The 433,422-nt window shown below is 43.5% G+C and overlaps 5 protein-coding genes and 3 long non-coding RNA genes across 15 annotated transcripts; 4 read left to right on the top strand and 4 right to left on the bottom strand.

The window, feature by feature from the left end:
* Positions 1 to 18,401: 18,401 nt before the first annotated feature.
* LOC142072962 (uncharacterized) lies at positions 18,402 to 119,019 on the bottom strand. The gene is made up of 3 exons (XR_012669589.1): positions 118,892 to 119,019; positions 91,691 to 91,751; positions 18,402 to 18,482 (listed from the first exon to the last, which is right to left on the bottom strand). It is a non-coding gene; the product is annotated as an uncharacterized LOC142072962 (long non-coding RNA).
* On the top strand, positions 24,699 to 35,902 carry LOC125641374 (uncharacterized). Its single transcript, XR_007358034.2, has 3 exons — positions 24,699 to 24,916; positions 26,174 to 26,259; positions 29,291 to 35,902. It is a non-coding gene; the product is annotated as an uncharacterized LOC125641374 (long non-coding RNA).
* Positions 119,006 to 199,614, top strand: BOD1 (biorientation of chromosomes in cell division 1). 6 transcript variants are annotated; one of them, XM_048861214.2, is made up of 4 exons: positions 119,006 to 119,552; positions 122,283 to 122,407; positions 124,672 to 124,866; positions 199,522 to 199,614. In XM_048861214.2, exons 1-4 carry the CDS (start codon positions 119,187 to 119,189, stop codon positions 199,589 to 199,591), a joined length of 756 nt encoding a protein of 251 aa, XP_048717171.2. In that variant the 5' UTR covers positions 119,006 to 119,186; the 3' UTR covers positions 199,592 to 199,614. The 6 variants fall into 6 exon arrangements, with proteins under 6 accessions (XP_048717171.2, XP_048717172.2, XP_048717176.2 ...); XM_048861215.2 differs by having other exon boundaries at positions 199,527 to 199,599; XM_048861219.2 differs by lacking the exon at positions 199,522 to 199,614 and adding an exon at positions 138,201 to 138,865 and having other exon boundaries at positions 124,672 to 124,871.
* On the bottom strand, positions 187,888 to 339,193 carry LOC142072961 (uncharacterized). Of its 2 annotated transcripts, none has more exons than XR_012669587.1 (5): positions 339,080 to 339,193; positions 282,024 to 282,063; positions 281,094 to 281,257; positions 249,664 to 249,801; positions 187,888 to 188,537 (listed from the first exon to the last, which is right to left on the bottom strand). It is a non-coding gene; the product is annotated as an uncharacterized LOC142072961 (long non-coding RNA). The 2 variants fall into 2 exon arrangements; XR_012669586.1 differs by lacking the exon at positions 339,080 to 339,193 and adding an exon at positions 338,182 to 338,335.
* On the top strand, positions 290,206 to 305,457 carry STC2 (stanniocalcin 2). Its single transcript, XM_048861211.2, has 4 exons — positions 290,206 to 290,724; positions 293,152 to 293,294; positions 296,313 to 296,524; positions 301,858 to 305,457. Exons 1-4 carry the CDS (start codon positions 290,457 to 290,459, stop codon positions 302,249 to 302,251), a joined length of 1,017 nt encoding a protein of 338 aa, XP_048717168.1. The 5' UTR covers positions 290,206 to 290,456; the 3' UTR covers positions 302,252 to 305,457.
* Positions 339,194 to 348,096: 8,903 nt separating the features above from the next.
* NKX2-5 (NK2 homeobox 5) lies at positions 348,097 to 351,877 on the top strand. The gene is made up of 2 exons (XM_048861196.2): positions 348,097 to 348,526; positions 350,270 to 351,877. Exons 1-2 carry the CDS (start codon positions 348,229 to 348,231, stop codon positions 350,875 to 350,877), a joined length of 906 nt encoding a protein of 301 aa, XP_048717153.1. The 5' UTR covers positions 348,097 to 348,228; the 3' UTR covers positions 350,878 to 351,877.
* A 30,634-nt stretch (positions 351,878 to 382,511) lies between these two features.
* Positions 382,512 to 391,065, bottom strand: BNIP1 (BCL2 interacting protein 1). Its single transcript, XM_048860015.2, has 6 exons — positions 390,948 to 391,065; positions 389,874 to 389,966; positions 389,018 to 389,109; positions 386,710 to 386,811; positions 385,799 to 385,917; positions 382,512 to 383,191 (listed from the first exon to the last, which is right to left on the bottom strand). The coding sequence occupies exons 1-6, from the start codon at positions 391,029 to 391,031 to the stop codon at positions 382,995 to 382,997; spliced, it is 687 nt and encodes a 228-aa protein (XP_048715972.1). The 5' UTR covers positions 391,032 to 391,065; the 3' UTR covers positions 382,512 to 382,994.
* Positions 391,066 to 393,756: 2,691 nt separating this feature from the next.
* Positions 393,757 to 429,790, bottom strand: CREBRF (CREB3 regulatory factor). 2 transcript variants are annotated; one of them, XM_048860014.2, is made up of 9 exons: positions 429,668 to 429,790; positions 418,709 to 418,898; positions 416,085 to 416,210; positions 414,041 to 415,106; positions 404,330 to 404,524; positions 401,055 to 401,244; positions 400,477 to 400,550; positions 400,060 to 400,182; positions 393,757 to 399,828 (listed from the first exon to the last, which is right to left on the bottom strand). In XM_048860014.2, the coding sequence occupies exons 2-9, from the start codon at positions 418,820 to 418,822 to the stop codon at positions 399,713 to 399,715; spliced, it is 2,004 nt and encodes a 667-aa protein (XP_048715971.1). In that variant the 5' UTR covers positions 418,823 to 418,898; positions 429,668 to 429,790; the 3' UTR covers positions 393,757 to 399,712. The 2 variants fall into 2 exon arrangements, with proteins under 2 accessions (XP_048715971.1, XP_074987437.1); XM_075131336.1 differs by lacking the exons at positions 393,757 to 399,828; positions 400,060 to 400,182 and adding an exon at positions 400,921 to 400,955 and having other exon boundaries at positions 400,485 to 400,550.
* Positions 429,791 to 433,422: the final 3,632 nt, after the last annotated feature.

The raw sequence follows: 433,422 nt of genomic DNA on the forward strand, positions 1-433,422 counted from the left end.
GGTTCAGCTTCTATTGCCTTGTATGGGGGAATTCTACAGACCATTTCTACAGGCATTATTAGACAGTTCTAGTTGTTGGGTCTTCAATGGCACTAACCGCTGAGATGGACCATCCTACAATAGTTTTTCAGGGGCACAAGCCTTGCTCCTCACTGCAAGGCTAACTCATGAGGGGGAATGTATTGCTCTCTTAGAGGATTAGACTTCCTAGCCTGCTTTGTACAAACCTTATCCTGACAGTTCTGACTGCAACACATCACCCAATAAATGTTAGATTGTGACTTGGGTCACGGCAAAAATTGAGAAAAGCTGCAGTGGTGTAGAAAAATCTGTTCACTTACTTTAATGACTCAGAAACAACCTTGTGATTGTAGTTTATTTGGATTTAACAAAGCACCTGTCCAAAGTTTTAGTGCTGTACAAATGATAAAACGCAACAAAGAGTAAATATTCTCAATGCAAAATAGAAGAACTCTGCCAACCAAGCCATATACCCCAAATAACAATATAGAATATGACACAACCAACTTAATGGCATAATAAGCCATAACATAATGTGGTAGGTCCTCATAACAACCACAACAGCCCCTTGCCCCCCAAAACCCCAGTACCTACAACTCACAATCCTTAAATCCTTTACCCCTCTCTTTCCAGAAAAGCCCAGGAGAACAAATGTGCTTTGCATTATGCCCTGGATGTTAAAACATCAGGGCCCTCTCGAGCCAAAAGACCCCCACCCACCACCTACCTCCCCAGCCCCTTATGGAAAATGCCCAATCAGCAGGCACTTTTTTTAAATCAGGGGACTGTAAATTCTAGTGCCTCCACTGAGTGCAGATGCCATGGTATCATCTGAGTAGAAAGGTGAGCCCTCAGTCAATAAGCACACAAACTTTAAATGTTAGCATTGTGCACTATTGCCAATAATATTAGGAAAAACATCAGGCTTACATGCTCATTTATCATCATGGGATGTATTAGCTGACATTGGGGTGGAGCGACAAGGAATTCAAATCTCCAGTTTCCCCACAGATTTAAAGCCTCTGTCCAAAAAGGGGAGTTGAAAGAGGAGATGCAACCCTTCCGAGAACCAGATGTCACAACTATATCCTAGGTACCAAAAACAACTCACATATGTTCTTGCTTCTTGGGTGTCAAAATCCCCACCCATGTGCCCAAACTGCCAGCTTTCCCCTCTGACAACTTCTGTGGGGGCAGTTATGCCTTACCATACATGAGCCAGCAACGCGTTAAACATTTAAATGTCAAGGGTGACATGAAATTAATTGAATTAAGTGTCATGATTAAAATTATACATACAGTATCAGGAGTACAGTACATATTGGACTAGACTGCAGAGGGTGGAAGGAATAATTGAAGGTAAGAGGATTTGTGGGGGGCATAGTTCTGGGGTCTCTGCTAAATAGCTTAGGTTTAACGTGCCACATAGTACATAGAGCATTGCTCATGTTCAACAGTGCTAAAGGCAACTGACAGATCTGAAAGAAAACGCACTGTCGTTTTGTCCTCAACCATCGCTCCAGGATGACTGAACTAAAATCTTCAGGCATGCTAGGAATAGCTAATATTATCCTAGAGCTAGAGAAAATTCTGGTTTTATAGCAATTTTCAAAGAGCGCACAAGTGTTTTATAAGCTTCAGAGAAAAATCAACAATTCATCTCCACATAGGACATTAGTATTTGTCTGAAACTGATGTAGCTGCAACCGCTATTCACTAGATTGATATTGCAATGACAGAGCTGAGATATGAAGTGTGATTTTTATAAACTCAGTAAACCATTTAAATCTTGTGGAAAATACATTATACATGTTAATAGCTTCATTTGGCTAAGCAGCCTTCGCTATTTTTCTGCGATTGCATTAAGATACTGTATATTGATATACCCTCATATGTTAAACAGCCCCTTAATAGAGAACATTGCCTTGGAGCTTTAAGTCTTTATGAAAAAATGTCATCACTGCCCAAAGAACTATTTCACGTACAGTAATTATGCAATATTAATGAACAATACCACATACAACTGCATTTGCCAGCCCTTTAATGTAATGGAGTAGATTCTTTGTATGTAATGTGCTTCAGAATGACCTGACACTGCAAAAATGCCTCTAGGTTCCACAGCTCATGTAAAATATAATAAATATATAAATAATTTAAAAGAGGAAATAGGTAGTATTAGGACAGTGGTGTTATTTATGCAGTTATACTTAAAAGACTGGCAACTTGACTGTTGGAAACTCTTAGTCATATCAATTCTCTCTGGGATAAAACTGGGCATAGAAAAATTCCACCAAAAATACGTATTTTAAAAGAAAATTTGAAATAAAATCTGTTTTGCCATTTAATTTCCAAAAGTGCAGCATCTCGTGCTCTTGTGTGTTTTATACAGCACCCGCCATATTACTGTGGTATCTAACCATTATGGATTGGGCAGGGTCCCCAGAGGAAGGAATTCCTGAGTCTTAATCCTAGAAATCCTAGCTCTGACACAGAATTACTACCACTGGGGGAGAAACAGTGGGAGATTTTAGCAAAAAGCTCAGTGTAGACAAGAGTAACATATGTGTTCTTAACCAAATTCAGTTCAGTGTAATCAATGGAAGTTGAGTCCATTTATGCAAGTGGAGAATTCTTGTGGAGGTCCTCAATGTTTCTGTTTCCCTATCTATAAAAGAGGAATAATTAATGAAACAGGAATACATCATGGGTGTTGTGAGGGTCATTAGTCAATGCCTGTAAAGAGCTACAGTGTATAAGTGCCAAGTATTATCATCAATGTAACGCAGGCTGTGTCTACACCACAATTGAACTACAATCAGAGGCGTGATTGCAGCTCAGGTAGGCATACCTTATGCTAGCTTTAATCTGTCTAGCATAGCTAAAAATAACAGTGAAGACTGAGTGGCGTGGATTTCAGAACCCTGGGTCCATACTTGAATTTCAAGCCTGCACTGATGTCTTCACGGCTACTTTTGGCTGTGCTAGGTAGATCAAAGCTAGCATAGGTATGTCTACCCAAGATCCAATAACAGTATAGACATAGCTTCAGTAACATCTTCATTTCTCAGAGTAAGATTTCATAGCCTATTCGTTTATAATATGGGCTAGTGCCTTTGGGTATTTTGGAAGGGTGAAAAGACAAATTAAAAAGCATCAAGTCATTTAATTTCAAAGTAGAGTTATCCACACACCTTTCTGTGCTCTGACTAAAATGTGCATCAGATTTTTCCTAGGAGGACTGTATGCAGGGCAACAGAATAATTTCTGGGTTTTAGATTCTTGAAATACTGACATATGATGGCTTCTTGTCCCTAAACAACAGACTCAAGTGAAAGGCCTGAATGATTCCAAATGAGGTGCTATGGCCTTGAGGTACATATATGTTTAAAAAATAAAAATCTGAAACTATCAAACACTTTCAGGAGAGCGATTTTTTTTTCTTTGAACATTATAAAGAAACTCTCGTAAAAAGAGCAGTGAAAATAGTATTAAGGATGACCAAAATGCAGTTCACAGATTTTACAGTGGAGCCTGAGGATAGCCCAGTGTTTCGTTTCAGAGGTACAGCCTTCAGAGATTTCAGGTCCCAGGATGCAGCGCTCTAGCTTGAGTTCAGTGACTAGGCTGCTCAGATAGAGATGCAGCATTGCTTGCTGGAACCTGTAGTCTCCAGGCTTCATCTCCATATTAAAAACAAAAACAGTGGCAATCTGCTCCATTTTATGCAAATTAGATGAAGCACTTTGGCTCCTGGTATGTTCACAGTCCTTGTTCTAACATAATTCCACCAAATCCAGCAAATTCAGAGTTAAGGCTACGACGATAATCATCCTCTCTTCCCCATGCCTTGCAGACTTGAATCCTCTGTCAGGGGACTTTCATAGGGGAGGGGCATATGTGTGTACCTAATGAACAGCAATACCTATGTGCAACAGAGATGAGTTAAGAATAGAGTTTCAGCATTAACACTGAATTCTCTGGCTTATGGGTTTAATGTTATTTTAATGTAAGTCGGGGGGAGAGGGGTGTCCAATAAAGATGTTGCATATTAAATGTTCCCCTCTTTCTTCCATGCTTGGGAAAAGAGGGTGTGTATCTGCCAGAGTAGTCGATAGAACAGATACCTTCCAATTTTTCCCCATGTTAGGAAATAGGTCCTGTCTCATTATTGGTGACAGCACATATTGGTAGGTCATAGAGCAAGGGGAGAGCCTTGCGTAGAACAGCTGGGGCCCAGAGCCAGAAATCTCATTAAAGTAAGCTGCTGCTATTTCCAGCCTGTAATAGAGCTTTGCAGCTTGATTATATTCAGTGAAAGCAGGTCATTACAAACACACTGTTTTTTGCATATTATCTAAATTGAAATAATAATGTGTTCTCTCCTTTCATGCGCTATATTGATAAATCCCAATTTATGAATGAAGCATGTTGATTAGTTAGTTAAAAATAATTAGTTCCATATTATGCCTCTAAGTTTAAGGCATGATTAATGCAAACAAATAACTTTTCTTGATAAGTAATTTACAGATTATTCTTTTAAATGGAACACAAGCATAAAAATGATCTAGTGACACAAATTATGGTGTCAGTAGCTTTTTCTTTCTTTCTTTGCTCTTTCAGTTGAAATGTAATGTTATTTTTAGAACTAGATAAGATTAATATCTACATAGGGCCAGATTCTAATCTCAGTTGCAGCAGTGTAAATCTGGAGTAACTTCATTTACAATGGTGTAACAAGATCAGGATCTGGCTCATAAACTGTAACTACAATTTTTTGAATCAATCTTTTTAGCCATCCATCCATAAAGAAGAGTGATGATTGCCCATTCATTGCATATATTGACTGAGAATATTTCTCTGTTTAGCTGTTTATTACGTAACTCGCATTTAAATATCTTTTCATTCTAGCTATGGAGCGGGAAATACCAAAGGATTTTTTTTCTCTTTTTAATAGTGATACCCATAAGCAGCCTTTTCAAATGATTTATTCTTTCTTAAAACAAAACAAACAACAAGCCCTGCATCAACATTATTCTTTAAGGCACCAGTTCAGGAAAGGATTTAAGCACATGGTTTAAGCCTGAGTGAAGTCAATAGGGTTTAAGCATGTGTCTAAAGTTAAGCACATCCTTAAGTGCTGTCCTGAATAAAGATGCTTTCCTGAATTGGGGCCTAAGACATTCATAAGGCTGAGTCTGCCATGCTTAGCTCACCTGGAGTTTGCTCACACTATAAAAACCGGGATTCATAAAGGCCCACTGGTATAGTTTCACTGGTGGTAGGATACAGTGTTGATAGCATACATGCATTTTTTTTACCATCACAGAATTAGACAACACAGTGGTAAAAAATGACTGAATTTAGTCAATGCTACTGTCTCTGCTATTGTTCCCAGCTGTGGAGCTATACTAGTGGAAAATTATGGGTCTCAATTATCCTAGCATAGATGCAGCTCTACTTTGGAAGTGATTGTAACTTCCAGCAGGTTTTCACAATGTGGGAGTTAGACATGGCTCTGATGGAACATGAGCCTTAGTATTTACCCATTAGACCATGATGATTCTGGACTAGGTAAATAATGTACTTTTAATGAATTTTTAACTAGTAGACAGTTGAAGCTTCAAAGGAGCGGAGTGATATACATTCTGAGGGGTTGTTTTGATCTTTCTAATTGAATTTTGTGTGGGTAAAAAGTACTGGATTGAAAACCCTAAGGAATGGAATCCTCTATCTACCCACATGACAGATAGAATGTAGCCAGGTACCCCTGCAACTATTAGTATTATTATTTCTCTGAGCTGGCAGGGATAGTGTAGGCTACATACTCCATTCACTCTCCTTTCACACTGCCAACAAGGGGGCCATTGTGCTGGTAGCATTTGTGATACAAACACTGCTCCATGAGGAACTGATTGAGACCACTGCTACCAATACTATGGCCATCCAACATCTTGACAGATGAAAGGAAACACAATGAAGTCAGTCAGACAATGGTGCTTGATAGTGAGTGTGGGAGAAGAGTCCAATGCGTGAGCAGCAGACCTTCCCACAGTGGCTACAGGTCCACTCACCAGATGGAGGTTGGAGCACACTCTACTTCCTAGCTCGCCTGCGGGCCTCAGCCTTGGCTCTCTGATGGCTCTCCACAATGACTGCACCAGCCTTGACTTGGCTTCTGCAAAGTGAGCAGCTGAGGGCAGGGTTCTCCTAGTTGTCAGTGGGAATGATGAATTTCTTGAGACCTTGATTGTCCTTGTCACTGTAGCGGAGCTTTGGCCTTCCTCTGTGTGCGAGAAGTTTTTGAGTGGGCCACAGAGCACAGCCTTTGGCAGACGATCTTGAGGTATGAGCTCCACATATCCCAGCCAGCGAAGCCTGCAAGCATCCAGCATAGTCTGCACAGACTGCAGGTTGGTTCTCTCAAAGATCTCGCTATTAGTGATCCACTGGTCCCAAGCGACTTCGAAGATTTTTCTGAGACAGCAAAGGTGGAAGCTGTTCAATCACTGCTCCTGCTTGGAGTACGTGACCCAGCTTTCACAGCCGAAAAGGAGGCTACTCAGGACACAAGCCTGATAAATGGACACATTTGTGTTCAGGGTTAGCAGCTTGCTGTTCCGAACATGTGAGGTAAATTTGCCAAAGGTGACAGAGGCTTTGCCGATTCTCACATCAAGTTCTCTATCCAGGCGATGTGAGCTGGTCAGAGTTGAGCCAGAATAGCAGAAGTGATCCATGTTGTCCAGATCTTCATTATTAATGTAGATTTTAGGTGGGATGTTGGTGCCTTGTGACATGGGAACTGTTTTCTTGATACTGATTACCAGGCCGAACTTGATACATGCATCAGAGAACGTATTCATCATGATCTGCAATTCATCAAGTAAATTAGAGATGAATGCAGTGTCATCAGCAAAGAGCAGATCCCAAATAATGAACTGAGTGACGTGCCTTTTGCTCTGAAATCATCTGATGTTTGAACAAGCTGCTGTCCATCCTCGATTCAATTAGTACGCCAGATTGATCCTTCCAAAAGCTAAGACACAGCCTGCTTCATGCTTGTATCAATGCTAAACTCAGACTATTTTTCATTTTCATACTGGATAGTTGCCTTCATTCCCTCATGGAACTCCTTAAATAGGGAGAGCACTTTTTGTGGACAGCCAATTTTTGACAGGATCTTGTACATGCCATTCCTGCTAACTGTGTTGAAGGCCTTTTGTAGGTCAGTGAATGCTATACAGAGAAGTGACTGAGACCACCAACTTCATAAACCACTGAACAGGCAGCAGAAAGAAACGACTTTCAGGCACTACTTACCTATGAAGGAGTTGACACAATGACCTAATAGTTAAAAACTCCCTAAACCATCACCAGTCTTCTATCTAGGCACCTACAGTAGACTGGTAATGGGATCATGATAGCTAACTGCTTTTAAGGCATCTAGTCCCTGAAAAAATTTAAAATGTATATCAATATTCTGGTCCTGTTTATGTGCTCAGGAGTAATATCACTAAGGTCATTGGAACTGCACAAGTGTAAAGCCTATGTGATATTAGAATCAGGCCCATTTCTAATACACTTACAAAACCTGGCAAATTATGCTTTGTTTACCCAAGCAAATCGAATGGATCTGAAGGCATCTGTATGATATAGGAGGTATGTTTGTATTTCCTAGAGATTAGAATAACATGTCAGGTAATCAATAGGTACATGAAATAAATCTGCTCAAATGCCAGCAATACGGAGGTCAGGAGAGGGGAAACTTCAGTTGAAATCACCTTACCTGATATACTGTAAAAGCAACATTATTTGTGACAATAGCAGTACGGAAGCCAATGCAAAAAAGCTAGAAGTCAGTTTGGATCCTGCTTTATTAGGTAAATAATGGATGTTATAATTCCATGCATGTTTTCTCCATTTTAAACTTCCAGTATAAACTAAATGCAAAATTATAAATAGATCCAAATGAGAACCTCAGCTCCAAATTCTCTGAGACTTTGGGGAAATAAACTTCTGTTTCTGTCCAATACACAGCACTGCATTTAGATCTCATTATATGGGATTGGTTGGTTGGGTGGGTGGTTTTTACTCCAAGTCAACAAGAACCTGGAAGTTCTGAGGCAAATTTCTCCTCTGTGATCTGCAAGGGAAACCTCTAATTTAAAAGGCAGGTCTCTATGGCACATTCTGCAAGCAGAGCACCTCCTAAGATCAGTAGAAATTCTAGCAGGATTAGTGCAGAATACACAATAGAGACCACAATAGAGGGTGGATTGGAGAAAATAACCGGCCTCTGGAAACATGTAGGAATTCACCTAGTCAAGTCACATCATTAAATATTAAAAAACTGCTCATTATGGCTTTCAAACAACACTTTCTGGCCAAGACTCGGTGAGAAGGAAAAGGGGGTGAGGATCTTTCCAGGAGAAAAACAAGTGCCTTCATGTGTAACTCATGAGTTTCAGACTTTGAGTCACGCATGGACCACAATCTCTTTCTAGACTGCTTGCGGGCACTGGTGGAAGGATAGTACAGGATGGGGAGTAGGGAAGAGAGACTTTCTTATGTGCTCACCTCCTCAAAGAGCAGAGAATAGAGCCCACCCTTCTAACACTGAGGCAAGGGAAGCAGATGCCCTTGTCAGCATTTTTGCAGGAATCTCCCCCTTCCCCCCACGTAAATCCTAGAGCTGGCTTTGGATGCTGAACATTTGTAATTATGCACCTCTAGCATAAGTTAGAGACTTATGTCCAAATTCAGTCATGTTGCAAACAAAAGTAACTTCATTGACTTCAGTGGAGTCACTTCCTGCTACATCTGATTTTTGCTTTATACATATTTCCACTGGCATCAAAAGGAGTTATGTGACTGTACAGTGAGGGGAATGAACCCCACAGCATCAGCCTTCATTTTGAACACATTGGTTTTGTCGGCTTGTCTCATCTTTATAGCTTCTAAGCCTCCGCCTTTATGCTGTAATATGTCATGCTGTAACTATCTGTAATGGAATGACAGGTTTCAGAGTAACAGCCGTGTTAGTCTGTCTTCGCAAAAAGAAAAGGAGTACTTGTGGCACCTTCGAGACTAACCAATTTATTTGAGCATGAGCTTTCGTGAGTAGCTCACGAAAGCTCATGCTCAAATAAATTGGTTAGTCTCGAAGGTGCCACAAGTACTCCTTTTCTTTTTGTAATGGAATGGATTACATCAGACAGGTTAGTCCTGCCATTCTCAGTATTAAACTCTGCAGTAGTTAAGAGCAAGCTCAAAGGACTATGACAAGTATTCAGCACAGTTTATATTCCAGTACAAAGTGCAGGATGGTTTCTGTTAACTGCTACTACTTGTCAGCTAAGAATGGCACAGAGGAAAACAACGTCACAGAATCTAAATTCCTTGTTCTCAAAGCTCAGAGCTGTGCAGTGGTTCATCCATGTGTTCCTGGCAGTTGCTTTAGTTTTGTAAGCAGGGAGAAAAAAACTTTAAAAAAATCAGTTTGCTTGTCCCATATCAGATCTCCACTGCTTCAGATAACTTTATCTCCATTCTGCTAAGTGCTCAATAGGTCTCCCTTATGTATCCTTGAGGGACTAGAGTTTCAGGGGAAAGCATTTGGCTATGGAACTCAGTTTGCCACCCTCACGGTATGATATAAGACAAATTTTTTCCTCAAATATATGTTAGAAGATGGACCATCGCTAAGGTATTGTTGGTTGGTTGGTATAATGCAAGGATGGATATTGATTTGTTGGAATTGTACAGAGATTGAAGGGATTGCCATGGCAATGGGCACTTTAAAAAATCAGTAGATATGATCTGAAAGTTCACATAGGGAGAAAAACCTGGGTAACATTAGGGACAGATAAATCTGTTGGAATAAAAGAAACGAACCCAAATTTTTACCTGTACGGAGTGAAACAAAAATGCATCTGTCTCTCTTTTGAGGTTAAAAATATTGGATAACCTTTTCCTGGAGTTTTTATGGATCTTCTCAGTTGGGAACTTCAGGGGCATTCTAATTTTCTGCACTATTGTGACTGAAGTTCTGATCCAATTTGGATTCTATGGCTGGAGATGCCATAAAAAAAAAGCCTTTTCTTGCTAGGTTTCTCAAGATTCAGCTAAATTTGGCTAACATTTATCAAAACATCTGAACCTTTTTCTGTTTCAATCATCACTACTGAATATTCTTGGAAGGGACTCTCAGTGGTCTACACAGCAGATTTCAAATAACTAGGCTCACTGGAACACAGGTTCAAAATCCTGGAAGGCATGATTCAGCCATTTATCTTTCCAACATAGAGTACTCTGCTGTTTTATTGTTTGGATATTTTCAGATAAGAACTGAAATCAAAGTGCTGACTTCTTTGCACATAGATTAAAGATCCCAGACCACTGAGAGAAAAATCAAGAATGCTCAAGTGTCTGTGGCCAAAATTTCCTATTCCCCTCCCTACCAGAGAGTCATCTGCCAGACTTCTGCCATTCACCGCAAAGATGGCTGCATTTCAGTGGGGTTGAATGAATATAATTTGTGAAGTGCTTTGGAATGCAAGGTGCTAGGAAAACAGAACATATTAATATTCACAGGTTATCATATGTGTTGACACATACTGGGCCTGATCCTCAGATCGTGCAAATTTACATCAGCTGAGGATCCGGCCCATATTTTTTATTTAAAATCATTTCTCCCAATGGCTGAAAAAGGTCTGCAGCCTGTGACACTAGTATTATTGGCAACTCTATGTTTACATCTACTTTTAATACAGGAGCAATCACTAACAGGAGAACCTTGCTGTTTACTCTTTGAGCAACAAACAGGTTGCTTAAACATACACATTCTTTTGGCTGTTAAACCTGAATGGAAGTGGGAGAGCAACTGGTTTGGCAGCCTCTGACTTTGCAGCTTTCTCAAGCAGAAGGGAAGTCATGGTGTGAAACTCCATGACCAAGATGACCCTCCCTGCTGGAGCACAGTTGTGCTGTCTTGACAATGCAACAACATGTGAAACTTATGGAAGGCTTCAGGCCTAGTGATTTCAACTTGACACAAAAGCCCTATGTGACATTCAGCACTGCCTGCATGGGAGCATATGTCTTGCTTCTGTAATGAGACTCACGGCTTGTGTACACAGCGGAGTAATGCACTGTATGGGGGGTGTGATTTCTAAAGCATATTATTGGGCTGCAAATTAATTAGTCCATACAGACCTTGGTGGTGTGCACTAAAAGTTCCGTAGCATGCTTTAAAGTAGCATGCTTTAACATAATATTGTTTTTAAGAGTACTATGCTGAAGTGCACCAGCAGGGTCTATATGGACCAATTAATGCACAACACATTAGTGTGCTTTAGAAATCATACTCCCGTAGAGCACATTATCCCACTGTGTAGACAAGCCGTCAGTCATTAGGCTCCATAGTGATCACATTTGTTAGTGGTATGGCAGCCACCAGCAGGCTCAGAGATGTGAATGAATAATACAAGTGGATTGAGAAGGCACTGTGGCTGCCATTCACAGTTGAGGTTTGGGGACAAATTAGCCTCAGGGCTCAGGTTCAATGGTGCCAGAATCTCACAAAGTTCTTTTGAAATTCCAATCTAGATCCAACCTGGAACTGAATCTAGAGGGACATATTTGGAGATCCTGCTTTCCCCCACACTTTCAAAGAGGTTTGAATTCAAGATGCTAACTTTGGTCATCTAGGGCTGGTAATGGGATCACATAGGGCTAGTGCCCCTCCCTACAAGAGCTATTAGAACTGTACCCTGAGTAAAACAGGGACAAACTTTACTAGCCAGAATGGTGCCTGCTAAATTAAATTAGGCCAAGTGTATTTGCATTGGTCTTCCTTTCCCTATATTGGGGAAGGAGGTGGATGGAACCCAAGACCAACCATAAGTGATCAAATAAAAACAATTTGCTGTTAACAGCACTATAGAAAAGCTCCAGGAATAGTCCGAATAACAGCATTTTGCAAAATAGTGTTCGCGCCGTGTGATACCTGCACATTTCTTTCTTTACAGTTTAAAAATAAAAAGGCTGTACAGTGTCCTTTCTCTGCAGTATGAATATTGTATTTCAGCTGATGTCTCTGCATTGCTGATTCTGCTGAGTTGTAAAAGTGATATCTGCTGAGTAAGAAGTTACTAAAGGGAAGCAAGAGCCTCGTTGTCTTTTGGTGACGTCAGTAGGACCTTTATCAATAATTTAACAGCTTTTCCAGGAACAAAATCTAGAGAGACCATAGCCCGAGCATTGCCTCTTTAGTCTAATGTTCCAGGAAAGGCTGCTCTCCAATGAGGCATTGTTGTGCCATTTCTTTATTCTGCCAGCTTATATACCTGAGGCCTGTGCTAGTGCTGTAGCTGATACAAAGCTTTCCACCCACACATTGTTGCACTTGAAAACATCACAAACTTGAAATGGGGACCTTTTTAGAAAGGGAATGAGCCTGAGAGTGGTGCAGAGACTCAATCCCAGCTGAGAGGCTGCAGGGAGAGGTTGGGCTCTCTGATGTCCACTTAGATCCTCACCACTGACCTTCCTATGAGATGGAGAAAAGATGGAGTTGGGAGTCTTATCTCATCATTTGCATAAGGTTTTGGAGTGGGGAACAATGGTGATACCATGGCACCTAGATACCAAGGCAATGAGCATTGTATAAAAACTTAGATGTGCTGGAGGGGAGTTGTCAGGAATTCCGTGTTAAAATTCTGCCATCCAAGGCTTGGGAGAGTTCAGGTGATTCTGCAGTTTCTTTCAGTGCTCCTGAATCATTCCTGGCAGAGTTCACTTATGCCTAGGGCTCATAAGAATATATCAGCCTTTAGTAACACACAAGATTGCAACAAAGGGCGGGTATTTAAACTAATATTCGATAGGGAGGATATGCCAAACCTCACTTAAAAAGGCTTCATCCCTTACACACAGTTCATCCCTTACACACACCACACTCTCTCTCTCACACACACACACTTTAATAAACTGAATACTGTGCTCTCCTAGCAACAGATTCATTAGGAGAGATTCAATTCCCTGTTCCAGCCTCTATGTACTGTTCTGATGGCATATATGGGACGGAACTGTGCTCCAACGGATCAGGGAGCATTCTGCTGGTTCAAGCATAAAATTTGGCTGCTGTAAGTGGTACTATATTGCCCCTACCCAAATCCTGCACCCCAACCCCCTGCCGCACCCCACACCCCTCCTGCACCCCGACCCCCTGCCCTGAGCCCCCTGCTGCACCCCACACCCCTCCTGCACCCCAACCCCCTGCCCTGAGCCGCCTGCCACACCCTGCATCCCGACCCCCTGCCCTGAGCCCCCTGACGAACCCCGCACCCCTCCTGCGCCCCCTGGGGGCAGGGAGGGGGTGGAGCTGGGATGGGGATTTCAGGGAAGGGGTTGGAATGGGGGCAGAGAAGGGATGGGAAGAGGCGGGGCAGGGGTGGGGCCTTACAGAAGGGGTGGAGTGGGGGTTTGGCCGGGGTAGCGGGGGTGGGGGGGTCAGTGGTGTGGCCCTCGGGCCAATGTACTAGTCCTCATGTGGCCCTCGTGGTCATTTGAGTTTGAGACCCCTTCTCTAATTTATGCAAGTGGGCACTTCAACTCTCAGAGTAACGGAGAATCTCAGTGATGCAAAGCAAATACATAAAAGGTTGTTACAAAGAGTTTTTGTTTCAAGTACATAAAAGATTGCTGCAAGGAGGAGAGGAAAAAATTGTTCTCCTTAACCTCTGAGGATAGGACAAGAAGCAATGGGTTTAAATTGCAGCAAGGGCAGTTTAGGTTGGACATTAGGAAAAACTTCCTGTCAGGGTGGTTAAGCACTGGAATAAATTGCTCAGAGAGGTTGTGGAACCTTCATCTTTGGAGATTTTTAAGAGCAGGTTGGACAAACAGCCGTCAGGGTGGTCTAGATAATACTTAATCTGGCCATGAGTGCAGGGGACTTGACTAGATGACCTCTCAAGGTCACTGCCAGTCCTGTGATTCTATGAAATAAAGAGGGAGATAGAGGAAGGATAATTTTTGGTTTAACTCTGAAAATTCTAGGAGCACCACATGAGCAAATGGAAGCTGTTTCACCAAACTGAAATAGAGTGAAAGAATCATAATTCCCCTGGAATGGTTATGTCTCCAGCTATGAGATCTCAGGGATGTGGGGTTTTGCTCCTCTTCCTTCACAGGCACCTCACTTCAGCCTCCTTCTACACACCTCTCCATGTTTTTCTCCAGGCCCGGATTAACCAATGTGCACTAAATTCACTTACATAGGGCCCCAACCACCAGAAAAAAAACCAAAACACACAACCCAAATCAACAATACACAGAAATATGGTTATGGTGGGGGAGGGCAAGCACCAGGTTGCAGCTCCACTCATTCAGGTTTGTCCCAGTCGCCCCTCCATCATAATAGGGGAAGGGCCAGGCCAAATTTGAGTGGGTGACGTTGTGACTTGGTGCTTGGAGTCACAGCAGCACTCAGGTTTGGTGCCTAGTCAGAATATCTGCCCCCCACATGCTCTGTCTAGTTTAAGGAAGGTGGAGGGCCCCCCCAAATTCCATAACAGGCCCCAAAATTCTTTAATCCAGCACTGCTTTCCTCCCTGTCCCCCTGACCTCCTCCCTTCCTTTTCTTTTAACTAATCCCCTTCTGCCTTCCCTTCTCACCCACTCCTGCCATATTTAGCCTGTGAGCTCTGCATGGCAGGGACTAACTCTTACTATGTGTTTGTACAATGCCTTGCATAATGGGGCCTCAATTGTGGCTGGGGCTCTACTTACCAGTGGAAGACAAATTAATAAAAACCAACATAATAATAATTTAAATAATTGAGAAATGTGAATTCAGTGTAAACCTGCTAGGAACTAGACTGAGACCTCCAAGAAGTCATGAGATGCTCACCATGACTTTCAGATCCAGGCTCAATTCTCTTCTCATTTATGCCAGTTTTACACTGGTGTAACTTAGCTGGTTCTAGTGAATTACTTCTGATTTATACCACTGTAACTTCAAGAAGAATTTGCTTCCCACTTCTCCCTCCAAAAAAACCACAACCCTCTGACATAGCCCCTCACTGTATAACTGGTGCAATCAAACTCCTGGATCTGGATAACCCCAAACTCTATAAAAGTTCTAGATCTGGATGTGAACTTTGCAGCTCGGGCTCATCGTTAATGGAGGTGAAAGATTCATATCCATTAAACCATACAATTTCCTTTGTATGCTGTATTGTGGTTCCAGGTTAAATTACACACAGCAGACTCTGTTGACTTTTGTACTCAAACCATTTTTCCCAGTTATCCAGTGTCAGAATATAGTTAATTCGTCACCTACACAGAAAATTGTCTGTAGCCTTTGATGTTTAACAATTTAGTTGTAGGATGTGACAATTTACAGGGAAGCTTGATCATGCTGAAAATATTGAAAATGTCTTCATTACTATTCAGAGTTAACACTAATTGCATGGATTGAAGCAATTCACTCCTTTCTCAGATATGCTGTCTCAGGCTCCCTGCAAATACAAAGGAAGAGTAGCAACATTCCACACTGTCATGAGCCAGCCTACTTCAACCCTTAGTTTAGAGAACTCATGATTTATTAATAAAAGGCCTGAGGAACAAAATGCCTTCCTCTCTATCCATGATATGTGCATGGCCTTCTTTCTATGTAGTATCTGCATGCTTCACAATCTTTAATCCCACAACAGCCTTGTAAGATAAGGAAGTACTATTGTTCCCATTTTACAGACGGGGAATTGAGGCACAGAGAGACCAAGTGACTTGTCCCACAGTCACACAAGAAGTCTGTGACAGAGCAATGAAATGAAGACAGGTTTCCTAAGTCCAAGCTAGCACCCTAACCACCAGACCATCCTTCCCCGTCTTCTGCAGAACATAAATGATTCTTCAGGAAATTAAAACCTGTACACATGACTGGAATACAGGGCATATAGGGCCAGGAGAGATCCACCAGGCTGTTCCTTCCTAAATGACCAAGGCCCAGTTAATTCCAGTAGTGATCTTGATTCCTGAAACATCCACAGGTTTACATACAGTACTGACTATCATCATAGTTTGGGTGCTGAAATAGATTCAAGGTTCTGTAGATCTTGAAAACAAACTCTACTTTCTGTGCAAAATGTATGTTAACTGTCAGCCCCTGCTGCGTAGCAGATACTGCTGTAATTCACAAATGGGTAACATTTAGGGCTGGTAACAGGGTGCTTTATTGCAGCTTAGAATAAGGAACACTAACCTGCAGAGATAATTAGACAGTTGTTGCTAGGAGGTTTCAGAGCGGCTTTCTAAAGTCATCCTAAAGTGACGGCTGCTTTGTCGTGATATTTTTGTTTTAACTTTCATAACTGGGTGCAGCTGGATCAAAATCACTCTGGAAAGGAATTGGATTTTGTTAATTTCCAGTTCCCGAGACAGATATTTTCTGGTGGATGGAACAGCTAAATATGTTTTTGGAAAATTCAAAAATGAATACAGGATTTTTGCTACTATTTAACATCCCTAACATTTGAATAGATTACCCAAATCCACAGTGTACGTATTTGAGTATTCATATTTAGACATTTCTGTATATATATACGCACATGATATATACACATTCTTTTTCTTCAGCAGTTTGGACATATACCAACAGGTCATATAGCTGGGTGTCACTTTGTTTTGTATAGTCCTTGGTCAGCAATCAAAAAAAGTAGATATATATTATAAATATAAACTTTAAAATATCTGTTCAACAATTTAGATAATTTATTGTCATTCAACATTTATTTGGTCTCACATATTTTCTCTCTATTCTTCTAATAAAACAGTAGAATTTGGGCACTATCCCCATTTTACAGGTAGGCAAACTGAGGCACAAAGCAATTAACTGATTTACTCAAGAAGAACCCTGTTGGAGGGAGGAATAGAATTAAGGTTTTTTCTTCACTGCAAAAAAAGTGTGCTTTTATATTGAGGAAGCTAACTCAATGTAAAATCCTAGTTGGAGACGAGGCACTGTAGTTTTTACCTTGATATAAATTATTTCAATGTTGACCATTTCAGCAGATAAATTATGGAAGAGATGAGAGGGAAGTCCATGTGGCAGGGCTGGAGGGACTGCGGAGAGAAAAAGCAGAGGGTAGCAAGGCAGCAGGACACAAAGACAGGGAAGTAGAAGAGAAGCATTGAAAGGAAGGTGAGAAAGGAAGAGAAATAAAGGGCAGAAATAATGGTGGTCCTAAAAGTGGAGTGTATTTTCCTATTGAGTGATGCTGAATGTGACCGTCAGGTACTTAAATAACAATGATAATATCTAAAAGCTGAGTTATCATAGAAAGGCCATATTTGACCCTTGCTTTTTGTGGAAATGTCCCATTAGCATCAGTGAGATCCACTGTGCAAAGAAGTTAATATGTGTCCTACATTTATGCTCTGACCCATAGGTTTTAATTAAAAGTAGATTTCAGCCCCCTTCACAGAATAAATCAGCAGGATGAGTAGATAATGTCTTCAAGCTAAAAAAGCAATGATGTCTCACCAAATTTTCCTCCAGCTGAACTTAAAATCCAAGCCTCATTTATCCACCTGGGACCTGCCTTTTCCATGTCTCTGGACCAAATACCCCTGCAGAGTGAGAAAAGTCACTGGGGCTCAAAATCACAGTCAACTGATTTTCCGCAGTGACTTCAAGTGTAATTTGTACATTTGATTCATGTTTCAACAGCTGAATGCTCATTAAGCCCCATTAAAAGAATACTGAAAGCAAGAGTGATGGGGGAGCTAAGTCTAATTACTGTAATGGCATGGGAAGAGGTGGGAGTCACAGATCTGTCTGTGAGCTGTTCCAGGTTCTACCCTACACAAGGCACCACTTTTTTAGCATGGCTGAAGCAGCTGTGTTTAACAGAGATCCTGTCGCTGCCTATGGAAAGTAAAGTTCATCAACATGAACAAAAGACCTTGGAGCATCCCTCCTCAGACCTTTATGTCCGAAGGGTGTAAGCCATGAATGATGAGTGTGCTGGGGGTTAAAGTAAGATTTTTTTAAAAAATCACTCTCTAGCAAAACATACAAGAAAAGGGCAGCTAAATCTCTGGCAGATGAGAACACTCTAGGAGAGTCAGCCTCGGGAGTCCTGATTTAGTTTATCTGGAGGGAGAGATAAGGACTCCACAGTACAGCAGCATCTAACAAACGATGCCTGCAACACAATAGCAAGAGAGAACTCTTCATTTTCATTTATTTACGTTGTAGTTCATTTAATGTTCCTAAAAGCAAGGGCTTTTTGCACTGGCTAAAGCTAACAGGACCTAGTGTTATGTATGCTTTTCCACACTCACAGCTCTGTCAATGGGTGCTCTATAAATACCTGGACAAGATGATCTTGTGCCTTGACGCAAAGCACCAATTGCTTCAACAGTCGTGCCCTCATGTCTTCCTGTACATCACACTGTTAAAACAAAACAGGGGGAAGTGTTGCCTAGTGGATACAGCAGTGAACCAGGAGATCTGGGTTCTATTCCCAGCTCTGCCGCTGGCCTGCTGGATGGCTTTGGGCAAGTCATGTCACTTCTCATGCCTCAGTTACCTCATCGGTAAAATGACACTGACCTCCTTTGTAAAGCACTTTGAAATCTATGAATGAAAAGTGCTATATAAGAGCTGCATTATTGTTTTAATCCTGGCCCACAACATGCATGGTTTAGTGGCTAGGGTGCTATGTGGGACTTGGGAGATTCAGGTTCAATTCCTTACTCTGCCACAGACTCCCTGTGTGACCTTGGGCAAGTCACCCTCAGTTCCTGATCTGTAAAGTGGAGATAATAGTAGGGGATAACTGTAAAGTAGGGAATAACTGCCCTACCTCACAAGGTGTTGGGAGGATGACTGCATTAAAGATTGAAGTGCTCAGGTGTATATGTACATAAGAAATAAGAGCTATTTCTCTAGACTGGCACTTTCATTGCTTTCCTATCCTGTGCCCGCACACTCAATAGCATTCTATCAATGCATGTCAGCCCTGACCTGCAACATATCCCTGGAGATCCTGATATTTCAGACCTGGGTCTTTCCTGAGCGGAGACTATCAACTGAGCCATGTGTATGTGGTGAGTTTGTGATGTGCATAGATGGACAACTATGCTGACCCTACTAATTAACATTCACTTGATATATGCAGAGGAAGAATTTGAATTGAAGTCTTGAGACATGACCGATCAGGAGCTAGTCAAAAGTTGGCCAAATAAAAAGGGCATGTTGAAATAAAAGTTCTGTCATTTTTTTGTGGAAATTTCAGGGGGGAAAAATCAACTGGCTGTTCAACAAAGAGCAACTCCCTCTCTTCTCAGCAGAGCTTTGTCTTTGATGCACCTGGCATAGCTGTGCAAACGAAGAGGTTTAGCAACCTCCAAATTTGTTTTGATTTTACTGGATTGCTTTTCCTCTTTGCTGTTTCCATGCCCCTCGGTCTCGTCAAACCGTCCCCAGTCTCACAAGTCATCTTGGGGCGATTATGACGTACGGAATGCTCAGACAGCTGGCTCAGATTTCTCTCTTCCCAGTACAATGTGTGCCTGGATCCCTTTTAGGTTGAGACTGACCTGACTGGTTTATCATTTAAAACCACTCACATGCAACCTTGTTCTTTAATGATTTCCAACATGGTTACATGCTGTTCAGTTGCCAGGGCTCCTACTCCACAATGGGATGGCACCCATTGTTGTTGTTTTTGTTGGTTTGGGTGAAAATATTGCAAAACTCTGATGGATTGAGTAACCTTTCTCACACATCAGCCCCGGAGAAGAGTAAAATCTGGGGATGTTAAATAGCTGCTTACCTTGCCACCTAGCCACCCCATTTGTGTAGGAACGTCTACACTGCAAAAAGAGATGTGTTCTTAACTCAGGTTAGCTAACCTGTGAGAGCTAACTTGGGTTAAAATAGCAGTGGAGACTCTGCTTTTAGCTTGGGTTAACAGCTTGGGTTCAAGCCCATAGGGGTACCTGGGGTTGAACTCGAGCTGCTAACCTGAATTAAAAGTTGAGTTACTGTGTCTTCACTGCTATTTTATGCAGGTGAGCTAACTCAAGTCATGTATACTCCTTGTACTTGCAGTGTAAACAAAACTTAAGTGAGCATGTACTGTAATGCTTTCCTAGGGTAAGCTTTTTTTCTGGTGAAATGGGGAAAAACAGATGGCTTGAGCATGGGAAAAAAAGCACTGGGGAGGTTTTGTGTAACTGTAAGGAGAGGTGGTTCAGTTCTGGATTTCATTTTAAATACTCCCCTGCCTCCAAGTTTTGGAGGGTTCACACTGTGGTCCTTACCCTTATCAACAGTAGCACCTAGCTTCAAACAGGTGGGGGCTCCAATGTGCTAAGAACTGTACACACATATAACAAATGACAGTTCCTGGCCAACTTTACACTGAAATTCAGCATGGCCAAAACCAAGTTAATGACCTTTCGTCCCGAACCCGCTGCTTTTCCGCCTTTCTCTTTCAGAGGACACCAACACCCTCTCCATTGCTCAAGCCCATAATCTTGGCTTCATCTTTGACTCAGCCCTTTCCTTTGACCCAGACATCCAGGCTGTGTCTAATTCTTGCCATATATTCTTGTACAACATCTCCAAGCTTCAATTTTTCCTCTCTGCCCACACTGCTAAAACTCTTATGCAAGCTCTGATCATCTCATGCCTTGACTAAGCAATCTCCTCCTCTCTGGCTTTCGTGCCTGCAACCTCACCCCTTTCATATCTATTCAAAATGCTGCTGCTAAGATCATCTCCTTGTCTTGTTCTGACTATGGCACTGAGTCTTTAAGTTCCTTCATTGGCTCCCTTCCATTGCATCAAACACAAACTGTGGCATTTAGGTACTAATGCAATATAGATGTTAAATTATAACAGAGCTTACAATATAAAAGGTGGGTGGCACACAAAGGGTTGGGATGTGATGATTGAGCAATGAAATTTAGTGCTCAGAGCGGTGAGGAATGGATTGTACTTTTGCAAATCATCATAGGCACTGCACAGGCAGGCTCTATGAACTCTTCCCCAACACAGTTTAGCTGATGTACCTCAATCCTGAGCTGTAGCACCTTCTACCATTCCAGTCCTGAAACTCCCACCCAACTCAACCTGCTTTTCCAGTTCTAAGGCTCCATGCAGTTCTGCCAGAATATCTCTAGTTTCAGAGTAGCAGCCGTGTTAGTCTGTATCCGCAAAAAGAACAGGAGTACTTGTGGCACCTCAGAGACTAACAAATTGTTAGTCTCTGAGGTGCCACAAGTACTCCTGTTCTTTTTGCGGAATATCTCTGTCATGCATAGTGGCACCCTCTGCTATTCCCATCCTTGGCCTTATTCACATTTTGTGCTTGTGCACCTCTGTCCTTACCTGCAGCATCCCCTGCCTTTTGAGTTTCTATGCCTTGCCTGCTTGCCCAAAAGAATCCTTTTCTACACTCTTACTCCATAGGCTGGCAGAGGCCTGGCACTAGAGCAGGGCAAATTATTGACTTTTTCAATTCAGAGGCTAACCAAAAAAAACCCCAAAAAAAGTTTAGTTTAGGATTGAACAAAATGAAACATTGTGTTTCATTTCTGGATGCTTTTTAACATTTTTTTAAAAAAAGATAAATCTAGCTAAATTTAGAAACAATCATTTCAAAATGAAATTTTCAAAATTCTCCTGTCCCCATTTTTATTCGCCTGAAAACATTTGCCAAATTTGACCCGTATTGGATGACCCAAAACTGTATTTTTTGGCCAGTAAAATATTTATTGAAAAAATTGCCCAGCTCTTCCTGGTCCACTCATCTCCTGGCTGGATGGGGAAAGAAGATCTTCCTTTATATAGTTAAAGGGCCACTGACAGATCCTGAGAAGAGCCCTGCACAGTTAGAAGTATGATGAAGTATCATAAGTATGAAGTATCCTCACCTTTCCCTCCCATACCTACAGCATTTGCTTTTCAGTTTGACAGCTCCTCGGCTTAGTTTATTTTCGAGATGGGCTCACACCAACACCCCAGGTCTACCACCCTCAAACTTCAAAAATCATCATCCAAACCTAAATCTGAAGCCAATTTTTTTATTGGCCCCATCTGTGTTATGGGCTAAACCAAAACTCCAGATGTGACCACTCCTGAATTTTGAAGGAGGGAAGGGTTTGAAACCCAGAACTGGAACCAAATTTGCTACTCAGGCCTATCTCTACTCTGTTTTTTGAAGGCACCAAACTATACCAAGGGTCAAGAGTCAACAGAATTCTAGACTTAAAATTGGGCTTCTGAAGCCACCCAAAAGATTATTATTCCTTTACTACAAAAAAGTGAGACTTTTCAAAGCTGCCTAAAGAATTTAGATGCACTACTCCCTTTAAATACTCCCTTATTACTACATTAATTTCAATGGGAATTGTACATCTAGATTTCCTAAGCAGTACTGAAAATATCAGCCTTAACGAGATTTTCTGTAGGACAGAAGATAATGCTTCCTGACTGTCTCACAAATGAACCCCAGCAAAAAATGGGGGCATTCACAATGGAAAATGCGATTGACACTTTGCTATAATAGCAATAGCTGGTAATGCTATGATATGAAACTACCCACCAACTAAACCAAAACCCTCAGCGACACATGAAAATACCCTCTAGAATTTGAAATATAAGATCAGAAAAACTGTTTAAAGTTTGCAGCTTTCCTGAGGCAGTGGAAAAAATGAAAGGTTGATTAATTTCCACATCTGTTACTCTGCAGTCTGATAAATATAAAACACACTGCTCTGGGCTCTCACACTAAGATCACTTACAAAGAACAGGTACGAGGTTAGTAGCTGCCAAGGAGAAACACTCAGGTTATGTGGGTAACGAAGACAAGGAGAGGGAATGTACAAAAACACCCCTCTTCCTCCCAGACCTTTTGAGCTGACAATTAAAACATACCCTTAGAGCGAAGGCGTGGTGGAGTTCCCATGGCTGCAGCTCAGCCAAATTAAAGAGGAGTGGCTCAAAAACAATTACATGAAGTCACAACAATGTTCTCCCTTTAGGGAAAGCACTGATTTGCTTCCAGACTAACAAGGATAGCTCTCTCAGATATGGAGGAGTGGTCCCTGCTAGCTTAACACTAGTTTAGCTTTTGGTTGTATCTTTTTTTTTCTGGAACTTACTAGATTGGCACTTGTCAGTCTTAGACAAGTGGCAGAAGAAGAACTTCCTTCTTAGCAGAGGGACCAGTAACAATTTCAAGGTTTGGTATCTTAAATGACTAGTCCTGAGAATGTCTGAAATGACTAGGTTACAATCTAAAGAACGACAAGAAACCAAACAAACTACTAGAAATCACAATCTATAGAAATTAGTAGAAACCAAAACCATGTAAGAGCTTGGCATTCCAGCTTCCATATGGCCAGCATTAACCTCTATCTGTGAAACCATGACAGAACTCACATGGGTAAAAGCAAGATGGCAATAGTAACAAACTGGCTTTTGAGATCTTTTATGTGTGACCATAAAAAGAAAGAGAAAGAAACACTTGGTTGGACTTCTACTGATTTCAGTGAGAGTTTTGATCAGATCCTTACTTAATATTTATATTGCGGTAGTTGCCTAAGGGCCTCAACAATGGAGGAGGGCCCTGTTGTGCTAGGAACTTTACATACCTACAACAAAAAGATGATGAGGTTTTACAATCTAAGTATAAGATATGAGATAACAGGGGATACAAACAGACAGGAGGAGCACAAGGACACAGTGAGACAATCCTGGTTATCCTGATAGCACATCAGCTGCCTAACCATTGTTGAGTATTTTGCAGGCTTTTTGGTAGAGGAGAATTTTAAGGAAGGCTTTGAAGGAGGACAATGAGGTGGTTTTGCAAATGTCTACAGTGGGTTCCTCTTATACACAAGGGGCGGCATGAGAGAGGAGCATCAAGGTGCTTGTTTGAAAATTTAACAAACTGGTGATGAAGACTGGAATCTATGGCAAAGCAAAGATGGGATTCAGCATCTTAGTAGCATATAAGAGATGAAAGGTAGGGAGGGATAGGCCATGAAGGGCCTTAAAAGTGAAGACAAGTAGTTTATGTTTGATGCTATGGCTAACAGGGAGCCAGTGGAGGGTTGCAAAGAGAGAGGTGGTGTGACTGAAGCAACAAACCAAGAAATGAGCCAGAAAATTGATCCCTGTATCTGTTTCAAGACTGAGATGCACAATGCTACAGAAAGCTAAAGAGACTAAACATTGTTTAAAACATTAAATGATAGCACCAACTGGCATTGCACATTGTGTGACTCATGCTGCGTGCTGACCTGTCAGGAGCTGGTGAGGCTGATGTGGAAAGTATTATATTGACAGAGAGTTGGAGAGCTGGCACTTGGCTCCTCTCATGGGCATTCGCTGTAAGCAAAACAAGGAGGCCAGGCCTCCTTGACCAAATGTTTGTTTAAGGCTTAGAAAGGAGGTAGTTATGCACACTCACCAGATAGTTTATGGGAACAAGGAGAAGTGACATTGGGTTCTTTTCCTAGATATTTGCTGGGGCGAGGAGTTACTATGTCACATCAGGCTCCTTTGTGGAGCTGAGCAAATCATTTGTAACAAATCATTTATTAGACAAAGTTCACTTCTTTGGGGGCCAGACTGTAAGAATACAGTGTGCCCTGAGTAGGAGGCAGCATGTGGCTGTGCTGGCGAGGGAGCAGAAGGTTGAACTGTGGCCCGGAGACAGGGTCAGACTAGCAGTTTACCTCCGCCTCTGTGCCTGCTAAAATGAGCTAGTCAGTGCACTGGGGATATAAAGTCAAGACTCCACCCGTTCCCTATGCTTGCCCACCCATTCCCTATGTGCACAGGAAAGGGACAAGCAGCCTGTGACAGGTAAGGGTTAAAGACTCCCTGCCAGTCACATGATTCAGCAGGGGATTTAAAGGAAGGATGCTCTTTCCAGGGACAGAGAGGCAAAGGAAGAACCTGTGCAGGCCTGGTCGGTCAGAGGAATTGCTTTGTTTTGGTGTTACTCCTGAAATGGTGTGTTTGAACAGTAAATTGTGCCCTGAAGCATGGGCCTGAAACAGACTTCATCTTGGCATTGGGCTGGAGATAGACCACTCACTTTCACAGCCCCAGAGAGAATGTAACTTGTGAGGTAGGGAGCCCCCACCGGCATGCTGGGTGAACAAGGATCAAGTTCTGTTTGAAGAACGCCTGTGGGTAGATGACATTTTAATCAGATATATTTATTATTCAAAATAGTGACAATGTGCATTTTCTTTACACTGTGGCTTGTTTTCTGATATTCAGTATTCAAGTTGCGATTGTCCACATCACTCATATGCTATTGCTTCTGTTCTGTGATTCGCTGAGTAAAATTATGAGCAACAGTTTTCTAGTGTGAATGCCTGTGGAAAGCATACTAAAGATGACTTTTCCACAAGTCCTTAATTGTGTGACCTTCATGTTCACTTTCTGCCAGCATCTGCGCTAGCACAACACAATCGTATGGGACTGATCACAGAAGGGCACTGAAGATGGCTGCATCGAATAGGGATTTCCATTTGAATTTATGGCAGCCGAAAATGTCACTCGTATTATTTGCCCATCTGTACTCTTACGTCACGCTTGCCTGAGACAGAGTTTTCTCTTGTACCTTAGTGAATCATAACATGTAAAATGAATATAGAAGTGAGGGTGAAATTAACTTAGGCTTTTATATGTTGGAGAGCAGAGGGTAAAATCCACCTCACCAATTTCTCAACCCAGGGCCATGCTGTGGGATGTTGACAGCCTCTGCTGTACCTGCTATTCCCTATGGGCTTAAATAGCGGTGACAGTCATATTGTGCTGGTTGTACAAGATACTAGCTTAAGCACAGATCCAAAGATCCTGGCCTGGTGCTGGTCCAGCCTCAGTGAGGTCTTTTGTACTGATGTGCGTTCAGCAGGCGGACATCTCAAACAGCCCCTATGCAGGGTTTAACTAACGCAGGGGGCCTTGCACCAGTCCTCCGCACTTGGGCGAGTTTCACACTATGGCTTAGACCCCCAGCTGTACTGGAGCCTTGCCTGGCACAGCTGGAGTAGGGAGGCAGGGCAAATGTGGCTGTATAAATCACTTGTACTTTCCTCTGATCCCCAGAGCTGCTGGAGGCCAGTCTGCCTGAGACTGAAGGAATTGTCTGACTGAAGGAAGAACAACGCAACTTTGTATGATCAGCTGGAGTGGTGATTAATTCATTTTCTTCTACTATCCCTTTGTCGTGCAAGTTCTTCTCCATGTTTTATGTTGAACTAACCCTCCCCACCACCCCCATTGCTGCCAACACTCATTGGTTATTATTACTGCAGTGAAATCTAATCAGAGCTAAGATCGACTCATTACCCAGAGAAAACGCGTCTCTCAGACAAAGCAGCAATTTAGTCTGAGTCACTGCAGCATCCCTGAGTGTATCCAAAACAATAAAAAACTGGGTAAACCAGTCCATTAGAGACTGAGCTGTCACCTTCTCCTCCTCCCGCACAGTCCCAATAAGAAGTTCAACATGTTCTGCCTGCCACACATATGGCATGGAGCAGGAAAGCCTCCTGCACCTTTTGTTCTCAAAATATGTAATTCAGAGAAAGTCCACGGCCCACCTATTTGTTTCCTCTCCATTACAGCCCTTAAAAGGGGGCTGGGGAAGGGGTGTTTTTAACACTCGGCAGCAAGCCTATGATGTGCTGAGGATGGTTATATCAGTATCTAGGCCACTGAATGTTGTTTTAGGCCCCAATCCTGCACTCAGTGGTCAGTGTTGTGTGTTACACTGAACCCTGATAAAGCCCATAGATGTTTGACTGAGCAGTGAAATATGGTTCTCCTAGTGCTATCCAAGGAATAGGCCCCAAATGAGCAGTTTGGGGCTCTAGTACCCCTCTCTCAAATATATGGGAGAGGGGAGGACCCAGGTGAGTGTCTAGACATGAAGTGATGTGGAAGGAGGGGCATGGGGACTTTAAATACCGAGCTGCTTTTCCCTTTCCTCAGCAAAGGTGGGAGAAAGTTGTGCTTCTGGCCAACTGCCAACCTACAATGCTGGTTTTGAACGTTGGCTGTCATGGGCACCAATGCCAAGCAGGACTATCTGAAATGGGATTATAACCCAGCTGCAGTTAGTAATATGAGCTGTTTTACGGAGAGATTTTCAAAGGTGCAGAAGGGAGGTAGCAGCACAATTTGGGCACCTAACTCCCATTTGTGCCTTTGAAAATCTAGTAGGGACTCTCAGGAGGAGACTGCCCCGCAGAAGTGCATGTTTATCTACATGCCCCACCAACCTGCAGCATCAACAATTTGTGATATCTGGTGCTCCTCTTGAAGCCCCAGCTCCTGGATGCTTCTAATTAACTGAGAGTCTCAGCCCCCCGCCGCTTGCCGCAACTGGGCAGTTGAGGGCGAGGTCCCCCCACCAGAGCGGGGGCTGGGAGCTGCAGGGGTGGGACTGACTGGGAGCTCCAGCCCTGGGGCAGAAAATGTCACGGAGGTCAATGGAAGTGATTCCGTGATTTCCATGACCTTCGTGACACAATCGTAGCCTTACGCATGATTACCAGGAATACCCTGAAAGCATGACCTACGTGCACCCTAAAGCTTTAAAATCAGAAGGCAAACAAAAAGAACCCCGAACTTTTTTTTTTTTTTTTAAATCTCACGACTTTTAGGCCAACGTCATGATTTTGGGAGGCCTCATTTTTGACTTTTAAAGGTTTGGGGGTTGGCAGTAGAGAACATACTTTAACTCTGACCTGAAGGGACCATCTTGAGGTCTGTGGGGAGAGTTCAGTCTCTCTACATAGTCACCCCTGAGCCTTTCTTCCGCAAAAAGTGAGAAAATTGTGGGTGGAACAGCGAGATTCATGCATGTTTGTGAGGTGTTCAGAATATACAAGTCTAAAAATACATTTTGATGGCAACAGCTTTCAGTCACAGGGAGCTGTTGTTGACCACTGGCTAGCAAGTTTGCAGATGACTGTACTAAACATCTCAGTATCTCGCTATAATATGCAATGCCTCCCACGTGAGAGTGGCAGGGAACAGTACACAGAGCTTTGTTTTGTGCCTGTTATAAAACTGCCTCAGGAAATGATTCCTCTTGATCAAGATTTAATCCGATAATGAAGACACAATAAGAATGAAAGTGTCAATTTCAGTTGAGAAATCTGACTGGCTTAATCTGAAGCAGCTTAATCTAATTAGAGCTATTTATCGGAATAAAATAAAATGCCCATTGTATTAAGAATCATAAACAACTGTGTTAAGATAACATTAAGGGGAGAGAGATGCATGATCTAAAAGCTAGAAAATCCAGGATCACACCTAGGACATCATCTGCCACTCACTCTGTATTGCAGTGGTCACCAAACTTTTGAGAGTCGTGCCCCCCTTTACCTCTGTCTGCATCCCCCTGAGTCCTGCCAGGGCTGGAAGCGGGGCTGCGGCTCGGGGGAGGGGACGCAGACAGGGGTAAGAGGACCACAGCCTGAACCACAGCTGGGGTGGGGCCAAGAGTGGAGCCCTGGGCACAGGGCCGGCAGCCAGGGATGGGAATGGAGCCCTGGGTGTGGGGCCACCAGCGGGGTCGCCAGGCACGGGTCTGGCAGGCAGCGCTGGGGCCAGAAGCAGAGCTGGGTGGCACTCCCACCCCGCCACCTGTGGGAGCTGGCCCGGGCCTCAGACACGACCTCCCAAGATGTTCCTCTGTGTCCCCTAGTTTGGGGATCTCACAACATCCCTCTGTGTTAAGTATTATTATCCTCATTTTACTGATGGGGAAATTTTGGCATGGAGAGGTAAAGAGACTAACCCCAAAGTCATACAGTGAGTCAATGGCAGAGCAGGGAATAGAACCAAGGATTTCTGGCACTTCCAGTTCCTTGCTCTAACCACCATGCACTATACTTTCATAGAAGGAGAGGGGAAGGGGAGTTAAAGACAGAGCATCAGTTCTCAGAAGTGCGTATTATGTCTCATCTCAGTTGAAATTAGACTTTAATCTCCTAGACTTTCAAGTAATTGCATAGAGTATTCCCATTGGTTATAAGGAGTCACATAGCTAACAACCCTGTGAAATGCTTTGAATGTTTAGGGCTTGACATTACTTTAATGGGTCAAGTCTTTCAGTGTTGGCAGAGTAACACCAATGACATCAGAGGGAAAAGCCAAGTTGAATCTTTCGACCTGACAGGTTTGCCTGTGTTCTTCCCTGCTTCCTTATAGGTGCTTCTAAAGCTAGATGTTGTGGAAATTTGGATGTTGAAGGACTGAGTTTCTCTGAGTCCAGAAAATCTTTCACATGCAACATGACACCACAAACCAGACAAACTCAGCAACATGGAAGTCATTCCATCCATGCACAAAGACATTCTATGTTTCAAATGTATATGGACTAGCCTTCAAAATCCACTTGTAATTAGTTGAGCAAGTCTATCAAAGGTTCAAGACTCATCTCTGTTTCTCATTTTGATGCGGGCTCAAGAAAGCAAAACTTGAAGACTTAAACATCAGACCCAAAGCAAACTAGCGCAGGCTCAAGGTCTGGAATTTGCTTCAAGTTCTTCTCTAAAAATGGTAAAGCTGAATGGACTGTTACCAAAGAAACTGAAAGGAAGCTACTTAAGGAGAAGCTGAGGCAAGAGGAGGAAAGGGGGAGAACAGATAACAAAATTAATTCTCTTCTAAGTGCAGAATTAGAGGAGCTGAAGCAACCCTTGCAGAATGCAATAAGCAGAGAAAGCCATGCTTGAGAAAGTAAAGAGATTCTGAGTGATGGCGTCCACCCAAGAATTCTACAAGTACTGCATAAGCAAATCCAGATAAAGACATTTTTGAACAGCTACTCGACACACAATTAACAGAAGGAACTGAAGTAGAGAAAGCGCACATACAATCCCAGAACAGATGGATTATAAATCTCTGAAACAGAAGGCTCCGCCTACAGAAGTTCCTATCCATCTTTAGAGAACTAGAGACAACAAAATAACTATCGCAACATTTTAACGATAGGGGGGTGTGCATGTGTTTTCACTCACCTTCAGCAGATTGTAAGTCACAAGACCAGCGGTGAGGGGCCTTATTCTCCTTGGGCTTGAACCTGCAAGGTGCTGAGCTCTTTGGCTTTGATCCAGCAAAGCACTTAAAACATACACATCCCATTTTTAATTGCAGCAGCTCAGCTAAAGAAACCATTCATCATGCTCCACAGAGCCCAAGCAGCTCCATGAGTTCAGCAGGAGTTGAGAGTTCTCAGGATCATGAAGGATTGGGCTTTGAAAGAAGGAGTGGAAACAGGCTGTTTGTCCCCCATCAGGACCAAGAAGTTGACTGGAAGTTTAAAGAGGCTGGATCTTCACTAGAAAGAAGGATGGTTAGGAGTGTAAAAGGGTGGAGATGCAGATTTGCATGGGGATGGAGGCATATCCATATGCCTGGGTTTACACTATCTGGCATGTTTTGTGGTAGAATAGCACATATTTGCATGGCAAGGAGGAGTTGAAGCAGATAAGACACTACTGTAGACGCAGCAGTTGAGGAACCAATATGACAGGCTGGGGTTTCCAGGGCTATATAGCATTTGCATAGACATCTTGTGATGCGGGCAGAAACAGCAGGCAGTAGGACCCCTTTAAACTTAGTACATGGACCAGATCTCAGGGCCAGATCTTCCAGTGCTCAGCGTCCTCATCTGGAGGCAGATTTTCAAAAGAGCTGATCAGTCAACATGATGACCAGTTCTTCTGAAAATCTGGCCCAAAGTACCAAACTACCATTATGCCTGTCCCTCAGGAGGTTCTGCTCATGATAGTGCCTTCCCCAAGTGATTTAAACTACAAGCATTTAGAGACCTCTCCCGCATAATCCAAAGTTTTACTATCAGAAAACTGAATACTGATCATAATTACTCTGGCTCCATATGGCAGTCCCAGCTAGGACACAGCTAGAATTCTCCCCCATAGGGACTTTCAACCAACTGCCAATAATTTCCCAGACTCCCAGTACAAATAAATAAATAAAACAGGAGAAAAATGAAAATGAAGAGGATACTTGAAATTGCAGAACTGAATTCAGGACATATTTTAAAAAAGCACTGAGGAGAGCATAGTCTGGACAGTGACACTTCCCTGTCCTATCCATCTTTGAGCCGAGAACAGTAATTCCTTGTTTGCAGCCTTCTCTGTTAGAGGCTAAATGTGATTGTAACTGAAGTACATTGATTAACCCAAAATAACTTTCCCTCAATTTGCTGGCTGCTCAGGAAGACTCAGGAGACCTGCTTTTGTTCTGAGCTAGTCATTCAGGAGCCCTGGCTCCAGTCCTTATGTATCTATTGAAACTGAGTGAACCAGAAAAACCCTAGAAACTACACGAAGGACACATAGTGCTGTTTAGTTAGTTTAAAGCGAGGATTTTTTTTCTGCATCACTTCTGCAATATTTTTAATGGTCTAGTTAAAATAATTTCATGGTTGCAGTTTTTGTTTCTGTGCTTAGCAAAGCAAACTGTAGGGGTTACAGCTGAGAGAGGCATGGGGGAAGGGAGGGGACAATCTCTCCCTCGGCACAAAAAAAGTGCAGCATTTTATCATGCTGCTTGCAAAATGATGTGTTTAAAGGGCAGAATTGTCAATGTCAGATGCGAGGCTGAGGTACCTATTAATAAACAGCCTCTGCATCAGAAATTCTTTGTAGACTTTAATCAGGAATTTTCCATAGTAACGCCGTGTGCCTACGGTTAGCTCAGCAACCGTGGTTTAAATTCCACCCCATGGACTGAGTTCATCTTTGTAAGCAGAAGAACGCATATAAGATCACATGAACACAATTCTCTTCACTGGAAGTTAAAATGTTATGTCTTTCTGTTTCTCTCTGTCTCTTCTATTTCTTCCAGTATATTTTAAATAGATGTTGGCTGGAGAGGTGGGATTCAGGTCCAGATTAATTATAGGATGGGGTTTGGAGTTCACTTTGAAACCAAATCTGGGCTGTGATTCAGGTTCAGATTTGTTGGTGTCAAAATCTAAAAAGCTGTTCTTGAAGTAGTCTCACAAGATGATGGTATAGCTGGTCTTGTGAGACTTCCAATATTTTGTGCCAAACTCTCACTAAAATTTCTTTTCTTGCAAGATCTCAGCCATGTTTGAACCAGATCCAGGAAATAGGCCCCTTCTGATTTGGGATCTGGCCCAGAACTGAAAATGTGAGGGAAGACTCAGATCCCAGGATTTCAACCTTAAATATGCTCTCTTGTTCCCAAATTGGGAGAGGTCAATATCCAAGGCCCAGTTCTGTCCCATCTCCAAATTTAACCACACAGCCATTGCACAACAAAAGATACTCAAATATTAGAGGTGGAACAGCTGTAAGTCCAAGCCTGCTTGGGATAAAAAAATCAGCATCAGCTCTTCTGACAGTGTCTTCCCACCCTCTCCAGATCCGTTTTGGTTTCCTCAGGTCAGTTTCATAACACAGCCATTTGGAATGTCAGAGGTGTCATGTAAATGCCTTCTACTCTTTTGAGTGTAGAAACCCTCCCACATGTCACTGCTAAGGTTTCTAAGAAGGTCTTAGTATGACTAGAAAAGAACAACACAACAATTCAGCCTCCTTTATTCTCAGAACTTTCACCCAGCAACAGGGACTGTAATCCAAGGCTCTGACCCTGCAACTGACAGTGAATGGGCAGACTGTTGCACCTGCACAGAGCCCCATAGACTCTAGTATGGGTCTGTGTGGAGCCAGCAGACATCCCACCTGCTGCCAATTGCAGGTGAAGGGTCCAAACATCAGCCTGCTCCAGGGCCATCTATCTGACTCCCAAGACAACCCACACTACCACAAAGCTAACCTGAGCATTCTTAAACATACCTGTTCCTCAGATACATACATATACCTTTGCAGAAAACTAGTTAGGATATATATAGTACACTGCATGTATGGCACAACCCAAATCAAACCAAATAAAAGCTCTAACAATACTTGGGTTTATTTCCACTCTGGTTTTACTCTGAATTTTACAAACCACAACAGTCTTAACTGCTATGGATTTATGTTTGTGCCAAAAACATTTGCCATGGTCTGACTATAAATAAACCCAATGGACCAAACATCCAGACAGGTTAGGTTCCATGCAAGCCCATCCATTGTGTCTGGGACCCTAGAAATATGAGCGCTGTAGGAATTGTCCTATCAAAGAGTCCTAGGCTCTTCCTCCTATCTCATATGCCCATTTCAGTGCATTTGAAACAGACGAGAAATAAATGCTACAGAGGGAAGCAGAGATCAAATACTACACAGTCCCTGTTGGTTTTAATTCTTTTTCAATAGCAAGTATTAATGAATTCAGTGGCAGTGTTTGATCCAGTGCTCAGTGTATCTTGCCTGCAGAGCTTATGGACTGATTGATGGGTAGTTTTCCAGATTTGAACAATAAGAACAACAAAACTAAAGGACCCAACAGTACTTTTGTATAGTAATGTTTAATGGCTCACTGTCCCATTGTGGTGATTGTTCTCTTGGCCTGTGGTGAGAGCCAGTTTTAATCAATGGAGCCCTTTGGAATCAAATGCAGGTATTTACTAGAACGTGACACACAGGACAGTGTTTGTCCAGCTAGCAGTCTGCCTGTGTCAGCTAATGCCCTGTTTGGAAGAGGTTTCTGAGTCTGACACAAAGACATGGATAACCAGACATTTCCTCATCATCACAACTAAAACCTCGGAGTGGACTGTATATATGAATGACACAGATAAACTTTCTCTCTTTAACACCATTAGACTGGCCTCCAAATCTAAAAAACTCCATGAATCAATATTGAGCTTCAGAATTTCAGCAATTTGGGGTGCACAAATAAATGAATCAGAGAAGCTCACTTTTTGTGCATTTCGTTACCCATCCACTCATTCCCCTCGCTCCTGTGTGAGCTGGGCTGGAAATGAAGGTAAGGCAGGTGAGGGGGGGGAAAGAGAAACTTTAAGGTGCCACAGTAGCAGTGGCCCATGAGGTTGGTAGGGAATCTCTAGCAGCTTAAAAGTATTAGGATCTCAGAGCTCTTCAAAAAGCAGGTGAAAATATATCTCCATTTGACAGATGAGGACACACTGACATGCCCAAGGTCAAATATTGAGTAGCAGAGTCACTAATAAAACCCAGGTCTCCTGACTTCTAGGTTTGTGCTCTATCCCCTGCTTGCTCATTGCAAATGATCTACACTGGGTCCAGTTCATCATTGTCTATGGCCTGTTTCCACCAACTCAGCTGGATGTAAGTAAGGTGGGGGGGGGGAGAAATATAAATCCACCTAGGGGATGTCCCCACCAGCATAAAGGACCACTGCACCAGGCACAAAACCACATGCACCAGCTCTTTGCCAGCTTTGCAGCAGCAGCTCAGGTTGCACAGGGCATTTCAGGGTGAACCAAAGGAGGGTGTTGTGTGCCCAAGGTGGATCTGCAACCCACTGATTCTGCACTCTACAGTGGCTTCATAGAGGCTACTGCAACAGAGGTGCAATTTAAGACTGCTCTAGTTTGTATGGGTGGCCAAATCAGCCCCCACAGCTGTTGAATAGAGGAGAGGAAAGATGTCTTTTCTCTCACCCTGCATCAGCACAGGCATATATCTGGCTCACAAGTTCCGCAGTTCCTACGTAGATTGACACAATATTCCAACTACTAATTGCTATTGAATACTTGGTAGAGATGTTCACATTTTATTTATAAGGCACCTGTGGACTCTGGCTACCTTATGAAATTTAACTGAACAATAAATCAATTTTAAAATAAAAGAGAAAGAGACAACATGGCCCAATTATAACAGAGTTACTTGATGTTTAAGCTACATTGAAAAGCAGCATCACTGTAAGTTTGGACAGTGAGAGAAACCCAGAATGGGAGGCTGTGAAATTCTTTCTGTTTGTACAGACTCTGCCAAAAGTGCTTTATTAGCAGGTTACAAAGTCTCATAGACTGGAATTTCTGCAGTAAATTGCATTCAGGCCAAGCTCACAAATCATTAGCCATGCAATCTTGTTTATGCTGCTAGTACTTGGAGTTTGGCCTATTACAAAATCAAAACAGCAAGGCTGAATGGTTCTAAGCAAAAAACCTAATGAGTGAATAAGTTGGTAGGCTGGAGGGATGCTCATTTAATGTAAACATGGCCAGAGCAGAGCATGTGAACAATCTTTTTAAGGTGGAAACCCCACTGAATAGCCAGAGAGAGACAACTATTACTGGAGTCTAAATCTGCTAATCAGATCAATGGGAGTTTTGCCGTTGATTCCTATGGCAGCAGGAGCAGGCTCATTGCTCTTTACATGAATCCATTTCCAAATACATGAATAAGATGTGTGAAATCATGAAATTAAAAGTTTCCCATTTTGGGAGTTTTCACTGGCAGATTTGTGAGGCACAGGGAACCTACTTACTGGAAGAAATTGGGGCAGGAGGATACCTAGAGGGAAATTCCTCTTAACTGAGCAGAGATGTTGAGCAATCAACCAAATATATGATGGTAAAAGTACAACTACACTGGAGAGCAGTATAGTGACCCACAGACTGCCACAGTTCAGCGAAGTCCATCCTGGAGGGTCCACCTAATGAGATTTTTTGAGAACCAAGCATTGAGGAGCTGGTTTGTTAGGAAGGTAGGGAGGAGATCTGGGAAAGGATATTTCACTTCCGGATGGTTCCTAAGATGAAACAGCCTGCTGGAGAAGAGTGTTCTGATTACAGAGGAATCCATCCCGCAAGGGGATTGTGTAGGGCTTGACAAATAATACATGGAAAAATTCACAAATGCTTTTTACAATAAACAGGGTGAGCTGCATCTTCTATCCTGTAGGTTTGTATTATCTGTTGCTGATGGACTCAGACAATCATCAGTTTATTTGTGCAAGGTCAGACCGATGATCGGTTTCAATTAATGAGATCATTGTGACTAAAAATGTATGCCCCTGTACCTGTCTTTACTGTTAGCCTAGTCTCCTATGCCCCCGTTTGCCTGCTTATTCACCAGTTGTATATTGTCACAATCCTATATTATGAGTGACACAGATATAGCCATTTACGGCAAAGTCTTTGGGAGAATACACTGTATTAAGTTTATAGGATCATAGAATCAGAGGGTTAGAAGGGACCACAAGGGTGATCTAGTCTAAGCCCCTGCCAAGATGCAGCATTTATTGTATCTAAACCATGTGTATCATTGTGGGCTAGGGATTTTATGCAATTCCTTGGGGGAGGGTGACCATAGCACCTCCAAGCACTAAGAACATTGGAGGCTAGTTAGGCAAATTCAGTCAGGTTGTAACACATCCAGAGAAGTACCACCACGTGAAGAAGCTCACATATACTAGGTCAATTAGGATTCCCCAGGCACCAACAGCCAAAGATAAATATTGGATAAATAGCCTGAGTTTAAACTGACTCAGGACTTTCTTTCTGATCCAGCAAAAAGAGAGGACCTTCTGTGTGAGGGGCGTCCCAATCCTTCCTGGGAAGGGTTGGAAGGACTTTGTCCTATTGGGGCCCCATCAGACAGATGGATAAGCTTCTAGCATGCATGCAGGTTCTTTTATAATTTTTATGTTTTCTCTGTAATGCTTTCACCTTAAGAATAACTGCACTTGCTTATAAAAAGCAATGTGGTAACTCATAACTGCTGGCAAATATGCTGTTCACAAGCCTTTGAAGAGAAAGCAAAGTGCAGACACTGGCCTGTTTAGGCAGTCTGACTTGCTGGGAATACCACAGGGTAGGCAGGGAAATGTGCAGCCTGGAAAAACCTCAGTCAGGAGAGAGAGACACACAGGTCTCTGTCCAAGAGAACAGCTAGAGTGGTGCCCACAAGGGCTCACAGAGGGGGAACACAGGTGCAGTTGCCTTGAACTATGACAATGAGCTCTCTGGGACAGGGATTATCTTTGTGTTACTTCTTTGCACAACGCCAAGTACAAAAGGCCCTGATCCCTGATTGGGCTCATTAGGTGCAACCATAATAGAAATCATAATACAAATTGATAAACATTTGATACACTGTAGCATAAATACTTATTCTTCTGGGACTCAGCACCAGGAAGCATGTTACAGCTATACAGTATTTTCCTGTTGAAAAGTTTTCACCGAATCAGGGAGAAGAAATAACAGTAACACACCTGTGACTCTGGTGATCAATCACACACAACAAAGAGTCAAAGTGTACAATTCCACAACCAATTCATAGACTGAAATTTGTTTGTATAAATTATTCAGTAAACACTCCTGAATACCCAATGACTTTGTGGTAAGCAGGACTGGGGTCATGAGTGAGTCACAAGAAGCGATAAAGGCTATATCAATCAGATAATTTATTCACAAGAAATAGTTTGACCAGCTCTAGGACAGTCTCTCATAAGCTCCGGCTAACTTTGCAGAATCCAGGAAATCACCAAGGAAACGCTAAATGACATGATTGGCTAATAGCAAACGAGCCATTGCAGCGCTTTTCACGTGGATGGAGCTGCACTACCTCTCTGCAGTTTTGTGATCAGTGCAAACCATATACAGCTTCATGTTACTTTCAGTGGTAACTGCACAGAAGTACACGCTCTCCTCAACAGAAAATAATTTGGAAATTCTGGCATGTGTGTTCTTGAATGACACATATCAGGCTGAGGAGTCAGAAGTCAGTTTAAACTATAAACATACCATCAGAAAACAGTCAGATCTAAAGGGAACTAGCTGCAATTATACAAAACCTTCCTTTCATTGCAGTGTGTGCCTGCACAGTGTGTTCCCATAGCAAGAGGACGTATTTGTTTCTTACACAAAGACAGTATACCTTTTTTACATTAGTGTATGTTGCATAAACAGTGAGTATGGACTGGAGCAAGTGAAAGGGACCATGTTCATATCAGATCATCAAGGAGTCAATACAGGATCTCTTATAAGTTCAACTTACAAAACATATATGCTAATTTTATACTATTTGCATAAAAATGACGTTAAAGGCCTGAGGATTCCTGGTGTCCTTGGCGCACACAACAAATGTACCAGTCAGCCTGCAAGCCATTACAGAATATTATACTGCCCTAGGTGACCACTTATTCTGCTGGGCCATAGAGCCAGCCTGGTGTATTTTCGGTATTCTCACTTCTAGGATTTTTATGCTTTTTTATGTCAGCTTTGAATCTCACTACTAACAATCCACCAGGCTTCATCTTTCACTCTTCAAACACAGAGACACACAACTGCCTCTTAAGGATTCTGGGAAGTGTAGTCTAAGAGGAGAGTTCTTTAGCTAAGAAGTGCTACAATTAAAACTACCACTAATGGGTTGTCAAAACAATCTGGGCCAAATTCTGCTCTTCCTTATACTGGTGCAACCATTAAATCAATAGCGCTACACAGCATTATTCCCATGTGTTTCAGGCAACAGGCACAATTGCTAAATAAATCACATGCACCTGGGAAGCCAACACTGAAATCCTGGCCCTTCAGTTCCAAAAACACAAGTCTACTATTTAAACTAAAGGAGAATTCCCTTGTCCTCCCTGTGGGCCCAGCCACTAAACACACACGTCACACGCACAGCCAGTACATTGCAACAGAGAGCACGACCAGGCCCAAAAATGCACATAAGACAACATTACATCACTACAGCATAAATCAAAATTAAAGGTCAGTTAGCATAAATGGGATGAGGGGAAAGAGATTTCAAATCCTTTAATGCACCAGAGCCGTGAATTGCTTTACACACTGTATAGCAACTATGGTACCACAGCTCATCAGTTTCCAGTGTCAGGCAGAACAGCAGCACTAAGCATCTGAGGCAGACAGGCTTTGGAAATACTGGTCCCAAGAAATTCATTCCTTCAGGGAGCTAAAGGCATCAGTAGTGTGGACAGAACGAGAAATGTTAACATGTTCTGGGCCCTAGTGTCCCGAGGAGCTGGCCAGGGAAACCTGGCAAAAATTATACTCAAAAGGACAAGTGTACTAAACCTTCCTCCCACCTTCCATTCCAAAATTCCTGGTAATACACAGGCAGCAGAGAGCAAGAACCGGGGAGTATGCTATGACGGGGGAGTGTGGGCTGGAAGGAGAGAGAGGTCATAAATTGGGGCCTCACAGGCAGCAGCAGTGAGCACTGAGGCATGAAGACAGATTCCGTAGAGGTGATTAATGTTAGTGTCTGACCTGTGTGCATATGAGAAAGACAGAGAGAACATCAAAGCTGCCCAAAGGTTACATTGCTCCAATGGCCTGGTGCTCCAATGGCATGGTGCTGTGGGCACAGCAGAGACTAACTAATCTATCACCAGCAGAACACTTGCTGCAGCAGTCCAGGTGGATGAATAAGCAGCCTGGGACCCATATCCTGAGTCGGAAGTGTCCACACATGCAGCATGGCAGATGATGAAGAGGGACGTACATGGACCTCTAAGAACGAAAAGAATCTTAACAATGGCTTTGGCCTACTGCTAGATGGAGATGGTAGAATTAGCAATAATGATGCAGAAAAGACAGAAATGTTCAATAAATATTTCTGTTCTGCACTTGGGAAAAAACAGAAGATGTAGTAATATCATATGATAATACTCTTTCCATTCCACTAGCATCTCAGGAAGATGTTAAACAGCAGCTACTAAAGTTAGACATTTTTAAATCAGCAGGTCCAGATAATGTGCATCCAAGAGCTCCAAAGAGCTAGCTGAGGAGATCACTGGACCGTTAATGTTGATTTTCAGTAAGTTTTGGAACACTAGGCTGCTCCAGAAGACTAGAAGAAAGTTAGTGTTGTGCCAATATTTAAAAAGGGTAAACAGGATGACCGAGGTAATTGTAGGCCTGTCAGTCTGACACTGATTCCAGGCAAGATAATGTAGCAGCTGATATGGAATTTGATTAATAAAGAATTAAATGCCAATCAACATGGTTTATGGAATATAGATCCTGTCAAACTAACTTGATATATTTTTTGATGAGATTACAAGTTTGGTTGATAAAGGCAAAACTGTTGACATAATATAATTAGACTTCTATAAGGTATTTGATGTGGTACCACACAACATATTGATTAAAAAAAACCCCTAGAATGAGATAAAATTAACATGGCACACATTCAGTGAATTAAAACCTGGCTAACTGATAGGTCTCAGAATCTGATTGTAAATGGGGAATCATTATTGGGCAGAGTGTTTCTACTAGGATCCTTTAGAGATTAGTTCTTGGCCCTATGCTATTTAACATTTGTATCAATGCCCTGGAAGGAAACATAAAATCATCACTGATAAAGTTTGCAGATGACACAAAAATTGGGGAGTGGTAAATAGTGAAGAGGAGAGGTCACTGATACAGAGTGATTGGGGTTACTTGGTAAGCTGGGTGCAAGGCAACAGTTTGAATTTTAATATGGCAAAATGTAAATGTACACATCTAGGAACAAAGAATGTAGGCCATACTTACGATGGGGGACTCTACCCAGAGAAGCAGTAACTCTGAAAAGATTTGGGGGTCATCAGTTGAACAAGAGCTCCCAGGGCACTGCTGTTGCCAAAAGGTCTAATGAGATCTTTGGATACAAAAAGAGGGAAATTTTGAGTGAAGAGAGAGAATATTTTGCCTCTGTATTTGGAACTGTGCAACCACTGCTGGAATACCATGTCCAGTTCTGGTGTCCACAATTCAAGAAGGATGTTAATGAACCGGCGAGAGTTCAGAGAAGAGCCCCAAAAATGATTAAACGGATTAGAAAACCTGCCTTATAGTGATATAGTCAAGCTCAATCTATTTTGCTTAGCAAAGAGAAGGTTAAGGGATGATTTGATAAGAGCCTATAAGTACCGACACGGGGAACAAATATTTGATAATCGGCTCTTCAATCTAGCAGAGAAAAGTGTAACACAATCCAATACCTGGAAGTTGAACCTAACAAATTCAGACAGGACATAAGGTGTACATTTTTAACAGTGAGGGTAATTAACCACTGGAACAATTTATCAAGGGTTGTGGTGGATTCTCCATTGCTGGCAATTTTAAAATCAAGACTGGATGTGCATCTAAAAGATCTGCTCTAGGATTTATTTTTGGGACATTCTATGGCCTGTACTATACAGGAGGTCAGATGAGATGACCAAAATGGTCCCTTCTGGCCTTAGAATCTATGACTATGATCCCAGGGCTGATGCTCAAATAAAGGCACTGAGAGGCCAAATCATCCTTGCACCTTCGCTCAGCTTCGCACAGGGATGGAGGTGGAGGAGTAAAGATGGCTTCATGCATCCCCTATGCTGGGACTGCTGAAGGCTTTGTATGGCACACAAAACAAGTTAGAGCACCATTGACTTGCATTTCAGGCACACTGGCCACAAGGGCCATTCTGGCAGCTGGGAATAGTTGGAGCATAGTACACAGCCATTCCCAAAAATATCCCTGGCATGCAACCTGCTCCAGGGTTTCCGACTGCGGGAGAGGAGTTGCTGTAGAGTTGGCAGTGCTGGCTTTGCACCAGCTCTGGATTCCCCCATACATTGAAGGAATTCCCCCCCACCCATGAGGGCAGGGAAGAAGGTACTACAGGGCTTTACTGTCTAAAAGAGACAGCGCAAGAAATATTTTTTCTCTCAGCCTTACAAGCTGAGGTACGTATGAGCCTTATTGATCAGGTCTGTGCTGCACAGGTATCAACACAATGCTCACTAACCTCCCAAAGTCTCTGCACTGGATTCTCTGCTGAACTTGGGATGGATTCCCTTTGAGGCTCTCGTTTTGGTTGTTGTCAAGTCCTGGTCAGGAACCAGGAGGAGAAGTCCCCACAATGTAACACAGCACATTTTATAACCTTTTGAAGCTGCTTTCACTTGTGACCATTGCAGCCATTCAACCTGCTTACATACCCCTGCCTCCTTGCTGTGTTTATGCAGGTTCCCCGCACATCAGCAGCCCAACCCCGGGCTGACTATGCAGAGCCAAGGTGGGGGACACATCAGTGCTGTCACTTCTCTGTATGTACATTGCTCTCTTTCAGGGCATTATGGCTTTTGTTGCACTATTTTGTCATTTCTTCTACCCTGCGCCACGGTATCTGAACACTTTATATTAAAGGATGGATTTTTATGTGCCATTTATACCTCTGTGACAAAGTTAATACTATGATTGTTAAGCAGAATGAAGTATTGATTGGTTTGTTTTTTTTAAAATGACTTGAAACTAAGATATGATTCTGCCTTAAAGCAAAAATCTGGCCTCTCTATTTCATTGCTAGGGAGACAGAGGGAGAGAGAGATTCCTGCAGAGATTACTGTATTTGTAAGAGTGTTTTTTTTCCTCTTTGCACATGAACAGTCCATGTGAGACTAAGTACTTTCCATGTGACTAGCTCATTCCCATGCTTGTAGTGTAACAGGGCATTTAAAGCAACAACAGGCAAGGTCAGCGGCTATTTGTTGATGCTAACATGAGAACAAACATTGCAGAAAAGATTAGCATTATAAAAATACATGTATGTTGCCCAAGTGAGAGTGTCTGCTCCTTTCTAAAGAAGCATGCTGGGATTGGTGATAATTCTCTTCCTCTCTCTCTCTCTAATGCCAGAGAGGTAAGGAAGGCCTATTGGTGTTGTAATGAAAGAAAGTATCAGCTGAGTCATCATGCCAGTGAGGTACCACAGGGCACTTGACTGCATAACCAACACCACTCAGAGAGGGATGTGTGCTCTTGCACATAATTTCCTGCTTCCTTGACAGCTGCAGCATATGCTGCTGCCTCAGAGCTGCAGTCCCGTCTATGCTGCTCCTTTAAAGCAGTACAGCACCCCACTGAGCAGAAAGTATCCTGTGGCATTGCTTTCCCAGAATGCTCTCTGCTGTCAGAATGGGCCTTCACCTACTCCACCCAGTTCTTTGGTTTGAATGGCAGCTCTACCAGGGCTTTACCCATGTAGCTCCACGCATTCATGAAACCTGAAGTGGGTGCATCATAGAGTTAATGGCCCATGTGTCAAGTTGAGAATTTTCTAAAATGAACTAAATTATTTAACTGAACTAATATTTGATGAGGTTCTACACTGCAAATAAAGATAGGCCAAAATATGAGGGGCTCAGATCTGGTTATGGATACTATCAATAGAGGCATTGTATTTTTTTATCTGACACTCAATAGCAGTTTGTATCTCAATTCTCAGCAGGCTACAGCACCAGAATAGCAGATATCTCAGAACTACCATCCTGGAAGATGGGCCTAGCACTAGATTTAAACTTCCCAGGCTCAGATGGGAGGAGTGTGTTTGAGGCTAATCTTGAGCATCTGCCAGTTTTATCTCTGTATTAGATGCTGCTAGAATGGCAGTACTTATAAGACAGAACTTCACTCCCAGGCTCTGATTCTTGGGCTCTTTGACCCCAGCTGGTAAAGCCCACTGTGAGATATCACTTGGTACATGAGCTCTGTAGTTTTAAAGTGCTGGTGACAGAAGCTGTACTGACAGATTACAGCCCTATTTATCCACAGAGCAAGTACATCATGGGCAGCAAGGAATGGAAGCTTCCTACATAGATCCTTCTGCCTCCGTTCTGAACGGGAAGGAACACCTTTAGGGACGAGAAGGAAATTCAGTCTCTATGACCCATTTGGTCCTTGGTTTCAAGTTTGACATTTCCAGGCTGCTATTATTACAGCTCCAAAGAATCATTCCACAGGTGGAATGTGCTTTTCATTCCTTCTAGACATGTACTTTAAGTGATAGCACTGACGCTATTTACAGCTACTTCTGTCCATTTATCACAGGAAGGGACTCGGATGTGGGCCACAAGTACTTATGATTTTGGTGCAACTGTGAGGAAGTTCTCAGGTGACCAGTTCCAGCACAGTCATTCCAGAGAAGAGAAAAATGATGAGGAGGGGGAAGACAAGAATGTTTATGTTAATGCTCCCATCTTTGGGAGCCTGTATGGATTTTAGAGTGTCAATAAAAGAGGGGGGCTGATCATGCTGGTTAGAGCAAAGCATGTGTGGGCAGGCACTGTTCAAGCTTCCTCTATCAGAAGGTGCTCCAGTGATTAAAATATTTAGAGTACATCTATGTCTTCAATGAAGAAAAAGACGTGTCCTTGACTGGGACTGGCAAACCTCTGTTAGCTAACTCTGGTTAAAATGGTAGTAAAGACACAACAACTCAGTTTTTCACTTGGGTTAGCAGTTCGAATTAAAGACTGTGGGGAGCCTGGGGTTGAATTCAAGCTGTTAAATTGAGATAAAAACTGAGCTGCCATGTTTTCATGCTCACCTTTTATCTGCAGTGAAGCACATACCATCAGACCCCACAGCAATGGTAGATCCTGATCTGCAGCATCTCCACGCTTCAATTAATTAGTAGTCTAACATACAGTAACACTGGTGGACCAGAGTACTAAAACCTCTGCCCCGAGTATGCTGTCTGACACCCAAACAGAACAACCTGACCAGGCCAATGACCAGATTTAGGTTCAGCCTCTTCTTGATGCACAGGTGCACTAAAGTCAAGATTGTATCGACTGTTAGCACATTCTGGAAGGTGTCATGGTCCAATAGTGCAAAGAGAGAGACATGTCCTGAGGAGACCCATACGGCTATCACGAGGGAAGGAACTTGGTTTGGCTGCAAAGATGGTGATGAATGACTCATGTTACTGAGATTTAATGGGGTAGGAAACGGACAGTAATTCACCCATCAAATCATTGCAGGTGTGAACAGATGAGATACTAAATCCTGGTAATTCTTCCTTCTATGTGAACCAAGCATGAGGTCAGGGAGTAATCATCCCTCATGTTTATAAGAAAGGTGCCCAAAATTGATTCTCAGTGCATGTAAAATACTGGAAAAAGATGACAGGCTGCCCTTAGTCTTCCAGGCTTTTGATTCCCTAGGGCACCTACAATGACACATTAGACTAAAATGAGCCTCTATTATCTATCAGGGCACAGGCCAAGCTGACTGCATCTTCTTTGGGCTGCTTTTGCAATAGGATCTGCTAGACAGCTGTAGAAAGTTCACCTTCAATGGGCTGCTGTGTTTCACAGCTGTGTTGAAATCTATTTGTGCCTTTTAGCATACGGAGTAAAATCGAAACCAATGAAGAAGTTAAAGTATAGGATGAGGAAGAACCTGGATGTGATCCTTGAACACAGCGGCTGCGGCTGGGGAAAGGTGACATTATCTGGCAAACACATAGCAAAATGAGTGGCAGTTGAAAGGCAGGATTTTGATAGACGCTAATTATTAAACTGTAATTAGCACAAAGAGCAGCAATCTGTTGATCTCCCCTCTTTTACCTCATGACACTGTATCCTGTCAGCTGATGCAGCTGAGGGGAAAAAACGGCTGACAGGTTACTTTGTATCTCAGGAATATAGGCTGAAAAAGATACAGCACATCCCCAAATCAGAGAGCAGGTGTGCTGGAGGGAGAAGAGAGTGCTTTAGTAAAATGAGCAGGAAATGGGGAAAAGCCAAGGATGTGCCAAGACTGAGAAAAAGAGGCCAAGATACAGAAGCCTGGATTCACTCCTTCACTGGGCTTCCCTAACTTACATCCTATCCGCCATGGCCTTATGTGCATTGCAGAAACTGGGGCACAGCCAGGACCTAAGGACCCACAACTCCAGTGCAGACCCTCTGAAAATCAGGCCCTCGGTGTCTGAAGCTGGGCACCCAGAATTTGTAGCACTTTAGAAAATATGGACCTTAGTATGTTAGTAGCAAAACAAGGATGAAAATGTTGAGGGGGTAGGGTTATGCTGCTGAAAGGACTAAGCCCCAGTCCTACCTACACACTCTCAAAACTCACCTCGGGTTGAGAGGGACATGGAAACTGTCATTGCACTGAAGGAGAGGTCAACCTGTAGTGAATCTAAAATTAACTGCTATATATTAACCCAGCTATAGCAGGCAGCCATGAATCCGTGACAAGAAAATGAACCCAAACAAAGCTTTGGAATATTTTTGACTGCCAGATAATCGGGCCTGAGCTTGGAGTAGTGGAGTATCCTATCCTTCCTTCCTGGTTTCTAGCAAGTAATCATTGATTAGTAAGGACTCTATGCTGAAACCACTTCTATAAACATTTACTCAGCAAAATAAAATGATCATTCTCTCCGGCTGGCAACATTTCTGTCCAATGATTTGTTCACAGTTTGTTGTTGTTATTTTTTATTGAAACATACCGACAAGATTCTACACTAGCCTGAAACTGAGGGAGAAAAATTAAGAACTGATCATTCGGGTGGATGTGAGCATACAGAACTGTTAAATATATTACAACAAACTTCCCTTAGGAAACAGAAAGCTGAGGTTGGATGAAGTAACTATCCCTTATTGGGGGCAGCAGGGAGGTGGGGAGAGCTAAAACCTCACCACGCCCATTCAAATTCTTGGGGAAAACAAAAATCAAAACAAAAAAAACCAACCTTTTTTTAGTGACAATACCTAAAAACAGGAAGAACAATGCTCTTCCTTGGTTATTACTGTCACTGGGCTTTACATTAGATCAGGGGTGCCCAAACTATGGCCTGCGGGCCACACATGGCCCACCAGAGCATTTCATAAGGCCTGCAGCCTGTTTCAACACAATACGCTAATGGCCGATTCATTAGCATTTTGTTGTCATGTTTACATCATTTTAGTTTACACAAAAGTGTGTAAACAGCCAATACTGTTCATAGAAACAACCTATTTAAATACATACTAAATAAGCTGAACTTAAAATGTAAATCAATTCAGGTGACTTTAAATCATATTAAAATATATAGAAGCTGTTTGGCCCACACTTGGCTCTGCTTATGTTTATGAGGCCCTGATATGTGTAGTAAGTTTGGGCACCACTGCATTAGATCATTAACTGAATCTGTTTAAGTTCCAGAACTAACAATGTTCACACAACTCCCATTAACATCAATGGGAATTTCAGTGTAGATCAAAGGCGGTATATTACCCTAAATGTAGCACATGAGGGTACAGAGTCAAGTGTAGATTCCTTTGCAAACATTTTTATGTTACCTTAAGAAATCCAACTACAATGAGCATAGATACCTGTAATCATGTCAACTTCATGGTGCCCCTTACTTCTGTATCTCCTATGTCTAGCAATAAAACTGTAATCTGTGTTTGTAAACACCACATGATGGCTGATCTCTGTTATTGTGACCTTTTTCTTCATGAGTAATCCCATCTGCCCTGATGAGTGGAGATAATTGCTAGATCAGATTAGCTCTCACATATTATATTGCACATCTCTTGGATATTTTTTCCACTTCTATTGTCCTGAAGGACTCACTTAAAGTGCTCGGCACAACTGTTGTGGAGAGTTTTACACACTCGGAATGTCTGAGGCATGGAAAATTCCAAAGACTGTCATAGCTGTAACAAAGTGTTAATTCAGTCATTGTGATGTGGCAATTGAATTCCTTATCTCTAGTTGTCTTCAGTTGCCTTATTGAACTGAGTGTTTTAAACTGGAGCCAGCAGACTGAAAATTCAGTACGCCAGCTGCAGATTCTGTAGAGAGACAAAATGCCCAGAAGAGAAACACTTGAAGGCAAGAACATCTCTAACTATTATGGAACTGACTTATTACACCAGGGAAACACCATGGTACCTGTCACCAATCCAGCCAAGACTGGGAGAGATCAAAAGAGCTGCATGATGACCTATGTGAAATGAGTGGGTGTCAGCTCTCCCCACACTGCCTCGCAGATATGCCTCCACCCTGATCTGAACAGAGCACCTTTTGCGATGAGCGGTAGCTCCATACCTGTATGTTACTTGGCTTCTTGGTTGAGCCTGTCAAAAGAATGAGGGCTTTTGTCATATGAGCACTTTTGTGCTAGAAACTGGACCAAGATTTAACATGTCAGATGCACTGAACAGCCAACAGATAGTGATAACTTTTGGTCCTTATTGACCAAGATTCATACTGGTCAAGTCTCGTGGACTTTCTGCCACCAGAAACACTCCTCCAGGGTCTGGCTGGCAGAAGTTGTTGTACATGCTGGATGAGTTTAGCACTAAATGTTTATATTACCTTTTAACCTAATTGCTATGGTGGTTGAAATTCACTTAGATATAGGCTGAAAAATACATCTTGGCCTTTTTCTCTGTTTGTCCTGTTCACTTAGAGACTGCACCTCATTTAACTTTGCTCTGAAAAGGCCTCAGATAAGACTGGCTGATGTAAAAAGAGACCCACTGTTTTGGCAGCCAAAAGCAAATTCCCAAATATTTACAGTATCTGCAAACAGGTCAATTACATATACAATATCATGAATAGAATAGCATGGGCCATTGGGTATACTAGATGAGATGTTCATGGCAGTGGGACCCATTCCCGTTTGCTGTTAATTTAGCACACTGGATGCCTCTCTTAAAGTGACTGAAATCAGTCAGCAGAAGTCAATGGCACTTTTGAAAATGAAATGGCAGCCGATTAATCACGAGTTACATAATAATATGTTGTCCTTCTCTAGGATCGTCTGTCCACAGGTCACAACACATCTTACAAACAGTAAGCTAACTAAGTTGCACAACCTCATATGAAGTAAAGAAGTATTGTCATCTCCATTTCACAAATGGGGAAATTGGCACCAAGAGTGAAATCCAAGCCTCAATGAAGTCAACAGCAGGCAGGATTTCATCCTGAGAGTTTTAAATGACTTTCCCATGTTCTTAACACAGAGAGTCTACGGCACAGCTAGGATAAGAACCCCGATCTCCTGACTTCTAGTTTTATGCTGCAATCACAAGGTCAGCAATGACCCCACCATGATATCAGCTGGTCCCTTTTCTTTTGAGGATATTATTTTTCCTGACCACACAAGATTGAAAATACAAGTATGCCTAACCCAAAACATGCATTCACAAGCACAATGAGGAAAACAACGTTTCTCACTGGTTGTTTTGTTTCTTTTCTCATGTGCCCTTGGAAATTCCCAAAGGCAATGTGATAATCACTGCAGGAAAAACGAATAGCCTCTTTTGCTTTCAAAGCTCACTCAACAGTTTGAGTCTCTCTCAAGCTTTCAGTAAACCCTCTTTGACCTGCCTCATCCTGTTTGTTTGTACATGATACCCCAGGAACTACCAGGGGCATTTCAAACTCACTGGGAACCTGTGTTGTGGCTTTATTTTACCTGAAGGCTTCAGAAAGGCTTGTTCTCCGGCCTCATAGAGCACATCCTTGACCTCTGACACAAGGTCAGCCGAGCATTTAACGGCTGAGAGTCTGCATAGTGAACAGGTTTTGATTGGTGTTCCCCAATCTTCTGAAACTGGTGCAAACCCTATGGCTTGATATAAAAAGGAGCAGGAAAAAGAATGCATTGACAGTACCAGTCTACACTGCACCTGAATTTACAGTACCCAATGAAAGCATTCAATAAGGAAGTATACTACATCTGGCACCTGGTGAAAATGTTCAATGAATATACAGTACATGGGGATGTTCCCTTCACAGTAATTTAAGAGGAGGCAATTTTTTAGGTGAAGGAAAAGAACACCTGCCACAGGAACAAACCTTCTCATAAATAGATGGCTCACACAGTGGAGTGAGTGTTTGTTTAGCCCCTTCCTCTTTATATTATACCAGACTGCCAGAGCCACTGCAAATTTTCCAACCATCTTAGTAGACCATTTGCATTTAAATCGGTTTTCCTGTCATTATGGAAATCTCTTAGTGCAGCTGAAGTTTCCATTTTTCTCTGGGGAGCTCCAAGGTGGCTCAATCTCAAAACTCTATACCTCGTGATACCGACCCATTGAGTTAAAATTAAAGCCATGTGACTCACCTCATGAAACCTCAAGTCTCACAGGTTTTGCTTGGAGATAAGCCAAAGAAGGTGGTGTTCAGAGCTAGAAGTGAGTTAATCCTGACCTGAGAACCCTAGTCAGAGTCTAGAACAGAGCTCAGATTTAAATTTGGATTTGATGGCACCAAAACTTTTGGGGTTGGAGATTTCAGCTCCAGAGAGACCATCCAGACTTGTGAGATTTCTACCATCTGTGCAAGAATTGTGCTATCTTGAGCTGTATCAAAACTGTACCCAGAAAAGGGGTGTCTCTCAGGCTGGGAATTGTTTGGGCAATTTTGAATTCTGAGGCTGAAATCTTCCCCTCTGCAAATGCCAGCGTACAAGAAATGGAGTTCAGATTTCAAGTTCCATCTCTAGTTTTGTTGCAAACTCAGAACTACGCTCAGATTCACACGGTTGGTTTCATGTTGAAATTATGTAAAATTAGCTTTGAATGGCAGCTGAGTGGGACAGGGCAGTAGTAATAGTCTCAGACCCTAGAGACTACAGGTGGAAGATGGGTGGAAATACAGATGCAGAATTAGTGGGCCTGATTTAGTGACTCATAAGAAGCTCAGCTCAGCAGGTGCAGCCCAGGCGAAGCTGGCTGCCTCCCAAATTCTGAGTATGGCTGGGTACCTGCCTATACCGCAGCTCAAGTAAGCGCAGCCCCTTGGGCTTCTCTAATCTATGACAGTTTCCTCAACTGCCTATGAACTACTCCAGAAACCCAGAACAACCAGAGCACAGAGAGGCCAAGCTATAGCCTCTCTCAATTATGGCATAGCCCAGTCACACGTGCAGCACACCCCTATGTGGAGGTCTCTGGGGGGATGCAGCACAGGACCATTATGCCAATCTTACATTACTCAGGGAATTCCAGCCTTTCAGGGGAATTCCCAGCTGGGGGAAGGGCTACTTTACACAGGACCAGCATAAAGCTAGAATGCAGCTCAGAATCAGGAGCAGGGTTCATCCGGAAGATAGAGAGTTAGGGAGATGTTTGGGTGGGGGTATGCACCTTAACTTTTAATTTTCCTATTGTTTTATTATTTAATTTTTTAAATCACATAATGATATTGTGTGTATGTATGTATATAAAGCTAAATAGTCTCACATTTAACTCATCTTAAAGCTTTTGGTCTGGGAAATTTTGCTTTACATTTAATAGTCACATGAGTATAACACTTTACATCAGTCTTTCTTTTGTTCTGGTATTTATGATGTACCATCACAAGGTTAGCTAGGTGCCACCCACTGGAGGATCCTTTCCGACTTCACAGGATTTGTTGTAAGGTTTCATCTCTCCCAAGCAAATCACTAATGTTCACAAAGTTTTTTGAGATCATGTGATGAAAGGCTTTATGGAGCTGAAAACTCTTATTATGTTAGTCAGAAAAACACATTTACTGTAAGGGAAGAACAAAGGAATGAACTGTGGGTACAAAAAACATCTAATGTAAATTAATGTGCTCAGCAGCTGTAGTTTGCTGAGGCAGATTGCATATTTTTATTGTTAAAGTAAAAATGTTCCCTGGGCTTGTGTCCTTAATGCTTTGTATTGCTGCCTATTACATTCCAAGTGTACAAATTCAATTCCTTTAATAAATAAGAGATGCACTTGAATAATTTAGCCTTTGCCCAGGCAAAAATTAATGAAGCCAGAAGACATACAAGACCCTATAATCTTCCCTCTTATAGAAAAAAAAAGTGGAAATCTGGCAGCTGGCGGGGGTGTGTGTGTGAGAGAGAGAGAGAGAGTGTGTGCGTGTGTCTGTGTGTCATGGCTGCCTGCCTCCTGATTCAGAACAAGGCAGCAAGAACAATAATACTGAACTATACCAAGTAACCTTCAAGCTTAGTCACAGTTTCTCACAGCTAATGAGCAGAGGGAGCAATAAATCTTTGATTTATGATGCTCTGTTCTGATAAATTTAGCCTGAAGACGACAGCACCATTTTTTGCATCACTCAAGAGGCATTCTTTTTCATCACTCTTTCTTGTTGGGTTTCTTAATCCTTACTGAATTTTTAAAATATTGGTGGGCACTTTCTTACCATCAGCTATAGCAGCTCAAATCCAGAGTAACTCTCCTGAATCTGACAGACCTTGCTTCTAGTTGTTTTTTCCACTCCCCTATCTCTCCTGCATCAAGCCGTTTACACAAAATTATCATGGCATTGCCCTTGTGACACTCCAGCGCTATGTGTGAGAAGATACTTTGGTTCTAATCCCCTGTTTTAAAATCACGATTTGGCCTGAAATGCCTCCTGTTTATTTTTAAGCCCAGAGGTGAATCATTTGGAAAAATCTGATCAATTTCATTTTTGCCCATTATTGAAATATCCAAACACCAATCCAAAACATTTGCAAACTGTTTATTTGAGGTCACATCCTTTTAAAAAATGGATTCTTTCTGGACTATAAACTTGCCAGGGACTTAGACCTCACTGAGGGGTAGACCCTTTGATATGTCTGGAGAGATTTCCTTGAAATATAATGAAGTTATAATCTAAAAAGGCCACAAACACCTTTTTGGAAAATTCAGGGGGAGGACAAGCTAAGTTTAGGTTGCTGGCTCAGCCAGATGTGGGAAGCTGCTTTCCTGGTATGGATCTTGGCCTGCCTTGAAAATAAAACCATCAAGGAGACACAGGGATCCTTTGGTACCAGCAATGGTCTAAATTACTCCTGCTCTTGTATAAACAAGGGAAGAGCCTCACTCAGGATGAGATAGTGGGTGAAATAAACCGACCACATTATAAGCATTTGAAAACAGGGCAATGTGCTACATTATGATACTTTTTTTTTTTTTAAGCCAGCACGTGCGTATCTATTGAGCATCATGCACTGAACACAGTCGAAAGTAGTTTCTGAGGGGCAGTCCTGAAACAAAAAAAGGATCTAATTTTCAAACATTTTAGGCACACAGTTGCAAACATAATGTGCATGCCATACCGACTGCTAATGCAATTGACATCTTTGCTGGCACTCTCAACAGAGGCCTAGAACGGACTTGGTCACAGTGACTGAATTCCCCTTTGACCACTACTGTGAGTCTCTCAGTGTTTACCTGCAAAGCCCACAGGAGGGAGTCTCCTTGCCTGGGTCGACAGACTCAGCCTGGCATTCTAAAAGTAGCTGAGTAGGCAACACTTTGACCTTGTGACTCAGGCTGGAGCTGAGGCTCTGAAGCCCACCCCACCTTCTTAGACTCCGGAGCCTGAGCTCCAGCCCACGCGTCAAAGCGCTATCTACACAGCTATATTTTTAGCACTGTTGCAAGCCCACTAGCCAGAGTCTATTGACCTGGGCCTGGAAACTCACTCCCATGGGCTGTGTAGACCTACCCTCCTGGTCAAATTCGAGTCACATGGGTATGGTGGGAAAGTTGCTTCCTGTGGATACGCAGAAGGGTTCAACGAGTCTCTGGGATATTGTTTAATTTCAATCTAGTCACCACGGAAAATACTAAGGAAGTTGTTCAAGAAATTCTACTTACTCTGGAGTCCCTTTGAAGGTCCCCGTTTCTGTATATTGATTTACAGTAACATTGGGGGTATCCGAAAGAATGAGGTGAGACCAGGTTGCCAAAAGCATCCAACAAACTTTAAATGTAGCCAGAGCCCACACAACAGCACCTGCCTGCCCTAAGACTGGCAAAAGGCAGCGTCACCACTAAATGAACAGTTTGTTTCTTTTCCCAGCCTCTCTGAAACCATTCCCACCTCCAACCCCAGCTAGTGGAGAAGGGAAGAACTATGACAAGTTAGAAGTGTGTGTGCACGCATGTGCATATGCGAGGAAGAGGGGTGCACCTAAATTGAACGCTCTAATCTGAACCCTTTCAAATATACGTGGGTGGAAGTGAGAGGGGCAATGTACATTGGAATCCTGAGATACGAATAATTGATTCCAGGTCAAACCAAAATGGGAAGAGGCCCATTTGCTGGTACAAGTTCAGATGCAGCAGACATCTTGGAAGAACTGCCAGTCTTACGAAATTTCAATTTAAAATGGAGGTGTTCTCATGAGATCAGCGATTCTCACAAGATTTCTGCTATTGGGGGTTGAAGTCTTATGAGAACAGCTCATGGGATTTTGGTGTTGCAAAACCTGAACCCCAACCCTGCTTCAGCCATTAATCCTGAACCCCCCATTGCCCAGTCTGATCCCGCTCTGGGTCTCAAGCCAAACACTGCCTCTTCAATTAATCTCTAATAACAATAGAGATTTTTAAAAAAAAAGAATTCCATCTCCAGGGCTATCAAAACAGCGGCTCCCCCTCTCCCCACAAATTTACTTTAAAAGCAAAGAATGAAAGAGAGGAGAGATTATGAAGGGAATTTTCCACACAAAACCTGAGAGCAACATAAGATTTTTTTCCATAATGGAAGTGGAGGGAGGGGGTTGGGAGGAGTGGGGTGAAGCAGTTAACCCAGTTCTTGGGAAAGAACAAAGGGATGAGTGGAATATCCCACTCTGCTTTCTTCCTCCCAAGTTCAGGAGATATATTGCATCTCAAACCCTGATTCTGCTCAAGTGAGTCCATAATATACTATGTACATTTGTCACAGCTCTGACATGAATGGCTAAGTATCACATTCACACAGCTTTGCTTTGCATTACTGCTTGATCCTGCACAGTGCAGAAGCCAAGGGTTTCACATATATAAGTGCAAAGTAGAAAGTGATGTGAGACTTGACACCCACAGGAATCCAATCCTGCACTGTTGGGAGAGCTGCTACAAGGCTGCCGAAGTTACTCCTGCCCAATAGCAGGAGTGTGTCCTTAGGGCCAGATTCTGCTACACTTATTCATGTGACATAGTACCTTACTGAAATCAAGGTATTAATCCAACATGAGTACAGGTGACTGAATCTAACCTTAAGAAGGGAATATGTAGCCACTGTGAGGAGGGTCACACTTTAGCTCATGGCTCCTCAGGCACTCCCATTCTCTAATCACACCCCATCGATTTTTAGCCTTGCATTCTCATGACTAAGGTCCAAAATCTACTCAAGTCAATGCAAAAACTTCCGATGGACATCAATGAGCTTTGTATTTTGGGGATGCAAGGAGCATGAGACTTACCTCTGTCCAGTGCAGAGCACCATGCTTAGATCTTTGCCATCCTTGCCCACACACACACATAGCCTCTGATTGGACTAAAGGTGGAGCATTTCAACACTGTGCACCATGCTGTATCATGCAACCTTCACGATCAAGGCTTCCAGGATGCAGCTATTTCTTTGCAAGTATCTGTGCCCTTCACAATAAATACCATGTAACCTCAGTAAGAATTCACCAGTTCAAAAAGAAGCATAATTATCCAAGGAGGTGGAGACAGCCCATTCAAAGGATGGGAAAGGAAATAGCATGGACAGGGATAGAGCTGCTCTTAGAGAATGCTGATGACTCACAGGGGTCCATATTTGGAGTTGAATGGAAGAGTTCAATCCTCTGCCCTGTGTAAGGCCAAACATGACTGGCTGGTGTGGGAAAACAACTACACACACCAAGTATTTCCTGAGTTAGATGGCAATAGTATATGCACAACTATTAGAAAAATGTAACCTGTAATTACTCCAGATGAACGAACAGTCTGAAGAGAGACTGGGGCTCCAACAGCCTGTGTGTCTGTGTAAGCATGTAAGTCATCACAGAGCTTAAAAAGGAAAAAGAAAAAAAGAGAGGGGGAACCACAAAATAATAATTTAAAATAATAAACTTGTTACAGCAGCAATAACGATTACATTCTATCCGAGCTCATGAATAATTCAACAGGCCTCTGCTTCACTCCATGTCTCGTGGCGTTTGCAAACCTGCCAGGATTTTCTGCTGGTAAATAATGCATCTGCGGTATTTAAACACACACAATCCCCAAATAATACGAAAGGTTTAACAGCACTGAGGCTGGCAAAGGCCAGTCAGAGGACGTGGAGAGAGGAAATCCGAGAAAGTTAAACTCCTCCATTGATCTGTCTGGGCTTTCTGTCTCTGCAATTTTCAACTGGTTCATCCTCACCTTCAGAAATGCCCTGAAACTGCCAACCTCTCAGCTAGTCTCCTGTTTTATGAATCTATGATAGCCAGTTAATTTGGCATTACTCTTCTGGAGAAAGCTCAGGAAATAGTCTACAATAGGTTTTCAGTGGCAGAATAAAAAATACCAAGGAAGATCGATCAAACTCCAATATTCGACTCTTTCTTTCTTGCACTGTGATTTGTCTGCTAAATCTTCCATTGCAAGTATAATTATGGAACAAGCTGTGTACTTTGGGCAGCTGATTTTACAGGAATGGCAGTCAGCGTCAAAGGGAAATCAGCTCAGTTATCCACTGCTAAACTCCAGCATGCAGGCACTGACATCTCGGAATCCATGAACTCTCGGAATCCAAACTAGTTGCTCAAGCCTTTTACAGCTGTTACATGTAGATCTCCAAGTTCCTGTAAGCATATTAACTACCCTCAGCGAGTGGGCCTCCTGTTGCTTCAGACATAGAGGGGAAAGATTGGAAATAGATTTGAAGTCATGGCTAAAACTTGAATATGACTTACTGCATAGTTCTAGGCTTAACATCACAGTGAACTTCTCTCCTTCGATGTCTGCTCAGCAGATGAAAGACAAGAGCAAAGGAAAGGCTGCCCAGGAAATCAGAGAATTAAAAGATATAGTCGGGTGATAAATGGCCATGATATTTGCTTTGATTGATTTAATACTGATGGGACATAAAATGAAAGATGTGCAGGTAATAATAAGGGATGGGTAAACCACATAAGATATAGAGAAGAAACAAAAATGGAACCATTCATCCAGAAGCCTGACCTTTGTTGGTTTAGGGAAAATAATGCTGGATCCAGACCACATCTGCTTTTGGTTTTCCAAAATTGTCCCACCACTTCCTGTTTTCCGCATTTCCAGATCAAAATAATAACTGACCTGAACCTATATTCAGCACTCAAATTGAACCTGAAACTCCAATGTCTTTGAGGCCCAATAAGTTGTGGAGAATTCCTTCAAACATCCCTAATGATAGATAGATAGATAGATAGATAGATAGATAGATAGATAGATAGATAGATAGATAGATAGATAGATAGATAGATAGATAGATACCACACTTTTCCTCAATAAATCTGAAAGTATTTTACAAAGGAGTGCAGTATCATTATCCCCATTTTACAGACAGGGAAAATGAAGCACAGAGAGGTGAAGTGACTTGCTCAATGTCACCCAGTAGGCTAACAGCAGAGCTTCGTTTCTGGGAATCAAACACAGCTCTCCTCAGTCTCAAGTCCAGTGAACTAGGTGCCGCTTAACCCAATTATTCTTCATTTTCCTGCTCCTCTGCATGTCCTGAATCCTGCTGGAAGTGCAACTACTGAAATATAGTGAGAGAAGCTGCTTCTACAGCTGATCAAGCAATCTCATAGCCTGGCCCCAACCTGAAGATCCAAGAGACCAGGAAAATTCAGCTGGTTTTTGAGGGGTCAGAATAAGACATGATCCTTGGACATAGGAGGCCTGGACAGAGAAGTGAAGTAGAAGCAGAGTAGCAAATACAAGCAGAGTGTACAGCTGATAGCTCCAAGGTGGGCAGCTGCACTGCCTCACTTGAGAAAAATCAAGGAGGAAAGAGTCCACCCAGGGGGAGCCTATGGTGAACTGTAAAAATGGTCTGGAAAAGAAAGCGAGCCCTGACACTTTTTGATGGGGTCAGGAATTTACTGGATCCAGGCCCAATGTAACATGAATCCTCTCTTGATAACATCCAAACCCATCCCTAGGAGTAACGTACCCCAGCCGCTGCTCTGCACCTTGCAAGTACGAAGTGTAGCTCCTTTTAAATATCCCACCGTATGGCCCATCAGGCTCGGGGACAGGGATATAAAACCTCATGGTCCAAGGCTTATTCTCCAACTATTAGGGTGAGACCTTCATAGGGGTACATTACCTCATATGTGTCTATTGTGGGGTTTCTTGCTCCTTCCTCTGAAGCATATGGTGATTTCTAGCCGGAGAAAGGAAACTGGACTAGATGGACCTCAGGTCTGAGCCAGTCTGGTCATTCATATGACCAAATGATGAGATTGCTGGTTAACCCTTGAGCTGACAGCAGTGCTACCAAGGGGGTGCCCTTCTGTTACTGTAACTTACTGACCGACAGAGAAAGGACCTCCTCCCATTTCAAGACACTTTGTCCAAACTTTTCTAGCTATGTTCACATGTAAGCTTGGATTTGTTCCTTTTTACTTATATTTTTTTATCTTGCTGCTGTGGTTGCTCTTGTGCCTGTATTTTTTTAATTAAATTACAGAGGTTCGGGATCAGAATAAGCCTTCCTTTCCAAATGTGTCTGCTAGCGATTGGCTGGCTCCAGGGGAGACAGGGAGGAGGAGGAAGCAGAAGAGAATTACAAGGTTTCAGATTCCTGTAAACAGAGAAACATTTTTCCAGTCGTCAGACTCCGCGTCCAGTGGAAATAGAGCTTCAATTTCCCCTAGTTAACACAGAGGATCTGGTGGCTGTGCTGTTGACATACCCTCTTCTTCTCTAGCAACTGCTGTATGATGTTTAGTCTGCCGCTGATTCAGAAACCTTGTCTCTGGGCAGTCATTGCTGTGGTTTCCTTCTCCTTTATTTTCCAAGTGTGCCTGGCTTCCAGCCCAGGAGCAGGTGTCTGAGCTCTGGGGGAGGGGCATGACAGCACTGACTTTCTCCCTCCAAACCCTGGATCCGAACTCTGCCAAACTTGATAAAATTCAGATGTGAACTTATGGATTCAGGCTAAACTCTGATAAAGAGCAACATAAATTTCCCTTTATCCCACTCTCTGCCCCATCCTGAGATACATCTCCGTGTTTTCTTGTACTCCATCTGATTGTCTGTGTGCACCTGTTGTCTCTGGCCTTATACTTTCATAAACTCTTTTGGGCAGGGCTCTGTGTTTGTACAGCACCCAGCACCATGGGGCAGGAGCGGCGCAAGCTCCCTAAAAGTGGGGAGAAGCACCGGTGCCCGAACCATGCTCCGCCCCCCATGCTGCCCCTTCCCCCCCCCGAGGCCCCATCCTCACTCTACCCCTTCTCCTCAAGTGCCACCCCCTCCCCCCATGCCACCCCTTGCACTGAGGCCCTGCTCCCATGCCAACTGTTTCCCTCAAAATCCCGCACCCCGCTCACTCCTCCCCATCCCCATCCCCCATTTTTACGGCTGGTAAAAAGTGAGAGAGCATAGCCCTCCAACTTTTAAAAGTGATGGGGCCATGACTCCCAGGTCCCCAGAACACCCCTGCAATGGGGCCCTGGTCCATGACTGGGACTCCTAGGAGCAACTGCAATACAAATAAATAAATATTAGGATATGGCAGGATCACCACTGCCAATCACCAATATTTTCGATTAACACAATCAGTGTTAATACCCTTATGCGTATGGATACACACAGCTTGATTCCCATTATTCTGGCACAGAGAGCAACAATGTCCTCTAACCTGCTACTGGAAGTATCTTTGGCAGTCTCCCATCCAAGCAATATACCAACTCGACTTGGTATTTCTTGTTAAAGCTGATAGACAGTATGAGTGCAGGCACCTACTTATCATCCACACAGATTGCTAAACACTTAGGAGGAAGGATTCTGGGCATAAAAAATGAGAAAAATGACTAAGATAAAAAACAATGTGAAGCAATAACATTAATTTATATCTTTTCCAAATTGCTAATACTGATTTTTCAACTTGCACATGTACAATACATAAATACTGTACATACATATAAGAGTACAGAATTATAGTGCTGCATTCACTGACAATGCCAGTTGACACATTTAGCAGGAAGGATAGTCTTATGCTTAAAACTCATGTCTAGGTTGGTTCTGTTCTTGGCTCTACTGTGTGACCTTGGTAGGGTGACCAGATAGCAAGTGTGAAAAATCGGGACAGAGGGTTGGGGGTAATAGGAGCCTATATAAGAAAAAGCCCCAAATATCAGGACTGTCGCTATAAAATCAGGACATCTGGTCACCCTAGACCTTGGACAAGATGCTTCACTCTTCTGCCTCAGGTTCCTCACCTGTAAGAGACACACTGTGAGGTTTTGTTCATGTTTGTAAATCATCTTGAGATCCCCCAAATGCATGGCACTATAGGAGTGCAAAAAATGATCATTTTCACGCTATTTCCCATTCAACAGCGATGACCTCAGGACATAATTAAGTGCAACACAAAGGTGTTTGCCATAGAAGTCTTCTTTCAGATATTCTATTGCACTTATTAGTTTGACGGGTTTTCTACAGCATATGTGAGAAGCATTCATGGCTATCATTGAGGTGAGTGGATGCTAACCTTACATTTAGCCAAACTCCAGCCCCTCTGGAAGTATTCGTGGTGCATCTGTCAAGGATTACAATTAATTAATGGCTGTTCCAGTTTGCTACTGGAAGTCCCGGATGACTGGAAAAAGGCTAATGTAGTGCCAATCTTTAAAAAAGGGAAGAAGGAGGATTCTAGGAACTACAGGCCAGTGAGCCTCACTTCAGTCCCCGGAAAAATCATGGAGCAGGTCCTCAAAGAATCAATCCTGAAGCACTTACATGAGAGGAAAGTGATCAGGAACAGTCAGCATGGATTCACCAAAGGAAGGTCATGCCTGACTAATCTAATCGCCTTCTATGATGAGATTACTGGTTCTGTGGATGAAGGGAAAGCAGCGGATGTACTGTATCTTGACTTTAGCAAAGCTTTTGACACGGTCTCCCACAGTATTCTTGTCAGCAAGTTAAAGAAGTATGGGCTGGATGAATGCACTATAAGGTGGGTAGAAAGTTGGCTAGATTGTCGGGCTCAACGGGTAGTGATCAATGGCTCCATGTCTAGTTGGCAGCCGGTGTCAAGTGGAGTGCCCCAGGGGTCGGTCCTGGGGCCAATTTTGTTCAATATCTTCATAAATGATCTGGAGGATGGTGTGGATTGCACTCTCAGCAAATTTGCGGATGATACTAAACTGGGAGGAGTGGTAGATACGCTGGAGGGCAGGGATAGGATACAGAGGGACCTAGACAAATTGGAGGATTGGGCCAAAAGAAATCTGATGAGGTTCAATAAGGATAAGTGCAGGGTCCTGCACTTAGGACGGAAGAACCCAATGCACAGCTACAGATTAGGGACCGAATGGCTAAACAGCAGTTCTGCAGAAAAGGTCCTAGGGGTTACGGTGGACGAGAAGCAGGATATGAGTCAACAGTGTGTTGTTGTTGCCAAGAAGGCCAATGGCATTTTGGGCTGTATAAGTAGGGGAATTGCCAGCAGATCCAGGGATGTGATCGTTCCCCTCTATTCGGCATTGGTGAGGCCTCATCTGGAGTACTGTGTCCAGATTTGGGCCTCACACTACAAGAAGGATGTGGAAAAATTGGAAAGCGTCCGGCAGAGGGCAACAAAAATGATTAGGGGACTGGAACGCATGATTTATGAGGAGAGGTTGAGGGAACTGGGATTGTTTAGTCTGCAGAAGAGAAGAATGAGGGGGGATTTGATAGCTGCTTTCAACTACCTGAGAGGTAGTTCCAGAGAGGATGGTTCTAGACTATTCTCAGTGGTGGAAGAGGACAGGACAAGGAGTAATGGTCTCAAGTTGCAGTGGGGGAGGTTTAGGTTGGATATTAGGAAAAACTTTTTCACTAGGAGGGTGGTGAAACACTGGAATGCGTTGCCTAGGGAGGTGGTGGAATCTCCTTCCTTAGAAGTTTTTAAGGTCAGGATTGACAAAGCCCTGGGTTGGATGATTTAATTGGGGATGAGTCCTGCTTTTGAGCAGGGGGTTGGACTAGATGACCTCCTGAGGTCCCTTCCAACCCTGATATTCTATGATTCTATGATTCTAAGTGTCCACGTCACAAAAACACCACAACATTTGGCACTTATCCTTTTGCTGGCACCTTAGCAGAAGCCAAGTATGAAATGCATCAGGAGACTAGACTTTCCTTTCACTCCTCGGTCAGAGTTGAGGCCCACTGGTAGGCCAGCGTGGAGGAGGCATTAATTGCTCATCTGTATTGAACCTGCAGTGTATATATTCTTTTATTTTCCAAGGCTGATAAGCTGGTATTTCAACCACACTGAGTTCACATTCACACACACACACGTGTGTGATGGAACAATTTTTATAATGGGTGTGCTGAGAGCCACTGAACCAAACTGTAAACCCTGTATATGATGGAAACCACTTCAAGCCAGGGGGTGTGGCAGCATTACTACTGTCAGCACCTACGCACACACACCTCTAGTAGATCAAAATCAGGATTCCTCCTCATACAGGATGCTTATTCACAAAGCCTACACTATAATTCTTCATAATGCTGCATTTGGTATGTGATGATTCAGTAATTTCCTTCTTTGCAATGTGTCCGTTTTGAGCACATTCACTCTATGCTACTTTAGAGTCGACCATTTGGAAAGCTTCTGAATTTCTCTCCCTCCATATTGAACTGAGTGTGTGCACGCACGCACAAAATCAGGCATAACAATATTATGGCAAGAAGTATTATGCTCCCTGTGCACTCAGAACAGCTGTGGCAACACTCGTCTCAAACAGCTAACTAGCTGAGACTCTCTCAATTGCTCTGGTGTTCCTCAGGTTCCCAAAGTGATGGATTCACTGGGCAAGTGCGATACATGTAATACACACACACCCCAAAATACCTTTGATACTCCCCCAACTGTACATACCATAGGAGATGGAGGCTGCAGTTCTAATAACTTTACATTCATTTGGATAATAAAGGGCCAAAGGTCACGTTGCCAAAGTCACATTCATTTCATGTAACAGGTCAACTCATTTTGTTGATACAATGGTTAAGCAGCAAGGAGATTAACTGTTTGCTCTGTCCCAAGGAGATGATCTCATCTGAGATAGATTTTTCTTTTGTTCCACATAGAGAGAAACGATTTCCAACTGGGAGCTTCAACGCAGCATGTGCAACAGAGATACGCAATACAAAGCAAGCCCCTGCAGTTCAAATAAAGTGCCTAATGCTCAGGGTTTTCAGGCAGTGTACTGTATGCTTTGGCCATTTGCCAGAAGCAGTGTATGTTTGCGGGGTTCCTTGAGAGGAGTAAGGGGGGTAGAATAAAAAACATACCTCTTCAAGAAAGGCAGCATCAAAATGAGGAAAAGTGCATCTGTGCAACAGCCTGGCTTTGTGTCCCTTTCTAGTGGCTGGTCCCACACGAGAGAGCTGTTCCTTTAGCTCTGGTGGCAGAAACTAGAGCTTTGGGTGCTAGAAGTCCCAGGTTCTATTCCTACTGATGACCTGGTCAAGGGGGTTCAAGAGAATTCAGCTCTGGTTCTACACTTCCTGAAAGGTTGGGGGCCAGGTTTTGGATTCCTGCTCATTTAAAAAAGTAACCTCTCTAGCACAAAGAAACCTGCCAGTACCAGAGTAGTAGCTGTGTTAGTCTTTATCTGCAAAAAGAACAGGAGGACTTGTGGCACCTTAGGGACTAACCAATTTATTTGAGCCTAAGCTTTCGTGAGCTACAGCATCCGATGAAGTGAGCTGTAGCTCACGAAAGCTTATGCTCAAATAAATTGGTTAGTCTCTAAGGTGCCACAAGTACTCCTTTTCTTTCTGCCAGTATCATTAACCCTAAACTCTGCAGCATAAGACAATGGGTTTTCCAGCTCCATATGATTTCCCATTGTCTTTACAACAGTAAGTCTCTTACTGATGCCTCACAGAGCAGTTCACCAGGTGTACTGTCTGGATAAGGACACATTTCTAAAGCTCCACAAATTAAAATTGTCATGTTTGCTTAAGTCCTTCCTCCTACATCCCAGATTCCTAAATTCTAAGATACTTAGAGGGACATGTCAGCTCCCAGCCTGTGGGAATAATATGCAAAATCTTTTACAGGTTTGGGTTTATTTTTAGGCATTACCCATGTTCAAAACAAAAAATAAGGAATGGAGTCAACATGCAGAAACAACAAGCTCAGCAAAATAGGAGACCTCATTGTTACATGTTGCTAACAAACCTCAGGCACAACCCCATAGGTTTATTTGTGAAATTCCTACAGGAGGGATGGGGAGAAGGCCACTCAAAGATCTCAAGAGCTGCAACGGGAGGAACACAACATGTTTTAATATACTCAGGAAATGACTGTGCAAACTACAGGAAAGGAGAGAAAGGGGAGTTGGAAAGTACATTCCCTAGCTGGGAAATCAGTGAAAAGCCTGGGAAGAGCTATGTCAAAGACCAGCAAGAAGGGGAAAGAGGGAGGGAAGAGTCCATTAAGTAGTTGATGTACAGAGAAGTATCCCGAGTTTGGTGAGAGCTGGGAGGTGGAGCAGGAAGGAGTGACCGAGATGTGATCTGATACCCAGTGTTTCTCTAAGCAGTCTCTGGCAGGGCATGCTCTGGCAGCACACAATGGGGTGTATTCTCTTGACGCTATGTGCTGCAATGACTGATACTTTAGTACCGCTGATCCCTGTCCCTTGTAGACAGAAGCCTTAAATTAAAGATATTCAAGGAAACTCTGTAAGGCTCATCTGCCACATCAATGCCAGCCAAGGATCTCACTCTTCTGCTTCCCTCCTCTCCCCCCGCATGAATTAAAATGAGTTTTGTTGCAATTTATCTTAATCTCCATTTGTCTATATTACAAAACCTCAGCATAACTCTTCAACAAGGCTCAGGCCTACGAGGCTGTTCTATATTATCTATTTGTCCAGGTTTTAACACCACTCTCCTTAACACAGTGTGAGCATATGATGTAGGGCAGGTTTAAAGAGCACTGTCAAAGTTCTGTGAGAGGCCCACGACTGGGGGACTGTTCCAGCGGATGAGGAGTAAGGGGCATAGATTTGTCAGGAGAGCTGCTAGTTCAATATGTTCATACACAACACCTGGCTCAAGCCTGGGCTATTTCACCCTTTGATAAGCACCATATTCACTCACAAATATCAGAAGATATGTATGTGTTGGGCCAGATTTGGCTGTCAGTTACACTGGTGTGAATTCAAAGTAACTTCTTTTGGCTTCCATTGCCTTCTTCACTTGGAATTCATCAAGGAGGAGGATCCCAGAATCTGGACTCCAGCCCGAGTCCAGACATCTACACTGCAATTTTATAAGCCTGCAGCCCAAGCCCTACAAGCACAAGTCAACTGACACAGGTACTTTTACTCCAGTGTAGATATATGCTTGCATGAAAGCCCCTTCACTGTGCATGTCAACGTATTTACATCCACTTTAAGGCCCCTTTATATGACTTGCACATTGCAAAGAGGCCTCAGTGTAAATGAAAATCAACTGCATTTGCTAGAGCATTTCCCCAAATTCAGGGAGATGGGGCAAAGAGAGGAAAACTGGGGGTAAGGAAAAGCACCACCATGCACCAAACCCAACAGTAAATGAGATATGATCCAGAGCACGCAGACCTCCAAAAGGAAAGGAGAAATGAGGTTTCTTGGAAATGCCAGGATGTGGTACACCAGTCCCAACTTCCCCCTCTCCCTCCCACTCTCCGGTAAGGGCTGCCGGAAGTGCTCACATCATTTGTTACTTGGATGTGTCACTCACAGCTTGGATCAGCAGTGCCAGCCAGTTGGGCCATTCTGGTTCCCTTGTCAAGGAGACCATCTTTCTGAGGAAGGGCTTTGTGTTCTGTTTGAAAGGCATATTAATGAGCATACAGCTAGGCATACACCTGTAACAGTGGAATCAGCAGCACTGCCAGAATATGAATAACCCCTTCATTAAGCTCCTGCCTTGTGCTACAAAAGCACATAAAGAGCCACCAACGTCACATCCCAGCCACATACAAAGCCAGCGCCGTGCTGCATAAATCATGCATAGCCACATCATCTGTTATAGATTCACAAAGCTGTAATCACTAATTATGCTGAGGTATATTCAATTACCTACAGAATATGGTTTTCAGAGCATCAGATAGCGCAGTTAGTGGCATACACACATGCTGTATGTTTCTAGTCTGGAATTTTATGACTGTGATTCCCATCTCCTATAATGTGTAATATCTTATCGAACCGGGAGAGGACACCTGGGCTTTTCATTGTGAAGCTAATACCAATGTGCAAGAGCCCAGATGAATGAAACTGACATATCTTAGAATTTGTACATATGCTTAAAATGGATCAATTTTGACTTGGGTAGCCATTTATGGAGCTGAAACAACACGAGATCTTGTGTTACGAGTATATTTACTATCCAGGGACTGGATGTGAGGAGACCAGAACACACATTATGCTAGACTCCTAAGGGCTCCCCTGCAGCATTTTAAAAGCAAATACAAATACAGATAAACATATGAAATAGAAACCCCACATATCCCAATTCAGAACATGCAGCAACACCAACAGGGAAGTGCATCACTGCTCATGCTATCAATGTAACTGGAGGGGAGCCCAGCTTGAAACTGACAGAACGGAGCTTGGCCTTTTGGATCTGGGCTTTTGCTTCAGGCCTCTCTCTAAATTTATAGATTGGGGGAGAAGATTCAGAGCTCCTAAGATCAACAGCTTCCTCCTGCAGCAGGACTTCCTCAAATGCCTGCCCCGCGACCTTTCACTCTCAACCAGTACTTAGTGGTCTACACTTAAATTAGGCTAACATACCTACAGCTTTCAAGGGTATGAAAAATCCATACCCTGATGGCCTAACCCCTGGTGTAGATGCAACGAGGTCAATGGAAGAATGCTTCCAGCAACTGTCACTCAAGAAGGTGGGGTTTCTACAGCAGCAGAAGAACTCCTTCCATCGCCATAGAGAGCGTTTATGCTATAGCAGGGATTGGACTTTAAGCTGTGCAGCCCAGGACTGGCCCACCAGGGGGTGAGAAATAGGGTGGATTTAAGCCACCTTTGTGCCCTCCTGATCCTGGGCTGCTCAAGGGGTTGGAGAGGCCCCTGGTGTAACGTAGACAGTCCATGAGGACCTGTCCAAGTTATGGCAGATTATGGCTATTTTCTGCAGTGCCTACGTTGGGGGAATTTTCCCAAGGGCGAACCAAGGTTTTTACAGGCCCTTTATTGCCCTCGGGCCCTTTTACCTGCTGTAAAGGGGATAAGCAGGGTTGAGGATCTCACCCTTGGAGATCAGCCAGTGCTGTACAACTGATTACTCATGTTATGCTGTTATGTTCAATAAAGGTCAGAGTCATGCACCCCACCTTCATGTGCCTGCTACTTATTTGCCCTGTAATTTTTGACTATCAAAGCAATACTGTATCTCAGTTTCCCCATGTGTAAAATCGGATGGTATCACTGCACAGAGGTGGTAGATAGTAATGGAATGTTTGTACAGCACTATCAACGTGATGCAGGTAGGCACCACTTAATATTCTATTGATCTTCAAACACACCTCCATATTAAGGTGTCCATCCATGCATTCCCCAAAATACCAGACATACTGGTATTTCTGGGAACAGTATGGACTCGCCCCCATCTGCATGACACTGTCCCCACTGGCATGTCCTCTCACTCCTAGAGGACACCATTTTGGAGAGCACACTGTCCCATCTCACCAGCATGACCTTGCATGCATGCACATATGAGGTCTCACCAGTAGGGGCAGGGCAGCACGCTCTTCAAAATGGCATTCTCCATGTGGCATGACCTTACAAGCACCATGCATGCAAGGTCATGCTGGAGGAGGCAGAGTGGCATACTCTTCAAACTGGGGTCCACCGTCCGTGATACTGGACAAAACCATGTGGGATTTTGTCTCAGGAGCGGACTGGGGACAAACCATTTAAAAGCAGGGCCATTTTAAAACCGGACTAATAGCCTACCTACTCCATATCCCTCCCTAATGGGTCTCAAACAAGTCTTGCATGCGTAAAGTACACACTCTGTACATATCGTGGAACCTGATATGGAGACATTTAGGAGGAAGGGGTTTTTCTGTGGGAGAAAAACAGGAATCTCCAGGGGAAGAGCAGCCACCAAATAAAGCCTGCAATGCTATCTAGGGTGATAAGTGGGGCAAAAGGCTCTCTCCTCCAAGCAGGCCAAGTGGTTATGCTGGGTTGGCATGTAGCACAGCAGCCCACATGACTCATGTGAGCTGCCTAGAAGCTTTAATTACAAATACCGAGTGCTCAGCCTGCCCTTTGTATAGAGGGTGTTTGTTTTAATGTCAGCTGAGTGCTGACAACGCCAGCCTGCACAGAGATGGATCTCTGTGCCTCCCACTCTCACACCCTCCAGTGGCTTAGAGGTGGAGTGCAGCAGTTGTTCTCAGAGCTGATTTATTAGCCTCATCCTGCAGTTATCTTTGGGGTTGGGGAGGGAAGGGCAATCTCATTTGGTGACTTGCCTTCAGGGCCAAGCAGAGCTGTGAGCCACCCACATCTTTGTGTCTGAGCTCGGCTGATCCAATGAGGAGAGAGGGAAAGTCACATACTGCATAGCCCTGACGTGTCTGCAGAGGAAGAACTGAAGCTTACTTTAAGCTTTCTCCTTCCCAAATGCCAGTTATTCTTTGCAACTGATGTGCACTTTGATCACAGTACCTGCCCTCCCATCATATGATGTGGTTCAGACTCACACAACTAATTGCTAACAAGAAGCATAGCTACTGTAATAAGAGGTATTGATACATCTGATAGGATATATAAACTGATAAACTTCTGTATGAAAGACTCTCACAGAAATCTTGTCACTGCCAGACAGAACAGGCATCATTTGCACACAGGTGCATGGAAGAAGCAGATCAGATGGAAGGATCCAAGTGTTATCAAAGTTAACGTCATTGGATTGTTGTATAAAAATAATAATATAAATGAAAGGGAAGTTTTTGAGTTAAAAATCAAAAATATTTTTCCTTATTTTTGGTGCTTAGATACTAATGTAACAGGCACAGTAAAAAAATACCATAGCTAGACTGATTTATCAGAGCTACCCAACCTGTGGCCCCTTGTGATCCTTGAGTCACTAAAATGTGGCCCTCATGAGCATCTATGTTAAGAAAATGTATATTTGGTTATGAATTGAATATGTGATCCCTGAGCCAGGCCCTGTGATTTTTAAATGGAAGTATTTGAATCAGGCCCATCACTACACGTGCTACCTCCCCGGCTGACTCCCACATCTTTCCCTGCAGCCCCAGGAGTGCTCTGAACAGCTGTGGTCTCTTCCCTGCTTATGCCAGCTGGCTCTGGTCCCCAAGAGGGCATATGCCAGCCAGGGATAGCCAGACCACATCATACACCAGCCACACCCCTTCTCTGCCAGACTTACCCCACTACATCTCATGCTACGGGGTGCAGGGAAGGAGACACAGGAGCCGGCTATACTGACTCCACTTACCGCCAAACTGGGGGCATTGGTGGATGGTTTCTGCTCCCTTGGCCCTACCTGAGCAGGAAAGGGCAAAGTATTTGAAATATTCATCATGGCCCCCTGACTTACAATAATAATCATAGAATATCAGGGTTGGAAGGGACCTCAGGAGGTCATCGAGTCCAACCCCCTGCTCAAAGCAGGACCAATCCCCAATTTTTGCCCCAGACCCCTAAATGACCCCCTCAAGGATCACAACCCTGGGTTTAGCAGGCCAATGCTCAAACCACTGAGCTATCCCTCCCCCCACAAAGAATAATATGTTTGGCCCTCTGGCGAAAACAGTTAGATGAAAGCTGTTGGATTAGAGGTTACTAAAAGTAACTTACACCATTAAAACTGAAAAAAGGAAAATCTGATTTACCTTTCACCACTTCTGCTGTTCACTGTCTATAATCACTCAGCTCAGCCAATGAAAGCAGACTCACTTCCCCATTTGTTTCCATCTAGCTTAGGTTTTCAATAGCACTCATCACCATGGTATCAAAGTGCTGTTTCTAGTCAGCAGTGTTGCCAACTCCTGCAGTTTTATCAGAGATCTTGCAGTGTTAGGTGTTTTTCTTAAAGTCCCAGCTATTAGAATCAAGAGATTGCATGAGAATCACAGCTTTCATTTTTATAAATTATACATATAAGTTTCCAGCCTTTATGGTTGCAGAGACAAGCCTGAAAAGTAACCTGAGTGTGACCCAAAGACTCGGCAATCAGATGACAAAGGTTTGCTGGGGGGGTAAGGGGGAGGTGTTTTCGTTTTGTTTTGGGTTGCTGGGTTTTTTGACTCACAATTTCTAAGATTTTGGGGGGGCTGCCTCATGATCAGCGAATTGAAGACAGTTTCACTTTCTGGTTCCAATGACTGTAATGTTTGTGTCATAAACAGTGCAAGAGAATGTTTGAAATTAAAACAGTATTTACATTTTCAAATAAATCATGAAAACATTTGTTTTTATTTTAAGATTTTATAAAAACCTTTTTTGTTGTTTAAACAAAGCGTATCTTTGTAGCTGAAACCTCCTGATAATTTCTCTTCAATACTTTGTGTGAGAGGACCCTGAGTCCATGCAAAGATGGCAAAGCACATCCTCAAAAGCAGGAACCCTCGCAACACCCAGTGGCGCTGTGCCTGACAAAACAGTATGAAAGGTTTTTTTTCCCTATAATAAGGATCTCTTTCCCTGGCATTTCCCTATAGCTGACCACCCCTTCTAAACCCTGACATGCTTTCTACTACAATGCCGATCTCAGAAAGCTGTGCCTGTTCTTCTCAGATGCAGAAACACAATTTGCTTCTACCTTACCTGGAAGAGTATATAAAGGTGCACTGCAGGCATAGCTGCTGCAACTGTAACACATGGCTTCCTCTTTCTATTTCTCCCATGCAATCAGCATTTGCGATTTAGTCCCCTTTTATCATGGCCTTACAGTATTATGGCTTGGTATTTAGTCTTCCATAGGCTTAAAAGGGCAGCTTCTCCTTGAGCTTATCAGTCAGAATAAGGAAGCTGCTTGATGGAGTGCCAGGAGGCTGCTCTAAGATGTCTTTTATGTCTCGATTAAGTCAATATTTTTTATTTTAATTAAAGAGACAGTACACAAAGGCTCCCCTTTAAATAAGATAAGGGTGGGAAAGCATGCCCCCTACACCAACCGAGACAGGAGAATGTGCTAACTGAACAGAGCAGAATGAAAGCTGAGGGTGCCACAACATGGGACTGTTTAACAGAAGGGAAGGCAGCCGTTTTGCCAGCAGATGCCCGTGAGCAGAGAACCGTGGAGCACAAAATTAACACACTGGCTCATCAGGAAATGTTAATGTGGGCGAGATGGGAAATTGCTTCATATGGGCAAACAATCTGTGCAGAGCGGATAAGCAGTACTAAAACCTGGTACAAATCTGGGCAGGTTTATCAGAAACCCAGCCTCCTCCTTCAGCCTGCTGCACTGGGCTGGAAAATGCAGGCTCAGGGAAAGGACTCAGACCCCAGTGCCAAAGAGCAACCACCTCTGGAAAACATTCTGCAAAAAGCAGCAATAAGTACTTTCAACCACTAGTCAAAGGTGAGCTGCCACCTTGGCTGTTCTCTTGTTAGATCTCTTATCTTAGAAAAGGTGGGAAACCACCAATGGAATCCCAGAAGTTGCAGTGAAAGGTGTTGGTTATTCACTACTGAGTCTCTTAGTCCATATTGAACTAGTGTGCTGAATTTCTCAAGGAGCTGCTTTTCAGATAGCAAGATCTTGGCCCTTTTTGGTCATTAAAGAACTCAGTGGCAATTTTCACCAGAGTAGAATGGATTGGGTGACTGCATTCTGCCTATCCAGGACTCTCACACTTTCTGCTCAGACTCATTTCTCCCAATTGTTCAGTCTTATTCTTTCAGTCCATTCTTCAAACTCCATATGACAAACTAAGCTATCTGTTTCAGTCATGTTACTATCCAGAGAACTGAGGTGCCCTGGCAGTGCTGAGTAAGTGAAGTTTGACCAATGTGTGTGCACGAGGCCTATTTTTGCAGTGAAATCGTGAAAAATCAAGATAAACGTTTGCTAACAATGCTGTGAGATGCTCGTTTTCATGAGTTCTGAATTCACCCCTGCATGTTAGGCTTTTTAAAAATAAAAAATAAGAATTTTAATAAATCCGGGCTCATTATAACAATTTATTTCTCTCCATAATAGTCTCCCTAAAACCTAAATGTAATCCGCTAATGAACTCATTTCCACTACAAAACACTGGCCTCCCTTTTTATCTACCAGCTTCTCCAGAACTTCAGACTCGTGCTTGTTCTCCCAGAGCACTTGCCCCTCCCTTCTCACTCCCCACTGCTTGGCAGGTTCTTCTGAACAGATTACTGGGGCCTGGCTCATTGAGACATAGCCTCTGATCTAACACAGTGCTTGTGGAGAGAGCTAACCATGGGTCATTTTCCCCTTTGCAATTACACCACTGCTTCCCCTTTGCAGCGTCATTTGGAGAGCTGAACCCACTTCACAAGCTTCCCACCATCTCCCCTTTAGACACTGCGGGAATCACAGGGATTTTACCAGCAGTGGGGCCACAGAAGGTGAAACTGAGTTTAAACTTCAATCAGCAACAGGATTTGATTAAGGTTTTTTTCTGTTTGCTCCCCAGTTTGTTCTCCTACTGCCCCCCCCCCTTTGATTCTTCTCCTCTGGTCTAGCAGCCACTTCCAGCATCTGACATTTTAACCAAAACAGCCAAGCCAATCACATAACAAATGGTTACAGTTAAACATGAAGACAATTAGCACCTACACGCCTGATTTTTCAGGTGTGCTGAGCACTCACAACTGTCATTTATTTCATTTGGAGTTGTCAGCACCTCGCCCTCCCCCTTAGAAATCAGGCTCTATGGGTCCAGATCAATGCAAATTCTGCACGTGCTAGAACTCCCATGGCCTCATCTGTCCTGAGCCAACACACCTGGAACTCTCTGGTGAACTGTGAAATATGTACTGGGGAAAGGGAGAAGAAATTTATTGGAGATGCAGCACCACTTACAAGAGGGGAGTCAAATCCAGAGCTAGTATAAGCGGGTGCAACTCCATTCAGATCAGTGGCACTGCATCCCCTTAACACCAGGTCTGAATTTATCCCATCATGTTTGTGATCCCATTTGGAAGCAGGGCGAGTGACTGTGATCAAAGAGTTCCTGAGGGATTTCTCCAATTCAGTTCCCAGAAGAGTCTGTGTCTTGTGTGTAGCCACAGGAAAGGCCTTCCACAGAACTGACACTGAGATGCCCTAGGGAAACGCAAACTGTTGCTCAGTGGAGAAGGTCTGTGCTACCCACCCCACTCCACACACCCTTACAGTTAGGAACCTGAGTTTTTATCCTTATTTGGATAGCAAAAGAAGGTAGAGGTCGTGGTTGCACCTCAGTGCTATGTGCAGTCCTGCCACTCCTAGTTTCCTAGTAGCCTACCTTAACTTGGAGGCACCAGAAGTGTATTTTTCCTTGTGTCAGTTTGAAATCAATGGAACTATACTGATTTACACCCGGTTAACATTGGGCCCAGTATAAACTGGACTCTGGCAAAAATGTTACTCCAATGTAACTTGTGTCAACCACAGTTTGTAGTTGCCTCAGATTCTGTAAGACCAAGTAACTAATAAATGGTTACCTTGTTTTGAAAAGAAGCTTAAGGGGTGACTTGATTACAGTCTGTAAGTGCCAATCGGGAAAAAATATTTAACAGTGGACTCTTCAGTCTAGCAGAGAAAGGTATAACATGATCCACTGCCTGGAAGTTGAAGCAAGACAAATTCAGACTGGAAATAAGGGGTACATTTTTAATGCTGAGACTAATTAGCCATTGGAACAACTTACCATGGGTTGCGGCAGATTCTCTATCACTGACATTTTTTTAAAATCAAGATGGGATGTTTTTCTTAAAGATCTGCTCTAGGAAGTATTTGGGGAAAGTTCTCAGGCTTGTGTTTTATAAGCAGTCAGATTAGATGATCACAGTGGTCCCTTCTGGCCTTGGAATCTATGAAAAGGACAATGCTGGGAAGAGGAGATAGCAGGGTCTAAGGACTCAGGAGATCTGTCCTGGCTCTGACACTCTCACACAGGGCAAGTCACCTACCTTCTCTGTGCCTGTGTTTTCCCATTGGTAACAATGAAGATGACTCCTTACCCACCCTGGTAAAATGCTCTGAGATCCTCAGATGAAGGTGCGGTAGGACAAACTAATATTGCCGCTTTTAATAAACCGGTCACGTGGAGAGCTAGATCTGAATGTAAAAAGACTCACCATCTGTGCATTTCTTGGTAAGCATGTGAGAAAGCCACCTGGCAGTCTCCACTCATTCGGTTCCTCTCCTTTCTCTATACACTGCCCAGAAGATGCTTTCAGAATCATGGAATCATAGAATCTCAGGGTTGGAAGGGACCTCAGGAGGTCATCTAGTCCAAACCCCTGCTCAAAGCAGGACTCATCCCCAATTAAATCATCCAACCCAGGGCTTTGTCAATCCTGACCTTAAAAACCTCAAAGGCAGGAGATTCCACCACCTCCCTAGGTAACCCATTCCAGTGCTTATCACCCTCCTAGTGAAAAAGTTTTTCCTAATATCCAACCTAAACCTCCCCCACAGCAACTTGAGACCATTATTCCTTGTTCTGTCATCTGCTACCCTGAGAACAGTCTAGATCCATCCTCTTTGGAACCCACTTTCAGGTAGTTGAGAGCGGCTATCAAATCCCCCCTCATTCTTCTCTTCTGCAGACTAAACAATCCCAGTTCCCTCAACCTCTCCTCATAAATCATGCGTTCCAGTCCCCTAATCATTTTTGTTGCCCTCTGCCGGACGCTTTCCAATTTTTCCACATCCTTCCTGTAGTGTGAGGCCCAAATCTGGACACAGTACTCCAGATGAGGCCTCACCAATTCTGAATAGAGGGGAACGATCACGTCCCTCGATCTGCTGGCAATTCCCCTACTTATACAGCCCAAAATGCCATTGGTCTTCTTGGCAACAACAACACATTGTTGACTCATATCCAGCTTCTCGTCCACCGTAACCCCTAGGTCCTTTTCTGCAGAACTGCTGTTTAGCCATTCGGTCCCTAGTCTTTAGCAGTGCATGGGATTCTTCCGTCCTAAGTGCAGGACTCTGCATTTGTCTTTGTTGAACCTCATCAGATTTCTTTTGGCCCAATCCTCTAATTTGTCTAGGGCCCTCTGTATCGTATCCTTAACCTCCAGCAGATCTACCACTCCTCCCAGTTTAGTGTCATCTGCAAACTTGATGAGGGTGCAGTCCACACCACACTCCAGATCATTAATGAAGATATTGAACAAAACTGGCCCCAGGACCGACCCTTGGGGCACTCCGCTTGATACCGCCTGCCAACTAGACACGGAGCCATTGATCACTACCCGTTGAGCCTAACAATCTAGCCAGCTTTCTAGCCACCTTATAGTCCATTCATACAGCCCATACTTCTTTAACTTGCTGGCAAGAATACTGTGGGAGACCGTATCAAAAGCTTTGCTGAAGTCAAGGAATAACACATCCACTGCTTTCCCCTCATTCACAGAGCCAGTTATCTCATCATAGAAGGCAATTAGATTAGTCAGGCATGATTTGCCCTTGGTGAATCCATGCTGACTGTTCCTGATCACTTTCCTCTCCTCTCAGTGCTTCAGAATTGATTCCTTGAGGATCTGCTCCATGATTTTTCCAGGGACTGAGGTGAAGCTGACTGGCCTGTAGTTCCCTGGATCCTCCTCCTTCCCTTTTTTAAAGATGAGCACTACATTAGCCTTTTTCCAGTCATCCAGACCTCCCCCAATCACCATGAGTTTTCAAAGATAATGGCCAATGGCTCTGTAATCACATCCGCCAACTCCTTTAGCACTCTCGGATGCAGCGCATCCGGCCCCATGGGCTTGTGCTCGTCCAGCTTTTCTAAATAGTACCGAACTACTTCTTTCTCCACAGACGGCTGGTCACCTCCTCCCCATGCTGTGCTGCCCAGTGCAGTCGTCTGGGAGCTGACCTTGTTCGTGAAAACAGAGGCAAAAAAAGCATTGAGTACATTAGCTTTTTCCACATCCTCTGTCACTAGGTTGCCTCCCTCATTCGGTAAGGGGTCCACACTCTCCTTGACTTTCTTCTTGTTGCTAACATACCTGAAGAAACCCTTCTTGTTACTCTTAACATCTCTTGCTAGCTGCAACTTCAAGTGTGATTTGGCCTTCCTGATTTCACTCCTGCATGCCTGAGCAATATTTTTATACTCCTCCCTGGTCATTTGTCCAATCTTACACTTCTTGTAAGCTTCTTTTTTGTGTTTAAGATCAGCAAGGATTTCACTGTTAAGCCGAGCTGGTCGCCTGCCATATTTACTATTCTTTCTGCACATCGGGATGGTTTGTCCCTGTAACCTCAATAAGGATTCTTTAAAATACAGCCAGCTCTCCTGGACTCCTTTCCCCCTCATGTTATTCTCCCAGGGGATCCTGCCCATCAGTTCCCTGAGGGAGTCAAAGTCTGCTTTTCTGAAGTCCAAAGTCCATATTCTGCTGCTCTCCTTTCTTCCTTGCGTCAGGATCCTGAACTCGACCATCTCATGGTCACTACCTCCCAGGTTCCCCTCCACTTTTGCTTCCCCTACTAATTCTTCCCGGTTTGTGAGCAGCAGGTCAAGAAGAGCTCTGCCCCTAGTTGGTTCCTCCAGCACTTGCACAGGAAATTGTCCCCTACACTTTCCAAAAACTTCTTGGATTGTCCGTGCACCACTGTATTGCTCTCCCAGCAGGTATCAGGGTGATTGAAGTCTCCCATGAGAACCAGGGCCTGCAATCTAGTAACTGCCATTAGTTGCTGGAAGAAAGCCTCGTCCACCTCATCCTCCTGGTCTGGTGGTCTATAGCAGACTCCCACCATGACATCACACTTGTTGCTCACACTTCTAAACTTAATCCAGAGACTCTCAGGTTTTTCTGCAGTTTCATACCAGAGCTCTGAGCAGTCATACTGCTCTCTTACATACAATGCAAGGCAACCTCTGAATGCCCTAACTATAGAAATGTATGTAGTGTATCCCCTACAACTGGTTACAGGCCTCTCTACTTCACACAGTGCAGACTCTTTGGTTTCAAAGAACTGTGAACCATTTGGTTTCAAATGATTTTGTAACTCAGCGGTGCAGGTGTGTTACATGTCCCCCTATGGCCATTCTACAAAGAGTAAGTTTTGGTTCTTTAACTTTAGCTGCACCAGCTCATGCTTTTAGCTTCAGAGGCCCCATTTCAGTACCCAGGGTGCCGGCCAGGACGTTGTCTGTCTGTTTCACCTGTCTATTTGGATACCCCATATGTTTCACTACGAAGAAATAATCAAAACCTGACTGTGAATGAATTGAACAAGTTTGTGGTCATCGGGAAACTTCACATTTGTTACTATGCTTTTCAGAAGCTCACAGCCAAACTGGGGATAGAACCCAGATTGTCCTGCTCTAGAAACACAGATCCTTACCATTTGAGGAGAAGAAGAATCTCTATTTAGCATCACTGGCACAGGATCTATGACACATTGTTGAGCAATTCTGATCATATTCAGTAGAGAGCAGTGGTTCATATGCACACACAACTGACGTAGTTGACTCACTCAGTGTAGACAGGCAAAGCTACTTATTAACAGTGGTGCCACTTACTATTGCTTGAAACCAGGGTAAGCAACATCAGTGCTGCAGCTGATAGGAGTTTACCTTGTCTACATTAGGAGTTTGTACCAGTGTAGTTAAAGAAATTGTGGCAAATCTCCCATGTAGATAAAGCCACAGTTCATCTTTCCTGTGGCCAGCAGAAACTGGGAGCTCTTTGGGGACAGCACAGTCATGACCTGGGGATTTGAAGGAGAAGAGGATCACCTCACTATACTTTCAAGTGGAAGAGGACAAGGGATGGAATAATTTCCAGTTTAACACAGCCTGCGAGATAGGCTGGCAGGCTTCAGGACGTATCATGTACAGCACTTCTCAGACAGGAGTCCAAGTTCACAGGGGGAGGAGGAGTGTTAAAAGATGGAAGAAAGAAAAGGGGAACCTCAAAGGAAACAGCTCAGGAAGAAAAGCAAGGTGAGCAGACACGAGTGGGCAAGTGAATTCTCGGTACTGGCTGGCGAGGGATGAGTGTGTCCAGAAAAGGCCACACAATCAGAAAGAGGATGCAGGCTATGAAAATAACTTCAGAAATGGTGAGATTCATGACATTCACACTGGCTGACCATAGAGTGGATGCCATTAAAAAGGAGGAAATAAGGCCAGAGGATGTGCCTGCAGACCTGCCACAGGACTGCATTCCAAAGCAGCACATATGTCAGCCAGCACAAGGTGTTGTGCTGGGCATAATGTTCAAGTCATTAATCAGAAGTTAAAGCAAAGTGCAGGGGACGTGGGAAATTCTGAACTAAATTTCATGACATTTGAGAATAAAACTGCAGTGAAATCTAAAAAGGAGGGGAACAGAAACAAACACAGAACTACACAATAGGGAACCTGTTAGTCCGTGGGATGTACAGAGTACAAGTTACAAGCAGACGGGACAATATGGCTCAGATACAAATTAAAATACCCTGGCCTTGTTCTTCCCCTGTATCCATGCACAAACAACTCTCATTGACTCCATGAAAGAAGGGATGCCTGCCTGTCTTCAGTGAAAGATGTGTGCAAGAACCAAAGGCAGAAGCTGGCTTGTTGTGCCCTGAATTTTCAGGGGGATAAATGCTGAGATTATTGGTGACTCCATTCCACCCCAAACATTTTTGATCTTGTAAGAAGTAAACAGCCAAAGCAGAGGGCAGCAGGTCTGGCAAGGGTACAGAAGTGAACATTTACAGAGATGCCATTGTTGGGAGTGTTTTGGTTTGGTTTTGCTTTAGTTTTTAATTAGACAAGGGGCCCAATCCTCAGTTATACCAAGGCCCCTTTTATACCTCTCTGGCAGTAGAGAGAAGCATTAAATGCAGCAGAAGCATCCCCCTGATGATTCATCTATGCAAAGGGCCTCCCTACCCCTGAGGGAAGAGAAGCGCTGGTTTAAGGGCACTACACCATTCCCGCTGCCAGGCCCCAGCATAGGGGCAGACAGGATACACTGCAGTAGAAGGGTTCATGGGAAACAAGAGCATAAATTGGAGCATCCCCAATGGTTCACTTAATTACACTGGGTACCAGGCAAGGCCCCGTCTGTATTAGAATATGGTAAACAGAAAGCTAGCTTAAAGCCATCTTTCCCCCACTGCCATACTCACTCGATCCCTGCCCCAAGCAGAGGAGTGAAGTTGCTAGGAATCAGGTCCATGGTCTTTATGAAGGTCACACCACCATTTTCCTGGGGGAATGAGGTGGTTGAGAGAGGGAAGAGAAATGTTAAAAGGCTTATGATTAAAACAGACCAGAAAACTGCTTGCTTAAAGTTAGTAATTGTTAATAAGGCACCTGGACCAGCTGAATTCTACCCTAGGAGGAAGGAATTAAATCTGAAGGAATTCTGGGGAGCACAGAATGGTCTTTGGCAGTGACTTCTGATAGCTCACTCTGGCCACTTGGAAAGACTGCCCAAGGAATAAGCATTAGCTGTCATTCCCCTTGGGAAGAAAAAGGATCCAAAACGTTAGAAATTTATATGGGTTCAGTGGCAAGGATGATTTGGGGACAATGTTAAGGACAAAACTGTTAACTTACTGATGTATGGTCAGCATGATGAGAGGTCATATGATTATAGAGAGCTGATATTCCTTTGACTTCAGTGGGGTTGCAAGGGTATAATATTTCCTAGGATTGTATGGTGGGGGGAGGACTTTGGATGCAGCATATGGTCTCTTCCTGGTCCTTGCAATATCCCTATACTCTGCATTCTCAAGTGAGGTATTAACATAATATCCCTTAGACGTGCCATAAATAGAGTTGTATGCAGCAGAACATAATTTTATGGCCAGATCCTGCTCTTAGAAGCTAATCAAATCAGCATAAATTTGCAAACATGTTCCAGCAGCTGTGACTGTAAATATCAGAGGCAGAATGCAAATAATACTGTCCATACAATGACTTGAGTAATGGGCTCCCAATGGGCGGTGCAGCCCTCAGTCTGCTGCCTGGCAGCTTGGGAGGGTGGCTCTGATTATGATGAGCCTGAAACGGCAGATACAGTTATCTTGACGAAGCAGCTAACGCACATGTCCTGGACAAACAAACTTATTGAGACTTATATAGATTGTAGCGGAGGTGGGTGCATCCCTCCATGCCTGTTGCCTTACAAATACATGCACACATGGCTGACCCACATGGCAGGATGTCTATGCCGCTGTAGCTTTCCCAATGTAATTCCCGTAGCATTTTCCATGCACCTGCAGCAGATTTTCTTTTTGCGTTTTGATAACGAACCATCCGCATCCCTGAACATAATCGGCTGAGGTGAAATTTGCAAGGAACACACACGACAAGGACTAAATTCACTCTACTAGTTTCTGCCAGTCTGAGCCACGGTGCAGGGGCCCCAGCCGCAGAAAGGCTGCCAAAGGGAGAGGTTATGGTAGTACAAGGCTTAACTACCCCTTGCTTGGGGTCTTGCAACTGGCCACTGAGCAGCTGGAGATGGTTGGATGGGGGCATGGCCAGGGTGGAGGGGACATCCTATGAAGCTCTCAGCAGAAGCCTCAAGGGAGCAGGAAGCTGAAAACAGAGACAGCCTTTTCCCTAGGAAGCCTTTCCAAGGTGCACTGGCTCTCTTGCCTCAGGGAAATGAAATATAATATGTACCTCCCTACACCTGCCAGCATGAGTCTGGCCCAAGCCAGATAGATTTGAGGAAGACATGGAAGAAAGACCAGCCAAGACTGTCTTGGCATTGCAGGCTTTTGACAAGCTACTATCCCATTAAAAAGGTTTCCTGTCTCCTACTAAATAAGCACTGGAATGTATCGAGCATCTACCACACTTGGAGTGGGGGTTCTGTGATGATGTTATAAAGGAGTGGGGGGGAAAGGGTGGCCAGAAAGCTGTTTCAGTGAAACACACACTGCAGGTGCATAAGCGTGTAATCTATAGAGTCAAATACTCATCTCATTTGGAAGCTGTAGCTGGGATAACACCTCTAGTTTACCCAAAGCAAAGAACTGTCCTTACAACAGATGGACCAGCAAGGTTAGTTTTCTTCATCCTTTATCCTCATTTGAGTTATGGACTAAAACCAAACTCCAAAGCCTTGACTAGACTAGGATTTAAAGGTGTGCCATTGGCACAGGTTAGCTAAGATGTTTTAAAAGTCTAGTGTAGACAGGCACACTGGGTACAATTTTCAAAATTGCCTACATCCCATTTTCAAGAGCTATTTAGACATTTACGAACACTGAAAAATCAATAAAGACTTAGGCTCCCACGGACCAGTTTTTCAATGGTATTTATATGCTGAAAGATGGAAATAGGTACCCAGCAGGATTTTCAAGAGCACCTAATCTCTTTAGGAACTTCTGAAAACCTCACTAAGCCCTATCCATATCTTTAGGTGCCTAAATACCTTAGCAAAGCTGACCCTTAGGAACATAGGTCACTTTTGAAAATGGGATTTGAGATCTGAAGTCACTTAGGCACTTTTGAAAATCTTACCCCCTGCCTTTAACATGTGCTGAACTGATTGAGTTAAAGCTTGGGCAGTAGGAAGAACCTAGGTGTTAACTCAATAGTGTAGCATGTATCAAAGTCTACACTAGACTTTTAGGGTATGTCTACGGTGAAGGTGTGATTGCAGCACGGGTAGTTCCACTCATGCTAGTTTTAATCTAGCTAGAATGCATAACAGTAGTGAAGACGTGGAAGCATGGCTTGGCAAACCAAGTACATACCCAGGCTCCCCAGCAGGCTTGTACTCTGACAGCTAACCCATGCCACCACATCTTCAATACTATTGGTACCCATGCAGCAATTACATCTTCACTTGCAGGGTAGACATACTCTTAGAACACGTTAGCACATATTAGCTAACATGTTAACACACCTTTTTGAGACTAGTCTAGAAAAGGCCTAACAGATAAAGAAACCCAAAAAATATTGGGTGTAGTTCTTTCCTTTATAAAGAGCTTTTGCAGCAGTTTCAGAATCTTCCTGGTTCTCTAGGGTTTTTTTTTTTTTATTTGCCCTCTTTTTGTGAGGGAATTTATTTATAATTTCTGACCTATCAAATACTCACTTTTTCCTCCTCCACCCAACTCACACAGGAAATCTTAAGTCAAATACATTGCCTGGTTTGCAATGCATTTTTAGGGCCCTGTTTATAGCCATTATTTGTGTATTTAGTTCTCTTAATTTCTAGTATATGCAGCCCCATGTTTACTAGGTGACCTAGTACCTAGGGTATTAAAATGCCATCATTATCCCACATACCAATTTTGCCAGCAGTCTCCAGCATTTACGGACATATTCCCTGCCACCCATTTCTGTAATAACTCAGTGGGATACACTGGTCCCTGTGAGAAATACTTGGGAGTCTTGGTTTACTTCTTTATGGACCGATCACACTAATTAGCTACCTCAGCAGTCCTCTCAATAGAGAGACTGGGGATAATGATGACACTTAGCACTTACACCTCTTTTCATCCAAGGATCCCAAAGTGCTTTGCAAAGGCAGGCCAATATTATTCCATTTTACACATGAGGAACTTGAAACACAATGAGATCTAATGACCTGTTTGGGTACACAATCAATGACAAACCAAGGTCTCCTGAACCCCAGCCTGGTGCCCAGTCCACTGGACAACACATACTGAACAGTACTCTCCTTACAGGTGGACTTTTCAGTTCGGGGATGAAGATATCTTTGGGGCAGGAAGAGGGAGGCTTGCACTGATGCTTCCCATGCTGCACCAGTTCTGTGGGTATAGACTAGGACTGCAAGCTCCAGGTACCTTTTGTCAGCACTCAATTCACTTAAAACAAACCCTCAGTGGGAATTCCTCCCTCTGCTTCCAGATATATAACATAAACATACATCTGATGAAGTGAGCTGTAGCTCACGAAAGCTCATGCTCAAATAAATTGGTTAGTCTCTAAGGTTCCACAAGTACTCCTTTTCTTTTTGCGAATACAGACTAACACGGCTGTTCCTCTGAAATAAACATGAGGGATACCCTCAAGAAGGATGGGAAGATATCAGCTCTCCACACAGGGGGTTCCTGTTAATTCTCACACTGATACTTAAGAAAAGTTGGCAAGTGTGTGATAAATGGGCACCTTGTCAGATCTCCATATAAAAGGTCTGGGTTTTTTTATTCAGTTGTATTTTAAATAGCAAATTTCCTTCTGTCTCTGGGAAGCCTGGAAGATCTTGGTCAAAGATTCTTATCAAATGGAGCTACCTTGACTCTTCCCTACCCTCAGCATGAGCCAGCTTGGGACATTTTTACTAGCTGGCCACGTTGCTGACATCAGATGTGAAAGGGAAGACTGAGGGGAAAGAGCTGGCTTGTAAGCTGCAGGACTGTCACCATTTTTTGTGTGTCCCCTCCTGATATTTATGTACAAGAGAGGAGGGGTTGGTTTTAAAACTGGCTCAGGGTCTGGAGCAGACATCGGCTGCAGCTGCAAAGTCTCGGTCAAGATTTCTCCAAAGTTTGGAGATGGTTTAATACGGGAGAGTTGGGTTCAGCTCATTATAGTCAAAGGCAGTCCAACCCCAAAATTCATATTGAGATTCAAACTTCTGCACAGATCAGGGGGATACCTGGATCCAGAGTTTTGGTTCACAGACACCTATCCATATCAATTTCTCATTGAATTACATGCCCAAGTTGAAAACTCTTAAGTAGTATAGCAGGGATGGATAAATATTGACAGAACCAACTCAAACCTTGGCGCAAAACTAAACCAAACCTTTTGACGTTTGCAAGAGTCCAGACTACTTTCTTCATTATATTTCATGGCTGCATCAGCCTCTGCCACCTGGAACTGGAAGTGCCAAGTATCACAAAAGACTGTTCTGATGCTATTCCTGGCTTGACCTGAAGCAAAAGGCACAGGAAATTTTCCAAAAAGGCCTTTCCTCATGAAGCATCCAGCCCTAGTATCGCAGACCCAGGAGTTCTAGACAGTTTGGTTGAGGGGCAGAGAAGCATCTCAGTTTGTGGCCGCTCATATGAGCAAATTCCCAAACTCATGGCAGGGTTTGCTTATCGCTAATACATATGTACGAATCCAATCCTGTGACCCGATGTGTACACTCAATACACTCTTTTAACTCCTCTCTTCAGGCTAGACACCTCTCACAGATATAATGGGGTAGGCTGACTGAGCCCACAGATTCTCATTAACCTCTTCCCAGCCAGTGCGGGGTCCTTATATCCCATCACACAAGGTAAAGAGAGCATAATTCCAATGGGGGTATCATTGCATCTGTACATCAACCCTATCCCCAAAGTGAACCAGACATGCTCTTAGGGTTTAGCTAGTTAGATGCAGGAACCTCTGCTTCCCCCTCTGTGCAGTCCACTCAAGTTTCCCCCTTGCTAGTAGTTTGCCGGTTCCCCCTTCTCCTCAATCCTCAGATAGGTTTTTGGCTCTTACCCCTCACTTGGTGCCCTCTACCCTAGAACACCCCCACCTCCAACCATACAAGCACATACTCAGCCACCTACACTCATGCACCTACAGAGATCTACTTACAGCCACTCAAACCAACATGCTTCCATATCCATGCACCTAGCCCCCCACTGATACTTATACCCAGGCATGGACAGACCCATATGTTACAAAAAGACCGCAGTACTTTGCCGTAATTGCCCTGTGGCTTCTGGAACACATGCTGTGGTGTCCTGAACCATTACTATCAAATATATTAGGGTTTCTACAACTATACATGTATCTACACCTACCCACTTTCTCATTCACACTGAGGCAGCAACATATCCCCCTCCTCTCTCTCTCAAACACACAAACTAAACATCCACTCTCACCTAGCCCTGCCCATTGCCAAATAACACCCCCCACCTCCAAGTAGCCTAATAATACAGACGATGTTTCCTTTCCTGGGTCCTATCACAAGGGGTGTGTAGGCGGGCGGGGGGGAGGAAGGGGGAGAAGCTTTGGGCTGGAGTTGATTTCAAACGTCAACAATCCCATAGCTAGTCTCTTGAGCCCTCAGCCCTATTTATAGGAAAGATGGATCTGGCAGAGTTTACTGGGGCTCTTTATTATTGTTTACAGTGGCATGAAACCAAAGGAGAGTACAAATAGCACACCGTGACACCCACCCCCGCAGGAGGTTAAGGAAGCAGCTTTGTCTCTTGGTTAAAATAAAAGAAAAAAGTCTCTCAGATTTTTCCTGGGTGTTGGGAGGTCAGTGCTACCGTGGCCTTAAGGTGACTTGTTTACCAATCAGGTATCGGGGGAAATGCTAATGCCTGGGAGCAACTCCTGTCAGGCTGAATAAATCCTTTGCTCCCAATTCTGAAACACAATGGCACATGAATGACTAAGCAATTCTGATAACAATTCAATAGGCAAATGTCAGCTTGCTTTGATAAAACATTACTTTGGGAGCAGTTTCAAGGCAGTTAACGGCACATCAGCATCTCTCTCTTAACGCAACCTCTCTCTTATTCAGGCAGACCCTATCCAGTAGATTTAACCATTTATTTTACAACAATCATAGCTAATTTTTCAAGGTAATTTGAACTCCTATGAGTTTTCATGAACAGAGCTGGAAAAAAACTGCAAAAAACCTTCCTCCTTTCTAAGGTCCCAATTCCACTGTAATTTCTACGCTGCCACAGTTGTCCTTTGACACAGTTATGACACAATTCAATCTGCAGAATAAATGGGACTGAGCCATGTTATATCCATGTTTCCATATAAGTGTTTGGACTTTAGCAGAGCTGTTCTCACATACTATGGTGATGAACGAGAGATGTAAATACTGTAAGTGCAGTTTAAGGGGCAGGATTAAAACATAGTTCAGTCCTTTCAATAATGGAGAGATAACCCATATTTTAGCTATGTTAGAATCTGTGCTGTACTTGGGTTCCTTAAACTAGTAAACCTCTTTTCCCCCTTTTTTTCCAGAGAATATTTAAGTGAGCAGCTTCCCTTTATTTGTACCTCCAACACACACTAAAAAACTATCTCTGAAGGATGTTGGCTTGTACAAAGAAATACCCTCGTGTGCAGACTTGTGCTTATGTCTTTGCCTTAAGTCAGTTGTAAAATAAGCTCCTCAGCACTGCATCCATAATAGGGACTGCAGTGCAGATGGAAAAAGCATAGTCACAACCAGTACTGTCTCTCCACTGATAGATGTGTATAATTTGGGAAAGGAGGGGCTCACAGAAGCATCACACACACTTGCAAATAAGAAAATGGAGATACTTGCACTTCTTCTCTGAGCTCTCTCTAGTTTCCGTTTACATAAAGGGCATTTGGTATGACAGTTAAATGCAGCTGAGTCCGAAGGCAGAATTGGTGAAATGCTGGCCCCACTGAAGTCAATGGGAATTTGGTTCTGGGCTGTGTTTGGGGAATGCTACCTACCTTACGGCGTGGAAAATCAAAGAGAAAAGGGGATAAAAGCCCCTTGCTTTTCCACCTAACACATTCATAATCAGGATTGAGTCACTGGTCCTGGCAAACAACACAGCCACCATTTCCTTCCACAAGCATTATCATTCCCTTCTACCATAGACTCAAACAGCAAGTGATTTGACATTCTCCAAATCCACTGTCAAGACTGGCCACTTTGGATCTTCTGAGAAAGGGTGGGATGGGTGTAACTACCATCCTCCACACTCGCCATCAAGCTTTTGGCAACCAGCTAGCTCACGTATGTACACAGGTCACCTCTACTGGAGTATGAGCCAGTTCATTTGTAAGAGTTCTGTTTACTGACTGAGGTCATGTCTACACTACAAAATTAAGTAAGCCCACATACAGCTGCCACAGTAATTACATTGCTTGTATCGGTAGTCGTGTCTTCACCAGGAGCACTTGTGTCGCTTGTACTATTGGTGTGGGTCACTGTGGGATAACTTTTGAAAGCCAGTAACAGTCAATGTAAGCACCACTGTGTCTACACTGACACTGCATCAACCTATGTTGACATTGACACTGCACCACTCAAGGAAGTAGAGTTAAGTTGCCATCGTGGGGCAGTTATGTCAGCAGGAGCAAAGTTTTAGTGTAGACACTTAGATAGTTAGGTCAACATAAGCTGCCTTGCATCGACCCAACTCTGTAGTGTAGACCAGGCCTAAGATATGTGAAATCAAGCCAATTCTTTTTGCTCAATTGCCAAGGGATGCTAGTCTTTGCAGGCAGAGGTCTCAGGTCTGAATCCCACAGTTTTTGCTTGATACCATATGTATGTAAAGAATGCAGAGAGAGAGAGAAAGAATGTATGTGTGTGTGTAATCACAAGATGTTATAAGATCACCTCAGCAACAGTCCTGCTCACCACTGGCCTACAAAGCTGCAGTGCCCAGCAGCTCCCATTTGACAGCACAAAGCCTCCTTGCAAAATCATCATGCCAGTCCTTGTGGCTTTGTTGTTTTTGATATTCTTTGAGAGTTTTCTGTGATGCCCGATTTGCTTTATTAGAGAAACCTGCTCAAAGGGATACGTGGGCAGGCTCAGCTTGATTTGTGAACTCCAACAGGAGGGGCAGCCAGTAAAATTAATGAGGTTTGAGGCAAGTGATTGCACATGCAGACCAGAAGACATAAAGCATTGTCAGACTGTCTAATTAACTCAGGCCACGTGCACAATAAACGATGCAACCACTGCTACTTGTACACACACATTAGTGTCTAAGTGGGGACAAATTTGCAAGTGCAATTTTGGCTGCATTAAGAAGGAAGTCGTCTGCTTCAGACACAATCTTGAACATGCAAAAACAAACAAACAAAAAAAGAAATGGTGCATTTCTGTGAAGGGTGAAGAAGTTTTTCCCAGTGGTTAGTAGGAAGCAACACTATAATGGACAATTTACAGGTCCCCCTGGCCATTTGTTTAATCCCATCCTCTAGACTGTAGGTCTTGAAAGTAAATATTTTAAAAGGGTTCTGTCCTCTCACCATTTTGAATGAAGTGTTGATTTTACATTAGCAACAGGCAGTGTGGACCAGAGATTACATCAAAGAAACAGGAAATCTGGGTTCAGATTCCAACTCTGCTATTGACTTATTGTGTGACATCAGGCAAACACTCAGCCTCTGATTCTCCATCCCCCAATATGAGCTCAGGTTCAAAAAAGAATATGCCGTGCCATATCATGAATATGATAGCAGACTATACCATCTTGGGGCCAGGATGTGTCAGCGGTACACTATTTGATTCCCCGGCTCAATGGGGCAGGAGGGTAGAATCCTGCCTATGAGTTGCACCCCATGGGTGGGCGGAGAAGAGGGTCCTCACTCCCTTTGCCCCAGTAGTGAACCTGTGCAACACAAGGCATGATTTTGCCCACAGTTCAGAGAGTCCCAACCCCAAGTAGCATACACTCTACAGCAAATGGAACAAATACTGTTAATAGCGATATAAGGGAAGTTAAAAGGACCAACAAGCTGGGTCAGTCTGCATTAACAGACCAAAGCCATTTGGATTTCTCTCTCATCTCTTTTGCACAAATTTAAAAAACTTGCAGTGACTAAATTCTGCCATCAGTTACCCGCATACCTTTTTTCAGTGGGAGCAGATCTGGATTTTTCATTTGTTTGTGAAAGGAGGGCTGAATGAGTCTGAATCTCAGGGTACCCCTCCCTTTCTCCCACCGCTGATCCTATCGCCTCCACAAATACAAACATTCTGGGAGACCAGTCTCTCTAAGCAGCCTTCCTGCGCCAGGGAGGCCAATGGGTTTCTAGAAAGGCTGACAACGCCTGTGTTTTGTTTTCCTGCAGCTGGAATGTCTCCAAAGACGTCTCAGGTGCTGGTGAGACCTTCCAGAACATCCATTAAGAGTTTTCTTTTCCTTCCTGCATTATTTACCATACAGTCTTGCAAGTTATTTCTCCAAATCATCCTTTCCCCTTACTGCTGTTTATATTATAACACCTTAGAAATATGTTTCTTTACAAGTGGTTGCCAGCAGGGTTTTTTGTCTGTCTGCTCCATTACACATGTACACAGACTGGTTTATTATTGTAGGGTTGCTCAGGAGCGCTTGGTCACAGATACCAGTTCCTACCAGTAGGCTTGCTGCTTGGCTTCACACATGGATTTGCTGTAGAAAAGTTGTTTGTAGCAAGTAAGTGCTAGGCTGTGCATACTGCATTGTTACTGTAGGGATGCTTCTGATTATCATATTGGCTTGTTGTTAAAGAGTTGCTTCTTGATGGGCTATGCACATTGATTTGTTATTGCAAGGTTTCATCTGATTCCTTATGAGGACTGGGCTGCTGGAGATGATTATTCTTAATCTTATTGTAAACAGAGCATTACAATATTTCTTCCGACAACCTGACTATTAAAAAAATCGCATGATCTTTGTAAGAAGGTTTAAAAAAGAAAACCAAAACACCACAAGACAAATTTTGGGCTGGGCAAGCTTAAAAATGTCCCTTTAAAGATAAACCAGATATCCTCCTCGCCTCAGAACTTCCACTAGAATGAAAAGACTTTTTGCACCAGGAAGGCTTCCCTTAATTCACAGCATTAACTTAAAGCTTCCCAACAATCCAGCACTGAAATTAGCTTCTTGTTTCAAATCTAATTGTCCTGCTCCTGCCCTGAGAGCACCTGATTGGAATGTGATTGCAATTCTGTGCCATGCATTCAAAACCAGTGCACTTGCCTGCTTGCTTCAGCAGTTTTTGGTAAAGTTCAATGGAGTTCCCTGGCTTTGAAACATAATTGCCTGACTGCAGTAGTGACTCCAGTCTCCAAAGAAAAAAAAAAAAGGAGGGGGGGGAGAGGGAGATGGGGGGTAGACAGCTGAGATTAGCACATTTCAGACACTGGATGCAATCTTTTGGGGGGGGAGGGGGGCTGTTTTTCAGCACTGCTAGTGAACCGGAAGGTTAAAACAAGAAAACAAACTAGAAAAGAAAGATCACATAAGAAAATATGCACACCCAGACAAGGACATATAAAGGAGTCAAGAGCTTGGGGAACCGTTTAATCAGAGCCCTAATGGTTCCATAAGTTATTATGTTTGAACTTCAAAACAAGAAATATTCATTTACAATTAGATGTTTGCAAATTAGGGTCAAGCAGGTTCATATTTTTAATTGCTCTCATTTCCACCTCTGTGTTGTTTCTCATTGCTTTAAATCCCTTATTGCTTTCTCTGCGGGCCAAATTCATCCCTGAGGTAACTCGACCAAAGTGAGTGAATTTGATCCTATAAGCATTCTCTGGACGGATGCCTCTTATAAACTGCTGAAAAAAATAGATTTCTGCCTGACCTGTCACATGTCTTTGTAGGTCTGACTGTCTGTGTGTTCAATCTTCCAGCCACAGTAACCCAATTTCCTGAAAATCAAACTGTATGCTACTCCCTGTTTCAGACATTACTGCTGTCAACAGCAGCTACTGCAGATAGTAGGGAACCAGCCCTCCTAATTGCAGAGGGATTAGTGTCCACAGTTTCAGATGGCAGCAGGATGTATGATGGTGGAGTGATTTAACCTGCAGCTGGATTTTCACAAACTAGTTTGACTCTGCATGACTGAACAACCAGGATGAAAACTACTTGGTTCACAAATTCAATAAAACATCACTGGAAGTCAAAGCAGAAGCTTGTATCTGTTTATTCACACAGTTTATTGAAATCATTTGTAGATTTGTGAACACAGTACAAACCTGATTATTCAAACATCAGTTACCAGAAATAGGGTCGTGTCCTCTACAATCTGTCCGTGTCATTGAAAGTTCCTATGATTGTCCAAAACCTTGATCATTCAAACTTACTCTGTGTCCTCTGGCATTTTGATATCTGAATCTCTATTATCTATGTACAGTGTGTGTGCAGCACAGCATTACAGGGAGAAACTGTTTCCCATCCCCCAGGCCAGAGCCCTGGTGCTAATGTAGTTAAATTGATTGGATAGTGGTATATGCTTGCGCTCTTCATAAAAAGGCATACAAAACAGTTGTACATTAAATACAGGAGGGAATTAAATAAGTAAGTATCTGGCTACATGTTGCATGCTGGGAATGTGACGTGCACATCACCGGCCATTACTGTGAGTGAATATGAGAAGTGGAGACTAATGGTACAATACATACATAATATGTGTGTATACACTGTAAATATACATACATATGTGAGGATATACTGTCCCCTTAATGTGCACACACAACCCCCACCTTAGCATCAGTGGGTTTTATGCACAGGTATCAAGAGAAAAATAAACCCCACTTAGTATAGACATACCAGATATAAATATACATATCATTTTGCTATATTATATTGGCTTTGACTTTTTCTCTCTACCTGGGGAAAACCAAAGTCAGGAGAGTTGAATTTTTATGGTCGATGCTCTGGTTTTTTTATCGTACTCCAAGTCCTTTCAAATAACTGCTTGGTGCCTTTGAGATTGTAATAATTCTCAGAGAGTTTGCGAGTAAGCATAATATATGAGTCATACTATGAGGGCTTGTGGCAGAAGAGATTATATTTGCACAGTATATAATGCTAATATATGTGCATGTCTGTGTAGTAATATTTTACATTTATATAGCACCTTTCATCTGAAAAACCCCAGAGCCCTTCACAACACCTCGGAAATGCAGCCATTTCTAGGTGGAGAACACAGAAATGCACCCAATAGTGAAGGGAGTAGCTGAAATTTTGGCCAAGGACACCAGTGAACAAATTCTACTCTTCCAAAAAAGCGTCAGAGAACATGATTTTTAAGAGGTCATTCACAAGACACACACACACACACACACACACTTACTTGTCTAAAAAGATAAAGAGTTACAGTGACCTTACCAGGATTTTGGCCTTGCAGTCTTGGTGGTGAAATCGTGTTACTGAAGCCATCACTCCAGACCTATCAGGAACAAATGAAATGGGCATTGCACAGAGGATCTAAGAAGAACTGAGGAAAAGGAATTCTTTACCCCAGCCTAGTATCTTGGTGTGGAGTGATCCATAGGCACTCCACTGCTGCCTCTTCAATCCCTGTGCGCACCCATTACTTGGGTGATTTAGATCTGTGGATCTATGTAGTGGTAAATCTATTACTCATCTACCCCTAACATGCTACCAAACGCTTCCATATAGAGTCCTAATCTGTTCTTCACTCCCTCCTTCCCGCCCTCAACTGCACGCACACATACACGATGTTCAGAGGGACCAGTTCAGTTCTGCTGCATTTATGGCCTGCAAAGGCATCTCTCCTCCGAGTTGTTGATTGTCAGGAGACTTAGCCCTGCATCATGTCATGTTCAGAACAAGATCATCACAAGCCATAAGGACTCGTACTCTGGGAGCAAGGGATTGGGTGTATTACATGAAAGCTTAAATTCTGCAGTAACTGATGGGGCCGGTATAGCCAGTACCACCCACAAGCAGCTCAATCTCAGCCCTGGCCCAGACAGAGCCGAGTGGCATCTAGCACCACTTTCGAAAACTGTCTCAGCAGGTTATGAACTAGATTTCAGGTAGGTACCAAGTCTGATATGACTGGGAGGTTTCCTCAATCCAAGCCAACCAGAGTGATTGTTTGATGCAGAGCCTCATGCACCACACCAGGAATCCAGAGGCGGCCTTGCCAGACCATTTTGCAAACTAGGTAGGGGGTTTGCTGTCTGTTCCATTAGCTCTTAATGAAACAGAAGAGCTATCCATTGACATCCCATTTTAGAGGGCAATGAGATAAACTCCATTAAAATGGCATCTAGGTTGCCAGGGGACAAGTTAGAAAGACATTACATAGACTGGCAGTAAAGGAAACAGAGTCCCTAAAAATAAATCACACTAAAGCATATGCAGTCACTGCTAGGACACCTGAAGTTTGCACATATGGTCGCTCCACTGGGAAAGGCCTTTCTGCTGCAGGCGTGCAAATCAAAGAGCTTGCATCTCATTACCAAGGCTGGCAAGGCATCAGTCAGGGCTGGAATGAAATGGCTGAGATTCCCATGACACTGTAATGGGGTGACAGTTTGGCAGCTTCAGCAGCTATGCAAGTCTGATTGACCTGTATCTTTCACAGATGCAGCAGTGCTAATAGGCATGGGTGTTTACTTTCCAGGATGAGGGTGTCTTGGCCTGTGGCATGAAGCCAAAGGTCCCAGGATCAACTCTCTAGATAGTAGAGGGTTTCTTTGGAATTCTTCCTGATAAAACCACAATACTTTTTGGTTCCAGCAATGGCCATCTGTGGAGGAGGTGAGGAGGGCTCCAGAAGGAGGCACTTTCTCCAGATCATGCAACAAGGCCTAATTGTTACACAGTCCACATGACCTACATTATAGCCCCTCAGAGATTTTTTTGTTCCCAGATGGTTGCTGTTGATCCTACCCTTTAGAAGCAATAAAAGAGGGTGTCTGGTTTGTATGATACTAGCCTAATGTTTCTTCCTCTCTCCTCCCTCACCACCATTCATCCCAAGGGGTCCCAGTTCAGGTTCAATAACATATGAACACGTGCAAAATCCCATCCTTCTTGAGGAAACCTGGTAGTATAATAAGCCTGATCTGGTTAAGAGAATCTCTTCTCAATATTTAAATAGTGTGAGGTCAACAATGTTTCCTTAGTGTGGGCCAGATCCTGTCCCAGGCATGCCAATGTAAAACTGGAATAACTTCACTGAAATCAATGGAGTTGTGATACTATCTACCTACTTACCAACCTACATGGTGCCCATCACCTTGAAATTAGAAGAGTTTCCAAGTATTTAAAAATAACTATGCTCTTGATTTACAGCAATAAACTACAACTGAGATCTGAACGTGGCCCAATGTTTTTAGTTTATTCCATAGGAAATGGAAGAAGATTGGCACATCTATGGCTTTGAGGAGAGAGACATGCTCTGAGCCTTCCTAATAGGGATTGTGGGGAGTTTTGAAGGAATGCTAGTCAAAATGTAATCAAATGAATGCTTCTCAGGACTCATTAACATATAGCTTTTGCCACACAAATACACAAAACATAGAGAAATTGTGCATTTATAACTTACTTGGCTGGATAGATACTCCCTTTCAGATATACTTAGCTTCTGATTGAACTCTTGGGGGATCTCAATCATTCTCTCTTCCCGAACCATCTCTGTTATGCTGTGTATGGTTTTGTTTTCAAGTCCCTCTACTTCAGTGCCTTTCACATACTGTCCCTACTCCAAAGTCCCTCCTCATGCACACTCCACCTCTGGATTTCAGTCAGCTTTGCTAGCTCTAATACTAAACATACAACAATTATTGTATTATCATTATTACAATCTATTTGGCTAGCTCCAGACCAATACAATCAAAAACCAACCCCAGTCCCCCACTGCATTGGGGCAACACTGAACTATTGCAGACTTTCGTCCCCCTCTCCCTTCCTAATGTACAGTACTTTAGATCCAGCTGATCATGAGCCAAAAGACTTCTTCCTGTAGGTGTACTCTATGCTAATAGTATGTCTGGAACCTCCCCCCCCCCCCCCCCCACTGTAGCATTGCTAACCATTCTCTTGCCTAACTTAAAACACAGCATTAAGCAATGCTCCACTATATCTGCTTACTGTCCATTTTTCTCTAACCTTTGATAAAACTGACTCTATTCTGTTCATGCCTTAGTCTCAAGCTTGCTTTCAGACCCAGTTTCCAGCTCAGTCGATGATGGCAAGACATAGTCAAAACCAACAGGTAGGCAAGACTAGAAATCCACACTTTCAGAAGACCTTGCTCAAGTATTTGTTTAGTGCTGAATTCGATGAACTCTACAAGGAGCAATATGACTATTACAGAAAGTAGCATGTGTTCATCCAAAGAGGAAGATGTCAGAAAAAAAAAAGTCCTTAATAGGAGTCCTGCTATTAACCAGCTATTGTAGAACATTTCACAAGTACAGCTCGACAATACAACATAATGCATGGCCATGCAGCTCTACAATACAACATAATGCATGGCCATGCAGCTCCCCAGCTCTACAATACAACATAATGCATGGCCATGCCGCTCCCCAGCTCTACAATACAACATAATGCAGCCTTCTGGCCCACCCCAAAAAGTGCTCAGTACCCTCAACTCCCACTGACTTTAATGGGAGTCAAGAGCACACTGTGCCTTGCAGGCCTGGACCCTTCATTTCTAGAGCATCTTTCAAACACGTGGTGTCCTGAGATCTTTACAGGTCAAGCCCATAAAAGGTGTCGAAATGAGAGAACACAGTGATGCAAAGTCAGGATACGGAATAAATGAAAGCTTCCAACTCTAGGGCTAATAAAGGAAAGAGAGAAATTAAGAAGCAGAGGCAAGGGAAAAAGGAGATGCTTTAAAATGAGATTTCAAAAGACCTGGAGAGTTGATGAGGCGGAGAGATACAGGAATGGAATGTTTTGTAAAATGGATTAAGTTAGAGGAGCATAAAACATTAGAAGCAAAGACTGAGGGCAGAGGGAGGGCACTCAAGGACACTGCAGCAGAACTTTCAGGCAATATAAGCCTGCATTGAACTTTCTTATTCCTGGCAGCCTTTTTTTGGACGCTATTCTGGGGGTTGCCACTTCTTGGGAGCTCGCCTGCTGGGACAAGGTCACGAGTGGCAACTCTGCAATGCTTGTGTGGCAGTGTGATATGACGCAGCTTCCTTAAATGGCACTGATGCAGTTGGACACGATATTGTTTGGCGGATACTGGGACCATTCACATCCCACAAACTGGGCTACCAAGTGGCAACTCAGATTGTGTGAAATTCAGCAGCTTTCCTTTGCAAGGGATCAGGCCAACAGTTTAGCTGGTTCCAATCCAGACACTGCTCAGTGATCTGCCCCACTCTCAAAACTCCCCTGAACTGGGCTTTGAGTCTAGGGTGTGAACAAACCTCAAATCAAATCTCGGTCAACACTGACAATTGTTGCATGGTTTGACCCAAACCCATACAATGATTATGGGTTCACTGGAAGGCTAAAGAATATTATGGAACTTTCCCACAATACAATGTGTCTCGTCAATGTGCATTGTGTGTGTGTGTGCAGTGTGCCTGTGCAGTGTATATGAGCAGTGTGTGCATGCAGCATGTGTACATGCAGTATGTATATGTGGAGTGTGCAAAGCAGTGTATAAAAGCAGCATGTGTTTTCTTCCCAGGGATTGGGATGGAGGTGAATCAAGAGGAGGGTGGAAGAGAAAGGAGACAGAGAAGGTGCAGAAGGGTTATGCCTGAGGCAGACCTGTGCCCACAGGGACCACTGAATCAGAGGTGCAATGCAGGACAATCCTCAGGGTTGCCCTAGTCTTGTGCTGCATCAGCTCCTGCAGCCCCTGAACAGGGGAAATGCAAGCTACCTGCCCTCCATTGGCCCCAGTGAGAGCAAGGCAGGCATCAAACCCTGCCATTTCTATTTGGTAGTGTTTTTATACACATATTGCACAGATATAAATGACAACATAAAGTGCCAGGCAGAATAGAATCAGACATGAACTGAATATATTACATTTCCTATAGCAGTAAAGGGAGAACACTTGTTTAATAACCATGTGGTGGCATTTTAAAGTCTCTACCTTTCGCCTAGTGTTCAGAGATGCCCTGTGAACTCCTGAGAGAGGTGGGCTGGGGGAAATCCAGACTCAGCAGGTTTTTTTGCTGAACCCTTAAACTGCAGGTGACGGATGAGTGTTCCACGCTGGAGTTTGTGTTGCTTTGACTCAGCGGTGCTGCACACACTGTTTTTGTCTCTCCAGAAAAGATATAAAAGCTAAGTAAGGCCCTTAGTAAGTAGATTGTAAAGCTACTTAGGCACCTAACTACCATTGAAATAAATGGAAGTTAGGTGCCTAAACACCTTTAAGAATCTGGGCCTTAAAGCTATTTTTTGGAAAAGGGTAAGCAGTTCCTCTGAAGCAATCTGTTGTGGTCTGTGGGCTGGAGAAAACGAAGGTAGATTGCTGTACAGGTTTCTGGTTGCAACCTTGCTACATGATACCTAGGCCAGACTACACACAGACTCCAGGATACAAAAAATACCAGGTAGGCTTATACCAAAGATGTCATCGTGTCTGAGGGATGGGATAGAGAGGGCTTCTTCCTCCAACAAGAACAGCCATAAAGACAATGGTACAGATTCCGCCCTCCCCTCCTTCCACTCTGGTCCAGCAAAAGAGCTGGAAAGTCAACCTATCCAGCTACCCAGGAGATCCCCCTACATAGACAACATTCACAGGTGCCAAAGAGCTGGCCTAGCATACGTCACAACCACGTAGGGGTGTGACCAAAAAAAGAGGGCATGACCAAAGTACTTGTGCACCCTGGTTATTCCCAAGTGCTAGAAAGGCCATGGTGTAAATTAAACCTTGGTTAACCAGGTGTAAATTAAATTGGCCTTTGGGTTGTTTTCACTTAGGCTGGGGACAAGAGCTGCCATAAGAACGGGCATACTGGGTCAGACCAATGGTCTATTTAGCCCAGTATCCTGTCTTCCAACATTTGCCGTTGGTTCCTAACATTCTGTTCGCTTTTTTGACTGCTGCTGAGCAGACATTTGCAGAGAATTATCCACAGTGACTTGAACATTTCTTTCTTGAGTAGTAACACCTAATTTAGACCCCACCATTTTGTATGTATAGTTGGGATTATATTTTCCAATGTGTATTACTTTGCATTTAGCAATGCTGAATTTCATCTGCCATTTTGTTGCCCAGCCACCCAGTTTTAGAGATCTCTCTGTAACTCTTCACAGTCAGCTTTGGACTTAACTATCTTGAGTAATTCGATATCATCTGCAAACTTTGCCACCTCACTGTTCACCTCCTTTTCCAGATCATTTATGAATATGTTGAACAGCACTGGTCCCATGAGAGACCCCGCTAATTACCCCTCTCCACTGTGAAAACTGTCCATTTCTTCTGACCCTTTGTTTCCTATCATTTAGCAGTTACTGGTCCATGAGAGGAACTTCCTGCTCATCCCATGACTGACTACTTTGCTTAGAAGCCTTTGGTGAGGGGGCTTGTCAAAGGCTTTCTAAAAGTCTAGGTATACTATATCCACTGGATCACCATTGTCCATGTTTGTTGACCCCCTCAATACCTAATAGATTGGTAAAGCATGATTTCCCTTTACAAAACCATGTTGACTCTTCCCCAGTAATATCATGTTCATCTGTGTGACTGATAATTCTGTACTTTACGATAGTTTCAACCAATTTGCCTGGTACTAAAGTTAGAAACACTGGCCTGTAATTGCCAGTATTGCCTCTGGAGCCTTTTTTAAAAATCAGTGTTACATTAGCTATCCACCAGTCATCTCATACAGAAGCTAATTTAAGCAATAGGTTACATAGCACAGTTAGTAGTTCTGCAATTTCATATTTGAGTTCCTTCAGAACTCTTGGGTGAATACCATCTGATCCCAGTGACTTATTACTGTTTAGTTTATCAATTTGTTCCAAAACCTCATTCGTGGACACCTCAGTCTGGGACAGTTCCTCAAATCTGCCATCTGAAAAGTATGGCTCTGTGTGGGAATCTCCCTCACATCCACTGAGGTGAAGACTATTGCAAAGAATTCATTTAGCTTCTCCATAATGGCCTTAGCTTCCTTAAGTGGTTCTATAGCACCTTGATTGCCCAGTGGCCCTACTGACTGTTTGGCAGGCTTCCTGCATCTGATGTACTTAAAAAAATTGCTGTCGGTTTTTGTCTTTTGCTAGTTGCCACTCCCCATGTGGGTTCCATGACTAGCCGCCCCAAGAAGCAGGCATTAATGGTGTCTAGAAATTTTACCTCTGCATCCCATCGGAGGTGAAATGTTCCCAGTCAATATAGGAATAGTTGAAATCCCTCATTATTATTGGGTTTTCTGTTTTTGTAGCCTCTCTAATTTCCCTGGGCACTTCACAGTCACCATCACCATCCTGGTCACTAGTATATTCCTACTGCTATACTCTTATTATTCAAGCATGGAATTTCTATCCATAGAGAATAACCTATCTACAGTACTGTTTGATTCATTTAAGATTTTTACTATATGACTCTATGCTTTCTTTCACACATAGTGCCTCTTCCCCACCAGCACAACGTACTCTGCCAGCCTTTTTCATTTGACTGTGTCTCTTCAGTTCCTACCTGTGCTTTATGAACTTCTAGCCTCTCCTCTTTATTAAAATATAGAGTATCCCCTTTAATAAATCCTCCCTAAAAGATGTGTCTATCCGAACCATGTGCGCCGCTGCATCTGTCGGCCTTTCCCCAACCCTTAATTTAAAAATTCCTCTATGACCTTTTTAATTGTAAATGCCAGCAATCTGGTTCCATTTTGGTTCTAGTCTGGAGCCAGCCTGAGAATCCAAGATCTATCAGTCTGGTGTTCAAATGCCTTTGTTCTCCCTTGCAATCCATGTCTCACTGAACACAATTCAGATTCAGCTCAGGATCTGGGCAAGTACGCTTCCTCCTAAGCATACAGCATGCAGTTCTCCATCAAACGTCACCCTCTTGCATGGCTGAACCTATTTTGCTGAAATGATAAATCCATCTTTGGGAAAAGACCACGCAAGAACATTTCAGCCTAAAAAGAAGATTTTCAGAAAGCCGTGATCAGGTAAAAGCAGAGGTAATAATGGAAACCTTTACTGAACCCTAATTATAGCATCTGTTAGCCATGAACATGGCAATTATTACACAGCAAATACTTACTTTACTTTAATAGTATATCTAATGTCTGAGGTTTCTGCACCACAAAGACAAATACAGAATAAAGAAACATTTTCACTACACAAGAAAGTAGAAAAATGTTGAGTCTTACAGCTATATCATATCCATGCATTTGATTCCCTGCTTCTAGGTGTTAGTCAGCTCTTCAACAACTTACCACATGCCCAGTCCTGTATTCCCTGTGCACCTAATTCTTCTCTTAACTTCAGTGCACAAAGAATGTACTATTGGGCCTCAGAACTCACAAAGCTCAAGCCAGCTTCCTTGAGCAATAGCTCATTACTAACTCCTTGGAAGCCAGAAACTGAAATCTGCTTCCTTACTGAAACAGATAGGCTTGCTCATGAGCACTAAGCTCGACACACTGTTTTATGATTGTGGGGCTGCTCGTGAACATTAAGATGTGCGCTTATTAGCACAGTAGTGTCCAGGAAATGTGGAAATTGTTGAAGTTGTGGTGGAATTCTTCAAGGGCTTCTTTTCCATGGGTCCAGATGATAAAGATGTCATCAATGTAGCACAAGTAGAGTAGGGGTGTTAGGGGACGAGAGCTAAGGAAGCGTTGTTCTAAGTCAGCAATTCCACCATGACTTCAACAATTTCCATCCCACCATCAACCTCAGCCTAGACCAATCCACACAAGCAATCCATTTCGTGAACACTACTGTGCTAATAAGCGACGGTCACATAAACACCACCCTATACTGGAAACCTACTAACCGCTATACTTATCTACATGCCTCCAGCTTCCATCCAGGACACACCACATGATCCATTGTCTACAGCCAAGCTCTAAGATACAACCGCATTTGCTCCAATCCCTCAGACAGGGACAAACACCTACAAGATCTCTATCAAGCATTCTTAAAACTACAATACCCACCTACTGAAGTGAAAAAACAGACTGACAGAGCCAGAAGAGTACCCAGAAGTCACCTACTACAGGACAGGCCCAACAAAGAAAATAACAGAACGCCATTAGCTGTCACCTTCAGCCCCCAACTAAAACCTCTCCAGCGCATCATCAAAAATTTACAACCTATCCTGAAAAATGATCCCTCACTCTCACAGATCTTGGGAGACAGGCCAGTCCTCGCTTACAGACAGCTCCCCAACCTGAAGCAAATACTCTCCAGCAACCACACACCATACAACAAAAACACTAACTCAGGAACCTATCCTTGCAACAAAGCCCGATGCCAACTGTGTCCACATATCTATTCAGGGGACACCATCATAGGACCTAATCACATGAGCCACACCATCAGGGGCTCGTTTACTTGCACATCTACCAATGTGATATATGCCATCATGTGCCAGCTATGCCCCTCTGCCATGTACATTGGCCAAACCGGACAGTCTCTATGCAAAAGAATAAATGGATACAAATCTGACATCAGGAATCATAACATTCAAAAACCAGTAGGAGAACACTTCAACCTCCCTGGCCACTCAGTAAAAGATTTAAGGGTGGCAATTTTGCAACAGAAAAGCTTCAAAAACAGATTCCAATGAGAAACTGCTGAGCTTGAATTAATATGCAAACTAGATACCATTAACTGGGGTATGAATAGAGACCGGGAATGGCTGGGTCATTACACATACTGACAGGTTTCAGAGTAGCAGCCCTGTTAGTCTGTATTCGCAAAAAGAAAAGGAGTACTTGTGGCACCTCAGAGACTAACCAATTTATTTGAGCATAAGCTTTCGTGAGCTACAGCTCACTTCATTGGATGTGTTCAGTGGAAAAATGCATCCGATGAAGTGAGCTGTAGCTCACGAAAGCTTATGCTCAAATAAATTGGTTAGTCTCTAAGGTGCCACAAGTACTCCTTTTCTTTTTACACATATTGAATCTATTTCCCTAAATTAAGTATCCTCAGGCCTTCTTGTCAATTGTCTAAATGGACCATCTTGATTATCACTACAAAAGTTTTTTTCTCCTGCTGATGTTAGCCCGCCTTAATTAATTAGCCTCTCACAGTTTGTATAACAACTTCCAACTTATCTGTATGTGTGTATATTATATATATATATAATCTTCTTACTATATGTTCCATTCTATGCATCGGATGATGTGGGCTGTAACCCAAGAAAGCTTATGCTCTAATAAATTTGTTAGTCTCTAAGGTGCCACAAGTACTCCTAATCTTGGTACAGTCTCTTTAATTCATCCTAAACCTTGTGACATAGACTATTTAATTTAAAAAAAAATCTAGGAGCTGGTGGCCAGAAACCTAATGAGATGAATATTCACATCAGGGTGTTGTTTTTTACATGACACAGCTACCATTATAGTGCCAGGTTCCAAAGTGCAAAGGCAAACAGAAAACCTTTGAGAAACCCAAATTCCTAAGAAGGCCACTTGCTAATGGCCACCTTACAGATCTCTAAAAGGTGCCAAGAGCTAGTATGCAGCTGCCTTTTCTATTCTCCAGCTTTTTCTACAGTAGGGAATTCTGGGGAAATTTCCCCATGGTTACTAACAGGCTTGCAGTGTCAGCAACCTTGGGAAGATGTGGGTATGAATGTGCCTGTATGTGAATGTGGATGCACTTTGAATGGATGTTAGTGAGCATTTGTATGGAGTAGCTTGTGCCAGCATGCAAGAGCATATGTGTGCATTTGTGTGCTAGTGAATATTTCTGTATGAGGTGAGTGCATGTGGATGCATGTACATTTATGCAAGACCACTTGCATTGGAATGTGTCAGAGGATGTGAGTATGCGTGACCCTGTGTGACTCCATGCATGTGAGGACAAGTGTTTGGGTGCACAAGAAATTATGTGGGTGTGATGGTGCCTATGGCAGTTCAGACCACAGACCCGTCACTGGGCTGGAGCAAGCAAGGAGAAGGTAGCCGCTACCAAAGTAATACTGTGAAGGCTTCCTTCAAACAAAATTTATCTTCCAGGGCTACTGGAGTTTAGTCTGGTGTGAACAACTCACTCCTCTGAGTCCCATCACATCCAATACAGCTGATATTTATACTGAAAAGGTCCTTTTATGACTCTGCCCTCTCAAATAATTGATAAGCTCTTGCTGCCTTCTGACCTTGACGGTCCTTATCCCAGCTGTGCCTTGTGTTTGGTCCCTCCCCTGCCCATCTGACAACTCAATGCACTAAAAACAGGTGGTTGTGGGGAACCCTAGGAGCAGGGGCTTGATTTCTGCAGCAAGGACGCAGATCCGCTGGCAACTATGGGAAGGGGAATGTTGCTGAACAAATATCACACATGCATGTTATTATTTACCGCTTTATGTATTTCACTGTCTTCCCTTGCTATTTCTTCTCCTCCCCTTTCTCTCTCTCCTTCATCACTGCCTTCCCTTTTCTTAAAGCCTAATCCAGCACCCCCTGAAGTTACTAGGGATCTTCCATCGAGTGTGTGAGTGAGGAGTCATTAAAGCAAGGAGCTGAATGAAGGGTATATGTCACCACCTGGGATGGTCCTGGAGCAGCTGTTAACTCTGTCCTCTTCCTCCAAGTTCATCTCTCAAGTCAGAGGCGTAAATGTGATTTATTTTAAGGATTAAGTGTTGCATTATAGTCTATGTAAAGCATCCAGAGTTTGGCAGACATGTCCTATACCGGAAATACATACATCAGTATATGATTCATTCCTGAGGTTTGATGGTTTACTTCACACCCCTTTAGTTTCTTTTGGGATTTTCTAGAACCCAAATGCCTCCTACTTAGGGATGATTAGGTGCTGGTGGAGAGTTATGCACTCCGTGTCTCAAGATACAGTGGACCTGATTTTGATCTGATTTACACCAGTGTAAGTGCCCCTGATTTACACTGCTTCTAAGTGAGATCAGAATCAGATCCAATATCTCATCGGAGATTTGGTTGTTTGGGGCAATTCAGCCCCTGCATGTCCAAACAAATGAAACATGGTTTAGCAGCACCTGGATACCTCAGTGATGGGTGCATAACAAATATAAACTGTTCCATTAATAACACTGGGCTCCATCACACCACCCTGCAGCAGCGTAAATTCTTCCCACAGAGGCAGGGTTCTCCTCCATCCCACACAAAATAACAAAGGGTTTATCCCCCAAACTATGCAAATCTCCCCAGATCTGCACAGATTTACGTGGTGTTGCCGGAGGCCCTTCGAGGTTCACAGAGATCCTGTACCTCCGCATTGGCTCCTCACCCCCGGCCGCTCTGCCCTGGCTTCCTGGACTCATCAGCCAAAAGTTGCCTGGCTCCAACCCCTTTCAAAGGAAGGTCCCAACGAAGAGGTGTTCCAAAAGACAGTATGGACTTTCTTTAGCATTTTCCATGTGGCTGCTGGGGACCACACTGTAAATCCCCTATGTGCCCCCCACCTGTCCCTACCACCCCAGATCTGAGTGCTCATCTTAAGTCTCTCAGTTACAGCTGGCATTTGCTCACAGGTTTGTATTTGGGGGGAAGCTGCGTGCACAGCTCAGAGCAGGCCCTGTGCTAACTATTGCAGGAAGCTGCAGAAGAACCAGAGAAATTGGACTGCAAAATTGTTGGGATTATTTTTTCCTCTTACATTAACTAATGAACTTTCTTCCTCATTAACATCTCTTCAGGTGTATCAGCTTCCCAGCTCCAATGGCAGAGTCTGTGCAACAGCCCTGCACTGCCATCAGATGAGTTCGAATGCAGCCTGGCAGACCAACAGGGTGGAAGATTGGATTACCCGTGTGTCAACAATAGGGCATCGCTCTCCTGACCTCCCTTAAAACGGAATTGGGATTGGGAGGGGTAGGAGAGGAATAAGGAAACTAGCATAAAAAGCATCTTCCTAAGAGCTACAGGGTAAATCCACAATGTTACAGCAAAAGGCACTAGAGCAATTTTTATATAGCTGTTTAAAGTTAGGACATCCTCAAACTTGACCTACCCTCTCTTTCTGTTTTAGTTAAAAACAAAAGCAAAAAAGGGCGGAGGTAGGGAAAGAAAAAATAATTAGTTCTAGCAGTTGGTCCAGCATTCAAGAGCAACCCTACAATAACAAACCAGTGCATGCCTCCCATCACTCATAAGAACCAGTATATGTAGCCCAGCAATACCACAATAACAAACTTCCAATGGTGAACTTTGGGTCAGTCCTGATTTTATTCAAACTAATTTGCCTATCATCTGTTATATTAACTTCTAATTTTGAATGACTACTATTGCATCTATTTATTGGTGGTTGTGTACATGTCCACTACACTCCCCATCCACCAGACACTTGATACTGTATCTGTTAATCTTAACCCACCACATTCTTAAACCACCTAATCTTAACCCACCACATTCTTAAACCACCATGGTTATGTGGAGGAAGATATATTGCTCCACACAGATGAATACATAAAAGCTTTGAGAAAATAAAAATGCATTAAACTTTTATCTCCGGTGCTATGGCTACAATAAGCAATCAAAGAAACTGACACTCTCCCAGGGCTCTGGACTGTCTGAAGGAATTTTTTTTTACGGGGACTGGCTAAACAGATCTCAAACACCTGCAGCCCTGTTTTTGGTTACTTTGCATTGGTTAAACGACGAGCTGTGAGCACTGCATATAGCTTAGAAGAAGGCAGTTTTTCAGTCATATCAGGGTAGGGGGGAGGAAATATTTTTCACCCCAAGGATTTCATGATGAAATCCAATTTTTTTTAGATTGCAAACATAAAATCAATAGGAGCCATTTACAAATCTGACACTACTTTTAGAATCCTGTTGAGGAAAGTCTAATCCCATCTCTTTATACAAGAGTCTCTCTCCCTCTCTATTCCTTAACTTCTGGGGCCTGTCTCTCTCTGCATGATAGGAGTAACTCAGGTTGCAATGAATAGCAGTTAGTTGCATCTAATGGCAGGATGATCGATCCACTGTATAGTTTCTAAAGCTACACCAGAGGAATTAAAATTCTGTCTCACAAACGCTAAGTGATCCTTTTCATTTACTTTTCAATAACACAAATTTCATTTTTCATGCTATATCCATAAAATGGCTATTTTTCTCATCAAACTATGTGAAATGGGAAATTCCCCATGCTCCTGAAGAAACACATCTGATTATCATCCACAAGGAATTTTCAGTTTCATAATCTCAAAAAAGATATATTGGAATTGGAAAAGGTTCAGACAAGGGCCACAAAAATGGTTAGGGGTATGGAACGGCTACCGTAAAAGGAGAGATTAATAAGACTGGGACTTTTCAGCTTGGAAAAGAGACAACTAAGAGGGGATATGATAAAATCATGACTGGTGTGCAGAAAGTTATAAGGAAGTGTTATTTATTTCTTCTCATAACACAAGAAGTAGGGGGTCACCAAATGAAATGAATAGGCAGCAGGTTTAAAATAAACAAAGGAAGCATTTTTTTTTTCACACAACGCACAGTCAACCTGTGGAACTCCTTGCCAGAGAAGTTGTGAAGGCCAGGACTGTAACAGGGTTCAAAAAAGAACTAGATAAGTTCATGGAGGATAGGTCCATCAATGGCTATTAGCCAGGATGGGCAGGGATGGCGTCCCTAGCCTCTATTTGCTAGAAGCTGGAAATGGGCGACAGGGGATGGATCACTTGACGATTACCTATTCTGTTCATTCTCTCTGGGGCACCTGGCATTGGTCACTATCGGAAGACAGGATACTGGGCTAGATGGACCTTTGGTCTGACCCAGTATGGCTGTTCTTATGTTTCCCACTTTCATAATGTAATAGTAATAATCTATCTAGTATAGAAGATGTTATATTTTTCTGAATACTTTCAGTGTGATTGGTTTTAATGAAAAGGGAAACAATGAAACAAGAAAAAACAAAAGTGAAATTTCCATTTGAGAGCACATCATGTCTCCTTTGTAACATTCTGCATCAGCGCTGCCTCACAAATATAGTCTCCATAGACACTTAAAGATGCAGTCCATAGAACTCAAACTCGTTCCAGTTGCCAGCAACACACACCACAGAACAGTTACAGAATTCAACAAATTATAAAAATGTGTATATTATTCAAATATTTACCTAAGGTATATGTAAAGTGTTTATTACGGCAACACCCAGGCATTTGTATGCATTAGTATCAACAATAATATTTAAAATGATATAGGGGACCAGTCTTGCAAACACTGAAACATATGTGTAAATTGACTCACATGAGCAGGTCCACTGAAGTCTATGGTATAATTCACATAAGTAAAGTTACATGCATGCTTAAGTGTTTGCAGTATGAATTGAGGCCAATTCGGAAGGTGTCACGTACACATAGCATATGTTGCATGGATAATATGTTGCACAACATGAATGACAAATGAACAGCGAATATACATTTTCTCCCTGGGTTTACGATCTTTTTGAAAGGCTGGCAGGCTTAGTACACACTGTACATTCTTCAGAAGAGAATTATGGGCTGGGTGAACATACCTTGTACTTCTCAACTGTTGCGATAATTTGCCACCTGTGCAGCCAAGCTGTTCATTCTGTAAATCTACAGGAAGTAAAAACTTGAGCACTTCCCCTGGCTGCCAAAGAAAGCTGACTACAGCACTGACCACCACAAACCCTTCCCACATCCATCAAAACACACAATGCTGCGTTGACCAGTTAGATATATGAGTTTGGATGCATAGGATTAAACAGCGATCACACACTGGGAACTCTGATAGGCAAAACCAACACACACGCAAATTTGCTCAACTCCACAGGTTTCTGCTCTACACTGCAATTGCTACCAACCTGAAGAAGGACAGGGTTACAAAATAGCTGTCCCCCAGCAAATTTAAAAAATAGCTCTGTCTTGCTGTATAAAAGGGACAGAATAATGTTTTAACTGAGCTCCTGAATCATGCTAAAACCCTGAAAAGTGGGGCCCCAATTCTACTCTGAATAAACTAGGTTGCAGTTACAAAAATCATGTTCAGAAATGGGAATACAGACCTAGTATGTTTCACAAAACCTACATGTGGAGGCAAACCTGACCTGATAGTGTCTCTTTAAATAAAATATCTTCTATTGTGTTACCCTAATTCCTCCATAATCTGCCCACCAAACCCCTCCCCGAGACACAGCTTTGAAGAAGTGGAGATGGGAGACTTCCTGAAGCATCCGGAGCTCAAGTCTGAATTCATTTTCTTTAAATGTCGATGGATGCAGGAGCATCTGTGCCTGTGTGCTGGGAATGCTGTCTGCAATTCCAGAACTGTCCCAGGCAATCTCTGCTCCTCACCATTACCCCCCAAATTACTGACACAGTTTGTGATTTACTGTTAGTGTTGTCATTTGATTTTTCCAAATGCATCCCCTTCCTAACCAGAGTGCACAGGGAATGGGAAATAACCTCTACTTAATGATTTGCAGTCCAGCCTGTCAGAAAAATCAGCATTGTCGCTACAATGCTGGAATGTTTCAGTTGAAATTGCCAGAGTTCAATCATTTTGTTCATGGAGATCGTGTGTGTGTGTGTGTGCGTGTGTGTGTGTGCGCACACACGCGTATATGTGCACACCCCTCCTTCCTCTGCAATGGCTCCCTATTGTAATTCAGCCGGCATTTCAGCACATACCATGCCTGGCTAAAGCCACCTATTCCAGATTTCTCTGTCTAATCATTGGCAAGGATAAAGCTATTAGAAACTAAACTCAATAACTGGCTTTTTAATTTCATGGCCAAAGGTTGTCAGGACAGTGAAGAGAAATCTGCCAACTATTTCCCTTCCATACAAATCTAGGCTCTTTTATCATTGACATGGGGAGCTGTGGGGCAAACCCAGGAGGGTTCATTTTCCTCTCTGCCCCCTCCCCGCCCCAATCCTTAGTGAGAAAGTTTCCCCCAGAGAATTCTGATGATCAGGGCCTTTCATTTGAAATAATTCTTTATTAAAATAAACACACCATCCCCTGAAGAAATATAATAGCCAAGCATGCAGAGACTGCTCCTGCCTCTGGGATCTGATTAGAGGAGGTAACCCAGGAAAGAGCAAAAGTGATGCAAAAGGAAATCCTACCCAACCCTGCATACAGAGGGAGGGGACTCTCTCTTCCTCCTCTCATTGTCATGGGTGTCTTTGCTAAAGAAAAGCTGCAGTGATGACTTTTATTACCATAGAGAGCTCAAATTTGCTGAGTAAATGGATATAAGCATTGAAGCAGTATTAACTCAGGTTCTGTGCCTGCAAGCATCTCACTGAGAGGGTGTTTAAGGCAGAAGTTGCTTAGCCAGTGATAGCTTGGCTCTTAGTGACAGGGAAAGCAAAGGACAATAATTCACACCCTAGAGTCCCCGGGGGGATGGGAGACAGGACCTCTTACCCCCACCCCCAGGCCCAAACCCTTCTGTTCTGAGGAGACATCTTTTTAAAAAACAAAAACAAACAAAAAAAACTGAACAGCAATGGACTCTTCTTTGCATGTAGTTGTAGTGGAGAGTAGCCTTTTCCTATTACATGAGAATTTTCTTTGAAAGAAATGCTAGTTAACAGCTGTTGTGTCTGGCTAAGCTCCTCAATGGGGAGAAGGGTTGAAAGGGCAGGAACCCTGAAAGAAGGTGGTGATGCTGTAAATTAACAGATAAAAAAAAAGGCAGGAAGTACGAACCTAGAATGGGCAGTGCTTAAGACCCCCAAGGGTGGGCAGGAGTGATGACTGAGTACCACAGTGCCTTCCACTGGGTGATACAAAACAGGTTTCATGGTGACTACCACAGGGGCTGATACAGGGAACTGGAGTGAGTGGGTTTCTGCTTACAAACATTAGACTAAAAGCAGTGACTTCTTTGCTACTTTACTCTATATTTTCAGGTGATTTTCTAAGCATAACTTTTTGCTCATTTGCTTGCCCTGAAATAACCTTTTTTCCTGACTGATAATCCCATCCCCAGGCTGATTATCATCGGACCTGAGTATGAACAGCAGCAATATAGAAGGTTATATATATATATATATATGTATATATAAAATGCTCTCTTTTCCAACTTTCCTGACTGAGATGAACTGGACAAAATATGAATATGGTTCCTTCTGGGGCATGAATGCATGAGGGACAGAGTTCACAATGCTGGGGGCCTTCTGCAGCATGAGCCTGATAGAAGAAGTGAGGAATTCTCCTCATGGGGGCCTACATTGTTTTATATAAACCTATGCCAGGGGTTGTTCACTGCAACTTAACGTGTCTGCCTATGTGCTATGGCAATGGAGAATGTGTCCAGCTAGATTTGATAAAACTCTTTATAGCTGAAAGCTCTTTTTATAGTGCCTTTCAGCTACAGATCTGTTAGTTAATTAAGCTCCATAAGACCTCAGTGAAGCAGGTATTATTACTGTACCCATTTTACAGATGAAGTTTTCGAGGTACAGAGAAGCTGGATGGCTTGACTAGGATCACACAGCAAGTCAATCACAGACTCAGGACGACAACCCAAAACTCCTAGTCTGTTGAGCTAACCACTAGGATGCACTCCTTCCTCACAGCTCATTGCTGTTCTGCAATACTAAACATCACTTTATTGTCCCATATTTAGACATAAGCCACAGCATCCAGCACCACACGTCTACAAATAACAAACCTGTTTGTGTAGCCCAGTGCTGATGCTGTAACAGTTCCTGGGGTACCCAGGACCATGAGTCACCCCATTACCAGCCTGTCAGCCACTCAAGCACTCTCCTCGAGGCTACGCCAGCCCTCTCTTTACCTGGCAAATTAACAAAAGGTGCACCTCAGTCCCCTTGAAGCATTTCCCTGTGATATCTAGGCCCTTACGCTGGCTACTCACAGAAATCCCAGATCCTCTGTTCCCAAAGGAACAGGGGACCCCAGTTTTACCTTAAATCGCCATTCCATCACTTTTGATCACTTATAATGAAACACAATATGGTTTATTTAAGAAAAAAGAGAGAGATTCCACTAGAAACAAGAGAGTGATGGTGTAGCGGGGTGGTCACCCCACTCCGGCCCTGAAGAGGTTAAAAGCAGCCCTGGAGAGCGCTGTGGCTGGGAACAGCTAGGCTGATTGGGGGAAGAAGCCACAGCTGTGGCCAAGCCCCAATCAGGCCACAGCTGGCCCTTATAGGAGGGCTGTGGGACAGAAGCTGAAGGAGTCTCACTCTAGCCCTGGAGTAGGAAGGGCTAGCTGCCTGAGAGTGAGGTATCTTTAAGCAAAGGGAGCTGGAGATCTCCAGCCTGGTAAACCCCCAGCCTGCAGGCCTTGGTAAAGACCCAAAAGGTACTGGGGCTGCAGAGGGGCAGCCTGAGGATAGGCAGAGAAAGCTGGTCCAACCTCCTTGCCAATGATGAGTGGCCATTCCACTGCAGTCAGCCCCAGTGAGTGGGGCTAGATGATGACTGGCAGTAGCCACTGAGGCAAGGTGGGTTTAGAGAGTTGGGAGTTCCCCTGGGAGGAGAGACCCAGAGCGTGAGGGTACTGCTGGGGCAGAGCCCCGAAGTTAAAGGGCAACCGGGTCCAGGAGGGACACAGGGGCCAGCAGCAGGCGAGACACCGGCCTGCAGAGGGCGCTCTGGGCTAGAAAGAGCTAATTTCCGAGATGACCAGCAGGAGGCGCCGCACCGGTGAAGTGTCGCCTTGCTACAGATGGAAACAAACAGCTGCAATATAAAACAAAGTCATAAAATGCAAACTCAGATCAACACTTCTTAATAGTTACCTCTCCTATCTAACAAGTAGTCCCTTCCCCCCGCCCCCCAAGTTCAGTCCATTGCAAAGCTGGCTGATTCCCCAGAAACCAGCCAGGATCCAATCTTTCATGAAACACCCATACTCAACGTATCAGCTGGAAGCAAAAGAGGAGGAGAAAGATCTGAGTGTATTGGTTGATCACAGGATGACTATAAACTGTCAATGTGATGCGGCCGTGAAAAGATTAATATAGTCCTAGGATGCATCAGGCAAGGTAATTCCAACAGAGATAGGGAAGTGTTATTGCCATTATACAAGGCACTGGTGAGACCTCATCTTGAATACTGTGTGCAATTCTGGTTTCCTATGTTTAAGAAAGATGAATTCAAACTGGAACAAGTGCAGAAGAGGGCTGCTAGGATGATCAGTGGAATGGAAAACCTACCTTATGAGAGAGACTCAAAGAGCTTGGCTTATTTAGCCTAATCAAACAAAGGCTGAGGGGAGATATGATTGCTGTCTATAAATAGTTCAGAGGAACAAATACCAGGGAACGAGAGGAGTTATTTAGTTAGGTGCCAATGCTTACACAAGAACAAATGATTATAAACTGGCCATCAACAAGTTTAGGCTTGAAAATTAGAGGAAGGTTTCTAACCATCAGAGGAGTGAAGTTCTGGGATAGCCTTCCAAGGGGAACTGTGGGGGCAAAAAACCTAACTGACTTTAAGACTGAACTTGGTAAGTTTTTGGAGGGGATAGTATAATGAAACAGTCTACAATTGCATGTAGCCGATCTGTGACTACTAGTAGCAAATATTCCCAGTGGCCGGTGATGGGACACAAGATGGGAAGGGCTCTGAGTTACTACAGAGAATCATTTCCCAGAATCTGGCTGTTAGGTCTTGCCAAAATGCTCAGGGTCCAACTGACTGTCATATTTGGAGTCAGAAAGGAATTTTCCCCCAGATTAGATTGGCAGAGACCCTGGGGTTTTTTCACCTTCCTCTGCAGCATAGCATGGCTCACTTGGAGCTTTAAACTAGTGTAAATGGCGGATTCTCTGTAACTTGAAGTCTTTAAATCATGATTTGAGGACTTCAGTAACTCAGCCAGAGGTTAGGGGTCTATTACAGGAGTGGGTGGGCAAGATTCTATGGCCTTCAGTGTGCAGGAGGACAGACTAGATGCTCATGATGGTACCTTCTGGCCTTAAAGTCTATGAATCTATGTCTCCTCTATGAATGGATGCACCTTTGGGTCTTTCCCCACCCTGTGATATACCAAATCAGTCGTTTGTCCTTATTCACAGACAGAGTGATTGATCCCCCATTTGTTATAATGTTCCCTTTTTACCTCCAAGTTGTTTTGTTTACATTTGTCTTTGACAGTTTTCCATTGACCGTTTAGAGCTGAGGCAAAGGTAGACAACTGAGCTTTGCATCACCAGCTAACCAAAAAGGGGTGACAACTGCTTCCTGCTTGAATGGGCCATCACCAAGACACATAATTCCCCGGTGATTAACTTTTCCTCCAAGTCCATAAGGCATAATTTTCAATATAGTTACATTATTCCTTAAATATTACCCATACACACATCTCACAATGATTATAAATTACAAGCTTTCAGCAGAAGCCTCACATGCTACCCTTTATGGATCAATACCATGGAAGTAGTGTATTAGGTGTAGTGAGTTTGTCAGGTCCGAGACAGGAGTTGCTTGTAAAGAACAGTGAACCCTTTGCCAATTGGCACCAATGGACCTCTGTGTCATACAGCCCTTCACTAACGAGCTAGCATCTGCACTGCTTGCCCATACCCGTGCCATTAGCAGGTCAGCTCTACACATAGTATCCTGATGAGGGAAGTGAGAGGACTTTTAGCATGGGCAAAAAACTGCAGTGGGAGATGTCCCAGGGGCCTGTTCTCTTGTCAGATGGGCACAATGGCCTCCCACAGCCTTTTGAGTCATTTGTTAATCTGGAAGAATTTTCACCTGTGACAATCCCAAGTAAATCCCAGACTAGACTCCCCTGCCCCGCTCAATGGACCCTTGTTGCTGCTCTACCCTCACCTTCAGGGACTGGTCTCGGGTGCTGACTCACAGCACCCCAGCCAGGAGCACAGATCGGGCCCTCCCCAGGGCAGAAAGGAGCTGTGGGTTCCTACAAAAGATTGCCTTTCACTGAGTTCCCTGCCTGATGCTGCCTAAGTGGCCACGTTTTATGCAGGCTCAGAGATGTCCCTCTGGCTTCCTTTGCTTGTTCACTACTGATGTTAATCGATTAATAACATCGCTGCCTCACAGCATGACGGGTGACGACAGGATGTACTGCTCCCACTGGCAACTTGTTGCAAGCAAAATCAGAAAGCTTCGGTTTGCTTAGTGGAAACTCCATCCCCAAATAACCGAGCACATCACTGTGGTGCCCTCTAGTGAGACCATCATTATTGTCTTACATTTAGTCTAAGCAACGCCATCCACCTTAAGGGACCCAGGAAAGCCATTTACATTGCTCCTCAGCCCTGACCAGGCCCCCTTGGATCCATGACTCTCTTTCACTCACACAAGGACTGTGGGTGTTCCTGCTGCCTGGGTCCAGCAGTACCCTCACAGAGTGGCCTGTGCTCAGGAAACACCTGGGTTGGACAGGAGCTGTTAGGAACCCCCATCCCAAAACTTAGTTGGGTGAGGGGAAATTTGAGGAAGTCAAAGGGCTCTTCCTCCCTTTCAATCACTGCCCATTATCTAGTTCAACCAGATCCTTTCTTGGCTGACAGTTCAGGGAGACCCCCCTTCAGGAATGCTGGGGAGATGCTGCCCTGCCACACAGTCATTCCTCCATCCTCCATTGTAATGTGTGGCAGCTGAGGGGACAAGGCGAGTCTCAAACTCCAGGCAGAACTGGGTGGCTGCAGAGAAATGCAGCAGTCCCTAAGAACGAGGCCTCCCACCTTAGGATGCCATGAGTGTTCTGTTGAAGCAGAGCCCAGCCAGGCCACAGAGCTGTGCCTGGAGTCAACTCCCACTGCGTGAGGGACTCAGAATTTGTCCCATATACAGAGATCATTTCAACAACCCAACAATCAGTCAATTCTTGGAAGGAATATTGTTTAACAACACTCAGTAACACTACTCGGTAGTGTGGGACAGGGAGAGAAAAAGAACATTTTAACCAAATGAAAATATAGGGAGAATTTAGGAAGGCCGAATGCAAGTTCCCCAAACTGAAATTTGTCCAGGAGTCGGACCCCAAGATTCACATCTCATTCCCTACCCTTTTTGGAAAGAACATCATGGTTTCCTTAAATGATCATGAGTGGCAATAACCTGGGTTCTTCCTGACCTGAGAGATGATACCTCTAAGGGCAAAGAACCTTTTAGAGGCGGGAGGAGTGAACTTCTCCATGTACCAGCCTGGCTGGATAATGTACAGCACTGAGATCATGTGGTCTGAAATCAACCCCAGTAGTGAAGTGAAAAAATTATTGGAGGAAACAAGCCAAAGAAAAACCACGCATATTCCAGAACACAGAACTAAAGTCACATACCCACACCCATATATGCATGTGTCCAAACGAACATATAATGCAGGTATGGCGATACTCATTGCTAGAAATAGGCAGTCTTTTGATACCGAACAACAAAGTATGCTTTATTACTGCCGTATGTAGTGAACATATGTAGTGGTGTGTATATAGTGCATTGCCTTACGGTTGGTATAACCTTAACCTATGCCTGTGGAAATCACTGCGGCAGGATATTATGGCAAACAGCTTAGTAACTTTTTAAAAGGAGGCTGATATGTTTATATGAATAAGGATAGTGCCTGCAGTTGTAGGAGTTGGAACAAAACTACAAGGGATCTCAAACCTCCTGCTTCAAAGCACAAGCTGATCGCTAGTGGCAGTGGAAAGTAGATTGTTAGTGGTCGTCAGGAAGAAATGTCACCCCATGGGATAATTTTGCATGATTAAATGCAGGGGGGGAGTTTTACACCTCAGTTTGAAACACCCAGCATTGGCCAATGTCAGAGACAAGATACCAGATTAGAGGGATCGATTTTCTGCTCAGGTAGGACAGTTCTCATGTGTCACAGATTCCCAGCTTGTAATACAGAATATTGTATACTATGCAATATGCTGCAATGCACACTCTTTCCAATGTACATCTCGCTGCCTATATATGCTGGCTTTTTTTCCCTCCTCCTAGCTGCCAGATGGCGTGGGACAGCTTATGCTGCTTCTCAGAGCTGCTGAATTTTAATCAGATGAAAAGGACAATGCATTGCATGCAGAATTTTGCCCCCCCTTTCAACACCTGCTGCAACACACAGAAAGACCTGGATGCGGGGCTACTCCCTTACATTGTACTTGTGGTGAGGGCATCATTGTAAGAATCATACTCATCTAGCCATCCCATTTTTGAGATAGGAATATACTAAGTCAAATTCATCCATAATGTAACTATAGAAGTCAAAGGAGTTAAAACAGAGATGAATATGCCTCCCCCTGAAATTGCTCCCTTATTTTGCTGTAGCTTTAGGAAAGAACTGGCATGAAAGAGACACACTGGAGAGATATGTTCTCTTTTGGGGTACATGTGTGGAGGGGGATTGATTCACAGCCACCTTCCTTTAAGTCTTTTTGGTAGCAGAAGTCCTGACCAGATTCAGGAGAGACAATGGTTCAACAGTCATGTCAACTGAGATATGCTAGTCACCAAGTTTGGTGCACTGGCAGTAAAGCAGAATTTAGGCTGGTCAGACAATCAAGTAGTCAGATTCACTGTGCATGTGTATGTCCTGTATGTTAATGCAGGGCTGACTTGGAACCAGACCTTTTGTGATCCAGAGGTAACAGGCTGTAGGTAACTCTTTACATATCTTGAATACAACATGGCCAAGCAACAGGATGAATAAATCATCCTGAAAGACAGCACAGCATGACTCAGAAAAATATTGGTAGACAGACAGGTATGATAAATGCTGGTGGTGGTTCCGGTCCAGTTCCCAGCAGACAAGTGTCTACATCAGCCCTTGTTTACACTCTCAGCAGAGAAGCCATAAGAATGAATGGCCCACTGAACTTCCTCTTGCCACGAGAGGTAAGTGAACCAAATTCTGCAGTTATTTATACTAATGTTAATTAGGGCTGTCAATTAATCACAGTTAACTCATGCGATTAACTAAAAAAATGAACTGCAATTAAAAAAATTAATCATGATTAATTGCACTGGTAAACAATAGAATACCAATTGAAATGTATTAAATTTTTTGGATGTTTTCTCCATTTTCAAATATAGTGTACAGTGCTCATTTTACATTATTATTTTTGATTACAAATATTTGCACTGTAAAAATGATAAAAGAAATAGTATTTTTCAATTAATCTCATACAGGTACTGTAGTATAATGTCTTTATCGTGAAAGTGTAACTTACAAACATAGATTTTTTTTGGTAACATAACTGCACTCAAAAACAAAACAATGTAAAACTTTACAGCCTTCAAGTCCACTCAGTCCTACTTCCTTTTCAGCCAATCGCTAAGACAAACTTGTTTACATTTACGGGAGATACTGCTGACTGCTTATTTACAATGTCACCTGAAAGTGAGAACAGGCAGTCACATGGCGCTGTTGTAGACGGTGTTGTGAGGTATTTACATGCCAGATATGCTAAACATTCATATGCCCAACATGCTTCCATGCTGATAATACTCATTTAAAAAAAAAAAACAGTGTTCATTAAATTTGTGACTCAGCTCCTTGGGGGAGAATTGTATGTCCCCTGTTCTGTTTTACCCACATTCTGCCATACATTTCATGTTATAACAGTCTCAGCTGATGGCCCAGCATATGTTCATTTTAAGAACACTTTCACAGCATATTTGACAAAACACAAAGAAGGTACCATTGTGAGATTTCTAAGGATAGATACAGCACTCAACCCAAGGTTTAAGAATCTGAAGTGCTTTCCAAAATCTGAGAAGGACGAGGTGTGGAGCATGCTTTCAGATGTCTTAAAAGAGCAACACTCAGATGCGGAAACTACAGAACCCAAACCACCAAAAAAGAAAATCAATCTTCCACTGGTGGCATCTGACTCAGATGACCATGCGTCGGTCCACTCTGCTTTGGATCGTTATCAAGCAGAACCCGTCATCAGCATGGAAGCATGTCCTCTGGAATGGTGGTTTAAGCATGAAGAGACATATGACTCTTTAGCGCATCTGGCACGTAAATATCGTGTGATGCCGACTACAACAGTGCCATGCAAAAGTCTGTTCTCACTTTCAGGTGACATTGTAAACAAGAAGCGGGCAGCATTATCTCCTGCAAATTGTAATGAAACTTATTTGTCTGAGCGATTGGCTGAAGTAGGACCGAGTAGACTTGTAGATCCTAAAGTTTTACATTGTTTTATTTTTGAATGCAGTTATTTTTTGTACATAATTCTACATTTGTAAGTTCAACTTTCATTACAAAGAGATTGTACTACAATACTTTTATTAGGTGTTGATTGAAATATACTATTTATTTGTTTTTTTACAGTGCAAATATTTGTAATCAAAAATAAAGTGAACATTGTACACTTTGTATTCTGTGTTGTAATTGAAATAAATATATTTGAAAATACTTAAATAAATGATATTCTATTATTGTTTAACGGTGCGATTAATCACGATTATTTTTTTAATTGCATGATTAATTGTGATTAATTTTTTTAATCGCTTGACAGCCCTAATGTAAATCCAGAGTAACTCCATTAAAGTTAATAAATGTACTCTGGATTTACATTAGTGTTCCTCAGAACAGAATTTTCCCCTAAAACTAAACCTACAAAAATAGTTCTGATTATTAGGGCTACACCTTAAATGCAGGAACTATTAGATCTTGATGTAGATGGTAGCATTGACTACAGCACTTAGTGATGGGGTAGTCTTCCACTATTAGAGAGACATATAGGAGGAAAACAGACTGTGTTATTGCTGTTACAAGGCAGGGGATTACCTCTTTGAGTCACTGAGGAGCGTACTAAAATAAATGACAAATCAGCATGTTTCTTCAGCGAATTCTGGGACGCTGTCCGGAAACAGAGAACCTTGATGGACATCCAGGGATCAAAGGGTCTGCATGTTCCACTTAAGGACAGCGAAACAATAACAGATACTTAAAAGAAAAAATATTCTTTATCCCAAATATTTTAATGCACGATCAAAAATAATCTCAACACTACAATCCTGCGGCCCTCTTGTCAACTTTCCTGCCGTTCAACCGAGGGCGATTGCCAAGGGCACAGCCTCCCCCGGTGGCCAAATACGTGTAGTACACTCCATCCTAGTCTACTGGGGGGGCTGTCCCGGGCGGCGACCTGTCAAGTTTCCGGTGCTGCTAGCGATCAGCCTGATTCACCACCACTCCGACTGCGTCGGGCACATGGCACGGGGGCCACCGGGGCTTGCGGTCCCGCAGCTCGGTAACATCTGCCAGGACAACGCGCTTTCGGGACGGGCGCCGCACGAGCTTCCCCCGAAGCCGGCAGAGGCGCGACTGACCCGGCGGCACAGTGGGAGGAAGGGTGCCCTCGTGCCTGCGGCACCGGGCTCGCCGCCCTGCTCCGTCACAGTCCCCCGCCGGGGCAAGCCGGGGCTCGCCTCACGGGGCTCTGAGGGAGCTACACGAGTGAGCGGCGCGCGGGCGCTGCCGGGGCAGGGGCCGTATAAATACCTGAGCCGGGTCTCCGGGAGCAGAACTCAGGCAGCTCCGCTGAGCTGAGCCCGGCCCGCGCACGCGGCCCTTCCCCTCCCCCCGCGGGCGCAGGCAAGGGCCGGGAGCCGCCGAAGCCTCCACGCACATGGAGGTACAAAAACGACAATTCCCAGAATGCAACGCCCAGCCTGCCGCGCCCCACGGCCTTCCGGGCTGGCGCCGCGGAGCACGCTGGGAGTCGTAGTTTCTTTACGCGGAGCAATGGCTCAAGTCCTATAAGAGGCGTGCCGGGAGAAGGACTTCCTTTCCCATAATGCAGCGGAACGGATCTACGCAGAATGTGGCGCGCCGTCGGCGACGGCAGCGGTGCCGGTGGCACCGGGTGGGCTGGGAGCAGCGGCTGCGGGGTCCTGGCTGCGCCGGGTACCAGGTGTGGGGCATGTCGGAGAGCGGCGGTGCCGGCGGTGCTGCCCCAGGCGGGGGAGGCGGCGGCGGCCCTGGAGCTGGGGGAGCGGCGGGGCCTGGGGGAGCGGCTGCGGGGGCGGGGCCCGGCGCCACCGACCCGGCCTCGCTGCCCCCCGGGGACGCGCAGCTCATCGCGCTCATCGTGGAACAACTCAAGAGCCGCGGCCTCTTCGACGGCTTCCGCCGGGACTGCCTGGCCGACGTGGACACCAAGGTACCGCTGCAGGGGCCCGGCCCCACCAGCGCATCCCCCGGCTACTTGCCCGGGGAGTGGTCTTCCGACGGGGATACCTGGGCATTGGGCCTGGTTCCCCCCTGGACCGCCTGGCCGACGGGGGCACCCGGGCCACGCTTCTCAGCCGGGTACCCTCCTGCTTCTCGGAACCTAGTCACCTGGGCGCCCTCTGGCCCTTGCTCAGGCTCCAGCGGCTCTGCTGGGACTGCTTTGCTAACATGGGCAACAGGATGATAGGGACTTCTCCCCACCCACGACTCCTACTTGCAGTCGCTACTTGATTGCTTGGCTGACATGGGTATGAGGGTCTGGGTATCTCCTCACCTTCCTCTTTCAAACAGCAATCCCCAAGTTCTGGTCTCTTATCTGACCATCGTCTACTGGTTTCCAGACTCTATCCTGAAAGGGGTTCTGCTTCAGCCACCCACTTCATTGTATGCTCTAGCTTTATTTTGGGGAGCCTAGATCTGTCTCAAACCTGGTTTCCCTTTGTGGGGAGCAGGGCACATGCATGGCCCTAGCCCAGGGCACAGGCCTGCCTTGCCTTAAGATTTTGTGGGCATTCTCATGTCTTGGTTCTGCAGATGTGGTCCTCTGGGCCCCAGCTGCTCCAGCCAAGAAGAGTGACCCAAACTATAAATATATGAGTGGTTCATGGAGTCTAGAAGATGATACAGAGAAGAATATGGGGCTTTTCAGTTTTCCATTTTTGTATCATTGTCTATCCTGTGAGGGCACAAGGTTTCCCCCTCTTGTGTTCTTTTTCTGACTCCTGCATATGCCCTTCCAATTTCTGTGGCCAGGGTCTTCCTGAAAGACCATGGAAAGCACTATTGGTAATTCAGTAAAAGTCACTATTCCCTAAGTCCTTTCTGACTGTGGTGCAGAAGTAGGGGACACCAAAGCTACAGGGTTGGCCTTCACTTGGATGAAACACAAAACTGCCACTGGTCAGGACTTCTGTCAGTCGAAGTCCTCTTGCAGGAGTTGGGTGCAATCCCCACTGTCTTATTACCCTCACAGGGTGATTGATAACTTTCTGCCTTCCTAAGCTTTGCCTGAGGCTTCAGCAGAATGTGGGCTTCCCTTCCTGTCCTAAACCATTGCAGCATTTCTAAATAACTGTCTTGTTCCAGCCTATAGGCACCTGCACTTTGCCAGTGGGGGAAGTGACTCCCGTGTGTGCATAGCTTGTAAAGTATTCAGGATTTTTTAACGAAGTGCTACTTAAAATGAAAAAATATCTTTAAACTTTTGTAACCAACTATCTGCTTTTGCAGTGATGTCACTTGTTTGTTTTGACAATTGCTACTATTCTTGCTGAAATGTTAAGTTATAGCCTTCCTGACAAATGTACTCTAGAGTCATCTGCCTAAGGTATCCTATTTAAGAACACCGATCCCTTTTCTGCTTATTAAAAAATGTGTACTAGAATTCAAAGATGACAGACAGGTACAGCAACAGTGCAAGCTTTCTTAAGCCAGAAGGACCAACGTTGGAGTGGGAAAGTCTTGAATAGAAGTTTTGATTTCCCACCTAATTCCACCTAGAGCATCAATATTGATAACCTATCTGCTCCTGGTGTGTCTGAAACCATCACAAGATTCTGCATTAGACCGTGGAACAGCCACCTATCTGATGAGAACAGCTTTCAGTCACAATAGACCTAAATAGAATTTGAACTGGCCTCCATAGCATATTGTCACGGGTATTGTAATTTTTGATGCTGTCTCTTGTTATGGTGATTCTGGTCTTGCTATAAGACATTTGCCACCTTTTTGCCCTCTCCTTGCACCACACTAGTAACTGGCGTTTCCCCTACACAGTAACATGACCGTGTCCTAACTTCTGAGGAACAGGAAAAGGTAGAATTACAGAGCATTTAACAAAACCGCACCTTCATCCCCCACTTTCCCAGCTCTCAAGTTCCAGTGTTAAAGTGTTACAGTAAGCACATCTTTCTTTATACTAATGTTAATTATATTTGGTTAAAATGTCTCATAGGAATTTTATGTTGGTTGGAAATCTAACAAGAAACCTGCTTAAATATCTCTTGCATGCACAGGCAATTTGCATTCCCTTCAGCGACTTGGAAGCAGACAGTTGCAAAACACGTGTCCAGCTTTTGCAATTATAATATATTGATAGTACCATCTAGAAACTGCTCTTTGCAATCACCATTTTGTACTCTTGAGTAAAATAAACTTACTTTTGTTCAGAAAAAATACAATGAAGGAGACCTGCCCAACACCTTCAAAAGACAAGCCTAGGAGCTTAAATTCATAACTCTGCTAGACTAAAAAGCTGTTCTTAACGAAGACACAGGATTTATGACTTATTACAACAATCTAATCTAGTAACTCCTCTTTTTTTTGTCCTTTGACTGCAGTGGTGTTAACAGGCCACTTCACCTTGAAGGGTCCCTTATAATGTGTGTTTACTTATGGTAAACAATCTGTGCTACCTTGTATTTAGCTGTGACACTGAGTACTTTTCCCAGACCTGAAGAACTACTCTGTGTAGCTTGAAAGCTTTTGTCTCTCCTACAGAAGTTGGTCCAATAAAAGATATTACCTCACCAACCTTGTCTCTCTATAAAGGACAAAACTGTTAAATGAAATAGTAATAGACCACAAAAGATGTATTATGAAGCATTCTTGCAGGGAATTGTTTCAAGATCTTTTAGTTAAGCTGGATTTTTTTTTTAAGCCAGCCTACCAAAATCTGAGGCAGAAAGTGGACAACTTTGTATCTACCCATCTGGACAAACAGGAGTGGAACCCAACAATGAACAAAAACCAGTTACGAAATGGTCTGAGACAGAGTGTGATTCAGTAAGTAAGCAGCATTCAGTAAATTGATAGGAATGTTTTTTGATAGATGAAAACTGTAAGAGTCCCATATCATTGCCCTAACTGGCTAAGTGCATTTGGACAACTAAGGGTTGAATTCAACCTGCTTTGTCCTCTGTGCCCTCCCAGATTTCACTATAGCAGGTGAATGCAGTTTGAGTTAACTCACATCACCGCAATGTTCCTTGAGGACAAACAGGCAGTTTCCCAGAGTAGGGTTATAGTCAACATCCGTTGAGGTGTTGAATATGCTGTTGAAGTGAAGCATTCTCTACCAAAGCGTTGCATCATACAGATAACACGATGGTTGCTAGCTAAGCTGCATATGAGGTGTGGAACCGAACTTGTGGTCTTCTGCTTCAGAAACAGGCATCTATCACTTAAGCAAAAGAAGGATCTCTTATTAGGTCTCAGAAGCTCATACTTCTGTTCTTTGCAAACCTCCAGCCACTAGTGGGCAGTAATCAAATTTAGGCTAGTCCGATTCCATCCAGGAGATGGCACTGTTGGCACAAGTAGAGAGGACATTAAAGCCACAGGGTTTTTTTGCTTGGAGTTGGTTGGTTGTTTTTTATGCATTTAATACAAACAAAACAAACACGTCCATGGAGTACTAGGCTTACTAACTCCTCCTGCTATTCCAGTTTACTCTGCAACTTGTGCCACTGGCAAACTTATTGAGTAAACTCCAGTGTTTTCAGGGAGGCCATGTTCAGTTTTATGGAAACATGCACACACAGTTTAGAAAAAAGCTTTAACTTGTGGATTTCTCCTGAGACTCTGGTGTCTGAAACTGGTGCCTAGGTAGCACCTCAGTAAAGTGGAGGTGTGGGGTGGGGGGGAGGAGGGGTGTTGGAAATAGATAGTAGGGCAAGGGCAGAGAAGAATCAGGGAAATGGAGACGGAAGCTTTTAAGTTCAAAAAGAAAATAAACATACAGCAGTAAGTGTCTTGCATGAAGCAAAATTAGAATTTCAGTGCAAGTAGCAGGAACTACAGATGTCTACTTCACATACAAACTGTTTGGCCTAATCAGTGAGGATTGTTACTTGCCCTAATGACCCTGAGATCAGGGTAGAAGTTAACTAGATATACTGATTTTTGCGTTTCACAGTATTGCTTGAAGGGGCTTGTGTGCAAAATACAGCAACAACAACAGAGAAGTGTGGCCAACAATCAGAAACTGACAGTAATGGATTAATAGTACTAGAGTAAGACTTATTAGTCTTTTCACTAGGGTAGAATGGCATTTGTACAGTGTTACACACCAGGGAGCTTATGATTAAAATAAACTTTGCTCCCTTTTAAACAGTTAGGTGAACTACTGGTATAGGCAATAACTACACAAGGATTAAGGGTTTAGAGTACTCAAGTTACTATGAAGGCTGCAAGAATAGGATAGAGTTGAAATGTGCAAAGATGTTTACGTGTCCCTATCCCTCATTGGATAAAAGTACACACATTCATCTAACTATATTAGACTTTATTTGATGTCCACATGACCTTAAACAGTGGATGTGGTCATGAACATTCACTCATGAACATTCACCACCGTGTTAGTCTTGCGGCTGGTTTTCCAAATGCTAGGCAATGTCTCTGTTTCCCCTCCCCTGGTCTCTTGCAGACATGACTTAAACCCAGACTGCCCATGTCCAACAGTCCAAGATTCTGACGCAGCTGCTGAAGCAATAAGTCACTTCAGTTACCAGCCCTCGTTTCCAAAAAAACTCCTTATGTTTTGTGCTATATGCATTTGTTTGGTTTTTTTCTTACAAAAAGTACCTGCCTAGACTGGATGTTTCAAGGAGCAGGTGATGGTAATGATATTGGGGTAAAGGCCTCTTCTCAATGTGGATTGTTAGCCCCCCCAAAAAAATCACTCTCACCTGCTCTCCTCCTCATACATTTTGTTTGCCTTGTTTGTGCCAAAGCAAGTTTTTGTTTGCTCCTCTGAACTCATTTCAGCATGAGCACTCCTGAAGTGGCTCCCATCCAGTATTTCGTTTCAGTACCTGGGAGACCAGATGTCAGTTGTGAAGACTGCAGGGGGAATAGAAAAATTGATAGGTGGAAATGTCCTGGTTTGTGTGTGGTGACTGGAACACCTCCCTCCTGAAGGAGCTACCAAGCAGCTCTCACCATATTAATGCTAATTGCAGCTGACATGAGGGCTCTGGAGAGTTCCCAATGGGAGTAGAGGGGAAGTTGCTCAGAGTAGCTCAATGACTCCTTTGTCTTTGCCCAAGGTCAGGGATGCTGGAAGCTGGAGTGGACAGAATTATTTCTCAGGTGGTGGATCCAAAACTAAACCACATCTTCAGGCCGCAGATAGAGAAAGCGATTCATGAGTTCCTGGCTGCGCAAAAGAAAGAGGAAACTGTGCCAGCTCTTCCACCAGAGCCTGAGAATCAGGATCCTCCTGCTCCATCCCAAGATGCCTCGTAAGGTCTTGTATCATTGCACCTTCCCACTCACTCCTAGTTAGCAAACCCTAGTTTGTACAGCATTAAATAGGGAACAAACTACACTGGCCAGCGGGCCAGGACCCTGATATTCTGTCCTGGTTTGGTATCAAAAACACTACTAGAAGAAAGAACTAGACAGTTCTGTAATCCTACAGTTTACAAACCTTAAGTCAGAAATGCAGACCTTGTACCACTGGAAAACTGGTTGTGGTATTCTACCTGGCTAAAGGTTTTCTTTCTGATCATCATCTTTTTGCTAAAACATCTAGCAGCTATACTAAGTGGCTGCTGAAAGCATAACCGAATCGGAGATAAGGATGATGCAATATGATTATCTAGGACTAGGGAGGAACACTCTGGCCAGCAGCTATGCTTTCAGGGCTGGTTTTGGAACAATGATCTAAAAGGACTTTGGTCCTTTAAAAGCAGGTTGTGAGAACTGCAAAAATTGAATTGAGTGAATAAATTTCCAGTGGATTAAAAAGTAAGAAGTGCTGAAATACAAGCAAAAATTGAGCTAAGGACAAATATGCAGATTGGTTTCTTCAGTGGAACTTAAGTTTGAGTTTGTTTCTCTAACAGTTTGCTAGTACTAGAAAAAGATTGATGCAGAGGTTAGTGTCCTCTGAAGTGAATAACGGCTTCTTCAAAACTTGACAGCATGGACTGATTTACAGCTGAACAACTTATATTTTTCCAGCTAGAAACTGAGGAAGTTCTGTGTTGGATATGAGTTTGCTCTGGCTTTAGGGATTAAAATAAACCTTTCAAGTGATGCTCTTCATAGGGCTATTTAAAAAAAAAAAAAATACTTCTGCATCTTAACACACACAACTGTTTACCCTATCTCTGTCAAAGAACTTGCCTTTTAACACGTCTGAATTGACTGTTCAGGTCCTCTGAAAGCTCCCATTATAGGTGGCTGAGGTACTTTTCTGGAGCAAAATGTTTCAGTCTGAAACTTGGAGTGTAGGGAAATTCATAGTGGCATTATGCAGAAGGAAATTAAAATGCTTTCTAATTGCTCTCTGCTAATGCTTTTCAAAGGGAAAAATTATCTTGGTCCTACAGTAAATGTTATATTCATAAGGGCCAACAAATAACATGACCTACTGTATTCATCATTAATCCATTCTTTTGTTGAATGCTGGTGGCAGTAGCTTCCCGGATAGCAGCAGAATTTAGAGAAATTGACCAATCTGAATTAAAGTTGTGACACACAAGCTTAACTTCCACTGTCCAGCTTGCGTTAGCTCAGTTGTATGTAGTATGCTGCCTCACCAATGTCCTACTTCACCCTGTCGTGTTTCTGGCTTAATGTGAATTTGCGAATCTTGAACTCTCCAAGTGCTGCTGTTTAACTTGATAAGACTTTTTATTCAACTACATTTACTCTGAAAGATAGAATCCTGTAAACTTTTTTCTTTTACAGTGTGTTCCTGGTACTAAAAACAGCTGCAGTTGCAAAATACAAGTTTGGTTAGATTGGGAATGGACTGTTTATTCCATTTGACACGAGACTACAGTCTGCTAATGAAGATTGATCATGATACCAGAACTGAGGAGAGCATTAGTAAAATTCACATGCACCCAGAGTGCCTAATGTGGATAGGCTCATCATGAAGCTTGTTTTGCTATTGATAGAAATCCAGAAAGAATCATGTGTCCTTGCTGATCATGCATTGGGGGTGGAGGGGATCAAATATCTCTTGCATGGAGGAGCTAAGAAAGGGTTTGGATGTGATACTAGTATGACTTGTTAAGGTTAGGAGAAGGAAGAAGAAAAGTATGTAAGATGTTTATGAGCCTCTGAACGTAGTTTTTTGCGTAGTTTTTTGCATAGTTCCTGGAAGGCAGCTATCATGAGATTTATTTTAAAAAGTTTGATTTGGATCAGAGGAGAAATGGTCAATAAGTTTTATAGCTTCATGCTTGTTTACTGCATAAAGAATTATTCAGCATTGGATGCCAAATTGAATTTGTTGCTATATCAGTGCCTGTCTTGAAAAGAGGATGTTCCGGATTAAAACAACTGGAAAGAACTCTTCAGTGTCAGTTATCCAGAGATACTTGGAGACCAATTTCTAGTAGATTTCTGGAAACTAGTGTTTAAATTTAGCTATGTGAATAATATCTGACTTAGTCATAGCTCTTATTTCCCAGGGAGACTTTGGAAGCAGGGACTATGAGTGGGTGAAGAATCTGACACTTGTGTTTTAACTTGAAGGAGTTCTCACCCACAATAATGTTCAGGTTTTCATGCTTAAAGGCAGAAGGTCTCTGGGAAGGCCATCAAGTCGGGAATGTGATCAAGTATTCTGCTAGCACATGTCTTGATCTTTTATAATAAAAAGTTGAAAAAGCCTATTTTGGTGATTTCATATTTTTTTAGGAATCTGCTCAGAGAAGATTAAAGATTGTATCAGAAGTCAGTCATTACCCCTAAACCATGCTCTAACCATTATACTACACTTCTAACCTAATCATTTCTCCTGTTTACAACATAACATTCCAGAATCTACCATGAACTGGGATACACTGAAGGAGATCTTGATTTGAGTTATTCCTTTCCTTACTGTAAAACACCACTTGCAAATCGCTGGGAGAAACCTGAGTTTTCTTTAATATCCTTTTCTGTGCTTCACTGTGAGGGCTTCTGAAGATAAAATTCACCAGAAGAATCAAACTAGTGCTGTTGGCAACCTCTGTAAAAATGCATCTTGAATAAATGTGAAATAGGGGCCTTTCGTTTTCTGAACAACATGGTCATGTTTGAGAGGAAAAAATGCCTGTGAATGTAACTGTAGAAGACTTCAGTGTCCAAATTATTCAGAGTGGATGCGCTTCATACATCTCATGTAACTGAGAGGCTCTATATGCCATTGTATTACACAGAGAATAGTATTCCTCACAACCAGTTCAGTGTCCTATCCAAAATGGAAACTTAAACTCAGTTGGGGTGAAAAAGGAAATTGGTGCTCAAGCCTAAACTTTGCAAATCCTTTTCTATGGTTATTGCAGGAGGCATTGTCCTTCATTTGTATTAGTACTTGGTACCTTGTGCCCTCCCCAAACTTATGTTCTAGGCCTGGGCTTCTACAAGCCCTTACTGGGGTGGGAAAACTTGTGTGTGCCCTCTGTTGTAAAACTTTACCCCCAGGCAGGAGATATACACCCGTCCTTATTACCAAACAGCCCTTCTACCCCCATTCTTATTCCAAGGGGGCCCTTCCACAGGCAAACTCTGGCAGGACAGGTGCTTGTGCAGGTGATGCATGTAGACTGACCTCAGGTTCCCTGATCTAGCTTTGAGTGTCATCAGAGTCAGGTTTTTCAACAGAGCTGAAGAGGCATTTGGGTGCTATGGAAAGAGTATTAATGGTGGTGGCAAAGATCTGCTTAGATTGTTGTCTTAGGGCTTGTCTACGTTACCTGCTGGATCGATGGGCAGCAATCAAATCGATAAATTGACCACCAAGCGCTCTCCCTTTGACTCTGGTACTCCACCAGGGCAAGAGGCATGGGCGGAGTCTATGGGAGAGCATCAGCTGTCAACTTACAGCAGTGAAGACCCTGCAGTAAGTAGATCTAACTACATCGACTTCAGCTACATTATTCACACAGCTGAAGTTGTGTAACTTAAATCAATCCATCCCCCTCACACCAGTGTAGACCAGGCCTTAGTGCTTAGCAGCTGAAATGTTACCTGAAACCGGTAGGAAGTGAGTGCTCAGCACTCATGAAAATGACAACCTAAGTGGAGCTGGTTTGTTTCTGTAACTTTTGAAGTAGGAACACTCTTGCTCACCTCCTCCTGCCACTGAAAACTCTCACTTCTTTCTGTGTTGGGAGCTGTCAGCATGTGAAAAGAATGCCTTATTATTGTTGAGGGATGGGGAGAAAGGGAAAAGGTTTTTCCCTATGTGTTGGCTTAATCATTTAACATTGAACACTAAAGCTTAAAGGGCTCTACTTTCCAGGCCCGTCACTGACCTCTTTATGGAGAAATTGAGGACTTAGGCCTACTGTGAACCACAGTACTACCATTTTAGTTATAATACAACAGCTGGGAATAAAAACTACAGACCATACTTGGGTTGCAAAGAGTACAAAACATGAAGCATTTTCACCAAGAAAACCCTAAAGCATGTTAAAACTATCTTTAAGCCTGTGTGTTGCACAGTATTATGCAGTGCTAAGACCTTCACTGAATTACCACTAAAGGAAAGCAGGCTGAATGGTTCTAGTTTATAAACTTGGTTAGATTTTAATTAAAATATTGCACCTTTTAGAGACTACACCTTACCAGTGAAAGCATGAGGAAGGTTTCATTGTCATCTTATGAAAAGCTGTTGCTATACTTAGCTTGCTGCAGAGGTGTTCATCAGCTCTGGTGCATTTTTAGGCTTTTCAGTGTTTGAGCAACTGAAGTCTTGCAATTGTTGCATCATTAGCATCCCCGCTTCCATGAAAATTGAAGTGTTGTGTTTTCCACAATTGAGAAATAGGGGTATTGCACTCTATTCAACCAATGTTTTCAAGTATCTCTCAGAAGTACTGCACAGGGACCCATCACAAACAGTGAGAGCAAGGAGAAAGGGGCAAAGTGATTTGCCCAAGGTCAAACAGCAGCTCATTAGCCAAACTAGGACTCAGATCCAGGTCTTCTGAGCCCCAGTCCAATGCCCTAGCTCTTTGACTAGGTTACCTCTCAAACTCAGTCACTCAGCTCACTGAGAGTGGTTAAGACTGCTGGTCTCTAACAGAACTCATTTTTCAGGGGAAAAACACAATTCAGGATATATTAAATAGGTCTAGTATAAAAAGCTTTTCTATGGGCACCAAATGCAAGTGTGAAATTCTGCTGTTATACAACTGGAAGAAATTTAATACTTGGAGTTGAAGTTTGTCTGGCACAAGGCATAGACTAGGATACTGTTTGGAGAAGGAGTTCTTAAGTTCTGTGTGATGGAGAAAGCAGCATGTACTGTCAGTCATTTTAATACTCATGTTAAAAAGTCTAGTTAGTTTCCTCCTTGTCTTGATGGGGACAATTAGGTCATCTAAGGCGTCTGACATCGGCTACCTCCGTCCCTAAACAACAGCCCCTAGAACTCTTCCTGCCCTCCCATTAAATAAGATGCTTGACGGGAGACGGTCTTATCAAACTTAAAACTACACTCAGTTGGAAACTAGCAGTGAAGGGGACTACATCTGGTAGTTCTGAGGCAGTGAAGGGGGACTACATCTGGTATATAAAACAAACTAGAATTCTACTGTTCTGTGTGCTTCCTCTTTATGATGAGCCGGGGAAAGGTGCTGCATTATTCAAAGCAAAATCTATCCATGGCAGGTTCGTGGCCGCTGGACGAGCTTCCGCCATGACTGTCCCTCAGTCCTGATCAAGAGGGATCCAGCGAGAGGGGAGGGGAGGAGTTAATTCCCCAAACAGATACAATCTTTTGCCTATTTCCTGTTATGCAAACAAGGGCTGTATATTTGAAAGAGCCTCACAGCAGAGCTTGTTTATTAATCTTTTCAGAAAGGGGATGTGAAACCGGTTTGACAGAGTTACTGGAAACAGGATGGGGAGAGGGAGGGACTTTGTTTATAGAGGTTTGTGTCCACTGCAAGCCTTCCACACTTCAGGGATATTATTGCCACCCAAGCACACTAGCTTAGGCTCTTTTTGAAAGGCTTCTGATTGTTGTGAACATAGTACTAGGACATGCTTTCACTTGTTGCATATGCTGCACTTTTTCGGGCTTTTACAAAACTGGACTCTTCCTCTCCCATCACATGGCTTGTCACCAGGCAGCCTTTCAGATGCAGAACAGGTCACACACATGTGCAGCCTTAATGCTTTCTTTGTAGAAGTGCATGTGTTCTTATCAGTGCCCCTGTAAATAGGAGCCAAAGATTAAATACCTGCTGACTGAGGGCTTACTGAGCCAGCTTCTTGATGGAGCCTGTAGCAGGATAAACTAGTTTTTTGAACACATTAATATTTAGGAGGTCCCATAAAGTGCATGATGATTTGACTTTAGTTTTGTGGGTGCTCCTAGGAGCAGAATAATACCTCATTCTTTAGGTATATATTTGGCAGGAGGTTGGGGCCAGCTGCTAGCCACAGGGAAATGCTTAATGAGCTAAGTGTGAGGTAGATGGGGCCACGTTCTGGGATAAGCCAAAAATTCCATGCTGGGCAAAGTTGGGCATAAGACTCCCACTTGCACTGCACTCATGTGCATGACTTCTGCGACCACTCTACAGTACACTGGCCTGAGAGCTGCACTAAATGAAGGTAGTAAACCACTGGAACAATTTATCTCTGAATAACAGTAGGTGCACCAGCACCTGAAGTCTTCTTTAAATCTTTCTAAAAGATTAAGTCTATAGCTCAAACAGAAGTAGCTTGGGTCTAGATCCTGAAAAAGTATTTCTGTACAAAGTCCAATTGAAATCAGTGGGAATTTGGCACCTAAATATCTTTGGGGATCTGGGCCTTGCTACAGAAATTACTGAAAGGCCTGTGTTCTGCAGGTGATCAGACTAGGTGATCATACTGGTCTTAAAATCATATGACCTAAGTTAGGTCAGCCTCCACTAGCCACCGGTCTTTGGGCTGGTGTACCAGAGTTGCATTCTGACCACACTCACCCCTGTGCTGACAGCAAGAAGTGGGTAGGGCTAATGTACCCCTCCCTATACTGGATCCCCTGGATCTGAGATGATCTTCCCTGAACCATTAATTCAGGTGTTGCCCCCGCAAAAGGAAGGTCACAGTGCAGCAAAACATGCAACAGACAAGGATCTGCAGCATTCTAGAACCACAAGTTCAAATCCCTAGCAGCATTTAGGGAGGCCTGCAGGCACCTTGTTGAGGAATATACCCTGCTCATCTTTCAGAACTCCTTCCATGAAGGAACAGTCATTCACACAAGCTTATTAAAAAACTGAAAAGATCACTACTCAAAACCATAAATTGAATGATGGGAAGTAAATCGGTGCTAGGTACCGAAGCAAATGAGACCTGGAGGGATACAAGAAATTGGCCAAGAATATAGATGCAAAAATGAAAGCCAAAGATCTTCAAAGAACTTTACTTAAGACTTTGAACAAAAAGAATGGGGAAAAGTAGTATACAGAGTGGTGAAACCAGGGGACAGAAGTACCAAAGATATGAAGGAAGTCAGGTTAATCAAAGATGAAACTGATATGGTGTTGACTGATGACTGTCACATAGAGGATTGATGGAAAATATATTCTGAATGACCTTAAATGAAGAAAGCTCAAGAAGGAATGCAACATCAAAATGATGTTGTGGAGCATACTGTGCCAGATGAAGTGGCAAATGCTGTAAAAGAAATCAAAAATAATAAGACCCTAGGCCCAGATGGAATCCCTAGTGAGACATGGAGAAAGCTTAGATTAGAAGGCATCCATGTCTGATATCCCTGTTCAGTTCAATCCCAAACCCGTGGAGGAAAAGCATCTCAGGGCCAATACACAAGGGAAAAGATGACACTGACAATTCCACAAATTATAGAGGTATAAAGCTGATGAGTCATACAAGGAAAGCATGGGAGAGAGTCATCGATAGACTAGGAAGTGATGTAGATACTAGTGAAAATTATCATGGCTTCATGATACAGTGCACTGCTGGGGATTAATGCCCTTTGGTTTAAGCATTTGTCCATGGCAAGTGTTGGAGACAGGATTCTAACCTTGATGGACCAGTGGCATGGCAAGTCCTATCATAGAATATCAGGGTTGGAAGGGACCTCACCTCAGTCCAACCCCCTGCTTGAAGCAGGGCCAATCCCCAATTTTTGCCCCAGATCCCTAAATGGCCCCCTCAAGGATTGAACTCACAACCCTGGGTTTAGCAGGCCAATGCTCAAACCACTGAGCTATCCCTCCCCCCTATTCTTAACTGGACCCTAATTTCCCTGTCAAAGAGATAACACTGACATTAAAAAGGGAGCACTTTCCATCTGAAACAGAGACTAGTTAGTATATCCCAATAAAATGACTTAATTCAATTTACATTGCTATTAACCAATGCAAACTAGACAAAACATAGGTTCAGTGCTATAATGCCAGTAAATACAGTTAACATTAAGGAAATCTTCCCCCATTTATTTCAGAGGTGATGAGTTCTGCGCTATTCCCCTCTCTCTGTTTCACAATCAGAAGTGGAGCTAGCTGTGCCAGAATTTTCTGGTCTGCTGATCTAGGGTCAGCCATTGTGTTTGTCTGGCTTTTACCAAAGACCTGACATGCTGTTGAATTTGCTCAGAGAGCAAGTAACGTCAGCAGTGAACTGTCTGGCAAGGCTGACAAATCTAAGATGCTGATGTAATTCAAGAAGCAATTTGATGCTTTCCTGGGGCTGGACTGTGTATTAAGAGGATGAGCCTCAGTGGATCAAATGATCCTTTTCCTTCCCACAGTAACTTCTCAGGTTCTGATTGATAATGTTCCTGTTTCTTGGGCAGTCATTTGATACCTTGAATTTGCTTTCTCCAATGAATACGTTAATGCCTTTAATAGGTCTCAGGAAATTGCTGCATTTCTTCATCTGATACATTAATAATGTGAAGGGGCTTAAAAGATTTTCTGCCTTCTCAGCTTTCCCCTGTCCTGGCCACATGTATTCACTTCTGCCGAGTCACAGGAGACCAGCTGCAATTTAAAAAAATGCAGGGAGCTTGAATTGCATTCTTGGAAAATCAGCCTTGTTGCTCTGCCATGCAGGAATGTCAGACAGGCTCTAAAGCCCTTGAGAGCCAGTGTGGCTCAGTGGGTATAGCACTAGCCTGGGAACCAGGGGACAGGCGTTCTATTCCTGGCTCTGCCACTGGTCCAGTGTTAGACAAGTCACTTCACCAGTGGATGATGATATTTACCTCCTTTGTGTAGGGCTTGGAGAGCCATGGATGAAAAGTGCTCTCTAGGCTCAAGGGATTTTGCTAGCCACAGAACTTCTACTAGCAATAAATAGAAGGAGTTGCGTAAGGTGAACAGCAAAGAGAAAATAAAACTGAGAAGTCCTGACTGCTGTGTAGAATGGTCCTGCTACCCAGTCTGTGCATAAACCAGCTTGAACTGATGTTTTTTGAATTTCTCCTCACCTGCATAAAATCCTTTTGGTACTTTGATCTGCTCATGCTATCCCAGGAGAAGCTATAACAAGTAGGCATCCTATTGCAACCCATGGTATCTGAAATACCTGCAGTGAGCCAAGAGGTACCAAGAGGATTCAGTAGAGGGAGAAAAACCTTAAAAATAAACCCAGAACAAGTCCCCAGATTGGAACACCCCTGCACTTGATAGCTGGTTCCAGCTAGGATCTAAATGGGCCAAACCAAAACCCTGTTCCAAACAAGTTTTCACAAAATTCAGATATGGATCCTGACCTAAATGTTGCAGCTTGGGCCCATTTCCAGGTAAAGCATATTTCTGTGCTGAATGCCCACTGTTGCCTGGTCCGTAAGGACATTCAGCACAGGAATCTGGGCCTAACTGACATTTCGATTTTACTATGCAACTCACCTTTAAAAAAGATTTTCACTGTCTTGAGTAAACAATAAGAAACAGGAAAACGTTCTCCACTGGTGGGAAGAAAAATGGTGAGCAACTGAGGAGAACGCTAAGGTCATGTCTACACCCTGGGCGTTCCAACAGGACAGCTACAGCGCTGCAGTGTAGAGGCTTCCTGAGGTGATGGAAAGGGTTTTTTTTTTCCATTGCTGCAGTTAATCCTCCTCTCTGAGTGGTGGTAGGTAGGTTGATGGAAGAATTATTTCGTCAACCTAGTTGCATCTACCCTGGGCGTTAGGTCGGCTTGACTACGGTGCTCAGGGGTGTGATTTTTTTCCACACCCCAGAGTGACATAGCTAAGTCGATCTAATTTTTAAGTGTAGACCACGCCGAAGGGTATATTTACATTGGAGTTGGAGGGCGCAATGTCCAGCTCGAGCAGGCATACCCCCAACACTAGCTCTGACTGAACTAGCAAACTAAAAATAGAAGCATAGTCATGGCGGCTCGAGCAGCGGGATGGACTAGCCACCCTGAATACAATCCTGTCCAAGACCCTAGGTATGTACTTGGGCAGCTAGCCCCTCACGTGGCCGCAGTGGCTACGCTGCTGCTGTTAGTATGCTAGCTTGATCATAGGTAGTGCGGGTATGTCTACTTGGGCTGGTAATTACATCTTCCAGCTCTAGAGTAGCCCTACTCTAAGTTACAGGAGCACACCTTTGCTTTGTATCTAACCCTGCAAAGCTAAAGGCTGAATTCTCTCAGCACCACACAGCACATCTCTATTCCAGTATCTTGTTCTTCTTCCATATGTCTCACTTGGGAATCCCACAAATGCAGGGATGACAGTCTGAGAATTAGAATTGCCATTTGGGTCTGAGGTGAGGCGAAGGAGAACTTGGTTCTACTGTATTATTAGCTCTGCCCAAATTTCTTATGAGACCTTGACCAGGTTACTTCACTGCTCTGTGTCTGTTTGCCATCTGTAAAATGGGGTAAATAATACCCATGTACCTGCCAGGGGTACTGGGACACTTAATGCACTAGTATTTGAAGCACCTTGGCATCCTCAGAAGGAAGGTGTTCTAGAAATATGTACAGTACTATGCCACACATACTGGTGCGTATATACCTTTTCTAATGTACATTGGTGGGGCCCAGTACATGTTTTACATCAGTAAATAGTTCTGGACCCAGCAGATTTAAAGGCTTAATCCTTTTGGCTGTCCCAAGCCCTGTGCAATCATCTTTACATGTACATGTCCCTGTAAGCTGGGTTGGCAACTTCAATTACAATGCCATTCAGTGCCAGCTTATGGCTCCAGAATGAGACGCAGATAACAAATCTGAACCATGAAACCCAGTTATACAACCCTGATAAACGAATAAACTTGTCAAAGGATTGTATTACTGTGCACCAGTCTCAACAGACTGCATTTATCAGCCCCAGCCAAACAGAGTATCAGGTGTTGCCTGAAACCCTAACCACTGGCTGTCTGTTAAAGGACACATCCCTCATGAATAAAGTGCAGAAAGCAAAAGATGCCCCAATCTAGAAGGGTCACTGATGAGCTCTGAAAAGAGTCCTATCCAGCTCCCTTTAGCCAAAGGAAGGTCACTGGGTTGCATGGGGGGAAGGGAGGTGTTAACAGGACCACAACGGTCACAAATAAAAATGAGAGCAAGTGCTGGCATGCTCAGCTGCAACTGCTATGCCCTGCAGTGTAACGGGCCATATTGAGCCCGGGTGGGTCTTGCTGTGGTCACCACTGAGCCAGGAGCATCAGAGTGATAGCAAGTGAGTTAAGTACATTAATTAACTTTCTCCAGCTTTTTTCCACCGAATGCATCCGATGAAGTGAGCTGTAGCTCACGAAAGCTTATGCTCAAATAAATTGGTTAGTCTCTAAGGTGCCACAAGTCCTCCTTTTCTTTTCTCCAGCTGACTCTCCTGGCAAGAGTAGACTTGAGAAATTATTAATCGGGATGCCAAGTGTTTGAGCCACATTTTTATGGCTTTCCTGCTGAGCTGGGCGTCCAGAAGTTGGAAGTTTTATAATCCACACATCTTTGAGTCCCAGCCTTACAATAAATTCCACCATTCTGGGCTCAGGCTAATCCAGAATTCCACTGCTTTCTTTCCCCCTGTGGCATTGCTCTATTGCCTGCTGTACATGCACTGCTCAAAGCCATTTCACAGAAGCTGAATTCAGACCCTCTTTTCCCTCAGCAGGAGTCAAGTGCAAGCAGCTTTTCCTGGATTAACCAAAATAAACTTCAAAATCTTATTTCTTACAAGGAGAAATAAAGCAATGCAAAGAGAGGAACAAAAGCTTTAAAGAAAATGGAATTACAAAGAAAAGATTTAAGCAGAGGATCAAATCAGACCAGTTCTGCAGTCATGGAATTGGAAAAAGGGCCTTCTAGGGTCACGACAGGAACTCCCTTTTTTTTTTTTTTTTTTTAAAAAACACCCCCTACACACATATCAGCTCAACCATGCCCTGCAGCATTATAGAAGCTCCCTTGCTTTCCCTTCTTCTCCTATGCTCTGCTCCAATCTCCAGACCTGCACTGCAGTCTTACAATTCTATTTTCTTACCTTCTCCCACACCCCACCTCTCAGCTCCAATCTCTGTAGAAGCATTTACAGGGACTTTAGTCTATTTATTCCATCCTGCTTTCAGCACAGCATGCACAGGGCAGAGTATTGGACGCACAAAGCAGTGTAACCTGGAACATATTGAATTTCTTATTGGTTGCATGTGAATATTTAATTCTAGGTAACACTTGACTGGCAGGACTGCCAGGTTATGAGTTAGAGTATTAATGGTGTATTGATAATACATGCTAGCAGTAACACCTGACTAGAGCTGCGAGCGTTTAATAAATGTTTTCAAAAGTTTCTGCAACTTATGTGAATGTTACAAGAATGGCTATAGATGCTACCTAAAATATTCATAATGCATCATGCTTATTGTTCATTATTCATGGATCCTTGAGTGAATGTTGTAGGAGTGAATGGAGGTGGTTCCATGAACTAGCGCAGGGATCGGCAACCTTTGGCGGACTGGTTTGTTTACCTTCCGTGTCCGCAGGTTCAGCCAATCGCAGCTCCCACTGGCTGCGGTTCGCTGCTCCAGGCCAATGGGGGCTGTGGGAAGCAGTGGCCAGCACATCCCCCGGAACCGTGGCCAGTGGGAGCTGTGATCAGCTGAACCTGCGGACGCAGCAGGTAAACAAACGGCCCGGCCCACCGGGGAGCTTACCCTGGCAGGCTGCAGGCCAAAGGTTGCCAATCTCAGAACTAGTGTCACAACCCATTCTTTACGAGAGCTGCCTTCCCTTCAAATAAAGTTAATGCACCTGAAGTGACTGTCATCATATTATAACTATCAAATAAACAGTTCCTTAGTCACTTCATGCAGACACAGATCTTTTACCACTATAAACTATTTTTTAAAATGTGCTTATTTTATGCATCTAAAATTGTACATTTAAAAAAAAAATCAAGTTAGAACTAAATCCTTAAACTGAATCTGTTGGGCATCAGCTGTCTCCTTCCTGCTGTGGGAAGGTCAGAAATCTTACTGGCACATCTGAAAACCAAAACTGTCCATGTGCAGGCCTTGCCCAGATATTGTCCTCAGTGCAGCTGTAAGGAGGCTAAAAGTACAGGTGTGAATGTGCTATCTGGTTGCTCAGTGTAAAATAATAAGGAGCAGGTGTTAACCTGTGTGACAAATGTGTATCCTCACAGAGTAACCTTTTCCACAGCACAACTCCAGTTTTAAAAAACATAATATCAGGAGGAGAAAGAAGAGGCAGCTCATTCCAGAGGATAGTAAAGCAGAGTGGATGGCTGTCAGCATTTACCCACTTCCCCTGTGCTCCAGACCATAGGGTCCATCAGAAGAGCCAACAAGATAATGCTCAACCATTCACCAGCTGAACCAACAGGATCTACTGATAACTGCCAGCAATACAAGGAGATCAACCAATCAAACCTACAAATAAATCCAATTTTCCTATTACAGAGTCATTCAGGATGCTGAACATAAGACCAAAACCCCTTTATTATTTGGGAATTCCACCAAAGGTGCCTGAACTGAGATCTCCTCACTGTTTCCCCAGTGTAGCTTAAACAGACTCATAACTGTTCGAAGCAATCTTCAGGAGATTAAAAATCGTCTCCAGAGGAACCTGCACTGGACTGTGTTGTTGTTGGGTTGGCTAGTGGGAGGATTGATGGTTCCTGGTGGAAATATACCAGAGTATTTCCAGACGCTGAAGCATTTACAGTGGTGGCTGCATTTCATTTGTAGATGGCAATTCCAGTCCATAATAACTATTATTTTGTGCAATGCTTTGAGATCTTTCAGGGTGAAAGGCATTAAACAAAAAGGAAACGTTATTGGGACATGAGCACCCTTTCAAAGGAAGCATGTGTGTCTGTTCACAGTTGCTGAATTGATGTAAGGGTCTTGGGCTACTTCTGCATTTCATATCATTTTCTAATTTCAGACGGATGGGCTAAATCCCACCCCCGGATGCATGGGGGCAGCTCCCTACTATGCTGAGTCACATATGGAGCCCGAGACAGAATTGGGCCTCTTGCATTTAAACAGAATCTTACTTCTATCCCAGCCACTCCCACTCTGAGGTATTTCAGTGAAGTTGTCAAGCTGAACTTGATAAAATTCCTCTTTATAAGTGAAATTCACCATTGTGCAGTGGGCCAGCAAAATGTCCATGCACCACTTAAATCCCAAGTAAACTCTCAAATTAGGGCTTAAGTAGAATTGACATGATATATAGGTCTTGCATCAGCCCTCTTCACACAGGTTAATTCCACCCAATGGCAATAGACTAATGTCACAAATATCACCACCTTCCCCAAGTGGGACCCTGCTGAAGGAGAAGCTGGGCAGCTGTCACCCAAACAGAAACAGTGCTGGAGTCTTCAGATTCAACCAGTCGAGTCAGAGATGTGCTGTCCTGTAAGCTCCATTCTATTGAACAACATTGAGTTTCTGTAAAAGGAAACCTTCCTGCATAACGGGCAATTTTAAAGCTCCAGGATGTGCTAGGAATGGGTCCACGCTGTAAAACCCGTCTGGATTTAACTCGCTGAGCACTAGGGGATATTTGGGTCGTTCTGGTTCAGGTCCATGTCATCAACAGTAGGAAGATGAAGAGCCGAGATCACATAGAGAAACACATTCTCTTTGGCACCTTGTATGAAAGTCTCTTTTTATGAGAACATTTTTTTTCCTTCCATCCAGTTGAGCAATGTGGGTGCAGGAAAAGGGAGGGGCACTGTTCTGAAACAGGAAGGAAAATGCCCTAATCCTAGCAATTGCCATTTCATTTGCTATTTGCCAGGCTTTCCTGACAGCCAAGTGCAAAGTTAGTTAGTTAATATTTGTACAGCGCTTTGAAGATGGAAAGCCCTATCTAAGTGCCAAGTATTATTGAAGGCTTAATAATGACACAACACCTATGAAGTCTTTTCATTTTCGGAATGGTCTGCAAATATTAACTGCATGATCCCCTAATGCCCCTCTGAGGTAGGAAATTCAGTGCTTTCATTCCCCAATTTACAGTTAGGGGAAACTGACAGAGAGGTTAAATAACTTGCCCACAGAAGGAGTATAGAAGTCAGGACTGGATATCGACACGCCTGGGTCCCAGTTATGCTCACACTACTAGTGGTTTGAAAGTATGTTCACCTGCGGTAGAGATGCCACCACATTTTCTCTCTAGCTGAAGGCCCAAGGAGTAGCTGCTTATAAAATGCAAAATGTATTTAATAACCACTGCAGCCATTCTTTATCCAATACTTTGTCCAATCCCTCAGAAAGTGTCCTGCAAAGTAACCCTTCACCAGCAGTTTCCACTGCCCCATGCAGACATTTTCCCAGAGGTTTTTTTCTTATCAGCACCAGATACCATGTTAGGTGGGTGGAGAGATGGAGAGAGCAGGAATATAAGGAGGACATTCTACATTTAATTCCATGGGGAGAAGTCCTAATAGCAAGCCTAGAAGCAAACCTCCAAAAGATCTTAGCCTGGGTGACCTAAAAGACTCAGTTCAGGGTTTAGCAAGGCAAAAAAAAAAAAAAACACACAGAGTATCTCTTGGAAGTATTGTAAATGGAAGGATGCATGGTCTAGTGGTCATGGCAGGAAACAGAATCAGGTCATCTGTGACCTGCAAGGTACTTAATCTCAGTATGGCTTAATTACCCAATCTATAAAATAACCTCCTGATGAGTTGCAGGGATGTTTATAAAGCATCACTGGATGGGACCTCGCCTGTTTTTATTATAGTTTATTATGATCATTATTGTATTTATTACTTTGGTCCCATGCATCTTTTCTCTTCCTGTTCTCTCCTAAAACCAAGAATTTGGCTCCTGTTCACAAATCTGGCTTTTACTTATTGCAGCCTAGGAAAACGATGTCAGGCTACCAGCTGGTAATTTGCTAATGTCTGAGCAGTTGCTTTGCAGGGGCTGGAGGGAAATGGCATTTCAGTGAAGGCAGAGCGGTCTCAGACTTGAGGAATGTGAGGCAGTTCATATATTCAGACATGGGGGGAGGGGACATTCTTTGGGACATTCATCCCGTTCACCTGGTTCCCTTAGCTCACAGTGGTTTGAAATGTACCATTTCCTTTGCATTCTCCAAGTAACACTTTCTTTCTGGTGAAAGGGGCAGGATTGAATTACTGGCAATCAAAGTCCAGTTTGTCCCTATAACATAGGCAACACCAGCACAATTCTCCTCCACACACCTCCCCTTCAGGCGGCCTCAACCCTTGTGCAAAGGCATTCACAGCCCGTGGCAGCTCAGCGGAGGGTGCCAACCATCGTGTGGCTGGTTTGGGGGATGCTGAGACACTTGTCCGCAGGCAGCTTATTTGAGACCATTATTTCACCTCCAACAAACACCCATCAGATGGTATCAACTTTTACTCTCTACCTTGTTGGATTGGAACCACTTGGACCATTAATTTAGGCCTCATCTACACACAAATGTTACACTGGTTTAAATTTAAATCAGTTAAATCAAGCCCCTGTATAGACACTCTTACTCAAGAGTAGCTTATGCCCATTTAAACAGATTGCAAATTGATTTAACCCAAACCAGGCTTATTTTGATTCAAACCAAAGTCAAAAAGCCTACATAGCCTTTTGCATTAGTTTAGCTAAATAGATTTTAAAATCACATTTTAAGTTAAAGTGATCAACTTCCTTGTTTAGACAAGCTCTGAGAAGCAAGAGCTCTTAGCTCAAGTTCACTGAAATGCTTCTACATCTTAGAGATTCTGGCCCAAATTTTGGGTTTGTAACAAAATCCAGCCCAGTTTGGGGTTTTGGAATGAACATTTGGGAGAGCACTACACTGCACTTCCAGGCCCTTCGGTAAAGCACAAAGTGAAAGAGGAGATGGTCAGGATTGTTTACAGATGAGTCCAAACCACATCTCCTGATCTTTGGTATGAAACCCAAATTGTTTCCATCTTTTATAATTATACTGGACCAAACAAAACTGGACCAACTAACCCACGCTTTGTGGTGCTGGACATCCAGATATGGATTGGAATGTTGGAGCTTGAGTTCAATGGTACTATTTGCAGATTCCCTTTCTCTCGCACGCGCGCTTCTGCTCCCTCCTTTGGGATCTAGAAGAGGAACACAACCGGCCTTATATAAAGCAAAGCCAGAGTGCCAGGAAGGGAGATTCCACAGCGCACTGTTTTGATCCCAGCAGGAGAAAGACATCCTATACGCAGCAAGAACTTTTGGGTTAGTTCAAAAGAAAGGCAACAGAAAATGTAGATGCAGCAGTTAATGGGCAGCCATTTCACTTCCTTTTCAGCATCCGACACAAGGAATAGGGAGGCAGCATCCACAATCCAGTCCAAACCATTGCTACTATAGTCATTTTACTGCCTAAAATGGGCAGGCGATTTCTGCACGGAGACAGCAGCCCCCTTCTGTACAAGGGCAGCACATGGTGGTCCAGTCTCTCCCAGTACTGCCTACTCTGTGAGTTCAAAAAATTGTAAGATTTGGAAATAAGGTGTAGCTTGCCTCTTTTTTTTTTTTTTTTGTTGTATGCAGTGTAGTTGTAGCTGTGTCAGTTCCAGGATATTTGAGAGACAAGGTGGGTGAGGTAATATCTTTTATTGGACCAATTTTTGTTGGTGAGAGAGAAAGCTTGTCTCTCTCTCTCTCACCAACGGAAGTTGGTCCAATAAAAGATATTACCTCACCCACCTTGTCTCCCTTCTTTTTTTGATCTGCCTTCAGGTTTCTGATCTCTGAGAAGAAGGTGCCCACTCCCCACTGCCTGGGTGTGAATTAATTTCAAATTGAGAATGCAATCTTAAGTCTACAGTCAGGGCACTCAAATGGGAGGGGAACCCTCCTCTTCTTCCTGACTGATGGAGAAAGTGTCTCTCAGCCCAGCACCCTCCTCTCCCAATACCCCTGGCACCACTTAGGCACTCCCCCCCACCACAACTCTTAGACTGTCCTCTAATGATCACTATCCTCTGTGCCTCCTGGGCACTATCAATTTTCCACTTCAGCTGACACACATCCTGTTTTCTGCTCCCTTGTCCCCCTGCTTCACCAAACTCTGCCCCTTGGATTCTGCTCTCCTGCCAGTAGCAAGCAGCCAGGTCTGGCAGGGAGACACTTTCCTGCAGATGGCAGGGCCTCCTTCCCTTCCACCTCAGCCCCCTGATGGTTGTTCATTTACTGTGTTTACTCACTCAGTGCAGCACTAGAAGGGGCAGGGGTTGGAGCTGTTGCTGCCACACCTACCCTGGAGTGCCCCACTCTGCAGAGAGGAGGCTCTTCAGAGGGAAGGAGCCTGGGAATAGCAGCCTTTAGCAGTGGCAGGGGAGAACTGTGCCCCAGGGCCACCAGCTCAGGGTGCCAACAGCAGCCTCCAGAACTGCAGCCTCATGAACAGCTCAGATGGGACGCTTGAGCTGGCAGATCATGAGCAGCCGCTACAAATCACAGGAAATCTTTTGAGAGCTGAGAAAATATCTTGGTAGTTGGTAACCCTGCTGCAGTCACCAGCAGAACAGAGAAAGGGTGGGCAGAGGTGATGGTCTGAATATAGGCCAAGAAGCCAGGAACCCCTAAATTCTAACCCCATCTTTGACTCCAAATTATTTCATGATATTAGACAGCTCACTTAGCCTCCCTGCTCCTCAGTTTTCCCATCTCTACACTGTGGGAAATACTGACCTCTTTACCTCACCAAGATTCAGTCAGCTAGTGAAGAGCTCTGAAGCCGAAAAGTTTTCCTTATTTTTCTTAGTAACATTTGGGAGTGATTTGTTGTGGTCACTCAGAGCCTCTCACTCTCCTTCCCCCCCTCCCCTTCTTTCAGTAACTAAGCATCAATTAAACTTCCAGCAATTTGTGGAGCCTTGAGAATAGCTTCAGTAGAGAGCAGTCATACTAGCTCCAGCCATGAGAGGGAGATATGCTGCTTCTTGATTTTCCAGCTCTGATGTTAACTGCCTTCTGGTGGCTTTTGTAAGCTAGTTGGACATTTTGTAAGGTAGTTGGACCTGTGCATTTTCCCTGGGTGAATCTGCTTTGGGAGGCAGGAGTAAGCTCTCAGGGGGAATTTGTTTAAATCCTGAAGGTGTACAGGGCTCAAGTTTTTTTAAAAAAGGAGCAATTTGTTTCTCAACAGATCTGATCATGGGAAATAAAGGCAAGTGATATGTTAATGCTGTGTGGATGGGGAGTGAATGGCTCAGGGGATCAGGGATGGGACAAAACTAGACAGATTTTCTCCTTTACATTGCTGGATTTAAACTATCCCAGTTCAATACTGATCTGTTTCGTCTGGCAAAGCAGATTAAGGCAAAGACTATAGGTCATTGTCTAGGGCCCCAGATCCTGGAGTCATGTGATCTTATTGGCATCTGAGCTTTAATTTTATTTCAACATTTATTTCTAGCCGTAAAAATGTGATCTGAGTGTAACGTATGCAGTGACAATTACCTGAATCTGCAGACAGCCTGAAACCATAGCTCAGAGAGGTGAGCTGCTCCAAGCATCTCAGTGGGAAGTACTTCCAAGATCCACGGCTCTTAAGGGCCATGGACTCTGAGTAGCAGGAGAAGAGGCAGCAGTTCCAGCCCACCCTCCCAAAAAGATACACCAGCAGCTGGTGTAAGTGTTGGGGTCCCAGTGCTATGATGGCTGCTTCTCTGCATGAAAGCTGGAACCCTTTCTGCTCCCTCGTGCAATAGAGGCCCAACTACCATTCCTGAGAGTACAACGAGCCCCTATACCACTGTCCTACCTTCTCTGGAAGAGGAGAGGGGCCCCTACCACCAACATACCAAATAGATGGTGGGGTCAGAGTGCAGGGTCAGGATTACAGGGGTGGAGCCATGAATACCCCATGAAGTGGTAGTCCTAGCTGGGTGGCTGTTCAATGGCCTGCCAAATCTACCCATGCATTTTTAGAGAACCCATTATTGCAGTGGGGAGAGGCCTACGTGAAATGATTTGGTGGTCTCAGTTCCTTTCCTCCTGGACATAATATCCATGACTCATAAATGGTCACAGCATTGTTCCAAAGCACTGCAGGGCAATATCAAAAATGAAGGGACATTTCAAGGGCACTAAATGGCTTTCTTAACAGAAAGACCAAAGACTGTGTGGGTCACAGAGACTGGTATATTCTCTCACCCATAGATCAAGCAGAGGACATGTTGGAGAGCAGTGTAGGGGAAACTCCCACTACTACTGGTCTGTGTGGTTTCCAGGAATGTCAGTCCAGCACCTTTCACCAGCACAGCATTCACCCCAATACTGTTACTGTGCAACGTTAGGAGGTGCATTTTGTTTTTACTCTTTTGATTTCTGTTAAGCAGGAAGGTACGCCAGTGCAAGCCACTGATAAGCTGAACAGAGAGCAGAGGGGCTCGCACAGACATGGCCTTTGAGGTCCCTAAAAGAGAATCTTTGCTTTCTCTTTATCCCTATTCCTTACAAAGGTACATTTTAAAACAATCACCTGATGTAAACCAGTATCACACCAGCGGGAGGGGAAGCACGAAGAGCCCACATACAGGGGAAAGAGATGCATCCCAAACAATCATCTTGTTTACCCTCTCCCAAACCAATGCGTCCCATTTGTGTCAGTGTTTTTTGTGATGGAGACACTTGTCCACTGGGAACTGCCCAAGAGTAACAAACTCGGACCCTGTACCTATGAAGTATCCATGCGGGTGCAGAGGTCTGCCCAAGCAACTTTCTTTGCCGGATTGGAGCCTCACTTTGTACGGTCTACCAAACTGCCATCAAAGAGTAACCAATTTTCAGGCCGTAGGAAAGATTTGCAATGAAACTGGAAAACCATAAAATCAGAATTTTACATTTCATTGCAATTTTGCAAAATAAATACATAAATCTGATTTCACATTTTCACACATTTCTACAAAAAAAATCAGCCCTCTTTCACTAAAAAAATATGGAGGGGAAACAAAACAAAAATCAGCTTACTTTTGAACAAAAAAAATCAATATTTCTGAAGTTTTACATGTAGAAGTTACTGATATACTGAAATTCAGACAGAAAGACTGATTTTCACATGAAACCCTGAATTCCCACATTTTGCTGCATAAGCCACTTTTGTGAGCAATTACATGGAAAAGCAGAATTTGGAGGGTGCTGAAAAGGAATTGGGCAAATTTTCATACACGATAATTGACAGTTCCCTAGTCATTACCAACTTCAGCTGGGTTCACACTGTACCAGCAATCTAGAATTGGCAAGCTCTAGAGTCCATTTACAATCTACAGACCTCTTCTAAAGGACATTTTTTAGAATACCACGCAGTGGCAAGCACAGGGGTTCAGATTCTGATCTCAGTGACACTGGTGTAAATCTGGAGTAACTCACTTAAGCCACATTCTGATCTCCATCATACCAATGTAAATCTGGAATGACTCCAATGACTGACAGAATTAGTTAGGATTTACCGTAGCGTAACTGAAAGCTGAGTCTGACCCAAGCTTCCCAATCTTTGTGCAGCATCTGCCTGTACCACCACACACTTGGTCACACCATTACTATTACCTCCTCTGGTCCAGGGGGCAGCCACTTTGAATCAGTGGCCTTTCATGAAAAGCAAGCAAGTATGGCTCAGTGTGGTAGTTGCCTGTCATTTCCCCCAGACAAACCTGGGAGTGCCTCCTGAAGAGAGACTGTCTGCATTCCACAGTATGCATCCAATGAAGTGAGCTGTAGCTCACGAAAGCTTATGCTCAAATAAATTGGTTAGTCTCTAAGGTGCCACAAGTCCTCCTGTTCTTTTTGCAAATACAGACTAACACGGCTGTTACTCTGAAACCTGTCTGAGAGAGATTCCAACATCCAGGGGCTGGGACACTCAGACACTAGCTCTCCTTGAGCAGCAGTGACCTGAGAGGTGAGTTGCTCTGGCAACAGCACGCTTTATGTAACCCCCTCCACCTCCTGCTGCCTCTCCCACCCCCTGTGACTGCAGAGGTACGTGAGTTGAGGTAGAACTTTTTATTAGGATTTCTCATAAGCTGGATTTATGGGAAGTCCCCAACCGCCTGCCCCTGACAGCTGCTCACAAATGAGCTATTTTGGAAAGTAGGGCTCCCGGGCATAAAATACCATCATCTCTCTTATGACCTCCATACCACACAGATTCCTCCAGCAAAGGGAGGGAAAATAAGGTGAAAAACACTTTATAAGGAGGATACAACTAAGGCCATTCTTCATAATCTTAGAATGTTTTTCTAAATTTTTATATTAACTCTTCCGAAGACTAAAATCAAAATCTTCCCCCAAACATTTGTTTTCCTGTTGGTATGCACGTCTCTGGTTTGTTATTGTCGGGTTTGCTTGTATACACTGGGACTGCACACAAAAGGTTTGCTGAAGTAGGGTTACTCATTAATTCTGGGGCTGATTACCTGGGTTAGTTTCTGTTGAGGTGCAGCATGCTGGAGAGCTAGAGTTGATTTTGCTTTGTAAAGCCCAGAATTTGCTTTGAGTTTCAAGACTCAGACCAATTTTGCTCACTTGCAAGGTAAAACAGCATCCTTTCCCCAGTCAGTCCATCTGGGTTCTTTCTGGCTTGTGCATTACCAGCAGTAATAAAGATTCTGCAACTGGTACGTAATTAACAGTGCTACTGAAAATGCACAAGACAGAACAGACTCAAAGTGGGGTTGGGCTACACTACAGGAATAACAAATAGTGAACAATTGTGTGAGAAGAGTGAGCAGCTATGGATTGTGAATCTACACAGGGAGCAGCAGATCTGCTGAGCAAGGAAAAGCCATTTTTACACCAGAACTACACCCTAGTTTAGAATTTGAATGTACATCACAAAATATGCATCATATTTAAAACCATATAAAATTAGCCTATTTTCTTGCTGTTGACAATATTTGGTACAATACAGAACATTGCTTTGTGAACCTGCTGCTCATGAAGGGAGAGACTGATAGCACTAGCCTGAGACAGGTGCTGTGACAACTTAACAGATTCACGCACAGAGTTCTGCCAACGGATGGACCTGCAGCACGGCCTGCTGTTTCACCACCTGCTATTTCAGTCCTGAATCCCACACAGTTCTATGAATGTACCCCGATCCTGTCCTGCTTCACCTCCAGCTAGCACAGTCCTGGGCCCCCACATCTCAGTCCTGTCCTGTCGCATCCCCTGTTATTCCAGTTTCAGGTGCTCCTCAGAGTTCTTATTGGAAATAAGAATTCCCCAAAATATCACAAAAAGAACCTGTTCTCATGAGAGTTCCTGGTCAATTCATAGACTATCAGGGTTGGAAGAGACCACAGGAGGTCATCTAGTCCAACCCCCTGCTCAAAGCAAGACCAATCCCCAATTTTTGCCCCAGATCCCAAATGGTCCCCTCAAGGATCGAACTCAAAACCCTGGGTTTAGCAGGCCAATGCTCAAACCACTGAGCTATCCCTCCCCCCCCCCAAAGAATAATATGTTTGGCCCTCTGGCAAAAACAGTTAGATGAAAGCTGTTGGATTAGAGGTTACTAAAAGTAACTTACACCATTAAAACTGAAAAAAGGAAAATCTGATTTACCTTTCACCACTTCTGCTGTTCACTGTCAAATCTTTTGAGGTTCATCCATCATTAGTGGCAATCCATCTTAGAATAGTGGTTGACAACCAAAACTCAGGAACTTGTGGTGATTCCCTGGGCAGGATGATCACTACCTGGAGGGACAAGTCTGACTTCTGTTTCACTGAATCAGAAAAGATCCAGTCACCTGCGCCTTAGGAGTACCTAGGAGATGACTGGGTCCCTTTGGATCAGTTATCTTGCTGCCTCAAGAACAGACAGCAAATAAACTAATTATTATTATGTATTTTGGAGAGGGGAGCTGCCCACTTTACTCCTCTCAAGCTTAATATCTGCCACTCCTCAGGTGCAGCATCTCCATCATCCAGACCAATCTCAGCTTTAGTCTGGAGACTGGGCTCAGGATTCAAAACCAACATGCTTTGGAAGGCAGGACAGCTCTGGGGATTAGTAGCAAAAAGGGCTACAGAACTTTTCCCTTCTGCTCACTGCTTTGAATCTAGCCGTGGAGAATGAGGGAGCTGTGTGTGTCTATAGACACACACATACATATATACCTCAGTGTACCTGCTTGACTGCATAAAGTTAAATCAGAAGTGTGGCTAGAGAAACCAACAAGAAACAAAACCATGGCAAAGATAAGATACCATCCCAGAGAATACCTGGGGTCCTTCAGGAAACAATGGCAGAGCTATTAATTGGGGAATGTGCTCAGATGGGCTCCAACCCAACCAGCAAGGTTTACTTTTCCAGGACTAAACCTAGGATCAGAGAGAATGTTAAAACCGTAAGGATGTTCAGCTAGGCAGAAAAGGAAGAGAAAGGGCTGTCATCAGGCTGAGGCTGACCCTACGTCTACACTAGAGCTGGAAGGTATAATTTCCAGCTTAGGTACATATTGCCATGATAGCTCTGCTCAACCTAGCACACTGAACATAGAAGCATAGCCGTGGTGGCATGACAAGCTAGCCCCGCAAGTACATACCTAGGGTTTCTGATGGTATTGTACTCTGGGTGGCTAGCCTGTCCTGCCACCACGGCTCTGCTTCTATTTTTAGCGTGCTAGCTAGACCAGAGATAGTGTGGGTATATCTATCTGAGCTGGAAATTACACCTTCCAGCTGTAGTGTAGACATACCCATAGGCAGAGAGAGACAATGCTGTGAACAGGACAGTCTGCTTCTCCCAGCTACAGATGTGAATAAACTGGACCTACTTGAGCTAGGGATAGAGAGATTAATCTTTGGTAAGAAAATATGCATATGGGATTCATTGTTTTAACCCATTGACAATGTGTGTCCCTTTTGGCAAATAAATACTTTGTTTTGAAGATGCTATTTCTGTGCCACTGCAAACTCATTTTACAGGCTTCTAGAGGAAAATCCACAGCAGAGCCAAACCCAACTTGGATCATCAGGGAAATATGGGTGGTAACCGGGGTTTGTGACCCAAAGACCCGTCAAAGAGTGGTTGGATCATGGGGTCCCATCCAAGGGAAGGCATTGGCCTATCACTTGAAAGGAATGCACTGAGGAAACTGGAAAAGGGGCTCAAAAGGCACAGCCTACCTGGGGACTGTGACATGAGGCAGGGTGATGGTGATGAAAAGTCATCTTCAGCAGGTGGCTCTTTAGTGATGTGTTTTAGCTGATTTGTTGACCTCCATTCATTTCCAAATGGACAGGCCACAAAAACACACCATCACAACTGTCATTAATTGCCACTCTTGTCAGTAGTCTCAGCAGAGAGACCAAGATTTCAATGAGCCACAGACACTTTCCCCTAAACCTCCCCCTTCTGCGTCAAGTATGATACACGCTGGCAGGGAATGAATGGGGAATTCTCACGCTGCGTGTGCTGTTGCAGAAATTGTTATCTGATTACGTACAGCCCATCAGTCTTCCCTGCAATCAGCCCAGCATCAAGCACCCTTCATCAGCACTAGATTCACTTGGCAAAAAAAAAAACAGTATTATTAACAATGCTAGCATTTACCGTATCATCATCATCAATCATCGTCATCATCAAGACTGGAATTATATCACATTATTAAGACTAAAATAAAGAGGCCATTAAGTTTCATGAGGCCATAGAAGTTCTAGGAATTCTGAACATTTTATTAGGTGAAACAGCAATTCTGTAGTAAAAATAGCATTGGGTTTCACTGTTAAATCTCATTTTTCCACATTACTTTCAGGACGTTAAAGAATTCAGGCTGCAATGTGCTTCTCATCGGGAAGCAGAGAATATGTTTGTAAAGTTTTAAGTGCCACTTCCACAGTGCAGAAGAGTCTCCCAACCAGCCAAGTCATCTCATTTTGAGCAGATGAAGATATGAAGCACAACGGGAGAACGAAATCCAGCTAATGGGATTTCAAAACAATCAAGAGGCAAATTATGATGGCACTTGGCAACTTGGTGCTTGGCAACACTTTCATAGATGTCAGAGGATAACCTATTTTTATTGAAAAATGATGGAATCCTGGGCTTAGTTGGGTCTCTGCAGCAGAAAGCAATTTAAACTATTCCAGCTTTGAAAATGGATCTTGGGTTAGGAGGTGACTGGGTGGGAGGCTGTTTTTCTGGAAAAAGGGACAGACCATTTCACATTCTTGGTGCAGGATCAGTCCTCTTGACTGGGATTTTTGTCAGTTGCTTTTAAATCTATGTATATTTACTCTTTTCACTATCCCAACTTAGCCATTTAATAGGTTTTCATTTCAGGCTCTGGCACTGGTCAAGATGAAAATGCCACAACTGCATTTTCTCATCTTGGACACATCAGGCCAAGCATTTTTTAAAAGCCATTTTCTCAGCTCTGTGTGAGCTAATCTTCAGAATGCACAGGAACACCAGCCATTTTCCTAAAATAAAAAATTCCTTTCCCTATCCTCCCTCCTCTTGGAAGAAATCTAGCTGTCCCCAGCTCTGTATTCCCCTTCCCTCTCCCACTTCCCCATCCTGGCCCTTTAGCTTGCAATCAGTAGTTAATGGCAAATTTCTAAGTGGAGCCGAGGTTATTGACCAGCCTCCTCCATTACCACTGTCTGGGTCTTGTGGAATAGTCATGGTTAAAAACTCAGCTCTCCCCAACCATCTGCTGAGCGTAGCAAGCCTGTCAGTGCAGGACCATGTTAGCTGCATGTGGCGGGGAGCACTTGATCCATCATAATATTGAGTTTCATCACGAGGACCTCAGCTATGTGACCCAGAATATTTGACCTGTTGTCAGGAGGGGTCTGAGCCTATTGAGATATTTCACCAGGACACCCTGGCCTCTCTCCTTCGGTGGAATCTGATCCAGCAACAGGAAAGTGTGAGAATTTTCAGCTGTCCCCATCCCATGTGAAACGATCAGGGAAGGACTGGCTCTTTAGTAAAGGGCACACTTTCCGACCCATTTGCCTTCTCTTCTTTTTCTTCACATACAGTAGGGCCTTAGTGGATGTCCACTAATGGCTAGGAGAGCAATTATGATAAGCTGCATTTTTGCAAACAGTGAAACTGTATCTAATATTTTACTTTTCCCACCCGTGCCATCCATGCCAAAGATCCCCAAACATTTTAGGGTGCCAAACTTGCAGGGGGCCAAGCGGCACCCGAATCATGCTGATGTCCCTCACTTTCATTGAGGTCAATGGGATTCTAAGGCCTTCAGCATGTTGCAGAATCAGAGCCTATAATTGCAGATTTTACTTCAGCCACCACTCAAATGCAGCCACCTTTGGAGTCAATCATGGCAGTTGTTTAACAGCAACAATACACACTGCTTTAGGCCAGCAAGTGAAAAAGAACAGCGTATCTAATGAAAATGTCGGAGGAAAATTTAGAGCAGCAGAAGGGAATTACCCCATTTGGAATTTGGCCAGGACAGAGGCTAAATAACAAATGCAAAATGTGCTGTGGGATTTTTAATCATTGTAATTACTCAGTACCCCAGTTGTACCTCTCATCAGAAAGGCAGGACTTCCAGCAGCACGCTGTCCCCCAACTCTGTGCTGAGGTAATGGTTCAGAACAGACTCAGAGGCAGCAGTGACTGGCTCTAGGAACTTTGTTGGCCTCTGCAAACTGGAAATTATTCACTTCTCATAAGCCACACGCAAAGTCATTCACCACTGTAAAAAGGGAAGAGCACCACCTACTGAGTTACCAACATCACTTCTTTCAGCACCATGAGTTTTCCTTGGAGGTCTCCTGGTTGAGTCCCAGCCAAGCCTGTCCCAGTTTAATTTGCAGTCTGGTGGGACTGCAAAGATTTAAGTGTGAAATAATGAGATTATTCCTGATGCCAGAAACCACAAAAGGTGAGAGCCTCCCAGTTCCATCTCTGTGAGTTTTCTGTTTTCCAACTCAGTTGCCTGTACATTTTAAAATCAAGAGTCTGACTGACTATGAGATGCTGCCAAACCTTCCTCTTTGAAAAAGCCTTTCCATGGAGGACAGTCAAAACCCTGACATCCCATCTTTCCCAAACATTTTTTACAAAATAAAAATAAAATAAAATCCTGAAACAAATCAACACAAACAATCAAAAATACTCCAAGGAGAGTGTCATAGTCACAGGGTGAGCTGCAGTTTGGACCCCTTTGAATCCTTCTCAATTGCACCACTCTGGGGCAGGTTTTACTACCTTCCCCCTTCTCTAGTCCTCTCTTAGATTGGGCTGCAGCACCCCACCACACTCCTAGCCCAACTCCCACATCTATACCAGCTGTGATAACAGGACAGCCCCAACTGTGTTGGCATTTCTAAGCCCTTTTCCTCAGGATGCCTGTGATCAGCTGCTGATTACAGTGACTCAAAACCAACTTTTTCAAAATAAAGCATAATTTATTCACCCAACAGTGCATAGCATGCAGGGCAAAGGGATAAAACAACAAAAGGCCATACACCTGGTTCTTATCTAAACTTTATTCTTTCCTTGCAAGTGCTGGGTAAATTGCACTCAGCCCAAGCTCCCTTCTCCTAGGCTGGGAGAGGCAGCCACTGGAGCATTCTCTCAGTGACTCCCTCTCCAAGGGTCATCTTCAGCCACTGCCCCCACCCATTCATCCACTCTTCATGTCGAGGCCAGGGTTCTTAACTGTTTATGGCCCTTTTTAATCTCTAGGGTCTGGCCTTTGCAAGACACCTGTATAATGTTGCGGATGCCCAGAAAATGGCATCTTCCCATTTAATGGCCTAGTCATGGTTATCTTAATTCCCTTGACATTATTATCCCCAGGTACATTATCTCTACCATTATTTTCTTTCCTGTTTGAAATTCCTAACAGCCTCTTGATTTACCCCAAGCATTCAGGCAGGATAATATTAAGCCGGTGAACTGAGGTGCATGTGATATTCATAAAAACATGTAGAAAACTCCCTCATTCTCCACAGAGTTTTTACCCCCCAAAAGGAGGCAAGCCAGAAATTCCATGAAGTCTACAAGGATCTTCACAAGTGCTAATGATTTTACAAGGAAGGCACTCAGATGCTACTTTGATGGGCATTGACTTACATTGACTTCAGTGGGCATTGGACCTGTTGCAAATGCTGTAAAAGTAACAGCATAGCAAGAAATAATAATACTAAGAGGCTGTAGATCAGATCAATTAATGTGACAAAGGAAGTCACTGACAAAAGGAGAGAGCAGCAAATGTGTTCTTCGCTTGTTTACAGGCTGTTTTGGTGCGAACTCCAGATCTAAAGGAGACAACTAACTTCTCTGATCAGTTTCTTCCCTGTGCCATACAATGCCATTTAAAAGAATTCAGCTGTGCCCTGCCATGTCACCGGACTAAGCTGTCTTTAAAGGAACTAGTTTTCTAATAGTTCTGAAGAAACATTTTGAAAGTTCCTGAAATTATTCATTCAGTTCCTGACACACAAGTGTCAATTCTTGTACAGTGTTTTTAGTGCAGATGTGTACTTCTGGGGAGGTACTGGACTTGCTATGTTTTGAAGAACGCATTCATGCATTCCTTTGTGCATTAATAAGTAGCCAAGCCAGTGACGCTGTGGATGCCTGTAGCAGATGAAATAGTAGCAGTACCTAGATTTTCCTATAAATGAATTCAAGCGGTGTGAAAATATTGCACCTAAATACCCTAGGTGTGCATTTTTAGGGCATTGTCGGTGGGGAACCCCTGGTATGGAAATGTCTCTCTCGGAAGCCTACCTGAGCATGAATTTATTAGCTTCAGAGCAGGGTGCAAAGCTTGTCTTCTCAGCCAGCACTCTGCCCAATTCCAGGCAGTTTCTTTTCAATCTTTCATTGTCTGTTATCATTCATGTTTTTTATATGTGCTACACCCAGATGCTACAGAAATACATATGCTATATGTCTAAACCAAAGCCCATTAAAGTCAATGGAAACTCCCATCAACTTTAGATCAAGAGCTATATAAATAAATAATAAAGCCCCTTGTGAGTCTGTGATGAGAGACACACACAATGACACTGAAATCTGATTCCCACATGAATTCCAACCCTGCAGTTACAATCGGAGGCAATTCTAGGATCCACATGCCTTATCTCATAACCTTCATGAAGAGAGCATTTCAGAGGAAGGTAGCAGTAGATTCTTTCCAAGCCAAGTAAACATCACCATAGCTGTGATTATAGCTGGGTTCTTGTGTCATCTTTGTTATATTTCCCTTTCTAACCTGAGAGCCTTCCAGAGGTAAAGCTGAGTGATGCCAAGAGCCAAATTCCCACCCACCAACTTTCCAGGTCGGGGATATGGACTGAGCGAGAGGGTAGATGGAACTGCTTGATATTATCTCATTATGAGATAGTAGGTAATTGATGGAGAAGGTTCATTTGAGGTCAATGGGACACTCACTGAATCCTGAACCTCCTTAGTTAACATAAGTAACTAATTGACTGGCTGGCTCCTGGTGAACATTCCAGGTATACTAATTTGAAATGCATCTACTATGCCACTAAATGCACCAGGCATGTCTAAGTATTCAGAAAATGTTTATAAACACACCATTTTATGATGTAGTTTATGTATCTACCTAAATAGATAATTATATATACACAGCATATAGTACAACTATGCTCACATATGCCTTATCTCTCTGGGATACAAATATGACAAACTGTTATATGATGCACTGCATTTTCCATGCATCTTTGACCACGTTACCTGTTCACGGATTGATCTTCCTCTTAACATTCCACACATTTCAGCATCTTCAAACAGCCATCTTTCTTTTTATCTTTTAATCGTTCCCTTCTGTCCTGCACAAAACTGCATTGACCTGAGGTTCAGAATGTGTAATATTCAGCCTTGGACCAGTGATCATTTAAAGTCAAACATCTCATTACCTGTCAGAGCTAGAAAAGGAAATTTTGCCACTTTGCCAATGGGATAAATGGCCATTACTTCTGGCCCTGGAACATCCCTAACATATCAGATCTTTAGTATCAGGACTTAGAGCTGGTTTTAAAAAAAGCAGTAAAAATCTTATGAACATGATTAAAAAAAAATTTAACTAGTTTTCTAGAATTTCAGGGACACTTTTTGAAAGATTAAAATATCATCCAATCAAAAAACTGGAAAAAAAATTCAACAAGATTTGTGGTCATTTTTTCAATCACAATTTCAATTTTTGACAAAAAAAAATTGAAAACTTTTAGCTCTAATTACAACATTACTATGTGGAGAAAATAAACCCTTTTAGAACTTTTTAAAGGTTTTCTAAAATGTCTTAGTTATAATTTCTAAATCTGGCACAATATTATTTTTATTATTATTCTAACAATACACCTATAAACCCCAGACAGGGGCCTCGTTGTGCTATTACAGACATGTAATAGAAGACAGTTCCTGCCCCAAAGAGCTTACAAGGTTAATGTAAAACAATATGGAATGGATGGTGGAAATGAAGGACTGTCAGGTTGAAAATAATGGGGCAGATATGAAGTCTGCTTTGTGCCACTCTGATAGTGCAAAACAGCCCTGAACTCAGTTTAACCACATCCCCCCTGTGTAAAAGTGTTTGAGCGGAGTAGCGCTGCTAGTGACGCTCTTACCGCACCCTCCTCGCAGCCATTGGTGCAGAGGGCATGGCTAGGGAAAAGAGAATGCGACCAGTTGTATCTGCACGCCAGCAATTCTCCACTGCTGAAACACTCCCTGAGGTCACTGGCAACGGGAGTAATTTACAGCAGTCCTGTGGCTGGGGCTGGACCAGCTTCAGAACAGCCCCAAGATCAGAGCCACGTCTTTCTATACTGTCTCTTACTAAAATCTATGTTTTTGCAAGTTCTTTGGGGCAAGCACCACACCTTCCTAAAATCTGTGCAGCAGAAGGCGGCCCTCTAATCTGATTGGGGCCTTTGGGAACTACAGCAATACAGATAATCGATAACGCACTGGGTTTAGACAATTAAATAGACTAGTCATTTACATTTTCAGTTCTCATGCTATAGCAGAACACTAATGTCTCTCCTGCACTTTTTGCAGCCCAATGTTTAAATCCAAACACAAAACACACACCCCAAAAAAATCAGGGCCAGATTCTATATGGTACAATTCAGCACAGCACCACTGAAGTCAGTGGAGCTATGTCCATTTACACCAGGTAAGAATCTGATCCCAATGTCTTCAATGGATTTTTCTCTTTTTTTCCTCAAGACGTGAACTATGGGTCTTAACTGACAGCGTCCCTTTAAAGATATTTTTAGTTCAGTCATGCTCTTATATGAAGTTTTACAGATATGAAATACCTGGCATTTGCCTAGTCTAAAATACCAAGAAAACGAGTATCGGTCATCCCCAGCAATTAGATCTGCTAGGTAGGAAATCCATCTACCAGAATATTCAATGTACTTTTTGATCATATAGAGGAGGATTTTTTTAATGTGTTGGAGGAAAGACAATATATTTTCAAGACATTGTTCCATCCCACCTATTTCCTGCAATCTAGGCCTTAGAAATAAATAGGTCTACTTAATGATTCTTGCAGGTGCTCAGATAACCTGAATTGTGGTAATTTAAGTTATAGCTTGGACAGGTGGCTTTCTATATGTAACTGGCTTCTCTTGGCCACTAGAGGGCACCCACATCTACCACTACTGGCTATTGAGGAAGTTGCTCCCGTGCGCAGCTGGCACTGTCTTTTTGCAAATAATTTAGGCGGCCTCCCAGGCTGAATAGGTCTTTCCAGTTTACTGTGGGGCTCCTGAGAAGGGGAAAAGCTTCAGAACAATGACCTGGAGCACGACAAGAGCTAGACAGAGCAATAGATTATCATATGTAAATCAGAACCAAGAACAGAAACACCTATTGCCCCGTTAATGGAAGGGGGGTGCCTGAAAATGGATACACCAGACCAGGTGATTGTCACAGAATGAGAAGTCTTTGGCCCTCTAACTTCTACAGCTCAATTTGTTTCCCTAGCCTATGCCCCAGCCAGTGCAGGGTGTTCCCTACAGCAAGCTACCCAGTGTTTTGTCCAGGCTACTTCTAGTGTCCCTAGCAGTGGAGTTTCCATCATTTCCTTGAACACGATTCCACATTTACTAGAGCTCACTACTAGGAAACATTTCCTGATATTCAACCAGTGTTTCCCTTTGCTGAGTTCCATGCCATTTCATTTCATTACACCACCTTCATGCAACCTTGAAAAATTCCTCACTCTCCTTGATTTTTGGTTACACCCTTTAAGTACTTATAGATGTTTATCTTATATAGTTAGCAGAGAAAGAAGAGTCCAGATACTGTGGAGATATGCGTGTTTAGGTTTTGTTCTTTTGAGCTTTCCTTCTAAAGCAATTTCCTCAATCTTAATTTTAGTTGTTGTTCTTTGAATTCCTTCTAGTTTGTCAAGGACTTTGTCCTACCAAGATGTCAAGATTTGTGCAATATCACACCGCATGTTTGCTCTAGAGCTTTATAAAAAGGGGTTCAGCTCTTCAGTTGGTGTTAACTGGCACAGATCCATTGTAGAGCTAAGATGATTTACACCACCAGAGGATCTGGCCCAAAGCCCATTACCTCCTCGTCCATGACTTGGTCTTTATGTATTCAGCCAAAATCAGAGTCTGTTTTTCCCCTCCAAGTATTGAACTACAAGTACACATTTGTCTGATATTGCTCTAAGTCTCCCTCATCTTTACTGCTTTCTAAATTAGTCCCTCCCACTGGAGACGTGAGTTTTGAAGTTTAGATGATTATGGGCTACCAGAGGGTAAAGCAAGGGGAGAGTCTGGCTCAGGCACTGTACGTGTAATGGCTCCTCAGCCTTCAGCCAGCTTCTAAATCAAATTTTATTTATCTGCTCCACTGTCTGCAAACAGAACTGGTGTAAGTACATGACTATGAATCTTTGCCAGAACTGCATCTCAAGGTCCTGTTACCCCCATAGCATAGTGTCTAGGTTCCAGGCAAACCTGGAAAACAGCCACCCCTACATGCACAGTCATCTATACAAAAAAGTCTGAATATTTTGCCAACCCTCTTGCTCAATACTTAACTACCCCAGATAACCGCGTGCACAGCGGAGCTGGCTCTGCCCCTTTCCTTCCATCACCGCAGCTCTGCAGTGCTCAGGAAATCCAGCACAAGGGACTTATCTTACAGTAGGTGAAAAATTGGGACCAAGTTCTCCTTGAAGCCCATGGGAGTTTAGCTCAGTTAAGGAGTGTAGAACCTGATCCCATGAAAACCAGGCAGCCCCTAATGTCTGGAGCTCTGTAGACTGTTTAACTTGAAATACATCCTGTACAAGGGGGAAAAAGAGTTAAGTCCTGATCATATGATGCTGATGAAAAATGCTTGGAAAAGTCTCTTAGGAGAAGTTTGTGTTTGAGCTGAGGAACTGCAGCTTTGCCCCGTTTTGCACATGCAGGAATACAGCTCCAGTACCCTGTGTAATAAGGTGCTGTGCAATGGAGCTCAATGTTTCTGTATCTTTGGCAAATGTTACATGGGGAGCAGCTGCTAATAAATTAGCATGGATGTTTTACAGCTTGTTACACCACCAAATTTTGCAGATATTATAGTGCATACTCAATGGCATGTCTGGGGTATTCCTTTAAAAACAAAACAAAAACACAAGCATTTACCACCATGCAGGATAAAGAATGCAGGAGAACTCCCTACATTTACCCCGGAGACCACTGACTGTTCATCCTGTTCTGTAGTTGGTCTGGTCATAACTCCTAGACTGGAATCAGCCAAACAGACATTAATTTCATGGTGGAAGTGCCGGCTTTTTTCTCACCATGTTTCAAAGCAGGGGAAGGATCATAATATTTACTTCCCTGGGTGATGAGAGGCATCATCAATTGTTGGTTAATCACTTTGAGACCTTTAGATGGAAGGGGTGAAATAAGAGTAAATAGTATCAATCCTTATAGCCTGTAGTAGGTTGGTTTGAAGACAGTGAAGTACAGAATAAATTGTGCCCGTTATTCAATAAATGATTCAATTAAGTGAGCCTGGGAATTTGTCAAAGTGACCATATATCTTTCTCAGTATCCACTGTCAGAGAGGGGATGTTCCATACTTCTGTATCATCCCATTTGCTTGAATCTGGCAACACAGATATTGGATTTGAAATTCTCTCTCAATCCCATTCAGGGTTCATGCCTGACTAATATGTTTGGTGATCATTCACACGGCTGTTTACAAGCTCTTACCTATACTTTATGAGCACAGATTTCCTTTGTTACCCCTCATCTTACTTATAGTGGGCAGCTGTCTTCTTAGGACTGTCCTTTCAACCAGGAATAGAATAAATTTTTGCAAGTCTGAGCTAATAAAGGTAGGAGAACCTAAATGCTACAGTTTAGAACTCACTGGTACTTCACTGGCTCTAGAAACCTTCAAGGCCTTAAAGGGAAGATATCTTTTCTTTTGTGGAAAAAACATTGTGGATGTAAGTTTTAGAATATTTTTGAAGCCAGAGAACTTCTAGAGGAATAAAAAACCACCTGAACTTCTCTGGAGCCCTATTAATCACCCAGGGCCAAATTCTGTGTCTCACACTCCTCCTTATGACTACAGATACTGAACTCTCAAAGGTTTCAGAGTAACAGCCGTGTTAGTCTGTATTCGCAAAAAGAAAAGGAGTACTTGTGGCACCTTAGAGACTAACCAATTTATTTGAGCATAAGCTTTCGTGAGCTACAGCCACATGAAGTGAGCTGTAGCTCATGAAAGCTTATGCTCAAATAAATTGGTTAGTCTCTAAGGTGCCACAAGTACTCCTTTTCTTTTTGTGTCCTGTGTATCAAGCACAGCAGGGTCTTCAACCTAGTACTGTGCATCCCACATGGGTAACCTAACCTCTGGGCTATTGGCTATTTTGGAGTGAGTGAATCTCTCTCTTCTCTCCACTCCACCCTCCCTCCCCCATTTGGGGAGCGGGGGGAGAGTCTGTTTTGTCCCAATGAAAAACATACATAAATGTAGAAACTTTGAAATGTTTTCACCAAATGGAATTTTTGTTCTCCAACCAGTCCTACTCCAAAGGACCACAACCCAGCCAGAGAGGAACAGAAAAGATGGCGCACATCCAGGCAAGAGTGATTATTGTACGGATGCCTAGAGATCACAGTGCTGAGCATATGAGTAGATTGATTCGTTAAGTGTTTGGGAGACCAAATCTAAATGCATCCTCTGTCATTAACTAACATTCCTTGGCTGGATAGATAGCATATTTATTCAACTAAACTGTACTGTGACTGGAAGCATCTTCTCAATACTGCACGCTGTTACATATGAACGAAGGTAGAGACGTATAGGGCCTTCAAACCTCTGTATAACAGAGTTCCTGAAAAAGACAATAGGATTCAGCCTGCAGGACAAAAATCCCTAAGAGGGCATGTAGAATTTTAAGGCTTCAGGGGCCCAATTGCTTCCACTCATCCCACAGGATGGGTGGAAGTGAAGGTGAGTACCTTGTACCATTTGGGGGGGGGGGGGGGGAGAAGGATCAGGCTCCAGGATGGTATGCAGTTGTACTCAGACTAACAAGAAAGATGCCAAAGAGCTTGTAAATTACTGAGCCAGGGAGCAGAGAACAGAGGGAGATGGGGAAATGAGCATAAAGGCTCTCAGAGTAATACCCAAGAATTAACTGTCCCCCTTCCTGCTTTCTCCCCCTTTTCCCTTCCTCCCTCCACCTCCTCCCCATCCCTCTTACAATCTTTGTGCCCATTTTGTCCCTATTCAAGTGAAAATGTAAGGATTTTTTTAATTGCAGAGAAGTTGATGTTCAGTTCCTGCTGGGTAAAAATTATTCAAGATCAATCCCTCCGGGCCCCTTTAAACTCCTGTGAACCCTTGTAAAACTCCGTGTACTCCTTGGTCCTCTTGCTGACTTTGAGTACTGGATATACTGTACAGTAGCTATTCTCAGTGTATTATGTGTGCTAGAGTTCAAGGCACATTCGTTGTCTCTTTTTCCAGTCCTAAAACCCAAAATATAATCCTTAAATCGCCTTAGTGTGACAGCCACATTTTGTTGTCCACTTAGGTTTGGGAACCAGGTACTGGGTGAGAGAGGGATGGGAACTGGAATGCGGGTAAAACCAACAATGTTATCTCCCCAAGATTTCTGTCCAGCATCTCCACTAATAGGAGAGCAAGCGAGCCCTGAAGAGTTGTGGCAGGCTAACGTTTAGATGCTGCTCTGTGGTTCTTGCCTGCAGTGCTGTGTAGTTCAGAAAGCGATGTACAAATAGGCAGCGCTGCAGAATGGAATAAGATCAAACTTCCCATCAGTTTAATATCATATGAGCTCTCCAGAGAGAGAATTAAGTCCCGCCCTTGCAGATAGATAGACCCAACAACCTAAGATGTCTTTTCAGCGTCTAACAACTGTGGTCCTGGGCTGCTGTTCTGGGGTGTTGGAATTCCTGATGGAGGTTGATCTGGGACAGTTGAGAACTTGGGCCAGCAGAAATCAGTAACACAATCCCCCAGCAAAGTCAGGGATGTTTTCTCTGTAACAAGATCCCCTGGCTCTACAACCAGGGGTCTCTGTTGGCAGTAACAAAACTCCCTCTTAGCCCCTTCAGTTACAAGGAGTCTCTTTCCTTAGTCAAATGACCCCGAACACCCTCACTCATTAAGGTGCTCTGCTCTCAGATATATGGCCTTCCAGCTCTGTAGCAAGTGCTCAAAAGGAGAGCAAACGTTTAAAAAGGGGAGGACCTCAGGGCTCAGTTTTCAAAGAGGTTTAATTTGCCTGTGGACCTATCAGGAAAGGAGAGGAGGCCAATTTAAAGAAATGCAGCCCATCTCCGGGTATTTCAGATATTTCCTTTGTCGTCACCCCCACTCAGAGGTGAAAGTAAGCCGGTACACCGCCGACCGTACCAGCTTCCTCAGGCCAGCAATTTAAAGGGCCCGGGGCTCCTAGCAGCAGCCAGACAGCCTGCTGGAGCCCCCAGGTAGCAAAGGTGGCTGGGAGCCCAGGGCCCTTTAAATTGCTGCTGGAGCCCCGCTGCCGGAGCCCCAGGGGAGCGGCAGTAGCTGGGGGCACCTGCAGCGATTTAAAGGGGCCAGGGCTCCCAGCTGCCGCTACTGCAGCCAGAGCCCCAGGCCCTTTAAATCACAATTTAAAGAGCCCAGGGATTTAAAGGCCCCGCCCCTTCTGGTTGAGGCCACGCCTCCTGCTCAGGACTCCTGCGTACTGGTAAGTCATTTAAGTTACTTTCACCCCTGCCCTCACTTTCCTTTACAGTGTTTTATATTCCAGTTGGTATATGAAGATGTCAAGAAACGGCTTTGCTCTAAACCCATAAAGCCCCCAGTGTGGCACTGAAATGCCCCTTCCACACACTCTGGCAGAGAAAGCACCAGATCCTTGTGTGTAAAGCCATGGCTTAGCCCTGGGGAGCGGGGACAGTGACAACAGAGGTGGGTGCAATCATTTTTCTGGGCCAGCAGAGGTTGGATGCATCAGACTGTCAGAGAGCTCAGTTATCAAGTTAAAGGAAATACAGTAAATCTAATCTATCTGGGATTCCGTAAAGCATTTGACTTGATACTACAGGGGAAATGTAATCATTAAGCTGGAGAAGGAGGGACTTAGTACAGGAATTGTTAGGTGGGTAAGGAACTGGCTAGAGGGGAACGGATATCAGATTGTACTGAACAGAGACCTATCAGGCTGGAGGGAGGTCACTAGGGGAGAACTTATCAAAGTAGGCATGCACTAATGAAATTTGCTGATGACACAAACTTGGGAACCATTGTCAATACAGAGACATATTGCAATATTAGACAGGAAGAACAGGATGACCTTGAGGACTGGAGTAATAGAAATGGGATAAAATTGAATAGCATAATGTGCAAGATCATGCACTTAGGACTAATAACAAGAATTTCTGCTTCAAGTTGGGCGCTTCTCACTTGGAAATGATAGAAGAGAAGAAAGACCTTGGTGTATTAGTTGACCACAGGATAACTTTGAGCCAGTGAAACTTACAGCAGTGAAAAAGGTAAATGTGGTCCTAGGATGCATCATGTGGACCAGGGAAGTATTAATGCCAAGGCACTGGTAAGACTTCAGTTAGAATACTGTGTACAATTCTGGTCACCCATGTTCAAAAAAGATGAATTCAAACTGGAACAGGTACAGAGAAGGGCTGTAGTGTGGTCAGAGGAATGGGGAGCCTATCTTAACAGAGAAGACTAAAAAGGTATGGCTTGTTTACCTAGCAAAATGAAGACTCGGAAGAGATCTGACTGCTTTCTATAAATACCCAGGGGGAGGGAGAGAGGGAGATAAACAGCAAAAAGAGGGAAGAGCTATTTAAGCTAAAGGAAAATGTTGGATCAAGAACAAATGGGTAAAAACTATCCACGAATAAATTTAGTCTAGAAATTACAAGAAGGTTTCTAATCATCAGAGGTGTGAGGTCCTGGAACAGTTGGAGTTGTGGGGGGAAACCACCAAACTAGTTTTAAGATGCAACTTGATAAGTTTATGAACAAGATTATATGACAGGGTTGCCTATGATGGCAGCAGACTGGATTCTGTGACCCATGCAGTCCTTTCCAATCCTATGGTTGTGTCTCTCCAAAGAGACCAAGGGGCAGCAGAGCTGATTGCAATATTCTGGAGATCCCCTATACTAGTGGCTATGGCATGATTCTGTGAAGAGGCCGGTCAGCTTCCTACCCACCCATGCATGGATCAGAACAGAAAGTAGTGGTAAAATACAAGTCCAAGGTAAAGAGGATAGTGCAAATCTCACATCTGCACTCAGATGAATCTAGTGTGCAAAATCTGTCACACAAGAACCTGGAAACCTCATGGGTCACATCCCTACATCTGGAGTCATGTTGCAGTGGGTGAGGGATGCCTGCTGAAGAGCCTAGTTGTAAAATTCCATTCTGCCATGCAGCAGACCCATAACTCTCTATCCTGTTTCCCTCCCCAGGATCATCCCTGGCAGCAATATGCTCATCCCCTGGGCAGGGAGATTAAAAACATTGGCTCCTACCATTTGAGACTAAACCTGGCATTAAGTGAAAATCAATGCTAATAGCCTTGTGCCCTTTTGAATTTTAGAGATTGAGCAGTATGTACTAAGGGAACTGGGACACCACTGGTTATCAATTAATCACACTTTAAAGACAGGTTTCAGAGTAGCAGCCGTGTTAGTCTGTCTTCGCAAAAAGAAAAGGAGTACTTGTGGCACCTTAGAGACTAACAAATTTATTTGAGCATAAGCTTTTGTGAACTACAGCTCACTTCATCGGATGCAGTCAGTGGGGAGATTTATATACATAGAGAACATGAAACAATGGGTGTTACCATACACACTGTAATGAGATCGCTTAAGGTGAGCTATTACCAGCAGGAGAGCCGGGGGGGAGGGTGCGAGGGGAGACCTTTTGTAGTGATAATCAAGGTGGGCCATTTCCAGCAGTTGACACTGAGGAACAGTGGGAGATGGGTGGGGGAATAAACAAGGGGAAATAGTTTTACTTTGTGTAATGACCCATCCATTCCCAGTCTCTAGTCAAGCCTAAGTTAATTGTATCCAGTTTGCAAATTAATTCCAATTCAGCAGTCTCTTGCTGGAGTCTGTTTTTGAAGTTTTTTTCTTGAAGAATTGCAACTTTTAGGTCTGTAATCGAGTGACCAAAGAGATTGAAGTGTTCTCCAACTGGTTTTTGAATGTTATAATTCTTGACGTCTGATTTGTGTCCATTTATTCTTTTACATAGAGACTGTCCAGTTTGACCAATGTACATAGCAGAGGGGCATTGCTGGTACATGATGGCATATATCACATTGGTAGATGTGCAGGTGAACGAGCCTCTGATAGTATGGCTGATGTGATTAGGCCCTATGATGGTGTCCCCTGAATAGATATGTGGACACAGTTGGCAACGGGCTTTGTTGCAAGGACAGGTTCCTGGGTTAGTGGTTCTGTTGTGTGGTATGTGGTTGCTGGTGAGTATTTGCTTCAGGTTAGGGGGGCTATCTGTAAGCAAGGACTGGCCTGTCTCCCAAGATCTGTGAGAGTGGTGGGTCATCCTTCAGGATAGGTTGTATATCCTTGATGATGCGTTGGAGAGGTTTTAGTTGGGGGCTGAAGGTGATGGCTAGTGGCGTTCTGTTATTTTCTTTGTTGGGCCTGTCCTGTAGTAGGCGACTTCTGGGTACTCTTTTGGCTCTGTCAATCTGTTTCTTCACTTCAGTAGGTGGGTATTGTAGTTTTAAGAATGCTTGATAGAGATCTTGTAGGTGTTTGTCTCTGTCTGAGGGGTTGGAGCAAATGCAGTTGTATCGTAGAGCTTGGCTGTAGACAATGGATTGTGTGGTGTGGTCTGGATGAAAGCTGGAGGCATGTAGGTAGGAATAGCGGTCAGTAGGTTTCCGGTATAGGGTGGTGTTTATGTGACCATCGCTTATTAGCACTGTAGTGTCCAGGAAGTGGATCTCTTGTGTGGACTGGTCCAGGCTGAGGTTGATGGTGGGATGGAAATTGTTGAAATCATGGTGGAATTCCTCAAGGGCTTCTTTTCCATGGGTCCAGATGATGAAGATGTCATCAATGTAGCGTAAGTAGAGTAGGGGCAGTAGGGGACAAGAGCTGAGGAAACGTTGTTCTAAGTCCCTTTGTTTATTCCCCCCCCCCCCCCGCCCCGCACTGTTCCTCAGACATTCTTGTCAACTGCTGGAAATGGCCCACCTTGATTACTACTACAAAAGATTCCTGCCGTCCCCTGGCTCTCCCGCTGGTAATAGCTCACCTTATGCGATCTCGTTACAGTGTGTATGGTAACACCCATTGTTTCATGTTCTCTATGTATATAAATCTCCCTACTGTATTTTCCACTGAATGCATCTGATGAAGTGAGCTGTAGCTCACAAAAGCTTATGCTCAAATAAATTGGTTAGTCTCTGAGGTGCCACAAGTCCTCCTGTTCTTTTCACACTTTAAAGGCACCCCAGTGTAAGTAATGCGAGGTTTATATGGACCAGAGTGGGTTTTTTGTGGTTTTTTTTCCTAAGTGGCAGTGGCACTCTGAGAGGGAAGCATGGAAATACAACACACAAGGTGCTGTTCTACATTTGCGTGTGTGTTTGCTTGGTATTTTGAGCCCTATTTTCATCATCATGTTATGAATACATTTTTCACTTTCTTGAAAGTGAGGAGCTGACAGCACTGACCAGAGCCAAATCTAATGTGGGCAGACACTGCCCATTCCTATGCTGTCTCAGTGCATCATAATCCTGACGGTAGCACCCCCTGTGATTCCAGTCTTAACTACCACACACAGTTCTGCCAATACACTGACCCTGAGCACCTTCCTGCTATTTGTCTTGGATCCCACACATACTTGTAACTGTCAGTACACCTCATATGATACCTGAAGCACCCCATTATTCCCATCTTGGAGTCCACATATATCCCTGCCAGCACACTAAAACTTTGACTGACAGAACCCCCGCTATTCCTCTCTTAGCCTTATTTTAAGCAGAGATAGTCCCCCCCTTGCTATATTCTGTAAGATTTTATGATATACACAAAATAGAAACTAAGCACATACCCCAATCTTGCTTTCAGATGTAGCTCTAACCAGGATTTGAAATCTGATTCTTCAGAGGTAAAAGGCATTTCTTCCAGGAATGTTAGCTTTGGGTGAGCTGTGATATATTCAAAGATCAGATACAAATATGTATGCTTCTGAGAGCAGAACTTGGAGCTGTGTGTGAGTGTGATAAATTTCTACAGTACCTTTTATCCAATGATCTAAAAGCATTTTTAAAACAATTAATCCTTACAACCAATAGGTAAGTGTTGTTATCCCCATTTTACAGATTGAATGGAAGGTTTAAGACTCTTAGATAGAATTGTGACACTAGGGATTGGATGGATATTCAGAAGCAGCCCAGAAATTCCACTTGATCCCTCACCATTCTTGCCATATTATATTAGAAGTGACAGTTTTTGTAAGTCATTCATCAGGGTATCTGGACCTTAGTTACATGCATCTAAAAGTATCAATTACCTCAGAAGAGGGAGGTAAGATCTTCCTACCCCTGCTTCCCAGCCAAACTTAAGCCACTTAGAAAGATGAAAAATTAGCTGAGTATTTCTAGAGCTCAAAGGCAGGATCATTGCACCAGCTTGGAGAAGATTCGTGGAAAGAGGAGGATTCTTGCATTGTACTTTAAGGTGACAAAACTTGGGCTAAGCTTGATCTCCAGAGATGTAGCTGTGGCCTGACCTGCTGAAGTTTGATGTGACAACACACAGACCTCTATTTTGGTTTCAGCTCAGGACCCAAAGGCCAAGCACGTGCATATTTGTATTGTTATGTTCCATCATGCAGTGCTCACAGCTCCTCTACTCCAGCTTCCATCAGAAGGGCACAGACACATGCTCTTACCCTTCACATCTGACCCAAGCAGGGCAGTCTCTGTGCTGCCCTCTTAACTGCTTGGGCCGAATTCAGTCACTGAACGGAATGGCCCGTGACAGGCTACGCACACGCATACCTAGCCAAGACTGAACCGCTGCAGACCAGCAAAAAGCAGCAGAACAGAGAACAGAGCTTTTTAGCAGCTGATCTGCTTGGGAAGAGTAGAAGCCATTGTGGAGTCTGAGCATTTTCCTACAACTAGATGAAACACATTATGGCTCCCATTGAAAAAGAATGTGAATTTTTCTCCCAACCACCTGAAAAATATTGCTAAGCCATCCACAAAATTACACTGGTCCTGCTGCTTTAGGGAAAAGATGATCACCAGCTAGGAGCAACAAGGTATCTTCCTCCCCTCCAGGGGATACTATTATAAAGTGGCCAGGTGCATTATGGGGACTTTTTTTCACCTTCTGAAGCGCTAGCATGGGTCGCTGTTAGAGACAGCAAAAAGAAAAGGAGTACTTGTGGCACCTTAGAGACTAACCAATTTATTTGAGCATAAGCTTTCGTGAGCTACAGCTCACTTCATCGGATACATACTGTGGAAACTGCAGAAGACATTATATACACAGAGACCATGAAACAATACCTCCTCCCACCCCACTCTCCTGCTGGTAATAGCTTATCTAAAGTGACCACTCTCTTTACAATGTGTAGGATAATCAAGGTGGGCCATTTCCAGCACAAATCCAGGTTCTCTTACCCCCCCCCCCTTTTTCCAAAAACCACACACACAAACTCACTCTCCTGCTGGTAATAGCTTATCCAAAGTGACCACTCTCCTTACAATGTGTATGAAAATCAAGGTGGGCCATTTCCAGCACGAATCCAGGTTCTCTCACCCCACCCGCCCCAAAAACACACACACAAACTCACTCTCCTCCAGCGAGAAACTGCTGAATTGGAATTCATTTGCAAATTGGATACTATTAATTTAGGCTTAAATAGAGACTGGGAGTGGCTAAGTCATTATGCAAGGTAGCCTATTTCCCCTTGTTTTTTCCTACCCGCCCCCCCCAGACATTCTGGTTAAACTTGGATTTGTGCTGGAAATGGCCCACCTTGATTATCATACACATTGTAAGGAGAGTGGTCACTTTGGATAAGCTATTACCAGCAGGAGAGTGAGTTTGTGTGTGTGGGGGGGGGGGGGGGCGAGAAAACCTGGATTTGTGCTGGAAATGGCCCACCTTGATTATCATGCACATTGTAGGGAGAGTGATCACTTTAGATAAGCTATTACCAGCAGGAGAGTGGGGTGGGAGGAGGTATTGTTTCATGGTCTCTGTGTATATAATGTCTTCTGCAGTTTCCACAGTATGCATCCAATGAAGTGAGCTGTAGCTCACGAAAGCTCATGCTCAAATAAATTGGTTAGTCTCTAAGGTGCCACAAGTACTCCTTTTCTTTTTGCGAATACAGACTAACACGGCTGTTACTCTGAAACCTGTTAGAGACAGGATATTAGACTAAACGCACTGTTGGGCTGCTCTAACCTAGGCTTCTTTTGTACTCACTACAAAGTAAATACATTAACTTCTGGGCCAAAATCTTCTAGTGCTGGATTTCAGCTCAGAGCAGATGACTACTGTTGAGTCACAAAGCCCCTGAGGAACAGGGGGTCTGCACTGAACAGCTGTCCATTTCTGTATTGTTCTGCTGCAGCTCTGGTGGAAGCAGCTGCTGAAGGCTTTTGGTAGACAGCAGCACACTAATGAATTGAAAAGTAGCAGAGGAAATTCCTAGCAGCATGGAGGGGAATAAAACAGCCACAGAATCAAAAGCAATTAATTTGCTCCACTAGAGCTAAAGACTTGCTGTGTAACCTTGGGAAAGTCACTTAATCTACAAAGAGACAGTATGGACCAGTGGAAAGAGCTCCGGAGTGGCACTCAAGAGAGCTGTATTCTACTGCTGATGCCAGGAGAGGGTCTCTTCTATTGGTTAGAACAAGCAATGGAGTCAGGACTCCTGGATTCTCTTCCCAGTTCTGGGAGGAAGTGTAGCTAGTTAAGACTCCTCAATTCTATTACCAGCTGTGAGACTGGATGACTTTGAAACTGATTTAGGCCTGTCACTTCCCTCTGTGCCTCAATTCCTCCAGCTATAAAATGATGCTTGACCAGGTTTGCAAAGCACTTTGTGATATATGGAAGGAAAAAGCTACAAAAGGACAAAAGTGTTAGTATTAAAGCATCATCCTCTCACCTCACAGGACTAGAGTGCTAATCCTACCTCAAGCAAGGAGCAAATTCAGATTATTCTCATCCCCATGGAAGTGAAACAGCGTCCAAATCATTTGTAGGAAAACAAAACCAAACACACAACCTTTGCCCAGATTTCTTTTATTGCTCTTAAGAAATTTGTGGTGTCAGGAAAATTCAGGCATTAACCCAATGGCAAAGAAATCACGTTACACTAAAAGCTTTTCCTGCATCTGGAGGCTAAAGTTATCATCAGGATGTTAACCCTATGATATTAACGAAACAGACTGATGAGTATTCCTCAGGCAAATTTCAGAGTAGCAGCCGTGTTAGTCTGTATTCGCAAAAAGAAAAGGAGGACTTGTGGCACCTTAGAGACTAACCAATTTATTTGAGCATGAGCTTTCGTGAGCTACAGCTCACAGGCAAAGGAAATCAACTAGCGTTTTTAACCTCTTTGCATTCTTTAGATTTTAAGTTCTTCAGCAAGGCTGTTCTGCAGGACCTAGGTGTAATCAAGATGCAACAGTCACTCAGACAACTTTCCCAGGGACACATGCACTCACGCAGACCACACATTCAAATATGAATGCATACTGTACTACACATCTATTAATGCTGCTGTTCAGGAACTGTCTGGATATTCCCGCTGCCAACTCGACAGCTCAGTCAATTGCAGCACTCAACTGCGCCAGTTCAATATGACAAATAAAGTAAACACTAAAAACCAGCTCATCGTTGCTGGATATCTCACCACAGCCACTAAAGCGAGACGGCATCTTATGAGGAACAGATCTCACGGAAAAGACAGACCTTTTGGTTGAAGGTGTTCACTATCACCCTCCAGGTGAGCTGTTTGCTCAGTCGTTTCAGCAACATCTGTTGGGATACTGCATCACCACCCCCAAAACCAGGCCACACGCTTCAGCAAACTAGTGCAGCAACTTCATGAGGGGCATGTTTCCAACCACCCCACCCTTCTCGTCTGCCTGTGCTGTCTCCTCACTGGAAAAATGCATCCTCTGTATTGTACCTAGGAAAGTGGAAAATATCCTTCCAGAATCTCCCACCCCCCTTGACTACCACAAATCCTGACAAAAGTCTAACTCCAACAGCATAGGACAGCCAGCAGAGCCTATTCAGCATAGGACAGCCAGGAGAGCAAGCAGGGTGAAGCTGCAATTGGGGTGAATCAGAAGGAGCATCGCTCAAATTGTTTCAGTTAGAGATGGGCCTAAAGCTAAGCCTCTGATCCAAGCAGCCTGAACTTTGAGATCTTTCAGTCAAGCTGTAGATTGAGGCTTGGGTCCATTGTGAGAGTTTCAAAGCACTGCAAAATGCAGACAACTGCAATGCAGATGACAGGGAACCTCTGCTTAGAGGGTTGCTGTTTTCATAAACTAGGAAGAGAGGTCAGGGCTATCTAACAGGCGACTTTAACCATGAACTTTTCCACACAGGGTGGACACGGGTTAACACCTTTTACCTCATTTAGCCGGTCAAGTTTGACTGTAGACTTATCCTTTTCTTAATCTAGATAGTGAGGGTTATACTCTATTTCTCTAGTGGGAAGCAAACCAACCTTAAACAAAACATGAAGCCATGAAGATGTTTTATGTTTAGTGTCCTACAGCATATCAGTGGACAGGTAAGCTAGGGACAAGGGTGAATGATGGAGACATGGGCACTTCATGAGTCTTATTAGGAATGCTTTGCACTTCTAGAACACACTACACACAAGGGTCTCAAAGCACTTTAAAAAGCATTAATGACTTAAGCCTCACAGCACCCCATTTGGGTAGAAAACTATAACTATAGAATAAGAAACTGAGGCCCACAAAGGTGAAATGAGTTGCCTAAAGGCACCCAGAGAACCTGCGACAGAACTTAGTACAGCACCCAGATCACCTACCTCCCAGGCACGTGCTTGAGCCAGAAGACTAAGCACATTGTTTCACTTAACATGTGAAAACAGACTCTCTCGTATGTTCGTTCCTAGGCTGAAAGGTCAGGATTTCACTAACTTTTCATCTAGAAAAGGTTATTTCTGCCTTTCTCCCTCTGGTCAAATTTTGTGAAATCCGGATTTTCACTAGGAAGAAACGTCACCATTTTATGATGGAAATGGCAAAACATCACCTCATGATGGAACAATCACACCTAGGCCACAGAAATACACAGTTCGCCAAATAACCACACACATTGTGACAAAACTCTGTCCTTGCCTCTGTGGGTCCCACGTTTCCTGGCGGATTTCGCTAGCATCAGAGGCTCACTGTGACCCTCCACGTAACCCTTCTTTCTCTAGAGATAAGGGTCAGAGTCTACTGAGCCATTTTCATCATAAGCCAGCGAGGGAGGTGAGGAGAAGTTATCCTTCCTTGCACTGTCTCTGTTGTCTCACAGTCTCAGTGATTAATCAGGGGGCAAAGGTGGGGGGGAGCCCGGGCCCACCCTCTACTCCAGGCTCCAGCCCAGGGACCCTAATAGTATCAGCTATGGTAGCTGACCTTTTAGAAACATGACATGTACAATTCCCTGGGCTACTTTCCCCACAGCAGCCCTCACTTCCTCAAGCTCCACTTCACCCTTACCTCTGGGTCTCCTTCCTTGTGCCTGATATGGTGTGTACTACTCAGGCTCTCCAACAGCGCAACTCCCTCCCACAGCTCTTGACATGCACATCCACCTGACTGGCTGGGAGGCTTTTAACTAGTTTCCGCCAGCCCCTGATTGGCTTCAGGTGTCCCAATCAACCTAGCATTTTCCCTGCCTTCTGGAAAGTTCTTAATTGGCCCCAGGTGTCTTAATTGACCTGGAGCAGCTTCCATTTCACTTAACCTGGTACCAGTGATTTATTTAGCCTGGAGCTAATATATCTATCTCCCACTACTTTTCTATAGCCATCTGGCCTTGCCCCGTCACAACATAGACAGAGACCAGGGTCACCAAACACTGAACACACATGCAAGCAACATGATCAGAAAGGCTAGCAGTGGAAGTACTGAAAACATCTGGAGAGAGAGAGACTCATAAGATTTCCAACCCATCTTTGCAAAACTGGCAGGCTCCAATAGGCATCCAAACCTTTAGGTGCTTATCCAAACCAGTTCTCTGATTATTTTGAGGTCCTCCCTCATCATTATATTTCCTCTTTATCTGGAAATCTAGCCATCAGACCACCGGCCTTGAAAAGGGAAGAGAGATCGTCCAAAGAAAAGGCTGGACAGAGACAGATCATCTCTTCACACATCCGCGGAGGAGACGCCTCTCATCTGGGATAGATCAGCCTGTGAAATGACCCTCTTCAGTCCCTGATGTAACAGAGTAGAATTTGGCACTGTCCCGATTTTCCCAAAGGAGAGAGGTTCTCAACATCCAGGAAAAGAACCAGTTGTGATGGCCTAACAACTGGGCCTGCAGAGCCCTATGAGCTGCCAATGCAGTCAGTCACCCTTTCATTTCCAGTGCTCCGGAGCAGCAAGAGGTTACAGGATTCCTCTACAGCCAGGACAGCTGCCAGCCATCCAGCCTGATTTGTACATATTATGCCAGCTTCAGTTCAAACATTTGTACTAAAAGAAAACACTGAGTATTTCATGTGAAACAGAGCATCTATACTTAAACTAGAGGTGGGCCAGCACTGTAAAATTCAAGTCTCAATCCAAACTACCCCAAAGTTCAGGGGCTTTGGTTCGATCCATTACTGCTTCTTCCTCACTCAGTGACCTATTCCCTGTGGGTCTTCATAGATTCATAAATTCCCAGGCCAGAAGGGACCATCATGATCATCTAGTCTGACCTCCTGTACAGCACATGCCATAGAACTTCCCTAAAATATTTCCTAGAGTCTTAGAAAAACATTCAATCTTGATTTAAAAATCGTCAGTGATGGAGACTCCACCCTTGGAATTACCCTTGGTAAATTGTTCTGACGGTTCATTACTCCCCAAGTTAAAAAAAAAAATCTACACCTTATTTCCAGTCTGAATTTGTCTAGATTCAATTTCCAGCCTTTGGATTATGTTAGACCTTTCTCTGTTAAATATTTGCTTCCTGTGTAGGTACTTATAGATCATAACCCTTTAACATAGCTAAATAGATTGAGGTCCTTGAGTCTACCACTGTAAGGCAGGTTTTCTAATCTTTTAATTATTCTCGTGGCTCTTCTCTGAACCCTCTCTAATTTTTCAACATCCTTCTTGAATTGTGGACACCAGAACTGGTCACAGTATTTCAGCCGCGGTTGAGCCAGAGCCAAACATAGAGGTAAACTAACCTCTAGTCACATTCAACATAGGCGCCAACTCCGTGGGTGCTCCAGGGCTGGAGCACCCCCGGGGAAAAATTAGAGGGTGCTCTGCACCCACTGGCAACCAAGCTCTCGCCTCCTTGTCCCCCCGCCCCAAGTGCACTGCGTCCCCGCTCCTCCCCCTCCCTCCCAGCGCTTCCCACCCCCCCGCTGCCTAACAGCTGTTTGGCAGTGCTTAGGACTTTCCAGGAGGGAGGGGGAGGAGCGGGGACATGGTGCGCTCAGGGGAGCAGACGGAGAAGAGGCAGGGCAGGGGCGGGGACTTGGGGGGAATGGGGTGGAATGGGGGCGGGAAGGGGGCAGGGCTGGGGTGGGGAAAGGTGGGGTGGGGCAGGGACTTTGCGGAAGGGGTGGAATGGGGGTGGGGCGAGGGTAGTGCAGGGGTAGGGCCAGAGGCGAGACAGGGGTGGGGCCGGGCCGGGGGGAGGTAGATGCAGAGGGGAAGTCGGTGCCTATGATACTCAAGATTCCCCTGTTTATGCATCCTAGGATTACATAAGCCCTTTTGGCCGCAGCATCACCCTGGGAGCTCATGTTCAGCTGATTACCCTCCACAACCCCCACATTTTTTCCAGAGTCACTGCTTCCCAGGATGGCGTCCTCCATCCTATAAGTGCAGCCTACATTCTTTGCACCTACATGTACACATGTACATTTAGCCATATTAAAAACACAGTGTTTGAGCCCGGCTCACCGAACGATCCAGATCCATACACTATGGATGCTCTAACTTTCACAGCAACAGTGGGGCTAAAACTCAGATCCTCCTGCTCCAAAAAAGCACAGAACCCTGGCACTTAGGCAAATGAGGTTCTCCCTTTGCTATGAGCAGTATAAGGCCTATGACAAACAGCTGAGCAGTTCTAATTCTATCCAGCACAGGACAGCAATATTCACACACTGGCCAGTTTGTTACATTTTATCACTGAAGATGATGAAAGGGGCAATAAGACTCAGCTTAATTTTCATAGCCCCAGTGAAGTCTCAAGCTCTGGCCATTAGAAAAGAATTTATCTTTGGGCTTATAAAGTGAGCAAACTTGACGTGGAAAGAATATCCCTGAAGTCACATGAGGTCACTTTTCTGACCCTAACTGCAGCTTGAACATTTTTAACACAATTCCCATGTTATATCTGAGCAGTTAAATTGTATGCTGTACAACAGACTCCTAGCAAACGTAAGTAAAATTTCAGGATCACAGCATCTGCAAGGAGGAGCATGAATGTTACAATTGTAACAAAGCCTTGGGAATCTGAGATGACTGCACAGGATTAGTCAGCGGGTAATACAAAACCCAAAAGCCCCACACACCAGTAAACAGCCAGACACTCTGTCCAAATCTCTCATCCCCACCAGCCGTTACATTGTGGGAAAGGACTAGTAGCGAATACCTGATCCCTCCAGCTACTCTGGAATGTGGCTCCTGACCAGCTTTAGATGGGGGAAACAATGGGTAAGTTCTCAGGGCACTGGCATTGCAGGAAGTGTGCGTCAAGGAGCCTAATGGAGAGGGAAAAGGGCAGCCGTGATAGAGGAGCCTGATAGCAATCAAATTATATGTCCTTAGTGAAAGGGAAGGGAAGGGAAACCAACAAACGTGTGTCCCATGTGTGTTTTACTGCAGAGCCATTTGGGCGTCTTGCATATTAGGATGCATGTTTCTTCGACACACAGATATGCTTTCAAACAGCCAGTGCATATTTATTTATATAAACTCCCCTCCATGTTGCTATTTCTTCTTGTTGCACCAAAGTTTGCATTGAGGTTTGATCTGGCCTCAGGGCATACATAATGGTTTGCAGCAAAGTGGTCCCTAAACAGACCCCACTCCTAGCACAAGTATCTACAGAGACAAACAGCTCCTTATTAACCAGTGGGGAGTCCTCCAGCCATTCCGGTTTTCAAAGGACTAACTGCAATCTCTATGAATGGATAGTCTTCCTTCAGCAGGCTGGAATCTGAACAGATTTCATCTGGACACAGTAGTGATACTCAGTGATACGCAGTAGTGATACTCAGCTTCCCTCTAGAACATCAAGGGGAGAATCCACCTGCACTCCTGAGCAGGCCTTTGGGACAACCACATGTATTACCAATTTTTAGCATTTCAGAGTACCCATGAATGTGCTAGGCACTCCACAAACAAACAGAAAAGACAGTTCCTGCCCCAAAGAACTTTCAGTGTAAATACTAGGCAAGATACTAGCAAGAGCAACAAACAGCTGGGAAGGAGGAGAGGAGAGGCCAGGGTTATAAAACAAAGGGGATGTGGTTACAAAGGTTTATAGAGCATTCATTTCATGGGGCAATTATACAGACAAGGACACGAGAGCACGCACGTGTACAGACATACATTTTTAAATTAGAATAAACAATGCAGACATAGCCTCTGAACAATTCTAGTCTATTCTACATAGATTTTTATCCTGTGCTCATCACTGTAACATCTGAATGCCTTCCAGCCATGCATTAAGCAATGTGACTACACATCTGTCACGAGTTCTTAAATTTAAATGAAAACAATCATAAGTTTTATGAGACCTTACGCATGATGGAAGTATATCAACAGAAGGTAGCTATGATCTAAAACCAGGTCCCCTTGATGTTAGTGGCTTTGGTTTTATAGTTCATAACTGATACCTGGAACTGGATGCAGAAGCAGATAGGCAGAGCCCAGAGCACTACTGTTATGTACTGCCAGAGGCTCACCACATTCAAAAGACAAGTAAGTCACTGCATTCTGCACCAGGGGAAGCTTCAGATTGCTTCTTGATGGTAGCTCCAAACAATGCACATTGCATCAGTCTTGGATGGAGTTCACAATGGCCAGAATTACAGTAACAAAAGGTCACATCACAAAGGGGCCAAAGTAATCTTCCGAGGGTCACTTCCCTTGGAAGTGACATGGGCTTTGAAATACAGATGGGTTTAAATGTACATTGTGTCTAGAGTTCAGCCATTTCCACTCATAAGGAACCCTATGACCCTCTTTCTCGGTTAGGGAGTCACCCCTCTGGAACTCTGGTCTGAACAAGCCAAAAGTCTCAATGTGAAATTCGGTTGACGAAACAACCAACTGTGGTAGGATTTTGGGGGTGAGGAAGTCACTGAACATCACATCAATTCAGCTTAGGTTCCCCAAAACCAGGCCTAAAACCATGCCTGGATTTCAGATGGGTAATAACATCTCTGACCTTTCACCTTGGTTTTGGTTAACTTCTGCATAGGGCCCTATCAAATTCATGGTCCATTCTGGTATACGTCATGGTCATAGGATTTTAGAAATCTTAAATTTTACCATTTCAGTTATTTAAATCTGAAATTTCATTGTGTTGTAACTGTGAGGGTCCTGACCCAAACGGAGGTCGGGGTGGAGGGAGAAAGAGGTGTCGCAAGGCTGTTATAGGGGGTCACGGCAGTGCCGTCCTTACCTCTCTGTGGCTGCTGCTGGTGGTGCTCCCTTCGTCCTGGAGGTGGGTCTGACCCAGCCACAGAAGCAGCCTGTGCAGAGGAAGAGGAAGTCCCATCCTTCCCCAGCTTGGCCAGGAATATCAGCTAGAGCCCAGTGCATGGTAGGAGCCCCCAGCTGGGGCGCCCCAGCCCAGCTCATCCCCAGTTCTGGGCCCAGTGCTCGGGGGCTAAAGGGGCCTTGGGTTGGCTGGGTGTGGAGGGGTTTGTGACCACAGCACCCCCCACCCCCACCCCGACCACGGCACCCTGGGCAGTCACCCATCTGTAAGGCCAGCCTTGCCCCCGCAATAGTGACAACTCCCCCCCCACACACCAGGCCTCCGTCACTTCTGTGCTGCTGGTGGCGGTGGAGCTGCCTTCAGAGCTGGGCACCCGGCCCGAAGCCTCTGCTCTCTGGCCACCCAGCTCTGAAGGCAGCACAGAGGTAAGGATGGCAATACCACAACCCTCCTACAATAGGCGGATGTCATGGGGGGAGACCAGATTTCACAGTCCGTGACACGTTTTTCATGGCCATGAATTTGGTAGGCCCCTACTTATGCAAGTTTCCCAAAGTTATAAACATAACCCTGGCTTGAAAACTGCTTTTTATCATTATCTATATATGACCCAGATATGGTAAATTACACTCACCTCAGTGTAATTTCAGACTTTGGTGGAGGGAGTTACTCCTGATTTACCCTAGTGTAAATGTGACCCAGAATCAGGCCAGTGTAAGCCTAGCACGAAGGTGATACAAGCTCTGTAAACACCAGTAAGCAGGATAATGAAAAGCAAGAAATATTATTCCTGGTTGTTCTGTCAGAAGTAATGAACTTAAACTTAATATTCCAATTAGACAGAAGGATTCCACAACAGAACAGGTGTCAAGAGATGTGTTTAATGCATCATCTATAGTGAAATTAGATAACACACTACAGTGAATAGAGGGAATTGGCACCAGATATAAAGGGATTCATTCAGTGACCTACAAGGTGCCTTCTAGCATGAGCTTCTAGGATTTTACATTGCATTATTCCTACAGGGCATCACAAAACACTGTGCCAGATTCCAATAATCCTTACCTATGAACTATCCCCCTGATATTAATGGGACTATTCATGTGGAAAGGTGCTACCCAGTGTGAGTAAGGATATCAGAGCATGGCCCTTTATTGAATAACTGGGGAGAAAGAGATGTCATTAAATCCGGGAAAGGAATCCTAGATTAAGTAAAGAGACCACTACTGCAGCCATTCAGCAAGAACAATGGACTTACAGGCCTGCCCTGATGGCACTAGAGCCTGCTGGGAATGACCACATATTTTCAGAGAGATTTGCTAAATTCCCTGTCTTACATTTGCTAATTTGAATTCATAGTTCTGCTACCTGGGATGCTTGTTCTCTCTCAGGCAGTGGTTGGGGATCAAGAGACAATGAGTGAATTAATGAGTGAACCTTAGTTCATTTCAGTGAAGCACCCTGAAGTTCTGATGTTCCTCAAGCCTTTTCCAAATGATCAGAACCTACCTACCCCCTGCTCCATCTTTGCGTATATGGTGTACTCAACACAGAATAGCCAGTATGCAGGTGCCAAGTATAGCAATGAGTCACATTATTCCATCCTCAAAGGACTCTCTTCTTCATCTTTACTTGACCTCTTAGGCCTGCAAAGAGGATCTGAAAGTTCTCACCAGAAATGACTCTCATGAGATTTCCAGCTGGCATTTCTTGCTCTCATTTGTGCTGGAAAAACCATGGGAATTCCCCTTCCCACAGTATCCCAGCCCCTCCGCTCTGAATCCTGTCCAGAGCCCTGCAGTGCAGAAGAACACAAAAGTCAAAAATAGAAAAGGAGAAAACAGTGACATGAGCATCTTCATACCAAACACTTGTACAGAGGGAAGGGTGGGCTGGGGGGAGGAAGGCTATGTCTTATTTTATAAGAACTGGTTTGCCCACCCCTGTGAAACACGTAAGAGGATGTTTTTAATCAGGAGAATGAAGCTCAGCTCTGCCCTTGGAAGCTAAACCAGACCTCGTGTACACAGTGGGAAATTGGGTTCTGGTGATTCACCTTCACTTCCCAGGATTTTGCACTGAACTTAGCCCCCAAAGCCACTTCTTACATCACCATTCCTTGGGAAGGGTGACTGTATGGGAGAGCTCTTTGTATGTGGGTGGGGTGAGAATGGGGAAAGCCTCTTTGACCTTACAGGGCAAACCCAGGTGGCTTGTAAAATATTCTCTCCACATCAAGAGTGCTGGATGAGAAAATATTAGTAATGATTTCACTGCACCGGCTGGAGGAAAATGAAGTGCTGGGAGGACAAAGCGGACCCTTGTGCAGAAATGATAGAAGGTTTAGACTCTCCCTCGCAGTCCAACATGCACATCCTGGCATGCATGCTGCACGCAGGCTGGTTTTCTTTCCCCCTGTTAGCTTGTGGGTGAGGCCACCTATGGCTGGGTGCAGGGGAAGGAGGAGAAGGGATTTTCAAGGGGTACAGTGGCCACACTCCTCCATCTCCACCTCTGGAAAGAGTATGTCGCATGGAAAAAACAAGAACACATTCCACTGGTGCAATCGAAAAACCATTGACCTCACTGGGACCTAACTTTGGTGCTATTATGATGCCAGGGTGAGAAGTGTCTATTTAACAAGAAAGGAAAGGAGGATAAAAAGCATAGTCCATGTCAAGGCTGAGGAGAGCTGCAGCACAGAGGGGACATTATTTTCAGTTTTGGATTAAGCTCCGTGTTTTAATGAAAGCACTTATTAGCCCCAGGTGGGGTTCAATTTTCCAGAGAGTTATGAAAAAAAATATTGTCCTAGTCATTCTTCTCCCAGATTGTGAGAGACATCAGTTACTGATCCTCACACTCTATTGGAAAGTAACAGTGGGTAAAAGCCTCTGGCTATACACAACAGAGTTGCTTTACATTTTAAAGTACATTTTTTGGCTATACCGTGTCCATGTTTTTCACCCCTCCTGGATTTTGGATGTTTCTGATGGAGACTGGAGTAACCCTGGCCTTGCCATCCTCTGGCTGCATCAGAGCCATCTCATCTATCAGCAGAGGAGGATCAATTGTCTTTGGAACCCATCAAGGCTGACTCCTTAACTCGATGACAGGACTGGTGCTGAGCATAATATGAAGTGCTCCTTCTAGTCACTGAGCACACTGGTACTAGGATCAAATCCAGCAGATGCATGCAAAGCACTCAGTCTTTGAGAGCAAGGGACTGGATGGCATTTGTCTCCTGAATCCTTATGCAGACACCAAATTACAGGGATCAAGACACTCATTGGACATTGAGTCCATTCTCCCATGTAGGTCACTGCCAGCCTAAGAAGTGGGAAACTAGTGCATATATTTTAAAAAAATATTTTCAAAATTCCCCAAGAATCCCATGTCTGAACATTCAAAGCCTGACCCTGGGTACCCTTGCCTCCTGTTAAGTTCAGATAAGAGGAAGGAGGGCCCAATGGTTACCGCAATAGCTTGGCATTTAGGAGACTCCGGTTCAAACTTCTGCTCTGCCACAGACTTTCTGTGTGACCTTGGGCAACTCACTTTGCCTCTGTGTTTGAGATCCTTGTCTGTAAAATAGGGATAATAGTATTACTCTACCTCACAGGGGGTTTGTGAGGATAAATTCATTCAAGATTAAGAGGTGCTCAGATATTGCTTTGGCAGGGGCCATACAAGTGTCATAGATAGAATTAGAAATGCCACAAGCTCAAAAGAGAGCTCCATAATTTATATCTTAACAATAAATTGAGACTTAAGTCAGTCCAAGCTTCACTTCCTTAGGAAGTTATCCTATCAGATTGGAAGACAGCATTCAGCAATCAGAACATAAATGCTAAACAAAGAGAAAAGCCTTCCCTTTCCTACCTGCAGAGGACATGTGGTGGAAGAAGGTCCAGTTTGACATGAGATGTCCTTGTTAGAGTAGGCAATTGACAATTGTGCCCTGTACATTTTCCAGATTCTGGCCTCTCAGAGTTTGCCTGCATTTCGGAACCACTTTTAATGTCAGTGACAGTTCAGGAGTTGGGAGAGAAACAAATTTGAAAATTCAGTTTCTTTTTCTATTACCAGAAGCTTAAGGGTCTGATTTTCAAAAGCACCTATGTGAGCTTATGCTTTAATAAATTTGTTAGTCTCTAAGGTGCCACAAGGACTCCTTTTCTTTTTACGGATACAGACTAACACGGCTGCTACTCTGAAATACGTGACTTAGGCGCACCAGTCCCACTGAAAGTGTAAGTCAATGGAATTAGTGCTCCTATGTTACTCAGGCACTTCTGAAAATTCCCCTCATGTGATACTGAAGGGACAAGTAGGGAGCAAACTACAAGGAAGAGGGAAGAGAGATAATGTACATATTTAAATATATGAGCAAGTGTGTCTGCATTCATGTGTGCGTGTGCATATTATTATTTACAAGTGCCTGGCACATTTAAGAAGATAGGCACTGACCCAGGAGCTCACAGTCTGTTATATAGCATAGGCACATTGTACAGTAGACGGCCAGGGTCTAACATAATGTTGGTGCAGAATAGTGAAGTGTGCCATGTATGGTTGGTGTTTCATGGGGGGGGGGCTGTTGTATGCGTGTATATGTGCAAGAGGTGTGTATGCCGTGGGCACAGCTTGTGTCATTTAGAAACCAGAGAAAGGAGATGTCTGGTGTTCTATTTTAAAAAAATAACTGACACCAGGATAAAGAGGAGATTTTGCGAGGGGAGCGCTCAGCATCCATGGCCACAAGAAAAGCCCAAGCGATAGCAGTGTGTTACACTTGCCAGGGGAATAAAGGCAGGTCACAGAGGGTGCCTCTCCCATTCTCAGGCTCCAGTGAGAAGGCAGCGGAGGAATGGCTGCCGATGAATGTGAACAATTTCTGGAAGAGTTTAAAGCTGTCTTCACATGAACAGCTGCACTAAACCATAATGGATGGTCACTGTCAAGTATAAACTGTAAATTTCCTCACAGAACGGGGTTGTGTGTTTATTATTGAGCCACATGTTACCCGGGGGCCCTGCAGGGAGGAGGTGGGGAAGCCCACTCAAGCTGTTGCCAGATTGAAGATTTAACATTTTTTTATTGTAGTTGTTGGAGTTATTCTTTCCACTTGGAATTTCAAATCTGGATGGATATTTCCAGGATATCAAATAGATTTCACAATCTGCTTGGCATACTGGAATTTTAAATACCATTTAAAAACAAAGGGCCAGATCCTTAGCTGGTGTCAGTCAAGGTATCTCCATTCAGTGTATACCAGCTGAGGATCTGGGCCTGATCCTTTGGAGGGATCAGATAAGCAAGATTAAAAAGAACCACCTCCTTTCCACAGTCCAAACCCTGAAGGCCTTACTCACTTCATATCCCAGCAAACCCCTGCATTCCCAGCCACCCCTGACAGAAAAAGGGCAACAGTGGCTGCTTTTCTCACAGCTGTATGGACAATGTTCTATATTCCCAGGGAGGCCCGCAAGTGCAAGCCAACTCAGTATGATGAAATATGTTTCCAACAAGCACCCTCTAGCCAGGCACAGAGCATGATGACCACAGCTGCAACAAGCCCCAAATGCAGATGTTAATCATCATCTCATGTAAATAAGTGATGAACATCTGAAAAGAAACTGGTTTCAGAGTAACAGCCGTGTTAGTCTGTATTCGCAAAAAGAAAAGGAGTACTTGTGGCACCTTAGAGACTAACCAATTTATTTGAGCATTTGTGGCACCTTAGAGACTAACCAATTTGTTTGAGCGTCACACAGACCAGCCATTCATCGCAGGCCAGTTCCATTAGATTTGCTTGATGAATAAACCCAAGTATATCAGTATAACCCAAGTATATAATTGAGGCAGTTCTGTGGCCCAGCCTCCCTTCTCGTCTGCACACAGAGGTAACTCCCAGGCTAACAGAGGGATTTGGGTGGTCTTTTGGGGATGATCAAGTTCCTAAAGGCATGTTCCATTCAAGAAGCCAGAGGAGGCACCAGGATGATGCATAATGATTGCACAGGCTGTGAATCAACATAATATGCCTTCAGATTAATTGAAATTTACCTTTTTCTTTCTGCCCCCAACTCTGAAAATAAAAATCTGGCCATAACTGGTCATACTGCAAATCCAGAAATTGACTCATATGGTATATTTCACCTTTTCCTACCAGAGAGCTCTTTAAGGCAAATAGCCAAGACAGACCCAGCTTTTCTTCTAGCAAAGCCATTCAACCGAATACTGGAGTATGCAAATAGGCATTTGAGAAAGGGAGAGACTAGTGGCCTGAGTAAAGGTCTGGGACTCAGGAGCTCCTGATTTTTAATCCTGCTCTGGCACTTACTTTGTGGCCTTACGCTTCATTTCCCCTACCAATACTTACTAACCTCCCTTACATTGGTGTTGGTTTGTAAAGCACAATGAAGATGAACACTATATACTATAGGTTGCTAAGTATAATTATTATTAGCACATGTGTACTGGGTAATTGCACCCAGAAACAGGCAGTTGGGCATATAATTGCCTAGCTTGTTTGCAGAAAAGCAGGATTTGAAGGGCCATAACATTTTTGTGGGTGCAGCCATCAAACTATAACTGAAAATATAGCTGACAGTATTAAACAGGAATAGAAAGAATCAAGCTAGTTACAATAAAAAAAATTTCTAGAATTTGTGTAATATGTTATTATAGAGAGAACCTATATTCAGAGTAATAGTAAGCAGCTTTACAGTAATTCCCTCCATAATGCTGTAACAACTGTATCCACTACAGACCAAAGAGACACACTGACAGCTGAGACCCTAGTCTTCAGCTTTAAAAACCACAGATCTCTACCACTAGAGATAGAGGAGATCTCCCTTTGGTGTCAGTGGTACTATGTCCCTTAGGATATGTCTACACTATGAAATTAGGTCGAATTTATAGAAGTCGGTTTTGTAGAAAGCAGTTTTATACAGTCGATTGTGTGTGTGTCCACACAAATGCTCTAAGTGCATTTAGTCAGCAGAGTGCGTCCACAGTACCGAGGCAACCGTCGACTTCCGGAGCGTTGCACTGTGGGTAGCTATCCCACAGTTCCCGCAGTCTCCGCTGTCCATTTGAATTCTGGGTAGAAATCCCAGTGCCTGACGGGGCTAAAACATTGTCGCGGGTGGTTCTGGGTACATATCGTCAGGCCCCCTTTCCCTCCCTCCCTCCGCGAAAGCAAGGGCAGACAATCGTTTTGCGCCTTTTTTCTTGAGTTACCTGTGCAGACGCCATACCACGGCAAGCATGGAGCCCGCTCAGCTAACCATCACCGTATGTCTCCTGGGTGCTGGCAGACGTGGTACTGCATTGCTACACAGCAGCAGTTTATTGCCTTTTCGCAGCAGACAGTGTAGTATGACTGGTAGTCGTCGTCAACGTAGTCCTGGGTGCTCTTTTAACCGACCTCGATGAGGTCAGGGGCGCCTGGGCAAACATGGGAGTGACTCAGCCAGGTCATTTCCCTTTTAAGTTTCATCTGACGGCGATTGAGTCCTACCGGCAGTGCACTGTCTTTTAATCAGCAGCTAGCAGAAGATGATGGCCAGTAGTCATACTGCACCGTCTTCTGCCGAGCACCCGGGACATGACAACGGCCAGCAGTAGTACTGCACAGTCTGCTGCCAGCAAGATGTATAAAGATAGATGAAGTGGCTCAAAACAAGAAATAGACCAGATTTGTTTTGTATTCATTTTCTCCTCCCTCCCTCCCTCCGTGAAATCAACAGCCTGCTAAACCTAGTTTTGAGTTCTATCCTTGAGGTTTTGAGTTCTATCCTTGAGGGGGCCATTCAGTTTCTCGCAAAGCCACCCCCTTTGTTGATTTTAATTCCCTGTAAGCCAACCCTGTAAGCCATGTCGTCAGTCGCCCCTCCCTCCATCAGGGCAACAGCAGACAATCGTTTCGCGCCTTTTTTCTGTGCAGACGCCATACCACGGCAAGCATGGAGCCCGCTCAGATCACTTTGGCAATTAGGAGCACATTAAACATCACGCCCATTATCCAGCAGTATATGCAGCACCAGAACCTGGCAAAGCGAAACCGGGCGAGTAGGCGACGTCAGCGTGGTGACGAGAGTGATGAGGACATGGACACAGACTTCTGTCAAAGCAGGGGCCCTGGCAATGTGGGCATCATGGTGCTAATGGGGCAGGTTCATGTGGTGGAACGCCGATTCTGGGCTCGGGAAACAAGCACAGACTGTTGGGACCGCATAGTGTTGCGGGTCTGGGACAATTCCCAGTGGCTGCAAAACTTTCGCATGCGTAAGGGCACTTTCATGGAACTTTGTGACTTGCTTTCCCCTGCTCTGAGGTGCAATAATACCAAGATGAGAGCAGCCCTCACAGTTGAGAAGCGAGTGGCAATAGCCCTGTAGAAGCTTGCAATGCCAGACAGCTACTGGTCAGTCGGGAATCAATTTGGAGTGGGCAAATCTACTGTGGGGGCTGCTGTGATGCAAGTAGCCAACGCAATCAAAGATCTGCTGATATCAAGGGTCGTGACCCTGGGAAATGTGCAGGTCATTGTGGATGGCTTTGCTGCAATGGGATTCCCTAACTGTGGTGGGGCCATAGATGGAACCCATATCCTATCTTGGCACCGGAGCACCAAGCCGGCGAGTACATAAACCGCAAGGGGTACTTTTCAATAGTGCTGCAAGCACTGGTGGATCACAAGGCATGTTTCACCAACATCAACGTGGGATGGCCGGGAAAGGTACATGACGCTCGCATCTTCAGGAACTCTGGTCTGTTTCAAAAGCTGCAGGAAGGGACTTTATTCCCAGACCAGAAAATAACCGTTGGGGATGTTGAAATGCCTATAGTTATCCTTGGGGACCCAGTCTACCCCTTAATGCCATGGCTCATGAAGCCATACACAGGCAGCCTGGACAGTAATCAGGAGCTGTTCAACTACAGGCTGAGCAAGTGCAGAATGGTGGTAGAATGTGCATTTGGACGTTTAAAAGTGCGCTGGTGCAGTTTACTGACTTGGTTAGACCTCAGTGAAACCAATATTCCCACTGTTATTACTGCTTGCTGTGCGCTCCACAATATCTGTGAGAGTAAGGGGGAGACATTTATGGCGGGGTGAGAGGTTGAGGCAAATCGCCTGGCTGCTGGTTACGCACAGCCAGACACCAGGGCAGTTAGAAGAGCACAGGAGGGCACGCTGCGCATCAGAGAAGCTTTGAAAACCAGTTTCATGACTGGCCAGGCTATGGTGTGAAAGTTCTGTTTGTTTCTCCTTGATGAAACCCCCCGCCGCTTGGTTCACGCTACTTCCCTGTAAGCTAACAACCCTCCCCTCCTCCCTTCAATCACTGCTTGCAGAGGCAATAAAGTCATTGTTGCTTCACATTAATGCATTCTTTATTCATTCATCACACAAATAGGGGGATAACTACCAAGGTAGCCCAGGAGGGGTGGTGGAGGAGAGAAGCACCAGGAGGGGTGGTGGAGGAGGGAAGGACAAGGCCACACAGCACTTTAAAAGTTTAACACTTTAAAACTTATTGAATGCCAGCCTTCTGTTGCTTGGGCAATTCTCTGGGGTGGAGTGGCTGGGTGGCCGGAGGCCCCCCCACCACGTTCTTGGGCATCTGGGTGAGGAGGCTATGGAACTTGGGGAGGAGAGTGGTTGGTTACACAGGGACTGTATCGGCAGTCTGTGCGCCTGCTGCCTTTCCTGCAGCTCAACCATACGCTGCAGCATATTAGTTTGATCCTCCAGCAGCCTCAGCATTGAATCCTGCCTCCTCTCATCACGCTGCCGCCACCTTTCAGCTTCAGCCCTCTCTTCAGCCTGCCACTTACTCTCTTCAGCCCGCCACCTCTCCTCCCGGTCATTTTGTGCTTTCCTGCATTCTGACATTGTCTGCCTCCTTGCATTCGTCTGTGCTCTGTCAGGGTGGGAGGACAGCATGAGCTCAGAGAACATTTCATTGCGAGTGCATTTTTTTCGCCTTCTGATCTTCGCTAGCCTCTGTGAAGGAGAAGATCCTGTGATCCTTGAAACACATGCAGCTGGTGGAGAAAAAAAAAGGGACAGTGGTATTTAAAAAGACACATTTTATAGAACAATGGGTACACTCTTTCACGGTAAACCTTGCTGTTAACATTACATACATAGCACATGTGCTTTCGTTCCAAGGTCGCATTTTGCCTCCCCCCAGCGCGTGGCTAGCCCCTCCTCACTCCCCCCTCCCCGTGGCTAACAGCGGGGAACATTTCTGTTCAGCCACAGGCAAACAGCCCAGCAGGAATGGGCACCCCTTAAGAATAGCACCCTATTTCAACCAGGTGACCATGAATGATATCACTCTCCTGAGGATAACACAGAGAGATAAAGAATGGATGTTGTTTGAACGCCAGCAAACATACACTGCAGTGCTTTGTTCTACAATGATTCCCGAGTACGTGCTACTGGCCTGGAGTGGTAAAGTGTCCTACCATGGTGGATGGAATAAGGCTGCCCTCCCCAGAAACCTTTTGCAAAGGCTTTGGGAGTACATCCAGGAGAGCCGCGAATGCCAGGGCAAATTAATCATTAAACATGCTTGCTTTTCAACCATGTATACTATTTTAAAAGGTACACTCACCAGAGGTCCCTTCTCCACCTGGCGGGTCCGGGAGGCAGCCTTGAGTGGGTTCAGGGGGTCCTGGCTCCAGGTCCAGGGTGAGAAACAGTTCCTGGCTGTCGGGAAAACCAGTTTCTCCGCTTGCTTGCTGTGAGCTATCTACAACCTCATCATCATCATCATCATCATCTTCCTAATCCCCAAAACTTACTTCCGTGTTGCCTCCATCTCCATTGAAGGAGTCAAACAACATGGCTGGGGTAGTGGTAGCTGAAACCCCCTAAAATGGCATGCAGCTCATCATAGACGTGGCATGTTTTGGGCTCTGACTGTTCGCTTCTCTGGTAGGCTTGCCTCAGCTCCTTAAGTTTCGTGCAGCACTGCTTCGGGTCCCTGTTATGGCCTCTGTCCTTCATGCCCTGGGAGATTTTGACAAATGTTTTGGTATTTCGAAAACTGGAACATAGTTCTGATAGCACGGGTTCCTCTCCCCATACAGCGATCAGATCCCGTTCCTCCCATTCGGTCCATGCTGGAGCTCTTTTGCGATTCTGGGACTCCATCATGGTCACCTCTGCTGATGAGCTCTGCATGGTCAGCTGCAGCTTGCCACGCTGGCCAAATAGGAAATTGAAATTCAAGAGTTCGCAGGCCTTTTCCTGTCTACCTGGCCAGTGCATCTGAGTTGAGAGTGCTGTCCAGAGCAGTCACAATGGAGCACTCTGGGATAGCTCACGGAGGCCAATACTGTCTAATTGTGTCCACAGTACCCCAAATTCGACCCAGCAAGGCCGATTTCAGCGCTAATCCCCTTGTCGGGGGTGGAGTAAGGAAATCTATTTTAAGAGCCCTTTAAGTCGAAAAAAAGGGCTTTGTCGTGTGGACGGGTGCAGGGTTAAATCGATTTAATGCTGCTAAATTCGACCTCAATTCCTAGTGTAGACCAGGGCTTATTTTCTCTCCAGACTCTTCCTCCCCCCCCCCCATTAAAAGTGTGTTCTGGAGGCAGTCATTCAGGACTGCTGCCTTTATTGATCCAACTGTTCAGAATGGCGGCACCATTAAGTGTGCTTACTATGCAAGCCACGTTAGGCAGGAAGTTGGAGAGTAGGGTCATCACACCCCAGCGTGCTTGCATAACACAGTGTGAATTTTATCTGAAAATAGAAGCATTTGATTTGTTTGTTTAGGTCAAAATGTGCATCTGTGAGCTATCTTGCTGAATACTCATACTTGTCAAACAAGCAGCATCTCATCTGGCTCCTACTATTTCACAGTTTCAGAACTCCCCCTCACGCTCCAGGAGCAAAGTTACTAGGAAAAAAATATTTAATTAACACACGAGACCAGTTCCAAAAGCCCTGCCCAGTCTGATTTCAGTCCATTCTCCCACTGAAGTCACTGAAAGTGCTCCCTGAGTTAATCACTTAAGCTTCCAGGATCTGCCTGATCTAACCTGTTGTCTCCATCAGGGAATCTCAGATTTTGCCCAGCACCTGCCTGCCCTGACTCCACCAGGAGCCCCAGGGCCACAGTTAATTTCCCCCAAATTATCCCTTCATCTTTGATTCAGATAAGAGGCATGACACACAGAAACTAGTGCAGTACTCCAGAGAACTCCACGGAAGATGTCACATTGCATGCTGAAAGCTGTCTCCACTCAGTCTCACCTGCATCGTGAACGTGGGCAAGAGTGGGCTTCACTGCAGAACTCTGCAGGCTACATTTTGGCCATACCTTGGCTATGTAAATAAACAGGCAATATGAACTGAGCTCCCATAAATCCCCTACAAATTCTTAATGACTCTGAAGACTCAATAAAGAGGTTCATAGTGTGGGCAGCAGCCAGTAATTATGGGTTTGGAAGCTGTGAAGCAGCATGCAGAAGCCTAGCTCTGTGATTGCAATGAGAGCAGTGATAATAGTTCTTTTAGAGCACATGTTCTTATGCAGTCTTATGCCCTGCTCTCTTCAGCTGGAAAGTACACAGCCAAGTGTCCTGTCAAGTCAGCTTTAACCCAAAATGTAAAAAAATTAAAATAAAGGCAAAATCCTCTGTCTGGAATCACACAGCATTATGGGCTGACGATATGCAAACCATACATCAAAAGCAAGACTGATTTAGCAAAAATTAAAAAGGGACACTTGCTGTGTTTTGCACATTGGCCATCTTTTCATACACTAGGCTTTGCTACCGGTGCTGCCTATATAGTTAAGGATGCATAACCTTTCAGTTATATATGCGCAGTGTTTTGTCCACATGGAATCATACTCGGTATTCTCAACTCAAGTAGTAATATTAAACTACTCACTAGATGAATCCAGATCCCTAGCATGCCATAGGATTTGTTAGCTGCTTCTATAAATAGAAATTCAGCCCTGATTAATTTTGTCATAATTAAAATCCTAAAGCAGGTGAAGACACATTTGTTAATACTTTCAAAGTTCTTTCCATTTCTCTCTTGGATGAATCTGGCCCAAGTGTTTAACAAGCAATGTAAATAGCTCTAACTACTGACAAATCTCACAAAACCCTCTCCCCATTTTGGTTTTGCAGCAATCCAACCTCCAGCCTGCGTAGAGAGCCCTGTGATATTCAATACTGATAACACTGAGCTCTTGCTTAGTGCAACTGAACCAACTCAAAATTAAGTTTCCATTGTCTTCTCTTCATGGGATTTTGGGAAAATATAGAAGGGGGAAGGAGGGAGGACAGAAACAGAGTGTGTCACTTTATCCCAATCACCATAGACCTGATCCAAAGCACACTGAAAACAATGGAAAGATTCCTGTTGACTTTCATACAGTTTGGCTAATGGGAATGCACTTTTTGCAGGTGTAGATTATGTCTGCTTTAGAGATCCCTAACAAAGATTGCTCTCAAGAACAACTATAACCACAGCTGCATTTGATAAGTTCAGTGATATTCTGAGTCTGGGGCCAAATGTGTCCAAGCTAGCCCAACAGAGGCTTTTAGCACAACGTTTCCCCTCCTCTGACAGCCTTTGTTGTGTTCACCATTTCTCATGAAGCATATGTAAGGGGACTGTTGCCCCCTTACTAACATTCAGTGGGGGTGTTTTGGTTGGCTAGCTCCCAGTACTAAAAGGGGGAAGGGTCGATGGGAAATCAGGACCCTGAGACTGACAGTCCCCAGGAACAATGGGGAGAGGCCAATGCTCCAGGTCAGCCTGAATGACAGGGCGGGCAGGCTAATCTGGGAGTCTGGATGCCAGGGGGGTCCCATCCTCCGTGTGAGCTGGATTTGCCTGGGTCAGAGTGGGGCCAAGTTAAGGAGAAAGCAGGGGCCCAAGCTGAGCTGGGGAGCAGAGCTGTGCCAGATCCAAAGGGGCCAGAAAAGCAGCCCAGTGAGAGCAGACCCTGTGCTGGGAGGAGAGCTGCAGCCAGAAAAGCAGGCCACGAAGCAGGTCAGTGCTGGGAGCAGAGTCACAGAAGCAGCCTGCAGAGCAGACCTGTCCTGGGAGGAGAGCTGGGGAGGGATAGCTCAGTGGTTTGAGCATTGGTCTGCTAAATGCAGGGTTGTGAGTTCAATCCCATTTAAGGATCTGGGGCAAAAATTGTAGATTGGTCCTGCTTCGAGCAGGGGGTTGGACAAGTTGACCTCCTGAGGTCCCTTCCAACCCTGATATTCTATGAACTGGGGCCAGAGAAGCAGCCCAGGAGGCTGGAGGCAGAGCAGCAGCAGTGTTGAGGCAGAGTGGGGCTGGAGCAGTCCGGAGCTGGGTGTGGTAAACAGCTGGGGGAGAGCGAGGGGGGACCCTGGGCAGCGGGCCCAGCACAGGGAGATGCCTCAGCCAGGAGGCTCTGCAGGCCAGACTCGGAGGGGGATTGGTAATCCTGACAGGGCGGGGACGATTCTGGGAAGAAGGGCCCTGCCACCGAGAGCCTGAGAGCGTGTGGCCACCACCAGAGCGAGTGTCCAACCCACAGCATCCCTGCAGCATAGCCAGGGCCTGAGAAGAAAGCCTGGGACCTACATGGAACAGCCTGTGAACTGCCCTGATGTTCCAGAGACACTGTTTGTGATGTTCCCTGCCACAGAGTGGGGTGATGTGTTTCCTTTAACCTTTCCCATTTTTCCTTATTCTTTTTAAAATTAATTGTTGATTAAATAACTTGCATTTGCTTTAAATTGTATGTAATGATCAATGGGTCAGAGAAGTGCCCAGTGCAAAGAGAGTACCCCAGAGTGGGAACACCCTAGCCCCTGTCCTAGGTGACCACAGCAGGGTTGGGGGTTGAGCCCCCTAGGAATCCTGGGCCCGGCCTTGTTGGGGTTACGAGGACTCTGCCAGACAGGAGAGTGGAAGGGGAGTCCTTGAGGGCAGGGAGGCCTCTGGGTAAAGGAAGGGGGAGCGAGGACTCAGATCCTTTTGCTAGCCCACTTCACCAGGGTAGTGCAGAAGCCAGGAAAGTTCCCCACAATAGCGGGAATAGTCCCCCGCTTACACATATTTGTAAAGACCTCAACCCTAAAGTATTCAGGCACAAGGCTTAGTTCTGTCTCTTTTCCATAAGCACCACTAGTATCATTACCACTTGAGCTTCTTCATAATCTTCAAAATGTCCTTTGCCCATTTCTTCTCTTCCTGGATCTTCTTCGGGTTGCCGCTCCAAGCTTTTCTGTTCAGCATTTACACTCTGGTTTGGACTCTTGTTAATTCCCATGTTTCTGCTCCACTTGCCATAGCTGGTAATAACCAGGGATCCAAAGACCTTCATAATGTAAGCAGAGCCGGAACTTCCCTTGCATGATACTGCTTGGTTGTTCAATATTTCTCCATCCAGCTTTGAGTATTCCCTTCACACAAGGGTAAATCCTGGACCCAGTGCACAAGCTGAATAATATTCAGTTGCAATTGATTTTTTGAGTGTTGGGAGGAAATCCTCTCCCAAAGTCCACTGAGTAAAAAGCAGAGTCACTTCTGCAGCCTTTGGACTGCAATGACCCCTGCAACAGTTGCAAATTCCCCTTTTGGAAGCCAGTTGTGGAAGCAGCAATGCTACAGTGAGGAAGGGGCAAGATTTGTTCTCTCATGCTCATGTTGTGGGCTGTCAGTGAAGATGTCCAGCTAATAAAGTGGGCTGGGGGGTGGGGGGAAGGGCAGTGTGTGCAAGAGAGGGAATATATATGTTCAGTGCCATCGCACCCTGAGCACTCTCTCCAATTCATCTTCCTGGATGATCCCAGGTATACAGTCTCCTGAGCTTCTCATTCTGAGCTCTCAAGGTTAGAGCCAGGGACTGGGAGTCTCTCTCTGGATAACTTCAGGCTGGAAGCATAAAAGCTACTGATTTCATTTTCTTCTACCTGGAGCTCTAACTCTGACTGGGGCAGCCTCTGTGCCCAGGAAGATAATGCAAGAATTTACGACCAACAAACTGCAGTAAGATTATGTCTTGCTGACCATTTCTAGAGATTGGCGCAGAACTAAGAGATGTCCACATAAGAACTGGTTACACAAGCCAAACAGAAAGTGAAAGTGAGCTGTAGCTCACGAAACCTTATGCTCAAATAAATTTGTTAGTCTCTAAGGTGCCACAAGTCCTCCTTTTCTTGTCTAAATAGGTCACTTATCTGCTTGGTTTCTCCTCACCCACCCTCCCGCCCCCCAATGCTCTTTGAACATTCCAAGTAGTTCAAGTTATTGAGGGGACAATTACATGCTCTAGTGAATGCAAAAAAACAAAACTTGCATAAGATGGTGGGGTACTCAGAGGGTTAAAGGACACAAGCAGCAGCGGCAGGGACAAATAACACTTTGAACGCTCCTTCACCTTTCTGATTGTTTATTAAGCATTGGCATGGTTCTGTGTATGACCTCATTGCACCAAAACAGTTTTGCCCATGGCAATAGGGTTTAAATGCATGATACAAACAAGACCTGGGATGGGCAAGCTTCAGTGTTGCAAATGTGCAAGTAATAAGTCAGGCTTCATCTCTAGGGTGACCATACATCCCATTTTGGCTGGGACAGTCCCTTTTTTAAGACCTGTCCCAGGCATCCCATTTTGGGGGGGCAAAAGTGGGCATTTGTCCCATTCGCTCTTGTCAACTTGATCAGTTGGCAAGAGCAAAAGGGACAAATGCCAACTTTTTGGGTGTGGCAGAACATGCGGGGGAGGGAGTGGCAATGCCAGCCCCATGTGGGGGGGTGGGGCAGGACTTGAGTGAGCAGCAATGCCAGGCCCACCCTTTGGGAAATATGCTCACCCTATCTAGTTGTCGCTGCTCTCGTCCGAGCCCTTCCTCCCGCCCCCTGCCCCCATGTGGGGAGAGGGACTTGGGCAAGCAGCTTGGATCAGCCCTGCGGGGGGGAAATTGGGCGAGCGGCTCGGGCCAGCCCTCACAGGGGTGGGAGGGAGGTTCAGGCCAGCCCCACGCAGTGTCCTGTTTTCCCTTTGGGAAATATGTTCACCCTATTCATCTCTAAAAATCCATTACTGTAGATCACCATCTGTGGCTCCTTGCAAGCCACAAATGAAGGTGGTGGGTAAATGTAAAAACAGTCAGTGATCACACGCCTAAGAATGTATTGTTTTTACCATAAGTGAAGTGGCAGCCACCTCTCATGTTTGAAGCATGGGGATAGGAATCAGGAGAGCTGGGCTCTATTCCTGGCTCTAACACTGACCTGCCATGTGGTCTCACCCAAGATTGGCCTCTCTGTGCCTTGGTTTCCCCATTTGCGATCTGGCGGTCTCTGGGTGATAGGTACAAGTGTGACGCGTATTACTGAAAGATAATCTGGGAAATATACAAGGGCAAACCCTCCAAACATTAATCAGTCCTTACTTTAACAGGAGTTTTGCCTGAGCCATTTTCAGGATAAGATATGGCCAGTTCAATGGAACCATAAAGCTCAGAAGCAACACATTTTAAGCAACTACACTCCAGGAACTACGCCCCTTTAACAGAGCAGAGGGTTCAAATCAGCAGCCCTAAGCTAAATCCTGCTGGGCTTTTCTCCCTGTGCCAACAGCATTCAATATACTACTTTGTCTTTTAGAAAGAACATGTAATTGCTATGGTTCATTATTTACAGATGTGCAAATATCTGAATCTATTCAGCAGCCATACTGAGCTGAAGGCGAGAGCAGAGACCTGGCTACACAAGAGACTTATGCAAAGACAATCCTGAGCAACAGAAATTGGGCTTTTGGTGTTTGGTTCAAACCGTTCTCCCCCAGAAAACACCTGCTGATTTCTCCCCTTACAGTCACATGGAAGCATACACCAATTTCATGCTTCTCCTTATTTTCCTCATCTTTATCCTTTTGTCAGTTTCCCACCAACAGCTACCCTATCAGTTGTCACATTTGGGAGGGATGTAAAACTGATAGGCAGAGAGCAGTGTGGCCAGAGAAGCCGGATTAACCATTTCTGTGCTCTTTTGGTATTCATTGTAGAGCGAGGAAAGTGTCACCCACAGGACTCTGGGTGGGAGGAGGATAAACTGAACTGCTGAACATTTCTTTTTAGCTTGGCATGGTGTCCTAGGACTGATCCTGATTCCACTGAAGTCAAAAGCAGAAGTCCCATTGATTTCAATGCCAGATTGCCAGCTCTCACGATTATGGGAACATGATGTTGTGATCTCCCCTGGAGCTGCCCTCCCTTCGGGCCAGGGGCAGCAGGTGAAGAACACCCACCGCTGCCGGAGGAGCAGGGATGTAAGGTTGGGGGTGGGGAGCAAGGGTCAGAAGTGTTGTGTGGCTGGTGGGCTGAGTTCACGTGGGGGCTGGAGCACAAAATTAATTGATGTAGGGGCATGGTGGAAAAAACAAAAAACATACACACTTTTTACCATAAATTGGCAACACTAGTAGTCTCAACCACACACACACGGGCCAGGAGGAGGAGGAGGAGTTAAAAATCAGAAGACAGCTCTAAAAACATTTAATCTCTTTTTAATAAATCTCATGAGTTTTTGGGTCAGACTCGATTTTTTTGAGCATTGGGGTTTGGCAACGCTGTCAGTGAGAGAGGTCCTCCAAACCCCCCTGCCGAAGTGGGCGGGAGAGGAGCTGGTGATCACTGCAGCAATGAAATACAGAACACGGCTAAACAGCAGACAGACAGACTGGAAGGAGAAAGTGCATGAATGGGTGAAGGGCTGGGGGGAAACATGAAACAAGCATGGGTAAAAATATACCAGTAGTAAAAGCTAAAGGACAGGACACAGGAATCTAAGCTATTTATGTCTCTCTCCTCCCCCCCCCCCATTACAGGAATATTGAACACCTCACAATCTTTATTACATTTATCTCCAACACATCCCAAGAGGTTTGCATACCTACAGAGTTCAGTGGGAGTTTCGTGGATCGCAGTAGAGCCAACACTGGGACTTAGACACCTAATTACTTTCATAGCCCCCATCCAGAGAGGCTGAGTTGCACAAGGTCACAGGAAGTCTGTGGAAGAGAAGGGACCTGAACCCAGGTCTTCCAAGTCCTAGATTAGACCATTCTTCCTCACAAGGCACATAAGATGCTGGCTAAGTTACAATAATTAGGCAGTAGTAAGTGGTTAATACAAAGGGAGCTGACAAAACTGTTTGTCTGTTTAGACTGTAAGCTCTCTGTGGGCAAGCACTCTCTTGCTCCAGGCTTGTAGGTCTAGGTCATTGAGGGTAGAAAGGGGCGGGCAGTCCCTGCACACACCCCTGCGGGCCCAGCGTGGCACTGTTGTGCCTCACTTTAATTTCCCCCAACTGGGGCAGCACTAAGTTCACTGTAGCAGCCCAGGGCAAGGAGAAACCAACACATACTAACATGTAGCACGTCCCTGTTTAATAGGGTTTCAGGACAGGAACAATTACAATATGCAGTTTGTAAGGGTGTGGTTCAGCTCTCAAACTTAAACTTCACAAAGTCTCTAGTCAGGTCAGTCTCCTAGAGACAGAGCAATCCACCACTACCCGCTACAGCCTGCATAGCTCCTACTCCCCTCCATCACACCACAAGGAGGAAGCTGGATGGGGGCCGGGGGGGGGGGGGCATGCTCTGCAACTATTGCCAGTACCTTGTCCGATCGTGCCTCCAGGTACAGCTCCTCTGAGTGGTGTCCACTGACTCCTTGGACCAGTGGTCCCCAAACTTTCTGTGGTGCCGCCTCCTTATCCATAATGGAATCTGTCTGCGCCCCCTCCCACCCAATGCCACAGTCAGGGCTGGGGGCCAGGCCAGAGCTGCAGCTGGGGTCGGGGCCACAGTGGAGTTGGGAGCAGAGTGGGGCTGGGTGGCACTCCCTCCCCAGCCCCAAAGGGGTTGGCCCAGATCCCGCTGCACCTCTCTGAACATTCCTCCACTACATGTCCGCTTAAGGGGGCACGGCCCACAATTCAGGGACCACTGCCTTAGACACCTTTGAGGAGCAGAGGCGCTCTCTGGGATTCTCTGCTTGGCATACCCCTCTGGATCCCTGATTTTTAACCTTTAAACTTCACTCCCATCCCTGTTTTTTTTTCATTTCTTGTACCAAGACTTCAGTTGTGGCCCAGGTTTGATGGCTCCTCCCCCTCAGTTGCAGATGCAGGCCTTTAACTTTGGGCATGCTTGTGCCCTCCATCTCCCAGTAACCACAAAAGATACTCCCCTCTCTCCTCCTTAGCTTCCTCTTCCTGTTTATATAGCCCAGGCCCTAGGACTGGGCATTGGTATGGCCTCCTTGATTACACCCCAGGTTGTTCCAGCTGTAGGTGGCAGTCTGTTCCTTAATGGGATAGTACACTCATTCCTTGGTCTCCTTGGGGTTCTCTCATCACTATCATAGCACTACTACTAACATTAGCTCCACAGGGTAAAGACCGGTCATATTTTGTGTGTGTAAAGAACACTTGGAGGGGCCATAATGGAAGGCCTATTGGGGCAGTAAAAGACAGAGAAACGGAGTGACCCTGAACAACCACCACCACAATAAAATGTCCATTTCACATGCTGGGTCTTATCCTCAAATCTAGCCACTTGAGCCTCTCTCTAAAAACCATCTAATAAAGTTCGCTGCAAGTTTTTGGTACAAAATACATTAGAAAGCATGTGTTTGATTTTGCTTTACTGTGGATCTAGACCTTTGCCTAAAACCTAACCATCCAGAAATATTTGAGCATCCTGGCTCATTGACTGGATTTTGTGTCTAGCTCATGAGATTTCAGACAGGTGTGCTGTGCTATGCCTGGTATGTACTGGATTTGGTAGGTTTTTGCACTTCTATCTTCATTAGTGCTACACATTACAGAGTATGTGGAATGTGTGCATTGCCAACCCAAGAAAATTAAGATGTGACATTTTTCAGGGACTCTGCTTTTCCTCCTTTTCTCCTGTCAACACACAAACCCCAAACATAACTGACAACAAACAAATCAGCATTGACCCAAATTAATTTTTTCTTGTCTCTTTTGCTTCACGAGGTCAGAGGCAGAGCAGAAGCTGTATTTGGAGCCTCAGAAACACGTGCGCTTGCTGGCTATTGATGTCTGAAGATCCAATGAAGTGTTAAAACTTTAAGGATGTCAAGCCTCAAGGTTTCCTCTGGGCCTTAGACATGTTTTGCAAACAGCAATAAAAATGTAAAATAAGAATGCTGAATAGTCAGATGTGATTTCTTTTCAAAAATTTAAATAGTAAAAGTGAATGTTGGTGTGAGTGGACAGTGCCAGGTTGAGGGCCCTGGAGACTGAATTCCTTTCCTTATGCACAAAACAGGCACAGCCTGGACAGTGGCAGAGCAAGCAACCTCAGCACCACCCTCCTGGCATGCCTCAACCCGGCTCTGGAGGGATTTTTTTCTAATGGGGATAGCTGATAACATTCCCCATTATGATGGGCCCAAGCTGTGATACGCAACTCTGGATGCAGATTTTGAAACCCAACCACCAGAAGTTTGGCCATGTTCGTATGAAGGGCTGGAGCTGGGTCCATTATAGAGACAAGGTCATAATATTTAGAAGTGAGCTTGGTTTCCAAGTCCTTCACAAAGTTCTGAGTTTTTCAGATCTAGGATACAGGGGCCTCCTCTGGTCCCCATGGACATTCAGTCCTTGATCTCTCCGAGGAGACTGCTGTGCTTCTTACAAACTGAGCTGTGACCACCAGTTTATTTCATAAAAGTCAGCAAACTGCCATCGGATGGCAGTGACTCACTTACTACTGACATGGGCTAGATCACAACCCATGACCCGGAGTCCATTCCCAATTCCCTGAGCAACTAAGTCCCCCCCAGTTATTCATTATTATTATTATTATTATTTATTGTTATTATTAAATTGCTTTGGTCAGGTAAAAGGGAACCTCCAATGCCTCCCGCAAAAGCATGTGGTAACTAAGGTAAGGGCTCCTATCTATCATTAGGGTAGAGAGATGGTAGAGGTCCGGGAATGTATTCTAGTCCCTAAATTGTACTGGTGTCCTTTTTATTTTTGTCTGTGAAACCCACTGAAGTAAATACCAAGTAATTATGGTGTTCTGAAGTGACCTTATGGAGCATGTGCTCAATTCTATGGACCTCCGCCAAAGCTACTATTGTGGATTCCATGCCAAGACTTGGGAGAACCCTGGCTCTGTCTCACTGTTTTCTTTGGCGAGGCTCTATGGATTCTCAGCCTGGCAAGAAAGCCCCATTTTAAAAGTACTGGCAAACATTGTGCAGTTTGTCACACCACGGCTTATGATTTAGGACCTTGATTTAGGCTCAACACTGGGCTCTTTTGTTTAGCTGTGTTTGTACATCATTTGTAACTTTGTATTAGTTAATAAACATCAGTCTGAGAAGAGTGCAGCATGCCCAGTATTGCAGAGAGGATTTTCCCTTGAATATACAATCTATCGTGAGAATGACTGAGTGAAATTGAAACAGCTCTGATGGTTTAAACTCATGTAAACAAGGCTTTTTAATACACTGCCTACTTCAGTGATCAAACTAAATAACTGTGTAACTAGTTAAACCCAGAATTTTGAGCTAAGAATTTTCACTTTGTACAAAATTAACTCTAATTCGTTGTTTGTTTTTTAAATGGGAACCTTCTGATTCATCCTGTCTAATGCAGGTAATACCTGGAGGGAGGCATAAGAGGGGAAATGAAACTACCCCCACAACTAAAATCCCATAAGCCTCATTATTATGTAGTTATAGGCTGAAAAGTGACTTTGCAGAAGAACACCTTTTTGGTAAAGCCTTGTTCTATTGTTTGTGCAAAAATCAGAACCTCAAATACAAAAATTGTGTGTGTATGCATGTGTGTGTTCGGGGGGACCTGCTTGAATACCCATATCCAAACCAGCGTCTCACTGTGGTTGCAAATCAAATCCCAAACTAGAAAAGGCCTATTTTCTGCTTTGGAGACGACTGATTTCTCATGAGAATTCTTCCCAAATAGCAGATCTGCCTAGAGTGCTGCCATACCAGGCTGGATTGTAACAGGAATCACATGCAAGATTTCAGAAGCATTGAGTCCAAACTTGATTCAGCCTTGAACCTGACCTCTAACAAATCTGACCCAGGTCCTGATCCCAGCACACCTTTCCTTGGCCCCTCTCTAGCCTTTTGCTCTCAGCACTTCAGAACTGACAGCCACGGAAGAGTAAACTGCATTCAGTCATATCTAAGTCCCTTCATTGTTTGGTTGTTTTTTTAAGTTTCTCAGGAATCGACCAGTGTTTATTCTAAACTTTAAAAAACCGGTGGGGGGAAAAAAACAGTAAAAACCAAAATGAAAAGGCAATGGGCAAGGTATGGGGGTGAGGTGGAGGGTCAATGTTTGGCCTCACTCCTGACCCCAACCCTTCAGAGCAGCCCCCTCCGCTTCCTCTGCAAAAAATTCCCCCAAAAAGTCAAAATTCAGGTTAAAAAGGTAACAACTGAATACCAGCTCTCTCAAAACCCGGGAATGTTTCAGAGAAAAAAAATTGGCAAGTAACAAAACTGAAGGGCCTTGGTCATACCTCATGAATTATAAACAAAGTCTTATAGTCCCCAACCTCACGGATGCTGGTGAAGTTGTACAAAGAAGAAATGATATGGCTTTGTTTCCAGATCCGGTACAAAGTTCAGGCTACACAGCTGACAATTAGGAAACCTACACTCTTGACTTAGAGGATAAGCCAACTCTGGCTACATCTGAATGCAACTCAAGATGCCGCCCCATCCTTCCCAGGACCTGGAGAATCATGCAGGTTTATTTGTGAGGAAGTGAAATATACAAGCATCTAGGTCGCTCTTAGCTCTTTCTTGCTTCTGTTCTCTTCCCTGTGTTCATTACACGTCCTTTCTTTGTGAACTTTGAAAGCTCTCTATAGCTCAGATTGCTGCCAAACCACCAGTTCTTCACTGCATCAGCGGACCTAGAACCGGGGCTTCTCTGACCGGAACTGCCATTACTAGCTGGGTCAGTTTGCTGCTTAGTGGGGGAACCTGCTGCCTACTGGCCCTGCCAAGAGTGGCAGTTCTGTCAATGGAGCACTGATTCTAGACTTGCTGATGCAATGACCAACAGGTGCTTTGGCAGCTGTGAAAATGCGTCATCCACCAGAGGGGGAATTTGGATGTCTGGTTCAGACCCAACTCATTACTCTACTAAACAACAACAACAAAACTCACTGCCGGCAATATTTGTTCCACCAATCATTTGAGTAGCATCTGCTGCCTCACTATTTCATTTCTGCATTCATAGGTACCCTCATTCCTCCAGTCCATCAGGGTGCAAAGTTTCCTTGATTACTTGTGCATCTCTCCTGCAGCAGGAACTGCAATGATGCCCATGTACATTAAATTAGGAAGAACCACAGTGAAGAATGTCTGATGACAGAGCAGAAACTTCACCTATGCAGAGAGGAGACACATTGAAATGAAAACAGATGCTAGATAACAGAGGGTACATGTAAAAAAATACTACCTCTTCTCTCTCAAAGGCCCCACTCCTGCTTCCTATAAGTCAATGCCACTCCCACTGCTGTAGTAGATGCAGAATCAAGAAAAGAACTGGAAAATTTTAAGTAAAATGAACTTTTTCACTGTGGACTGAGACATTTTTGTTGATAAAATGTTTTGACCAAAAAAAAAAAAAAAAAAGACTTCAACAATGTCTACTGCCTCCGCTTAGAACAGTTACATCTCCCCTTCCATTAGAAAAGAAAATAACCTCTATAAAATATTTTTCCAGCGAGAGCCCACCCAAAACTCCAGGTCAGCAGCAAACATACCCAAATACACAATATGGTTACACAAACAAATACAAGAGACCGGCCCCGTTTGGCTAGAAAACTAAGTACTGGGACCACAGGTTATTGTCACCTTTGGGCACAACACAAGCTTGCCCACATTTTATCTTCCCAAGATAGCTCTTCCACCCTGAGTTTTTTAACTTAGTCTGTATGGATTTCTCTTTCTCATGGATCATAGAATCATAGAATATCAGGGTTGGAAGGGACCTCAGGAGGTCATCTAGTCCAACCCCCTGCTCAAAAGCAGGACCCATCCCCAATTAAATCATCCCAGCCAGGGCTTTGTCAAGCCTGACCTTAAAAACTTCTAAGGAAGGAGATTCCACCACCTCCCTAGGCAACGCATTCCAGTGTTTCATTGGGATCCGTCTCCCAATCCACCAGAAGTAAACTAAGTAGCATGGAGCTTTTTTAGTATTATTGATCTTATTTATTATGGTAGGGCCTAAAGACCAACCAGGAATGGGGGCCCATTGTGCTAGGTACTGTACAAGCACAGGAGTTCCCTGCCCTGAAGAGCTTACAATCTAAATAGACAAGATGGACACAGGGTGAGAGAAGGGGTATAGCACACAAGCAGAATAAAAAGAAGAGAGACAGAAAAGGGCTGAGGGAAAGGGGTGGGGAAAAAGTAAGACAGGGAGGTGGAGTGAAGCTGAGGGCAAGAGACTGAGTGAGGGGGAGAGAGAGGGTTGGAGCAAACCACCAATGAGCACAGAGCAGAAAAAGACCTGTCAAAACTGTAGAAAATTCTCTGAATTGTCCAGAGGTCCCTGCTTTGGTTACTTCTGCTTCTACCAACTGGAGTCTCTGGCTGATTCCGCTCTGCTCTTTTCTGCAATGGCGTATTGGACATAGACAGCTGTACACATCTGGAGCTTGTATTGGCCAGTGACCCAACCCAAAGTCAAATTTTTTTTATGGGGTCAGGTGGATTCAACTATTAATGCTCAACTCACTCCTGCTTGCCTCTCTGCTCTTCTTTCCTCCTGTCTCTATTTGTCCTGCCTGAAGCTATCTCCTAACTTCTAGTTTATCCTCGGGCTCTTGTCTTTTATTGTATCTTCTCCCATGCCACCTTCTATGCTGGAAACACCTCATTTCTCATGTGCCAAATAGCCAGGCTCTCTGTGTAACAGCAGCACCCACTGCCACACACACAGTACACATGGCGCGTATGATTGGGAGCAGCAAGGAGCAACAGTGCTGGCCACTCAACGTCACTCCCTCAGTTTTGGCCCTCCCTCATGACAGAGAGCCAGTGGGGCCATACCTGAGCAGCACCGCAACCCCCCATGCACATGGGTCATAATGGCGCTCACACGATTTTGGCCCCACTGGAACTCCACTGTTGCAGAAGGTCCGCAAGGCCAAACCTGAGTGCAATATTAAAAAACTTTTGTACTGGCCATTGGCATAAGTGGGCTCAAGTCAGGTGGTGAAAATCCCAGGTCCCAATACCCGCAAAGTTTGGAAAAGTTTAGAACTACATCCAGAAATGAGATTTGCAGCTTGTACCTATCTCCATAATGGGCTTACCTAAAACCAGATAGAAACACCTCTGAGCTATGAAAGCTACTCTCACTGAAACTACAGAGATCAGAATCTGCATCTCTGTGACCATATGCTGGACCACATGATGAATAACATTTGCCAGCAGTGAGCATTATGTTAAACTCTAAATTATGATGCCTTACTTTTGCAGTAATGACTTATCTGGAGGTGCTTTCCAAATACAGCAATGTTTTACAATCAGTGGCTTAAATGTTACCCTCATGAGAAGGAAAGAAGTCAGAACTCTAAGGCCTTACCTACAGAATTCCCTACTTCTACTCCGGTAACCCTTCTTTAAGTTGCATAAAGCAAAGTGAGAAATCACTGAGTCGGAGTGTATTTGCTCACTCCTCCATTGAGTAATGTGAGCGCCAAAGAATCCATGCCTTTCATTCATCTCTTGGTTCTCTTATTTTGTGCAATATAGCAATAAAAAGACAGAATATTATTCAAAACACCTCTAATTATGTTATTACCAGAAGTTTACAGCTCGCCCAGTTTATTCCCAGAAAGTATTTACAGCCAACGTTATTATTTTACATACACAAATAAAAAAAAAGAGGCCAGTTAATGCTCTGGGTACAATTCTTAACATGAGAGTCCTGTTCTATTAAAATCTGTATTTTATACATCCCCAGTATGCTACTGAGTATTGGTTGAGTTACTTGATCTTGACTCCATTCTGGACAAACTGCTGTAAACTGCAACTCTCCTAATATGAGCATAAGCTAGGGTTAAACCCAACTGTGGATACAATTACTGCTGCAGAGTTATCTGTCCATTCTCCTTCCCACTCCATGTGATCCCCATGCTCATTAACTGACCATAATCCAAACAGCCGAGGCAGGAGGAATCTTCCTGGTGCCCAGTCAAAGGCCTGTAGGGCTAATATTCTATGGCTACATCAGTTCACCCAGCAGTATTAGCATCTCCACAGAATGAATTTAGCAGTGTACCCTTTAGAGGAAGGAAGACCCTAAGGGAGTGAGAATTTCCAGCCTCATGGAGAGGGCATATCATGGTCAAGAATTATGCAGGGAAATCAGACTCCAATCCCCACCCCACACTGCTCACCCTCAACTGACAGCATGGCTCCTGAGGAACATGTAATGTCATTAACTGCCCCATGCTCTGAACCTACAAAGGGTAGGTAGATGGTATGTGGGACAGAAGAGAGTTCCGATTTCCTACTTGTATTTCTGCCATTACTGGAGTAGAACATGCCGCACAGAGCAGCGACTTCTTCCCACTGTCTACACAGAACTGCTGCAGGCTCTTGGGCACAGGGTAGCAAGCTGTGCAGACCCTGCCCTCCCTTCCACTAGTTATGTGGTCTTTCTATGCCCCTTTGGCTCTCCTGCCACACAGCTGAAGGAGGCATCTGGCCTGTATATAGCAATTACCTCATACGCCACTGAAATGCACCAACCTCTAGGGTGAAACCCAGCAGCTATTTCATGGTGCACAGAAACACTACAAGTAACACAACACTTCAGGACAGGCTATGAAGAAGAATATTGAATCCAACTGTAATGCAGGGGAAGTTTTGGAAGTCAGACTGTAATTACTAGAATTGTAATTTAGTTGGGACAACTAAGCCTTGCTTATTCCAGTGGGAGCTTTCTAGGAGGAGGAGGAGATATTAGATTTAGGTTGCAAACCTTAGATTTGCCTCAACTTTGAAGGTTACCCAATAATTAAGATTAACAGCAGCAGGTATTTTGTTTTGTCCCACCTACAAATAAGAAACCCCCATCCATAGCTAAGTTGGTTATTTCTAAGTCTGCCCATCTCTATATGAAGGTGGGGGGGGGGGGAAGGACTTTACCCATATTATATTGGTAAAGAAGAGTTTCAGTTGTAGTATATAAGGTCCTACGAAAAAATCCCAAGTCCATGCAGCATTACCAAATGACTGCTGAGTTTTACATGGTTAACTAGGACTTGACTTCATTGTACTAGGTAGATGTTCATGGGGGAAGGACGGGGAGGTAAAGGAGGGAATTTGAATAGTTCCCAAGCAAGCCCTAGGCTTAACAGAATCATATCAATTGTCCACTATCACTAGTTTAGTCAGCCCGACCCAGTGTTTGAGTGGGTTCAAAAGTCTGCACAAAATTGTACAAAATTACAGTTTGATGCATGTGTGTAACTGAAGACAGCATAGGCTACTGTGTTGGGTATGTGACTGAAAGTCAGGAGACCTGGCTCCTCCTGGACTCAGACAGTAACATGCTTTGAGACCTTGGGCAAGTCATTTTAACTTTGCAGAGTTGCAATATCCTCAAGAGTAAAAAAAACAAAACTCCAAACAAACACCAAAACACACCTCACCTCGAAGGATAACACTGATCTACTTCCCAGGGAGGCTGACAGATATATTAGCTATCTATTATGAGGACAGGTGCTAAATAAATACTTCGCTAATTAGGTTTGTAAATGCTTTGAGATTCTTGGAAGGGAGGCTCTGTATGATGATTCAGTAATTTAAGCATTTTGTCTGTCACATGTTGAATGCTGGACTTCTCTAACCAACAAGGAGGAAAAACTTTCGGGTTTGCAATTCATTCCTTTGCTCAGGAACCTAATCTGAGGCTGCTAAAGCCAGTGTTCCCACACTGCCTCTTGCTACGTCTAGTTACCATTAATTCAGATTGTATCTTCAACCTCTACTTAGGCTTGGCTTTGAGATGAGTATTAAACTGCATAGTCCTGTGGCTGTTCTTCTAACCATAATGCAGGCCAATAGGTCATCTCCTGCCTTCTGGGTAAGTTATAACTGAGATTTTTCCATTTTATAAGAGCTTTAGAATTCTTCCTAGACAGCATGTTGTAATTCTTGCCTGAGTCATACAGCAAGTGCTTTATAGAAGATCTTGTGTCTGCTCTCGTCGCAAATGATTACATTTCTGTGCTCATCACAAACCGTCCAAAAAGAGAATCATTTCCCAGTAAGGGATGAGTGTGCTGCGGGGAACACTTTCACAGGCAGCATGTGCTGGGGCTGCAAATCTTCTGTGCATGAGCAGCATTTACATAAACATATGCCAAGACTAGAGCAAGAATGCAATTACATGCACCATTCAAATATGGACATAGGAGAGGTTTTCTTACCATGTACGGTATGTACAGAATTGATATAAGGGATATTTACTTGAAAAGCATCAACAGAGATTCCATGTTCCCAGCAAGGACTAGCACTGAGCAGCAGGCAGTATTCAAGGAAGGAGTTGGAAGAACATCTTTCACAACTAATAGCCTACCAAAGCTATCTCACATGCAAACCAGCCCTGAGTCTGTAGCTCGCTCATTACTAGGTTGCTAGCGGCTCAGATTATTACCAAGATTACCTACCTGTCAGTTTGATGACCTACATGAAATGAGTTGGTGGTATCAAGTCCAAATTCATAATGGACTTCCTGTAGGGTTTCCCATCCTAGAATCTCCAGGTGTTTTACGGATTAAGCCTGGGAGGCAAAGCAGCATCATAGATTCCCCATTTCAATGCGGAAACTAAGGCAGAGAGACTTGCCCAAGGTCACACAGCGAGCATGAAGGGCCTGAAATAGAACCCACATCTCCTGACTCCCAGTCCTGTACATTAGCCACGATATCATCATTCCCAGAATCTTCACCTCTTAAAGGCACCCTCAAGATGGGGACCTAGCATAAGCGCTGAATGGGCCTGGTGCCAGAATTACCTTCCTTCCCATGAAGGGGTCCCTCAAGGTCATGGAGGAGTGACACTGGCAGGGGAATCTAGCAATCTCTGGGCAGTACCTGCTCTTGAGGACAGACAGAGGACTTCAGCCTTCAAGGCAGTCACTCAGTGCTTTTCGACAGCAGTAGATTCTCTTAAAATGGAATGAATTTTGAAAAGGGAGAGAAAATGATACACCAAAATGCCAGCCTTTAACTCACATACCTCGTGAAACCTGCATGCAGCTGCTTTAGGAAGGTGCCCGCTCAGGCTTCTTTTAGGGATGCCATTGGGAGGGTGACCACTCTGAGCCAAAAGCGAACCACGAGGGGTCAGGGACTCACCCCTTACACCAGGGAAGAATTTGGCAGAATGATTCTTGCAGACACCTGGCTTGAAGAAGAGGAATGAGAACAGCCCCTTGTATCCAGAGCTGATGAAATATTGCAAGTGTTGGAAACCACTCAAATTCCAAACATGCTCATGCCCTTAGTGAACATTCATTCAAATGGGGGTTTCACACATAAGTCTGGGGAATGCTCATATTTCTTACAAAACACCCATATTTGCTCGTGAGAATGGGGACAGATGCATGAACTTGAGTATCATTCTTCACTATTTCCAATTCTCCTGTTTAAAAGAAACAAAAAGTGTCCATCATCTTATCCTGGAGCAGAAACAGTGAATAGCAGAGTCAAGAGGACAACTCACGAACAACCATCAAATTTGCTCTCACAAACTATCCATGAAATTACAAACAGTGAACAGATTCCTAAACTTAAGGCAAAAATTTTCGCTGGATGCTCAAAGGTCGGCTTCTGAATCCCTATTTAAGCACCTAAGTGCAAATGGCCTGTTTTTCAGAGGTGCTCAGCACCCACTAGTCCCCTGTAAGGGAGCTAGATGTGGCAAGAAAATAGACTGGTATGCACAGGGTCAAATGAGGTGATGGAAGGAACCAGTGGGTCAGATCCTGGTCCACACTAAGGACCTGCTTTGGGCCATTCTGGCAGCACAAACTGTGCAGCGTGTTAAAGAGACTGTGCCGAGGGAAGGGGAGTGGCTAGAGCGCAGCAGCCTCAATAGCCAACTCTAAATTAGAGACGCCATTGGGGCCAAACCCAGGCTAGATCCAGAGATCAAAAGTCTGCATGAAGCTTTATGCCACATTTGCAAGTCCTGTACCAACCTGTACCCTGAACTGAATCCTCCATGTGTGTATGCACAGGGTCCTCCCCACCTTCCATTTAATAAACATGTTTACAATAAATATTGTCTTGTTGAAAATTACTGAGGCAATAGCTTTCTGACTGTGGGCTCCATGTAGATTTGCAGCCATGTGTGCTAATGGGGCCTGATGTCCTGTTTTTATAGGGACAGTCCTGTTTTTTTGGGACTTTTTCTTATTTCGGCGCCTATTACCCCCAATCTCCTGTCCTGTTTTTTCACAGTTGCTATCTGGTCACCCAAGGCCTGATCCTGCAGTCATGACTCACAGCAATAAGGGCTTCAGGGTCAAGCTCTTAATTATGATGTGAATTACTGAAGCAAACTACCATAAAGGTTTAGGAACATTCAGTCCATTCTGGCTCTTCTGGGGCTGCTGCAATACGTATTTTCTGTTTCTCTGTAAAGGTCAGAATCTCCCCTTTCTCACCAGTGTTTTTCTCCTGGGAACATTGAGAGAAGCTCCTTTTTAACATGGAAGAGTACCAAATACACATGGCAAAGTACCAATGCATGAATGATGATAAATGGGAAGGAGGTGATGGGAATTCCATTCCCCACACTCCCAAGTCAGGCACAGAAGTTCGCCATCACTAGTGAGGGTCACCTGGGTGGGAAAGTGTGTTATTGATTAAACTAAATCCTGAATTAAAAATATTAAAAAGTCTTCAGCTGGCCAATGGCCCTTTACCCAATTAATTTTTATAGTGGTCAATTTGGAAACCAAGTGGTCAGATTCTGATCTCACATTTACACCTGAGTAAAAGGGAAGCAAATCCACTGGAGTGAAAGGAATAAGCACGACCAATGGTCCATCTAGCTGAGTATCCTGTTTTCTGATACTGGCCAGTGCCAGATGCTTCAGAGGGAGTGAACAGAACAGGGCAATTTTGAGCAATCCATCTCCTGTCAGCCTGTCACAGCATCTGGCATTCAAAGTTTAAGGACACCAAGAGCATAGGGTTGTGTCCTTGACCATCTTAGCTAATAGCCATTGATGGACCTATCCTCAATGAACTCATCTAATTCTTTTTTCAATCCTCGGTATGCTTTTGGCCTTCACAACATCCCATGGCAATGAGTTCCATGGGTTGACTGCGTTGTACAAAGTAGTACCTCGTAATGTTTGTTTTAAACCTGCTGCCTATTAATTTCTTTGGGTGACTCCTAGTTCTTGTGTTATGTGAAGGGATAAATAACACATCCCTATTCACTTTCTCCAAATCATTCATGATTTTATAGACCTCAATCAGATCCCCCAATAGTCGACCCTTTTCGACGATGAACAGTCCCGTTCTTTTTAATCTCTCCTTGTATGAAAGCTCTTACCAGACCCTAATCATTTTCGTCACCCCTCTCTGTACCTTTTCAAATTGTAATATATCTTTTTTGAGATGGGGCAACCGAAACTGCACGCAGTATTCAAAGTGTAGCCATACCACAGATTTATCTGGTGGCATGATGATATTTTCTCTGTTTTATTATGTTACCCTTTTCTAATGGTTCCTAACATTCTGCTAGCTTTTTTGACTGCTGCTGCACTTTGAGTGGATGTTTTCATCCTCTCGGGATTTACAACAGTGTAAAGGACAATAGGATCTGGCCCCTAATGCCTAATCATGAGAAGCAATGGCATTTCGGGCTGATATTTTTTTTAAAACGAGGAATAATTTCTGGGAAACATACCAGGCTCGGTCAAGCACAGTATTTCTCTGGTTGAAAACTGAAGCAGTATTTATTGGGTTTATTTTAATGTCTTTGTCCCGGCAAATGTACTCTTCAAAAGAGCTTGACTGATAAAAGACATCACTTGACTGACTCCAGGGAACCAATACACACTGTATTTATTTCTGCAAGATGAGTTGGAGCAAATTCAAGGCATTAATCCATTTTCAGTAGGGAGCTCCTTCCATGCTGATTTAGCCAAGCTTTTACCTGGTTTATTTATGGACTCTCTGCTAATGTAGTCTTTGTCCAAGTTCCAGTGGGCACCATCAAAATTAACCTGCTGATTTGGGTTACTCTAGGGTGGTCTCAGCAGAGATTAATTGGATTTCCACTGGTGTTTACTGGAACTTAATAGCATGTTTGTACACATGTGAGCATGCACATATAGATTCAGAAAGGGGAAGAGGGGGTTGTAGGACTACCAAGCTGGTAAGTCTTTGACTTTCCATATTAACCTGCTGGTCATCATTGGCTTTGTGTGTCCTAGGAAGCAAAGGTTTTTCCCTTCTCTGAGGTATTTCCATATATTCAGAAGAACATAGTGCTCTTTCAAGTGCACTGGCTCGGAGAGGATTACAGAGGTGCTCGCCCTAAGGGGTGATCATTAAAATGCCCTGATATCGAAACAGTCTCAATGTTCTCATTGGTATTACCTTCAATGCAAGGGAGTGCAGGGAGGGGCATCCAACTCTCTAAAGCAAATACAACCTATGTACAATATGTACAGATGTTATTTTCTTGTGATTTCCACACACACACACACCCCACCCTTCCTAATGTTTGCAACAGTTTCCTTGTAAATATCTGCAGTAGTGACCACTAAACAGATATCAACATTTACAACCATTTTAAGGAATAGCCTCTACTCAGAACAGAAGATGCCACAATAAGATCAAATGCTCATCATGATAAGGCCAACATTTCCAGAAGGACCAAGGTAAGGTAAAAATCTCATGAAATAGTTAATCAGAAAAACTCATTGGTGGTTGTTTCTAGGTGTCAAACCAAGAGGAAGAAAGATGCTGCCTGACAGTACCTGGAGTGGTCTACACCCATTGCTTCATGCACAAACACATGTGTACATACACCATCACATCTTGTAAGCTCTACCACAAAGATGGGCCCACAACAATGCTCTGGTTCCAGACACCCCAAGACTCAGATCCAGATGCAAGATTTGTATTTGGAGAGCGATGGGCTCAAGTGGCAAAGGACTGAATCTTATACTCTAATCAATGGAGAAACTTTGAGGATGAAAGCTAAAGCTATGCAAAGTGGACCTATACTGAATAAAGACTACTGTCTGGTTTGCTTTAGAAACAGGTCTAGGAATTAATGCTGAAAGAAGGAAACAATGCATTCAGCCCCCCTGGCAAGGAGAAGGCCTCCCATGGCTCAACACCGCCCTCCACTGGCTGATTTTGACAGGCTCATCTGTTATTGCTAGAATAATATTTTTTGCAGGAAGAATGATTAAACTGTGCAAAATTATCTAAAAGGGAGATTTATGCTTTAGGGTGGAATATTTTCAGGGAGGCATGAAAGATGGTTTGGCTGCCCCATAGCTCCCCATTAAAGTCAACAGGAAGAGAATGACTAAAACCTGGTTGGAGGTGGGGAGAAGAGAAACTATCCTCAGGAGTACTCCTAGGTCAAGATTTTCAAGAGTGGCTAATGATTTTGATGGCGTCAGTGTTTTGGTACTCACTTGAGACACCTTAAAAAGGCCTGATTTTCACAGGAAAGGTGATCAGCATCCAAAAATCACTGCTCACTTTTCAAAAATGTTGAAATCTTCAGCTTATAGCTACACGCTAAACAAGCTATCCAGGGTCTTTTGTCTCCAAACAACTAACTGCAATCATCTTGAAGTTTTCAAGTACCACCATTCTTAGAAGAGTTTCTTGAAAGATTTAGGGAAACATTTTCAAAAACATTACTTAGGAACTTTTGAAAACTGAATTTAGGCACTTCGAGTCAAAGAGGCTTAGTGTCTTAAGTCACTTCTGAAAATGGGACTTAGGTAATTTCCATCATTAACTTATTTGATCTGAACCAACTTCTAGGCTTATGCTAAAGGGTAAATTTTTCAGAAGTGTCTATTAGGGCAACAACTCCCCACCTCTACCACACAAGTTTGTTCTGTACAGTGTATGTTCTAACACCTAGTCCAGTCCTGAATGAAAACAGTGAGATTGTTTCACTGGGGTGAGGTGCGAGGGATAGAGACTGATTTTGAAGTGCCCTTGTATACATTCAGATCCTTGCGGGCCTATGGGCCACGTCACCGCTATAAAACAGCTGTAATCTGGAAGAACATTCTAAATAGTGGCATATGAGTGAGGGGTAACAATACCTTTTCCTAGGGTATATTTTTGCAAGACTGGATTGTGGCTAGGTTACACACTCCTCTATATTTAACCTCCATTCCTTCATCATGTGCTTGGGATTTGCCTTCCCAAGATCTCCTCCAGCCTTACAACAGTACTTATATCACCATCCGTCTGTTTAAAAACCTTTCCCAAAATACCTTGATTACAGATCTGCATCCTCTCCAGACAATTTGCATCTCCATGTGGCAGGGAGTAGTCCTTTTTCAATTGGGTAGGTCTATTTGGCACTGCAGACATACCACCTAAGAAGTCTGCTTGAATTCCCAGCACTTAGGACAGATCGCATTTGAACTTCTTGCCAGACTTTTGGGGTTTTTGTATTTAATGGTGAGTGAGCTCCCTCACTTTGATTTCTGCACCAATGCGTGAGTGATAGAAATGCTCTTTGTTTTTCACTTACGTAAGTAGCTCCATTCTTAGGTACAACTGCACAAGTCTCCTTGGCTGACTTAGACAGTCACTTTGTTCTGCTAATATTTCTGCCCACACCCAACCTAGTAAGTGTGTGACTTGGCTTGCAGTTTTCTGAACAGACCATTAAAGATTTAATAAATTATGTCTCTCAATAAAAAACTATAGCAAAATAAAATCAACTGGAGAGACTTTTTTTCCAGCTTGGTGATACCAGAGTTATGCTGCCAGGTTTCGCTCCCCGTTATAGTCCCACTGAAGTCAGCGTAGTTGCATAGGTGTAACTGTAGGCAACATTTAGCCCAGGGTTTCTGTTACTGCTGTGGAGTGGAGAAGAGAACAGTGGAGGAGAATATGAGCCAATCAGTCCAGAAGGGTCAAATATTCTCACCATTAACAATGAAGCCCATATTTATTGACTCCTTGGGTCTGATTTTGAGGAGCAGTCTTTAATCTCATTGCCCCTTTTCCCCTGAAAATTGCTTCTTTGAACAATTAAGTAACTTATAAAGTAGTACTATGTGTCCATAGATTTTCTGACTGGTAGTACTAATTGTAGTACTTAATTTAGGAAATTGCCTTTTGGAATATATTACTAAGAATACTTAATAGTAAACTGGGTAGGCCTGTGTTTGGAGAGTAGGGCAATAAAGTCAGGCATATTGTTCGCATCTAATATCAAGAGATCTGCCTCGCTTAAAATATACTGTAAAATCCCACACAAGTACAACTTGACTATTTCCTTTAAGGGTCTGCCCTCAACAATTAGTCATGAGATCCACCTTCTCTAGTCAGACATTTTTCACAATAGCCATGTCCTGTAAATGGTTTAACACTTAATATGTGCATAATTCCTTTCAGCAGATAACCTTAAGTAGCTTTGCAAACATTAATACTTACAACATCCCCGTGAGGTAAGTGAGTATTTGTTTGGGTTTAACAAGTTATTTTAATTCCTATTTTAACAGATGGGGAAACTGAGGCACAGAGGGGCAAAAAGATTTGTTAAAGGTTAGAGTTAGTAAGTGGCAGGGCTTGGAACAGAGCCTCAGTCTCCAGACTTTAAGTTCCTTTGTGTTAACTACTAGACCATTCTCCCACCACTGAGAATAGCACAATTCCCTAAGGTATAAATATTGGCTGCATATACTTAATGTTAGTCTCAAACACGCATTCAAAGCAGCTGCCTAAGCATGGCTGCACACAGTGGAAGATAGGCCCCACTTGCAGAGTTTGGATGTGGATTTGGCTCCGACAAGGAACTTTCCCAAAGTTTGTGGATGTTGGGCCTGAACTGAAACTTCCAATCCAATTATTGAGATTGGATCCCATATTCATAGCTGAGGCCTAAGGTTAAAAAAGCTTCGGAGCTGAGTGGTTTTAATCCAGGATTCTGGCTTGGGCCAATCTAATTTAAAAAAAAAAATTTAAGAACAGGGACGCTATACTCCCTTTCCCTGCATGCTAGAAGTAATAGCCATCACTCAGCCTGGAGGGAGAACAGCATCCAGGGAGGTTGGAAAACTGCCTTTGGCCAGGGATGATTGTTACATTATCATAGAACAAACCTCTATGAAGATAGACTTGACATCCCCAAAGAGAAACATTTGGAGGGAGGGGAGTAGCGAGAGTCTCATACACATATTGCACCACAAGTTGCATCATAGAATAGGTATCAGACTGCAGGTGGATCTGCGGTTATTTAAAGTGTCCTATATTTAGCTGAGCCTCTGGAAGGGCTCACGCTTGCCACTCTCAAATTCTTGGAGCCTTGTTATGGACAGGCTGACAGCAGCACACAGCCTTACCACCTGATCCCACATACTGCTGTGTTCTCTCTATTGTTGTGAGCTAAACAGAAAAGGACCTTGCTCAGCAATAGGCATCTGATCACAGTAGCTTTTGCTCTACATGTAGCGGGAGAGCAGCTGCTAACCTCTCCTTTTGGAGACCGATTGCATCCTGTGTCTTCTTGGACACTTGGGCGAAATCTTCTAACCTGACCACAATGGATATGGCTGCAAAAATGTGCGTGCGTGAGCGCACACACACACACGCCCCCCCCCCCTTCCCAATGTGCCAGAAGATACCCTGCCACAGTAGAAGGCCAGAAAAACATTCCAAATTTGCCTCCTCCGAACCCCATTACCAGTCACTGAAAACATCTATTTGCTCTTTTTATTAGTGATTACTATAATCCTGATCAATTTCTGGAATAGCAGCGTAGAATGAGAGAAAGACAAATCCACACATGCACATGGAAAAATGTGAAGGTGGCTTTTTATCCCTCCGAACTGGACTGAAACCCACTAAACTCATCTCATATAATCCAAACAGTTTTACTGCCCTATGCTCAAATGCAAACCAGTGCCCCTGAGACAAAAACTGTTTTCCATTTCCTGTCATCTGAACCATCCAGTTTCTCGGAGCAGCAGTTAATGAGGCAATATGTTCAGCTTTTGTCAGTACCTACCATCTTAGATTGACTGAGATCTTCTTGAAACTATTAAAACAGGTCTACAAATTTCTCTACCAAAAAGCCAGAATAATGATGTGCCTGATACAAATGGACTTTCAAAACAGTCAAGAACTGTTTGTTCCCGAATCTGGAAAAGGTATGGATCCCCAAGATGGTCTAGGAGAGCCACATAAATCTGGAGAAGAGGACAACAACATTTACCACCATCCCCTTCAGGATTCAGAGAGATGAAAATTAATTTCACGTCAGTAAAACGTTACAAGCTACTTTTGATGTGATTAACGCAAATCTTTAAAAAAAAATGACCATCACAGATAGGAAAATAATGGCAGAATGGGAAGAGTTGAAGGTGAGTTTGCATACAAGTGGCAGCTCCTCGGCTGTTTAAAACTAGGCCAGTTTACACCACCTGAAAACCTGACCCCCATGCTTTTAAACAAAAATACAGCATTGAGCTCTCTTTTTCTTCAGGGATACATTTCCTTTACTCCTACCAAAGGCCCATCAGATCATGGGCTAGTTCTAGTCAAGCAGGACTGGACGTGGTTCCTTTATCGATTGCTGCCTTTAAGTCAGACAGGGAGGCATGCTTGAAACAATCTTCCCCTTCTCCAGGCATCAAGCATGCTGCTTTCCACAGCACTTGCAGCTCCTGTTGACATAGGGAGCAAAGGACACCACTTGGAACCCAAACTCAAGTTTCACGCCTTGAAATGCACTGTGCTGTCACTAGACAACCATCCCAGGCAAATATAGCACTGCTCAGAGGCACAACAAAGAAAATCAAATCAGAGCCAATATTCATTAGGGCTTTGATCTAGCCCCCCAAGAAAACTCAATGCAAAGACCTCCAGTAACTTCAGTGGGATCAGGTCACAGAACTGATTCTTCCAGGTGAATTCTGATGTGGGGGAGCAGGACAGGTTGGCAATCATATCTTCCCCATTGTATTCTTTAGCTGCCTCTGGACCAGGACTGGGGAGGTGAAACATCAGGTGTGCAGAAGCTCAGGGCAATATATTGGAGGGAAATAGTCTGGGAATGCTGCCTGAGATAGCACAGTTTGTCCAAGCCCTCTCTAGCAGGTACAACTTCTAGCCTTGTCTGATCAGCATTCTGTACCCAGTTTATGCAACAGTACAGAACACAATTAATACCTGTCTGCACCTGCAGTGCAACTGCATTGGATCAGCTACACTAGTGGGTGCCACCCACTGCTATCAACAGGAACATTTTCTAGTGTGGACAAGGCTTCAGATGAATGACTGACTGCTTTTCATGATACCTGCGGGGCCCACAGTCATCATGGAATTATGCTACACAGAAAGCATAGCAGCATGTCTACACAAGTATCTAGCAGTTAAAGAGTAGTGGATACTGGACTTAAGTTGATATGAGCCAGGTGCAAACTGATTTGAGAGAGTCCATATTAGGGTTTACACTGCTTTAGCTAAGCCGATTTTTAAAAATGATTTAGTTGAATTAATGCATCTTTTGTGTATAGACAAAGACCTTTTTGGAAAAAGCCTAGAATAGGCCAGGATTAAATGTCACTTTTGTCACACAGACTTCACAGCTACCTGAATCACCAAATTAATCTGGCAGGATTTGAGTTACTCCAGGTCAACATAAAAATAAATTTGCCAGTGCTACTTGTTTTAGCTACATAAAAAAAATCTCTTCCCACCCATACCGTAAAACAGCCTTGCAAAATTGTACTCACCCACCCTCCCAAAAAGAGTGGCTTTTGATGAACGAGTAAATATAACAGTCATTATGATCAAGGGCGGGAGAGTAGATGTTCCACTTGGAGCTGGTAAATGCTCATGGCAGTTTTGTAAGGCTGTTGTAGTAAAGTCCCTAAGTTCGAAAGGCAGGCCTTATAGTCAGAGGGCACTGCAGTTTTAAAAAAAGAACAGAACTCCTGGAAGGTATTTTGGTGTTTAAAAAAAAAGCGTGGAGCAGGTGTTCCGTTATTTTATAGCCAGAGGCATCTTTGACTGAACTGACGCTCAGCTCTAGTGTTGGTTTTCCAGGAACACATTTGTACGCCTAAGTAGTTATTGCCACATCAGTACGAGTTACAGCAAGTCAGGGGGCTTTGTGCAAATTTACACTTGGCTCCTGGTCAGTGAACCATGACAGTTTGAATGAAGTGAGGATAGCTATATTGAAACAAACCATACCCTGGGTCCCTCTAGCTGACTATAATTAGTGCAGGACTAAAAGGGAAAAAAAGCAATTTTATGTTCTGATTTGCATTTGTAGATATTGTTCTTCTTTAAATGCAGTTCCCCAAGCCTGTCTTTCAGACAATTTAGGTTTTCAAGTGCATGCCTGCACATGCAATCATGAATCACATGCAAACATCTAGTACTGTGCAAACATCTAGTACCTAGTTAGCCATCTGCACGTACAATACCCTTATTTTATGCTTGCAATTACAGTAACTATGCACATAAGTTACACTTCAAAAAGCGCATGCCAATCTTTCTGAAAATCTGGCCTACATTTGCCCTGATTTCAGTACTGTTTAAATATTAAGAGTATTCTAATGTTACCAATACATAACACTCCTATATTAGGTCACACTGGCATACTGTACGAACAGTCAGATCCTCAGCTAGTAGAAATCAGCCTAACCATCATTTACAGCAGTTGAGGATCTGGATGATTACTTATCCATCTATAAAAAGAAAAGGAGTACTTGTAGCACCTTAGAGACTAACCAATTTATTTGAGCATGAGCTTTCGTGAGCTACAGCTCACTTCATCAGATGTATACCGTGGAAACTGAAGTGAGCTGTAGCTCACGAAAGCTCATGCTCAAATAAATTGGTTAGTCTCTAAGGTGCTACAAGTACTCCTTTTCTTTTTGCGAATACAGACTAACACGGCTGTTACTCTGAAACCTGTCATTATGCATCTATGTAATTCTACTACCCATAATAACTAGGCTCTAATTAATTTTATGTATCCAATAAATAATTCTATTATCAAATCTGACCCATCTCAGTGACAAAACGTTGCTGCCATTTGATGGTTCTTTGAAGGCTGATGTGAAATAAGATGGAGATTCTCAGTCTGCTATACACTGGATAGATGTCCACAGCACACAGAAGTACCATAACAACTGGCTTTCTTGTTGCCATGCTAATTGGAGTGGCTAAGGACTGAATGGACATAGAGACTCAATTTTCCTCCCCTCCCAAGAGGCACTCCTGGTTTGTGCCTGCCAGGTAGACACTAGAGCACAGGACTAATCAACAGAATCTCCCTAGAGAAGCAACTGGACTTACTTGGACAATTTTCCAAGAAGGAGGCTCAAGAGCCATGGGTATCAAAGCAATGGGTATCCTGCTACAGCTCTAGCAGCAGATCAAAAGCATTCACCCAACCCTATCTCCAGCAGAAGTTCAGGTTTATCATATGTCTGCTCCTCTTTTGCATAGCAGCAGCGGAAATAATACATTCCCTTTCCACCAGCTTGAATTCATAAGTTGTTGGGATGCTTATCCTGCCCCCAACCAATTGCTGACACTGGGGGATGGCAGAAGTTTCCTCTGTGATGGATCTTTGGCAAGGAGGAGGTCTCCTACTTTTGTACAAGGCTCTCTGCAATCTGCATTGCAAAAGACATCCTTCCTATCAGAGCCAGCTACTATTACCCCCCTCAGCATCCAGGAATTAATTCAGGTCCTTCTGCTCCAAAAGCATTGCCTTCAGCCACTTGAACTAAAGAAGAATCTCCATTAACTTACACAGCTCTCTCATTAGGGTTCATATCCTCTTTAGGTTGCAGCCACTGAGGCCTGGCCAACACTGGGGAAGTTTCCCCCAAAATTCTAAATGTCTTAAAGCTGGTAGGAGCCAGAGTGTGGACCTGGCTCCGTGAAGCCTCAACCACTTTCACTGAATCAATTTCAAAACCTGCTGATGGTGACAAACATACAGACTGATCAGCACATTACCTGCTGCCCATCAACTCAGCGTAACACAATGTTTGATGTTGTCTGTTCCTGGGATATTTTGGGGGTGGGCTGGAGCACATAGTTTCCATGTAATCATTAACTTCAGGATACCAAATTAATCATTCTGCATCACAACAGATCTGCACATGCTGTACTTCTTCAAGCTTCCCAGGACTGCAGTCTGATGTTTTCTGTATAAACACCCAACGATTGTTCAAGAAACCAAAGCACATTTCCAACATGACTGCTGTGACTCCTTCAGAAAAATAACGACATGGATAAAGCTCTGCGGAAGGAACGGACATGTTTGAACACTCTCCTTGCACGAAACCAAATGATTCAGCCCACCTAAATACACACATTCAATAGATGTTAATTGACTAAACCATAAAATTAATGTAAGGGGCTTTACTTTAATAGAAAATGGGAAATTACACTTGTAAGAGCAATTGCACAAAGAATGTGTATTTTAAACTACTTTATGCACTTTTGGTTCAACCTAGTACCAAAATTTAAAAAGGTTAAACAACTAAGACCAAGAGAAATGTTTCCATGATATATATTTTTAAAAATTTTCCTCTGAAATTTATTTTTCAAGAACAAATAAGTATTCACAGTACAGTGTTAGCAGCCCAAACCTTGCAGCCATATGCTAGAACATGAGTACCTGAACATCAACTCATAGTGAAATTAGAGAGACAAGGTGGGTGAGATAATATCTTTTACTGGACAAACTTCTGCTGATGAGAGACACAAGCTTTCAAGGTTATACAATGCTCTTCTTCAGGTCTGGGAAACATACTCAGTGTCACAACTAAATATAAGATTGTTTAGCATAAGTAGTTAATACATATTTCAAGTGACCATTCAAGGTGAAGGGTATTTTCACTGTCCAAGCAGAGAGAAAAATGAAAAAGAAAAGCAAACAGCACATAGGGAAAAGTGCAGTGGATTTTTAAAATTCTATTACTCTTATAAATCTAGTTATTTGTACAATGACAAACAAACAGGTGATGACATTTTAAAATACATCATCTTCGTGTGTGACAGAGTCCCTTCCCTCCAAAAGACACAGTCAGCCACAAACACCCCCAAAATGAATTTCTTCTGGTTTTGAATTTGAATAAAAGTCTCTTGAGCAGCAATTTCCCACATCACGTAACTACTGGGATCTTACTGGCTGAAATCAGCAAATCAAAATCGGCTTAAATAATGCTACCAAGTAACAGAACAGACTCAAAAAGACCCAGTCATATTCCAGTTGAAATCAACAGGAGTTTTGCCACTGGCTTCAACAAAAGCAAGATCAGCCTGTAAACAAGTGGCCATAATCTTGCAACCTTTACTCAAGAGTGCCTTCATGTATGTTTGTACAGCGCTTAACAGACTGAGCACTACCAGAAACCAATAATAATGTAAGTAACGTTTGGCTTCAATGACTTCAACTCATTTGAATAAAGGTTGCAGAATAAGACCCAAGATCATAAAATAATTTTTGTTTTTTATTTGTTTATAGTTTATTCTAACCCCAGACAAAGGACATGCACTAGCCACCACCACGGAGCATTAAGCACACAAGTGAGCCAGCAAAAAGCACTGAAGCCTTATAAGATCAGAGGATATCCTCTTATCTATCTGCTGCTTCTGTAGTTTATAGGAGTTGCTTATCTCAAGGAACTTATATATCTGAACTTCAATTCTCGCCTTTGTTTGATGTTGTTTTCCCCTGCAAACATTTGAAGCTCAGTATATCATGCATTTAATTTCCCATAGAAACACATCAGGGCCTTTAATTTTATTTCTGCTACTGACACAATACTTTCTTAGCAACAATGAGAACAGTGAGCAAGTCATGAGAATAATAAACCATGCTAGGTCTGAAGGCTATGAAATCAGTTCAAACACACTGCAGGGAGCTGTGCTGCCTGTTCGGAGACACATGGTTTTCCGTGGGCACCAGCCCATTTATGAGTCATGAAACATAATGAGGTATTGTTGAAAGCTTTAGGACCATGAGAAATTATCTATTGCCCAGCATGGGGAATGGTATAAACTGGCAAGGAACTAGAATTACATTCTTTTACAGAAGTGAAATCAGACAGACTTGGCTTGCTTTCCAATATATAAACCCACAAATCATGGGGACGACTCCTTAATTGGGACATTGTTGTTGGTTTTTTTGTTTTGTTTTTTAAGAGTTGCCATTATACTACCAGTCTGGGGAAGCCACATTTTCTCTGTCACTAGCTGGATTATCAGGGAAGACAAAAAATGAGGTGGATGAGGATGAGAATAGGGTCTTTCTCTTAATCTTCTCCCAAATCACATGGCCTTCTCTCCTCCTAAAGATGTGGCACACATGGGCAAGTGCAGCAAAAAGTATTCATGTACTGTCATTTTTTTAATATGAATGTGCTGCCATATGTTCTGTATGTCGCTACACGGAAAAGATTGAGAGTGTGGGAAGGAGTGTGGGCGGTAGGAATGAGCATAAGGCTAAGGGTCAGGATCTCTGAGTTCTAGTCATGGCTCTATTTTCCTTCTAGTTTCTGTCCCTTTAAGGTTCATGTGTTCAAGCTTTCCTCAAAAAAACAACAACTTTCAACGAAAAAGTAACTCCCAGATAATCACATGACTCCATGAACTGAGGCTTTGAGCGGGGGAAAAAAAAACAGAAATGAATATTCCATGACTTGTGATACAACAGCAAGTTTGCAATGCTGCAGCATTCTTAGGGTATGTCTACACTTCAGGATGGTGGTGTAAATTCCTGCTTGAGGCAACATAACCACATTAGCTCTAATCGAGATGACGTGGAATGTAGCTGCAGGGGTGAGAGGGGCTAGCCACCCCTACATACATGCCTAGTATCTCAGATGGGTATGTACTCAAGGTGGCTAGCCTCTCCTGCTATTACAGCGATTCTCCACATTAGCTCGATCAAAGCCAACCTGGGTGTGTGTCCTCAGGCTGGAACTGACCCCTCCAGCTTGAAGTGCAGATGTACCCATAGTGACAAACTAAAGTGGGATGGGTTAGGAGCTGTAGCTACTTCCATGGGGGCTTGTGAATTTCCATCTGTAAGGTGCTCTGCGCGTGCGGAGTATTGTTAAAGGAATGTAAACTGAATGTATTACATGCGCCAAATACCCACACAGAAGTACAGGAGTGTTGAGTGGAGAATGAATAAAATTCATGTGAATGTTATTGGAATTTTTAGATGGATTAGTTTCGCTCGTGCTCAGACTTCTTCTGTTCATTTGCTATGAACATAGGAGGGAATCGGATTTTACTGACACATGTTCACGAAAAGCAGATTGTACATTTGCATTCACTTTGGGAATGCTTACACTCATCCCACCCAGAGAGAGAAACAGTACCCTGTGACAGCTACCAAATCCCCATTAACCAATACAACTCACATCAACATTTGATGAGAGAATTAAACAAATTCACTGAGTAATTAGGAATATATATATATATTTGAGACAATCACTATCTGCACACAGATATTTAGTGAGCAGAAAAAGAAGCTCAACTGGATAAAATATTCATTATGAATCATTTGATCAGCTGAGCAATTTTATTTCTTCTCATGCAACAGTTACACCTTTTTAACACAAATAGTAATAATGGAGGAGATCATTTCCCTTCCCATGTGCAGGATTTTCTGGAATGGAACCAGGAGGGACTCCTCCTCCCCTCTCCCCAAATGTCAAGCCAAGTCTATCAATAACTTTATGCAGCCCAAGGCAAATGGTTAGGCAAGAGAAAAATACTGTAACTTTAATGAAACATTAGCAGCTTTTTACAACTGCATGTTGGCTTAACGCTCAGTCTATGGTGTGCTAGGAGTAAATTCCTAACCCAGGCTAAAAGTTTTGGGTGAAGATTTTCAAATTTGGGTGCCCAGAGTTAGGCTCTAACACCAATATTAGGCACCTAAGTAAGGAGCCTGATTTTTGGAGGTGCTGAGCACCCACAGCCCTGGAAGCAGAGGACACTCAACACCTCTGAAGATCAGGTGCCTTATTTAAGTGTCAAAACATAGAAGTAGGTGCCTAACTTTGGGCACCTAAGTGTGAAAAGTTTGGTTTTAAGCTTCAGCAGAGTGATATTGTTCTGCCATCCTCCAGCCCAAAAAACCTATCACCACCAGAAGAGATCCCTTTCACTCACTGGGGATAGGGAACGCCACTCTCCAGTGGAAAGTGAAAGGGGTGGATGAGTTGATAACCCTAGAAAGCTATTTGAAAAATCAAAGGTGAGATGTCAAAAATCAAGGGCACATGCAGAAGTCTTCCTCTGTAGCATGGGACACGGGTCACTTGCTGGAGGATTCTCTGCTCCTTGAAGTCTTTTAACCATGATTTGAGGACTTCAGTAGCTCAGACATAGGTGAGAGGTTTATTGCAGGAGTGGGTGGGTGAGATTCTGTGGCCTGCATTGTGCAGGAGGTCAGACTAGATGATCATAATGGTCCCTTCTGATCTTAATATCTATGAATCTGTAAGTATTTTTGAAGGGCTATGGAAACTATTCTAGAGAGAGTAGGAAGGGCAGTCTAGTGGGCACTTTGGAGCAGGGACTGTCTCTTTGGTACTTGTACAGTACCTAAAACAATATGGCCATGATCCACACTGGGGACAGTGAGGACCACTGGGAAATAAATACAGGAGATCCAGCAATCAAGCAACTACGGAAGACAGCAAAGGACAGAGCGTGAGAATGTGGATGTCTGAGGCAAGCCCTTTGGAGTCATGAATGGCAGAGTTTCAGTCCAAACATGAGACATATATCCTTTTATTGGAAACCAACATTACATGAAGCTTTATAACCTCCCAGGACACTTAGCTAGTAAGAATTCTGAAATGCTTTCATGTTAGCATTCTTTCTTGATAACTAAAGTGTCGCCATCATACCCTCACATATGAGGCAGCTTTTCTCCCCCGCTTTTAAAATGCAGCTGTTCCATAAAAGAAAACATTTCAACACCTCAATGTTTGTGACAATCATGTTTACCTTTAATGTCTTCCAGGTGCTGGCCTGGACAATGCATCCCTACAATTAGTAAAAGAAAAAACCCTCTTTCACACAAACCAAATTTTTGTGTGCCACTCTGTGTCTCTAAGTACTGATCAGTTGGTCACTGACATAGTTATGTCTGACTCGGTCTTCACCTTTTTTGGTCCTAGAGAGGATTGGCATGCTGTAATTAAACCTGAACTAAAACCACATCACCTCTAGTCACCTTTGGATGAGGAGAACGAAACGGGGAACTGGAGAGGAACTGATTTCCAATCTACCAAGTAGGGCTGCAGAAGAAAAATCCAATGTCCTACAGCCTAGTGAATTTGATTAAGTGGGCAGCTATGGCCAAGGTAAGCAGTGAAGATGAGAGCAGAAATTCAAAACAAATATTTTCCTGTATTCCTAAAAAGGCCTTTAGTTTAAAAAAAAGCATCTGTAATAAGACACATTTTAAAAAAATCTTCAAAAGCCAGAAATAGAAAGAAGCTCCAAGATAGTCAGGGGAGAAATATTATTGCATAAATTGTGGGAAAAAATACATATTCAGTTAATATCATTGGTTAAAAAGCAAAGCATGAAATTAGGGTGGATTTTTTCCAGGAGTACAAATATTCTAAAGGATTTTTTATTCTCTCTTTAATGTCTGCCTTCCTTTCCTCCAGCTATTTTGTGCTACTGAATATGTCTGGAACAAAAATTTCACCTCACCGAATTACAGCACTTTTATAAGTTATGTAACATAGGAAGTAGAAGCTGAATGAAAGAAATGAAAAGGCCTTTAACTCAGGCTGAAATATAAACAGACAAGATCCAGCCTATTGTCAAAAGGTGGAGGCGTTCTGCAAAAAAACATTTGCACTTCACAGATTTAGGACTCATTCGTGCAAGGTGTTGAGTGCCTTCAACTCTCTTTATTGCATTGAGATGATAAAAATTAGGCAAATCTGCAATACAGAGGAGGAGGTAATTAGCTAAAAGTCATTTTGGGAGGCAAAAGTGAGAATTTGGAGACTCAGGACTAGAGCCATAGTTGGTGTCCATCAGCATAACTAGACTGACTCCAATGAAGGTAAACTGAATTACACCAGGTGAGAATCAGGTCCTCAACTTCTTACCTGTAACAGTGAAAATCATAATAATTGAAAGTGACACAGCCTATTTGGAAGATAATTGAAAATGAAAAAATTGAAGGTACTTTTAAAAATTAAATCAGTTGCATCAGCCACCCCACCTGAGAAGTGCTGTTCTTTTTATTCTTTGTGTAGATTACCCAATCAGTGTAAGACAGTTATGGCTTGTCTACACATGGAGTTATTCCAGAATATTTATTGCTTTTTAAATTCATGCCTACCCTAATTCAAATTAATTGTAAAGTGTAAACAAGTCTTTACATTGCAGGGCTGTAGCACTGGACTGAAGGAGGCTTTTTAAAATTTATTTATTTCTCAAATAAAGAACCTTTGTATGGGATTTGAGTCCCTACCAAGTTTTTAACTCCTAGTACTTTTGGTAATACTGACTTCTTCCATTTATTAGTCTGCATATTGAAAAGTATGTGACACAAGAACACAGAGTGGTAGGACAGCCCATGTAACATTCAATGGCGGTGCTAACGTCAGGGCCCATCTCAGAACAGGCAAGACCTTAAACCTTGAGATTCATTTTCACGGATTCCTAGATATTGTATCAAGTGTAATAGCTATGTCAGGTTAAGGAACTGCTATATTGTTGGACTGATTTTCTAAACTGTTTGCCCAACTGCAAACCTTTACATAGGCAAGGTAGTTAACTGCCCACACAACAGGCCAGCTTTGCATCTGAAGTGTTGGTGATAATTTTTATTTGCACATACAGTTTACAAAACCAAGCCCATGTTGCTTAAAGAGAACTCTGGACCACCATATGGCCCATCAGTGGCCTTCTTCACGGAATTTGCCTAGCGACACCATATAGACAAGACGTAACCAATTCATCTCTTACAAGAACAATACAAGCTTCAAGCTCCCCCTATTTTGTCTGTTCCTATACTAGAGACATAACACATCCTTATTGAAACAGAGCTCAAACCAGACCTGTGTCTTAATGGCTAATAAAAACCCAATTGAAAATATAACAGAAGCATTGGGAAAGAGTTCTTGGGTCATCTAGTTCTGACCATGCTCCTGTGTCATAGTAGGATGGGTTTCATAGTTTCTTACATCATCCCCAATTTTAGAGCCATGTGAGACCAAACAAAGCTGAGTTTTATGTTAACATATCATGAAGGTTGATGGTGTAATGTGCAAATCACCTTCAGACCTTTCCTGCCAACCTTGTTTGCTAACATCCAAGTTTGCCAACTCTCTGTTGACACTCTTGCACCAGTCCTCTAATCTAGGTACTTAAACTTGCTGACCACTTTCCCTGATCACAGCCTTGGAGAAAAATCTCCCTCAGTATGCAGGTGTGATTGTAGCTATGTGTAAGAGTGTAATTGTGTATGCGTATGAGAGAGGTGGATTTGATGCAAGTTAATATGTGATAAAGCAAATTGCAAACAATATGCCAGAATACCACCATTTCCTCTGCTAGATCCATTGGATGAAGATTTGCTGCCATTCCCCACCCACCCACCGTCTCCCATCCCCAGCTGCTGAACAGCCCATTTGTTGCCCTACACCAGTGTTTCCCAAACTTGGGATGCCGCTTGTTCAGGGAAAGCCGCTGGCGGGCCAGGACGGTTTGTTTACCTGCCACGTCCGCAGGTTCAGCCGATCGTGGCTCCCACTGGCCGCGGTTAACCGCTACAGGCCAGTGGGGGCTGCAGAAAGCGATGCGGGCCGAGGGACGTACTGGCCGCTGCTTCCCGCAGCCCCCATTGGCCTGCAGCGGTCGATTGCGATCGGCCGAACCTGCGGACGTGGCAGGTAAACAAACCGGCCCGGCCCGCCAGGGGCTTTCCCTGAACAAGCAACATCCCAAGTTTGGGAAACACTGCCCTACACAATGATATACAGAGCAGATGCCAATGGCCCCACATCATAAATTATTTCAACCTATGCTGAGCCTTAGCTTTCCCTGTCAACTGTCATAGCCACAGTTACCTTCAAGCCAAACTGGAGATGAGTTTTTAAAACTCAGACTCAAAGAATACTTTCAAGATAACACTAAACAGCACACTGATACACAGATACCCTCCCACCAATAGCAGAAGAAGAAGAACTCCACATGGACTCCTCCTGAGGGCTGAAACAGTCTGGACCTATACATAGAATGCTTCCGCAGATGTGCGCAGGCAGAAATTGTGGAAAAACAACATCGCTTGCCTCATAACTTAAGTTGTGCAGAATGCAATGCCATCCACAGCCTCAGAAACAACCCTGACATTATAATCAAAGATGCTGATAAAGGAGGTGCTGTTGTCATCATGAACAGGTCTGACTACCAAAAGGAGGCTGCCAGACAACTCTCCAATACCAAATTCTACAGGCCACTTCCTCAGATCCCACTGAGGAATACACTAAGAAACGGCACCATCTACTCAGGACACTCCCTACACTAACACAGGAACAAATCAACATACCCTTAGAGCCCCAACCGGGGCTATTCTATCTACTACCCAAGATCCACAAACCCAGAAATCGTGGACACCCCATCATCTTGGGCATTGGCACGCTCACTGAAGGCCTGTCCAGATATGTGGACTCACTACTCAGACCCTATGCCACCAGCACTCCCAGCTATCTCCGTGACACCACTGGTTTCCTGAGAAAACGACAATGCATTGGTGGTCTTCCAGAAAACACCATTCTAGCCACCATGGATGTAGAGGCTCTCTACACAAACATCCCACACACAGAGGGAATACAAGCGGTCAGGAACCATATCCCTGATGATGCCACAGCACAACTGGTTGCTGAGCTCTGTGACTTTAGCCTCATGCACAATTATTTCAAATTTGGTGACAATATATGCCTCCAGACCAGTGGCACCGCTATGGGCACCCACATGGCCCCACAATATGCCAACATTTTTATGGCTGACCTGGAACAACGCTTCCTCAGCTCTTGTCCACTCACACGCCTTCTCTACCTCCGCTACATTGATGACATTGTCATCATCTGGACGCATGGGAAGGAAATCCTGGAAGAATTCCACCACAATTTCAACAGTTTCCACCCCACCATCAACCTCAGCCTGGACCAACCTAGACACCACGGTGCAAATAAATGACGGTCACGTGAACACTACCCTATACCGAAAGAGAGAGATGGATTTGATGCAAGTTAATATGTGATGAAGCAAATTGCAAATAAGCCAAAATACCACCATTTCCTCTGCTAGATCCATTGGATGAAGTTTTGCTGCAGTTCCACACCCACCGACCACTATGCCTACCTTCATGCCTCCAACTTCCATCCCGGACACACCACATAATCCACTGTCTACAGCCAAGCGCTGAGGTACAACCACATTTGCTCCAACCCCTCAGACAGAGGCCAACACCTACAAGATCTTCACCAAGCGTTCTCAAAACTTCGATACACACACGAGGAAACAAGGAAACAGATCAACAGAGCCAGACGTGTACCCAGAAGCCTCCTGCTGCGAAACAAGCCCAAGAAAGAAACCAACAGAACTCCACTGGCCATCACAAAGTCCTCAGCTAAAACATCTCCAGCGCATCATCAGTGATCTATAACCCATCCTGGACAACAATCCCTCACTTTCACAGGCCTTGGGAGGCAGGCCAGTCCTCGCCCACAGACAACCCACCAACCTGAAGCATATTCTCACCAGCAACAACACACTGCACCATAGTAACTATCTCAGGAACCAATCCATGCAAAAAACCTCGATGCCAACTCTGCCCACATATCTACACCAGCGACATCACAGGACCTAACCAGATCAGCCACACCATCACCGGTTCATTCACCTGCACGTCCACCAATGTAATATACGCCATCATGTGCCAGCAATGCCCCTCTGCTATGTACATCAGCCAAACCAGACAGTCCCTACGTAAAAGGATAAATGGACACAAATCAGATATTAGGAATGGCAATATACAAAAACCTGTAGGAGAACACTTCACCCTCCCTGGACACACAATAGCAGATTTAAAGGTAGCCATTCTGCAGCAAAAAAACTTCAGGACCAGACTTCAAAGAGAAACTGCTGAGCTTCAGTTCATTTGCAAATTTGACACCATCAGCTCAGGATTAAACAAAGACTGAATGGCTAGCCAACAACAAAAGCAGTTTCCCCTCCCTTGGTGTTCACACCTCAACTGCTAGAAGAGGGCCTCATCCTTCCTGATTGAACTAACCTCGTTATCCCTAGCCTGATTCTTGCTTGCATATTTACACCTGCCTCTGGAAATTTCCACCACATGCATCTGAAGAAGTGGATATTCACCCACGAAAGCTTACGCACCAATACGTCTGTTAGTCTATAAGGTGCCACAGGACTCTTTGCTGCTTTCTGAAATACAGTAGTTTACCCAATTTTTGCAAGAGCATGAGCAGCAGCTAGCCTAAGGAGGAATACCCACATTTCTCCCCTTGTTTTTTCTGCATGTTTCTATCTTACAAATAAGAAATGGGGCAAGTCTGATTACTGAGCATACTGTATGCAAGGTAATCCAGACTCCTTTGGAGAACTACTAGTCCTAGCTCCTCAGTGAGTAAGGGCCTGGTTAGAGATTGGACTCGGATTCCACCATCTTCAAAGGAAATAGGATCTGGCCTTAATTGTATATTTGCACCATGATCCCCTGCTAGATAGAATGTCACACTTACTCAACTGTATGTTACCATGTTGACCTGTAGTAGCTACAATCTACACTGTATGCAAGCCCACACTACAGCTAGAGCTGGGCAAACAGTGGTAAATTCCTGTGTGCACTTTCCCAATCGCTAAATTTCCCAAATTAAACCTCTTGATTTCATGTGAGAATGTCTCCACTTGCATAAATAGCTCTACCATTACTATTAAAAATTAAGGTACCCAATTATATAACAATTACACAAATGCACTTTGAGAAGAATGAGAGAGCAGAACCCTGTGAATTTTCTCTGTAGATCAACACCAAGTGATGGGGATGTAGCTGTAATTGTCATGCCCTGGAGAAAATGCACCTTTCACTGTTCAGGGCAACTGCACCTATATTACCCCCTCTGTGGTCCCTCAGGGTCACGCACTCTAGGCTCCCTGGCTCCTCAGCTATTACCTCTTGGGCAGAGGCCTGCATCTCTTTCCCGTCTGACCAGAGGTTTTTCCAGGCTGCACAGTTTCTCACCTACACTGGGATATTCCTAGCAAGCCAGGCTGCCTAACCAGTGCACTTTGCTCACTCTTCAAATGTTATGACTGACACAATTGCCAGCAGTTATGAGTTACTACACAGTTCTTTACATAAACAAGCACATTTATTCTTAAGGTAAAAGCATTACAGAGAAAACAAACAACGATAATAAAAGAAAGTATATGTGCTAAAAGCTTACCAGAGGCCACCCATTAGTCTCATGGAGACTCAGTATGCTAAAGTCCTTCCAATCCTTCCCAGGAAGGACTGGGGCCCCCTTTGGGCAGAAGGTGCTGTCTGTCTGCTGGGTCAGAAAGAAGGCCCTGAGTCAGTTTAAACTCGGGTTTTTATCTAAAAGTCCTTTATCTGTTGATTCCTGGAGAATCTGTTTGAACTAGTATATATACACTCTCCAGGTTGTAGTACTTCCCTGGAGGTGTTACAGCCTGGCTGAATTTGCTTAAATCGCCCACTGCTGTTCTTAGTTCCTGGAGGAGCTGTGGTCACCCTCCGGCATGGAATTGCATATAATCCCTGGCCTACAATGATGCATAAACCTAATACAGTAAGCTCTCCCAAAGCTATTGCAGGAAATTGCCAGATGTGTCACAGTACCATACTAAATAGCCTGCAGATCTACCCTTCTATCTGGGATGCTACAGCTAGTATTACACTGGGTAAGGAACATCAAGCAGAACATACTGCTGCAGGAGCACACGGTGTGAGAAGAGATACAGCATTAGGATTAAGTACATGATGATACACATGTGTCTACAATACATGCTTCCTAAAGTGAGCTACTTCTCAACAATAAGAAGTTTAATCTAGCAGTCAGCGAAAGGGACTGGAAACCAGGATTCCCGAGTTTCATTCCTTTTGCCACTCACTTGCTCAGTAAACTTATGCTAAAATGCTCAAACTTGGCTATCTGAAACATGGCCCAATCCAGTTCCCAATAAACCCAAAGGGCCAATCACATTTCATTTTACAAAATCAAGCCCAGAGGCACCCAAAATCTATGTTGAGGCCCTTAAATATAAGTGCCCTGAGCGTCAAAGGTCCTGAGCGCACACACATCACTGGGGATGTCTACCCTGCTGCTGGCAGGTGCGATTCCCAGCGCGGGTAAACAATCTTGTGATAGTTCTGCTTGAGCTAGCCCCATAAAAACAGCTGTGTGGCCAGAGCAGCACAGGCAGTAGCTTGGGCTAGCCACCCAAGTCCAAGCTGGCCCAACCCCCCGGGTCGGAGTTCAGGTGGCTAGCCTGAGCCACCACCCTCGCTGCAACATCCACAGCGCTATCTTTGGTACCCTAGCTCAAGCACAGGTAGCACGATTCTGTCTACCTTCACCAAGAATCACCCCTCCCAGCTGCCGTATAGACATACCCCATGGGAGTGGGCTGGTCTGGAGCTCAACACCTCACAGACTCAGGCCCTAATGTTTGTAAAGTGCTTTGGAATCCACTGATAAAAAGTGCTTTAAAAAGGTAAAAAATATGTACAGTACTTAGATGGCACCTTACAATCTCTAATGTATTTACCTTTACAACACTGCTGTGAGGTGGGGCGGTACCATTATCCCCATTTTACAGATGGGGAACTGAGGTACAAAGAAACTAAGTGACTTGCCCAAAGTCACAAAGAATTGGACCCATGTCTTCCAAGTCTTGAGCTAGTGCACTAATCACTGGACCATCCTTCTCTAAAAAGGTATTATTATATTAATATTATTTATTACTAGTGTTCTCTGCTTAAGATGTTAAGTAGGGATGGGCAAGTTGATTCAGGAAGAGTAAGTATGATCAGAAAAAGTGCAGAAAAGTTTGTCCAGATCTTTAGAGAGGTTTTATTATTATTACTTTCACCTGAATGTCAGGCTCTGATAGAGAGTGGAAGAGAAAGTGATAAAATACCAATGGAAAAGCAGCTCTGACTGTATTCACGGCTCTATCAAAAGCAGGAGGGACTAAAGAGTGCATAAAAATCTCATTCTCTAAAGACCGTATATCTCCATTTTACCATCTCAGTCCAGATTTTCCTATCATTTCCATATCATGTCCTAGCATCCCTAATTTCTTTCAAGACAGCTGAAAAGTCCCAATTTTTCCATGTCACTAGTCAAAACAGTGAAATTTTTATAATGACAAAGTGTGTTCAAGCAATATTGCTAGACACATACAGTGTCTCGTGCACCCATTTCACTCCTATCCCATAACATATGTGTTTCAAACATTGCCCAACATCAAAGCTTTTCATAATGTGCCAGGTAACAAGACTGCAGTACAAGTCTGATGAGCTGATGCCCCCTTTAGTCAGTGCAAAACCCAACTCTGACCCCTTCTAGTGGGCAAAAGAAGACAGGAAAGGGATGGGCACATGATTGTCACACTGTCCCTTGCTACTCTCCACTTTACAGTTACCTGAATCATAGAAAGATTGAAAGCAAGAGGTAGAGCTCAGATTTTCTTTTGATCTGCTCTGTTGCTCCAAACAGAGATTTTCTGATCCTTCCCCACCCATCAATGTCCTTTTGTCTGTTTGACTATTTCACTTTAAAATATTGCCATGGAAATGTCCCAGGGTTTTACTTTGAAAATATGGTCACATTATCTTTCTTGTGATATGTTCAGTCTAGCTTTGCAGACTCAGCTGGTTGTAGTATTTCAGCATGCCCAGCCTATATGCCTCAAATGGAGTCTGGAAATACACAACGGAGAAGAATGAAAAGGGATGAGAAAGAGTTAACATTTCTTATTAACTTCATACAAGTTTCCTTTTGGTTTCATCTGGATTTCTGGGGAAAGATTCAGGTCTCTTCTCTTTTCTTCTGAATCTGTTTGCCCTTCCCTAGTAACAGGGCTGAGTACTGAACTGCCACTTATTCAGTGGCTGTTTGCCAAGCATTTTGCCCTCGATCAGTCTCTCTGCTGGAATTTCAAGCCTACATTGTCAGACATTTGTTAAAAGAATGTATGTGTATAATCTGCATGAACCAGTACTGAATGGAGTCTGCACCTGTGGTAATGGCAGGTACAGATTACTCAAACTGACCCTTTGATTTACTTTTTCAGTAGAGGGACTCCCACTGATTTCAGTGAGCTTTGGATCCGGCCCATACACAACAATATTTATTAGCATAGATCAGTTTCAAACAGAAACAGGCTGAACAGTGACAGTAAAGACAAATGAAGTACTTCCTAAGTTGCCAAATGAAACTATTTCATCATAATAACATCAGTTCCCAGAAATTGATTTGTCCCCCTGTATTGCGCGGATGCTTTATGTACACTCCCGTCCACATGTCCAGACCTGATGATACCTGCACCTGCAACAGGTAATTGAAAACTGGGGATTAAGTCTCAATTAAGCCTCACCACGTCTTCTTTCTGCCATTGAGGGGGAAGGGGAAGATGCCCATGAAATTAACTAACTTTATTAAAATCAGGAAAACAATATACCCCCTATGTAAAGTATCCAAGCAAGGGGAAGCTAAACCAAACAAGTATGTCTCTTCTAAGAAGGTCTAAACATAGGAGTAGTCTTAACCAAGTTCATAAGGAGCTTACCTCAGGGCCCTGGTTCAGAACTCCCAAAATTAGAATCAGCAAACAAAGTCTCTGGCCCAGTGAGGCTAAGTCCCCTAGTGCCTGAATGAAACCACAGCCTGCATGTGCCCTCTAGCCCCTGACCAATTTACTCCTCCTGTTTAAATAGCCCAGCCACAGGGCTGGGCAGGGGTGGGATCCTTGACTGTACCCAGGCTTGCTTCAGCAGTAAGTTCCAGACTGTTTCTTAAAGGGGCAGTACATCCCACCATCCCCCACTATAAAGGAATCTGGACACTTGAGGGGGCTTCAACACTCAAGACCAATCTTCTTTGTTGCCTGCCTGGGCAGAGCCTATTTCTCTACCCTGCCTATGTTCTATTCAATTTCACTTTCACAGGCGCAGTGCCAACAACAGCTGAAGCAACAATGGTCAAAGTCCTGAGACTTCTGGAGGCAGCCTGAGGGACTGGGAAACGTGATGTTGGGCAGGTACTACCTGAGTGGTGGGCAACCTGTGGCCCGTGGGCCACGAGACAGTGTTTACATTGACTGTCCGCAGGCATGGCCGCCCACAGCTCCCAGTGGCCGTGGTTTGCTGTTCCCGGCCAATGGGAGCTGTGGGAAGCAGCAACCAGCACGTCCCTGAGGGCCGCAGGTTGCCCACCACTGTACTACCTGATTCTACTGGCAACTGATACAGAATGAAGGCAGATTGTTTTGATCAGCTGAAATGTCTGACATGCATCCTCTGTTGTGGAAAGGTTTTGCTTGGTTTAACTTCTGTACTTTCCACCCCTTTACCTGAGGCACACTGCGCTCTCTCTGCATCAGGATCCTGACTTGTAAAACTGGACATTTATCTTGAATGTCAGAGCTATATTTGACACACTAATACAAGAAGTTGACCTCTTTCTGATCAGGGTTACGAATCGATGGAGCCATCCCATTAGATGCTGGTAGGGCAAAGACTGCAGTTCCCATCTCCCACTCATGAGAGGGAAATGCCATGTGAAGAGGAGGGGGAGGAGAAGGAGGCGGGGCGCATCCCGTGACTACCTGGAATGTGACCTCTGGGTAACTAGAGGGTATACTTCAACAATTTCATCTTGTCTTCTGTAATCCTGCCTCAGGGCATAAATGAGAAGAGTGAGGCCCCCGCATGTTGCCTTTTCCATGGCCTTGTGATAGGTAGATTAGATTTCATGCTGACCTAGTTCTACCAGTAGAGGAAAAAAATGAGTGAATGAAACAATGATTGATGATCTCCCTTTATTATACAAGAACTTTGTCCATCAGCTGATCTGTCCTCCCGTTAAACATATCTTGGAGGCCAAGCCAAGGTGGTCATATGATTTTACATTTACAAATAGTAGTAAATGACCTTTTGTATCAGGCTTCCTTAGCCTCTCTTTATTAAGATACATTTCCACCAAAAAGAGCAACGGGGTGGGAAAGACGCATTAATCACATACTAGAGAATACCTTGCTATTTAAAACTGGAATCTTGGCTACTTTTATTTGTCTCTTCCTTTTATTTCACAGATATGCTTCACAATCCTTTAGCACACTCATCTGTTTAGCATTCTTGGGGCTCGACTTTTTGCTAGCACTCTCTTTTTGCCAAAAGCAAGTATCACATAATACAGGATATCTGAAGGGCTAATAAGAAGACTGGGATTTATATTTTAAAATACTGTCTGACGTTGAGTTCAGGGCTGCTCCTCAGTTGAGCAACAACTCAACCTGCGAAATAAAGCTATTATGGTGTTACCCTGCATCTACATTACGGAAAAGATTGAATTTAGGCTCAGCTGGCATGTGTTAGCTAAGTCTGACCTAAACTCAGCTACTTTTCCTAGTAAAAATGATCAGCTGGAGATAGATGAAGCAAGCTACCACTCCACAACATGCCATGCTGCCAATGCTTTATAAATGTTCTAAACCCTGAGCTAGGGAAAGAAGAGTACTATGCAGCCACATTTGCTTCAATTCTGATCCACTGGTAACATTTGTGCCTGATGTACTGAGCTATCAGGCTCCACAGGAATTTATTTTTCCATTAGGAGAATTCTCTCTCGACTAGTTCTGTTCATTTTCAACCCCCCAAGTTCCATTCTTTGAGCTTCCATGGGGTGACCGGAACATTAACTCCAGAACAGTTGTTGGTCTTCTCCTTCGTTCCCTGCAACCTTGTTGTTGTAAAGCCCTTAAGAAGGATTTAATTGATGCCCATTGCTAATTGTTTTTTTGGAAAAAGCAAAAGAAAATAGATCTGTAAAATGTTTACAAGCAGATGACTGGACCATTAGTGCTGCTGAATCAACTGGAGCTGAGCACACTGCCTGATGCTAGACAAAGCCTGGGCTATGCATCACTCTGCACCAGATAACATCATTCCTTTACCTCCCACCTAACCCTTTCATTGCCATCCAAGCACGCGTGGGTCTAAAACAGCAGTTTTAGATGGAATGTCCATTCAATTGACTGAAAGGCCCAGGTGTACCTGCAGCATGGGAGATGCTGGATTCCACTGAGGCATCCAATATATTTCAACACCTTTAATCCCATGATGCTGGCCTGGCCAGTGGTGTTTTGCTTCTTCAGGAAGAGCCAGTTTTATGGGATTAAGAGAGGAGTGTAGAGAGTGCTGTTTCACTGAATAGGTTGCCTCATCTCTGGCTGCTGGGAGATGAGGCCAAATCAGGACTTCTGGATAAGTCCCTCTGAAGGAAATTCCTCTGCCTTTCCGTTGCCTGCCCTTCCCTTCTGTTCTACTTGGCCCTGCTGATTGGTGTAGCTTCACCTCACATGCACAAGTTGTAAGGGGCAGGTGGCTCAGAGCAGCAGCTGGGAGCCAGAACTCTCTGGCAAAGCACCAGTGATGACAAGGAGGCAGGAGGAATTAAAATCCTAAGGTCTGCCCATGGGGAAGTGTTGTAGTAGCTAAGCAAGGTACTAACAAACTTCAACAGGACTTTATTTTTTAAAGTGGAAACCGCTTTTCCAAGCGGCTGCTGCACCCTCAGCCTCTTCAACTCCTCCACCATCCTTCCTGTTTCCTGTCCTTTCAGACTCCCAACAGCCAGTGCTCCCGGTTCTAATAATTACAAGCAACATCTAAACACCACATTCCCTCCTCTTAAGAAACTATCCCAATTACAATAAACATTGTTGTTCTAACCACAGGAACAAATAGGAAACATTATACTGTTGACAGAATTATTACACTAAAAGCACTATAGATACTACATAACACAGTCTCTAGTCCAGACAGGTGGTCGTCTGGGTCTGACAGGCCGTCTCTCAAGCCCCGGTTCCAGTGCAATGTCTTGTTGTGTTGCTACTATGGTGAAGTCATCCAATGCAGACTGGGTGTTGGCATAATCTCCTCTTGGTGCATAGGCAGGTGCAAGATAAGAAGCATTCCATACCCGCCCATCAGAAAGTCGGTAGGTGTAAGGTCCCTTCTTCTCTATGATTTTAAGAGGAGCTGTGAATTTATGGTCCCCTTTGCGTAAAATTCCAGGTTTTCGTATTCTAACAAAGGAACCACACTGAAACTTTGGTTCTTTAGCACCCCACCACTTGTCTGTGAAAGCCTTATACTTTGCTTGGTTCTGTTCAACTGTTTTTCTCACATCATCCTCGGCTGGGGCCTCAGGTCGTGCCTTTAATAATCCAGCAATATTCAGTTTAGTAATCATCTGTTTCCCATGCAGTAATTCTGCGGGTGATCTTTGTGTTGTGGCATGTCGTGTAGCCCGGTATGCTTGCAAGAAAATCAGTAGTGAAGGTTATCCACAATTGCCCTTCCAGTTTAGCTGTTTGCAAACTCTCTTTCAAACTTCTGTTAAACCGTTCGATTTCCCCATTGGCTTGAGGGTAATATAGGGATGATCTTCTGTGTAAAATGTTCCTCTCTGCTAAAAAAGTTTCAAACTCCAGGGAAGTAAAATGACTACCATTATCTGAAACCAGTTCTTTGGTGTTCTCTTCAGTTTTTAGCAGGGAAGGTAGGAACTTAATTACTGGAGCAGAAGAGATTTGCGATGTAAATGCTACCTCAGGCCATTTACTGAAATAGTCTATTAAGGTGATGGCATAATGACAGTCAATTGGAGAAGTATCAAAGGGTCCTACAATGTCAATCACCACTTTTTCCCATGCAGATTCAGGAAAAGGAACAGGCTGTAATGGAGGGATACATATCACTGCTGTCTTATCATGCATTTGGCAAGTGACACAGGATTTTATGAGTGCTTCAGTTTGAGAGTCCATCCCTGGCCACCAATACAGATCCCGTAGTCGTCGTTTGGTTCTGACAATTCCTTGATGAGTATCATGTGCCAGGTGTATGATTTTTGACTGTAATTCTTTGGCACAAGTAGCTGGTGTGTACCTCGTAGCACACAGCCATTGAGCAAAGAAAGTTCATCCAGAACTCTAAAATAAAGCAGCAAAACTGGGTCAAGGTTTTTAGGGTTACTGGGCCATCTCTTTGTCAGAAATTCCCGTAGTTTTTGTTGAATTGGACACGCTGAACAAGCGGCTTGAAATTGTTCTCTTGTAACTGCTGTAAGAGTGCTTGTAATAAGCGCAACTACTATATCCTCATTCTATGGTGGACCATCTGGTGAAGGCTTGTGCATCTGTTGTCCACACTAAGGTTGAACTTTCCCGTAGTAATTCTCGTAACAGTTCAATGACAGAAGCATAATTGGGAATGAATTTTGCATACCAGGAGGTAAGACCCAAGAAAGAACGTAAGGTTTGCAAATCTGTTGGAGGAGGAGCATTTTAAATTGCCAGGATATGAGCCGGATCAGGTTTTAGTCCAGCCTGTGAAATTGTATCCCCCAGAAAGGAGAGTTCAGTTTGTCTAAATTTGCATTTGGACCTATTGAGCTTGAGGCCTGCTTTGCTGATGCAGTTTAGTATAGACTGCAGGTTATTGTCATGCTCCTCCAAAGTATTTCCAAACACAATAATATCATCCAAATAGCACTGAACTCCATGTTGATTCTTCAAAATCAATGACATATTTTGAAGGCACTTGGGGCTGATGCGAGACCATATGGAACAAGTTTAAAACGGAATAGTCCCTCACGTGTAATAAATGCTGTGAGGTCTCTGCTATCTTCATGCAACATAACCTGGTGGTATGCACTCTGCAAATCAAGAGTAGAAAACATCTTTGCTCCATGGAGTTCTGCAAATACTTCTTCTATGTGAGGAAGAGGATGGCTGTCAATCACAATAGCTTTATTTGGCTCCCTTAAGTCCACACAAAGGTGAATGCCTCCACCCTTCTTCTGCGTCACTACTATAGGTGAAACCCATTCCGAGGAGTTACTCTCTTCAATAATGTTCTCTTGAACAAGTTTTCTAAGTTCCTCTGAAACAGCTTCTCTGACTGAAAATGGTAAGCACCGTAATTTCTGTCGCACAGGCATCACATTATTCAGCATTTTAGCTTTATGCAGAAACCCATAAGCACAGCCGAGTTTCTCCTCAACCTGGAGTTGGGTCCCAGCTGAAACTGGTGTGTGTACTGCAAGAGTGCTTTGCTGAGGAAGATCAATTCATCCATTAACTACCCTGAGATTTAAAGCAGCCAATAAATCTCTGCCAGGGATAGGAGTGCCTTTGTGGACAATGTAGAACTCAGCAGTTACAGAGCAATCACCTAAAATAACTATTGCTGGCAGGCAGCCATTTACTGGAAAATGATTTTTCAAATAGCACACAAAGTGAAGCCTGGGTTCAGTAAGAGGCACATCTTTAAAGTAATGCAAATAGATTGAATCAGGTAGTATAGATACTGCCAAGCCAGTGTCCAACATTAGCTGAATAGAGTATTATTTGCCTGAGGGTGTGGCAGAAACATTTACAGTGCACTTTATTTGTTCTGGAATATGTGCAGTAGTGATTTTGTCCACGCTCAGCACAGTAACATCTGGTATTGTAACTGCATGCACCTGTTGATTGAACTGGCTGCTGCGACATACTTTAGCAAAATGCCCAATCTTTTTGCAATGATTGCACTGAGCTAATTTTGCCGGACATCCTGTGTAGCTTGCAAGGTGTTGTGGGCATCCACAGTGAAAGCATGATTTTACTGTATTTTCACTAGTTTTCCTCTTGTAATTGTTTGTCTGCAGCGATAGTGAACTTTTCTGCAAAGGAGTCACTGCCTGGACTGTGCCTCCTGTATCCATGCTCATTATTTTGGCTTCATCTGTAGCTGACTCAATCTGGGTAGCAATGGTTATTGCTTTTTCTAGTGTAACTTCTGGTTCTAGAAGTAAACATTCTTACACGAAGCATGGTTGTTTTCTCAATGAGCTGGTCTCCAATCATCTCATCTGCCATATTCCCAAAGTCACAAGTTACAGTCAGACTCCTCAGGGAAGCAAAATACTGCATTATAGTCTCCCCTGGTTTCTGTTCACACTGGCGAAATCTGTAGCGATTAGCTACTACATTCATTTTTGTTACAAAAAAGTTCTTTAATGCAGTGAGTGCAGTCTCATATTTATCGTCTGCAAGGGGAAAAGTGTAAAATATACGCTGCCCTTCTGCTCCAAGGCAGTGGATTAGCAGAGCACGCTTTCTTACTTCAGAAATCTCTGTAGCACTGATTGCAAGCAGATAAGTCTCAAACATATGGATCCAGGCAGAGAAAGCAACTGAAGACTCACCTGGGCTTTGTAGAAAGGGTGCAGGTGGGTTCAGAGGCAGAAGATCCATCCTCGTCACCAAAATGTTGTAGTAGCCAGGCAAGGTACTAACAAACTTCAACAGAACTTTATTTTTTAAAGTGGAAACCTCTTTTCCAAGCGGCTGCTGCACCCTCAGTAGCTCTCCCTCAGCCTCTTCAACTCCTCCCCCGTCCTTTCTGTTTCCTGTCCTTTCAGACTCCCAACAGCCAGTGCTCCCAATTCTAATAATTACAAGCAACATCTAAATACCACAGGAAGGCCCATTTTTGGTGTTTTTGGGGAAGGTTGTTAGGTAGCTAGGAAGTGGGAGAGATTGGGAAGAGCAGGCAGGGAGGATAGTCATCTGCACAGCTAAGCAGGATAACGGTCAATTTGTCTCACCTTTAAGGGTGAGCTGGATGGTCTTTGGCCTGCCAACATCTGAGTTTATGGTTGTATGTTGCAACAGCTGATGGGGTCATGCGCATACCTGAAGTGGTACCTTCAGTGTCATTGATTAAAGCAGGAGATATACATAATTCAAAGCAGAGGTCTTAGCAGGTAAAAGAAAAAATGGTTGTAACAAAACATTCAAATGTACACAGTAAGCCATTCTATCAGATCTTCTGTAACCAACTTCTGCCCCATAAAATCTCCCAGAAAGAGGGATCTAATCACAGAGGGCTGTATTATCTTTCCACCCTGATCTTCCCCCACTGTATCCACCCACTCCTCACCCTTCTACCCACTCCTCCAAAGCGGATCATTGAACCCATGGAGAGCACAGCAGTGGCTGAGACCCCCAATCCCTTCAGAAGTGGTGTTATCTGTGAGCAAAAGGTCCTTTTCACAAGTGAATTAGAAAGGAAACCACTGAACTCTAACTGACACATACTGTCAAATTCTGCTGTCAGATACGCCAGTGTAAATGTGGAATAACTCCACTATCCTAAACAAATTTAAATCTGGATTTACCTCAGTGTAACTCAGTTCAGAATCTGAACTGATGTGCAGGTAAATATTACCCTTTTTACTGCCATGCCACATTGGAAGCCCCTCCTTGTTTCTCTAAGAACGTTGCCAAAAAGCCATCTGAATAACAGAAGAAGTCTGTACAATCCAAGCACCAGTGACAAACTTCCTTCAATTGCTCTCCCAAATGTATTTTTAGACAAAACTCCAAGCAGTTTTTGGACAAAACTCCAAGTTTCAAGCAGTCAAACGCAACTTCCTTCTTGCTAAAAAATAAAATAAAACAAAACTGTAAAAAGCATGTGACCAGCAGAAAATGAAAAAAAAGCAAAGTGTTGATCTGTTCAACAGCTGGAAAAATGACTGTTTGTAAAAATAAAATAAAAAAACTTAACATTTTAAAGACACTGCGTGGCTGAAAAAAGAAACTTTTTGTTACCATTTTGGATTTACAGCTGCTGAAGAATCAATTTTTCATCAAACCTATCTCCAGCTTAAAGCCACTTAGAAGTGGAAAGTCGACTTCTTAAATACTTAACATTTATAGATAGTCACTGGAAAGGCAGCAAACCTACAAAATAGATGAGATAGCTGCAGCACTATTTTAGCACTCTTCCTAACCTCACATGTCTGTTTTTTAAAAGAAACCACCACTCATGCTAGTGATCATGAGTAATATTCTGTTTCAAGCAAACAATAATGGGAAGCATGGTCTAGAGACCTAACACCTAGAGGTCTAGAGAACAGGATTCTGCTCCCAGCTCTGTCACCATCTTCATAAGTGAGCTTGGGCGAGTTACTTAGGTCCACATTTTCAAAACTGGCCCCTCATGTTGTGTGTCTAACTTGAGGCATTGTGGCTATGGCTACACTAGAGCATTTACAGCGATGCAGCTGCACCGATGCAGTTGCACAGCTGTAAGCTCTCTAATATAGCCGCTCTAAGCCAATGGAAGACAGCTCTGCTGTCAACTTAATTAATCCACCCCCAATGAGTGATGGTAGCTATGTCGGCGTGAGAAGCTCTCCCGCTGACATAGCACTGTCCACACCGGTGCTTAGGTTGGTGTAACTTACATCACACACAGGAATGGCTTATTCACACCCCTGAGCGACATAAGTTATACTGACATGAGTGGTAGTGTAGACATAGCCTGTGCGTTTGATTTTCAGAGGCGCAGAGCACCCTCCATTCCAACTGGAGTCAATAGAAGCTGCAATTGCTCAGTACTTCTGAAAATCAGGCCCAAAGTATCTCAGACTGAGCACCCAAAAGTGAAGCACCTGAAATCAGAAGTTACTTTTGAAAATGGCAGCCCGTAGCTTACTGTAGATTCTCATGTCCGTATAGGGTTTTCAGGGGCTTAATTCTCCATAACATGAAGGGAAGTGAAACAGGTCAGCTTTCACAGATTTCTGAAATACCACTTAAAAGTCCAATGACAGTAATCAGAACAAATTAGAACCAAGAAACATACTCCCAATACAACCGACCCTTCAATATCTCCAAATGAGTCAAAGTTCTATTTTTGGTTGTTAATATGTTTTCTGCTTGGGTTAGAAATGATACCAGACAGCTATTCACATTCTTCTCTTTAAACAAATAGCCAATATGTGTAAGAAATATAAATATAGTTTGGTAGGGTTGAAATCCCATTTTCCTTCTTTCTGAAGTGTAGTTACTATCAGAAAAGTGGCTATGTACAAATGACACCTTCTTTCTCAACATTCTTGCTGCCTTTGAGTCATATCACTATCTTTATTGATCATGACAACTGTTTACTCCTGTTAGCACCTCATAGCCAAGACAGCTGTGGGAAACAGAGCTGGGTTCTATTCTACCACATGCATCATGACCACCACTGTCCACTAATTCGTGCAGAACATTCTTAATGATGATGTCAGGAGTACAAAGAACTCTGCTGGATTTTCAGATGCCACATGAAGTTTGTAGTACCAGCATTTAGAAAAATCCATCTTTTTAACTTGTGAACTTAAATTTATCTTGGACATCACATCACAGAAAAAACAATTAGGAAACATTATGATGCCAATTTTTAGGCAGCCCTTTCCCTGACTCTAAATTCCCTTTAACCTTACTTTGGCTTTGATCCTCACATAGGTTCAAAAGTATATGTTTACATCAAGGTCATTGCCTTAGACTCAATTCAACGAGACAGTGTTTGAAAGAAAACAAAGAGACGATTAGGTCACATTCGAGGCTGTGCGGTTTTGTTATCAATTTATGCCATGCCATAAACTAGAAAATGACCTTAAATACAAAAGGATAAGGCAATTCTGAGAGATAAAGCATAGCCAGCCTAGAGTACTAGGCTTCTTGGATAACGATTTACAGCAGCTAAGACTGTTAAACTGTTTAACTTTTACACGGTTTTGGAGCAGGAGAAAGTCTAACTCTGCAGTAGGCAGACTTTAACCCTGGAACAAACTTTTCAAAGCCATAATAGCTCTTTCATTATCCCTCACTTGTTTTTCCAGTTCCTCTCTATTTCAATTACTAAAGGCTTTTTGTTTTTGTTTTGTTTTCCTCCCCTTTATCCGTTCAAACTTTGAGGATCTCTAATATGCACATATGTTCCAGATCTGTTGGAAATGTATGTGGCACAGAGACGTGACAAATGTCCTGTAATTGCCTCCTCTCCATAAACAGGGCCATTAAACCTAAAGAGCTAAATTCTTCCCTTGAATGTGTGCATGCAACTATCCTCAACTCCAATAAGAACTGAGTCACATGCATCCAAGAGCAGTGCTTTATCCTAAAAATGAGCTGTAAAAGCTAATTATTGATACCTGACAAGGCTTCTGAGTTTCCCTTGCAACAACTCATGGCCTCACCAATACCTAACAGAGAATAGGGAGCTGTGTTTAGTGTACTACTTTAGATGTTAGTGTAGGTCAACAACCTTAGCAGAGGCAGCAAAGAACATTGAACTCAGATATCAAATGAAAAATAGAGAATAATTTCCAGCCATTTTTAAAATGCATTTATATTATTTTTAAATCTGTTACTGTTCAAGGTTATAAGCAGTTAATAGTCGATTTAAGGGAGGCCAGATGATACAGTGGTTAAATCACAGGAAAGGTCTATTCCCCACTCTGCTTTATGTGCACTTGGATAAGCCACTAGAGTAAACATTTTTAAAATCATACTCCTAAAGTTAGGCACCTACATCCATATTTAGGAACTTATTTAAGTGGCCTGATTCTCAGAAATACAAGGCACCCTCATTTTCCACTGAAATCAGAGAAAGTTGTGGGGCCTCACCACTTTTGAAAGTCAGTACTTCTCCCCTACCCCACCCCAAAGCCTTATTACTAGGCCTAGTCAAAAAATGTTCATCAAAAAAATTGGGTTTTCGATTTTTTTTAAAAAAGTGTCTTCGGTTCACTGAACATTTCGGCTTTTCGTTGAAAAACCGAAGACCCAGAACCTGATAATTTTTTATTCAGAAATACCACCAGGGTGCCTCAAGAGAGCCGTGGTTTAGGTGCCTCATGTCCCCATTCTTCTCTGTGGGTTGGGTTCCCCGGCCAATCCATATTTCCCATGATGCACTATGGTCAGGAACTCCCATGATACACTCTGGCAACACAATCAGAGGGATTAAAGACCATGGTGCATCATGCAAGATATAGTCTGGCCAGGGAGACCAGCCAAAAAGGAGAACGGGGGCATGAAATGCCCAAAATCCAACTCCCAAGGGGCACTGTGGTGGCATTTCCAAAATGAAATGTTCAGTTTGAAGACTAAAGTTTTCAGGGGAGAAGGGCTGTTTGTTTTTGTGTTTTTGCTGAACAGTTGAAAATATTTTTGTTGGAAAAAATGTTGCTTTCCATCCAGGTCCACACAGAATCTGCATGTAGTATGAGATATTCCAAGCAGATTCAGAGCAGTCCCCTGGGCACAATTCAAAGTGCCTTTTCTCCCGGAGTCTCAAAAATGGCAAAAGCCATGTCGACATAGCCACACACTGTTTACTCCATGCCAGTGGTGATGAACTCTTCTCAGGAGCAGCTTGCTCCCCCTTTTATGACATCTGCCAGGGCAGACTTTGGGCAATGATTAGGCTCTTTGTCTTATATACATAGTCTTCAGTAACAAGGGGCACTGGGCTAATTTCCCTCTCTGCGTCACTGTCAGTCACGATATCCAGTGTCTGTCTGTGTCTGGGTACCCACCAGGGAATGGAAAGGAAGTAAGCAGGCCCTTTCCCCCTCCATTCTAATAGTGTATGGATTTCCAAAAAAAGGGGAGAAGGGAATCCTGTGGTAGGGCTGTGAGCTGGTCAAATGGCTCATAAGAAACAAAACACAGGTGCACTCAGCAAGGGCTTTTCCTCAAAAGAGAATGATTATGTGACTAGAAATCAAGTCAAGTTAAAATATGCAAAAAGAAAGAAAACTTCCCCAGCCTTAGGTTCAACCCAGACCCTATGACCCTAGTTCAGTGAAGCCGGACCTTCTCCTCCCCCTCGTCCTCTGAAAACATCCTCCCTCCTCCAACCCACAAGAGTCAGTTTATAATCTTTCCCTGAGCATCTGAGCTGGAAACTAAACTGAGGTTAGCCCTTAGACCAGTGAATACCTCTATACTCTGTGGTAAGGGCCTTCTGTGTGGAGGACCCTGGACTATCAATTTCACTCAACCAGAGAGCTGGCTGAGCTCGACCCTTATACCTCTAAGGAGAGCCCAGCTCTTTGTTCAGGCCTTCTTCTAATAGAGTGACAGAATCATCCCAGCAATATCCTCCTAGATGTCCACCATCTGGGTCTGTTCCCACTTGAAGTGGGTAGCTTTCACTGAAGAAATGAAAAAGAGAATGAAGCTCCCTTTTAAGGACAGCAGGTCCTGATTTAAATCCTCTCAAGCCATGGAAAGATCATTGGCTTTAATAGGGTTTGTATCAGGCCCCTGATGAGTCACTATTTTATATAATGCACATCAAAATACAGTGGGGAACCAGTGATAGCAACAATGAGTACCACCTATATATGCAGACACATGAAAATGTAGCTACAGATTAATCCGAACAGAACAATTACCATGGCTCACATTCATCGCTGCCTTCAACAGGGCTACATTTGGCTATTGGTTACACCCAGTATGGTGACATCTATTCATACACTTACTAAAAAAGTTCAAACTATATCATTATTAAATCTCATGCAACACTTCACTATAGTTCACAGGACATTTGTTTCTCCCACAAAATGATATTGCAGGTGAGGTTGTGAGTTCAATCCTTGAGGGGGCCATTTAGGGATCTGGGGCAAAAATTGGGGATTGGTCCTGCTTCAAGCAGGGGATTGGTCTAGATGACCTCCTGAGGTCCCTTCCAACCCTAACCTATCTATCTATGAGATTCTTGAGATTTATCCTGTTCTTTCCATCTCTTAAGAAGCTAATATTCTTGTGGAGAGAGGAAAAAAACAGCTATTAGAGCAAATCAGAAAAGGTGAGGAGCAGCTCACAAAGGGATTTGCCACATTGGCAGCACCTAAAGATACTCCTGTTAGGTGGAGGGGGAAAACAAAAAAGCCAGGGCTTGTGTCAGCTTTCAACAGCCTTCTTGGCTCATTTTCTGCCCATGAACTATTGACAATTATGATCTTCTTTGTTCTAGTTCTTAAGTTGAAGCACTGTTTGTATGGGGTTCTTTTCTTTTTTCCCCTGCTGGCTTGTTGACTCTTATGATACATTCATAAATTTTATTCCAAGTGCCAGTACAGTGCTTAATGGTGTCAAAGGGAAGATTTTAAAAACAGTCAATCCAGGTCATAAAAAGCCACTTGAACATACCTATAAATATTTGTCTGGATTTCATTTTGCTAACAAACAGCTTCTTCTTTTCTTAAGAGATGATTTCATAAACAGGAGAATTTTCATATTAATATTAAAGTGTGTGTGTCTGGATTTGTATTTTTAATAGAAATTTTCCTAATGGGGACATTAAAGAGCTTGTATTCCGTCTGCACAAAATCAGCTCCCTTTTCACGAAAATCCTGGCAACTCAAGACCTCCAGGGTGAGATCATGTTCTTTTGCACTCCATCAGACTCATCCCTAGCCCTTTCATTGCTTTGGCAATGAAGTCTTTGGGGTAGACTTAGATACTGCAGTGTCCCTGAGCTGAGCCCATAGCTATACATTTGAGGCACATAGTGGTATTTTGGATTCCTTCAGGGCTGCAGTGACTGACCACATATTTTCCACCATGTAGTCCTATGACACAGAATACTAGGATCTTATTCTCTACAGTGTTGGAGTTCCTTCCAGTTGGAACTATGACCAGCTTTTGGGGCTTACCTTCAACATATAGTCCCCTTTCTCATTTCCTTCCTTCCCAAGGGCAGAGGAGAGGCTGGGCAGGGACATTCCAAGGCCACTCCTTGGAGTCAGCAGGCATCCTTCTGTCAAAGATATGGACTTTCCTCTCTCAAGTCCCTGGAGAGACCAAATCATTCATTCAGAACAGACTGTCGCTACATCTTTCTGGGACTCAAAACCTGAATAGTCTGTTAGAGCATGATAATATAGAGAGTGACCAGCTACCCATGGCTAGATAACTGAGCAGAGAGCTAATACTCAATCTGCAGAAGGTGCAGGGGTAACCGAGTTCCAATGCAGGGAAAGTGTCTGTTGTATCCAATGGAACAAGGTCTGATAGAAGGAGCCAGAATGGGTCAAGAGGAAGCCAAGAGTGGAGTGGAAATAAGGAAATCAGGAAAGAGTGGGGAAGAATGGGAGAGAATGGAGAGCCAGGGCAGCATGCAGAAATAAGGACTGGTGGGTAAAGAAAGAAGGCAGAGATTAAGAGGCAGAAAGGGCAAAATTAATCTGAGTGGAAACTAGTAACATAAAAATGGTTGAAGAGAAAGACAGGTGCAGACAGAAAGAATAAAGAAATCAGTTTAAGCAGAGAGATTAGAAAACAAGGAAAATGAAGTATATTATTGCTTTGAGCTTCCAGAAAGTTGAGTGCCATAATGTCACAAAGTGTTACTACAGTATTAGAAGGCAAGACTGCCCAGGGTGAGGGCAGACTGACATCTCTGTATGCATGTGTGTGTACATATCAAGGAGGGAGTAACCTTCTTTGATGTTTTGTTTTACAGTGTTAGTGCTGTCTTTTTGGCTGTGTGTGTTAGATGGGGAGTACACCAGGGCATCTGCACCCCAGCTTTTTTTGGTGCTCTCTTTTTCCCTGGTGATTTAACAGAACATAATTCATCATCGGCAATTTATTCTAGCATAGCGATCCAGAAAAATACTAAACTCTCACTTGAGTCACTGTGGGTTTTGCTTGAGTAAGGACACAATAAAACTAAAGTTAGGACTCCAGACTTTGGCCCAGTTAGGCCGGCTGGCGAGGAAAGTAACTTCCCCCCCTTCCCCAACATGTTTTGGCATGAAATAAAGTGTTGCTTGGGTGGGGGTAGGGGGTTGTTTGTTTTTTACAATTCTTCTAAAAGTCAGGAAAATGCACTTGGGATTTCGGCCCTTTCCTGAAAAGAGGGAGCCTCTTGTCCATTCACACAGCTCCCCACGGGCTCCCCACTTTTGATTGTCCGGCTATACTGGGAGGTAACCAAGTGTACTCTCCATTACAACCCTTCATTATGTCACAAACAAAGCACATGCCTCCAGATGAGACTATTGATTCTGCATTCAGCACACCAATGGCAGGAGCCATAGTACATTCTAAAAGTCGCAATATTACAACAAAAGGACTTCAAAAACAGACTCCAGCAAGAGACTGCTGAATTGGAATTAATTTGCAAACTGGATACAGTTAACTTAGGCTTGACTAGAGACTGGGAGTGGATGGGTCATTACACAAAGTAAAACTATTTCCCCTTGTTTATTCCCCCCCTGCCCCCACTGTTCCTCAGACGTTCTTGTCAACTGCTGGAAATGGCCCACCTTGATTATCACTACAAAAGGTTTTCTCCCCCCCCCGCTGGTAATAGCTCATCTTAAGTGATCACTCTCCTTAAAGTGTGTATGATAACACCCATTGTTTCATGTTCTCTGTGTATATAAATCTCCCCACTGTATTTTCCACTGAATGCATCCGATGAAGTGAGCTGTAGCTCACGAAAGCTTATGCTCAAATAAATTTGTTAGTCTCTAAGGTGCTACAAGTACTCCTTTTCTTTTTGCGAATACAGACTAACACAGCTGCTACTCTGAAAATAGTATATTCTGCAGGTCAGCAGAACCAGCAGTAATCACATCTGAAAATCCATGTAACTAGGATACAGGCCTGGGGGGGGGGGGGATGCAGAGTTACACACTAACATGCTCTCTTGTGGTTTCTTAGAGCTTGTACTTGTAATATATCATTCCACCAGGTTTTCTAGTAAATGCAAATGTTAATGAGCATGGTTTGAAACATTCTGTATCCCACTGGAATTAAATGTCAAACCAGCAGTTCTAACGATATCATGGTGAATAATTTATCCAGTGATATACCACATTGCTCCAGGGTGCTTAAGCAATACGACATTCCAAGAAGAACATTTGAGAGTGATTGTAGCATGCCTCAGATGTGGGCTAAGGCCAAAGCGTGAACAACCTTGAGCACCCCAAGATGTTCAATTAATTCCTTGAAACAGAATACTTAGGAGTGTTAGGAAATGGAACATTAACACAGGGGAAACAATTGCATGCATTTACTGGGCATTATAAATAGCTATACAGTATTCCCAACATCCAGCCACATGCAGTGTTCTAAAGCCATTTCATAACAACCATCAAGTGTATGAAACATCAAATAAACTAAAACATATTACTGAGAAATGGGGCCCAATTGCCCCAGTTTTCAAACACGCAAGTATGGGGTTGTTTGGATATCAGGATTTGGTTCAGGCATTTCCCCTTTTAAGGCCAACTCCAGGTCTACTACTTCCCAAATCCTCTTCCATACTGTTCTAAGAGATTGCTCAGAAGGTCTGTGAGATGCCAGTGTCACCAGGATACAGATGGCATGCAGCTTTATATCTTCTCAACTGCTACAGCCTCCAGTGCCTAGAAGGAATAAGCAGACAGATGGAATGGGAGAGAAAAGTGATGAGGGTGCACAGAAGAAAACACTTTGAGGAGCTGGCCAATGCACTGGCATCACTGCTGATTGAGGGCTTTCAACCCTCTCCTCTATCACAAAGATCTTGCCACCGTGATCCATTTCTTTTTCATCTCTGGGATACACTATTGCAAGTTGCTCTGTGTTGGGGTGACAGACGTCACAGAGAAGCAACTACTCATTCATTTCTCAGCAATCTACTTCTCCACCTACTCTATAGGCTTCCCATTCACTTCCAGACTGAATTCAAAGTCCGGGCCCTAATTTACAAGGCCCTCATCAGTTAGAACCTAGCTATCTCCATCTGCAACCCACCAAGACAATTGCATTCCACAAGCACAATCATAGAATCATAGACAATTAGGGTTGGAAGAGACCTCAGGAGGTCATCTAGTCCAACCCCCTGCTCTAAGCAGGACCAACCCCAACTATATCATTCCAGCCAGGACTTTGTCAAGCTGGGCCTTAAAAACCTCTAAGGGTGGAGAATTCACCACCTTCCTAGGTAACCCATTCCAGTGCTTTACCACCCTCCTAGTGCAGCTGGACACACCCAGATTCAGAGACTCTTGGACCCTGAGGACTGCAGGATCCCATCTATGGAACTCCTTGCCAAACAAGATCAGATGGAGCCCCAGCCTGATCATATTCAGATCAAACACAAGAACCATCTTTTCACTAAGACCTTCTCTCAGTAATCAGTAACAGCCCCCCAACAGCATCAGTGATCAGTTGTGATGGTGAGAAATAAGAAAAGATCCCAGGCTGAGTTTGCTGTGCTGGCAGCTAGAAAAATCATATTTTGACTTGCAAACTGAGCATTTTGATCAGGAATCTTCCTATGATGTAATTTTAACAAGTTACTTTTATAAGTAACAGCACTTTAAAAAAAATGTGCACATGGCCCCCTAGCCAGTAAAATGCTTAAGCACATGCTCATCTCCAAATACATGAGTACTCCCATTGACTTGCAAGAACTTTCCTGGATCACGGACATGGTGTTGTGAATGCCCTCTAATTGTAGTTCTAATTAAAGTAGTACTTAGTACAGGAAGTTGCTTGTGGACTACGCTACCCAGAATCCTTAACTAGATGTTGGGTATATCTGCTTTGGCAGAGTGGTAAAAATAAAGTGTGGAACGATTATTAGCAATAAACCTCATGTAAAGATATTATATCAAATATACCTGTCTGTTTTCTAAATTAATGAGAATATATTAAATAAAAACAATTCCCATGTCTTGATATGTACACATGTGCACAGTTTATATATAAAGGCATGGGAATTGAATTTTATATATTTGTCCTCGTTAGTCTAGAATACAAATAATGAGCTCAGGTCTCGTGTTTTGGCAAGCGAAGATTATGGGGTACTTGTAATTTAAAGTGGTTGCTCTGCACTGTACCTGGTTTGTCTGGAAGAAGGACTCAAAGACTGAGATTTATGAGAGTCTTATTATATCTCTGCATTGTAACAAAATCCAGCTTCATTTCCACTCCCTCGATCATCTGTTTTCCCAATTCCTATTATGGGACAATGGGAAAATATAGAAAGCATCACTTTCTTCCAACACTGAACAAGGAACGGTATTCAGTTATGGAAGACAGTAGCATCCTTAGCACTAGTCTGTGTCTCTCCCTGTTTTACTGTACAGCTTCAACCTAGTATCTTCCACAGCTTTCTGCCGATTGGCTTCCTGTTGTAGACTTAAACATAAACCATAAATTATCTGGGGAAGGGAATGTCTGTTTCATACACAGCCTATCACAATGAGGCCATGGGCTCTAGATTCTACCATCATAAAACAATAAAGAATCATAACTGAAGAAAGTACAGCTATCTTCCCATTCTCTCTGCATCACAAATCAGTGCTTGAGAGCTCCTGCCTCACAGAGTTTTTTGGTTCCCAGTTCAGCTTGTCTTTCCGTTTAAGTATGAGGCAAGAAAATACAACACAAGTCCCCAGGAATCCATAACCACCCTGATGCTTCTGGGCTGTAAAGCATCTCCAAAGCCATCTGCTTTCAGTCATTCTGAAACAAGTTCTGAAGAGTCAATTGTTTTCTGCTAGGAAGAACACACAAGCTACTATTCTCCTAATTTCCAAAAGTTTTCTGCTGTGGGTAGATGTAGTTTAGGATTTTAGTTTGTGAGCCTTGTTCTCATCCAAAGAGTTTTGCAATATAAATTACCTCATTTTTACTGACTTGGATAACTGCTGCCTTTGGAAGAAAAAAAAAGTATTTAAAGTCCGCAAGATTAATTCCCCCTTACCCTACCCCTTAAAAAAAAAAAAAAACTTGGAACAATTGATAGTGATTAATCTCACTTGATATTTCTTTGGTTCTCCATTTGTTGATTTAAAGGCATTTGTTTCATGACTGATTGGTTGCAGTTTCTTGGGCAGCTGTCAGAGATCTGTATTTCACTATGGTTTGATTTGGCTTCCAAAAGAGTTGGATTATTATTTTTCTTGTTTTTACAGCTCTTAGCTTGATGACTGGTTGAGACGGTTCTTTGAAAACCATATATATGTGAAACAAACTATATCCAGATCAAGAAAAGACCTGCCTGGGCTGCTGTGGGTGAATTATATGAAGAAGATATAAAAACGATTAAACTGTGTCTTTCTTTAAAGATGCATGGCATGCACACTGCACATACATGCAAACTCTATGAGCCAAATTTGTGTCATTCTAATGGCTTTACTGATGTTATGTTAGGAATTAGGCCCTAAAAGCAGTATCACCTGCAACGTGAGTTAAGCCATCCAGATTTTTCACTTCATTAAGGAGAGATTCTCCCACCCACACTCACAATGAGTAGTACTTTGCGGACAGATTTTTTAGGCAGCTAACTCCCACTGATTTCAATCTAAATTCCTTTAAAAAACCTGGCCCTTAGTCTGTGAATAATCCAATTCAAATAAATGGGACCACTTCTAGAGGAAGGTACTACTCTGTGGAAGGGTGGCAGAATCTGACCTTAAATGAGTATGTAGCCGGGTGGTCACCCCACTCCTACCTGAATGGGATAAAGCAGCCCAGGAGAGGGCTGCAGTGGGAAAAGCTAGGCTGACTAAGAAAACAGCCACAGCTGTGGTCAGCTTAATCAGGGCCCAGCTGGCCCTTATAAGAGGGCAGTGGGCCAGAAGCTGGCACATACTCTTTCTAGCTTCCTTGAGAGAGAAGGACCTGGCTGCCTGGGAGCTGAGAAGGGCACCTAAGGTGGAGCAGGGCTGGGGAAGAGCAGGGGGAGCTGGGGAGCTCCAGCCTAATAAAACCCCAGGCCGCAGGCCTAGTTAAGGGCCTACAAAGGGTACTAGCAGGGTACCTAGGGTGGAGCAGTGCTGGGGAAGTGCAGAGGGAGCTGAGGAGCTCCAGCCGAGCAAAACCCCAGGCTGCAGGCTTAATTAAAAGCCTACAAAAGGTACTGGGGCTGCAGAGGGGCAACCTGGAGATAGGCAGAGGCAGCTGGTCCAACCGCCCCTTGCCGACGAGTGGTTTGTAGACTTCAGTCCACCCCAGGGAGCGGGGGCTAGATGGTGACTGGCATAGCCACTGAGGTAAGGTGGGGATAGAGGTTTGGGGGATCCCCTGGGTGGGGAGACCCTGATTGTGGGTTGCTTCTGGGGGTGGGGGCAGAACCCAGATGAAGAGTAGGCACAGGGGTCTGGGAGGGACATGGGGGCCAGCAGTGGGCGAGACACCAGCCTGCAGAGGGCACTCTGTGCTGAAAGAGCTGATTCCCTAGACAACCAGCAGGAGGTGCCACACTGGTGAGTCCTCACCCTGCCACAGAATATAACAGGAAGAATAAAAAATAACTTCACAAATAAAAAGAGTAGGAGAGGCTTTCAGTTAGTCAACTGAACATCTTGAAGTTCTCCATCTTCGGTCTCCATCCTCCTCTTCGTCAGCCTATTGAATGCCTTTGATACTCAACCACACTCTCCTTGAAATAGTTTCAGAGTAGCAGCTGTGTTAGTCTGTATTCGCAAAAAGAAAAGGAGTACTTGTGGCGCCTTAGAGACTAACCAATTTATTTGAGCATAAGCTTTCATGAGCTACAGCTCACTTCATTGGATGCATTCAGTGGAAAATACAGTGGGGAGATTTATATACATAGAGAACATGAAACAATGGGTGTTACCATACACACTGTAACCTGCTATTCCTACCTCCATGCCTCCAGCTTTCACCTAGACCACACCACATGATCCACTGTCTACAGCCAAGCTCTACGACACAACCGCATTTGCTCCAACCCCTCAGACAGAGACAAACACCTACAAGATCTCTATCAAGCATTCTTACAACTACAATACCCACCTGCTGAAGTGAAGAAACAGATTGACAGAACCAGAAGAGTACCCAGAAGTCGCCTACTACAGGACAGGCCCAACAAAGAAAATAACAGAACGCCACCTGCCATCACCTTCAGCCCCCAACTAAAACCTATCCAATGCATCATCAAGGATCTACAACCTATCTTGAAGGACGACCCACCACTCTCACAGATCTTGGGAGACCGGCCAGTCCTTGCTTACAGACAGCCCCCCAACCTGAAGCAAATACTCACCAGCAACCACACAACAGAACCACTAACCCAGGAACCTATCCTTGCAACAAAGCCCGTTGCCAACTGTGTCCACATATCTATTCAGGGGACACCATCATAGGGCCTAATCACATGAGCCACACTATCAGAGGCTCGTTCACCTGCACATCTACCAATGTGATCTATGCCATGTGCCAGCAATGCCCCTCTGCCATGTACATTGGTCAAACTGGACAGTCTCTACGTAAAAGACTAAAAAGGACACAAATCAAATGTCAAGAATTATAACATTCATAAACCAGTCGGAGAACACTTCAATCTCTTTGGTCACTCGATCACAGACCTAAAAGTGGCAATACTTCAAAAACAGACTCCAGCGAGAGACTGCTGAATTGGAATTAATTTGCAAACTGGATACAATTAACTTAGGCTTGACTAGAGACTGGGAGTGGATGGGTCATTACACAAAGTAAAGCTATTTTCCCATGTTTATCCTCCCCCCCCGCCCCCACTGTTCCTCAGATGTTCTTGTCAACTGCTGGAAATGGCCCTTGAGTATCACTACAAAAGGTTCCCTCCCACCCCGCTCTCCTGCTGGTGATAGCTTGTCTTAAGTGATCACTCTCCTTACAGTGTGTATGGTAACACTCATTGTTTCATGTTCTCTATTTATATAAATCTCCGCACTGTATTTTCCACTGAATGCATCCAATGAAATGAGCTGTAGCTCACGAAAGCTTATGCTCAAATAAATTTATTAGTCTCTAAGGTACCACAAGTACTCCTTTTCTCCTTGAAATGTTGTCTTCCCTAGTTTTTCATTTCCTGGTTCTCCTCTTTCCTTTCAGATACTGCTCCAGTCTCTGGATCCTTCTCCTCATGCCCTCTTTTGGTGGGAGTCCCTCAGACCTCCATCCTTCTCCCTTTACACCAGATCACTGGGGGATCTCATCTACAACTATCACCTTTATGGACTTGTCTACACTTACATTTTATAGCGCTCTAACTTGCTGGCTCAGAGGTGAAAAATCACCTCCCTGAGCGCAACAAGTTTGACCGCTTTAAAGCACAAGTGTAGACAGGCTCTTATTACTTGGAGCCTTGCTCCCAGTGCTATGAGCTAATCCCCTTGAGGAGGTGGATTACCAGGAGTGCTGGGAGAGCTCGCTCATGCACTTCAAAGTGCTGCCACAGGAGTGTTCCTGTGACAGCACTTTGAAGTTTCCAGTGTAGCCATGCATGATGTTGGCTCTCTCTATTCAGAACCTCTCTCCCTCCATCCAAACTAAAATATCAGCCTGTCTTTCCAGCATCCATTCATGGATGTCGAGTCATCAATTGAAACATGGGATAGAAAAGGCCTATTGGCCTTCAGAATCCATTTACTGGCAAGTGTACAATAAAGTTCCCCAAAAGAGTGCATCTTTGATATTATGAGTTTTCACTTCTCCCTGCTGCATAAAATACTAAAAGGTTTCCAGAAAATATTGTACCCTGTTTCTGGGGGTGCAGAGTGCTATTGAAAGCATAGGGAGGGTCCTGTTCCTGGAAGTGGGAGACCTGGGGTTGGAGGGGGAGTCCGGTTGGGTCCTGTCTCCAGGATGGGGGCAGGCTCTTCCACCAAAGGGCGTGACACTGTGAAGAGGTGCCACCTGAGGCGTGAAGTGTTGGAGGGCAAGTCTGCCCCACACTCACCTCACACACAGAAGCTCCTGGCCTGCAGTGCTTGGCTGTCACCACAGAATGTAGACAGGGCCGTCCCTCTGCCACACCACACCCTTCCTGGTACTGCTAGATTGCCTGCCCCAAACAGGGTGGCAGACCAATCAGTGGTTGGGCTCTGGCCTGGGTGGCTGCCCCAGCTGCACATCCTGTTTCAGCATGAAAAGCAGGAGCAATTCATTAACTTCAAGGCTGTCTCTACACAAGACCCTGTGTCTGATTGTCACATTTCTTTTTCCTCTGACGCATATGTGTTGACTTTACCCATATGCAATGCACTGGCTAAGGCCCTGATCCAGAACAGTGGCATAACTACAATGGTACAGTCGCACCAGGGTCCATGGCCCAACCAAAAGGGCTGCTGGATGGGAATGGGGCCTGCTGGCTGTTTGGGTCAAGGGGGCAGCTGGAATGGGAGTCCTTCCAGTCAGGATGGCCTCGAGCCCCAGCTGCAAGCAGCTGACAAGGGTGTACAGAGAAGGTTTGAGGGGAAAATCACACTGCCAGCAGGGCTAACTGAACATGGCTGACTAGCTCAAGGCTTCTTTGTCCCTTAAAGACACAAGCCACCCTGTCACTCCACCTCTAGGCCTTCCCTTTCCCCTTGCTGTCCTTTCTGTTGTATAATACTTGAAATTGAGCCCAATAGTGTACAGATTAGGTAAATGAGACTAATAGAGTGTTTAGGATAATGTATTTTGGCATGTGTTCTATCTGCACACCCTTTCTGACCTCTTCCAGTATTCTTTCCTTAGCCTTTAGAACCATGGTCATAAGTCAGTTGGACAACAGTTTCATGGTTCCAGCGACACTCCTAGATCCACCTCTGTGGCATACTTCAGGCTAAGGCATGGTCTACCCTAGGAATTTGCTTCAGCATAGCTTCATCTCTCAGGGATATGAAAAACCCACAGCCCTGAGAGAAAGAAACCCCGATGCAGACAGAGCTAGTTGACAGAAAAATTCTTCTGTTGACCTAGCTATCACTTCTCAGGGAGGTGGATTACCTAGGCCGCTGGGAGAATCCCTCCCATTGGTGTAGGTAGGGTCTACACTGAAGCACTACAGCAGCACTGCTGCAGCTTCATCGCTGTAGCGTCTTAAAGTGTAGACATATCCTTAGCCTGTCAAACACATAGGGCAGAATTCAGCCCCAGTGTCAGCAGCTGCAATTCGACAGACTTCAGCAGGGTTGGACCCACCCATAAATTCCTGCAAGCCTTAGCTGTGCAGTTATGAGCCATTTATCTATGCTTGTTCATGCCTAGTGTGATAAACTCAGGACAGACAGCTGCGAGGAAGGGATAGAAACAGTCCCAGAAGGTTAAAAGGCCCTCCTCCCTAACAACTGAGGAGGGGTGACTACAGGTCGATCAGGTTCACCTGAGAAGAGGGTTATCAGAGATCAATTAGGATCAGCTGGGAGGGAATTAACTGAGGTCAATTAGAATAAGCTGATTCCAACTAAGGGCTGCTTGAGACCTTTTAAAACCCGCCCCTGTTGAGAAAGGGTGGGGGGAGAAGGAGTCAAGCTGCTAGTAGGGGGGAGGCTGCATTCCCTCCCATAAGGGAGAAAAACAATCCCAAAAGACTGGTGGAGAGAAGGAACGGTCTGCCCCTGTGCAGCCAAGAGGGACTGTTTTATCCAAGCCTGTCTTGCCAAGGCTAAAAATGGCTGAGGCTGGTGAGACCAAGAAGGTACCTTGCCCCACTAGGTAAATATTTCAATTTTTGATTTCTTTGCTCTAAATCATTTTCTAATCCAGTTAGTTTAGTGTCACCTGCAAACCCGGGTGCCATATTGGCAGTAATTTCTTTTTCTACATCATTTAAGTACAGAGTGGAATTAAACTGTGCCCATAAAAAAAAATCAATGGTATGCCACTTCTCCTATCTTGCACCATTGCAACGTGCTTTCCATCACCCAATTAGTTCTTTATCCATAATGCCAGCTATCCCATACCCATTTCACTTTGTGTATTAGCCTAGATATTGACAATAATGTGCCAAACACTGAATCATGTTTGCCACTTCAATTGTCTGCTCTGCACATTGTCTTTCCTTTTAAAAAAAATTAAAAGATACAAACTCTATAAGATCTAGTTACTGAGAAAAGTGGTTGGCAATGCCACAGGGCACTCTTCTTTGAGAGAGAGCACAACCCACTGTTTGGGAGAAAGTGTTTGACAGCTCTCCAGATGCTTTAATCATGACAAAAGGTACCACAGATGCTTATTAAAGACAGCAGGCCAAATTCATGCCCGGTGCAGCTCCACTGACTTCAACAGGGTTGCACCAAGTGTGGATTTAGCCCCACATGTGAGATCCCACAGAGCTGTAGGCCAATGTCATGTCATATTTCAATAATCATGGTTGGAAAAAGCAGCAAAGCATTCCCATTGCTCATAAACTGGCAAGGACCCTCTATTGGCAGTGTTTTTGTTTACTCTCTATATGGAATGAAACACAGGAACTACCATGCTGGAACAGACCCAGTGATCCACTTTTCCATTCTGTCTCGAGAAGTGGCCAATCCATGATGCTTAAAAGTAAGGTTAAAAAAACAAAAAAAACCATAATGCACCTGGGTCAGCTAACTGTGCAATATTATATCCTGCACCTGGACAGTTGTGCAAAACTACACTACAATTACTATAATGTTGTACAATTTTAAGTAAAATTATTCCAGAGAAATGTCTTCTTGACACCAGCAGGTGATTGCTCATGCCCTAAAGCCTGAGGATTGATATGCTGTGTCATTTCCTTTTTACCCTGACTAATCTAACTGCTGACACTATTTTTATTAAAATACATGTCATATCATCTTTAGATCCTTACTGTAGCCTGCAGCACTGGGTTCCACAAATGAATTTAACATGTAATTAATGGCAGCTCCTTTTATTTATCGTCTTAAACGTGTTGCTTTTTAATTTCATCTGGTATCTTCTTTTATTATGGAGGAATTAACATAAGATCCTTTCCCTGAGCTATTCATTATTTCACATTATTTCTGTCTTTTTCCTTGTCGTACTCGTCTCCAAAATAATCCTGATCCTTTTAATTTCTTCCTAGAGAACCTCCCACCCCAAAACCTTTAATCGGTATTTTTTCTTTTCTCTTCCATTTTTGTTCCATGTTTTCTTGGACAAACATTAGGGAGTCGAGGAATTTAATCAATTTAGTTAAAGCAGTTTTGCTTTAAACCAAGATTCTATTAATTCCTTGAAAATCATCATTATGTCCCACTAAAGTTAACGACACAAACCAATAGATCAGGGAAAATAATAAGAGCAGAATGGTAACCCTTGGCTTGCTGTTCCTGAAGAGGACCTGGGGAAAGTTGGCCCCAAAAGCTACTGATACTAAAGCAATTAACCAGGTTCTCTCTAAACTGTAGATATTTATTTTATGGATGTGTCACTTTCTACTATCCAGAGTGGAATTCACAGGCAAGGGCTGTTGAGGTTTTTTGTTTGTTCATTTGTTTTGTTTTTTGCAGACAGTGATTTAACAACATATCACTCGATCAAAAGAAAATACAATCAAATCCACAATTTGTCCAACTTCTGCCATCCCTCTCGAACAACCACTCCATAAACTCTACAGCTCTGACTTTGATGGAACATGGCAACGCCAGGACTTTCCAGTCAGTCAGTTAGGAAGAGATTTTTTTTTCCTTTATTAAAATCGCTGGAATATGGAAACATTTAACTTATTCCAATTTTGTACTTATTTATTTTTAAAATCCATCTTCAGATTAAGGAGTTTGGATTGCTGAGAGAAAAAAAATAGTGTCCATCCCAAAGCTAAAAACATTTTAAAGACCAACTGCCTTTTCTGGCAACTGCACCGTTCTGCTGGGTGATTAATTAGCATTCACACTCCTGTTGTGTTCTTTGCCAAGCTAGTTACCAGCCACAATGTAGCTTTGTGCAAACTGCACCCACCCTCTAGTGGGATGAGGAAAAACTGCCTCTTTCTGATGCACAAAGGTACTTTGAAACTGGAAAAACAGAACACATGGTCTACTCTAAGTGAATAAGACCCTTCTTTTCTTTCCACCCCCTCTCACACATGCACCAATAAGGCTCTGAACAAATATAGTTATGGTCCAGATTCATTTCACTAGCAATCTTTTGCTGCAACCTCATCAGGCCCCGGCTTTGCTCACACTGATCAGATAAGGTGGATTTTAACCAGAATTTCATAGATGACCAGCCAGTGATGAGTCCAATTAATCAAGCAACAAAGATGGCATCTTTTTTTTTTTTTTTTTTACTTTCAGCAACAGTTGGAGCGAGCCCGTTTTTCTTCAACGTATTCAATAGTTTGATGTCACTGAAACTGAAGAACAGAAAGTTAACGCTAAATAAATTCTACTGTGATCGTAGTACAATCTGTGAAAGGGGAAGCAGGGGTGTAGCTAGATTCAAAGCACATTTTAAGTCAGCTTTATACAAAATAACAGCCAGGCAGTGCTTCAAAGAAATGTTTCTTGAACAGAGAAGGCTGGATTTTGGTCTCAGTCACATCCACGTTTATTAGGGTGACCATATGGCCCGTTTTGGCCAGGACAGTCCCTTTAAGCCCTGTTCAGGCCGCCCCAGCTTTTTTGGCAGAAGTGGACATTTGTCCTGTTGGTTCTTGCCAACTTGATCAGCTGGCAAGAGCAAACGGGACAAATGCCCATTTTTGTCAAAAAAGTGGTGTGCGGAGGAATGTGCCGCGGGGGCGAGCAGCGACAGCAGCCCCATGCAGGAGTGGGAGGCAGGGCTCCGGCGGGGGCAGGCAGGGCTCAAGGGAGCAGTGACGCCAGCCCCAGCCTTTGGGAAATATGGTCACCCTATTTGGTACGTCAGGTTTCAGAGTAACAGCCGTGTTAGTCTGTATTTGCAAAAAGAAAAGGAGTACTTGTGGCACCTTAGAGACTAACCACTTTGAGCATAAGCTTTCATGAGCTACAGTGAGATACAATGCATCCGATGAAGTGAGTTGTAGCTCACGAAAGCTTATGCTCAAATAAATTGGTTAGTCTCTAAGGTGCCACAAGTACTCCTTTTCTATTTGGAATGTGTGTCACTACTCACCCGAGCCCTGCATGGGGAGGGGGGCCTGAGCCAGCCCCATGTGGGGTGGGAGGTAGACGAGTGGCTCAGGCCAGCCCCATGCGGCGGAGAGGCAGGTGAGCAGCAGCGTGCAGTGTCCTGTTTTCCCTTTGAGAAATACGGTCACCCTAACGTTAATCCAGAGCAACTCCAGTGAAGTCTGAAGAGTCAGAAATCTGGCCCAGAATGAACAGGGAAAAGTAAGAAGGAAGACAAAATTAAGTAGAAATATCAGGAACCATGTCCTTCCCTCAGTTGTTATGTCCGTGTCATTCCCAAGTAAATCCATTGACTTTGATTAAAGTCCTTAAGGATTTTAATCTACAAAACAGTGACGAAGTATTCCAGACATTTTGTCCATGACATGCGCGACATACACAGATGACAGGAGAGTGAAGGAAGAAATAAAACAGCCAAGAGCACTTAAGAACAAGATGTGACCTGAAGCAACTGAACAGAAATGAACTAGGATCTCCCTCTAAAAAGGATGCAGTCACCAAACTCAGACACACTGCAAGTCCACAGTCAAGAATGGGAACAGTGCCAAGCAAAGGGGAAAAAATAAAGCCAACTTTCATAGATTACAAGTTTCTACCAGAAAACAAGGAAACCACTGGCTTGATATCTCTCCCCCTCACCCAACCCCACTTTCAGTCTTCTGCAGAAAGTTTAGCCTGTGTGCCCAGGAGGTGATGAAATCCCTAATACTGTATGGAACATGAGGAATTCAGAGGATTGCAAAACAGGATGCTTCATGGAGGAAATACAGTCTCAACAAGCAAAAGGTTCAAGTACGGTACATCTCACAATGATGTAAGGGCTTGATTATGCACCTCATTTAAAGCCCAGCTCAGTGTGTTTAATTCTAGTAGAACTAATAGGCAGCACCTGCTGCAATGAAAAAAATTTCCGTCCCTCAACTTCAACAGAAGTGTTTATCTTTTGAATTAGAAAATGTTTCTCTAATGTCTGAACAAGACTCCAGAGACATGAACATGTGGTCAGAATTGACATTTATGCACATTAGATAGCCTATGAAAATGAGAACTAAAAAACCTGGACTGGTCAAACAGATCCTCCAGTAAAGCCATTAAATACAAATTACAGTGCGGTCCAATTAATGTATTCATTTCTCTTTCCTTATTGCCTGTGCTCTTCTTTGCTGTTTTTCAGTAGAACAGCAATAAAGCTCATTGGGCAAAATTCTGAGATCCTTACTCAGAATTTACACAGCCATCACTCGGGCAAAGTTACTATTGACTTCAATGGGAATTTTGCCCAGGTAAGGGCTTCAAGAGTTGGTCCCTTGATTTTAGTTACTAATTTTTTTTATTAAAGGTTAAACGGACCTGTTGACAGCACAAGCTATTTTCTTATGTAAGCAGTGAAAGATAAAACAAGGCAAAGTCAAGATATAGGACATGGGTTAAAGTACTCCAGAGTTCTTACCTTATCCTTCCTCAGGCAGAACTTCCATTAAAATCTGTTGAAGTTTTGTCTGAGTAAGGACAGAGTAAAACCTGAGTAAGGACCTCAAGGCTGAAATCCAGAGGCTCTTTGATTATAAGGGACTGTAGCTATTCAGCCCATAGCAAGCTGTATCTTTAAGTCTCTTGCTTGATAAATCAGCGAATATAAGGCTCCTTAGGTAAGGCACTCATTGCCTTTCACTGAAAGGATAAGGGACACAGGTCTCAGGCCTGATCAACAAGCCTGAATGTATGTGAAAATTTAGAGAATGCAGCAGAGGGATGAAATATTGTTCATTTTGAATACGCGGGGATTGAGTTTGTTAAAATAATGCATTTGAATGGGCAGTACAGACCTATCTGATGAGAACAGGCTACTCAAGGAGTAATTAGAATAAGCTATTCAAGTTTGTAAGCGGTTTACAGAGTCTTTAACTGCTGATTGTACAGAGTACCGTCAAGTCAAATGGTTCAATCATACTCCCAGCTATAGCTTACACACAGCCTTGAGCATTAGAATCCATTTGTTTTTGAGAATGGGAATGTCAGACAGGACAGGTAAGGTTTTTTCCCCATATTTTCTGAACAATGCTATAGGATTTTTTTTTTTTTTTTTTTTTTACACTATCCAGATGCTCAGCCACCGGAAAGCTGGGTTTAAAATTTCAACTTGCACATCTGATCAGAGGTGAAAATGATCCCAATTCAGCTACAGCAGAATGGCACATTGATTTGGGGATCAGCCTGTAACTTCTTGGGAAATCTGTTATATGAAATTACACTTCAAGAGACACATGGTAGCTCCCTCTTAAACAGCAGTATATATATATGGAACTCATCCATCTCAAAGATCTGAAGATTCCTTTTAGCCTGGCCTATATAACAATTCCAACACTGTTAACGTGCAACAGATCATCAACTCCACATGTCAATGGTGTCCAAGACTTTTTACATAAGTGTGCTATGTCCTACTCATTAGACAAATGTAGGATTTGATCCAACTTTCTCTGAAGCCAGTGGAAAGAGTCCAACTGACTTCAGTGAGAGATGGATTGGGCCGCAGGGATTCGGCTATATTTACTGTTAATCATGTAGCTTATCAGTCAATTAGAGGAACAATCTTCCTTATGAAGTCAATGTTTATCTGTTCAAGGCTTTGGAATAGGTCCACTAAATATAGACTGTGTCCTTTCTTCCTTAACCATCCTTTTTTTCCTTGCATAGATAACTTAAAAGGACATTTCAAGGTTAGTAGGCCTCAAATCTGATGCATTTTTGTCTTCTATTCACAAAAATCCATGTACTTTTTAAATGTTCTTCCCCCTTTCAACAAACGCTTCAGTGCTTTTAATACAAAACAAACCCACTGTCAGTAGCCCAGCCCTCACAAGCAACCCTATGGTAACAAGCCACAGACCAACTCTATTCATAGTATAAACAGCGTATAATACTGTCAGCAAATGGTCCAGCATATCTAACCCTGGAGTGTCTATTCAGAATGAATATTTAGCATGGCTCATTTCACTTGCAGAGCAAGAGTTGGTTCTGGGCTGATCTTCTTGGGGAATATCAGCAATAACAGCATAATCTCCCACCCTCCATTATATGCATAACAAACCCATCACAAAAAATCTGAGTTGATTGAAAAACCCAGTTCAAAATTAAAAAATAAACAAACTTCTATATGCACAAGTGTCTGAGCATGCAGTTTAAAATAAAAATGGAAAGCAGAAAGATAATGAAAGAGAGGTTACTTATATTATTGATTCCTACTGTAGCTTTGAGATGCTAAAGAATTAATGGACATAAGGACACAAACCTGAAAATACACACACAGACACTAGCATGGGAGTCCAAATGAAAGCAAGTTTTTCCCTAGACAGTTATAGGAGAATATAAAGTCAGGGCTTGCATAGCAGAACAAAGCCTTCAACATGTTCCTGTTACAGGGGAAAGTGTTAACCTGGGGCTAAGCAGGAAATAGGAAAATAAACAAACATTGGGCTTGATGCTAAGCCCAATGAATCAATAGAAAGGCTCCAATTGACCCCAAAGAGCTTTGAAAAAACCCCTCCCCGAGTTGTATTTTAGTGTATGTTTGCACCTCTGCTACAAATTCTGACCAAAGGTGTGAGGAAACTCTTTTCAAAGAGGGGTGGGAAGGGATCAGTGCCTTGTGCAGAGCTCTCTGCTCATAGAGGGAAAGGAAGCCCATAGCCTTCCCAGGCTGGTTCCTTTCCCAGTCCCTCTGCAGAAAGTCCTGTAGGGTTAGGATCAGTGCAGATGGAGCAACAGACACATGGATTTGTGTTTCCCTCTCCCTGCTGTTCTCCTTTAGCAGCTGCATTGCAGAGCGATCCCCTTTGCAGCTGAGCTCCAGCTGGCCACCTCGCTCCCCACTTCCTTCCCAGCGCGAGGCTCTGCTGAAAGAAAGTGCCATTGTGTACAGTGCTGGGCAGTAGCCCGTCCTCTTATTCTGCATTGGCTGGATCCGAGGGGAGTGTCCCAAGGGGTGGGTTCAGTGAGGAGGAATGAGCTTCTCTCTGAAGCTCCCTTCTGGGCAGATACTTGCTGTATTGCAGAGACCTCAACTTTCTAACTTGCTCTGCCAATACAATCTATTTGAACTTGAGCCTGGGGAAGAGATTCTGGGATCCTGCTCTAGCAAAGCCTGAATCTCTGTCAGCCAGAGTTTTCATCTAACCACCTGGAAAGGTGTGAAAGGGGCCTAGGGAAGGAAGGAGAGCAAGGACCCTCGAACAGGTGGGGGCACTGTAGTGATCAGCCATGTAGAGAAGGGGATTTCAGAGTCCACGGCTACGTCTACACGACACACCTTGCAGTGGCACTCCTGTACCACTGCAACTGCGGTGCTGTAAGGTCTCCCTTGTAGCCGCTCTATGCCAACCGGAGAGCGCTCGCCCATTGGCATAATTAGACCACCCCCAGCAAGCAGCGGTAGCTATGTTGGCAGGAGAGCATCTCCTGCTGACATAGCACTGTCCACACCAGTGCTTTTGTCAGTGAAACTTAGGTCAGTCAGGGGTTGGGCTCCCCCCACGCCCAACCAACAGAAGTTTCCCCGACCAAAGCGCCAGTGTGGACAGCACTAGGTTGGCAGGAGATGCTCTCCTGCAGATATCACTACTGCTGCTCATTGGGGGGTGGGTTAGTTATGCCAACGGGAGAGAGGTCTCCCATCAGCACAGAGCGGCTACACAGGAGACCTTACACTGGTGCAGCCGCATTAGTACCGCTGTGCCTCTGGAAGGTCTGTAGTGTAGACATAGCCTAGGGACCTGCTGAGGCCTGCTCATATCAACACCAGCACTGATTAGCGATGAGACCGCAAACTCCAGCTGCTTTCAGGCATAACCACCTTGTACTGAAAAAGCAAAGCGCATGAATATTCCCATAGGAAATGACAGTCTCCTTTAATAAAGAAGAAATTGGGGTTTTTTTTTTACAACCAAATACAATAATCAATATGACTGTAAGTTAAGAGTTTATAGGAGATTCTGGTTTACAAAAGGGGAAGGGGAATAAACAGCTACTGAAAATACAGTAAGAATATGCTTGTCAGAGAGGGCCAAGTCCAGGAAATCAGCATGCAGCTGGAGCATCTGCAGTTCTCCCTGGGGAACCCTCATCCACAGGCCATGGACCCACTCCATGGCCACTACTGCAGCACCAACGCTGCAGTAACTCCCGTAAACCTTCGGACTTCAGGCAGCACTAGACAGGGAATCCACATAGGGTCTTTGGAGAGTTATGGTCCTCAGCACACACTGGGTGTAAATCCTGCCCCACCCCAAAAGAGCAGAACTGCCCTGATTCTGCTGAACCTGGGGAACTTTACTCCCACCTAGGATTTTCCTCTGAAAAAGAAAACTTCAGACAGGGTAAGAGTAGGGTGACCAAATGTCCCCATTTTATAGGGACAGTCCTGATATTTGGGGCTTTCAATATGGGCTCCTATTACCTCCACCCCCGTCCCGATTTTTCACACTTGCTATCTGGTCACCCTAGGTAAGAGTGTGTATGCATATGTGCAAGAGAGCTCACTGGGGGGATGGCTCCACAAAGAGAGACAGAGATAAATGGTCACACCAGATGCACTGATCCCAACCAGCCTCATGCGCTAAACAGGAATGGGCTGAGTCCATATTTGCATTGGAGGCCTCCAAGGAAGTACACCCAGATGCTGCAAAAAGGGCTGCTCACAGCCCAGTGTTGGGATATGCCATGCTGCTAAAATGGTCAGATCCTGAAATATAAATCAGTCTTGACCACTGGTGGTCAGTAAAGATCCCATGGCTCTTTTGGTAAGCACAGAGACATTAACCAAGTACTCTGGGAAAATTCAAACTTGGGAAGTTACGTTCTGCCTACCTAACTCCAATGTCATTTGGAGATAGTGTACAGTTCCAAGTGGCCATGTTATTCTTCTCTTCCTATGCTAAACTGTTACGCAATGTTGCTTTTTGCTGTTCCACAGCTTCGTTCATACCTCCCCCTCCGGGAGGTGGCTGCCTTTTAATGGTAGGTGAAATGATCACTATCCTATCTCACAGGGGTGGTTTGCAGGTTGACCTGTGACATTAGTGGGTGCAACTCCCATTCACATAAGTGGAGCCTGAAACAGGGCTGAGTTTCTGAAGCACTCTGAGATCCTTTGACGAAAGATGCTTCCAAAAGGGCAAAATACTATTATAAAACCTTTCAGCAATCTGATTCTGCAGCCACCCAGAGGCTAGGTTGACCCCTAGTACACCTTACACCAGTTTCAAGTCTGTTCTAAGCCATGCCCAGTTGCAACAACCCTAAAAAATGGGGTTTGGCAACTGGGGAATAGCCAGGGTGCAAAGGTGCTGTACGGAGCCTCCAGCACGCTCCCAAAGCCCAGGGCTGCAAGAGGATGGTCACAGAGCCATCATACTGGCCATTCACCACCTGGTGAGCCCCCCTTTATTCAGCTGGTTGAGCTGGGTTTCTGGTTGTTTTGTGCCACTGGATCTGGCCCATTATTTCTAGCTCTTCAATCAAGGGGCAGGTTGTTTGCTATTTTGTCTATAATATTCTGTGTATCATAAGAGGCTGGGAAATTTATCTGACTTGACCCTGCCTGCTGGGAATGCTGCTTTTAGTCTCATTGGTCAGCCTGAGCTAACACTTCCATGAACTATCAGCAAAACTGCTGAGGAGAAAAAGGTATGAAGGCAGAGGTGACACCAGGGAGATTTGACTCAGCAAAATAAGCAAAACACTATCTGTCCAAATGGGACCTGGCTAGACACAAGAACTCTGAAAGGAAAAGGGAGGGAGAAGGAAAAAAGGCCTGGGAGACAGGATAAGCCTACGGGCATTGATGTTCTCATACCACACATTCCACCCCTGCGGTCAGCTCTGTCTAAACCACTTACCCAGCATCCAGTTTGTTTTTGTGGATTATCAGGAAACATGAACCCTGAAAGAATATGTACTGAAAGCTCAGCACACAATATTAAAGCTAATATCTAGCATGTCAATTACACGGTCTCTCTTCTTTATTCATTCTGTCAGTTATGATCATCTGACTATTAACTACTTACACAGGATACCCTTACACCTTTCTCCATCCCTGTCTGTCCTATCAATGGCTGTCATGAGTCTATCTAAAGATAAAAAACCAGCAAAACGTCTGTATTTTGAAACACTGTGTTACATAAGAATAACACACTATGCGCTAATTAATATAACATATGGTACCTGATGGTCTATTGCTGACTTTGGAACCATGATCAGTTGCATAAAAGAACATTGTTGAAGTATTTTATTATATACACACACTTTTATCATTTTTATTTAGGTCAAAGGTAGGGCCTGATCCTACAGGCCACATGCAGGCAAAATTCCTATTGACTTCAAGCTCAGACAATTGACGGTACATTTCACATTTTATAGGATTAGTACTACGCAGCAGATTTTATTCTGCATTTGCTTTTGCTACTCTCCATACCTCTATTTTCCTATCTGTACAAAGAGGATAATAATACTCATCTCCTAGCAGGGAAGGACGGTCAGATTGCTTACATTGGTAAAACACTTTGAAGAAGAGAAGCGCTATAAGTTCACAGGGTTAAATCCTCTTCCTGCACCAACCCTCAGAAGCTGAGTTTGTCACAGGGAGCAGTCCAAAGGGTTGGGAAAGAGACACCTCATGCTTCAATGCATGGAGCCACATAGTGACAAGAGTTGTCTTGTGGCAGCAGCACCTGTCATTGTTTGGCTCTTCTTGGATGGTAATGTTTGGTGAAACTGCAGAGTGGTTGTTTGCTACATTTTAGCCCTGCTCGTTCCCTGTGTTCCAAACCCCACTGCACAGGGACTCCCCTCCTCCCAGAACTCTAAAGTGCTTTAAACCCATTAATTAGATGGCCTGTGAGGTGAGGAACTTTTCTGGAAACCATTATACAGATGGGGAAAACAGAGGCCCAGTGCACTTAAGTGAGTAGGGCAGTCAGTCTGTGGCAGAGCAGGGGAAGGTACTCCCAGGTTTAGCTAGAACAGTTGGCTTTGAGGTTACTGTTCAGTGCTATTAACCAAATCCAAATGATGGAACAAAGTTGGTCTTTTTGGATCTTTGTTCCCAATGGCTATAAGATGCATCCCTGTGCAGAAGATTGACCCAAGACCTTCAGTGCCACTTAACCTGTGCATGTTGGGACCCTGGGTAGAGCACAATGCAGAGAGGTCTTTGCATCATCTGTGCATCCTGGAGTGTTTGGTAGCAGGGGAAGGGAACTGCACTTACTCTATATAGGTTTCAGAGTAACAGTCTGTATTCACAAAAAGAAAAGGAGTACTTGTGGCACCTTAGAGACTAACCAATTTATTTGAGCATGAGCTTTCGTGAGCTACAGATCACTTCATCGGATGCATACTGTGGAAACTGCAGAAGACATTATATACACAGAGACCATGAAACAATACCTCCTCCACCCCACTCTCCTGCTGGTAATAGCTTATCTAAAGTGATCATCAAGTTGGGCCATTTCCAGCACAAATCCAGGTTCTCTCACCCTCCGCCCCCACCCCCCCCACACACAAACTCACTCTCCTGCTGGTAATAGCTCATCCAAAGTGACCACTCTCCTTACAACGTGCATGATAATCAAGGTGGGCCATTTCCAGCATAAATCCAAGTTTAACCAGAACGTCGGGGGGGGGGGGTAGAAAAAAACAAGGGGAAATAGCCACTCCCAGTCTCTATTTAAGCCTAAATTAATAGTATTACCAGCAGGAGAGTGAGTTTGTGTGTGTGGTTTTTGGAGGGGGGTGGAGGGGTGAGAAAACCTGGATTTGTGTTGGAAATGGCCCACCTTGATTATCATACACATTTTAAAGAGAGTGGTCACTTTGGATGAGCTATTACCAGCAGGAGAGTGAGTTTGTGTGTGGGAGGGCGGAGGGTGAGAAAACCTGGATTTGTGCTGGAAATGGCCCAACTTGATGATCACTTTAGATAAGCTATTACCAGCAGGAGAGTGGGGTGGAGGAGGTATTGTTTCATGGTCTCTGTGTATATAATGTCTTCTGCAGTTTCCACAGTATGCATCCGATGAAGTGATCTGTAGCTCACGAAAGCTCATGCTCAAATAAATTGGTTAGTCTAAGGTGCCACAAGTCCTCCTTTTCTTTTTACTCTATGTAAGCACTCTGGAGGAAGGGCTATGTGAATTGTGACTACACAGGTCCAGTGGACCACAGCCGTTTGTAGGGTGGGGCAGAAGTGCTTGTATTGCAAGCCACAGCCTATTCATGGCTGGAGGGAGGAACTGAATTCCATTCAAACCCACTTTCCCTGTGGGAAAATCTCATTATTTCAGGGAAGGCAGGGGAATGGATTTCATCTTTGGAGAGTTCTCAAATGCAGCAACATTGGAATGTTCTCATCCCATTTTGGGGACAGATTTGTAGTAATTTACATTAAAAAACCCTGAAATGATCATTTCTAGAAGTGATAAACAATCATGTATGGTCCTGCGCCAACAAGCCCAGTTGTAATCCAATCTCTTTCTGCTGACTAGCTGAGCTCTCGTGGTTTAGGTCATGTCAGTGGAACCCCTCAATACAATTATAGCCTTTTATTCAGCCCTGAACCACATATTATTAATATTAAACCAGTTAGATTGTCCATCGATCCTCCTGTAACATTAGGCAAAGCCTTTAGCAATTACCTATCTCTTCAAAGAATGTGTTTCCCTGGGCATTAAATCCCACTGAAAGCAAGCATGCATGTTGATGTACTTTGCATAAAGTGCTTGGATAATGTATAATCAGCATTAACGGGCACCACCACTTTAAGCACATTGAAATAAAAGGTTACCACAAATAGCTAAATGCCATCATGGCCAGATGCCTCCAAACTAAAAGGCATCACAATGAAATTAGGAATATATATGGAAATGGATAAAGCAGAAAATGTGTATAGGTACAGCTGAGCTGCAAGCTACTATAACACTGGCACCAGACAATAATTTGGACAGATCAAACACACACACGTATAGTGGTAATTAATTTAAGCTGCACTCCTGTAACTGGATCAGCAGGGGCAGACCCCTTGCATCCACCTAAGCCCAATTTTGCTGACCACATTCTGCTTTGGGTTTTCCAACATATTGTCTGCAATTCCTGACCATAACTGATAAGACGAAAGAGATTCCTCCAATCCTAACTCCTAGTGTTTAACCAAGAATGCTGTACCTATTTCATTCTTTTGTGTAACTTATATACCTGGTTCTGGATTTTTGGAATTGTTGATTTCAGTTAACAGTAAATCAGTATTCAAACAGCAACACTACTGAGCCATAAACTGTTCCATCTAGGTCATGGATGGACCTATGTGAATGTTCTCCTAGCAACTAGGGCGTGCTGCATGACAGAGCTTCTGCCTTGACACCAAAAAGTAAGGAGAGGGGTGACTTTCAACATGAAACTGTGACAAGGGCATGAGAGCAGTCAACGCGGAGGGAGAGAGTTGACCTGACCTGCACTTTAAAACCCTGGGTGTGGACTATGGGTTTTCCACAAAGGAGAGTTATACCAGAATAACTATATCTGTAAATTTCCTCATGTAGACAAGCACTGAGGCTCAATTTTTTAAAGGTATTAAGATGTTGCTGTGCTATGCATTGCAATGTCTAACTGCTTTCCCCCCCCCCCTTGTCTTCCCACACCCTCACGTGCACAGGGCATCCAGTTTCTGCTATTTATTTCAGTTTTGTGTTGGTCTGCTCAGGCTCCTGGGTGTCATGTTGATGCATTTGGCTTCTTTCTCTATTGTCCGGTGTAATGTTTCTCTAGGGCACCCTCTTTTTCTAGGTGGTGTCCACGTTATCACTTGAGGCGGATGTCATATTGGTGGCATCCTTAAAACTTGTCCTAAATATGTCCACCATGATCTTACCACATTTAATGCTTTAGATGGGTTTGTTCCCTTTACAATTTTTCCATGTTGCAAGACACTCTTTCCAAGGAGCTCTGAAGATCTTTCAGACATTTACGTTGTAATGTGCTGAACATCAGTGTCTGTTCGAGCTTGTCATGACTCTGATACGCAAGACAGACATGATGCCAGTGTTAAAACCGGTATTTGTGCATCAGTGCCAATAGTTCTACTTTTTCCACATCTTTTCAAGTTTGTGAAAGTTGTTTGCTACTTTTGATATTCATTACTTGACATTTAGCATGATCTCATCAACATTCCACACCTCACTCCCTAGGTAGGTAAAATGACTGACTTCTTCTAGTGCTTCTCGGTCTACCCTGGTGATAGCTTTGGGGATGTTGGTAGCCACATATTTGGTCTTCCCCTTGTTGATGAACAAACCAACTTGTTTTTCTAGGTCTGCCAAAAGCTGGGTCTTTTCTTCCATTAAGAAATGCGTTGAAATAAGCAGGACAACCGCCTCAGCAAAAATGAGGTCATCCAATTGTGGTTTATCATTTGTCCATAAATTTCCTCTTAGTACAGAAAAAGATGGGCTGAACATTCCCAGGCAGTTGTAAGATGGGCTGAACATTCCCAGGCAGTTGTAAATAGACCAGGCCCAAGCAAACTACTACAAATATGTGATGAAGACCTGCTACCAGAGCTTGATATTTATTTAGGAGATATTGCAATGGAAGAAGATAGGAAAGCCATCAGTAAACTCAAACATGGAAAAACAACTGGAGATGATAACATTGCTTTAAGCAGCTCTTCAGTAAGTGACAAAATGCATAACTGTTTTAGGAGCCTAAGTCTCATTTAAAAAAATATTTATTTAGGCACTCAGGAACTGAAATCCCATTGACAGTGGATTGTCAGTTTTGAAAAATGACAGTTAGGCTTCTAAATCAGTTAGGCACTGTTGCACTGAGTGTGGCAACACCTAAATACCTTCAAAAAAAATCAGAGCTTAAGTCATGTTTTGCAGGTCTGACCTGGGCTTTTGGCAGTCCTAACATGCTGGACTACAGCATATGTTCTAACCTAGATGCAAGTTAGGAGTGAGATGTATAGACAGGGTGCCATAGGGTCCACTCACCATTAGGGAGCCTCCTCCTGGCTGCTCTGGAAATTAACTCCTTCCAGGTCCAATGCCCCCTTCTGCCATTCATTCGCATATCCACTCTCTCTCCCTCCATAGCTTGGTCTTCCAGCCAGATCACTATAGTCCTCCTCTTCTGGGGTACCAAAGTCCCACTGGACAACTGTCCTAGGCAGTCTTCTGTGCTGCTGCCTGGACTGTGCCACTTCCCCAGTGGCTGGTAGGGGAACCCAGGCCTGCTCCCAACTCCAGGTTCCAGCACAGGGACCCTACAACCAGCAGCTACAGTCTGCTCTGTCCTAAAGCTTGCTACTGTTTCCCTAGACCACTTCCTACTTCAACTCAATCAGGCTCTTTCAACAATTCCCTCAGAGACAGGACCCCAGGGCTTCTCACTTCCTCCTAGTTTCCTCCATTCTTTCTCTAAGGCTCACAGACAATTACAGGTTTCCACACTGCAGCACCCTGTTCTCAGTTTCCTAGTTTTATACCAGCTCAGCCTGTTCCTGCCCAGCTGGGCTCCATCTTCTATTAGGGCTTGCCTAGCCCATCTAATTCTCCCCCAGGTGCAGCCTATCAGGTTAATGAACCCCTTCCCAGCCATGTTAACCCTTTTAGGTGAGGGGTGGAGTGAACACCCCATCACAAAGGGTGATTAGAGAATGGACAGAACAGAAATGGCAGGAAGTCGTAATCAGGGGGTGAAAAGGAAAAACAATGAAATTAATTAGGCTCCAGTTGCAGCTCCCCCTCTCCTGTGTCTTACTGGCTGCAGCCACTCCTTCTCCTTCCCTGGTGACTCACTTTAAACTGAAGGATGTAAATAGAAACAATAGGATGAAGGGAATAAAATAGTCCAGAAAATCTTCCTGACAGTAAACTAAATTTCAGGGGGAATGGTGGAATCCCCCTAAAAGGAATGGTGTCTAATTAGACTGGAGAAAGCCCCAGGGAACAGGCTGCAGGGAACAACCTGGGACTGGCAAGGAGAACAACTAGATGGGACCTACCAGACCTTTCCCAACAGTAACTTCTGTGTTATCCGCCCACATTGGAGAAGCACATAGGCTGAGTGGTTCTACTATACAGATCAGCCATGACACTCTTAAAGCTATTTAAATTGTTAGCATTATAGCTCAGCATTCCGAGGGCCCTGAGATGAATGGGGGCAGTTCACATCTCTCTTAGGGCTACTGTTTCAGTCTCTCTGCAGATTCCTGAAGGCAGCCCCATGCTGGGTCACATTTGGAAGGTCATCTCCACAACCATAAGGACTAGGGCTCTGATCCTGCTAACACATGTTTAACTTGAACCATGTGGTAAGTCCCACTGAAGTCAGTGGAACTACTCACAAGTTTGAAGTTAGGCACGATTTAGATGTTCCAAGGACTGGGGCCTACACATGTAATTTTTCTTAAAACGAATGCATAATTTTTTTAGAAACTGACAGGACTGCCAGAGAAGGCTAGGACCTTATTCCAGCCTATTTTGAGCCCTGTTTGCTTTTGAACATCATCTGAAAGTATCTCCAGTTCTGGCTAAAAGATGCTGCTTCCCAGCATCCTAATGTCTAGGTAAGACCACTGGCTCCTTTGCAAGCTCTACTTTTCTTGCAGACACAGATACACATGCACACACATTCAGCTGTAGTGACTGCCATGAGCAGTGCTTATTTAATTATTCATTTCTTCTCTGCATCAGGCCAATACTGATCAGTGGAGTTGTCAGTTGGCAGGATCCAAGTGAAAGGAAATTATTTTACCTTTGAGGGCCTCTTAACTGCAGGTAAAGAATGTTACAGCTTGTGGGAGAGCTAGTTAGAGCCACTTATAACCTGAGTAACCTGTGGTGGCATTAAAACACCTGATAGATCTCTTTTTGTCCTTTCAAGATGAAGATTTTTGCTTCTACACACATCCCTTGACATGAGAAGTTCACTCTCTTTAAGCAGCTGGATGTAGTGATTCATTTGGATAGTAACAGGCAGATCAGAAATTGCCCAAGTCAATCCTTATAACAGGTTCCCCTGTGTATATTATTTATGATTATTTAGGAATCTGGATAATGTTTCATGCCTTACAAATCTTTTCCCCACTCTCTCCTTAAGAAATAACAGAGGACTCATTCCTAAAAACTTTGTATTACTGCAGATGTTGGGGAAGCAAGTATTTTGCCAGTTCTCTTAATGGATAAGAATTATATTGCTTGATATGTCTGAATCTGGACAACCACATTTTGAAAACTCTTTGTTAACCTTATTGCCAGCAAAGTTCCCGTTTTCCTTCAGCTAGAGCAGTAGTTACTGAAATCGTGCCTGTTTATCATTATCTGTCCCCTATTAGTTGTAATCATATCACATTTTTGTTTGTATCCACAAGTAATAAAAACCATGCATATCTTAACTTTGACTTTAAGATTAAAGTAAATGCATCACTCTGGCAAATTGCTTGGAATTATGGTTTAATGGCATCTGGTTTAGATATTCTGTAGTAAATTGTTGGCACTAACATTGCCACTTTTTTTTTTTTATTTAAACCAAAATGTTCTCAGAAACATGTGTTTTTTGTCCAGTTTGCATGTAATCAGTTTTATGAATCCCACAAAGGTTACAAGGATTTTGAAACTTAAATTACCTGAGCAGACAGGATTGATTCCAAGTATCTATTACATAGCTGATTAGCTAAAGAGTAAACACTGCTAGATGCAAACAAGCGTGGCTAATGCTTTGTTTTTTGGTCGCAAAGAGTGTCTTTCTTGAAATACCTCCCCAGGTACAATGTGTACATTCCACTCCGTTTTGCTTTCAAAACCTCTCTTTTATGTCAAGTCCAATATAGCTACACCAGTTTTTCTTATTCCACATAAAAAGTAACCGATTACTTCAGTAAATACCTGTTTTAAAAATATCACAGAGTGGTTTCCTGCTGCTCTAAATACTAAAACATTCAGCAGGATTTCTGACCCTTATAAATCTTTCAAACAGTTCATATTTTATCAACAAAATGGGCATTTCTATAAACCCAGAATATAACTCCTCATTGAGACCATTTTTCAAATATTTGACCTTTATATAAAACGAGCAGAAAAAAAGACATTTGAGTAATGTTAAATATCATTAATTCTGCCCTTTTTTTCATTTCATTCATTTTATTTCCTATAGTTTATAGTCACCTTCTGATCACAAATTGTAAAACCTGTGAACATCAAAGACTCAAAAATAGTACATCAAAGTTAAGTGGGGGCAAGAAACTTAAAATTCTTTAAAAGAATTTTTAAAACCTCACAACAGCCCTGAATTTACGAAGCCTAAAAGCTAATGTTGATCCCTATTTCATTCACTGCAATTGACTGTATTTGCATCATCCCGGATCTGTCTTGCAGAAATTAAATCCAGCCCTGCTCCACCCCAGGTCTAACACTTTGGCTGATCTCCAAGGCCAGCTTTAGACACTGCTCCAGCTCATGCTCTCACTGACCAATTCTCCTAGAAGTGCAGCTCTATGGTAGGTACACAGAGACATGCCATTTGTAGTCAGCATCCTGATTTAAGATCCAAGATGGAGCAACAGTGCAGAGAAAAGGCAGCAGTAAATTCCACTATCTCACTTTTATCTCAGGTGTCTGACTGAATCACAATGGACAGCTCAAGCTATCAACTATAGGTTACTTAGCTGTATACTGAAATTCATTTAGACACTGACAAATTCTCAGAATCCATAACTCCTGCACACTCCTCCATTAGACCCCCCTTAATACCCATCTTCCTTTCTCAGTTAGAAACCTTATTCCGTAGCATGCCTTATGCTTGGAATTGTCCTCTCTCTCCTGGTGCTACAAATGCTTCTTCTCTACATTCCTCAAGTCTGATCTTTATGGTAAGGCCTCTTATGGATACTACACCACAGAAAAATCTCTGTGGCTTTGAAATTGCACCCATGTCTATTCCTGTTTAGACTGTGAGCTCTTTGGAGCATTGATCTTGTGTTCTCTAGCTTTGTAAATCACTGATAATAATCCTGTGAACTCCTGCTCCCTTCAGAAAAGCATCTTGACTAATGGCCCAACAATACTTGCAAAAGCTCACCTTGTTATTTAGTCATTTCACGTTTTATTTAGAACACGAAACACTCTTAAAAGATAAGAAGTGCATGTGTGATTGTGCCCCCTATAAGGCTTTATGGAAATATGCTTATGAATATATATGACATAACTGGAATATGTTCTATGCTACATATGCCATGTAACATATTTATGTAAAGGTTATGATCTACTGAACCTATTAATCCTATTTGTATGCATGTATCATTTTTGTATTCAAAGTTATTAATATTGGCCGTGTACTGGCTTGACTTCTAAATAACCTTAGTAGAGCATTTGGTCAGTTCCTGGGGAAAGGATTTCGCAAAGTTAAGTGCCCAATCAAGAAGCACTTAAGTAACAATGCATCTTGGAATGCTCCAATCCACATAAGAAGTCTTCCTGGAGACATGAAACCTGTCAAGATACCATGTGGGCAATGGCTTCTGCCTGTAAAAACTGTGAGTCATGCATGGACATGTGACTTGCCCAGGTGACGCCAGAACTCCATCTGGGAGCTGGACGTTGCATAGGAGAGAGGAGGGGGTCTCCACCTACAAGAGAAAATCTATTTAAGCCCATGGGAGACCCCTCCATTCTATCTTCAGCTGGCTAAGGAAATAGCCTTTCCACCCCCAAGGATACCTGAAAGAAACTGGAACAAAAGACAGTAACTACAGGGGGTGTGAGTGATTGCTAGACCCGGACTAGAAGGAGATTAGTCTGTAAAAGGAAGCTTACTGGAACTGGTGAGGTTTTGTCTGTATTCAGCTTTATTAGACACAGACTGGTGGGTTTTATTTTATTTTGCTTGGTCATTCACTTTGTTCTGTCTGTTACTACTTGGAACCACTTAAATCCTACTTTCTGTATTTAATAAAATCACTTTTTATTTATTAATTAACCCAGAGTATGTATTAATACTTGAGGGAGGGGAGCAAACAGCTGTGCATATCTCTCTATCAGTGTTATAGAGGGCAAACAATTTATGAGTTTACCCTGTATAAGCTTTATACAGGGTAAAACGGATTTATTTAGGGTTTGGACCCCATTGGGAGTTGGGCATCTGAGTGTTAAAGGCAGGAACACTTCTGTAAGCTGCTTTCAGTTAAGCCTACAGCTGTTAGGGGACGTGGTTCAGACCTGGGTCTGGGTTTGCAGCAGGCTAGCGGGTCTGGCTCAAACCAGGCAGGGTGCTGAAGTCCTAAGGTGGCAGGGCAGGAAAGCAGGAGCAGGAGTAGTCTTGGCACATCAGGTGGCAGCTCCCAGGGGGTTTCTGTGATCCAACCCATCACAGAACGTTTTTGCTAAGAGAAATAAAGGCAAGGTTTCAGAGTAGTGGCCGTGTTAGTCTGTATCGCAAAAAGAAAAGGAGGACTTGTGGCACCTCAGAGGCTAACAAATTTATTTGAGCATAAGCTTTCGTTGAAGTGAGCTGTAGCTCACGAAAGCTTATGCTCAAATAAATTTGTTAGTCTCTAAGGTGCCACAAGTCCTCCATTTCTTTTTGAGAAATAAAGGCATGTTTCCTAAAGAAAACAGTAACGCAAAACTATTAAAACTTTCAGAAGAGTCATGTTTTAAACCAAAAAGGGAATTAATCTGCAAATTACAATAAAATGTCTGCAGGAAGTAGCTATCTTAGACCTCCCCATCCGAAAGTTAGATTCCTGCATGGGTTCAGAGCACCCACTGTGGTCAATGGGGACAGCCCACATGTATCTGACAGCAGGATCAGTGCCCTAGGGATCACTAAAACATCCTAAGTCTCCTGGGAACTAGCCACTAAGAACTTGTTAGGACTGGTAGTTATTCTGTAAAATTACCTGGCACTTGAACTGGCATCCAGTTATACTACCAGAGGGTGACTGTTATGCTACCCAAAATATCCCAAAGTTGCTTTGTGTATCAGAAAGTGCATTTTTGTGATACTATTCATCTTTAAAATACAACCACAGATATTTTTTAATGTTCTTAATGAAATATTGCCTGGGACCATGTCAATGACCCCCTTCCATGAAAAGACAAAAGAGTTACAATGAGAAACGTGTACTGAAAAAAATAGGGACATACCTTTTAACGCCCACAAAATCCATCACTCCAGCCAACCCTTCTGGAAGGAGAGAATGGAAAAATGGTAAACATTTTTCTAAAAAATAATTAATAGGGATTGCCTAGAGCTGAACATTAGTTCATAAACTATATAATCAACTCTGATACAACAAAATAACTCACATTTGTATTTTGCTTTAGATTTTAAACAATTAACCTTTAAAAGTCATAATATTGTTGATATTAAGGAAATCACTGAAACAGCACAATGCATTAATAGCAACTTTTGTGTGTGGGGGGGTGTCACAGTAGGAAAAATTGTAAAAGCAAAGATCATTTGAGAAATTAAACATGAACATCTGACATACTGATGCAAAATCTACTTATGCATATCCAGACCTGTAAGAACCAACTCTCTGATACATAACCAGACTTCTTCAGATCCTTTCCCACATGCTAGTTCTCTGGAGACTGGGAGCCAATCCTGTGAACACTTAGGGCAGGTTAACTTTACTCACATGCGTAAGTATCTGCAGGATTATTCATCAGACCCTTGCTGACAGTTACTCACTTTATAGTTGCTGGTACAGATCCATACCTTCACAAAGCTGCTAATGTAAACCCAGACCCTGATTCTGCAAACACTTACACCCATGAACAACTTTACATGTGAGTAAGCCTATAGAATTCAGTGAGTTCAAAGGCACTTCCCAAATGCATAAGCATTTTCAGGATTGAAGCTCCCCTTACACCTGAATACTGCAATCTGACAAAATCAATGGGGCTCCAGAAAGGTTCAGAGGCCTGCCCATGCAGACCAAGTTGCAGAATCGGGGCCTTAGCTATTCACATGTACCAATCAGTTTGTAATAAACTGCTAGATTTTGTTTTAAGATTAATACTGTTCCAAAGTAGCCTATGGACTGGTTTTTAGGTAGGCTAACTGCAGTACATAAAGAGGTTGGAATTCCCAAAATCAAGTGGCGTATGAGTTAGGAGTGGCCAAAAAAATAAAGATTATTTTTGCAACTGTCAGAAACTTAAATATACACGGTGTTGTAGCGAAGTCGGTCCCAGGATATTCGAGAGACAAGGTGGTTGAGGTAATATCTTTTACTGGACCAGCTTCTGGTGGAGAGAGAGAAGTTTTCTAGGTACACAGCGCTTTTCCTGAGAGGAAGATAAATAAAAGATATTACCTCCCACACACACATCCCTTGTCTCTCTAGGACCCTTAACTGTCCCTAGTACCCTGTAACTCCACAACAGCTTGGCCAATTTGTTTCGAACTTTCTAAGGGCTTGTCTACACACAAATTTTGTACTGCTTTAATTCTATCCATATAAAGGTGCTTACATCTGTAGGGGAAGGGGAATAAGTTATACCCCAATAAGGCACCTTCATACTAAAGCCACAGGATTACACCACATATAACTATTGGGGTAGGGCAGTCTTATTTCTTCCACCATGGTAGGACACTTTCCCACACAATTCCTGAATTAATTCTGCTGGCATCATTGCGGTACACAGCATAGCAGCATAAGGACTGGGTCCATACCCAGACGCTTGCAGTATCTCCTTCCTTTCCACCTCTGTTACCCTAAGGAGATTAATATCACATAGGGTTGCCTAGGGGAAATGGGGGAAGTTCTCATTAAAAGTGCTCTTACCAAAAAAAAAGGGGGGGCAAGTAGACACACCCCACCCTCACACATTCTGGATCACCAAACCACGCGGCCACTAGTGTGCCTTTACTGTGGTCAGCATGGATCAGCAAGTAGTTTAAAGTGGCTTATAGGTGACTGGGGCCCCACATGAGAGATTCCGCAAATTGAGAGTGAAAAGGTTCCCCCCCGCCGTGCCCGCCTCAGTCGTAAACAGCTTCCCGCAGTGCTATGGGGAGGGGCCATTTTTCGACTAGCTACCTCTGCTCCTGACATGAGCCTGCCATAAACTTCATTAAAAGTTCGAGGTTTCAGAGTGGTAGCCGGCTTAGTCTGTATCAGCAAAAAAAAAAACCCAAGGAGTACTTGTGGCACCTTGGAGACTAACAAATTTATTTGGGCATAAGCTTTCGTGGGCTAAAATCCACATCATCGGATGCATGCAGTGGAAAATACAGTAGGAAGATATATATACATAGAGAACATGGAAAAAATGGGTGTTGCCATACCAACTGTAATGAGACCAATTAATTAAGGTGGGCTATTGTCAGCAGGAGAAATAAAAACTTTTGAGGTGATAATCAGAATAGCCCATTTCAAACAGTTGACAAGAAGGTGTGAGTAACAGTAGAGGGGAAAAAATTAGCATGGGGAAATAGTTTTTACTTTGTGTAATGACCCATCCATTCCCAGTCTCTATTCAAGCCTAATTTAATGGTGTCCAGTTTGCAAATTAATTCCAAAATTAATTAATTTTTTTGCGTAGAGATTGTCCGGTTTGGCCAATGTACATGGCAGAGGGGCATTGCTGGCACATGATGGCATATATCACATTGGTAGATGTGCAGGTGAATGAGCCTCTCGATAGTGTGGCTGATGTGATTAGGCCCTATGATGGTGTCCCTTGAATAGATATGTGTACACAGTTGGCAACGGGCTTTGTTGCAAGGACAGGTTCCTGGGTTAGTGTTTTTGTTGTGTGGTGTGTGGTTGCTGGTGAGTATTTGCTTCAGGTTGGGGGGGCTGTCTGTAAGCAAGGACTGGCCTGTCTCCCAAGATCTGTGAGACTGAGGGATTGTCCTTCAGGATAGGTTGTAGATCCTTGATGATGCGCTGGAGAGGTTTAAGTTTACATTTAAGCCATCACCTTCATCCCCCAACTGAAGCAAATACTCACCAGCAACCACACACCACACAACAAAAACACTAACCCAGGAACCTATCCTTGCAACAAAGCCCATTACCAACTAAAGAATAAAGGGACACAAATCAGACATCAAGAATTATAACATTCAAAAACCAGCTGGAGAACACTTCAGCCTCCCTGGTCACCCAATTTCAGACCTAAAAGTTGCAATTCTCCAACAAAAAAACTTCAAAAACAGACTCCAACGAGAAACTACAGAATTGGAATTAATTTGCAAACTGGACAACATTAACTTAGGCTTGAATAAAGACTGGGAGTAGATGGGTCATTACACAAAGTAAAACTATTTCCCCTTGCTAATTTTTTTCCCTCTACTGTTACTCACACCTTCTTGTCAACTGTTTGAAATGGGCCATCCTGATTATCACTACAAAAGGTTTTTTTTCTCTTGCTGATAATAGCCCACCTTAATTAATTGGTCTCATTACAGTTGGCATGGCAACACCCATTTTTTCATGTTCTCTGTGTGTGTATATATATCTTCCTACTGTATTTTCCACTGCATGCATCTGATGAAGTGGATTTTAGCCCACGAAAGCTTATGCCCAAATAAATTTGTTAGTCACTAAGGTGCCACAAGTACTCCTCGTTTTTTTATTAAAAGTGTGGTCACCCATGACCCGGGGGGACTACTCACCATGGCTGGAGCAGCAAAATGGCACAGTGAACAGTTACAGATTCTGATTATGTTATTGCTTGCACCTAGTGTAATAAGGGTATTTTTTTTTAAGAAAATGGCCTTGCTATGGAAACATTTTATTCATGTACAGTGGCTCCTTTATTTTTTCCCATGACTGACAGCTGGAAATGTGTCCTTCGACCTGTCATCAACACCTGAAAGCAGACTTTTGCTGATTAGAAGGAGAAGAAAGAGAACGTGGGAGGACATGTTCACCGAGATAATGAACACCTCCGGGACAGCTGACACAGAGCTGAGAGCACGGAGGATTTCACTTTCCGAGAAGTTAGACATGGACAGGGAGAGCAGGAAAGCTTCAAATGAGCAAGAGCGTGTGGCGCAGGATGAGATGCTTTGGATTATGAGGGACAAAGCAGACATGTTGAGGCATCTGGTTGAACTGCAGGAACAGAAGCAGGAGGGTAGAGTCCCTCTGCAGACCAGACCCGGGTGGATAGCCAGCCAGCATCGCCTGACACAGAATCACCCTCCCCCACGCGTTCCATGAGGCATGGGCAAAAAGTCTATTATCCCTTTCACTTAACTCAGGGGGAGGGTACAAGGAACAGAAGGTGCCCATTCACAGACCTTTGATGGTCGGAATGTGGTGTTATGTTACACAGCTGAAAATGTTTCTCCCATTCCAACTTTACAACCCCTTTTCCCCAAGGTTACCTTTATTTTCTGTTCTCCCTCTTTACTTATGTTTGTTAAATAAAATAAATGGATTCGAGAAATAAATATTCTTTATTGAGGGCTTGGGCGGAGGGTTGGCTTTACAGGGTCAGTGATACAAGCCAGGTGAAGGTTTGGGAAAGCACAATGCAGACTAGCAGCTCACATTACTGTGACTCATTACTGAAACGGCTTTTCAAAGCCTCCCAGCTACACAGCACCCCTTGCTGTGCTCTTCTTATTGCCCTGGTGTGTGGCTGCTAAAAAATGGCTGCCGTGCGATCTGTCTCAACTGCCCACCCCTGCGGAAAACTTTCCCCCTTTTTTTCACAGATATTATGGAGCACACAGCAGGCAGCTATAACCATGGGGATGTTCTCTTCATTAAGGTCCAACTTTGTTAGTAAACTTCTCAAGCGCCCTTTTAAATGACCAAAGGCACATTCAGTCACCATTCTGCACTTGCAGTTGAACCGTTCCTTACTGCTGTCCAGACGGCCGGTGTATGGCTTCATGAGTCATGGGAGCAAGGGCTAGGCTGGGTCTCCCAGGATAACTACAGACATCTTAATGTCCTCAATGTTCATTTTGTGGTCAAGAAAGAAAGTCCCAGATTGCAGCTTTTTGAACAGACCTGAGTTCTTAAAGATGCGCGTGTCATGAACCTTTCCAGACCATCCTATGTTGATGTTGGGGAAAAGCCCCTGTGATCCACCAGCGCTTGCAACATCATAAAAGTATGCCTTTCGGTTTATGTACTCTTTGGCAAGGTGGTCTGGTGCCAAAATAGGAATATGCATGCCATCTATTGCCCCGCCGCAATTAGGGAACCCCATCACGCCAAAACCATCCACTATGTCCAGCACATTTCCCAGACTCACTACCCTTCGTAGCAGAAGTCGATTAATAGACCTGCACACAGGGCCATCCCTAGCTATTCTGGGGCCGTACATACCCCCCATCGGCGGGGGTAGGCCTTCATGCGGGGAGCGGGGCTGGCTTGGGGGACAGGGGAGAACTGCCCCCCAGCACTCACCAACTGTGCGGCTGGGTCTGGGTCGCTGCACTTCCCACCGCCAGTGCGTGCAGGCCCGGCCCTGCTGCAGTCCTCAGGGGAATGGGGTCGGGAAGAGGTGGGGAAGGGGCGGGGGCTTTTGGGAAGGGGTGGAGTGGGGGTGGGGCAGAGGAGGGGTGGGAAGAGGCGGGGCTGGGGCGGGGCCATAGGGAAGAGGCTGGAGCAGCACGCAGCTGCGCTGGGCATCAGGAAATGTGGTGCCCCAAATTTCCTGGTGCCGTACACAGCTGCATACTTTGCGTATGGGTAGGGACGGCCCTGCCTGCACACTTGGAGCACAGCAGCTCCCAAGGTTGATTTACCTATTCCAAACTGATTCCCCACTGACCGGTAACTGTCTGGCGTTGCAAGCTTCCAAACAGCGATTGCCACTCACTTCTCCACTGTCAGAGCAGCTCTCCTTTTTGTGTTGCTGAACTGCAGGGCAGGGGAAAGCTCTGCACAACGTTCCTGGAAGGTGGCCTTCCACATTCAAAAGTTCTTCAGGCACTGCTCGTCATCCCATACCTGCAAAATGATGCCGTCCCACCAGTCAGTGCTTGTTTCACGGGACCAGAAACGGCGCTCAGCAGAGTGCAGCTGCCCTGTGACTGCCAGAAGCAACTGTGAATTGTTTTTTTCAATGGCTTGCAGCAGGGCTGCTTGCAGGACATCGCTATGTTCCGCGCAGCGGACCCTACTTCAGCTCTGGAAATACTGCTGAGGAAGGAGCGAGGTGTTTGAGATGCTCACAGCAAGAGTGCACAACTGAGCAGGCTCCATGCTTCTGGGGTTATGGCGTACGTGCGGCGGCTTTAAGGCGTAAAAACCATTCGGTTGTTTGCCGTTGATATGAGGGAGGGGGCAAAGTGCATCATGGGATGCCGACGCAATGTTCCCATTCTCCCCTACAACGTTTTGGTCCCATGAGCAATGTTCCCTCTAATTTTTGACAGGCCGTGTGCACAAAAAATTTCTTCTGGGCAAATTTTTGTGCTTCTCTGCAAATTTTTGTGCGCGCGGTGTTTCACCATGTGCACGGGGATTCGGATCTGTGTGCGCACGCACACGCGCACAGCTTAGAGGGAACAATGCCCATGAGGCATTGCACAAACTTCCCAAAACACAGGGCGGCAAGTTGCACTTTGGGGTAGCTACACGCGATGCACTGCTTTGTGCATCAATGCAGGCACTGCTAGTGAGGACGCACTCCATCGAGACAATGAGCATGGGATAGCCACGCACAATCGCCTTAACTAATTCAGCAGTTTGGAGTCGAATTAGATAAAGTTGACTTAATTTTGTAGTGTAGACAAGCCCCGCTGCGGGTTTTAGCCTTAACCACGGAGCCAAAGTTTGGTGTCATGACCTTCCAGAGAGACCCTCACTTTAGGAGATGTGAGTGGATTTCCTGAAGTGTATTTGGACAGCTGTGGGGAAACGGATCGCTGCAGCAGCTGGAGAAATCCCTCACTGTGCACCCCCGCCGCCGCTCCTCCAGCCCTAGGGTAGCAGAAGCAGGCCGGCCCAGCGGTGCCAGCAGCTCCTCCCCCAGCCACATGGCAGCAGCAGGCAGGGGCTCTCCCGGGCGCCTCTCAGCGTGCTAGAAAGAAGCCTGCACGTGGCCTGCGCTGTCTGATGAAACATCTAACGCGCATTACCGCAGCTGGGGAGGAGGAGGTAGAGCCCCGCGCCCCCTTTCCCCTCATCACCTGCTGGAGGCTTCCCCCAGCCACCCAGACAAGAAGAAGCCAGGCTGAGAGACTTGTTGCTGCGGGCTGCGCAAGAAGGACGTTTGCAAGGCTGCTCCGCTCGCCCTAGGGGCCGTTCTTGTGCACCCCAGTCTCGGAGGGCGTTGGGGGTGCGCAAGGAGTGCGGGATCGGGCCCGGCTGAAGAGATCAATGCATAAGCCGAGTTCATGCCACTCCAATGAGTGTACCCCAGGGATGAATTTGGCCCAATAAATCTCTGCGAAGATGCAAAATAAAATACCAACGGGGAGGAGGGGGGAGCGCCTAAGAAAACGTATTTTATCGCTACCCAGTGCACGCTCTGAATGTTTTCAATCAGCTCTCGCAACTGAACCGTCTCTATTCAGTCGCGCAGTAAGAAAAGACACTGGAGATCCAAGTGACTTCACGGGGCGAGCGAGAGGGGGCGGGCTGGGGGCCGTGTTCCACCCCATTGCAGACAAGCCATTCAAAGTGATGATTCAAGAAAGCCAGCCAAGAAATGCAAAGTGAGAAAGGCAAAGATAAGCATGGTGGTGGTGGGTAGATTTGGAAAGGTGGCAACGTGTGTTTGAAGTAGATTAAAGCTGCATTCTTGTTCCCAGCCCAGAAGCTGTGCGGGTGATCAGCTCCTTCCAGTGACTAGAGGATCGCTGGGGCTTCCTTTTCCTTTTTACAAAGCAACACATGGGAAGATTACAAACATCCAGATTTGTTTGCATTCCACCCCCCAGCACCCACCCCTGGGCACTAGGAATCCTCCCGAGCTGCGCTCCCTGCCCGTCTCACCCAGCGGTCAAACTAAGGTCTGCAGTGCACAGCTACGGGAGCTACACCCGTGCAGGGAGTCAAGCTTTAAGGAAGGAGCGGGGGAAGGGAGAGTTTTGTCATTTGATGTATCCCCATTCCAGCGTCTCACGTGGAAACCCCCTGCCCCCTCTTCCTGGCTGGCTCCCCCCAAATTCTAATAATCATTACAAGGTGTACACTCTCCTCCAGATCCCTTGTCAAGCAACGTGCTTTTTACAAAAGGAAAGAATAGATATGAGGGGGACGTACTGGACCCCAGAATCCCCTCTTTTCTCTGTCTCCTGGTGTTGCTTCATAACCTGCAATGGCTGAGATGTTCCTTCCGAGAAGCAAGATTCTAACTGCAGTCTGTTCCTGGGTTTAAATGCTCCTGGTTGCTCATGATCATTATTGTGCAGTTTGCAACCTGCTGATGCAAGTTTCCTCACATTTTGTTCCACGACGTGTAGTAGTTTAGAACGAGCACCGCCCACTACGCGTGTTGTCACAGGGGGACAGGGCTCCTATTGGTCGGGCTGGTGGACAACACCTGCTCGACTCCTTCATTCAAGTGACACCAGAGCTTCCAGGGATATTTGAGGCACCATCCTTTCCCTTTCTGGCCACTTTCAGCACTTGCACCAGCCCTGATCACATGCTATCCAGCCAGCAGATGACAAGAAGAGCAGTAGCCTCCATTTATACACCCTTTGAAAAGAAACAGAGGTGGGAAACCCACCAAGGTCTCCAGTGTGGGGTTGCAACCAGGACCATGTGTGCAGAGCTGTTAAGTAAATTAGTGACCCTGGCGTTGGTATTTGCAAGCTTTGATCCAGTTTTGGGCACAGAAGCCACCAATCCGCCGGAAGGTCCCCAAGAGAGAGCCCCTCAACAAAAAGGGCGGCTGTCTTTGCAAAATACAGGTATGTGATCTAAAAAGTGGGGGGAATGCTTGAAGAGGCAGGTCTAATTAAACTCAAATGCAAACAAACTGCATGTTACATATTGTTCAATAAGGAAGTAGTTGTAGTGAAATGGACGTGTCTTTCTGTTGTATTTACAGAGTAGTGGATAACTAGACGTGCACAATGACTTTTTTTTTTTTTTGCGTGTGACTGTCAAACATAAATCAGGAGGAAATAAGTGTTCACTCCTAATTACCTTTAAAGCGCCAGCTAGCCAAGCACGTGCTGTCCTTTGAATCGCAGAGACAAGGAGCCCGCTGCATTTAATCTCTGCTAAACAATGATGAAATCCTTATAGATATCAATTTAGCGGCAACTGGAAAGTTATTCCACGTGATCATAAATGGTGAAGACGCGATTTTTGTTTAAGACTATAGGTACTTGTGGCACCGAACCAGGAAAGTGCCATGGCCGTCCTTGCACGTTGCAAGTCAGTCCAGTTCAGTCCTTTAATTGTAAATAAGCCAGTCATTCTGTAGGCAAACAAGAAACTCCAGCAGCTCAGACGCAGGCGATTTCTAATCCAGGAGATGCTGTTTGAGCAGAGGTTTAGATTTCGTCTGAAAGAGAAGGTTTCTCTATGCTAAGTACACAGTTAAAACGTGGAGGGGGGGGAACGTGACTGAAAATTACTAGAGCTGCTGCCTGCTTCTCTTGCGCAGAGAACCAAGTAATGATGCAATTGGCCATGGGGTTTCTCTTCTCATCCCTCCTAGTGTATTATCTGCCTAGTAGAAAGAACCGAGGCGTGCACTCTATTGGATCTTTTCCCAAGCATGGAAAGAGCGCGAAGAAGCTGTACACTTTTCTCTTTCTCTCTTACTTTTTTTTTTTTTAACTGTCTCAATGCTGCAAGCCTTGTTTAAACACACACACGAGCCGGAATGCACGAATGCCCATTAGGGACTGCCACATGTGAATCACGGCTCTGTGCAATTCTCAGCAAACTGGAAGCCAGGACATGTGATCCGAGAACCGTCTGCATCCAAATGCCAACAGAAGCACTACAGCTGGGCTTCCAGACCCAAAAAAACCCAAGATGCAGTTACACAACGCTTGACAAAGAGACCCCTTTTCGTTTTGTGTGCCTCTGCATCTGCAGCTTTCCACATGGGAATAACAGAATGCCGGCTCACACTGATTAACTGATTTCCAGCTCCCCTGGGTTTTGTAACTGCAAAGCCCCATGTGGCTTTTCCTGCCCTCCCCCGTCTTTTCGCTCCCTCTCCGCATCTCATAGCCTTTCTTTTTACCTGAACACAAACTCTGAAGACATTGTCTGTGTCGTTATTACAGGGTGTTTGCACATATTAATTTTCTTTTTGTGATCTATTAAGAGACATTACATTGTCTCCTAACTCAGCACTTTACATCAACAGTTTTATCTCCTTTTTGTCCTAAATGGATTAAAATTAAAACGAAAGTTGCTGTGAGGGATTTCAGATGGCAACATGTCAAGGGGGAAGGCTGCAGATGTTTTAAAAGCATGCTGTGGTTTAGAGAGGGCTACATCCCAAAAGTGAGCTTTAATTAAAGGTGCCACTCGTAAATGAGTACAACAAATTCTTAGCATCCTCAGTTCTACTCTAAAAGCTGCCCCTATTTGACTTTATCCTTAAGCTTCTCACCAACCACCTTCCTTTTGGCAACATTTTTTTAAGGATGGGCAAGGAGCTGCCTTGTTAAGATTTTTATTTGAAGGTGTCCGTCCAATGTCTGAAGCAATATTATTTGCTTCAATATTGTATAAAGTTTAGAAGGAAAAAATAACAGATTCACTATGCATGTGGCTGAAAGTTCTATTTGACTGTTGCATTCAAATAATCTGAATTTTTGGATAGTATTGAGGGTGGCGGGGAAAGGGCTCATGCAACAAGGGGCTCTGTCCCCCATTGAAAATTAGTGGGAGTTTTGACATTGACTTCAAAGACAGCAGGATTGGGGCCCCCAAGGATCAGAAAATAGTGGTGTGATAATCACCAGACACTAGTTCAGAGTACTAGACAAAACAAATTCTAGCCTGATCCTGTAGTTCTCACTCAGGCAAAATTCCCATTTAAGTTAAGGAGGGACTTTGCGAGAGTAGGAATTGTAGATCTGGCCCATCATATGCTCTGAAAGAATGAAACAACATTAGATATTTTCAAGTGACTATGGCTATGATGTAAGTGGAGTGAATTTGGCATTTACTTTTTGGATCTCATATTCATAACAAAATGCATAAAAATGTTGGCCTAATTTCTGCAAAAAGTGGATATGCGGTGAGTACAGGAACTGTTGTCTCATGTGCTTTTTCTTTTGAACTGATGATCTTAGCAAAATAACTCTTCTCCCCCCCATCTATGAATATTTGTACAAATTAACCATAATCAATGGTCATTTTAGCTGAAATCCAGCACTGCCTGGTTAATGCTGGCGATGTGGGATGTGGAGTGTTTGAATGCTTTGAAAACAACTCTTGTGAGATCCGAGGCTTACATGAGATCTGCATGACTTTCCTACACAACGCTGGAAAATTTGATGCCCAGGTAACCCAAAAAAAAGGGTGAAATGCCCAGAAGTATATGTTTAGAAGGTGCTATATTTAATTTAATGATTTTTTTTAAAATACATCTTTAAAATAAGTCTTTAATTAAGGACCAGATCTGCTCTTCCACATGTCCAACTCCCATTTCCTTTATTGAGAATTGGATGCATACAACCAAGGGCTTGATTCTTTCTGCTCCCATTCAATTCAATGGAAAAACTTCCATTGACTTGAATGGTGCTGTATCAAGCCCCAAGAACAGAATAACATATGCATTATGTTTAAGTTGTCTTATGCTACAGACATTCTGTTTCCTACCAAACTGTACCTCCACCTAAGAATTTTTTCCTAGTGGGCCTGTGATAACAAAAATGGAATGGTGATGATGCCATGAATGGATCCTGCAGTCCTCACTCAGACAAAACTCATGCTGCATTCATTAAGGACTGTAGGATTGATCCTATTGACACAAATGGGCATTCTGCCAATAGGCTGAAATACTGTAAATTCTTCGAGACACAGTCAGTATTGTGTATGTATCATTTTATTGCTTAAGTGACATATGCATATATGATGATAAAAATATCTCTATATCTCAACTGAAGAATCACACTTAAGCATTCCCTATGCAAATCTGATCAAATTAATTCAAGCGGGTTGATGGATACACTTTTCCAAACCATCTAAGTGACTTAGGAGCCTAAGTCCCATTTTCAAGTCACTTAGGCATGTCTGAAAATTTTATCCAATGTGAGCTTGTTAAATTATTTTCAAGAACTACACACAACTAGCACAGGCATCTCCAAAAGCTGCTGTATTCAAATAGTCCTTTGGCTCAAACACTGACAATAAAATACATTCTTTAGGCAGTATGCGGTATTAAGTTTGTCTCCTTCATTTTCTCCCCAGACAATTTAGGCATCATTGAAGCATCCTGTTATTATGTCTCGTAAACCTACTCTCCCATTTCAGTGTGGAGAGAAGAGAACATTACGACGGGCCAGCGGCATTTGGCTTGACACGTGCAGTTTACAGCATAACTTTACTGATGTCACCCAGCTGTAGGCTAATGGCACTTTATACAGCATAGTAGAAAGCAGAACTGTCTTGCAGATCCAGCTGTTCTATTTAGTTGGGCCATGGGACCAGACCTAGCAGAAAACAAATTCCCCTGTGCTGGAGATTTTAGGCTGAGATTTGCAAAGATACATAAAGGATCTGGATGTCCATTAAAATTGATGGGAACTGTGTGTCCAGATCCTCTGGGCATCTTTGAAAATCTAAGCCTTAGTTTCCAGGCAGCTGCCAGAGAATGATAATTAGAGATTATTTTATTTTATACATTATATATTATCCACAAGCAAAAAGTTTATGGAAGTAAAACCATGGGAAAACCAAACACATATATGAAATTATTGCATAAAAGCCAGCAAATAATTGCTCCATTGGACATGTTCATATCTTTAAAGAGAACAGGGGCTATTTTACATTCAGATTGTTTCTACTGCAATGCAAAAACACTGGGATCCATGGGAACAAACTGTCCTCTAAAATATACATGTGTAATTCCCATTGACTTTAATCTCTTCTCTTCAGTTTCTTTTACTGGCCTTATCACCACAAGTTCCAGAATCCTATCTGACATGACTACCGTTTGTCACATGTGATTCTCTCTTTTCCTTATCCCCCTTTTTTTCTCCAATGGCAAAAATGTGAGACTGTTTTTTTTAAAAAAAACATTATTTCTTCTGTCTGTACAGTAGTTAGTTAAAGTCTACTGTGTTATCTGTATTTGTTGCTGAATGCAAGGTCAAAGAAGTGCACCTGGCACTTGGAATGGACGGCGGTGATGTTTGACACAGTACTTCGATCAGTGGGGAGCACGTGTGTCTTGCTCTCAGATTTGTGTGAATCTGGTGTAACAATTGATCTCAGTAGAGTTACACAGGTGTAAATCTGGAATCAGTGAGAGCAAAAATTGCCCCATTGATCACCCATCAGCTAGGATAACCTGAGGCTAATAAAAAATGGGGCAACACAGGATTGCTACCATCCAGCTGTCACTCAACAAGAGAAGAAAAGCTGAGCATAGTTGCCAAGAGAATTGTGACATACATATACAGTAGGACTGGCAATAATATCTAATGGTGGAAAGAGGAAAGGATAGTGATGGGGGATGGGCATGCCTTGAATATTCCTCTGTAAAGCAATATGAGGAGAGCATGGAAGATGATTAGGGACATTGCCTAAATAGCCTTTATTGTCTTTAATACATATATATTTGCTTGTGAAGCCTTCAGATTGAAATGTCTTCCCTCCAGCAGACAAAAACATTGAGATGTTATCGTGGGTGGCTTATGAGAGTGGGCTGGTAGCATTGATTTGGGGACTCTTTTGTTGTGAGGATAGGGAGAGGGAAACAGGAAACACTGAAGCCAGTGGTTTCCTTAAGGGGACAGGGAGTGCTTCTATAAGAGCTATGTGAACTTTGCAAACTGATAAGGAAAGGTAGTTTTGGTATGACTGACTGTAAATATCCCCTTTGTGGTCCTGGAGACTCAAAACACATTCGGTCACTCTCATCAGTGATGTAAGCCCAATGTAGTCCATGGTGACAGACCAGGAATGAATTTACTCCATTAAGTTGGGCTCTCTGTTGTTTAGAAATGAACCCTCTTCTTTCTCTCCTAGACCAACAAGGACAGGGGTTGTGGTAGAGGCAGGGCACTCAGTGCTGAGAGGAGGCAATGAAAGCATCACATAACCATGGAGAAACCATGGAGAAAACCAGACACAACCAGCCTAGGAACAGCATCCAGCCTTTCTAGAATGGCAGGTCAGGACAATCTGACATGGCCTTTAGGAGCAAAGAAATAAAACGGGGGAGACATTAACAAATAGCCTTAGCAGTCTAATAACCCTTGACACTGTCATGTGGAGGAGTGGCTAGTTGAGCATAAATCACCTGATGTGCTTAACGGACGCAAATACAGAACTACTCCGTTTCTTATCTTCTCAGGGAAAATCCTTCATTAAAGATGCTCTGAAGTGTAAGGCTCACGCCCTGAGACACAAATTCAGCTGCATCAGTCGCAAGTGCCCTGCCATTAAAGACATGGTGTTCCAGTTACAGCGGGAGTGCTACCTGAAACACGACCTCTGCTCTGCCGCCAAGGAGAATGTCCAAGTCATTGTGGATATGATTCACTTCAAAGACCTGCTGCAACACGAGTAAGTATGAGTGTGCAAGGAGCCTAGTATTGTAGTGAGGGTGAGGGAAGAATTTCACCTAAAAATACATGTCATCTATTGGGTTGTTTATTCATTCCCCCAGGAGACAGGAAATCCTGAGTTCCATCCCATCTAATTGTGTCCTTGAGCAAGTCACTTAACTATTCTGCCTCAGTTTCCCATCTGTCAAATGGGGATAACTCTTTTTTCGTAGAGGTGCTGCAAAGACTAGTTGATATTTTACAGAAGTGATGAGTATTATCTTACACAGACATGACCATGGGAGGGAAACAAATGTGTTGAAGTTGGATCGATTTTTTTAGTTATGACATTATTTGTTTCCAGAAGTACCCACAATGTGCCAAGCACTTTCCAAAAAAAAAGAAGGCTCAGTTCGTGCCCCAAAGATCTTGTATTCTAAAAGAGAAAACTAACTGACCGAAGAAAGAGGGAAAACATAAGTGAAGTGGTCAAGATGGTATTTACACTAGGTAATAATAGTTTGATGCCACAGTTCTATTTTATAAATAAATAGATTGTCCCCAGGTATCTGCAGCTGTTACTGAAATGACAGATGTCATACTCTCCCCTCATCCAAACAACATAATCTTGCATGAAGATTAATTGCAGTCCATTTCTGATTTGCTTTATGAAATTCTCAAGTATTCATATCCCTAAAGTATCTTGTTGTTGCTGTTAGTCAGAGAAACTGACTAGACCTTCATGAAGAAAAGCTCCCATACTCCTATTCACATCACCCCATATGCTTGCCAAGGAAATGTCTAAGCACATAAATGCATACAAAATGGAACATCAGAGTCTAGATTTTCAGTAGTTCCCCTCTTTTGAGAGTACAGTTTACACCTGCAATGAATAGCTGGGATAAGTCTTAGTAATAACACATCTAAACTACTAAATTGCAGGAACAAATCAGACACAGACTACTGTGGTTTGTGCCCACCCTTCATTTGCTGGTGCAAAAATGAGAGAATACTTTTCCGCAGGTGGAAATTGCACCCAGAAACAGGGACGCTCAGCCACAGGCTGGCAGAAAAATTATCACTGGCTATCTTCATACCATACCCCGATGATTTCTCATTCCCTATCGAATAACCAAACCCTCCAAACCCATAGACAACGACAGATGATAACACCCAGCTGGTCTACAGCACTTTTCATCAGAAGATCCCCAAGTGCTTTACCAAGGAGGTCAGTATCATTATTCCCATTTTACAGGTGGGGAAATTGAGGCACAGAGCGATGAAATGACCAGTTCAACTTTCAAAGTGTATGTTAGTGTTGCACTCTTAAAATCCCAGCCTAATTCCTTTAGGTTCTGATAAAAATCCCACCCTTAAACTCCAGGTTACGCTTAAGGAGAGTGGAGCTGTGACACTAATTTACTCCATCATTAATTACAGTTTAACTAAGTAATCCCAGCCCACTGAAAGCAACATTCCTTCCATGGACATGGACCTTCCTGGAGCTAGGATCAACAGCATGGCTGGTGTCCTCGCTGTCGTTTTTGCATTGCCATTTCTGGTCTCTATCCTCATGGTGGTAGGGAATGAGAGTGCTGTGGAGGCACCAGCATGCCGGGCTTCTTCGGGGACAGTGAGGGTAAGCAGTGCATCACATTGTACACCAGCACCGGCATTTCAGGAGCTGCATTAACAGGCTGTAAATTGGCGGATACTTGTCTACAAGTAAAACTTTTTAGCTCCATAGATGAAAAGTGCTATAAGACCAGAGTGCTTTGCCAAGGTGAATCAATGTTCCCCACTTTACACAGTGGGTAAGGCCAGAATTCTCAAAAGTGGCCTCAGTTTTTGGGTACACCTCCGGCTAGGTCAGCGAAGCTCATTTAGAGCCGTGAGTAATCAGTAAAATTCTCACTGGCTCATTTGACAGGCATATTAAAGACCATGTCCTGTCCCTTCACAATTCCTGTTTCAGATAAAGACAAAACTTTAGACCAGGAAACATTATTGACGCTCATTCTCACCACCTCCTCCTGTACTATTCCAAAATGAGCAGTCTTTTGCCATATTATTTTCACCATTTTCTCTTCATGTGTAAGCTAAATAGCATCTTGTGGACAGTAAGGGCACCTCTTGGGGAGAAGGTTGGGGGAATGGAGGTTTGGATCTATTTTTTTTATTACAATGGTGAAAATGGTCAGAACAGTTGCACTTCCGGGACCTGTTGCGTTCCAAATAACTAAAAAAATCCCACCACCACCACCCCAGTCAAGAATCCAAAGATGGATTCTTTATTCCTTAAACTCCCTCCTTCAAAGAAGTTGCATCCCCAGACATTCAATTTAACAACAGAGTAAAATCTTGGAACTTTCATCCACTCTACTGTCCTGGTTTGCTAGCTCTCCTCATCCCTACCTGTCTATTTTGCCTGTTTCAAGTGTATAGCTTCAGGTACAGGGCTCATCTGGCACCCAGCACTATGTACAACTGGTCTCCATCGAAGACGACATCAGCACCACTCCATGTGCCAGATTCAACCCTGGTGTAAGTGGGCTGGGCACACCACTGAAATCAATGGAGCTGCCACTGCTTACACTAAGGCTGAATTGGGACCCTTGAGGATGCTAAAGTTGTAATTCAGGTGTTTCCTTTGACTAGAGACTTTTAACTGTGTCGCCCTTCTGGGCTCTCCCAGCCTGCCTGCTAACAGCTGAACTGTTGTCTGCTCTGTTGGCATCTTTTGGTGATACTGCCTTACCAGCGTGCTCCTACAAGTGTTCTACTTGCCCTCCCTGACACTTTGCTAAGTAAGATGGGCATCATCTATTCACTGGCCATGTTGTGTCATGTGAATGCAACACCACAGGATGTGACTCAAATTAAAAATAGTCAGTCTGTAGTTTTCCCAGTTAGCGGATGGGTGCCAAGTGTGATCAGTATTCTGCCTGTGCTCTCAGGCTAACCCAAAGGCTTTGAATCACTTGTCGTAGAGTGGCAATCTTCTTGCCATCTGCCTCAGTTGGGTGGGGGTGAAGATACACAGTTTAGATCCTTAGTGATCCCGTTAGCAAAGAAATGGAACCAAATAAGTCTGGATAAGACAACTCAAAATGGTAACAAACTATGCTTTCAAGGTGGACTTCAGGTCTCCTAACTACATAGAATTAAATCAGTGGTCTATTGATCCCGCTTCCAGCAGAGTCAGAAACTTGAAGCTTCAGATGAAGGCAAATGAAAGTGATAAAACCCAGAGAAACCCCTAGCCTGTTGCACAATGCTATTCATGTGGGTGGGGAAATTCTTCCCTGACCTAGGCAGGTGATTGGTTTATGCCCTGAGGCGTTAGATTTGGTTACTGTTATGTACAATAATATGAGTAACTACTAGTGTTACAATTAAATGGCATGACTTTGCAAGTCAATTTTTTGTAATCAGCTACATATTTTAGGAACTTGATGGGCCACGTGGGAAGGGAATTGGCTAATTTTTAAGGTCCCTTATCTCAGCTGACGACTAAGAGGGAGATGGAAGGAAGGAGACTGAAGGATGACCGCAATGAAACATGCATAGTCACAGAGCATTAGGTCTGCGGCAGATGTGCTGACAGGGTTTTGGAGAAAACACTATCTAGGTATTTATACCGTGCTCACGACTGTAGTATCTAATGATACTAAAAACATCTCCTTAGCTCAGGGCAAGTTTGCATATTTCCTTTTTATGTGAATGGCGTGTCCAGGAGGCTTCCCTCTGAGTTATTAGCTGCTATGGACAGCTAAATAAAGAGGACAAACCGCTAAAAAATATACTGTGGGGAACAATCAGGTCTGGCTAGGGTGAGATGGGACCTAATTGCTTTCTCCATCTAACTTCGGTGACTTTTGGTGGTGAAACTCACATTATCTCCTCACCCTTAGAGGCTCAGGTGTATACATAGAAATTTCATTATTCTTTTTCCTTGTAGGATATTTCCTTGCCGCTGCCAGCCCTGAAGAGGGTCCAGAGACCTTGCCCTTTCCATCCCTGAAAACATAAGCAGGGTGATGCTCTGATAAATCGCCACTAGGTCAGTTAGGAGCCCCCCTTTGTCAGCCCCCCACATCCCATCTATTCTAGAGAGCCGAAGATTCTGTTTTCAGTCCCAGCTTTTGCTCTCCTACAGTCCCCAGGGGTAAAGGCTGAGTCCCATATGGGCTCCCATATGACAGTAATTTGTAGAATTGAATAAAGTGTGTAGAGGCCAGGTGTAGGACTGATTTAATATCTGTTAGAGAAGTATCAGGAAGCAGTATCCTACCCTGACAAGGTTTGGATTCAGTCATGTAATGGGTGTTTTCTGGCTCGAACTGCTCTGAAATCACAATTTCACCATTAGCCTAAGGCTATGCCTACGCTCCAAATTACTTAGGTATAACTTACATTGTGGACAGCGCTACGTTGGTGGGAGAGCTTCTCCCGCCAACACAGCTACAGCTTCTCCCAGAGGCAGGAGTTATTAAGCCAATGGGAGAGCTCTCTCCCGTCGGCATAGAGTGTCTTCACCAGAAGTGCTACCGCAGTGTAGCTGTAGTGTAGACATAGCCCGAGTAAATGCAGGACTGGAGGTCGTCCATCTCTGGGACAGTTGGTGACAGTTCTGCCTCTGCTACATGTATGTTATTTATTTTCAACTTAAAAATAAATCTTTGTGCTTGTGGCAGCCAAAAGCATCACCCCTCAAATCAACGCAGCTCTCCAGCCCATATCAACTCGGGTTCCGGGGGGGGGATAGGAGGGAGAACAGGGAGTGGGTACAAAGTTCATCTTGACTCCTCAAATGGGTGAGCTGTTCCCAATCATGCAACTGACTGATTAGACACCATGTAATCATCCACTTTTTTGTGCTTAAATACATTAGCACTATTGACTCCAAACATGCAGCAGCCTGGGTCTCCTGACTCCTACCCCCTTGTTCTATCCGGTAGACAATTCAACATTCTGCATCTGTTGCCTGTCTTAACCCAACTAGCCATGTCTCTGTAGCAGCCATGCCTAATGCAACTTCCAGGTCTGTGTGGGGGGACATTATTGTTCACTTGGTGGAGATGCTGCCAAAGGACTCAAGTCTCAGTTGTAGTAACATGTAGGATATAAAGCATGGCTGCCAGGTGAGGGAACGGCTGTACTGCATTTAAGTCTTCTATAGCATCTGGCCAGTAGCTGGCAAACACAGTCTGCCCATGCAGATGCTCTGGAGTAAGCAAGAGGAGAATGAGGCACAGTGACCTCACACCCACTTGCTGATGTGTAACCTACTTGCATCTTGCGACATGATTCTCTTTTAACTTCCCCTTCTGCTGTTTGATTTACTTCCAGGCCATATGTCGACCTGGTGAACATCCTCCTCACGTGCGGGGACGAAGTGAAAAAGGCTATCACCAGAAGCATCCAGACCCAGTGTGAACAGAACTGGGGAAGCCTCTGCTCCATCCTGAGCTTCTGCACCTCAGTCGTGCACAGCGACTCCACACTGGGTCCTGAGAGGAAGACAGGTGAAGCCACCAAAGCCTCTACCAGCCGTGGGGACATACTAGTCCACCCAGAGTCTGACCACAGGGAGAGCTCACGAGCTGCCAAAGGAGAGAGAGGTGGCAGGGCTCACTTGAACACGCACCCCCGGGTTAAAGCTGGAGCTTACAGCCCCAAAGGGGCACACGGGATCATTGAGCGGGCAGAAGAACTGTCCGATTTCTCCGACATCCGAAGGTGAAAGGAGGCACCGACTCAACCCTCCCCCTCCACCAAAACTTCCTCCATTGAGTCCATCTTCTTAGCTATGGACATTCCAAAACCTTTACCATTCAGAGGGGTGATGTCAAGCACAGGGCATTGTGGGATATGTGGACTTCAGTGATAGTGTATAGATTAGTAGAGGAGAGCAGTGGTTCTGGGTTATTGATTGTCTCCAGAAAATTTGACACTTACATAACCAATGGGTGAGACAAAATGTTTAAATCCTCCCCCCCTCCCCCCCCGTTTTTAAAAACAACAGAACAAGTGGATATTGTTTTCAATTTGATTGTCTTTTGGTTGGGGAAAGGGATGTGGGGAGGGCTCAGCCAGATTTTATTTTGGCCAGTCACAGCTCCGCTATGCTTAGGGGGCAGTCTCCAAGCAGATGGCAGAATCCCAAAGGGATCTTCTCTGCCCAGGGCTGTGAATGTAAGAGTTCAGAGTGGGCTGTTGTGACACTCTAAGTAAATAAATGTCCAGTTTATTGCACGGGGAGATTGCTGTTTTGAGCTATGTCATTTTCTCTTAAGTCCTGAGCCATTGTTCCTGTCTAGGTGACAGTACCCGACTTAAATGCCCCCTTGTATGTATTTTAACCACTGCTTAACTTTACTTTATTTATCCAGTTACTCAAAAGTGTCAGTGGCCTAAGTAGCCAGTTTTGTGACCTGCTTAGCATCAAAATGAGCACATTTTCCACAGACCTCCAAAGTCCCCAGGCATGTCCTCTTTCAGAACCTGCGGCTGTGCTCACAGAGGAGCATTTTCTGCAGCATTTTCCCCACCTGTGGGCAACCCAAAATGTTGGGCTTAGGCACAAACAGTTGATGTGTCCTTAAGCTTTGTGGGCTTAGGGAGTATTTTGGAGGCCTGTTGAAGATCTGTCCCTTTTATTGTCTTTGGAAGCAGCATTATGGAGTTTGCAGGGCTCTAGAGACTCAGTGTTCTAAATCTGGCCACAGGTCATGGTTTATCAAAGTGCCAAAAATGACTATGGGATAGTGAGAGATCGTTAACTTTTTTTTTTTTTTTTTTATAAACTAGCACACTGGGTAGTGACCTCCAAACCCTACAGAGTGAGTGGAATGCAGAGTGATAAGATGGGTTTGGAGAGCTTAATCTTTCTGAGTGATTTAAAGTTAGGGTGAGATGCTAGGGTGCATCCTTTCTTATCCCCATATGCAAATGTGACCCACAATTTGCACTGCTGCAATTACGTATCCTAGGATGTTATTCTTAAAACATTGGTTATCGTATCTAAAGGCAGACAGGGGTGGGAACTTTAGTAACCTCTGTTGGGGAAGGATGATCTTTCTTGCAAGACCGTATCACACCAAGGATCTGAGCACTGGCCTTTTGCTTCAGGAGGCCTGGAGTCAAATCACCAGTGGTGGGAAGGCAGTTTGGTACAGACTGAACTAGCACAGGGAACTGACCTACATCTTTGTCACTTGGTGGGAGTGGAGGTGATTAGCAACACAGGGGATTTAGCCATAACTCCCACCGAGTCAAATTCTGCTTCTGGATATGTGTATGCGGCTCCCAGTATCTTCAGTGGGAGATTTGTGCATATATCCCTTAGCAGAATCTTGGGCATTACTCTTAATAGAAGACATGTGGGTAAATCTCCTTGGTTGGGAGGGAGCAAAGAACAACCATTAACCTGAAGAGTTACACCGTTATGCAGCCATCAACCTCTTGACCAAAAAAGACCCCGATCCTACTCCCATTGAAGTCTCTGACAAAACTCTCATCTGACCTCAGGGAATCTAGGATCAAGCCAAGAGCCCTTGAGGAGTGGGCAAGTTCCTTCCAGTATGTGGACAAGATGACCAATCCAATCATGGCAATGGTGGCCCGTGGCTCATACACACAGAGGGTGCAACTCAGAGGGACTGTAGTTCCCCTAGCTAATGTCCATGCATATATACCACTTCCAATGGTTTGCTTTGAAGGACACCCTCCCTATCCCAAAACAAAGTGTCTTGCTGCTGGTGATGCAATAGGAAAGTTTTTGGTCTCCCTCACTGTGACCTCCTCAGGAGCATCCCACTACCCCATGATGATGCATAGGCATAGTAAAGGACAAGCTGAAACCAAAAAGAGAACCGAACCATGACAGCAAAAAGGACTTGCTATCAAGTTAATATTCTTGCCTAACTCCATTAAGGTCTCTCTCTCTCTCTCTCATTAAAGGTCTCATTCATCTATGAGAACCAAACATATAGCGATATATATACACTCTTGAATGTCTTAGTCAACATATCACCTCAGCATACATACAATTTACTTTTATTCATTCATTCTGCATGAGGAAAAGTATATATTCCTCCATCTTGTTAATTTCTTTATTGTTTCAAGGGGGCAGGGGATTTTGTATATGGCATAACATTTTTTCCTCTGTGTGTGAAGATTTTCTGTGTTCATCTACTGATTCCACATATGCTATTATTGTAAATATTTAACATTTCTATTTATTATAGTGTCTCCATTTAAAAACCAAACACTGCTGGCTATGGTAATTTAAATGTATGTCATGACCTGTGTTGTATATATTCATGCCACTAGTATGTTTTTGTTGTTGTTTAAAGCAACGTAAATATAATTTTATACAGTTCCATAATGTTATTGACAGCAAAAATCATTTATTTATTGTTAAACCTTCTTTCATGTCTAATAAGTAGGGTGTGTTTACCTGAGAGTATGTTATCAAGACATCTACATAGCCTTAATTCTTTGTAAAATCAATTTTAAAAGAAATCTACTGTCCCCTTAGAGACCCTATGATACTTTGATCACCAGTCCTCCCAAACCTGCTGCTTGCGAAGGAGATTTAGCTTAAAAAACAAGGTCTGGATGTTTCTCTTAAGCTTTGCATCTGGAAAAAAACCACCCATAAGAGAAACTAAAAAAAGTAAAATGCCTACTGGAAAATATATAAATAACCCATCACCCCACAAAAACACTGTCCTACCTTTAAAAATGAAGTTCTGAAACATAATAATTAAAAAACTGTCCTTAAATTCCAGTTCTCTGGGAGAAAAACATACTAGTTCTATCTCATGTAGAATTTACAGCTGAATAAGCTTGTAAACATTGCATATGGATTTAGGTAAAGCTCTGTATCTTTTCACACTGCTATTATTTTTCCTGGAACACTAATAAATGTTTTGAATAAGTCTTGCTGAGATTCCTACTTTTATTTTTTAAACACAGTTCTAGCTATGTTGGTAAGAGATAAGAAGCCACTTTGAAGCTGGGCTTTTAAACAACATAGATACATTCTGTGGGCTAGACCCTCAGGTATGCCTGAGCTGCACTCGACTTACCTGAGCAAGGGAGAGGGAAGTGATTTCCTGCTAGCCCTTTCCCCCAATCCTGAGGGCTAATTTGACCCTGGAGCAAGTTAGAACAGCCTCAGGGATGTTCTAGTTTGCACCAGCTCGAAGGGTGCCCTAGGGCCATTTGCTCCAGCCACCTCCCTCCTACTCCCTGAACACATCTTTATGTCGGGGGAGCAGGAGCAGATGAAGTAGACATGACTGCAACAGCGGTATGCAACCTGGGGGTTCCTTATGCAAGCGAGGAACTCTTCAGCTGGCTCTTTAAGCCAGTTTTCTGGCCCCTTTACACTCTCAGAGTGGGGCCAGGAGATGGCTCTTTGTTTACTCTTTTGCAGTAGAGAAAGCCAAACAGCAGATCTTAACTCCATCATTGTATTATATAAAGGGCCTGATTCTGGAGTCCTTAAACTAAGCTCCCATTGATTTCAGTGGCAGTTTTCCCTAAGGGCTCCAGGGTTGTGCTAATTAGGTACATGTGATACCACTGTATAGATAAAAGAGTCCTGCTCAGTCTTAGTTATGTTTTTAAACTGTTCATCTTGAAGGGTGAGAAGCAGGTATGGAGATGCATTGGTGCTCACAGATTCATCTTTCACCTCTGGAGCCTTGGAGTCAAAGACTAGCTGCAATCAAATGGGTACATGAGGCTTGTTGGGTTTTATCCTAGTCCTCAGTAACATAGATCAAAAAACCATTCCACAATTTGACATCCCTGGCACGTTTTGCTCAACAGAATTAACTGCTGGATGAAGCTCAATGGACCTGCAGGATGGATGCAGATTAGCATTTAGTTATGTTGCCAAAGTTGTATAGAGGAACCCAAGACTGGTGCTGCAGTCAGGATTGAGGTGCATTGGCAGAGCTGGGTAACAGGGTGTAGGGAAGCTGCCTGCATTGTCTCCAGTCCATTCTGCTTAGTTCTTCATTTTTATGACTGCTAAATTAACCCACGTGTCTTAAATATGGGACACGTTGCTTAAAGATGTGACAATTGCTGAGGATTTGTATACAGATGCAAGCCCAATGTGAGTTGCTCTATGACAGTCATTTCAGCAACAATTTGAATGTGCAGCTGTAAATGAAATCTTAGAAATCTGCTGGTCCCTGAGCAAAGCAGAGCAGCTAAATCCCAGGATTTAAAGCAAGCAAGCAAGCAAACCCCAGTTTGAATGGTCTCTATAGCTGAGATGTGGAAAAAGCCAGGCTGGTGACTTGAACTGGAGGCCAGGCCTGGAAACTATTTTTTTCCTTCTTCAGCTAGGATTATTTATGGGGCAGGGGGTGGGGAAGGGGGAGAATTCCGAAAGAGCAAACCCAGGCCCTAAGGCAGGAATTGTTTATGGCTGCTTGCATTAAAAGCACATTTTTAATGCTCCTTCTGTGAGGTTTAAAAATAACTAATCCAATTTAAGCCTTTGGATAAGATGGACTTCACAAGCTTACATGTGATTTGAAGGAATCCATGACCTGTAATATTTCTTTGTTTAAGGTGCATTGCCACCTAGCAACAGCCTGTGCATAATCCTGCCGTTATCTTTAACCACTGTGCAAAGGGAAAGTGCATTTTACCAGCTGTCACAGGAAATGGCCCCATGCCAAGCTACAGTTTGCACCAGGAGGCGTACAGATAAGATGTAAAACGGAGATGCTGGCCGCTCCTGATTGTTAAAGATCTCACTGCATTCATTGCAAGAGTTGGGTCAGTCGTGGCCAAAATCCAGCTCAGGTAATTACATTCTGCCAACTACCATTCTCCCTAAAATTTCAGCTAGTAAAGTTATTTTTCATGTCCTGAAGCATAGTGCTGTTGAATCGCATTCCACTCCCAGCGTGGCTACATGTCAGTGATGGGTGATGTAATCCTGGCAATTCCTGAGGGGGTCCAGTCTTATAAAACACAGCAAAGCCTGAGTAACAACGGGTTGTGCTGTCATAAAATGTACAAAGGCACAGAGAGACAGGTATCCAGATCTAAATGAACTTCAGAGCAACCTCACCACGTAACTGGCCTATGGTCACCTCCTACTATGAATGAGGGAGAGGGAGCAGTAGATTTAGCCACCTTCTTGCCTCCTACTTGGTTGTAGCCCTTATAGATTTGCTCTGTGTAAACCTCACTAGCTACACCACAACACACCCACTTCCTACACCCTTGCATTGAAGAGAGTCTGTAATGACTTGCTGGGAGGTATGGACAATAACTGCTTGAGCTCCTTGCAGCTCACTTTCTAATAAGGCAGGATTACAGCCACTATAGCATCATGTATGTCAGTCAAAACAAATAATTTATTCCAGGAATTTCATCTTATTTTTCCAGTTAAGAAACTGCCTAGGCAGATCATAAACTTCTCACTTTCATATTAAATTTGTGACTATCTTGAGCAAATAGTTCTGCAAGTAACCTGCAGTTTGCAATTGAATATACAACCAGAATTGATGCCACTCTAAATAGAGATTATACAAGTCATATTATAGTGTTCCTTTTTCCTGATTGGAGGACTTACGGAACCAAACAACACAGTGCAAAATGATTAGTTTTATATTTGACTGGCAAATTTTCAACCTACTCCGTGGTGTTCAGCACATATTATGATTTTTACTATTTTTATTTATATTACACTACCACCTAGAGGTCCAAATAAGATCAGTGTCTCATTGTGCTAGGTGCTATACAAACACATAGCAAGAAACAGACCTTCCCCCAATGAATTTACACTCTAAATAGACAAGACAGGTAAATAGGAAACCGAGATGAAGTGACTTGTACAAAGTGCCACAGCAGATCAGTGGCAGAGCCAGTCATAGAACCCAGCTTTTCTGACTCCTAGCCCAGTACCCTGTCCATTTCCAGGGACCATGCTGCCTAACCAACATTTGCGTTGGTGAATATTGGAACTAAAAAAAAGTCATGGTTTAGGAGTTTTCATGCTAGAAAAGCTCGAGTGCTCGAATATTTGCAGAAAGCAAATACAGTTGAACTGAAATTTAATTTTGAATTCAAATACATAGCCAATTTTCCCAGCAAATTGTTCCGTTGTAGTTTCCATTTGAATCTGCTCATCTTCTGAGGGACTGGCCTCAGCCTGTGCCTCTCTCTTTTCACACTGCAGTTAGAAGGGAAAAACACATATTGTAACTTAGGAGCATCCCTTCCAGGAAAAAATGAGAGTCCCGCTGGGTCTATCAAAGTATTTACAACAGGGGTGGGCAAGCGTTTTGGCCCGAGGGCCACATCTGGGAATAAAAATTGTATGGTGGGCCATAAATACTCACAAAATTGGAGTTGGGTTGCAGGAGGGGGTGAGGGCTCTGGCTGGGGATGCGGGATCCAGGGTGAGGCCAGAAATGAGGAGTTCAGGGTGTGGGAGGGAGCTCCGGGCTGGGGCGGGGCGTGGGGTGCTGCGGGGGGTGAGGGCTCCAGCTGGGGGTGCAGCCTCTGGGGTAGGGCTGGGGATGAGGAGTTTGGGGTGTAGGAGGATGCTCCGGGCTGGGACCAAGGGGTTCAGAGGGCGGGAGGGGGATCAGGGCTGGAGCAGGGGTTTGGGGCGTGAGGGGAGGCTCAGGGGTGCAGGCTCCGAGCGGAGCTTGCCTCAAGCAGTTCCTGGAAGCAGCGGCATGTCCCTTCTCCAGCTCCTACGTGGAGGAGCAGCCAGGCAGCTCTGCGCACTGCCCCATCTGCAGGCACCAGCCCTGCAGCTTCCATTGGCCACGACTCCCGGCCAATGGGAGTGGCGGAGGCAGCACTTGGGGCAGGGGCAGTGTGCAGAGCAGAGCCCCTAGCTGCCTCTAAGCATAGGAGCCGAAAGGAGGCCATGCCGCTGATTCCAGGAGCCGCATGGAGTGGCCCCTGACCCTACTTCCCAGCTGGAGAACCAGAGTGGGGCAAGCCCCACACCCCGCTCCTTAGTGGGAGCTCAAGGGCTGGATTAAAATGGCAGGCAGGCCGGATCCGGCCTATAAACCGTAGTTTACCCACCCCTGATTTCCAAGGTATTTACATGGTATCTGCACTTGGCTGTAGCAGACATGATTCAATGGCCACACAATAAAAGACAATTGCTGTCAACCTGCCTCTGCCACAGTGGTGACAGTAGTCATTTTAGTTGCAAACACATGCAGCAATGGTAAACCAAAGGTTACAGAGAGTTTGTTCATTCCTGAATATTCCTGGTAAGTATCTGGACACAATGGTAAGAGACAATGCTCACTGCCTTTTTACTTCTACTGTTCTACAGCTGGAACCATGGTATGAGTGGAATTAGAGCAAGCCCATTGTGAAGCCTGTACGGCTATACAGGGGTAAGATATTGGGAAACCAATGGGATTCTTGAAGTATGTAATAAGGTTGGAAGTAATTGTGGAACATTTCTATTGGATCATGTCTGATGTGTTGATCTCAATGATCTTTTTAGGTTGAGAAGGAGCTGAAAACTGCTGGAAAACCATCTGCCTGTGTGTATTAAAAGCAACCTCATGCCAGGTGCTATCAGAAATGAAAATTCCATTGAATTTCCACTTGAAATTCCAGCTGCCATCATGGCTTCCATCGTGCTTGCCAGTTAGAAATGGAATGGCTGGCAGGGACAAAGCCCGTCAGATCTTCAGCTTTCAAGCAATCTCAGGGGACATAAGACCATGCAGAACTACTTGCAGGGCTAGTTATGGAATAATCTTATGCTCAAATAAATTTGTTAGTCTCTAAGGTGCCACAAGTACTCCTTTCCTTGTGCTGCTGTTATCCATGCTCACCTGACCAATGCACAAGCTTCAATTACAGAGCACCATTGGTAGCACTAAATGCCATCTTTTCCCAGCATTAACTTAATTTAAAAACAAAGATTTTGTTTCCATTTGTGTGGGGGGCAGGGTGGGAGGTGGAGAAACATCTGTCCCTATGTTTCACAGCGAAACAACATTATGGTCTTTAGGGCAGGGACTGTCTTTTTTTGTTGTTCTATGCTTGTATAGCAAGTAGCTGAATCGGGTCCTGGTCCCTTGGTGCTACCACAATACAATTAATAATTATTATTATTAACCTTGAATACTGCATGCTGTTCTGGTTGCCCCTTCTCAAAAAAGATATATTAGAATTGGAAAAAGTACAGAGAAGGTCAACAAAACTGATTAGCGGTATGGAACAGCTTCCATATGAGGAGAAATTAAAAAGACTAGGACTGTTCAGTTTAGAAAAGAGATGACTTGGAGGGGATATGATTGAGGTCTATAAAATCATGAATAGTGTGGAGAAAGTGAATAGGGAAGTGTTATTTACCCCTTCACATAACACAAGAACCAGGGGTAATCCAATGAAATTAATAGGCAGGAGGTTTAAAAGAAACGCAAGGAAGTACTTCTTCCCACAATGCACAGTTAACCTGTGGAACTCATTGCCAGAGGATGCTGTGAAGGCCAAAAGAATAACTGGATTCAAAAAAGAATTATAAAAATTCATGGAGGACAGGTCTCTCAATGGCCAAGATGATCAGGGATGCAACCCCATGCTCTGGGTGTCCCTAAACCTACAACTGCCAGAAACTGGGAGTGGATGATCAGGGATGGATCACTTGATAACTGCCCTGTTCCGTTCATTCTCTCTGAAGCATCTGACACTGGTCACCGTCGGAAGACAGGATACAGGGCAGGATGGACTATTGGTCTGACCCAATATGCCCTTTCTTACGGCTAATAAAAAGAACAGGAGGACTTGTGGCACTTTAGAGACTAACAAATGTATTTGAGCATAAGCTTTCGTGCACTACAGCCCACTTCACTGGATGCATAAAATGGAACATATAGTAAGAAGATATATATATACACACATACAGAGAACATGAAAAGGTGGAGTAAGAGGCTAATTAATTAAGATGAGCTATTAGCAGCAGGAGAAATTAATTAGCCTCTTACTCCACCTTTTCATGCTCTCTGTATGTATGTGTATATATATATATCTTCTTACTATATGTTCCATTCTATGCGTCCGATGAAGTGGGCTGTAGTGCATGAAAGCTTATGCTCCAATAAATTGGTTAGTCTCTAAGGTGCCACAAGTCCTCCTGTTCTTTTTGCGGATACAGACTAACACGGCTGCTACTCTGAAACCTGTCCTTATGCTAATAGTTAACAATATACTTTGATCTATTTTTTTCTGTACATTTTCCCTCGTGAAAGACATCCATGCCAGCGTAAAATGCCATTTCCAAATCAAAACCTCATGACTTCTTGATCAAGAATGTAAAACAGTGACTCAGGAGTTTAAAGACAAGAGAAATTATGGCGAAGATAGAATTCCTATCTCCTAGGAAGCTGCCAGCTGTGGCCTTGAATTATAACCTTTTCTTGCTTGTAAAAATGTGGTTTGGAGTTTATTTAGGAATTCTTGAAGAACAGAGGGAGCCTTATGAAAGTGTGCTCTGAAGGCCTCAGTGCAGAGAGGGCAATGGCTCCGACAGAGAATAACTTAGAAAAAAAAAACTTGGTGTTCTTCCAGTGCTGGAAAAATAGTGCCATAGGGCACTGCTGCTGTGGGAAGTGTAAGGAACTCTGATGCTATGTTGCAATCGGTATCTGTGATAAGACAGGCTGCAAAGATCGGGGCGGTAACATGGTTCCCTAGTATGGGTGAAACAAGGTCTAGCTTGGTCTACGCAGCAAAGATCAAACAGTGTTACAGCAAACTCCCCTTGTGGTGTACACAGGCCCAGTGCAACTCTAGCTGAGATCAATGGAAAGAATAAGGAGTATCATGCTAATGAAAGCACTGGAACCAAGATTATTAGATTCCCCATCTCTCAAGTAATCTTCATTTTGTATCTAAGAACATTTTAAGTGCTCCTCCCTGTCCCATGCTCATGCTGAAGCACATCTGTCAGTCAGCCTCTCCCTCGTGATTCCTGCTCAGATTTCAAGGACTCTGTCTCTCCAGGATATAAATGCAGCAGCGAAGTGCAGGGAGTGAGACTTTAGGAGAAGCTGCCAAGCAGTGGGAGGCTGGGAAAGGCCTGCAGGAGCTCACATTCAGGAGTCCTGTGTTAAACTGATTGTCCGTTTAATGAAGTAAAAAAGAATAAGGCACGCTCTGCAGTTTGTTAAATTGAAATGAAAACAGAAAATCAATAGAAAGACAATTGTAGGGGGGCTGCAAGTTACTGCTGTTAGGTTGCTTCAAAAGATTATTATTTTGTTTTTTTTATTTATTGTTGTGGTAGCATCTAGAGACCTGCCAGCTCGGGGCCCCATGGTGATAAGCACTGTACAAACAGATAGTGAGAGACAGTCCCTGCTCTAAAGAGCTTACTATCACTGTCTGTAGGATAACTATACAGGCCCAGATTTTCTAAAGTGTGCATGTCACATTGCAGACACTTGCATACATGTACATCTCTGGTGCACACTCACAAACCCTCATTTTCATAGTCATTGTATAGGTAGGTGTGCATGCAAATCAAGGTTTGCACACACATCAGCTCACAGTTGTATCAGTGCAGAGCAAAAAGTGACTGTGATGAATTTGGGCCCCTGGCTTTATATTTGAAGGTCTTTGCTAAACCTTTGGGCCCAGATTTTCAGAAGTGTTCACTCAATTTGGGCGCCCAACTTTAGCCAATTGATTTTTCAGAGCTGCTAAGTGCCATTATTGAAGCCAACAGGGGTGGAGGATGTTTAGCACCTCTGGAAATCAGACCGTGGGTACTAATATTGGGCAACCAGAAAAATGAAGCACCCAAAATTACACGCCACTTTTGCAAATAGGGGCTTGGGTGTTTAGGAAGGGATAGTTTATTCTGTGTGTTGGATTTGTGGCTCTCATTGCAAAATAATAAATGCATAAGAGCTAATGGACAATTTCATAACATGTGTCTGACTTCCTGAACAGATGAACTGGACGCTGCTTGTGCCCCAGTATAAGGGAAGGGAAAGGATTAAATTAATCTGTTGTGTTGCCGATGACTGGCCTGGACACTCAGAATGACTTCATTTATCAACGTTCTTCAGAACAACAATTGTTGTATCTTTTTTCCATGGCTCTAGCATGTGTATGTGTTGGTTCAAAAGGAGTGCATGAACCAAAGCAGAAGGAAGGGTGAAAATATAATGCAGGAAGGGGGTGTATGTGACAACAACTCTGGAGAGGCCAATGAGAAAGACTTTGGCTAGCACAGAAGATTCAGAGCAATCGAGGCTGCTCGGCAGTTCTTGGAGCATTCTAGAGATCGCCAAAGCAGCTGGAGAAAAGTCGGCACTGCTGAGAGAGGCCTTTCAAAGGAACAGAGGCAGGTGAGGGTGGCAAGCTCAATAACTCCTCACTCTCAGAAAGGGGAAAATGTTTTCATGGAGAGAGTACTGGTTGGTTATCAGCGTTACAGGGAGCAGTGAAAAACTGGCACATTCTGGAATGTAACATTAAGTAATGAGCCCTGGAAGATAAATAAAGGCCTAATCCTGATTTCATTGAAGTCTTTGGTAAAATGTCTATTGCTAGTAATGGGATATCAGGATCCAGCTTTATGGTTTTGCTTAGGGTCCATCTAAGGTTCTGGGATGATCACACTGGCATCAGGTTTTAAATACTTGATATGAGGTTAGAAGATGGAGATGAGCCTGCTGCAAAATTCTGGTCCAGATTTCAAGCAACCCACAGTTCAGGGATGCCTGGATCTGTTTTTGGGGGGCGGGAACCCCTTGAAGATGGAGCTCTTTTCAAAATCTGGATCCTGCTCTGGGTTCAGAATTCAGGGATGTTTGGAGCTAGTAAACTGAAAACAGTCTGATGAGCAGAATGGTGCAGCGAGGGAGATTTCAAACTATAAGGATAGTTAAGTACTGGAATAGATTTCCAAGAGAGATTGTATAATCCCTGTCACTGGAGGTTTTCAAGAATAGGTTAGACAAACATTTGTCAGGGATGGTCTAGGCATACTTAGTCCTGCCTCAGCATAGGGGGCTGGACTAGATGACCTCTCAAGGTTCCTTCTAGACATACATTTCTGTGATTCTGTGATATCTAGAGTAAAGCAGGCAAAACGGTAATTAGAGAAGCAACAAAACATGCCAAATGTCACACTGCAGAGGATGGGAGCTGGCTAGTGGAGAAAAATGAATGCCCCTCTGAATTTCTCAATTCTGGCCGGGACTGTGGGGGGGGGGGAAGAAACGACTATTATTATTGATTTTTACACTATCTAGAGTTGCGCCAGGCACCTTAAACTGCTTTGAAGAGCCTCCAATCGAGTTTTAGAACAAATGTAACAAATAAGTGGGGTGACAAAAAATAGGTCGTGTTGGAATCAGGAAGGACCAGGGCACAGCAAAAGAATATGATGATGCAACTTAAGCAGAGGGACATCTCAGTGGCTTAGTTAGAAAAGTTGTTCTTATGGTATTTTCAGATTCATCAGAAAGAGGAAATCCACTGAAAGACCCATTTGACCACTAGGATGGTCAAATCCTCTTTTGTGAAATTTCTAGCCAAATTTGCGCACACATGAAAAGATCAGACAAGCATCCAAACATTGGGAGTTGATCAAACCGGGTTTCTTTTGAAGATCCAGCTATCTTTTCTTCTGTTTTTAATAAGGATTCAAAGTGGAGCTCCCTAAGGAGAGGATCAGATTTCCTGGCAGGGTGGCACAGGGGTAGTGCAGAGAACAGCACTGGCTGTGTTGAAAAGACTGGGCACTCCTATGTTGGACAAACCCCACATTCAGGAAACATGCATCCCTGAGTTGTAAAGGAAATGAGAGTATTTTTAGGCTTTCTCTGCTGACAGATTCAACTCCCAAGGACAGGAAAGTAGGTGAAACTAACAGCATCCCTCAGAAAAGGGGTCATGAGATATGGCAAGCAATTATAGACCCACTATTGCAGCTGAAGCTTACTTAGGGGGGAAACAGAAAGCACCGAGTGAGCAGACACCTTAAAAGTATAATTTGGAGTGAGGCAACCAACAGCAGGGGCAGTGCTCGTTTGGGACTGTCTCCAGGAGCGGACCATCCACTTTAGTGAAAGATACAAGTGCGGTTCTACTCTAAAAGCGACTCGGTAAAAATTGCAGCCTTTTGCTCAGCTGCTCTACTGCCCGTATGTATTCAGAGTGAGTTATATTCACGCTGTGAACAAAGTAGGTTTTTACTACTATCAGGCCTGCAGAACCCACACACAAGTCCTGGGAAAGGGTGCTGGATTCCATTCATACATCAGCAAGAGAATTGAGTTCCAATTGCAGAGTCACCGGTGTAATTGCACTGTCCTCAAATGATGCCCTCAGTGACACCTGTGGAACCCCACTGACGGTAATGCAATTGACAGACGTCATGGAAGGCAGCACAGTCTTTATTATGGTTGATGACGCATGAGCTGGGAAAACATAGCCTGACTCTATGGTCTCAGGCTGAATTTACAAAGCTGGCAATTAGATAAAACACTACTAGCAACAGTAATATTACAGTAGTGCCAAAAGACCCCAACTGGGATTGGAGCCGTACCGTGCCAAATTCTGAACAATCACACAGTAAGAGACAGCTCCTGCCCCATAGGACTTACAGTCTAAACAGATCAAATGGACAAAAAGTGGAAGGAGAAACACAGGCGAAGAGACTCCAGAAGTCTATTCACTAGATAAAACTGCCCTTCAAACATCTTTTTACTTGTGAAATTAGCAAATTTGAACAGGAATCAGAGAAAGAGAGAATCTATGGCCCTACACAGACACAGTTACAGCACTGCAGCCGTGCCGCTGTAGCATCATTCTGTAGACACTTCCTATATCAACGGTTTTTCCCACAATGTAGTTTATCCACCCCTCCCAGAGGTGGTAGCTAGGTCCACAGAATTTTTCCATTGACTTAGCCGTGTCTACACCAGTAACTACGGTGTAGACACGGCTAACCTAACTATGGTGCTCAAGGTGTGAAATTTTTCACAGCCCTGAGCAAGGAAGCTAGGTCAATCCAATTATTAAATGTAAATTAGCCCTATGTGGCAATCCACAAGGCCACTTTTACAGAATGGATCCACCTTTTAAGGGCCATGTCTTTAATTCTCTGCCTCCTTTTGCACCCAATAACTGCAGGAGTAGTTTTACTCTTCCAGTTAGTTGTGTGCAGGTACCACTGGGTTCATTTAGATGTCTTTCTACCTAATACATGGGTGAAAACTGGTTAGTTAGGCATCTAATGACAGTAACCATGGCCGTAAATAATTAGATTCAAATGTATGAGAGGAGGAATGGATGTACATGAAGGAAAGAATTGAAATGGATGAAATGTTGAAAGGAAGTCATCTGTGGAAACGGTGGCCCCGCAGTAGGCTTGGATAGAGATGACCCAACCTGCGGAGTTTAGATCTGAGTTCAAACTTCTTCAAAGTTCAGGGATGTTTGGAATCAGGGTTTGTTCCCAGGGTAGAGTTGTATTTAAAGAGCAAACACAGAGGGGAAATGCATCCAAAAGAAGGAGAAAGATAAAAGGGGCTGGATTAGGCTCCATCTAGCATGATGCACTCAGTCAGTCTGGGTCTCCTTGTCCTGAGATAGGTGGGGCTTGCCAGGGACAGGGTGCCCTGGAGAGCAATGGCAATAAGTCCAGGTCTGAGGAATAGTTGTTAAAGGTCACTCTCAGAGGAGAAGACAAAAGACTTGGAAGTAAACTCATCGAATTCAGATTTCTAGCTGATAGCTTTTCAGTGGCCTCTGTGTAAAGAATTGCTAGGGGGTTGTCCCAGTCCAGCAGTAAACAAGCACAACTGACCCTAACTGGAAACCCAATAGAGAGGCCCAAAGATAAAGCAGCCACAGGGACTGACATGTCATTTTAATTCTGGTTTTGAGCTTCAGAAATGTATGGGGTTAAACAGTCTTTGATTCATACACTCATGTTGTTGCTGACACCAGGTAAACATGGCATCTCTCCTTAGCTCACCTAGAGCCTCTGCCTCCACCATCCCCCTTTTGGAAAGCTTCAACGCCTGCTTTACATCTGACAGCAGCACAAGAGGGATGCAAAGCTAATCGTATGGAGAGGGGAGCCAAAGAGAGATTCCAGCAGCTTGAAAAGCGGACGAGAATGCCAGAGTCATGGTATCTGCAATCGGTATCTGGGACCCTGAATTTTCCACGAAGTTGCAGTGATAAGGCAGTTCTGTCCAGGTGAAAGATAACAGTGAGGCTGCTAATTGTAGTTGCACAGACTGTTTCTCATGGCAATGTTGTTATCTCCCCAGATTCCAGCTCAGAGAGGCTGCTGTCACTGCTCATAATATCCAGCAACTAGAGAGAGGGAGAGAGAAAGAGAAAGAGAAAGGGGGAAGGAAGGGACAGAATAACTGCAAACGAAAGGGAGGAGGAGGAGAGAAATGAAGGGGGGCAAGGGAGAACGAAGAGCATGTAAACAGAAATAACTGGGAGAAGAAAAGGGAGGGAACTGTGGTAGTAGATAAGAGAGGAAATAATAAAAGGAAGACAGGATAGGAGCTGCCCCAACAGGGACCTCCTATTGGCCCTAAAATCCCCTCTCTGGGGAGTTTATAAGTGAGGAATGGCCGCACAAAGTTAGTGCTGAATCCATCAGTCTTCACTTCTGAGCAGGATACTTGTGGGGTGGTAGGAGACAGACCTCCATGCCCCGCACACCGCCCATGGGCCTTTTGCAGGCTCCACAGGGAGTGGAGGAAATGATACAGCAGAGGCAACATGCCTTCCTTCCGCAGGGGGCCTGCGTGCAGGGTGCCGCTCAGAGAGATGGTTGCTCTGGGCACTGACGACTCTCCCGTAATGAATGGAGGAGTAAGAAAGGATGGGAGAGGAGAGTATAATAGCAGCACTTGTACTACCAAAGTGTCCCCCACCATCGCCGCACTCCTCTAGCCAAGCTGCTCGGGGCAGGTGCAACATGAAAACCATTCTGAAATATATACGAAAGCAATAGCATAAAAATCCACCTTCATTCAAATATACAATTAACACAAATGTAATGGGGAAGAGATGTGGAGGTCTGATCCACTAAAAACAGGAACATTATTGTTATCATTACTGTATAGCTCCTATAGTCCCCAAGCAAGATTGAGGCCTCACTGTGCTAGGCCCTGTACAAACACATAGAAGAGCCAGCCCCAAATTGCTCACAATCTCAACAGGCACGACAGACAAAGGGCGGGAGAGGAAACTGAGGCACAGAGAGGGGAAGGGACTTGCCCAAAGTCACACAGCAGGGCAATGTCAGACCCAGGAATAAAACCTAGGTTTCCTGACTCCCACACTAGTGCCCTAGCCACTGGGCCACACTGTCTCCCCACTAGGTCATTTAGGAAAAACACATAGTGGAGTGTGTGGGGGAATGGTTTCAAATGATTTTTAGCAGTGGGGAGAGACGGACTGAGATCTCAGGGGAAGGAATCTCACACCCTGCACAGCAAAGACAAGGTCACAGGATCTCTCTCAGGCAAGTGGTACATGGGTAAAGATACCTATCAGAATGAGGATCAAGGACATGGTCTTGAACCTAGCCAAGGCTAACACCACTAGAGGATTTTAAAAACAACAGTGTTAGCGTATAAGCAATCTGCCAAGATCCAGGCAGACACAGCCTGGGCAAAACATGCTCATGAATGGTTAGGCCAGAGCAGCTGCACCCTGTCCCTGTTGCGAGGTACTGAGAAGAACTGCTAAGAGGAGCATGATAATGCTGGAGCTTCATGGCCAGCAGTGAGGATCTGCCAACTTTGTCCAGAACAGGAGATATGATCAGTGAGGACTGAGATGCAGCTTGTAACCATCTCCAGGGTCACCAGCTTCACTAGCTCCTTTCTCATTACTCCCTGAGGGGTTCTCCATGGTGCTGTCCAACCGTGCCTCCCCTGCCGCTTCACGGTGGTTCTGGGTGCTGAATATGTCCACGGTAGGGCTCTGTGGGGCAAATCCAGCAACAGTGTAAAAGGTGGTGTAAATGGATCAGAAATTAGGTGTAAGTTGAATGAAACCAGTCAGACTTACAAGCTAAGGGGGCAAAAGGTAGGAAATGGCCGAAAGAGCAACTAACAGAAGGAAAATGCAACACAGCAGAAGAAAGCCCTCAACACCAAGCATTCATTTGACTGATGGGTGTGTGTTACATAAGTCAATTCCACACTGCATTGACACAACAACCTCAAGTCTCTATCAGCAATAGATATAATCCATCTAGAACAGGGCTCTGCAGTATGTCTGGGTTGTCCCCCATACTCATTTTCCATTACCTAGGTCTGCCTGGTACACCCATTTTCTTACCAGCTTACAGCAGACATGTAATTTACCCCCTGCCTTATATCAGGGTTGAATCTGGCCCACTGTCTTCCAGAGGGGCTGTGCCCTTACACCAGGTCTGAATGCAGCCCTCAATGTCCAGCAAGCGATCTGATTACAGATCGCATGCACATCATTTGGTTACATTGCTTTCCTTTCTTTTCCTTTCCTTTCCCCCTCAATGACTGGCACAGTCACTTGCTGATTGCTGTAGGGAACCCATCTTATTGCTAAAAGAAAAGGAGTACTTGTGGCACCTTAGAGACTAACCAATTTATTTGAGCATGAGCTTTCGTGAGCTACAGCTCACTTCACGAAAGCTCATGCTCAAATAAATTGGTTAGTCTCTAAGGTGCCACAAGTACTCCTTTTCTTTTTGCGAATACAGACTAACACGGTTGTTACTCTGAAACCTGTCATCTTATTGCTAGAACATCTACTGCATAAAAGTATCTCTGAGGCCGGTCCATCTTCAGGGACAGGACTCCTTTCCCTGTTCTGCAACGCCATCTTGCAGCAGTATGGAGGAAAGCACCTTCCAGAATAGGAAGAAACATGGAGATGTGCATCTAAGGGACATCACAGCTTGAATGGTAATTGAAATGAAACAAAATGATGTAATGTGAATGGGTGATGATTGCAGTTATTTGACGACTGCTAGAGAATTCAGGTCTAGAGACAAGTCAGCTGTGAGGTCAGCTCTGGGATTCAGCCCAACTTGTAACAATTTGCAAAACTTAGCAGCCCCATCCCTCATAACTGTGTCCACTACCCAACTTTCCAGCTTGCCACAACCCTTCCACATCCACACGGGAAAGCTCTCTGGCTCCTCCAACCAAACCTAGACAGCTGTCAACATTTGCACTTGCACCATCCCTGTGACATTTGCCCCCAACCTACTCCACAGCATCCAATCACTTCCCACATATGGGTACATCTGCCTACAAAAAAGCTGGAGGGGATATGGAGGGGAGAAAACAAGTATGAATGCATGAGGGAGACATGCAATGGCGGAGACATCAACAGGACATTAAGAAGCCAGGACTGAGGGACATGTCCCCCATTTGCTCCCTACAGTGTTCCCACATCTGCGAGGACAAACCGTCTTCCCAGCTGCCAAAATCTTCCAGCACTCTCCCCCCACGCAAATCAGGTGCAGAGGGGACAGCCAACTCCTGGCTGTAACCATGACAAAAATAAATCACCTTTTAAAAAGGACCACACCGGATTTATAAATCTCACTTCTGTGTGAATGCTTTTATTTCCTATTGTTACAAATAGCACCTGAGATTGCAGGACTGAAAGAGATTAGAGGGGAAAAAAAGATGTTTCTCTGTTTTTTCAATTTATTTGCTCTGTACATTTGACAGCATTTCATGCATAGTCAGTTTCACTGTTTCTCCTGTAGTGTCAATCAGTTTTCCCTCTTATTTGTGTGGGCTTTTCACACAGCAACAAGGGAGAGAAAACTACATTTTTAAAAAATAGGGAAATATGATTGCAAAACCATAAAAAGTAGCCAGAAGACTCAGGGACATGTGTAGGACCTGAAATAACTTTTAACTCATGTTTTTAAATGACTAAATTTTAACTTCCCAATTGTGCCTTTAATAAGATAAAGTTTGCTTGAATTTATCTTCACAGACCCTGACACTTCTTTTTGTCGTATTAATTCCAAGGCAGGTCACATTTTTTAAAGAGAGAAATGATTCTGCCAGAAAAAAAAAATAGTTCTCACTACTGAGCTGGTTTTAAATACCTGGCTTAGAAGAACGATGGGCGATGACGTGCAGTTGTAACTGGAAGAAGAGCTCTTGTAATTCTTGTTACTCTGTATTCAGGATATGTTTTCTTCCTCTCTGCTGTAAATCACCAGTGTTAGCAAAAAAGAAAAATACTCTCAGTAAAAATCTGTGAGGTTAGCCACAGAAAAGATGCGCAGAGTCACCACATCTCACTTTGTCAGTTGTGAGTCTGGGTAGGGAGAGGATGGGACAATAAAATAGGCTTGATCTCATCCTGGCAACCCCAACCCTTCACAGAAAGCCCTCTATCAGATACATAGGTAAGTGATTGGAGAGGAGTCCAAATTGCTTCTAATCTCAGTCTGTTCTGTGAGAGGTCTCTAGAGGCCTCAAATGGTGTGGAGATTATTAGGACTGCAAAGAGATGCCAGAGCTAGTGTGTCAGTATTCAGAGTAACAGCCGTGTTAGTCTGTATTCGCAAAAAGAAAAGGAGTACTTGTGGCACCTTAGAGACTAACCAATTTATTTGAGCATGAGCTTTCGTGAGCTACAGCTCACTTCATCGGATGCATATCGTGGAAACTGCAGCAGACTTTATATACACACAGAGAATATGAAACAATACCTCCTCCCACCCCACTGTCCTGCTGGTAATAGCTTATCTAAAGTGATCATCAAGTTGATTACTTGTATCAACAGTATTGTTGATCCTCATTTTGCTTATGTTCACTGGCTCCCTCTCCTGCTCAGAGCTTTGCCTGTCCTCCTTTTAGTTCTAAGAATAGTTCCCAGGTCTGCTATTATCAATTCTGATGCTCAAAGTTTCTGGCTCTCCCCACCCTGCAGTACTCCTCTGTTTTCACTTGAAGGCAACATTGCACCACACATTTCTATAGAAAGAAACATACAGGCTGGAAAGGGAAAACGCCACCACCGCTTCTTTTCCCAAATAGTATTCCACATTCTTTAGGATCCAACCCATTCATCTTCAGGTGGAGAGAGACACCGTGTCAGGCAAGGTGGGGAAGGGAGGAGAGAGAAATTCACTTAAAGCATTGAGAGATCACTGAGGGAAACAGCAAAATCTCTCTCTGCCTCTGACAAATGGCTATGGGTGCCAGGCACCAGAAAGACCCTATTACAATCATTCTGCTTCAAGGCCGCATATCTCAGCCACCATTCTTCTAGGAAAGTTGTCACCTTCTGAACCTGGCCAACTCTTCTCCTGAATAGTTCAGAGAGGTGGTTGTTAATAATTCCAGGTTGATGCTCTGCTATGTGAATTATTCCTCAATAGGCAGTGGGAAATAGAGTTTGGACCCACAATTTTCTTATTTGTCCCTGAGGGTAGGGGACGATTTGCCACCTATCCCTTCCCACTGCAGAAGTGTTAGGAGATTTGCCATTCATTTGAGGCTGTGCTACCAGGGACAGCCCCACTGGCCACTGCCCCTAGAAACAGTGCTCAAGGATGCAGCACACACTGCAGTGAGGAACTTGCTTAAGTTCGTGCTTGCTGAGGTTGGCATGTGGATGTGGTGTGTGGAGAGGATCTAAGCTCTTTGGGTCAGGGCCATCTTTCTGGTCTGTGTTTGCACATCACCTAGCACAGTGGAGTTTTGGTCCATGAGTGGGGTTCCTAAGTGCTACTGCAATTCAAATAAAATAATAATAAAATAATAATAATAACAACACTGCACTGAGCAGCTGTCTTCTCACACAACCCCTTTCTTGAATGCTCCAAAATACCCACAGAGTGGATTCTGCAAGGGTGACTGGAGGGGAGGGGAGAGATCACGCCATGAAAGGATGGACCCATTTCTTTACCCCACCACTTCCATGATCAGGACAAAGCCAACAATTACATCTTACATTTATCTCAAGGCTTTCACCCCAAAGGAACCCAAAGCATGCTATGAATCATACACATCCAGAAATCAAGACACCCATCATTAAAATGCAGGCAGTGCTGGGGTAGAACATAGCAGTGGTTTAGTCACATACAAGAGTTTAGGACAGAAAGTGAAAATACACTGTATCCAGTTGAAATTACAGAGGGAATTTAAGAAGACAAAGGGTGCAGTCAATGCCTAAAAGTGCGTATGGGGGGATTCCTAGCTTATGAAATCATCTTGAGATTCTTGCATAAAAAGATACTTTGTGTAAGACTTGCAGGTAATGTGGATTGTAGCTGTCTAATTGGAATCCTGAATATCAGAAGTCAGGATCAAGTCCCGCAGTGGACCTTGCATTAGAGCTAGCCGGGAAATTTTAGACAAAACATCTTTTCATTGGAATATGACAGTTTGTCAACATGGAAACTGTTTCAAGAAAAGATCGTTTTTTATGAATTTGCCACGTGAAAAAAAAATTGAAAAAAAAAGTTTTAAAATTATCGAAAAGTCCCATTTTGACATTTTCAAAACAAAAAAGTGCCGTTTTTCAGGTGGAAATGACTTTTCATTTTGAAATTTAAGTTTATTTATAGTAAAAAAAGTTTTAAAAAATTAAAGGTCAAAAATCAAAATAAAAAGTTATAAAATCATGAAAACAAAACATTTTGACCCAATCTAATTTTTTTTCAGATTTTCAATTTGTGGAAGTTTTCAAAATTTCAGATAATTTTTTTCTAAATCTTGAAACTTCTGATGGGACAGGAAAACCATTTCCTGCCTAACTCTATCCTGCATATAGGACAGCAGGAAAAGCTCTTTGGGACAAATTAATCGTTGTTGTAACTTCACTGACTGTCAAATCCCAGTCGCATGGGGCTGCCAGTTCGAACAATCATCTTTTCCCTTGTAAACGGAACAGATCTGATCAGAGTCATTGAGACACACTGGCTCAAATTTTCAAAGAGTATGGGGGATTTAGACACATTTATTCCATTAATTTACATTAAAGAAACAATATCCACTAATATCCCAGTGGGACCAACACTGTAAATATTAACCTAAATGGAAGCTGCATAACTAAATCTCCTATACCATTTTGAAAATACCAACCATTTACATAGCAGCCCACAATGTCATTTTTACTAACTTACTTTTCAAAGTAGAACCATATTGGACATTTTGCTCTTTTCCTTTTGCTCAAAATAGCCATCTGGCGATAAAACTCCTGGAACGCAGCCTTTGCTCTAGTTTCTGTTTGGGGATATTTTGTGCCAAAGTCTCCAGCAGTTAATGTGACTTTAGGAATGCAGAATGTGGTTCTTGTCTGATACGTTCATATTCATGAAGCCAAATCCAGCTGCTAAGAGGACTTGTGAAGTATGGTTTGGGTCAAGATAAAGTTTTCTGTGTGCACATGCAATGCATCAAATGTAAAAGACTTGCCTGAAGGTTTTCATCCCTGTTCAGACAGTCTCACACTTGCAGAGTTAATTACTCACATTAGCTACTCTTACTTTACTCATAATTGGAGATATGAAGCTTGCCTTAAATCAGTACCATCAAACCAGACTGAAGTTTCAATGCAAACTCCTAGGGTCTGGACCCTCAGTGAAGTTAGTGGGTGCAATTTCAGTGCTTTAGTCTGGCTTCTCAGGCTAGCAGGGGTGAGCAGGTCTGCAGAGGTAACTTTGAGAAGAGAGGTTTCAGAGTAGCAGCCGTGTTAGTCTGTATCCGCAAAAAGAAAAGGAGTACTTGTGGCACCTTAGAGACTAACAAATTTATTTGAGCATAAGCTTTCGTGAGCTACAGCATCTGATGAAGTGAGCTGTAGCTCACGCAAGCTTATGCTCAAATAAATTGGTTAGTCTCTAAGGTGCCACAAGTCCTCCTTTTCTTTTTGAGAAGAGAGAGTATGGCAGCTCCTGGGGGAAGGAGAGCTTCACTGCAGAGTGAAAACTGCAGAAAAACTGCAGTGTAATGCAAGTGCTCCTGAAATGCAACAAATATGAGAATCTAGAGAGACACAGCTAAACCAAGAATCTAGTCACATGACAGAAGAGTGACTCACAAACAAGAACTGTGGGCCTTTCCTGAAGTCTTTGTTCCATTTTGTCTGGGTTCACTGTGAGTCCAACCCATAACAGTGAGACAGATAATTCCAAAAACTGTTTTGAAAGTTCATGTTAAATTCCTGATGTTTTCCTTTAAACATCTCAAGGCATTAGGGGGAGAATTTTGAAAACTGGACATTTCTGTCTGGCCTGGAGGCACAAATGACAAGCATATCGGTAGGCAGCAAAACAGAGGATAAATGCTGAGATACAGTACATAGGGGGTGTGGCTAGGGCTTCTAGACTGCAACATTTCAGAAGATTAGAGAAGGGACAGTCAGAGTCTCTCTGGAGAACACGACAACGACAAGCCTCTCGCTATTTCTCCAGGGGGTCTCAATGAAGCAATCTCACTACCTGCCCTTTTTTTTTTAGGTCCAAGATGTAGGCTGGGCAGGGGGAAAAGTTTACAAAATGTAATATTTAAACCAAATTATCACGGAAAATATTTCTATTAATTACAATGGAAACATCTGGGCTTTTATTGTTTGGATTTAAACAAGTATCTCTATCCAAAACATTGCAGCACTGTGCTAGTGTGTGAGGAGTGGAAGGGGAATCTATTTGCCGTAGCAAGGTTGAGTGAAATGCAATAACAAACAGCAAAAATAGTGAAAATTTAACTATATTTTAAAGCTCCTCTCGGGTGTTATAATCTCAATTTTTATTATTGCTTGTTAGAGCTAGTAAAAAATGGAATTTTGAGAGGGGGGAAAAAATCATTGTTTTTCATGAAAATATGTTGCTGGTTTTCAACCAGTTTAGAGAGTGGGCAAAATTTATCATGAAAATTTTTTGTTTATGTTTTGAATTTTTAAAAATTTTCACCGCTCTGTAACCAGTGAGAAACCAGTGGAGAAATTTTCAGGAAAAATACTGAAAAAATTTGCCAAACAGATGTGTTGAAATTTTGAAAGTTTTTGACCAGCTGTATTATTTATTAACTGTATCACATGATCAGAGGTCCATTGTGCTAGGCACTGTACAAACACACACAAAGAGACATTCCCTGCTCCAAAGACCTTGCAACCTGAATAGACAAGACACCCAAAGAAAGTATTGTTATCCCCATTTTACAGATGAGGAACTGAGATACAGAGAGGAGAAGTGATTTGCCCAAGTCTGTGTCAGAACTGGAAACTGAATCCAGCTCTCCTCAATCCTATCCTAGTTCCTTAAATACTAGGGCTTCCGTCCTATTGATGACACAGAGGGAAGAACTGTGTGATTTTTAACAATACTGCATGATTTTTCACAATGACTTTAGACATATGATGAACTGAGACCAAAAGCCTTGCTACTGTCCTGTCACTGCCCCAACTACACTAGGTAAGAGTCCTTTATGTTATCTGGTGGTCAGCTGAGTAACGTGCATCCAGAGCCAAGGTGCTGCTTCCCCACTTGGGAGCATCATACTGTAGCAATGGTTATATACGGGGTGTGAAAATGTGTCAGCTAAACCTACAATCCAGATAACAGCAGCAAAATCACAGAGTGTTAAATTGGAGAGACCAAGCTTTGCATTTTCGGGCAGCTGCTGGATCTGCTCGCACTAGCTAACATCACCAGTAGAGGGATGTGTAGATTTTAGCTACAGATACAGCTGTTGTGTTTTTTCAGGGTAAATCTTTCTCCCTATTTAAATTTCCTCCTTTGAAGGGGAATTGTTCATTGTTTCAGTTTTCCGTTTTCCCCTTAACTCCGGCAAACCTACTCATATATATAAACGGCTGTCAGACCTGGCCATCAAGAAAGCAAGCAGGCTGTTGAGCTGGCTTTCTGACCACTTCTCAAATGTTTGCTGCTGCCTTTTGCAGCAGACATGAGTATCTACTGCCAAAGAGTAAATAAAGGCTACTCCCTCCTCCAAAATTAATAGTAGCTCATTTTGTCTCCCTGCCAGACAGGCTGTAATCTAATCGCACTCCTTGAGGCTTTACCCAGCAATCACTCTTTCCCTCACACTGTCACATATGCCATCACATTGCATCACAGATTCCTCAATAGGTACAGTATGCTGGGACCTTTCTCTGCAACACATCCACAGATTTGCAGGCACAGGCTTTGTTCTATGCAGTCACAAAGAGCAAAATAACAAAAGGAGACACACTGGGAACACTGGATTTTAGCTGTTAGGGTGCATTTCTTTTTCCGTTAGCCACTGTGTGTTAACAGGATACACCATTTGGTCAGCAGACTGCTGCCTTAGATGTGGGTGCAAAATGCCAGGAGGAGTTATCAGTTTAGGCATCTCTTGAAATCTAGTTCTAATTATGGCAAATCAGCTAGCTGGTGTCTCAGCTATGCTAGCACGTAGGATGCACACAGAGAGCCCAGAGAGCATATAGGGGAATTCTGCTGATATAAATCACAATGTTTAACTCATACAAAAGCCAAAGTATAACGCAGAGGACCATTCAGATAACAGGACATTCATGTTAATCAGGTGGAAAACTGAGGGTCTGAATTCATGTAGACATTGGGTTAAAAAATTAATCAAAATACAGACAACTGGCAAAGAGAAGAGGATTCATTTTGGTGCGGGAGGGAGGTCGGCTAGTTCTGGTGCTTTGGTTTAGTTTGTTTGAGAGGAGAAATCCAATGTGATTAGCTTATCCTTCTGCTAGGCTCGAATGGGTAAACCTCCAATAGGCACAGGCCACATGTGCCAAGAGCATCACTGTTGTCACACAAATAACATTCATTCTCAGGGAGACGTTAAAAGCAGCCAAGTCAGATGGAAAGAAGCCAGGCTGAGGCTGCTGAGTCTCTAAAGTAAAATCAGAGTAAGCCGAGCACTCAGATACCACAGTGATGAGCAACCATATCTAGAAACCTAGATACATCCTAGCCATTCAAAACCAGACAGATATTATAGGCATTAACTAGCCCACACAGCATCTCCAAGTGCTGAGGTGGGGGAAGCCTTTTTGCACACCATACCTGGTACCAGCCAGGACTCTTAGGCCCTCACCTTCCTGAGAATCATATTCAGTTCCAAAAAAGAAAATAAGGCAACTCTTGCCCAAACATTTCTTCAAAATTTTGTTGAAGGCTTTAAGCCAAAGCACTGAGGCCCCTCCCCAGAAACCAGAGCATCCTTTCAGTGATCTTTGAAATCCTGACCCAAAGCAGCCTTCCACCTCCCAGTGGATTCCCATGTCACACTGAAACCCAGGCATCCATTTCAGAGACTGCCTTTCTGGCCGGCTTTGTTTTGATACCAGATTAACCTTTCTCAAGGGCAAAATACAACACAGAGCGGTGGACTGCTGGAGTGGAGGTGTCAGACAAACTTTGCCCAGCTGGGGGGTTCTGTGGTAACATGCCAGGAGCCAGAGAGTTGCATTAAATTTGCTTTAAACAGAATAAATCCCAACCATTCCAGGCATTCCCAAACCCGTTGGTTCAATATGGATGTGCAGATCAACACAGACAATTGCATGCTGAGACGAGTACTCTGCACAAGTTACACCTCTGCATTACAAGAGGTAAGAAGCTGTGGGTTGCACTATAGAACTTTACCAACTACACTGGACCTGCAGGCGATGCTTTGGCCACAGTTGGTCTACAGCCTGCTGGCCATGTCAAATTTCAGATATCCTGTTGTGGTGGGGGAAGAGGAAGAGCTGGGCAGCATTTTATCTTGGCAACAACCTTTCACAGTGAACGAGATTCGTTCAGCAGCTGAGAACTGCATGTTAAGCTACTGCCAAAAAAGATCGCAAATAGCCACTAGCATCATCAGTCCTTAGCTGCATGGTGTCCCAGTAGCATGAAGGATGACAGATTCATATCCATTCCAGTCAGCAATGGATTATAAATACCCCACCAGCCAGCTGCCATCTGTTAGGATAGTCCTTGAGCTCTGCAATTGTGTGAGGGAGTTGTCAACTCTAAATTTACACACAGGCATATATTATATAAAATATATTACGCTGTGTTCCTTGGGCAGAGCCTCATGCTTACAACACAGCCTAGATAAGCTGAGGGAACCTCCTTCAGCTCCATCTTTCAGAAATCTCAGTTATTCTTGTTTCAAAAACTAAGCACAGAAACAAGAGCACAAAGGAGTTGTGGTGGTGGAGCTATATCAGTGATGGGATAGGGAGTCTTCAACCTCTAGATTGCAATCCAGTTCAAATCCAGCCCAGGTTGATAAGTAACCAGAGTTGGTCCCATCTGACATCTTTTTGATGGACTAGATGAAATGAGGTAGTGGCCTCAGTCAGTTCCTAATGGACTACTGTCTCCATTACGAAAAAGCATCTGCATATTTGACACTAGCCCTAAAATGGCAGTAGATGCAGGTATTTACAGAGTTAACCCTGAAGCAAGCAGACATGATAGGCCTGCCATTCTTGGCAGTGTAGTAGGCTGAAGGATCTATAAATGGAATCTTCACTCTAAGAAGATCTGGAGGGTCTTAATTATTCTGAAGTGGAAATTAGACATAATAAGGACTAATAAGAACTGAGCATGGGCAGGAAAACCCTCTCAGTCAATCAGAGAGATTTAGTTGTTTCCTAAATTATAAAGTCATTACATCAGGCAAAATTAACTGTTCAAATTCCACTTCAAACATTAGCAATAGATGACCTGGCTTTTGACTCAGTTGTGTGGCATCTCCTCATTGGTGTTCCACCCTGGCTCTCCTTGCTTGTTTTCTCTGCCCAGTTCTGTTTCCATAGCGTGGGTCAGAGTGTCATTTACAGCCAAAACATGTTTTTGACTGCTTCTGCCTTTAATCCCAGGCCCTTCCAGTACTCATTCAATTTGTGGACAGGCAGGATGTCCAGAGAGGCAGCTGAGTGATGATCTCACATCTTCAGGGATTTAGCATGTCACTTACATTTAAATTATAAACATGCATGAACAAGAGAGAGACCCCTAGTAACAAGAAGCAAAGTGCCTGGCTGCTCCTGCATCATCAGATAAATCAGGGGCACCCAAATTGACTGTATGTACAGCACACCACCAGCTTGGCTCTTATAATATGCAGTATCTGACTTAAGCCAACAAGAGCAAAGGAAATTCAGAGAGAATCTTAAATGTCCCCTGTGTCTAAGTATTACAAATCACCAGGACAACATTCAGTATATGACCATGTAATTAGAGATTGTATCACAATGCAAATACACAAAAGGGATAAATTAAGGTTTCATGGGCAACCTTAATTCTAGAACTTCCTAACTTTCGAGTGCTTGATTCTGCAACCTTAATATTCATTTGAGCATAATTTTTGAGTGTATTATAAAATCAATTCAGATTGGCTCCAACCCACCAGTCATTTCAGATGTCGAGTATAAAATGAAGATTTATTCCAGAGTTACTGGGGTTTATCGTGAAAATGTACACAGAGCCAACATCAGTTACTCACGTCAGAGTGGAGGATGTAAGTCTGTATTTCAGGACATTTTATCCCACTGGAGTTTTAATCCAGAAAATGCTAACAAATCTTTCAGAAGAAATGCATTAGGAATCAGAATGAGAGAGAGACTTCCTGCTCTAAGCAAATGGCTAAAATATCTCTTTGTTAGACCTCTATTAAAGTTTGAAAGCTGTACCAACAATGGTTCCCTAGAATCTCAGAATTGGTGCAGTTAGAGAGATCAGCAGTGATTTTTACATCCATGCCCATCTTGAATGTAATATTATAGATGTATCCCATTTTCCCTGGACTTGATCTTCCATTCCTTATTCAGGCAAAACTCCCCTCAACTTCAGTGGGGAGTTTTGCCAGAGTAAGGACTGCAGGATCAGGTGCTTATTTTGTGAATATTATTTTTATGGGGCTGTGTGCTGGGCTTTGTCATCCATGAGAGCAATGATAGAGGTTAGAATATGACCCATTGGCTGCCAGGGTAGATATTATATGTTAAAAACCGAAAGACAGACAGAAAGTTTGGAAATGTGGTTAAGCACATTTTTTCTCTAGAAGCATTTAGGGATTTGCTGTTCGCTTTGTTTCTATCTTATTGGGAACTAAGTAAAATCACATTTTAGACATAAGATTTCCTTGCCTTTACTTTTCAAATATTGAAAATTCTGAGACACAGAGCTGGATGCATCTTGGGCTGCTCTGACAGTGGCTTCAGCTGACTGAATCTTTAATGGGATAAAAAGCACTTGTTTCCTTGTGGCACAAAGAATTTTTCATTTTTTCCAAATGTTGCTTTTCAATCTTATTTATTTATTTATTTATTTTGCAAGAATGGCTTAGTTTTACTTCTTCTTTTTAAGAAAAAAAAATCACAGATAGACTATGAGCCTTCAGCATGTAGGCAGATTCTGGAGGCTTGTTCTGGACCCAATTCAGCAAAGTGCTGAAGTATATGCCTACCTTTACTAACCCATGTGACTTCAATAGGAGGATACAGGAATGCTTAAAACTGGGCCCCTACTTCACTATCTGCTGAATCAGAGCCAATATTTGCATGTGTTTTCCTCTTCCTTGATGATTTTGTCTTAAGTAGCAAATCTGTATTTTAAATGTCCGGATATGCCAAAACTAAAGTCACATTTTTACCAAGGTGCCTTCTCTTTTGTCATTAGAGAGAGAGACAGACAGACGGACAGACAGACACACACATAGGGGTCAGCATATGAATTCCAAGATCCTGGCTCTTGGAGCACTGGATATGTCCACCACCTCTCACTTTCACCACATAAAATAAAAAGCCTAGATGCATTATAGCAACTAACGTTTACTTTTATAGTTTCCCATAATTTCTGCTTGTATCAGCACATTGGAGAAAAACCAACAGAGTACAGGAACAAGGAGGGTGGGTGGGCTATAGATATTTTCTCTCCTAGGCTGGTAGTTCAAATACAACTTAGCTTGGCTGTGACACAAAGTTGTTCCCTCAGAGGATTGTGCAAAAGGAGTTTGACCACTTCAGTCTATTTTACAGTTGACCACCTCATTAAAAGCCACCCCCACAATTAGAACTTACTTCCCCTCCCCCTGCAGCCTCAGAGGTTGCATCTACACAGAGGTTTTGGGGCAAGTCTCTCACCTCTGCTGTAGTGCAACTCCACCCAGGCTAATACCTGCAGGAGCACCCCTGTAGGCTGGTTTCAAGTGTTTTTACCTCTATGTCATCTAACCCTGGTCAGGCCAGGTCAACAGTAGCCAGTGGCCCATCTTCACTAGGGCACCCAATGTTAAAGTTAGCAACTGTGCAGCATTTTTAGAAGGTTTCCCCTGCGCAGAAAGGAAGGGTCATTAATACCCAAACAAGATATGATTTTGTGATTCTATGATACCAACCCCTCCCTAGCGATTCACAACGCCCGGGGTGGGGGGCGGGGGACAGTAATAGCTGACCAAAGGGGTGGGAGGGAGGTCGTCTCCGAGGAAGCAGCTCAGTGCATGAGAGTTAAAGATCTGTCCAGATGTTTTCATCGTTATTGGAAAATCTGTTGGTGCCTCTTTGCCCAGAGAAGCGCTGGGAGAGGAAATATCCTCTTCAGTTCTAATTAGGGCTGGACATTAAAACCAAGATGGACCATGAACAAAAAACAACAGAGATCAGAGAGCGAGCTAGAGCGCTGCTCCTTTTCAGATTAACTCTCTGCAACCCTAACGTTATCATTCATCTCAGAGATGCTTAAACTGTGCCAAGGATTCCAAACGTAGCCGCACGCCTCTTCCTGGTCCAGGACAATCACCTTCATCAGACTGTGAGACTAGCTAGAAAGGCTCCGATTAATCCGGAAGAAATTAAAATAAAAGGAGTTTTGTTGCTTCTATTTAAGACTTGAAAACATCAGAACCCAGTAGGGAATATTCCCGCCTGGCCGCTGGCTACTCAATAGTTGGTTCTTACTTCAGCCCGCAGTGGAAAAATCACATAGCCAGAAAGAGAAATTAAACAGGCTGCCCTGTCCTCCAAAATGGGGGGAAAAAAATCTTCCTCTGATGAAAGCCATTTGCTGTGGTCTCACCCAGCACGTCGCTTCTTCAAAACTCTGGACAAACAAATTAGTCCTTATAACCCTTTTACAGGTTGGGAAACTGAGGCACGGCGAACTGAAACGATTTACGGAGGTCACACAAGTCTGTGCCAAAGCCAACACTAAATTTCCAGAGCTCCCGACGCCCAGTCCTCCAGAACACACTGGCTCCAGCTGTCTTCTGAATTTAATTTTCCATCTCGCTGTAGCCGTAGGAGCCTATGCGTGTGTTTGTGTTTGTGTACACATGTGTAGTTCCCTTTTGGGACAATAGAAATTCATTCCTACAGCAGGGATTCACTTCAAAGGGCCTATCTGTATTTCTGGGGGGAGGGTTGATGCCAGAACTATAGACATGGTGAGTTTGCTTCTGCTTCCAACTGAAGTCAGTGGCAGTTTTGCAAAGGGAAATGATTTAATAGGTCGGTAATATTAACAGGTATAGAACTTTACCGTGCATTTGCTTAGGTGAGCCACAAATGAATAGGACTTAGATAGGCTTTTCTAACTCCCCCTCCCCTCTTCCTCTGGCCCCAATTCAGCAGGGTGCTTGAGCACGTCTGTATCTTAAAGAAGACAGAAAGGGTGTGGAAAGTCCCAGTCACCGGGGGAAAAGCTATCCCTGGAAAAGTGCCTGCCCCCCGCCCCCATCCCTTCAGACACCGCGTTCAACACTTTAAAGGGTTAGGGGAATCCTGCACCAAGCTCAGGCTGATGCTGAGACCTGGCTCAGTTTCCCGGCTCCTGCACTTCCGCTGCCAGCGCCCCGAGCCTTTGTCCTGGCGGATCATGCTGGGGACACCACATGTCAGCCATGTCAAAGGGTGACAGGCGCCGTGAAATCAGCGGCAGACGCGCCCCCGCGTCCCACTGCGGAGAAACCCCCCGAGGCGGCTGTGCCCGGGGGGTGAGTGGTACTGCTGGAAACGGACGGGCTGCAGGGCAGCTGCAGCGCACAGCACTGGCCAGGCTCCTTATCGCCCTCCACTAACCCCTAATTACCACCGCACCGATAACGCGGGCAGCCCTGACAGCCTGCAGTCCCAGGCGTGGAAGCCGGTGGGTTGCTAAAAACAAACGGGCAACAACACGCAAGACTCCCGAGACACGCCGTAAAAGGCGACATTTGCCAACGTCTCTTGGGGTTCCAGGCTTACTAGTGGGTTACAACAGCTCCGCGGGGGCGGGGGGCGGGGGCGGCAAAGGGTTAAATGTACCAGGATCCCCCAGCTCTAGCGCCCACTGTGCCCAAGGGACAGTCCATCCCTTCCAGACTCGTTTCAGAGGAACAGCCGTGTTAGTCTGTATTCGCAAAAAGAAAAGGAGTACTTGTGGCACCTTAGAGACTAACCAATTTATTTGAGCATGAGCTTTCGTGAGCCACAGCTCACTTCATCACATCTGACGAAGTGAGCTGTGGCTCACGAAAGCTCATGCTCAAATAAATTGGTTAGTCTCTAAGGTGCCACAAGTACTCCTTTTCTTTTTCCAGACTCGTGTTCCCCTCTGGATCAGCATTCGGGTGTGAATCGGTGTAAAGGTCACGACTCCCTGGTCCATCGGCTCCAGCGTCCTCTCACGCTGGCTTAGACAAAAGCCCCTCTTTTGTGCCAGGAGGCGAAGTTATTTGCTTATGGAGGCAATGCCAGGTTTCTTCTGTCCCTGTTTATGTAACACACTCAAACCCCAGGGGTCAGTGCAGACCGCTGCCAGCAGTCTGTAGGCATTCAACCCAACTCAGTCTCTGCAGAGCCACATTCCGCAGCCCTTACTCGAGAAAACTCCCACTGACTTCACTTCACAATCACCAAGAACGTAGACTAAAGGCATTAAGCAAATAGTGTGCACCACTGCTGTCAATGGGAACTCCTGTTTCAAAACCGATGGCACAACGCGCCCCATTGGCTTTAATGGGAGTTTAACTTGGATATGCGTCTGATGTGGCCCTCATTAAACTTTTCCCCCTCCTGTCCTAGACAATAAACCTTCCCCCAAATCTGCACGGTGCCCTTTTGCCAAGTGCTCACCCAGTTGCTTTAGTTTTAGTCACAGGAGAATCTTTTTAATTAAAAACAAAAAACCCGTCACGAAATCCCCAAACCCAAGGAAAACAATCTTGCTAACAAAGTTAGGAGCTTGCGTTTCTGTTTAAAAGAAGGCTTATTAATCAAAGACAAATTAAGGTGTGTCAACTTTTCAGACATTTTGCTGTGTTTTATTTAGATTTTTTTAAATGTTGCCAGGTTTATAGAGTGCTGGTGATTTTTAAAATTTTTATAGATGGCCAAAAGGATCGCTCGAGACGCTTATTCTATTAAATGGGGGCGGCTGGGCATGAACCAAGTTGTGGGAAGGCAGCGTTTGCCCTGCGGAGTTGATCGCTGTTCCTGTTGGGGCTCTGGGAGGGCAATTGCCGTCCAGCGGTCTCTTTTCTCCAGGTACTGATTTTGTATGTCCGTATCCATCACGGAAAAAGCCAGATAAATAATTAATACAGCAATTTTAACTAACTATAGATCTGATTTTTATTTGTGTGAACTTCGTTTCTGCATCTTAAAAAGAAACTCGCCGAAAATCCCAGTCACTGGGAAATTCTGCCCTGTAGAAAATCCAACGATCTACACGGCTTTTCGCAGGTTCTCCTCCCCCCTCCCCCAGTTCTCTCGTTAATAAGCTCTTAAAATCACCTTTATCCTTCCACTCTCCTTTTACCCTCACTGAGCCCCGGGTGCAAGGGTTTTTATTAAAGTATATTCCTATTAATCCGATTGCTTGAAAAACTTTCCCCCGAAACATTTATTTTTGGAAGCGTCTCTCTTCTAACCGTTTTCTTTCTAATTGGTTACTGAACTCAAGAAAATACGTCTCTGAGGATAATTCGGGGCTTTGCCTCTCTTCTAAATCAAAAAGCATCAAAACCTGAATGCTTGTGCGGTTCTCTTCATCGAGAATATGCCTCAATCTTTGTCCAAATTAAATAAATAATCTCTCCTGCTATCTCCTCTTCGAAACCTTTTACAAACAGTAATCGCTTCACTGCTCCTGCCAAATGCACAGGAAAACGCCTCTGGATTTCAAAGGTGACGCGCTAATTGCAAGCATTATAACGCCGGGCTGGGCGAAAGGGCAGGTGTTTCTCTCTATACGGACTTTCCCCCGTCGCGTTTATTGTTTAATTGACCCTTTCTTATGCAGGGGAGGCAGCTCTGTCCAGGCCCCAGTTCTGGTGGTCGGACCCGTTCCCAGCCCAGTGTTTATTATTTGAGTTAACAGGGACGCTTAAAAGCTCTGGTCAGTTTCACACCAGCCAAGTCGATCCAAGCAGTGGCTGGCTGCTTTAGTTTTGCCGTTCGGTTGCAGACATTGGAGGCATGTTCCCCATCCCGGTGTATTTAGTTTACACACTTTCTAGTGGGCTCCGTTTCAATCATTTGTTTTCCTGCCCCCCCCTCCCCCAATAAAAATAAAATAATCCTCTTTGCTAACCCTGTTTGCAAATGTGGGGTTCCGGGTGAGGGGAGAGAAAAATACCCCAATCGTCAGGTCGAGCCTAAACACCTTTGGTCTTTCTAGCCGAATTAAAAGGGCGATACCCAAAGATCCAACTCGCTGACTTTCCTCTCAGTCCAATTCGTCTAACGGAACCGGCACTCGGGTGCACACAAAACCACAGATTCTCAGCGGCTCCAAATCAGCTTAGCTCCATGGAAATCGATGGCCGATTTACACTAGCTGAGGATCTGGTGCTGCTTCCTTGGGCCTTCAAAGTTCGGGTATTTTTAGTCTTCCCTGGAAAACGCTTTTAATTTTCAACTAATTTTCATTAATGGCATCCTTAGCGCCGGATTTTTTCCACTCAAGGGGGGGATTTTCAAGGACATCGGATTTAAGTCTGGGGCTAATAAACCGATTTGATGGCTCTTCCCACCCTCGATAGTGTCACCACCCTCCGGGTGTGTAAATTGCAGTTCATCAAATAAACAAACAACACGGGAAAGCACAGAACTCTTCAAAAATGGATCGGAAAGTCTAAGTTCAAATGCTGAACCCCTCCCCAAAAGCCCAAAACAAAAACCAACACGCGGAAACTAGATTCTTCATATGCACACACACAATCAACTGGCTTGAGATGCAATACGAAATATACAAACACATATTTGCGTTGGCACATTGGTGAAATGGACACCTGTATTTACTGCACAAAACACTGCAGAGACTCAATAACAGATCACTTCAATACGAGGCGCCTTTGTTGACAAAACCAAGAATTTCCACACACGCTTTTCTGGCTACATTTTGATCAGAATTCAGTGGTCGGAACCTGGGAGGACTGGATGGCAGGAGAAATTGATCTAGGGACAATTAATTATAATTGCCAGGGTAACCATTAATAATGGGTGGCGGGGATATTTATTCTCCGTCCAGAGGGACTAGCACGGTATATAAATATATCCCACACGCAAATATGCAGAGGGAGGTGAAATCCCTATGAAATCCCTACATTTTAGCCTTCCCCACCGCTCTTACTGAGTCCTGCTGGGGGAAGCAGAGTTGCAGGGTTTGTAATGTGTACCGCAGACCTGATTTTCGCTATTCCTTCGGCAGCCGCTTTCCCACTGCTCCTGGGCAGCCGGTTCTCTGTTACGTATTGGGCCATGGGACCGCTCGCTTTCCCCACTGCTGTGGAGACGCGCGGAGGGAATGGGTGGAGAGAGACCCCAACCCAGGAAAAAATATTTCGAAGGATAGACATCCGTGTAACTGTCCGCCCGGATTTCCCCCCTCCCCTCTCAGCCCCAGCCTAACTAATACCCTCGGGAGAGGGCTCTCCTGGTGGCGGGCGTGGGATTTTGTGAGTGACTGAGGACAGAAAGGTTCCAGTCTGGGTCCTAATGCGGGTGGCGTCTCCCGTGACAGGGCAGCGTCCGGGGACAGCAGCGAAGACAAGAGATAACATGACCTACCCCAGCGGATCTCACTCCCTGGCACTGATAACTCCGGGAAGGGGGGGTGGGGAGAGGTAGTTATTTAAGAAATGGTATCGGGTGCTTTATCTTCCCGGGTGGGAAGTAACTTTTAGGAGAACAGATCTGGATTAACAGAGACTAATCGACAGCTTGTGTTCGACGTGGCTATAAACCTCACACTTGTCCCTGCGCGGGTTGGTTTCCCTGCCCTACAAGTGTGTTGTTTGCAGATCTTGTTTCTGTTGTTGTTAATCATGTGGGTCCAGCGGATGGGGGACCCTGAGCCATCTTACTTATCTAGCTGGGCTGTTCCCCTGGGCTTGGGCGGCCGGTGGCCTCGAACCCACCAGCTGTTTCTTGTGCTAATAACTGTAAACTCATCGCACTGACCCCTGCGTTTGGAGCTGAGCTCAGCCCCTCCCTTGTCTCGTCACAGTGGAAAGCACGCACTGTGACATCGCAAGACTGATCGGATTTGCACGGCCAGAAGGAAGTATCCAAAAAGTCAAACCTTTATCTCCTCTGGAAAACATCGTGTGGACAGACAAGCTGCAAACACCCTGAAATCCTTGCACAGACGTCAGGCTTCCCAGCCAAGCGCCTGAACCAATTCTCACTGAAGCCTAATGGGAATCTTTCCATGGCATGGGAGTTAGATCAGGCCCCTTAGGAAGGGAAGGGGAGTGGAGGGGAGGGGAGGAGTTTGTCTTGCAAACCTCCTCATAACCGTACAGCCTGCTGGGTCTATAGCTTTCTCCTCTAAGGGGCTTTGTGAGGTATTTTATTTCCAACCATTTTTCCTGTGCATCCATAGAAACAGGTGTATCCTAGAAGTTGAACTTTTCTTTCAATCCCTTGCAGCCCTTCCCATTTTAATTCAGTTATTATGAAAGTCACCTCCTTTACTGGATTTTATTGGTCCCAGGAATAACTATTTCTTCTCTCCTTTGTGTGTTTCCATGTGAAACATGGCTGATAATTACTTTTTAATAAGCTGCCAATGGTCAAGGAGGAAAAAGCAGAAATAAAGGGTGCATTGAAATAATTGTTAAACACAGGGATGGGCAAGTGCCATATTGGGTCTTCACTGGAAAAAAATGCAGGAAGACATGTTTAAAAGACCGTTCTGTCCCCATCCTCATTCTCAACACAACAGGCCACTGAAGTGCAAATACAGTCAGAAGAATGGCATTTAAAAACGAGGCCTTTAGCTCAACTGACCCACTCCCAGCTGTATTTCCTTTCACCAAGAAAAATAAGTTTCTGTTACTGTTTGCAATGCAATGCAATGCAATGCACACAGCTATGGGAGGGTGAGCTAGCCCCTTCCTGCCTCACCTATCACCGGCACTGTGGTCAACCTCAGCACCACAGTGATGCACAAAGCAGGACAGGGCAACATGATGATCTGATCCCAGGTTGAGTACCCAGTTAGTAACAATCACAATGGGATTTATTAACCTAGTAAGTCTGATGAAGCCACTGAGAGAAAAAAAACATACCAAGGAATCTCATGGCCACTTTTGTGCTCTATCCATACTGTAAGGATAGGGCCCTGGGGACCTACAAAGTTCCCTATTTTATGTTCTGCTTCAGCTGTCCAGATGCACCACATGCACATTGCTGTTTTGTATGTTTTCATGTTGTGCCTTGAATGGAGGGCCTGACCTCTATTATTTGTAGATTATAATTTGCAGATGAGAGCACATGGATGGGGGATGAATCATTACCATTAACTAGTCTGTCATGGTGCAGCTGTGAAATGTGTTTCTACATAGGGATTCTGAGATCCAATGATTATGAGTGTTCACAATGTAGTATTGTGGTAGGCCTGGGAGCCCTGGTCATGGACCCAGATGCCACTGTGCTAGGCTCTGTACAAACACAGATCAAGGAGACCATTCCTGACCCATGGACCTTACAATCTAAATAATACTTAGTAATGATGATGTCTGATGGGTGATGATAATGATTTTTACTCTTTTATAATTAAACCATCAGCTGACTAAGCCATCAGCTACCCCAGCCAGTAGCTGTCCTAATTAATTGTGCAAGCCCTGTAGTTTGTAGCTAAGGAGATTACAGCTCTATTGTGGCTTAAGCCTGGTCTACACTTAAAAATTAGACAGACCTAGTTGTTGCTAGGGGCTGATGTGAAAAATTTCCCACCTGGGTCATGTAGTTAGGTGACCTAACCCCTGGTGCAGATAAGTCCATGGAAGAATTCCAGAGTGTGCACTATTGTAGCATGTGCAAAAGTGAATGGGAGGTGGCAGCCCTGGACAAAGGGATCCACACCACAGCTCATAATCAGAGGAGGGATCCTGCTGCCTTTGAAGACAATGACAACGTTCCAATTTTCTTGAATAGAAGCTGGATAAGACCCTAAAGGGAAAGAGCCTTTAGAATTCACAACCATTCACAAGCCCTCACTAAAAGTAGTGAGCTGGTCATCCCAGAAAAGGGTATCTTATTAGAAAACATTAAAGCAAAATGGATAGTTTAAAAATGTAGAAGGAAAGGAGTCTCTCCTAGACAGGCTGCAAGGATGACCTGCTTGGACAGCTCCATTTTCCTCTACAGAGATCTAGAAGCAGGCAAGAAACCACCACTGTCAGTTTGGATGAGCTATTACCAGCAGGAGAGTGAGTTTGTGTGTGTATGGGGCTGGGGGGGATGTGAGAAAACCTGGATTTGTGCAGGAAATAGCCCGACTTGATTATGTAAAGAGTTGTCACTTTGGATGGGCTAGCACCAGCAGGAGAGTGAATTTGTGTGGGGGGGTGGAGGGTGAGAAAACCTGGATTTGTGCTGGAAATGGCCCACCTGATGATCACTTTAGATAAGCTATTACCAGCAGGACAGTGGGGTGGGAGGAGGTATTGTTTCATATTCTCTGTGTATATATAAAGTCTGCTGCAGTTTCCATGGTATGCATCCGATGAAGTGAGCTGTAGCTCACGAAAGCTCATGCTCAAATAAATTGGTTAGTCTCTAAGGTGTCACAAGTACTCCTTTTCTTTTTGCGAATACAGACTAACACGGCTGTTACTCTGAAACCTGACCACTGTCTTAGTGTCAAGAACAGAAAGGTAGCAACATAAAGCTTAAGGATTTATACATGTTAATATCTCTGTTGTAAGCCTGCATTGGAAGCCCAAAAATGCTCTCCCCAAATCTCTCTCTTCCCTGGTTCTAAGATTCAAGGCCAAATTTTCAAGATCAGCTGCTTAAAGCTAAACACCTAACTTCAGATTTAGATGCCTAGATAAGTGGTCTGCTCTGCAAAGGGGCTGAACTTCCACCGCTCCCTTTAATGGGTCCTACCCTCACCGTTTGAGTTTGTAGAATTGGGCTTCTAGACACTAAAATTAACACATATAGCACTTCACATATTCACAAAATTGTAGACACATTCACCAATAAATCCTCATAATGAAATTACAATATCCTCATTTTACAGAGGCAGAGAAGTTAAGAGTCTTGCCTAGAGTCAGCTGGTAACAGACCCCAAGTGCTCCTAATTCCCAGTCCCTGATCAGACTTCAGACCACCCCACCTATCTGTCTCAGTTGCCAATTGAACATTAAACTAATAGTAATGAAAGACACACATACATGATAATTTAAGTTAGAATTGTAAAACTATTATTATTTTATATCAAGCTCTTTACAATGTTTGTTCCCCTGGGGAGTTATGTTTAAAAATCTCTTTAATTGTATAAAGCAGAGAACTAATGACAAAGTCAGGAAGCCAGAAGTGATCTATACAGACCCCAGGACAACTTATCCAGTAGCTTCTGCAGCCAACAAGGTGGTAACTAGGAGATTTGCAAAAGTTTACTCAAGGAAACCCTAATAGCCTATTTCTGGAATACTAGCTCTTAATAAATGTACCGCACCTTAAGTGTTAGCACTCAATTATTGACAAGGTGTCAAACCCGCAGCGTTTAAACAGAGTCCTCCAACAGATAGCAGCAAATCCAAAGGCGGGGGGGGGGGGGGGTGAGTTAGACATTTTCACCTATTGGGATTAAAAACAAAATAAAATGAACTGTCTAAAATGAGAGGTTTCAACACCTTAAAAGAGTGAGAGAAATGTTTATTTCCTAAACTGACTGCAGTAAAAAAAGTTAAAAACAAAGCTTTTAAAAATCGATTATATTTAAAATCAAACCTAGAAATCGTTCTATGCCGCAAACAGACGGTCTGCAAATGAACAAGTGTGAACGTTACCTATATGTACTATAAGGAATAAAGGTCTGACTCCTGTTTATATCAAGGTCCGGATAAAGGGCAGCTTTGACTCATCAAGGAGTGCCCATATATTATGTTGGGTTTTGGTTTGGTATTTTTTTGTTTTTTGTTTTACTCATTCCCCCCCCCCCCCCGCCCCCAATGTTAAAGAGTTGATTCTGTATGGCTGCTTTCTGCTGGACTTGGAATGAGAAGTTGCTACAGGATATTTATGAGATTCTGTGTTTTTAGTTATTCTCTTTGTATATACATATATAGGGCCTGATTCTGTTGGCATGTTTACCAGCCTGTATCAGAAGTAACTCAATTGAAGTTAATAGTGACAGTGATAAAACCTGTATACTTGAGATCAGAATCAGGCCCTGACTTCCCTATTAAGGAATCTGGATTAGGTATAATCACGGTGACTGCCCTGATGTTGTCCATTGTCTGCTTTTTACAGAGTAAGCAGATGCCATAAAGCTGAACAAGAGTAAAAACAAAGCTAATTTGTGCGAAATAAGGAGGATGCAGTAAAAACATTGGGGTCTGTGGCAATTAGTGCCATCTCCTTAGGCTGAACTGAATACCCCTGTGAATAAGGAAACTGATTTTAGATCAATCATTTTTGAATCACAGCCTGCATTCCTTAAGCCCCCTAACTCCTACTGAAAGCAGAGATAGGTAACTCAGGACCTGATCCTTCAAGTGGAACAACAACAAAGATAATGTCTGAAATATTGGCCGAAAGTGAAGAAAGACCAGAACCAGAACCAGGGTAAAAAGCAGCTGAGTGCTAGAGAATAGGAACTCTTATGGGTATATTAATGCCACTTCCAATGCTGTTTAGTGCCTAAATACTGGGCGGATGGACACACCAGATATCGCTAAAAGAGAATACTGCAGAAACCCCAATGGCATACCCACTCCTGTGTTCCGCATTGTACTTGCTTATGCCAGGTTTATCCTGTTAAGGCCTTGCCTTGAGGCAGGGGTTCCTGTTTGGCATAGGTCACCTCCTGTCCTACACCGATACTGTATCAGAGCTTCTTTAGCTAAGGCAGAGTGGCTCTGAAATGTTTTCTTACTGAAGGACTGATTGCCAGGAGGCTAGCAGAAGGTCCAGCCCCGCTTGCCAGGTTGAGATCACGGCTAAGCCACTAACTCGGCTTTGCTTCCATCTACATGAGGGGAACTCTCCTGGGACTCGGGAACAAGGCTGGGTGCTTTGGCTCCCCTTCTCCCTTATGCCCCCGCAACACACCCCTCCCATCCTGCCTCTTGCATGTTTAGTGGACTGAGGGTAATTATTTCAGCGGGATGGGGGAATATAGGGGAAGAGGGTGATGAGCCCCGACCCGGAAAGTCCATGAGCTGCTGTATGTCAGTGGCTTATTCATCAATCAGCCGGACACAGAGCAGACCCGGCCTCTCTTTACGGAGTGTTTGCTTTTTCACCAATTATTGCGGCCCTGCAGCTCTTTTTGTTGATACAGTAGTTTTAAAAAGTGCTAATGTTCATTTATCAGGGGGCCGAGCCCGGGACTCCCACTCTTTGTGATTCTTCCAAAAATATAAACACGGCAGGGAAGGGCTGAGCCGAAAGCCCCCATTTGTTTCTAAACTGCAGTATTAAAAGGGATGCATTGTTGAAGATAAAGCGGAGGATAACGCTGTCTGTCTCCAGCCAATGTCTCCGTAAAGCATTAATGACATTCCAAATGAGAGCTCCGGCTTATCTTTCAATTAATCACATCTACCTCTGCAGCCGGGGCCCTATCGATTGGGAGGGAGGGTGTGATTCGGACCCGCTAGGAACCCTACGGTTTCCAATTAATAATATTTATATGCAGGCAGCTTTCATCTCAATGTACACACAGGCCGCACTAGATACAGACTCGGCATGAAGTGAAGACCGACGGAGGCTGCAAGCTCATAGCAAGGACAACATGCGCTCCGATGCTGGGGAAAAGTTTGTTCAGCGAACCTCTGGCCCTGAAAAGACGGTGGTAGCACCCAGCGAGCCTAGCCGAGATCAGAGCGCCATTGGGCTAGGCACTGCAGGAACACACTGCAAGAAACAGTCCCTGCCCCAAAGATCTTGCAATCTAAACAAATAAGGCCTAGAAAGGGGGGAGAGAGGGGGCATGAACACACCCCACGTAGAGCTGGGGAGCTGGACACAGAGAGAAATCTCCCTTGAAGAGCATTCTATACATGGAAAAGGAAACGGAAGCGCCAGCAAAGACAAAATGTTTCATCCTGACATGGGACAGTGCGGGAGGGGAACTTTGCACTGACCTAGCATCCTGTATTCTGAAGCTAAGAAGCATAAGAAAGAGAGAGAGAGAGAGAGGGGCAGGGAAACTTCGATATTTCCCCCCCGCTAAACTGTACAGACATAGGACAGGATACTAGACTAGTCATGACAATTCCTGTGTTCCTATACTTTATGTCCCTCTACATATTTTTAAATGTTAGTCAGGTGTATGTACATATGTTTGGGTAGAAGCTCCCTAAATGCGGAGTTTGCATTCTCTCCCACACTGCTATCCAACGAAGTAGCATTTATTTTACACACCCACACGCCACATCAGATGGACTAGAGAGGCCAGGGCAGCCTGAAGAGTGGAGTTTAGAAATTCTAGATGCAACCAACCTATGTAGGCGTCTAGAGTTGCTCTTAATTCCTTCTACACTGATTTACTAGAGAAGCGCCCACCATTGTCTGAAAAGAATAGCTGAAAATAAGCGAGCTGTAATGGCTGCGTTTCCCTCCATTAAAATGCAATATTTCGGGCCTCTCTGTACACTCTAATCTCTTACTCTGTCATCGCAAACTCCAACTCGGATTCACCAACGAAAAGGTACCAGGACACTAGCAATCGTTTGCAGCAAGAATTTTAATTGAATCGGATGTTGCAACTTCCTCGGATAGCAGCGACTTAGGAGATAAAGCGAACTCCACGCTCCGGGAGCTTATCCCCAGCCTGGGAGAGTCGATACACTCACTGCAGGCCAGAGCGAGTTAATTGTTTTTCTCATTCGAGAGAAAATTACATTTCCGCCTTGGAAAATACAAACCCATCTGAAGCCACTAGAGACAAGGGGAAAGGGCGGAGGGGCTGTTAAATGATAGGTAAATATCAGAATTCAGATCCCCAGTGGGAAAGAGAAGAAATTAGGCCGCTCTTCGGATAAAGGTGGCAGTTCACACAAGAGAGCAACAATATGCTCCTTGCCCCGGAGTCTAGTTCGCAAGAGGGGGAATTCATTTTTTAAACAGGGGCAGGTGCTTCTGGGTAAGGCTGTTCGGCCGCAGGTGTTCGTGTGCAACTGGGGCTGGTTCGTCGTGCTGCTCTTTCTTTCTGGCTCTGATCAGAGCCCGCCTTTCCCCCATGGCCAAGCACCCGCTGCCCAACCCAAAGGGCCCGCCCAGTAGCGCTCAATTCCAAGGCAAAGCCTGAAGCGCCGGGGAAGTCCATCTTAGCACCGGGTGGGCCATCCGGGGCAGTTCCGCGACAAGCAGTGCCAGGCGAGTTAGCGCTGCCGAGGGGCCATTACTGGAGAAGGGGCGACGCTATGTCAGGCCGGGGAGCTAGGCTTCCATACGCCCCAAACAAACGTCTCTTCTCTTTCTACTGCCAATCGGAATAAAAACCCGGCCCTGCTCCCCTCTTACACATGGCTGCAATCGGCGCCCTGGCACAAAGGCATAGATGGACATATTCAAAATGGCTCTCCTGCTGCACAAGACCTCATGCATTACCCCTCTCCGCCTCCCAAAAATCCTGACCCTGCCTTAGGAAAAAAAAAAAAAAGACTGGCCACCCCCCTTCACTAGTATCCCTGCCCAGGAAGGACATGTCAAAGGCCAGGCGAACTCACCATATCACCCGAAGACTCTTTTCCGCTCCACTTTTCCACATGGAGCCACGAGTCCCTTTCCTTATCTCTTATCACCCTGGGTTGACTTAAGAGATCATTAGGGAGATGTGCCTGGGAAGAGCTGCTTTCCAGTTGCCTTTTAGAGCCTGCTCTTCTCCCCACGCAAGGCTGGGGATTCCACACACCAACTACTTTCCCCAAGAAGTTACTTAAATGTTTTTGGGTTGTGTGTGGGTGTGTGTGTTTTTGTTTTGTTGTTGTTGTTTTTAACTGAAAGCATCGCAACGCCCCCTCCCACAGCCGAGTCCTTCGGAGGGATTTGCTGCTGCGGTTTATTTTAGTTGCCATAAGTGCATGAAATTAATGAGCTCCCACTTCTGGTCCTTGAATACAAGGAGCTGCAGTTATTCACAGTCATAGCCTTCCACTTATCGAAAGCCAGGCCCCGAGACTGGGATTCAGATATTTACTCTCTGAGGCAGATAATAGAGATTAATTTTCCAATTTGTATTTGCAAAGAGCCCGTACTTCACTTTTTCGCTACTGAGCTGTTGTTTGTTTTAGCGAACAGAGTGTTTTCCTTAACTGCTGCTGTATTTAGTGCTTTTGCATCACATATATCTTGCCTCTGATCTCTACAATCACCCCAAACTTGCACATTATTGCTTATTTATTTCTTAACCCTCTCTTTAAATGCGCTAGGTTACTAATATTGACCCCGAGTCCGCTGCATTGCAGGACGCTGGGTGACAAACCTTGAAAGAGATCTATTAAAAGCGATAATTTTTACAGGAAGAACAGAGTCTTGATAGTTTTTTGTCCTGAACAGAGTTACAATCAAACAGATGAAAAAGAACCACGTGTGGGCTATTTGACTACTTTGCTATACACCAGACATTGGCGTTGTAGATATTATGCCTCATCAGAATCTCATCGATTTCTTCTTCAGTCACAGACGTAAATTTCCCCTTAAATGTGCCCCAATGAATGGGCTCCTCCGTTATCATTTGGATCACATAGTGCAGGATACTAAAAGAGAAACTTCCATTTTTTTAAATTGAATCCAGCACATATTTGCTTGATGGTTTCCTCCAGGCCTGTTTATTTAATCTGACTGTATGATAGATGGCATCAAATAGGGGGTTTGTACACATGAGGCCTTTCGGATTTTTTTTTTTTTTAAGATCAACAAACCCTGCGGGGGAAAGCTGGGTAAATACAATGCCGCCCCTTTAAATGCGTGGGGATGTTTTTGAGTTGTATTACTATATTAGGTGACATGGAACTTTGCATCTTTCATTCCATCACTGCTCAGTTAGCCAATAGAAAGCTAAAGTCACCCAAAAACTGCCTAGTCCCTCCTTCTTTTCCTTTATGGTCTGGTTCTACCTGCCTCCAGTCCACAAGTCAAGGCTAATTGCTGGAATGCTATGCGCCCCTTTGGAGAGCTCAGGGGTCTCTACCGCAGCAGGTTGTTTGTTTCCAATTCACCTTTACATGAAGCTGGGCTCTGGTCGCTGCCTCACTTGCCCCCACAATGTTTCCTAGTCCCGTGACTACTACGCCCTTTTCTGTCAAGGATATTTTGAATCTGGAACAGCATCAGACTGGCCTGGCTTCGATGGAGCTCTCCACTCTGTCCTCCTCCTCCTCCTGCATGCTGTCAACCTTCAAACAGGAGACTTACACTGCAGAGGCAACAGCCCTTCCTGAACTCAGTGAGGAGCTGACTCAGACTCACCCTTCCAAAAACTCCACCACCTTCCCCAGCTCCTTCTATGTTAAACCCTACATGGAAGTGGACTCGGCCAAGGACTCTAAAGTGGACAAGAAAGGTAAAAGGGCAGCACTCCGAGGAGTGTTTTAAAAACCACCGAGGGGGTCTCTTTGGAAAGTACAACCCCAGGCCTTCAGTGGCAGCTGGTTGGGGTTTGTTATCTAGAGGTGAGCCCGTTTCTTGGGGCGCTGGAGGATTTTTAGATGCACTGATAAGATAAAGGGGGAAGATCGTCTTCCCCGTGCCTCGAAACAATCTCTGTCTACTTTTCTTTCCCCACCATCCTTACCGGCCATCAGACCCAAGCTGCTAAAAAGGAGAGGAAAGTTACGGGAGGGAAAGAGATCACTCAACGGCTTCCACTCCCTGTAACTGAGGAAAAAGGCCAGACCCCTGGACGCCCCTCAGCTCAGAGTGATGGGGGTGGGGGGAGTTGTCTCCTTTATCAACCCAGCTGATAGCAATGTTTGTTAGTGATTCTGTTTGAATTAAATTAAAGCAGGTTACTTACATAATAGCTCCAAGAACGGAAATAGAGACGTACAAGTAGGTAGAGCAATTATTAAATAGTACCCGAGAAAATACTCTATCGTTTTGATCTTTCCGAGAAACAGGACCGGTTATTTCAGCGATTCCAGACCCATCCCCGTGGAAAGGCCATTTTGACCGAACTCTGGGCAGTGTCTTGCTGCTTGTAAGATGGTCACTTGTTTACAGGGAATGTTACTGGAAGGAGAGACTAGGAGATAGTACACGACAAATATTATCCCCCTTTTCATCTCTATAGAGCCTTCCAGACTATGATCTCCAGGAGCTCAGCATCTCCTGTTTGCAGGCTAGCTGAATCCTTCGAGCACCCCGGGGACTGGAGAGGGTTGTGGTTTTGGGGTGGGGGAGCAGGAAGAGGAGCGAAGAGGAGAGAAGTTTCCTATTACCTGTAACTTGTTTCCAAACTCGTTTACAGGAAGAATTTTGGTACAACAGCAAAAATGAAACTATGTTATAAATTGCGAGCGAAAGTGAACTATCTGGCAAACGGAAAACAACGATCAGCCAGTGGACTCCAAGTGAATTGCAAACTGGCAACTAATTCAGGAGAATAATTCCAAAATCTATTACTCACCCCAAAAAAATTTCTGCTGAAAGAATCATAGCCATTCCCCGCTCTTTAATGTTCACAGTATCCGTAAGAGATACCCATAGTTACACGGTTTACATTTAAGGCCCGTAGGATTTTGACTGCAATTAAGAAACAGCTGAGCCGATTTCAATGCGGTCGGTGGATACTCGCTACAAATACAGTACAAAACGAATCGACTCTTTGTACTAAAGAGATTAAAGATTGAAATCGTCGTTCCGATTTTTAAGTCTTAGGGGGTAGCCGTGTTAGTCTGTATCAAAAACAACAAGGAGTCCGGTGGCATTTTAAAGACTAACAGATCTATTTGGGCACAAGCTTTCGTGAGTAAAAAAACAAAACAAAACACTTATTCAGATCTGTTAGGTGCCACCGGACTCCTTGTTTTTTTTTAAGTAATTACGCATTAATCTAATTTTTCATTTACTATGGAGCTTTAGTAAATGTAGTAACATTTAATAATATAGTTTAAGAACTTTACAATGGAAGTAACATCCTGGAGAAACTCCAGCGGCAACGAACGGGGTTGAAAGCTAATTGGAGTCTGTAGCTCAAACAGAAGCAGAGTTTAGTTTAGTGGAAAGTCTGTGACACTCATTTACACGGCTTACAATGATTCACATACACTGATTATTGTGTGCTGGTTTCTTTGTTTTGCTTCAGAACTGTGCTCCCTTCACAAGACCCTGGAACAGGAGAAAGGGGGTTTGGAGGATCCAGAGCGCCCCAGACAAAGGAAGAGGAGAAAACCTCGCGTCCTCTTCTCTCAAGCTCAAGTCTATGAACTGGAGAGAAGGTTCAAGCAACAGAAGTATCTCTCAGCCCCCGAGAGAGACCATTTAGCGAACGTCCTAAAGCTCACCTCCACCCAGGTTAAAATTTGGTTCCAGAATAGAAGGTATAAATGCAAAAGGCAGAGACAGGATCAGACCCTAGAAATGGTCGGGATCCCTCCACCGAGGAGGATAGCAGTGCCTGTTCTGGTGAGAGATGGGAAGCCCTGCTTAGGGGAATCTTCCCCCTACAGTTCACCCTACAATGTCAGCATTAACCCCTATAGCTACAACGCCTACCCTGCTTACACTAATTACAACAGCTCAGCCTGCAATGCCAACTACAATTGCAACTACCCTTCCATGCAGACCATGCAGCCTGCTGCAGCCGGCAACAATTTCATGAACTTCAGCGTAGGGGACTTGAATTCAGTGCAAACACCGATTCCGCAGGGTAACGCAGGGATTTCCACGTTGCATGGGATCAGAGCCTGGTAGACTTACTTCACCCATCCCTATTCTAGGCCTCAGTGCAACACTAAAATGGGGACAACGTTTCACATGGACTGTAAACTGATCAATGGACCGAACATCAAGATGTTGGACTTGAGGCAAAGGGAAAGGACAGGCTTCACCCCTGCCTGGGACCCCTCCGAGAAGCAAACAAGCAAGTGTCTCGATATATTTTCAAACTGCTGGGAGGACTGGAAGGGAATGGGCCTCTTGAAGGTTAATGTAGCGTCCTCCTCAAATTCACCAGCATGCTTGTCAACATCTCCAGTTGGAAGTTTTGAAAGTTCTTTGTACAGATTATTCTACCCCATGTAAATTAAAGCACACACACACTCTATTAGATGTGGGGGGTTATATTAAAATTACCAGACCCAGGTGCTTTGGAGAGCACATTACCTGTCCCATGTAAAGCTACACACAGCTCCCTCCTAGCTTCTCAGAAAAGGAAGCCCTAAGAGCTGAGTTCTTGTACCGATCGCCTACCCAACATTGGGCCGTTTTACGCTACAGAAATGGCTCCTTCAAGAAGAGTTAGAACAATACCGCCGCTGCAAACTCTTCGATTTATTTTAAAAATCAGAAGTCATGTTTCATTTTGCACTTCCTGTATGGACACTAGATTTTGAAGAGTCCTTAAAGCTAAGTGTATCGTTAGTCCTAGATCTTCAAACGCTGCCTTTTGGTGAAAGCCATGCGGGTCTGCTATTTTATTTAAGATGTAACTTTCCTTGCCCCAGAGACAGGGTGGGAGAGTATATCGTGTATATAGATCTCACCAGCACACAAAGGCTAAAGACAAAGCCCCGAAATGAAGGAATTCTGATGCTGTTACATGCCAGATCCCCCTAGGGTTATGCACTAAAACGTGATTTAGTATTTAAATGCACTGTCTGTTCCTTGTCCAGCCGCCAGTTTGTATGTCTCCCTTTGCTGTGCAAGCTGATGGAACTCGGTGACTTGTCATTAAAGAGAGTGGCTTAATGTTGCTGCGGCTTCTTTGCTTTCATTCTAGCCATTATTACTCCCTTCGCTAGCCTAGTGCTTCTGGGGTGTGCAGAGGGAAAAGGCATTTCTCTACACTGCGCCCGGGCAGGGCCACACCAGTGCAGGAGACTGAGGTTGCCCTCAGTTAATTCACTGGGTCAGATTCGCCCAGTGAAGCTCTCGGGAATATCTCAGTAAAGTAAATAGATGAGTGAAGCCAGCCGGATTCAGCTCATAGCGCAGTAGTATCCCGGGCAGCATCCCCCTTGCAGCATTTTTACTTTACCCGTCTTAAGTCTGCGTCTAGGTTTACAGCGACACAGGAGACAATACCAGTAGAGGGGTTCATGCTCATTATTTGGGGGCTGGGGTGAAAGATTGTATTTCACTTGCTTTGGGTCTCTGGCATTTTACTCCCTGATTTCATCAGATGGGAATATTTAAAAAAAGTCTGTCATTTGTAACTTGTTCCGCGTGAAAACCAAAACAGTTACATTTTTGCTTCGTATAAATTCCCGGACCTGCAGAAATTCCGCTAACTTCACTATTCAATTTTTAAGTCTCCGTTTGAAACAAGAACTCGTTATATACAATACCCATTCTGGGAGAAATCACGCCTCAGACTTATTTATATCAACATTTAAAAACCCTTCTCATTCTGGGGCGATTGACTCTATCCAAAGTGCTAACAGCTTCCGCATTTACGTAGGTGGCTTTCTAGTTCTAATTCACTGTATGACGATTGTCATGATTGTATCTTTGGCCCGCAGACGATCTCTAGGTGAAGCCGCTTGGAGTTCCGAAACATGGTTTATGCACGCGGGAATGAGAGAGAGATTTTAAGTCAAAACGTCTGTTTTATAAAATATGACCAGAGCAGACAGCTCGGGGTATGGTATTCAGCGAAGGCACGAATTAAAAATAATACGCAGCAAGTCCCAGTGAGATTTTAATAGTATCTAAATTAGACACTGACACAATCCCTAGTAATGTTTCCATTCTTGTCGTCTAGTCCGTTTCCATTCACTGCCAATTCCGCTCTTTCACCCCTCTCTCTCCTAGTTGAAACTCAATTTCTTTTCAGGACACGGACGTGAGCTTTACAGAAGGGGTGGGGATGGCACAAAAATTCACACTGGGTTAACATCAGGAGTGGGTCCCAGCAGCAGCTATCGATTGTGCATTGAAAGCGCTGTCTTGTTAAAACGAGCATTAAAGAACGGATCCCAGCAGTTCGCTCGCCTTTGACTTCCGTGGCCAGCGAGCAGAAGTCTTCCCAGTAGGGAGGCTTCTTCCCCCAGCTGTGGAGGTGAGCGCGGGCCACACGAATCGGACGAGCAGATGCTCGATCCAACCGGGCGTTTTTACAGTAGTCGCTATCAAATGTCAATTATTGGAGTGAAAAACAACAAACCTTGTAATTCAGCGCAGTCAAAACATCCTCTAAGTGTCTGAGATTGTGCTGGTTGTCGATAAGGCAATTAGGGGAACCTGCAGCCTCTCTCCCGGGCTCACCATATCTGCCCCATCAGTAAACAGGGATGGAGACAGGGTGGCTGTGGCCCTGGGACACAGGATGAAAGGCTGCCAATACATGGAGATCTTCTGCCGTCACTAATTCCCCTCACCCCCAGAACGGGACCGACCCTCCCCCCACCCACACCTCAGCAGGTAGGATTGTAGAGATAAGGAGGTCGGGGGATGGTTTCTATTTGCAATCAGGGCTGCAGCTCGAGCCCCTGGTGGTCTACAGTGCATTCACCTGTCTAGGCCCCAGGGGGTTTCTCCCCGTTGGAAACCGTCTGTCGGACTCACTCTATCTTTAAAACATAATTCTGTTTACATATTTTGGAGGGATTGACCCAGACGGAGGCACAATGATTTCGGAATCCCGCACAGAAAAAGCTGAGAGCCACCGTCTTTAAAATATCCTGTAAAGAGGAGGCAGTGCGGAGAAGCTAAGAATGACTGGCTTATTCGGGAGCTGATCGGCACAATACAATTCCTATACTTCTGGTTGGAAAAAGCAAATGATGCTTCTCTCCGGGCAGGGACAAGGATCCCCCTTGCTGCAGTTCGCTAACCCTGAACATTCACATCAGAGCGTTTGATCAGGGTTACAACTCCTGAGGTCTTTACCCTGGCAAAACTCCTGTGAACTTCAAGCGAGTTTTCTCCAGTAAGGAGCAGTAGTTTAATGAAAGAGGATTACATTGCAAAGAGGTCACTGGGTGCTTCCTTTGTGTATCCCCAGTCAAACACATGCTCCCTGCTCTAATTCCAGGAGTGTGTGAATAGCACACATGCAGCGAACCCAGGGCCTCTGCGCCTTCTGCAGCCAAGGCAGAATTTGCCCAGGATCAGAGTCCCATTTAGACAGGGAAATCCTCAACATTTATATTAAGGGCAAGTGGTGAGCTGCTTAACCTAGGGGAAAGGCAGTGGAAATTCGGCCAAGTGAAGACTGAGCCATGCCCACAGAATCTGACACTGGTCTCTCAGGATCCAGCACACTAACATCTGAGGGCAAGAAAAATGGTCCAAAAAGAGTAAGGGGAAGAAGAGGCTTCCCAGAGCAACAGGTCATGATGGGATTCTCACTGCAGCAGTGCTCTTGGCAGTAATGTCCTTCACATACATTGGGGCTGTGGTGGGATTGCTCCTGTCTCATGCTTTCTTGGCAGCGCTTGTAATCCCATGTGAATTTTTCAGGGGCAGATGTCTACTACTACCTAGTTAAACCCCGTCTCCAACTCTACAGTACAAAGTCGACTCTCGGCCCAGTGTTTGGGACTGATTTCTTGCGCTACACTCGGCTCATGGCTCAGAGGGATCAATGCAGGAGCCAGCGTGCCATGTATTACTAGAGGCTCTGCCTAGGAGGCCTCTCACATTCTCCCCTCCTCTCCATATTTCCCAGTTCCTGTGGGAATTGCATCACAAACAGATGCAGAGCAGGATAAGACAGGGACTTGGAAAAGCAACCAGAGCCTTGGAGCTGGTTCAGAAAGCGATTTAGGCAGAGGACACAACTGCAGCTGGCTGGAACAGCGTCCTGTACTCCAGCCTAAACCTGGCAGCAGATCAGGGATCCGCAGAGTGAGGCATAGTGTGGGACTTTGATAACAGGGATTCCTTGTTAAACTGCAGGGATTGATTACGGGGATCCCTTCTTAAATTTAATTCCTTCTTAGACTGCAGGGACCAGGAGAAAAATACCAGGAGAGAGTGTTCACTGCCCCCACCACCTACCCAGAGGCTAAGACACCTTGCTTCTATTTTGGGTAGGTCCAGGCCAAATTCATCTCTGCTATCAATCCTCTGCAGCCAGTGGAATGACACGGGGAACCAATCTGACTGGATGGCTCTGCACTGTTACAAAGACTATGGTGGCATTTCTCAAAGTTGATTAGGGAATTTCGACACCCAATTCCCATTCCTTGTAATGACTTGTCAGCTTTGAAAATCTGAATTTATGTAGATAAACTGATTTATCTGTCAGAGCCAGCATCATTTTACATCCATAGGATATTATAACAGTCCCCTGTACCTATAATACACTATTTTAGAGTAGAGTGTGGGGCAGTAGGGTTTCCATTGAGACCTTCCACACTCCAGATACTATAGTAATCCTGTGGGCTCCTGGCAGGGCAGGGAGTCCAGCAAAGGAATACTGACTGCAGTTTGGATTTGAGATCCCCACTCCTCCTTAACTGTACACTTTAGGCCAGATTTTCAGGGGCCCTGAGCATCCACTTCTCAATTCGAAATCAACTGGAGTAAATATTGCTCAGCATTACTTGACTTCATAGGACAAGTGAGCTATAAGGTGAGGGCTTTATATAAAAGAGCTGGAATTCACCCAATTGTTAAAGTAACATGTTAAATAAGGAATGACAGGAGACTGCATTATAAACACTCTGTAGGGTACCAAATCACTTGCCTTTTGCAGTTCTCCCCAAATAATAGCCATGCAGTTTTCAAACTGTGTTATAAATCAGGATTTTATTCCTTAAGTCCTGTAACTCCCTGCACCCTGTGTGGAAAGTTACTCTGTTGGAAGAAGTGTAATTCCTGGGTTTTTTGCCCCGCATACCTGCAACACAATACAAGGAGCCATGGTCCTGGCAAAAATTAAGTAAAATAGCTTAGTGTTCTTGAACACCCCAACTAAAATACAGCAAACAGTACTGATAATAAGCAATGCCTAATGAATATAATCAATTATTCTAATCAGGATTGTTTAAAAGGAGTAACATCTTTAAGAGAATCTTGCAAATATCTCTGAGTGAGAAAGGCAAAGGGCTTGCAGACTGGGACTAGAGTCTCCATTGTTTTACACCTTGGTTAATCATGTACACCAGTATAAACTGAAATGCTGACATTTTGATCTGGGTATCATTTTCTAATAAGTTTCTACTCGTGGAAATTACTAACCAAGGTGTAGGACAAGGGAGAATCAGGCCCCAGGGATTAAAAAGATTTCCCCCAACACAAACAAGAATCAGAACATTCTCCCTCAGTTACTCAGATATCAGTGTTTCTTTTCTCTCTCCTGCTCAGTTTAGAAACAGAGGGAGATGGAAGCCTCCTAGCAGAGACTGAACACTAGTAGTGTATATGTGAAAATTAATCAAGTCAACCAAATTTTTGCAAAGTGTCCCAGCATGAGAACATTGAATACTATTTAATGCAACAGTATATTCTATTTGGCAGCCACTAGCAGCCTCTCATAAAAATGTAAAGTCCTGCATCCTCACAATCAGAGCAGGCTCCATTGAATGACAGACTCATCAGGTACAGGACCAATCATCCAAAGGGCATCTCCAACCCATTCTCCTACCTCACTTCCTTTTTCCACAGGGAAAGGAATCTGAATATTGTTAACTAGCCTCACCGATTATCTTCGGTCAAAAATCCTTTGTTGTTTGACTGCAAACAGCTCCAGTCCGCATGCAGATCACAGTATTGCTACAGCTTGTTCAAATTGATAGGTGACATGTTGTCCTATGCAGTTCCCTCCTCCCATGCACCAAGAAGCTCTCTGAGGATCAGCCAAAGTCATTTATTTTCTTTTGCACTGCAGCTTCGGCACTAGCCCTGAGAAATGTAATCAGACAGCAGTACAAGGAAATGTATTTTATTTTACAGATCAGAGGCACCAACTGTAAAATAGATTAAACTGTTACTGCTGATTCTAGATATGGTGAAAGCTGCACTAAGAACCATCTCCCCTATCATAAGGGACAGCTTTAAAATATCCCTGACATTTCCAGCACATTTTTGGTTGACTTTTAGGTGAGAACAGCCCCTGCAGCTGGCCAATTTTTGCTGGTCTCACTCTATCAGGTGTTTGCCTACTATTGGCTGTTGTCAGTGACAGCGTACTAGACTTGATGGACCAACAGTCTAATCTGGTAAGGCAAATTTTAGGTCATTTTTCCTGATTTTGGCCACCTGTGTATCTTTGGCATGCCAAAAGAGATCCTGGAACTGAAAACCATGTGTGAGTGGAATTATGTTGGTGGGTCTTGGACTTACACACAGTAAGAAGGGGGATGAGACAGAAAATAAACTATTTCCAAGACACTGAGTAAAGAGAAAAGCTATGGAGGTCCAGAAAAAGAACAAAACTTCAGAGAAACAAAACAGCTCTACCTTGATGCAATTGATGCATCAGCTCCAGTGAGAAATAGTTGTTAAGCCATCCCTGCTTAAAATAACATTTGTTTGGTTCCACCAAAGGAGCATTGGCGAAAGCACAAGACTGGGATTCAGGAGCTCTGGGCAGTTTTCCCAGCATTGCTACAGACTTAGGTCCCAAGCCTGCAATTGGATCAGTGAGGGCAGACCTTTGTATCTTCCAGGTGGAGCTCCACTGAATTCTGTGGTCATGGGGTTCATCCACATGACTTCTGCAAAACTTACTCATTTGCTTAACCATACACATCTGAGAAGTCCCATCGAGCTGAATAGAATTGCCCATGAGTGTAAAGTTAAACATGTGTGCAAGTGTGGTCAGGATCAAGACCTTGCTGTGTGGCCTAAGTCATTTCAGCACTCGAGGCCTCATTTATGGGGATAATATTTACTAATCTCATGGGGATGTTGTGAAGTTGAATTAATTTCTGTGAAACACTCAGATCTTTGGGTGGAAGGTGCTATAGACTGCTAAAGGCAGATGCTAGCAAACTGGACAAGAAACTATGTTTGAAAAGTGCTTTGAATGAAGAAAAGTGCAGTGAGTGCTAAGTATTAATTATTAAGAGAAATGGAATTTAGAAATACATCTGAGTGATTTTTGTCCTAGATCCAACTAATCAGTACTTACACTACTTATAAAATTTTTAAAATGTGATGCTCAGAAACTCTTTCTAGACCTTCTACCTATTTGGGAATAGTGGTTAGAAATGCATGCTGCTGCCCCAAGAATATACCATGGTTTATTTTAGTACAGCAGATGTTTCCTAAACAGATTGCATTATCCTTTGTATGTTTCAGCATTAGCTTTGAAGAAGTCCCAGTACCAGTTCCTAGAAACTGGCCCCAAATCCCATCTTCCTGGCCAGTATTTTATATACCTCTTATTATCTGCAAAAGATAACAGCAATTTTCAAAGTGCCCTTTGCAGTCTGAGGAGGCTGCAGTGTACAAACATGTGCACTGCCCAGTCTGTGAGTCTGTCATCAGGAAGGTTTCAGAAACAGGCTATCAAAACCTTTCAGTCAAATAAGTTGCCAGAAAGCTGTAAAATACTAACAAAACATTACAGCCAAATCCTACCATCTAGCTTATGATGATAGTCCTATGATTGATGTCAGTGACACTACTTGTGTGAGTAACAAAAGCAGGACTTGATTCTTCCTGACTTGGGTTCAGTGGATTAGTCAGTACATTGTGCAGCTGCTGGCCTTACATGCACACTTAGGCCCAGATCCTGCACACAGGTATACAAACACCTAACTTTGTGCATGCACATGGGTAGTCCAACTGAAGTCAATGGGACTACTCATGTGCATAAAATTACGCTTGTTAGTAACTGCAGGATCTGGGCCTTATTTTGTATGTTGGCTTTCTTACAAACAAGATCCCAAAATAGTTTGCAGAGGTAAATAATAGTTCTGAAATTAGCTCCTGATCCTGAAAGCCCTTTGCACCCAGAACTCCCATTGGAATCAATCCACAGATAGAAGGCTTACAGCATCAGACAATTATATGATAGAAGAGGGGAAGAAAAATGAAGTGCTACAGAGCAATAAGAGATGCCGAGATTTCATCTGAGATTTGAAACAAGATGAAGAACTGATGAAGTGAAAATATATAGGGAGTCGTTCCAGGTAGGAGGGGCTGCAGAGAAGATTCTCATACCAACAGTGGACAGAATGTGTTCTGGATCAGAGAGGAAGTCAGTGAAAGACAAGCAGACAGACATGCTTACACCAGTCTGTGGAATCCTTCTGGGTGAGGCTTTATTTTCGGTTTTAGCTATTTATTTCTGGCTGTTGGGCAAAGAGAGAATTTTTCTACAGTCCCTCTGGGATCTATTTGGGTCTGTCTAGCTCTGTTTGAAACTCTTCTTCCAGTTATGAAGGTGCTCTGAGGGTTTCAAGTCTGAACTCATATATAAAAATTGCGAGTGGTAGGGCAGTAAATAAAAGGTCCAACTCTGCAGCCATTCCTTGTGCAGAAGCCCTGTTGACTTCAGTAGTTAAGCTGTGTGCAGATGCGAGGGGTAGACACACCTATTTGGACAGGCCTTTTAAAGTCATATAAAAACAAACCGTTTTGCCTAATTGTAACTTTGAAAACGTGCGTCCAATTTCTACAATTGAAAGTGGTATTTTTACAGCTCCTTTCATCAAACAATCACAGGGTATTCAACACACTGATTTATGATCTATTGGCTAAATTCTGCCTTGAGATGCATGTATGCAGCTTTCAGTTAAGTCAGTGGGAGCCATGGGTGCTCAGAACCACAGAAAATCAAGTCCAAGATGTCTTCATTTGTCCATCCAAAAAATGAGGTTTCCAAATCTTCCCCTTTTGAAGATTTGGACCTAAGTGCCTTGCCTCAGGTTACACAAAGAATCAGTAAGGAATAGAGCTAGTTTCCTAATGAAGTTCCCTGCTTTAATTGCTAAGCACAACTGCCTCCCTATATATATATATATACACACACAAGGATGACTTCATCCAGCAATGGAATGCAGCCATTTCTTGGGTGAAACACATCAACTATTTAACAACACACAATACAAAAACACCACACTGTAGGATACAAACTAAAGCGACAATTTTAGGTTCGTTTTCAAATGACCTATTTTTCTTCCTCAATCCCAATCACAGTTTTTGGTCTTATTTGTCTCAATATTCTGGCTATAAAAACACTACTTTCTGCCCTTTGATCAGCTAATGAAAAGCCCTTTCATGTCCTGCTGTCTTCATTAGCTTACATTCTAACTGCTGGCCTTGCACAGGACGGGCAGTGTTACAAGGTCAAAACAGGGGATGATGGATGACTTTTGGCATTTCATGTCCAGATTACATATACTGAAATCAGCCTACAAGGCAGCAATCTGTAGTGCATTGTAAGGTCATCTGCAAATGCACAATTCCCCATGGCCATGTCCACCAAACATAGAACAGTTTAACCGCTGTATTTCAGATCCAAATGGAAAACAATAATACTCTGCATTTCTCCCCCTCCTCTGACTCTAGGATCTTAAAGCACCAGACAAACATTAGTGAACTATGAAGCACCCCAGCGTCTGTGCAAGGTAGAGAAGGACTATTGTTATCACCCTTTTACACATGGGGAAAGTGAGGCACAGAGAAGCTAAGGGACTTACTCAAAGCTACTCTGCAAGAGAGCCAAGAATAGAACCCAGAAGTCCTAGCTCCTAAGCTCCTGCATTAACCACTGAGCATGTGTATTTCAGGAGGGAATATTTGTCTGTTTCAGATCTCGTTTTTATTTTACATACAGGTTACAGGACCCCAGCTTAAGTAACAATTTTGAATACAAACCTCTGTGATGTGGAAAAAAGTGAGAATGGGGAGCTTACATTGCCCCTTACACGCAAACGTGGAATACACACAGCCACTTTAAGCTTTCTTGGATGATAACATTTCTTTGGTGCTGCTGTCAACAACATCCAATAGGTTGGACTTGGTCACATTCAAGCTCTGTATCTAGTTACACTAATGTTGGGCAAGTGTGGATGCCCCTCCCCATCACAATACATAAGATAATTTGACAGAAAAGGCTTCTTACCCAGCCTGCCTAGTTTCAGGTTAGACCAGGAATCAAATCTGGGTTGTGGTGAGGACAGTCCTAAATGTGGACCAGTAGGCCTCTATATTGTCACACTACAAGTCCCCTGTAAACAGATAAGTGACGAGAGAACAGAAAGGGGAAAGATGGTTTGGCCTGTGATATACAGGAGGTCAGACTAGATGATTATAATGGTCTCTTCTGGCCTTATAAGCTATGAATCTATGATACAAAGAGATCAAGTGGTCCTGAGAAGTGAAGTTTAGATGCAGATCTGACTTTTTCAAAAGCAAGGGAAGTTTGGTCCCAGAACTTTAATTCAGGGCCCACCTCTAGTTTTGCACCAACATGCAATCTACAGTCTTGGCTCTAGTGGTCACTGCAAAGAGTGAAGCTGTTCTGGGAAAAACTGGATTCACTATAACTAGCTTGCACTGCATGGAAAACTAATTTTGATGTTTGTTGAATAGCAGATCTCCTCTGAGTAACCACAACAAAAAGGGAGGCGTTATGCTGTTAAAATCTGACATTCATTTGCTTCTAATAATAAAACCTGTCCTTATTAAAGAAGCAAGATTAATGTGTTTAAGGAGTCTTCCCAGGAAAGCAAGCTAGTTGGCCCTCCAGGAATCATCCTGAAAGGCAGAAAGCCTAGATTAAATATGTAGTATAAGGAAAGGCCTCCTAAGTATTCTCTCCCCCTCCCCCTATTCCAGATGGTCATTCTTTTCATTTTCTGAGCAGGTTAGTTCTCTACATACAGCTGTTCCAAACTGCAGCTGAAATCAAGATGTTGGAACTCATTAGCTCTACTCTGTTCTTTCATCCAGAAGTCAATGTGGCATGTTGAGAGAGCATAAACGACAGGAGTCAAGTTTAGGCTGAGGTACAGGTGTCTGGGGCTGGAGAGGCCATGCAAGCAATTAGTTCCCACTTACACCATCTTGTTCCTTTTTATGTTCAAAAGCATTACACCAGAAACTTTGCAGATTTCGGTGTGTGCCAGTTGAAGAACATCATCCTCTTAAGAATGCATTAGACAGTCAGATGTTTTCAGACCAAAGATCTCCTTTGAGACCATTTCCTCTGCTATTGTATCAACAAAGATACTAGAATACCATTTGGCCACTAGAGGAAAATGAAAATGCTTAACAGCAGAGGTTCAAAATCTGGTGGGAAGAATCATATAACCAGCATAACCTCCTTCATGAAATCTGCCTGTAACAGAGATTAGCTCACTTTCAGTTTGAAATACTTTTAAGAAGTGGCTGATGTCTTGTGGAAAACTTCGCAAATCATTCTATTCAAAGACAATCCTGCTTCTATTGCATATATTTTCTGTGTTCTCTTTCTGCATTTTGGTATTGCCATGATATTGGGTTTTTATAAATCCATCAAAGAGGCAGTGAGGGCTCAGCATGGATTGAGTGGAGTCACTACATTTCAAGTTCTAATCCTGGTTCTGACACTAATTTACTGCAGAATCTTGGGCAAGTCACCTAACCTTAACTGTCATGACACAAGCAGAGTTTGATAACCTCAGGTGAGGAATTAATATATTCTTTATTCTCTGTTAAATGCAAAAAGTGTGCTTGGTGCTGCACAAAACACAGACATAGATATTATCCCTGCTTCAAGATGCTTGCATCCTAAATACATGAGCAAAACAAAAAGCTCTGGGCAATCCAGACACAGGGTCTATGTTAGCATGCACCATCTTTTTATTTTTGGTGGCAGGTGGCTAAACGTGGGCTAGTGTTTGCTTCAGAGAAGAGACAAGTTTTGAAAGAAGAGAAAGTGGATGGGTCGTGAGACGGGGTAAGGAGAGAGTGGCAGCAGAAGCAGCCACAACTTTTTAAAGAAGCAAATATCTTGTTATTAGATAAATGGCCTTAGTAAATAAAGCATAGAAACAGGACTTTTGCTGAATAGAATGTTTCATATAGTTTTTACTTTGAGCCGTCAGCAGCTCTAATATTACCATATATTATATTTTAGTAACATACAACACGCCCCAGAAGTAATACACGGTAGAGAGGTTTAGGATTGACTTTCATCATAAAATATGTGATATTCTGAAGGGGCAAAACTGTTGCATAGATTTATAAGGCACTGGTGAGATAATGAGGTAAATCATTAGTCAATTCCAAGTAGTCCTGAAAACACACCAGGGGATCAATTCTCTCCCCACAACAAGCAGTGATTCCCCTCCCTGGGCCAATCTACCTGCCACACCAATCAATAATAGAACTATAGCCCAAAGTAACGCAGATGCATTTTTGTTTTATCTCTTTGACTTTTGACCTTGAAATGGTCATTTGACATGCCCTGCCACTAATACTATTTCCTTCCATCTCAAACCATACTCCTCTAAAGGAGCATCCTAGTGATAGATCAGTTGAGACCAGGGGTCAAGTTTATGTTGATCTACAGGTGTCAGAAGTGTATTAATCTAATGATAAAGGTCCATGAAAAGTCACCATAAATCCTCAGGGGAATTAAAATACCATACAACTTACTTGCAGATGTTACAGAAGTAGCCAGATAAGGTAAAGCGACTACCACAGTAAATTCTGACAGGCAAAGGTAGAGCAACAGGTGATGCCACAATGTTATTTTCTGTAAACCAGGGTAGCCAAACATACAGGAAGGTGAAAACTGCAAGTTATTAAAGCTCCTGCCAGTAGAAAATAAGCACATTTCTTTCAGCATAACATAGGGTGTAACTTCAGGAGGACTAACTGGCTCACACCAGTTACAGGAGACACTGTTTAATACAAATATCTTGCCCTTGTTGCCCAAGGTTTTCCATACACCTTACTAACATTAGTTGATTAAGCATAACACTCCCCCTGTAGTGAACAGAACTATTTTATAGATGGGGAAATTGTTGCTCAAGGTCATAAAGAAAGTCAATGGCAGAGCCAGGAATGGAATCTAGCTGTCCTGAGTCCAGTCCTCTGCCTACCCACTTTTAGACCATTTTTTTCAAAAATAGCCAATGAGATTGACTGCCCAATATGAGACACACTGAGCCTGCCTGATTGTCACAGATTATTAAGCACCAAAAGTGCAGGTTGAAGCAGTGGGTGGCTGGTACTTCTGGAAATTAGTAGCCCAAGGCCCATAATATAAGTGGCTACTTTTGAACATTTTGTTCCAAGTAACACTGAATCACATTGTCATTTAATCTCTACTTAGGGCAGAGTTCAGTGGGGCATTCTGTCTAGAAATTGGTGGCATGATATGGCTCATGGTGCATAAAGAAAATGACAGATTTTACAGTCAATGGGACTGCTGTTGTGTGTAAAGGTAAGCACATGCACAAGTGTCTGCGGGATCCAGGACCCAGTCTGTTTCTACAGACAAAGTTAGGTGAAATGTAAAAAATTAACAAAATCCATAAATGATGACAAGTCAATTTTATTTTTAAAATTCTTTCAGGATTAATAATCAAAGATGCTTATGATGATGCAGTAAACTAAAGAACATCTTGTGAATGTGATTTTTAACCTGACAGTGTTCCTTTAAAAGAATACTAGTTAACACAATAAATCACAAGTGTAAATTTCTCTGTGCATCAAGCCAAATCAAAATCAGAAAGAAAAATCGACCCGTTTAGTATAAGTATCTGACAGGGGAATAAATCTGATACTATATAAGAATTAACACATGACCCAAACTAAAACAGATGTGTAAAAGGAGTACTCTGTGTACAAACCAAACCAAATTACCTTGCTATAAACAGAGGCTTTCTACATGGACAACTCTGAGAGGGAAAGACCTGTTACAAGAATTCTTTTCAATAAATTAATCAATGCAGCATATTTCAGTTATACTAGTGAGATGGCACAATGAAAGCATGAAGCCTAATCATTTATATTTAACAGGTCTCAACTTTGCCTTTAATTGAGTTTCTGCAGTCAACTGCAAGCACAATTAATTGTCAGCTAAAAAGGCAGCATTTTGGCCCTAATCACCCAGGTACTTGAGCATGTACTTAACTCTAAGCATGTGAGGTGTTTGAGAACATCTTGCTGAATAGGGGCCTTATACATTTAATATCTGAATGGCAACTTTTTCACCTACAGCTAATTGGGCCTGCAGCTAACTGTGGAAATAACATTATAGGATGTTTAAGAAAAATGTAGCCCTTTATTATGTGTGTATGTTTGCTCTTCCTCGGTCTTATTTGCACCCTGATAATCCAGGAATTTTGGGATCCAATTCTTCTTTGTTCTGATGTGCTGAGGTTGGTTTAGACAAAGCATTAAAATCTTTCCACTGCATGCATCTGATGAAGTGAGTTGTAGTTCACGAAAGCTTATGCTCAAATAAATTTCTTAGTCTCTAAGGTGCCACAAGTACTCCTTTTCTTTTTGCGGATACAGACTAACACAGCTGCTACTCTGAAACCTGTCATTAAAATCTTGTGGGATTGGGTGGAACTTTATTTTGCAGTGCCACCTAGTGGTTTCTAGGGTAAGTACATCAGCTGTCCAATAAGTACATGCAACATAAAAATTCAGTACAAATATGCCACTTGACAATGTCTAACTCCGGTGAACAGTTACAGGGAAAATGTGGAAACTAGTTACCTGGGAAATGTGGGAACTACTGTATTTAAGTTGAAGCCGATAGGAGGAAAAATCATAAGGACACTTGTAATCGAACCAAAATATTTCTGATTGCATAATGTACATGCACCTGTACAACACACCAAATCCCAATCCCTGCACTATAATGGACATCAGGACAGCCAGAATCTTCTATAGATAACCAGAACTTTCTTTCATAATTAGGATGACCAGATGTCCCGATTTTAGTTTTTCTTTTATAGGCTTTTTCTTATATAGGCACCTATTACCCCCAACCCCTGTCCTGATTTTTTACACTTGCTATCTGGTCACTCTATTCATAATCATCAGAGGCATGTTAGAGGGTAGACTGGGAGTAAAGACTCATGAGTTCTAATAGTTTTTCTGACCTGATGTGTACCGACAGCAAGTCACTTCAACTCTCTGTGTTTCAATTTCCTGTGTCAATACATTGCGACCTACAGATGAAAAGTGCTAAGTATTATTAGTAATTGTAAACTCACATATTCATATATAAATGAATAAACAGACTAAATAGACAGACAATGGCTGACAGTAATTTGGCAACAGTAATATCTGTTTAAGGCCACTAACCACTTAACATAAGACAGATAATCTCCTGCTGATAAGTGAAATAGCAGGACACACTTGATGTGTTTTTATAATTATCCAAGGATGTTTATCACATGTGAATTAAGCCCTGATGTAATTTTCATGTGATGCTATCATTCCGGAGGGTTAAAAAAGAATTGATCTCAAATCTAATCATAAATTTTCCTTGTGTATATAAACTAAGGGACTAAACTATCCAGCAGGCAGATGGGGCAGAGTGCAGCTAGTCTGATCTATGAGTGGATCATGGGATCATGTGAATGTAAAACAGCTTTATTTACTCAGAGGAACTTCATGGACAAGATGTCTCACAGGAAGAAATGGATTTATATATTTCAATGAACAATAAATAGCCTGGTTATTGGTACAGCAACCCTAAAAAATATCCACTGTGTTGAGATGAAGGCTTATAGGCCACTGTAGAAAGGACTGTTAGTATCTGTTGGCTTTAATCCACAAAAAATACCTCTGCCCCTGCCTCTCTGGTCTCTGCAGCCGCAAAGGCTAAACATTACTCAAGAGTTAAACATTTATTTGGCTGGGGATTTTCTGCATTCACTCTGCTTATTGTTTTAGCTATTAGCGTTTTAAATCCCTGCATCCTCTTTTGCAGGATCCCTCCGTGAAGTTATAATTTATAAAACCATCCTAATCTATTTCTGAATAGGAGGGGGAGATGGGTGTGGGTGGGTGTGTTGGGGGGGCTGTTAAAACTTTGTTTAAATACACAGGCCCAAATTCAGTGCTGACTTACTCCCTCCATGCATACTGAAGATAATGAAGTTCCATGTATTGAGGGAGTAAAAATTCCCAATCCTTGACTTTAAGTATGTGCATAGTCCCACTGAGTTCAACTGACTATGCACATGCTTAAAGTTAAGCAAGAGTGTCAGTTTTTGCAAGATCAGGGCCTAAATCAGCGCAGGAATTGATCCAAAGAGCTTCAGGAATTCGCAAATCTGACAAGAGATATTTTAAACAAATCAAAGGGGAAAGGGAGATGAGCTGATGTTTGGGAGTATAAAAGTCCCTTTTTAAAAAAGGTTTCTTGTTAACAACAAGCAGATTGCTGGCAGAAACCACTTATATTTAATGAATGCCTGGAGAAGCCAAGATTTAGCTGCCCATATTTTCTCTCTAGGTGTTTTCAAATACTGTGGCTTTAGTTTTAAAAAGCATAACAACATTATAACCCTTAGCAGCATTTGTAATTATACATCCTAAGGAAAGTAATCAAATTTTATGCTTCAAGGAACAGGGGTCAGGAAAGCATTCTCCCTTTATCCAATCCAAAATGTGCAGTATTGTACAAGAGACCAGCTTCATGATGATGTCTTTCACCTTTCTTAGAAGCATCGGTCAGTGATCTGATTCAATATTGCAAATCCTGTGGATGACCTTGCACTAACGTCAGCACCTAGATACCACAGAGACTGGTGTTTTTATAAATATCTAGACTGATAGAAGTAAAGGCTAGTTGTGTGTTTTCTCCCCCAGGTAATTTAGTGATGCCTATTAAAGGGCAACAGTCCCAGCAGACAAACTGCATTTTATTCGACTATCCATTTTGAAGATAAAAATAATTCCTTCTACAACTGTCTCTTCTTGGCGAGTATATTTACCAAGTCTACAAAAACAAGTGTATCTGCAGTATGTGTCAATTTCATTTTCAAATATCCATCCCCTCCCCCTCTCCTAGTTTAGGATAATGTGAACTGAAGGACTTGTGGATACAGAAAGACCAGACCCCTGGAAGGGTCAGGTTAAAAAGCGTCACTGTATGTGATATTTAACCATCATGCTGTTGAAAAGAAGAAAGTGAAAAGCTTTCATGTTGTTCTATATATATGTGGTTCTATCTATAGGGCCTGGTGTGTACTGATCCCTGAGGAGACGTTCTCTCCGCTTGCCCTTTGGGCGCTTATCACAGGAACAGAGGGACACATGCAGCATTATCGCCAGCCAAGGCTCAGAACAGCCGAGTGGCATTTTCCTTTCATGCAGAAACTGACACCAAATGCAGAGCAAAATGATTCTCAGCACAACACCACAGCCTGTGACCCCAGCTGGCAGAGTCTAAAAGCTGGAGATATGCAAGTTGGTTCTGATGTTGCAGTAGAAGAAAAAGGTCAACAATGATAATATCTGATCAGTCTCACATTGTGGGTTTAAAAATAAAAGGATGCCTGAGTGGAAGAAAGAAATTGCAATGGCCTTAATTATGGAGAAAATCACATCCCTGAATCAAGTTTATTCTTCATGAAATCTCTGCCAAAATTATTACTGAACATCACTTTATATCTGTATAGACTAATAGATGTACTCTTGGCTTTGCCATCTGACACTGGTCACTTAAAAATACAGATAGATACATACGAATAAGAACCCAATAATGACTACGATATTACAGCAGTGTCTAGAGGTCCCAACTGGGACTAGAGCACCGTTGTGCGAGGCACTGCACAAACACAGAGGCCCAGATTCTACAGTTTTTACTCACATTGTGTAAATGGACTATTCACAGAGTGAGGTGCTACTCAGCATAAACAGTATTGGCAACACCAAGTATTCAAAATTGTGAGTTAGGATCCCACAAGATTGGCTTAAAAATGGTGACATTATAAAAAATAATACATTTTTGATTATTTTTATTTGACTTCTAGGTTTTGAACCTTTGTGGTTCATTTTCAAGGTTTTAGCTGCAACCATGAGGGCTAAAAACCTTTTTTATATGAAATCTGTGATTTATATGCTCACATGACTCCAGGAGCTGGGGGCTTATATCTACTATTGTAAGAGCTGGCAACACTAAAGAGTGGTCAAACCCAGCCCAAAGTACAAGACTTGTTCACCCTGATGAATTTGCAGGCTAAGTATCCAAATCTCCATTCTGCTGCACTATGTGTAGCCATTTACATCTGTACAAAGTGGGCAAAAAAATCCTTCCAAACCAAAATGGTAACATTTACTCCGCACTTTACACTGGTGCAAACAACTATAGATTGTGCAGGGCAACAGAGACTCAGGCCCTTATAATAATTTCTCCTGTAATCTTCTGCTTTTATCAGGCATTTATCTGAGTTCAGACAGAACAAAAACAAATGGCCAAATCCTTGCTAACACCTATTTAACTGCAATGTATAATTAATATTCTGGAAAACAGAAGCTTTGTTAAAGATTCAACATTCCTCACCCCTTCAAGGTGTGAGAGCTCACGATATGCATCCTCTGAGACCCTCAAAAAAGTATCCAGCAAACCCAGGAAAGATCAGAGTTGACATCCCTGATATTTGTAAGCAAGCAAGCAAAACCCCCGAAACAAATCCTATCATTCAAAAAGCAGAAATAGCACAAGTCCAGCATTTAAAAAAAAATCCTTTGCAGGTCACTTGTAAGGTGCAATAGTAGTGCCTACAAAAGTCATAGAGCAGCATTGTAACTTCACCTAAATATTCCTGACAGAGCTTTGATTAGTATTATTTATATTGCAACGGCAGAGAGAAGCCAACCAGGTCAGGGCCATGCTGTGGGAGGCACTGGTCAAACATTTAGTAAATGACAGTCCCTGCCCCACTGAGCTTGCAGTTTTAAATCTCTCTCACTGACAGACAGTTTGGCAGAAGTCATTCAGGTGACATCGGGTGACATATCACAGAATGAAATAAAAAGCACTTTGTGTATGAACACATACTCCTTTGTATTACAGCTGTGCCTAGAGTTGAGCTTCTGGGTCTCTTTTCTCCTCCCTTTGGATCAGGCCCTTAGTATGACGTAAATCAGGAGCACTGATTTACGTCATCCACTGAAGTCATCCACTGAAGTCAATGGTGTCACAAGGGGTGTAAAACCAATGTAAGAGGTAATGCGAATTAAGCACAAAGACTCACTCAAAGAAAGATCTCTTCCTCCCCAGGGAGAATTCTTTCATGGAAAAACTGAAAAATAAGTCCTGTTTCTTACACGGAGTGATATTTCAATACCCTCTCCTGTATAGCAGTAAAATGTGCTTCTTGCACATGAGAGATGATCTCCAAAATACTTGTGTTTTAACTAAAAGAATGAGGAGTACTTGTGGCACCTTAGAGACTAACAAATTTATTTTGACATAAGCTTTCGTGGTCTCTAAGGTGCCACAAGTACTCCTTGTTCTTTTTGCTGATACAGACTAACACGTCTACCACTCTGAAACCTGTGTTTTAACTGTGATAATTTCACCCTGTTCATGTCGCAAGGACATATAGGAATTGTCATTCCAGAAAAGACCAATAGTTCATCTAGCCTGGCGTCCTATCTTTCTGCTCGTGTTCATTGTGAGCTCCTGGATGTCTAGTAGGACTTGCTGTTAGAAGACCATCTCCATCAATTCCTGGCATTTTTTTTCCCCACAGTGCCATGTGCCTCCCATTTCAGGAAGCCAGACCTGAGTTTCAGAAGCTCAGATGGACATTAAACTTGAAAGATGCAGTTCAGCTGTTCCAGGTCAGTTACGAATTTAGAAAAGAAATTCACTTCATCACAGTAACTCCTCAGTTTGTTTATGAGAAGATGCACTTCTAGCTGGAGGTTCTGAAACCGCTGTAACAGCTGCTGCTGTGGAGCTCATGCAGATGACTATGATGGATGAAATACCAGGAATAATGGAGATTTACAGCAGACTAATTAGAAAAGCAGAAAGGAGGTCTTCTATCTCCATTAGACCTTCAGTTTCTTAGATGCCTTTCATTCCAGTTATCATAGGCCTGAACCCTTGTGCTCAGCCACTGGTAAGTGCAGAGCCATTTCTACATAAGTATAAGGGGAAACAACGGCCCATGGCTCTATCTTTTGCGATTGAGAAATGCCAGTGGTGCCATGAGATGTAGACAAAGATTCGAACAGAAGTAATAGGTCATTTGATTCCTGGCCATGGACACTGCCTGAATGAGAGTACATTGGAACAGCCTGTAAGTACATATTTGAAGAGGACCACAGGTTATTTTCTGGAACATGTGTGTCCTCCTTGATTGACATCAGCCTGCCAGCTTGGTGAGTCTTCTCCTTTTAACATCACAGTGTTCTCTCAAAACCTGAAGCAGAAGCTACAAGAATACTACCCCTTGGAGTGAGGACATAATTCCCTTACCCCTGTTTAGGGGCAAGTAGACTAGATCTCATTTACTTTCTGACTCCCTATCAGCCTCATTCTCTGCTAGAGTTTATTACACAGAGTGGGAGAGGAGAGAAGGCTTATCCATGCAGATAATTCAACTAACTGTATAAAATAACCCTCTACTGTCCACTGGAATGGATGAACTGGGTAGGACATATAAGGTCTTTTCCACCTCTAGCATCCATGATTCTATGAAATGGAGCTAGAAATGTAGACAACTGAAAAGCAAAGGTGACTTTTCTGTCTGCAGATTCTCTCTTCTGTTTCTACCCTGCCTAGGAATCTTTCTTAAGAAGGTTGCAACATTGCAAATGTGCTCACAGTTATTGACAACATATTGGTGACGTTTATATTTTTCACTGTTCCTGGCTAGGTCATCCAGATATGCAAATATCTATTCTTGGCATCTTCTCTTCTTCCAGTCTTCCTTATTAGTCCATCTTTATCTCTTCTAGCCCAGAGATAAGATTAAAATTAAACCTACTTCGTAGGGATACTGAATGTCACCTGAAGTCTGTTGTTACAGTTTGAAACACCAGCTAAGATAGTCCCTTGAGGGCTACACAAATGTTACTCTGTTTCCTAAAGCTATTATTGATTGTTATTATTATTACAGTAGCACCGACAGTCCCCACATTAGAGTGGGCCCCATAGTGCTAGATGCCATACATGCCTAGTGAAAGCCACTCCCTTCCTCAAAGATCTTTCAAGTTAAAGAGACAAGACAGACAAAGGGTGAGGGGGAAGTGACTTGCCCAAGGTCATTCAGCAGGTCAGTGGCAGAGCCAGTAAGAGAAACTTTGTCTCCGGATTCCTAGTCCAGAGACCTATTCACTACAATTCCCTACTGTTTCTCTATTTAAAAAGTGGGTGATACCACTGGGGTTTTTATGCATTTGCACAGGTTTTTAATTAATCTGAATTTCACTGGGTGAATAATTCATCACAGATAATTTATTCATATAATTTTGCTTTTTCATCTGTTTGCAAAGTCCTCCCAAGCTTCTCAAATGTGTTATTAAAATGATAAATTTGTAAATTTCTTCAGAATTCCCTTCTCCCACCCCATATTAATAGTTGACAGCCTGTTTGTGGTGAATATTTATTTGAAATTCACACTGGGTTGGTTAATTACTGAAGTCATTGGTATTGTTTCTGTTCTCTAACTGGAATACTTCTGTAACTGACTAACCCAATGTGAACTGCAAACATGTCATTCAAAAATTGCTTTCAGCAACCATTTGTGCTTAAAAAATTCACTATTCCCAAATATTTGTGCTAGCTAACCTTGAGCACTGAAATGTTCACAAAGGTAAACATGAGTCACAATAAACTCAATTGTCTATAAATTTTGTAATCAAAACATACTTGCGAACAATTTTTGCCGTTATTTGCGCAGCTATAATCTGAACTTTGTAGCTCCTTGCACAATGCAAGATTCTATAACTGCAGTGTTCCAAGCCACAACAGGATTAAGTTTTCGATAACTGATCCCATTATTTCTTGAATAAACCAGTCTCAAGGTTGACAAGACTGAACAATATTTAGATGAAATATGAGCTGTGCATTCAAAAGAAAGAAGGAGGTAAATATTGCATTAAACTCCTACAATATTTATACAGGATTATTGTTTTTTTCTTTTTTCTTTTAAAAAGCTGGACATTTCTTGAAGAGCATTCAAAAATTACACTCCATAGCACAAATTACTGCCAAATGTATCCAGTGTAAAATATGCTCCTTCATGGAAGGTCAAATGAATTGTTAAGAGACTGAATGTTTTTAAAACAAAGCAGAAGTGCTTCTAATTGATCTGAGAACACTTCTTTTACACTTTAAATGTTAATTTAGAGACTTGCAAGAGATGCCAGCAGGGAAATAAATCTAACTCATGTCAGCTGGCTTGCATACAATATTTTTACCTATGTGAATGTTTCATTTTTGCCACAGAGGATCTTTTGTACATCTGGCTCTTCTACTAATGTTTTGCAATCTGTTTTCTACTTTTGTATGTTTGATTAATCAATGAGATTCCAGGTGTTAGATTTGTATACATAGTAACACACATTTTATATACATACATATGACCCATAAAATAAATAATCCCTATCTTATATATAGGACTTTTCATGCATAAACCTCAAAGTGCTTTACAAAGTAGAAATCGTTATCTATCTCCCATACTGATTGGGAAACTAAGGCATGGAGAAGTTAAGTGACTTATCCAAGGTCATCCAGCAGATCAGTGGAGAGCCAAGAATAGAACCCAACTTTCCTGAAATACAGTCCAGTGCTCAATTCACTGGACCACAGCATTTCCTTTAGGTTGTAAACTAGAAAGAAAAGAAAGAAAGACATCTCTCTCCTAAACATCACCAGGGATTGCAGCGGGGGCAGGGGAGGGAGGAGAAATTGCAGGAAGAAATGATGAAAATTGCAGGGAATTTTGCTGTTTTTGTAGAACATTACATAAGAACGGCCATACTGCGTCAGACCAAAGGTCCATCTAGCCCAGTATAACTGTGTTCTGACAGTGGCCGATGCCAGGTGCTTCAGAGGGAATGAACAGAAAAGATAATCATCAAGTGATCCATCCCCTGTGTCCCATTCCCAGCGTCTGCAAACAGAGACGAGGGACACCATCCCTGCCCATCCTGACTGATAGCCACTGATAGACCTATCCTCCATTAATTTATCTAGTTCTTTTTTGAACGGTCATATGAAAGCTGTTCCATACCCCTAATTATTACAATATACCATTACATTATTTGGAAAAACACCTCAGCCAAAAAGCCCATGGAAGATTTCCTAGCCCTAAAATACATGTTAGTGAGACACTGATAAAATCATATCTATCTATTTAGAGATGTATATTAATAATCATTGCTCTGGCATATAAGTGCTTTCTCTTCAGTAACAGCAGAATATAATAAAAAGAAAAGGAGTAATTGTGGCACCTTAGAGACTAACCAATTTATTTGAGCATAAGCTTTCGTGAGCTACAGCTCACTTCATCGGATGCAGTATGCAAGGTTGATTGAGGGCTTCATTGGTTATAACCAACATCCTTGAACTATAGCCTAAAGCAGACAGGGTAGCTGGTGTGGATCATGCAGCTCTGGAGATACATGAGAAGAACAGCTTCTTCCACTCTTATAGATATGTTGCTAAGCTTCTAAATATAGTATTTTGCAAGCATGTAGCACCTTTCAATTGAAAGGATTAAAAAATAGCTTACAAACTATAATTTTATAGATGTAGTTATGTTGGATGGTGTTAACGGTTTCCATCAATCACAGACCTGGGTAGGGTCAGTGGGTATGTTAAACACCTTCATTCAGGCTAAAAGAATGAGCAATTAAGTGCCCCTTTGTGTTGAGAGACGTGAAATAATAGAAGCCACTACCCAAAGCACTAGCCAACTCTGAGCAGAAGCTATACTACGTGAGCCAACAGTTTTCCCTGTGGACTGATTGCAAGTGCAGGAGCTGGGGCATTAACTGGTTGCAGCTTTCTGTGTCTACATACGTCAGAGGCAGAAAGAGAAGCAGTTGTATGCATGGTTCTGAGAGAGTGCAAAGAAAAAACATCTTGGGGCACAGGACTCTTTGGAAAGACAGGGTTGTAAACTACGGGCAGGAAACAGCATGCTGTTGCTGCTATTGTATTCAGAGAAACAGGACTTTGTGCACATTCTTTGTAAATAATTAGGATTTCACCAAAGACACATCTGGCACTTATAAAATTTCTCATCAATGGAAGCAACCCAGCAAAGCCCTAAATACTAGCTAACTACTCGGGCTCATGGGCAACTACTGAATATATAACACACCCCTCCCTACGACTGGTATGCAGCCACCCAGCAGTAGCAGCCAGGGTGACACCAACAAATGTCAACACTGGGGTAAAGGGAAATGTTGACCAAGGACAGTGGAGAACACACACATTTATTGTAAGTGTCCTGGGATATGAACTGAAAGTTGAAGCTCTCTTCTTTAGGAGTTTCCTATCTATCTAACCTACCTGAGAAGGATGAAGGGCTGCCTCAATCCCACAAAGATTAGAAGGAAGTCTCAGTATTTAACCCCTGATGCTTATATCTCTAATCACCTCCAAATGACCATTATTGCAGATGCCACCTTGGGTTTACAATGTATTTGGCTCATTGCGCAGACAATTCTATGAATGAATGAATGGTTACATAGTAGCTCACAAGAACTAGATACTTGGTAAAAATTCAGCTAGAAATTATTCAAAAAGATTAATGGCTGGGTGCACTCTACGGCTACAAAGAATTTTAAAGACCCTGCATAACCTGTATTTGCCAGATTATTTTTTTTCCATTTGGGGGATCTCAGGCAACAAAAAATGAAGGCAAAACAACATGCTGGATTGACCGTTCCTCTCTCTTGAAAAGGAGTTCTGCATATTTGCAGACAAGTATGCACATGCACCCTGGATATTCTCAGCCCCCAAAGATTCCAGCCTGACTTGCCTAGCCCTCTTCCTGCTAGCATGTGTCTCTAGGCCACTTGGCATGCGATAGCAGCCGCACACATTTAGTGATGACATTTTAAAAAGTTTTCAAGCTATGAATTCACCATTCCATTCTGGTAAAGCCCATTATGTGGAAAGCATTTAAAAACCTTTCAAATATGCACCTAGATTTTTTCCTTCAATTTCTTTAAATATCATATTCAATTTCCACATAATTTATTCTCTCCCATTCACAGAGTTATCCCTACACTGTTTTTATATCAGTCTGCTCTATAACTGAAGTCAAATAATGCTTCAGACGCAGTGATTTTACAAATCAAGTAAAACCTCAGGCTCTTCAGCATAGCTACACTGGAACTGTTTCTATTTATTTCCTCCAGATTCTAATTCAGTAGAATTGCAGTCTCCTAGGAAGCCATTCGAAGTACACTCCTCCCCTCATGGAAACACAGATTTTCAGAAGTGGTTCAGAAAGAGCTATTTCAGTGTCCTAGGACATGCAGTTTCCCTTTGGATACATCCCTCTGTACACAGCCTTCTCTTCAGAACCAATCTCAACTGTAGTAGTCTGCCTGTGAGCCCCGCTGAAGTTAATTTAGGCTCTGCATGGGAGCAAGGATCAGCCCACATGTATGAGCTTGTAGAATTAGAAAAAGTCCAGAAATCCTCAACATTTGGAGCATGACCTTGGCACAAAAAGTAGGAGCGTGCTAATAACATTTGCAGATGACACAAAGTTGGGATATTTCACTCCTGACCCTGCAACTGCCCAAGCTGTTACAATGTATCAATGTGGGGGAAGGAGAAAGTTGGGAGATATTGCCAATATGGAGGAAGACCAGAATATCATACAAGAAGATCTGGATGAACTTGTAAACTGGAATGATAGAAATGGGATGATAGAGTATTTAATAGTGCAAAGTGCAAGGTCATGCATTTAGGGACTAACAAGAAGAATTTTTGCTGTAAGATGGCGTTTTATCAGTTGGAAGTGACAGAAGAGGAGGAAGAAAAGGAGTACTAGTGGCACCTTAGAGACTAACAAATTTATTTGAGCATAAGCTTTCGTGAGCTACAGCTCACTTCATCGGATGCAGAGAAGGAAGATCTGGGTATACTGGTTGATCACAGGATGACTATGAGCCATCAGTGTGATGTGGCTCTGAAAAAGGCTAACACGGTCCTGGGGTGCATCAGGTGAGGTATTTCTGGTAGAGACAGGGAAGTGTTAGTACCATTATACAAGGCACTGGGGAGACCTCATCTGGAGGTTGCACTGTGTGAAATTTTGGTCTCCCATGTTTAAGAAAGAGGAATTCAAACTGGAACAGGTGCAGATAAGGGCCACTAGGATGATCTGAGGAATGAAAAAACCTACCTTATGGGAGTAGACTCGAAGAGCTTGGCTTGTTTAGCCTAACCAAAATAAGGCTGAGGGGAGATATGATTGCCCTCTATAAATGTATCAGAGGGATAAATACCAAGGAGGGAGAGGACTTAAATAAGTACCAATGTGGACCCCAGAACAAATGGATATAAAGTTGCCATCAACAAGTTTAGGCTTGAAATTAGGTGAAGGTTTCTAACCGTCAGAGAGTGAAATTCTGGAGAAGCCTCCCAAGAGGAGCAAAGGGGGCAAAAAACCTAACTGTCTTCAAGACTGAGTTTGATAAGTTTATGGAGGGGATGGTATGACAGGACTGCCTACAATGGCTCATCGGCGACTGCCTGTAGCCAAAATCCCAAATAGCTAGAGATGAGACACTAGATAGGGAGGGCTCTGAGCTACTACAGAGCATTCTTTCCCAGGTATCTTCCTGGTGGATCTTGCCCACATGCTCAGGGTCTTGCTGATCACCATATTAGTGTTCAGAAAGGAATTTTCCCCTGGGCCAGATTGGTGGAGACCCTGGTGGTTTTCCGCTTCCTCTGAAGAATGGGGCATGGGTCACTTCCAGGTTTAAACTAGTGTAAATGGTGAATTCTCTAACTTGAAGTCTTTAAACCATGATTTGAGGAATTCAGTAACTCAGCCAGAGGTTAGGGGTCTATTACAGGAGTGAGTGGGTGATGTTCTGTGGCCTGCAACATGCAGGAGGTCAGACTAGACAATCACGATGGTCCCTTTTGACTTTAGTAAGAGTATCTGAGAGACAATATACATTACAATTTTAAACCAAACCAGTGTCCCTTAAGTGATTTGCCACAAGATATCAGACCATGTTAGTATTAGAGCTGAGTGGGTCTAATATTTATTCAATTTTCTTTCTTGAGATAGGAATTAGACACAGTGCTCCTGCCAGATAATTTCTAAGTTATCTGCAAAAATAAAAATACAAAAATACAGTATTCAGTTGCTTCAGTAGCTCCTGGAATCATAGCTAAAGTTGATTCCCTCCCCTGAAAATCTGAAATGGTGCCCCTGTGGGCCGGAACAGAATTTCCCCTCCTCCCCCATACACTGCCCCGTTGGCTGGACTGGAGCCACCCCCCTCCCCCAAATATGGAAGTCAAACTATGCCTGTGCTTGCTAGCTACATCTCCTCAGGTTTCTGTTTCCTGAACATCCCGGAACTTTCTACCTGGGGCAGCCTCAACAACCCTCTCTCAGCCACACCCCTGCCCTGTCTTTTCAGTTAGAATCTCCTGATTCCTCTCAGTCTCGTCTTGTAGTAAGGGCTGGCTTAGCCCCAGACTCTTCAGCCCAATCACAAGCCACCCTGTTACACTGAGGAAAGACAATGCTTTTGGATAGATAGGCCTCCATAGCCAGGGCCAAAGGAGTGGGTTAAACTCTAGGGAGCTTTTCTATTTAGCTTTTGCTCAGGTTAACTGGTTTCAATTTCTTATCAGAAACACTGTTTCTTGAAGAAAAAGCTTGACTACAGTAAGTCATGCTGCCAGCTTACAGTGACTGATACACATCTTGTGGCAGACAGTCTAAATTACAGGAGTGCATCTGACCCATTTCTATTACATATATCTCTTTATTTTTGTAATGCTAAGTGCCCACCATAGTACCTAGGTGCCATGTACGGTGCATAAGTAAATCACATTTTATGTCCCCAAAAGGATTTAATTTTCACTGTCTTGAGTGTCATTGTTCTAGTCATAGCCTTTGGGGAAGCCAAAGCTGAGCTGTTCCATAGGTTTGTTACTGCGGAAAGGCCTCCTCTAATTATCACCTAAATTGTGATGATTTGGAATATAATGACTTCATTCCACACTTCTGGAGAGGATTACATTCCACCTTAATATTATATCAATAATATTCTTATTGTATAGTTTGTAGTCCATTAGTGGTCTGGCACCATTCTTGATGGTCTGTAGAATAAATGTTCTTGGAAATCAAGCAGTGAGGGAAAGGCATAACAGGAGAAGACTTAGAATCATAGAATAATAGAATATCAGGGTTGGAAGGGACCTCAGAAGGTCATCTAGTCCAACCCCCTGCTCAAAGCAGGACCAATCCCTAATTTTTGCCCTAATCCCTAAATGGCCCCCTCAAGGATTGAACTCACAACCCTGGGTTTAGCAGGCCAATGCTCAAACCACTGAGCTATCCCTCCGCAAAGGGCAGATCATGTGCTAGCTCACTCTCTCTCAAAGGGTCTAGTTCATGGCTGCCGTATGACCATTTTGCACTAGTATAAATCTCCCTGTTTCTGGGGACTACAAATCTAATACTGATTTACAGAGGGAGGGCAACGATTTTCACAGTAAAAAAAGAATAGAAATTTTTTTTAAAAATGAAAGCTAATGTCATGGAAAGGGCTCATAATTGTAGAGTCGGCCATTTTTTTATTCCTATGATATTCTAGTTACCTACTTCTGGGATCTATAACTCAGTAATATTAAGTCACAAAGCCAACAGAGAAACAGGAAAAGATGCATTTAACAATGGATTTTTACTAAATTGCTACATTTTCAATCTCCATCAGGAAAACAGAAGTTATTGAATCCCACAGTGCCCTGCGGAGGCCATTTCTTTTATAAGAAACATTTATCTTCTGTACTGAGAGGGCAAAGCAGATAAACCACAAACTTCCTGCAGGGACAGTTGCACTCCATCATTACTTACAGCATGGCTCTACTGTCTGCTCAGCATTCCACTATCTCAGAGATTAAGAGCGATCTATTTTTATACTGCTCTCACATTAGGAAGGAAACATTGAATCAGCTGTAATGTTTGACCACCTGCAGACACTGTGCTTTTAGAACACGAGACCATTTCTCCCAAAGCAAGTCAAATCAATAAAGCAAAACTGCTACAGCTGGTCCAGAAATTTAGCAGGCTGGAAGGGAGAATTCTTTTGACTTCTTTAAATGTGTATAAGATGGTAATGCATTACTAATTCAGAAGTCAGACACTCTGCAGCACAGAGGATCAACTAGAACATACTATATTTAAGCAGTGCTTTTCAATGTCAAGGACAGAGACCACTTTCATTTAGTTGTGATGTTGTATACATTTTTGATGCTTCTACATACAGAATACAATAGTTCATGCTTTCCTTTACTGCCCAAAAGAACCAAACCTCAATCTGCTCATGAGAACTCCTTTAATAAAACATATAAAAGCAGCCTTATGGTACTTTTAACTATTTACTGTATAAAAAAAATACATCTAATTGTGATGAAAATGAAGAATTTTCTCCTTTATTCAGGAATGGAACATTCTTACCATCACTTTGTTCTAAACTTTGGGTTCCCTAGGATGCAGTTATAGTTGGGAAGCTTCAAGTCAACTACCCCAGTAAGGAATAATATAAAAAACCATACACTAGTTAGATGGATGGTGTATAAATGCCTGGATAAGAGACAGAAAGGATCTGACTGGATGAAAAACAGTTCATGATTCCCCTCTTAAGAAAGGCTCATTATATGTGCACGCACTACTGCCCTCTGCTGGATGTAACAGGAGAGCTGCTGGCATAGTTATCACTTCTTTTTCTCCCTATGAAGGACTGGCAACAGCTCTTTCAACTCATCACCTAGAGGCCTCTATTTTCGGAGCTGCTGATGAAAGATTATAGCTCCTATACCCTGTTGGCAGTACCTGCTCACCATGGCAACTGTGTATAGGCATTGGCTTAAATCATAATAATATACTTTGGTCCACCCTCATTACATCCTACTTCTTAACAAACTCAAACCCATGTCGACAGATGGCAAAAAGCGGGAATTATGCCACCTGATAAGATCTAATAAGGGAATTTTACAAGACAGGACCACCTTGAGGAGTTAGTGCCACTTCCTCTTTCCCAAATGGAACCTAACCTTTAAAGGGATGTCTAGCCAAAAATCTGATATCCTCTAAAATACTGAAATGTAACTGGAAGTATCATCTGGATTCTATTTAGAAGGGCCTTGTTTTTTATTTAACTTAACTTCTAAACAACTGATTTTTTTTATAATAGCCACCAGTTTTAGACACCCCCGCACAAACCCAGCATTTCAGGTGTTCCTACTGGTGCTAAGGCAGCAGTTAAATATTTTTCCTAGAGCTACACAGACATCAGTTGAAGGTTCAGCTCACAGTTCTTTCGGTATAAGAAGGTGCTACACAGAGTACTGCATATTGATAATGGTGCTGTTAAACCAAACAAACACGTTTATTGTTATTTCATTCAAAACACAGGGGAGGGGAAGGCAACTCAAGTTTGCCAATCAAAAAAGGTCAAACTATAGGAGGAAGGAAGAAACATTTGAAAACGTACAAGTTGCCAGCACTCTGAAGATGTAAACATTAAGAGGAAATGTATAAAGGGAAACTAAGACAAAAGACTACAGAAACATTTCCTTGACAATGTGCTTTTAATAAAATATTGCACCGGTAAGAAGAGCTATAATAGAGACTTGTTTTTGCTTTGGTCTTTTGATCAATACAAAATTCTTTTTCAAATTTCAAGAGATGTAATGATGACCAAAGATCTATTCCAAGCCATCTCTAGGGTTCATGTTAAGAAATGTATAATTTTTTGCTATGGTTTTTCTAAGTTCTTTTTGTATCCCCAACTGAAATCCCTTTTCTGTAACTTCACAGTACTCCTTAGGAATTGATCATATGAAATACATTCCTATGCCTCTTACACTAACAGTATGGCAGGAATTCTCTATCCAGCAGTGAGGAAATGTCAGCATCACAAAGCTGTGCTGAATCAAGGCAAATGGGCCTTTCTACTCAAATATCAACTGGAGTCCTCCAAGTGCAGACCTGAAAGGAAGCCACAGAATATATCTGAACTACATTCTCAAAGAAACACAGTAACTTTGGCCGCAAGAAGGCACAAGATGTATTTCCCATATTATCAGACTACATTTGGAACTTGCCTTGTGAAAAGGTGGCATGACAGTTTTCATTCTAAAGCTACTTATTTAATTTCATTCCTGCAGCAGCCATCTTTGTAAGTCAAAGGCAGATTCAGTTTTAAAGTAAGACAGACCTTGTATATACAATTCGGTTCCTTCAATACAGGTGTAATTCCTCCGTTTAAATAAGACTCAATTTACGCAGACACTATAAATAGTTTATTAAAGGAATGTATCTAAGTTTGGGTTTTTTTATTTGCTTCCATCCTCTTTTCTCTCCTCACATTCCTCATCATCTTACATGCAGCTGATAAGGCACCTCCTGATCAGACCGTTAAGTAACAGGTCATTTCATGCTGAGATGGGAGAAGGGTTGAAAATTAAGACTAGCACCTGCCATGATCACCAACTGCTTCTCTGTTTCCCCAAGCCAGCAGAGACAAGGGTGTTACTTCTGTCCACCTCATTCTTTCTGCTCCGGCCCCTATCTGTGCGAGCAAGCTTGCTTGATATCTTAGCCAGGTATTGTACTCCATTTATACCATATAAAGACCTGTCTGCTCTAACCCTCTTTCAGCTAGAACAGTGCTGGAAACCAGTTACACCGACCCTTATTATTATTACCCCATCTCTCTTTCTGGTCTTTCATAATATTTGGTGGTCCATGTGCTTTGGAATTTTACAAAAATGGAAAGAGTCTCTTTTTCAGGATGTAGAGCACAGTGGCCAAAAATAAGGCCAGGGCGAGAAAAATGAGCAGCTTATCCGTCAGTTCTCTGCGGTTGTACTTTGTAATGAGCTTTCGCCCCAATTGTATTGTCCCCGACATGGACTTAAATTCCTCATTCGCATCCAGGATGGTTCGTGAAGAATTGGCTGAAATGAGAAAGTGTAAAGTTTCAGCTGAGTGTGCTTCAAAGCATCTTACAATGGAAACATGCATAAAGGAAACTACATATAGTTTCACCCCCACGGGTTAGTCTGACTAGCGGTAATATCAATGCAGATCATGTTCCTGCAGAATCTTTCACCACACAGGAGCCCTAATATGCCTTGGAAAAAAACACAAAGCAAAAGAAACTAGGAGGGCTGGATGGTTTGCAGATCTGGTAACAGGATACAGGACCATTCATGCTTAGATTACTGGATCATCAAATCTAGTTCAGGTCACTTGTGAACAGAAGTCATTGCCTTTTGAGGTCTGTGTGAAACAAGTTTGGTGGATTCAGCTCCATTCTTACTAGAGAGAAACTGCCATCACAACTGGCACCATTACTGGCAACTTCAGTGTAGGCCAGCATCTGAGTATGGTCATGGAAACCGAAGTGCTCTCTCACCACTAGAAGTGTCCCTCTGAGCTAGGAAAGTAATTCGATGAAAGTCAGGAAGAGTGATGAAGCAGTCAGGGCCTCAACAGATCCCTTAATGGTTCACTTCCAAACATTTGGCTTTCTTTTTTAAAAATGTACAATTTCTCTGTAAAAATTCTAATCTTAGGGTGAGGGTATTAGCTGGACTCCATTGAACAAAGAGTTTGTTTGAGAATACAACAAAATAATGACATGGCATACAGGGGCTTTTTAGTTTGTGTTTTTGCAAAACAATTCTCTCTTCATATTACTAAATAATGAAAAGCAGAAGCCCGAGTCTCCATTTTCTTGCACAATCCACATCCTGTAACTGAGAAAATGCAGCTGAATTTGTACAGAGCTAAATGAATAAAGAAAGGTCAAACTTCAAATGTGCTGTTCACTCATATGAGCATGCAATCTTATGAAAGAAATATTATCATAATCCATCATATCACAAACTCTGATGTCCCATCCTTAAAGAAAGGTCCTTTATCCAAGTGGCAAAGGGAAAATAGTTGTTGTTTCCCATGGTTAGTGACAAAGCATGGCTTCCTTGCTCCACAATCAAATACTGGAAAAAGGACTGTTATTTTTTAGATGTTAAAATTCTAACTACAGACTCAAAATCCACAGCTGGTTTTCTCACAGCAGACAATCTTTGATAGCTCCTCCCATGACAAACTGTAAGCACTATTCAGCCAGAAAATGGGTGACAGAGTGACTGCCAAATCTGTCTTATTTAAAAGGAAAAGAAACATACTTTTTCTGCGTGCAGGAACTGTGCACAGCTGCCATCTCCAGATGGGGGTAGATAGTGAGGGAGAGAAAGTTGCATTATCTAACCTATCCTTTAAATCCCACTCTCTTTCTTTCTCTCTCCAAGCACAGCAAATATAAGAGGCCCAGCTGGCACACATCCGACTTCTAAATGGTTCATGAATCACCAATTTTGACAGCCCACTTGATTTATTGTTCTAGGATCTAAAGGAAAGAGCTGGCCAAGTCCTGGGTTCCTAGTCCTAGATGCATTACTGACACAGCACGTGACCTTGGGTACAAATCACTTGATCTCGTCCTGCCTTAGTCAACCCAGCTGGAGGGCTGGGTAAAAGCAATCTTCTTGTATCCATGTTAAACTTCCTTCTGTGTGTGGGTATGTCTCTCTATTTATACAGACACACCCACACATCATATTTTTGTATTTCTTTGATATGACACCATGTATGCTAGGAAAACAGTATAAAATAATGGCAAACAAACTGTCCCTGACATTGTTGCTTTGCCATCAAATTTGCTGTGGAATGTCAGTGATCTCATATCACAGAAAAGATTTTACACAGAACCAAGAGTCTCCAATCAGCTTCTTCCTCTTTCTTCTTTTTCTTAGACGATTTTACAAAACTCGCCACCAGTCAGGAGGATGGTCTGAAATATAACTCCAAGCCACAGCCAGTTGTTATTCTCTGTTTTGTGTGAAAATGTTAGTTCTGGTGACAGGTACTGACTGAAAGTCCTGCAACAGAAGTCGTCTAAGTATCTGCAAAATAAGTTCATCATGGGCAGCGCAGTGCAAGTTTCCACTGCACCCTGCCAATTTTCCTCACTCTATCCTGCAAGAGTCACCTCTAGGAATAGAGCATCATTCTCCTTTAAAACAGGTCTGAACCCAGGTCTCCAGAGGCAAAAGACTAGTGCAATAATCCTATACATAAGAACAGTCATACTGGGTCAGACCAAATGTCCATCTAGCCCAGTATCCTGTCTTCCAACAGTGGCCAATGCCAGTTGCTTAAGAGGGAATGAACAGAACAGGCAATCATCAACTCATCCATCCCGTTGTCCACTCCAAGCTTCTGGCAATCAGAGGCTAGGGACACCCAGAGCATGGAATCGCATCCCTGACCACCCTGGCTAACAGCCATTGATAGACCTATCCTCCACAAACTTATCTAATTCTTTTTTGAACTCTGTGATAGTTTTGGCCTTCATAACATCCCCTGGCAATGAGTTCCACAGACTGACTGTGTGTTGTGTGAAGAAGTACTTCCTTTTGGTTGTTTTAAACCTGCTGCCTATTAATTTCAATCAATTTTTTATAATCCATAACCAAAGACTTGGGTTGCATCTGTACCTAGCGTATGCATGGTCTCCTCACTCTGCTGGACCTGCTGAGACATCATTCTGCTAATGCCCATCAGGTTCTCTGTAATTTTACTTGCATTCTCTGCCAGGCTTTCCTTTGTGGTTTTTCTGAAGGAAGAAAGGAAAAATAAAATGGCAAGGAATAAAATCACATCTCTGGGGTGTTTGATGCTTGCTGCTTCTGATAGTAATAGGGTGTTTAGAGCTGGAATTTGGCACCAACCATAGTCGCCTTCAGATGTACAAAGCACATACACACATTATTTTAATGTGCTCATTCAAATGAGGTAGTTGATTTGAATGTGCACCCAAAATCCTCACTAAAGCCCAAAGTCACTGAATTTTAGAGCAGCAGCCCCTGAGACAGTTACTAGGCAGTGGCTGAGAGAAGGGGTCCAAGTGTCATCAGATGCTGATCCACAAATATACTATTTCATGACACAATATGGAAACAGTGATTAAAGCCACTGCTTTGTTACCTTTTATACCCAGTTTGATGTTCCTCGCCGATTAAATAAGACAAGTGTTTAATTCACAAATTATATAAAACAATCCAATTCTTGGTGTGAAATAATGATATCAGGCAGATTTGTAACTTGTACTTTATGTCTATGATACACTTGATGTAAACCACACAAACTTTGGAGCAGTCTTAACAGTTTCCCCCTTCCTAACAAAAGTGGGAGAATGTACAGTTTAACTGAATATTACAAATCAACCACACCTTTATTTACACAGAAGGTAATAGGTGTCAATAAAAGGACCCACCTTCTAAATGGAACCACGTAGTTTACAGTACACACACACACACACACACAATGTATTACTATTTCTTTTTAGAATAACTGGATACAGCATCTATTGTTTAAATTCTCTAATTACAAAGGAAAGATTTAGTACCTTTGTCTTAATGGGTCTCCTCTTTGCAGCAGTTCATCTTTCTCAGAGTTGTCTATAGCAATTTTGCAAGCTAGATTTGCCTTTCTCCAAGCTGTCTGATTGCTGAAATCACAAGTGTACAATGTTTTAGAATGATGGCGACAGTTCGCAAAGCTAGAAAGATTTTCAGGTGCCAGCCAGATACAAGGCAGTTGGGCACAAATAAATACCACACCCCAACAACATCCCACCTACTTATCAGTAACAATCAACATGTAAAATATATTATGTGAACTACTTCTACATAAAAGCAACGAGCAGTCGTTGTGGCACCTTAGAGACTAACAAATTTATTTGGGCATAAGCTTTCGTGGGCTAGAACCCAATTCATCAGATGCATGAAGTAGGTTCTAGCCCACGAAAGCTGATGCCCAAATAAATTTGTCAGTCTCTAAGGTGCCACAAGGACTCCTCGTTGTTTTTGCTGATACAGACTAACACGGCTACCACTCTGAAATCTACTTCTACATCATGCTAAGAGTAGAAATATCCCATTCCCTCATACATTTCTCCTCTTCTGTATGTTTAGAGAGCAAGGCAAGGAAGATTATCGTGTAAGCTGTTGAAAATCTAATTACATTCCATCCCTGTTCTGAGTGTCGTCAAGAATAACTATTCAAACAATTCTATTTGACAGAAAGGTAATATATATATATAAAACACAACTCGGAGATTAGAACAAGAGACTGTGCTTCAGGAGATCTGAATTCTATTTTTGACTCTATCATTGATTTACTCGGTGACCTTGTGCAAGTCACTTCCCCTAGGTGTGGTTTTCAAACTTTTTTTCTGGCACCCCAGTTGAAGAAAATTGTTGATTCCCGCGACCCAACAGAGCTGGGGATGAGAGGTTTGAGGTGTGGGAGGGGGCTCTGGGCAGGGGTTTGGGGTGTGGGAGGGGGTCAGGGCTCTGGGCTGGGGGTGCCGGGTCTGGGGTGGGGCTGTGGATGAGGGGTGGGGCTCAGGGTTGGGGTGCGGGTTTACCTCTGGTGGCTCCCGGTCAGTGGCGCAGCCAGGGTGCAGAGGCAGGCTTCCCACCTGTCCAGGCACCGCAGACTGTGCTGTGCTCTGGAAGCGGCCAGCAGCAGGTCATAGAATCATAGAATATCAGGGTTGGAAGGGACCCCAGAAGGTCATCTAGTCCAACCCCCTGCTCGAAGCAGGACCAATTCCCAGTTAAATCATCCCAGCCAGGGCTTTGTCAAGCCTGACCTTAAAAGTATCTAAGGAAGGAGATTCTACCACCTCCCTAGGTAACGCATTCCAGTGTTTCACCACCCTCTTAGTGAAAAAGTTTTTCCTAATATCCAATCTAAACCTCCCCCACTGCAACTTGAGACCATTACTCCTTGTTCTGTCATCTGCTACCATTGAGAACAGTCTAGAGCCATCCTCTTTGGAACCCCCTTTCAGGTAGTTGAAAGCAGCTATCAAATCCCCCCTCATTCTTCTCTTCTGCAGGCTAAACAATCCCAGCTCCCTCAGCCTCTCCTCATAAGTCATGTGTTCTAGACCCCTAATCGTTTTTGTTGCCCTTCGCTGGACTCTCTCCAATTTATCCACATCCTTCTTGTAGTGTGGGGCCCAAAACTGGACACAGTACTCCAGATGAGGCCTCACCAATGTCGAATAGAGGGGAACGATCACGTCCCTCGATCTGCTCGCTATTCCCCTACTTATACATCCCAAAATGCCATTGACCTTCTTGGCAACAAGGGCACACTGCTGACTCATATCCAGCTTCTCGTCCACTGTCACCCCTAGGTCCTTTTCCGCAGAACTGCTGCCTAGCCATTCGGTCCCTAGTCTGTAGCGGTGCATTGGATTCTGTCCGTACAGGTCCAGCTCCTAAGCAGAGGTGTGCAAGCAGTTCCTGCCCAATGGGAGTACGGAGCTAGTGCTCGGCATGGGGGCAGTGCACGGAGCCCCGTGACCTCCTGCCTCGGAGCCGGACCTGCTGCTGGCCGCTTCTGGGGCGCAGCGTGGTGTCAGAAGAGGTAGGGACTAGCCTGTCTTAGCAGGGCAGCACCACTGACGGGACTTTCAATGGCCCAGTCAGCAGTGCTGACCAGAGCTGCCACGACCCAATGCCTTACATTCCATGACCCAGTACTGGGTCACGACCCACAGTTTGAAAACCACTGACCTAGGTGACCCCATCTGTAATATGAGGGTAATGAAGCTCACCCACTTTTGTAAAGTGCTTTGAGATCCTAAGTGTGTACGATTAAATGAAGAGTCCGTACATACTGTCACCATCTTTACCTACCTGAGCATTTGTTTTTTATGGTTCTCTACTTCTTGGAGTAAAGCTTGTTTCTCTGATTCTTTATCTCGTTCCTTAGCCATCTGCTCAAGCTCCTTCAGTATAAAAGCAGACATACTAAAATCTGAGCATAAGCTGTCACCATCTACAATCATTACTTTTTTCTACACCAGAGAGGATAACTAACTTGATACTGCTGAAACCCTTGGTTTGGATCTAGATTAGTTTAGAATGACTAGTCATGTGCATCCTAACCCGTTGGCTCTTGAACGACCCCAATAACAAGACAAGAATCAACATACTTTCACATCAGCCAGAGAACACAGAGCAATAAGTAGACTGGCAGGTTAACTTCACTGCTGCTTTTCAGCAGACTATTGGCAACAATGGAAGTGACAAGAATCATGCCAATTTTCCTCTTCTGATTTTAGAGAAAGCTATGAGTATCAGCCCATTTAGAAGGTTACCACTGTAACTAGTGTTTAGGAATTTAATTTTTCTTTTAAAAGTAAATTTAATTTCTGCAGAACTTGTCATCTTAGACTCCATCAATTGCAAAGGAAGGTATACTTGCAAGACACATATTTGTGGGATGAGACCCCCAGAATTAACGATTTTTACTTATTATGCTCAATACATAAACAATTAGAAATTCTCAATATTACGGTTTATAAATGGCTCCAAGATACTAGTACTGCAGTGTCACCCTGATACATTTTAACCTTCATTCTACCTAACACACAGGCAAATAAAACTTCGGTTTCTCTAGAAAACCCAGGCAAACCCTATTACGAAGCACCATTAACACTGTTACTGTTACCTGCCAGCATCTCATTTTTGTCGTTATGTTATGCCTCACCTGTATTCTGAGACGTAAATGTTGAAACTTTTCCTTTACTCTGGCATTTAATTCTGTAAGCACACTTAAGGGCCCTTGACAATCACTGATATCCTAAAAGAAATAACAGACAGGTTAGAAGCCATTGATGGGTAATGTAATTTAATTTGCTTATTAATTTGTTTAATTAATTTTTGAGAAGGGTGTCTGCTGAATGGCATACAGGCAGAAACGTAGGACTTTTCAATTTGTGGGGAATGTGAATGTTTGCAATGTGATTAAAGATGAAGAAGGGGATTCCTCTTTGGGGTTGATGTGAACATGATCAGTATTATGGTTTTGTTTTGTTTTTCACTAGGGACACAGGGCCCATTGCACTAGGCACTGCACAAACACACAGGCAGTGGTTTTGAAATGCTCTATTAACCTTTTAGTGGGGCAGAACTGGCACAGTTTGGGAAAATCAGTTAGCCTGGGCACATCTGAGGACCAGGCACCAGAGAATTAAACTAACATTTCTACTTCCCTTCCACATAAGACCTGCAGGCTCCTCAATGCCAGCTCTCCAAAGCCTCCAAGGGACATGACCATGGCAGAGAGGTTCACAGAGACATGCGCTCATGTATCTGTTTGCAAAGACCCTAGGTGGTGGGCGGGGAAGGATCAAGTCCTTGGGAGAGGTGTCTGGACTGGGAAGAGGTCAGGGCACTGCGCCAACTCCCCAGAGGCGACACACCCGCCCTGGATGTGGCAGGAGGGCAGCGGGCTGAACTCAGCTGCCTGCGGTGAGCCATCCACCTACTGGGAGGGGTGTGGTGGGAGGGCCGGGCGCGGAGCGAACTCCCCAGCGGTGACCCCCCCGGCTGGGGCGGGAGGGCCGGGCGCTGGGCCCAGCTGCCCCCGGGTGACCCCCCCCACACACACAGACCGACCCATCTGCCCCGGGGTGGGGGCGCGGTGGCGGGAGAGTAGGGAGCCGGACTGGGCAGGGACCAGGGGGCGCTGGCCCCTCTTCAGGAAGGTGCCGGGCGGGGTGGAGGGGTTGGTGTCTGAGGGGGCGCAGGAAATGGGCGCGGGGGCTGCGGATGACGGTACCTGCACCGCCGCTTTAATCTCCAAGTCGAATTTGACAATCTCCTGGTTACAGACCCGCACGGGCACGTCCCCGGCCGCCGCCATCTTGCGAACTACGGGGAGGTAGAGGGATCAAAATCAAAACGCAACCCCCGCCCTCTAGTGGCCGCGCCCTGACGGCCCAGGGCATGGGAAGCGAATACAGAGCCTCCTTCCCTGGTCCCAGGGCGGGACCTGCCTGTGACCGCTGCCCCAAGGTTGTGGGCGGCAGGAGCAGGGCCCAGGGGGCGGTGCCACTTTGTGTCCAGACACTGAAGTTTCAAAATCTTGATATTGCCACTTCCAGGCCAGTCATGAGTCAGCTGCCGCCCCCCACAAAAAAAAAAAGAGTCAGGGGCTTGGCTTCAAAAACAGGCACTTAAAAAAAGGAAAAAAAAAGGTAGGTTCTTGCTTGCGTATTTATACCTGTCTCTGAAAACTTCCACTACATGCCTCTGACCAAGTGGGTATCGACCCCCACAAGCTTATGCTCCAAGACGTCTGTTAGTCTACAAGGTGCCACAGGACTTTGTGCCGCTTTGTTCTTTTTCTGTGACTTTAAGTTCAAGCTTTTTTTTCCTCAACAACCATGAGCACTTGAACCAGACTTGTTTTTTAAATTAAAGCGAGCATGCTCACGCAGCCTGCCGCTGCCAGCAACTGAAGAACAACAACTGATTGCAAGACTCATGATAAAGCTCCAGCATTGTGGCAGGGATTTTTCTACATTAGTCCTTCAGAAGGGCTAACAGAATCTTGTGAATCATTAAGAAAGGGCTAGACACAGTGATGAGCTGCCAAAATCTTAACCGGTTCCCTCCTCACTCCACAAGGGGGTTGTTGCCCACTCCCGCCCCCTGGGGACTTCTGCCCCATCCAATCCCCCGCATTCCTTGATGCCCTCCTCCCGTCCCCTGACTGCCCCCAGAACTGGGCAGGAGGGGCTCGTGGGCCACCATAGTGGGTACCCATCCCACTCCACCCCATCCCTAAGAGCCAGAGTGACCTGCTAAGGAGTCCCAGCGGTGCTTACCTGGGGCAGCTCCCAGGAAGCATCTGGCAGGTCCCTCTGGCACCTTGGGGCAGAGGAGCGTAGCTAGGGGGAGAGCAGGGGGAGCAGCCACTCCCCCCACTGATCACATCAAAAGTGGCGCCTTAGGCGCCGACTCTGAGGATGCTCTGGGGCTAGAGCACTCATGGGGAAAATTTGGTGGGTGCAGAGCACCCACCAGCAGCTCTCCGCCCAGCTCACCTCCGCTCCGCCACTTCCCCTGAAAGCGCTGCCCCACTCTGCTTCTCTGCCCCCTCCCCCGGCTTCCTGTGAATCAGCTGTTCGCACGGGAAGCCTAGGAGGGCTGAGAAGCAGGCGGCGGCTTTGCCCTCAGGCCCAGGGAGGCAGAGGTGAGCTGGGGCGGGGAGCGGTTCCTCTGTGCCCCCCTCCCCGGGTTACCTGCTGAAGCATGGGCAGCCCTCCTCACGCCCACCTGCCCCTGCTTGCCTCCACCTCCCTGGGCCTGAGCGCGAAGCCGCCGCCTGCTTCTCAGCCTGCCCCAGCTTCCCGCGCGAACAGCTGATTTGTGGGAAGGCGAGGGGGACGGGGGGACACAGAGAAGTAGAGCAGGGCGGTGCGTTCAGGGGAGGAGGCGGAGCGGAGGTGAGGGGAGCTGGGGCCTTGCACAGGGCAGGGCAGGGTGCTCTGCACCCATCAAATTTTCCCCGTGCATGCTCCGCCCTGAGCACCCACAGACAGTCAGCACCTAAGGCGCCACTTTTGGCTGGTTGTTAAATTTTAGAAGCCCTTTTAGAGGGGCTTCTAAATTTAACAACCAGTTTGTGCGAACCAGTGCAAACCGGCTCTAGCTCACCACTGGATAGACAATAAGACAGAAAATATCATCTTGCCTCTATGTAAATCCATGGTAAGCCCACACCTTGAATACTATGTGCAGATGTGGTCGTCTCATCTCAAAAAAGATATATTGGAATTGGAAAAGGTTCAGACGAGCAACGAAAATGATTAGGGGTATGGAATGGCTGTTACACACTCTCCACCTGAGAATACAAAAAGAGAAGAGTGTGTTGATGCAGGATCCTGCTTTTTCACCACCTCATCCTAGCATGCACAAAGGGGTTCCTCCCAGCCTCAAGTGTGCAGTTTGCTAAACATACCTTGAAAGGGCAGCAGAGACCAAAGTCCAGAGAGACCATATCATAGTTGTTTTGTGGCTTTTGTAAAATAACCTGGTGGTCTCAGTCTAGGTTTTACTGGAGAACTGTCCACATCACTCAAGCACCTTTTCAGCAAGTTGCTGTTACTATGCCGAGGACTGAATGGGGATAGAGATTAAATTATCCTCATATCTAGTAATCATCTCTCTAAAAGGAATATTGAAGCATGATACTGGGGCAATGGGAGAAGCTTACCCTGTTGATGATTGTGCTGTCCCTATTCTATGGGGGGGGGGCGCAAAAGGGAGAAAGAGGAGAAAAAGGAGATAGCTCAGTGGGTTGAGCATTGGCCTGTTAAACCCAGGGTTTTGAGTTCAATCCTTGAGGGGGCCATTTATGGATCGGGGCAAAAATTGGGGATTGGTCCTGCTTTGAGCAGGGGGTTGGACTAGATGACCTCCTGAGGTCCCTTCCAACTCTGATATTTTAAGAGGGCTTCAAGTTTCCTGTAATGTCAGTACAACATTCTACAGGGGAAACCCCAGTAATTTTACCCGAGAACTATAGAAGCAACACCTCCGCTGATGCACTGCAGGAGAGAGAAGCACAAAAATTTGAGAACTGTTTTTTCTCCACAATTTTTTATTTTAAATTACAAAGGATGTTGCATACATTGATGAGTTTGTATCTGAATAGAAGTGCTAGGGCTCCAGGGTGACAGAGTAAACAAAATCAATATTTTAATTGTGCCTCTTTAAAAAGAAAACTGCACAACTATTAACCAACATTAAACATTGCAACTCTTAACAGATCATGCTTTTAACAAGGTAAAATTATTTTCTGACAGAGACACAAGACTTTTAGTAAGTTTTTCTGAGCTCCAGTTGGAAATTGACTACAGAATATTGAGGACAGCATTACAAACATGACCCCAAGCATAAGCAGAGCAGGTTGCCACGTTTTGTTAAAAATTATTTTAATTTTTGCCATTCAGTCAGTTCACTATATCCACCATGTGCCATCAGCCTTAGAGTTCATTTTTAGCCACAATTACTGAGCTACAAGACATCTTTTAGACAGATGAAGTATTCTAAAAAGGGTAGGGGAAAAGGGTGGTTCAAATCAACAGAAATGCAGTTAGTAGAATATAGTGTTCTAAGAAAGGTTCAAAAAGCAGCTACATTTATACCACTACATTTTTTTGGTTTTTAACGTCATGAAGAGAAAGGAAAAAAGGAAGTATTGGGATAGAAGATGCATTTGTAATTACAAAGTCCAAGTCAAGAGAATCCTACTCTAACCATTCTACACACCCAAGTTTGGCTTATGCAAATATCTAACTCTCCAGTATTCCTAACCCATTTAATCTTTAAATGCTGATACAGTACTACAGTATATTGCTTGCTTAAAATAAAGAGTTTTGGATTTTTGTCCAGATTAAAAAATAAAACTGAGATTTGTCTTAAATGGATCTGGCTTTATTTTTGGCTCCATTGCTCAATAGAAAGAAAGACAGTTAATAAATGCATAATCAGCATTTGCCTTTGTGGAAGTTAATGAATGTCTAAGAGGCTGAGGGGTATAAATTCAGCACACGCACCTGGTCATGCTATATCCATTAAAAATCATGGCCTATTGTAAAATGTAAATCAAACATCATTAGCAAGGTACCTTTCAGTTTTTGGATGCGGTGAAAAAAATATACTCTAGAGTGCCACTTCTGCAATGCGGACATTGACATATCTCCAATGTAAACTGGGATATTAAAAAAAAGTGGTGTTTTCTCAACATGGTAATGCCCTTTATATGGTTACAACAAGAATCAGCCGCTTCAGCAGTAACTATTTGAAATGTATTTTGCATGATCCCTAGGGTAAACAAAATGAACTGCAGCTCTGTGAATAAGCCAAGGTTTCATCTGGTAGCATACTGAACTAGTGGTACCCAACTGAAACCTTTAACTTTAAAATAAAAAAATCATGATTAGACACATTCTTGAAATTCAGGTCCCAAGGCCAAATAAAGATACTAACATTCATATTACATAATAGGCTATGCCTCAACACCATTTCAGGAAGACTGCTACGCAAGTTTGAGGAACAAAATTATATTTTCTATTTCTGCTGAAGGCAACTGTATACAACCCTTTCGAAGTAGATATTTTTAAAAAACTAAGATTTTTCACCTATCTATATGTTTTAAAAATATTTATGGAAGATAAAAGCACATCCATTCTTGACATTTGTGAATAAATTAACAGTTTTATTAAATGAAGGCAAACATCAGATAATGGTATAGATTTTAAAAATGAAATCCAAACTGGCAGAATTGTATTTCAGAAATATGTCTGGTCCTTTTTAGATTACTTAAAAGGCCCACCATGCGTTTTATAAAGGAAGAATTTTGCTTTTTACTGCTATTTTTTTAATCTGGAAAAAAGAGCTTACTAAACTTCAAGCTGATGAACTGAGCACACCTGGACCCGATTCTCACATCAATGTATATCACAGATGTCAGTGTTGTTATTTTTGATTTATACTGCTATGAGAGGAGAATCAAGCACATCCACATCTAACTGGAGACTTAAGAGAGAGACCTCCAAAAAATAAGTCAGAAAACTTTTTTGATAAACTCATGAAAGTCAGAGAAAGCATTAGCTGAAGGGATGTAGTGGAAAATATTTTTTATTTTATTTGTTTAGCCCTAGCACCCCCATCTCCCAAGGCCATTCAAAATTGGTCTTCCATACAAACACAAAGTGACTATTAAGAGAATTTGAAATCAGGTTCATTTGAAGTTCCTTCATGATGCTTTTATCATAGTTCTGATTTTGCTTTCAGAAGGGTCAAAGGATTTAACAGGTTCAGGGGAATGAAAAATAAAAACGTTTAGTTCTAAATGTACAAGTAAGGCACAATATAAAGCCACATCATAATCTGGCATGAAGGAAATAGGAACGGACAAGAATCATACATGGTACAGTAGAACACGCAGTCCATCATACTGATTCAAAAAGTGTGGCACCCAAATTCAGGCTGACAAGATCTTAACAAGAGCAGTTTGACAGCATGCTTTAATATGGAAACAAATTCTAGAGAATCCAGTGTATCAGAAAAAAGGATGAGCTTTTAGTTTTTATTAAATAAAAATGTATAATTGGTTTTGGATGACAGAATTAAAGTGAATATTCACAATGCCTACACTCAAAAATATTCAAGGACTTCATTAAGCTCCACATACCATGTATGAATGCTGAAAGCCTTTAGAGAACTATTCTCTAAAGATCATCCAAAAATGCATGCCACAATTTCCAAAAAACAGAACATGTACATTTGTATTTTTACCCTTATAAGATTTGTTTGTGATAAGAATACACTAAACATATATATTTTAATGACACTAGAGGAAGCAGATTGTTACTGGCATTAAAGTACAACCATTTCTAGACGGTTTAAATGCCACAGAGTCCCCTGGTTAAAATGTAAAGCTGCACAGCTTGCCTATGTCATCTTTATGATAAAGTTAAACCAGCAAAGGTCTTAACTTTACTCTACATTTTACTGCCAGGTTTTATTTAGATCAAGTATCGCTGCAGCATTCTGACCAGCCCAGAGTTAGCAGCAAATGGCAGGAATCATATAAAAACGCAATTTTTTTCTTCTTCTTTTTAAACAAAGTGCTTTTCTAAGATATACATACTTATATAAATAGGTACAAAATAAAGTGTCAACATTAAAAAGCTCAACTATTTAAAAGCTTTTAACTATTTAACTTAAAATAATACATAGAAAACACTGAAATGCAAGGGTACAGAATCCACTAAAGAGATTCAAAGTCTTTTTTGAAATGCTAGACCAAAATCATATTCTGGTTTTCAGACAAAATAAAAAGCTATAAAGCGATGTTAGCTCAGTATTCCTGAGCAGCTAGAAAAGGGCATTTTTCTACCTTATCGTCAGTTTAATTTGTCATGTAAATCCTACCTGATCGCAAAACTACTGTCATCGTATTTTGAAATACTGCCTTGCCTATACAGTTCTGATATAGGGTTTGCACCTTTTTAGCATTGTGAATGTTTAAACACCAGAAAGGACTAACATTATTTCAAATCTCAGTATAGCCATGACTTTAAATTTACACGACATAGACATTCTTTGTCAAGATTTCAATGGCCAAATGCATCTCTGGTGTAACTCTTGGCATTGGTAGAATTACAACAGGGATGCATCTGACCCATTATGTTCTGTTCTGAAGCTACAAACCTGTGCTGCTTCTCCTCCCGCCACATGAAAAAAAGCAAACAAAACAACCTACCCCACAAACACAAAAACCCACCCCCAAAAAACCCCAAACCAACAAGACAGTCCCCTGCTCAGGTTTTGCAAATCCTTTAAGCAAATTGTCTACATTTTGACTAGATAGTCCTGGGTACTTTTTCACAAGTCTTGAAGGAAAAAAACTCTGTGATACAGTCCAGTAGTGGTATTTTGGCTTCCCTCCACCCTTTTAAGTTTTTCAAAATATCAAGGTGTAGAATAAGTTGTGGACACACTACAAGCATGTAGCAGGATTGCCATTTTCATCTTCCACTCTTTAGTTTACTACTTTTGATTCAGACCATCTTACACTAAAAGTTTAGGTATAAAAATAATCCCCTACCTATACATAAAAGGAGTCACAGTACAAACAAACTTAGCCAAACTACATAAAAGGAGAGAGATTTCCCCAAAGGGAGTGGAAAGAAAACCTTCATGGACTTTTTTTTTTTGCATTTTTCCAGCAGCTACATTTTAAAGTATTTGGTATTTCTATTCTCAGTAGACAGTGTTTTGTCATTATCTTTAAATAAAAAGGAAAGGGAAGAAAAAGGGGTCCATGAAACCAGAGAATGATCTTGCCTTGACATAAAGGACTTTCTCGTCAAGAGATAAAGCTTTTCATTTGTACTCTAAACACTAACAAAGCAAACTCTTATGAGCAGAGGAGCAAATAAGAACTAATGTGTGTTAGTATTTCCCAATCACAGAAACTACTGAATTAAGAATAAGTCACATATAAGTTTGAAGAAGCTAGTTTTGAAATTTCTGTACAAAAATATAAAAGAAAACTATAAATTTTGTTTTTGTTTTAAGCCTGTGCTGATCCTTTGAAACATCACATGCATAATAATACATCAACTGGAAAAGTGGCAACTAAGGAATTAGATTTGTAGCTCTTTTTCCTCTTTACATATATACATATTACAATAAAAATAATTTTATTTTGGTTGTTTGGTGGAAGTATCCTACAACAAGCTAAATAATTTTTTTAAATTCTCAAAGTTGAAAACTATTTTTCCAATAGCTTACTAAAATCCACATATATTAAACATTTCCTACAGCAAATGCAGAGAAAAAAAAAGATTGAGACTTTGAGATGGTCATCAACTTATCTACTATGGAAGCGAACTAGAAGAACAGCAAAATAATATTATGTATGAATGCTCCTTCTGTAGATAATTGGACCCAAACAAAAAAAAAAAAAAATTCACAGTTCAGTAAGATCCCTAACCCTGACCTTTAATTTTTTTTTTCTTTTTTGTTTTTTTGTTTTTTTACATTCAGTACAGTATCATGTAAGCTGTGCAAAACTTTACTTAGACTGGCAGTTTGCCATATCAGTTGCATTTGTCTTTGGTACAAAAATAAACAATCGCATTAATGTGCAAGTATTTGTTTTCTTCCGGCCAAGTACCGAAATTGAATTTTCTAGAGCCATCTTTTATACAATACATAGACTCTGTGGCATATATCTACATTTTCAACATATTCTTATATACATTCAAAAATTTGTAAGAGCTGGAACAAATACATGAAACCCCATAATCTTACCATCTATACATCTTGTGTTTTCCTCAGGGTTTTCATCGTACAAAAACTTTACTATCTTATATTTATAGCTCTCCCCCAAAATACAAGGCACAAAGAATATACTTTTTTTCCTCCTCTTACTTTCACAGACATTTAAATACAATATTAAGCTCAGAAAATTAAAGTCTTATATGGCACACTAGCTCTAATGCCGTGTGCACTATGTACAAGTTAATGGGTGCAAAGAAAGCTTACTGGTTTTATTTTTTAGAAGAAAAAAAGCAGTAATTCTAAAAAAACCCACTAAACTTTGACAGTTTACAAAAGAATGCTTCCTCTTAAATTTTTAGTTTACTCAGAGCATAAACCTGCCACAATGTTCGGCATTTTGCTAAAATTTTCACAAGCACAAAACGTGTTTTTGCTTCTAAAGCAAATTATATGATCTGGTCCTAGGTTTAAAAACACCTAATCTCTGTATTTGTGCCTGAAGCAGCTTTAATACTATGTAATACTGGTTTATGCTCCAAAAATGCTAATTAAGCATTTTATATCGTGCGCTTACTTATCCTATTACATTGTTGTTAAAAAAAAACAAAAACAGCTATGGAACCTAATTTTAAATGTTTACATAATGCTAAACTGACATGCAGACCAGAATGAAATTTACAGTGGAGTACTTAACACAGGTAGAGCTCTGACCAATGAAATTAGGTGAAATGATGTCTGTTAAACTTTTGACGTTGGTATTCGCAGCCCTACAAGGCCACCAGTGGGGTCTCCTTCTGCAGTTTTCTCTAAAACTTGGTTCACAAATTCTGATGTTTGACCAGCTACAGGTAGTCCTGGAAAGGAAAGTTAGGGATGTACTTTAAGATCTCTTTTATTCCCACATATGTGCATATTTGAATGAATACAAACACTCAGAAGTCCTGCTGTTGGTCAGTAACCAAGCAGAACGGCTAAAGCTCGGTGATAATTGGGCAGCTGCTCCTATAGAAATATTAGGCTGAAGGGACTCAACACTTGTTACATATCAGTTTTGGAGTATGTGGTTGATTAAGTTGATTCCTTACCAAGAGTATCTTTAATAAGTACATCAAGCTTCTGTTCCATGTTGGGTCCTCTGTCATCTTTAGGACTCTGCACTCGATTAACAATTTCTTGTTTGATAGAGTTGATCACAAACAACAAATTATCTACAGAAAAAGACAACACTGGATCACACAGTAATCTCTCTTGGGCAGGAACTGTGTTTCCCTATGTTTATGTACTGCACTTTATGGCAATGGGTCCTAAAATAGCACAACACAAATAACTAATCAAAAGCAAATCAAGTTATCTTTACGCACTACTTACAAGTTAAATACCAACACCCTTTTCTGCATAAAAAATTGTCCAAAGTAGGACTCTGGTGACGTGAAAATACAAAACATACAACTGTTTGTAGTAAGACAAAGGAAAAACTGTGTAAGTGAAAAAAAGTTAATTACCATATTCTGTGTTGAGACCCCATAGCTTCACTTTATTGGCTTCATACTGGGCTTTCTTCTTTAGTCTGCAAGCCCTGTAAAGGAGAGAGAGTCAATATACCTCTAATCACTATAGAACATTCATTATCGTTAACTTCCATCCGTGCTGCTAGAGATTGTGGCTTATTATCTGCTCCCACATCGTCTTTACAACCACTGCTTGTATTTGGTATCACTCATACACACAAAGAAATGCAATATGGCAGCAGTGCCTGTAGAATCTCAGATTCCTGTTTGTTAACTTAACAGGGTGGCTTTCAGGGTCTGTGCCAAAATCTATCAGCGAGGCCTGCTTCCAATGGGAAGAAAGTACAATCTAGTTTGCATTTTTCAATGTGAATCAGATGCCCTGGTTGTTTGGGGGATTTTTTTTTTTTTTTTTTTTTTGATTAAAGCAATACTAACCTTACAATGCTTGTCAAGGATGATGCAGCCTCTCTCTAAGTAAGAAATTCAAAGAGGTCTCATTTGTAAAGCACATGTCTAGAATAATCCCAAATAGGATTAATTCACACAGGTAAAAGCCATTTAAAGTTTACCTGGAAGCTAGTTTGTTCTTTTCTTTTCTTGACCTCGGTCTGGCAGTTAAGGGAAGTTCACTGACTGGTGTCAGGTCACTAATCACCTTATTCAGTTTCCTTAGTTCATTGCCAATCTGGAGAAGTTTTTTGGGGTTAGGAGTCAGGTCTTCCACATCAGTCCTCCGTGACTTCTTTACTGCATATTTTCCTATTTGAATACACAGACAACAGGGTTGAGGGGTGTTAGAATACAGAGATATACATCTGAAAAACATTCTTAAACTGCATCTGGGGAGTAGGTTGGGCTTATTTTTTCAACACTGGAGACCTGGGTGCAACCTGTCAGTTCCTGTGACCTTTTGCAATGTAAAACAGGACCACCACACAATTTGGCACTATTGATGATCCATCCAGAACCAGAAAAGCATGACTGGTTGGTTAGGACTGAGATGCATGAGCAGCGATGGGTGGGATCCAGGATGCTCCCTGAACTGTGGATGCTACAAGTCAGGGATGAGGCAAAACAGCAAGATTTCATAACACCTTCCCACTGTAGCTCATTCCATTAATCTCACTTGCATTATCATCAAATTCACACCAAGAAATAAAACAATCCGTTACTCTATCTTCTTTTCTTCATGAAGTGAGAGTAAAGGGTTGGTATCACAATAAAAGACCAGTGGTTGATCTAAGCCAGTGGTTCTCAAACATTTTTTACTGGTGACCCCTTTCACATAGCAAGCCTCTGAGTGCGATCCCCCCCCCTATAAATTAAAAACAAGTTTTAATATATTTAACACCATTATAAATGCTGGAGGCAAAACAGGGTTTGGGGTGGAGGCTGACAGCTCACGACCCCCCATGTAATAGCCTTGTGATCCCCTGAGGGATCCCGACCCTCTGTTTGAGAGCCCCTGATCGAAGCATAACCAATGTACAGACTAGCCAAATCCTTGTGGATATCTTTGAGGAAGATCTCTTTATAGACACTAATGAGTATTAAAAACTTATGCAATTCACATATCTCCTGTGTTTCTCTTAGTCAGTTTGGTTTTACTAAGGATAAGTGCATGAAAAATCAGGATCTTTATTCCTTAGGAGTATCTGTTTCTGCTGCACATTTTCCTTCTGAAGATTATTTAAAACAGGAAAGATACTATTTTACTTAAAACAACAAAGATACTGGCAAACACTTTCCCCATAGACATTTCCCAGCTGAACTGATAACTAAAATGGCTTGCCATGAGGCATCAGCTGGCCTTTCACATACATTACCATCCAAAAGTTGCAGGATTTAACAAAGTGCTCAATTCTACAAGCCTTCTGCATACAGAACTGATTGAGTTAAAGGGCAGTTCTATGTACAAAGGTCTTGCAAAACAACCCTCCAAATCATGCCTCTGAAGAAAGTATTCAAGACTTTCTGATAAAAGTGAACAGAAGTGCAAATCCCAATCTGGAATATACCGTATATACTCAATCATAAAACGGTTCATTTATAAACTGACCCCTCCCCCACAAGATGGATAAGTAAAAATGGAAAAAAAATTTAAGACCCATTCATAAGCCGACCCTATAATTCTGGGGTTGGCAAACTTTGGCTCCTGGGCCATCAGGATAAGCCGTTGGCGGGCTGAGATGGTTTCTTTACCTCAAGCGTCCTCACGCACAGTGGTAAACCGAAGTAAAGAAAGTGTCCTGGCACATGAGCTGCTTACCCTGACAGGCCGGGACAGCAACTGGTGGGGAAAATTTTGGGGGGGGAAGAAGCTCGGGGTCAGGGGAGTAATCCCTATGATCACCCCTCACATGACCCTACCCCTAGCCCGGGACCCCCACACTCTCCCCATTCCATCCCTTCCCACCTTATCTGGCGAGGGCTGAGGAGGAGGTCTCTGGCCTGGCTAGAGCTGCTCCGGCAGGCTAGGCAGCGTGGCCGCAGCCTGCTCCAGCGGGCCAGACCGGGCAGCATGGCCACAGCCTGCTCTGGTGGGTGGGGCCGAGCGGTGTGGCTGAAGCCTGCCAGCCCCAGAGCTGTAGCTGCTTTGGAAGCTGGAGGGAGAGCGGTGTGGCGAGAAGTGGAGAGGTTCTGGCCCTGCTGCATCCCTTCTGACTCTACTGCCTCTCCTTGCTCCCAATGTTGCAGGGAGGGGCTGTGTCCCACCTCTCCTTCTCTATACCCGTTCATAAGCCGACCCCCTTCTCTGATGCTTCCCTTTTTTACGAAAAAAATTGGCTTATGAACGAGTATATACACGGTATATATAATTATATTTGTTAGTGATAAAGATATCACATATTGCACATTTAAATAAACAGAAATGCATTAACTGAATTCAAAAAATTTCCATCCCAAACAGAACAGCAAGTAACATTACTTTTTATAAACAAAGGCTTTGAAAACTATAAGTATTAAAAATGACAGAGGAAGTTTTCAATTTGAGTAGTGCAAGAGGATGTTAACAATACAATTAAGGAAGTTTGTTTATTTCATTAATGTCCAAGTCCCTTCAGAATTATGACCAGGTGGGGAACTGCCTACCAGCAGAGGGCACAAGACAGAAGAACAAACTCTATTCTCAAAACTGTTTGTCCTTGACAGCATCAATAATGTCCAAAATACAGGAAAGTTGGCTTGTAAAAAAAAAAAAAAAAGGTCACAGGATGGAAATATGATATATGTTCACCAAATGGAAAGAGACAGAATATTACTTTAAGGTTTTAAGGGGGTGTAATAAAGAAATTCAAAAAGATACTTAAGTATTCATAGATATTATTCCAAAACCCTGCCAAGTACACAAGGGTGGAAAGAGTGTGTGAAGAGGAGCCAGGCAAGACAGACCTCTACCTTGTTGACTATTCTTTAGTTGACACTTGAATGAAAGTGCATCTGAGTACCATATATTGGTCAACTCTACTGCAAGCAACACTAGATCTGCCTCCCAGTATTGAGGGGCAAAGATCAGGTTTGTTACTAATTTGTGACATTAGCAGTATTGCACAGAGATTTTAGAACATTCAGTATTTTCACTGAGAGACTTCAGAAGTTACAATTCTCAATTCATCCATTTTCCTCTGGAGGGAAAGTATATTGAAGGTTACTAATGTATATGCACTGCCTCTTGCCTGGATGCACTACAGATTCCAAACAGTTAAATAAAAATTACACTGTTTCAGTGATTCCTCCTCATGTAGCAAAACAAGAGCTCCCTTACATGAAGTCAGAGACAGCAGCGTTATGTGAAGATGACAGCATCAAAGACACTAACTGGTTACTGGAGAACAACTCTTACCATGATGGAGCCCATTCTTCTGATACATGTTACTTGGTAACGTATCTCGACTCCACTCTGATGGCCTTAGCATTCTTTCTTGTTGTGATGGTGTCAGTTGCTCACTATACTCCCAAAAGTATCTTCGTTTGCCTCTTTTTCGGCAAGATACTGCAGTACTTTCTTTTAAGTCTTCCACTGAATCATTTTCATATCCTAGAGGAATAAATTGCATTAGTCAGCTTATAAACTCAAGGTTGGAAATATTCTAATGTGTCTACAGGTACCAAACCAAGCATTCAAGAAAATACAAGTGAGAAGACTTAGTTAAAGGCCTCAATGGACTTGCTCCACACTATCTAATGAACCATGTTTTTCACCTTGTATGCAACTTGGGCATTTGCCATAAATCCAGCAATAGATGTATAGCCATTGATGCAGCTGCAACTGTGATAGGACAATGACTTCTGAATTGGGGAAAGTCCCCACTGCATCCAAAACCTCTCTATGCTCCGATACCACGGATGATCCAGCTCTCCTCTTCCCCCACAATCTCACCACCACACAATGTGAGAGCTGCCATCTCTGCAATTCTTGTAGTATTGAATAGCCTTCTTGCACCTCCTTCATTACTTTCTCCTTCAATTCTCAGCAAAAACATTCTAGTTCTCCCTCATTTCTTAAATGAGTCTACCCAGCAATGTAGAATTTTAAACAAAACAAAAAAGCATCCTAAAGGGCAAGTTGGACAAAGAGCAAGATCCTAATCCATCAAATCAGTCCAGAACAAAACTTTGACACCATCAAAAGCTTGGGGAAAAAAGATCACCCTTGTAGCATGCCCAAAAGTCATGATAGCCAGCTTTGTCAGACCAATGGAAGAGAAAGAGTTCCAGTATAGGAGGCCATCTGTTCAGCACTACCTGCCCTCAGCCCCACCTCTCATCTAAACAACTTGAGCCAAGATCCATTCACTTTGATCCCTTGTCTGCACCTCTTTAATAACAAAAGAGAAGAGATCAATAATCAAATTACAAAGATAAGACACTTTAGAGTTAAATTAGGATGCAGTTTGTATGAAATATTTAAAAATACGTTTGTATACCTCAGTTTTTAATATCTATACCAACAGGTTACAGAATAGACAGTTTTCATTTTGCAACTTTATAGCACTGGTATAGGATTATTTTAGAGCTCTCTTTTATTCTCTATCCACTTAGTTCTTCACAGCAGTTTTATGTAGGACAATTTTTTGAAAGTAAAATATTGAACGTTATTTAAAAACAAATCGCAGAGACAAAAATGGATAATTGGGAACAGGACATGGAATGATGTGAAGTAATAAGTAAACATGTTAGTGGTTTTATTGCACAGATAGAGAATCTCACTTCAATTTTCTCATGCACCAAGAGAGTAGGTAAGCGTTGGGATTCTATTTGTTAGTTAATGCTTATTTTCCGTTTTGGAAGACAGGATGAGGTGAATTAAATATCAGGGTTTTTTCCACCATGGTTGCCATAATAAATGTAAGAATATAGATTTTATGCCTGGGTTGGTAAACTCCCATGATGATTTGGTAAGTTTGTTCCCTTCTAAAGCCAACTATAATGGCATTCAGTGTATTATAACACCGTGAAAGCATTGCTGTCAAAACCCTATTGCCTCAAAAGGAGAGGTTACTCACCTTGTGCAGGAACTGGAGTTCAAGTGCTCCACTTCAAGAGCACATGCATCCCATGTAACTCTGGTTGGAGACTTTTGGAAGCAATGTCTGTTTGATCCACACATGCACCCTACACATCTTTCTGCCCCACACTGAAGATATTTAGGACTGCACAGGCAAACCACTCCCAGTTCTTTCTTCACCACAAAGTCCCATATAGGAAACTCTCAAGCTGAGGAAGAGGAGAGTGGATAGTGGAGCACCCATAGGGGGGACACATCTCAAAGAACTCCAATTCCTGCACAAGGTAAGTGACCTCACCTTCTTCAAATAGTACCCCTATGGATATTCTATTTCAGGCGACTTCTGAGCAGTATCCTCATTAGAGGAGGGAGCTTTGGAGCGGAGTCCAACACTGAAGAAAAGATTGCAATCCCAAGGGCAGCATCTGATCTAGAAGAATGAAGCATTGCATAATGCTTGGAAAAAGTATGTATCAAGGTCCAAGCCTTGGGAATGTGTTTAAGGCCACTTGCCCTAAATCCAGCAATGTGAAAAAGTTGTGAAAAAGGCTAATATCATTATGGAGTATACTAACAGGAGCGTTGTATGTAAGACACTGGAGATAACTGTCCCACTTTACTCAGCACCGGTGAGGCCTCAGCTGGAGGACTATGTCCAATTCTGGGCATCACACTTCAGGAAATATGTGGACAACTGGAGAGAGTCCAGAGGAGAGCAACAAAAAAAAGATAAAAGGTTGAGAAAACCTGACCTATGAGAAAAGGTTGAAAAAACTGGGCATGTTTAGTCCTGAGAAAAGAAAGGGGGGGGGGGGGAGAGAAGAGAATCTGTTAACAGTCTTCAAATATGTTAAGGGCTGTTATAAAGAGGATTGTGATCCACTGAAGGTAGGACAAGTAGTAATGGGCTTAATCTGCAGCAAGGGAGATTTAGGTTAGATATTTGGAAATACGTTCTAACCATAAGGGCATTTAAGCTCTGGAATAGGCTTCCAAGGGAGGCTGTGGAATCCCCATCTCTGGAAGTTTTTAAAAACAGACTGGATAAATACCGGTCAAGGATGGTCCAGGTTTACTTGGTCCTGCCTCAGCACAGGAGGCTGGTCTTGATGACTTCTCAAAGTCCCTTCCAGCACTACCGTTCTAGGAGTCTAAGTAACGCCACCAAGGTACACAGAGATCTTTCAGAATGGGCTCTCACTTTAGGAGAAGGGTGTATATGGGCAAATTCATAACAAGAAGTAACATTACTCAGAAATCCTCCTTGAGAGTCTCTGGGAGGAGACTGTGGACCCTTTGGGCCTGTCAGCAAATGAGACAAACAGCCTGGGAGACGCTTTAAATGATCTGGTTCTGCCCAAACAGAAGGTTAATGCCCTCCTCACATCCAGGTACAGAAGGAAGCATCCTCCCTGGTCTGATGTAGCTTTGGAGGGGGGTGGGGGGGTGCGGAAACTTGGGAGATGGAGGACTTGGTAGATGACCTCCTGAGGTCCCTTCCAACCCTGATATTCTATGATTCTATGTGAAACTCAGCCAACACCTTAGAAAGAAACTTAAGATGCGAATGTAATGAAATTTTGTCCCTGAAAAACACTATAAAGGGAGTGTCTGCAATTAAAGTCTGCATTTCTCCAACTCTTCAGGCAGAAGTGATAGCCACCAAGAAAGCAGCCTTCATAGACAGGTAAAGAAGGGAACAACAATTGGCGAGCAATTCGAAGGGGTGTTTCATAAGACATTTAAGTACTAAATTTAAATCCCATATAGGAATGGGTTCTCTAAAGAAAAAAGTCTTCTCAATCCCTTCATGAATCCCACTGTTGTGGGATCAGCCAACACTGATAATCCCTCATCTGAGGAATGAAAGCCTGTCATAGTCACCAAATTAACCCTAACAGAATTTAAAGATAATCCTGACTTTAATTCTAACAGATAGTCAAGGACAGGAGGGAGGGAAAAATGAACAGGTGAAAGACGTTGCTTGACAGACCAGTGATGGAATCTCTTCCATTTCTGAAGGTATTTCATGTACACCTTTTCCTACTGTTTAATAACATTTGTTTTAAAATGTAAAGTATTAAATAAGGCTTTCATTTGAAATGCTTTAACTGTTTTTTCTTCTTTTCTATATCTTTAACAAAAAAGTTAAAAGGATTTTTAATGATGTGTTTTTCAGGGTACTAAGCAGGCTGACACTGCTATAAACCAAACCCTACCTTGCTTAATACTATAATTTTACACAAGTGACTGGGTCATGTCTACATCTCTGACTCTTTGGGCACCTTTGGACATTCTAAATTAATAGAACTTTATACTGTACAAAACAAAACTGAAAAGACTTACAGGACCATCGAAATACATAACAAAATTCACACTGTAATTCCAAGGATATTTCAAATCTGAAGTTTAGATTAATGAGCCGTTCCTCTTTAGAGCAGCGTCCCAAGACACAAGGAAAACAGAAAAGTTACCAAACATAGATTCTCCAGATAATGAAATGGCTGGGTAGATATTAGACATTCAGGGCATTCTGTAAACAGATGGGTTATTAGTTTTTAGTTAGTTGGACCCATTCTTTTCAAGAGTTGCTTTACAAAACGATGTATTGGGGCCATTGGGAAGGGAAGGGAAGAGAAGAGAGAAAATTATCTAGTTTGATTTTGACCCTGCCTAGATCAAGTCATTCCAGAGGGGCAGCTATCAACGCAAGTGCCCTCAGTTTAAAGCAGACGTGGGCAAAGTACGGCCTGCGGACTGCATCCCTCCTGCCTGGCCCCTGAGCTCTTAGCCCGGTAGGCTAGATCCCGGCCCCTTCCCTGCTGTTCCCTCTCCCCTGCAGCCTCAGCTCACTGTGCTGCTGTCGCAATGTTCTGGGCAGCGAGCTCTTGCCAGGCAGCGCAGCTGCCGAGCCATGGCCTGACCCGGTGCTCTGTGCTGCGCAGTGGCGTGGCTGCCTGTCTCGGTGCTCTGGGCGGCACAGCTGTAGCGCCTTCAGCCAGCGGTGCTCCAGGCAGCGCGGGAAGGGGGCAGGGAGTAGGGGGGGGTTGGATAGAGGGCATGGGAGTTTGGGGTGGTGGTCAGGAGTGGGGGTGTGGATAGGGGGCAGGGAAGTCACAGGGTGAGGAACAGAGGGGTTGAATGGGGGCAGGGGTCCTGGGGGGCCAGTCAGGAAGGAGAGGGGGGTTGGATGGGGCAGGGGTTTCAGGGGTGGTCAGGGGACAGGGAGAAGGGGGGGTTGGGCAGACAGGAATGAGAGGAGGGGTTGGATGGGGCGGCCGGGGGGGGGGGGGGAGGGGGAGGAGAGTGGGAGTCAAGGGTGGCGGGTCCAGGGGCGGTCAGGGGACAGGCGGTGGTGGATGGGGAGGCACAGCCTCCCCTAACTAGCTCTCCATACAATTTTGGAAACTCGATGTGGCCCTCAAGCCAAAAAGTTTGCCCACCCCAGTTTACAGACTAGTACAGGGTTTCTCAAACTGGGGTCTCTGAGGGTACTCCAGGGGGTCTGTGAGTCATGTCCGGGGTTGCCAGCCCCGCTAATCAACTCCTCCCCCCTCCCTCCCAGTGCCTCCTGCATGCCATGGAACAGCTGTTCAGCAGTGTACAGGAAGCACTGGGAAGGAGGGGAAAGAGGCAGAAAGACAGGGAAGAGCAGGGGCAGAGGTTGGGCCTTGGGGGAAGGGGTGGAGTAGAGGTGGGGCCTGGGGCTGAGTGGAGGGCTTGGGGATCCATGACAAATTTTAAATCAAAATGGTGGTCCTCAGGTTGCTGAAGTTTGAGAACTGCTGGTCTAGAAAAATAAATGGGTACTGAAAGTTAAGAATATGATCAATCCTACCAAATGCATTCTTTGCTACATTCAGGGAGTCCACATCCAATCAGCTACCTGCGATAATCAAGAGAAGCATCTTTCCTCAAATCAGCAGTTTTCAACCTTTTTGAGCTGAGCCCCCTTTTGAGTTACAATTTTTGGTTGTCCCCCCTACCCAGACAGAAATAGACACAATACCTGCCCCTCCCATCCCAGGTTTTCAGGGTAGGGGAAAAGCATGTGAGATGGTCTGTGGGGGTGGAGCCAGTGCCGGGTAAGGAGGCTGCCGTGAGCAGAATTTGACTCAGCTGCAGCAGATGTTGACACTGACCCACAGGGTGGCCTGCTGAGGTGAGTCACGGGGTGGAGGTGGAGCTCCTTCCCCAAGCCCTGACACACGGGGCTGGTGTCATCACTTACCCCCCAAACGTTTCTCCATTTCCCCCTAGGAGGGTACACCCCACCATTTGAAAACCTCTGCCTCAGAGGGTCTCAAAGAGCTTTGCAAATATTAAGTGATTTAGCCTTACATATTGAGGTAGAAGAATATTTTACAAAGACAGAATATTTAGCCTAACACCATATTGAGGTAGAAGAATATTTTACGAAGACAGAAACTGAAGTACGGATAAGTTAAGTGACTTACCCAATGTCACACAAAGTCAGTGTCTAAGTCAGAGAACATGATCTCTTAACCATCAATTCTGCATTGTAAAAACCAACTAAAACAAAGAGTCCACAAACAAAAAAACCCAGATATGCACCTGGTAAATTTTTCCTGAACAGTGGATGAGCTGTCACCCTAATCCCAAAAAGCACACACTATTCATGCTAAGGATAAGGAAAGACTCTCGCACTCTTGTTTAGGATTTAAAATGCACTCTGTGACCTACCCCATTTTGTTTCCCTGTAACTATCCAGTATTATTAGGGTTCAGAGATTTGAAAAAGGAGTATAAAAGTCTGTAAAAATCCTTCTAGACCTGGTTTTCTGGCAAGAACATTTTGGAGCTTGAGAAACTTTGCAGGGTGAATAAAAAAGGGTGACTTCAAAAAAAGTATTTTAACCATACTTTAAAAATAAACTTACTTCAAATTTAATTTGAAGTGCTAACCCAGAATTTGATACCAGTAGTAGCTTCTGCAGGTTCAGAGAGAATATTTTTTTAATTTCAGTTTGTTCAACTATGTCAGTTCAATGACTAATTCATTAAAAGTCAAGAAACGGAGTTGGAGTTGAATGAGATCTACTAGTTCTAAAACTTGAAGAACACAGTGATAAGAAAATCAGTTCAATTCACTAACTACAGATAATACTTCCTTTATTTACTAAATCAGTTTGAAATATCAAAACATGTTTTGATAAATCTTTCTTATGTACCCAGCACATTTTAGGCAGTTTTTTATTTAACTAATAAAAATATTGTGCATTTTGGGGCATTTTAGTTGAATTCCTATTTCGATCCAAATGCAGCTGGACACAAATCATGAATAAAATATTAATCTAGTAAATAATAAATGTGTCATTCACTGTTTTCTAACATAACAAAATGTAATAATTAAGACATTGAATAAAAAAATTTATTTATTTAAGCAATTGTATAACTTAACATACGTATAGTTATGCTCCTGGTTATCCAAAGGATTTATTAAATTTAGTGTAATGGCTATATTTAACTGGTAAGTAACCATTAAAAATGCTGATCTGCAACTAATAAGTATCAACCTTTCTTTAGAAAAATAACTGAGTAAAATACAAATCAAGATTAAATGTTTTCTGCTTGCTGATTTATATCACGATTGAAAGTTAAATCAATCCACCCTGACATCTTACTAAATCAGCAGTTCCCAGTCTAAGCAATTTATCAGCTAGACCTCAGATGAACCAGCTAGTGCCTCCTCTTATTCTACTGAATATTCTAATCCAGCATGGAGCTTTGGCTACACCAAAGTGTATCCCAGCCTAAATACTCCTAGATGGGAAGGAGGGAACGGTGCTGCATCAATTCTCAGTATCATAGGAAAGAAGAGCCTAGAATGCCCAGAAATGGTACATATATCAATTTAGAAACTAGTGCCCCCTCGTTCTATTACCTGTATAATGGAAAAGACAGAGGAATTCTGTTTTTATAACAGCTGGTCCTCTATTAGCTAGTGTGCGAGAGAACCTATACAACCCACCTAGAATCCCATGCAAAGTTGACCTTTGCTGAAGTTTGGGCTCCTAATGCTCTTACCATACATTAGCTACACTCCTGCCTCCATGGCAGTAAGGCAACTCAGTGCTGGCCTGAGAAAGGGAGAATGTAGTTAAATAGACAGTCCCCAACCCCTGTCCAAACTGTAATTTCATTTATTTACTAGATTATTCGTCTTTTCGGTTGCAGATGCATTTGCACATAAGATGTGTCTCCACAAAGACTAGGTGAGGAGGATAAGACCTCAAAACAACATTGCTCAATAGAGATTGGCTATCCACTTTTAGGATGTCCATTAAACTATGGATAATGAAGGAGCACGCAGATTATTAGTTTCTCATAGGTTCAGATGAGTCAGTGTTTCATAAACCCACAGAAATGGGGGAGGGGGAGAGGAGGAAAGAAAGGGGAATCAAAAGTAGAAAATATACATGATAGGGGTCAATAAAAACAGTATGTTCTTTGTCCTTTCAGTGAAATGCACCTCTGTGTCAAATTTAACTCTCTACCTTTAGTTTCAGTGTAACAGAATGAAAAGTCTTCCTGCTCTATGCTTGTTTCACCACTCCCTCCATCCCATCTAGGTGTATTTAGGCAGGGATACACTTTGGCATAGCCAAAGCTCCATGCTCCATTAGAAAAAAAAAAAGCAACACAAAACCCTGGTATGGTGTAATTAGACAAAATGGTGATTTAATCTTTTAGTTCCACGCTTGGAGTAAATGACCTTCATTATTTACTTGAAGCTCCAGTGAGCTTTTATAGGCCAAGTGGCTTTTTTATTTCTTAGTTACGCTATTGCTACGTGTAGGAGTAGTAGTATTTAATAGAAGGTGGAAGCGATTGCTGGTCAGAAAAAACTTTCAAAAGAGCAATTAATGCAATGCAACTAACTGAAATGCCAGCAATTAAAAAAAAAATCCTTTTCAAGATTACATATTATTAAACATGGGAATCTGGTAATGTGGCATAATGGGTCAGGAGTTATACCATATGGCAATCAAGTCATACCACACAAAAACATAACAGAAGCCACTCAAACCTTCAGAAGAATAAGTTGAGAGGATTCCCTACAGAAGCAATGAGGGAAAGCTTAGAGGATGTTAATAAAGACTTGTAATGTACACACAGAAGTAATACAGAGCATATTGAATACCCAATATATTGTTTTATACAAGGTCTACTCATGACCTCCTTACAAACATGCTTGACTGAGACTGCCGATTTAAAGTGGAATTTTTTAACTGCCTTTTGAGTTTCTTCCCCAAAGTTACATATTGTCAAGAGTTTGTACAAGCTATTAATCACTATTCTATGCTAGAAAGCTGTGTAAAACGTGTATACCCACTAATAAAACTAAGCCCCTTAAGTATAGACCTCTTTGCTTATATTTAATCATTACAGTAATAGTTACTGCCTTGTCACCTTCCAGATGAGGGTTAGTTCTCTGTTTTCTACTTGCAGATGAGAGAAGAGTTCTGTCTCCACAGTCCCATTGAATGCTTGGTCTTTGAGACTGCTAACAGGGGGCCAATTAGGGACAATTATAGGATTGATCTGTGAATTATGGACAATTGTCCAGTAGAATCTAGACAGACTATCAACTGATTTCACATGGGCTACTCAGGCAACTGTCAGGGGATAAAAATTCTCTGGATATACTAAAAGAACAACCTATTGCAGAGACGTAAGGCTCTGTGTATCCCACTATCAATTGATTGACTCAATACATCCCAGCCCAGGAAAGGGATGCAGTTGTGTCCAGTAAGCTGGGAGTCAAGAATTCTACATTCTCTTCCTGGTTTTATTACTGACTCTGTGGGACCCTGACCTTCTCTGTGAAATGGGAAGAATACCTATCTAATGGGTGCTGTGAGGTTTCATGTTTGCATTTGAAATCCTTGGATGGAAGGTCCTATGTAAGGGTAAAGTGTTACCATTTATATCTATAAATCATTCCAAAGCATATTTCCCCCCAATACTTGCTTGGCAGAAAGAGAGTTGCCCACCTCCTAATACACCACAAAATTTAACAAACCTGGTTCAGAGAAAGTATCACTGATATCATCATCTTTGTCTTCCTCATAATCTTCTTCCTCATCATCATTTTCAGACAGTTCGTGCTCACTGCCAAACCCCTCATCATGGTCCTCATCTTCAATATCTTCCTCATCCTCCTCATCCTCTTCAGGGTCTCCTTTGGTTGGCTGCTCACACAAACTGTCTGTGACAAAGAGAGAATAATTGTGCTCTTCTTTCTTCTGTGAAGGATCTGAGACAGATGTGCTGGCAGAAAGGCTGCTCTCCCCCACAACTAGCCCTGGAGATTCCTGGGGTGGGCTGAGGAGCAGCTCCTGAGTCTCTTTGAAAGGCAAAATAGGAGTATTATGATTCTGAAGGGAATCTATCCCTTTCCTCTCTTGTCTCTTTGCTACAGCTCCACAATAGCATGTGTTCTCCTTTGCCGCATCTGCATGTGCCTGGCTCAACACTGGTTTGCTCTGTGGTAACGGACTGATCTTTACTTTTGCCTTTTTAACATAGTCTTTACATTCAACGTGACTGTTCACCTTCTCATTATTGTACACATTGGTCTTCATGATTTGTGTGCTTGAAGTGGGCTTGCTTGCCTTTTGAACATAGTCTGACAAAGGTGCCTCAGCCTGAATGTTCTTTGAGGAACATACAGGGGCTGCTGCTCTACTTGTGATTTTTTTCCCAGGTAACAGAGAAGTTAAAGGGTTTTGTTTTACACTGAAGAGTGAATCCGAGTAATAAAGTGAATCTGACACAGGTTGAGAGTCCTCACTGTTAAGCTGGGCTAGAGTTGGAGTTTTACTTATCACCTCTTCATCTTGGTATGGGCTTGAGAAATCATCAAGGCCCAGGTAATCCACTTCTTTTGTTCCCCAGATGTCACAGCTGGTTAGTTTGGTGTACTTAGTTAAGTCTTCACAGTATGTGTCCCACTGCTCCCAGTTTGAGGTGAAAGCAGCTTCATTATCCAGGACATCTGCAAAAGACTCTAGATTTTCAATATCTTTGCAGTCCTCCATAGAAAGGAGGTTGTCTCTGGAGCTCTGCTGATAGTCCATTTCTCTGTCCTGTGCACAATAAGACAAGTTAACAAGGCACATTTTAGAAAAATACTCCCATCCAGCTCCCTGGTCTATAACAAAGCCCCAAAACAAACAAAACCAAACCCCAAAACACTGAGTGCTGGTGAAGTGTACCAGCCTGATGGCACATGAGGCGTTTGTATCCCAAAACCAGACACAGCACAAGTGGCTCAGCATTGCGTTGAAGAATCTTTTTAGGGGAAAGGTCAGAGCATAGTTTCCATGCTCCATCAATTCTGGGCTTCTGTGCGGAGACTGCCAACAAGGGTACCGGACAATTGTGTTATGGTTTTTTGTATTGTGTGCACTCCTGGTCACTGGGAACTGGACTAAGACCAGCAATTCATTTCACATATAAAAGAGCCATCAGATGGAAACTACTTTAGTTCCCTGCTCACCTGGGTCAGATTTATACAAGTGACCAAGAAAAGAAGGGCTCCACGTACCAGCCACCACCAATGCCAGATATCCCAACCCTGAAGAACCTTGTTCTAGCCAGATCAATCAAATAATAAATATGAGCAATCTTTTTTCCTAGTCCATGCATGTCTGGTATAGGAAAAATTGGTTATTTCCAACATAAGCTTAGTTTACATTTTGTTCTGTTCATGTGTCTCTTCTTCAACTTGGGGGAATGTAATGTCTTTCCTAGACAAGACTATACTGCTTGGACTTATGTCGGCAAACAACATCCCAGCAGTGGCAGCGATACACTTATCTGCTCAATCTGAGGCTCCTGAACATAAGACATACCAAAGCCTCTGCTGATAGTTTTAACAGCTTCCTGTACGTGAAACATCCCAGTTGGTGGCCTGATGGTTGGGGACTAAGTCAGTAATAAGTAGTAGTGAATAATCAGACAGCAGACCTTCACTGAACAGCTCCCTACAGACCATCCCCTCATTTACATGGGAAAGGAAGATGCTATCCAAAAGGAAAAACAAAGGGAAAAAACAAACTTACTAGTTCATACATGAAGTCTGGATCTGAACTATTTGCCAACAGATCTGTGCTCGTCAGCGTCTGTTCTGAAAATGTGTGGCACCGAAAGGCATCTCCAAAAGGAGGGTCCATTCCGCTCACGCTGGGCTACAACAAAATTGTTTGATTTTGTTAAATATATATGTATTACATTACATGCGCACTCCTACACCCCATATACCTCAACTTTGAACTTGTTCTATACTTGCATTTGGAAAACTTTAGATAAACATGTAAGCAAACAGCCAGTTAACAATACCCAGTGCTTTTACCCATGACACTCTAAAATTTGTATCCACCATGTAGCTGCTAGATCGGGGTCAGCAACCTTTCAGAAGTGGTGTGCCGAGTCTTCATTTATTCACTCTAGTTTAAGGTTTCGTGTGCCAGAAATACATTTTAAAGTTTTTAGAAGGTCTCTCTAAGTGTATATTACATACCTGAACTATTGTTGTATGTAAAGTAAACAAGGTTTTTAAAATGTTTAAGAAGCTTCATTTAAAATTAAATTAAAATGCAGATCTTATCAGTTTAGTGCAGTGGTTCTTAACCTGGGGTGCGAGATGCCCTTTCTGGGGGTGAGAGACATGTGAGATTTTTTTAGCAGGTAAATCATCGAAAACACAAAATAAGCACAGGCACATAAGTACAACTACTTTGTTTAATCAAACCTAGGTATTTATTAACATCATACATTTTTTAACGACTGCTGTAATATACAAAGTTTAAGTTTTTAAGCTAATTGTAGTGTAATTTTTTATAAGGGGTGCGAGAACATGTTTTGAGAACTCCAGACCATCAGCAGGCTGGGTATAGTGTATTAAATGGGGCTGGGTATAGTGTATTAAATTGCTCCCCATAGGAACATACTACTTACCGCTGTCACAGCTGGGGCTCTGAACGGCATGGTAACAGGACAGGGAACGGGGGGGGGGAGAGGGGGGCAGAGAGGGAGTTGGATAGGCGTGGGAGTCCCGGGGGACCTGTCAGGGGTGTGGATAGGGATCGGGGCAGTCAGGGGGCAGGAAGTGGGAGGGGGCGGATAGGGGGCAGGCTGTTTGGGGAGGCACAGCCTTCCCTACACAGGTGTAGTGTATTAAAAATTTCTCCCTGTAGGAATGTGCTACTTACAGTGTACTACTTACCGCTGCCAGTCCTGGCGCTCCGCAAGTAGCACATTCCTACAGGGAGAAAATTTAATACACTACGCCGGTGGACAGAAGCCCAGACCGGCGGCAGGCTGAATGGCTCAGCCTGCCACCAGCCAGGGTCCCGGCCGCCGGCCCCGCTCAGCCAGGGTCCCGGCCGCCGGCCCCGCTCAGCCAGGGTCCCGGCCGCCGGCCCCGCTCAGCCAGGGTCCCGGCCGCCGGCCCCGCTCAGCCAGGGTCCCGGCCGCCGGCCCCGCTCAGCCTGCTGTCGGCCCAGGATTCCGTTCACCCAGGCCGGCAGCGGACTGAGCGGGGACAGCGGCCAGGACCCCGGCTGGCAGCAGCGTGCCCAGTAAAAATCGGCTCACATGCAGTCTTTGGCACGCGTGCTGCAGGTTGCCAACCCCTGTGCTAGATAGTTGCTCATTTATTCCTTTTTGTTGACTTGAAATTCTCAGTTGTTTGGTGAGTTTAGTGATATTTTAATGCTTGTAGAAGTGACAGATTAATATTCTAGTCAATACTCTTGTGAATGGGTACTATCAAAGTTTTTCATCCACTGCTTCATCAGTGGGCCTTAATCTTCCCTTGCAGCACCCTTACTATTCTAGTCCTGGAAGCTTTAAGTACATCTCAATTATTTCAATCCTGGGTAGAGACTGATGATTTTACCATTTGTGCAATTGGTTTGTAATGGAAGATCTACTGGGTGAATAGGTGGAACTTTGTGTAGAAACATTCTGCAGTTAGGTTAGGATTACTGGCCACAGAAATAATACTATGAAGCAACGGCAGTTGAGGCTGAAAATGAGTTACTGCTATAAGCCTGATTTTTGCTCTCCCCCTAAAATTCACAAAAGAAGTCACACTCGACTCAGACTGGTAGAAGTCAAAATTTCTTCTATAAAATTTGAAATTAACTGGACAAGAGGTTCCTGAATTAGGACACTAGCAGGTCATAATTTGTGGTGTTTGCCTGAAAACCCACCTTGCTAGTAGGTGGTGATCTTGCTGGAAGATGGTAAGTGTGTTCCATTGGCTCACTCTGCAGGTGGCTCATACGCTCACAGACAGAGGGGTAAGTGTGGCTCTCTAGAAAGAGTACCTAGGGTATGGGTTAAGCAGCCGTGAGTTAACAAATCTAAGAGCAGTCAAACCGGAGGAGAAGACTTGACCTTTTAGTTTTGTTTATCCACTGATGATTACTTTATTATTAAATAAAGCCAAACCCTACAAGGGGGACAGCTTTGACTCTACTCGGCATCTTAGCTTTAACTTAAAGCAGATTGGGAAAGGCAACTCACTTGTTATAATTTATACACTTCTTCTGAAGGTTCCTTGTTAGCTCAAAAGAATCTTGTAATTTAACTATAAATTTTAAAAATGCAGCAGTGTATGTGCGTGTAGGGAATACTTTACATAAGTAAATCAACTATCACACACACACCCCAGGCTTACCTGAGGCATTTCCAAGCCCAGATCCCCCAAATCCAATTCCAAACTTCTTGTTTTCTTCACTTTTGGATTCCTTTCCAGCTTTACTTCAGTGTCAGTGGGTAGCATATAACTCATGCAATGAAAGGGATAGAGGTTTTCCCTGAAATAACTTCAGTTCATGCACATGGAGCTCTTCTCTCTTTGTAGACTTCTGTGTAAAATGAACAGACCAAACACCAAAAGTTAACATTTATTACACTACAAGTTACGTGCCACAAAAAGGAGACAAACACAGGGGTTTTTTTCCTTCAGGAAAAAAAAAAAGTTAGTATCCCAACATGATCATTTCTGAGGGAGCAAAAAACAAAAATCCCCCACAAAACTGAACAGACCTCATGCTGGAGCATGCCACAAGAATTAGTTCTTCTCTCCTCCCACACCCTAGTTTAAATGAAAAAGCATGGAACAAACAAGACTTGTGCAAACCTTGCTGCTAGTTTAGACTATTTTCCGTTACCTTTTGCTCACTGTGTTTGTATGTCCTCTATTTAGATGCGAGCTCTTCAGGGTAGAGACTGTCTTTTCACATGTCTGGAAAGCGCCCAGCACACTTTTAGGTCAATACAAACAACACTCTTCATACGTTTAATATCACAAAGTCAATAAATTCTAGAATGAGACTCATGTAATCATCATATTTTCCAAAGTGGATATTGAGGGCATACCTGTTTTAGTGTTTTCCCCATCCTTTTCTAACAAGGTCAGCCCAGCCACTTCCAGCTACAATTTAATCAGTTTCTCATGCAGTAACATCTAGTGGCAGAAGGAAAGTGCAGCAGGTACACTCACTATTAAAAAGGGGAACTTTCCTATTGGAACTTAAAGTTTGAGCCAATTCCAATGTCTTCCACTGACTTCTGCCTGGGCCTGGGTTGATTTGATCCAATTTATTCAATAGTAATTTCATTGACTCAGTATCTTCTGTAGTCCCTTGGATAGTTCAAATGCATGTCCTAAATAAGGGCTCCTTTCCAACCAATCCTGCATTTGTAACAGCATGAGGAAGCAAGGCTATGAAAAAGCGAAGTATTTGGTGCAAACATGACAAAAAGCTCAAAAGATAAAAGATCGTGAGCACAGGAGAAACCAATTTATACATCAGAACTAACTAGCCATATTCATTCCTGGTGTAATTCCACTGACAACTGTTACACCAGGGATGAATTTGGCCAAATATTTATTGGCCTTCCTTCCCACACCCCCAAATACATGAAAGTCTCTTTAAGGAATGATGCACACTGCCTAGATAAATCAGACAGCAGCAGTGTTGTATGAGCATTAAACTGAAATCCCAACCATCAACCCTGAAACAACAGTGCAGAAATATCAGTAGAAACATATTTCCATTTCTTTGAATGTAATTGTTTTATTTTGCACACAATTCCCTTCTAAAAGTGAAGCCACTTGCTCAGATTATTTAAGTTTATTCTCATTTTTAAATGCAGAAATAGCACTAGAAACGTTCTCCTACCACAGAGTAAACATGCCAGGAAAAAAAAGAATCCCTTTACAGATGAACTAACACAGGAAGGTAAATTATTCCTTCCCACTGAGTTAGTCTAAATTTTGTTTCGTGAGTTTAGTATTTTTAAAAAGTCATTTGCATCTTAAGGTAACTGAAAGAGAATGCAAACAAAGCCCCTGCCACAGCAAAATAAAGTGGTTTTTAAATCGCAGAGTCACAAACATAAACAAAAACAAATATAAAAAACCACAAAGTTTCAATAGCCCAAATTTTAACTAGGCAAGACAGGTTCTCATTAAGATAATGCAAATGCTTCCAATGAAGCCACCCCTTTTAGGGCCTACATGTCAAATAAAAACCGGCCAGTCCTTTCTGAAGTAAGATTTTCTTTCTAACCTCATATTTTCAACAATCCCTTTTTTACTTGTGTCAACTGATGTTTAAACTTTCTGTCAGACTGCCTCAGGGCACCAAGTGTGCAGCCCTTGTCTGTCTCAGTGCACTGAAAACTACATACAGAAGAGACATCTACAGAGCAGGCTTGCTCAATGCTGTGAAATTTCACATTAGGTCGCAAAACAGATTTGCTCATTAGTCTAATGCAGTACCAAAACTTTGCACTTTAACTTAAATTTTAAAAAAGTATGGAAACTCATTTTGGAGCCTGGCTCTTCATATTTGTAGCTGGCGACATGGGGGAGGGGAGACAGGGTTGAGGAAATGGATCTCATCTTTCAATACCAATCCGCATGTCACAGTCTCTCTGCAATTCTGTATGTTCAAAGGGATCAATTTTATCTTCTATAAACTTAATATGCCAGCATCTTAATGATTTTGGGCAACCAGAATATCTGAAACTGCAAGTCTATGGAGTGTCAAGACCAAATTCTGCCTTTTTACAATCCACACAACCCCACTGCCTTTGATACACAAGGTATAAAGTCAGGGCAGAATTTTGCCCAACCCCTATGGCAATGCGTTCAGTAATGATTTGACATGACACTTCCCAAAAGCTTCTCTGCTCCTGAATCTCCAGAGTCTGCAAGTGTTATAAAGGTTATTAAGGTGCATAACAAACTTTCATAAATTTAAGTATGGTAGTTGCTGGTCTCCAACATAAACTCAGTGTCATATTCTCAAATGTCTTGTGCCCTTACTTGACTAGGCAGAATGTATTCAAATAATCATTCTTTTTCATAGTTCTTTTTAAGTTTTTTTCTTAGTCCAAAATCTCATCAGAACACTTCAATGACGGTACTTCAATCATACTTAGATAAATGCTAATGTTCATACTCTATGGGTAACCTTTGGTATTTACTGGTAGTTTTGATGACAAGACAATTAAATGGAAAGAGACAGTGAGGGGCACAAGCTAATGACCCAGTTAGAGATTCTTAGTCTACAGTGTTCTCCACATTTACTATAGAGCAGGACTGCCTTCTATTCTTTTCCATTCCTAAATTCCCTGGAATCATCAAAATCTTTATGATAAAAAAATATTCACACTTACTTTTTTCTGGGGTTGGTAGATCATAATTTAATACACCAATCAACAATGTCTATGGAAACATGGGTTTAAAATCTGAATTGGTTGGAAAGTAAAATGAGTTTGTGGATCTCAAAGAACCCATTTATCCACACAGAACTACTATACAGTTCATCCATTATAAACAGTCTGTGCTTAAGACCACACTAGAACAACCTAGCAGGGATGCTGCAGATCAGGATTCAGCCTACTGAATACAGATTTGAATGAATGGAAAGAACTGTAGTGGGGCTTACAACAGGAGTATAAATAATACTGAAGATCAGCACACTTGCAGAGTTGTATGGGAGCACTTGCCCTTTAAGCAAGTTCTATTAATTTCTTAAATAAACATTAAAGGATACTGGGCATTGGTAATGTAATACACCCTTTCACTTCTAAATCACTGGTGCCCCAGGTGGGTTGTGATCATAAAGTTATAACCAACCACTGTTCAGTGGAGTTTGTAAAATGAAATATTAATCTAAAATCAGTTCCTAGAAGATAAACACACTTTTCTAACTGATTTTCTTGCTGGTGATCTTATAGAAATGGTAAATGAACCACAGAGACAACTTTCAAGCTGGACCCTCCAATGTCAGGGTTGTTATATTGATGTGGTAGTGCAGGGGAGCTCGCATTGCCACTTCCTGTGTTTTATTCTCCCAGGTTGTAAATCCATCACCTTTCACCAACATTAAATTCACTCAAAAGAAACCCCGAAGAGAAGTTTCCAAACAACTGCATGAGAATGTAGCTGAATGGCTTTACAATATACACAAAAAGAAAAAGGAGTACTTGTGGCACCTTAGAGACTAACACATTTATTTGAGCATAAGCTTTCATGAGCTACAGCTCCGCTCCGCTGTAGCTCACGAAAGCTTATGCTCAAATAAATGTGTTAGTCTCTAAGGTGCCACAAGTCCTCCTTTTCTTTTTGCGGATACAGACTAACACGGCTGCTACTCTGAAACTTTACAAGATACAGTGCACCTCAAACTGCAATATGAATTTTGTAGTTTAGTTATGAGCAACATTGCTATTTAATGTTTGTAATGTTAGATGCACATTTTGTACTGTTTAAAAGTAGTAAGTATAGCTATATCTTTTGTTAAGGATTTGCACAGTGCCTATTATCACAGCAGCTAAGCACTTAGTTACAGCGTTAAAGTGCATTACATAAACAATTACATTTTCACCATCATGAAAAGTGTTTCAGCTGCTATTAATATGTCAAAGTTCCATTTTTAATACCAGAAGAAAGGGAGGAGAAAACATGTTTGCATGACTTTCCATGTGTACTAATCAATATTTTATTGATATTAATATTTGTACATGATTTGGAAGATGAAGAAATATAGCTTGAAAGTTTCCCCAAACACCTGTTAGGCCTGAGGATGAAGTCTACTAGCAGAGGTGACTAGCAGCAGCAGTACTAGCATTGGGGATCGGTCCTGCTTTGAGCAGGGGGTTGGACTAGATGACCTCCTGAGGTCCCTTCCAACCCTGATATTCTAGGATAGGTGAAAAAAGCAGATTGGTTTTCAAGACCTGTACGTGGTACTATTAAAACCAGTGGTGGGCAACTTGCAGCCCATCATGGTAATCTGCTGCTGGGCTGCCAGTTTGTTTACATTTGCGTGGCTGCGGTTCGCCGTTCCCAGCCAATGGGAGCTGTGGGAAGCGGCAGCCAGCACGTCCCTGTGGCCTGCGCCACTTCCCACAGCTCCCATTGGACAGGAACGGCAAACCGCGGCCACTGGGAGCTGCAGACAGCTGTGCAAACGTAAGCAAAGTGTCCAGCAGCCTGCCAGTGGATTACCCTGATGGGCTGCGTGCGGCCCGCGGGCTGCCCACCACTGTATTAAACAGAACGCTTTGTCTGCAAGCAGGCATCCACTGGGCTTTAATAGCACAAAACAGTGATCCATACTATTAATAACTTTAAGAAACTACTACAGCAAACAAGAAGAGCATGGTACTAGATTATAAAGACTAAATTCGTAGTTTATTTGAACACATATCCTTATGCAAGAATTTCAGCCAAATAGGTCAAAGGTTACTTGGGCATTCTTCATTTCTGCATATAACATAAGCAGACTAACAGACGCCAGCAACTGATCACTGCTTTTTCACTGCATGTCATATTTCAAAGAGACTTTAAAACAATACTGTTGCACTTAAGAGTCAAAAAAAAAAAAACCCTCCAACCACCTATCCCTTTTGTAATAAAATGTTAACTTTTCTGAGCATTTTGGGGTGGACAAAGGGGCTGGTGTTTGAACGGACATATCGGACTAATTAATATTTTTAAATCATTGAGCCCCACCTGCCTCACTGTTTTGCCGCTGTAGGTGCCAATAGCAACGTATTTCAAACAATCGCACCTTAAGCCTAAGGATCTCAAAAGGTAAGCATCATTATTCCTCTTCTAGAAGGACAGGGGATTTGAAGTACAGGGAAGTTAAGTGACTTGCTCCAGGTCATGGCAAGTCAGTGGAAGAACTGGGGATAGGACCCAGATATCTTGATTCATATTCTTGCTCTAACCACTACAGTACATTCATCTTTAAAACTCTAATACTACCAGCACCACTTTCCTCTGAACACCTACTGCACGGACATCTTATTCAAGAAAAACCTCACCAGACCAAGCGGAAAATTGCAGCAGGTTAAGTAGAATTACCGCATCTAGTGAAACAGTGAAGGGCTGTTTTGAATACAGATGAAAATACAAGTGCTAGAGCAGGGATCGGCAACCTTTGCCACTCGGCCCACCAGGGAAAGCTGCTGGTGGACTGGGACAGTTTGTTTACCTGTAGTGTCCGCAGGTTCGGCCGATCGCAGCTCCCACTGGCCATGGTTCGCTGTGCCAGGCCAATGGGGGCTGCGGGAAGCGGTGTGGGCTTAGGGATATGATGGCCGCCACTTCCCGCAGCCCCCATTGGCAGCTGTGATCGGCCGAACCTGCAGATGCTGCAGGTAAACAAACTGTCCCGGCCCACCAGCAGCTTTCCCTGACAGGCCGTGTGCCAAAGGTTGCCGATCCTTGTGCTAGGGGTTACACTATTTTCAGGCAAGTTATTAGCAGCTTTCAATTAATTCTTAACATCTTTTAACACTTTTTAGGAATCAATTTTAAATGTGAAAGGGATTAATTAGTATATGGATTTTATTCAAGTACTAGAAAAGAGTTACTTTCACAAGAGATAATAATGAAACTGGTTTCTTCTGCTTATGTTGCATGGGAATTCACTGTTAGAAACAGAACAAAGAAGAGAGAAAACGAACACAAAACTAGGCAATTATATAACTGATCTTTTGGAAAGAGTGTCCTAGCATAAGCAATGCTACAGAGATGTAGAATATGAAGTCATCATCTCCACTCTTCTGCCAGTGCAGGGTACAGGGTGTAGAGCAGAGTCTTTGAGGAGAATGTGAGGGGCGCAAAGAAGGAAGAAATCCTTAATGCTCAGAAAACCCCTGGGTGAAGGGAAATGTAAACTTATTCTAAGCCCTTGTAATGTGGAATTATATTTATAGAAAACAAAAAAAAGTTTTGATATTAACTGCCGTCTCAACACAAAATGCTTCAAACTCACATATTTTATAGCCAAAAAGTGTGCAAGTGTAGTCAATTTATCCATTATCAAACAACTAATAAAAATATAATCCAATTGCCCATGCCATCCAAAAACCTGCAGGAAATGTAAATAAGCAAAAACAGAAGTGTTTATTTTTTCTTAAAATGAGTTATGGCACAGGCTACACTTTAAAGCCTAAGGCAATATATTCAAGTAATCATCCCCTAGCACCAATCTGTTTTTCCTATATATTGGTTATTCTCTGTTACAGTAGAACCTCAGAGTTATGAACAGCTTGGGAATGGCGGTTGTTCCTAACTCTGAAAAGCTTGGAATTCTGAACAAAGAGTTATGGTTGTTCTTTCAAAAGTTTACACCTGAAAAACAACAATACAGCTTTGAAACTTTACCATGCAGAAGAAAAATGCTGTTTTTAACCATCTTAATTTAAATTAAACAAGCACAGAAACAGCTTCCTTACCATGTCAAATCTTTTAAAACTTTCACTTTATTTTTAGTAGTTTGTGTTTAACACAGTACTGTACAGTATTTGCTTTTTTGGTTTTGTCTCTGCGGCTTGATTGCATATTTCCGGTTCCAAATGAGGTATCTAATTGACCGGTCAGTTCCTAACTCTGAGGTTCTACTGTACCTCAAATAAATAGCTGTCATAGGGTTTTACATGCTTGATCTTCAAGGAATCTCTCTGATGTGGATAAATAATTTTTTCATTGTACAATTGGGAAAACTGGGGTACAGGGTTAAGTGGTATGGTATATCAGAGATGGTCTCCTCTGACCACTAAATAATGCCTCTATCAAACACAGACAATCCTTTTTAAGTTAGCTAGTGTTTCTACAGCACTCGAAAAGTGCTGAGAATTATAATTCATTTCTCACTCCAGGAGCTATACCATCCAGCAATGAGTTTTACAGGCCATGTGATCATTATCCACTTTCCTTCAACATCAACCATATCAGGTTAGTTGGCAATCCGAAGTATACCAATCACCTAAAATATCTCAGACCTAGCAATTTCCACTCCTTATCTAGGATGCCCACAATGAACATGCACCAGATCCCCCAAAAAACTTCTGTATCTACATCTATTATTCTTACTCCAAAAAAAATGTACAAATGTTATAATTCAAAAAACCCACAAGAGTACTTCAGGTGTGCTCAGAAGCAAGCTGTCTGACATAAACAACCTGGATGTCAGCCCACCTTTTTATTACTGTATTTTGAATTCAAGTCTCTTACAGCTTGAAAGACCATGAGTCAAGTCTCATCATACTTACACTGGTTTTACACCAGTGTGACTTCAAGGAGTTACCCCTGATTTACACTGTGAACAAAACAGGCATACTGTGCTTTCAATCCAGAAATTAATATTCAGTGTGTACAGTTACAAACTTAAAATAAAGTATCTAGTCTATACTGGAGTTTGAAAAAACTGGAACATTTGTTTTAATTGGTTAGTTCAGCATGAAAGGTAGAAGAATTCTGGTCCTGAAATTAAAACACTAATTACTGGATCAGTTACTGAAAATAATCCTTAAAAAAAAAAAAAAACCACCCAGTGTGCTTCACCTATGTACATGCCACAGCTGTATTAACAAACTGTCAAATCACAAGTATCAGGGGGTAGCCATGTTAGTCTGTATCCACAAAAACAACAAGAAGTCCGGTGGCACCTTCTCTTCATGTGTCAGTATATAATGCCTGCATCTGAAGAAGTGGTTTTTTTACCCACAAAAGTTTATGCCCAAATAAATCTGTTAGTCTTTAAGGTGTCACTGGACTCCTTGTTGTTTTTGTCAAATCACAGGGATGAGATTAGGGCATGCCTCATAACTCAAAGGGATGGAGAAGTTCAGTAGTTCACAAAAAAAAGTCCCTAATCATACAAAAAGCTCCCTGGCAAGCAGAAGCCAGCTGAAAACCCCACTGAAGTAGAGGAGGGTCCTTGTAGGGGCAGAAATCTACCTATTTGATGACCTGTTGATTTGAAAGAGGCTCTGTGCCAGTTTCCAGCAACACAAAGCTCCTTATAGGAATGATCTCATGGAATGTTAATATTTCCTTATTTATAAGAAAGGAATGGAAGGAAGGATGATCAGAAATCTCATGCTTGGATAAACACCTTAATTTGCTTTAAAAGGGAAGTAATTCAGATTAATATTGGATTAAACTCCACATTTCTAGAATAGTTAGTAAACAGTTTATGACATTTTCTGAATTTTAGATCAAACGTTCTTTGTAGAGCATCAATAATGTGTATGATTATGCCTCATTTACAAAAGCCAGAAGTGAAAAGACTCATGGGGAAGGTGGGAGGGTTTAAGCATGAAAAGAGAGAGAACATAACTTTAAAGAACCAAGTTACAGAGAATCTGTCTCCTTAACAATAAATGAAGATGTTTTACCCTCAGTTTCCTGATACAAACAAACAATATTAGTGATGAGAAGTCCTGCGAGTGACAGCAAGGAATTAGGTCCGCCCTGAGTCAGAGGGTAACTAGGGGGGTTGGTCTGGGTATATGTGGGTATGTATAGTCACAGCAGCAGAGAGGATGGTCCACTAGTTTTGTAAGCTACTTCCTATCCAGCATGTGCCTCCTGACACCCTCTTGGCTTCAGAGAGCAGGAGCTCAATCTTCCAGCCCAATCACCTAGGTCACGCATCTCCCCTTTCTGCATCGTCCGGAGCCCTACCTGTGCCTCTCCCCGCCACCTCAAAGGGGAAGGGAGCTGCCCTTCCTAGCACACCCCTGGCTGAGCCCGCCTGCCTCCCGCACCTCTGACCCAGCCCCCACAGGCATGGTCTCCCCGCGACAAGCCCTTGTGCCTGGGCCTCGCCCCCTCCTCCTGACCCACTAACACACCTCCCAGCCAACATGGCCGCCCCACCAACCAGCACCGAACGCAGCCTAACCCATGACACAGCCCGCCCCACCCCCTTCCCAACCTGATTGGCCATCCGACCTCCCAAGCTCGCACCCATTGGCCCGAACCGCCGCCACTCATCCTCCCAGCGGCTCTTTCAAGCTAGTGTGAGGCAACATGTAAACAAATCACTTTCAGAGGCTCCTCAGCTAGGCAGTGCCGCCCCCCCACTCCCAAAGGAAAGGAAGTGGGGGGAGCTACTGCTCTTCAGAGGGAAGGGATAAGGGAACCTACTCTCACAAACTCCACCGTCCAGGCATGGGGGGAGCGGGCTTCCCTCACCCCCCATCCCTCCCCGCTGGGGTGCCCATAGGCAGCTACTCTTCTCTCCTGGACTAGGAAGATGGGGCAGGAGGCTCGCAGGCAGCTAGGTTCGCCCCACAAATCCCCCTCCAGGAGAGGGGATAAGGACGGATCTCCATGGTAGCTAGTTTCCAGGCCTGTCACAAGCCTAAGACTCCTCCGGGAGCCCACACATTCCCCGCCCCACAACCCCAAACTAGTTACACAGAGTCACAGGGCTGAGCTAGGAGACTCCCTCATCCATTTCCCACCCAGCTGTCGCCTGTCTCCCCTATTTGCACTGATCCCTTATATACTGAGGGCTAAGCAAACCTTTCATCCATAGTACCAGAACCCACAGAACCCCTGGAGAGAAGGTGCTTTAATCCCCATGATCGTTCAGTACAGGCTCTGCTCCCCTTGCCACGGCACAGACGCCTGATAGATGTAGGTTGCAATGGAATCCGACAGACCACTGCTAACTCAGTGCACGCCCCTGCACATGCTGCTGCTTTCCTTTGCAGTCTCTTTCAACTCCTTCTGCTACTAACTTGCAGCCATTCATTTCAAAACATACCAAAGGCCCAAGAAGCGACAGCAGTACAATCACTGTGCCAACGGGTCGGAAACCTCAGAAGCAGAGAAACTCAGGCATCTGCCTAGCACGGGGCTGTTCCCATCATACTACCAACAACCGCCCCCTTGAAGGAGCACGGGAAAGTGTCTGCTGCCCTCCACATCTCTATCCGCGTGGTACCTCCCCCATCCCATACGCCTCTCCAAAACCAGGAGAGGGAATCAGAGGCAGACACACCCCTTTTCCACCCTGGGATTGTCCTGGCCTCAGTACCCCGGTCCTTCCTTGTGTGTATCAGCGACTCTCCTGATCTACTCTGGATGGAGTTCCTGTACCTCTCTACTGGGTTAAAGGAGCAATAAATGCAGCCCCCCGCCCCGCCAAGGACTGCACCAGCCTCCACACCGCTGCCCCCAGCCCTTATCCTGCCAGGGGCTACTAGTGCAACAGTCTCCACAGCCTCCGCCCTGTCAGAGGCTGCTGCTACCGCCACCCCCACGACCCCTCCCTGCCCGAGGCTGCTGCAGCAGCCGCTCCCTCACCTGGCGTCCCCCCGACCCAGCGGGGCAAAGGTATGGCTCAGTAGGGGGCGCCGCCCATCCCGCTCCGGCCCGGACCCTCCATGCTGCTTTGGGGTTTGTTTTGTTTATGTCTCTTCCTGACGGGTTCCCGGAAATCGCGTGACTCGCCCCCCTCACGTGAGAAGGGGGGGGTCTGAGAGCAGGCCAATCACAGAGAACAATGCACAGGGCCTATCAGCAGCTGCAGCGCAGGCAGTCCTCTGTCATGTGACAGGGGCGGGCCGCGGAGGGGCCCAGTGGGTGTCGGGGGTATTGGCTCCCAGGCGTTTCCAAGGAGCCCTGCAGTTCGTGTCAGGAGCGGCCGAACTTATTGACCCTCAGACTCCGAGCTGCACATAACCATCTTCAGCGCTTCAAGAGCTGGAGCGTGCCTGCTAGGCCGGGGGGTTTCAGCCTTGCAGGGAGGCGGGTCTCGGGGCTCCAGCCCCATCGGAGGCATCTGCTGGGGCTCAGGACTCCAGTCCTGTGGGGTGCGCCTGCCAGGGCTGGGGGCTTCAGCCTTGCTCCTGCTGAAGCCCCCAGCCCTGGCAGGCGCACCCCACAGCGCTGAATCCCTCAGACCCCCATCCATGCAGGGTGGGAGCCCCTACCTCCAGCACCCCACCACGGGGCAGAAGCGTAGGCCCGGTCAGTGAAGAATCAGGGGCTCCGCAAGCCCCACTTTAACTGTAAAAGAGCTGAATCCGGCGTATGGGCCGCAGTTTGGCCACCCCGATATGTATGCCATATAGGGTAGCAGGTGGTCCCAAGGGAGTTTCCCCACACAAGGTGCAGTGGGGTCTCCCAGGGAGTCAGCAGAGGGGCATCACCCCATACGCAGGGCTACGGTACTCCAGGGAGTTACTGGTGGTGATTATTTTTATGTAGTTTAAAACCTTAAACCCAAGAATCATGTTTCTGAAGCTCTGCTGAACTTTTGTCCTCTCTTTATCCCTGTTCCTGTATGGGAGTGGTCCCCAATCTTTTGGGGGTTATGCACCCCCTTATCCCGTGTGCCCCCCCCCCCGACCCAGAGCTCCGGGAAGGGGCAGGGGATGCAGACAGGACTAAGGACAGAGGTTGGGGCCACAGCTGGGGGTGGGGTTGGGAGCAGGAGTGGAGCCAGGGCCAGGCTGCAGTGAAGGTTGGCAGCTAAGCCCCTGGCCAGGTGGGGCTTTGCTCCCAGGTGGGGACACAATAGAACTGGGGGTGGGGGGAGACCTGCTGGGTGTTGCTCCCTGCCCCCCTGGGGGCTTGCCTAGGTCCCACCGGATGTTCCTCCACCCCCCTTGGGGACCTCTGCTGTATGGTATAAACCCTCAATAAAAAAATAGTTGAGAGTTTGAGCCACATTTGATACCTAAATCACTCCTGCAGCTGCTGCAGCCTGTAATCAAAGGCTCTGAAGATAGTGTGCATTGTAGTGATACGTGAGTTTATTTTTTCATTTCTTTTTTTCCTGGCCTCCACCCTGTCAAATCCAGATGGGCATTAAACAAATGAACAAACAAGCAAAACCCAGTCTTCGTAAGCTTTTCATCCATTTATATCTCTCTGACTTGGAGAATGAATGGGTTTTGGCTTAAAATAGTTTGGTCTCAAAGTAAATTGTAAATAAAAAGACACCTACTCAGCTGTGGAGAAAATTACACATTTTATCCACTCATATCCAATTTCTGCTCCTCAGTGCTGGCTGCTCAAACTCATTATTTCCTATTGGCTAGATGCAAGTGGATGCCTAAGTGGATGTACTGATGAATTTCATTCTATTGCCTATAAGTCTAGGTCTGTTAAATAAACTAGACAGAAAAAAGTGAAAAGATCATTGTCAGCTTCAAAAAGCCTTCCCTGTGTTACTAATTACTCAGATTAAAACCAATATATTTGGAAAACCTTATTTACTTTCTGCTGTTTAGACTGCTCAGTTTACTTTTGTACTTACTTCACACAGGCCAACACAATTATTAGTATTTATTTGACGCTATCCAAGAATATGGTACTTGCCTCACAGTACAAACATGAAGACATGGACACTGTCTTGAAGATCTTAAAATCTATTACCCCAGTCCTACAGTGTGCCAGGCATGAACACAGCAGTCTACCTACACACTACTACATGTTGGCTCAGGACCTAATGTCAAATGGAGGGGTAACAAAACAGTAATGAGAATAAGGGAGGATGGTCAGAGCTAACATCAATAAAATAATGTTATCAGCAAAAGCTTATGCACAGCATGATAGAACAAACAATTATTGTTTAAGAATAAATAAATGTCTTTCCCTCATCACAGGTCAAAGAGGAAAGGTTAGTCAGTTGGCAGACCAGTTCTGAAGGGCATTCCATGCATAAAAGACAGTGTGGGTAAAGAAGCGCAAAGAGAAGTAGACAATAGGACAAAAGTAATCTGTAGTGATGGTGACCACATGCACGCCTCTATTCACACTCTACACATTACTGTAATAATTTTTGTACAAAATATGCTTCAGTATTGTTTGAAAACTAATAGCTTGCTGGTTAATAATATCATGGTGGAATATATGTACCAATATGTTAGTTTGTGAACAGAAGGTGAAATCATGACTGAAGTGTGTTTACCAGACAAGTCTGGAGAGTGGGTAAACCTGTTTCTCAAAGACAAAGGACAAGTTAAAAGAAAAGGAGTACTTGTGGCACCTTAGAGACTAACCAATTTATTTGAGCATGAGCTTTCGTGAGCTACAGCTCACTTCATCGGACAAGTTGAAACCTCTAGCCAGGTGTCACCAAAGCTGATAAGTAATCACCTACCAAGTGGCCATTCTTGAGCAAGGACGCAGGGCAACAGATCTGCAGCTTAGCAAACAGCAGCATGGAGACGTTTTCATCACCAGTCTCTTTGGCTATTGTCTACAGTACACACCTTTTAATGACACAATTGTGCTGCTACAGCCGCGCTGCTAAAAGGCGCAGAGTGTAGTCACTGTTTGTCGGTAGGAGAGAGCGCTTCCACCAACAGAAATACTTCCACCCTCAAAGAGTGGCAGGAGAGCTCTCCTGCCAACAAAGCGCTGTTCACACCACGGCTTTTTGTCGGCAAAACTTTTGGTGTTCGGAGGTGGGGTTTTTTTTGTTTTTTTTTTCCAAAGGTTCTGTCGTTCAGGTTCCACTGTAGACAAAGCCTTAGTCTCCATCCTCACAGTGGAAATGAACTTTATCTAGGGGTAACCCTTAGGAAAATGCAATTTCAAAGGGTGACTGAATTATAAAAGCAAGGAGCAAAAACACCCCAAGTTCTCTTTCCCTACCCATCTCTCTCTTTTCCATGTAAGATCACAAAAGAAACAGCCTATGGACTTTTGGAGCAGATTGTGACCTGAAAGTTGGTCAGCCCTATTGTTGGGAGCTTGTGGTAAGAATTTTACTTTGAACCAAGTCTAGTTTAAGTTTAGAAAGCATTTTAGCTTTATTTCTCTGGTAACCATTTCTACCTTTAATGCCTTATACTTGTACTCACTTAAAAATCTCTTTATAATTAAATAAACTTGTTTTATTCTTTAATTAAAACTAATCCAGCATTGTCTTTAAACTGAACTGTGTAGGTAATTCCAATTATGGTAGCAAATTGTTGTATATTGATAACCTTAGAGGGGTAATGGACCTAATATTGTCCAGGAGAGGGCTGGACGGTGCAGAACACACATTTTGGGGGGGGGAAATCCAGGACTGGGAGTGTGTTGGGTTCACCCAGCTAGCAGTA

Source organism: Caretta caretta, chromosome 8, assembly GCF_965140235.1.
Source record: "Caretta caretta isolate rCarCar2 chromosome 8, rCarCar1.hap1, whole genome shotgun sequence".
NCBI lineage: Eukaryota > Metazoa > Chordata > Testudines > Cheloniidae > Caretta > Caretta caretta.

Excerpts from the sequence above, each read along its gene's own strand:
- CREBRF (XM_048860014.2), bottom strand. The coding sequence starts at position 418,822 with ATGAGTTATATGCTACCCACTGACACTGAAGTAAAGCTGGAAAGGAAT. Across the intron at positions 416,211-418,708 it reads TGGGCTTGGAAATGCCTCAG|CCCAGCGTGAGCGGAATGGA; the intron begins GTAAGCCTGGGG and ends ATTTTGTTGTAG. Across the intron at positions 400,551-401,054 it reads AAGAACAAACTAGCTTCCAG|GGCTTGCAGACTAAAGAAGA; the intron begins GTAAACTTTAAA and ends TCTCCTTTACAG.
- NKX2-5 (XM_048861196.2), top strand. The coding sequence starts at position 348,229 with ATGTTTCCTAGTCCCGTGACTACTACGCCCTTTTCTGTCAAGGATATT. Across the intron at positions 348,527-350,269 it reads CTCTAAAGTGGACAAGAAAG|AACTGTGCTCCCTTCACAAG; the intron begins GTAAAAGGGCAG and ends GTTTTGCTTCAG.
- BOD1 (XM_048861214.2), top strand. The coding sequence starts at position 119,187 with ATGCAGCGGAACGGATCTACGCAGAATGTGGCGCGCCGTCGGCGACGG. Across the intron at positions 119,553-122,282 it reads TGGCCGACGTGGACACCAAG|CCAGCCTACCAAAATCTGAG; the intron begins GTACCGCTGCAG and ends TTTTTTTTTAAG. Across the intron at positions 124,867-199,521 it reads GCTCCATCCCAAGATGCCTC|GTCAGAGGCAGAGCAGAAGC; the intron begins GTAAGGTCTTGT and ends TTGCTTCACGAG.
- BNIP1 (XM_048860015.2), bottom strand. The coding sequence starts at position 391,031 with ATGGCGGCGGCCGGGGACGTGCCCGTGCGGGTCTGTAACCAGGAGATT. Across the intron at positions 389,967-390,947 it reads AGATTAAAGCGGCGGTGCAG|GATATCAGTGATTGTCAAGG; the intron begins GTACCGTCATCC and ends TATTTCTTTTAG. Across the intron at positions 383,192-385,798 it reads GGAGACCATGCATACGCTAG|CCAATTCTTCACGAACCATC; the intron begins GTACAGATGCAA and ends TTCTCATTTCAG.
- STC2 (XM_048861211.2), top strand. The coding sequence starts at position 290,457 with ATGCTATCCAGCCAGCAGATGACAAGAAGAGCAGTAGCCTCCATTTAT. Across the intron at positions 293,295-296,312 it reads CTGGAAAATTTGATGCCCAG|GGAAAATCCTTCATTAAAGA; the intron begins GTAACCCAAAAA and ends TTATCTTCTCAG. Across the intron at positions 296,525-301,857 it reads AAAGACCTGCTGCAACACGA|GCCATATGTCGACCTGGTGA; the intron begins GTAAGTATGAGT and ends ATTTACTTCCAG.